General features: G+C 34.3%; 1 protein-coding gene across 11 annotated transcripts; it reads right to left on the bottom strand.

Moving 5' to 3' along the window:
• Window positions 1-159,474: 159,474 nt before the first annotated feature.
• EPHA5 (EPH receptor A5) lies at window positions 159,475-472,596 on the bottom strand. Of its 11 annotated transcripts, none has more exons than XM_045834335.1 (19): window positions 472,103-472,596; window positions 445,041-445,105; window positions 402,779-403,442; window positions 317,867-318,022; window positions 313,568-313,903; window positions 258,966-259,090; window positions 249,032-249,191; window positions 243,432-243,534; window positions 232,849-232,899; window positions 218,532-218,597; window positions 208,394-208,461; window positions 206,515-206,640; window positions 205,594-205,779; window positions 191,033-191,094; window positions 189,283-189,492; window positions 186,075-186,224; window positions 174,927-175,120; window positions 171,447-171,602; window positions 159,475-163,984 (listed from the first exon to the last, which is right to left on the bottom strand). In XM_045834335.1, exons 1-19 carry the CDS (start codon window positions 472,281-472,283, stop codon window positions 163,879-163,881), a joined length of 3,165 nt encoding a protein of 1,054 aa, XP_045690291.1. In that variant the 5' UTR covers window positions 472,284-472,596; the 3' UTR covers window positions 159,475-163,878. The 11 variants fall into 11 exon arrangements, with proteins under 11 accessions (XP_045690291.1, XP_045690290.1, XP_045690289.1 ...); XM_045834334.1 differs by having other exon boundaries at window positions 171,458-171,602; window positions 243,432-243,537; XM_045834333.1 differs by having other exon boundaries at window positions 243,432-243,537; window positions 472,103-472,595.
• Between the last annotated feature and the right edge of the window lie 104,120 nt (window positions 472,597-576,716).

The raw sequence follows: 576,716 nt of genomic DNA on the forward strand, positions 1-576,716 counted from the left end.
TCTTACATCAGTATTGGGCTATTTTGATTACAGTGGCCTTGTAATACAGTTTGATATCATGTACACAAAAATAAATTCAAGGTGGATAAAAGCCTTAAATATATAAGCCTTGATACCATAAAAGTCCTAGAAGAGAACAAACACAGGCAGGAAAATCTCAGATAGTCCACACAGCAATATTTTCATCAATATGTCCCCTAAAACAAGGGACATAAAGGAAAAAATAAACAAATGGGATCTCATCAAAATAAAGAGCTTCTGCATGGCTAAAGAAAACAGCATTAAAATGAAAAGAGAACCAACCATATAGGCAAACATATTTGCCAATGATACCTCAGACAAAGGTTTGATCTCCAAAATACATAAAGAACTCCCAGGATTCCACTCCACAAAGACAAAATCCCAATTAAAAAATGGGCAAAATACTTGAATAGACACTTCTCTGAAGAGGAGATACAGAAGGCTCAGAGACATGCGAAAAGATGTGCAGCATCACTAGCCATCAGAGAGTTGCAAATTAAAACCACAATGAGATACTACTTTACACCAGTAAGAATGGCCATCATAAACAAATCAATAAACAAGTGTTAGAGAGGTTGTGGAGAAAAGGAAACCCTAGTGCATTGCTGATGGGAATGCAGACTGGTGCAGCCACTTTGGAAAACAGTATGGCATTTCCTCACAAAACTAAAAATGGAACTGCCTTTTGACCCTGCAATTCCACTGTTAAGATTATACTCTAAGAACCCTGAAACACCAATCCAAAAGAACCTCTGCACGCCAATGTTTATAACAGCACAATTTACAATAGCCAAGTGCTGGAAGCAACTTAGGTGCCCATCAGTAAATTAATAGATAAAAAAACTGAGGTACCTTACAAGATGGAATACTACATAGCAGAAAGAAAGGAGCTCCCACCCTTTGCAACAGCATGGATGGGACTGGAGAGCATTATGCCAGGTGATGAAATATAAATGAATTAAATATAAATATAAATGAAGTAAGCCAGGCAATGAAAGATAAATATATGATCTCACCTATAAGTGGAACTTAATAAACAAAACAAACAAGCAAGCAAAATAAAACCAGAGACATTGAAATTAATAACAAACTGACAGTTAACCAGAGGAGAAGTCAGAGGAGGTAATGGGGGGCAAAGGGGGAAAGTTTTCAGGAACATCCATAAAGGACACATGGACTAAATAAATCAAGGACGGGTGGGATCAGGGTTGGGACTTGGGGATGGCTGGGGTAGGGGGGAGTGGAGGAAGAAAATGGAGACAATTGTATTCGAACAACAATTTAAAAAATGAAACAAAGTTAAAAAAATAAAAGAAAATTTAAATTTAAAAATTAATTAATTTTAAAGAAGAGAGACAGAAACTTTTGACCTATAACCAGAAGTAGGCTGCTAGGGTAGGTTTTCTTTGAACAGTCCAATTTTTAAAAAAAATATTAAAGTTATTGTCACCATTTAAAATTAATAAATTTTTCACAGAAACAAGAATAAATTTTGTTAAAATTAGATTAAAATCTCATTTCGCATCTGGAATCAGATGTTTTCTTAAATCTCATTTTCTAACCTTTTATAAGACTTGTTTCTAGGACCACACATGTTTTTTCTTTATAAACCTATCTCTAGAAGACAAGGACTCTATGAGTTCTACATCAGTCCTCCCTGCCCTTGAACTGAATGCTATTAGGTACTGGCATAAGGAATGGTAATAGTAAGTAGACTCCAGTGAAACATCGACTCCATTTCTGTAATTTGTAAATGGATAATCTTTACTTCTCGTAACAGAGAGCAATGACTAAGTTTATAAACCAAAATATTAACAGTACATCTCCTACTCTCAAGTTCTAGTTTTAAGTAATCGTACATTTTCAATATTGGTATCAAAATCAAACACCATTATAATACATTAAACATATATTTCTCAGTATGTATGTCTCTCTCACTATAAATTGAATGGTATTTAGGGTTTTGCTTGTGTTAAAAGCAAACAATATTGATCACATCTGGTTGATCTTACTCATCTAACTATGCTGAATTCTATGCACAATAAATGAGTCAATGTAAGACAAAAGTAGTTGATTTAAGGTGACTGAGTAAAGATCTGTCTATACCTTTGAGTGGATTCCCATTAGAAGGAACTTTCACTTCTAAGGTTCACATTTGAATGTAAGCATCCAGTATGTCACAATAAGTTATGACATGTGAACATCATACTAGTCCATTGGCTCACCACATAACCTCAAATGCTGAAAGCACTTAAGCAACATATTGAACTTTGAGACTCAGAGAAATTGCAAGAAGGGGAATTTCTGATGAGGGAGGGAAATGCAAATTTAAAAAATTATGAAATATTTATGGGTTTTGCACATATCATTCTAATAGGAATGCAAATATTGTGAATCCTTTCTACTCATACAGTACTGACATTTACCAAATAGAATTCTGTTATTTGACCTCTTTCTGTAAACATTGACATTGCACTCACATTTATAATAGATTTCTGTCTGTTTTACCACAGTCGAATGTTTCCTCTGGGAATGTTATTAGTTATTATGGCTGAAAATGCACCTGCACCAGCTGTGCGGTTAAGCACAAAGAAGGCACCGGCCCAAATCCCGGAGTCTCTTAACAGACCTTTGCAGCATTACTGCCATGAATCCAACATCCATCCTGAAACAGCAGGGAGAAAACTTCTTCCAGCACGTCATTTACATAGAAATAAGTATCTGACTTCTACTCTTGCTTTCCCTCTTAACAGTATCTACTGTCCCCTTTCTTGTATTTATCCAGCGGCTGTAAACAATCTCATGTTGCATTAGGAAAAACTATCAGAAAAAGAGGGTGAGGTCAATTGAGTCATAGGAACATATAATTGTTTAAAAATAAGATAAATGCAAGCATGATTATGTAAAAGCACAAAAGCAAAAATGAGAATGGGGAAAGCAAGAGTTTAATCCATTTTTTTAAATTATTGAATTGTTAACACAAATCATATTACTAAAATAATCTCTGACATCAGAAATTATGTTCCAGAAAAATTTCCTATTTAGAGTAAACTCTTTTAGTCATTATGTTTTTTTTGTTTTTTTTTGTTTTTTTGAGAATGTTAGAGCTGAGGACAGAAGTCAGGTCAATTTAGAGTAAAAATGCTAAGAATAGCCTATGCAGTAGCTCAAACTGGAGCAAGAAAACACTAACCCAAAATATGAACCATAATACATCTTTCATAAATATCATCTCTCTAAATGAATAAAGATATTTACAGACAATATATTTTTATTACACTCTCAACTGGGTTGACTATTTTTAAATAAAATAACTACCAGGAAGTTATTTTCAGTGTTATACATCGACTCAATTTTTTAAAATTTATTTTTGACTTAGTTCCTTTGAAGGCATTTCTCAACTTCATATAAGCTAACCAGTCTTGACTTTGTTGACATCTCTGTGAGTTAGGGCAAAATGAGTACTCTATGTCTCTGATAGTCACTGGATACTTTGTTGTTATTTCTGTTCACAAAAGTACATGTTTTCTCATTTGGTTTTGTTTATGTTGCCTCCAAACAATATTTTTATAAGTACTTGAAAATTACTGGCAATAAATACATAGAGTTAGTTTTTGGTCAAAAGCTTAATTAGTTAATATTTTATTCAAGAGTCTTTTATGAAGGTAATAAACTTTACAACACTATGATAAGGTTCATATTTGGCTCTAGAAGAAATTCCTGCTCTTAAGAAATTTCAAATGTTATATAATGAAGGATAAGCTAAAATGTACTTCCAAGTCTTCCAATACTTGATAAATGTAGGTTACATTTTGTTTGTCAATGGAAGATCTGTGGCTGCAGAGTGAAATTTCATTAAAGGAGACAGCATGTGCAAAGGCCCAGATATAGTTTGCAGCTATAAAAATATCAGAATAATGATTAAATAATAAAAATATATTTTATTTTCATCATTACAACAGAATTCAACATGGCATGTAATGAACCTCACACCCAAAATGCTAAAGAGTTTTTCAAAACATATGAAGCTATAAATGGCATGATTGGTGATTATCCTAAATGAAAATAATGTGTGATGTAAGTGTGTATATGTGCACATGAATATGTTTGTTTTAGCCAATAGTGTTTTAAAAGATGTGTAAGCAAAGAAAACCCTGCAACTTAAGATTTTCCTAAAATTGTTTCAAAAGCCCCTTGCCATCAAAAAAACAAAATGAAATTCAAGTGGTTCTTCTCTCCTCCAGACATTTTCATCACTAGAAACTCCCATGCCCCCAAGCATTTTAGCTGCAATTAGTCAATACCTTCATTTGAGAGAATAATTATGTTATCTTAAAAGAACATCTGCTCTAAACTCAGGCGAGGATGGGTCACATTATGACCAGGCTCCAATTAATTGTGTGCTCCAGTCAATTTTAATTATAGCTGTTAGCTTTGAGTTGTTCATCTCCAAAAGGAGAATGATACTACCATACATAGTCTTAAGAATTAAAAATTATGTTGTAATGTTTTTTCTAAACATAGGAATGTATAAACTCATTATCATAATGCTTATTTGTTTTGATATCACCTCAATAAAATAATTTTGAATTAATATGTTGGACAACCTAACATATTTTGTGTAGGGAGTATGCCCCACTTGAGTTGGCTTTCTGCTTTCTGCTTCACACTAATTTAAAAAGTAATTGAATTATGAAACTGCCATATTATTACTTAATAAATAGATATTCATTTGAGATAAAAACAAAAATAGTAAAAGCAAAAGATAAAAACTAGTTAGAATATTCCTGTGACTCAGCAAATGCAAAACCTAAGCACATTTCAATCAAATATGAAAAAATTTTAGAATGAAAGAGAAAAATAATTTAAATAACTTTATCAATTAATTTTCTTATGAAATGTGAAGCCAATTTCAAAACAATTCTCTAGATTAAATTTTTATAAGAGAAAATGTGCAGATGAGAAGGAAATTATAATTACTACAGCTTTGACTGAAGTGGAACTTCATATAGTCTTGATAAAAACAATAATTAAGTGTATGAATATAATTCAGGATAATATAGCTGCAATTAAAATTCTGTCAATAATTTATGGTCTTGGGGAAAGCAACTGATCATGGATAGAAACTAAATTATTCTTAGATCACTTTATATGTGGCACCGCAGTTGCCTCACTCACTTTATTAATCAATGCATTTATTCCCAAGTCAAAGTGCCATTCTTATTCTCCAGAAACTACTGTGGATATTAAGTAGTTACATGTTTCTCATAGCATCAAGTCAAAAAACTAGTAGAAAATAATGGTATCAGGTTTAGGTGACCGAGGTTGATAAGTATCCTATATGTTATGTTTGCTTATATTAATAATAGATATTATATTTACTAAATAATTAATGCACTCATCAACAGAATTGGATACCTGAACCAGAAGGAATAAATTTCACAGTCAAAAATTTTAATCTGATTACATGAAAACCTTGTACCAATGTTCCTTTTTTCCCCTCATAATGGTTAAGATTTTCAGAAAACCTAGACCAGATATTATAAGAAAGACTTTTATTGAAGACAAGGCACATCAATTTCCAGAAATTAGTGGAATATTCTATTTTGTGGACTCAAGAATATTATAGCTCCAACTATTGATTTAGTAATTAGTTCAATGGTTGTATATTTTTTCAGAAGAATTTTCATTGCAATTACAATGAAATCATAAATACACCTATTTTGTATAGAAAATTAATAGTCTTCTAAATAGAATCACGATATACTTTTCTTGTAGCATTTATATTCCAATTAGTTCATCACTAAAATGTAATTTGCCATCATAGAAACAAAAATAAGAGCAATAAGATGATAACTGACTTGTCTGGAATGGTTATTCTGTGAAAAATTGTACAAAGCATTATAAAATTTTAAACTTTACTTAGTGTTCACAACAACCTTAAAACAGATACAATTATTACACTGTATAATTAAGTGAGTGAGAAAAATTAAAGGTGGAGACATAATTTACTCCAGGTTACAGCTATTCTGTGAGGGAGTCAGGATTCAAACTTGCATCTGAATTTTAAAAAAGTGCTCGGAATTTACTTCAGGAGAAAAGAAAAATATAGGAAGTTTCCAGGGTTATATACTTTGATTTTCCATTAACTAAAATGGTATGTTTTATAGTAAAACTGAAGCTACACCATACATCAAAATCAATTCACCTAGTTTAAAGCAGAAGATAAAATGAACTTGAATCTGAACAATGTCCAAAACATCGAAAAATCTATCCTTAATGCTACATAACTTAAGGACTCATCATTTTAAAACATTCAGGACTCTTATCTCATTAATGAAATAAGACTTTTTGTTTAGTTGAAATGCAAGGTCTTTTTAGATATAACATTCTGAGTCTTATTATTTACTCAGAATTGTCAGAGAAAGCCACCGATATAATCATGAAACAGGGACTGGGTGAGGTGATCCTTGTAACCTATGCAAAAAGAAGTGTTTGAAGAATCTCTTGATAATAGCCTAGTTATTAATAATTATCAATGACATAATGTTTTTAAGAAATTTTTCTATTTAGAAAAAGGAAATGGCAATTGTAAATTGTCAACACTCGATTGTGAAAGATAAAGAGTATGAAGAAAAGGAGTTGGCCATCCTGGAACAAGTGGGCGAAAGAAGTAACATTTATTGAAATGGCAGAGGGTGAAGGGCAAATTTGAGAGGACAATGTTGAACTTTGTTTTGGACATGTACAACTTGAAGAAATATCTTAGGTACTAGATTAGTCACTTGGGTTGAATTATTTAATAAATAGAAGTAATGAATACAAATATTTTTAAGACTTTAAAACATATTGTCAAATTAATCTGTAAAGAGTTTGTACAATTCATTATGCCCACTGGTATTGTATAAGAGTGTCTATTTTTCACCCTGTTGCCAAGTGCTAATATTTAATATCTATAAACATATTAGCCATTTTTATAGGCCAAAAGAAGATGGCACCTTTCAGGGAAGAAGCATAATAGAAGGTTGCTTTAGAAAGCTTAATTTGTGATGTACATTTTGTCTGAAGATGTCATTAATGGCTATAAAAGGATGAAATAGTCAATAAAAATTCAAATTATTAGAAAATAAATATTGTATGAATCATAAGACAAACAGGACTCAATTTTAAATTTGGTAGATTTGAGGTAATTGTGAAATCAAAATGAACCATCAAAACAAGTATTGGTGACCTGATGTATCAGTCACCAAGTACTGCATTACAAATGACCAAAAGCACAGAGGCATAAAAGAACATGCATTTATTATTACATGATATCCATAATTCAGGAATCTGAATATGGTTATGTTACAGTAACAGCTAAGAATGAGTGGCCATAGGGGAAATAAAGGCAGGGCCCTCACCACTGCAATCTAACAAAGAACTTAATACAGGAGGCTAAAAGCCAAGGAAGACATGTCTTACCCATTCACCCAATAGTCCTGAGCCTAGTTGGATAAGGCTGCCAGGCATTCTGAACAACAAGCAAAAATGATAGTGCAGAAGTGGGGTGGAGCCCTTGAAAGTCTGTGTGTATCATCTCCACTAGGTGGGAAAAGGAAAACCTTGAGACTGTGTATTCATTCCAAGGCCTAGAAGGGGGAAGGGGAGGGGTCTCCAGTGCCCAACGGAAGCCCGTGAAACAACTTTGGTTAACTGCCTGCCTCCCTGTCACATATAGAAAATGAACAAATAGAGTTTGAGTAAGATAAGGATTCTGGCTAACAGACACCCACACATAACTGCGTTTGGGTACTGGGGGGAAAATGGCACCACCTTTACTGGTCGGTCAACATGTAACTTCTTCACACCCACCCTACTAACTATTTAAATCCTCAGAACAAAGGACCCACTCTTTTGGCCCTTTTGGCCCTTTCATGCCACACAGGAAGCCCCTGGCCAGCCAGCCTGCCTCTGGACAAGAGGCCTCTGGTTACTGGGACCCTGGTTATGCCTTTTTTGGCTACTCAGCCTCTAGCCATCCTGCTTTTGCCACCCTTCCTCTACCTGTCTTGCTTTTGCACTCCCCTTGGAACATAGCACTGATATACTTTGCTTGCAATGCTAGTAGGCTTGGTGATATGTAATTCTGTACTGCATTGGCAAGAAGAACCAGGTTTCTCTGATAATAGTTTGACTGGACTAGGCTCAGGGTCTTACAAGACTGCAAGAAGGGGGCTGCTGGACTGAATTCTTTTCTGGAGCACAGTGGTCTCTTTCATGCTCACAGAATTAGTAGAATTCATGGTTTTATAGTTACAAGACTGAGGTCCCCTTTTTTTTTCTTTTATTGCTGTCAGCCAGGGGTGCATTCAGCTACCTTGAGTTCCTTGCAATGTGGCCCTTTGGAGAATTCACTCTAGTACACTAAAATCGAGTCTTACAATGTAACTTAACCTAACCTAACTGCATTCCCATACTCTATTGATTAGAAGCAATGCACACATTTTTCCCACACTGAAGGAGAGGGTGTTGTGCCAGGGCATCATTGACTATCACCCTAGGCTATATTCATCACACCTGGCCATCAGATTCACTGCATTGTTCTTGCAGGGAAAATAGAATCATTCCATGTTGTGGTTGTAATATGTGTGGCTCTACAAGTATCAAAATTCCTTTCTAAAAATAAATACAAATTAGGGTGTTATCTCACAATGCAAGAAGAATAAGATAATGGTGGGGAAATTCTAATATCAATGATGCAAGTTTATGAAGCAGCTAATGATGATGGTGGTGATCACCTCTCCCCTATGCCATCCACAGCTTGCATGCTGTCTCTCCTGTCATGGTCACAGGTTGGGCTCACCAAGTTCCAGACTTCATGTACAGACATCAAGCAATGAAGAGACATAATGTCTTTCATTCACTTTTAATAAAGAGGAAAATATCTCAGACTTCTGAGATCTGCTGGCTAGCTTTAGATTATATAACTAGCTCTAGCACCGAGGGTGTCTGGGAAATCATGTGTCATTTTCAGATTCTATGGTCTTGGAAAGAAGTCTTTCATCAAAGATGGAGCATGTGAGCATGGCTGTGGGGCACAGCAACAGAAAGCTCTTTTGTGTTCTTAAAAATGCTTTTTTAAAAAAAATAACACCTTTTATCCAAAATCTACATACAGATATGCTTAATATATCCGAAGCTTGTAGAACAAACTAAAATACAATTCTCCTGAGAGACTCAAATTTTCATCTTATCTATAAGAAGCATCTGTTTTATTTCAGTTTTAACTTTGACTCTTACAGAGAAATGTGTTTCTAATCTTTCACATAATGGCTCCTCTGAAAGAAAGGAAATACCAGTGAGATAATTCCCACCCTTCTCATCCCCAAACTCAATAGGAACAAACTGCTATCCTGAAGACTTCAAAGAACCTCACAATTAGAAATCCTGATAAACAACTATGTTTTAGGTCTCCTTTCAATATATTCCATACAATGTGTCTGCTTCAGTTCTCATCTAAGGAAGGCTTTGCGTGCAAGATGACACAGCATGTGCTTGTTTTAAATAATGCTTTGGCTCAAATCAAACAGAACTCCCTCCTATTATTCCTACTTAAAAGAAAAATGTCATTTGAAGTCCCAAGATAAGGCAACAAATTGACCATATTTCAACAATGTCTATGGTTTTATATGATATTGGGCACATTTTAAATCCTTAAACAAAATTGGAGTTTCAAATTACTTGACTATCTTCCTGCATCATGAGCATTGCTTCCAAAGGCTTCCAGGCACTAATATATTTAGGATCCAATTATAGGCTTTCTGTAAACAAGTAATTTCCCTAAGTAGCTAATAAAGTTTTGTGTCTTCATTCATCTATTGCTGTTGATAGATGGCAAAGAAAATACAAGTAAGTCAAACGATTTTTGTTCTGGCAATTGAGTGTTTCTGAAATTCTGTTTATCCTTTTGTAATACGAATTACAAACTACTATAGCTTGTTTTCATTGACCAAAAAATATTATTTTCCAGATGTGATAGAATTTAAAAAAAATTAGAAAACAGAAATTAGATAATTAAATAATTAAAATAATATACAATTTAAAATAATAGCAGTTGCTAAGTAGAATAAATGTTACCCAAAGCTAACACATATTTTTTCTTAGATGCCATGTGGAGGAAATATATTTTTATTCCTCAAAAAGCACTTTTAAATCACTTACTATTTATTCCAGCCTTTCCCAAAGTGATGCTCTTTTTGTTTTTTTGAGGGGGAGGGATTGTAGTTAGTGTTATTTTAATGTGAGTCGGGATGTACTCCAAAATATAACACTTATTATGAAAAAAGTATTGCTGAATTTCAAATTAATTTGCTTGAAGCCCCTATTTAGTGAGATGATAACTTGGAAATACTATTAAATGTGAAATTGAATTTATATAACAAGACAAGTTCTTACACTTTATTTTTGGATTTGTAAATCATATCACCTCTTCATTGTTTAGAATAACTCCACTATCTTTTGTTCCACTGTTTGATCATTACAGCAAAATCTGTTTCTCGTTTACCTCAAGAACCAATAGTACTTCACCTATTTAGCTCCTCTATCGATATTATTTTCCACATCATATTATACTTACATTTCTGTTGTACCTATCCATATGCAACTTAAATGTAAGATATAAACCTCTCTATCACCTAAAGCCTTTATCAAATCATTAATGTTAAATATTATTTAATGGCTACATGGATGATTAAATATGATGAATAAGTAATAAATACTTATTCCATATCTGATGCTTTCCTAATACTAAAGAAAATGTATACTTATAATAATGGATTATAACTATTATGATAGTTATCAAATATATCTTCTATTAACATTCATGCTTTTTGAAAATCTTGACATAAATATATTAAGATTTACAAAATAGTGTGCATGGTTAATAGCTTTATTATTATACTACTTCAGGTGATTGTAAATAAGTGAGTTTCTGAGAAGAATGTGGGTCAAGGTTAAAGGAATGATACTATTTTAACTAAAAATAAGTTATTGTGTATAAGAAACTCATTAGAAAAATAAGAGCACTTAAGTACCATTTTTGTCTTCATGGTACATGCAATAAAACCTGCCCAAGTTAACAAAGACAATAAGCAATAGAAGAAGAATTCAAAGCCAAAAATGTTGATATTAGATGTGATATGCTAATCCACAATTTGGTACAGAGAATTTGGCAAACAATAACCAAAATTGGGTTGGGAGAAGGAAATTTGGAGCTGAAATACAATGTCTGCAAATAATTTTTCAAATTTAAGGATTGTAGCACATCCAGACCTGGGATATCAATTGGGGTCCCAGGTGGACTTAGAAGCATACAGAAGGCTTAATGAGAATATCTGCTTTGTCTCTTTTCCTTTAGATTAGGGAGAATAAGGCTAGACGTTTTCAAGATTGTATTATATAAAGGATAAGTAGGTAATGACCTGTCTTTCTCTTTCACATTCTGAAACTGACACAAAACTATTTTGATAAAAAGGTCAGTTGAACTATGTATAAGTTGCTGAGTAGAAGTCATGGCTTTTGATCTGTGAACAAAGTGCTTGGTAATACTGCTAGTGAAATAGAGCTCCTTACTGTCATCTTCTTTCCTGCCTCCCTTCACACCAGACCAGTTCTAAGTGAGGTTGGTCCTGTCCCTGCATGGGCCAAGACCTTCAGACTCTTGACTATTCAAGAAAGAATTCAAGAACTAGTCAAAATGAGAATGAAAGCAAGTTTCATTCAGATAGAGGGAAAGAAAGAGGTCAGGATATGAGCTCCTGGAGATAGGATCAGGGGTTGAACTGGCCAATGCCCCCGGGTTGCAAGTCTCACAGGGTGCTACTGTGAATGAAGCGCAAGTATACATCCGCGTGGACACCAGAGAACCCACAAGTGAGTTGTGTGTGCGGTTAGTCAGTCCTTGGGGTTTTCTGTGTTTTGAAGGGTATGTTGTTTCTGAACTTTGTGACATTGAGTTCTTACTGCCTACTAGTTGAGAGTTCCTTCCCTTTCACTGCTCTTCTACTCTTGATGTCATTTCTCACTATAATGATGACATAAGAGCTTTGGGGTCAATGAATGTGAGGTCATTTTCCCCTATACCTCAGAATGAACTGGTTTTAACCAGCCCTTACTGTTGCTGACTTCTGTGACCACCAAATAAGTTTCCTGCTATACACTGTTTTCCTTTGATTATGTGTGGAGGTGCAGACGGGTGAGATGACCTAGCTGGTTGTTGGTCTGTAATGTTGAGTTGTTTCTTATTCCACTTGTTGGGAGTTTGCCCTAACTTCTTTCTTCCTGCCTTGTCTTCCCTGGCTTAGTAGGACACCATGGGTCCCACACTGAGTTTCTTGGGCAATCACTTCAGCTTATTTCAGACCAAAGAGCAAATCAGACTGTACTGTCTCTGTAGGAAGGAAGTTTCAAAAACAGAGGAATAGACAGAACTGTGTCAGTCTGCTCAAGCCCTTCATTAATTCACCTAGGAAACAAGTCATTCACCAAGCAAACAATTTGTTCACCCTTGAGGTAGAGTGAGTAACAGAGAAAAGGTGTAGGTGATTTCCTCAATGGTAACATGTCAGAGAAATAGAGGATTTCCTTCAAAGAATTAAACCTTTGGAAGTGGAACTGGCTAAGGGTGGGTGGGTTACCAAACAGACTATAGCAGGCAAACAGGAATATGAATAACATAATCTCAGTTATTCAAAAGATCAAAATAGGAGAGAATGGGATCAGAAGGTCAATCATAATATTTAAATTAGAAAGAGGATGAATTAGACTTGTATACAAAAGAAACTAAGGAAATGACTTTCAAGAAGAGCTGCTATAAAAAATAACATTTGATAAAATTATAAAGAATTCCAATGAAAAAAATACAATAAATTCTATATAGGTTTTCCTTGACTTATTTAGCAAATTTAATAATTTAAGCTTTGTCATCCAATAGGTCTCATTAGGATATCAAGAGATTACCTAGAGACTTCCTAGTGACATGAGCTTTATTTTAAATTACAAAAGTAATGAAAATCATTGTAAACGTAATTAAAATGACAAAAATGGAAAAGTTAACTCTTTGAGTGCTTATCCTATTCAAATTTCTTCTAAGTGATCTACATACAATAACTATTCTAATCATCAGAATAACTAAAGTGGATACTATTACTACTACCATTTTTTAACAGATAAAATGAGCCACTGAGATTCACATATCTTGTAGTTAAGGGAATCCAGGATTGTGAGGTCAGAGAATCCAATTCTTAACATCTAATAAAAGCTCTCAAAATCTAGCACTGTCATAAATTCTACCACCTAAATATAATAATCTTTAAGAGTTTGTTATCATTTCTTGCAGAGATTTTTTTCATTATAAATATATACATACACATGTATGCATTATTTTAAAAATTCAGGCCCTGGCTGGCGTAGCTCAGTGAATTGAGCACGGGCTGTGAACCAAAGTGTCGCAGGTTCAATTCCCAGCCAGGGTACATGCCTGGGTTGCAGGCCATAACCCCCAGCAACCGCACATTGATGTTTCTCTCTCTCTCTCTCTATCTCCCTCCCTTCCCTCTCTAAAAATAAATAAATAAATAAATAAAACTAGGGGCTAAAATGGCATTGGAGTAGGAAGGAGCAGATTCAGCTTTCTTCTGCTCAGAGGAGAAAATCCTGACCGATCTATGGAGTAGAGAGGCAAGCAACCAACATACTTCAGCATTTTTGAAAATAGGGGACCAAGGATTGTGGCAGAACCGAAAGACCAAAGAATGGACCCTAAGGGGAGTGTTGCAACAAGGTAGGGTCCCGGGACCAGCGTGTGGTCCTGGGGCTGCAGCCCCAGGCCTGGGACCTGCTGCTGGGTTTGCCATAGGGTCCTTGGGAGAGAACCGGGTGAACTGCTCCCTCCCCAGCCAAACAAGGTCTGAGTGGCTCTGGGAGGAATCCAGGTGCTGGCAAACACACGGGGGCTGTGAGCACCTTTGGAGGCAGTGGACACCGTAGGGGCTGAGTCGCGCAGTGGACCCAGACACGGACCCCCACGGTCACGGGTCTGGCTGGAGCATTTGGCAATGGGAGAAGCCAGGCCACTGTGGGGAGCGGCAGGCTTGAACAGGAGGAATTTCTCAAGAGGAAGGAGTGAATAGACATAGACGCTGTTTGGGGAATTCTCCTAAAGTGATCAGTGGCTCCAGCCTCCCTGCTACCCAGCCATGGGCACGCCGGCGCACAGGTGCACGGGCGCACGGGCGCACGGGCGCATGGGCGTGCATGCAGGGAGAGCATCCCCACACCCCAGTCCACAGCAGTAACCCTGGGGAAAGACCTGATTCCCACACCCAGGTGCAAGGCTGAGGAGCCAGTGCGAGCTCCGCTGGCCAATGAAGAAAAGCCAAACCAATCATTCCTTAGCCTGCCTCAGCCAGCAAGAGGAGAAAAACCGGTTTGGCTTTGAAAGTCACTTTGAAACCAAGAGACTTTTTAATTTGATTCTATTTTTTTTAACAATTTTTAATTTTTTAATTTTTATTATTTTTATTCCCTTTTGATTTCTTTTTCCTCTCTTACCTGATTTCTTGTTTTATCCCTTCCTCCTTCCTGTCCTCCAATTTTATCTCTTCTTCCTAACTTCTTCTGCCTTTTCTATTTTTACTTTTTTAAAATTTTTTTCTAAATACCTACAAGTGAGACAAAATCCTGGATCTGTGAAAAGACCAAAGTTGAACCCAAAGAAGGGGCATCACAACAGCTGGGACAGTGAGATAAATTTCACTCTGCTATTACAGAGAACCTGCAAGTTATTGCATATTTGTATTATTATTATTTTTCCAGTATTCCTACATCTTTTTTAACAATATTTTTATATCCCTCTTCTTTTTGTATATTCTGCTTTGCTAGGCTGGATATATTGTATGACCTGACAGCTTTCCCCTGATATCTCTTTCCATACTGTATTACTAATCTACTGTCCTTTAACTCACCTGTGTCCCATTAGCACACTACTCGAGGTTCTGTATTCCCTATTCTTGTTACCTAGATCTCATAGACTCTGTCATACAATTGCTGCCATAATACTATTGTAAATAACTGCTGTTCCATGCAATTGTAATTGCTTCACAACACGCCCCGCCCCTCAGATCTTAGCCCATTTCAAAGTTTCCTGAACTCTATTACTGTAGTGGTTAACTCTGTTCTCTCACACACTACATGTATTTACTATCCTTTACTCTCACCTTACCCCAGAATCTGAACTCCCACAACCCCCCTGCTTTATAGATCCAACTCACAATCTTTCCTTCCCCAACAAGAGTCTTATCTTCTTTCCATCCTTTCTAAAAGTCAGCTAGCTGGGTGGAAGATCATGGTTAACACTATACATAGTCAAAGGATATCCTGTCTCTTCCCTACTTGCTACTACTGTAAATAGCATAGAATTCTCTGTTGCTGTCTTAAACCATTTTGCCTCCCCCCTCCAACTGATGACAAAAAAGAATAGGTGGAGGAAGTGAACACCAGGATACCCACTGGAAGAGGAAACCTAACAAAGGAACCACTAACAGATAACAACAGAAGAAGGTGAAGGAGGGAGTAGTAACCACACAAACCTCAATCCAGGACCTATCTGGAAATACAACTAAACAGTAGAGACAGTACCCAATACAAACAACTGAACAAGATTTCTTTAAACCTTATACACACAGAAGAACCAGCTTCAACACAACCTGCCCTCACCAGCACAACAAATACAAGAGGTGGTGGACAGAGTGAAACTCATTCAACCAGCTGGTGGGAAGGAACCACCAAAGAAGGACTCAACAACAATCAAAACCCAAAGGCAAACACAAAGCCAACTTAAATGACAGCCCAAGACCAGTGAGCTTGGGAGATCAAGGAAACAGTACCACGGAAACTCACTGCTATTCTACTAAAGAAGTTCACAACATAAACACAGGGAGTCAGAACAGATCAATATAAGAAGCTGAGGTAAACAATAAGAGTCTCACAAACAATGGGAAGACAAAGAAACAATCCCCAAATGAAAGGAAAGGAGGAAGCCTCAGAGAGAATGCTAAATGAAATAGAGGCAATTCAACGATCAGATATTGAGTTCAAAGCAATGATTGTCAGGAAGCTCAATGAGCTCACAATGAGCTACCAGAAACTACAGGGAAGCTACAATGAACTCACTGAAAACAACATCAGCATAAAAAAGGAAATGGAAACTCTCAACAAGGGCCAAGAGGAAATGAAGAATACAATTTCTGAACTGAAGAACACAGCAGAAGGAATGAAAAGCAGGATCAATGAAGCAGAAGATCGGATCAGCAAGCTAGAGGACAAAGTAGAAGAAAACACCCAGAAAGAGCAAGAAAAGAAAAAGAGGCTCAGAAAGAATGAAGAGGGATTAAGAGAAATGCAAAACAATATGAAACGTAATACTATCTGTTAATAGGGATACCAGAAGGAGAAGAAGAAGAACAAGGGATAGAAAACCTATTTGAAAAAGTAATGATGGAAAACTTCCCTAATTTGATGAGAGAAAAAGTCACACAAATCCAGGAAACACAGAGAGTCCCAATCAAGAGGAACCCGAAGAGACCCACCTCAAGACACATCATAATTAAAATGGCAAAATTTCAAGACAAAGAGAGAATCTTAAAGGCAGCGAGGGAGAAATAGGAAGTAACATACAAGGGAGCCCCAATAAGGCCAACAGCTGACTTCTCAATGGAAATACTCCAAGCCAGAAGAGAATGGCAAGAAATAATCCAAGTAATGAGAACCAGAGGCCTGCAACCACAACTACTTTACCCAGCAAGGCTCTCAATCAATATAGAAGGCCAAATAAGAAGCTTCTCAGACAAAAGAAGTCTAAAGGAATACACCTCCACTAAACCGGCTCTGCAAGAGATGCTAAAGGGATTGCTTTAAGGAAAGAAAGGAAAAGAGAGAGTGAGAGACGAACACACATACATAAAAGGCAATGAATAAGTACTTATCAATAATAACCTTAAACTTAAATGGATTAAATGCTCCAATCAAAAGACATAGAATAGCTGATTGGATATGAAAAAATGACCCACATATCTGCTGTCTACAAGAGACCCACCTCAGGATAAAAGACCTACACAGGCTGAAAGTGAAGGGCTGGAAACAAATTTTCCAAGCAAATGGACAGGAAAAAAAAAGCCTGGATAGCAATACTCATATCTGACAAAATAGACTTCCAAAAAAGGACCATAAAGAGAGACCCAGAAGGTCATTTCATAATACTCAAGGGAAGAATCCACCAAGAAGACATAAATATTGTAAATATATATGCACCCAACATAGGAGCACCCAAATACATAAAGAAAATCTTAGAGGACTTCAAAAAACATATGGACAGCAACACAATTATTGTGGAGGATTTTAACACCCCACTATCAAAAATGGACAGATCTTCCAAACAAAATATCAGCAAAGATATTGTGGCATTGAACAATACCCTAGATGAAATGGGCTTTACTGATATATACAGAACCCTCCATCCCAAAGAAGCTACATGCACATTTTTTTTTCAAATGTACATGGAACATTTTCAAAGATTGACCACATGAAAGGACACAAAACAAGCCCCAACAATTTCAAAAAAATTGAAATCATACCAAGCATTTTCTCGGATCACAAAGGACTGAAACTAGAAACCAACCCCAAGGGAAAAAAAAACAAAACGCTCAAATTCATGGAGATTAAATAGCATGCTATTAAACAATGAATGGGTGAAGAATGAAATTAGGGAAGAAATCAAAAGGTTTCTGGAAACAAATGAAAACGAACTCACAACAACCCAAAACTCATGGGACACAGCCAAGGCAGTCCTCAGAGGGAAGTGCATAGCGATACAGGCTTACCTAAAAAGGTTAGAAACATTTCAAACAAACAACCTAACCCTACGTCTACAAGAACTCGAGGAACAACAACAAAGACAGCCCAGAGCAAGCAGAAGGAAGGAAATAACCAAGATCAGAGCAGAATTAAATGACATAGAGACTAAAAGCACAATTCTAAAGATCAACGAATGCAAGAGTTGGTTCTTTGAAAAGATAAACAAAATCGACAAGCCTTTAAGTAGACTCATCAAGAAAAAAAGAGAGAAGACCCAAATAAACACAATCAGAAATGAAAGAGGAGAGATTACAACAGATAGCACAGAAATACCAAGGATTGTAAGAAATTACTACAAAGAACTGTATGCCAAGAAATTTGAAAACCTAAATGAAATGGACAAATTTCTAGATAAATATAATCTTCCAAAACTCAATAAAAAAGAAGCAGAAAGCCTGAACAAACCAATAACAGCAAAAGAAATTGAAGAAGTAATCAAAAAACTCCCAACACACAAATGCCCTGGACCAGATGGTTTCACAGGAGAATTCTACAAAGCATTTAAGGAAGAGCTAACCCCTATCCTTCACAGACTATTTCAAAAAAATCCAAAAAGATGGAAGTCTCCCAAACTCTTTTTTTGAGGCCAACATCATCCTAATTCCAAAACCAGATAAAGACACAACAAAGAAAGAAAACTTCAGGCCAATATCGCTGATGAACATTGATGCTAAAATCCTCAACAAGATACTGGCAAACCGCATCCAAGAGTACCTTAAGAAGATCATACACCATGACCAAGTGGGATTCATTCCAGGGATGCAAGGATGGTACAATATTCGCAAATCAGTAAATGTAATACATCACATAAACAAAAGCAAAGACAAAAAACCACATGATCATATCAATAGATGCAGAAAAAGCATTTGATAAGGTACAGCACCCATTTATGATAAAAACACTCAGCAAAGTGGGAATAGAGGGAGCATTCCTCAACATAATAAAGGCCATATATGAGAAACCTACAGCCAACATTATACTCAATGGGCAAAAATTAAAATATTTTCCACTAAGAACAGGAACAAGACAAGGATGTCCACTTTCACCATTTCTATTCAATATAGTACTGGAAGTTTTAGCCACAGCAATCAGACAAGAAAAAGAAATAAAAGGAATCCAAATCGGAAAGGAGGAAACAAAACTGTCACTGTTTGCAGATGACATGATAGTGTACATAGAAAATCGTATAGACTCCACCAAAAAAATGCTTGACCTAATAAATGAATTTGGCAAAACAGTGGGATACAAAGTCAATATCCAGAAATCAAAAGCATTTCTGTACACCAACAATGAAACTGCAGAAGCAGAGATCAAGAAAAAAATCCCATTTGAAATAGCAAAAAGAAAAATAAAATATCTAGGAATAAACCTAACCAAAGAGGTAAAAGACCTGTATTCAGAAAACTACACAACACTGAAGAAAAAAATCAAGGAAGACCCAAACAAATGGAAACATACACCGTGTTCATGGATTGGAAGAATTAATATCATCAAATGTCCATACTACCCAAAGCAATTTACACAGTCAATGCAATTCCTATTAAAGTACCAATGGCATATTTCACAGACATAGAACAAACACTTCAAAAATTTATATGGAATTATAAACGACCCCGAATAGCTGCTGCAATTTTGAGAAAGAAGAGTAAAGTAGGAGGGATCACAATACCCGACACTAAACTATATTACAAGGCCACTGTAATCAAAACAGCTTGGTACTGGCATAAAAAGAGGCCCATGGACCAATGGAACAGAACAGAGAGCCCAGAAATAAACCCAAGTCTCTACAGTCAATTAATATTTGACAAAGGAAGCAGCAACATAAAATGGAATAAAAATAGCCTCTTTAACAAATGGTGTTGGGAGAACTGGACAGCTTCGTGCAAAAAAATGAAACTTGAGCACCAACTTACACCATATACAAAAATAAATTCAAGGTGGATAAAAGACTTAAATATGAACCGTGACACCATTAAAGTTCTAGAAAAGAATGTAGGCAGGAAAATCTCAGATATTTCATGCAGAAACTTTTTTACTGACATGTCTCCTAGAGCAAGGGACATAAGGGAAAGAATAAACAAATGGGACCTCATAAAAATAAAAAGCTTTTGCACAGCTAAAGAAAACAGTATCAAAATTAAAAGAGAACCAACTGTATGGGAAAACATTTGCCAATGATACCTGAGACAAGGGTTTAATCTCCAAAATATATAAAGAACTTACACGACTCCACTCTAAGAAGACAAGTAACCCAATTAAAAAATGGGCAAAGGACTTGAACAGATACTTCTCCAAGGAGGACATACAGAAAATCCAAAGACACATGAAACGATGCTCAATATCGCTAGCTATCAGAGAGATGCAGATTAAAACCACAATGAGATACCACTTCACACCAGTCAGAATGGCCATCATAAACAAAGCAACAAACAACAAGTGTTGGAGAGGCTGTGGAGAAAAGGGGACCCTAGTGCACTGTTGGTGGGACTGCAGACTGGTACAACCACTATGGAAATCAGTATGGAACTTCCTCAGAAAACTAAAAATGGATCTGTCTTTTGACCCTGCAATTCCACTGCTGGGACTCTATCCTAAGAACACTGAAACACCAATACAAAAGAACCTTTGCACTTTACTGATGTTCATAGCAGCACAATTTACAATAGCTAGGTGCTGGAAGCAACCTAGATGCCCATCAGTAAATGAATGGATCAAAAAACTATGGTACATTTACACAATGGAATTCTACGCAGCAGAAAGAAAGAAGGAGCCCCTACCCTTTGCAACAGGATGGATGGAGCTGGAAAGCATTGTGCTGAGCGAAACAAGCAGGTAGTGAAAGACAAATACCACATGATCCCACCTTTAACAGGAACCTAAACAACAAAACAAAGAAACACGCAAAATATAACCAGAGACACTGAAATAGGGGACAGACTGACAGTGACCAGAGGGGAGAGAAGAGGGAATTTCAGGGGGGCATGGGTAGGGTTTACAGGAACAAATTTGGAGGACACATGGACAAAAACTAGGGTTGGGGGTAATGGGGGGAAGAGGGGAGGGTTGGGTGGGTGGCCTGGAATGGCAGTAAGTGGGAGAAAACTGTACTTGAACAATGATTAAAATAAAATTAAAAAAAAAGAAAAAAAATCAATAAAATCTAAACAAATTTCAATTACACTAGAATATGTTTTATAATCTTTTTCAGATTTAAACTTTGTCATCACTATTCTTCCATGTCATTATCGGTTTGATGGTTTTAAGAATAAATTTTCCATTTATTATTTCTTTAATCAAATCTTATTATTGGACATTTAATTTGTTTTTCAATTTTTACTCTCATTCAAAATATAAAAAATAAAAATCTATGCACGCATCATTTTAGAGATATGCAATCATTTATTTAAGACAAAGTTTTAGGTTATATGTATATTTATGCATTTTGACATATTGAATGACAATTTACAAAAGACACAATTTTTAGAATTTACAAGAAGTAGACAATAAGATTATCTGTTTCTCCACACTTATTTCATCACAGATATAGTAGAATTTTTAAACAGCAAACACCTTATTTTAATTGGAACTTCTTTTACTTATAACACAATTTCAGTACTATGATTTGATTGGTTCTGTTTTTTTCTAGTGAAATGTCTAATAAAACTTTAACTTTTCTGTACTGTGTTATATGTATGTCTTAGTTTTTATATTTAAGAGCAATTTATATAGTATGAATATTTTAATGGTGTAATATATATATATATATATATATATATATATATATATATATATATATATCAGTTAATATTCCCAATTCATGAATGGCATTTCAAAATGATTTCCTTAAAGTTTTGCTACTTCAATGATTAAAAATTACTCTAAAAAATGACAGTCAAGCCCTGACTGTTATGACTCAGTGGATTGAGTGCCAACCTGAGAACCACAGTATTGCCAGTTCATTTCCCAGTCAGGGCATATGCCTGGATTGCAGGCCCGTTCCCCAGTAGGGGATACCTGAGAGATCACCAAGCACTGATGTTTCTCTCCCTCTCTTCCTCCCTTCCCTTCTCTCGAAAAATAAATAAATAAGTAAAATCTTCTAAAAAATAAAAAAAGAAAAAGACAATCATGATTTGATTCCAGTGTCTATGACATGTTAGGATAAATACTGCAAGGCCACTTTTCAGAAAATGCCATGCACATAGTATTCAAGGACAAAGATACCAATCACTTAATATCCTAGCTAAAAATTTCCTGAAGTTGAACATTATAACCCTTCTTAGAACAAGCTTTCCTTAACTCCAAAATTATTTAATTATCTACCAATATTTTTGTTATATGATGGTTCAATTTTTCACAATTGAATTTTTAACTCAATTAAAATATTTTTATTTAAAATGTGAGATTTATTTTCATACTATAAATAGCCATTTAAGATCTTTCCTCAAAAAGTAGTGTTGTACCAACATTGTTTTTATTTTTATTTTTTTGCATTTTTTAAAAAATTTTATTTTAATTGTTGTTTAAGTACAGTTTTCTGTCTTTTACTCCCATCCCAGCCCACCCCCCAGCCCTCCCCACCTCCCTCCCATTTCCACCTGCCCCTAGTTTTTGTCCATGTGTCTTTTATACTTGTTCCTGTAAACCCTTCCCCTTTTCCCCCGAAATTCCCTGCCCTGTCTGCTCTGGTCATTGTCAGCCTTTCTCTATTTCAGTGTCTTTGGTTATATTTTGCTTGTTTGTTTTGTTGATTGGGTTCCTGTTAAAGGTGAGATCATATGTTATTTGTCTTTTACTGCCTGGCTTATTTTGCTTAGCATAATGCTTTCCAGTTCCATCCACACTGCTGCAAAGGGTAGGAGCTCCTTCTTTCTTTCTGCTGCATAAAATTCCATCGTGTAAATGTATCAACATTGTTTTTAAATAATGCATTTTTATCTTTGATGTGAAATGTTAACAATTAAAAAATTACAATTTGTTATATGTTAAAAAGAACTATGCAGGGTTAGGGATATTTAACTCATTCATAGGTTTTTTATTGTTATGGAAGTACCACATTGTTCTGATTATGGTAACTTTCTAACATGAATTTTCATCTAGTAAGATGATCCCCCTTTTTTATTTACTATTCAGACATTATTCCAACCTAAATAAAACCTTTTTTAGATTTCTATAGAGTTACTCAGCAGAAATAAGATATCATCTGGTTAAAGTGCTAAGTATGTGTTTTTATATTCAATTTGGAGTTCATCAATCAATCATTTAGTAAATGGCTATTGATTACCTTCTCTTTTCCAGGAACTATACAGTGGTTTGAATATATACTAGTGAACAATTTGTAATGGGCTGTGCCTGTATGGAGTTTTCAGGCTAATAAAGATGGCATACCTTAAACAAATAATGAAAAATGTGATGCATTGAAAATGAAGAGGGATGCTGTACAAACAGAAGGTGGGAGTAACAATCTGCAAAGTCAGGGCAAGCTTTCACGATGAAGTGGCATTCAAGCTTCCACATAGAATATCAGAACATTTTAGTCAATAAAGGTAGTAGAAGAAGCAAATTTGGTAAAAACATATATTTACTTGTGTATTTGCTTATTTTTTATTTTCTCAAGTTACAGTGTAAGCTCCACAAGGGCAGTGTCTTTTTTTATTCCTCAGTGTATGTCTGGCAGAGAAGAAGGAGAGAAAGAGCAGGAAGAGAGAGGAGGAGAAGGGAGATGTCATGTTTGAAAAGACCAAAGACAAATGAGGACATTTGCTGTAGAATTTAAATGTCTATTGCATCTAGCACACAAAAATTAAGAAGAGAAGCAGATTTTGATGAATTTTAAAGAACATCCTAAAGAATGAATTTAATGCTAATAGCACTGGAAAAACACAAAGGGGCATTACGAATAAAAGTGATAATCAGAGATTTTTCTCTTTAAAAGATCATGTGGCTGCAATTGTGAGTTTGAGTTTGACAGGTAGGAAAAGAGAATAGGGGAATTACTTATTGGATTAGAATAGTAGCAATGGTGATACAATAAGTATATAGAGAAATAATTCCTGTAGTCCATAGAAAAGCAAGATTTCATTCCAAGTTTCATGGATTGAAAAAAGGGCAAATTGAGAAGTAAATTGCTGGACATATGAGTGTGGAATACCCATGACATATCAAGGAAGATATACAAAAAAAAGCAGCTAAACCTGATTCTACTTGTGTTTAAATTAAGAAAAACATTTTGATAGCATATTAATCAACTTTGTGATTGTTCTTCTTTCTAAAGTTTCTGTCTTGGTGGTATAAATGATGAGTTAAGATAATCTTATCAAGTTTTCAGATGACAAAATCAACATAAAATAAAAATAATATATTTAAATGGACATAACATAAATATTATATTTTACATATGATTGTCATGAATGTCAAATCACTCCTTAGGATTGTCTGTGTATTATCATGTGCTCAATAAATATGAAAATTTTAATAGCATGATAATAGTTTCAGGAGAAAAATTGTGACAGCACTGAAGATATATAAAGTAATAGAAATAACTATACATGTGAAGTTGTTTTAAAAAGCAAATTCAACAGCAGAATGGAGAAGTCATGGAATCATATCAGTTTGTGAGGAAAAGTTCCAGACATTGCACTTGCCTAATAAGATTAAGTCTGACCCCACAGTGCATGTTACTGAAGCAGCTCATGGTGAGAGAGAGCTATGCCCTGCACTAGACAGAAGATACATGATAGACTGTCTTCAAAATTTAGTATCATGCACAGGATTGTATTCGCACAACAACCAGTACAATGAAGGGCTCAGAAAAAAACTCACAAGAGAAAGGTTTGAAAGAATTATTATTTTGCTTAGAAAAAGTTATAGAGAAATAATAAAAACATGATAAATAGTTACTGACTTAATCAGCTTTTCTAGAAAACAAATACTGATTGTGTAAAGTTTTAAAGAAATATATTTTGAAAGGTATTATTTGCTTACTGTAAGAATTAAATTCATAAAACCTCACTAAGAAAGAAGCTTTCTGTTAGCAAGAAGTCTGTCCAGAAGGCTTGCCATGTAATATGAAAAATAGAGGCATTTATCGAAGAAAATACGGGAAACATTGTACACAGGACAATGATGCCCAGGGCCCTTCAAAGTAGGCACCTTGGTACCTCTCATAGTTCTCCTAATCACCATCAGCTACCCTGTCGTATTTTCCTGAATCTCATCAATGATCTGAAATCTCCTCCCTTTCAAAGGTAATTTTAGTTTGGGGAAAAGTCAGAAGTTTCAGGGCATCAAATCTGGGCTATAAGGTGACTGATTCACCTGGATGATTTGATGTTTCTCCAAAAAAAACCTTGCATGAAACATGATGCATGAGCGGGTGCATTGTCATGATGGAGCTGCCAATCACCAGTTCCCCATAGCTGTGACCTTCTGAATCCTCCAAATAGTTGCTGCAGAGGAACATTCAACCTTAATGCAGAACTGGATTCAGATTTGTTGCTCTACTTGCTCAGTCATTTTGAATGTGATGACCACACAGTACACATGTTTACTTAACAGTGTCTACTGCCTTGCTAGTACAGTAAAGTTGTCATTGTTGACACATGTGCACATCCAGTACACTCTCCTTGGCTGCTAGGCTAAAAAATGTCACACAAATCATTCTTGTTGCATTAACAGTGGCTGGACTTATTCTGGACAGGCCTATTATAATATGTGAGTGAGGTTTACAAATCCTTTTTTGAAATATAGCCAGAAACTGAAGGGCTTCTAAGGCAGGTTTGTACAACCTGTGACCTGTGGGTCACATGTGGCTCAGGATGACTATGAATTCAGCCCAACACAAAATCATAAATTTACTTAAAACATTATGCTATTTTTTTTATTACATGTCAGGATGTATTTAATGTGTGGCTGAAGATAATTCTTCTTCCAGTGTGGCCCAGAGACAACAAAAGTTTGGACATCCCTGAAGATTTTATTATCAACAAAACTTTTTAAATGACATGAATGATATACTAAAAGAATATATATCAAGCTGTAAGTCCAAAGTTGTCAGTACATCATTAACTGTGTATTTGTTTTATAGGCTAATTATAACATTGGGTAACACTGGGTATTTTTTTTCATCATGAATTTTGAAAATTATATTTAGTTTAGGATACTTATTTTTAAAAAAACCACATGTAGTCTCTCACAATTTTCTTAAAGCCTATTTGTGACATTAGAATGATTGTATACCTAAGAGCATGAGATCAAAATAACAGCTATTAATTCACATTATTACTTAATATTCTGGGATCAGAAGATCTTGAGTTCTGTCTCATTACTGAAGTTCTACATTTTACTTTTTATGAGCTTGTGATTTTGAACCCTCAAAATACATAAGAAAGATTTAAAAATATCCCTACAGCCTCTCTCTGAGATAAGATGAAGGATCTGAAGCACAGAAATATTGATATATAAAGACACAAAAATTCTATCCTCCATCTGGCCTGTTTTTATATAAAGAAGAGTTAAATCTTCAGATAATAAACAACAAAAATGTTTCCTCAATCAATTAGCATTGTAATGAAATAATTTTAATAATAATGCCAAAAGTAGCTGGTTGTAACATTGGTTATTGGTAACAAAATTCAGTCAAGGTAAATTTTGAAAGTTTGGAAGACTTTTAATTTTCAAGTATATATTGGTCACCAGGCTGTTGCATGTATAAACTAATTCAGGTATCATCACAGCCATTCTTTGGGGTAAGATAAAGAAACTGAAACAGAAATACTGAGTCACTAGGCCAAGTTCACACAGCAAGTAATGCCTCAGCCAGGATTTAACTTCAGTCAGTGTGGTTATAGAATCTTTGTATTTAACATATTTAATTATTTTAAAGGGATAGTTTTGAAATTGTGTATGTCAAATTGTGAAGGATATAGTAAGTTAAATAAATTTAAAAGACAATGCTATTATTTCCACAAATAATGAAGAAAAAATTGGGACTAAAATATGGCCCTATATAATATGATAAAAATACCTCACTTGTTTTTTTTTTAAATATTTTAGCATTGAGAATCTTGCCCCAAATACTCATTATTTCCTTGAAAAGATTTTAAAGGGAGGTTTGAAGTAATTACAAAATATAGAAAGAAACTTTAAAAGAAACTTTATCTCATGTAAAGCTGGATGCATCTCACAAAAATTTAGCTATTTGGTAACATTATGTCATTGCCATTTTCCTTGACCTTCCACCAGATGGAAAGCATCAACTCTAGTTTATTTGCCTTGGAAATCCTAATGTTTTTGTTTTGTTAGAGAGGAAATAGCATATTGTTACATCTTCTCCAGCAGTTTCCTTATTATTAAATCAATAATGCCATTTTCCATAAAAAAGTTCCCATGAACACATAACAATCTCATCAATAAAACAGGCCCAGCTCATCTGGTAAACTTTCTTACACATCAAATGGTGCCAGATGGTTTAATGCTGGTACTGGGCCACAGTGTTATTTGGACCACACTATGCATAGCACATTCACTCACCCAGTTCTTTCCCTAAATAAATATCATTATTTTGTTAGCCTTAGCACAATTAAAAAGGCCTCTTCTAATTTAATACTGGTTTTTGTTCCAAAAGGAAGTTAAATATTCAAATCAGATCCAAATCATGGAAACAGACCAGGGCTACCTAGGAGTAACAAGATTCTCATCATCTTGTCAGACTCGACAGTATGATTTCTTGTAGACCAAAACATCTCTATTGGTGCCTCGACAAAAGTAAAGCACTTTCCCTTTAGAGAAGCAAAAAAAAATTCTTAATGAAATTCATAAGCTCATGACTCAAGTAGATATTGTGTTGCTTAATATAGGGGTTCAACTAAAACAAACCTGTGTGGGAATATATCCAGGGACATGAGACTGTTTGCTTTTACTCTTGACCAAGGACAAAAGAGAGGCAGTTTTATTGTACACAACACATTTGTACATGTCTATGTACAAATCACGACCACATTTACCATGGCTTATAAAGTCTTCTGATTTAAAAATAAAACATAAGGGAGATATAGGAGACCATTTGTTATTTGAGATGTAGGCATACCTATGTGTGTGTATACATATACATACCAATCACATATTCCCAGTTAAAATTATATAACTTTAAGTACTGAAGGATTGTGTGACCAAACGCTGTTATATAAAATAAATGTAGTTGTTTATGAAGTCTTCTTTCACTCTTTACATTGTATAACTTTAATAGAGTCAAAATTCTTTTTTCCCCACATAATAAGAACATATTGTATTCATCCTTATAAAAACCCACCCTGAGTAGTTATATACACACACACACACACAGACATATATATATGAAATTAAACTTCCTAACTTATCAGATTATGAGCAACTTTCTGAGTACTTTCACCAATATCAAACCAAGAACACAAATTAATTATTACCTTATATTTAGTGAGTGCTCATATACCAGGAATTTTGCTTAATATTTGATGTTACTATGGGGTTGACCAAAAATTTGCATGTTTCTTCCCATAAAATAAAAGATAAAATTTTCATTTTCACCAATAACTTCATTGATTTGGATATTTTGAGTATGTCATCAGTATCCTGCATGATATAACATTGATTATTGTCAATTAATGTCTCAACTTGATCTCTATCAACTTCAGGTGGTCTACCAGATCCTGGTACTTCATCCAGCAAGATATCAAGAAATCTCCAGCATAAAACTTTGCAAACCACTTTTTACGCAATCAGTCACAGCACCTTCTCCATACACTGCACAAATGTTTTTTTTGTTTTTTTTTTTTTGCATTTCAGCTGTTTTTTTACATTTCTTAAAATAATAAAGTATAATATGCTGAAAATGTTGCTTATTTTCTTCTATCTTCAATATTAAAAAGGCTATGTAAAAATTCACCAATTTTGATAATTTCTCAATACCACTTATATGACAGCTGTCACAACACAATCTAACAAAATGGTTTTGAATGAAGTTAAAGACAACTAAGAGCTTCCAGATCCATCTTATGGAAAAAAAACAAATGATTTTTTGGTCAGCTCAATATATTGTGTAGCCTAACCTTAAGAATATTATAGGGATATTATTGTTCTCCTTTTACTGAGTGACCACAGTACTAAGTTACTGAAAAACAAACAAAAGGCATACATTATGTTTCTAGAAACTGGAAGATCTATATATTTTTAAGATATAAAACATTAGAAAATAATTATTTTTAATGATTTAATAATTATATCTCTGAATGTTTGAAGATTAGTATGGACTGGAGTGATACATTTTAAATTTGTAGGAATGGAGAGGCTGAGCTGAATTTAGCATAATGGGTACAATTACAATGAAAGGGATAAAAGCAAAGCCTTCCAAAGTAGGGGGTCATGTGTGACAAGACCCAGAGACTATCATTTATGTTGTCTGTATCAATAGGAAGTTCCAAAAAGGTTTAAGGGGATTATATTGAGTAATATTGAGAAATAGGAATTAAATAGATCAAGGAAAACTCTAGAAATAAGAGTGTTTGCAGTATAGATTTGATATAAAAGACAACTGAAAATATAGTTACATAACAAAAGTTTTACTATTTTACCTCCATTTATTCAAATAAAAATTTGGGTTATATTCAATTATTTAAAGTCCCTTCTATGATATAACATAAATATGTCATTATAATTGATTACAGTATCTGACTACATATAGGTTACTTGTTAGAGAATATTTTTTGCTAGAATACAAGGAGATTAGGAGCGGGGCAGAATTGGGATTGGACTACAGGTTCAGAGTTTCAGGGCATGTAAAACACTTATCAGTAATAGAAGAAGGGGTTGAAGACATACTGTGAGCCAAGACAGGAAAGTATTGAAAGGGAAACAGGACTAAAAGCATCTCTGAATTTCCTGGATGATGCACAATGTAAATGCTCTAAGTTATGCTCAGAGAGGAACTATGGTGATAGGATTTGTATTATTCTTCAAGACTTCAGAAGTTGAAGTACTATGCAGGGACTGAAACTCAAAGTTGGTAGCACTGATGAGGGACAAGGGAAGGACATCTGTGTTCAGAGAGCAGGTAGACTGTGTTTAAGATTGATATACCCTTAATAAACAAAGAAAAACCTAGGCTTGTCAATTGAATATGAAGAATAACTAAGTGGACAAATATGTATAGACCAATTCAAAGTTAGTAAATAAACTTTCAACCTTTGATTACTGATTTGAATGCAAAGGTATCATTCCTTAACATGGATGGTGAAGTAGACAAAAATTAATGCTAAGATAAATACTAATACATAAAGAATAACTTTTTTGGAAACACTTATATAACTCAAAACATCTACCTTCATTGTATTTTTTTAAAATTGAGTTTAGCCCTAACCAGTATGGCTCAGTTGGTTGGGTGCTGACCTGCAAAGTGAAAGTTCACTAGTTTAATTCCCTTGCCCAAGGACTGTCCCGAGTTCGAGCATGTACCAGAGGTAACCGACTGATGTTTCTTTCTCACATTGATGTTTCTCTCCCCCTCTTTCTCCCTCCTTCCTCCTCTCTCTAAAAATAAATAGTCTTTTAAAAAATCTTTGAAATATTTAAAAATGGAATTTAATGCAAATTTTGAGTGAAAGACAAATAATATTCATTTAGTCCATTTGTGAATATCATCCAACTTTTCTGTAGATATTTCTTATGAAAAGTAAAACGCCATTCAAAATGTTTTTGTCTTTTTAATGTATTTTTAAAAATATCTGTTTGATCCAGATATTCCTGCTAAAAACAAAGTGAATGTTTTAAATTATGTCTCCCAACCTCATGGCATTTTTCAAAGGTTTTTGCCTTTGGAGAACATCTTATACTCATTTGTCTGGCCTGGAAGAATAATCGAGGTTACTTTGATCCACAATATGTGTGACCAAATTTAAGTGTATTGACTATCATTGGCCTTGAGAATATGTAATATGATAAAATTTCCATGTAATTCTCTATGGGTATTATCAAACCATTAAACAGTTCATATATAAATTATCAGAGATGTTATACTTTTACCTAATTTGGGAGAAAGCTCTGTTCATACATTTAGTAATAACTTGTTTTAAGAAAACCTTCATTTTACATTTTTTATTTTTTTATTCTTGATTATCTTCAATAAGCAAGGTATATCTATAATAAATTGTTTTCAAAATCATTTATTTTTTTACCTGTGCATGTGGTGGTAGTATGTATTAAGCTCATTAAGTTGAATAATATATATGAATTGATTTTCTTCTGAATTCATTTTGTTTTAATGAAACAAATACAATAAAGTCATTAACACCTGTCAATTAAAGCATTGCATCTGATCATATATACCATAGGTAGACATGTTCAATATTTTCATAGAATACTACATAAGTAAAGATGATAAATGTTTTAGCTAATGAGTTGTCAGCTTTATAAAATAAATAATATATAACAGCATTATTGATGAAAGCAGTGATATCATTTGTTGATTATTGATATTTATCAAACTTTAATCTTTAGCTTGGTAAACTATTGTTTCAGGATCTCACTTTCACAAGTTTCCAATAATTTATATCATAAGAAGAATCAAAGGTATAGAAATACAGATTCAGTATATGTCAATAACTACAAACTGATTCACTAGTTTTTAAGGGAGAAAGAAATAGCACGAGAATAAGATGAAAATTTTTTTGTTTCATTCTTGTACATTTTTTATCCTAACAATGTATCCAATACATTATTGGACTTTAATTTCAGGTTTTCTGTTTCTCAGCATAGAAAAGAAAATAATGCTTTTTCTTCCTCCTTAATACTTGTAAATAACACATTTAACTTCCCTAGAATGATTAAAACAATTGTTATATAGTACTAGAGCTGCAGTATAACAATCTCAGCTCTACCACATACTAGCATAAGGTCTGACCTCTCTATGAGTCAATTATGAGTCAATATTTTTTGTTTATAAAATGGAAAAATTACCTAAATTATGGAGTGATTGTGACATTATTGTGACTACATTAACCTTTAGTTTTGTATTAGATTTCTATGCTGCATAATAAATAATAGTGTTAGCTCCTTAAAAATATATGTTTTTATTATCACAGTTTTCATGGGTCAAGAGTCTGGGAACGGCTTGTGTAGGTCCATTGCTCAAAGGCTCAGAAGGTTGCAATAACAGTGTTGGCTGGACCTGGGTTTTCATCTGAGGCTTGAGATTCTCTTCTAAGCTGATGTGATTTTGAGCAGATTCCATTTCTTCTCAGCTGTAGGACACATAGGTGCATGTTTCTTCAAAACCAACTGGAGACTGTTTCTCTTCAGGAAGGACCTACTGTCTCACTAACTATGTCAAGCCCACCCAGGTAAATCTCCCTTTTGATTACCTCAAACTCAATTGATTTGTAATCTCAATTGCCTCTGCAAAATCACTTTACCTTATAATAAACTATAATCACATGCATGAGTCATATTCACAGATTGCACGCACACTCAAAGCAAGGGGATAGTACAGGGTACGTGTACACCAGGAGATGGGAATCACAGTTTTCTTAGAATTCTTCCTACCACAGTTATCTGCCTACCACAAGCTTTTTGATTCTTTCCTTTCTGTATTTATGGTAAGAATTCACTTCTTCATGTCTTTGGAGTTATCTGGTAATTATTTTATTTTCATTGATCAATGAAATGGGAACAGTGATATTCATAACATGTGTGGAGAAGCCATCATAGTAATGAGAGCATGGTTGTAATGAAGTGCCTGTCCGCCTTTGTCCCCAATGACTATATTAGGCAGATGCCCTGCTGACTCAAGGGTGACAGGTAATATAACTAAGTAAAAGTTATTAGGCCATTGCAATTTGGGGGTTCTTTGTTACTGAAACATAACCATTCTATCAGATGTTTAAGGGCTCATCAGTATCTGGCACACAATAAGCAGTTGTTACATGCAAATTTTATATTACATGTAGTTCAAATATAGGTACAGTCAATTCACATTCAGAGATGGGTATTCCAAGTTATCATCCATTTCCTTTTTAAATTATATGTTATTGACTGTGCTATTACAGTTGTCCTAATTTTTCTCCCTCTGTCCCCCTCTACCCAATAGCACCCACTCCTTCAGGCAGTCTTCATACTTTTTGTCATGTCCATGTATCATCTGTATAAGGTGTTTGACTACTCGATTTCCTATACTAGTTTACATTCCCATGGCTATTCTATAATTACATATTTGTACTTCTTAGTCACCTCACATCTTTACCCATTCTCCTACAGCCCATTCCCATCTGATAACCATCAAATAGCTCTCTATATCTATGATTCTGTCTGTGTTCTTTGTTTAGTTTGTTCTTTAGATTCGGTTGTTCATGTTTGGTGCCATTTTATTTTCATAGATTTGATCTTCTTGGTTTTTTTATAAGTTCCTTTAACATGTCATATAATAATGGTTTGGTCCTGATGAACTCCTTTAGTTTTTTTTTTTAATCTGGGAAACTCTTATGTTCCCTTTGGTGTTAAATGATATCTTTGCTGAGTAGAGCAATCTTGGCTGTAGGTCCCTGCTTTTCATGACTTTGGATATTTCTTCCGATCCCTTCTAGCCTGCAAAGTTTCTTTTGAGAAGTCAGTTGACAGTCTTCTGGGAATTCCCCTAGGTAACTGACTGCTTTTATCTTGCTGCTTTTAAGATTCTCTATTTTTAACCTGTTGCATGTTAATTATGATGTGTCTTGAGGTTGCTTTTTGCATCCACCTTGTTTGGGACTCTCTTTGCTTCCAGAACTTGCACGTCTATTTCCTTCATCAAACTAAGGAAGTTTATTTTCATATTTTTTTTCAAATAGATTCCCAATTTCTCACTCTTTCTCTTCTCCTTCTGGCACCTCTATGATGTGAATGTTGGAATGTTTAAAGTTGTACCAGAGGCTGTTTACACTATAGTCATTTAAAAAAATACATTCTTGTTTGTCTGATTATTTTTTCCCTTATGTTCCAAATCATTGATTTGATTCTTAGCTTCATTCACTCTACTGTTTTCCCCTGGAAATTGTTATTTATTTCAATTTAGTGTGTCTTTCATTTCTGACTGCATCTTTTCATGCCGTTGAGATCCTCACTAATTTCCTTGAGCATTCTTGTAACTAGTGTTTTGAACTCTGCATCTGATAGATTGCTTATCTCCCTTTTGTTCAGTCCTTTTTCTGGAGTTTTGATATGTTCTTTCATTTGGGCCATGTTTCTTTGTCTCTTCATTTTGGCAGTCTCCTTGTGTTTATTTTTATGTATTAGGTAGAGCTGCTGTGAGTCCCTGTCTTGGTAGTGTGGTCTATAGGGTCAAGAAGTAATGTAGTAGGTGTCCTATAGGATCAAGTAGCACAGCCTCCCTATCACCCATGCTAAGTACTCATGGTGCATCTTTCATGTGAGCTGAGTATATCCTCATCTTGTAGTTGAGCCTTGATTGCTGTTGGCAGATCAATGGGAGGAATTTACCCAGACCAATCACCTGCAAAAACTGACTGTAACCACTGACACAAACCTCCTTCCTCTGTGGAGGATCAGTTGTGTGGGGGCAGGGTGGTAGTGCTTCAACATGGTTTATAGCTATCCACTGGGTATACAGCATCTGGCATTTCCAAGGTGGTACAGACCAAGGTCAGGCCCAACTTGTGCTTTGCCTGGAGCCATCCTGACTAACCTGTAAAACCGCCTGATATAGCTACTATTTCAGTTCCCATTTTTATTCTAATCACAAGATTTTTATTTTATAGAGCAATGAATTGCATCTGAGGACATAGAGACCATCTCTTGGATTCTGTGAAACATAATGGTACCTATTTTAAAAACTCAGTGGACCATACTTGGGCCCTCTTTCTTTTATTTTCTTCCTTCTTCAAGCCATATGCAAGAAAACATACTTGATTATTTCATAAGACACAGGTTGAGGGGTCACAATCACCATCTGTTGTTTATTACTTCTTGACTTCTCTCTGGATTTATTTCAGGGCATTCTCATTTTGGGTGGGCTCCAAAGGTGCCTGCTCCTGCGCTGCTGCCAGTTTCTCTACATACCTGTGTCTCACATTCTCACATATTTGAGAATTTCTTCTTGAGTGAGAGATCATGACTTATTCTGAGGCAAGGCTTTAACATTGACTGAAAGTGTTTCAGAAAGAAAAATTAAAACTAGAGGACTGGCTTTACTTCTACATTTCATCAAGGTCATGTTCAGTGTCTGAGTTTCTTGTGGAAGAGCATTAAACATTTTTCTACCAGTGCACATTAGTTTTCCCACCTCCTTCAGTTATAATATCAAACAAGCTATAAAGTTTCTGACACATTGTAGCAAGAACAGCTTGGGACATAGTGGCAGTAAATGACATTGATCTGAACTTTGTTTTCTGAATGATGTGCCTTTTGGACTCCAATGTTTTACCCTAAAGAACTCAGTATCTTATCAATTTTTCTTTGTTTATTTTTTTTTGTCCAGGTAGCATCATTTAAACTCCATATATCTTCCAGGATCAACTTTAGAAATAAAAGTTTCTTTCTTTCTGCCTGAACAATCCCCTTAATTTTCTTAGCCATCATATCATATAATAATCGCCTCATGGATTTTCAAAGGAACTTTCTTTTTGATGACACTCTTTTGACTAGGTTTTTCAAAGAGCTCAATTCCAAAGTCCCACCCAACCATTACAGGGGAAACAGCACAGTTCTTTGCTCTGGAGAGAAGTAAAACTAAGAATCATCCATATCCTCCCAGCCAGTGCTCCATGCAGATGCTGACCCTCATTCAGAATTTGTCTCTTTTTCTACTCTTTGTTCTAGGACCGCAGAAGGAAAAGATTTCCTGTGAGTGCATTAATGAGTGCATCAATCACTTCTGTAACATGCTGGAGGTGAGAAGAGGTCTTATGGGGAGTGAATTTCACTTCCACTCTCAAACTATCTTTTTAAAGAATTACTAAAACTAGACAGATGTGTTTGATCCAGAATTGTCACAGAACTGCCTGTGTCTGCAGATAGACTCCTCCCATCACATTTACCACATTGATGCACCTGTAACAAATGCATCCATCTGTTTATACTTCAAGAGGTGAAGTCCACATATCCTGAAGAGTCTATTAGATTAATTAGGTATTCTTCACTACCTGGGCAGATGAAGGGCATGTGTGGAGAGCCAGTCTTTCTGCCTGTAGGCTAATTAGAGATCTCTATGTACATTTAATACCAGACAGCTTGACTCTTTTACATAATGTGGAGAAATGATAGTAGATTTCATAGTTATCCCTTACATCTGCTCATTTTCTCTGCAGTCCATGTAACTTAACTGACTCTCCTTCAAACATATCTTGGCCATTATTGGCCCTTTGCCCTTCTGTATGAATTGTAGAGTCAGCACATCAAGTATTTGCCTATTGGGTATTTGTCATCACTAGATATGACAGCCAGCCTGATCAACATGAGCCAAAATATTTTCTTGATGACAGTGTTTCTCTGGAATTAAAACATTTTATCTAAATGATTGAATCTCATAGCCACTTTATTTCTTGTGACAGTTTGGGCTGCCAGCTCAGCTCTAGCCCTTGGTACCCAGCATGCCATGTTAGAAGCATAGTGACTTCCAATATTTTTTTCAGCAACTCAGTGTTTTTTAAAATAATCTTCTTCATGGTGGACTTTGTGGTTGAGAAACACTTCTGCTGCCAACCTGCTCCTCTAAGAACCTCAAGAAATGAATCAAATATCTTTGAAACTTTGTTGGGTATTGGGCTAGCCAATGAGATGGCTACTTAAATTTTTTCTTGGAAAAATAACTGCTTTTACCCTTGGACTAAACATCTCAGCAACCTTTTTAAAAGAGAAGGGCTAGCTAACTTCATAGCCAGCCCACTCACTCAAGCCCACTCTTCTCAAACTTAAGAAGAAATCATATGCACCCATAAATGGACCAATTAAGCTATTTTTCAAAGACCCAGAGCACTGTAAAAGCAGAGTATGTCCCTTTATGGACAGCAATTCTCTTAATAAAGCATTTATGGAAACAAAACCATAGTATCGTCAAATTGCACATATATCATTTAGAAAAGAGCAGAGAGAGAGCTTCCCAGACAAGAAAAAGACTAAAGAAGTTCATTATCACCAAACCATTATTATGGGAAATGTTAAAAGGACTTAAAGAAAAAGAAGATCAAAACTATGATGAATAAAATGGCAATTAATATCAACAATTGAATCTAAACAACATACTAAGCAAACAAGAAGAACAGAGGAAGAATTATGGATAGGGAGAGAGAATTTTGATGGTTGACAGATGGAAGGAGGGTTGGGGGAAACGATAAAAAGGTGAGGGGATTAAGAAGTACAAATCAATAGTTACAGAATAGCCATGGGATATAAAGTAGAGTATAAGAAATGGAGTAGCCAAAGAATTTATACGCCTGAACAATGGACATGAATAAAGGTGTGGGGATTGTCTGAGGGAGTTGAGGTTGCTGGGTGTTAGGGGTACAAAGGGGCAAAAGTTGGGACAAAGGTAATAGCATAATCAATAAAATATAATTTTTTTAAAATTGCAGATATAAGAAGGGATGTGCTGGGAAAATCTTAGACAAAAAAAATGAAATAGAGTAACCAGAATCTCTTGTTGTCCTACCCCACAGCCTCCACAGGGTATAAATGGGTAACACATACAGTGGCCAATATTTGAGGAGAAAAGACTGTTTCAGTAATTTCTTACCCAGTTATAGGAGCAGGGAAAATATATGGGATTATGTAAAAGAGGGACTTCCTTGGCTTAGGAAGTGAATTGTTAGGGTGATGTTCCTAAATTCATGGACTATCAAATTCCTCTGCAATTGAGCTCCCACAGATGTAGTAAGTCAGGTATCTGTTAAGTTACCAAAGGGGTAAAGAAATGAGCTACCATTACCTTTCAGGATCTGTCTTTCTTGAGTGATGTTTAAACATTTAGGTGTGAAAGTATTCTTCACTGTTACCTCCTAGAAGTATGTGTGTTTTCTTTTACTTCTCTCATGTTTATTTCCACTATCTATCTTGTATTTCTTTTGTGTGTACAGTGTAAAACAGAAATCAATGTGTGTGTATATACATATATATTACATATATAAATAAATAATAAAGCAATGATGAATAAGACATTGGCAAAATAAATTATATCAATTATATTTGTATGCACACAAACATATGGATATCTAATACAGAACAGTTTATTGAAAAAGCTAACTTTCCTGAGTACACTGCCAATGCAGTGATACGTTTGTAAAATAACTACATGAGTTGATGCTTGACTGTCTCTTTCTCAATTTATTTGGCTATTCATTCATCAATTATCTTATTCATTGTTGCTTTATGATAACTCCTAATATTGCTGGAAGAAATTTGTCAAGTGTCTCAGATTTCTGCATGTTTTGCAAGCAGAGGAAATGATTTCTATTATTTTGGTTTAACTTTTCAAGGGCATTTCTAAGGCAAACAGTCTTAGAAGATAAGAGACACTGTCTTACTATAGAGCAAAGGAAAACTTGACTTACAGCCTTGACAGACAGAGATTGTATCTACCAACTCCGGAGCCAGAAGCAAGAATGCTCACTGTCTGTTATAAAAGATTCAGGTTCTGTAAGTTCAAGATTTTGCTCCCTTAATGCAATCTGCATGTACTGGTGTCCTCCCCACCTCTTCATATACCCATGTAGAAATTGGAGCTTAGGGAACTGACACAAATACACTGATTCTCTGGATCTTCCATTGCTGTGAAAAACAGTATCTTGACCCGTGACTAGATGCTTGTGTGGTTTTCTTATGAGTGATGCTGGACTAAACTGTTAGTGTCCTCCCTTCATTATACTGTATAACTCTGGTCCAAAGGTAAAGTTTTACACTGCAAAACCATACTGATTTCCAGTGAAGTGCATAGAAGTAAACAATGAATCACCCAAACAAATAAGAAAGGGAAATATCACTAAGTCTGCCAACAGTTGCATATTTTGAGCATGTGATTATTTGCAATGTCCAAGAAATACAATTTTTGTTTTTGTTGCTCTTGTTTTTTATTTTTCCCTTTATGTTTATGTTGACAATAATACAGATGCCTCTGTCTTCCTCTCTTTGCCTGCCTTCACCTATCCCTTAGACCCCCTTCCCTCTGGCCACAATAACACTGTTGTTTGTGTCTGTGGGTCATGCATACATGTTCTTCGGATAATCCCATTACCTCTCCTCCCCGACCCTTCTGACATTTGTTAGTCTGTTCCATGTATCCATGCCTTTGTTTCTATTTTATTTGTCAGTTTATTTTTACAGTGATATTTTAAGTAAGTTGAAGCTAGTCTAATATCACAGATCTCCTATGACCTGTTCAATGATTCTTTTTAAAAAATTAATACAATGGTTATCACAATATTCATTTTTAAGACTTTATTTATTAATTTTTTTAGAGAAGGGAAGGGAGGGAGAATGAGACAGAAACATCAATGTGTGGTTGCCTCTCAAATGTCCCCTACTGGGAACCTGGCTTGCAACCCAGGCATGTGCCGTGACTGGGAATTGAACTGGTGACCTTTTTAGTTTGCAGGCTGGTGCTCAGTCCACTGAAACACACTAGCCTGGGCAATACTTTTAAAATTAATATCTATGCCCTGGCTGGTGTGTTTCAGTGGACTGAGAGCTATACTGTGAACCAAAAGGTTGCCAGTTTGATTCCTGGTCTAGGGCATATACCTGGGTTGCAGGCCAGGACCCTGGTGTGGTGGGGGGGTGCAAGAGGCAACCACACATTAATGTTTGTCTCCCTCTCTTTCTTCCTCCCTTCTTCTCTCTAAAATAAATAAATAGATAAAATCTAAAAAAGATAATATCTAAGCATTTCATTTTCAGAAATCAAGAATTAACTCTGGTGTACATTATCCAGAATTATAAGAGATTAGATATATGAGATTTATACTTGTTAAATGTACTTAATGTTATGTGGTTCTTTTTACTAATATTATTTTATCTTCTTTCTCTGTAGTTGGAGAATGTCCTTATCCATTTTGTCTAGACTAAAAATAATTCCCACAGGTTCTAAAAGCAAAGAATGTCATGATTTAGTATTAAATTTTAAAAAACCAAGTGTTCTAAGTAATTAATTAAAGTTGGCCCCATGTCAGAGAAAAATAAGCTGATGCAAAATTTGAAGAATTAAAGCAGTTAGTGCTAGGCCGACTTCATATTGATTTAATTTTTTGGAAAATGGGGGTTAGTATTCACCACCTCACATATCCTGCTCCCACACACCACTAAACCAAAATGTCCTTGCATTTTTTGTTTCATACTGGATCTTGACATCCTTTTTGAATTTGTTTTACATACTTGGGGAACATGAATACAACTTCATGCTTTCATCCTTTTATAAGACATTCATTATGTGCATTAACTGACAGCTGTGAAATTATCTGCCACTTGTCTTAAATAAAAGCAAGAAAATTCAAAATAGATGTGCATTCTCTACTTAGGCAAATTTCACAGAATCTTCTTTAATTCAAATTTCTCTAGACACTTCTCTTAAAATGCGCTCTAAATATAGTGAATATGTTCAGTCATTACTACGTATTGAGTGTCTGATGGTTGTGAAAGCTCAGAAAGCAGTCTACATTTTTCTCACTTGTTTTTAGTGTAACTAGGTTTGGCAGCACTATATGAGTTTTGCATCTTAAAAAATTCTTCATCTCTATTGCCTTTCATTGTATATTAATGTTCTTTAAAATCCTTTAATATTCATTTAGCCATTTATGTCAAACTTGTCCAAAAAGAAATCACTAGTGAGCACAGAATTTGCAGCCATTGAAGTACCATTTTTCATAGATCTTTTTTAGGCAATAAATATGAAAAAATAGCTAGTGGAAAATTATATTTCCCTTGGGGAAGAAAATCTGGAAAAAATAGACATATTCATTTCTAGACATAGGTCTTTGTTCTGCTTTTCAGAAAGATGAGATATGATTAGATCAGAACACAAGGACACAAAATTTTAAAAAAGCAAAAGTGTTTAAAATGAGTTAAAGTGGAAAGCCATATGATGGAAATTCAACTGTGGAGACTCCCACCCTCTTTTCACTATTATTTAGGTTTTTACAGCAGTAAATTGCAATGAACAAAGTAACATCTGCTCTGTGGAATAAAAGAATTTTCAACCCTTAGTTTCAAATTGCTTGGGCGAAAACATCATTTGTAACATGCTCGCATACTTTCCCAAAGTAATGCTCACTTTTATATCTAAGATATAGATACTAGACAGTTAGGTAGATGTTTAAATAGATGCACAATACCTCAACCCTCAGTAATTAAGTCAGCATACATATTTCATTTAAAATTATAGCTTTGTAATTTATTTTGATTGCTAGGTTTATATTTACTTACATGAAAATGTAGGTAGGGAGCAAATCATACTATTTACATCTGTGCTTCCAAGATTTTCTGTGGAAGGTGTAGGTGTACCCTGGATGATCTGTTCGCTAACACAGTACCTTAAGTCACTATAGCATACTGCACCTTTCCAGGAGTGTGTGTTTGTGTGCTAAGTATCAGTGGATATGTTTTCTTATTATTAGTAGTATCACCATTATTAATGGAGAAAAGACATGGACCAAACCCCAGAGATAAATATAAAAGTGTAACTACAGTAAATGCAATGCAGAAGGTATTTTTTTCAGTGAGATAATATATTATAAGGGGATATAACACTCTTGGAGAAATCATGGATTTTTTCAAATGGAAGAATCAATTTAAATGACATCTGAAAGATGATTACATGTTAATTAAGTAAAGTCTCTGCACTTCCAGTAAAAACTCTATTGGTATTATTGATCAGGTTTGACAAGCTGCTTCTATATTTTATTTAGAAAAAAAGTACAAGAAGAGTCATGTTAATTTTGAGGAAAAAGTGTACTGAAACTAGTCTTATATAAGGTAAAAATGAAAAATACGGTATTAGCCAATGAAGAGATCATTGGAATAATGGAACTAAATATAGGGAATGCCAAAGGGAACTCATATTTATAAGGAACTGAAGTCTGGTACAGGGACATTACAGATCAGTGTAAAGAGATAGACTATATATCAAATGGTGCAAATACAGGACTTTGATCATCAGTGTGAAGAGATGGACTATATATCAAAAGCACATTGAATATGCTTAAAGGACAATGATCCATACCTGATGTCATATATTATAAACCTTAAATTTAACAAATAATTTAAATTTAGAGATAAAATAGACTATCTTTATAAAACTGAAGATTCCTTAAAAATATATAAAAACACAAACTTTAGAAAAATATTGATATATATATAATTGCATTTTAATTTCAAACAATTATATTCACAGAAATAATCAGAAAGCTAAAATATAGTCTCAGGTTCAGAAATTTTATAAAATTATCTCTCTATAATATATTTTAAAAAAACCTGAAACTTAATGAGAAGAAAGTCAGCCCAATAAACTAACAAAAAATATTTGATTAGACAATTTATAGAAGAGAATTATATATATATATACATGAGTTCAAAATTTCTATTATCAAGAAAATGCAATTAAAACCTCATAAAATAAAATTTTACACTGTGATAATAAAGATATAGAGAAATGACATTTTTTATTCTTCTAAGGAAATATAAATTGGCACAGCTATTTTAGACAGCAATACGATAATTTCTAGAAAAACTGAATATGAGCATACGCTGCATGTTATGCAAACATGCATATATGCACAAGGAAAATATGCTGCATTGTTCATATCGATATATTTTTTTATCACTCAAGAATAAGAAGGATGATAGAAGGATGGAGGGAAGGGAGAAAAGAAGGGATAGAGAGGACTAAAAAAAACTAAATGTAAACTTTAGATAAATGGTAAACAAATCTTGTTGTATTTATATGTGAAATATCAGACAGCAGTGAAAATGGATAAACTAGTTTTCTCTATGTAAATATGGATAGCTTTCACAAATAGAGTAAATTGCCTGAGCTTGCATGCCATGATAGTCAATAATATATATACCATGACCCTATGTACATAAAGTTTTAAAACATGTAAGACAATGTTTAGGAATAAACATTTTTTATTGTTTAGGAATAATACACATATATCATAATATATTATTTAAATATATGTGATTGATAAAACTTCAAATCAGAACATTGATTATCTAGAGCTGAGAGTGGGGATGGAACCAGGTATGATTTAGTGTGCAAGGATTCAACTCTATTGACAGTATTTAATTTCTGAAGCTGAGTGATTTAAGCATGATTGTTTTCAAGTCTAAGGAGAAATTTTGAAGGGCATTAAGTAGAAAAATGATGTGATCATATATTTATTGTAAGACAATATATTCCTAATTTCATTGTTTAATAATGTTTCCTTCTGGCTTATATTAAGGATATAATCTAAATTTAGTAATGTATATTAGATAAAAGTATAATTTCAATTTGTGCTGTCTTATGCAAAAGCAGGACACCTAGAGAAATAGAGTGTGTCTCAAATTCACTTGGAATTTTCAGCACATAGCTTTTCCTGGAACTGAAATTTCTGGAGGGCAACAGATTATTTACAGATAGTAATATATGTCCCTGGCAAAAATTGTTTACAAAAGTTAGTGTACTATAGGCTTCCAGTCAAGCTGGCAAAGCAGGTAAACACTACTCACTTCCTCCCACAACTTATCAAAATTAAAACTGCATCAAAAGTATAACCATAAATGAGCACCACCTGAAATCTAGCAGAATGGAAGTACTGTAACTATGGATATATACAAAAGAAGCCACCTCAAAACTGGTAGGAGGGTTGGAGACGTGAAATGGTCTTGTGTTAAACTGACGTGTGGCAGTTAAAAATTGGGAAAGAGATCTCAGCCATGGAACTACCCCTAAGGAGCCAGGAGTCCCAGCCCCATTCCAGGCTCCCAGGCCCAGGGTTCCATGCCAGAAAGAGAAGTTCCCATATCTTGTCACTTAAAAACCAAAGGGATTGTGGCTGAGAGGATGAGAACCTCTGGAGTTCCAGGCATTCCTCTTAAAGGTCCTGCACAAAGTTTGACTCACTGACAGGCTCATTTGCTATTAACTCCATATCAGATGTATTGGGAATACCTCCTTCCTTATTGTGGGTTGTCTTTTACTTTGTTGATGGTCTCCCACACAAGAGTAAATTCAAAATGGATTAAAGTCTCCAATATTAGACCTGAAACCATAAAAATCTTAGAAGAAAATATAGTAAAATTTTGGAAATTGCTCGTAACAATATTTTATCTGATATATATCTGCAGGCAAGGGAAACAAAAGAAAAATAAACAAATAGAAATACGCCAAACTAAAAAGTTTTTGCACAGCAAAGGAGACCATCAGTATTATTTTGCATTAGTTTTAGGTATACAGCCTAATAATTAGACAATCATGTACTTCACAAAGTGCCCCCTGTACATAATTAGTACAATATTATTAACTCTATTCCATATGCTGTACTTTATATCCCTAGGGGTATTTTGTGACTACTAATTTGTATTTCTTAATTCCTTCATCTTTTTCACCCAGTCCCCAAACCTCCCTCTAATTCCATCCATGATGCCCAAATGGTAAGATTTCATTCATTTTTATAACCAAATAATAAATATGTCATTGTGTATGTGTACCACAGCTTTTTTTATCGATCATCTATTGATTGGTACTTAGGTTGCCTCCATATCTTGGCTATTGTAAATAAATGGTGCAATGAACATAAGGGTGCATATATTTGTTTGAATTAATTCTTTGAGTCTCTTTGGTTATATACCCAGAAGTGGAATTGTTGGATCATAAGGCAGTACCATATTTAATTTATTCAGGAATCTCCAAATTGTTTCCTATAGTGGCTGTACCAGTCGGCATTCCCACCAACAGTGCACACAAGAGTTCCCTTTTTCACACCTTGGCCAACATTTGTGTGGAGGGGAATAAAGGTGGGGGGAATGGTAAAACTGTAATAGCATAATCAATGAAATATATTAAAAAAGAAAAAAACTTGTCGCTTGTTGACTTATGGTTATAGCCATTTTGACAAGTGTGAGGTGATATCTCATTGTGGTTTTTATTTGTGTTTCTCTTATGATTAGTGACATTGAGCATCTTTTCATATATATATATTGGCCATTTGTATATTCACTTTGGAGAAGTGTCTATCCAGGTCTTCTAAATTCTTTGTTATTTTGGTGTTGATTTGTAACAGTTTTTTATAAATTTTGAATATTAACTTTTTTTCAGATGTATCATTGGCAAATATATTCACCCATTCAATAGGTTGTCTTGAAAATGAAAATGGTTTTGAGTTTATAAATTTAGCTTTATCTTAATTAAAATGTGTTTATATTTTTCCTGCTGTCAATTACTTATACACAATATCACAGTATAACTAGAAAATGTAGCAAATACACTTTAAAAATATAATGTTGCAGAAATCATACTTTAGTTTTTCAATTTATACTACTTACTTTTCTGTCCTTTATTTGGTGCATTGTATGTATTTCACTACTTGATTTTATTACAAAATAAATATTTGTTCTCTAAGGTTTTCATGGAATTAAAACTATTGTGTTTTTTTTTTTATTTTACCAGTCCACACCAGGCAAACCAAAATCATTTGCAGTATCATGATTGATTATATTTCTACCAATTTAAATACATGTATTAAGAGAATATACATAGTCTTCTTTATAGTAATATTATTTTATTATAAAATTACCATTTTCCCATAAATGCTTAATTTTTTACTGCATATGAATTTTTAATTAGGTCCAAAATACTTCCTTCATCTTTATTTAATAACTAATTACCAGTGAAGATCATTTTAGCACCAAGAGTGTTGGTTTTGTGCAGTATTGAATTCAATTGTGTGCTAGTCCCTACAGTATGTCTGATTTACTTTGAATCCTTTCACTAATAAAATATTTCAAGTGTCAACACCAATAAATAAATATCTCATTCTTTCATAAATGTTCAGACTCATCATTATTGGGAAAAATAATTATCCCACCAAATTCCCTGTGGCTCCCTCACTGTCTATTGGCAAAATCTTGCTCTCCTAAACATGTCTCTGCTTTTTACTGGTCCTCATTAAACCTGGGCCAGAAACTAAGCATGCCTGTAAATATAGGAAATAATAGCTCTTGCACAGGCAGAATTTTCAAAGATATATTAATGAAAAGGAAAGAGGGAAGGGTCTCCAAATGTTATGTATATCTATATCCATGTATTTATTCTAGGGGGACTCTCCAAAAATGGAATTATTTTCTGAAGTCTGGGCCTCTTGTACAGGCTTCCCTTGCTGGGTGTTTTAGAAACCTATCTGTAACAATGTATCAGCTGGCATTTTTGTGAGACATTGTGTTCAGCTTCAGTGAATTTTTTTGAAGACTCTTTCAATGCATTCACCCATTTCATGATGGGTGATTTACAAGTGATCCTGCCCACACGGCACTGAGTGTTCAGCAGTTTTTGACTAAAATCAGCCCTACCTTCTGTATTCACCTGATCTTGCCCCAGTGACTTTTTTTGTTTCCTCAGATGAAAAAAGTCTTCAAAGGGAAACATTTTGCCAATGTGGAAGAAGTTAAACAAAAAAACAGCAGAAGCACAAAACACCATAAAAACTGACGAGTTGAAAAACTGTTTTGAGCAGTGGAAAAAATGTCTTGATAGGTGTATTGCATCAAATGGAGAACACTTTGACAGTGACTGCAGTTTAATCATATAAGAATAAATACACAATTTTTTATAAATAAATTCTAGTTTTGTTGGGTTCCTCTCATATCTATCTAATCTACCATCTTATTTATCATTGAGCTGAAATAATATTAGTTTCTGTAAGGACCAAATAATTATAATTTCTTTTACTTTAACATTTGATTTATATTAAACTGCTTAGATGAATTATGACTTTCAACAGACAGTGATTTAATAAAGTTATTCAAAGGGTGATAGATACCGATACTACACAACCATTTTCCTCTGTGAGCATTTTGAAAATGCCAATTCTCCTTTAGAAAACAGTAAATGATCGAAGAATTAAACAAAATTTTACTCTTCAATTTTAATAAGTCCTTACAAAGAAATTTGTTTTTTCTTTCAGACCAACACTTTCCTTGTATTACTTCTAAGACATGTCATCGTAGCCTTCGGACAATGTCCCAACTCTATGCCTTTGTATAATCACAGACTACAAAAATATTGGCTTCTATTTATGTCTCTTCACATTTCCTATCATTGTAGCAAGAACTTGGGTCACCTTGTTGTATTATATAATACCTTAGAGTGATTTATGAGTTTTAAAAAAGTAGTATTAAGTGAAAATAAAGATTATATATAAAATAAACATTTTAAATCTGAAAGTGAGGAAATCCTATACAAAATAAATTCAATTTAAAATTTGACTACAATATTTTATCAGGTTAATCTAAAAGAGATAAAAATTTATAAGACTCACAGATTGGGTAACAATAAAGGTTTCTTAATTCATCATCAGAAGTAGAAATTTTGGAACTTTAGAAAAAGTCTCTTTGGTCATTATAAAGAAATCAGAAATTCACTAATAGATTTCTTGCCAACATTTCTACAAAAAAATAATATAACATTTTTCTTGTAGAATTTTTCAATGAAAAATAATCTGGAAAAGGGAAATCTGTGTATATTCTTTCACCCTCCACATACCAGGGATCAAATATCCTTTTTTTCCTTCTTTCTACACATAGAAAATACTCTGAAATTTCTCAAGAAAAACAACCTATCTTTCTGTCAAGTCCCTCTTTCTCAGAGCCAAGCTTTTTTCAGGGTAACTAACTTCATGCTATGCCTGGGTATGGCTTCTCTGGGCCCAGTGACTTATAAACACTCAAAAGATAATTATCACCCTAGCTAGTGTGGCTACTTGGTTGGAGCCCATGTTGTACACCAAAAGACTGGGGTTTTGATCCCAGGTAAGAGCACATACTTAGGCTGAGGGTTCAATTCTTGCTTGGGTTTTGGGTGCATATGGGAGGCAACTAATCAATGTCTCTCTCTCTCTCTCTCTCTCTCTCTCTCTCTCTCTATTTTATCTATTTATTTTTAGAGAGAAGGGAAGGAAGAGAGAAAAAGAAGGAGAGAAACATCAATGTGTGGTTGCCTCTGGTGTGCTCCCATTGGGTACCTGGCCCACAACCCAGGCATGTGCCCTGACTGGGAATCAAACTGGTGACCCTTTCGTTCGCAGGCTGGTGCTCAAACCACTGAGCCACACCAGCCAAGGCAGAGACGTTTTAAAATAATAAGGCAATATACTTTTTCTGTATTTTGAAGAAAATAAAATCATGTTTATCAATCTATCAATTTATTTTTCTACATATTTATTCATTTTTTATTATTTATTGTGTGGAAATGTGTGTACTTTTTTCTTAACATGTTGTCATTGACTTTCTTGCAGATCAATGCAAATAGATTTAATTCATTTTTTCTTTTTTTAATTCATTTTTTCAATGGCTATAAAGTATTATGTATGTGTCCTATGTATTTCCAGGATTTATATAATCATTTTCTTCTTTGTAGGTTTTCAGAAATATGTTTCCCAATTATTTCCCCAAAACTATGCTATAAACACAAACACAGACACAGACACAGATACACATTGTATTTTCATTTCTGTGGAATAGGATCTCAAAAATAGCTTGTTGAATCAAATGTTAATTATTTTATTTTACAAATTACAGCAATTCACACTTGGACTAGCATACCACATTTTCATAGCAATGGATGTGACCCATCTTTGTAATGTTTCCCGATTTAAATGAAAAATTGCATCAACTCTTCAATTGCATTTCCGTTACTCCTAGAGAGGTGTTTCACATGTCTAAAGGTTTTACTTTCATAATTTGCATTCCCTTCTTTGTATATTTTCTAATTTTTATATTATTATAAGGTCTTTTACTTTTTTAATTATTTTCACAAATTTTTGGAAACTGTCAAAGCTTGCACATATTGTTTAAAACTGTTACTTTTCTTTATTTTATACATAGAATCATTTACCTTATCCAAAAATTGTTCATGTAATTAAGTATATATTCTAGATTTTGAATTTTTTTTCTAACCTCAAAAATTTTCCCAAACCCAAGTTTTTACATGTATCCTCCTAGTATTTCTAATGTTTTATTGTTTTACTTTCATACTTGTTTTTTAAAACCAGGTTTATAATCTATCTAATGTTCAATTTGAGACACATTACCTAACTTGCTTTCACAAATATAATCAACGCTGGCTGGTGTGGCTCAGTGGGTTGAGTTCAGTTCCCAGTCAGGCACATGTCTGGGTTGTGGACAAGGTCCCTAGTGTGGGGCATGCAGAGACAACTGCACATTGATGTTTCTCTCCCTCTCTTTCTCCCTCACTTCCCGTCTCTCTAAAAATAATAAATAAAATCTTTAAAAAATAAAAAGGTATAATAAAAATTTCAATATCATTCACACAATGAAACATTTTTTTCAATAAGATAAATTTTGTTATAATCAGATTTTAATACTAATGTGTATTCTGCATGTAGATTTTGCCTTTCAGATTGATTTGTTTCTTTAGATGGTATGTCTTTTACAATACTATGAGTATTATTACCCATAACACAAGTATTTTTTCTTCTCCTTCATCCTTTTGAAATATATTGGATATTTCATTATGATTATTCTTTCAAGGAGATTAAGTTTTTCAGTTCCAAAAGAAAAAAATCCAATTGAAATTCACATCAGCATTTAATCTATCAAATCCATGTGAATTGTATATATCTACATTTAGCCAGTTTATGAAGATTTTGTGCTACTAAAGTTATTAAAAATAATTTTGAATATTTTGATGTTATTTTTCTATGTATTTCCAATATCTTGCTCTATATAAAAGTGTGATTTTATATTTTTATTTGGGTAGAGAGTACATTCATTTAATGTTTTTATGATGACATTTCATAATTTCCATTTAATTTTGTCAAGGGCTGCACATGTTTTTTTGCATTTATTGCATTTATTTTTTAACCACTTTACTCAAAATTTTATATGTGTTCTATTAATTACTAAAAAGCTAAGTAGTAAAGTTGAATTAAAATTAGATATTTCTATGGAGACAACAAAGTGATAAAATAATGCTTTTTATGAGTAAAAAAAAATTTAAAAATGCTTATTTTCAAAAGCGGGAAATTCATGAAGTCTCTAACCTAAATTGATCTCTATACCATTTCTTCCTTGTGACAAGCTAAAAATCTACTAATAAAGTCCTAAATTATCCTCAGATAATCCATGGGGTTCTGTGGCTTCCTTTCCTGAAAGAAAGTAGAGGAGAACCAGGAGAATAAAGAGAAACAAAAAGAGAAGGAAAATAGTTCTCAAGCTCTCACATAGTAGAATATGAATGAGTGAAATATTTTAACCTGGAGACAACCTCTTCAGCCATAATAAATTCAGGGAGATATAGAAATAGAATCAATCAGAGAAATATACCCATAACATCATTCATTTTGACAAGTGGTTCCTCCAAGGGAACCAATTAGAATAAATTAGCTCTACAATGAACCTTTCACTAACCATATTATTTGAATCACTATATAGAGTTATTAGAATAAGTCAATTTAATATGAAAGTACTTGGGTCAAAAAATAAAAAATCTAGAAAAGTAAATTTAATTATTAATTATTAGATATAAAAGTATCTACTGTAGTAGCTTCTGTCTATAAAATCATAATACTAATTCTTGGCCTACAGTTATGATTTTATTAGGTGAAGTGAGAGACATGTATCCAAATCTTGGAAAAGTAATTTCAAATCAAATAGAAGATGTTAGAATAAAGCAAACCAAATATTACAGTTTATTTTACATCAATAAAAATTTTACTTCATCAATATAATGTACTTTTTAAAATAATATAGTGTGCTTATTAACATTATAACATCTATATCACTTATCTTTACCTTTTTCGAGGTTGTAATTATTTCCATGGAGCCCATATTCCTTTATAACAATTGAATGACCTAAGCAGATGGCAGTATTGACCAATTTTTAAAACTGTTGTAATTTACCAATATCACTTATGTAAATGTACACACCTTGGGTTCCAAAACCAAAATGAATGGATAACATTTTGCTATATTCATGGTGATAAAAGATGATGAGTGATTGTTATCAGGAGTTTTAAATATTATTGTTCATTTTGACTTTTAATTTAATGTCTTTTAAAATTATTTCTATATCCCAACAATACAGAAGTCAACTTTCTTGTCATATCTGGGCCACCAATATTAATCCCCCATTATACTGTCAAGTTATAGAACAATACATTGAGTTAACTAAAAAAATTATGGCCAAATTTATTAAATATGACCATTAAGTTATACAACATGAATACACAGAAGATATTTAGTTCACATGAATCTGTTAGTGTGAAAGTCTAAATAAATTATGTTTTAGTATAATTAAGATTTGCAGATTTAAGGAGAAAAACTTTGTACTGAAATGTCCAATAGTTAAATGATGTGTGCAATGGAATCAAGATTACTTGTGTTGTAATGTCCCTGATATGCATATGTTTACTTAATGCATTCTGTATCTCTAAGTTTTCCTCTATACTGACTCAATTAATTTATCCCACAAATCTACAAAGTAGCTACTAATGTTATTAAGCATATTTATAGATGAAGAAATTGGGGCATAGAATTTAAGTAACTTGTCCAAGGCCAAACAACTAATAATTCATCTAGAGAGAAATAAATTTAGTCATGTCGTTATGGAGACCACACATGAAAACTTCCATGAGCTATGGTATGTGACCTGGAAACACAACTGTCATCATGGAATAAAAGAAATTTATTTTACACAACAGTAAATGAATAATCATTCAAATTAATTACCAAAAGATAAGTTTAGAGTTCACAAGATAATATTTTTTCTTGAACCCCCTATGATAACAGAAACTTAAATATTATTTTGAATAGAAAAAAGTGCTATGCATATTATGATCATATTATGAGACACAGTTTCTACCCTGATGTTCAAAGTGACAATATGCATCTTTTAAGTAAGAGAATTCTTAACTTAATCAACTGAGAAGAAATATGTATTTGTGTTTAATAGTGTATGACCTTAATATTTAAGTCTTGAGTTTACTAAATATTTTCATTCACTTATTCAACAAATACAAATATATGCAGCATTTATGATGTGTCAAATGTTATTGTTAAGTACCATCATTACAATGATGAAGCACACTGTTTTCCTTTCATGGTATTTACATTATTTTGGTGTGTGGGGTAGGGAAATAAACAAGTTCATATAAATCATGAAATGAACCAGGTGATTTCCCATAGTGTTAAGTCACTTGAGGAAAATGTGTGACGGCTGGAGAGAACAAGTTTAATTGAGCTTCGGTTGCCAGAGGCTTTAATGAGAAGATATTTAATCAGAGATAGGAATGAGAAGAGGGATCCAGTCATACAGAGTTTTGAGGCTGGAGTGTTCCAGGCAGAGGGATCTACAAAAGCAAAGATTTTGAATCAGAAATGAGTATGGAATGCTTTAGATTCTTAGAGAGACCAGAGTGGATGGAATAAAAAGAGAAAAGGTGGGGAGGGATAGGAAGTGAGATCAAAGAAGTTGACTGGGATGGGATAATGTGACCCATAGGTCAGACGAGATTCCCCAGCTTATTTATTTTCTGATCAGGACATGAAGCCATTGGACTGTTTGAGCATTAGGCAAAATGGTCTCTGGCTTGACTTGTATGCTATCTGAAGCAAGTTGCTCCCAGTGACTGGCTAGTTTCCTCTGGAGGGGTGAGCCTGTGTCACCTGAAATAAATGTTTTAACATTGACAGTAGGCCCATTAAGTTGCTTACTGCTTTGAAATATACACCTCTTGGCAAACACATGCCACATGGCTACAAGCCTCTATGTTCCTGGAAGATATATATATATATATATATATCATGTTTCCCCCACCCCTTTTGGGTGTGGAGATCCACATTCTTGTTACTGCCCTAGACTGCTTCTGTCTATAAATTATCTTAATAAACTGTTTAATTCTGGAGTTGTCAGACTTTTTTTTTTTTTTTTTTTTTTTGGTCTCATTGGCCAGTCCTCCTTTGGAGGTTCTAGTACACTTCAGAAATTTTCTAAACAGGGAATAAATTTACATTTTTAAACAGCCATCTAATTTCCTTTGCAAATAACAGATTCTTAGGGAGATAAGAATTAAGGAGACTATTTAATAAACTATTGAAGTGGTGAATATAATAGTTTAGGTAGGGTGCTCTATTAGTGTCTCATTGCTGTTGTAAGAAATTGCCACAAATTTAGGAGCTTAAAAAAGTAGACATTTACTATTAATTACTTCTTCAGGTTCAAAATCCTGAAATAGGCATCATTGGGCTAAAATGAAGGTGTCAGCAGGTGTGCATTCCTTCTGGAGGCTATATGGAAGAATCTGTTCCATAACTTTTCCAGTTGGAAGTGGTTACTTGCATTTCTTGGTTCCTGGAACTTCTTTGGTGGTCCATTGTTCTGCCTACAAATGATGGCAACAGTACAAATAGGAAGAGGTGGTCATACTCAGAATAAAACTTGATAGTAGAACCATCAGGATATTTGGGTGCAGTGGACAGAAAGGAAAAAATAATGAGGAAAGTTTGCTAAATTTGTGGTCAGAGTGAAAGGTGGTACTGTTTGCTGAGAGTGAGCAGTTCATTATAAGAGGCTTAATTTCAGAAGAGGGAATAAACCTGGAGATACACATTTTGAGTAATTCAGGCTTAAGTTTTTATTTTTATCTCAAATATGTTCCATTCAGCCCTCTACTTTGCATACCACAACACTAGTAAATGAATTACTCTTCACTCTTTCTCATTTACTTGATTTTCTAATAGTTGTTTTATATATGTCTTCTTATATAAATTTTAATTATTTGGTGCAAAACAAAGGAGTGATTTAATTTGGAAAAGAGACATTGCCATTCATCATTCATGTGTTTTGGCAATGAAATGAAAAAAATCTTACTTCATTTGCTATCTTTAATAATACAGTGAACTCAGCACAATCTTGCTGGAAGTGTTGCATTAAACCAAAGAATAGAAAATTACTCCTCTTACGTTTAAAGAAAATCTTAATTCGGTCCATTAAAAAATGAATATAATTTCAGTAAAGTAGCCTGAAATTGAAATTATCTTTAGAAAGAAATAACTGCTCTGAGATTTACATATTGTTTAGTCAATATGTGAAAACTAATATTATAACCATTGATAGTAGGTAATCAATTTACATGCATGCAAATTTTATCTTTAACTTTGTTGAGGAAGTGCATGAAATAAAGTGGAAGGTCGATTTATGACAACACTTGTTCTGTCTTTCACAGAAAGTGACTTAGTCTTGTGCCTCTTCAGGGCAGTTGTCTGGACACAGTGATTTTGGGATCTCAGCTGCCTCCTTGTTGTGACTCTTCTGTGTGACTGAAAGCCCTTATGGTCACCACAGCAGAGAAAGAAGCTGACAATGGAGCAAGAACATTACCTCTTGAGCTCCTCACCCGGAAAGTAACAGTTTCCTTGGATAAATCTAGTTCCTTTCACCTAAGGGCAAAACCTCCTTTTTTTGTGGGCTCAGGGAGAGAAAAACTGAAAGGGACTTAGAGATCACATACTTGTTCTCTGCGGTAATGATTGGTATGTGTCTGACAATGTGCTAAGTGTTTTTCAAACATTATTGCATTTAATTTTTCCTCAAACACTAAGAAGTAGGCATGTTTCTCTTATACCTTTCAGCCAAGGTAACAAGGTCAAAACACTCAGAAATTACCAGTTCTTCTACTAAATGAAGAAGCTAATACTTAAATCCAAAATTACCTAAATTTTAATGTAAGATTTAGTGTTTCAATACACAAGTCTCATTTTTTTTCAGAATATAAACTTTAATAAGCAAGTTATATAACTAAGGTAATTAAGCCACTCTGCCCTGTGTACACTGTGATTTGAATACCTATTCATTACTGGAAGCAATTTTTTCTAATTTGCAAATTTTGTCTGACTACAAATTATATAACAATTAATATCACAACAGTTATTTTATAACTTGAGCATTTGTGTAACTGCATGAGTATTTAGTTTGCATAGATGAGCAATTGGTCAACAACGCAAAATCCCACTTCTAATAAAATTTGGTGTAATTGAAATATCCCATTTTAGTTAAAGAAAAAACATTGTATAAAATTTGATTAAAAAATCTCAAAAATTTGGAGGGTTTCTAAATATTTTTAAATGGATCCAAGTAAAGAATCAAAATAATCTTGAAAATTATGTAAAGAAATATCAAATTGTTCACTCTGTACCAGAAAGACCAGGTAAAAATAGCAATACTCTATAAATTGGCCTCATAGAATATAAGCAAAGTATTTTAGTTGCTAGTATTTCTGTAGGAATTTGTATTTCCTAAACATCAGATGTGCTCGACTAAGTAGCGTATTGTTACCGAACTGAACCCAGAACCAATTTGGGTTCTTGTCTTCTAAAACAAAAGACTTTAGTTCAGGGAGGTCAACAATGAAAATAAGATTTATTTCAACTCTGCCGAGGGCAGAAACTCTGGGAACCAGAAGCAGAGAGTTGAGTCTGCAGGTGAATGTTTTTCATTGGGGTTAGAGGGTGGGAGTAAGCTCTTCCATTTTGGCCTGGGTTTCTGTGGCTACAGGTGTTGGGAACTGCCCTGCCTGGTATTAGAAGTTGTAACCCCTGCCAAGGCTAAGGCTGAGGGAGTGGCCTTGGACTGTAAGCCAGCAAGGAGACAAAAGCTTATCTCCCTGGAAGGAGCACTGCTTCTGCTGCTTCATTCATAACTGACCCCCAATGCTTGGTTGGTTAGCCAATGACAGGTAAGATTCCCCAAGGGGGGATGATCTAAGACAGGCACGATCACGTGGGAGGTCCCCAAGAAAGGACTTCAGAGGCTACAGCAAAAGGGGTTGATGGACCCTCGCTCCTCGGCTTTGACGTAGCCTGAGTCCTCATTGTCTGGGAGAAAATCTCCTTATCTCTTGGTTGCCTTAGTTCCCTTGCTCCACCTAAGCCTGAAATAATGACAGGGTGGTGCAGCTCTGTGCTGAAAAGGGTGGGTTCCCCTGGTGAACAGGCCTAAGAAAGAATATGTAAAATCCTGTGAAACCTGCTTTGTTTAGAATGCTCTCAGTTGAATGATAAGGGTCCAGGGAAGAAGTTTGTTCCTCAAAGTTTTATAGCTCTTTGACCCTGACTCAAAATAGGCCCTCAGACTTCCTTGTTACCTATTGTTTGATCCTTTCTTTCCAGCAATGAGTAATGAGTTTTACCTGAATTCTTATGCAAATGAAACCAATAAAAAGCCTCTCTGGCAGGGGAACGGGTGCACTCTCCCCACCAGAGAGAGTGGCCATTTCGTTCCCACTTCACCACAGAAACTGCTTGTCTCTGTGTATGTCTTTCTCGTGTTTCCACGAGCTCTCCGCAGCGTTCCGCGCTCACTGCTGGCTGGTGAGCACGCAACATACAGGGAACTGACCAAGGGTCCTTGTTATTTTTTTCTCCCCACAGGTACATCCCAGGTACCTGTGGAATCTCACAACTGCAAGAAGTATTAATGGGAGTTCCCAGCCCAGGGTGATTTAAGCTGTGTATTGCCTGGTTTGAGAGGAAAGGTGAAAACCATTTGCTCTTTGTCCTTGGCTGGGGGGATAAGGTCTTGCAATTTACCAGCTGGCTGTAAGTTGCTCAAACTGCTTGTTTGACCTTGTTTAATTTTCTTGTCTCAGTTTCCCCACTCCACTTGCGCAGGAATTTTCCCAGCTTCTTACTCTCCTGTCACAGTATTAAGGAAAGTGATGAACTCTATAAAATGTTCATCAAAAGTACATTATAAAGTCAATCAGTGATTATTTTCATAAATAGTTACATGTAGCAAATGACCTATGAGTATGTCCTCTTACATGAAATTTATTAAAATATATATTATTTTAATACCTATCTTATATTAAGCATATAATTAAAATTTCATTTTATCATGCCACAATGCCAAGATAAGTTAGAAAAATTGAAAAAAAGCAATCATTCTGCTGTTGCTAACAAGTTGTTTGATTAATGAAAAATAATACACCTTTGATAAATTTGTTTTTATAGACTTTAGCTAAATTCAATTACTTGTATATTATATTTAATCACAGTTTGCATATAAATACTTTTGCTTAAATTTCTTAAATAATGTAGTACACAACATAGTAAAAATAAAATTAATATTTGATTTATATATCATTTATGGATTGAGTTTTCAGTGTAATTTTAATAAAATACATCTTGATAATAATCTGATGAGGCAATACATTTACAGTGTGAATTTAATAAATGTAGTTGTTATTGATTAACAAAGCAGGTGGTAGTGATGTTTCAAGTAAATTAAGAATTTAATCTTATAGTTCACAGGTTAGGAATAGAGGGAAAGAAGAACTACCACCTACTAGATAATTTGGAAAAGCTGTTAGTGAAAAATTAGTTGGTAAGAATTATGCGACTTAGAGATACAGTTTCATTTTATTGTGATATCCAAGTCGCTCTGTGTAAAATAATGTACTTGGATTCAAAAGATTTTTCAAAGAATATTTTAGAGGTCCAGCCCTCGTTTTATATAATGTTGTTTTTCCTAGGACCTGAGAAGTCAAACAAACCTCAAAAGGATCTCTAAGTGCACTTTGCTTCAAAGTAGAGTCCCCTCTCTGCAATGCTAGGACACTTGAATAGAGTGCTTCCACTAACCTGTTAGTGTTTGCGTTTTCTTCCCATAATCTCTCGAATGTAGAATCACTGGGTCAAAAGGGAGTTCCATTTTTAATTTTCTGAGGCAGCTCCATACTGTTTTCCACAATGGCTGCACCAGTCTGCATTCCCACCAACAGTGCAAAAGGGTTCCTTTTTCTCCAGATCCTTGTTTTTTGTTGATTTATTGATGACAACTATTCTAACAGGTGTGGAGTGGTTTTAATTTGCATTTCTCTGATGATTAGTGACTTTAAGCATCTTTTCATATGTCTATTAACCATCTGTATGTCCTCTTTGAATCTAATGAACAAACTGAACTAACAAGCTCTCATAGATAGAGAACAGACCAACAGTTCTAGGGTGGAAGGCTGGGTGGTGGGATCTAGCAAAAGAGAATCAGAACTCAGGGACAGGGCCAACAGTGTGGTGACTGAGGGAGGTGGTGGTGGAAGAGGCTATAAGAGGGTTAAAGGGTAATGAAAAAATAAACTATAAAAATAAAAACAAAATAGAGTTCATAGAGTCAAATCAGAAAAATAAAATAAAACAAAATAAAATAATAAATTAAATAAAGACATAGGGCCAGATTCTCATCTTTTGTAACTCCAGGGCAATGCGTACTCATCTGACCTACTTACATGACATATTTCCCTAGAGTCAGGAGAATGAGATTCTGGCCTGATAGTAGTTTATTTTTTTGCCTTATAGTGCTCTATTTTTTTTCTGAGACTTTGTAATTTAAAAATCGTGTTTTCCCAATTTTCTCTACTTCTAATATATTGTATCTAAAGTCTGAGTGTTATCACTCTGCTTGAAATTTCATCCTTGACTTCTTTGGTTCTTCTTCTCACCTGCAGTATTGCTGATGTTCTGAGGTGCAGGGTGGATACGGTGTGTATGTTGCTGTTTTGTTCAGATGAACAGAGGTAGCACATAAAAGGAAATGCTTGGCTTTTTTTTTGATAACCTAGACTATGGATAGAATTTTTTTGAGATAAAGAAAAGTAGTACTACAAATCTTCCTCCTTTTCCTCCTATGTGCACTTAAACTTCAAACACAAAAGTCTTATGTTTATTTATTTAAAATAAATTCATGGTTATATATAAGAATATTATAGGAAGTCAGTTGTTATTTTGATGAATAATTAAATAAGAAGAATAAAGTACAGCAACTCATGGAAAAGTACTAAACTTTTAAATTTTTTAAACTATGGTGGCAGCTTCTTTGTATCATTCAGAGAATGATAATTCTCTAACTGATCAGTGTAATTGACATGGCTGTTGAAATGCTGTTATGACATGCAAACACATTCTTCAATTTTAGTTGTGTCTTTTAATTTAAATCTTCTTGACCTTAGAATGTCATTACATTTATGCAGTTACCTCTTTCTATAGATCAATTAATGGGTTATTAATTCAATTCATTAAGTCACTTTTTTGTGTGGCTGGTGCTGGTGCTGTTTTAATCATTTGGGATTTTCAGTAAAAGAGAAAAACACTCTCCTTCATGGAGTTCACCTGGGAAGAGAGACATGATTTAAAAGAAAAAAGAAAACATAGAAATGAGAAATTAATATGATATGGAACCAGTTACAAAGCACAATGAACAAACAAAAGAAACAATAGAGTAAAGAGAAGCAGAAGTGCAATTTTCAGTGGGAAGATCCCTCACTCTGTTTTGTATTCCTAAATCATCTCAGGCTTTTTGCATTTGGTGCTTTCTATGCTGGGATTTGATACCCCAGGTTCCAGCTCCCTTCCTTCAGGCCTTTACTCAAAGGGCATCTTCTCAGTGAGGGTTTTGCTGGCCAGAGCCTACTTAAAATTGTGATTGCCCTTCTCCTTTCCACCACAGAAATATAAGACAGCAGTAATAGAAACATATCAGCGGTAAAAGACCAGGCAGGCAGCACCTGGGGACCACAAATGCAGCAGCTCCCTTGTTACTGCAATATTGGGAAGAGAATTGGCATTGGCCAGGCTGCTGTGTGTCTTGCTTCAGTTCCCTATTCCCCAGCACCTAGCCCCACAGAGCAAGGGCCTCAACATTGAAAAGGAGGGGGAAAGGTTTTCAGGAACAACTATAAAGGACACATGGACAAAACCAAGTAGGGGTGGAAGCAAGGGAGGGAGTAAAGGCAGACAACTGCAATTGAACAACAATAAAATAATTTTAAAAAAAGAAAAAAGAAGAAAAGGATAGCTTTGTTAAAATGTTTTAAATCATTTAAAAAATAATGAACAGTGTTAATTAGAGATGAATGCCAGAAAGTAATTGCTTTTATCTCGTGTTTTTAGTCTCTTCAAATTATTCTTTTAGACTTGACATTGTGAATTTAAAATGATACCAAAACAAAAATTCTTAGAAATTGAGTTAATAATCTCTGCTTTGCAGTTCTAAATGATTTCCCCTTTTCTGCCTTGAATCAAATTTTACTGAACAAAATTATTGACAGAGTTCTGATCTCTTCCTGCTTTCACAGTACTCCTAAAAAAAGTCCTTACTATTGTCTCAAAAACTTTCAAAAGGTAGGTTAGTGAAAAAACAAAACAAAATATTTTTTGGTAAGCCTTAGCATTTACAAATTTGCAGCCCATACACTACCAAAGGGAGAAAAGTGTCATATTTAGCATTATCACTCATCTGACACAGGGGAAGTTGTGGGGAAAATAACATCTGGGGGGAGGGGGAAATCCCAAACTTCATTACCACATATAACTAGGCTGGGAACGTAAATCTTCCCTTAAAGCTTCTATTTACAGTAGTATTAGTGGCTCAAGAAATGATCAAATAGTTTTATTCCTACAATAACATTTATAAAGATAATGATGATTTTTAATGCCTTTGTATGTTTTATTTTTTTTTTACTGAGGATTTGAATCTTTCCATTACCTAAGTAACCATCTGATAAGCAGGCTGTATACATTTTAAAGCTACACTGCTGGATAGTGGCCAGGGTTTGCCTCCCTGGAAGCTTCCTGTGTTATTTTGGTTCTTTATCGCTGTCATTAACTCTAGCCAGCATTTTTTCTCTCTTTAGCCATTAAGATAACCACAGAATAGGCATTTTAACCAAGGATTGAATTTAGATGGAAATAAAATCACATCTGCCACTATTATCTAATTCATAATGGTTTGGGTTAACCACAGAGAGAGCTGTGATTCAGCTTTTGGAATTTTTCAATTTTATTTTATTTGAAAAATAATCTAGAAAGTTAAATGGTACTACACATATGGGCACAATTGTATAATTTTTCATGTCCCTTAATGATTTTAAGCATATTTTGTTAAGAAAGAATACTATTTTCTTCTACTTCCTGAGAATATGTACTGTTCATTTAATTGTGTATAGAGAAGTATGGATGGGATAAAGGAAACTATCTGATAATAATCTTACATTGAGTGGCAATTCTCAGGCGACACTGAGCTTATGTCTATGAGTTGTTACACCAGTGAAATTACTGGGCTCTTCTTATTTAAGGAAACATGACTGTTGTATTGAATTCATACGACATAAAAAATTCAAATTCTCATGATGTTGAAGAGATGAGATGGCTTAGTTCCTAAAACTCTGATTAAATACCAGACATTATTCAAAGTGTGAGATTCCAGAACAACAGAATTCCTGCCCTCGTGGGGCTTATAATCAAGTTGCAGAAACAGAAAGTAAATATGCACACAACTAAAAATATAAGGAATATATTAAAAATTACTGTGAAGACAAGTAAATAGGACACATAGTAGCAGTTACTGGGAACTGCTCAGATGAGACTAGATTTGAGTTTGAGTGAAGGCAGAGACCTGTCAAAAGCAATTATGCGGGGCTCCCCTGCTTTTCAAAAGTTCACTTTAAGCTACTTGGCTTTTATGAAAGACCTACATTGGTGCCTGCTTTTGATAAGAAAGAAACCCCAACAGGATTTTTGCTCAAACAAAAAAAAAATGGCATCAAGCAGAAGTAGCATTCCGCATTTGTTTTGCAGCAAGCTCTTATAGAAGCAGTTTGTACCTAGAATGGTGAGAATGGCCCCACCAAGCTCTTTTCCCAGGGGACTACACTTAGTTTTTGGGTGCTATAGCATTGAACTGTATCTGTAAGTATTGGTGCTCTATCTTGATTTATTTTGTGCATCGTTAGCCAGATGTGGCTGAAGGTGATTGCTTCTTCACATTGCGCCATTTCAGCTTAGTTAAAGGTGTCATAGAAATGCTTTACTTTCAGATAGCAGGAAAAACTTGTATTTGAATTCATACAGCAATGATATGAACAAGGCGAAATGAACAGATCTGTGAGAAGTGTATTTCAAAGAGAAGAAAAAGGGTACAATTACTTAATTAATGAACATTTATAATGACTTAAATCAAGACTCTGAAGTAGCTGTATCTTACCCAAAATGGAAGATTGAAACAGCAAGAGAAGGCAATTACTTGTCTGACTCATAAATAAATATTGTGAAATATCTGGCAAGTATTTTTTTTTTACCCCACAGGCTTTAGACACATAATAGTCTATGGTTTCTAAGGGGAAAAGATAAAGTATACCTTAAGGAACAAAACCAACAGATCCTAAAGCAGCATAAATATAGAGCTAAGTTTAATAAAATTTGCAATGCCTAGGAAAGCTTAAAAAAGTAAAACAAAGAAAGAAGAATGAAAGAGGAAGGGAGAGAGGGAGGAAGGAGGGAAGGGAGGAAGAGGAAGGAAGGAGGGAGGGAGGGAGGGAAGGAAGGAAGGAAGGAAGGAAGGAAGGAAGGAAGGAAGGAAGGAAGGAAGGAAGGAAGGAAGGAAAACAATAAACACTGAGAATTGGGGATTGGGACCAGGGAAAGACTGATGTGAAATATACATTTTAAGAGTCAAGCAATTATGACAAAATTTGAAAGATTCCTGGGGGATCAAAAAGAACTAAATCTAGAGAATAAGAACCTTTATCTTTGCACATCTGATTCAGTTTAGAGGTTATTTTCCATTGAACAGTAAATAAAATACTATCCTTTGGGATTTTGAAACCCTTCACTCCATGAGAAAATATGTAATGCTATTGTGGGTATCTTGTTTTGAAAGAAATCAGGGTGATTGCTACACAGAAAAGAAATAAAAATGGACAGGACAAAACTCTATATGTAGGTAGTAATGAAAATTGGAGAGGAGAACAGAGGAGCAGACAAAATCTGAGTAGTTATATTGTTGCTTCTGCAAAAGAAAAGAAAAAAAGTTTAAAATATAGTCAATTTCATAGCGACATTTTCAGAAAGAAAGAACCACAGTTCCCTCCCACAGTTTGGGTGGGAGGGAAATTTCCCATGCATTAAAGTCTAAAACAAACTCTTTAATTTCTTGTTCAGTACCACAATGCACAACCCAATCAGCAACTGAAATTCTAACAACAAAAGTGAAGTATTTCATATGATTATTCTTATGACATTCTATGTTGTTTAGTCCTTTCTAAAATACTCTATTCAAAGTCAAGGACATTATATAAAAATGCAACACACTGAAATGATTTTTTGTAAAGCTAAAATATTATACCTGAATATATTTGGTTTTCTAATTATTAGGCTTCACTGGTAGTACAGAGAGTATAGGACTTCATGTCTTTCAGAAATTTCCTTCTAAGCTGGAGTTTTGAAATAAATTTAAAGAAAATACTTCATTCTATTTACAAAGAACTTTAAATGTCAGTATTTTGAGGTACAAGTTAAAGTTGCAGATACACACTATATAAAGATTGTATAAACCTACAATAAATAGAAAAGTTTTTGTGAAAAGTTAGGAACTAAACAAAATTTCCAGTTATTGATGTTAGGTTAATCTGATTTTTAACATTTATTTTAATGGTTTTCTTATCTATATTTAAATCATTAAACATTATAAATTCATTTCAGTGAATGATATAGGGTAGGTTCCTAATATAAAGCAATTGATAGTTCTGCTTTTGACCAGGTGGTGATAAGCTTGGCATATCTTTAGACTAACAGGATCTCAAATCAGACATCTGCACTCCTAATCTATGTAACCGTTCTAGATTGTACAATATTTTAGGTATTGTCATTTTGTCTTCATCCTCAACTGTTCTTTCTTTTTGTTGTTTTTGGTTCTCCATGTTATATCAGTATGAATTCAGGCACATTTCGTGGTTCCATCTTATTTGGAAGCAACTATTGGTATTATTCTCATGTGGTTGATTTTTTCCTTCTGCATGTTGACATATTTCTGTCTTAGTTCTCTAAACACCGGTAGCAAAAGCTGAGAGGAGTTTCCAAGGATGATGCAGGATACAAGGGAAATCCATCAGATGTCAAATGTGACACCTTTAAAAGGGTGACAAAAATAACAGTGGTAAAAAAAATAATGAAAATGTATCAATAGAAAGAACAGCTAACATACTATGTAAAAAAATGTAGCGCCCTGGCTGGCGTAGCTCAGTGGATTGAGCGCAGGCTGTGAACCAAAGCATTGCAGGTTCGATTCCCAGTCAGGGCACAAGCCTGTGTTGCAGGCCACGGCTCCCAGCAACCACAGATTGATGTCTCTCTCTCTCTCTCTGTCTCTCTCTCTCTCTCCCTCCGTTCCCTCTCTAAAAATAAATAAAATCTTTAAAAAAAAGAAAAAGAAATGTAGTAATGTTTTCTATCAATCTTTTTCAGAAGTCATAAAACAGAGTACATTTTTCTCCAAGCCTTGGGCCACCTTTTAAAAGAAATTTTCATGGATGTTTTACAAAAAGAAAAATGTGGAAAATATATTGTGGATACATTAAATTAAAGTTAAATAGTTAAATGTGTGTGTGTGTGTGTGTGTGTGTGTGTGTGTGCGTGCATGTATAAAAAGTCTTGCTTGAATATCAGGGAGCATTCTGAAATGTATTAAGAGGTGAAATGAAAATGTTCTTTTTCCTGATTTCTGATTCACCATCCGGTATTCACAGACTATCATTTTCTTGTGTTTGAATTACAAAAGAATGATCTTTTTCCTCTTTGGGCTTTCTGGTGTCCTGTAGGTTATCCTATATGACAAACTTGTTTTATGCATTAATGACATATCTAAATTTTATTTTATGTTTAAGCTACAAGAAAATATATTTTGATGAGAGTTAGATTGGTGATTTTAACAGCTTGTGTTTCATTCATCCTGTTATTCTAAAACTTGATTTTAACCATACTTCCCATTTATAATCTTTTTAATCCAAAATAATGTTTGATGCATAATGGGTGAGGCCTAATTTAGTCATTGCAATAACTGCATATTGCTTTCCATATTTGTCTACATCTATTCTCATATTTTCATTATTAATATCATAGGGGAAATATGATTAATTAATTTCACCATATTTATTATTAGTAAAACTGTTTAAAACCTATTATTTAATTTAACATTTTATTTTTCACTCAGTAGTACCTGTTTTCTCCTATAACATGATATATTTTGCCAAATTTGTAAATATTTGTATTTTTCCTCCTTTGCTATTTTAAGGTAATGTGTTCTGATGAATCAAACAATGATGAAAAGTATTGTTAATTGAAATGCCCTTGGATTTTTTTCTTCCAACTACTTAAAGATTTATCTATATCAATAATTTTTCTATAAGTCTAAATTGTAAATCTTTTGAATTCAAAGGAAAAGGCCCACAGTCACTTTCATCTTCAATGGACACTTGTCCTTGAGAAAGTGCTTTTCTGGAAGTGCAGTGTTACTTCAGCCAAGTCCTTCTGTGAACACAAGTCTTTCAGGAAAATATGATTGTGGAGCTGATGGTGATTGGGAGAACTGTGTGTGGTCCCAAGTTGCCTAATTTGAAGGGGGCTGAGGCATCATTGTCTTATATACAATGCTTCTTGTTATCTTTTGTCTTCTTCAACAAATGTCTCTATTTTTCAGATTACATGATTGGATGCCTTCTGGGCAGACCTTGTGTACACTTAGAACATACCAAGTTGTATAAGATGGATATCTTGTCCTTACTATATTCTCAGTCTACTTTTATAGACCCTAAAACACTCTCTCCCTCTTCTATCTTTTTGTGTCTATCTCTCCTACTTTTTTACATTAAAAAATAATATGTAAATAGGAAGCATGAGAATCCATTCTGCACTAAGGCTATAACAACATGCCAACAATTTGACAACTTCAAAAATGCAAAGTTCATTAAAGAGTTCCAGCTCTGGAACAATGTTGAAATGAAAACTATCAGGGTTCTTGTGATACTTAAGAAATATATCGGTAGCAAGCACTGTCTGCTTCTAAGGATGTGAGCTAAGTTTATTACTACTCCTGCTCTCTGCAGAATACAAATCCAGACCAGACTCCCGCTGACAAGTCTGATCTAAAGTAATATAGGAGTTTCATTAAATATGCAAAGTTCATCTCTCTACTCCCTGGTATCCTCAAAAATCCTATTGGAAACTTCTAAGGTCAGTTTCTATTCAAGTTTACCTTAGTGATTTTGATACTTTTATCAGCATTACTGCTAGAGATTACATTGAATAACTTATGATTAATATTTTGCCAGATAATAATGCTATTTTATGAATTTCACGTAACATAGATACTATTACTTGTCATCACAAGTAACTGTTTGAATGCAAGGCTGATATCTGACAGCTGCTACAATGAGGGAGGCCAGACTCTGAAAAAGGATGTGTAAATTTTGTCCATTGGCCCTCAAGCATAATAGCTTTCCACACTCCTATACAACAATTTCTAATGGCAGTTTCTATGTAGTTTATACACCCAGGGTGTTGGATTTTAAATATTGATAGTTTCTATGAAACAGCAGTTGCTGTTTACTCAAAGCAGTTTCCAAAACATGGTCATTTCATCTCTTAGTAACAAAAAATACTGTGAAAACATAATGTATGTGTGTGTGTGTGCACTTGGGTTAATATACCTTAAATATAAATAATTGAAGTTAAATTCCCACATTAAATTAAAAATATGTTTAATGTTTTGATAAATAATAACATATTTCCTTCCTAGACAGTTGACAAGGATTTACAAGTTCACAAGAAATAAGTTCACAACTTATTTTTTTCATATGCCTTTGCCAAAAAAGCATTAGTTTAAACTTTTTAAATATTTTCCAAGCTATCAGATAAAGAAAACTCTATGTATTTTTAAATGTTTATTTAAGAATGAGTATATTTTTTATATTTTATTGGACATTTACATTTATGTTTCTGTCTTTTTTTCCTTTTTACTGACTTCATTGGGTTGACACTTGTTAAGAAATCATGCAGGTTTCAGGTGCACGATCGCAAAACACTCATCTGTACACTGTATTGTGTGTTCACCACCTCAAGACAGGTCTCCATCTATCATCATTTATTCTCTCTGTACCCTCCTCTACTTCTCCCCCAGAAATCACCGTGCTGTTCTCTGTGTCCATGAGTTTCTTCTCTTTTTTCTTAATCCTTCCACACACCCCCACCCTGCTTACCCCCTGCTCTGAGAGTTACCAGTCTGCTCTGTATGAGTCTGTCTCTATTTTACTTTTAGTTCATTTTGTTCATTAGATTCCACATATGAGTGAAAGAAATCATTTGGTACTTGACATTTTCTTAACTGGCTTATTTCACTTAACATGATGCTCTCCAGGTCCACCCATGCTGTTGTGAAGGGTAAGACTTCCATTTTTTATTTTAGAGCCAAGTGACATTTCACTGTGTAAATGTGCACAGTTTTATTGTCCACTCATCTGCTGGTGGACACTGGGCTACTACCATATGGAAAATAGTGCTGTAAAGAACAGAAGAGTGCATGTATTAGTGTTTCTGATTTCTTCAGGTAAATTTTCAGAAGGCAAATTGCTGGCTCATAAAGAAGATGCATTTTTAATTTTTCGAAGTAACTCCAAACTGCTTCCCACAGTGGTTGCACCAATCTGCATTATAACAACCCTTTAATGAAATTTGGGTATTTTTTGTTGGTGCTGGGTTAGTCATTTTTTTGAACAGCAAGAAAACTTGTAAATGTGCAAGCTGCCTCTATGTGAATACTACCTGCTGAAAAGACAAAAATAAAAATAAAATCCTCATTAACCACACACACACACACACACACACACACACACACATAACTATTGATTTTTCTTGAGGTGCAAACTAGGGAGAATAGTGGTATGAGATTCAAACCTTAGAAATAAAACCTCAGAACTTTACTTCTAAACTCAACAAACCCTGTTATTTCTACATCTTGAAGAGAAAAAAAAATATCTTAGCACTTGGTGCTTGCTCGGGACTCTTTGCACTTGTTGGAACTTGTATGAGTCGATTTTGGTGCTTGTCAGTTTTGGCACTAACTGGTTTTGGCATGCATTAGAAGTTTCAGAATGAATGAATGACAAGTACTGAGGTACCACTGTACTTTACAGGCGCAAATAAACAGAATGCTTGTAAGAGTATAGGGGTATGCTAGTGTTTTTTGTTTTTGTTCATGAACTGTATCAGTAAAGAGTTTCAGCAGATAAGGTAGTGAAACCCTAGATAATTATTTAACTCTAGCAGAACTGCACAGGACAGATGGTCCTTAGATTCTAGGCATTTCAGTCAATACAGTATCCTGTTCTCCATCAACAAGTCTGAAGAAAAAATAAAAATATCTGCCCTGGCTGGTGTAGCTCAGTGGATTGAATGTAGGCTGTGAACTAAAGGGTTGATGGTTCAACTCCCAGTCAGGGCACATGCCTGGGTTGCAGGCCAGGTCCCCAGTGGGGGCCACATGAGAGGCAACCACACATTGATGTTTCTCTCTCTTTCTCCTTCCCTTTCCTTCTCTCTAAATATAAATAAATAAGTAATCTTTAAAAATCAAAATATCTGACAAATATTCTATGTGTCAATGGAAATAATTGACCGAATATAATCTGTGTAAAATAATGTGTCATGAAAAATTTTTCAGTTGGGAATATTATAAAACACACATACACAAAATTAGTACAAAGTTTTAAGCATTGGAGTAAAACAATTGTATTTATATTCTCAATATATTTCCTTAGACGAGTTAAGAATAATAACATTAGCATATGGACAACCTCCTGGGTGAACTATTAAAGTAGCTCAAGCCAAAAAAAAAAAGGTAGGGATTCTGAGGTATTAAAGCTCGACTTGGAAAAATGATGGCATATTAAATGTATTTCAGGATAGAGATAATGCCATTTGGTATTTGGAAGAGTATTGAGCAGTGGCACTTTAGGAAAAGGGCACTTTGAGGACATGGACAACATTTTGGTTTGTACTGTTAGGTGGTTTTGATACTGAACTGAGTGAGTTGGGGACTCTGGAAAAGGAAGGTATCAGGAACCAATCTTCCTGGCAATGGCAAATGTAGCCCAGCCCTATCGGAAAACCGACAGGCACGAGTCGACACACAGGAGCCAATTCCATGGATTGGCTTTCCCATGGGGAAACAGGCCTGCATTGTTCCTATGCTGCTTTGAGGCTTGCCCCTGCTAAAACGCCCTCACCCTGAATTGAAGCAGCAAATGCTTACTGCGTGTCTTTAAAGTAACTTCCTGAAGTCTGTGCTAACTCTCCCAAAGACTGAAGTGTAACCAGACCAATTACTCTTATTGTTCCCTTGTATTTGCAACATTTTTCTTTGTTAATCTGTAAGAAGTAATCAGTAACATCTTTTCCTTTATTATCTATCAAAAGTAATCACCTAAAGCAAACCTGAGCATAATGAATTAGAACCTTCTTTTGTGCGAGACTGTTCTGTGTGGCATGGGCCCATCTCCCACTCAGAGATGCACAGGACCCATGCCCATAGATAGGTTCTCCCATGGGAAATCAGGCCTGCAATGTGCCTAGGCCGCTATGAGTCTTGCTCTTGCTAAAAAACTCCCTCATCCTGAATTGAGGACATTTACTGCAAAGTAACCTCCTAAAATTCATGCAAAACCTTCCAAAGATGAGTGTAACGGCTTCAACCACTTTTGCCTTTCCATTTGCAAATATCCCTCTTCTATGATACGATTAGCAGCATTGGCTCCTTTTCTGTAAAAGTAACCATCTAAAGTGAACCTGTGCATAGTAAATGAGGACCATCATGCAATGTACCAAGAAACCCAATAAAGGGTAGTCACAGCAAGGGCCAAGGCTTTTGTTCCCCTTGAGAGAAAAGCCATGCTGTCCCTTTTCCTCCACTGGACTCAGTAGTCCATGTGAATGTCTTATTTCATCCATAATGACACGGACACTGTGGGCCGATGTCTGCATCATTCTTTGATGTATACTATTAGAAAGCAATAAAAGCTTGTCCAGGCAGGGGTTGAGGTGCACTCTCTCTCTCTCAGAGAGTGGCTGTACCGTCACTTTTTCTCCACAGAGAAACTACTTCTGTAGTCCATGTGAATTTGTTCATTGCGTCCACAACATACAGACCTCTCTGGATGGATTCCGTATTAGGAGGGAAATTTTTGTATTGATGTTGACCTGAGGGTGGAGATTATGAGATCAGTTGTAAACAGGATTTCAAGTTTCCTATGGGATACAGAGGTAGATATGTCAAGTTGGACACTTGGAAATCAGAATAGTGTTCTAAACAGGTGATAACAGGAAGGTATCAAAAATCTCTGAAAGAGACAGTGTAGCATGAGAAAAAAAAGGGTCAGGGGTTAAGCCCTTTAGAGGAACAATAGAATTTTAGATGCACACAAAGGAATAACAAGAAAATAGACGTAGAAAAAGTTGGGAAGGTATAAACAAGAGAAAAACCAGAGGACCATGTGGTCACACCAGCCAAGAAGAAAGAAGTTTCAAAGAAGGACAGTATCCTCAAAAAATTTTGAATGCTTTTGGAAGTTTAGTTGAGATAAATTCAATGATTCCTTTTTAGGAAGTATTATACACTTATTTTAAAGCTTAATAAAAAATGGGTCTCAAAATTATTATCACTATATATCTCAAGCCAGTGGAATTATTTCTAAATAATTTTGACTATAACAACCATGAAGAAAACATGTTTATCACAGCTAAAGTTTGTTCTATGATTTTGAAAAAAAATAGAACATATTTTAGACATCAAAGGAAATGTAAAATATAATACTCATACAATGTTTTGGAAAATGACTCCAATACAAGTGAAAAGTTCAATGAAAAATAAATGGAACAATATGCATAGACCAACAATAGTTTCTGGTATATTTAAGATCTCAATACATGATAAAAAAAAGTCTCTAATGAAAAATAGTCATGTATTCCTTCAAAATATGGTTTAAAATTTAGCTATGTGAACAAAATTCATCTCACTATATTAAAATGTAAATTCCAGAACTAAATATTTGTTTGTAAAATTGCCATAATTAATTCAATAAAGAAAATTAAGTAATTTTTAAGCAAATGAAAAATCATTACTAGAAACAGAAAATATTTCTAGATCATTTCATATTTGTACTATTATATTTGAAAGCTAGATAAGACAAATTTAAGAAATTTATAAATTTATATCACATATAAATTAAATAGTAGTTTAAAGATCTAATGAATTGGGGAGATACTGACAATACGTGATTTTAAAATATCAGCATTAAAATACACAAAACACAAAATGTTTTAATTATTTTCCTAGTTATTTGCTTATGTATACATACCAATATTTTTATTAATTATCTCTGATAAGCTGATGTGCAATATGCATTCATGTCTTTGTTAATTTCTTTATTTTGTAAACTTTCAGTCATGAATATATGTTACATTTAGAATCACACATATATTTTGGAAAATGCTTTAAGGAAGGTCTACTCATAAAAGTGTACAAATGAAGAAGGCAGTTAAACTTGAAGTATATTACTTTACTTGTGTTCTAAATTTGAAACATTACATTTTCACTGGTGGAGGGAAATAGGTGGTTTGGGGAGGATCTCTGGAACACAACAATTTGTGAAGTAAAAGATGGGCTCGGGGAACAAGGGCAATATTTATGTTCATAAACCATCTGAGAGCTAACATAATTTTAAATAAAAACCTTCAAAAATTTTTTACAAAAAAATCAATGTATTTTATTTAATTTGTGGTTTTAAAATGTTATAGGAGAGAACTATAATACCTTGGGACATAAAAAGTAAGCGAAGAATCAAAGTTTGCCAATAAGACAGGAGATGTGAGTGACAGGCAATTTCAAAACCAAATGATTTTATCTTTTCAAGAGTTGTCATAGCTTCAACACCAAGGAAACTGTCACATTTTCAGAGAAGCCACTAATTTTAAAACAGTTCCTGTCAACTTCTTTCATTTTGTTTCATTTCAACTGACAAAAGTATTTACCTTATGTGCTAGGAACAGTTTGACAGTGGTAATTAAAAAAATTTAATGAACAGAGGTTGATGGTAAAACACTTTATTTTCTATTTTTGTCTTCTCTTTTCATCATGTATACAACTTACAAACTGAGAATATTGTTGGCATTTATAAATTGAATATGGTCTCTAATAAAAATCATAGTAAGTAAAATTCATAAGTAAAAACATCATATAAACAAACTTTTTTTCAATAAAACACATTCCTAATTGTAAAAAATCCCAGTATTGAATTCAGTACATTAGTATCATCAAATTATAGTTTCCTTTTGAGTCTTTGCCCTATTTTCCTGAAGTTAACTACATGTTTTTGTTACATGATTTTTTCACATTCCTTCTTCTAAATATGTGTCACAACCTATCTTTCTGTGACAAAACTATCAGTAATCAGAAATGAGAAAAAGCTAAACATTTTATGGCAAAATGTTTAGCTAAAATGAAACCATCAGCCATAGATGAGACATATTTTGGAAGATATATTATACCATATGCTAATGGAAAGCTTAAATGTAGTAAAAAACACCATAAATTTTAATACATTTATTTGAGTGCCTCATCAAACCAAATTGCATTTTGGAAGCACTCAGTCAAAAAGCATACTACGTAACTGTTGGATCGGCATCCTCAATGTCCATTGTACGTTGAATTTATGAAATATTAATAAATATTACAGGTCAAAATGTTTCATGGATGAAAATACTTGGAAATGCTTATTTAAATAGTGTAAATCATTACTGACTGAAGAATTTGTCAGAGCATTTTCAAGATCTGTGAAGATGTGGCCTTTACTTTACTCAAAAGGTAACAACAAGTTAGCCTACTACAGTCTCATGGATACCTGGAGAAGGCCTGCAACTTCTGGGTCAGAAAAAAAATGACCCTGTTTCTCATAGAAGAGCAGGCAGCAAGACCCTCAGCACATCTGCTTCAGTTCCCTTTGTCTTTATGTCTCTTGGAGGGAATGCGAACAGGTCTGGAGGAAGTCAGCACAGGCAGTGGACTGCAGGGCAACAGAGGAACACTGCATTTAGGAAACTCAGTATGTTCGTAATCGGCAGTAAGCATGATTTTCCTTTGCTCCTGTGTTTCAAGGCTGTTCACCAAACAAATATACTTGAAAAGGTAGTCCAGATAAAAGACACCCTGTGCCTCCTCCCACAAAACTCTGAGAAGTGCAATATCTAATGGAGAATTGTTCCCTAAGAATCTTTTACAATGATTATTTGCCTTGTGAATCTTAAGAATGTACTAGGATTTCCCAAATCTGATTGGAATATGAAAATCATTAGAAAATGTAGAAAACATAAAAGAATTGAAACAAATCTCTCTCCATTTCACATGCTGGCTAAGACTTCCAATCAACTTGACATTCTCCTACTGTTACATTTTTAACTATTTTATGATGTAGAAGGGAATAGAACTTTTTCTGAAGTTTAATTAAACTATTTACTTAGGTATAATGTCCTGTATTTAAATCCCAGCTCCAATACTTACTGTTTAAATATGGGAAAAACAAAGAATAAAATATCTCAAAACCTCAGAGTATTATCTGAAACATTTTACCTTGTGAATTAATTTTTTACTAAATAAAATAATACATGTAAATATTAATATTTATTGTATAAGCTATTAATATTTTATTTAGTAAAGATATACCTTATATTATTATATTAAGGATATTACTTTTATATTATTTTATTCCATAAAATATTAAGTAAGTCTAAAATAATCTAAAATTGTATTAATATAGAAATACTAAGGGTCAAGTGAAAACTGAAATAAGCAGTGTATACATAGAGGAACATTCACATACACACATTAAACATTTATTAAAAAGTGACAAATACCACAAACCAAAAAAATGTAAATTTCAAACAAAATTGAAATTGAAGATAGAATAGTAAAATAAGGACCAAAATTTTTTTAGTTTTAAATAGTTCACATTTGTTTTTAAATTATCTGTATAAGCATGATCAGAATGCACTTGTAATCTGAAAGCAAAATTAGAGATATTAATATCCCACTTAAAAGATGTAAGGACAACCCGTTGGGAATGAGACTGATAACATCCATCCCTTCCCAGTGCACACAGCTTCATCGTAACTGTGGGGGAGAGGACTCAGAGAGTTCTTCTTCCCTCCCTGTTGGCCCATCTGTTCAAGAATATATAAAAATAGTGCCAACAGTCAAGTTTATATTTCTTATTTAGTAAGAATTAATATTGCAATTCATAGGAGCCACAATCATTTTAACATTAGCAGGTTAGAAATATATTTTGTTTTATTTAATTACAATGTGTTAAAATAATATAATTAGAAAAAAATGTTTCCTGTTTATTAAAATCTAAACCAACAGAACATGTTTCAACAAATTTCTTTTAAGGTGGATGGGGCTTTCTTTCAAATTAACTTTAAGAAGATCAGAATAACAGAATCCAAGAATAAAAGTCAGACTTAATGTGCTCATTATTTGTGTGGTAGTCAATTATTTTACCATGTTTCTGTTTGTGTATAGCAGTTAATACAAAAGGAAGAGTATCTGCTTTCAGTTTTACCTTTGTCTGTACCTACTTATTCTAATAAATTAGCCAAAATAAATATAATTTTAATTATGCAATTAAAAGTTATATAAAGACACTGGTCTGCTAGTTGTCAACTGTTTAAACTACCAAGTGTTGAAGTACCTTGGCAATGTTGCATTAGTTAATGAACCTGGCAAAAAGATTCTCCAGATGCCATATTAAATGATGGAGTTTTCTGTAAAGTCGAATATTCTTACTTGTATCTTTCCAGATGGCCTTATCCAGGACATTATTTTTCAGCTGTCCATGAAATAAATGCTAAGCCTTCCCTTTGGGAATTACTTTGCCAGAATCATTAAACCCATGTTGAAGGTAGCAATGTGGGAATATCAGAAAAAGTTCAAAGCATGTTTGGAGATATTAATAAATATTTGAACAGGTAAATGCTTAAATTAGGGAGTATCTGTGGATGCAAGAAAAGTAATTTCTCAAACAAGGCTAATGTGCCTAGCCACATGGCCTTTGTTTAGTTAGATATAATTTCTAATCAACCATCTATAGATTTTAAAATATTTCCTTAATAAAATAAAATTAACTATCTTACTTTTAGTCAAAATTGTCATATGTGGTGCAATTTCACAAACCTTAAGGCAGTATCATAAGTAAAACAAGGACAAATTATTTTCAAACATAAAACAATGAGGAAAAAATCTGACACAATGATTATGTACTTGGCTACTTTAAAACAGTTTTCATCTAAGGATAGATAATGGATCTCTTACTCTTAAAAGCAAATAATTCTTTAATGTGTGGTTTTAGGTTCTAGATATAAGGTAATCAGCGTTAGGTAATTAGATAATAAGAATTTTTTAAAGATTTTTATTTATTTAATTTCAGAGTGAGAGGAAGAGAGGGAGAAAGAGAGGAAGCAAAATGTCAATGGGTGGTTGCCCCCAACTGGGGGCCTGGCCTGCAGCCCAGACATGTGCCCTGACTGGGAATCAAACCAGTGACTCTTTGGTTCACAGTCTGGTACTAAATCCACTGAGCCACATCGGCCATGAGATAATAAGAATTTTTGAAATGTAAAATGGTTTCATTCTATTCTTCAGTATCTTAGATGATGTATCTGCATCTGTCTCCATCTATCAATCAGCATTTGTGTACTTGTTCATGTCTATAGTATGTAGAACTGCTGTCATTCACCCTTTTCAACTGAGTTTTCTTATAACTTGAGTAAGTCAAGGGCTCTAAAATAATTAATTATATTAATATTGAATGTCATGAGTGTTTTCATTTTATCCCTGGCAGTTAAAAAATCACTATGGTAGTATTAATATAGACCATATGAAAATCAGTGAACCAAGTCGGACTTTTTTAATAAAGCCATTTTCTTATTATTTTTATTTTCTAAATAAACCAGTTTAAGTAAAAAACCAAATACACTTGAATTTTCATGAAACTTTTCTGTAGAACCAAACTGTAATGCAGTCACTTATTTCAAGGACAACGTGGGTTAATGTATGCACATAATGGAAACTTAAATTTAAGGGAATTTACAGTTATTCCCATGAACTAGCCAAGGGCACCAGCCAATCCTGAAATGCCAAGTCTGTTCACCCCACCTCTGGACTTCCTTAGTCCTTTGACTCAGCTACCCTGATCACTAGGCAGTAAGACCACTAGGCAATCAACCAGCTGAAAAAAGTAAATAACTTCTATATTTATCCTGTAGAAATCTCTTAGCTTCTGAATATATTAAAATTCTTTGTTTCTTAACCTTGAATTTCTCAGTTTGCAGATAGAAATGCTTGAGACAAACTCACCCTTGTGCTTTATTTCTTTCAAGATGTGGTTTGGTGTTTGACAGTTCTTAAAAAACAAAAGCATCCATTTTTTCCCCACCATTAGATGATTAACTAGTATAAGTTCATCAGTATGGTTAACTAGTATAATTAGCTGATTTACTAGTGTGAGTTAAAAAAATAAGAATCTAGAAAAGGTACATACCTGGCAATAGTTAATAAAGTACAGAAACAAACAAATCTTTAGCCATAAAATTTACTAAATCAGAACTTTAGTCTAATTGGGACAAACATATAAATTAGACTAAATTCTACACAATTCTTGTGTAGAATGGAGACTATAGCATAGATCAGTTAGAGAACAAAAATTGAGCATGGTTACGGTGTATGTTACCCATTCATTAAAAAATCGGTTGGACACTTGTGACCGGCTTGGAGCTATGTTAGGCATTGCTGATACAATGCTGAGCAAACAGGCAGATAGGGCCTCTATTCTTATGGGAAGACTAGTAAGAAAAACAAAGATTAACATCAAATGAACGTGAAAGTCTAACCACGACATATGCTAGAATGGAAACATAGGTTTTATAAACCCGTAAGTTTAAAGAACTTGGTGATATCTTCATTGAATAGCTGTCAAATAAGTGAAACATCGAGGATGACTAGGAGGAATCAGACAAAGGAAAGGAATAAATCATGAAGAAAAGAAAATGTTCAGTGCCGTGCAGTCAGAAGCATCATGGTACATGAGAGAAAGAAGTCCATTGTGACTGCAAAGGAAGCTGGAGACAGTGATGAGGAGGAGAGAAAGGTAGGCGAGAGGCTTGCCATACGGTGTCCTGCATGTCATGTTAAGGATTTTTGTTTTCTGCCCGTGAATTGAGCACCTGTCTGGGAACCATTGGGTCGCTGGTTTAATTCCAGGTCAGGCTACATGCCTGGGTTGTAGGCCAGGTTCCTGGTAGGGGACACTTGAGAGGCAACCAAACATTGATGTTTCTCTCCCTTTTGTTTTTGCTTCCCCTCTTTTTAAAAATAAACAAATTAATTAATTAATCAATTAAAAATAAAGAATTTTTGTTTTCCAGCATAAGAAAGTAGAAAGTCATTGAATGTTTTAATCAAGGAGGTAAGTTGTGGCGTAATCATATTAATCACATCTTCGTTTTGAAAAGTTATAATTAGTTACATTGTAGAGGATATATTGGTAGTGGGGGGAAGTGGTACAAGTCAAAATTCTAGACAAGTTAGAAATCTTGCAGCAATTCAGGCATGGACTATGTGGTTGTGATGAATGTGGAGAGACAGAAAAAGATTTAAAATAGATTTAGTGGATACAAAGAGAAGAGTCGTGATGGATTGAATAAGAGGGGCATAAGATGGGGTGAGTGATGGTTTCTAGGTCTCTAGCTGATTTTTTAATGCTATTTATTTATTCATTCTGTATAATCTAACTTGAGCTACTTCAGAGTTTCATATATTCCTTTTTTGGAATATATTTTACTGATTATGCTATCATGTTTATCTCAATTTTTCCCCTTTGCCCCCTTCCATCTAGTGCCCTTATTCCTTCCAGCAATTTCCCCTCTTAGATCATGTCCCTGAGTCATGAACATAAGTTCTTTGGCTTCTCCATTTCCCATAAAGTTTTTACCATCTCCCTGCTGATTTGTACCTACCAATTTGTTCTTCTTAATCCCTTAAGGGATTCAGCCATTCAGCCATTCAGCAACTTTTCACCCATTCTCCATTCCCCCTTCCCAACTACCGACCCTTCAAATGATATCCATATCTATGATTCTGTTTCTGTTCTTTTGTTTGCTTAGTTTGTTTTTTAGATTCAGTTTTTCAAAGTTGTGAATTTATTGCCATTTTAATGTTCATAGTTTTGATCTTTTCCTGTTTCTTATATAATTCCTTGTAACATTTTATGTAATACTGGTTTGGTGTTATGAATTCCATTAGCTCTACCTTTTCTGGGAAGCACCTATCTGCCCTTCCATTCTAAATGATAGCTTTGCTGGATAGAGTAATCTTGGATGTAGGTCCTTGCTTTTCATCACTTTGAATACTTCTTGCCAGTCCCTTCTAGCCTGTGACATTTCTTTTGAGAAATCAGCTGATAGTCTTATGGGAACTCCTTTATAGGTAACTATCTGCTTTTCTATTGCTGCTTTTAAGATCCTCTCTTTATTTTTAACTTTTGGCAGTTTAATTATGATGTGTATATGGTGCTATAAGACAGGGAGTAATATATTCCTTACAAATTTTATACTTTTATGGCATACTTGTATGTTTACAATTGTTTTTATGCCTAGTTTTTACATTAGTTGAATGTTGGTACTCTGAGATAGCGAAGTCTGAGCTAAAACAACTGGAAATTAATTAGGAAAGATGATGAGTTTAATCTTCAAAGTATTGAGTTTGAAGTCTCTTTCAAATATCCAAGAGGATCTATCAGAGAGCCAGGCAAATACGTAGGTATGGTACCCAGGGGTGAGACCTTGATGGAGCTTTAAATCTGGAAGTCATTTGTGTACAGTTGCCAGTGGAAGCTGTGAGTAATGATGAAACTGCCTGGAGAGGAAATATAAGAGAAAAAAGTGCAGGAGCCACTTGAGGAACTTAGACATTGGAGAGGAGAAACCAACTGACAAACAAGATTGACACATATTATCTAGCTGTAGGAGAAAAATAGGGTTAATCATACAGACATCACAGTTAGCTTACTGATTCTGAAATGGTAGAGAAAGGGGGTTTAAAACTAAATGTACTGAGAGTGTTAGTTTGTGTATGTTGATATAAACATTAGGCTTAGAAAATTAATGCATTCACCATATAGTATGAAGTATGATACTTCATACTTTACCACTTTTAAGTAGTAAAAATTTCCATCTCATCAGACAAAAAAGGGACATCATCCTATGTTTACTATTTATAATTGGTAATTCTCAAGTATTCACAGCAAATAATTTTAGATAGGATACAGCATAGGTGAGAAGAACATTCTCTGAAGTGATAATACATTGAATCAAGCTAAACTTTACCTGTCTAGAAATATTCATCTTTTGCTAACCTCAAAATAACAGGTTGAATGGTAATAACTAACTTATGTCTAAGGATTGTTTGAAGATTTAGAAAGAGAAGGAGATAGGAATTACATGATAACTTTTTTAATGTACAAAGTTATAAATAAATTATATAAGACATAGACTGATCTAATTGTGTGCAATAACATCTTAAATAATGTTTCTAACCCTGGTTTTGCTACCTAGTATTTCAACCTATAAATTCTGCCTCTTATCCCTATTATTCTCCTCTCTGAACTTTAAGTACTCAATAAAATGTTTGTGTTTAATATATCTTTGTGTCTTCTCCTTACAGTGTTCAAGATAATACTTTTTATACAGTGTAGCCTCCAACTATATTCTTTAAACCTCAAAAATATGTGTAAGATAAATGTATTGTTCATTCCATGTTCAGACACACCTAGAAACCTTCTACCTCAGTGCTGCCTTGTCATTGTGTTCACTTAATAATTCCTTCCTATGGCTTTTAGAAATTATAATTAATCAAAATAAACAGTTACAGAGCAAATCAGTATTTACAGTTGTATTCTTTAAACCACACATTGAGTCAGTATCACCTACACATGCCTCTAAAGTCAAACTGTTAACTGTTATTAAATACATTTATTTGTTCCAACTCTTTTTAAAACAACATTATAGTTTCCCTTCCTTTCTAGCTGCTTCTGTTTTCTCCCACTGCCTCTACCTAGGGTCAGTAAAGAGTGGTCATGTTTAGCACAGTGCTGAAGGATATACACAGACCTAGCTTTGTAAATGCCAAGTTGAACGCTGAAAGAATCAGCTGTGCCCCTCTCCAGCTTGAGGGGCCCTTTCCAGGAAGCTTTAAGGTGCACATAAAATGTCAACTCTGAAATAATTTATAGAAGACTATTTTTGTAGTGATTCAATTTGATAAGAACAGGTATTAAAAACTACCTTAGTGGACTTATTTGTACCAGTTTGACTTATTGGTCATTTCCATAAAGATCACTGAAGTGTAGTGATGAACTAGCAAGAGGAATGGCTCTCAAACCACCAGCTCCAATCATTCCGACCAATCATTCCAGCTCTCAAACCACCAGCTCCAATCATTCCGACCTACCTGCTTCTTGTTGCTGAGTGCTTTAGGTTTGTTTAATGTATTTCTCTGTTACATTTATGACCCAGGATTCAAATATGCAGCTTTCATTCCTGGCTTTTGACCTCTAATTACAGCACCTGAATTCCAATTTTCTTCACCATATTATGTTTCTAAATGGAATATCCATTCTACTTTTTGTCATCTTAAATGTAATAGACTAGAGAGAAATATGTCAAAGTAGAAAATATTTTTGCCTGTGAATAGTAGAATTATGGGTAAATTTTCAGTTTTTTTCACTTTTTAATTAATTTTTCTTTACTTTTCAAATTCTTTGGTCAGCAGGAAAACAATAAAAAATAAATAAAGTGAAATAGACGTAAGATGATTAATGTATACTAATATATCAGCCACAGAGATTATTTAAAAATACCAAAATAGTAAAATAAGGATTTCCTTCAAGCCCAAAATAGATCCATTATTATTTTAGTTGAAACTATGAGTGTCATCAAACTATCAAACGTAATATATGAGAAAATGTGTTGGTCAGGCCCATAAAGAACAGTTACACATACATAAATGAACACAAAGAATATTATTATGGTACAGTAGCTTTTACTAGAAGATTCAAAGATGAATGGACATGCTTTTCATATAACACTCAATGATTGTTTTCTGGAGCTGAGTTTTTCTGAATCATTGTTTCACTTTTCAAGGGCTTTGGAACAATGCTCACATTCATACATTTACTCTCTCTTTTTCACCCCACTATTTATTTTTTTAAAGATTTTATTTATTTATTTTAGAGAGAGGGGAAGGGAGGAAGAAAGACAGGGAGATGTGTGGTTGCCGCTCCTGTGCTCCCAACTTGGGACCTGGCCTGCAACCCAGGCATGTGCCCTGACTGGGAATCAAACCAGTGACCCTTTGGTTCACAGGTTGGCACTCAATTCACTGAGTCATGCTAGCCAGGGTTCACCCCTTTATTTCTTCTTTATGAACTTTAAAAGACTATATTTTTACAAAATTTTATTTTTTCACACTACTCTCTTCAAACATTTTTCTACTTAAATATTAGGAAATATATTGAAAAGTATTCTACAAAAACAGATAAACTGAGCTACAAAATTAGACCTTTATTGGTGCTCAGTGCTTCAGTGACAACACTAAAGTAAGTTAGAAAATTGGTTTTAATAATACACTTAAAAAAGGTTATGATTGCCATTTACACAGACCTGATGGGAATGAGCATGGCAGCCACGATCTTAAATGAAAACGCTACATGGTTGTGTGTGTGCATACCTGTTTAAATGAAGCTACATTAAGGGAGGAACTTCACTTTTAACATATGCTTATTATCTTCCTAAGTACAGATAGTAGAGTTAGTGCCCAAGTAGTGTTTCTCTGCTAGATTTCTTCAAAGAGTCACGAGAAGTCCAACCTCTCCCCAGTGGTACTTACACTGCAGAGGTACTAGTTCCCTTGACCCACTGACTGACTCCACTGCTTCAGAAAGGAGCCATTATTATTCCATGAATGCACCATTGTTCCCTGGGCACTGCTGCTGCTGTTGCTGCTACTAATCATGCAGTGTCATCTCTGTCATGGAACCAGCTCTTCAACTAGCTCCATGTGTGACCTTGAATGACACTCCACTCCTCCATGTACTAGCAACATATTTGGTACAGTGAGGCCAGAAGCTATTGATTATTTATATTTTATTCTTTATTTTGATAGGGGCACTTTTTCTCCTAACCTTAATTCTACCAAGTTTTTAGTGAAACCACTGTTGCAAATTTAAATGACAGATCCCATTTGTTTCCATGGTAACTACACATGAGTTTATGAGGTAGGCTACAGAAGGATGTGAATGACAAACCACAGGTCACTAAAATCATTTATTCTCTCAGAACTTGATACTCCCTTATCAAGTCGTGTTTGATTCCACTAAATTCATCTTTCCTTAAAAACATTTGTAAAGCACTTAATTTGTGCAAAGCATGCTCCAAATACATTATTAACATTAACTCACTTAATTCTCATTCTAATTCTAAGAATCAGATACTGTTATTGGACTCATTCTACAGAGGAGGAAAGTACAGCAGTGAAAGTTAACTTACTTGCTTAAGGTCATAGGTCACTCAACTATTAAAAGGAAGACTCAGGCTTCAAACCCAGGCATGCTGGCTCCAACTCTATACTCTTGACTTCTCCTTGAGTCAAGCTGCCTCTCTGCTTATGGAAAGCCACTCAGTATCTCTTGTAAATAAACACCTGGTGATCCTGATCTACCCGTTTTCCATAGGCTCCAGGTTGGTCTGAAGTCACAGCTCACCACATGGGCATCATGCCCTTGCAAGGCTTCAGTCATAAGGAATTTACTGCATGTGTTTACCAGTGCTTACTCTTTTGTTTCAAAGCTGAGAAAAATCACTCAGTTGCATAGCTATCATCTTTTCTCGCACTTCTAAACATCCCTCTTATAATCATATTATCTTGTTTTTGTAAAATGCTAGGCTGGTAGCATAGAATACAATTTCGGAGCATAGATTTTGCAGAAAGTCTTCCAAAGTGTGAATTCAGACTGTCATTTATCATGTGAACTCAGGCAAATTGTACTCTTTGTGGCTTGGTTTACTTACGTGCAAAATAGGGATATAATAGAACTTACTTTTAGGATCAATATGGGAATTACATTAGTTAAAATGTATAAAGCACTTCAACAATGCCTAGAATGTGGCAAGCAGATGTCAGGGTATAGTTTATATAAAATTTGAATAGTATGTTACCATTTTTTGTGCTGTTAGTTTGACTTTGCCAATTATTGGACAGTTATTGCTCATAGTGCTTTTGTAATTCTAAGGGTGCACAAAGAGTTTTTTACCTAAGTATCATAAGTATAGTAAAAAACCCTACTTGTCAGACCCATTTACCCATACATTGTTAACAAGCCAGTTAAAACTTAAAGACTTAGCCCTGGCTGGCGTGAGTCAGTTGACTGAGTGCCAGCCTGCTAAACAAAGGGTTGCTGGTTCGATTCCCAGTCAGGGTACATGCCTGGGTTTCAGGCCAGGTCCTCAGTGAGGGGAGTGTGAGAGGCAACCACACATTGATATTTCTCTCCCTCTCTTTCTCTTTCTTGTTTCCTCTCCTTAAAAATAAATAAACAAAATCTTTAAAAAAACTTAAAAGACTTAAAAACTGGAATTCAGCATAAATTACTCTGGGTTGCTTATAGCCCTGGCTTCGTGTAATGCCACCTAAACTTTAGATAGCCTTCCAGTTAATGTGGGAATCATACCCACCCAATTAAAAATATTTCCAAGGTAAAATATATGAGATACTGGAAATTTTGATAACTTTTAACCTTTTAGTTAATGCACACATAGACTGAGAATCAAACATATTTCAATACTCTAAACAAAACATATCATGGTCCATATGTCCATACATATTAACCAATTAACTAATGTACAATAGATTGAAATTAGAAAGGGCAGGTCAAGTAATATGTATATATACACATATGGTTATACATAATATGTTATATGTAATACATGTAAGTTTACCTAGCATGTATAAACATAAGTGCAGAACAGTTAATTTCTCATGTAGATGCTATTACTGGGTGGCATTTTAAAGCTCTGATAAAGTGGCAGAAGTTGATCACATATGAATAAAAATATGCTCATGGACTGAGGTCGAATGTAAGATGATTAGCCTGCTTATATCTAATATTGTTATAATCCTGTGCTATTTAGAAATGTCAACTGAGTAGTAACTTAAAAAATTGACACTATTTTCTTATCTTTCCTCTAAATGTCATAGCAAAGAGCAAAATCGATGTGGGCTAGAAGGTATTTTGAGTTGTTTTCAGACTAAGGTTTTTATATATTAAGTCAATATATATTTTGGCCCCAATTATGTGATGACACATCACCTTATTTCAGTGAAACATGTAGTAAATAATTTGAACTAGAACAGTAAAGAGAAACATGTAAAGAGGGAATCATGAAAGTTAAGAGTTTGCTGCTTCCAATTTTGCTGCACTGACCATTCAAACTCCAGTGTCAATTCTTTAATGCCCATTCTGTCAGGGTAGATTGGTAGAAGGATTGTTTTCATATGCCTTTTATTTTATTCATGCTATTCAACATTTTCAGATTTAGAATTCAGAGCTGATCCAGATTCCAGTTCTGGGAGCTACTGACATACATTTACCAGATTTCTACTCGGTTCATAACACGCTTTATTCATGCAAAACATACTCATTGAAAATTTAATATCTGACATTCTCTGGACTGGGTTCAGAGAGAGTTTCCACTATAGACATGTTTACAGTTCACTGAAGAAAATATACAAGTTTGCAATCGCACACTAGAAGATAACTTCATGTTGGAAATATTTGTAAGATGCAATGGACACTCTTCGGAGAGGCACCCAGTTGAGAGTGGAGCACATAGAGGAGGGATCTGGGAGAAGTAGAGACAACACATTGATCTTGAAGTATTGGCAAGAGCTTGTTGAAAACTTCAACACTTCAGAGTGTGTAGTAGTGACAAACACAAACTTTAGCATAGTTGAATCTCATTTCTACCGATAAAAGGTTGCATGACCTTGCAAAGACAACATGTGGAGAATTGCCAAGTGTTCACTCTACCAAGATCTTGGTCAAGGCTGCAAGTCACACACACACACACACACACACACACACACACACACACAAATAGTCAGAGTTCTACCTACTAACTCATGGAAAGGGCTGTGACAGCTCAAAGGGGGATTTTTTTTTCTGATTCATGGGCACAGTAAAGGTTAAAGACAGATCTGATTTGATTAGTTACTTAACCTCATTAGCCCTCAGATATCTAAAATGGGTATTATAATAGTAGTTATGAATATTATATGAAATAATTCCAATAAATTACTTTGCATGTACCTAGTAACAGCACACTGAATGTTATTGTAAATAGAGCATATGAATCCTTGATAACTAAGGGTTGCAAGACTCGATTCTATATCAACTCAGTGAAAACCAATTAATAACAAAGATGAAAAGGGGAAGATAAACGTGGATAATATTGGTTACTGACACCACTATCCTCCCATATAGTCTTAGAATATGAAAATAGGTAAAATATCCTCAGATACAAAATAATCCCACACATGAACTATATCCAACATCCTGAATTTAGAGTTACTTTTCACCAGATGAAAAATTCATTTTACTTCTTGTGTTTTTTATTTTTACCTTCTAGCCATATTTTATTTCTTCTTCTCACTTTGTTCCTTCTACTTCCCCCTTCCCATACACTATGTAACAGAGATCTGCCAGTCTTGCTCCTGAATATTGCTAGTAGCATAATACTAAAAAGCTTCAAAGTTCCGAAACATTCACATTGTTAGCCACAAAGTTATTACACATATAAATGGCTTTGAATCTGCTAATAGATAAATAAATTAACTTTTATTTTAATGCTCAACACAATATAGAGAATGATATTTCAAATATTATCCACTTTACCCCTTGCTGATTCTGTTTCTTCTTTCTGAACATCTCAGACCAGTGCCAGGGCCAAGGAAATGACTCTTTTGATTAGAAAATAAATGGAAATTGAAAATCTGTCACAAAGTATCCAGTAGAATTGCACAAAGCAAAATAATTCTTCAATTCTGTGATGAAAGAATGAACTCCCTCTGTGATCATCACTTCCTAGGATTGAAGAGTTCATGATTGTGTGGTTTGAAATTAAACTGAGTTCAAAAGTGTGAAAAAAATTTTGTTGCCATTTATCTCCTGGGGGGAAAAGCCTAAAGGGGTCATACAAGGGGATATTTGAATTACTATGAAGTAAAACCCATTATTATTAGATAAATACACAATGTTGGTTATCAATAACTCCTTATATTATTATATTTCTCAGGAGTGCATAAAATTAAAACAGAGAAATTATTGATTTTAGCTTATATATTTTGATTTTCAATTTTCTATTATATCATTATTATATTTATGCTGCCAAGCATATATGACAGCTTCCTAAATATGTCATTACAGGCTATGACAGATACCAATTATGGCTAGTTTACATAGAGTGATAAAAATAACAAGGAATGTGGAAACATCTTTTAAAAAGATTTTTAAAAAAGAATTAGATGATGATTAAAAAAAAGAACATCTTTTAAGCAACTTCCAATAATTTAGTTGTAAAATAGAAAAACAAGGCACTATTGATGAAAAATATATCATGTTGTGGGTTAGAGATTACATCTATCTCCCCAAAGTTCTGCACAGGAAAATACCTTTTCATAGGAAATGTGCAAAATAATAACATCAAGAGAACTCTGATAGTAAATTATATCTTTATTTTATAACAGTTAAAACTTTTCCTCAAATTAGAATATGTTAGAAATTATTATCAAAAATAGAACACAGTCCTAAATTTCAGTATCATTTTCATACCTTCAGTCATTCTATATCTCAGTCAGGACCTTTTATGGCTCTATTTCAAGTCAGCACTTGTTCAAAAATGGTGTTGGGCCTTTGTGTTTTGTTTCTCAACTACAGCATGTTTCTTTCCTTCCTCCATTTGCCTTAACAGTTTACGTGACAATTGTTGGCTAGCTTTTTATGCAACCTTTGATTGCATGATATTCATATAGGTCTGCAGCTACCCTAGTGAAAGAATGTGAACACTGTAGCACAGACCAAGAGATGGATCCCATGACCATTGGGAATTTACATCTACACTTTTTTCAGAGAGGGTGCAAGATATGTAATCTATACCAAGGAGAGTTATATTTTGTTAGGCAGAAGCATTTTTATTTTATTTGTCTATTTGTCATATCAATTCAACATGTTTGTAGAACAATGCATTCCAATATGGAGCAGCCACAAGAATGTATTGATGATTTACCAGTTTTCTCGCAGTGCCAACTAGAAAGTCGTAATGAAATCAGAATTCAGGAAAAGGAAAGAACATTCCTCTGACTCTTTATTTGCTCTCCCTAAGAGGGTTGCCCAGCTGCAGCTATTTCTCCCAGCAGCTGCAGGTGCTGGTCCTCAAGCCTCTTTGCATGCCCTTAAAACTTGTCTCCTCGTCCTTTAGTGGGACCAGCCAAGATAGGTTACATTTATTTGTCCAGGATTTAAGTTTTAGATCGCTGGTGCCATGTTTGTTTGTTTTTTGTTGTTGTTGTTTTTTGCTGTTTTATCTCTGGATTATTTCTGTGGTCTCTCTTTTGGCTCACACATCTTTCCATCAGCACTAGAACCAATTCCGTATGTTGAATATCTTCTGTTGAAATACCTGGTATTGTTTCTGTTTTTATGTTGGACCTGAATCAATAGAAATATTGAAACAAGTGTTTTTATTATTTGTCAAAAATATTTAAATTTTTACTTGAGGCATTTACTATGCCATTCATAAATCCAGCAAATACTTGAAAAATCACAGAAAGAAAATGTACTACCTTGTACAGTGGTAAATTTACCTTGAAAATGAAAGTTCAAGTTACCTCATAATTTCACATAGAATCTTGATATTTTTACGTGTTACTAATGAAGACTTTTGCAGTCCATAAAAAGAAATTCTTGGTGGAGAAGAATTAACTAAATACAGTTTCTATTTACAAACAAGTCAAAAATAAACAGACAAGGTCAAATCAAGCATATGTGTTTGAAAACATCGTGATTTGGAAGTGAATTATTTTATCATGAAGTTCTGTAAAAATTGTCCCCTGTTTACTTGAAACACTTTGAAGAAAATAAAGAGAGGGAGGGGTCGGTTGTTAAATATTTCATTTCTAGAAAATGTTCTTTGGGCCCGACCAGCGTGGCTCAGTTGGTTGGCATTCTCCGCAAAGTGAAAAGTCAATGGTTTGATTCCTGTCTGGGCACATAAATGCTTGGGTTGTGGATTCCGTCCCTGGTTGGGGTGTATACAAAGGCAACCGATCAATGTTTCTCTCTCAGATTGATGTTTTCCTCTCTCCTTTTCTCCCTCCCTTTGCCTCTCTCTAAAAATAAATAAATAAATAAAATATTTAAAATATGTTCTTTGTGAGAAAAATGCAACTTAATTCTATGAATAAAGTAATTTGGGGAGCTATTAGAAAACAGCAAAAGTAAAGGAAAATAATATTTCTATATTAACTGATTCTTTAAAGAATGGAAAAATCCAGAAAGCAAGGGAAACGTGAAGACTGAGTTATTGCCAATTGTAATGAAACAATGTTTCCTGAAGTATTTCACCAATGTATGATAAGAAAACCAATGGGCAGTAAAATAACATTGTAAGTTATAAATAACAAAAATGTATGGAGTATTGTTATAATTAAAGAGAGGTTCTTGCATCTCAGTAACATCAAAAGGACTACTGATACTGACTTAAATATGGTTGTAAAAAATAAATTTCCCAAAACAAAAAACAACAAGCAAATAAACTTTTGTTGATTTATTAGGAAGCACAGCTCTGCTTGTGAAAGCAACAGCAAAAATATTAACATTGAGGTGCCGACTGCTAGCCACAGTGCAGGTGTGGCACGGTCACATTAAACTGCTTTCAGGTAATAATTACAAACATTGGATCAAACTTTAAAGGACTCTTTAAAGTGTATGAAAGTAAGCTGACACTGTACAAGGAGTTCATCTCAAAAAACTGCAACTGAAAGAAGTAAAAGAATTGTGAGATTGTTAATTTTGGGGGTAGAGGGGTTTGCTAAAAAGTGTGGAGTCAGGTGGGTTCAACAGCAAATGATTAGGAAATAATGTTATGTACAAATTTATAAATTAGCCCCATTCCCAACACTATTTTATTTACTACCATTTATTTTCCATCTATATCTACTTTAATTTGTATGTTTGTACATGTGATGATGCAATCCACATTAAATCTTTTTGGGGAATAAGTGAATAAATGAAGAAATAGAATCCTGAGTCTCTCAAAAGAACTAATGAAGTGAGTCAATTCACTTGATTAGTGAGGCCATGCTCCGGGTTTCATGCTCATTACTACTAAGAATACTCGTTATATCTCATTAAAAAAGAAGTTTGTCTAGCCTTTCAATGCTCAGATAAATAAATTCTCATCAGCATCTCAAACTGAAATAGCTCTCTAACTGAATTCATTGCACTCATCTTATCTGAGTCATTCCATCTTACACCATCCATAGTGTGTCTTCTCTACTAAACAACATGACCACATTATTTTCCAATCATTTGTCTAATCACTCAACTTGATCATCTGTTATTCACACTTTCCTTCAAACACTGTACCCACTACATCACTCTTAGGTATTTCCACTTTTACATCTATTTGTTCTTATTTATTTTAAGTTAACAATGAACTATTCATATACTTAGCACGTTAACCTTGAGTATTTCTTTCTAAAATACCACATTTCTGGACAAATATAAAGTGGCAAAAGATTATTTGACTTTGGGTGGTGGCCACCCAAATGTACACTTGAGACCTATATAATCTTATTAACCAATGTCACCTCCAAAATTTAATAAAAATAAAAAAATATCAGGTTTCTTCTGTTTTAAAATGTTTTAATGTCTTAAGAGTAAATTCTTTCCATGGTTGCCCAATGCATATTTATACTACAAGATTAATTGTTTCTTCCTCTGCTCTCTGTATTAGAGAAGTGCATTTTTTCAAAGACAAACTCAATTCCCACTTTCTTTATCATGTTTTATCAAAATTCATCATTCACAATAATGATACTATTGAATTTATTTTATCATACAGTTGATTACTTGATTACATGTGACTTCATGATCTTTTTAATTAACCTAATCATCACTGTTTCATCTCCATATCTTAATGGAAGCTTCTAAAGAAAATTCTTTGGGGTAACCTTTTTATTTACATTTACAAATCCCCTCAGTGACTAGTATAATTCTCTCTATATAGAGGGTGCCTAGCAAACATTATTTGCATAAACACAGTTATTACAGATTTCAACTAACAACATTTGACCACAATGTAATTCATTTTGTTCAAGCATTCTTTAATTGTACTAATTTTGATGGACATTCAAATGAGCATTCAGAAAGAATTGTTTTTATTTGGAATTATCAAATGAAAAGCCATAGCAAGAATTCTTTCAAATGTGCTTTAGGGGAAAAATAATACCATATGGTCCTAACATCAACAAAATCCAATTTTATACTATTTTGTGTGTCTAACAGATTGGAGTTCTATAACAAATATGTTGGTCAGCTAATGAATTCTTCTGAGTATGATTAACTTCTGGATTATGGCAAACCTGTTTATATATGAAATTATGGTTTGAAATGATTGCTCATTGGCTTGTAAATCTAATAACTCAGTTTGCATATAGAAAATCTATTGTGTATGTGATATGAATGCCACTTGTAAAACTATAATTCATAGGAAATGGACAGTGTGAACTTGTGTGACTTTGCAAATTGGCTGACAATTTTTTGTGACATAAGCAAGAAGGAATGTTTTACATAGCCCACATAAGCATGTTTTAAAACCTAAATCTTATCTTCTCCACAGATTATAATCAAAATAATATGAAATTAGCTCCCTTGAAGTCTTCCTTTCTCAATCCTTTATTTTGATAATTTCAAAAAATTGTAATAGATCCATTTGAAATATTTGTTAACAAATATATATTTTTAGATGTAGAATATTTGTGCTATCTGCATTGCATGCTTTTTAGAAAGTGGTAGTGAAATTAAGACATCTTCAGACCATTGAATCTGTGTAGCACTGAGTCAGACAAGGAAGACTTTGAACTAGATGTTTACAAGTTTTTTTAGCAACTATTTTCTTTAGTTTTATCTATAGAATGTCATTTGTGTTAGTTAATTGGACTACTTGCAAAGATTTAAATTACTGAGAGAAAAGAAGAGCAATCCTAAAAATTTCTCCTGAAAGAAAACAACTAGAAATGTTTGACTTCATGTTTAGCATTGAAACTAATAAATAAATCATGTTACTGATTTTCTAACATAGAACTCTATGCCATTATAAAAATACAAGCTATACCCAGAAAAAGCCCAGACATTGTTAATATAACACGAATGGTTTGTGCAACATCAATGTAACCTGGCAGCTAAGGAGAGTGGACTGGAATGCACTTGTGTGAAAAATGATGACTTCACTGTATTAGTCAGGGGGGTTGGTGAGTGATCATGTATACTGTGTGATCATTGCATTCAAAATGACTGAGAAGGTAGAGACATGAATCTGCATCTAATTTTGCATTAATCTTGGACTTCCCTTCATGAAAGCTATTCAGATCATTCAAAAGGAAGCAACTATTGGCAACTGATGATTGGCAGCTTCATCATGACAATGATCCTGTTTATACACAACAACTGGTGCAGAGATTTTTGGTGAAACATCAAATCATCCAGTTGACTCAGCCTCCCCACAGCCCATACTTGGCACTCTGTGACTTCTGCCTTTTCCCAAAACTGAACTCACCTTTGAAAGGGAAGAGATTTCAGACCGTCATTGAGGTTCAGGAAAATACAATGGGGCAGCTGATGGCAATTGGGAGAACTGTGTGAGTTTCCAATGTGCCTACTTTGAAGGGGACTGAGGCATTATTGTCCTATGTACAATGTTTCTTGTATCTTGAGTCTTCTTCAGTAAATGTCTCTATTTTTCAAATCACATGGCTGGATATCTTCTGAAAAGACCTCATATGTGCTGCTCACCAATCATTATATACCTTGCACATAACCTTCCTTCATCCCATGTTGTAGCTTTTTCTTTTCCATTAGAGTTGACATTCAAGTGATTCTTTCACTGTACCTAGGTTTTAATACATTTTTATAAGAACAATGTAACAAAGAGAAAGTACTCCAACCTATTTTAACATCAAAGGATGAAATACATTTTAGTGCTGTGTTTTTATCATTCTCACTACAAATCCTGCCAATCAGCAATCCTCAGGGAGAGCTAGAGGTAAATAATTCAGAAAACAATTATTGAGTGCTTATTAGGTATAGAATAATCTCTTAAATTTTATAATGGAAAAGTACAGTAAATGTTTACTTACATATGGTTTCCAAAAATAATAAAAAATATTTTCCCTTTTGACTTAACATCTTTCCTGGTATGTTTCCAATTGTTTCAAATATTTAAAATACTATATCCCATATCTAGCATAAAGTCTGAGAACTACACATGTACTTTGGTAAAAATGCAATGTTTATTACAGAATGAGCTATAATTTTTTAGTAAGTGAATTTTAAATATTAAATCTCATCAGTGTATTATTGTCATTGCTTATTCTATTTGCTGAATCCTACTGAAATTAGTGGGTTCAGGTTTAGTCCTGACTTGAAAAATTTAGATAAAAGATATCTGAGTGTGCTTGGAAATAAAACCAGATATAACAAATGAAAACCAGGAACTTTCCCATGAGTCTGAAAGATTGTGGGAGTGATTGTGCCTTTAACAGAATACTATAGTATATTTTTAAGACTACTTTTTAGAACAATTTACATTCACAACAAAATTATGATAAAGGTACAGAGACTTCACACATACCCAGTGACCTCTCATATACACAGTGTCCCCATTATTGAAATTCTCCCAACAGAATGACACATTTTTACAATTGGTGAACCTACATTCACACATCATAATCATTTAAAGTCCCTAGCTCACATTAGGGCTTACTCTTGGTGTACCTTCTATAGGTGTCAACAAATAAAAGACATATTCATAATTATAGCATCATACAGAGTATTGTCACTGCCCCACAAATCCTGTTTCCTTTGCCTATTCATTCTTCCTATCCTGAGCCCCCGCCCCTGCCCACTGGTAACCAGTGATCTTTTTACTATCTTCATAGTTTTGCCTTTTTCAGAAGGAAATGTAGTTGGAATCATTCTGTAGGTAACCTTTTCAGATTTGTTTCTTTCACTTGCTAATATGTATTTAAGTTTCTTCCATGTTTTAGTATTTGTTTTCATATGCAGTAGTCAAGGGTGGACAACTTTTTCACTGAAAATTTAAAAAGAATAATAGAACAATCCATGTATGTATTCATAAATTCTGATGATGCAGACAAAGGTGATAATAGTGATGGGAAAACTATGCTAAACTTTATTTGGCCCTTTAAGTCATAGGCTCTTTTTTACTCTGGGTATCTAAAAGACAGAGTCTCTGAGGAAGATGGAATCCTCTAGCAAGCTGCTTTTGGATTTCATCTGTATGGTAACCTTTCCTAGGTTCCCATCCTGTTGTCCTTCTGCCTTGACCTGGAAAGTCATCTCTCCAGGGCCTGCAGCCTGCCTACCCACACTGCAGGTTTGGGACAAGCAAGTTTCCCTAATTACATGAGTAAATTCCTTATAATAAGTATCTTTATACAGTCAAGTCTTAGTTCTATTTCTCAGAAAAACCCTAATATACCCACTCTCTCTTTAATATGCATTCTAAACCGGGGAGATTATATATAATAGACATATATATGTCTACATATATGACTATATATCTATATATCTATATCATCTATACCTATATCTATATGATAGAAGAGAAAAAATAGCAATAGAAATAGAGATAGAGAGATGTATATAGCCAGTGATCTTCAAACAACCTTGCCTCTAGTGGTCTGGGGGGTTTCAGGCCTTTTCCATGTGACAATGCTTTGTCATCTGTGAACACTTGAAATTGGTAAATTGCCACAAAGAATCCCAATAGAACCAGGCTTAAGCCATTCCATTCCTCTGTGGTGGTTTAAGTCAGTTATAACAAAGAAACAAAATGAAAGCACACAATGCTCCTTTGGTTTTGTTTCCCACATTATGTCATGAGAAATTCTTTCATGCATGCCACGTGTTGGTATCTCGGATGGTGAATACAGAAACCAGCCTCTTAGTGATGCAAAAGAGAATGAAACAGTTGTAATTAGAGGTCATCACAGTCCATCATTTTAGGAATAAATGAAGGAGGGAGGTTGTCTCATGGGGGAAAAGTAGTGTGTCCGGATTGCGTCAATGGAAACACAACCTCTTTGTCTACCCTTCCTCAAACATAGAGTCTGAAGTTTAAGATCAGTAACCTAGGACCTGTCAAAAAGATTTCATCATCAGAAGACAAGGAATCAAAAGTCAATGGCTATATTTATTACCCCATGTTAATTTTGGTTGGGGAAAAAAAAACCCACCTTGGTTAAACAAAAAATTGCTTCTGATCTGCATCTCAGCTTTTCTGGTATCTCAAGACTTTCAATTGGCAAAAGAAACTAATATTAATAGAAACTTTGGCAAAGCAGAAGACATATTTTCTAATATTTTCCAAAATTCCCTTAAAACAACATGCTTATCTTAAGTTCTAAAGAAAAACTTGCTATTTTAAGGGATTAAATAACTTATCCAAGGTCACCCAGCTTCTCATACTTGATTTCTAAAGAAGACTGATTCCCAGTCCCAGGACTTATGACTAAAGCAGGCTGGTCACAAAGTCACCCTGCTCTTTTTGTTTCTCCCTGTTGGAATGTAGGTGCCACAGAGCAGAGTGTTTGTATGTGTGTGTATAAATACACACACACACACACACACACACACACACTATCTATCTATATCTATATCTATATATTATATGTATATATATATCCACCTATACATGTGCATAGATGAGAATCTCTATTCAAGTTATATAAACCATTATCTGTATCTTTCTATTTTCTAATCTATCTCATACATATTTTCCACTGGTAAATGAACTAAACAAGGAAGCAAACATAATTGCTATTTTAAACAAAATGATGCACTGTGGTTCAACAAAATAAAGCCCACGGTTGATTTAGGACTTGAATCTTTTCTCTGACATCAGTTCCAAAACACAGGCCACTGAGCAGGACAAACCTGAACAGAATGTCATTTACTTTTGTTAACATTTACTACTTGAGTATGCACATGTTTCATGTGGGATTTTATTTATATTAGAATAGTTAAGACAACTTTTTGGTGTTCCAAATGAAGTCAATGGCCTGATAAAAAACAAAATTACTTAATTTAAGTAATGATAACTTGAGTCCTTACAGTGTGTTTCCTTCTAATCTACTGTTAGCAAATTTTTCTGCATGTTCATTCACTCATAGAAAACCTCTTTTTCTTTTTTTCCCCAATACTACAGCATTTTTGTCTGTATGCAAGAACTACATTTTGGTTCAAGAACATCATTAAACCTTGGGTCTATATTTAAATGTCAATGTTGAACTGTATTGCACTTTAAAAAAATCAATAGCATTTCAATTTGCTTTTGGTAAATAATATGTTTTATTAAAAAATAAACGGTCAGTGGTTCTATTCTCATATCGTCACTAATATTCTATTTCTTCTAATTTATGTACAGCCTTATAAAAACACCTTCTGTTGGTTAGTGTCATTTTGACTTGTATACGTGCATTTCCAGATTCTTGAAGATCAAGCAATTCAGATGCTTTTCTTAATGATTAGATTGTTGGTCTATTGTTTATTTGTCTGCTTGTTTGTTTATTATTTATGTTTTACTTAGGTCTTACAAAACCTTTTACTCCGAATCAAGATGATGTGTTAGAGCCACTTATAATAGTTTACTTTTAATTATTTTATTAGTTATAAACTTATGACTTATTCTTTTCTTTGATTTTTTTATTTTTATTTTATAGCTGAGGGCAGGAGTAACCTCATACGTACCCAGCAAGATTTGTTTTTTAATATTCAGTTAAACAATATTGCTGTCTGAATTCAATCTTTTCCAACAGCAAAGATATATTAGTCCTTGGCTCAAGAGAGAAACAATTCAGAGAATTGCTTCTTTCAATAAATCTGCGGTTGACTTTCATGGACTATTTCAAAGAAATGGGTCAGATTTGGTGAAATGTCATTTTTGTTGTTTGCCTTTTGCAGTTTGTAAACTTGGAATGCACACGTATAAGAACCAGGTACAATGCTGGCATGATCTTAAGGTCGCCAGTATCTTAACACATGTGACAAAAGGATGGTAGGACTCAAAACACCTTACATCCAAAGTAAAAGATACCAAAAGGCTTGTGCCAAGTATTCAACTGTAGTAATCATGTGAAATGTTTCTACTAACCTAAACCATTTTTATTTTTGCTGTATTTCTGCTGCTCCTGAGGTCATCTCAAAATATGGAGCACCTGTCTAAACAGCAGATGTGTGCTCTGTATTAACTGTATTTTAAGGATGTCAACACTTGGTTTCCACTAGAGAAGCTTGGGCGACTCTGAGGATTTGCAGATGAAGCAGACTTTGCTAGTAACCCTGCCCCAAATAAAAACATGTACCATTGTAACTATGTTATGTTCTGAGATGTAGCCTTTGTATTTCACTAGGAACATTGACCTGCCTAAAATGAATTTTTAGAGCTTGTGGTTTTCCAGCTTAGTACCTTTAAATACCTAAGTACTTTTCTGGATAAGTACCACCACCACCATCTGCATCATGACTAATTATTTTATTTCTTAGGGTTGTCCCAAGATCTTTAGCTATAATATATCATTTAATCTTCAACACAACTCTATGAGATAGGAATTATAATTATTCCCAATTTACAGAGGAGAAAATAGATGCACAAAGACACTAACTCACTTGCTTAAGACCCAAGAGCTAATAAATATAAAAGCAAGACTTCACCTCAGGGATTCTGGCTCCAGTGACAAACCTACTTCTAAATATGAACATAACTACATTTATTGAAAAGCATGTTAATCTGCTCAGGCTGCCATAACAAAACACAACAAACTGGGAGGCTAAACAATAGAAATGTATTTTCTCACAGTTCTGGATGCTGGAAGTCTGAGACCAGGCTGCCAGCAGGGTCAGTTCCCTGGGAGGCCTCTCCCCTCAGCTTGCAGGTCACACCTTCTCCCCAATGCCTCACATGGCTTCTTTCTGTGTGTGCACACTGAGAGAAAGGTCTCTCATGTCTCTTCTTCTTTTTATAATAATGCCAGACTTGTTGAATTCAGGTCCCAGCCTTATTACCTCTTTACTTAATCTCCTTGAAGGCTCTATCTACAAATACAATTATATGAGAGGCTCAGGATTCTACCTGAGTTTTGGAGAACACAGCTTAGTCTGTGAAAAAAAAACAAATATCAAAACTATCCCCCCAAAAGTTGCCCTAACATTTTAAACATTAAACTACATTGGTTCAATTTATTTTATTCCCCATCAAATTTAAAAGATCTTATGCCCCATTAATGCAAAATCTAAAAAATCTTTAGTGTGGTGACTTTTCTAAGCTAAACAGCAGTCAACAGCCTTTTAGATAGTCAGTGCCTAGAATATTTTAAAATGTAAACAGCACATGAAATAGGTTCTAGTCTCATTCTTTCTAATATATTTGTTGTATCAATAATTATACTTGATTATTAAAAATTAGATGTAATATTTACCACCAACTGAAAATATGATTCTGAATGTAGAAATATCAGGTACTTTGTGTCTAACTTTGTAAGATGTGAAAAATATGCACCATTGAGGAAAAGGTACAAGAAATTGTAAAACTTTGTTGCCTGAAGAATTAAAAAAAGACAAATATGAACAAAATGTGACTTCAGTTGAAAGCCATGTATAGAAAATTAAATTTGAAATGGAAATGTGGACCCTGAGATAGAAAATACCTACTAAAGACTCCAGGTCACCAACTGAAAAAACAAACAATAAAAGAGCCTTGCAACCATTTCCACACAGGGGCTTCTCACACAAACTGCACACTGCACTTCACTGAAAAGCCTGCATTAAACTACCTGCCTCTGCACTGATTGCCTGCCTACCAGTGCTGTGTTTCTGCCATCTGAGCCCGTCCTTATAAAAGATTCCCTTGAATCCCATTTCAACCAGTGGGACTAAGATTTTTCCCATCCAATCAGAGTTGTGCAACTGTATCCCTATTGGCTTCTTCACCAACCAGTAAGAGTAGCTCTATTCTGACCAATCAAGACACTGCCTTTTTGACCAATCAAACTGTAAATATTTGGAGCCCTTATTCTGTCTATCGCTTTGATGAGTACAAATGAGCAGATTTAAAATATTCTCAGGACTATACATTATGGAAACTCTTCATGGCTGCCACTTGAACTGTCATTGAAGAGCCCATTATCTGACGATCCTGATTGAAATCAAGCTACAAGTTAGGTCAAGCCACATTACCACCTTGCTTCCTGTAACCATCATCATACCAGAGATGGCAACAGACTGACCATCACAAGCTGGGCAGATATCACCACTGCAGGCCAGTTATGTGACTCCTGTCAGAAGTTGCCTCTTTTATTTCTTCATAAATAAAGGAGATTTTCAGGGAATGTGGCTTCTAATTGCTCCTGGCATATTTATTAGACCCTCAATCACCACTACCACCTCTCTGGGCTATTATTGGGATTTCTCTGCTGCTGGCACATTTTTAGAGTAAGCTGTTCCAGACTGATCAGCTCACTCTAGCCCCACTGGAGTAGTTTCTATTGCTGTTGTAACAAATTACCAACAATTTGGTGACCTAAAATCACACAAATTAATTCTCTCTCAGTTCTGGAGATTAATAATTCTGAAAAGAATGTCTTAAAAGGTAAAAACAAAATGTCAGCATTGTTGGTTTCTTCTGGAAGCTTGAAAAAGAATCTGTTCTTGTCTCTTCCATCTCCTAGAAGCTGCCAGCACTCCATGACTTACATCTTATGGCTGCTTCACTACACCTCTGCTTCCATTGTCACGTTGTCTTCTCCTGATCTGTGGAGAGCATTACACTAAGTGAAACAAACCAGTCAGAAAAAAAAAGTACCATATGATTTCACTCATATGTGGAATTTAATGAACAAAATGAACTAACAAGCAAAGTAGAGACACTCATAGAAATCAGGCTAACAGCTGTCAGAGTGGGGAGATAGGAGGCTGGGTGGTGGGGTGTTGGATAGATTGAGTAAAAAAGAAAAAAATAAGAGAAAAACCTCATGGACAAGGACCACATTGTGGTGGTTGCTGGGGGGTGGGTGACAGGTGGAGATGGAGGAAGGTACAGGGGCCATAAGTGGTGATGAAAAGAGACTTGACCTCAGGCAGTGAACACTCAGAACAGTGTACAGAGGATGTGTTGTGGAATTGTGCACCAAGAACTTGTATAATTTTATTAACCAGTGTCACACCAATAAATTCAATGAAAAGAAAAAAAGTAACCTGTGTTATAGTTTTGGCTTTCTGGACACTTTTCAGTCTGGTGACAGTGTTCCTATTATCACAAAGCCACTCGACAATGAGCTGAAATTTTTTTTTCATTTGATGTAACCAGTGCTATCTACTAATAACTAATCTGGTATTATTGGGTGTTAGAACAGCCTCTACAAACATTCATATGAAATATTTCTACCCTTTTTCCTCTCACCTTTTCCTGGGCCATATATCTCAGTAAAAAATTTTGGTTTTTAAATATGTTTGTCTCTAGAAAAGCCTCTTTTCTTTTCTCATACTGATCATTTGAGGAATTGTCAGTATGAAAGGTATAGGAAATTTTGTTTGACCTATTAGAAAATTCAAGACTGTCCCTTACCATTTTCTTGGCCATGTTTATCTTTCTCCCCCTAATGGAAAACCAGCCTGGCCTGGTTTATATACCATGCAGTCTAAGGCATTTAAACTTAATTCTGATTCAGCCCCTTGTACTCCTGTCAGACTAACAGAGTTCTAAATCATGAAGATAATGGATTGTTGGCTGAGTACACTGCTTACCAAACCCTCCTAGAGTGGTTCACAACCACTAGAGTGGGTAATTTCCATAACTAGTTTCTCTATGTTTTATAAAAATGTCCTTGTCTCGCCTGCCCCAATCTTCCTGGATGAAAGTTCTGAATGTGAGTAAGGAATAGTTAGAAAAATAGTAATGTTATTATGGCTACTGGAGTAACACATCGATTTGTAGAGAGCAAAAATCATTGCACATGAAAAAAACAATACCTGAGACACAGAGAAGAATAATTATAAGAAGAGATATTAATAACTTTTTCTTCAGAAACACCTCTGGAGGCTTCCTCAAGAAACAGCAGGCTATGGTCTAATTTCTTGCTTCTCCCATGCAAAATATTTGCCCAAACCTCCCAATGTCTGCCCCACCTCATTCACACAGCTACCCCTTAGTCATTCCGTGTATGAACTAATGTCATCCAGCTGGCAGGCAGACATACAAGGAAGCTTGTATTGACTGCCTTTAGGCAGTTTTTCTAAAAGCATGCACTAAATCTGATTATTCTAACTGGATTGAGAACACTAAGGCTTTCCAGCTAGCCAGAGGCCATGCTGGTGGTACCACGTATTTGCACTCCTTGAGTGATTTAGGTTCCCCATATTGCCAAAAATTGTCAACACTTTCAGTTTGGGGGTATTACACACATCCTCAGAATTGTACTTCCTGTGGGAAGCAAGGAATTCACTTGTCTCCAACCCAGAAACATGGTTATTGCACCTTAGTGGTTGTTATGACAGGTCTTCAATTAAGGAAATACCACAATATACTATATATCCCTCAAGTAACTATAGAGATAAACTAACAAAAATGGAGCTATATTTGGTTATTTGTTGTACTTAGTTGAATGGTGACCTCCAAAATAGATAACCACATCCTAATCCTCAGAACCTGAGAATTTTACCTTATTTAGGGAGTCTTTGCACATGCAATTTGGTTAAAAATATTGTGATGAAGACATTATCCTGGATTACTCAGGTGGGCCCTAACTCCAACGACAAGTGTGTCAGTAAGAGAAAAACAGAGGGAGGTTTGGCAGACAGAGGTGGATAAGGCAATCTGACCACAGAGGCAGAGATTGTGTTACAGGGTGCAGCCAAGAGGGGGGACCCCAAATGGGCATTTGAAATGGGGTCCGGAACTTAAGGTGTCCAGGAGATTTTAAGATGTCTCCATCCCCCCCACCCAGGGTGTGGGTTGGGGGAAGGGACAAATGGAGCAAGGCCATTGAGATCTGTTTTGCATAGCAACAGCCTTGCAGCTACCCTCTGGCGTGGTCATTTAACATATCTATAGCCTTTGGCTGGTTGCATGGATATGTTAAATAGCTGTGATCATCTCTGAGCCAGAGGAATGGAAGTAACTTCCCCACCAAGACGTGACTGGGGGCAGATCCCCCAAGCTACAGTGCCTGCGTGGGAGCTCGGAGATGATTAGCTCCAGGACATGGGGCCACGCCTGCCTAGACTCAAGATGGCAGCCCAGTAAAGCTGGAAGGATACGAGTTCTGGCATGTGAAGCCGAGTGTGGGAGGAGTCGGAAATGAGGCTGCAGAGGAAGATTGGCCACGGGGATTTAAAACCCAGACTTGGCGGCCATTAGGAGAGAGAACTGTGCTGCTTTGAGAAGGAGAACCATGTGGCTGTGGAGATGCAGAGAGGATCACGGCCATTGAGAGGAGGAAGAACCGTGCTGCTTTAGGAAAGAAAACCACGTGGCTTTGGCAGAGTGAGGACTCTCCCCTTCCCGCAGCCCTGAGAGGGAGAACCACGAGGCCTGGACAGAGTGGGAACCCCCACAGCTTTAGAAGGGGAACCACCACCTGGTTTTAGCAGAGATCCCGGCGACTCAGCGGAGGGTGCCGGGAACCCAGGGAGGTCTCCCAGTAGAGATGGAGTACTAACTGGGAAGAACCAGAGGACTGCCTGAGCCGTGGACTTCTATTTCCTTTCCTGAGATACGGTACTCTGGACTGGGCAAAGGGGGAAGGAAGGAAGGACTGTGTCTGTTTGTGGGTGTTTTTAGGGACTTTAGGATTTTTGATAAAGACATTAGGTCACTACTTTAAGTTAGTATAACATTAAATAAACATTTCCTTTCCTTTTCACGAATCTCTGGCATTGAGAGATGTCTTTCCTCTGGCGGCGGACATGACGGACCTGGGGGCCTTTTAAATAATAGTATATTGTCCCAGGCCCCCCCTTGTCTGTTCTGTAACAATTGGAGTGATTTTGCTACAAAAGAAAGGAAGCCTGGAGCCACCAACATTTGGGAGAGGAAAGAAACAGATCTTCCTAGATCCTGAAGAGGGAGTACTGTTCTGCCAGCACCTTGATTTTGGGCATCTGACTGCCAAAAATGTAAAAAATAGATATTTCAGTTGTTTTTAGAGACTACTTTTGCAGTAATGTGTTACAATTAACATAGAAAACATACATTTGAGGAAATTTTCCAGAAGGATAAATAACATTAATTTTGTGCTTCTTACAAATGGTCAGCTCAAAGAACGCAGTAATTTAGTTACAACAGATCATATAAAATGTGTGCCTGACTTTAGTCAAAGTGATCAGTTACACAGTTACCCTTGGAGGTGGTCAGATAACCCCCAATTCACTTGTGAAGGTTATTGTGGATGAGAATTTGCTGTAATCTCATCCATATAAAGGAAGGCAGTGGCTGTACAATTGCAAGTACATCCTGTTGCACCTAGACTAAAACCTTCTGCCAAGAGGAAAGTCAATTCATAAACCTAAGAAGAAAGTCACTTGACTTTCTAAGGACAGTCTTTGTTTGGTTTATAGGATTGGATTCAGGAATCTAGAATACATGGTTAAGGCCAATATGGCAAGTTAACCTCACCATATTGCTTGTAATTTTGTTGATAAGATTCTTAATTAAATACTGACTAGATAAATTGAACAGACTTGGCCCCAGTCTCTGTTCTTCAGATTCATCAGGGTGGCCAACCAAATGGTGTACCCATGTGCAAATTCCCTAGAAGCCAAGATGATGTAGCAACACAGGGTGGATATTGATGAGAGACGTTTCTTCAAGGGTCTCTCCTGTGTCTAAACATCTTGCAAGCAGAGGCACTGACTGTCTTTTATTCTGATATTTTTTTCAAGAATATTTATAAAAAAATAATCTTAGGAGACAGAGATGGTATCTCCCTTCAGAATAGAGGGCATGTGTCCTGGATGGTGTGGTTCAGTGGTTGAATGCCGTCCTGCAAATCAAAGGTTCATGGGTTTGATTCCCAGTCTAGGGTGCATGCCTGGGTTGCAGGCCAGGTTCCCAGCAGGCAGAGCGCAAGAGGCAACCACACATTGATGTTTCTCTCCTTCACTTTCTCCCTCCTTTCCCTTCCCCAAAAGTTAAACACATAAAATCTTTTTTTTTTTTAAAAGAATAAAGGTCATTTTTAACTGTGTTATAATAAAGACAAAATCTCCCTCTGGGAAAAGGTTGATGACCATTGTAAAACATCCAGGCTCTCTAAGCTGGGGAGTCCTCTCCTACAACATATCTCCCTGCACGAGCAGGTAGCATCTGGCCCTCTTTGCATTGTCCAGTGGGGGTTGTGATACAAAAAGCTGGAGGAAATGCTAACATTGTGAGTAATAAAGTCCTTTGTTTCTGATCCAGGAGTTTCTTCTGCAAGGACAACTTTTTAGCTCTCAAGTAGGATAGAACTCGTTTTCAGAATTTTCTTTGTTCTTGCTATTGTAAAACAAGAAAAAGGATGAATTTTACTGTACATATGTACCTTATTAAAAAAATAACAGAACAAGTGATTGAAAATGAAGGGGCAATCATAGTTTTGTTTTATTTTATTGCTTTTTAAAATAAACATTTTTTAAGATTTTATTTATTTTCAGAGAGTGGAGAGGGAGGGAGAAAGAGAAGGCGAGAAACATCAGTGTGTGAGAGAAATGAGAGAAACATTAATTGGTTGCCTCCTATATGCCACCAACTAAAGACCTGGCCCACAACCCACTCATGTGCCCTGAGAGGGAATTGAACCAGAGATCTTTCAGTTCACAGCCAGCACTCAGTCCACAGAGGCACAGACGCCAGGGCTATTTTTAATAAAATACAAATCGTATCTGTTAGTTCATTTTGATTAATATTAATCTTACTAGGTTTAGTCCTAGATTATGTATATATATCACCATTTCTTCAATTAGTTTACTGTATTGTGGAGGATACCGGCCAGCAGTATCCATCTCAGCTGAGGATGTTCGTCAACACTCGAGAAAAACATACACAGAGACAACCAGGTCCTGTGGGGGAATAGGAAGAGCAGGGCTACTCCTCACGTGGGGAGCGCCTTGGCCACCCTCTCTCCTGGAGGGTGCCGCTTGGCCACACTCCCTGGTGGGGAGAGCACCCTGTTCCTCCTCCAGAGAGGCTTTTTATTGGTTTAGTTTGAATAAGAATTCAGGTAACAGCTCATTACTCATTGCTAGGAAGTAAGGATCAAACAATAGATAACGAGGAAGTCTGAGGGCCTATTTTGAGTCAGGGTCAAAGAGCTGTAAAACTTTAAGGAACAAACTAACTTCCTTCTTGGACCCTTCTCATTCAACTGAGAGCATTCTAAACAAAGCAGGTTTCACAGGATTTTACATATTCTTTCTTCAGCCTGATCACCCGGGGAGCCCGCCCTTTTCAGCACAGAGCTGCATCACCCTGTCATTGTTTCAGGCTTAGGCGGAGCAAGGGAACTAAGGCAACCAAGAGATAAGGAGATTTTCTCCCAGACTGATGAAGACTCAGGCTATGTCAAAGCCAAGGAGCGAGAGTCCATCACCCCCTTTTGTTGTAGCCCCCAAAGTCCTTTCTTGGGGGCCTCCCACATGATCAAGACTGTCTTAGATCGTTCCCCCCTTGGGGAATCTTACCTGTCATTGGCTAACTGACCAAGCTTTGGGATTCAGTTATGAATGAAACAGCAGAAGCAGTGCTCCTTCCAGGGAGATAAACTTTTGTCTCCTTGCTGGCTTCCAGTCCAAGCCCACTCCCTCAGCCTTCGCCTTGATGGGGTTACAGCTTCTGATACCAGGCAGGGCAGTTCCCAACACTGTATTGTACAGTGCACAGGGTTCAGGTAAATTTTAAATTCCATACTAGTTGATAATGTTATAGCAGAAGTATAGAATACGGTGCTTGTTTTAGAGTTACATGTAAGGGACACTAGCAATGATATGTATTTGGTAGGTGAGGTGGGTGGGAGGGCAATTATAAAGGGCTTCCTGACTGTCATTACAATGGTTTTAGAAACTGTAACACAAAAACTTCTGGAGATATGTAGAATTAATTCAGTTGTCACTTAAAAGTACATAAAATTATGAGAAGAATGTTAAAATAATCCGTGATAAATAGGAATGATAAGTACATTACTTGAATTCAATTAAGTGGTATAGCCACAGCAGGTTTGAGTATTAGGTGGTGAATCTTGAATCATGATGGTATCGACTATTAAACTACTCTTTTGGACTCAAAGTCTTCTACTTTTTGTATACATGATAGATGAGGGCTTTACACAGCAGTCTGGGTGTGGGAGAACTGGCTAAAATTTCTGGCAAATATAAAAATATTCTGAGATGCTATCATCAGAATTTGCTTTGGACTTGTATTAGTTTTTACTGTTTCTGTAACATTACAAAGTTAACCACATAAACAGTATAAATTGATTGTGTCTTATAGTTTTGCTGGTTATTACTATCACCTATGTCTTACAAAGCTCAAATCAAAGTATTAACAAGATTAAATTTATTGCTGGTAACTTTAAAGCAGACTCAGTTTTCTTGCTCATTCTGGTTTTTGCAAGAATTTTCTTTCTTGTGACTTTCAGGCTGGTTGTCAGCCGAGGTACATTCCCAACTTCTAGAGGCCACACACATTTTTGGGTTCAAATCTTTCCTCTTTTAGCTTCAAAGCCAGCATGAGTACATTGAGTCCTCATGCCACCTCTCCCTTCCCTTCTTCCATGCTCACACTTCTCCGTACCAGGTCAGGAAAGATTCCTCCTTTTAAGAATTTATGCAATTAAACCTGACCAGTGCAGCTCAGTTGGTTGGGCGTCATCCTGCAAAGCAAAAGTTCACCAGTTTGAATCCAAGTCAGGCATATACATGAGTAGCAGGCACACACCTGGGTTGCAGGTGCATATGTGAGAGGCAACCTGTCAATGTTTCTCTCCTTCTCTTTCTCCCTCCCTTCCCCTCTTTCTAAGAATAAATGAAGCTTTTTAAAACAGTATGTGATTACATCAGGATGAATTAGAAAATGTAGGACAATCTCTCCACTTCCAGGTTTATACCTTTAATTGCTTTGCAAAATTACTTTTGCCACTTAAGATAAATATTCAGTTTCAAGATATTAGGGTATGGACATCTGGAGGGAGAGGGTTTCATTCTGCCTGCTAAAGGACTACATAGTTTTTCCTTAGTGTGTTGCTGTATTTTACCCATAGGAAGATTTAGAGTTTCGTGTAGAAATAATGAAATAAACACATAAAAACAGCTTTTATGTTAGGGAATATCTCCTGTGTACATTTGGTATTATTATCACAGATAATCTTTGAGAGAATGTGGCTTAATTGAATAACAGTTCTTCCCAAAATATTTTATGATAATATATGTACAATTATTATTATAAGTTAAATTTTACTCAAATTATAAATTTACTGGAACACTTAAATGAACTTAAAAGTAAAAATATTTATAAGTGCAATTTGTCAGATTCCCAAGTATTATTTAAATACTTGAGAAGATTTATTGGAGTACTTAATAAGAAAACAAAATGTGTTAAATATGTAAATGAAGTTTAAAATTTCAGTGAATTATTTGAAGTTTGTAGATTAAGGTGAATATTAATCAAAAGATCACTTAAAGTAATTGCTACATTTTAAGTTTTATAAATAAAGAAGTAATATTTATAAGGTGCAAATAAATACTTAAGAAAATAGGTTTTGAGTTTAATCACTTGAATTAATAAAATGAATTATAATATTATATAAAAAGAAATATTTGAGTAGTATTTTCTGTACGTAAGATATAAACACATACACATACTTTTAACAGGCTAAGACATATAGCACATCTCTTAGGTACCCATAATTGTATGAATTTACCATACTTAGAATAGGAAAAGATAAGGAGAATGGACAAGCAGTACATTAAGTGGACAAAAAGAGAAAGGCTGATTGTTTGAGTGAACAGAACAGCTCCTAAAAGACATCAAAATAAAAAAACAAGGATGATCCTTTATCCTAAAGCTATTGGAATCTTTTATTGGTTAGTTAATTTCAACTATCCATAATAGCTAGAAATGGTAAACATATATATATTAAATATTTCACTTTAATTTCAAATATATGCAAACATAGTTATTAAGAATTTTTTATAGTATAAGGACCACAAACTAGAATTCCATACAATTTTTTCATAAGTCCTACCCACAATTCATGTGATATACTTCCTAATTTTATTTTTCTTTAGAATGGAGCTGAAATATAAAAATATTTGTAAAACAATGTAAGTTCAGATTTTCTACTGTTATGTTATCCACTTCACTTACTTTACTAACACACCTACATTCTTTCTAAGGTATTTAATTTATTTTTTATGGAAATAATGACCTTTCTTCATGCACGTTTTATTGGTTTATGCAACAGTTAATTAAATTCTAATAACAATAACACAATTACTACATAAAACAATTCGGAAACAAATATAACTTTGGTGAAGATTAAACTCACTAGGCAAGGGCCAAAGTCATGAAAATCCATTAGTATGATTTGTAGAGGGAATAAAAAAGCTTGATAAATTGTGAAGAGGTAAAGTAGAGGTTGGTTACTTAGAAAATTAACTCTATTTTGTTATCACAGCAGCATAGAGTTTGGTAGCGGAAAACATTCTGAAATTAATCAAGAATCAGTTAAAGTCCTTGTATGCCATAATAAATAGATTAGCTTGAAGGAATAATTTTAGCATGTTTTTCTTACCTTTTATCATCTTGAATATCTAGTTTGGTGCACAGTATACACTTAATAAACACTTGCTATATTGCATATGAGTGAGGTACAATCAAGAAAAGCAAACTTGAACAGAGGACAGACGCCACTAAGAAACTAAAAGTATATTGTGGAACTTTGAGGGCCTACTAAAGTTAAAACCAGTATGTGCTTTATTGTCAGTGGCAGTGGAGTTCTGGTGTTGCAAAGGAAGCATTCCAGGAGACCCACAGGGGAAGATATGGTGTGGCAATATTTACTCAGGTGGAAATAGAAGGTTGCCCCTATGTCTTACCTACGTTTTTCCTGCCGTGGAAAATGTCCAAATGTGTCTTCAGCAAATCCAAAATGAAAGCCAGTGTCCAGAGTTTCTTTCTCATACCAAGGCTTTGTCATTTGGAACATGTAGACAGCTGCTCATTGGTCCCAGTCCCCATCCAGGTACTGTTCCCAGCTGCACTGTTGTACCCAGGTTCCTACCTGGGACCTGTGTTTGGAGTTTGCATGCCTACTAGACCCATCTGGCAGCCATGGAGGAAAAAGCATGAATGAAAAGTGCATGTGATCTAGGGAGAAAGAGAGAGAGCTTCTTTGTTAAGCTTTGTGATATTGTCTCAGGCCTGAAATAGACCAGCTGCTTTTTCAAAATAACCCATCAACTTCTCTAGCTTTCCCTGGCTTCTGATGTGTTCACCCCCTAGCCAATTTATCCCTTTCCCAGGTTAGACCAACAGGCCTCCGTGATCCAGCACTTGCCCCTGCCCTGTGCCGTTTAAACTTCTACAGTGCATGTGTTTATTTCCCTCTCTACCCTCGAAAATCTAGTACTGGAGGGCAGGCAGGGTTTCTCTCTGCTATGAGGATTAAGTTTCCTAGGTGAAGGTCACCAAGATTGTGTGACCCTGTAACTTTCTGGTGAAACAAGCTTGTGCTCCCCAGTTAATATGTTCAACAATGATCTGATTCCCTTTGCTTCCTTCTTTTGTTAATAACTGGCTAATCTGTGAACTTTTTTATCTGCTCAGATGTTCAGGTTATTATATAACATTTCCTCAAGTTAAAAATGAAATGATGTAAAATCCACAAATTCCACCATCACTACAGCAACTGAAATAACTGATCTTTTTTTAGAAGTGGACCCTACAACTATCAATTGTCTTCTTTCCTGTTGATCTAACCTGATTACACTCACAGCCTGAAAACTATACTCCATCTTTGGCTCCACTGGAGGGTTACTGAATCTAGTTCTCATGGACTAAAATCAGGAGTGAGAAACTCAGATGTTCTTTGTTTCAGAGTCAGTGAGGTTGTTGTTATGTAATGAAAGATGCTCCTTAGAGAATTGGCCCCTTAGGAAATAGCTTTCTAGGTAGATATCTATTTTCAAAAGCTTTATTTTATATTAAGACAAAGACTAAATTTTTGTAGCTTAATAACTTGCATTGCTTTGCATCCCACATGTCTCATATCACTGGTGATGTCTCACCATAATACTGAAATAAAATAACCATCGCACTGGAGTTTAAATATTGAATATGTGAAAGCCTGTGAGAAATTAGAGAGAAGAGTGAGGAGGGAACAAAGAGAAATGAACCAAGAACAAATCTAAATGAGTTCAGCCTAGGAGAGGTTTTTAATTTAGCCAGGTGTTATCTCATTAGGAGGGTGTTTTTACGCCTAGAGGCTGTCTGCATCCCTTTTCTTTTTTTGTATTTGAAACTAATTACTCAACTTGTCCTCTTACACAGTTGCATCATGTAGTAGTCAATTTTTAGGTTTCTCATGGTTTGTAACAGGAGGCCAGGAGGTCAGAGAGGTTGCTCAACTTCATCATGTATAGTGTTCCATACAAATTGTGTCATTATATTTCTAGGAATGTTGACCTCTCAGTGCAACCTCAGTAGAGGTTTTTCTCTTTTCTGTTGCAATTTTTCATCAAAATGATTTTAAGATATCAGCTGTATAGTTCATTTCAAACAGGACCATGAAAGCAAACTGCTGCTGATTATTTAAAGCCAAATTTTATGGCCAGAAAAGTTCTGTTCCCATGCTATTTCAGAGTCAGGAGAGTAATGAATAAAATATTTGTGAAGAAGAATTTGTTTTAAGTGAATGGGATATTTGTTATGTTAGCACTCTACTAACTATGCTCTATTAGTTTTGCTATTTTTAATTGCATATAAGTCTCTAGACACACATAAATTGTACCTGGATGTTTAAAATTTCTCTGTTATTCAGAATAGGCTGAGAACTTTACTTTCTGATATCACACAGATCCCTTTGTAAACACTCCCACAGAATGTTGATCTCCAGTTAAATGTCATACAAGTTCGTGGCTGGGAGTGCTGCAGATTGCCAAAAATTTCCCCCTGAACTTGCACCTGGTTGTGCTGCAAGAAATATTAACCATCCAATTTCACAGAACTTTAAAAAATGGTTTTATATCAGAGATTGTCCTCTATTTTCTATCCAAAGAATAGCATTTTTCAGCCTTCATCCTCTGCTATATTCTAGGCATAATTTATATGCAAATAGCCTTCTTATTATAAACTTTGATCTGTCTTAGATGAAGCTTATCTAAGATCTTTAATGTCCTTTGGCTAGCTGACAACAAACATATTTAGAAAAGAAAGACGGCAACTTACATAAGCTTCCTTACTAAAACTAAACTCATTTCAAGGCATCTAGCTAATCATATAGAATTAGCAGAGAGTAGGGGAAGATGATGACTGAGGAATGTGCTAAGTGTTAAGAATATCATGGTGGTTTGCTTCCTCTCATTGCATGACAGCCTTGATCAGCTAATTAGGAGACCTTTACCCAAGCTAGTGTTAATTTATTTCCCCATGGGAAATTTACACAGCTAGAAGTCACTTGTGTTAGAATATGTAGAAATGTTTAGTTGGAAAACAAGAAGAACCTAGAAAGATATGGGAAGATAAAGGGAGGTCATGCCGTACAAATGTTCTTTCTTCCTTATTTTATGCCGTATAAAGGATCATCTTCTGAATGAGGAGAGACATTCGTGTGCAGTGTGTCAACTTTTGATCATTTGACATATAATGGGAATCATATGGCTGATTTAATCCATCTCTTATGTTAAGCATGAAGCTTAATTATATAAAAAATCTCCGAAGTCTCACTGGCTGGTTGAGCCTGACTGACAGGAACAGTATTTACTGTCAGGCTCTATCTAAGCCTGGACTCACTCTTCATGTCTTAGGGCTTTTATTCAGCAGGCACTATGAAGGTTAGATCCCATCTCTTGGGATGGGATTTCTCAAATAATAAGAAGCACTCTGCCTAATGATTTACTTATATTTTTGAAAGCTAACTACAATGGGCGCCAGCACAGAAATAAAAGCAGTAGCTTGCCTGGAGGCCTGATGTTTGATTATTTCACCGGGAACTGCAATTTCTAAGAAGTGCTGCTTTTCTGTGTTACACATGTTTTATTTTGAGGGAATAAAAAAGATCTTTCACAAAATACAAATATTTAGAGAACTCCAGTATATTAAACAGTTCCAGAAATAAAATACTTGATTCAAATATACTTACAACTTGCAGATTTTATTTCCCTTAAATTTAAAAGGAAATGTTTCTTTATATGCAAACATTTAAAATTCACTTTTAATCTTTCACAGTATTATAAATGAATTGAAGATAACTTGAATTCCAGTTTAAGATAAGAAGCACGATAAAAATGAATATATATTGTTCACTTATATATTACATGAAGGAAACTAAAATACATCACCCAAAAGTACTCTTTGCCATAAAGTATTTTGACCTGGAGGCAATTAAGAAACAGTAAATGTAGGAAAAGCTAAACCTTTTCTGTGAAAAGGCAGGGAGTAATTTTTTCATTTATTGGAGACATACTGTTATTAGCCCAGAGATGGCACCGGAGGAATCAGCAAACAGTCTTGTAAAACCAACCCTTGTCTTTCGAGTTAAGGAAGCTAAGGACCATTTAGCCCGTCAGACTAACCCTGGCCCAAGCCTCTTAGTCTTGTCCATTCTTTATAATGTACTGTTTCTTTGTCTCAAATGTAAAAAAGCCTGCTCTGGTTACTTCTTTGTGTCCTCATTCTTTTGTAAAGGCCCTCATATATGTGTAAAAATTCAATAAAATATGTAAGCTTTTCTACCTTTAATCACCTTTCTCCATTGAATATTCAGCCCAGCCAGAGGACTCAAGAGAGTTGAGGAAAACTTTTTCTTCCTGTACATAGGCATTGTTCTAAGCACTTCACATGTATTACATCATTTTAATTCCCACAACCATCATGTAATGTAGGTTTGTTACTATCACCATTAAGCAAGTTTTTGGAAGCCTTTATGAGGAATATATTTGGTATTGAATTAAAAGGTTAGCATTGGATATGTTTGTGTTAGAGGTACTTTATCAGACTTCAAGTGCAGATGTCTAATTGTAAGCTGGACAACACATCTTCAGTTAACAGCACAGGTTTAGGCTGGAGGAATAAATTCAGAATTATCTGCGTCTAGGTAAGATCATGAGTTTAAATGAAATCACTAGGGGAAGACAGAAAGTCTGAGCAACAATCCCTAGGAGACTACAATATGCACAGTATAAAAAAAGAAGGAAAAAACCCAGGAAGAGTGGATTTAGCAGTGAGGAGGAACTGTTGAGTCTGAACAAAAGATAAATTTGGGCACAGTAGTGGGGGAAGGAACCCAAATGCACTCGGCTGAAGGGAGAATGGTATGAGAGGATCAGGAAACAGTGAATAATGTAAAACCATTGAAATTTTGTTGCAAAATGGAGCAAAGAAATGAGGTGACAGCCGGACATTCTCAAGGAAAACTTTTATTATTATTATTTTATGAAAGATAATATAGCATGCCTTATGCTTTGGAAAATAATCTATCCAGTTTTGAAATAATGGTGTAAGAGAGAGCTGAGGCCAATTGTTGGAGTACTGTCTTAGAGAAGGAAAGGGAGCACAATGGGGTGCAGATGGGGAGTCCCAATAATAGAAAGAAAGTCCCCACAAACCTGGGTTGGGGAAAAAAGGAAGTGGACGATATGGCTTTTAAGATGCTTTGTGTAACAATAGCAAGTTAAAAGCTGTGCTGCTCCCTCAGGCAAAGGTGTACGTGACTTTGGGAGCATGCAGAGACTCAGGACAAAGCTGGCGGAGCTTATACCGCACTTGCGTAAGCAGGAGGATCCAGATGCCCCTGCATCACTGAGAGCTCTTGCCCTGAAGAAGGTGTCAGCAAAAAGAAGGTAAAAGATATAGGGGAACTGGCAAAAGTAGCACATAACAGGAGTGCCGGATATGAAGTCATATAGGAAGTTCTGGGCCAAGCATTTAAAATAAGAGCAAGCTGAAAGAGAAAGAGGAAGCAGTCATGCAGTTCGAAAGGGTGCAGAGAAGGGGTCCAGTACCTCATGAGGTCTGGTATGTAAGGAGATACCACGTGGGTTGGAGTAGGAGCTGGAGTAAGGAAGTGGAGACCTGCCTGGAGAAGACAGCAGCAGAGCTGATGGAGCTGTGGGGGGCCAGGGTTGGGTGGCTCTCTAACCAAGCATGGATTCGGGGGAGGTGCCTGGAGTTGACCTGAACTGTGACTCGGAATGCTGAACCCTAGACTTCTACTTTCCTGAAAGGTGATACCTTTGACGAGCATATCCTGAAATCAGCCTGGTTTGGCAAAAGGAGGCAGTGCTATGTGTTTTGGGGTATTTTGAAGGGAGTGGGACTTAACAGCAGAAATCTTCCATTATTTGAAACCCATGTAATGTTTAAATAAACAACCACTTTTCTTTTTTACCAAACTCTTGCATTGGCAGTCACATTTCTTGGTGGTGGGCAATCGAACCCCACAGCTCCAGAACAGTATCGGCAGATTGGCAGGGCTCTGTAACTGGGGCATGCACATCAGTTCAGAATGCAGATTTGGGTGAAGATTCTCAGTGCTGTCAGGCCCATTACTTAAGTTTATATCAAATGTTTGCAAACATTATATTCTTGTAAATTATATCAGCACATTTGATTTTAAAATTATCAACAGAATACCTTAATTAAAGTCAAAATGAGAAGTAAAATAATTTATAACAAATAATAATTATTTAATTTACTTTCTAGAACATGATTGCCCTGGAAAACCTGAAATAGTTAATTGACTATAGTGACAAGGAATATTAATAGAATAAGCATAGATATAGAATGACACATTTGTATTGTATTTATACTTAAATATCTCAAATATAATATGCTCTGTTGTTGGGGGGTAACTTAATTTTGAAAAGTGGTGAAGAGCTGATGTTAAATTTCTCAACAAATTAAAGTAAAATCTTCTCCCTAGATTATATGCTTAGTGAAATTAACTATAAATTCAGTGTGTATTAAAGACAGGTAAATTCTTCATTGTGTTTACTTTCTAAGTAAAGTTATGTTCTAGATTTTGACCCACATGAATGCAAGGCAAGACATTCCAAAGTTATATGGCACTCGGGAAAACACTTTTTTGAGGGCATGACTATCCCATATGTTGCAGTTTTTATAAGAATCTCAGTTTTTGCCATTTAAATCTAGCATCAGCCTCTCTCTAATTATTTTACATATAGAAATAAATTTCTAGGAATTCTCCAGGAATTTCTAGGAGGTAGTAGGATTGATGTTTGAGAATCAATCAACTGTACTAACAAGAATAAAGGCAGAGGGAGTGAGCGAAGGTGCTGGTTGGCTGGCAACGGTGGAGGAGAGCAGAGTTAATTCTATGTCCTAAATGTGAGAATGGAGGAGATGTATTGATAGTTAAGAAGGAGAGAAAATTGGTGAGCAAGAGAGATAAGGATTTATGTAAAAACAGGAAGACTATTGGGAGGAGTTCTGGATTCAGATAAGCCTGTTGATCCAAAACGAAGATCAGCCATCATGGCTCTGTTAACATTTCCTTGACAAGCTCACTGCATCAGTTGGATTTAGCCAGACTTGGGTTTTTTCTGGGTGAGGGCTGATGGGGTGGGGTGTTGTAAATAAGATAGCAACAAGGTGAAGTATAAAGTGGTTTAGTTTTGTAGCATAATCTTAAAGCTGGAATTTCGAGAATGAAAGAAGGACCAATAACCTTCAAGTGGCAGTAAATACCAGGCCTGATAACATATATGCCTGGTAGACTAAATAGCCACCATTTTATGACAGGGCCACAGAGGTAGCAGCATCCTGAAGAAAACCCACCCTTAGTGGAAGCAAAGAGGTTCAGAAGAAAGATTGTAGAAGATGAGGGCATAGGGATTTTTCTGAGATCAGACCGTAGGTTTCCAAGGAAATGGCAAGAGAATTTTGGGATCTGGGGTGTGTGCAATTATGGCCTTGACAAGAAGCAGGTGGCACATGCACATTTCTTCTGCTAGTCTTTCAAGGGTGAGAAGAGGGACCCAGAAAATAAGAAATAATTGAGTGAAGGGGCCACCTGAGAGAAGTTAAAGTCATTGGTGCAGAAAATGCAACACTTAGTGATCCCACAGGGAGGAGCCTGAGGTATAAATATACCAACCTCACTTCCTCCTCTCACTAATCTTTTGTGGATGATTCACATGAGCTGAATCCAATCAGAAGCCATAGTGCAAGAAAAATGTTTATGTAACCCATGTTAACCTTCTGGAGAGGTTTAAGAGGTGACTGAACTATAGTGGGGGAGCAGTCTAAAAGATGAATCTGAAGGGGTGAGAGACGAGTCAATCTACGGGAAGCATGGACCTCAAAGTGGCTGTGTGTCTCAATTATAAGGAATGACCCAGGAGTCCTGGGATTTTGTGTGGCCTTCTCAGACAGGGAGAAGTGCATGATGAGATCAGGCCTAATGCCCTTTTTGCTAAACTGTGATGGGATAGATATGAATGTCAGAGTGGGATGTGAAGAATAGACAGCAAACTCTGTAAGAAGAGTGTAGAGTTCTTGGGTCCTCTCTTCAATTTATGCTTTATGTAGTAATTTATATATGTTTAGTTCCACAAAATGTTTTGACAAATTCCAAATACAAAATTGTATTTAATACTTGGCAAAGAATATGTTATTATTATTAATAATAATAATACTAATAATAAAAATAAAATGTGTCTTTAGCACTTTTTAGTACATTAATAAATTAATTCTTTAATATCTCACACAAAATTGTATGAAATATGCAAAGTTATCATTTTCTTTTTCTGACTGAAGAAACTGATTCAAAAATAAATAAGTAGTGTGTCATGTTTACCCAGATAGTTAATAATAGAGCCAAAATTCAATCTTACATTATAGCCACCAAACAAACCTAACAAATACAAAAGAAAACATAATATAATCATACTAATTCTCAAATATAAAATAAATAATTAGTAAAGAGAAAATTCTTGATTAAAATATTTGTATTTTAAATGTAATTTTAAAAATTACATTTCAAATTAATACATTAGTAATCTAAATCATCAATTATTTTAAGTAAATGAGTAAACTCATTAATGATTTTTAAATTTACAGGTAAAAGTAACAGAGTAAGATGTTGTATTTAAAACACACAATTAAATTCTCTGCACTGAGTCTCAACTGTCTCAGTCGGGCCTTGGACAACCCCTTTTAGTTTCAGCCTTCTCATCTGTGAAATGAAAATACAGGTAGTACCACATACCTGGTGTGAGATTAGGCATAAATGAGAAAGGTAATATAATGCTCTTAAGAGCCTGACCCAGAATAACTGCTGAGTACATGCTGTAATTAGTTTCTTGAAAGCATTACAGATTTGGATTGAAGTGGTGGAGAACATGACAATGAGGCAGGAGTTTATATTCTCAAGGATGGAAAAGAAATTCTTATAATAATTAATAACAATAATAACATCGAAAATATCCTCTCACCTTAATAATTATTTCCTAAACCCACCAGTTTGAGCATAGAATTGATGTTAGATCTTGACAGGATTTTAATAAAATATCGACCATATTATCTGAATCAGTGAAGTCTGTATTAATGAACTCATGCAATCACTTTAAATTGTCAAATACAATTGAACTAGATCATGATCATTTAGGGAGGTTATGGTTGACCAATTGCCAGAAATCCTCACAGTGTAAAGGAGACAAAATATATAAGCAGTTCATTTGGAAAATGGTGTGGAGTCATTTACTATTTGCATATGTTTTTGCCAAAGCTTGAGCCTTTGCCAGAAAAAAAAATAAATGTCTTTTGTATCAGTAAAATTGCTAGGAAATTATTAAAATTGAAGTTCTAAGAGACTGTTGATTTTATTAAAACAAGTAAATCACAAATGGAATTTTCAATTCATATGTGTACTGTACTCCATGGTTTTGTTTCAACTTATTGCTGACATATCTAGACAGTTTAACATTGTTTACATATGTAATAAATAATTACATATGCAATAAATAATGTTATTTAACACTGTCTACACATATAATAAATAGTTACATGTGTAATAAATCATGTTATTTCACTTCACCAATCTATAACTGGTTGATCCATTTTCAGTGACTCCCAGATCACGAGCTTCATGTTCAATGTGCCTTTGATTTCTCTAACCTTCACTCTTCAGGTAAAGACTGTCAAGGCTTGAGCATCATTGCTCATGGAGGTTTCCAGGACCAGGTAGGTTTTATCTAAATTGTGATTTCACTCTATTACTTACATGTATATAGAATGAATAATCAAAAAAATTCAATGGACACATGGACAGAGATAATGAATGTCTTTTGTTGCAAGGGCCTCTCATTAACATTTTGCCTTTGGTATTAACATTTGATTTTGCATTGCCATTTCAGTTCCCGTTTTTATGTAAATAATGGCTGACCTCTGGCATTAGATGTGTTATTAAAAATGCACACTTGGAAGCACATGTATTTACTAATTAGAATGACTCAGAGGCTTTGCAGGAACAATATAGAACAGCATTCATAATGGCTAAGTTTTCCCACTTTTTGCTGTTGCTTAAATGTTAAAATGTCATTCTTTGTTTAACTGAATTCCGTCCATTTTTAAAAAAAATAGCGTTTTAAAAAACAGTACCAAAATTTCTTGGCCAAAAATTCAAGGAAATGCTACTCAGTGGAGCTAAAGCTTCTGAGAGCTCAATAAATGTAAAATAAATTTGAAATCTAACATTTGCTATTAAGTTTATATGTAGGAGAATTATTGTGAGGAAGGCTTAAATTTCATGTTTGTGATTTTTTGAAGTCATTCTTTAGGATTTTCCAATTCCAATTTATTTTAAATTGATTTTTTCTTTAAAATATTTAAAAATCTTAGTTTTGAGTCCTAACTGAACAAAAGATATAATTAATATAGTTACTTTAGATTAAGTTATAACATTGGAATTTCATTGGCATTTATAGGAGATGCCTTGTTAAGAAGAAAACATGTCTCAGGACATTTTTAACATTGTTGATTTGGTAGAAACTACCATTAAAATTGGTAATGTAATATTAATAACAATTTAAGTATATAAGTTTTTTAAAAAATACTTTAGACATTTAGGTTTTTTTCCTCCAATCAAACAAAACAAATATGAACAGGTAATTGAACTCATTAAAATTACTCTTACATTTGGATGTTTGTATTGCATTTGATAGTTTCAAAATGTAAACAAATATATATTTAAAAATAAAAATGTAATATATTCTCAGATTTAAAACAAAAACAAAAGCAAGAAAATATTTTTAAAGAAGTCTAGAGACTAATCACCTGAAGACAATTACTTTTAATAATTTGTTACATTATCTCCCAGATATACTTCTATATGTAGGTATGGATGTGAGATACCCTCTCTCTCAAAAAAGTGGTAAAAGTTCCATAATATTTTATAATTTTGTTGTTTTAAGTTAATGGTATATAGTGAACATTTTATAAGTTAATAAACATTATTTTTATAATTATTATATAGATTTATATTATGCTAAGATATTATGATTTATTCAACCAAACCTTTCCAAATTGACATTTTAGTAGCTTTTGCTCTTTTGATGCCATAATACTTTAAAAAATGATTGTATACTTTTGTATTTTTCCAGTTATTTTTCTTTGCATAAATCACTAGAGATAAAATTGCTAGGTCAAAATATATGCACATTTTAAATTTTTATGCATATTGCTTTGTGGAAAGGTCAAATTTCTATACTGGTCAATAAAATATGATAGTGATTATTTCTACACACCCTCAGCAATTAAAGTGGGTTAAGTCCCGATGAAAAGAAAAGGTATCTTTTCATTTAACTTGACTTTTTTAAAATTACTGATTCTTGCAAGCATCTTTATGTATGCATATTGTAGACTTACAATATTATAAAAAAATAAAATATATCTGCCATATGTAGGGTAAATTTTTCCTAGTTATTTTCTTTTCAATATTGTTTATTAGTATAGGTATTTTTGTTTGTGTGGAGAAGTTGTACATTTCTATTAATTACTAGCTAAATTAATTAATTAAAGTATTGTAGACATTTTGAATGTGTTCATCATTTCTTCTATGGAGTTATTTTTTCCCTTATTGCTTTAGCTTATTTTAAATATCAAGCTGTCCTTCTCAAAACAATGTAAACATGTATTTCCAGAAAAATTTTTCTCTAAAGCCAATGAGAATATGCTTGTTTTTCTGTAAAACAATTGCAGTAAAAATTGTATATTGGGCTGGCCAAAAAGTTTGTTGGGCTTTTTCTGTATGATGGTTTTAGCAGTGATTAGTTTTCTTCAACTTCATTCAAAACAATTCTATTAGATTGTATTGTGACAGCTATCATATCAGTGGGCACTTAAAGAATACTTATCAAAATTGGTGAATTTTTGTGAGGCCATTTTAATATTGAAAATGGAAAAATATGAAGCATTTTTGGCATATCATGCTATATTATTTCAAGAAGGGTAAAAATGCAACTGAAAGGCAAAAAAAAAAGTGTTCATTTTATGGAGAAGGTACTGTGACCGATGGAGCATGTCAAATGTGGTTTGAGAAGTTTCTTGGTACTATTGACATTTTGGCCAAATAATTTTTTGCTGTGGGGCTATCTTATGCATTGGAAGATGTTTAGCAGCACCTCTGGTCTCTACCCACTGGAAGCCAAGAGCAGGAGGAAGCTGACATACTCAAAATATCCAAATTCATAAAGTTATTGGTGAAAATGGAAAATGTGTCTTTTATTTTACGGGAAAAAAATACACAAATTTTTTAGCCAACCCAATGCTTTAGCTTCTCTACCATTTGCTCACCAGAGCAAGAAACCTCTTTGCCATCTGCAGTCCCGTTGCTTTTCCCATTTCCAAGATTTGTTTATGTGTATCAATTGGCCACAGGTAGCTCCAACCCAAGTGTATTTCACTGATATATTTATATTTGTTGTGACAGGATATTTTCTTCAGAAATATTGTGTCAGTATCTACCTAGAAGTTATTGTGTGTTCGTGTCTGTGAATATTTTGTAATATTCTGGTATAATTTTCTTCCCTAAATAAAAGATAATTAAATCAATCATACTATTTTTATTGTGAAAGAACCTAAGATTTTAATGTCTTAGGCTGAAAACATATAAGGCACTTCCCTTATAACAAATGCTGTGATCTATGTATAAATTTTTTATATTAGCAGTATTTTTAAATTATTAGTAACAATTTATTAAAAAATATTAGATGCAAATTTTAAAAGTAGCAAAATATAGAGACTTCCCTCCAAAAAGAAATTGTTGATTTTAAATAAAAATATTGAAGTAAATGTTAAAGACACAAGCATAAAGTGTGCAGACTATGTAGTCTGATCAGTAATTGCCATGTAATTTAATTGAAATCACATAGTTCTTATATGATGTGGACTCTGGTCAGCAGTGTCCATAGTGTTGTGGATGAGACAAAACAAATTCACATGGACTACCAAAGTCCTGTGGAGAAAAAGGGATGGCACAGCCACTCACTCAAGGGGAGAGCACTTCAACCCTTGCCTTGACCAGCTTTTACTGACTTTCTCATAGCATACATCAAAGAAGGTTCTCATTCATTATGCTCAGCTTTGCTTTAGGTGATTACTTTTTACAGATAATGAAGGATAGGATGCTGCTGATAACTTCTTATAGATGAACAAGGAAAAAATGTTGCAAATGTAAGGGAATGATAAGAGTGATTGGTCTGGTTACACTCCGTTCTTGGGGGAATTAGCACAGACTTCAGGACGTTACTTTAAAGACATGCAGTAAGCATTTGCTTCTCAACTCAGGGTGAGGGAGTTTCAGCAAGAGCAAGCCTCAAAGCAGCCTAAGTATAATGCAGGCTGGTTTCCTATGGGAGAGCTAGTCTGTGGGGTTGGTTTCCTGTGTGCTGATAACGCGGCTATCAGTTTTCCGATGGGGCTGGGCTATATTTGCCAAGCAGATCTGTTCCCTGTACTTCTATTTGTAATTCCTTTTAAATAAATGAGAAAATTTAGATTTTGATTGAGTCAGACACAATAAGGTATATATTTACAGACTGTCAATTAAGCATGCGTATAGAATAAGAACCTTTTTAGATGCTTTAAGACACATAATAGTATCTTACATGTATTCTTTCTTAGGAAACACAGTAAATGTGCCTCTAGAAATAAAGCAGAAGCTAAATTAAGAGAAAAACATGAAGTATGAAACAGAAGACTCAACAGGGAAGGATTCAAATAACAAATATGCAGCAGGTCTAGAGAGCAGTTGGGTTAGAAGGAAACAGGAGGAAGAGGGACTGAAAGGAAGAAAAATTGAAGTTGGCAAACTGGCAGAGTGTACCCTTTGAAAATCACTATGTATTTCAAGGAGCATACAGAAAAAGTAATGGCAAGGATACAGACAATAGAACATTGGAAAAAATAAAAAAACAATAACTTTTAGAAAGATACTAATATTAAAAGAAATATGATTATTTATAGTATACTATTTCATTCTTCAGTGAATTTTTAATAGACATAAGAAAAACTCAAATTGCTAGTTTAAATTAAATGGTAATATAATTTTATCACAGGGTCAATTCAAAGTATAGTAAGGAGCTATACAACATTTATCCTCACTCGTAACTGTTAAGTAGGAGAGTCTACAAGTCTAATATCCAAAATAACAGTGGAATTTAATAATTAGGAACCAAAAGTAAATTATAGAAGAAACTTCTGGAAAGATTGGCAATAGTCGCCTGTGAGGAGAAAAGGCAAAGAAAGCTGTCAGCATGACTCTTGCTTTTATGAAGCTTTTTGTAGTATCTGATTTTTTAAAAAAATCTACAAACATGCTTTACTCTGCTAAAATAATTTAAAATAATTTTTAAAAGAAGAGATTTCAAACAATGCCTTGATATATACAATATCACAAGTTTGCTGCTGCTCCAACATTAAAGTCTATTCCTTTCATTTAGTGTAGTAACAAAACAATAAGTGATCACTCTAGAACCATTTTAATGCTAAACACAAGTATTTTTAAGAGAATGTTTCACTGACATGAAACATTTATTAACTCAATTGTGATTTTTATGTATAAATTAATACTTTATAAATTTTTTTCTGTCAACTTTTAAACCCCCATTCCCATAACTGGCAATTTATTAGTTCAGTTTTTTTCCCATTATTTTAATCTAAAGGCACTTCTGAAGGAAATGTGATTTAAGCCTCTAGAAAAACTAATTATGGAAAAGACAGCAAGTCTTCAAAAGGATGTCCCCCAGCACCCATGTCTCACCAGCTTTGTTTTCTTGGGCACCAGTAGCTGTTATTGCTTTTTCTTATTTTGACTGTCTTTTTTTTTTTTCTTTTTAAATTTCATTAATCAATGTCAAGGTACTCTCACTTGCTCTATTAAGCCTTATGATGAGATATTTAACATCAGCAATTTCTTAAACTCCTGTGAAGCCCATCAATCAAAGAGTTGTGTTCAGAAAGAGAAAACAATGCGATTGGACTTCGGATACTCCTTGGACCTCTTTTGTCAAGAAATTGAAAGTAAGTTGTCTTATTTTCTGTTTCTACTTTGTTCAAACATGTTACTATAAAAAATAGCAGTCTTATAACATTAAACCATATTTTTGCAAAAATTTACAAAGTAGAACACATTGGTAAATGTATAAATTCTTTGTTAAAAAATAATAACCAGAGTGTGTGTATCTGTGTGTGATTGAAATATAATAAAGCTCTGATGATAACAACTGGGAATGAAGACATTGAAACATTTAGGTTAATAAAATAACTGGTTCATGGAGACTTAAAAAAGGTTTTCTAAATGATTACGGATAAAATCTAAATGCTAGTGAACATAATGCAAATTGAAAATAAGAGTCAGTATGTTAAAAAAATCAGGAGGCTGTCAGGTCTGAAGGTCAGTTTGGATTTACACCGCTGTTACAGTGCATACAGCACAGCTGGAGAAGGGCGATAGCAAGATGACCTCCTGAAGCCCTTTATAGTCTTTAAGATTCTATGGCAACTGAGCACAGACTGTTGAGATGATGCAACACCTGCATAAAATGAGCCCCTGACTTTTGTAATCATCCCACTTAATTTTTTCTTATAAATAAGATTTATTGATTGATGCCTAGTTTAATCAATTAAATGATGCAATGTTTATTGTGAAAATGAAATTATCCAAATGTACTTATCAATCAAGAATATTAACCTGAATCTAACAATTAATCATGCTGAATCCCAGCTTTCTGATAGTTCTTGAATACTTAAGATTACTCTTTTACAGAAACCAAAGAACAAAATCTCTCTTAGTACAAATCTTAAAATCAAGAATTTTTAAAAAATAATTGTGACTTAAAGCATTCTTTTTGTTATTTTAAGCTAAATAAAAGTATATATTTCATTGAAATAATGTATGCTATTGAAGGCTTTTACAAATAAATATGATTCAATACTGACTTCTGTGTGAATGATCAATGAACTTTCATTTTGATTCTTAGTCCACATCTCTACTTGTGTCTCTAAATTCCAAATATTTACTGAATATTTTGATACATAATTATCTTATCAAATTTATTTTAATTACTTTAAAATATAGTATTTTAATTCTATACTTTGATTTTCACACTACCCTAGATCTTAATGCCTTGGTCTCCTCTCCTGCTACATGATATTCTTTCTCCCAGGCCTCCCTGATGGGCTCAAAGGAGTTTCCCAGGGTGGGGAAAAGAAGACTTAGGCCCAGTGTACAGATAGTTCTGCATTATCCACAGGCGCCACCTGAAGGTGGATAGCTGTAGCACAATTGATCCTTTAAAAAAAAAAATTATTTTTGATTTTCGAGATAAGGAAAAAGAGGGAGAGAAAGAGGGCAAGAAACATCCATGTGAGCAAGAAACATCGATATGAGGAAGAAACATCAATAAATCGCCTTTTGTATGTGCCCCAAGGGACCAAATCTGCAATCCAGGCACATGCCCCAACAGTGCGTCAAACCAATGATTGTTCAGTACACAGGGTGATGCCCAACCAACTGAGCCACACTGGCCAGGGCCACTGTTTATTATTTCAAAATAAAACTTATTTGGAAAGTACAAATAAACAAAGTTGCCAAAGGGAAGGCTTGTAATGCTTAATTTTTTGTCTCAGCTTATCTGAGTCACAGTGTCCATATACAGTGGTACCATGATACTCTTTGTTAATTCATTTCAGAACTGTGATGAGTGCTGAAACCAACAAGCACTGAACATATTTTTCCATAAGAAATAATGTGATTAGAAATAATTCATGAACATTTCCCAGAACCTTCACATTTTACTGGTCTAATATTAAGTAGTGAGGTTGTTTTTAAAATACAGAACTTTAAAACTAAATAGACATGGATAAACAAGCAATTAATTACATAAAAATAAAGTAAAATAAAACCTCACTGTACTTGTGCTCAGAAGAGTTCCTGGCATAAAGGTATGGGGCAAGATAGAGGAGGAGGGGGTTAACTGTTGGAAGAGGAACCCCCCTTCAAGATGAATCAGGTGATTTCTCAGGGGGTTTCTGCCCCTTGGCTTCACTGAACATTGTTGGAGACTCAGATTTAGGAAGTTTCACTAAAAAAAAAAACCTATCGATAGAAACTTGTTTCTGTCTATGTTTGAAAATGTTTCTAAAGTGTTACACTGTCCTTAAACAGGTCCATGATTCCGCTTGCTAAAGCTTTGTCTGGGTGAAACTTTTCCACAAAGTTTTAAACTCTGACCTGTTCACTGCACTTTTCTTTTATCAGTGCATTAGACACTTCCTTCCTTCTCTCCTCCCTACCTGAAGAAATTTCCTCTGCCACTATCTGTTGCTGCTCCTTTTGAAATTCCTGTGACTCCTCAGTGCTTTGCTCTGTGCTCCTCCACTAACTCTTCAACATCTTCATCACTGACGTCCAGGTCTAAGGACTTGCCCAGAGACAAACTATGCTCCACTACTGGGCTACCAGGATCATCCTCAAAGCCTTCAAAGTCCCTTGGAGGACACAATTTCCTTCCAGGCAGAGTTCATGGTCTCATTGTAAGAGACTTCACACTGACCTCATCTACTGAGTTACTCTCTGTGTTACTGAGAGTAACACAGTGGAGAACATTACAACATTCCTTTACACAATGGAATTCTATGCAGCAGAAAGAAAGAAGGAGCTCCTACCCTTTGCGACAGCATGGATGGAACTGGAAAGCATTATGCTAAGTAAAATGATCCAAGTGGTGAAAGACAAATTTCATATGATCTCACCTTTAACAGGAATCTAATCAACAAAACAAACAAGCAAAATATAACCAAAGATGCTGAAATAGAGAACAGGCTGACCATGACCAGAGGAGAGAGGGGAGGGAATTTCAGGGGGAAAGGGGAAGGGTTTGCAGGAACAAGTATAAAAGACACATGGACAAAAATGATGGGTGGGGGTGGGGAAATAGGAGGGAGGTGGGGAGGGCTGGGGGGGTGGGCTGAGATGAGAATAAAAGGCAGAAAATTGTCTGTCAACAATTAGAATTTTTTAAAAATTAAAAAAAAAAAAACAGTCTTTCCGAAACTCTCTGAGTGTCAACTGTGTATCAAGGGTTACTTCAAAACACCTCTGGAAAAGGACTTTTGTATAGATCTTTTTGAAGCTGGAAATGACCTGCAGGTCCAGGGGCTGAAGGGGAGGAGTTGCGTTAGGGGGCAAGAATTTTACAGTTGTGAAACTGAGCTCCCCCAGTAAGTTGTCCTCCAAGCCTGGAGGGAGAGCAGAAGCATGGTCCATAATTAACAGAACCCTCACAGGCAGTTCGTTTGCCTGCAAATACAGATATTTTTCACACTGGGGCCCAAAACTTATTTTATCTACTATGTGAAAAAGCCCCTCATCACCCAAGTTTTAGTATTGACCCTCCACATCACATTTAATTTGCTTTTTAGCACATTCTCTCTCTGATTCATTGTGAGAGAGGAGCGCAGGTGGTGAGGAAGCAGCAAGTGATGAAGCATTTTCTCTTGTGGGGCAGTGTCATGACCCATACAAGTTCTAGCAAGTGCGATGAGTCCCAAACAAGCACCAAGTGCTGAGACAGGGTTTGACGAATTCTGAAGCAGATGAGTACTGAGGTATGACTGTAATTTTATTTCGTGGAAAATTATTCTGGATGTTTCTGAAAGTGTTTTTTTTTTTTAAATGAGATTGATATTTCAATAATGGAAACATTTTATATATGTGTGTATATATATGTGTGTGTATATATATGTGCATATATATATATATATATATAGAGAGAGAGAGAGAGAGAGAGAGAGAGAGTCTCTGAATATATATTGGGCCTCTATCTTCCATGCATTGCTAAAAGAACTCTCTCTGACTGAATTTTGTCCCTCCCTACTCCATCCTAGGATATAAAACACAAATCTAATTTTTAAGGCCAAACTAAAATAGTCTGTACTTTCAGTTTTAACACAGATTTTGGCTAAAAAAGACTGTGTGCTTGAAACTGTACTTCTAGTTTAAAGATGGAGTACTGGACATTCCCCCCCAAATATAGAGAAAACATAGAAGAATTTTATTATTGCATTGTTGAATTCAGAACAGAGCTCAGAACAAGAAAGGAAAATCTCTCTGAGTCAAAAACAGAGCTAAAGATAGAAGAAGACAAGATATTTTAGTGTTCATTACCTCTGAAAACCTCAGCTATTACCCCCAACTGCTTTGAACTAGGTGCTTTGCTACTCATGTTGCAACCTAAGAACCAATGTAAGTCGGCCAGGAGGCACTTTCTGCAAGCACACTCAAAGAAGATGGGATGACTGTGATGCAGAACATAACCCACAACTATGACAAACAGACTCCTGAAAATAAACACAAAATTCAGCAGAGATTATTAGATAAATCAGATAATATCTCAATATAAAAATATGTAGGGATGTGTAAGAGATAAAGATGGGAGTTCCATGTTTAAAACAAGCTAAAAGAAACTGCAATAAAGTACTGTATATTATGTGTAGAACTTGGAAAGGAAAACATTGTTTCTAATGGAGAATACAAAACACAAAAAACAAATGAAGAAGTTGGAAGATGAATCTGAAGAATTATCCTAAGAAAAAAAAATTACCACAATTAAATGATCCCACTTAAAAATTATGTGATATGGAAAATAGATTGAGAAATTCTGGGATTCATTTGATAGTAAACTTAAATAAGGCAATGAAAAAAAGCCACGTTTGATGAAATAAGAGCTGTTACTTTCTCAGAATTGAAGAGTAGAAGTAATCCTCAGATTTACTAAATGGGACCGTTCTTAATACCAGGCATACAGCGATAGATAAGCCAGACCCCCTCAAGCATCAGTCCTTAGTTGAGGAGGGTACATGTGAGAAGCTGAGCCACATAGATCATTCATTTCACAAACTGTCACCCACTGTCAGTGTTTTTTTCCAGGCTCTGCTTTCACTTTTGTGCACATAAAATCTGTACTTCAGATCTGGCTCACTTTCCTTTGCTTGCCCCATTATTATCATAATGCTAACAAATTTAGTTTTCATAGCATTCTCAATAACTGCTTGTCAGTAGTCAATAAATAATGAATACATGAATAAATATTTGACAAAAAGTAAATATGGCACTTGGTGAGCCTGTTAAAGGAAATAGAAGATATTTTAAAAATAAAATGATTATGTGGGCTGAAGAGAAGACTAAGAGTTCCAAAAAATTATAAAAACCCTGTTGCTCATCTCACATTCTAAATTATTCATGAAGGCACTAGATTGTACTAATAATTATACATATAATTATTATATAGGGATACAATAATTTTATTATTAGGGAAATATATATATCAAATTTACATATTAGGAAGATATATATCCCTAATAATGTATATATTTATTTATTAGGGATATATATATCCCTAATAATTATAATCATGTAATTTGTCATGAAATACAAAAACTATATCTATTCAGATATATGGGTTTACTTGTTGATGCCTATACATTTGTCTTTTATTCTCTCTGTATTTATTCTATGTTTATACAAAGCAAATAATTTATCTAAATTTCTTTATGGAATGATATAATACCAATGTTAAAAGACTCTTCAAAAGGATTTTAACCACTCATTCTTCTATTTCCATCAGGATGTAGACTTGGGTTTCCCCTCCAGTAATATGTACTTTGTGATGATAGAGAAAGCAACAATGGGTAGGACCAGACATTCCGGCATAATAGACCTCCAGGTTCTTGTAGAGATAAGAGAGACATGATATGAGCCAGACAATATTCTCTTCTTGCTTAAGGCTGTAAGAATGGGAAAGCAGAAATAGGTCAGGAAGAAAGAATTATTCTTTCATGATAATATTACAATTCTCTATCAAATGAATAAATATTATACATGACATTCCAATTGTTGTGGCATGCTTTTCTAAGACTAAACATGAACATAAAAAACTGAAAACCATTTGAATACTCTTATTCTTTCATCTTTTCTCTCACATATATTTAAACTCTACTGTTTCTGTTCATAGGGATACAAAGATGAATGGAATAACTCTTCTACCTTTATGTTTACTGAGTCTACAGTGTGAATCAGAGTTGAACCCATCCATATATATGAATATGTCTATTGGAGTTTCAAAGGAGAATATCATAGATATAAAAGTAAAATATTACATTAAGGAGAGTTTGAAATTAGTCAAGGCTCTGCATACCATACATTTGGTAGAAGGTTCATTATGAGATTGAAAAAGGGAACATTCCAGAGAGAAGAATGAGAATATAAAGAATGCAGAAGCAAGAAAGTAAGTGAAAATGAGTTCCAAAAATGACAAGTGTTTAAAATATCTGGAGAACTAAATTTATATGTGATTGTGATGTGATTGAACTGTGCCCCACACATCATAAGCCTTGTATGCCAAGGATTTGGGTCTTATTTGAATAGACCTAGTAGAAACTATTACACATATCCAAGCAGCAAGGTCATCTAGTTTATCTTTAGTAATATCATTATAGTGGTAGTATCGAGTTATGGTTTTAACTTTTTTGAATGGGAATCTTTTCATATTAGAATATATTTTGATAATGATGCAGTGTCTCACAGTTGAGAACTCATTTCATGGAAACCAGGTTGAAGAGACACAAAGACAGAAGGCATTTTTTTTTTAAACAGTGATTCTCTAACTTTAATGTGCATATGGACCAGCTGGGTCTTGTTAAAGGTAAACCGTCATTCTACAGGTCTGGCCAATATCAAGAGGCCCTGCACTTCTCACAAGCTACAACTGAACATATTTAGTAATAATATATTGTTCTCTCTACATCTAAGACAGAAAGTCCAGTAAGTGGTTAAAATTACTTTTCTCCAATTTTGGAGGGAAGTTTTGATACTTCTCAGGTTAAGAATACAGTAGATATCTAGCATAAAAAAGGTATGGGGAGAGGAATCTTGAATCCAGTAGAATAGCATTTAACACTGCCAATTTTATGTAAATTTCAAATTTTACAACTAATTTCTGCCTGAATTATTTCAAAGTGATGACCTAAAATTCCAATCCTTTAAATGTATACTCCTCTGAGAAATTTTGAGTGATTTCAGAATTCAAAATGCTTACAATTTAAAAACAATCTGTATGCATTTTACTTTCTCACCTGTATTGTATAGCTTTAATGAGAATTTCAGGATAATCTTTCGAAATCTCTAGTATCTTCCTTACTTTTATCTCTCAAGACAAGTCAAAAGAAACCCCTAACTATTGCTTCTTACATTGATATGTAAATGTGGTTATACATATTTTATAGAGGCATATAAATAGCTCAGTTGAAGCAGATTCACCTGTGCATCTCTGGGGTGGACATGAGTACCCCTCCTAACAGCACAGCAATTGCAGGCATCTGACTCGCATAAACAACTTACTAAGTGCAGTAAGGAGGAAAATACCTCTGTGTATTCATAGTATTAATAATCCTGATGAAGAAACAACAGGGTGCCAATATGGACCTTTTCACTGGTGAACCCTCTTAACTTTTTCAGTGTGAATGAACGTAAAGGGCTGAATGGTTTCAGGGATGTTAACGCTCAATGAAAGGATTCACATTATTGGAAAAAGCACAGGGGAACAGAATGGAAAATTTCTGTTTGACTTAAATTGAAAATTCATAAAAAACAATATAGAATTCTTACTTGAGACCCTCTGGCATGTAGGAGATCACTAATACAATTAAAAGAAAAAATCTAAGATAAATATTTCCCTTTTTTCATTATATAATATACATTTTTCAGATTTTTCTCTCTGGATTCTGACATAAAAAGAATTAGAGGAATTAAATCAAATAACTTCTTCCTAAGTAAATTCCAATCTTATTCTCTGTACTGACAGTTTATTGTGACCAAATTAGTGTTTTCAAAATTCGGGGCTTTCAAAATAAATGTGATGACAACAGTGATCATGGATTTTTCTATATCACTTCCAATAATGTTTAAGAAAAGCATGTTGATGCTTATTTTACACTTAGAGTTACTTATACAAAAATAAAGTGTGCCAATTTACATTTTAATTATAGTATCAATTATTAATGTATTTTTCTTTTAGCATATATAAGTATAAGTAGAAGGAAAGATCTTCTAAGGAAGGTTTAGTCTAGTAGTCTCCTTCTATTTACAGCAAATTTAGAATAGGTCATATGGAGTTTTGTTTTGATAATTATATATATTTTTGGACATTGAAATTGGGTAAGAGCAAGCTTTACTATTTCCTTGTCATTTTCCATGGGTGTCTATAGACTGACACTTCTGTGGAACATGCTTATATCAGAAAAAATTGTGAAAGCCTTTGATGTAAGTAAATGATCACTGGGTGTCTTTCCCATGGGCTGCTAGGCATTGGTGACAGACATTTGGGGGCAGTCTGGTTCCATAGGGGTTCAGGCGTTTTTCTGTCTTTACTGGACTGGTAAACTACATACACTGTGTGGATGGAGATTACTGTGCAAGGCTGTTGGTGATGCGAGCTGTTCCTCTTCACAGAGATGGTAACTAATAATGTCTGGTGGAGATGCAACTGGTTTTCTCCACCTCAACTCAGCAGGGAGAAAGAGATTGTTCCAAATATTACATTTTATTTTCTATTTGATATTGGCCAGTTTGGCATATGTTGGCAAATTTATCTTAGCATTTGTGATTAGCTATCTACCTGTTTACTCATAGGACCCTTTGAATTGGTGTTAACATCTTACTGGTTACCTTATCAATTACTGAATCAAGTAACATCTTTGACACATAATTTTATTTTATATGTGAGTCATGATTCACCTCTTTAAAAAATACAGTCTTTGATACTTGTTGATAAAAAGAACCTTTTACCCTTAGGCACAGACTACCATACAAATGTTTAGAACATGGATATTGGGAGAAGAACACACTTTACTCAGTGAAGTATTCATGGTCATATATAGTTTCAGGTTGATGTGAAAATTTCATGCAAGTGAAGAAATTCCTCTCACTTTGAAAATAATTTAATTATTAAATAAAAGAGTTCTTAAAGCAAGGTATATGGGAAAGTCCATTTGACAAATGGCAATAATCTTGTTTTTTCACACTACACATTAAAGTCTGTATCTTTTCTTTTTATGATCAGAAAATTGTCATCATTGACATTTTAATTATATACTCCAGCATTTTTTGCTTACAATTCCACATATAGCAATGGTTCACTTATTCTGTGTGATGAATAGCCCTCTCCAATTTTAAAATATGCTATATACCTCTTTAGCTTTCTTTGCAATTGACAGGAATCACCATTCACATCATTGATATAAACAAAAGTACTTAGAAAGTGTAATATATTATTTGTGAAGCATAGAATCATAAGCCAGGCTAGATGTAAAGCCTTGTAACCTGTGTGTGTTGTAAATAGGTTACACATTTAAAGCTGCTATAATGATGTAGTAGAAAAGAAATTTATTTTTCACACAAGAAAGGATAACTCTGATGCAAGGACCTTGAGAAAATAAGTAAGAATGGGCTCTAGAGCACATTGGGGAAGGATTGGATTTGAATAGGAAGTTGAATAACATATGTAATGATGCAAATAAAAAAAGAAAATATAGATTGGTAAGTAGTAGTGAATCCTTAAACATTTGCAGCTATTTTCTCTCTGCAGTATGAGGTAAGCTCATCAGATGAGACTGAACCAGTATTATTCCAGTTTTAAAAATGAGAAGATGACTGATGTGCTGTATTGGTGTAGAACAAAATAAATTGTTTTCTTTGTAAGTGAATAGCCACTTTACTGGAGTTAGTTTTCAAAGTACTCAATATATATGTCCTTATGTGCACCAGTTCAAGTGTGCTGATGGTACCAATGCTTTGGGCAGATTTTAAAGTGTCCTCACTTTCACACCCCTGAGGTTCCTCTTTACTGGCCTTGTGACAGCCCTGCGAGAGTCTACAGTTATGAGAGGATGTGGGAGACATACTCGATGGCCGGCCTTTTTCACGATATAAAAAATAAAGACATTCAAAACAGAATCAGTAAATGTATGATTAAGTAATCAGGTTCACTTGAAAGTCATGGTTAAAACTAGCTTAAACACTTATAAGATTTAGGCTTCAGTAACATGTGTGGTATTTGTATTCGCATTTAGTTTCTCTACAAGAATTCTTTCTAGGACTTTTTTTTTTTTTTGTCTTTCAGGATATGTCAGAAGATAAAAAGACATGTTAAAGACAAATAAAAATAAAAACTGATTTGTATATTTTGTAAATGTTTGAAGTAATAATGTTGTAAATAAAATACATATAATCAATAAAAATAAAGATCCAAAATATTTATTTTATCCATCAACAAGAATAACATCAAGAACAAAGTTTAAGAGATGTGTTAGCAATTTCTCAATTTATTGCAGGGAGATTCCAAAGGAACCCAAGGTAAGGGAGAGTGGGTAGATGCTGCATGGAGCCTGGAGGCTTCGTCTCTGGCTCCTGTCCTCCAGGAGGGCATCTCAATGGACCATTAACTCTTCTTTCTATTATTACATGTTTTCCTACTTTGTTAAGGTATTTGAGCCATTCATTTATTTTTTTATCCTTTTATAGAAACTTAAAGAATAATTTTAATAAGCAGCTAGTTCCTGTCCTTTCAAACATGTATTTATAGATTTTTACTTTTCTGATTATTTATTATTCTTAGACCTATATGTGTTTTACATTTGTTTCAATGTTTTGTATTTATAAAACCATACATTTCTGTTTTATTTTCTATACATTATACTAATTCATATAGAATTCTTCTTTCTTATTCCCAACTCACATTTTTACTCTTTGAGATAGCTGTAAATATGAAGATGTTTAAATAAATGATTATTATTTTTTACTCACAGGAGGCTCATATAGCAAGGAATAGTAACATCCTGACAAAATAAGAGCAATGGGAAAGGGAATGAAGGTAGTAAGAGTTCCCAATGAAGGGAATGAAGGGAGTAAGAGTTTATTCATTGTAAACCAGAAGTGATATAATCATCATTGTCCACTAATTATATATACAGAATTGAATGAAAACAATCTCTTTCTTTTAAACATAAAGTCCTTTTTTTCTTTAAAGAAATAAGGACTACAATTTGTCACATGCCTACATTTGTTTTAAAAACCTTTCCATTGCTTCTTTAAAACCAGTAGTTTTCAAAAATATACCTTTTTCTCATAGCACCATTTTATGAAAATGATCAAATGTGTCATAGAGACAAAACACAAACAACACAAGGAAACAAGAAGAGACACCTGAAGAATGAGAAAAGGATGGTGGGACTCATTCAGCCACTCACCTGTCTTTCACTGTTGGTGTGGTAGCTGGAGAAATTGTAACACAGGCAGACTCACTTTGCTGATAAGAGAATGCATCCATTATCAAATAGAGAATTTTAACTTCCTTAGTTTCAGTAATTCACCCTTGTAAAAACAAAAATATATTTCTTAGAATTACATTAAAAATGATGAAGAGAAATGAGTAGAGTTTTAAAAGCTTTTTAAATATGGTTTCCATGCTTATTCCATTACTGCGTTCCAGTAAGTAGACTCAAATACCTCATCTTGGTATGTCTGTTTTTTTTTCAATGTAGAAACAGAAAAATAGATTTTATCATAGATCACCATCCAGATATACTACTCAAAGTTCTCCAGATAAACAGGGCCAAAATAAAATAGATAAGAGAGAAGGCAGGGGAGAGAGAGAGAGAGAGAGACTGATTAATTGATTTTAAGGAATTAGTTCTTGCAATGGCAGGGGCAGTAGCTAGTGCAAAATTTGTCGGGTAGGCTGGCATTTCCAGAAGCAGCCAAGGTTGTCTTGTTGCCAACTTCCTTCTTCTTTAGGGGACCACTGTCTTTTCTCTTAAGGCCTCAAATGATTGAACAAGGCTGACTCACACTATGGAAAGTAATTGACTTTTCTAAATGTCTACTGATTTAAATGTTAATCATATCTAAAAAATACCTCCACAGAATCATCTAAAAATGTGTTTGATGAAGCACATGGGTACCATGGCCTGGCCAAGTGGACATATGAAATTGATCATCCCAGGTATCAAGGCTCTAGAACAGACATGTCAGACTGCCAGCCTTTTGTCTCCTGTGCATCTCATAAGCTAAATATGTTTTTTATATTTTTAAAATAGTTGGAAAATCAAAAGGAGAATAGTATGTCATGCAGAAAAATTATATGAAATTCAGATTTCAGTGTACCTAAATAAACTTAACATTGGAGCACAGCCACACCCATTCATTACCTACTATTGTTGGCACAGAGTTAAGCCCTGTGACAGAGATGGTATGATCCTCAAAGCATAAAAAACTCATCTTTTACACAAAAAACATTTTTGCTCCTTATTTAAAGGAAAGAACATGGTTTTATGCAAGTAGATTTGAGATGAAAATAATGATGAAGATGAAGAGTGAGGAGAAACAATAATGGAAAACAGTAGTTCTCAACCTTTGATGTGCATCAGAATAATTTGGATCACTTGTCAAAATACAGATTTCTGGCCTCCACTCTGGATTTGTAATTTAATATACCTGGGATGAGGTCTCAGAATTATTTTTCTAGAAAGTTCCAAGTTAATTCTGATGTGCTGTTCTGGAGATCATACTTTGAAATCACTGATCTAACTGATTTGACACGCTTTAATATTTTTTTCTGAAGAAAATGAACCTGTAAGGAGTTAAGAAAATAGCAGAAAGAAGTAGGAGAACACTCAAGACCACAGAAAAAGTGCTCTTTCAAGATGCTAAGGTGTTGAATTATCAATACATGGATTATCAATACATGTATACACAGCTGAAAATCACCTGTGGACTTAAGGAAAGAAGTCTCTGCCATTCTCTCTTAGTGAAGATTGTCCTGGTGTATTCTTGGTCTATCATGGGAGCACAACTTCTCTACATGCCAGAAAGTTGAAGTTAGTAAGTGATACAGGCTAAATTAGAATGACATCATTAAGTATCTTTATTATAGTTGAGATGGACATATGCTATCTCATTATATGACATAATAAATATATATTAGAAGAGCTGAAATTTTTTATTTGATAAGCATTCTAATTACTATTATAAATCATAAAAGCTCTATATAATTGCCCCCAAATCAACATAACTTATATTAAGTCTGACCTATTTTGTTTGGTGTTTTCTACCATTAGCACATGGTATATTAATTATCTTTGAAGATAATAAGTAAATAAAAACAGCCATATGTAAAGCCTAGGAAAAATGGTGTGGTTCTAAGAGCCTCAGAAATAAACTAGTGCTAAGAAAATGCTCTATTGAGTTGCAGTACTTTCTTAATGGTGTTTTTGAGTAAATATATATAATATATTTATTATATACATAATATATAATATATTTATTATATACATAATATATAGTATATTTATTATATACATAATATATAATATATTTATTATATACATAATATACATAATATATAATATATTTATTATATACATAATATATATAATATATATATAGCTCCAAGAGAAAATGTCATTTTCCTTTTTAGATCTTGATTTCTTTCACATTTTAATCATGTAAAATAAATTGAACACACCATTATAAAAACCAACTGATGAACTTTCTTTTGTGAATACATTTCAGTTATAAAATGTGAAAGAGATTACAGCCTAATTGAAAAACAAAATTCAGTCCTAATTTTCAGAGAATATTTTACCATTTCCCTTTAAAATGACAAAATTACCTAAACAAAACCAATCTTTATCTTCGACATGTACTAGAAGTCACATCTGGAAGAACATTTATAATATGGTTTTATTTCTTTTCTGCTTGGAAGTTTCCCATGAGGCTAGAGATTATAGGCCACTGGAAAGGCAGGCCACTGAAGTGAATGACCAACTTTCCCTCTGAAATATGCATATTCATTATTATGTTTTTTCTTCTGTGTGGTTGCTTGGGCAGATAGCTGTGTGTACCAAGAATTATTACAGGCTTACAGACAATGCCTTGAGTCTATTGGAATTGTTTTCTATTGGAATTGTTTTCATTTGGAATTGTTGGTCAGCTTTTTAAAACTCAGGCTGTGAATCATTAAAGATAGAGAACCAGGCTTAATTGTCCTTCAAATTTTTGACAATAAGCTTTCTTTCTTAAAACATATCAGTCTTAAAGGTCTTAAAAATAAGAACATCAATTTCTTATACATATATCTAGTTACAGTCTATGTGTAACGTGGAGAGCAGGACCAGTCAAATGGTGCTGGTTCGGTCAAGATAAGATAAAGAATACAAAACAAAATGGTGTCACTCGTGTCAACAAGATGGCTGCTGATGCCATGACACTTTGGTTCAAGAAGGAAACTACCTACATCATGCCAGGTTCCCTGCCAAAGGCCTGCCAGGATAGCACACCCAATATGTCTGCAAGCAGACGTATCTGCAGAGTGGGCACACCTACTGATAGAGTGCTAGGGGCTCTTGGCTCTGAGCCACAGAACTTCTGCAGCTCGGCTGAATGCCAAATTTTCAGATATAATTAGGGTGGACTTCAGGTGACCACCAAGACAGCTGAGCTCCACACACCAAGGTGCTGTCTCATGTTGTGCTGACCTTCTGACTGCTAACCTGACTGCTGTGCCACCAGAGGCTCTGCCCTGCTGGACCCAGGACTCCATTTGCTCCACTGCCAACCTGGCCCCAGGAGATTTTGCTTTGCCGGATGCTGGCAGCTCTCTTGTCCACTGTGCTGTTTCCCAGACCTGTAGACTGAGACTCTGGGACTTGGGTTCATTATCCCATTTCTCTTGTGTTAGACTAGTTACATTTTTTTTTAATATGAAAAAGTCATCTAAAAAGTTATTTACCCTTTTTTCTTTAAAAAGAAATGTCTTGATTAAGAAATGTCTTTCTTTAGAAAGAAATGTCTTGATAAAGAAATGTCTTTTTTATAAAAGTATAGAATGATGAAAATGACTGTTATTCATTTTGAATTATAAGTCTGAGTAGTCTATCAATAACAAAATAGCTATCAATACAATACTAACGAAATAGCTATCAATAATGAAAGAGCTGTAGTCTAGCAAAACCAGGTTTAACAAACTCCATATAAACAATTGTTTTCCCACTATTTCACTCTAGAAGACAGAGGATATTTTATTATTAAAAATTAGGTTCCTAGAGACAATACATTTATAGTATTGTCTTTTCTTCAAATTAATGTAAAAAGGACAATACCTTTCAATGAATAAAATAATTTCAAGGCAAAGACAATAACTTTCTGATAAAATATTAACCATGTTGTAATACTGAACATACTCAAGCTAAGAAAAATTCTAAAATGTTATAAAAAGTGACCAAGTGTAAGTACAAGTAAAATACAGTAAAGTACACATTTTATCAAACAATTGTATGAATTCCAAATATGCAGGTTTCAATATTTAAACAGATGTAGTTTGAATAATGTTTTAAGGATATTAACAACTTTTTAAAAATGTTGTTATTTAAGCTAATGTATTTTTATTGTTACTTGTCTTTAACAATAATAAACATTATTTAATTATATAAATCATTTTATAGACAATATTACATGTTACAATTACATGGTATGTAATAGTATTCTTGTTCAAGAGGAAAAAAGAAGATATAAAAGAAGGAAGTGGTGGGAGGAAAGAGAGAGAGACAATGTAGAATAGGGAGGTGAAGAGGAAAAAATTAGAAGAAGCTACAAACACCTGATACCATGGGAAAAATGTATATGAATATTGAGTAGTCTGTTACAATTTCAGAGATCTAAATAATAAATTCTTAAATTATGTTGCTTCATATAACTATTCATTGAGTGCCAAAATGATAGATTTTGCTGGATTTTATTCCCTTACTACAGGAGCATTAGAGAGCTGGGGAATAATCAATTAGATATGTGGAGACCAGGAAAGCAAAGCTTTGTCAGATCTTTGTATTCTGTGAATATTCCATACTCTTCTCTCTGTTCTCTTATCCTTCATATAGTGGGCATGTGTGTGACTGCATTATTAATTTATAACTTCTGACTAAATTTCTGGAGAGTGTTGTTTGTAATTGAAAAGCTTATTTATTTTTTAAAAGGTTTTATTTATTGATTTTTAAAGAGAGGGGAAAAGAGGGAGAAAGAAAGGGAGAGAAACATCAATGTGTGGTTGCCTCTTGTGTGCCCCCCAACTGGGGACCTGGCCTGTAGCCCAGACATGTGTCCTGACTAGGAGTGAAACCAGTGACACTTTGGTTCACAAGTCGGCACTCAGTCCACTGAACCACACCAGCTGGGGCTGAAAGGCTTATTTCATTTGTTCACAGACATAAACCCCAAAATAGCACAGATCGAGTTTTACTTCTTGGCTAATCAGGTATTTGAAGTATTGAGTATATGTATAAAGCAGTTATCACACTACATCAGTGGATGTTTATGAAGTGGATTTTAGCCTTTTGTCCATTATAATTTCTGTTGCAATAAAAGTTATTTAAAAGTAAGTTGATAACATTTATTAGATTACTTCAAAATTTTTTCCACCAACTACCTCACTTAGTTTTTCCCTAGTTCTGTGATAGACTTGTAAATAATCTTATTATCATTATGATGATAGTGTATGAGAAATTACATAACTTTTCCCAAAGAAGAAGTTTGTTTCTCCAGAAATGTTTATTTTTCTTAGGCAAAATAAATGGTCTAAAGGGAATTGCTATATAGTTACACTACACTGACTTATTTTTCTGGATATATAGTTTGTAATGACTACACTTAACTCCTTAATTAATTGAGTCCCAGGACCTCATTTTTTTAACAATATCTTTTTATAAAAAATATTTATTTATTTCCAAAGAGAGGGGAGGGAGGGAGAAAGAGAGGGAGAGAAACATCAGTGTGTGGTTGCCTCTCACTCACTCCCTACTGGGGATCTGGCCCTCAAACTAGGCATGTTCTCTGACTGGGGATGGAACCGGTGGACCTTTGGTTCATAGCCCAGCCCTCAATCCATTGAGCCACACCAGCCATGGCTCAGGATCTGTTTTTAATGAATTTATTCAACAAGTTTTTACAGGCCAGCTGATTTGTCCTTCAGGCACAGTGTTTTACAATTGAGATGCAATGGTAAGAACAAATATCATTTGGTGCACTCCAGACATTGCAATACAGTGGGATACTTAGATAACAGTCTGGTAAATGTGGCAAATACTCTCATTCTTCTTACCAAATTGCTTTGTCATTTTCAATAAAGATTTAATCTATTTCATTTTTATGTGCAATTCACCACCATCTAAATCATCCTTCTCCTTCCCATATGATGGCTTATTAATCAATTTGGTCTCTTGTTGAACATGTGTGTCAGTTATTTATCTAGACATTGTAATGATGACAATAAACAAGGCAGATGCAATCTTTGCTATTAGTGAGCTTATATTCTAGTAGTTTCAACAGACAACAGGCACCAAAATAAAATCCCAAATATGCACAGATTAATAATGAGTACTATGATAAATAAAACAGAATAAAAAGTAAAATAATCAGGGAGAGCTGGGAAGGTGAGTTTCAAGCAGAAACCTGAAGAAGGAGAATCATAAAAATGTCAATGCAAGAGTAGTAGCTTAATAAGATGCAACAGAAAGTTATGAGAGGACCTTGGCATACTTTAGATTCTTCATTAAGACCAGTCCCATGTGACTAAAATTAATTAAGGAAAGGAGATATCAAAGAACAACAACCACCACCATTTAGGAAATAAGGCCAGAACTATGTAGGATACACTCTCATTTGAGTTCTTCCAGAAATTTTAAAAAGTTGGATTTTAAACTAGGAAGCTATTTTAGAGTGTAAGCAGCAGACTGACATGAGGCAATTTAATTTGTAAAATATTTTAGTTATTTTAGGAAGGATTTAATTAAGGAAATAAGAGTAGAAGCAAAAGATCGATTCTGTCTTACGCAATAAAAATGGAGGTGATGAGAAATGGTGAATTTTGGAATATATGAATATAGAGCTCACTGAACTTCCCCCAAATTTTAGGTTCAGAGGACAGTGGATTCTAGGGTTTCATCTAGAGCAAGTGAGAAAATGGTAAAGAGTAACAGAGAAGCAGACTTTAGAGCACAAGAATTGATCAAGAAAGGCAAATACCATATAATCTCACCTATAAGTGCAATCTAATGAACAAAACAAACAAATGAGCAAAATAGAACCAGAGACTTGGAAATAAAGAACAAAGTGACAGCTATTAGAAGGGTATGGTGGGGGGAGATATTGGAGGAAAGAAGGAGGAAGGACAAGAAAAGGAACATAAATAGAGGACACATGGATGTGTACAATGGGCATTTGACTGTGGGGTGGGAGTGTTAGGATAGGGGTGAACAATGGGGAAAAGCAGGACGACTGTAGCTGAAAAACAGTACAAAAAAAGATGAATTCTGGTCTGGACCTGTCAAATTCATGATGTTTTTTAGACATCCAAATGGATATATTTGTAAAAGACTTGAAAATGTGTCTGCAATTAAAAGAGAGTCAGTTTTGAAAACCAATGTTTTGCAGCTAATAACATAGGTGATATAAACAATTATTTACAGCTATGAATCTGGGTGGACTAAGTGTAGCTTGGGCATGTGTAAAGCTGAGTACCAGTGAAACTCAGAGTACCATTGAAACCCAGAATACTTCAAGAGGTATGAGTTCTCTCTAGAGGCTAAGGGACAATGCTTCAGGAAAAATAATTTGATATCTCAGAGGCTGAGTAAGAGGACTAAGATTGATTCCTGCTTTTGTCAATATGGATGTCAATACTATTAATAAACTTGAGAGGAAGCTAATGAGAGTATATGAGTTGGAGAAATAGAGTAGTTGTTGTAGAAAAGATTTATTAAAAAATTTTCACACAATATAGAAAAACAGAGAATTAACTGGGAACAGTTAAGGGATCAAGGAATGATGACTTCAGGATGGAGGGTATTGCTACATGTTTGTGTCCTGGTGAAAATGATATAACAAAGGAGAGAGTGTTGATGTTGATGTGGAGACAAGAGCTAGTTTCTGAAAAAAATAAGTTTTAAATGAAGAGGGTGATAGAGAAATGAATATATCAAATGCAATGATATTGCTAGGCATTGCTATAAGCCCACTTGAAATCAATGATATTAAATAGAAGGTGATTCCATTGACAGTGACCTATTTTTCCCTAGTTAGTTGCTACAGGCAATGAGACAACAAAGAGTAAATTTTAATAGGATTCCAGTTTTGTCAATTGGTAAAGAGAGGTGGAGATGAAGTCAGGGATTTAAGAGAGTCTATAAATGTTATTATATTAACATAGTGATGAATCATGGCATCTAAGTTGGATAAGGTGATTTTAAGATTGTCAAATGAAGTGAAAATAGCACCATTAATGGACAAGAAACTGTAGAATTATTACAATGAGTAGAATAATTGTGCTGATAATATTAGAGACTGTAGCCAGAGAAGGGACTGGTTTTAGTAACATTTTGGAGGTTACTCAGTTATTCATAGTAGAATTTATGCTATAAGCCTGGGAGTTGGCAGTAGAGGCAGGGTAAAGGCAATGATGAAAATTAAAAAAAATAAAAATAAAATGATGGACTCTTTGCCCAGGACAATCTGGGGTCCCAGGAGCCTACAGACAGAAATTGTCCAGGATCTACTTCCAGCTCTGGGCTCTGGGCAGAGGCTAATCTCAGACCGAAGAAAAGAACTTTTTAAAAATTTTATCTGCCCAAAGGTAGTGCCTCTATTGATATCCATGCACACAGAAGAGACCTTTTTAAATATAATTTTTAGAGACAAATATAATTTTTGTGCTTCTGTGCCCTGATTTAAAATCAAGCATGCAGTAAAGAAGGTGTTAACATTTTCCTTGAATGAAAAGGACTAGCAGGAGGTTAGCACATGGCCACACACAAAAAGGGTAGTAGACAGCATGGTTGGCACATGCTTCACATGGACTGAAATCTTAGCTAAGAGAGGAGAGAAGAGCAATGGTCTTGAAGGGCTCTGAGAGGCATGGAAGATATCTCTTGGCTTATAGGTCCTTTGGGTGTAAAATCATTCATTTGATAGGGCTGCAAAGTAAGTGATCCCTTGAGGTGATAGCAGATTTCAGTTAGATTAAGAAAATGAAGAAAAAATTTTTTTTCAGAGAATAAGTTGTACAAGACTTACAGCTTGTGTATTGTTTCAGGGTTCCTTAAGGTTTTTGTGACTTATTTGTTCATTTGTAACGTGGGAATGATAATAGTATTAAATTGCCAGTTCACTGTGAAGGCTTAAAAAGGTCATGAAATGTACTCAAATGACATAAAACATGGAAAACACTTAAATATGACTTAATGATTCCCTATTATATAGTTCTGAGTGTGTTGCTAGTATGTGTACAGGAAAGACAGCAGGTAAGGGTGAGTGTGATGCATGAGAGGGTGTGGGTAGTGACGGTCTTACCATGAGAAGCCTTAGGTGGGGAGTCTCCTTTATAGGTGCATATCTGATCATTATCCCCCTTTTGCATGTAAAATGTCTCCTGTTGTATGAATGCATAACTCAAATATAATATTCGCTACCCACCCAACATTTCAACTATTATATTTTAATTTTTAAAGATTTTTACTGTCTCATTTTCTTCTTACTCACATTTGTTTTTCTTGACTGTGTGTGAGATGCTGGCCCAGCCAACACCTGGCCTTTCATTGGCCTTTCATCCCTGAAATTCACCTTCAAAATCATTAAGTCAAGTATGTCTATTTATAATATTTATGTAGGGTGGCTTGGTGTACAGATGGAAATTAGATGTGAAGCTAACTTCTCTATATTACCCCCACTTTGGAATAGAGTCTGGGAGACTGGAGAGTATAGCAGATTTTGTTTAACTGCCAATGACACATAATCATTTCTAATCTCTTGATTTCAACCACATGGGCTAGCCAATTCGAACTTTCTCTGAGAATCATCCATCTCCAAAATCCAGCATGTTTCTCTTCACTTCACTGGAATGGGGGACTAGTCATTATTAAACAAGCAGCTGAGCCTGGATGATTAGAAGTTTAGGGCAGGAATCAACATTTGCTGATTTCCATGGTGTTAATACACCCACCATGGCCAATTTCAAGTTACAACATGATAAACTGAATGCATTTCTGGGAAGATGTACACAGTAGCCTTCCATTATATTAGTATTCTGCAATAAAGATAATAGACAAATAACCACAAGAAAGTTGATGATACAAAATAGGACAAGATGAGGTTTCAGTATTGCTTTTATTTTTATATAGTTTATTTCATTATAAATTCATGGAATTGAATCTTTGATGATACTTGTTTTACAATAGGCTTTCAAATTTTCTGAAAGATTTCTGTAGCAGGAACATCTCTAAAGCCATGGCTTTCTTCAGAGTCATACTAGATGGCTTGGTTGGCAGACTAGTACAGCCTGACAGAATGAAGGAATTAGCATTCCAAAGGGCAACCTGCAAAAAATATGAATGAGAGCTATTAAATAGATACCCAGCATTCCACACCTCAGGCAGACATTTATGGGAGAGAAGTTTTTATGCCTTTTGGTGATAGACAGACATTTATGAGAGGGAAATTTTTGTGCTTTTTGGTGATTCTAGCAGAAATCTTGATAACCCTCACACCCCGATGTGTTTTTCTTCTTTACCTTTCTTACTTTTCCTACTCACCAACTCTTGATTTCTAGGAATCTGATAAATAAATGACCTACAGCCAGGACTTTGACCCAGGTTATGCTTTGGGGAAAAAAAAAATGAACAAACAAAAAACTAAGAAGCTAAAACCAGATGACCTCCTAATAAACAAGTCAGAGTGAGATTCTAAAACTAGGTCAAGGTAAGATAAAGTTATTTTAAAATGGGACTGCTTATCTGGCTTATCTATGGTGATGCCTGGAAGTCTGATTCTGACTCTAGGCCAAGACAATGAGTTCACAAGCTAGTTAGCAGTTTAGCTATTTAATGTTTGAAATTCCGGCAGCACCTAGAGCTACTTTGTGTTGTTCAGAGATGCTTAAGTTGATGACTTGTACCTGATGAAATCAATTAGCAGTTTGCTTGGATATGTATCCAGTTGTCATAAAAAGCCAGTCTAAAATCTTTTGCCCTGGGTCTCCTGAAACCAACACTTCTCCTGTATGTCTCAGTCCTTCACAGTTCAGAGTTAAAGAGCATCCTGTGTGACTGTGAAAGGACTCTGAGAGCTGGGCCTAAAGGTTCACTGGGCACCCTGTGCTTACTTGCACATTTCTACTGTTCTACACAAAATCATTTAGCTTAATTCATGCTTTACATGAGGATGCTCTGTGGAGTCCAATTATCTAACAATTATCTAACCTGTGTAATGATTGCAGGTCCTGTCATCAGAGTGCAACACGTATTCCATGCTGCAACACCAAAATTAATAATATTCTCATCTGAGCTGATTTGAGATAAAGTACAGTCAAAGTGGAAATATTAGATTATGGAGTCTTCTAGCATTCCCCTGACATGATGCACTACTGAGTAGTAATAGAGACTGATAACAAATAACTTTATAACTTAGTAGAACTTTTGGATGTAAGGCTCTATTAATTCATCAGATCCAAGGGGTGTTGCCACAATTCATCCTACAATTAAAGAGGTATGTTCTAGAACAAGCTCTAGCATATCTGGTAGACCTAAGTCAGTTGCATGAAGTAGTGTCTCAAGCTCACCTGTTACCTGTTTGTGTTGCACTGACATCTCTCTCAGCTCACTCATGTGTGACTCAAGTGGCTTGGATCCTCATGACTAGCTGATAACCAGGGAAAACTGGGAGTCTGTCTTACAAATTGTTTCGTTCACTGCATTGGTATGCGCTAAAATACCTGGGTGTCTTTTATACCAGGCAGACCTGTGAGAAGTAAACATGGATGTATACTTTAAATGAGTGGGAAGTGCCTGAAGTAACAATATACATAGAGCCTGGATAGTGGTAGATAGCTTAGTAGATTTGTTTAGGGTGAGTTGGAAAGTTAGAGTTAAGGACATCTGAAAAAGTGATATCTAATTGAATGGATGGATGGGAATGAGCACAAAGTGAGAGAACTTTTATATTTTGTGATGAATGTACCACAGAGTATCTAAGCATAAGAGACCCTTAGAAACCAGGTGCACATGATGGCCTGCCTGTAGATGTCAGCTAGCCTGATCTGTGGGTTCTCTAGTGCTTGTGCAGTGGGTTCTTAGTGGAACAGCCATAGTGAGGAAGATTTAAGTTATGCAGCAGGGTCCATCAGCCCAGTGAGTATAAGGCCAATTGAGCTACTGTTTTCCTGGAAGTGAGCACTTGATATGAGACTAGCCACATGGCTCTGCATAAATCATGTCTAACACCATCTATCCTTTCATGTATCTACCAGTATGGGTTTGCTTACCCTGATTATAGTGTTTCTGCCAGAACCATTAGGGAGATGCTGATAGTATATCTGACTTCCTGACATTGGATGCCACACAACAAAACCTGAAAACAAGGGTCCATTTTTCAGTGAAAAATTTGTGATTGTGCATTTATGATCACGGAACCCACAGATCCCAACATATACACATTACTCTGAAGTACTCAGCCAAGTAGAAGGCTGGAATGACCTCACCTAAGGCATCACATGGAAAATGAAACACTGAAAAGTTATGGTGCTGTCCTCTAAAGTGCAGTATTTGTAATAACTCAAGAACTAATGAATACTCTTTGATCACTGGTAGCTAGAATATCTGTATTCAGAGACCAAAGATTGAAAACAAGATTTATCATTAAATTTAGTGACTGTTATGGACTAAACTACTCCCTGATCTCCCAATTCATATGTTGAAGTCCTAATAATGCCCAGCATCTCAGAATGTGATTATATTCGAAGATAAGATCTTTAAAGAGAGAACTGGATTAAAGTGGGGTAATTAGGGTGGGCCTAACCCATTATGAGCTGGCATCCATATAAAAAGATAAAATTTAGAAAACACACAGAAGGAAGACCATGTGAAGACATAGGGAGGAAAAGGTAACCATCTATAAACCAAGAAGAAAGGTCTCAGAAGGAATGATCCCTGCAGACTCCTTGAGCTTAGTTTTGGACTCCTGAATTATATAAAAATAAATGTCCACTGCTTAAGTCACCCAGTTAGTAATACTTTATTTTGGCTGCCCTAGCAAACTTATAGGGTGGCCAAATTATAGAATTTATATTTTCTGTGTTTCATCTTGAGCTCTGCTGTACTGAGTATTCTGGTTTGGCACTGGAAGGAAATCATCCTCTGCTAAACTTGCATTTTTATTACTGAACCAAAAGCCCGGTGAACTATCACATTGTCAGGTATGACTGACTCTCATTACTATGAGGAGCTAGGATTGTCCTTTCACAATAGGGACAAAGAGTGATATGTCAAACTTGAAGATGTCACTAGGGAATTTCCTCAGGCTTCAATGTTTGTTGAATAGGCAATTGCAGTGACTACAGTGTAAAAAGACCAAAGCACTCGAAGACTCAGATGACTCAGGATTGGCAGTAAAGCTCCCCATCAGGCAATCAAAGCCAACTGCCGCAACACTGGCTGAGAGCAGGGGGAACTTTGGTGTGGGTGGTGGAGGAGAGTGAAGATGAATGCCATTGACAGCACTGGTGTAGTTGCAGGAGCTTGTTTCTTCTGTATTACAACTGATCACATCCTTGTAACATGGCTGGCTACATGATTTGTGGGGACCAATACAAAATGACAATGCAGGGCCTCTTGTGGAAAAGGAAGAAAGAAAGTGCTGTTATGGTACTGAGGTACTATACAAAACTGTTTCCTTTCTTCCTTCTAGTCTCTCTTTTGACCAGTCAGGGTGTTTTTCATTTGTTACTTAATATCATGATTTTTCCAATAAAAGGATAGACCCCAAAAAGAGTGAAGGTCTTCACAGATGTCCAGGATGCCCCCTCAACTCATCGTGCTCAGATGACCTCCGGCCAGCAGCAGGACCACACAGGGCAGGAGGTGAATGTGAGCAGGTGAGTTGATTTCCTTTTTTCAGATGCTGCTCGTAAGTCCCAACCCTTAACAGACAGGTGGCCTGCAAGTGACTTGCAACTTTCATGTGGGGAAGCACTGGGTCTCTGGTTATAGGTGGGCTACACATTTGTTCCTAACTGGTTGCCTGCCGTGATGCTATAGGTTGTGACCAGGACTGTACCTGCCATGCTCCACTGCATTACACTATGGGGCAGACGGCCCAAGACCAATGCTTTTTTCATCTGCACAAGGCTTTGGTGGTGCCAAATGGGGATGGTGGAGCATTGTCCTTTTCCATAAATGTGATCTTGTCTCTGCAGGGGAGGGGAAGGTGGGCAGCACTGGTTGATGGACCCAATCAGTTGAGGCCAAACACCTGAGGTGCTAGTAGGAGAGGATCAGGCAGCCTAGAACTGTTTCCATAGAGGTGGTAAGAGATGGAGTGATTCAAAAGTTACAAGGCATTTCAGGAGCCCAGGGTCCATGTATCCCCCTCCCCTGTCAACCAGCATGCACATGCATACACACACACACACACACACACACACACTTTCTTGTTTCATCAGATTCTACTTACAAAACACAAGTTTAAAGATAACATTTAAAAAATTTCAAGACAGTGATGCAAAGTATTAAACGTTGAGCAAGAAGCCTTAAGAGCATGGACCTGGCAGGACTGCACTGGTCACAGGCCAAGGAGGAAGGCTCTGTCCTGAAGAGTGGAATTAATATGAGGCTTGAGTGGATCTGAGCAGCACAAGAGTTAGGCCACAGTAAACACTTGTGGTGTCATGAGTCTCACTCCCTGGCTTGACTCTGATCTTCTCTACAGCTAAGGTGGATTGTTCTGACTTGTGGTGAAAACACAACCATGACGGTGTGTTGATCATACAGCTCTACTGCTTTGATTCAGGGCCTGATGGAAGCCAAGGAACTCACAAGCCTAAGTGCAAGTGCAGCATGAAAGTCTGTGCATGTTAAAGCACCTGAGAGCAACTTGCAGTAATGCAGGATGGGAACTGGTAGACAAATGCACACACAGCCTCTCATCTGCTAGAGGTTCATGTCTTTGAGGCCTTGTCAAAACTTCCCGGAGACCTAGTGAAAATGGAGTTCTGGGTTCCCATAGCATCATCATTGTGGCTTTTGCTCCTTTCCCTTTGCTCACTCTTGGCTTTCTGGAGTCATCTGTAAAACAAAGCCCATGCACCAAAACCATTGCCTCAGCACTCATTACAGGGAATACAAATTAAGATGTGGGTAGGAGAGCACTGGCTGGTGTGGCTCAGTGGACTGAGCAACAGCCTGTGGATTAAAAGGTCGTTGGTTTGATTCCAGGCCAGAACACATACCTGGGTTGTGGCCCAGGTCCCTGGTTGGGGGAGTGCAAGAAGACTGTTGTTTTTCCTCATCTCTTTCTCCCTCCTTTCCCCTTTCTCTAAAGTAAAATCTTTAAAAAAGATGTAGGTGGGAGAAATGAACTTTTGGTATCACTACTTCCTTTTTCACTGTACCCCTCACTCATTCTCCAGAGCTTTAAAGATCAATAATACTAAGGAATTTAATTATGTGAATTATAGCTTTGAATGAAACTCCCAAGATGTTGATGGAACTCCAGAATTTGGGGAAATTAAGAGCTTCATTTTAAAGCTGCACTTTCCTATTTTCCTAAAAGTAGACAACTTCTACCTTTCCTCCCTTCACCCTTATTTGAACATATTTTTCTCCTTTATTCTAGTATTCTTGGAGAGTCTCAAGAATTATCCCTTTAATTCCTGATGTTCACCGCAAATGAATAAATCACTGTTTCAGATGAAATCTTTGAGGTAGCAATAGAATTTTAACTTCTAAACCCAGCATTCTTTTGATAATGTAGCTTGATGTTCATGTTATTTTGAGTCAGTACTTTGTCAATAAAAATCGTGTTGCTCTTTCTCAGAGAAATGGTTTATTTTCCCAGATATAGATTATAACTGCACTGTGCAGCATGCCTATGCATGTTTATCTGTGCAGATGGGAATATTTTCATATTCAAACAGACACTAAGTCCAGAGCTGAGGTCCAGTGGTCCTAAAGACACAGTATAAAAGCTTGGTCTCTGTCTTTCAATGGAGAAATAACCCCGAAAAGAAGTAGGCTAGAATGGTTGAAGCTCACTGATTCACAAGATACAGTGTTCTATATTTAGCCACCCAAGCCAGAACCTTTGGACTCACCCTTCTCTTTTCCTAAGCAAATGGCATCAGTCTATCCATGTGCTCTATTGATTCTACCTCTTTATTTTTTAATTTGTTCTTTCCTCTCTATCAACCCCACCATCACCACTATGTCCTTGTTCTAACCATTTCTCATATACCTCTTGCTATACCTCTGTCCTAATTGGTTTGCTTGACTCTCCCCTTGCATACTCTAAGACATCGCCCACACAGAATAACATGAAAGGCTGTCAGTTTTCTAGATCAGTGCTGTCCAATAGAACTTTCTGCAATGATGGCCATGTTCTATTCCTGCAATGTCTAATAGGATGGTTACTAGTCACATATGAGTATTTGAAAAAGGGCTAGTGAGAATGAGGGAATTAATATTTAATTTTAATTTATTTAAATTAAAAATTAAATAACCGCATTTGGCTAGGAGTTTTCATATTGGACAGCACACCTTTAGTATGTAAGCTCCAAGAAGAGGCTTTTCCGTGCAGACTATTACTTCTAACTTTCCCCCAAAACCCATGTTCACGTGGTGCTTTATTGTACTTAATTTTCTTTACTGGTATATCTCACCCTGATAAGTTTTAATTCTTGAGGACAGGATAGAAATTTTATACTGAAAAATCACAATAAAATAACAATAACATCAGCCCTGGCTGATGTAGCTCAGTGGATTGAGTGTGGGCTGCAAACCAAAGGGTTGCTGGTTCATTTCCCAGTCAGGCACATGCCTGGGTTGCAGGCCAGGTCTCCAGTAGGGGGCACGGGAGTGGCAACCACACATTGATGTTTCTCTCCCTCTCTTCTTCCCTTACCCTCTCCCTAAAAAGTAAATAAATAAAATATTTTTAAAAATAACAATAACATCAATAGCAATAACTAGGGATAATGAACATTTACCCCTTCTTCCTGTATTCTTGCTTTAGTTTCAGAAAAGATTCCACACATAATTCTATTTTTTGGAAAAGTCATTAGAAGATCATTTTTTCTCTTGACAATTTCCTTGCCTGTCTTTATTGGGAAAAGATTAGGACCTGTTTGCAGAAAGCCTAACATTCACTGGGCCACATCATGTGTACTTGACCTCAAAATAACCCAACAAAGAAACACTACTTAGCCAGGCAGCCTTTTGGAGGAAAGATTGGTGATGCAGAGACTGGCCATACTGTCCCTCCCTTCTGCGATGCCAGAAACTGAGTTTATGAGGTAGGTAAACCTTCTGTATAAAGAGTGTATAATTGAAGTTACATTTGCAGATCTAATTTTACTAAAAGATAGCTTCCAAACTTTTGATTGGAAGGAAAAATTATGAAATTTTAGTTTTTTTCTCAAATTCAAGTTGTAGACTTTAACTCAGTAGTGGCATGGAACCCTATAGATTAGGACGTATATGAGATTCATTTAATAAAGTTTCAACTGCCATTGTTTTTTTCTATCTTGTCTCAGTTGGTTAAAACCTGGAAGGAAAAATTGATTAAGATTTGGTATTCCTAGCTCCTCAAGACTAATAATTACTAACGTTTACTTGGGACTTAACTCTGCCATGATATGATTAGTACCTTATTCTTTCTTTCCTTCAAACAGAATGTTCTGAATGCCTATGTTCTTCCAGGAACTATGCTAGGTGATAGGGAGTCAACAGCAGCAAAATAGACCTCGTTTCTGCCTGCACTTACGTTCCAGAGGGAAGACAGATAATAAACAAATATCAAGATAGGCAAAAATGATCTGTTTGAAAGTTGTTTTAAAGAAACAAAATACAGTGCCATGATGATAAACATGGGATATGGTGTGATATTTTAAACAATCTGAGTGGCTAACCCCAGCGGATATTGAATCACAGATGTTGTGAGTACTCAGCCCAAGTTCTAGGAGAGTTTCCAGTCTTAGAAAGAGCATATGCAAGGATCCCGAGGTAGACAGTAGCTTCGAGATTCACGTGACAGGAAATTAGAAACTATGGAGTGAACAAAATAGTCTGTGAACTTACTATTAACCACATTGCAAATGAGGAGTCTGGTGCAACGGAGATGTAAACTAACTTTTCCAAAGTCACATGCTGGGAAGTGACAGAGCCAGAACTCAAACCATGTCTGTAGGGCGTGGTGTTTAACTAAATAAGATGATGAATAAATAAGTGTTGGAAACGGACCTATGTAGAAATCATTACATTTTATCTGATCAGCCAAAATGTCAATACTATTCTATTAATAATAATGCTATTTAAGGTAAAAGTCACTTTAATGATAGCAACTGAAGTAATATAGGCATATGATGCTGCCAGCTGGGCATATGCTTTGAGTTTAGATTTAACAAGATAAAACTTGTGCTAAAAATCCTGTTGTAAAAATGAACCTATTATATTTCATATCCATATAGTTTTGTGCTTAGGTGACTTCTTAGTATTTTTAAAGTTTTTTTCTACGATAATACCATCATTTTAGCTGCATAGTAAAATATGGTTAGTGTTTAATAGAATTTTCTATTTAGGTCATAAAAAGTAGCTATCAGATTATGTTATCTCTATGGTACCACTATGTCTTTGGCAATGACTCTCAATGTTTTTTATCTACTGCTCACAAAATAGAATGAAGTTAATCTCCTAGGAGGAATAACTCAGAACAACTCCCTACAACAGATTAAACTTTGGAAAAATAAGTGGAAATAGTAGGAGAGTCCTATTACAAATCATTTGCTGATAGATATATGATGTCACTTACTAGAGGAAGTCAATGGTTATTTTAAGTCATGATTTTTAGATATTTTATGGTCAAGTAGCCCTTTGAGGTTTAATGAAGACTAGGAGTTTTCTCCTCCCAAAATATGTTTAGACAAATTCTGAAGTTTCAGAGGGTTTCCAAGGGGCTGTGTGGCTTTCCTTTATCTATTTCACTTACCCCCGATGTTATAAGTTTTGTATATGCATGTATATGTCTATTTTATACCTTTTGTTCACATTAAACAGAATACTATCCTAAAAGTTTAACAAACTGTGTGTATGCACATGTATAAACACACATAATTGCTTGTGCATGTGTGTTTTTGTAATGCTTTTCTGCTTGTCAGTCTTGCTGCCAGGCCCCAGTCTTTCCCTCAGGCCTTCAGGGAGGATGTGTGGTGCTGATGCCCTTTCTGTGAACAGCTGCTTGTTATGCAGTTCTTTGCTCTCAGGCAAGCTCTGTTCCCCAAATTGACTGCCTTCCTCAGCATAGAATATTTAAATATTTTTAAAACTTTTAATATCAAATGACACATTTGTTAAGGAAATAAGGCCAAGATCATGGTTAAATTTTGTTTTAACATTTTATTCAGTAACCCCTTAGCTTAAGACAATACCCTAGGTATCAAAAAATAATGAAATGCAATACATACTTCAAAGGTAATGAGTTTAACTACTTGTTTTTTTATGTTTCAGAGCTCACCCAACTCCGCATCGTAATTGAGCTACTGCATTGGTCTCCAGGAAAAGCAGTTACGGGTATGGATGGGCCATTATTCAGATACATTGCAGTGATACAGGTAAAACTCAGAGTGAATATTCTCTTTTCAGTGCTTCCCCAGAGTAACATTGGTTGAGAAAATGTAACATTCTTATAGTTATCTGGAGAAATGTTTATTACATGAATAACAATCAACTCTTAGAATTACCATGTGGTAGCAGTAATAATTGCTACCAGCTAAAAGGCAACCATGGTCAGACATTTGGGAAACCATTGAATTAAACTTAGTCAAACCTTTGTACTTTAGAATGTTATGGGAAGCTCCAATAGAGGATAATAGAGGCAATGTCAAAATTTATTTGACTTTTGCATTTGGAACATTTTTCTTACAAAAGACAAGGAGCATTTATTTTTTGGAAGCTTTCTTCTCTATTATAGAAATCAGGATCATGTGCTTAGACAAGAATGAAGGGACAGTTTATGATTAATGGGGAACACTCAGCCAATCCTGTAAAAAATGTAGGCTTCAACACAAGAATTAATCCATAATTCTTTGCCCCTTCCTCAGCATTAACAAAGCAAAGGACTCAGAGATCTGCAATATACTTGTCCTGAAAACACACAAGATTGCACATTTATGAAATATTTCCTTTGATATTAATATTTATCATCATATTTCACATATTTACATAGAGAAGAAGGATAAATTGAAAAACATTTGTTCCTTGGTCTGACCTTCATGTCTGGTATAGTTAGAATTGTTATCACTCTGGGGAGCATTCAATAAATCATTTTATTTTATCCTTATAGCAAAGTGGAAAACCTCTCAAGGCTTATCTTTTCAAATGACTGTGGCTTAATTTTTATTATCTTAATTTTTTTCAGCCAACTTGTTTGCTGGCATGATTCTGAGTGCCTTCTCTACTGGGTATATCTGTTTCTATGGACAAATAATCAATCAACTTGATGCTTTCTAATTATTTCCTTCATGATGCAGAATTATTTTAGTTGGCAATTTTTTTTGGATAAAAATGTGCTGTGTAATGTTTGTAATTGATTGTTAAATTGTGTGGGATTCCTATTAAATTCCCACCATAAAAATACATAAAATAATGTATCAAGAAGTGTCTCTTGACCCTGGCTGGTGTAGCTCAGTGAATTGAGCGCAGGCTGCGAATCAAAGCATCACAGGTTTGATTCCCAGTCATGGCACAAGCCTGGGTTGCGGGCCAGGTCCCCAGTGGGGGCCACATGAGAGGCAACCACACATTGATGTTTCTCTCTCTCTCTTTCTCCCTCCTTTCCCCTCTTTAAAAATAAATAAATAAAATCTTAAAAAAAAAAAAAGAAGTGTCTCTTTGGTCTTGGGTGATATATTCAATTTTCTAGGTTATGTTTCCTACTCCATGTCACCTTTGACGTTTTCTTATTTTTCTACATTTGTTAGTAACAGGAGAGGTGGAAAAAAGTAGGTTTACACTTGTGAGTACACAAAACAGTTTACTCTTGAATTATTATTTCTTAATTATTGTTATTTATTTGTATTATAACTGTAAAACAAATAAAACCTACTTTTTCTCTCCCCATGTATATCTGATAAACATATTCAATATGAAACTAATACAATTTTATGACAAGTTTTACATGAAGATGAGGGCAAAAGAAATTTAAAATGCAAATTTTGGATACCTATTTTTGTTAACTATATATAAAGCAGTGTCTTCTACTGTAAGTATGGAAGGAGATATAAGCTGTTTTGAATGTAAGAAAATCAGTTTGGGTCATGCTTATTTTAAAATGCCTACAATACAGCCAATTGGATATCATCAGTAAAATTTATACAAATGAATCTATATTTCAGGAAAAATATGGGCCTTAGAGATTCAGTATGGAATGCTATTCCCATATATGTTAAAATTGAAGACTTCTAAGTTGATATTTCCAAGGGAAAGCATATGACATAGGGTGGAAAGAGTATTAAGACAAAATTCTAGCAATTGAGCATTTACAAGGAAAGCAGTGGAAATGCCTGAGAATAAATGGCCAGAAATATGGGAAAAGCAGGAAAGGCCAAGAAAGGGAGGGCATTTAAGGTGAGCATAATATCAAGACGGCCTTCTTGATGCTGTTAAACTTTAGTCAAAATAAGATTAAAGAAAGTAAGGAAAGAAGGACAATCAAACATGACATTAGGCCAATGGCCTTCTGTGGGACATTGAGCATTTGATCACTTTTAAATATGACATAAAACCAAAAAAAAATGCCAATCTATTGTTCTGGTTTTCCTATATAAACTTAATCTCAGAGTAACTAAATAGTTGATGAAAGGAAATTAGTCTTTATCAAAGTAGTGTGGCTATTAAATGAAGAAAGAATATGAAAATCACCACTTTGAAATGAATAATGATTTGGTAATGATAATCAATTACTATTAAAATTACAGAAAGATGCCCTGACTTGACTTTATGTATGCTGATGCAAGTATACAATACTACCTGTGATATGTTCTTAAAAAAAAATCAAGCCTGAGCCCTGGCTGGCATAGCTCAGTGGATTGAGCGTGGGCTGAGAACCAAAGTGTCGCAGGTTCGATTCCCAGTCAGGGTACATGCCTGGGTTGCAGGCCATGACCCCCAGCAACCATACATTGATGTTTCTCTCTCTCTCTATCTCCCTCCCTTCCCTCTCTAAAAATAAATAAATAAAATCTTTAAAAAAAATCAAGCCTGAATCTGACTTACATCAGTCAATGAGTCCAACTGCCACTTTATGGGAAATAAAGGGAGCATTTTGATATTGATTCAAGTGAACTACAGAGAAATGTATTAAAAAGAGGGGACTACTGATTGGATATTTGAAAATACTTTTACAGGTTGTGAAGGTTTAGGTAAGTGTGATGGTATTATAATTATATTTTAAAATAATCTATTTTGAATTACAAACAAATATTTTGTGAAATGATATAATATTTGGGCATTTTAAATCTTGAAGTCTGTGAAGTTATGTGCAAAACAAGATCGTTATTGAGTTGATAATTGTTGAAGCTGGCTTACAAGGACAAGGAAATTTATTAAAAATTGATCAAATTTTATGTGAGTTTGAAGTTTTGATAACATTAAGTTAAAATAAATAGAAAATGAGAGGAAAGATTTTGGTGAAATGAATGAGAGGAAGCAATAAGAAATTTAAAGTTAACATTTTTATGTTTTGACAGAGAAAAAATGGTAAAGTAGTTCTATAAATATAAAGTGTTTACTAAAGGATTATCACACTGTGGGCACTCTTTTCACTCTCTATGTATACATTATTAGATTCACCTAATAGTCACACTATTCCTTGTTTACTCACTGGATGAGGTACCTGAAAGAATGGAAGTTAAATGGCTTGGCTAAGTTCACATAACTAGTTGGTGAGAGAGTTAGTTTTGACATGTTGGGTCCAGACAACCACATGCTATGTACCACTTGTGTAAATGCAGAGGATGAAGTGAAGGGAGTTGTGGAGACCGGTATCTAAGGATATTCAAGCTTCAAAACAATGGATGAACAAATTTAAGCACAGGAGAGCATCATCTGGGACTCAGAAGCAGAGGGATTGACTTGAAAAGAGAGAAGGGATAGAGCAATGGGTTATGTGATCTGAGGAAAGTCACTTAGCTTTGAAATGGAGTAGTATCCTTTTCTACCTTTGTTCAAAATAAAAACAGAATAAATGCCTCACATAAAGAATTGTTGTAAAAATTGAATAAAAAGTTTTACTTTCTGCAAAGTTGGTATCACTGAGAAACTTCAAATTAAAATTAATAACTCCAACACATTAATATTTTCCATTAACAAGTTTTTAAAAACACTAGAGGAAAGATTTAAGAACTAATAACTTTTTCTGTGAAAAATATTTATATTCCAGCATTCCTTCCAACTTTATTCCAACTTATTATTCTTAGCCTACTAAATTCAAGTTAAATTATATTTACTTTATGAAACCCTTGCTTGATTTAAATGGCTATGGTGGATCTTTGTAAATATCAACTTCTTTTACTTTTGCTTAGAATTTGGTAGTGAATCACCTATGGACTTCAATGTTCCATAACTGAAGTTTAGATATCATAGCTGTAAATGTCATAAATATTATTGCAATTCCCTGAGCTTGTGGTTGAGAAAACTATGGCATACACTAGAAAGATATACTGGATTAGAATGTGCTGCTATTGGGTGGACTAATCAAAAATAACAAAAAAATATTTTTGATGCTCAAAGCCTGCCTTATTCTAAAAACCAAATACGTTGGAAATATAACCAAATATGTTGGAAATGTAATATGTTGGAAAATCTTGGGGTCCCACCCAAGATTTACACTTTGCTCTGTGAACATGTACAAACTATTTTTCCCCATTTACCTTCACATCGTACATCAATTAAAATAGAAGCATGGCCTCAAAGATTCCATTATCTACATAGTATGGTCATCACTGTAGAATCAGAGTAGTGTAGCGGAAATTTTATGGGTCTGATTTGAAATAAATGTGTGTTTCATCCTGCCTTTGAAGAACAGTCAGTCTTTGGACATTTTCTAACAGCTTTGAGTCATGGTTTCTTAGTAAAGTGGAGACAATAAAGTATATTTCAAAGGCAAGAGTGAAAAATTCTAATACAGTATAGTGCATGCTTATTAAATGATAACTTCCTCACAATCACCATATCCCTCTATCTTTTCAGGAGAGTCTATCAGGTTGGGGGACAATCCCTGTTATCACATAATATCTACATCTGTAGCCAGGGATGGGCAAGAATACTCTACTTGCTGACAGGGAATTCAGACTCTTTACATGAGTATCTACTAAAATATCAATAACATCCCTTGTAATATGATTATATGCATATGCAAAGGAGTTATGGATTATTTTCACAGGCAGGAGATGTCACTTTTTAAAAGTATACTCACAAATCAACAAAATACAAAAATGATCCATTTTCTTGAATACAGCAGACTATTTGCTATGCCCTTTACAAATGGAGACTGATGTGGTACAGAGAGAATAATTGGGATCATTTGTGAACAATGGCACCCCTTCAGGTAAGAATACAATTCTTCCACCCTGTTCCATAAGCAGAGGCTCACCACTGCTTTCTGTATTTTTTCAAGTAATGTTACATTACAGTGTGACAAAGCAACTTCTAGTTAGGTTTCACAAAATTATGCTCATGCCCTACAACCTCAGTATCAAACTCTAGTTGCAAAAAAGGTTTGAACATAAAGATTCATAAATATGTCTTTGAGAAAAACAGATGCTGACTGCATTTAAAATATTTAGCATTAGAAATTCCAACATTTTTATTAGAACTAACTGAAATCATTTTACCAACTCTGTAAATTTAATGTTTTCTGTGGGAGGGACAAGCATGACAGTCGGATTAAACTGTGTTCAAAGGGTCTTTATTTTTTGAAAAAATATAAAATTTTATATCTTACACTACAAAAACATGTACACAAACCAAATGCACAGAGAATTTCAAATGGGGAAAATACAGAAGTGCTCATCCTTCTTTGAATTAATGCTGAGGCAGGGACTTGAGATACCCTGAAGCTTAGCATAAAATAAGAAACATTTGGCCTGAAACTAAGAGATCTTAGTAAACATATTAACAAATAAGTGAGTCTAAGTTTTATTCTCAGACTATTATAAATGAAATTTACATACTTTTAAATAATTCATTTAAAAACTATTACAGCCTAAAGATTCGCAAATATGTTGACCACTGAAATTTCTACTGTTGATTTAGGTTAGCCTTAATAAACATATTTGTCATCTTCCATTTTTTTTCATTTAGGAGAGAAACATGATATTTGATTCTGATTATTATAAGTAGACTCTCTTACAAAAAAAGAATTGGCATCTTCTCCTAAGCAATAATTATGTAGTCATTCTGAATAAGAACATTCAATCATGTATGTGTCAAAAGACTTTTTCATAAATCAACAAGAAATGAATGCTTTACCTACTCCTCCTTTGATACATTACTATATAATTAACATCATAATAGACAAAAATATTCAATGTAACCAGCTGTGTTACATAGTTACAAAAATGATGATTTATTCCAGTTATTATAATTACAAATAAAACTAGTTTTTTATTGTTTATTCATTATCACCATCATCATCATCACCATCATTATCATCTTATTGTACCTACTTTTTATTTATTTTGAGGTTAACATCTGGAAAGACATAAGCAAAGACAGTTTACTACCATACTTAGCTTGCTTTTTTCTTATTTTAAGAAAGAACAAAATGAGAAATGATTTTATTCTACTATGCAACATTATACATCTAAGTAAATTTCTAACATCTGACTCATATAAAATTTGCTACCCAATGAACAATTACAGCCAAAAATGTCTTCCACTGGTAAATATCTCTGCTTGTGCTTCAGTGAACCCACTTTGAATGGGAGAAAGAATGGTGTTAAAAGTCATTTAACTTTCACATAGAGATTAAATAGCATACATGCAAACACATATGCCCAGCTGCTGTTAACTTTTCTTTAAACTTGAGGTATGAAACTATTTCTTCACCATTGCACACTGGTTAAACTCTTTCACAAATTGATTTAAGGATGTCCTTAACTTTTGGCAACTGAGACTAATATAATAATGCTGGCCATATTTAAGTTTACATAAAATATCAGAATATAATTTTTACAGTAATCCTACAACCTCAGAACACTGACTTGGTGATTAAATACAAGAAATAAAAGACCATGCATGTTAATTTTTTTCAATGAGAAAATGAAAATCTTTACATTTTTACATATAATTTATACATTTCAATGCCCAAGAACAACAACTGATAACATGATATTTTTACATGTGAGCAAATGACAAGATTAGGAAAGAAATTATGAGTGATAAAAGCAATAATTGAGTAACTTCAACAGATATCAGTAAGTTGAAAAATTACTCCCAGATTGTACCTATTTTTCAAAGTAATATTGAGAAAGACTCATACCCTAAAGATATTGCTACTGATAGTTACAAAAACATTATGTATCATTTGACGAATCTACCACTTATGCTAAAATTATTGAGTTTGTATTTTGTTTTTGGTTGTTGGGTGGCTGACCAAATGAACCAAAAAGATAAGAAATCACAGAATCAAGATTTGTCAAACCTTGCTCTGGGTTACTGCCTCACTGCATTTCACAAAAGCTGCCTCTTTCTCTTGTTCCACTTCTCACATTCATAGTGAGACTGGCACTTCCCAATTGGTGATATATCCAGTGGTGAACAAATATTTTAAAAAGGGATTGTTTCCTTTTTTAAGGGAAGTACATATTATTTGAAAGTCTCTTTATTACTTCTAAAATCACATTGACATTCCTTAGAAATTCTCAACCGTATTTAGATATGGATGAAAGTTATGTGTCTAACATTTATCTGTTAACTTTGCAAAATGAACACCAAGATTGCAAAGGAAACAAATCAATTTGATCCAAATTAATGTATAATGTTCTTTTGTGAGAAAGAGGAGATCTACATTGTTACTTGAAATTCTAATCACTTAGATATATCTGGCCTGACCTTCCAATCATCTTTGAACATATAAAGCTGGAAAATAATTTAGAAGCTGCCTTCTACTGTGCAACTGATTGTGGCTAGTCCATCAGCACTAAAATTTATGGTAGTTTCTCTTTGAAGTAATACTCTAAATTCTTACTTTGAAGTTTCTCATTTGTTACTTTATCATTTATATTTGGTTGTTTTTACACAATTCAATAAAGTGCAACACAATCTCCAATTATTTTGTACATAAGAAATTAGTTAATTTTATGTTTATTATAATGAACAAATGTCTCTTTAATAATGGTAAAGCCTATTGACTTCTTGTATCCTCCCCTCTCTACTTTTGGAATCTCACTGAACCAGTGAATGTGGAGCATAGTTCATATGGAACCGTAGCACACTATAAACCTAATAAGAAGTTATAGCCAAAAGTGGACAGAACTCAATATATCATCTGAGAACTGTTTGGAATGTTTTTCTTTTCCCTTTTTTTTTTTTTTTGGTCCCTGTTCTTTAGCAACAAACTACTTCATTGCTTGAGTAAAAGGTGGGCATGATAGAAAGAAGTTATTTCCTAAAAGTTTAGTCTCTTATGTGTTAACTTTTAAATAAAATCTGTGCTTGGGAAAGAGGAAGGATGCGCCATTAGTAGGATGCAGGAATATTTCCTATGGATTCACTCATCCTGCCTACTCCAGTATACAATTTGGTAATCACAAGTAGGCTCTCTTTTGTTTAAATGTTGTGGTCCTTGAATCACATGTCATTCCATAATTTCCATAAAGTGTCATAATACAAAAAATTAGGTTCTTTTACCAAGAAGCTCAGTTTTGTTCAAGTTCTAATAAACTTGTAATTGGAATCACAAATGTCAGTTTTCATCAAGCAAAGTATGTAGAGTATACATAGGAACCACCTTATATTCCTTAATAAGGTCAATTACATGACACTTTCAGTTGGTTCATCAAAATAAATTCAATATGATAGAACTGAATATAAAATGAAATTTCCAAATGAATACATATTATCAACAAATAAAACATGTTGTCTTAACATAGAGAAAATCCTGAAGGCTATATATACCTTTGCCATCATTTCTTTGCTGCCTTGGTATCAAAATTTCTAGAGCTGAGCTACATGAGAAGTGGTTAAAAAGGATTAACACTTAGGAGTAATGCTTAGTGCTTTTTGTGCCTGGATTTAACAACACTAACAGAAGTCTGCACAGTTAAATCCTTCTACATCCTGCTGTAAATGTGCTCTTCGGTGTCACTGTTGTTTGACAAGGTATTTTCTAGGACTCAGAAAGGTGAAATTTCTTACAGAGGTGCAAGATTAATGGCTAGAAGAACTGCATTGTAACAGATATCACAAAGTTTTTTTTTTAAGCCAAAAGGGATTTCATCTTATAGACATTTTCTGTTAGTGAGTAAGGAGATTTAGTAGCTTTTGGAAACATGAGAAAAAAAGACACAAACTTTTGTTAAATTTTGTTTTACTGCATTCCTATTTCTGTAATTCATAGTCTACTCTGGAACACTTAGTCCTCTATGTTGCTAAAATTAAAAGTTTAAAAATGCAAGCAGAATGGTGATGCACATGTGTGCAAGCACATACACGCAGAATTCCAACTTAAATTGATTCCTGGGTATACAGCAAATTATACAGTATATACACATTTATTACCTAATAGTTTCTAGAAGAGCAACTAAATTTTATAACACAGAAAAATAAATATACACCCTGTATTACACTTATCCTTGATCAAGCAATATGTTTATATACTAGTTTCTATAACTTAACACTGTGTAACAGCACTTCAAAATTACAAAATAAGGTACCTATTAAGAAACTATCTAGCCATATTGCTCTTCAATACACTTATGTAGATAATTAAGACTTGAAGTAAACTTCAGTAAATTGTAGCTTTTGTTAGCCCACACATGACTACAAAACTTTTCCTTTCAAGTAGATTCTTGGAAGTCTTGAAAGGTGCTGCCTTAATTCAGTCTACAAAGGTGCCATTTATAGTTATATGTCTCATGTATAAAATGTTGTAGAAGTAGTGGTGAGGATTTCGTTGCTGTAAGATAAGATATAATTTAACCTCATGCTATTATTCCAAGGAGGTCATCCTTGTTTCATAAAAACTTGAAGTCACTGGGAGGAAGCTAAGGAAGTTTTTAGTAAAACACTGATTACAAATTCTGTGGCTGAAAGAAATGCTCTCAAAAGGTTTAGAAATCACTGAGTTTTCCCTTTTTTCTCTTTTTTTTTGTTAAAATAAATCTCAGGGCTTGTTTACAAAGTGCAGAATCATTCATTCAATGAAGTGACATTAAAATGAAGTTACAATGGCACCATCCCATTTACCAGCTGCACCTTCATTTCTTGAAGGCTGTTCATGATCTTCTTCTGGTGACCGACAAGAGTCACTCCAAGCCGTCTCAAGTCCCTGCATGGAGAAAGCACACATTGGATGTAGGTATCGATTCAATTTCTAGCACACCTTGATATTTCATGCTGGCAAAGTGGAAAACATTTTGCAAAAACTAATTCAATGACAGTCCCAATTTAGACATACCCAGTCCAATTTTCAAAGGCAGGCTCCAGAATTGTACCTTGAGGATTTGTTTGCCATCCAAGAACCATTTATAATGAGGAGTGACATAATATATATTTGCCCCCTGTTCAGACATCACTATGTTTGTGACACAGAGTGTTCAAAAAAACAAATTTGGTCATGCCTACCAATAAATATGTAAATTAAAGGGTACAATTTCACTGAATAGTTTTGAAAAGATGGACCTAAAATATGAACACACCCTATTTTTGCTAAATATAGTGAGCATAAAATATACTTTCAAAACATCACAGCTAAGCAGTTGAAGACTAAACTCTTCAAATGATTCAGTCAGTACAATCATTTTATGTAACATATATCTTTAGGAGGGAGTCAGCACTACGTTGCTCTTATAACACTTCCAAATACTTTATTCTTTACTTGGAATCCAAAGTACCAGAACTTGATTCCTTTGCCAAATAGCATCTAGGCTCCACTGGCATTTAGAACATTTCAAAGATTTCACAGTATCAGAAAGTTGTTTTAACCGGGATACTTCCATTCTGATTCTTTTAAATAAGCTTGTTACCCGAAAGAACGTTCCAGATGTTTAGATTTCAAATTCAACAACATTGTAAGGAGCTCAAAGCTAGTGCCCATGGTCTTAAAATGTTATTTTCTAGGATATTCAGAAATTCTATTCCCTAAAATTGTATATGGCAAAATGATGATTTATACATGTTTGCCAAATAACATTACTTATAGGAAAAATGACCACGAACAAGTCAACATTTTTAAATGACAAAGTTGCCATGTTAGATTTCTTAGATAATTACTTTAATGAACACATTATGCTAAAAGTATAATGTGTTTTGGCATATAGTAAACATATTAATTCCAGATTGTCTTAGAAGTTCATGAAATTAAGTACAAAGACATTGAATTGTTATGTATAAAATTGAATATCTTTGGAAACTCAATGACGTCTCTTAATTATCAGAGGATATAATTTAAATAAATGGGTTCTTTGGCTCCATATTCATTCGTATTAGAAATAATGGCTTTTTAAATAATGTGTTGGCTTTCTTTTTCTCTTTCTGTTTTTTATTTTTTTATTATTTTAACATCTTATGAGACATTTAGCAAAGAGCAAGCATCTAAAAATAAATAATAGATATTTTGGTGGACAAATATTTCTTAGAATGTGACCATGAAACATTGAATCTAGAAGCTATCATAGCTACAAGACACCAAAGTACAATATAAAATAATAGTAATGGTAAGCATAGAAGAAATTCATCAGCAAACAAAAACCAGTAAAAATTCACTCTGAAACAAAATCACTATTGTTAGTTATGAAATAGAATATACAATAAGTAGTATACAGACTGACATAGAAATAAGAGAATAAGAGGATTGAATTTAATCTTTTTTCTTTTAAATTAAATCAGAGTCTTGCCTTGCCCCTGTTAACATTACAGGCTGAATAGCTCTTGGTTGGGGGTGGCAATCTTGTACACTGTGGAACATTGAGCAGCATCCCTGGCCTCTCCCCACTAAGTGCCAGAATGGCTGTACCACCTCTTACCCTTTGTTGTGACAAGACAAAATGTCTCCAGACATTGTCCTATATCCCCTGAGTGGCAAAGTCTCCCCTGGGTGAAAATCACTACACTAAGTACAAAAATAAGAGGTGACAATTAAGATAGCTTATCCCTGTATATAAGAGAAATAGGTACCCCTATGATGTAGATTTTTGCTAACCTCATTTTATGAATAAAGAAACAAAGTCTTAGAAAATTTTAATTGGTTGGCTAGGTAGACAACACAGCCAGTGTGTAGCAGTAGGACTAAAAGTAGGAACCTGACACCAAAGTTTGTACTCCTTTTATTTATCATTACTCTGAGATATGATTTTGAGCAAAGTACTGCAAGTTGCATGCAATTATTTATCCATCTGTACGATGAGAACTGTGTAGATTTAATATCAAATGTAAAATTATAAAAGAAAGAAGATAGTTAATTAAGGAAACTGAACACATACTTCTTTATCTGAGGCTTCAGTAAAAACATCTATACTTCATGAATACTTCAGGTATGAGCTAAATAAATTCTTGTGTTTTCACATGAAACTTAGGAAACATGAAGATTTTTGTAGATGGAGCTATTCATGGGTGCTCACTAGCCTACTTTGAAACTAAGTTAGGAAAAAAGGAACTAACACTTCTTTTTTTAAAAAGATTTTATTTATTTATTTTTAGAGAGGGAAGGGAAGGAGAAAGAGAGAGAGAGAGAGAGAAACATCGATGTGGGGTTGCTGGGGGCCGTGGCCTGCAACCCAGTCATGTGCCCTGACTGGGAACTAACATTTCTTAACCTAAAATAAACTCTACTGGAAAATTTAAATAACTAATATTTGAAATGAAATTCTAAAACATGTTTTATCATAGGATTTATAGACCCAGGTTCAAAAATACTGACATAATATATATATATAAAATACATAATTCAAATGAGTGGTCCAATTATTAAGAAAGAGCTTTTTAAAAAATAATCATTATAGTTTGTTCTGAAAGACCTGAAAAAAGAATATATAGGTTTACCTACTGAAAAAGCATGGACTTTGCATATACAATATCAAAACCTTCATTTTGGAATGTGTAGATGTATGTAAGCATGTCTGTACATGTGTGTGTTTTCCACACTCCAACTCTTGGTTGTTTTGTCTAACTGATATCAAATAATTGGTTTAACTTATTTTATTTCTGCTGTTTAATTTATTGTGATATTATTTTAAATATAACTTTATTCTCTGAGAAATAACAACATAAGAAAGACTTTGGTTCAATGCTTTGTAATTATATTTGTGATGATATTTTTAATGATATTGCAAATGAGAATTAAAGCAGAGTTAGAAAAATGTTTCTAGTAAAGGTTAAATAGCTTTATTTCTATATTGTTAAATGTATTATTTTCTTTTAAGTAGTTTTGCTTCACACTTTTGTAATTTCTAACAATTCCCATTTTACTCTTCAAACTACACATTAAATGATCAATTTATCAGTAATAAGGTAAAAGAAATTCGATAAAAGTTAAAGTAGTTTACATTTTTGATAAAGTTGCTGCTTAATTTCTAATAATTTTGAAAACTACTTAGAACAAAAATGTCATTATGTACTAGTTTACTCATTTCAATTTTCTGTAAGAATATTTTATAACTGGGAAAAGTTTTACCTTTGTCACCTTTATAAATTTTATGCTTATTTTTATCACAATCTGTGGAGTCTTAAGTAGTACCCAAAACCAATTCTAATGATGAAAACAATTTCAGTATAAACTTATAAATTTAAACATAAACAAAAATAGCATTTCTACATAAAAATAGTTTGTGTTTTGTCAATGAAGCATGCTGACAGCTTTAAATATAATGAACGAGCATCACGTTTCATCAAATATTATTCCATAAATTAAACAATGAAAATCACTAATGTTATGATATTAAGATAGAAGAATGAAAAATACAGAATAATAAGAGTTTCTAGTTGATGGATTTAACTTATCCACTGTGGATGAGTCATTCCCGTACTCATTCTTCTTCCTTCTGCTTTACACACCTTTTAGCCATTTCTCTGGTACTTAAACCCACCAACAATGGCTGGATAGGAGGAGGGAGAAGATAGATTAATGACTATGCACTAAATTTCAGTGTTTATCCTTTTTCTTTTCAGAATTTGGTTATTCATTTGAATGGCATTTTTGGTTCATTTAGAATAGTCATAATAACCAGCTACTGCAGAAGACAGATGCATTTGCATTTGGCAAGAGAGAGTTGACTATGGCCTGGTCACGGTTTTCCACAAATGAGACATTGTGAGGGTTAGACTAGAAGTTTCAGATTATTTATGTAGAATATTTAAGGTTGTGAGAACTCTTATGTGTACTCTACCTGTATAAAATTAGCATAATGATTGTATTAAAAAGCTAAGAAATCTATTTTAAGTTAGTGTGCAAAAATTTTAGTTCAGGGTTTAGGAGATACTCATTTTAGTAGTTTATGATCCCATTTTAATAGGTGGTATTAACGGGCACATCTTCAGCTTACACACAATTGGTACAATATTTAGATCCATTGGACTGTACTCATTTTCTGAATAATCAAAGCTGACAATACAGGTTAGACAAGAAGTTTAAAAAGCAACGTAACACTGTCCTAATTTCAAATCTTTAGATTCAATTTGCAACTCATCTCAAGCTCACATCCCTCCCCCCACCCCATCTACAATACTTAACTGCATTTACACATCACACTACAGCGCCACACTATGGCGTCATTACTGCCATAACAATTACTGTGGTATGAGTATTGTACACTGAATATCAAGCTTTCGGCAGAGAACAGCAGTCAGAAGTGTCTAAGGTTGAAAGCTTCTTTTGTTGAACATGTTTTGATTCTAAGATCTCAAAGTTTTGCTTCCCCTTCCCCCCTTCACACTAAGCCATAAAAGCATGTGCTGGCAAAGAAAAAACATCATAAAAAAATAAAATTAAACCTTTATGAAAGAATTTTAAGTGAAAGAAGTGGTTCCAAAAAACTAATTTTTTACTCTTCCTTTTATAAACCTGCTATGAGGACAAATTTGATGGCGTGAATTATACATATGGCAATTTGACCTTTTGCTTTATATTAATGATTTCAACATTTTCCCTAAACATTTATTATAAGTATGAATGTGTTCTTCCAGTTTGCAGTTTTTTTTGGCAGTGACACTAGTGATAATATTTTATTTTATTATAAACTATACATACTCCATAAAATAAATATTTATATAGGTAAAGGGCATGTGTCAAAAATCATTATAAAATGTTTTAATTTTTAAAATATTTTTATTTATTTATTTTTAGAGAAAAGGGAAGGGACGGAGAAAGAGAGGTAGAAAAAACATCAGTGTGTGGTTGCCTCTTGCATGCCCCCTACTGGGGACCTAGTCCACAACCTAGGCATGTGACCTGACTGAATCAAACCTATGACCTTTTGTTTCGCAGTCTGGCACTTAGCCCACTGAGCCACACCAGCCAGGCCCAAGTGTTTGAAAAGGTTATTTTCTTAAGCTGCTGTCCCAGTTCCTTTGACATAAGTCCTTAATAATGACTGATGTTATTATTTATTTTTGGTGAAGGGCAAGTGAAATCCACAGAAAACCTTTTTCTTATACTTTATATTTCTACCAAAATGTAACTAATTACTCACTATTTTGTGCTACTTAACATAATATTTGATTAATATATTCTTACCAAATAGGAAAAATGTGGTAAAAATACAATAACTAGAGGACATGTATTTAGAGGTGCTGAACTCTCCAAGAAATCAGCTTCACTGGAGTGAGTTAACCTTTGTTGGTCCAGTTCCTAGGAATAAATATATTTGCATGGGCCCCAGGAATCTGAAGCAATTCACCTATGGAGGACTATATTCTCTGAAGAGGAAGATTGTCAGTTAAGTCTCCTCATTTCACCTTACACTTCTGGTGAGAGTAAGTAAGTTCAAAGATGAAAGTATCTTATGGAGGCATTATAGCAAGAAGCAAGAAGCTACCAAAGTAATGTACATACACAGAAGAAATTGAACCAAGTGGACAAGAGTTATTGGAGAATATAAAGGAAGTGGAGAACAATTATAAAATAGAAGTTGCTAGGACTTGAAAAAAACATACAAAAGGAAGAAAGTCTGGGGATAAGAAAGTAAAAAGAGAAGAATTATAATAAATAAAAGAATGTGAAACCATAATGGTAAATTATTAAACATATTTATAGTATTTTGGGGCCCCAATGAGATAAAGTAAAGCAGGTAGTTAGTGTAAAAACCATTACTAGTGGTTATAATTATTCTGTGAAGGGAGAAGTATGCATATGTGCTGATTTAATAAAGAAAGAGACATTGTTTAATGCAAATAATTTTATTATATATTTACAAGTAATCTGACATTGGGTAGAAGAAATACCTACAGTATCATTTTAATATAAAATGACAAATGACTGTAATAAATTAAAATGACCATTTTTTTACTGAAAAATTAAATAGCAACCATGTAAAAATAGTTTTAAATTATCAGTAAAATTTTCTGTTTCCTATTTTAAATACAGCACAAATGAGCTCTTTGAGTGTCTGAAGAAGTAATGGGCCAAGCAAATGTGTCATCGAGGAGATATGATTCGGTGGGAATCATAGAATGGGATGCAGTAAATTATGAGAGCAAGCTGAGTGGTGATTTCTGGTCCTTTTAGCTATAGGTATAATGGAAGAGAAATGTTGAGAATGTGACATTAACTGGTGATAAATGATACTACCCTGTTACCTTATTTTGTGGGTGTGCAGTAGTTCCAATGAATCTAAGAATGCCACAACACTACAAATGGTGAGAGAATTTCTCAGTGCTCATTTTATGTGAAGGAATGGAATATAGGCCATGGCTTACTGCCTTAGAATGTTCTACCAGGTTCCAATTCATACAACAATATTTTAACCTTTGAATGCATAGCTGCTTTGAAGTAATTTATCATTATATTCATAGGTTAAAACATTATTCATATTTATGCAATCTAGATGGGACCACTATAATGACAGTTAATTTTCACAAATAACAAATATTAGGCTAAAATAATCACACATACACAGTATATAATAATAAAATACAGACAACTTACAACCTTAAAGAGTTTAATATTTAACTCTAATGATTTTTATTTAATAAGAGTTGATTTATCTTAAACGTGCAAACAGAAAAGGGCACAATTGGTTCCACTGAGATTTTACCAAACAACAAATCAGAGGCAAGATCTAATATACCCTTGGATTGCAGGAATAGAAGGTGCACCATTTTGAGATTAAATGAGATTCCTGCCTGGGAAGCTTTATTTAAGATGCTGTTTCCTGGGTATTCAGCATAGCTGAAATTTAAGAATACGTTTTGTTGTTATGTAGGACTAGTCATACCAATTGTGCTTACAGTTCGTTTTGTATTTACATTCATATGACACAGGTACCAATATAAAAAACTTTGTCAAAAAAACATCTTTTCCACAACATAAAATACCAGTATTTTGCCAAAGAGCTGTTATTTCAATTATTCAAATATTCAAATGCTGTTTGTTTGAAGCAAAGAAGCAAAGACACTGGCTACAAGTAGCATTAACCATGCAGTTGTTAACAATACAGGCTACAAAAGAAGAGGCTTCTTTGAAAGCTGTCACACTTGGGCAAAAGTTAATTGATTTCCTTTGACCTCATCCAGATTGGTTTCTGAACAAATTTTCTCACCCCAGCAATTATGTAAAAATTATCAGAAAAATTACTCACTCCAAGGTCACCTGAGCCACAGCGTCCATTGAACTGTATCCATTTTCCATGAAAATCTCTGTATACCGGCCCATTTTGATTGCTTCTAGCCATTCACCTACTGATCTGTAGGCCCCAGATCCCAGTGGGCCATGTTCTGCCAATAAATTGGATACTCTAAAACACATAAAACATAAATATTAAAACTAACATTTTAACTCTCTTATTACAAATCATATCATAATGTTAGCTCATTGTCAGTATTGATAGGGCAACATATAAATATAGGTATAGATATATAGATATAGATACATGCAAACATGGAGGAAAATATTTTGAAATACAAGACACGAAACCAGTCTATTCAGATTTTTCTATTCATAGTTTATGAAGAATTATAATGGCTTAAGAAATTTATTTTCTTTATATAAAACATTAGCTAAAAATTTCATGTAGTGATTTAGATGTATGTATTTCCTACTTCTGTTTTGTTTGTAAAAATAATATGAACACTGCTACCAAATATAGATATGTAGGATAATTTATGCAAAGTCAATTGCTTCTAGACTTTCCTAGAGAAACTTGTGCTCATTTAATTAATTTCCTAGGAATTCTATTATTTATCTCATTCTCTCATATAAGGGTGCTTGTTAATTCACCTAGGAGCAGTAAAAAATGGAAAATAAAATGTAACCCCAAATAATACAAAAACTGAAAAAGACCAAACAAGCCATGAGATGTTTTGAACTATATTAAATTCAAATGCTTTAGCTAAATATAATGTTGTGATGATAATGATAATCATTTTTGGAAATGTATCTTAAGGAAATAATTGGGGAAAATGGCAAAAAATACATGCAGAATTTTTTTTGTGTGGCTACTGAGAGTAAACATTAAAAACAATTTAAATGCCCATCACTGGGTGTTTATTTAAGTAAATTTTAACCAGAAGAATAGGCTACCTTTCTTTTACCCATCTTCTCTGCACTTTCTACATCCCATTTATACTTCAAACTACACTTGCATAGTTCCTTCTAAACAAATTCTATAAAATTTGCTCTGGTTGATACAGCAATGGCATCTATTTTGCCAAAACCTGTGATCACGTTCCACTCAGAAAGATGACTGACCTCTCTGAAACACCCAACAACCACCACTACAATCATCTCCCTCTCAAAATCCTACCTTAGCTCAACCCTTCTACCTTTCTGGATCACTATTCTCCATTTCTTGGCTACCACAGCATTGAATATTTGTGGTTTTCCCTTAATCTCCTTTGTCTGTTATTCCTTCTTTTCCTAACTTATAGTTTGAAGGGAACTAGGACTGGGCCCCATATCTTTTCTTCTCAGATCATAACTGCATTCTGCTTAGACGTTTTCCCAATTCTTTGCTTCAAATAGCAACTATAATTACCCAATTTTTATCTTGCATCAAAGCCTCTCCTATATTCATATGCCTACATCATTCCTCCATCTCTATCATAGGAATATCACTCCAATTTTTCCAAAACCGTGCCCATCTTTTTTACATCCAATTCTTCCTGAAGTGCTCCCATTAGAGTATACAATACAAGTTTCCTCCCTCCTTTTCTTCATTTCCTTCACAATCTATCATTGTGCATACTGTGCATATAGATACATACAAACATGGAGGAAAATATTTTGAAATACTACCATTCTACCTGCCACATATCACACATCTGCATGCTTCTTTCTATCTTGTTTGCTACCACCTGAGCTTAAGACATCATCATGCTTATCGACACAACTACTCTAGCCCCCCAGTTATCCTCCAAAATTGTACTGCCACTCTCCACTCCAAAACCAAAGTTGTTTTTCAATATTTTATTTTGTTTAACCCCTCTTTCCCACAATAGTTTATTGCTCAATCTGTATACTCAGCACCTAGCCCTCAACATGACACAGAATAGATGCATGAATATTTGTTGCATGAGTAAATGGATATCTTATAATGATTTGCAGCCTTTAAGTATTGTAGGAGGAAACAGTTGGAGAGTAGGATCTTAAAGTTGAGATTGTAGAATAGTTACAATTTTTGTTAATAGGAAAGTATAGAATATGACTACGACAAGAAGATTCCAAGGTATTTTAAAGACCAAAACCATGAAATTAGAAAATGTCAAGGTATTGACAGACACTAAAACATAATTTGCATGTTTAATAAAATCATCAAGTCTTGTGTCAAGGGTAGGCATATACAGAAAGGGAGTGAATCAGGAATTGACACCTTCTAGAATCAGGTTTTGTAAAAGGCTGAACAAAGATGGGTAGTAAGTGGTACAGTCTTAAGCCAAATTAGTTTAAATGAAACCTAGCAGGCTGATTCTATAGATTTCATCAAGAAAATATGAAAATGCTTTGTATATTTAAAAATTGCTCACAAGTTGTAATGATGATACTGATATAAATTAACATGATATAGAACACATATGAATGTATTTTTATTTATATTATTTATGTCTATTTGTGTCAACATAATTCAAAAAATAGATGAGAGAAATGCTTAATATTTTACATGACAATAAACAATATAAAAGCAGATATTTCAGGAACAACATAAGGAATAATTGCTAAGAAGATACATTTTCCAGTTGCCACCACAGAAAGTTAATGATCCCTGATGGAGTTCGAAGATTCATTCCTCATTTGTACTTAAAAATAAATTTTTGCCTAGTAAACAAATGCCATATCAGAATCATAGAACTTACATAATTTTATCAACAAAATGTTCCTCATTTAGTTCATGCTAATAGGTGGCCAGCTTGGTAACTGGTATGACAGATTTTTTTCATGTAACAATGAATAATGACCTCAAATGTGATGAAATAACAATCTGGAAAATTTTATAGTACAGAATCAAACTTATTTATCTTTTGAGAGAATAACTCTATAATTTTTCAGGTTAAATGAATAAAGTATTTACAAATATGCAACATTATTTAAATGCATTCATAATAAATATGCTTATTTGCTCACATAAATATTCCCCACAAAATAACTCATATTTGATCAGTAAAGTGTTCCTAAAATAGTTGTCAATATTTATAAAAATGGCAGACTCTAAAATCTATTCTAAAAAAATTAAAAATAATAATTGATAATACATCTAATTTAAAATATGTCAGTAGTTAGTGGGTTTTTCCTTATGGCTTTAATAATATTAGTTTTCCCTACCCACACCTGTTTTGGATCCAAAACACATGAAAATACATGTATTTGAGCCTTTTCTCTAAACACTGCCTGAGCTTGGCTATAGTTAATATTTTTCTGAATTGGCATGTTACACTATTAGATTTAATGTAGGTGTTTTTAAGTATAATTTAATCATTCCTATTTCATTCATTATAAGAGAGTATGCAAAAAATCATATTCAAATAAATGTGTCATAGATTTAGAGATTAACGTGATTTGATTTAATATTGGTGGCATCAATCTCAATTAGCTAAATTCAGGAAAATTTCTAAGGTCTGGACTCTACCTGCTCGATGAATTAACCAGCGTCTTCAAGCTACTTGGGTTACGTATAAGCTTGTCCAGCATGTTGACGATTTCATCAAACTTGGGCCTGCTGTTTCGGTCTTTCTGCCAGCAATCCAGCATTAATTGGTAGAGGGCAGCAGGACAGTCCATGGGGCTCGGCAGACGGTAGCCTTCCTCTACTGCTTTAATAACCTGTGTAAAGCAAATCAGAACCAGTCCCAACACCACATATTTAGTAGAGAAATCCCTTTACCCCATCCAACTTTCATCCTTTCTTTTTCTTACTCTTGCAATAACAACCAGTTTCACTGTCTCTAAAATCCCCAGTTATTTCCCTTTGCTGTGAAATAAAACTACATAAAGAAATATACTATCCCAATATAAAAAGATAGGCTTTCTTCAATTATTATGAAGAAAATAAATGGTAATCATTTTTACCTAAGATCTTGATGAAGGGTGATTTGGAAAATTAAGTCATAAAATAAACAGTATGCTTTATTTATCATTGAATACTGGAATCAAATAGACATTAAATGTTCTTGTGATTTCTCTGAAAAGTTAATGTCTTTTTAATGAAAAATTATGGGCAGAACCACAATTTGAAAGTAATAGAACTGCAATTTTATTTCTAAAGAGACTTTTGGATGGTAAATGCTGGATAAATCAAAGGCTAAATGCATACAACAATCTCATGTGTCATTTAATAATGTCTAGTTCTGGCTATTTACTATCATCTACTGATTTCTGTCAGGAATTTGGAGCAATTGTCTAGTAGCAGAGGCATTACAAACATCATTGATTTTAAATGTAACTACATGCACGAATATCAGTCTAATTTTAAGACTGTTTTATCAAAGACATTTGTAATGTTGCTGATGCTATTAAAATATGTAACTCCAGAAAAGATTTGTTCAAGTTCTTGAATATAATAGTACATATTTTATTAAATTATTAAAAATTAAATGTTTAACACCCCAAACCAATAATATTGAATATATTTCTTAAAATATTTGTGTATATTTTCTTAGCATTGAAAATTAACTACATTTTTCCATAAAGATTTTAGATTTGATCTGACAAAGAATACAAATAAAATGATTAGAACAGGAAATTTAGAAAGATAATTTGAATAACTGGAAAGAAACCAGTCTTTCTAGGATAGAGGGAATGCCATTTGAACAAGGTCAGTGACAGATGGAAAGAGGGTGAAGTAGCAGATTCAGGTCATACTTACGACAAGGGGGTGATGGAAGGTGAAATAAAGTGTATGAGACAAAACAAGTCCAGGCCTCACACTGGATGGTTGTTGCTGTTAGTTTTGGGCAGGCATATAAATGAGTTAATTTTGGAGGCTTTTTTTTACTTGAGGTGAGTGGGAAACACTCATATGAGGATATATGGAAATCTGGCTAGAGCACAGGAGATATTTGGGCTGATAATATAAGTGTGTATGTGAGCACTTGGTCAAAACCTAAGGCTGGGGATAGTTTATAACAACTTGGGAAAGTCACAAAATAAGGGTTCCAGAGAAGCACCGATAGTTAAGTTCCAACAGAAAAATAAAAATCTCTCGAGGACTCTAAAATAAATGGTTAAATAGATATTGAATAACTATGAGCAAAATACAATGTTCCTTCACTTATGTTGGCGTTATGTCCCAATAAACCCATTACAAACTGAAAATATCTTAAGTTGAAAATGCATTTGATATACTTAACCCACGGAATATCATTGCTTACCCTAGCATACCTTAAACTTGTGTATGACACTTACATTAGCCTACAGTTGAGCAAAATCATCTAACACAAAGCCCATGTTATACCAAAGTGTTGAATATTTCATGCAATTTGTTATGTGTATTGTTTTTGACTATTGTAAAATTGAAAAATGGTAAGTCACACCATTGTAAGTCACAGATTGTCTGCACCTGAGAGTCACCTACCACCTTAGTTAAAAACTCAAAAACAAGGAAAAAACTAAAAGGCAAACTCTAGTAGAACATGTTACAAAAACTGTAACATATGGTTAATATATTTAATTCATTTAAAGGTCATGTGTATTGAGAAATAAAATAAGACAAGAGACATAAGAAATAATCAAAAACTAAAAAACAATTAAAAATAAATTTTGAGAAAACGTTATTCTAACTGGTGATATTAAATGAATAAGTAGTAAAAGAAAAAAGTCATTTCCACTCATATATTAATTTAAGGTTTTTTATTTATTAATTTATTAGCAATGGGGAGTCTTATTATGTATAAGTTAATAAGACTCCCCATTGCTAATAAGGACACCTTGGCCCAGATAATTAGGTCATGAAATTTAATTCTAAATCCATCTTTAACATTTATGTTAAAGATAGATTTAAATCTATAGCTTTGGATTTATTGTTAGATGTATTGAAATTTATTTTTTTTTCATTTTTAACTTTTATTTCCTTTATAGTTTTGGGGGAGAAATAAATGGCAATAGTACTCTGGTGATTTACAAAACACTAGAAATTTATCAAAGCACAAGTTAAACTGTTCATTTTACTATAAAATTTATAATGTATAACTAAATAAGTCATAATAACAATTGGCTTCATTATAACTACTATATCTATTCATCTAGGTGGTTGAGGATTGGCAGGAGCTGCTGCAGTGCCCATTGGAGCCCTGTGGTCACTGCACTGTGCCACAGGCTGGCCGTGGCCTGGCCATGGTGTGGCAAGTCTCCCTGGAAACAGGACATCACCCTGCACTGGAGCACCTAAATCACTGGCAAGTTCTTCTCATTTGGCATCCACAGCCTTTCATATCAGTGTGGCATTTATCCCTCTGAAACCTTTTTATTAGAGTGCAGAAATATGGACCCACCTTGCTTATAACTACTGATCCAGAGCTCATGAAATATCTAAATAATGTGGTGGAACAACTAAAAGATTGGTTATACAAGTGTTCAGTTCAGAAACTGGTGGTAGTCATCTCGAATATTGAAAGCGAGGTCTTCGAAAGATGGCAGTGTGATGTTGAGTGTGACAAGACTGCCAGAGATGACAGAATACCCAGAGAAAAGTCTCAGAAAGCTGTCAACGATGAAATTCCCTCAGTGATCAGACAGATCACAGCTACACTGAAAATCAACTGTAGTTTGTTTTGTATTTCATTTATTAATTTTAAATGGGGAAAACAGTATACTTTACTGAACTAACTGTGTATAATCATTCCCTTATTGGTACCTGTTTGACTTTCCATAGAGTTGACATAATTTTTGGCATACTGTTCAAAAGGGACCAACCTACAGATGACATCATCACTGTCATGTCATTTTCTTTGAAGGTCGTAACTAGATGGGAAAACTTTTGCTATAAAGCTAAATGCCTTTGTAATTAGACATTTTTGTTGAGTAGCTTGACTCAGAATATAGGTAAGTATGAAACAGCAAAAAGGTCTGAATATTCATAATCATTTTATTACAATAATTCACAATAACAATGTATTCATGTTATTTTGTAAAGTAACTGATAATTCATAATAACAAAATATTATTATTAGTTTTTGTCATTTATTTCATTTGTATAGTTTCCATATTGAAAAAATCTTCAATTATTTGACTTAATGTATATAATTCACACTTACTACGCTATTGATGTCTCTTTCTACTCTTTAAATTTTGGTGATGCAGAATTCTTATGACTTTCTGTGTTTTATAAAATCAAGCTTTAAAGATAATGACAAATAAAGTTAAATGTATATGTTTAAAAAAATCTGTACTCTGGCTGGTGTGGCTCAGTGGAATGAATGCAGGCATGTGAACCAAAGGGCTGCCAGTTCAATTCCCAGTCAGGGCTCTCACATGCCTGGGTTGCATGTGAGAGGCCACCACACACTTAGATGTTTCTTCCTTTCTCCCTCCCTTCCCCTCTTTAAAAATAAAATAAATAAATAAAATCTTAAAAAGAAATCTAGGTGGTTGAGGTGAACAAAGAAAGACAAAAAAAGACAACCAGAATTTTTATAGACAATGTTAGATGTCTTAGATCTGAAATATTATCATAAGCTCTGCAATTTTTTTGACCTTGACATGTAAATCAATAGTGTAAACACCACTTAGATCATGTTGCCTCTCCTAATATATAACACCGCAATACTGGGTGTCCAATATGGCCCTATTTGCATGGTAGCAAGTCAATTCTATTTGGCCCTTTCCATCAGGGGAAGGTCAGTGGGTGCAGCTTTTCAGGTGTATATAACTAATATTGATATTGTTTGCTTTTCCTGCTCACAGAGCCTCACCCAGCATTACAAGGTTGTGATATTTCATCTTCAAATACAGAATCCTACCTGGCATACCATGCAACAAGGTTACCCACTTCAGAGTGAAGGATGTGTGAAAGTATCACATACTCAGTAATGTGCTGGTAGACATTTAACAAGTGGCTTTTCCTGCTGCAGATATGTTTAAAACATTTTCTTATTTCATATGTAATATAAATACTCCCTTAATATGAATTGCAAGCTACCAACATAATCTCATTCACGTTGAAATGATATAAAAATATGCTACCTGATACAAGCTGGTCCTGGCAACCACTACACAGCTCATCATCCTAAAACAACTAGCTTCACTCACAGAGTGCTACAAGGCCTTTTAAAGGCAAAGTTGAAGCACCTGAAACACCAGGCAACTTGGATGCAACACTCTGAAACAAGATGGTGCCATCATTCAGGATGCAGTACATGTATTAAATCAGGAACTTCTCTACTGTGCACCGTTCCCAGTGGCCCTGACCAGGGGACACAGCAAGGGTTCCATCAGACTAGCAGTTATGGCTGCCACCAGAACAGCTGGACTACTTGTACCCAGGTACCAGCGAAGAGAAGGGGAGTCCCCATGATGGCAAAAGTAGTTGCTATTGAGCAGTAGGAGGCATTAGAGCTGCTTTCACACAGCTGGGTGGGGAGAAGCACATGTGGGACCCAGGTGATACACTCGGGGATGTCTTGTTGTTTTTTTATAAAAACTGTGTCCTGAAATCTGCCTAAAAAGGCCAGTTGGTTCAGACTACCAGGTAAACTACAATGATCTGACAAGCTGACAGATGACAGAAATTCAGAATGGATAGCAGAGGAAAGAGAGGCTAAAACCAGGTGTGGTCCTGAGAACAGCAAAAGCTATAGGAGCTATAGTGTAGTCCACAGTCTGCCTCTCAGTGTCCCCTCAGGAAGAATCAACAAAACCACGGGAGAGTCTCATTGAACTTCTGTGGAGAAGTCAGTCTGTGCTGCAGCTGAAAATGTGTCTATCATATCATCATCTGCAGGGAAGGTAATTGACCAACAATCCTTAACTCTAGACCCTCCAAAGCCCATTGCCACATTTATATCAAGGCCATTCTTGGCAAGATTACTCTCAGTCACTTACTTCATGTGGCAGTGATATTAAGGTAGACTGGCTTGAGGATTCACTGGCAGCCTTGCCAACATCTCTAGAATCAAACCTCAGTCTCAGATGTTTGCCCCTGATCATCTTTCCTTGATCTCCACTGCACCTGTATCAAAATCTGACATCTCTCCCACCTTCCTCTTATCCAGCCCTTTTTCTTTATAAATATTTCCCTTTAATACCACTAATGCAAATCTAATTCCCTCTTGGCTTCTTGGAAGGCCTAGCCTAGCTCAGATATTATATTACAGGAACTGTGATGTAAACTGCGCATATATTATCTACACTCATTTTTACCACACACTAAAAGGGAGTAATTATTACATGCATTTTACAGACAAAACACTTGAGATTCCAGAGGTTAAGTATTTCTGAGATATACAAAGCTAAGAAGTGGCAGGGTAAGATTCACATTTATGTCTCTCTGGCATGTAAACTATAATTCATCTTTCTATCATGGGTTGAACCACATTACTGGAATTAGAAACAATTACCTCCCCCCAAATGAAAGTCGTATGGATCTTATTCCATGGGATCATATTTCTTGCACCATAAAAAAATAATATCCAGAAATAAAAGTAGTTATTTTGAAAAATAGTATATTCTCAATCACAGGAAATGTAAAAATTGTAGGATGGATAACTAAGTGGCAGGAAATTTGTAGCAGAATTTGAGCCTCAGCTAGGCGTTCTGACAAGTAAGTTCTGTCTAGGTTGTGAGTGCCTATCTTGATACCTATTTACTTGAAATCTCACATATAAGTCTTTTTGTTGCTACGTGATAGAGTTTAAGAGTTTAAGAGTATGTTCCCATAAATAATCTTAATACCACAAAAAATAGTTTAATATATAACAGTTTTCTAGGATTTTTCCTCTTGTCAAGTTATTAAACATATATTAAGTATGCCTTTTTCTTAATTCATCAATCTTAGATCACTGGAGTTGCAGAGATTAAAGAAATCTTAGGAATCCTCTATTCAAGTGCATTCTCTTTATAGTCATTTAAACTGACTGAAAGTGTAGAATCCAAGAAGAGTGACTCTCAGCCCATATACATTTTTAAATTTTTATTATTGTTTTTAAACAGCAAGGTACAGTAATTTGGGACTTAAATATTGATATTTCTTTATGCATCTCTTTTTTCAAGGGGGTAAGAATTTCCATGAGGATACCAGTCCATAAAATATTTACTTGCATCCAAGGGCTGCATTATCCATCCATAGAGGTTATCCTAGACGACCAATTGTTGTCAGTCCAGTACACTCATTAGTACACAGACAGCATTACAGTGAGGCTGAGAAGTTTAATAATTTGGTCACTGGCAAATCTTGGTAATTTGCAGTATTTGGATGAGAACTACACTTCTCATACTGTAGTTAATCATCTTGCATTGCATGTTATCATAAAATATTCTCTTTGCTTTACCATAAACTATTCCAATAGTGTAAGAAGAATAATATACATTTATATAATTATATCTCCATCTCCATCTATATCTAGCTATTCAGTACCACTCACTGAACATTGAGACAAAGTAAAGACATGAGAGAGGCACACCCAGTACCAAGTGTATATGCCTCTCTTGGAGTCAAATATCCTTGCACTTTATAGGTAAGACCATGGCCAACAGAAATGGTATAGAAAACTCTCCTCCCCCTCCAAAAAAGGCAAACGTAATTCTAACATGAGAAGATTGAGAAACAGATCATTTAAATGAGTAATTAAAACATTTTGTTATGTATGTGTTTAGCATATTCTATATGTTCATATATTTCACAATAAATAAGATAGAAACACAGACATTACATCTAAAAATGCAATGCAATGAAAATATTTTTATTTTAGTTTTCATTTAAAGCTGAGAAAAATGTTGACATTTAAAATGTTTGTTATTAAGAAGCTTCTGCTGACTGTAGGGGATTATCTTAGTTTCCCAAGCTTGAATCAGAGTTCATGGTCTGGCATTTATCTAAATCATCCTAGTCATTCTGGTTTATTTTTATTATGCATTGTTATGATTTTTCTCTGTGATGACAGAGGCGATTCTAAATCAAAAGAAATCTACCGCAGCACTCTCTTCCCCTGACACAGCCAAAGGCTTTTTTTGAGGGGTTTGGATGGTTCTGTGTGTCTTGCTAAATTAACATTTTCATGGTGGCAAAGCCCTTTTGAATCAGATAGTATCTAGAATGTAGGAACTAGAAAATATATCATTCAAAACAGCCAAATTCAGTACTTCTTTGTTCTACGATCATTTTTCCCGAAGGAAATATCAAGTAATCATGATTGTCAAATATAGTATGTCTGTTATGTTTCCGGGATACAAATCTGGTAAAACATCTAAAAACTAAATGCAGCTAATGACCATGAACTTACTGAGGAAATGCAAAGCATGCACTGGACAAACTATTAAAGGCAGACATTATGCAAAGATCTGTAACTATATAATTGTTTTCTGTAAACCTCATTTAGATTCTCAGAGATCCCAGACAAAGCTAAAATATTAGTTTTTATTTTATAACTTCCTGAAAATATTACATCGGCATTTTTAAAATAATTTGAAATACAGTTATCTGCAAAAGTATCAAGACTCACACACAGCTGAAATCAGGAAAAAAAAAACATTTACCAAATCCTTCACACCTCCATTTTTTATGTCTTTCTGCAGGTAACTTTCTATTGTTTACTCATGGTGAGCAGTGTAATGGACCAATACCCTCATTATGGGATTGGCCAGTGGGGTTTTAGCAGATATGTTCCAGGCTGAGAAGCAACTGGGCTCACTCTTGCCGTTCAGTTACTTGGCAACTGGGTTCACATGTAGTCTTCCCTGCTGGTCTCCAGAGAAGACGAAGGACTTGTGGTGTGCAAGTATAGACCAGCCAACCCCAAGGAACAGGAGCAAGCCCAGTCAAGATTAGCAGAAATACTTAGGGACATTCATTCACCTAGTGTCATATTCTGCTTTGTTTTATAACTTTATTTGTGATAAATACAACTATGTCAGGTATAGCTGGCAATAATGTAGATGACAATGCTGCATATATTATATACACGGTAGGGAAGTGCAAATAACCCTTAGTGACAGAATCAGAGTTCAAAATATCTCAATTATGAGAAGTTAACTAAGGGACAAATGTTTTTCTTAGGTGAAGGGACCAGGTTTGCTGGCAAGACAGAAGAAAATAGTCTCACAAAATGTAAACAAAAGAATGGCATTGAAATGAAACTTGGAAGAACACAGAAGCCGAACCATGAAGTGCTCTGTACCTCAGGTTAGCATTTAACATGTATCTGGGGAACAGAAAGTAGCAAATAGCTTTAACCTTTGTCTAGACTAGATTAACCCAGAGTAATTATTACACGTTAAATTGAATACCTTATTTCCACTCAAAAGAGTGATCTAGGATCACTGGTTTGAAATGAGAGGGAGAAAGTAGACATTGATTTAACTGGAGACAAGGTGGTGGTTAGGTACAAAAAAAATTGTACAACCAGATGGAAATTTCTAGCATAACTTTTACTTGTGTGGCCTTAAGAAAATCATTTAATCTCTCTGTTTTAGTTTCTTGACTACAAAACAGGAATAATAATGTCTCTATGATGGTTTGTGACATATATACCAAGAATTTAATGATGCTTTTATCATTGCCCTGCCCCTAAAATCATAAAGTTGAGAACAATAGATACTATGTTCTTCCACATTTAGAGAAATGTAAGTCAGCACCCTCTGTTTAAATCAAGTGAGTGCAGCACAAAGAAAACCAATGGCAGCAATGTTTAGGTGTTTTGCTGTGCATTCTATCGCCCTGTTTACCACTGCTATCAGAGAAGAATGCTACAAAATACAGTTGACCCTTGAACATGGGTTTGAATTGCATGAGTTCACTTGCATGCAAATCTTCTTCCATACTTTCTGCAAATATATACTCTCTTTCTTACAATTTTAACAGTTTCATTTTTTGTAGCTTACTTTAAGACTATAGTATATAATACATATACCATACAAAATATGTGTTAATTGTTTATGCTATTTGTAAGGCTTCCAGTCAACACTAGACTATGTGTATTTAAGTTTTGGGGGGTCAAAAGTTCTATGCAGATTTTTTACTGTGTGGGGTTTGGCCTCCTTGAGCCTGCAGTGTTTAAATGTTAACTGCAATCTTTGGGAAAGCTGAAATGTGACCCTAGCTTCCTACCTGGGGAGATTTGAAGAAGGCAGGTTGGCTGAGACAGCCTGAAGTAGTATCCCAAACAGGGAACACTGGTAGAGCCTCCAACAGTAATGTGTTTCCATCAGGTTTAGTAGAGATGCAGACAGTGCATTGAAAGACTGTGGAGTGGGCATGCAAGTGAGAGGAACTGGGATAAGTCAGGTAGAGTACATCCTTCTTTCTAATGACCTTGAAGAGAGGAGGACCTCATCAAGTGCCTTTGAAAGAGCTCAGACATGAATCTCACTAGAGAACAATCTTTGGATTACTGTCCAACAGGAGGCATCAACAGCCCAACATTACAAAAACATTCTTGCTTCCTCCTTCCTATCTCTCCATCCAGGAAGAGCCTGAAAAATCCAGGCACAGACTTTGGCAGAAAAGGAGGAAGAACAAACATTGATCATTGTTCCTTTACAACCTCAGTACCATGGGTTAGGCTAGCCCTGTGGTTGTGGAAAACACTTTGAAATAGATATGGTATTGACTTTCATTAAACTAGACTTGAATTTTTATATCTGAAATGAATCATAATTACTGGCATGGGACTGTTGCTTTAATAATATGAGGGTACAAAAATATAGTAGCTGTTTAAGAACACCAGAATACATCAGAGAGGGTGATTTTACAGTGTATGGATGGAAGAATTAATTAGAGAAAAATATATTTTAAAGCATGCTATTGAGGTGAGACTTCAATATACTGGTTTGATAAAGGAGTAATAAGATATTAGTTGATAAAGCATGTAAGGTAGTGTATGGCACATAGTAAGGGATCAATAAATGTTATCTGCTTTTATAATTGTTGTTATTTGACAGGAAATATATCAAATTTGAATGTGATCCAAGATGGAAAATGCTATATAAAAATTACAAAAGCAAAAACCAAAAAGGTCATATGTTAGATGTTACATAATAAACATTCTGAACTTGAAGATTCTTTCATAATTCCTTGAATTCTAGGATTCTGTTTTTCTACATATGAATTATTTTTTCTATGTGGGGAAAATAATCAGTTTTCTTCCACATTAAATAGACAATATAACTCTTCATACATTTTTTAATTTAAAAAACATAGACTGTCCCTTTATATACTCTAAGAGCATCCACTATTAAGTCAGTATCATTCATTCTTTAGGACTGGAGTATTAATTCTCTCTATCATAGGTAAATTAAAAAAAACTTGCCTGTCACTACTTGTTCTTTGACGGTTCTTTAGCTTCAAAAATGACATTGACAAAAGATTAGTGCAGTATCACTACAATACAGCTAGAACTGCCTAGCTGGGGACTGAGTTTTTATACAACAGTAACTTACTTTCCTTTGCACTAACTCATGAGCTTCTGCATACAGGCTACTTTAACAACAAAACATGCCAACATGTAAACAAAGTATTTCATTTTTTAAAGCAACTGTCATGTTGAGAAATCGAAGTTATTATAAGTCTCCTGACACAGAGAGCAAAGCATTTCATTTCAAACTGAAAGAGTGAAAGTGCCATACTTACATCCTGGTTGGTCATCTCCCAGTAGGGTCTCTCCCCGTAAGACACGACCTCCCACATTACGATCCCATAGCTCCAGACATCACTAGCAGAGGTAAACTTTCGGAAAGCTATAGCTTCTGGGGCAGTCCATCTGATAGGAATTTTGCCTCCCTGAAATTTAAAAAGGATAACAAATTTCACACACTTCAAATGTATCTAGGGATATTGATGTCTCACTGAAGAGATCTGGAAAGAGATGTAACATTTTTAAGTGGATCTATTTACCATCAGGCAGTCTCTTTTCACACACCAGTCCATAAGCACTGGTAGGCTGACTACTAATTGGCTGTCTGGAAGGATTCTGGTTTAAATTCTGTTTGACCACTGGAGCACATACAGGGTCCACATCTCAATTACACCATCAGGAGGGCAGCTCTTAGTAGGGAAAGTGAGCAGTCAAGCAAATCAATAAGGCAACTTTCAAAACTTGCAACCAGAGAGTCAAGGACTCAAATTCTGGGGGTGTTTTTTTTCCTTTAATATAAGAATTTTAAGTGGAATGTCTCAGTTGCTGTATGCAACCCTAAGAAGTTTAGCAGTTAATAAGCATGAAAATCAGATATATTACACAATTTGGTTACATTTTTCCTTGATATCAGGTAATTTTTTTTAAACTTGATTTCTCTTATTTTCTGAAGACATGTTTTTTGTGTTTGTTTGGAAGGGCTTTTTTTTAACCTAAGAAATAGGTTTCTCATTTAATGCAACCATTTTAAAAATCATTGCAATTAGATTATGGGGAAGAACATTATCAAATTTAGGATTTTTTTATGTGACAAAAAAATGGTTTGCTAGGTTTCTTCTTAGTTTACAGAATTAACATATATTCTGTCCCTTTCATAGAAGATTTTTTTGTCTTAATTTTTAAAAGCAGGTAATCCCAAGCAACCAAACATTTCATTAATAAGAAAAAAAGGAAGAATGTGAGAGAGGTGTAGGTTTTGAGTATTTTTCTTGTGAAAAGTCTAACATATGCCTTCTTATTTTGCTGGAAGGGAATAATTTATTTCATTTACCAGAAAAAAAAATGGGACCTAAATTGCTTTATTTGAACCAAAGTTTCAAGATATATAAGAAAATAATGATGTTGAGATGGCTCTCTGAGTTGAAATTAATTGAAATATTCAAACTAAGTTTAAATTATTTGCTCTGTAGAAATATGATAATACCCTTTAGGAGGACTTTTCCGAAACATGCTTCTGTTAATTAAGTATTCAAAGGTAAGATCACAAATAGGTCCAAGTATTTGTTTTGTGGTATTGTCTAATATATTATTACTATACTTCTTAAAATTATAGTTTGTTAATTACTTTAAACTTCATCCTAGAATTTTTCTCTTGAACCTCTGACAATCATATTTGGCATCAGTATTATGCAAAGTTCCCTTATCTTCTTAACTATCAGTATATGCATCTTCCATGAACTGTCACCATAACCCATTTCACAGGAATAATTCTTGATGGCCTTAGGGCCTCTGCTTTCCCTTGTCCTCCAGCATGACACATTGGCACAGATGTTGAGAATCTACCTTATGCATTTAACTAAGACATTAAGTAATCATGCTGGGAATGGATTTTTCTGAAATCACAGTCTTATTTAGGCCATGTTTATTAAATGTAACACTAATTCTAGGAGAATTCTTAAATGAGGTTTTATTTAATGCAAATAATGACAAAGATAATTAAGTCTGGAAGAGGACTTGATATCCCCTCAATTAATTTATTGATTTAATAAGCTGGCCATTAAAAGATTTTTTTGCTTAGATAACTTGCTTTTGACCTTTGGCATAGTGCAGTCCCTAAGAATCTGAGTCATAAAGCAGCAGTGAAAAAGAAAGGCTTATGTTCTATCAACATACTTATTTCTAGACTATGAGTAGAAGTAATTTTTAAAAAGCTGAATTAAATTTAAAACTGTGTAACACATCTGTCATAAATATAATACATAACAAAGTGTTCTTTTTCATAGAAACCAAGGTTAACAAAATTGTATAATGAAAAAGATACAATGAAAAATTCCTGTCTTCCCAAGGAGTTTAAACCTTGAACTTGATCATATCGTAAAGATTTAGAATTAAACAAATGTAGTTTATCATAAGGGATTCAAACCAAAGAAGTTCAATGTATAGATTGTCCAAAAAATTCCATCATATCAATACTCACAATTTTCCACAGAAAGAATTATCAATTCAGTAACCAACTACATTGCTGGAAACAGGTGATGATTTATCCTAATTACAATATTAGTTAGTGACTAATTTTCCAAAGATATGGGGTTAACAATTTTTAAGCATGTAAGAAAAGAAATTAGGTATACCTTCAGTAAGTATAAAGTTTTTTAAAGAATAGCTCTTTTATACTATACCACATGAATCCTTAAAAGGTAAGTTTAAATATTGCTATATTTGGTTTACAAGATATTATAGTTCAGAGAGTTTAAGCTAACCAATAATGCTATACCCGTATATATTCATATACATTGTATATATGTTTTCTGCTTTTAATATGAGATTCTCTCACTTTATTTTACATTTAAAACTTTATATAACTTTTATATTGTGTATCCACTCTAAATTCAAACTTTTTTATTTTCAGTATGTTTAGGAGAATTTTTTTTTGTTGCTACTATCTTATTTTATTTATTTTATTTTATATTTTATATTTTATTTTATTATTTTATTAATTGCTGTTCAAGTATAGTTTTCTGTCTTTTACTCCCATTCCAGCCCACCCCCCCAACCCTCCCCACCTCCATCCCATTTCCAACTCCCTCATAGTTTTTATCCATGTGTCCTTTATACTTGTTCCTGTAAACTCCTCCTCTTTTCCCCTGAAATTCCCTCCCCTCTCCCCTCTGGTCAATGTCAGCCTGTTCTCTATTTCAGTGTCTTCGGTTATATTTTGCTTGCTTGTTTGTTTGTTTTGTTGTTTAGGGGAAAATATTTGACACTCATAAGGTAAATGCTTTGCTATCTCTGTTTAATATATGATTTTTTTTTTGATATCTAACAAGGATCATCATCTGGATTTTTTAATCCCAAATTCCCTCTATTTCTTTCTTTTTTCCCCCTATGTTGAAAACATCACCCTTTTTGCTAATTCCTTTGAAATCTTTAGAAATTAAATACCTCTAGTCTAGTGTTTTAGAGATGCATTCTGTTAGTTCTTACCCTTGTGGTATAGGCTGCTTCAGGATCGTCCTCCAGTACCCTGGAAAGTCCAAAGTCAGACACTTTGCACACAAGGTTACTGTTGATTAAGATGTTCCTAGCAGCGAGGTCTCTGTGCACATAGCCCATGTCGGACAGGTGCTTCATTCCCGCGGCGATGCCCCTCAGCATGCCCACAATCTGAATCACAGTGAACTGCCCATCGTTCTTCTATAAAGATGATGTGGAAATGTTAGTCCAGCAAACACAAATCACTGGGAGGAAATATGAAAGGATCTTCCTTCAATCCCAAATTAATACTATCACCAAATTCATGCACAAATTCTATTTGAGGGAGAACAGAAAAAGATGGGAAATATATAACTAACTTGATAATATGTATCAGTTCTTTGCTCCATGAAAGCAGATAAAAGCTTTGAAAGCCTTTGTCAAAAATCTCATTTAATTGTAACTCCTTTTCCTCACTCATCACAGGAGTGTACTCATCAATGCAACCTGGTGTTTGTCTAGGGTTAAACATACTGTATATTTTCGAGGTGCTTTAAAAGAAGCTTGCTGGATAGGCACATTGTCGTAAAGAAGAAATGGTCAGAGGGGGTAAAGGGAGATTCTTCAGCAGCAGATGGGCGAGGAATTAGTGCACAGTGACCAGGACAATGTTTGCATTTCTCGGAAGCTTGCTGTATTTCTCAAGGGCACTGAACTTACTGCAGACATACAGGATAAGGCTCACGTGATGATTATTTTGAAAAGAAAAAGGAAGATATAACTTAAGACACTAGAGAACTGAAAGATATGTATAAGAAATCTGGCAACAGAAACTTGGGGATCACTGCCATATTCAATGCACAGGACCTTCTTATGACCGGCATTAATGCCATTTCCCATCACCTTTCTCAATCAATAGCAATAATTGTTACTGAAGATAAAAAACTTCCAGCTTACAGGATGAATTAGGCCTGCAAATATGTTATATTGTCTAGCACAAACTCCCTGACTATATAATAAAATGAGTGGCCATCATTTCAAATTTGGAGACTTACACAGTTAAAAAAATACCTTTCTCTGAGACCCACAGACCAGACAGTATAGGATTAGTATTGTCTGTACCACAGGATGACTGCACTGGCTCAAGCAGAGGATGACCTCAGATGGGTTCCAAGTCCTTTGAACCCCTTAATGCAGATAATTAATGCAGAACTTTCAGACACACTTTTTTCTTGCTCTGCCTGATTATGTGTATTTCTTGAAAAAGTTAAGCATTTGTAGAAGATTCTTTTTTAAAATTGTTGATACTATTACAGATAAACTATTTTCTTCTCTTTTTTCCTTTTCTCCCTCTCTTCCTTCCTCCCTCTCCCCATTCCTTCCTTCCTTCCTTCCTTCCTTCCTTCCTTCCTTCCTTCCTTCCTTCCTTCCTTCCTTCCTTCTTTTCCTTCCTTCCTTCTTTTTTCTTTCTTTCCTTCTTCTTATTTCGCTTCTTCTTTCATTCCTTCCTTTTCTTTATATTTTCAGGAAAATTAACATATAGTTAAATAAAACTGAAGATGCATATAATTTGAATTTGTATAAGTTTTCTCAAAAGAAAAATTTTCAAGCCAAAGTTAATAATTTTGGAGTATAATGATTTTGACTCCAGATAGTTCTATCTATTTTAAAATTTAGCTTTAAAGTGGCTCAATTTCAACTTCAATGTCATGATCAATATATAAATAGCATCTTGAGTAATTAAATTTGTTTCAAATCTTACCTTTAAAAATGTATCTAAAGAGCCATTTTCCATATACTCTGTCACTATCATCACTGGTTTACCTGAAAAGAAAACAATGGATAAGTTGCTGCTTTTGGGCTTAATATTTTTATGCAGGGAAAGTTTACCTGGATGTTTTTATTAGTGTCCAAATACATTTCTTTATTTTTTTAAAGTTATCTTTGAGCAGCAACTAAATCCCTGATGCTATGATACCTTAGTCAAACGGTAGGTTCAGTGAGGTAAAAGTACCACAAGGATAATAACATTGATATAGTCAATTGGCAATATCAAAATCAATTTATGTAGAAAATGACCTGAAGAACAAATACTATTTTAATAGAAGCAATGGCATACTGTACCAAATAGTAATATCTGGCAAAGCACTGTAAACATATTAATCTTTTTCACAACTCTCAATAAAACCCTGATCCTGTCTGTCTTCTTTATGACCCCTTGAATATGTGTCATATTTTTCTAACTTTATTTCTATGTTCTTGTAACTCCTTACCTTATGGCTGCCTCCCAGTTTCCTCTCTGCCACACAAGTTATAATCTCTATCAATCCAAAGTGTTTTGTTTTTAAAAACACTGGTTTAATTCCTCTTGCTATCTGATAGCTTTTTCTGCAATCATCTCTGATGGAAGGGGTCCTGCTTTTGTGTCTGATATAGAAGTATAGCCTAGAGATTAGCAGAACAGACTCTGGAGCCACACCGCTCAGCTCTGAACCCTGTATCAATCACTATTATGTGATCTTAGACAAATAAATTATGATCTTTGTGTCTCAATTTTCTCATCAGTAAAATTAGGTTATAAATGATACCTGACTCATAAAGTTATTGTGAGTACCCAAGGAAAATGGTTATCCCAAGACTTATAATAGTGCCTACTACTAGAATTTGATGTGTATTCTTGTTTTATAATCTTAATCAACTTTGCTTCTATGGGTTAACCTCCTTGCTACATGTAAGTTGGCTAAAAGAATAAATACTATTTTATCTCCAATAAATTTGTGGTACTTTGTATGTAACATGTCTGTTATACAGGATGAAAAACAAGATAAAAATCTTTGTTAAATAAGAAAAAAATTAAAACACAGTTGTTTTATCACTCCGTATTAACCTCACTATATTTTAAAACATACCTTTTTACTCTTTAATAAAAGTATACTACATAAATTTTAAGTGTCATTTTAATCTGTTTTGAGATTAGTAAAAGGAGAACTTATGACAGAGAAATTATTATCTTATCATCTATTAATTATGTTTTTTATATGAAAAGCAAACAAGGCCTATGCAACTGAGAAATGCATTGTAATTAACCTAATGGCATTTTTAAGAAGAGCATCTGTATTGTTCTTGAGAGATGATTAATTCAAGTCATAATATTAGAACTTGTACATTTATTCATTCACCTTCATCCTAAAGTATAAATACAGATATGAAGTAAGACAATTACATATAAATAAGAAATAACTAGGGAAAATGATTTTTTCATTCCAAAATCATTTAAAACTCACCATTTAAAATAAGAAGGTAAATTAGTCTTACTCTTCCCTCAGATAATTATCTCCTTTTAAAATATTTTAGGAGCACTATTCCTTACGAAGTTGTGGCAAGTTACAACAAAGGTAGACACATTTCTCTCCTCCTTTTTAAAGTTCATAAAAGTTGTAAAGAAATTCATCTAAAATCATTCATTTGGCATATGGTTCTAGATGCCTACATTAGGTGAAATAACACATATGCAGAGAATATGCATTGGAGAAGTCATTTGACATGCACTTTGAAGGCTGAAAGTGTCACTGGTGTAATAAAAGGTGATGGGTATTCCAGGAAGAAGAGGCAATATGTACTGAGGGATCTTGTCACGAGAGAGCCTGTCAAGTTCAAATACAGCCATATACTTGATTTTTTTGAAGAGCTCTGGATTTTTCTTTGTAAATCAGAAAGTGACAGGAGATGAGTTGGGGAATACTGATTTAAAAGTGACTAGAAATACTTTTTTTCTTTTGAGAAAAAGAGAAAAGATTCATATTGTATGTGTAAATGGCTCTGACAGCACAGGAGTATAAAAGATTATAAATGTTATTTTCTCCATAGTACAACTTCATTCTAAGTTCAGGAACAGAGAAATTATTTCAACTTAACTTTATTTTGCCACACCCATTTTAATGGACTTCACATAAACTGTAAAATAGATAAAATTCTGCTTTGGATCCCTTTAGTCACATTCTTACATTTCAGATCCTATTTCAGCTTTTTATTAATGTGGAGGCCCCTTTTCTTTTGAAGTCCTGAAATAATATATATCCCCTGAAGATAATAGCCAAAATAGCCAAATGCTTTGGCACAGGTGCCTAATGGGACAGAAGAACTGTACCAGCCGTCGCCCATGCATTTGCCTCATCAGAGGAATTCAGAACTACCCAGGGATGAAACTGAGTAGGCAGAGAGTAGGGGCACATGGGTATCCCTGGAACTGGCTTTTAAGTAAGCACTATGGAAATATTTCAGTAAATTTACAGCTAACAAAGTCAAAAGGATATTGTACTTGCTGAAAACATCAGCCCTGGTCAAACTAGAAGGAGGCCCACATTTTCTGGCACTAGCCTGTGATTCCAGGAATCCCTCTTTGAATCTGCCTGATTTCTTCTCTCACTTAGAGAAATTCATTGAGAGAGTTGTCATAATGTAAGAATGGGAAGAACTGAACTCCAGAAACTACTGGGGATGAGCTTTCCTTCATTGTCATCTCAGCTCAGACCTTGTGAGCAGATGCCTCAGCCATCAAAGGGAAACCCTAATCTATGTCTATTACTGTCTACGCTGCCCCAAGTCCTTTATGTCTGTGGCACTTTCCCTATAACTCTACTTAACAAAATTTTGTTCCTTCTCTCTTTTTCTACAATTTTTTTCTGCCTACCCTCTAATTTTTTACACTCTCTTCTTATTTGTATGGGTCAGTGGTAAATGTTTACTACTGCTCACTCATGGTCTACCAAGCAAAAATTAGAATTCCCATGTTAAAATATCTCTTTTTGAGTATATTTGTTCTTTAAATTCAACCCAAATTTACTGAGCTTAGAAGAAAGAATTTATACTCTGAAGAGAATAGACTGATTAGAAAACTTATTGACATTTAATAATGTATAGTTGGGAAAAAGCATTCGTTTTTAGAGGTATTGGCACCTGGTATTCATCCTGTAAGATTTTATAGCTAGCATCACCTAGCTTTAAAAATTGGATTAATTATTTATGACAGTGTAGGGTGTAATGTCAATAACAAAAATGTTATTTGAGAAATATGATAGGGACTTAGAATACTTCTCATACTTCAGAAAATGGGGGGAACAATAAAAATGAATCCTTGAAAACAAGCACAATATTTTTTTGTTGACAAGAATAAGACACTTCAGGATCTATTTGATTATGTTTCGTGCTTGAGTCATTTTAATGCTAATTATATTTAGTTTGGCTTATGTTTCATCTCAGTTTCTGCTAGCCTGCAAGAATGACATGGCAATAATTAACGTGGCTTACTCTAGCCCTTGTAAATTCAATAAAACTGTACAAATCATTTTCCATTATCCAGCCTGAAGTACAGACAAAGGGTAGATCTGCCAATAATTCTGAAAGCATATTATCAAAAATCCATATAAAGAGAGCTCATAAAGCATGTCAAAACATGATTTTAATCATGGACTAGAGCTTTTATATTACTGTATATTATTTACTGAAAACCCAGCTCAGGCAGAGTCTAAGTAGTAATAGAAACACATTATTTGTGCAACTCACATTCATTATTGACAATCATAAAGAGCTACAATTTATTGATTTATTGTCTCTTCTTTATAAAGCATGATGTTACTTTTTAAAATATTTTATTTATTATCTTTAGAGATAGGGGAAAGGAGGGAGAATGAGAGGGAGAGAAACATCTATGAGTGGTTACCTCTCACATGGCCCCTACTGGGGACCTGGCCTGCAACCCAGGCATGTGCCTGACTGGGAAATGAACCAGCAACCTTTGGTTCACAGGTCCACACTCAATCCACTGAGACACACCATCCAGGGTCCATGATGTTATTTTTAATTGTTATTAAACCTCTATAAAGATGACATAACAAAAGATTTTTTTTCAGAGAAAGAAGAGTGAAATTTACAAAGATTTAATATATTACTTTAGCTGATCAGAGCAACTTGTACAAGAAGCAAAATTGTGAATCAAGTTTATATCCATCTGACTCTAAAAGCTTTTTTTATTTCCTCCATATTATGATGTCTATAATTTCAAAATATTTTAATTAAAAGTATATTTTTAAATCTTACAACTATTTATTATTTCATATTAACACAAGCCTGGCAACCATAATAATGGCATGCCAAACTATTCAATGACTGATAGCAGAACTGGTTGAAATTCAGCTTCTTTCAATAAATAATATATTCTTATGTTTGATCATTACCTATTTCTGCTCTGAGTGTTCTGGTGTGTTCTACAGTGAATGGCCCTGGAGTCTACTTATACAAGGTATTTATAGTAGTCAAAGCCATAGAAGCAGAAAGTAAAAATGTGGTTGCAAGAGACTGGGCTGAAGAAGGAAGGAAGACTTGCTTCTCAATGATTATAGAGTTTCAGTTATGCATATGAAAAAAGTTCTAGGGATTATCACACAACATTGTACTTATAAGTAATACTGTAGTGAGCACTTAAAAATTTAAGAGGTAGATTTCATATTTGATTTTATTTTCTATCTCATTAAAAAACAACCAGTTTGTTTTGCTACTACATGATTTTTGGTGCCAATGTTTATCACAAATCCAACACAGGTGACAGAAAGCCACTTTTGGAAATTTAATACTTTTCCATAAGATCTCAGAGTTAGGAGAAACCAGCTTCCGGGAATGTTCATCTAGCTCTATCTTCAGAGTGTGTCCCTGACAAGTAGCATAGATATCATCTGGGAACTTGTTAGAGATGCCAGAGTTCAGTGCCTGATCCGATCTATTGAAACAGGTTCTGAATTTTAGAAATATCCTAAGAGGCACATTAAATTTTCAGAAACACTGAAATAAACCATATCTCAAGAATTGTAGCTAAATTTGGGTTTATTATTTTATTTGCATTAATACCACCTGCTTTTCTGAAACCATTAACTCACCAACAAACATATGACATTGCTTAAGGATAAATGGAACATTTGATTTAGAAGCATCATAATTCACTGAAAAATAACTGTCATTGGGTTTGAAACACTTTACAAGACTTGTAAAGAATTAAAAGTAGGCCTGTGCTTATGCTTGTGGATCTATGGTCTTATTTCACCATGTCATTCTCTTTGGGTTATATAATATTTAGTACACTAACACTGGTAGCTGTTTAAAATTATTTTTATTTTTACCCCAAAGGAAACATGGGGTAACTCAAATAACATGATTCAATTATTCATGGTTAATGGTCAACCACCTAAAGGGACCTTATGCTTATAATAGAAATAGGTCATGACTATAAGGTGGGGACAAAGTATGGGGCTTTTAGAAGGGTACCCAGATATTTTCATTCTATTATGGTCATTATTTGTTAATTAACCCTTTAAGAAAAGTCTTTTATAAAATTACATAATTTTAACTTGGGGAAAGATGATAAAATAAAAACCTATATTGAAACAAGAGCATAAAAACATCAAATATTTCTATAGGTAGAAATTCTAAACATTACATATTTTTTCTTTTATCTCATATCATTTACATTGATGTAAAAATTTCTATTTGATATTTACTTCTCACATTAAAACTGTTAGAATTTTAGGATTTGTTAGGATTTGAATTGTGCTGACATTAGCGTAAGCGGATAATAATTATAGAATCAGAAATTATATACGTTTCAGAGGAGGTGGGAACCTAAGAATGGCCAAATTGGACAGTTTTGTTTTATTAATAATGAAAATAATTTTATTTTTTATTTTTTAATTTTAATGTATTTTTCATTACCATTTATTCCCCTAATCCATATTCCCCTGGCAATCACCACACTGTTGTTCACTCCATGAGTCCTTTTGAAACACAGATATTCCCTGGTTGGTGTGGCTCAATGGACTGAGCCCTGGCCTGTGAACCAAAGGGTTGACAGTTTAATACCCAGTCAGGGCACAGGGTTGAGGGGCAGGTCCCCAGGAGGGAGGACACAAGAGTCAATCACACATTGATGTTTTTCGCCATCTCTTATCCCTCCCTTACTCTCTCTAAAAACAAATGAATAAGGTCTTTAAAAACTAAAACAAAATTTTATTTACTAATAGTCAATCTATGAGACAATAAATCTACTTCTGTAGATTTATATTCTTGCAGATAATTTAGATTTTATCAGGAAGGCCAGTTAGTTATAAATCCCTAGTAATTATTTTATGTATATTTATTAACTCTGTATATGCCCTAACAAAGAAAAAATAGTACCAATTAATGACATAGCTTCTGTTTTTACTTCAGTTTTATTTATTTTTTAAAGATTTTATTTATTTTTTCAGAGAGAGGTGAAAGGAAGGAGAAAGAGAGGGAGAGAAACATCAATGTGTGGTTTCCCCTCGAGTGCCCCCAAGTGGGGAACTGGCCTGTAACTGAGGCATGTGCCCTGACTGGGAATCGAACCAGTGACCTTTTGGTTCATAGGCCTATGCTCAGTCCACTGAGAAATACCATCCAGGGCCTTGTTTTTACTTCAGTTTTAAAGTTACTTCCATCTTGGTTTATCATTGATTCATAGCAAATATTTCCTTTTGTGAAATGGAAGAGGCAAAATTCTAGCATAGTTATACTTCACATATTTTAATTTATATTTTTCAGACCCAAAGGTAAATCACATTTTGTATACAATAGGTGTAACTGGATGTTTATAAACATCTCAACTTTAACTTATCCACAACTGAACTACTGGTTACCAAAAACACTCTTGTTCCTTATGGATTCTTCTTTATAAATGGCAATTAGTCTCTTCAAGGTACCCAGAACAAATAATTTATAATTATCATTGGCTCCTCTCTTTCTTCATACTCCACTTCCAAACCATAAAGAGCCAAGTTGTGATTGCCTTAAAAATATCTACAGAAGTCAACGATTGGCCTTCACCTTGTTAGATCTGTACTCTGATCAAATCAATAAGGAGTGTGAATAATGTTGGTGGCTCCTCACTGCTTGCTCCCTGCTTACACGCCACCTGGTATCATCTATACACAACATAGCAGCTTGACTGATCCTTTTAATGTAGAAATCAGACTCTGTTACACCTTGGCTCTAAAGCTCACATTAGGAGACTGTTTAACAGGGACCAACAAGTTCTTTCATTTCTATCCTACTACATCTTAAAGTTAATCTCTTACCAGAATCCTCACATTCATTCCACTGAAGCAAAAAGGGTCTTGTTACTTATTGTTTCTTGGACATTCCATAGAAGTTGTATTTGAGCCTTGCTGGACCTTCTTCCTATAACACTCTATCCCCTGCTATCTATCTGTAAGGTCTGCACCTTCACTTTATTCAAGACTATTTAGAGAAGTCTTTCTCTAAATAAAAAAGAAACTACCAACCCTTAATAGAACCAAACCTTACTATCCTTAGTTTTATTTTCTCCATTTAATATATTATAAGCATATATGTTCATCTAGTTTCTGTCTCTCCCACTGACAAGAAAGTTAGCTCCATCAAGTTAGGAACTCAGTCTGTCTAATCTCTACTTTATCCCATTTATTAGTAGAAATAAATATGTATTAGGGACCAACTCATACTTTTTCTTTTTTTTTTAAGATTTTATTTATTTATTTTTAGAGAGGGGAAGGGAGGGAGAAAGAGAGAGAGAGAAACATCAATGTGTGGTTGCCTCTCACATGGCCCCCCCTGGGGACATGGCCTGCAACCCAGGCATGCGCCCTGACTGGGAATCTAACCTGCTATGCTTTGGTGCTCAGCCCACGCTCAATCCACTCAGCTATGCCAGCCAGGGTCATACTTTTTCAATAAATAAATATTTCTTCTTAAGTGTATACTGAATGATATGAGATTGGTAATGGACACTGTTTAAGAGCTTAGGTTTTGGCATCATATAGAACTGTTTTAAAATCTGGCATTATCCTAAGCATAGATTTATGATATTGGATAAGATATTTAACCTCTTTAATCTTCCTGTCTGTAAAATGAGAACAAACACTAGCGTCCACAGGATAGCACTGCTGTGCAGATTAAAGGGGGGAAGGTAAAGAACATTAAACTTAGTAAACTCTTAAAGTAACGTTAAGTGTAAGTAGTCATAATAATTTATATGCAAGATGCTGTGTAAAGATTCTCAGACCATTTCCTTCATATGAATTTTAAGTTTTTCTTTAAAAAACCATTGGCATTATAGGATAAAATGTTTAAATTTAAAATAAAAACGCTATATTAATCTAATTAGTTTTAAATATTTACATGATTATAATTTAGTCATTCACTCATTTAATACCATTTATGATCTCTCTAAATTACCCAATGTCTCTGGTCCTGCGATAGAAACTGCATTGGGGGGGCAGAGTTAAAATATACATCAGTTTCAAGAAGCTTACAGTGTATTGTAATAATAAAACACATAGAGCTATAACTATGATGTAATGTATAGCATGACAAGTGCTGAGGAATGGAACTAGAGTTTATAAGATTGCCTCTGAGAATTCATTCATTCAACAAATATGTAAGATACTGCCCATGCTGAGCATTGATATAAGAACACAAAGACGAGTGAAACAGAAGCCTCTGCTGTTTGAAGTGTGGATTCTCACGGAGAACTGGGAAGCTTTCCTTTGCTCAACTGTTCAACCTTACTAAGTGCCTACTCCATACCAGGCAGACACAGAGGATAGAAGGACAAATGAAGATAAATGACACAGATCACATGAAGAAGGTCATGTTTGGATTAAACTTGAGATCAAGCTGAGAAAAGTGGAGGACATTCTACGGTTAAGGAAATATTTCAAAGGGTCAGAACAAAAATTAGTTAGAGTTGGCTGGGAAGGAAATAGTGGAAGTGGAGATATAGCCAAAACTTATCAGGTTAACTATCAAAATATACAGGGATGGGCATAAGTAGGTAAAATTACCAGCCACCAATACCTAAAATATAAATAATAAGTAATGCTACAAAATAATAATAATATTTATTTAAATACAAATAAATATTGTAAACATTACTAAATTATAATACAATAATAAACTGTTTTGTGCACTCACATCAGTAAGTCTACTTTTTCCCACCTCTGTATGTATTTTGTTCCATTTGTTAGCTTGTTTGGTGATGAAGCATGAGAGGAAAGCAATGATTTAGTAAAATCTACGTGAGGACAAGAGGTGTACAATGAACTAACATGGAAAAGTACCAAAATGGAAAGAGTAGTTTGAATACTAATGAAATAGCCCTGGGAAATATATAACAAGAGTCTGGAAAACAGAAGTGACTTTATGAGAATGAAATACTACATTTGCAATATAAATACAAATTTATATGTCAGAATTGACTGACAATTTAAATAAATAATTGTTATTGAATGTGCCATCTCCCCAGACTTAAAAAAAATAGAGATTCCTCTAATGTTCCTCTAATGTTTGTTTAACACAGAAGGAATCTGAACGAGGGCCCACAGTTCTGGTGCACAAGGCAGTGACACAGGAAAGAGGAGGGTTCACAATGGCACCATCCACAGGAGTGCTACTTCAGGCTCCATACCTCAGCTTCAATCAGAAAAATCACACGATTTAGTTGTGCTTAGGTCTCATTACCCATGTGCTGCAGGTTGAGAATAATTGCTGAACAAATTAGCATCAAATAAGAAAGCATGAAATTAAGGACACAAATAAAGTGGGTTGCAACATGGTAAATTAAAAACAGGTTGAAGTCTTCCTAAGTTGAACATTCATTAAGAGGAAATACAATTTCAATTCACACAGAACAAAAATTAAAGACAAAGAAATGTTTACAATATTTACATTTTGCTTTACCTATATGTACAACCTCATGGCATCAACATCACATAGGAGATTGGGCATCTAAAAATTGTATTTCCACCCTGGCTGGTGTGGCTCAGTGGATTGAGTGCTGGCCTGTGAACAAAAGGGTTGCTGGCTCAATTCCTAGTCAGAGCACATGCCTGGGTTGCAGGCCAGGTCCCCAGCTAGGGGCATGCAAAAGACAACCACACATTGATGTTTCTCTCCCTCTCTTTCTCCCTCCCTTTCCCTTTGTTTGGAAATAAATAAATAAATATAGTCTTTAAAAAATAAAATAAATAAAATTGTATTTCCAACCACAGTACCATTTTGTAGACTAACGTTCTCAGAATTTCAATATCACTTGTTGATATTGATACTTGCTTCTATAAATAAATGTTTCATGTGAATATAAATTATGTGATACTTTTGGTTGTTTTTTGTCTGACAAATTTAGTTCTTTTAGTTTATATGAGTCATGTTCTATTTGCATAAGTTCAGTAATAAATAAGCGGTTTATAAAAGTAAGTGAGTATTAGTTCTAATAAATTGTGGGTGTTTTCCACTAGTATCTGATGCATTCACTTAAAAAGGAGGGAGATAAATACTTATTCACTACTATAATTGCCTGCAATTTTACACACACACACATAGTTGGATGTGTATAGGGATCTCAACTTGAACTTCTCCACATCTGAACTGCTAATTACTAACTACATTAAAGTTAAAAGTGTTTAAATAAGGTGGCTATGGATTGGCTTAGATTTAGGTGTAATAGATTTACAAATTTTTTTGTGACATGATTTGTGATCTAAGGGAACTGATTTTTTTTTTAAGCCAAAGAAGAAAAAATAAATGGAACATCTAAATAAGAGTTTGGGGAAAAATGAAGCAACATTATAGACAAATACAAAAATTATTTCATCAACAAAGTGTTCAAAAGAAGAAAATATTACTTCAGAGTGAAATGATGATGGATATTTCATGGAAGTGATGAAATTTAATATGGTTTTGAAGTAATTTAAATAGTAATGAATGAGTGTCAGTTTTATATGAAGAGGCAATGGAGATAGTGTAACAGGGTGCAGCCAGGGGTCCCCCCTAAAGAAGAATTTGTAATGGGGTCCAGAACTCAGGATGTCCAGGAAATATTAAAAATATGGGATGTCCTCATCCCCACCCCCCGCATGTCTGAACTGGGGGGTGGGACACATGCAGCAGGGCCATTGAGAGTTGTTTTGCATAGCAACAGTTTTGCAGCTAACCACAGGCATGGTCATTTAACATATCTATAACTCTTCATGGATGTGTTAAATAGCTGTGGCCATGCTTTGAGCCAGGGAGATGGGATGACTTCAACCCATGATTCAACTGGGAGGCAACTCCCCCTGGTTACAGGGACTGTGTGAGAGCTTGAAGATGATTGGCTCTGTGACATGGGGCCACACCTGCCTGGACTTACTATGGCAGTCTGGAAAAGCTGGAGAAATGCTGGCAGGAGTAGCCGATTGTGAGAGGAGTCGGAAATAGGGCTACAGAGTAAGACTGGTGCTGGGATTTAAACCCAGGCATGGCAGCCATGAAAAGTTTGGAACCATGTGACTTTGGGGCACACTTTGCCAAGCAGCTTAGGAAGCCAGAAAGCCAGAAAGCAAGATGTTGCAGTGTTGCAGAGCTCTTTCTTAGCAGTTTGGAAGAATATAGGAGAGATGCTGTGGGGAGGAAAGGGGTGAAAGGACTCATGCTGGTGGGCCAGGAGAAGGTGCCATAGGTTTGGATTAAGAACTGGAGATTCTGGCAACACAGCTGATGGTGCTGGAAACCAAGGAAAGCCTGCCAGCTGAGCACAGATTACTGGGAAGAAGTGGGGGCTACCTGAGCCACAGACTTCTGTTTCTTTTCCTGAGATATGGTACCCCAGACTGGGCAAAGGGGGAAGGGAAGGACAGTGTGGGTTTGTGGGTGTTTTAAGGGACTTTGGGATTTTAATGAAGATATTAAGCCATTACTCTTAAGTCTGTATATCTTTTGAATAAATAATTCCTTTCCTTTTCATGAATCTCTGGCTTTGAGAACTATAATTCCCTGGCAGCAGGCAAGGTGAACCTAGTACAGGGGAACCCCAGGAGAGAGGGTGTCCATTCGTTAATAGTATATCTCTCCCCAGGGTCTGTTCAGTAACAATAGGACAAAATATAAGGTACATTAAAATGGATTAAGAATGAAATGGATGTGGAGGAGTTTTATAGCATAATAAGAAAGATAAATGGAAAAGTAATATGTATATAATTATTAATTACCTACTTTGTACCATACCCATATTATATTCTATCTGTGTTCATGTCATCCTTGCAACACGTCATGAGGTATTCTTATTCCATATCAATGATGAAGAAACTAAAGTTGCTGAATGATTAACTAACTTGTACAGTCACATAGTAGTTTATGGTAGAGCCAAAATAAAATCAGATGGCTAGATCCATAGTCCATGTTCTTGACCATTACACAATATTGCTTTCATGATAATAGTAATAATCTGGAATGGTTCTAAATATTACATTAACTTGTTTCAAGATGGCAGATTTGCTCAAAAGGAGCTTTGCATTTGCCCAGGGTAATAGGAAGTGATGGTCAGAAATTATTTCAATGAAGTTACATTTAACAGTCATATTAAAGATGAAATAAAGACATGAAACTTTTCAAATGTTTGCATGCTATTGTTACCATGACTATCATTAAGAACTATGGGTTATATTATTATCAATAGATAAGACCGTTCCTTCATAGGAAATGATACTAAGCCATTGTTATGATTCTTGTTCCTATCTTATCTTCCCCCATATGCCCTCACTGCTGTCCTTTCAAGGTCCTTCCCTTGGTAGGAGATAGATTATCAGACAGACTAACATCAATTCAAATTGCGGTGACCATTTTCATGCCCTAATTTTATTTCAAATATCCCTGTCTATTCATTTACACTGTACAAATTTATAAAATAATTTTTTATCTTATTCCTTTTAAAATATATGTTCTTCTTGCCCCCATCTGCCTCTCTCTTGTCCCTGCCTCCCACCTTTCTTTAGCAATTTGTCTGTTCCCCTAAGACCCCAGGATGTTCTTCTTGTACCAATCATATTCTCTCTGGGTTTCTGTTGAGGGGGTGATAAAGTATGGATGGGTACTCAACTAGGTGAAGAAACCTCTAAGTTTCAAAGAAATTCACATGTCTTACAGGTTATTTTATTCCTATGCTTCATTCTGCTATGGACATTCTTATTGTATGTGGGTATTTCCTTGAGACAGAGAAAAACACACTCACAGCAATACAGATTCATTCAAAAGTCCAACCAATAACCAACGTGATATTTTTTCCTCTGTTTTTTTCCCCTCAAACTTGTGAGAAAGCTATTGCACTCTCATCTGTGACCTACTATAAATGAATTATGATTTGGGAATTAACTTTTTATATACTAAATACACATAATGTTTTGCCTCTTCAGTCCTTATTTACTGTGAAAAAGTGTTGTCTTGTTCTTTTCCCCATTTTTTAAAAGCTATAAATAGAGTAAATGGATAGCTAATTAATTAAAAATACTTGGTTAAGAACGTTCATTGAATACACATTACTACTGTGCATATTTGACACATATGACTTAAAATGTTAATGGGAGCTGAAAGTTCAACAAATGCTTTATAGCAAGTCTAAAGAATGTACCTTGCCAAGGTTTTTAGATGGTTAGTAAGTGACATGCAGGTCATGAAAGAAAAAGAAAGGAATCAGAATAAATAGAAATGGCAAAGTAAAAAAATAGGTTAAAAGAACATAAAGGCTGTAGGTATATGCCCCATAAATATTTTATTGGATGACTGAAGACTTATTTCAAATCCTTATATTGAGAAGTTCACCACAAAACTACATTTACAGTACACTAGTACAAATTTAAAAGAAATGTGAAATTCTAGATATTTCTGAATAAAAATTTGATTTGCTTTGACAAATAATTACTCTCAAGGAAGTTTCACAGCCTGCTGAGACTGTTGCTGTCTCTAGAACTATAAAAATACTGCAATGAAAAAATATGGATAAAGGAGACACCTGGCTGTAAAAACTACTTAAAAGATTCTAAAAAAGGCTGGGCACCTATGGTTATAGTAATGCTATTAAATGTTAAACTTCAATGCCTTAATTAGAACTTTGAAGTTAATATTTCAGTAGAATAAAAAGTGAAAGGGACAGGAGAAAAATAATTTGGTACCTTTACTGCTTCTTTAATCTAGATACATTTTCTCCAGTGCTTAATTAATAGGAAACGAATTACTATATGTTTTGAAAAAACACATAGAAATCAGGTTCTTTTTAAGATCAGTTTTGACTAAAATACCCCAGTACAGGGCAATTCATATTTATAGGAGATAAATTATTAATACCATTATCATTGTTCCACCCTGAAATTCATAATAACCTTAACCTAAAATTATGAACATTAATATTAGGCTATTTTACACACCCATGATACATATACACACTCATACATTATATGCCATTGTACTTACTTTTGGTCACTACACCTTCTAAATGAATGATGTTAGGATGATCAAACTGCCCCATGATGCTTGCTTCACCCAGGAAATCTCTACGCTGTTTTTCAGTGTAGCCTACTTTAAGGGTTTTGATCGCCACAGGTAATTCTCTTTTTCCTGGAAGTTTCAAACGTCCACTACACACTTCACCAAATTCACCTTGTGACAAAGATGGAAAAAAAATACATAAAATTATTTGAAATCCTTACTCTAATAATAATATAAAGCACTCTTAAAGAATTTCAAGGTTTAGATGAAACAGAGTTAAAAGGGGAGTTCAAACTTTGTATCAATGTTAATAGAAATAAATGGTGCCCTGGGAAAAATCATCTACAGGTGATCATAAAACACTTTGGGGTTATTAGCTTCATCTGTCTCACCTACAAAACCCTTAATGGAAATGTTTCAAGGAAAGCAAATGCAACTGACTTAAATGATTTCTTTCTTCCTCCTTTTTCTATTTTAGCAGTGACATTAATGAGAAGAGAAAGGGAGAAAAGGTTGTAACAGGACAAAAAGGAAACAATTGAAGGTAAGAAATGATTCATAAAAACTGTATGCTTGAATTATGTAAATATTTTGGGCATTATAAATTATATATGTGTATATATATATGTATTGTAATCCACAGTAGATAGAAAAACACCATGTTTGAATATATATATATTTATATTTATATTTACTGGTTTATTTTTTATTTCATAAAGTAGACATTTACTGGTTGAAGTGTGAGCTACACAGAATATAACATTAAAATAGGATCAATTATATACCACTTTGCAAGTAAGTCAGTTAGAAAAAATTAGAAACTTTCTATATTATATAAGGACATTGACATATTGCATTCTATTATTAAACACAAGTTGAAAGTCCCAGTTAAACACATTGAGGTACCTGCTCCAATAACTCGTTCAATGGTAATGCATGAAGCTTCTATCTCCTTGGCAAATTCATGAACAGCTTGATTGGGATCCTCATAGGTGTGTGGATCAATGTATGTTCTTACTCCCGGCAGTTTAACTATAAAAATAAATGAGGATTAAAATAGATGTACCTGTGATGAATGAGTGAAGCTGTAAACATTATTATGCTAAGTAAAATAAGCCAGTCGGTGAGAGACAAATACTATATGATCATTTATATGTGGAATATAGTGAGCAAAATAAACTGACAAACAAAATAGAAGCAGAGGCATAGATACATGGAACAGACAGGAAATGGTCAGAGGGAAGAGGCCAGAGGGATGGGATGAAAGAGTGTGAAAGGATTTGCCAAAGAACATATGTTCATAACCCAAGACACAAGCGACGATGTGGTGATGGCCAGAGGGAAGGGGGAGCAACGAATGGGGGTGGTAGGCAAAAGAGGAGAATTGGGGACATTTGCCAGAGTAAAATAATAAAAACAAGGAAAAAATACTAAATAAAATTGTTTTCAAAGTCCGGAGTACAAGAAAAAGATATTATGTACATGCAACTGTGGCTTAAATCCCTAATTCTTATAAGTGGCTAAATTGTAAAGACAGACTGTCTCCTTAAATTATGAGGCTTATTTGTTCAGCTATATGACTTTTATCATTTTAGAAATCTGGATGGTTGGCACGTACAAAAAATGTATATATACCAACATATATGAGTAAACACATTTTTCAATACTAATGTCCACAGAGTCAGTCTCTAAAGCAAATTAAGACAGTTTTGTTCACTAAACTAGACAATGAAATGTTAGTGGTTTATGTGTCAGTTTGTTAGTGTGTTTTGCCTAAATTATCATAAAAAATAATTAATTTTGGGATTCATGGACATGGACAACAATGTGGTGATTGCTGAGGGAAAAGGGATATAAGGGGACTAAATGGTAATAGAAAAATGCAATAAAGATTAAATTAAAATAATTTAAAATAACTTTTTATGTGCTTTGTTTTAATAAAACTTACAAAGAAGTAAAATAAATTGAAAGAGAGATCTATTTCTCACTCCACTTGTGCTACTGAATGGACCCTTCTGTTTTATAAGCCTCCATTTCTTCACATGTAAAGCTATCAATTTGACCCTCACAGTGTTTTTGAGAATAAATAACATTAAATAAAATAATGTTATAAAAATGGACTTAATGCTTTATAACATGACTCATGGCTTTAATGATTTTAACTGTTGTGATCCTGGCAGACTGACAAAAATAAAAGAAACTCTTTATGTCATTTACTTGACAAAACAACTCATGCTATAATATTAATGACAAATAAACATTAAAATATCATTAATAAGAAACCATTTACTAATTTTAAGGCTCATTATTAAAAATTGGTTTTCTGTATTTGTTAGAAGTTTAGAATTTTCAAGTTATTTGAACCAAGGTTGCTGCTATAGATAGGATCTGCTCAGAAAAATTCCTGCTATCATGCTAGAAAAAGCAGAAAAAATACTGTGAAATTTCATTATTGTGATCTGGTGGTGTTATTTAAAAATAGATTTCTACTGAAAGTGTTGCTAGCAATTAGAATTGGCATGGGGATTTGATTTCAAAAATAATTGCCTTATATTAAGCAAACAATTTTATTTTAATGATCACAATGAAGGTATGAAGTAAATTATTGAATAAACCATCTTTTTGTTGCCTAGGGTAACCCACAATGTCCCAAGCTCATATGTTTTCTAGGAATATAACAAAACACATTTTTAATACATTTTGGTAGAAATCTTGTCTGAAATGAAACCAAAACAACAATGTTTCCCCCAATTTGTGTTCTTTTGAGTTTTTACAATTTGCTTACTGTGCCCATTATGGAAATGCATCTTTTCCTCTTCTGGGTCTTGCTTTGCTTTGCTGTAACCACACCGCCTGGAACAGAGTAAGCGACAGTTAGTCCCATCTCCAAATGGTGAATTACATCAAGCCCAGAAGCATGAAATGCAATTGAAATGACTGCAACCCTAACTTATTTTTATACTGTATTATGAAATAACAGCAACACTCCTTTGAGCAGCATTGTTCTCACCAAGATCCTTCACTCTTTCACATGTTGCACTGAGAAGTTCGAATGCATTTGAACCCATTTTTTAAACTTCTCTTCAGCATACCCCTTACAACAGACAATTTTTTATGTTCTACTTTCTCTTTTGCATTTTTTTTTTTTTTTGGCAGCTTAGAAGCCACTGACCCTTTCCAGGATGAACTGCCCAAAATGATTTTGATCCGTTAGTCTCCCACTTTCAGCCCCTTACTCTGCGTCTTTTGTTTGCTCTTGTTTTGGAGTCCTTAGTTACCTGCACTGGCTCTTTTCCACTCACATGCACTGAAATCACTGTCAAATTGACCACAACCTGCACTCCCTCTAAGCTGCACTCTCCAAATCTTAGTCTCTCCTGTTTTTCTCAACTACTCCCTAATTTGCAAGTCGTTTTAACCTGTTTTTATTGCTTCAAAAAGCTGTCTTTCAAAGGTTCACTAATGACATAGTCATATCTAAATCCAATTATTTTTCTTAGCTTTTAATCATTCATGATCGACTGGAAATCCCTGACTACTTTTTGATCATTTTTGCTCCTTTCTTCATTATGTCCATAGATCCTCTGCATGAACTTCTATGATTCTCTTCCCTCAATCCATCCATTTCCATCAATTTAATTAATTTCATCTAATACATCTGGTTGACTTCTTTTGAAATTTATACTCATTTCTTATAGATTTATTTTATAGGGTTATTCACTGGCATTCAAACTCAAAGATTTGAAACAGAAGTCAATATACTTCTCTTTACTTTCCATCTTGATCTGTCACCTTTTCCTGTTATAAACACTGTGATGGCCTTGGTCCCTTAATATCAAAGCCCTATTCTCTTTTGCCTCACAACAAATTAATTGCCAAATCCCAAGTGCTATATAACATAAATGTCTTATGATCCATCTTTTCCTTCTCATTAACTCTATGTCTTCTTCAATTAAGGTCTTATTATTTTTCAGGTGGGTTACTGTTATCGTGTCTCTGAACTGATGCCACTGCTTTCTATAACTGCTTTACCAAACTGCACCAGACATGGCTGCTGCCAGATTACTGTAAATAAAGTAATTTTATATTGTGTTAGCTGTCTTCTTCAAAGTCTTCAATAAAATAATAAAGATTCCTAAATGTAGCTCTAATGCACATTTCTTTCATCATTTCCAACTGTTATCTTCAAGTATGCTAAATGGGACCTCAAGATATTTCTCCATGCTTTCATATATTTGAAAATACCTAGCATCTTCTTTCTAACAATTTTATTTTGTCGACATCCACTTTAATTTTGGCAAGTATGTTTTTTTTTTCCTGATACCTCAATTTAAGACAATCTTTGACCTTCTGAACCCTCTAACTTTTTGTACCCCTGTAATGGTATGATTTCCATTTTATAATGCAACATTGTCATTTAAATATGCTTTTGAATGTCTTAATACTTGTCAGTTCTTAAATGACAGTAACTAGCATTCATCTGTAAATTTCTTTTTTTTTAAAGATTTTTATTTATTTATTTATTTTTAGAGAGGGAAGGGACGGAGATAGAGAGAGAGAGAAACATCAATGTGCGGTTGCTGGGGGTTATAGCCTGCAACCCAGACATGTACCCTGGCTGGGAATCGAACCTGGGACACTTTGGTTCCCAGCCCGCGCTCAATCCACTGAGCTACGCCAGCCAGGCATCTGTAAATTTCTGTAGTAGTATACTGCCTGACTCAGAGTTGACATTAAATGTATTTTTCACATTGATGAATGAACAAATGAATGAGTAAATGCTATTTTGATTGTCTCTATACAATGACAAGTGTTTGGAGAAGAAATACACTGATGAATACTAAAATGACATGGTACACCATAATTAACCACAAACATGAAAATAGCTGACTGAAATAAAAATATTTAAATTATTTTTAGTAAAGCTCAAAGGGAGTGAATTTACTGTTCATAAGCCATCATAGCTAAATTTAGTTTATTAAATACAAAATTTTCATTTATTTCTGTATAAAGAAATACAGCCAAAATGATAGATTGACAAAATATTTTCATTACAAAATTGGTTGAAAACTTCTATGTGATCCAAATAACATATCTTGTTGACATGCACTAATAAAGATTGGTCCTTAGTTGCATATTCTAAGTTGTTTTAAAGTATGTGTATATTTTGGTATGGAAATAAAACATTTTTCTATATCATTTCTTAGTGAATAATTATATACATATTATACAAGATAGATAATGCAACCACCCTTGTTCCACTTTTGAAAAGACATTTATTTTCATTTTATCATCATAAATTAGAACTGGCAATTTATTAGTAAAGTACAGCTAGTAAAATTTGAGTAAACTCGAAATAATATAAGCCATATACTTAGCATATATAGTGTTCTTCAATGAGGAACAATACACAATTGGGATCTGATGGCTTTTCAAGTTTTATTCCTAACACTTAGGTACATTTGTAATGCACAAGACCTTAAGATGTCCTGAAACACCTCACCACAGAGCAATGGAAAGAAAGCAACAAATAAAGTTATACTGAAATTACATTTGTTCTATCAAGTTGATATTTAAGTTATTCTGACACATTGGTCATTAAAAAAGTATATATATATAATATCAAAAAGTATGCATATATATTATTTCAATCTTTATGTATGTGCCCCTACAGTAAAGTTATTGATACCTTTATTTTTACCAATGTTCTAAATAGTTGTTTGAAATCATTCTTAGATTTGTGTTATTAAGTAATATTGACAAAAACAAAAAAACTTGCTAAAGGGAAATCCAAAGAGTCCTAAAAAGTATGTATGTTCCTGCAGTTTACATTAGAAAACAAATATCCAATGATTTTTTTGTTCTATTTTTTAAAATGTCATTGGGATTTTGATGGAGATTGTGTTAAATCTCTGTATTGCTTTGGGTAATGTATACATTTTAAATGTGTTGATTCTTCCAATCCATGAACAGGAAATATCTTTCCATTTCATTGTGTCTTTTTCAATATCACTAGTGCTAAGTAATTTTTAGTATAGAGGTCCTTCACATCTTTTGTTAAATTTATTCCTAAGTATTTTATTATTTTTGTTACAATTGAAAAATATTTTTTCCCTCTTTCCCTGGAGTTAATGGAACACTACTCAGCCCTAAGAAAAGATGAAATACTGCCAAATGCAAAAGCATGATGGATCTTGAGACTATCATGCTGAGCAAGAGTTAAGAACCATATGGCTTGACTCATATGTGAGACATAAAACTGAAACCAATGATGAACAGGTAAACAAAAAAAACAACCACCCAAAAACTCATAGACATGGTCAATAGTATGGTGGTTACAAGGAGGAAGTGGTGGACATAGTGAAAGATAAAGAGGACCAAATATATGGTGACGGAAGAAGGTTTTAGGAGGATGGGCACTCAATGTGATATACATGTAATGGGTCATAGAATTGTACACTTGAAACCTAGATGATCTCATTAACCAATGTTACCCCAGTAAATTTAGTTAAGAAAAAGAGAGGAAAATTGATGTCAATTTTAAGTTAAAAAAATACTAAGTTTTCAAACATGTTTCTTCAAATAGTCCTTATCAAGTAAGCCTTATACACAGTTAAATTTATGCCAATTCCTCATATGAAAATGGAAATAAAACTTTGGATCTCATCTAAAACATGACTTTGGAGTACCTCGGTAAGGAGTAGTTAACATTTTAATACCTAGGGTGAGATTCAGGAAGGCTACAGTGTTATTTTTGACTATGGGCATAAGTGGAGCAGTATAACATACAGAGTTGCATGCCATATTCACATATAAAATTAAGTTCCGGAATCCCCCCTCCCCGAAAGCATCATTAAAACAAGCTTCCACAATATCAACAAGTGAAAGTGCCACTGGCAGAGACGGGCATTCAAGCAGTGGTTCAGCCTCGCTAATGAAGCTTTGCAGGAGCCTGTTCATTCAGTGTGACCTTCTGTACCTGATCCAGATGCATAATTTTAACCCATCAGGCAGAGTCAATAAACATGTCATTCCATGCATAAATTATACCTCCTACCTTCCAGAACCATTTGTTTTCCTGAATGGAAAGGAAATCGTTTCTTCATTTTGTTTTATATCAGTTTGAATGAGCTTTGATATCATTGTACTAAAAATATCTGTAGTGTTTGTAATCAGAGAAATCATCTTCTAGTCCTTTATACTCATTTTCTTCTAAAAAACAGTGTTGTTTATTTTTAATACTTAAGATGAACATGAGAAATCATATAAAATGTAGGCATAATTCAAATTCATTAATATTTACTAAGAAGTCCTGGAGAGAGGCTTAAGATATAAACATAGCAATGACATTATAGGTAATGTAGAAATCTATTTTTTCTCACATCTATCATAAGAATTTGAGTAACACATCCTTGGTGATATTAATGCTGATCTTAAAATCCAGGTCCCAATTGTAACATTCTAAATTTCAGTATGTGTAATTCCCATTATACATGAGATGGTAAACAATAATGTTTATGTAGAGATGAATATTGTAATGAGTAATTTAGTTCTTGGACATAAATTAAGGATTTGATAATAAATTTGAGGTAGAGATGCCAAGCCCTCCAGAGTACAAAGTGATGCACAGAATCAGTAATTTACTAAATGGCAGCCTCACAACCGGGGGAGGGATGAGGAAATGAATCAGCCAGAGGAGACTGTAGATCCTTGAGCGACTATAGCTTCCACAGAATCAGATTGTTCCATTGCTTTGGTTTACAGAAATGAAAACTGGATACAAGCTTTTTTATCTTAATTCCAAATAAGGTTGGGAAGGGTGAAATGGTGGGAGAAGGAGTGGTTATGCTTTTGATTTCTTTAAAATAATGAAAACAAGTAGCCGCTAGATAAAAAAATATTCACTCATGTAGAATGTTCCTCTGTTTTCCAGAATGATTAAGAAGTGCTTTCCTTATACTTTAAGACAAACAAGCAAACTCACATGGTGACAAATTGCAGTAAAAATTATAGTAGATATATTTTCCTTATAGAAAATGAAAGGCCCTTGTAATTTTAGTTATTTCAAAAAACACATTTCTCCATGTATGGACTCTGCCTTGTTTTAACATAATAATGATCTCAACCACTGCACAGTGCTAGATTTAAGCATTTTATTGTTGTAATCTTGAAAAGAATAAGTTATAACATTCTGGGAAATAGGTTAACTTTTTCATTTCAGGATTCTCTTCAATTGAAAAAAGATAGGTTTAATAAAAACTCAGCTAAGCCTCATAAAACAAAGAAGCATATGGACATTAGTTTATTAATGCATCTAATAAATACTGGAAGTAGATTGTTTTATTTTACAGGACCACATTCTTTAATAGGAATGTGAGTGAGAATGCAGTAAAATGGGACCTCTGATATTTAGGCTGCCTTACAAGTAGGACCATAAGACGCTCCTTCATATAGTCCTCATTTGTATACGCAAGCACTGGGATTCTGAGTTCCTTACATATGAAACTTACACAAAAAAACACAAATGATCTGCTATTGTTTACTGAAAATTCTCAAACAGACTTATCAAGGGAAAAACATACTCTTCTTGAATATGAGATTGCAATGATAATTATAACACAAAAGGAAGACATAGATTACTATGTCCCCGTCTCACATTCTGTCAAGGATTCTAATTATTCAATGGTGAAGGGTAATGCAGGCAGTTAACTTATTTTATTCCTTGAATATCATTTTTATTTGTATTGTCTAAAAGACAAAGAAAACATCACTTCAGAAATAACACCTTCTAAAACAGTGCAGCATATATGAATTTGTCAATTGTTTATTAATAAACTATTTAAATTTTTTGGAATTAGAAATAATAGGAAGATGAATAATTTCAAATACTTCAATAACTCAAAGATGAATTATAGACTTTTCAATAGTGAGTTATATTTTAATTGACTTAGAAATTTAATATAAATACACAATCATAAATTATTATATGTGTGCATTCTCTTCCAGTTTTCAATAAATTTTGCCCTAATGCTAGAGTAGCACTATTTTTTACTAATTTTTAAACTATTTCATGATGTGAACATTGGATATCTAAATCACAGTAGTCTAGGGTTCCCTAGAAAAATAATTTTAGAGTAGCTTACATAGCAAGCCTTCAACAGGAATTTAATATATTCTATATACAGTAGATAAATCTCACATCTGCTTGTTATAAGCAGTTTAAATAAGGTCTAGAATTATTAGAAACATATGACTTCATTCTGTATATCTTTTACCTAACTCTATAAAATAAAATAGTGCTTCTACATAACTCTCCAACGGAAATTGTATGATGAATGAAATAAGTTGTGTAAAAATAAAAATTTGCTTACTACAAATTTTAAGAAACTTTCAGTTGATACAGAGGAAGAAATATGGTTCATTGAAAAATTAGGATAATGGTTATTGTTTTGGGATACTTTCTTTCAGAAAACTTTTAAAATTTTAATATCTTCATTAGAGATAGATTTCATCTGTTGTGTCTCTGAATTATTTTTTTTAATTCTGAAAATATAAGGTGACTTTCTAAAATCACTAGGTGAATTAACAAATTAAGAATATAATATCTTTACTTTCAAAATATTGAACACATTTTCCTTGTCTTTCAAATCCCTCAGAAGCAGTAATATGAAAACACTGTAAAACATAAACACTTATAAAGAAAGAAACTTGTCTGACATATGTTTGATTTTTTAAAAATGCAAGAAAAACTACTTTGGTATATTCAGATTGACTTATAATAAATATTATTCTATAAATATAATATTAGTTTCTGTAATTATAAACACAAATATATATCAAGGGACAAATTATAATTTATAAATATATTTGAAATTACACACATTAATATCTTACGTAAGAACAATCTATTTAACACTGCATGTTTATAAAAACAGACTCCTTGTGAATCTAAACAATGATTAGAGTTTCAAGCCAGTTGTAATGGTATAAAGTTAAGATCACTAACAAAAAACACCTCTGCTAAAAATGGAGGCACTCTTGGGCATAGGGTGCCTGGAATCTAGGCATTTGTGCTTCATGCAGAACTGTTACAGAAATATCTTCCATCACAGGGCAAATTTCAGTCAATGCAGGAGAAACACTTGAAATGTTACCACTGCGTGTAGCACATGCACAGACTACACAGCAAAGTGGGCAAGTGCAGTGATGAAAAGTAGTTTGAGATCAAAGGTGGCATCATGCAACTACCGATTTCACCTTACAAATGGCATGGCATACATTAGAAAAATAACAGAGCAAAGTTGCATTGAAGAACCAAATATCTGATCAACAATTTTGAAATTATGCTTTTCAAACCCTCACATTTCCACAAGGTATATCATGTATAATTACAATGGGTAATTTTCATGTATACATACTGCATTATATTAAGGTCAAAACTAACCAAATAAATATTCATGAGTGGTCTTTCATGAAATAAAAGACAAAAGAGTCCAAAATTTAAAAATATATAATGACTTCTGCTTTATGATTATAAATATGTCTGTTCACCAATGATGATGATAGAATATTTTGGGGGAATTATTTTTGTGGTAGTTGGCATGTTGCTATGATTTTACATACAAAATTATGTGACAAGATATCATGTCAGGACTTCTCAGTATTTTGCTGACTCTACTAGGAATTTATTCTTTTTTTTTAAAGATTTTTAAATTTATTTTTAGAGAGGGAAGGGAAGGAGATAGAGAGAGAGAGAGAGAAACATCAATGTGCGGTTGCTGGGGACTGTGGCCTGCAACCCAGGCATGTACCCTGACTGGAATCGAACCTGCGACACTTTGGTTCACAGCCCGCACTTAGGAATTTATTCTTATCCTTAAGTTCCACTATCTATTGTTGTTTTCTCCCAAAGGGTTTAGATTAAAGCTTTTAGATTATGCAGATAGTGTCTTTAACTAAAACCTCATAATGACTTGGAATTACCAAGTGGAAGTTCAGAAAGCATAGCAATAAAGACTTTCTTAGCTTCCATTCCTCCCCAGTAATAACTGTGGATAACTTTCTTACTTCTAACTTATACAATCTCAATTAAAGTTTGTTTCTTGTGTTATATTTTGTTTTGTATTATACTAAAATGCATTAAAAATTCTGGCTATTTCATAAATCTTTCCACAAAAACTATTAGCATTTGATTGGATACCTAAATACATTAATGGTTAATTTTTTTCTCTTTTTATTTTGGTGCAAACACACACATACACACACATACAGGCCCTCACTGCCTCCACAATTACTAATATTATTTGAAGAATGATCTTAGGAAAATGATTTTGTCTTAGGTTTCCTAGTGTGTTCTCTGTGAAGGAAGTGGCCCACCTTCCTAGTTTCTCTTTTGTTTTATAAGCTCCTTGAAGCCAACTACACAGTAGAGAAATGATACTATTTAAAAAATTAAGCATTTTAAATCCAGCTAAAGTTACCTTTTGCCGATACTTGATAAATCATGGCTTCATATGTGTTCATGAGGTATCTTTCACATTTACTTCAAGATCTATCTGGATGTCAATCTTTTTTTCCAGGGTATAAATTCTGTCTATTATGCTCTGGTGATGGTTTATCTCTTATAACACTATACTCCAGAATCAAGTACTTTTGCATAGAAAAGATTCACAGTGTAAAGTCATTTATGTTATACTTTATCATTGCCAGATTTCAGGATTGGTTGGTTCATCATTGAAGCCTCAGTATCATATAAGAATTTCCTAGGTAAATTAAATAATTCAGAACCAATCTGTATTTTCATAGTAACTTCACCTTTTTTCAAATATAGAAATTTCAAAGTGTTGAGAAAAAAATATTTTTATAAATCTGTGTTTGCTGACTCTTTCTGTTTTCTCAGATCTTTTGTATCCATTACAGCATTTCCTCACACCCGCACATGCATGCACATTCGTTCATACTGCAGGTTTTTTAATCAACAAACATTAATTCATGCCTAGAGCATACAACTAACAATTTTAAATGCCCCAAGGAAACCCTATAACTCTCTGAAATGCATTTCAGAATAGCTTTTCTTGGCAGATTTTGACTATAAATAACAACTTAATACAGTAGCACACAGATTTGAACTCTAATCTAGAAATAAATTATCTAAAGTATTTCAGTTCTTACAAGGTTGTTCACTATTGCGCAGGAGTCCCTCTGAATCTGTGAACAGAGTTTTCTGGTCTTATGTTCTAGCCTACAATTTATAGCTATAACCTGGACACATATTTAGGATTTGCATTTGTAAATACTTCAGGATATCTCATTTGGACACTAATCCTTAAAGTATGCATACTTTACTTAACTGGTATCAAATTAGGTATATCATTTCTAGTATATGAAATAATTAAAGCTTAAAAATAATAAGTAAAACACTTGAACATGGTTCTATTCTCCGATGCCATATGAGTTCACAACAATTATGAAAATAGAAGAACTCAGTTATGTTATGGTCATTCTGTGGTACCAGGAGACAGAATAGGTGATTTTACCTTGACAGAAGTAGCATGCTACTTCCATGTATGATATGATTTTAATATTTATGGAACAACAGAAATAGAGACATGTTAAATGAAAAACAGGTACTTTAACCTCACAACTTCCTGATTTAAATCAGGACCACAGTAAATGCATTGGAAGAGAAGTATGAATGCTCAACACAAGGATGATGGGCTACAGAATATTTCACTTGAAATTATTCATTGTGAAATCACTCGTTAAGATTCTCCTTTGGGAATCAGTTTCATCCTATTCTTTTGTTAAAGTGTAACTGGCATGCTAACTGTTAAAATGTACACAAATGGAAAAAAGGGAATGCTGACAATAATACATATAGGTGGGACATCACATAGGAGTGAAAGAGGGTGGGGAACACTAACCATATTAGGCTTGGATGGGCAACAGCGCACAGGGAAGAAGCCCTTCCACAGCCACATTCGCAGCAACTGAAAAGCAAACAAGAGAGCCCAAGATAAGGAAGAGATCCCACTCCCTTAATACAGCATAAAGACACTATGAATTTAGACAGGCGTCTGTTTTGCTTTTTAAAAACACAAGCCTCCAAATGCATACAATTAATGTTTTCCACAGTGCCTTTCAAATTAAGAAGCATTTTATGTATTTAAGAAATACAGAGCTGTATGAAATAGTTAATTTTTAATTTTACTTAAAATGCTTATTAGGATATAATGAGCAATACATTTGCTTATGCAATTCATATAGACATACAAAAATATGTAAGCCCATTTAAATACATATCTCCTCAAATTTCCTGCAAATTTTATATTCAGAAGACATTTTAAATAACGCTTTAAATACATGTTTTGCTAGAGTGTACAAATTTCAGATGGAGAATAATGTTTCTCATTTGACCCACTGATTTCTTATCCCAATAGCATTATTTATTATAGCCTAATGAATATGTTATGCTTATGTGACTTTAATCACTTATGGAAAGCTACCAATTTAAAATTACATTTTCAGATTTTAAAAAGGCATCTTCCAATGTATATTTGCAGAGCTATTGCTATGTTAAAAGATGAGCTATATGTAATATAGCTCTTTCTGGATGTACACTTTCTGGATGTTGAAACATTCAAGATTCTTTTAAATTTTCCACATATTCATAGTAAAAAAAGGTCCAGAAAACACTAAGTAGGTTGTCTAATAAAATGCTCTTTATTGTTGGAAACCACATCAATTGATGGCAGAATATAACACAGAAGTTATTTAGTGCTTCAATGCATTCACTTTTCTGTATATTTTATGAATACCATTTATTGTTATTTCAAGACAACTGTAGAATGGACTTAGTCATAGACAAGCAAGTTTAGGCTTATGTCTAGAAGCTATCTTGAAATTGAATTCCTTGACATGTATCTCCTATATTTCATATTAAATAAGGAGAAGAAAATAAAATATAATGCTAGATAAGGTAGACAAGTATTTCTAAACAAATTCCAATATATCTTTTTCAAATAAAAAGTTGGCAATGGTCCATATATTTTCTCTGAATGCTTAATGGTGTTTTAATTTTTAGTGCTACTAGGTGACAGTTTGGTTGTCACCAAAATGGACATCCCAATAAACAGAAATGGCTACAAAATTTATTTCCAGTTCATAATTTATTATATTTTAAAGAATATGCCAAGTAACTAATGTCACTATAAATATATGGAAAGTCAAAGTTACAGCACATCAAAATGTGAAAATACTTATAAAGTAGATAAAGCATCTGTGAAATACTTTGGCACACCTTGATATATTTATTTACAATTACATTTATTAATTTAATTATAACACATTTATTAATTTAATTATAACACACTTATCAATGGCATTGAATTATTGATGTATATCTTAACTTCCCCAGTGTTTCTTTTATATCAGCACTCAGGTTAAGAGTTGGTGAACTATGGCCCATAGACCAGATCTAGCTCACCACTTATTTTTGTAAATACAGTGTTATCGGAACCAGCCACACTCATGACTTGTTTATGGTTGCTTTAGTGCTGTTACGGCAAAGATGAATAGTTGTTAAAGAGAATGTAAAGGCTACAAAGCCTAAAACTTTTACTACTTGACCTTTCAAAGAAAATCAAACTTCCTCTTTTCCTAGACTGTGAGTTTCTTGAGATGAGGATGTGTTGGGAACCGCCCTGACTGGTATCAGAAGCTGAAAACCCCACCTAGGCTAAGGCTAAGGGAACGCCCTTGGAACAGTAAGCCAGCAAGGAGACAAAAGCTTATCTCCCAGGCAGGAATGCTGCTTCTGCTGCTTTATTCATAACTGAATCCCCAAAAGCTTGGTCGGTTAGCCAAAGATGGGTAAGATTCCCCAAGGGGGGAACGACCTAAGACAGGCACGATCACTTTGGGAGGCCCCCCAAAAGAAGGACTTGGGGGGCTGCAGCAAAAGGGGGTGATGGACCCTCGCTCCTTGGCTTTGACATAGCCTGAGTTCTCAGCGTCTGGGAGAAAACCTCCTTATCTCTCGGTTGCCTTAGTTCCCTTGCTCCACCTAAGCCTGAAACAATGACAGGGTGGTGCAGCTCTGTGCTGAAAAGGGCGGATTCCCCTGGTGATCAGGCCTAAGAAAGAATATGTAAATTACTGTGAAACCTTCTTTGTTTAGAATGCTCTCAGTTGAATGAGAAGGGTCTTAGGAGGAAGTTAGTTTGTTCCTCAGTCTTACAGCTCTTTGACCCTGACTCAATAGACCAGCAGAGTTCCTTGTTTTCTATGGTTCCTTACTTCCCCCTAATGAGTACTGTACTTTACCTGAATTATTATGCAAAGTGAGCCCAATAAAAGCAGGTATGGACGGTAAATCAGCGCGCTCCCCACTAGGGGGGGTGGCCATTTCGTCCCTACTTCCCCACAGAAACTAGTCTGTCTCTGTGCATGTTTTTTCTCGCATGTTTATCGTCGAGCCATCCACAGCTTTCCGTGGTCACTGCTGGCCGGTGACCCACGCGCAACAAGGATGATTCTTTATTTAGTTTTTCTTCTTCACAGTTTAAACATAAGTGACAATTTGTCAGTAGTCAGTGTTTTACTGTAATTGTTATTAACAGCATAACATCTCTATTAATAAGAAAACTTTGCAACATGTTAATTTCAAAAACTACAATACTAACTCAATAAATAATAATTCATTGTTGAAAAATGCCCCTGATTGATTTTTGGTGATAATAAAGATGATGCCATGTCCTAATAAAGTATAAACATCCTACCAGATGAGTGTGCACAGTTTGTAAACTCAGGTAGGATTGTGCTTAGGAAGGCAAAGACTGCATACTCTGGCCATTGCTGAGCAGGATTTGCTTCATACTTGGTTCCAGGACTCAAAAATCACACTAATGGGTCTGTAACTAAAATTTTATCCAGTCCTCTTAATTTGAACAGAATAAGGATTTTGTCCTAAAAATTAGTATATACACACAGACACACATACTTATATACAATTCACTAAAATGTATACCTGAAGAATTTAAATCATCATACATATTATTGGAATTATAATTTGTAGTTTTGATAAGGTTTAATCAAAAATAAGAAATCATGTAAAATTCATCACTTGTATGTCTATCTTTTCTGAGTCCTTATTTCAAATTTTGGGCTATTTTCTGTGACTCGTTTTAAGATGGCATAAATACATTCCCTTGGGTAATTTAGCTAATCATTTTTTATTTCAGTTGACAGATAAGAATTCTGTCTCATAGGTTTTGTAAAGACAAAGTGGCAGAATAAATGTATTCACTTTGGTCAGTATCTGGCAGATCATATGCTTTGGGAGAAAAGATGTAGCTATCACTCAGTAATATCATAATTAAAGTAATACAATAAATTTTCATTATACCAGAAGGAATTGATATTTTTCATAAGTCATAATATTTGCATACTAAATATTTCTGTGTATAACACAACTAAATAAATAATTACATTCAGACCAACTTGTGTAAGTACAAAATAGCCAGTGTAATATTTTGAAAAATCATATTCACAAAAGGATTTAGTAATCAGCACATGCTTTGCATTAATATGTTATCAAGAAAATTAAAACCTGAAGTTTCTTCTCTAAAAATAATTGAATTAAGATAAACCCTCTAAGTTATCTGAATCCTCTAAATAACCCTTAAAATGACCTTAGCACCTCAACACCAGATGGTATAAAGCACACGTTCTTTCCTTAATCAATAAATACTTGCAGAAGTACAGATTGGAAATGCTTGCAAGCCTCAGAGGTAATTTAGAAATAGAAACCAAAAATAAGTTAAAAATAGCAGCTAATCTAATGTATGTGAGCTATGATTCAACACAGGGTACATCTGTATCTCCAGTAGTTTCTAGCACCTGGAGGTCTGTAAGTAACTGCACGGGGCTGTAACAAGGTCATTATTATCCAAGCTTAAAATAGGTTAGCCCTCCCAGGCCTGTAAACAAACATTGTTGGTTTTTATTTTCGGGCTTTTTTGGTTTGTCTTTTGGTAGATTAATATATGATAAGAGAAGCTTTCTAGGCCCACAGAGGATTCAAATGAAATTACTTCAGCCAGACCTTACACAGAGTTGATCAATATATATATGAAGTGTGTCAACATAAAATAATCTCCACCCTTCCAAAGCCAAGTGATTATAACTCTAGGGAAGAAACTCTCAGATACTATATCAGAGAAGCAAGAATATGTGCTGTGGATAAATGATGCCTTAAATTCTTAAACAAGAGATCATCGAACTGGATAAGAAAAACACTAAGATCCTCACAGATAAATGACAGAAAGACAGGAAAAGTAATTTCACAAAAGAAGTACTTTAATTAGATAGAAACTATTTTCTGTTTACTGGTTAAAAAAAAGAAGAAATGGAAAAGGCTGCATAGTTTACCCACTTCATTTTTACAAATTTAAAATATATTTTATTGATTATGCTAGTACAGTCATCTCAATTTTCCCCTGTTGTCCTCTCCCAAGTAGCCTGCTTCCTTCCAGCAACCCCCTCCTTATCTCATGTCCATGGGTCATGCATATAGGTTCTTTGTCTTCATTTCCTATACTATTCTTAACATTCCACTGTTTATTTTGTACATACCAACTATGCTTCTTAATCCCTGTCTCTTTTCCCCCATTCTCCACCTTCTCCTTCCCAGCTGATAACCTTTCAAATAATTATAGTACCCACTATTCTATTCCTGTTCTGGTTTGTTTCATTAGTTAATTAGTTAGTTTGTTTTAGATTCAGTTGTTGATAGTTGTAAATTTGTTGTCATTTTAATGTTCATAGTATTGATCTTTTTCTTAAATAAGTCCCTTTAACATTTCATGTAATGCTGATAGCCCTGGCTGGTGTGGCTCAGTGGAAAGAATGCAGGCCTGCGAACCAAAGGGCTGCTAGTTCAATTCCCAATCAGGGCACATGCCTGGGCCCCAGGCCAGGTCCCCAGTAGGGAGGTATGGGAGAGGCAACCACACATTGTTGTTTCTCCCCCTTCTTTTCCCTCTCTCTAAATAAATACATAATTAAATAAAATCTTTTAAAAAAATTGTATAATATTGGCTTAATGATGATGAACTCCTTTAGCTTTACCTTGTGAGAAGCACTTTATCTGCCCTTCCATTCTAAATGATAGCTTTACTGGACAGAGCAATCTTGGATGTAGGTCCCTGCTTTTCATCACTTTGAATACTCCTTGCTAGTCCCTTCTTGCCTGCAAAGTTTCTTTTGAGAAATCAGCTGACAGTCTTATGGGAACTGTTTTTTAGGTAACTCTCTGCTTTTCTCTTGCTGCTTTTAAGATTCTATATCTTTAACCTTTGGCATTTTGATTTTGATATGTCTTGGTGTTGTCCTCTTTGAGTTCAAGAGTTTGGGACTCTCTGGGCTTCCTGGATTCATATATCTATTTCCTTCTCCAAATTAGGCAAGTTTCCTTTCATTATTTTTTCAAATAACCTTCCAATTTCATGCTCTTCCTCTTCTACTTCTGGCACCCCTATCATTTGGATGTTGATACATTTGGAGATGCCCCAGAGGCTCCTTTTACTATTCTCATTTTTTGAATTATTTTTTCTTCTTTCTTTTCTGCTTGAATGCTTTTTTCTTATTTCTTCCTTATGATCTAAATAATTGATTTGACTCCTGGCTTCCTTCCCTTCACCTTTGGTTCCCTGTGGATTTTTCTTTATTTTATGTAGTGTAGCCTTCATTTCTTCCTTTATGTTGGTATTGTACTAAATCATTCTTCGAGCATCCTGATCACCAGTGTTTTGAATTCTGCATCTGATAGGTTGGTTATCTCCATTTCACTTGGTTCTTCTTCTGTGTTTTTTTTTTTTAATGGTCTTTCATTTAGGCCATATTTCTTTGTCTCCTCAATTTGGCAGTCTCCCTGTGTTTACTTTTATGTGTTAGGTAGAGCTGCTTTGACTTCCTCTCTTTGTAGCAAGACCTATTGTAGAAAAAGCACCTGTAAATTGTGTGGGGCAGAAACTTAGGTAATCAACTGGCCAGGGCAACCCACTTCACCACTATGTGGCTCTGTTGGGGGAAGGGCTCAGAGAAGGAACAATGCCATTGCCTGGCTTCTGGAGGTTTACCCTGTACTTGCCTCATTTCCAGTCACTTCAACCACTTTCTGTGTGCAACTGGCACCCTTCCAGCTGTTGTCCTGGTTGTGAATACCAAAGTGGGTAGGTTTGTGTTCATTCTAAGTATCTGTAGGCCCTTTAAACAGACTCTCCTGAAAATCTGGAAGTTTCTTCCACCACCCCAACCCTCACTGGTTTTTACAGCTGAAAATTATGGGGATTTATCTTCCTGATGCTAGAACCCTGGGTTGCATGGTCTGGTCTGAGGCTGGGATGACTTGCTCCCAAGGTGTCCCTTCTGATCTTTATCTACTACCCACACATGAATGCCAGCCTGTCCATGCCTCTGCCACCACCGCCGCTCCGTACCACACCACGTCTCTGGTCTCTCTGCCTATCTCAGTGACTCTGCCCCTCCTGCCCACTTGGTTGAATTGGGCTTCTTTAAATCCTTGATTGTCAGACTTTCATCTAGCTCAATTTTCTGACCATTCTGAGTGTTATTTGTTTTGAAGTCCAGTTGTAATTCTATGGTTGCATGAGGAGACAAAGCATGCCTACCTTTATCTCCAACTTGACTGTAAGTCCCATAGCTTACCCATCTAAAATAAAACAGCAACAGAAAATGATGGTACTTAATGCTGAAGAAAAGTATGGAGCTTGTGCCCTCATAAGTGACAGGTCACATTGAAAAGTGAGACCCATCCTTTAGGCAACCATCCTCCAGAACTTATCAAAGGGTAATAGAATGTCCTCACCTTTTGACAATACTGTGTGGCAAAATAGTTAAGATTCTGGGATTTGTACACAGACTAGGAACATTCCTGGATATATCCATTACTAAATGAATAGTTCGGGTAAACTAGCCATTGATGTAAATGAGATAATAATAGCAACTATACCACATAGAGTTGCAATGAAGAATGAATTTAATAATACATGTAAAGCTCTCTGCATAGTCATGGCCTCATAGTCAGCATTTTAAAAGTTACTTTTTGTTTTTGTTTTTTAATTTAACTGATATAATAACCTAGGCATGGAGTGTGGTGCAGATAATATGCCTGAGGCTGTCCGTAGATTTTACAGGAAGTAAATAACTAATAAATATTTTTCAGTAAACCCAATATATTTGCAGAGGCTATGATGCAGTAAAAATCAATATTGTATAATATAACATAATATTATTTTTCTTAATTAGGTAAAAATTGTGCAGAAAAATAAACTTATGGTATAAAAGTATATCAAATCTCTAAGAGCTATTATGTTGGAATGTTACATTAATTTACATTATGGTCAACTTTAATTTTCTCCGCTTTCAAATTGCTGGTGGTTATTTAATTTTATATGCTACAGAAAATTAAACAACGCCTTTAAACAGTTCCAATTATAATGTCTATCAGAATGATAAGAATTTAGACATGTAACAAATATTTACTATAACAAAAGAAGCTGAGGAAATTGTTCACTGATAATTAATACTGACAATGCTAATTGTTTTATACATTTACTAAAATGTCTCATAATGCAATCTTTTGCATCTGTGTTTTAATTCACTGCCACTCTTCTAATACTTATTACTGATTTCCTGATGAAGCCAGGCTAAAACTCTGCAGAAACATCTTTTTTCAAAAAGTGGGAAAGGAATAAAAAGCATAAAGATCACATATGTGGTCCCCAAACTCTACTCTTTATTCCCCACACTTCTAACATAAAGGCATACAATTATTTCACCCACAGGAGAGAAGGTAATGCAAAGTGGTTAGAAAGACCTTTCTATTATTTTTTAAGTGTGTTTTTGAATAACTCTGTGGGGAAAACCACAACTACAGCGCATGCTGGGATTTATATGTGCAATCCAATCACTATTTCCCAGCGCAGTCCAGGCCAACTGGAATAGGATACAGTTACATGTGGCAATTTTTTAAATCTTTTCTTAGTTTTCTATTTTTTTCCTCACTGTAGAGCTTCTTACTTCTCCATAATGATTATAAATGTCTCCTTATTGCCACCTGTACCCCTTAGTTTTATCCAATCAACTTCCAAACTTGGCACTCTCATATCTTGATGTGAAATAGTAAGAAATACACATATACACACGCACACACATTGGTCTTTTCCCTTAGTTCTTGATGCAGAACTCCTAAACCCTTGCAAATAAGGATGCTAGGAGACTCTTTTATTCTCATTCTAAATCTCTTGGAGTATGTTGGTTGATAAGACTTTTTTTTTTTTTTTTTTGTTCTAATGAGGTGGCTCTTGGTGGGCTCCTAGACAGAAGCTGGTCACCAAAAGGGCCAAGTGATGATTACAAGCTTAGAATTTTCAGCTTCACCTCTCATTCTCTAGAGAGGGGTGAAGGGCTGGATACGGTTAATGATCAATCATAGCTACATAATGAGGCCTTCATACAAGTCTCAAAAAAAGGGACTTGGAATTTCTGGGTTGGTGAACTCATTCACATACTGGGAGGGTGTCGTACCCCTATTCCAAGGGACAGAGAGTGCCTGCACAGGGGAGCCTTAGGGACTCTGCCCTGTGTGTTTCCTAATCTGGCTATTTGTTTGTATCTTTTATCATATCATTTGCTATATAATAAAATTCGTAAGCCTAAGAGTATGGTCCCAGAGTTCTATGAGCTGCACTAGGAAATGACCAAATTCAAAGAGATGCATCAAGGGAATCTCTGATTTGTAATGTGAAAAATAACAAACGCAGCTACTTTAAAATGGGGGCAGAGCTGACATCTCAGAACTGCCTTGGGCATCTTGTGCCTCAAACCTTTAGAATGTCAAAAGTGGGCAAAATAACCCATGGGCTGTGCTTAAGGAAGCATTGTATCCTAAACAGCTGCTTGCAAAGATAATACGAAAGCAGACCTTATGACATAAGGACTGGATATTCAAGACATTCTTTAGAACATGGCTATGTTAGCTTATCTGTATCTATAGAAATACCTTCCTTCTACTCACTAATTGTTCCCCTTTCTTTTCCCATAAATACCCCTGGCCTTCACCTCCTAATGGGAACACTATTTGGGTTTCTGCCTGAACAGTGTTTCTGGGATAGTTGTTTCCTTATATCTCAAATAAAAGCTTATTGCCTCCTACTTTATCTTGCTATTCCTAGGTTAACAGTAGCCAAGTGGGACAGAAGTAGTATGTAACTTAGGGATCTACTACTTGCAACTGGTATCTGAATTAGGAGGACAGTCCTCTGGGGTTGAGCCCTTAACATGTGATGTTCACTCTGTTTAGTGTCAGAAGTGAATTGAATTGTGGGACACTAAGCTTATGCACCAAAGAAGTATTCAGTGGAATACTTCTACTTCTGTGTTTTGGTGGAAACACAGTGAAAAAAATGAAAAATAAACTAAAAAAAAGCAAGTCTCCCCTAACACATATAAGGTATCAGAAGTATTGTAAATTTGGCAATAGTGTGGCAGTAAAGTAAGAACACACTGCTCTTTCCTTGTTTCCTGTTTTAACACTGACATGCCCTGTTATAATATTCATCATAGAGCTAAGAATGTTGAGACTCACTGAAAGGAAAAGGCTTTCCCAAGATGACACTGATGATAACTTAAGGAGGTAAAATGTGAGCAGCGGTAACTGCATCACACTGCGCTGGAAGCACAATTTCTTCTTCCAACTATTCTAGCTCCTTTTATTCCCACTTAGTTCCTTGGCCTCATCTCTCCCTTCCCCTGCTGAAAATTTAAGACATTTTTGTGGGAAACTCTAGTATGGACATTTCTTTCATCCTTTGGTAACAGTATATTACCAGGTTTAATAAAAGACTTTGACAATTTAATTCACAATAAATTTCATACACATTTTAAAATGCCTCTATGTAAGTCTAGCCATTATGGTAACAAAATATACGAGTTATTGTTTGAAAGTGTTAAAAGATAAATGTCATAAAAATACTCAATGATCTAAACATTGTTGCGGTTCAGAAGCATGTGTAAATTAGTGATCAAATAAGATAACTGACTGAGATAAACTAATACACATATTTCAAGTTCCAAAATTTAAAAAATAAACTATGAATCTAAGTTACCCATATGCAAATATTCCTTTGTCTTAAGCTCAATATCACAAAAACAAGCAAAAAGCAAATTCACTTTAGCTTTGAGATCAGGAACTCTCTTTCTCTGAAGACAGCTATGAGGGCTTAGGAATAGCCAACTGAATGAAAGCAGAAAGAGAACCTGAGGTGAGCTGTCTTTTGACTCTACTTCAACTGGTTTATATTCCAAACTATAATGATGATTTATTGTACTTCTTTTAATCCTTTTAACAGGCTAGGGATCATTACAAAGCAGGCTCTCCTTCCATGAAACCCACAGGTAAAAACATTGATACAACTAGCAAATATTATTGAACATGATTCAGTTTGCTTACTCTAGTATATATTTTGGAAATCAAAATAAATTCCTCCAAAGTACAAACCACTTTTTGCAAACTTTGTGCTGCAGTTGAAAACATAACCATTCTCATTATTAGCAAACATGTACTGAGGTGCTATATGCTATGCTTTAAGAACAAAGATTTATATTAAAACAGCTTTCTACTCACATTATGCAATGATTCTAAACCCATATACAGATTACAGTCAACCAGAGAGATTGAAACAACAAATAACAAATAAACAGATAAACAAACAAAACACACGCAAAGAAAAACCAAGGCCCAGGTCTCACCTCAGAACCCAAAAGTCGGAACATTTTGGTTGTGGGACCCAAGCATCAGTATTTTATAAAAGCTGTTAGTTGATCCTAAAATTCCACCAGGTTGAGAACCACTAGTACAATGAATATTCAATAAATACTTGGAGTTAATAATGATTTGTCTTACAATACTCTTAGGGGAATTTACTTAATGAATAAAAGAAAAAAGATTTGTAATTAGCATTAATAGTGTGCACATGAACAAAAATGTCAAAAGTTCCTGTAGATGCATAAAACAATTTGTTCTCTGATAAGTAGTTTAAATAATTCTCCTATAATTTGTTTACAATATTAATTTATATTATCTACAAATGAAGACTGGTCTGTTAAGTATCCATAACTTATAAATTTCATCCTAGCCTCTATATTTTTAAACCACATGATTTTTTTTTCTAAAATTTATCTCTACCAGTTTCTTTTAATTGCAAGTTTAATGGCAGAATTTTTGTTCTCTATGTTTCAGTATTAGCTACTTGGATTATCTGGGAATCATAACATCCCCAATAAAATAACAAAATTGTAAAATCATCTTTGCTCTGTGTCACCACTCTGCCTCCCGTAGGCATTGAACCACAGACTTATTATAGAAGGTTATATGAATGCAAAGCTTAGTTTTGCTGCCCATGTGTCAGGAGAGCCTTCAAGAAGTCATGAATATTTTGACAGACAAAGCTTTTATCTTTAAACTGCTAATAAGTTAGAATAAACCAGAACCATATATATATATATTTAGTTGTATATACATGACAAAGCTCAAGCTATTTACGAAGCAGGAAGGAATGGGATGCCTGAGCAGGGTCACAGGAAGAGGCTGTGGAAGGCCCTGTGGACAGGTCTGACCGAGTCACAGCACATCACATATGCATGAGCTCTCACCTCTACCTGCCCTCCTCATCACACACTGTCCACTAACTTGTAAAATTAATCTTCATCCTCCAGGTCCAGTTTTGATTTACCATTTCTGCTACAACATTTCTGTATTGACTATTTATCCTTGTACCAATTTGTTAAAAATACAACACTAATTGTGTTATATTAAAATTGTCTGATGGCATGACTGTCTCACTATCAGACTGTCCACAATAAACGATCAGGAAGCATACCAAAGAGTAAAATTTCACCATAAAAGTAAATTCTATAGGTCACCAAGGTCAGAAAAACTTATATTAGTGAGCCTGTAACAAAAGAGTGGTTACACGATCCACAGCTACTTTTGCAAATGACAGCTCCACTGTGATATTTTGAGCAGGAAAATTAGATGGTTTCACTCTCATATACATTATTTAATTTTTATTATTAAAAATTAAATAACTAAATGTCACTATTATATAACACATAAATTATATGTACTTATGTGTTATATACATTAATGTGTTTACATATATACCAATGCATGTATATATGCATGCATGTTATATATAATATATAAATAAAAGTAAACTGTAATTTAGATATGGTCGATAAAACACTAATTCCTTTTTAATATATTTAGTCTACATTTTCTTATCAAGTACAGATACATTTTTTAGGCCTTTAAAAATTGAACTTTTTTTCAAGTAGCAAATAGGAAATAAGACAAAGCAGGCAATATATACGTAGAGAAAGCTACAAACTTCAAGCAAATATCTGACCTCAAACAATGAAGAAAACACTAAAACTGCAGAAAAAATTTTTTTCACTTAAATCTAAATCTCACTTTCTCTTCTATTATTATTTTCTTATCTTTACCTTTCTTATTCTGGCATTGCAATGACATTATACTTTGTTAAATTATTTGATACACCAAAATCTATGTTAAATGACATAGATTCTATTTTAGGAAATAGAGATTCTATTCTCTAACATCAATATTACATAGTTTCATAAATCAAAAATATTCCAAGTGACCCTGATATAAAATAGTTATTCCCCTGAGTGCTTAATGAAAAGAATTCACTGTATATTTACAGCTGTACTCCTTAAAGTGTTTTTACCTCTTTCTAATTTTTTAAAAAATATATTGAACATTACATTTATAAAGACTTGTACTACTATTTAGTGAAATGTATGAAATGAGAAACTGAATATACAAACAGACAATGGTCAAACCAAATTAAAAATAATGAACGTTGACCCATAATCTGCAATCACCAACACAGGCAGCCAAACTACAACTTCTGCACCAACCAACCTGAATGGTTAGGACTTTATAAATAAATGCAAGCTTCCTTGATTTTTGTCCCCACTTCCAACTTGGGACCAATTAGAGGAAGCTAAATATGCTTCCTGAACGAATAGCATAGTATGTCCCACTCTACTTGGCCTGCCACCAATGCCAATAATCTCCCATCAGGGAATATCTGAAGCCTTCTCAATTTTTCCCCATTAAAGAGCTTTCACACTCCACTGCTTGCCTTTGGTTCTCTGCCAAATGCAAGTTATAGAGGCCAATCCCTTGCTATAGCAAGCTGTTAATAAGTAGCATTTGCTATTTCTCATTTGCATGCTTTTTATTTTTTTCTCAGAAGAGATAACCTTTACCAGTTCAATAAAGAAAGATCACATATATTCTTTGTAATCAACCACCATTTTGTTCTGGCACAACAATGTCATTGTGTATAACATTAACAGTAGTTAATAATGACTACAATTGGTTTATATAAAGCAATGGTGTATAACTGTACTTGTAAGTACAAAAGTACTTATATAAAATGTTTGTAATCGTGACTGTAAGTGATTTCCTGGTAAGAATTCACCTGACTAAACATTAAAATATTTTTTAATTATAAAATTTAAGTGGACATGATCTTAATACAAATTAGATTAGAATAATACATTTGAGAGCCCATAGGCAGTAGAGATAAAAGAATGTCTCTACAGATACCATTTAGTGTGCTAAAGGCAGAGAGCTCCAACAATTACATGAAAGGGCAGTAAAGAGTGCTGGCACTTATATCTAAGTTTGTACAAGAATATCAGTTTACAGACCCAACTGCATACAATCAACATTTTTCATGTCCCATGCAAAATAAATCTTATTAAAAAACAAACAAATCTTGGCAATTTTCATGATACATCTTTCTACATGAAAAGTTAAGATCCCAGTAACTTAAATGGGTAAAGAGCATGCACATGTCAATGTTAAACAGGGAATAAAAATAGCCAATAACTTTACTTATTGCATACCTAGTAAGAAAACTATTAAATTTCCAAAATAAAAAACTGCAATTTAATATATCGATCTATTTTCCCCTATTAAATTAACAGTAACTGACCAATTTGGGAACCACCAGTCAACTTCATGCACTGTGTAGGGAATGGTAATAGGTAAAGTGCTTTAGGAGAGTCATTTGTCAATAAGTATCAACAGTCTCTAAAATATTAATATCCATTTATCCTTACCTTGACTTATACAAATGTGTTCTAAGGACATTGAAGATAGAAATCCCTCTCCTCCAAAATAATAAAAATAAAAGAAACAAAGAAAAAAAGGAAAACATATAGGAAAGGTTAAACATTAGAATAACAAAGAGGTATTAGATGTTTGCTTTTAAAACATTTCCAACTACCTAGGGAATGTTATATTATAGTGTTGTCAAGAAACAAAACAAAATAATAGAAAGTATAAATTCAATTATGTATATAAAATATCTTAAACATATGGTAAAGTAAAATGGTGATTACTTCTAGATAATAAATATGATTTTTCTTTTTACATTGTTTTATATGTCCTATATAATATTAAATCAAAAATTAAGAAATGCACACTGGCTAGTGTGGCTCAGTGGATTGAGTGCCAGCCTGTGACCCAAAGGGTTGCCAGTTCAATTCCCAGTCAGGGCACATGCCTGAGTTACAGGTCAAGTCCCAGGTGGAGGGTACATGAGAGGCAACTACACATTGATGTTTCGCTCCCTCTCTTTCTCAGTCCCTTCCCCTCTCTCTAAAACTACATAAATAAAATCTTTTAAAAATTTAAGAAATGTATACATAAATAAAAGAGCAGCCAATCAGAAATTAGCACGATCACTCTAATCATGCCAATTATGCAACATGCAATGTAAAAATAGACTGAAATGTGTAGGAAAGGCAGTCTGTAAGATGTTTGCCTTTCCTTTTAGAAAAGTAAAAAAAAACAAACAAACAAACAAACAAACTAGGAAGTACATCTAAGGAAATAGCCATTGATCCAACCTCCAAAGATATGATGGAACATAGCTAAAACAATCTAGCATTTTGCATATTTGAGGTTTAAGAGATATAATGCAATGAGTGGGTAGACAGAAGGAATGCTGATAGGGATTTTTCACTTCAGGACATGATATACTGAGATGGATCCCTGGTCAACTTCCAAGCTGAGTTATTTAAGAGTGTCCTTAGAGTGGTGGGATTTCAAAGGGTTGGACATACAGAAACAGCATCCAGTCACCCTGGCCATGGGAACTGATTGGAATAAGGCAAAATGCACAGTCTCCAACCATATATTTGAGATATACAAAATGCCTTTGCATTTCAATTTATTGGATGAAGATTTAGAAGCCTGGGAATTTCGGCAGAAAGATACTGGGTTGAAACTGAGTTTCTAATCCATTAAAAGCATTTATTTCTTTTCAGGTTCATGCAAATTTTAAAACAGAGCCCATCTTGAGCAAGTGTGGCTTTTAGCTGGTGTTTAAAATCATTTGGAATATTTTATTGTTCATTTGCTTCACTTCTCAGCAATGAGTATACCCCTAGATATGGCTCAGGAAACTAGCCTATTTCTTGCTCAATGGAATTTTACCTTTTGGCATAGGGCAGTGTTATTGATTTTCTCTGTAGGGCTGGGTATCAAGTTCCCATGAGAGCCTGTGCTATTGTGGTCTCTGAGACACGTGGTATGATTCCCAGAAACCTGACAGAGTCTTCCATCAGAGCCCAGCATCTTTTGGCATGTTAGCCTGCTGGTCTACCTTTCAGGTTGGGATCACATTCTTAAAGAAATGAGGCTTCAGACAAAAAGTGTATTTTGCTCTTGTGATTAGTCTTTTGACCTGTGTTGTGATTAACACTTGAAATCTGAGAGTCTCTAGATTCTCTGCTCAAATAATTTTCAGCTTTGCAAATCAATGACATTAACTTGTTTCCAGTACCATGGAGGTTTTTTTTCTTCCAAATATTTGTCTCAGTATAACTTCCTGAGTGTTGCAGTGATGTTTACATGTCTGACCTGTGCAAAGTCACAGGTGGGATATTCAATAATGTTGAGCAATTGAGCCAGTAGCTCTCTTGGGTTCAGTTTCCTAGGAAGATTTGCTTCCCACAGTGGGCAATTAGTTGTTGCAATGCTCCTAGTCTTTCTGGCACTTCTCTGCCCTGATCCCCATTTGTCGGTTATTAATAAATTATGAACTGCTCACTAATTATCTTTGATTCAGAGCCTTTGAAGAAAAAAGCAGGCAATCATGAGAAAATAGAAAGGATAACAACTCTCAGACAGTTAATCAATATACATGCCTAGATTTATTACATTCTTATAAAGTCGCTTCTATTGCTAATTCATAAACCACTGAGATTTGCTTTTGATGAGGTCCTTTCTAAAATTCAGTGATTACATGTGTGATTACAAATATTTGTCTATAATTATTTTTAAAATAAAACAGTATTAAATTAAAATATACTCATATAGAACTTTTTCTTATTAAAACTTACCAAGTTCTGAAACTAAATAATACTAGTTATATTAGAGATGCCAAATATATAAACACATCCATGATGCATCTACCTTAAAAAAATTAGAAGAGAAATACAAACATGTTGACATGCATTGTTATTTGTAAAAGCTAATGCTACTTGGGATCACCAGGTACATCATCATATGGCATTAGCATATCTAGATGACAAATAAATAATATAAGCTAGTGCGGGCTTCTTAACTCCTATACAATATGTCATGGAAATCATTGCACTTATTTTGTGATGGCACCAAAATTTTCATCTTTCAAGAAGAAAACACATTTACAGGTTAAGTATTCTATTAGGCTTATATCAGAATTTACTAACATTTTCTCTTTCCCAAAATATCAACATTAACAGAGAAAATTTAAGAGAACATGTGAAACAGAGACTGATAATTTATGAAATATTTATTCAATTAGGTTATTTGGTAGAACCATAGAAGTGTTTACCCTCTAAATGGTTACTGGTGATAGAAAAGAAGAGACTTACTCAATGTACTATTTAATTTTGTGGTTGAAAATGTTAAATTCCATGAGACATGCTGATCTATTGTTCTAAGACTTCAGTTGCAGGGGATAATATTTTGGCTAAAAAAAACTGAGGAGTGTTTTATGGAAGAAAGAAAAGTTCATGTGGGTTTTGACATGTGGGTAATTTTTAATATTGCAAGTTAAAAGAAAAAGGCACAGAATGAGATTCTCTTTCCTTATCCTCAGTTCATGTGCATCATATGAGATTCACCCTATCTTCAGGGTCAAGTGTTAGCCCCTGCTGGGTCACACAGTGTAATTTCTCCATCCTCTGTTTAGTGGAAGTTCCAGTGCTATGTATTGATGTACTCTGTGGAACCGTGTACCAGGTTACTGTCACAGCCTGTGCCATGTGAGCTCTGAGAGTGATGGGTAGTAAAGGCTGAGTTCTATACAGTGACCTTTCCCCATTCAGTAATCCAACAATTGTCTGCTCTTCTCTGTCTCCTGGGCTATTTCTTCTCAGCCTCTTTTGGCTGGATCTTTCTCTCCCTCACATCACATCTCAATATTAGCGTGCCTCAGGTTCCACCCAAATAACCTCATTTGATTAGTGGCTTTAAGTGCCATTTGTAAGCCAGGTCATTCTTGCAATCATTTGTCTCCAACCTCATAGCAGACACTATTGTACAACATGAATCTATAAGTGCTTATTCTATGCCTATTTTAAAGATCTCTGGAAGTTTTCATCTATATGATCTATAATTTTTTTTGATTAAGCCACTTTAAATTTGGCATCTGTCATATACAACCAAAGGAGTCCAGGTCAAAATATATATAGTGATAATGCTGGGAAAGTAGTTCAAAGCATATTTTCAAGAGTCTTGCACTCTATATTCACTATTCTATTCATACATATGGTCACTGGATATTTACTGAGAACCTATAGTATAATTTGTATTTAAGATGAGCACATGCCTATCAGGGACACATATATAAAACAATGACTTAAAACTAATTCAATTGGGAGAGAAAAGTTTTGAATGAAAGCAAAAGTAATATCAACTAGCTTTCCACACAAAATCAGGAATGGTCATGGAGTTTGTGATATTTAATGTATGTGATTCTTAGAATAAATAAAATTTAACTGGTGCAATTTTTATGTGAAGGATACTAAAATCCAATGTATTTCTTACTTTAGTGTCAATGATAACGGACATAACTTTTTGAGAGGCATTTTATTCATATTACTGATCAGTTGGGAAGTTTTTAAAATGTTAATACCATTATTTTTAGCTACAGAGAATCAGTGAATTTGCACACAGGAGTTCAGATTTTTATCCAAATCATGGATATGAATAATTATAAGCCACTGATTGGGAAGTTCTTAATGAAGAGAAGGACCCTAAGGTCAGAGCTGGTTTCAAGCCTCTGGTCCTTACCAATTAATTGTATGTAACAATTTATGTACTAGACATTTACTGAGAAGGAGAACAAACACACAGATAAAAATACCTGTCATCTTGGATCTTAGATTCTAATAGGGTCAACAGAAGAAAAATATAGGGTATATAATGGCAACTAGCATTATGAAGAGACAAATCCAAATGAGGGGGGTCTAATGTGCAGCAGAAGGACTGATGGATCGTTATTTTTCTAAGGTCAGTTAAGAGGCTGAGATGGAGAAGAAAGAGGAAAACGTGGTTCTCTGTGACAAGGACATTTTCAGGCAGCACATAAAGCCAGTGCAAAAGCCTTAAGAATGGACTATTTTTATAGTGCTCAAGAAACATAAAGGAGATGATTTTATAAAGTATAAATTGGAGACAGAATTAATACTTAGACATAGTATTGTGAAATTACATGTAAAACCCCTGGAACAGTGCCTTGTGGTATGTAGTATGTAATTCATGCTAGATTATATTATTATTATAAATATTATTATTGTGTTACTTCCATTAGTCAAAGATTCTTCTCTGGGGGTTTAGAATACCTCACACTCTTTAAGAAGTTTTCACTTAAGAAGCTATTATGCTTTGATGTCAATAGTAGACAGAACTCTGGCACCTATGTGAATTAAATAATTGCATTCAAAACACCTGCATAATTATTTTATGTGGCTCCAAATGAGCTTAAAGAAAAGTTTCTTAGTCCAGTGGGTTTTCATCAAGCCATTGTTTTTCCTAACCTAAGAACAGTGGCAGGCGTGTAATAAGGACTCATATATTTCTCGAATTAACTAATCAAACTATCATTTTAGTCAAGGAAAAAAGTTACAGTGAAGGAAGTGATTCTAATTTAAACTCTTCCTTTCATCCATAACCATGGTATTTCTGCTTACAAAATTCTGTCCATTTGTCAGACTACAAAATTAAAGTACAGGCAGTTTGAGAAAAAGGCACTGCCTTCTTATTTCACACAACTGGGGCCTACTTGGTGTTTCATGAGCAGCAAGTAGATGCCTAAGGTTTATAATGGCTGATTGCAAAGACTATATAATTTAAAATTCACATATTTTACATGTAGAGTTGTGAAAAATACAAAAGGCTAAATTTAAATATTATTTTCAAGTGATAAGAACCTTAAAAAACAGCATTTTATATGCATCTATTTTTTTTTCTCACAATTCTCATGTGGCCTCAGTATCTTTAGTCAGACAGGTCAGCCTCCAATTACAGTGTCCATTGACCTGTGAACAATGCTTGCCTCAGAACAGTATGAGACATTTCAAAGAGAAATAGAATTTGGTAGTTTTATATCAAGCCACAGGATTTTAACATGACCAGGATAAACAAGGGATGATCTTTTGCCCAGAAAATGATTCATCTGTTTTTATAGGCATTAACCTAATGTTAAGACCAAATATATTATCTCAGGAACCTTGTGGTATTAAAGTCATATATGCATAGCCTTAAAATAATGTGCAAGTACAGTTTCTGGGGATCCTTCCACCTCTTTAGAAGCTGTGTGACTTTGTTGCATTTTGCAATTTTTATATTGGCAAACATCTTTACCTTTCTTGTGTTTATATACAAAAACATGTATGAATATGTGTGGCATGCATGTGTATGAAGCGTGTATGTCTTTAGCCACTGAGTATACATGTGGAATTAATTGAAATAAAAAAGCAAAGCTCTATTTCTTCAACATTTAATTAAATTTGTGAACATTTGATAAACAAGGGATCAGAAACAAGCTATTAAAAATGTATTTTTTAATACCAGGATCTCTATGATGAGCCAAGTTCAAAGAACGAAGTTTCTGTCCACAGAAAGAAATTATCTCTGTATTTTCTATATAACTAATTCTTATTAATATAAGCTTTATATTTGATAAGAAGTGTCCAGTAGTCAATTTCTAGAATGAAGCCCCATGTGTGAAATGGGGACACAGAGGAAAAAATGTCAACTAAATAATATCATGATCGTCTTCAAAGAAAATAGTGGGGAAGAACACAATAATAGACTTTTTCAAATATAAACTGGAAGACTGTGAAAATGTCAATCTCGGGTGAAAGAATGATTGATTAAACAATTTGTATCTATAAAGTAATATAAAAGAGAAGGCCACAAAATTAGGATTTCATAAGAAAGTTATCAATGTTCAATGTCATTACTATTAAGAGAAAGAGATTAAAAAAGAATTACAACATGCAGGAAGCTTCATTTCTGTCCATCCCAGAGCAATTAGCTGGCAGCTTGCTGAGGACATGTGAATTGTTCTCTCGTTCCAGAAAAACACCATTTACATTGATGAGAAAGAAAGTAAAAAGGACCATCTGAAACTGGTGGAAAATGCTCTATGCAATGAATTTCAACCTTTTCATCTTATGACACACATTAATTAATTGCTAAAATTCTGTGACACACCACCATATATATATATATATATTGCTGATTTGACCAGAAAATAGAAATAATTTCAATTCATTCACACCAGATGGCTGTTTGTTGGGTGTTGTCACTGTTTTATTTGAATATTTAAGGAGAAAAAGATCAATTTCCCTGACTAAAATAATCAAGTATTGCATGGTTTTAAAATTTTTGTTGAACATCAATTGAAAATTGCTACTGTATGGAATGTTTAACACCTTTAAACAGGAAGATCACACAAATCCTAAAACTGAGAGAATCCTAAAATATTAAAATTATTTTCCATTATTTTAATTTTGTTTTTTATTTTTTATATAAGCTTTATTATGTTTTTCCATTACCATTTAGTCCCCTTATACCCTCCTCCCCTAAGCAATCACCACACTGTTGTCCATGTCCATGAATCTTTTTCCCTTTTGCTCAGTCCCTCCACCCCCTAACCTCCTCTCCCCCACTAGCTGCCATGTGCTCTCCATCTACCAGTCTGTCTCTGTTTTGCTTGTCAGTTCAGTTCGTTTGTTAGAGTTTAAGTAAGAGCTTTTCCTTTTCAAGAAGGACACTTTCCTATATTACTTAAAATCATATTTAAGTAGAGAGACTCCAAAGTGTTTCTGCACAGCAGTTTTAGCCTGAAAAGATTAGAAAATGTTTTATTTTACTTATTTTTATTTTTCAATGTATTTTAAAATAAATAGTTTATTTTTCCTTTGAAATAGATCAGTCCCATAGTATTCAATGTGCTATAATTCTCGTTTTTTTCTTCGGTCTAAATAAAAATACAAGTTATCAATGAACATGGATCTTGAAGATACATTTTCTTCTGGGTCCAAATGAGGATATAAATTGCCAATGAATATTATATGAAGGTGATATACATATTTATGCAACATATCAAGATTGATATATTTATATCACCACTGAAGAGTCAAATTGCTTGCAATTAAAAGATTTTTTACTTAGGAGCAAATATCTAGTTTATAAAATATTCAAGAGATTAAAAGTGATAAAAGAGAGTAAATTCCAAGTAAAAGGAATGTCCAAATGTGGTTATATTTTTGTGCATGCTTAGAAATCATATTCTGGCACAGAGAGGAGGGAGAAACATAAAGTTCATAGTTCTTAGACCATTTCTAGAACAGGATTTTTCCAGTAATTTGCTAGTACTCAAAGATAATTTCCAAAATATGTGTTAGCTTTTTAAAACATCTCTTCATTTAGTTTTCATTGTATTGACAAATGTTTACTTGGTTAATTCAGGATATTACAAATTAGGTAAGATTTTCTTACTTCAGGAAAAATTGCAAAGTTCATTGCCTTGAATAAAAAGGGGAGAGTCCTTCAAGAATCATATTATTTAGCTTTTGAATAAGTAGACTTATTTAATACAAACAAAATAACTGTCTATAAAAAGTAAAATACAATGGTCAAAGATGCTGCTATCATAAACAAATGCAGCTTGAGATTTAGCAATGCACATTAAACAAAATGAATAGAACTCTTATTCAAGACATTTCCTGGTAAAAAATATACATCTCAGATTATTTCCTTTAAACTGCAAATTCCTAGTTTTTGCATCATAGGCTGAAATTTAAAAAATATTAATATGAATGAACAATGCACAAATTCATAAGTTGTTGTCATTTTTAAAAAGTAATGTAATTCTGTAAGACAATGCATCTCAAAATTTATCTTATCACATCTCAAATTTAGTTATGCTGAAAATTTAAATTTGTGCCTTGAGTGTATATGTGATTCAAGTATAACTCAGTAATTACACTAAATTTTAGTAATTCTTGTATAGGAAATTTGGGCACTTACAGAATTTGTGTGTATGCCTGTGTACTAAGCTATATTTTCCTTTGATTACCAAATAATAGGTAGATTGAACTTTCTCCCAAAAACTTTGCCTCATGCTATGGATGTAACAAAATTAATTGTTTTTATGTCAATTTTATGTATATATTTGGGAAGAACATGTTCTGAGAAGAGGGGCTTATTCACATAGAGATAAGAAGAATTCATACATGTGTGCCATCAATATATTCACATTAACAAAGTCTAGGTTAAATAAAGATAGTGTGCTACATCTACAATAAAATACTTCAAACACCGATTTGTCTTTTAATAAACCTACAAACACAAAAATTTATTAGATTCAAAATCTTGGTTCATCCCTCCATGGTTATTCATTTCTCCAAAGTGTGGGCCTAAGAAATAAAATATCTTTCTTATGATCCCAATTCCCTAAAAATAAGTAATGTTTCTGGATTTATTGGAAAGAAAGAAATGACTCATATCTTAGTCAGAGTAAAGAAATTGCATTACAAACCAGCTCTGCAAATGTATCATAGTTATCTACCCCTTTGGGTAGAAAAGACATATTATGGCATCATAGTTTTCTTAGTAGTTACCATTCACTCAACCTAATTATTTTATTTGATCAAAATCTGAGCAAAGTTTTTATTACAAGATTAGTGGAATCAGCTTGTCTTCCAGAAAACTGGGACAAAGGTAGAGAATTCTCTCCAGATGATTTTAGAGAGATCAGTTGGTCATTTAGGTACCCAGCTTTCTGACTGGAAGAACCTAATTGTCCACAATAGAATACAGCTTCCCATGACATTTCTAAAAATGCATTGCTGCTATTTTAACATAAAAGAAGCAATAGATTTATACATATATTCTTAAGAAAACCCCGAACACTCTTAACTGACAAGAATTAGAAGAAAGGGAATTTTCAAATGCAAACAGAAAGAATGCTCAAAGAAGTAACAATGTTTTATGAAAGTAAATTGTTACTACTGTAATTTATGGATATAGTCATAAATCTTTTCAGAATATAATATGCAGTATAGTGAAAAGTGCCAAATTTTGTATATTTATGACTAAATAGGTGCTGAAGAGTCAAAAGTATATGAATAGAACAGTTACACAATCAATATGAGTATTGATTTCCTCATTTTTTTTTTGGAGGTCTCACAGTACATTTCACATATTTGTGCAGGTTTAAACATTTCCATGAAGACATTCATCAAGTTTTCTATAATAGTCTAACACAAAAGCATTTTTAAATAGACAGCTGTCATTATTGAATATCCCTTCTAAGGATTGCCTAAATTAAAAAATGTGAATACTTGTTGCTGTAGGAATAGAGTGCAATGATATTCATGTTTGTCTGTTTATTTATTTTAGCAAAGTTGATTATGCTCAACTCTATGTCATAAAATATCTTCTACAAAAGTTCTTATTGGGGCTCTACCTATTTCATTTTCCTTCAAAATGAAAAATGTAGATATGTTATACACACATTAATTATGTATTGATAAAACATTCAATAAAATTTACTTTAAACCTGCATATAATACTATAATTAATGTATTCAGGTTCACAGCATCCAGAAGCTGAAAATAATAGTAGTCATTAAAAAGGGCTGGTTATGTCTCAAACCGCTTGTTTACCAAAGTGCCTGCTTTGTATCCACCACTCCGTTAGAATAAAATGCTGGCTAACTGGAGTTACCAGTCTCATTTCTCTGAATCTACCAGGCATAGGCACAGCCTTTCCCAAAGGCTAAAACTAAAGCAGGCAGCCATTAATACTTTTGAAAGGAAACAAATGTCAAACAAAAAGAAAAACTATGCAAGACAAAGTTATGATTCCATTTAAGACATAATAAGCAGTAACAAGTTAGTACTATTCTTGTAAAGGAAGCATACCCGGCAAAGGAAAATTGTGTGCTTAACAGTTAGTACTAACAGGGTCAAGGCAAGGTTTAAGAACTACCTCATACATTAAGGCTCCCCACAGATATGTGTATTGGTTCCCTGACTTGTTTTGGGATGTGCTTAATTAACAGATGAATGGTCAGTTTAAAGTAGGGAAGAGATCAGTTGCAAAAGGTGAGAATCACAGCTTCTGCTCTTACCTTCCACTGAGGAGGAAGCCGATAACCACTGCCAACAAAATGACTCCAACTGTCACAGACACAGCAATTATAGGAATCTGGCTTTGATCGCTGGAGGCTGCAACTGCTGATAGAATACACAGAAAATGGAGCTTGTGGTTAATGTAATCATATGCATTCAAATACGAGCTGCAAATAGTCAGTGATCAATGCATGGTTTAGGCAAGTCACACACATTGAGATTTCACTCTAATATCTCTTCTCAAAAGTGTGTGACTGAAGACAATTTTAGGAGAAAATATTTACTATCCAAATGGAAATTTAAAAAAAATAACTAGGTTGCTGATTATTTCCTTGTCATCATGAAAATATGTGTAATTGTTTGCACAGCAGTCATCTAGGGATTTTAGGTTTGTATGACAAAATGGATCTTAATCCTTGATTTTAAACACTTTAAACTGAATAGGAAGTGCTAAGTCTATGAGATTCTACATGTTTAGAATTTGTATGTGGTTCTTCTCTAGAAAAACTTGTCTTATGACCTTAAATTGGCCTTTTTTTTTCTAATAGACAGAGATTAAAGTCCAGAATGATGTGATTCTGGCCTCAGGAAATGTAATATCACTATTTTGAATATAATTTTAGACACCATGATTTAAAACAGAGTATGGTCAGAAAGTATATTTTATAAGTAGGACCGCTATTTGAAAAATATCAAGGCATACATTTAGAACCTTAAGTCTGCAGAAAAATTAGATTTGTTCACATTATTCTTTCTTTCAAATACATGGATTTAGATGAAATGCTTTATATTTTAAAAATACAATTATAATAATAAAAGGAATATGGACAGGATTAAATAGTTATACCTAAATAATCAGGAAAATATTCCTTTGTGCTAATAACTAAATCCAATTAAAATTAGAAACTCAGGGAATAAAATAAACTTTACTGATGTTCTCAAGAAACCCTCACCAGGATACCCTGGAATGCTTACAGTTTAATGGAAATCATTTTGATAAATTCAGAGTGGCATCAGTTCACCTCCAAGAACAATTATGTCATCAAAACTAATACCAACACTATTTTCCATGTTTTGTTTTTACAAGCTCTTAGATCTTGGCCCAAATCTTGGCCCCAGTGTTGGACTGGGGCCATAAGTGTTGGACTTCCAAAGCACTTCTCTTTCTATTCTTGTCACCTGCCTCTTGATTCTTTCTAACCAAAACTGACGGACACTCTGACCATCTTCTCACACCGATCTACACTTGCAGTACATGCAGGACAGTCTTCAGAGCACAATATCATCTGCACCAGGCATACATGCAAGAAAAAAAAAACTATTATTTAAAATCTAAATCTATGATCTTACTTAGCCCCTTCTTGGATTATGAGAGTTGCAATTTAATGGTTCTTCACCCTGTTTTCTCCTATTCCTTTATGTTGAGGTCTGTGTTAGGTGTTTTAAGACTAGTGAGCAGTGTAAATGGGGTGGAGCAAAGAAAACCCACTATCACTAATAGATTTTTCCTAAAATTTGCTTTAGTAATCTCTGAACACAGATTACTTATGTTACAGGGTGCAGCCAAGAGGGAGGATCCCAAACAGGCATTTGAAATGGGGTCCAGAACTTAAGGTGTCCAGGAGATTTTAAGATGTCTTCACCCCTTACCCTACAGGTGTAAGTTGGGAAGGGGCACACAGAGCAAGAACATGCAGGGCAGCTTTGCAGCTAATCCATGGTGTGGTCATTTAACATACCTATAGCCTTTGGCTGGTTGCTTAAATATGCTAAATAGCTATGGCCAGGCTCAAGGCCAGGGGGATGGAAAGGGATCTCCCCCCAAGATGGGACTGGGGGGCAGGTCCCCTGAGTTACAGCGCCTGTGTGGGATCTGGGAGAAGATTGGCTCCATGACATGGGGTGACACCTGCCCAGACCCACGATGGCGACCAGAAAAGCTAGAGAAGACAGCAGATTGAGGACAAGTGTGCCCAAGTGTAGGAGGAGTCAGAAATGGAGCTGTAGAAGAGGATTGGCGTGGGGACTTAAACCCAGACACAGCAGCCATTAAAGGAGAACCATGCGGCCTGGACAGAGTGGGGACTCTCCCTTCCCGCAGCCCTGAGAGAGAGAGAACTGCGTGGCCTTGACAGAGTGGAGACTCCCATGGCCCTGGGAGAGAGGACAATGTGCCTTTGCCAGAGTGGGGACCCCCAAAGCTTTAGAAGGGGGAACCACCACCTGGTTTTAGCAGAGATCCTGGTGACTCAGCGGAGGGTGCCGGGAACCCAGGGAGGTCTCCCAGTCGAGATGGAGTACTAACTGGGAAGAACCAGAGGACTGCCTGAGCCATGGACTTCTATTTCCTTTCCTGAGATACAGTACTCTGGACTGGGCAAAGGGGGAAGGAAGGAAGGACTGTGTCTGTTTGTGGGTCTTTTAAGGGACTTTAGGATTTTTTTGATAAAGACATTAGGTCACTACTTTAAATTTGTATAGCATTAAATAAACATTTCCTTTCCTTTTCATGAATCTCTGGCATTGAGAGACGTCTTTCCTTGGGCGGTGGACATAACGGACCTGGGGGCTTTTTTAATAATAGTATATCGTCCCAGGCCCCCCTTGTTTGTTCTGTAACACTTATACCATTGATTTTTCTCAGTTTTATCTTTCTTCTTAGAAAGAGCATTTTTCTCTTTGTTTCTAGAGAAAATCATGCAAATGTGGCCCATATAAGTTATTTGGATTGGGCTCCAATTGCTACTCCAATGCTTTTGGGTCTTATCTATTCTAACAAATCATCCCTGTAATGAGTCTTTCTCATATTCTCAATGCACACATCCATTCCCACTTCTTACGTTTTAGTGATGTCAAACCTTATAGATAAAAGAGAGTGGTCAAGTCCACACTCCATTGTTAAATACAATTACATAACCTTTTGCTTTACCTAATTCCACTGTTAGAGCCCTTCCTGTCTCTCCAAGATGTTGTTCCTTCAAAGATCTCCTTCAAAAAGAAATGCTTATTTCCTCTCATTCTCATTTCCTTTTTGGTTACTTTTCTTCTACTTTCAGGCCAAAACATGCATGTCCTCTTCAAGGAAACAAATGTCTATACCAAAATTTAGTGACATCAGTTCAACTTGAATTTGAAAACAGGTTCAATATTTACTAGACATATGGGCCAAGGTAATGAATGATTTAGCCATGTGAATTCTCATTTCATTAATTTCTAAATATGGACAATTTCCTCGAATGATTATAGTTCTGTTAAGATTAGAGATTACACATATAAAGCACTTAGTATAGTACTTCAACTATTGCAAGCTTAAATAAATTGTAAAGATTGTTTCTACATATTATTATCTTCTATTTAACATCCTTATTTTTTCCTATTTTTCAGTATATTGACTGACTGATCTAGACTTATCCTCTTCATCTAAGAACCAACTTTATTAAGGTCTCTGAAACTTCTCTTATGCCTTTGAACTCTATGCATGATATATTTGCTAAATGCAATGAGTACTTCTCCATTTACTTTCATTCACAAGGTCACAGTGACCTTGTTTACCATATAGTTCATTTTTGAAACTCTCCTCCTCTTGAGTTCCATAACATCAGATAAGCCATATTTTCTTCTTCCCATTCTGAAACACTGCTTTTTCAGGCCTGTTGGCTCTGCATTCTCTTTCCACACCTTATAAGTGAGCTGTTCCTGAAAAATGCTGGCTCCTGATCATCTACATTTCTCTCCTTCTCTCATTTTCTGTCTTTCTTTTTTCCTACATCCTTTTCAACCTCCCTCTCATAAATTGCTCCATGACACCAGTTAACTGTAAGGTGGAGAGTTGGGGAGTCCCAAATGTATGTCTCTGACTCTCATATCTCTTCAAAACACCACTGTATTTTGAAAAGACTGTTTTTTTTCTTTATTTAGATTTAATTTTCACATAAAAATGAACTTGTATAAAATTAGCCCTTGTATTACATCTATCCTCAAGAGCCTTAAAATCCATCCTTAATAAACATACAATAAATCAAACCAGCAAACCAGAAAAATTCAATCTCTTTTTTAAACTATCACTAAAATTTCCTAGCATCTACTTACCTATTAACTGCCAAATATTTTGTGTTTCTGTTATGGCTTGTTCATGTTTTTATGTTTTTTTTTCTAATACCACATTCACCAATTTGATTAAAATCTGCCAGAAAATATACACAGGTCTTCTAAAGATGAAGTTTTTAAAGTTTGTAAAATCAGGCTACTAGAATATGATCCACAGTGTTTTAAGTGTTTTCTTAGCCTCCAAAGTACACACATACAATGTTCAAAAATGTAGCTTTAACCTTGTTTCTCTGATCAAGAAATTAATAGATACTTACTGCCTATGGAAGAAAATGCCCAGTTTCTCCCAGTGTGGTTGGGAAACCACACAAGCAATAAGCACTACTAATGATACCAAAATGGAAACAAGGCCTATGAGAGTGGCCAGTTTATATAACAAGCCTTTTGTCATAAATCTAGTTTAGGGTGCAAGGTGTGAGATTAAATCATCAATCCATTGCCAATATAAAAACTTTGAAACTAATTTATTCTTTATTGAAGAACTTTTCTGAATAGTATTGTGTTTAAATATCAGTAGTTTCAATTAAATCTCAGACACATGCTTTTTGCATAGAAATATAACATAATTTTTACATGGTACCCTAGTATTTATAAAATTAAATAACACCTAAGGAGCTACTTTTTAAATAATAAAAAAGTTATTTCTAGATAATTTAGTCAAACATGCTCTAAAAAAGTATACTTGATTTTTCTAAATATCTGTATTTCATAGGTTTATTACATTTTTAATTTAATGATTTTTCTAATCATTATAAAGTAAATCTGATAAGTAATGTCTCATTTTGTTGGTTTTCAAGAGGAGTGAGTACACATTTTATTTTATTTCAAAATCACTAATTTTTATACAACTTAATTTTTATATTGTATATAAACAAGGAAGTTATTATCTTCCTCTAATCCTGCTTTTAAATACAAGTATTTTAGATGTTTTGTTTGACATTAAACAGGAAAAAGTTTTGTGCTATTTTATGGGGAAAAAAGCACAAAAATGGTTTTCTAGAAATGTTTCCATATCCTCCATTCAGAGATACTGTCAGGGGTTTTGCTTTTTTAGAAACAATCAGATTAGTTTCTGAGAGCACTATTTTCTTGCCAAATTCAATACTAATGAAAGCTCCCTGTGGAGTTGTCATAGAAAGACTAAGCCTCATAGCATTGTTCAATAAACCAAGTAGAAGGTAAGTGGCCATAATTCAATAAAGTATGGGAGCAGAGGAAAGGAAGTCTTTAAAAGCAAGGTTTAAACATTTCTTGAGGATCTCCTGATGTTTCATCCCCCAGTAGAATTAATTCAACGAGGAGTAGGGACCAAAGTGTTAACGTGCTAACCAACCAAAATAGCATGACACAGCCTTCCTACCTGAAAGGGTCATGCCTGGGAGAGAGAGAAGGAGCGAAGACTGACAGAATGCCTGGGGAGAGTATTGATCCACTGGCTCTTTTCTGGGAACCATTACAGGGATATGAGTTGACAGTAATTAAAATGACTTACACACTGGGATGGTTTCAAACTCAAATCTTCGACTGAAGACACCATAGCCTGCTGCTGTGCGTGCTCGAATTTGGAAGATGTACACCGAAGCTGGTTTCAAGCCCTCTGCAGTTATAGTTGTCTCTTTAGATTTGATAATCGTGTAGCTGGTCTCTTGGTCCTTGGGTGAATCATGTACATGCAATAAAAAAGTCAACATATGAATTACTAATGACAGCAAAACTTAGAATCACATATAAGAAAACAAATCAGAAACTAATACATTTGCTCTTAGTACAAATATAATGTTTTAGAAAAAAAGCATGAACACAGTCTAGGTGTGCTAGTTATAATGTTGTCCAGAACTCATACATTGTAGGTGACAGATTCTTCATCTGTTATACTCACCTGTCATCTATCATCTGTCATCTGTCCTCTATTACACTCACCTTTGCCAAAAATAAATTTGCAAACTTAAAATACAATTTGAAGGAGATAAATTATTTTATATACTCTATTTTAGTACTGTTACTTTTGTGCTTGTTTATTTCATAAATGTTCTATTGGAGCATATTGAACATGATGTCTGTTCATAGAAAAAGGTGACAGTGCCTCATACCCTACCAGGTAAGACTCACGCTTTATGTCTTTAGTGAATTTGATCCAAAATTATATGAAGGGCTTGGCAGCAGGAATGAGTACTTCATTGGAAAACTTTCAGTTCAGTTCCCTAAGTCTAAATGAGTATTTTTAAAAATGTATATGAGCAAAAACTTTTTTCATTTAAAAAACATTTTTTACTAATTTTAAACCTTTTTCAACTTTCATAATTTGTGTTAAGTGAGTAGTGAATGGAGATAGAGGACAAACGAACTCATTGCAAACGTAGTTTGGAAACATACAAAAGAGGAACTGCTCTTATTATGATTGCTGTGGAAAGTCTAGACTAACACCTGTAACTCCTCATGTCTCTGAAGTTACTATGCTGAATCTAAAATCTTAGACATAAAAATTTAAAACATACAGTCCCTGTTTTGAACCTTCTCCTCTCATATTTTTCTCTATGAATTCTTGACTAAACTTGTCTCTTCCTAAGGAGTTTCCATATGTATTACATCATTCTATCTAATTTGATAGAAATTAAAGGACAAATTAAAATATTGGTTACAGATCTTTTTATCTTTTTAGAATTGTCCTTTAATTACAATAACTTGATTGATGTACTGTAAACCATCATTTTCAAAACATTTCAGGGAATGTTTACAAATAGAACCATACACTGTTTGTTTGTTTGTTTGTTTACAGATTTGCCCTGGCTGGTATAGCTCAGTGGATTTGCACGGGCCCACAAACCAAAGGATCGCAGTTCTATTCCCAGTCAGGGCACATTGCCTGGGTTGCAAGTCATTTCTCAGCAGGTGGCACATGAGAGACAACCATATATTGAAGTTTCTCTCCCTCACTCCTCCCCTTCCCCTTTAAAGATAAATAAATAAAATCTTTAAAAAAATTTAATGGAAATAATATGTAAAGTCTTTTTTCTCCTAAGAGAAAAAATACTAAAAATAAGAATATAACATTTATTTCTCAAGCAATCTATAGGCAATATGGTTATTATTTAATCTTCATAGTGCTACTCAAATGCAAAACAAGAGCAAATTGCACTCCTTCTCCCTTGACGTTTAAAATCAATAGTAGCATGCCATACACATTACTTTAGTGAGAACACTGAAACCACCTGCAAGTCCATTTTATCTCCAGCTTTTACTCAGTAAAATTAGGGTAGGTAATTGGTGCCTGGATATTCTCAGAAATGTTGTAAAAATAAAATAGGTAATGCATGTGAAACACTTACTAAACTATGTGTTTTGTCATAATTATTATTTTAATTTTTAATAATTAACACATCTAGTTGGCTTCTATCTATGCATACTACCACCAATACAATCTAAAATACTCATAAACATTCTTTTATAGCTGTTTTATCATTCCTCATTGAATATTATCAAACAAAAAATTATCTGTGGTTTAGGTATATCCTAACTTCTCTCTTAATCAGTGTAATTTCTAACACTGGTCTAATTTCTAATCCAAATAGGTTTTCTGATTAATTTCATGCAAACAATTTATCTTTATATTTGTTAGCACAAAGATTTATATAATACCTAAAGTGTTTAGGATTTTTTAAGAATTTTCCAAAGGATTGAAAATAGATAATTATTTTCGGCCAAGATGGAAGCGTATGTAGACATGTTTCACCTCCTTGCACAGCCATAGAAAGATCATAACTAACTTCAAAAGAGAAAACAACCAGAACTTCCAAAAAAATCAAACTGTTATGGAAGTCCAACAACCAAGGATGTAAAGAAGAATATTCACCCAAATGGGTAGGAGGGGCAGACATGGGAAGCAGAGAGGATGCAGTGTGGCAGCAGTGAAGCACTGATGGGGTGGATGGAATGGGCAGCCCCACATTCACACGTAGCAGATAAAAACAGGGGGGGCATCTGGGGAAGGAGTGACCCCAGACCCAGGCTAGACTGTGCAGGGCAGGGTTCCAGGGCGCGGAAAATAAAGCCTCATAACTTCTGGCTATAAAAACCAGTGGGGATTAAGGTGGCAAAAGAAACTTCTAGTCTCACAGGAGAGTCTGTTTAAGGACCTGCACAGTCCTAGAACATATGCAAACACACCCATTCTAGAATTCTGATGCAGACACTGGCCCACAGTGTCCATGTCATTATGGGTGAAATGAGACATTCACACAGACTACTGAGTCTGGTGGAGGAAAAGGGACAGCATGGCTTTTTTCTCAAGGGGAGCAAAAGCCTTGGCCCTTGCCATGACTGGCCTTTATTGGGTTTCTCTGGACATTACATGATGGTCTTCAATTACTATACACAGGTTCAATTTAAGTGGTTACCTTTTACAGAAAACAAAGGAGATTTCTACCAATCACATCACAGAAAAGGGATATTTGCAAATGAAAAGGCAAAAGTGGTTGAAGTGGTTACACTCATCCTTGGAAGGTTTAGCATGGATTTTAGGAAGTTACTTTGCAGTAAATGTCCTCAGTTCAGGGTGAGGGAGTTTTTTAGCAAAAGCAAGCTTCAAAGCAGCCTAGGCACATTGCAGGCCTGATTCCCCATGGGAGAATCTATCCATGGGCATGGGTCCCATGCATCTCTGAGTAGGAGCTGGGCCCACACCACGCAGAATGGTCTCCTACAGAATTCATCACCAGGGTAGCAGCTAGAAGGGTGCCAGTGACATACCAGAAGTGAAAGCAGGGAGTGGAAATGTGGCAAGAGCGACCAAAAAGCATTGTTCCCTCTTTGACCCCTCCCCCACATACAGCTCCATAAAGTGGTGAAGAGGGTTGCCCTACCCTGGCAAATACCTAAGGCTCTGCCCCTTACAACCTAACAGGTGTGTCAAGAAAGGGAGTCAGAGCAGCTCTACCTAATACACAGATACAAACACAGGAAGGGTGCCAAATTGAGGAGAAAAAGAAATATGGCCCAAATGAAAGAACAGAGCAACATTTGAGAAAAGGAGCTAAGTGAAACAGAGAGAGCCTACCTAACAGATGCAGAGTTCAAAATGCTGGTGATAAGGATGCTCAGAGAACCCCTTGAGTATGGCAAACTGATAAGAGAAGAAATGAAGGCTACACTAAATGAATCAAATTAAAATCCACAGGAAACCAACAGTGAAGGAAGGAAACCAGGGTTCAAACCAACAGTTTGGAACATAAGGAAGAAATAAACAATCAACCTGTACAGCCAGGGTTCAAACCAACAGTTTGGAACATAAGGAAGAAATAAACAATCAACCTGTACAAAATGAAGAAACAAGAATTAAAAAAGGAGAGAATTAAGAAGGCTCGTGGACATGTCCAATTGTGCAAACATCCGAATCATAGGGATGTCAGAAGGAGAAGAGAAAGAGCATGAAATAGAAAAATGTACTTATTTGAAAAAATGAAAGAAAACTTCCCTAATTTGGAGAAGGAAATAGACATATAAGTCCAAGAAGCACAGAGAGTTCCCAACAAGTTAGACCCAAAGAGGACCACAGCAAGATGCATAATAATTAAAATGCCAAAGGTTAAAAATAAAGAGAGAATCTTAAAAGTAACAAGAGAAAAGCACAGAGTTACCTACAAAGGAGTTCCCACAAAATTGTCAGCTGATTTCTCTAAGGATACTTTGTAGGCAAGAAGGCACTGGTAAGAAGTATTCAAAGGGATGAAAAGCAAGGACCTACAACCAACATTATTCTACCCAGCAAAGCTATCATTGAGGATGGAGGGACAGATAAAGTGCTTCCAAGACAAGGTAAAGCTAGAGTTCATCACCACCAAGCCGGTGTTACATGAAATCTTAATGGGACTTATTTACAAAAAAGATCAAAACTATGAATAGTAAAATGAAAACAAACTCACAACTATAAATGACTGAATTTAGAAAACTAACAAAAAGAAAACAAAAACTAAGCAAACAACTAGAACAGGAACAGGATCACAGAAATAAGATCACATGGAGGGTTATCAGCAGGTAGGAGGAAGGGGGCATATGGAGAAAGGTACAGGGAATAAGAAGCATAATTGGTAGGTACAAAATAGACAGGGGGAAGTTAAGAGTAGTATGGGGAATGGAAAAGCCAAGGACCTTACATGTACAATCCGTGGACATGAACTAAGGGGAGAAATGCTGGAGGTAAGGTAGATACTGTGCAGAGGGGACAACAGGGGAACATTGGGACAACTCTAATAGCCTGATCAATAAAATATACTTAAATATAAAAATAAACATGTAATATGAATACATAATTTTTATAAATAAAAAATAAAGTAGATGATTAAATCCTGTAAAACTTTACCTAGTAATGTAATTTTCTTCATTTATGGATCTTCTGGCACCTACTCTCATGCCCCTTTTATATACTAAGGAAACAGCAGTAGAAAAGCAGGCATTATCTTGATGGGTTGCTTTAAAAGAGGTAAATAGCTTCTATAAACTATTGAGGTCACTGATGTTCTAAGTATGCTCAAGATTGTGAGTGAATAAGCAAGACTTTCTCAATAGTATTATACTTTGTAGTTGGGCTGTGATTAAGGCAGTAATTTTCGTTAAGAAATGATAAAATATCTTTAAGGGAATTTAAGGGGAATTTAAGTTAGGGAAATCCAGATAAGACTAAAGTTAAGATTCTGATACATTTGACAGTTATGATTTTTACATAAAATATTAACACTTATAATGTAGAGAAGATGCTCTATTCATGAAAGAGTACAGGAATATCAGTGTTAGAATTTCAGCCACATAATTCAAGTATGTGTGTAAATGGGAGTACACAACTCAACTTGTTTTTTCTTTGATATGTTAAATACAAAAAGCCCTTCAAAGTGAGAAGCAACAAACATTTATTTGAAGTCAAAGAACAGCTATTCAGTAAAGCACTGATTCAGGCAGAGGCTCAAGTACTGTTCTGATTAGGACACAACTGTGGGGGAATATTTATGAAAAAGGAAGAACAATCCCATCAACAGAAGGAAGGCATTTCTATTGATGCAAAAAAGCTAACGTAATGATGTCAAATCTAATTTTTTTTTTAATTTTCAGATTGGTAGTCTTCAGACGGACAGTCATATGCTTTCTTGTTATCTTTACAAAGTGTTCTTTGGGCACGATATTGCTTTAAGCCCAACCCAAAGGTTATTATTTGCCCTGTTTTAACATTTCAAAGGTTCCAGGCCTACAGTGTGCAAGGCCTTTCCTCTGGCAAGGCAACTTAGGCTCCATTTCTATGTGGTTCCATTTTTGAATTTTGACACTTAAAGTGGGATGAAATTATTTATCAAGAGCATGTGAGCACATAGAAAGAGATGGAGATAATATACATAGCAGCCAAAAAATCTCTATAATAAATTTGATTTGACCCTTCAGCATGATGAAATTTTCTTCCATAGAAAAGAAAAAAAAAGCTTACATGGTTGAAAATTCTAACTAATGAAGTCACAAGTAGCACATTTTGTAAAAAATTACAAATCAATACTGTTGTCAAAAGAAGAGAAGGAAAAAAGAATTGCAAGGAATCTGGAAAGCTGCTCCTTGAAATAATACAGTTGCACAAAATAAGATAAGTTGCACAAAATTATGCAACATTCAGATTTATCTGTTAACACTGTACATATCCCAGTGGTTCCTTATCACAGGTCTAATTGCACACTGTCTTTCAGGGTGAGTTGGACACTATTTTATTGAAGGGACTTAGCTAAGCATATATCTAAGGGATCAAAACCCATAAATGCATGTTTTGAATTATCTAAATATCTTCCAAAATTTGCCTCTCCTCCATTCTTTTCAATCACTGTTTTATTCTAATTTCCTACATATCACAGACCCTATATACACCTCTTTAAAATCCACAGCTACATAACAACAGGCTGCCAAGTCCTTGGTTGGTGAAGTGGCTTTTGCTGCCTTTTTGCTCCCCCTCACTGAGCAAATGAGCTACATTTCCCCAGCTCCTTAGCAAACACTCTTCACATGCAGGGAGGGGAGGGCCTCAGCAGAAGCCAGCTGGCTAACACCCTGCAGAGGGGCAGCTTCCCTTAGCCTCTGTCTTTAATTAAGAGATGGCAATGGGCCCATCACCATGCAGGAGCAGAGAAGCCCAATGACCTCTATTAGAGCAGGGCAATTGCAGGCAGAAATGCCAGCTGGCAAATGCCTGAGCCCTGGAAAGCTCTGCCACCTGTGTCTGGCCCAGAGCCATCCAATAAAGTGGCGGTGTCATTCTGAAGGTTCAAACTGAACTCTGGAAACCTGTCAGGACCCTTTCTTAATATGTGGAATTAAAACTCATTATCCTCCTTTTTTCTTTTGAAAGTGTTAAAAACAAAACAAAACTTCACATGCATTTTATTGGAATGCTCAATAATTTAGCTTGGCAAAAGGTCTGGGATTTAATAGCTTCAGTATAAAATGAAAAATATTGACCTAAAAAGTTAATAACTTCCCCCAAATAATGTTATATAAATGGTTTCTCTGACTGTATTTCATGTAAGTAGGCAACTTATTATTTATTGGGGATATGTGTAGAACTCTTTTTTACCCCAAATTATTATTCTTACTTTGAGTTATACAGACAATAAAATAAATTAATACATCATTATATATAAAAGATTAAAGTCAACTCTTATTGAAATCAATTATGATTGTAAAATAAATTGAACTATAAATAAAATTCCACAACATGAACAACATTTATTAGAAGGTATATTAATAGAAACGAACTCTGTTCCATCACTTGTTGAGTAACTCTTTAATAGTATCTTAAAATATTGTGAAAAGATAAATCTTTCCATATATATATATACACATATATATGACTCATGCATATGCTGGGGAATAATAGTAAAACAAAGTTTTCTCATAAGAAGGAAAATAGGATAATTTCCTTAAAGAGAAAAAGGAAAACTAGAGTTGGAAAAGGCAAGAAAACAGGATTCTCCCTAGTCTTCAGAAAGGAATGCAGACTGGCTGACACTTTGACTTTAAACCAATAAGAGGCATGTTGTTCTTCTGACATACAGAACAGTATGATAATAAATATGATGTTTTCAGGTGCAAAAATCACAAATGTGTAGTTATTGTTGTATAGGTATTTTTAGATGTCATTATGCATTCAATATTTTAATCAAATTTAATTATAATATAAATTTGGAGACAATATTTACAAAAATTCAGTCTATGTTCATATGTATGTACATATATATAGATATAGTTATCTGGCTTTGCATTAGTAAAGTTTACTAATACAGTAGTAAAGTTTATAAAACTTGAATAAGGACTATAATCTTTAATTTAACAAATTATATTTGAATATAACATGTATTTAAATTGTGCACCTGTAGTATTTGCACTTCAGTTTGGGTAAACGGGAACTGGTAAGGAATATTTATATAACAATATTTTACTTGATTTAAGTTATGTGTTTTTTATAATAAACTCTATAAACCATATCACAACATTGTTTTTTCTCAGATGTATTATCTTAGAGAAGTATTGGTAACTAATGTATTTGATAGAGTGTTTTTGTGAAATATCTTATAAATATCTTCATTATGTTCCCTAATGATCCAATAGTGATGTGCAATGCTATCATTGTCATACCTAAAACAATAATTTCAAAAGATCATGTTTGGCTTATGCATCTATTTATAAAGGCAACATATGAACATTGAACAGATATACAAGACCTAGAAAGAATATTTAAGTAGCCCTGCTCTCCCCTCCCTTCACACCCTACTGTTTTGTACTCTGTTGTACCTTTACACAGGGAATTGTCAAAGAAAGAAAAAGGAAGAAAGAAAAAGAGAAAGAGAAAGAAAGAAACAAAGAAAAAAGAAAGAAAGAAAGAAAGAAAGAAAAGAAAGAGGAAGAAAGAGGAAGAAAGAAAATATTCTATAATGTGATGAATTATTTAAATATTTCAATACACTTACGCTCGTGTGTGTGTGCATGTAGAATGTTGTGTTTTTAAGTAATTTTCACTAATAAGAAATCAGCATTTTAAAAATATTTTATTTATTTATTTTTAGAGAGAGGGGAAGGGAAGGAAAAAGAGAGGAAGAGAAAAATCAATGTGTGGTTTCCTCTAGAGCACCCCCTACTGGGTACCTGACCCATAACCCAGGCATGTGCCCTGACTGGGAATTGAGCTGGTGACCCTTTGGTTCACAGGCCAGCACTCGATCCACTGAGCCACACCAGCCAGGGCTGAAATAATCATTTTTAATGATATTTTTGCATTAGTATAATGAGAATCATGCATGTCCCCTCTCTTTTCCAATGTACTAGCCTGGACTATTTCCTAAGTATTATAAACTATGTTTTTGGATTTCCTCTTACTCTCTTCACTCTTCCTTAAGAGGGAAAGGGTGATACCTGTGAGTCTGAAAGAGACAGTTTAGTAAGGGTGGCTTCCCTTTTCAGATCTTATTCTCTGCATTGTATCTACAATCATTCCCACTCCTACTTCCATAGGACATACACTCCAAGCAGTGTCCAATTAGAGGCTATTTTGGACACTCACCTCTCTCAGTCGCCTCTATTAGAACTCAGGTTGCTCTAAGTGGAGTATGCCATTAAGATTCAGACTGCAAACACCGCAGTAAAATGGGGCTGGAAGTTGTAGCATGGTGGCTACATATCTCAGCAAAATACTTGTGTCCAGGTTTAGAAATTAGATACTCATTTTTAGTTTCCATTTGTACTTTTCCTTCATTAATAGCTTGCTTGGTTGTGGGTCCAGAAAAGAAAAAGAGGGATGATTACTCCCTTCAGAACTTAAATACTATTATAACAAAACATGAAAGGGTAGGCCTAAGAGGCAACTCAGGGAAGACGAAGACATCAGAAAAAGAGAGGGAACATGAGGCACATGTTTCCAATTTTGGAGCCCTAAATTTAAAAATAAATTTTATGCTACAGTGTTAGACTTTGTAGTGGGTTTTTAAAAATTATTTGTGACATACACATCTTATCTGCTTATATGTCCTTCTTAGTATAGGTATTATGCAGGTTCCCTGGATGCTACGCCTGCTTCTTTGTGTCCTGCACCTCAGTTACTAATGAAGGTCAACAACTTGAGTGTTTGTGACACTTTGAAAGGCCCTATGACTTCATCTCTTAATGCTGTGAAACCTAGTTAAGGTGACGTAGACTACATGGCAGTATCCAGGCAGCATAAACTATTTGGCAGCTGAAGAACAGAAATAGAGTGCTTCCTGTACACTCTTAGCCTCCATAATCATGACTGCAGAATCGATTGTCATTGATTTACACATAAAATTGCAACATGTTTTCCTACAAATTAGATAATTGCAGTTGCTAAAATGCAGAAAAAATATGATAAAGGGCATACTTTATCGTGTTAGTCCCACCTTTTCAAAATATTTGATTTCGTACTCCAGGATGATTCCATTGGGGCGATCTGGCTCTTGCCAAGACAAAGAGATGCTGTTCTTTGCAATCTTCCCTTTTTTCACATTGGTGATTGGAGAGGGGGCTGCAAAATAGTATAAATAAAGAGTTGTATGATTAACAGAGCCCCCAAATTACAACTGTGTATAACATATATTGGCATTCTTAGAATGTACTGTAATAAAAATCCAAAATAATTAAATTTTCTGTTAGCCTGGAAACAATTTTACTTTCTCTATACAATAAAAGATTTACAAGTTGTAATGTGTTTTACAAATATAAATCAACTAAGTATCATCAGAATTTTCTATAATAAAACTGTAGTTACATAGAATCTTAAGTCTGCATTTTTCTATGAAGTTCATAAACATAAATGAATTATTTTACATTTTCTTCTATGAAGTTCATAAACATAAATGAATTATTTTACATTTTCTTCAAGAATAATGTTTTGGATGACCTGTTCTATCTTCTGTTTTTAAAATCTATGGATTCTGTAATACATGCCATTATGCTAATAGATACATAATTATCTATATTGCTACACTTTTACATCTTTAAGGTTCTTTTACCAATTATTATTTTGATATCATGTGTTTCCTTTCATTATTATTAAATTCACATATTAAATATAGTGTGTACTTTACTTCAAAATACATTATAAAATATTTGATATATCTTGAAAATGTAACAAAGAAATGTTTTCCATTGTTTTCATTTCCCACAAATAATTCATGAGAAGTAACAAATATGATGTCTGTTGTTATTTGCCAATATCTATTAAATGACTACATTTATGATGAAAATAGAAAAAAATATGCTATTTCACATATGTCTGGATATTTAAAATTTCCAAACACATGGATATCTGATTCAACATCCATTTTTATCAGTTTGCTGAGACCTATATGGACACTGGCTGTAACATCATAAAGGACTATTGACTAATGCCCTGGCTGGTGTGGCTCAATGAATTGAGTGCCAGCCTGTGGACCAAAGGGCTGCTGGTTTGATTCCCAGTCAGGGCACATGCCTGGGTTGTGGGCCAAGTCCCCAGTAGAGGGCACATGAGAGGCAACCACACATTGATATTTCTCTCCCTCTTTTACTCCCTTTCTCCCTCTCTGTCTAAAACTAAATATGTTAAAAAAAGTGTCAGCTAGTATTTTTCTGATATAGATTACCTTTGTTTTTGCAGCCTTTAGCTTTTATAAAAGACATAGGAAATACTGTCATGGACTAAGAATGATGTGTGCATGTGATACAATATATATAAGCTATAATATGTATGTATATAATGTGTGTGTGTGTGTGTGTGTATATATATATATGATGTTAAAGATGTCAGCCATAAGGAGCAGTATATAACAAGAGTCATAGGCCCATCTATATCAGAACATTATAAATGGTATCAGATATCTGATAAAATTAAATTATATGCATGTATTCAATACTTATATTTATATAAAATATGTATAGGTGTATGTGTGTGTGTATAATTAACTGAGACTAAAACACAAACCCAGAATTTCAAATAACGATCAACACATGCATCTTTTCTCACCTCACCCCCTGCTACTGTTCTTCAGCAGCTCTGCCCAGGCTTTCTGTCCTCAGGCACTTCAGGCACTCCTAAGGACCAGTGCACTTGTCATTCCTCACTCGGAGGTGCTTCTCCAGAGCTCTCTCCCTTTCCTCTGGGTTTCTCACTGAGACTTTACATGTCTACTTTACAACTTAAGTAACTAACTCACCTTATACCTTCTCAGCTCACCATGCCCTCTGCTCCTTCAGTGTCTTATTTTTCTCCTTAGCTCTTGCACACACACATCTAATATACATATCTTAATTATAATTTGCTTTTTTCAGTCCTCTCAAGGCAAGTGTAATTTCTGTGAAGGCAGGAATATGCTTATTTTATTCACTGCTGATTTCCTAGAATTAGAGCTGTGCTTGGGACAGAGAAGCATCCAATAAGCATGTATGGAATGAGTGATTGATGTTTAAAAAATGAAAGGGATACACAAAAAACTTATTTTTAAATTACTGTCAACAAACTTAACTATGAAACTGAAGGGTGAAGAATGTCTTTTAATAAAATTAAAACAAAACCACATATAATCTGCAAGAGAGCAAAATTAGTTAACTCATATTTTCTATACCTATGATAGGGTGATGATGACTTTGGTATTTTAATGTGTATTTTTATTCCTTTAATCACAGACCTCTGTAAAATTCAGGTTCAAATGATGCATATTTTCAGTCTTACTTTGTTTTCTTTAATATGTCCAATTCCACAAAAATTTTCTGAAATGTTATAACACATAGTGGGCATACAAAGACCAAATAGTCTACAAGTAGTTTCTTTTTAAAAATATTTTATTTATTTATTTATTTATTTATTTATTTATTTATTTATTTTTAGAGAGGGGAAGGTGGGGAGAAAGTTAGGGAAACATCAGTGTGCAGTTACCACTTGCATAGCCCTTACTGGGGACACAGCCCACAACCCAAGCAAGTGCCCTGACTAGGAATCGAACTGGCAACCCTTTGGTTCACAGACTGGCACTCAGTCCACGAGCCACACCAGCCAGGGTTACAAGTGGTTTTGAAATTGCAGCTTGTTTACTCCCGTGGAAGTTGTAATAGATCAGCATTTCCCCCAGTCACATTGTGGCAAAAACATAAAGTTCCTGTTGATTCCCTAGTGAAGACAAGTCATGCCATACTCTGCACCATGGACAAAGCGTCCAGAAGACAAGAAAGAAGAAAAAGGATGGCATGGAACCCTCTAGTTCATCAAACTGTTTATAGGAAAGTAGCAAATTTACTGAAGTAGAAACAGTAATAGAAGCTTAGAGAAGACAGTGGATTTTTTTAGTGTGCTTTGATCATTATTTATTACTTTTATAAATTGTCTTGAATTATGAATTACACTGACTTTCTCATTATTATTATACATTTATTGCATCATGTTAGTAAATATGCAAAGACTTGAACTTTCTTCACTCACTTTACTACTTGACAACATTCTCTTTTTGACTGCTCTATTCCTTAGACAACTCTTAGTTTTCACCTAATACTTGATGGTGTTGCCACCTTTCTATGCATAAGCTGCATTTCACTTGCATGCTCTAGGAAGGCAAAAAATAATTTGGTTTCATTCACTGCTATATTTTCAGAACCAGAAAATTATTTTTCATATACAGATTTAATAAATATTTGTGAAATGCATGAATTAATAATGGAAAATAAATGCATCATCACATATCATTCAAACCTGAGTTTGTCTCATTTTAGTTTCATATATTAGGGTTTTATTAGTTGGGGGTTTGTGCTTTATTTTAAAATGTAATCAATTATTTAATAAAATAATCAATCATTTTAGAGTGAAGCTATCAAATAAGAATCAACACACACTTAACCAGCCTGAAGTGGAATACTTTGTTATTTACTTACATCCATCAGAGTTAAACACAAATTATGTAGCTATCAAAGACTGCTTGATTTAATAACATCATTGCCAAACTTGGTCTTCTCAGAGGTTGAATATAGAGTGCTCTTTAAAATTGGTTCAGAATCGGGAGAGAAGACCTCTTCTCAGCCCAGAGTAGTTTAGGGATAATGTCCTCTCTGGCAAGACCACCTCTGCATCATTTGGGTAAAAGCTGCTCAAAGTGGGGACACTGACAGCTCCTGGGGACCTAATGATGATGCACAAATTGTGAGTGGCAGCACTCCTCCGCTGCTGCATGGTGCTTTACAACATCAAGTGCATTAAAATAACTGTAGCCAGCTTCCTCAATATCAACAGCATGTTTAATATATCATATTCACTTTGCTCACTGATACATTTGGCTCATTCTTCACCCACTCAAACTTTTATTAAGTAAGCCTGGAACAAAATGAGAATGATGACATAGAACATTTCGGCTTACGAAGTAAAACTGTTACCTTTCCTAGTGTAAGAAGAATAAAAAATACTAAAGGAATCAAATTGTGAATAAAACAAAATAATTTACATAACTTTTGAGCTTTACCTTTTGTATATGTGGAAACATTCTAAATTGTATCTGTATTATAGCTTTTCTAATGGAGCTGACCTTTGAGTGCCAGTATAATAATCAAAATAACCATCCTTTGGGCTAGTAACAGTTCCCATTGTAGACTAATTAGTTTGTCTCTTTGGTTTTTCTTAAACTTAAAATTTAACATAGTTTTATATTTTCAGAAAGATTACAAAGATGGTACAGATAGCTCCCATACACCCCATACCTAGATGTCCTCAAATGGAACATCTTACAATAGTGTGGCATATCTCTCACCATCAATGAATCGATATGGACACATTATTATTAACCTCAGTCTATACTTTATTTAGAATTCCTTCATTTTTACTTATTATTCTTTTTCTGCCCTGGGACCCAATGCTGCACATCATACTACATTTAGTCATGAAGTCTCCTTAGGCTCCTCTTAGCATTATTAGTTTCTCAAACTCAGCTTGATTTGATGACTTTGACAGTTTTGAGGCATACTCGTCAGGCATTTTGTAGACTATCTCTCCATTGGGATTGATTTGATGTTTTTCTCATGATCAGACTTAGTTTGGTTAGCTTTGGGGGTGGAAAATTACAGAGGTGAAGTGTGTTTTCATGACATCATATCAAGGATACGCACTATCGACATAACTGATCACTGCCATGTTAACTTGGATCATGTATGATTGCACTGATCTGTTTTCTCCACTGTGAAGTTATTCTTTTCTCCAGTTTTCTCTGCTGTGCGCTTTGGAAGGAAGTCACTATATGTTGCCACACTGACGGGACAGAGAGTCATGCTTTACCTCCTTGAGGCTAGAGTATCTGGATAAATTATTTGGAAGTCTTCTACACAAGAGTCTATTGTCTCTTATTTCTTCACTTATTTATTTATTAATTTATTTATATCAGTATGGATATTTTTACAATTTGATTTCTAATCTAGTAATTTAGTCGGTCAAACTATTAACCTTGGTCACTGAATACTCTTTCAATTGGTTCTTATATCTCTTTAATGTATCCCCATAATTGTGAGTTTGTCTGTTTCAGAGATCACTTTCATACTTCCTGGCACTATAACACCAGTTTCTCCACGTTCATCATGCTTATTTATTGGCTCAGCCTTAAAAGGCAGTTATTTTTCCTAGTAGCGCCAGTTTATTTCATTGGAAAATGCTGTTAGAAACCAACACCTGGATGACAGGTATGTTCCTTGCTCCTGGAGTGTCATTGCTTCTTGGATCTCTCAGCTGACACAGATAGAAAATAAATACACCTATATTAACTTATGTATATTTATAAACATTCCTATATATAACTCTAAATATATAAAAATATATGTATATTAAGTCAAACATGAGGTACTGATATCACCTGCTCTGATTAGTTATCACACAGACAATTCTAGCTTCTTCAGCTTACTTATCTATAACCTCCCTCCCTGACTGTGGCTTCCACCATCCGCCAACCATTTACTTAAATTCTACTATGTATGTCTAGTGATTAAAGAATTGCTAAACTACATCTCTGGCTTTTTTTTAAAAGATTGTATTTATTTATTTTTGGAAAGATGGGGAAGGGAGGGAGAAAGAGAGGGAAACAGCAATCTGTGGTTGCCTCTCTCACGCCCCCTACTGGGGACTTGGCCTGCAACCCAGGCATGTGCCCCACTGGGAAACTAACCAGTGACCCTTTGGTTTGCAGATGAGCACTCAATCCACTGAGACACACCAGTCAGGGCTCTTTGGCTCATTGATAGTAATATAATGATGTAGACATCTCTAACATCTCATTGACACAAGCAATGATTTTCAACACCCTGTTATCCATTATATAAAATGTAGCATGTTTTCTCAACTTTTCAAAAACAGAAACCTAATGGAAGGCACTGTTCCCAAATGGAAAGAGTGCCAGGGCACAGGTAGCTCTGAAATCAAACAGAATTGGCTCTGAATCTTTTGGCAGAAGGCTGTTTTCTAGCTGTGTGTGACACTGTTTAAGTTATTTACATATGAATTTATTTTCTATCTGCAAAATAAAAACAATAATACAAATACCATAGTTGTGTAAGGTTGAAATCTGATTTGGTACGTACAACATCAGGTACAGGGTGGAACTGAATGAATACTGTTTTAATACCGATATAATTGGAAAATGCTAGATAATTGTTTTAAGATTTTTGTAATGAATGCTCCATAACTCCTCAATCCTTTCAACCAAAATCAAGCAAATTTATTTGCCTTTTTTCTAAATTTGGCACTGCTCTAAATGCTGGATAAGATCAAAAGGCAAAGTACCTATGCAGATAAGATGTTCTTATTTTTTACATACAGTGGATTTTACTAGTCTACATTAATAATTATAGGTAAATATCCTTGCTAACCATAGCATTTTTAGTGAGCAAAAAGTGTTGAACTTGTGCTAATTAAATGATCAATAGTTCACTCAGTATAGAGTAACATCTGCTTCACCCTTAAAGGGAATGGACCTGATGGGAGCATCAAATTTAACTGTGTTTATAAATAGAGTAAGAAAATGCCACTCATCAGTGTCTGTACCCAATGCTATTTTTGTTGGCAAAAATAAATTACTGATAGAATCGATTGTTGGATGTTTATATTTAAAAAACAAAAAATATGCATGTCCATTTATTTGACTTCTCTACCTATATTTTGAGACTGAAAGCTTTGACAAATGTAAGACAGTATTGAAATCCTTTCAGTCTATAAAAGTCTATGAATGTGTGAAATCTCCCTCAGATAGCACTTCTTTTACTTCTCTGCTAAAGTCCCTCCACATGAATAATGCATTGAAATTTACTTACATACAAGTTTTAAAAATATGTGTATCTTAAATTTGAGTCCATAGGTCAAATATTAGCCAAGTAGACTGTCAATATCTGCCAGCTGAAAGCCACCCCTTATCTCTGTCATGCAGGATTTATCATATTTAGGTGCTTCTTGCTATCCAGGTGAATCTGGGCCAGAAATAGTAGAGGCTTTAGGATTCTCCAGGAAATACTCACTCACAAGGTCAGATTGGGGCCAAGGATTTAATAAAGACTCTAGTTGATTCACTGTATCATCAAATTTGGGGAAATATTGAAAGCAAACCACATTTGGGATTAGTTCTTTTAACAAAATATGTAAACTTAACAACCTGAGGCTGGAAACTGGGTTATTGTTGATGTTTTAGGAAACTTTGGCTCACTTTATTGACTGCTATCATAATTTCTCTTACTATCTTTGCTTTTCTTCTTTTGGGCATTGTTTCTTCTTATATTTGATATTTCTCATGCCTTTAATATATCTTTTGTTGGTAAACAGATTTGTTTGTTCATTCACACATAATATGGTTTAGTCCAATGAAACTATGATCTTCACAAAATTAGGAAAATTAACCCCAGCTGGTGTGGCTCAGTGGATTGAGTGCCAGCCTGAGAACCAATTGGTCACCAGTTCGATTCCCAGTCAGGGTACTTGCTTGGGTTTCAGGCCAGGTCACCAATGGGGGGCGCATGAGAACCAAGCACAGATTGATGTTTCTCTCCCTCTCTTTCTCCCTCCCTTCCTCACTTTAAAAATGAATAGATAAAATAGTTTTGAAAGAGAAAAAGTTTGGAAAATGTGTCTTTTTCACTATTGCATGCTTAGCCCTTAGATACAAGTATAGGTATGTGTTGTGTTAAGTGTGTCATCATGGCTACTTTAGTAAAATGAACCATAATGAAATTACATTACTCTGTTAAATTTGCCTGGGGCGCATATTTATCAGTTGAAAGTAAAAAAGAGTAACTAGATTTCCCAAAATAGGTGAGAAATGCAGTTGTTGAATTAAATTATAAATATCTTTGAAATTGTCAAAACAAAATAAATAGGGGAGATATTTTCAAATATATACACAGCCACTAATATTATATCATATATTTCAAATTACATGTACTATGTGTGTATTCTATACTTAATATATACTTATTAACTACATTGTCATTTGATACTACTGGACCAAGAAAAACAGCTACAGTGCAATTGAACACAATGATATTCATGGGCTCTTCTAAAGAAAGAGGGTGTTTTAGGCGTTTCTTTCTCAAATAAAAATTCAATCTGCTCATTCGGATAAAACCTGCAATCATTCCATCTTAAGAGCCTGCAACTGGGTCTTTTGATATATGATCTCAGGGAAGTTTCAAAACGACCATTTCACAAACACCTGGCTTTAAATGTCAGCAGATCTAGAGAGATGATACATTTTATAACACCTATGAACAGAAATGTCACATTAAGTAGTTTGTTTTTTCAGACTTAAAATCACTAAACAAAATTAATTATTTTCAGTAGGAAATAAAAGCAACTTAATTGCAAAGAAGTAGTTTTTGATGTGATCACACTTAATAGCATTAAACCATACAGATGCTTCAAATATAATTTCAAAGTCATATTCACAATAATGTTAGAAAAAATAGCAATAATAAAAAGTGAGCTATTTCACTGGTATTGATAGTTGCCATTGTTAAACATAATCATATAAATTACATAATATGTCTAAATGTAACGATGTATAAAAGTGACAATGTGCCACTTTCTGAGTAACAAAATTAATCCCACACCAAATAAAGTATCACAGATTGTTTTCCATTTATCACTTCTTATTGCCCTATAATAGAATTCTTAGTGAACATAATGGTGTTAGTGTCAGTAATTATGTAATCTTAATAACCACAGTATCCATTTTATGATAAACAGCTTAAACAATTGCTATAGCTATCCTTTTAAAAACTGAGGAAATATCTAGCAAATAACCTGACACAGAAAACTATAATTAATACAGTATTCTTCATTTACATTATCTTCTTGAGACTAAAAGCCCATATAAAAACTGTAATATATTTATCAATATTAAACCTCAATTACAAGATATGGCAATTAGTTTTATAGGTGAATAAATAGTAATTAGGTCAACAAACACTTTCATTACTTGTTCTTTTTATATAAGAAAAAATGAATTTTCATTTATAAATATATATTATATGAGGTCTTGTTAAACACAAAATAAGCCACTAACAGTAACAAAAGCAAAGAGTGGGGACTTTAGTTCAATTCTTAATTGCTTCAAGATTTCACAATCTAAATAAATCTGATCATACATTTTAAAAAGCAAAATACACACATTATGTATACATAAGCAACCCATTTTTCCTTTCTCAATTCCCATTAGCTTTAATAGTATAGAACTACATTAGCAATAATAACTACTATTTAATTTAACATAAATCATGATAAATGATCATTTATCTATTGATTGTTTACGGAACCAAATTTCTATTATAACATAAAAGTTCAAGGTCATCATATCTTCTTTCCCTAAATATATTCTTCTTGAGGACATCTGCCAAGATTCCTTTAAAGACTGAAGTTTAGTCAGTAAAAACAATGGAATAAACTTTATAGCTACAAAATAACAAGGATGACCTGGGTAGTGTTATCAGCTGATTAAAAAAAAACCCTATTATAATATTCTTAAATAGTATAATGTATATCAGCAACCTGATAGCCTATCACTAGAGAAATGCATGGTTAATAATAATGACAGCTAGTCAACCTTTCAAAGTTTACATGGCATTTTGTTCCAAGTTAATAATAGTTTTCTCAAATATTTAATTCCTCAGCTCTTACCATGGGACTAATTTCATTGAATCAAGTCACATATTCTCCAAGTTGTGGGAAATCTCACACAATACTCCAGTTGCATGCAAGGTCATTTTCTACTCAGAGTGATCATAAAGAGAAATATTTAAAGCCAACAAAATGTAACAATATATATTTATTATGAAAGGTTTAAATGACATAAGGTTCATATTTGTGTTTCATTGGAGTGGTAGTATGTGTTCATATGTATCAAAAGATAAATAGTTTAAAAATGCAAAATTCTGGTTGTGAAATGCCCAAGATAATGCATTTTGTAAAATTTCAATTATGAGAACTAAATCAAAATTTACTTTGAGAATGTTTAATAAATAAAGGCTAAATCAAATGGAAAAACAAAACTATGAGTGAATAGATAGTAAAGGAGTTATAATGACCTTATTTGATAGCACATTGTATTCAGGAACACCAGGTGGGCCAGACCCTTTATAGTCTAAGCACTTAATATGCATTAACTCACTTAAGCCTTCTAACACACCTAGGAATTAAGGACTACTACCATCCCCTCTGGAACACAGAGAAGTTGAGTGACTTACCCAATCAGTCCACCAGGAATTGTGAGATCTACTCAATCTTGCTTCAGTGTTTGTATTCTGAAGCATTAGGCCACAGAAAAATAAAAGAAACCCTCATAGAGATGTTACACTCAACACTGATAATGGAGAAAATGGAGTGAGCATTGCTAAGAGAGTCACTTAAAATAGAGTCAGGAGGCTAATAAGGAAGTAGGGCCTATGGGCATCGTGTGCCTCACTTCCTGGTGCTGCTATTAAGTTGCTAAACTCAGCTCAAGGCTGAGTGATAAACATCCTTGAAAAACTGTTGTATGGACATACCCCTGTACATGGACTTTACTTTCTCCTCCTAGTTTTCAAGTTCCTCATTTGTGTATTGAAACTAACCAAGAACTGGTTGCCTAGCCAGGGATCCTTCATTTGCATGAAAAGAGTTATATCTGGTGGTTTTTGCCTTTTGAAACCCTGTCTTTCTATGTTCTCTGCAGAGTGAAGTTTAGATTGATACCTGATTTGGTCTCTCTTTGATTGCAACCCTTTACTCAAACAAATGCTGTGTATTCTTTATTACTCAGATTATCAATTGTTTTATTTATATACCTTAACCTCCTAGTTTCTGTTTAATATCTTTAGCATCTTCCAAAGCTGATTACAGACAACAAAATGCAAATAACAATCTCTCATAAAAATTAGGCAATTCTTTCTTGTCATCTCTACTGTGTCCATTTTATGATGTATAATGATGTCTACTCTGTGTTGTGCTTCCTACGGCAGTGGTTCACATGCATTTGGTCTACCATAACAGCCCTAACACACAGCATTCGAATATGTGAGAGCTCTCTGTATACACACTTCTATACTAAAGCAACCTGAAAATTTCCTTCTGGAAATAAAAGCCTCAAGATAAATCACAATCCCCACAACCACTTCCAGTGTACATAGGGAATGACGGCAGTCCATGTGCTGCACCATAGATAAGATCAAGTATGGATTTTGAGCAATTCCTTGTGTTCAAGAAGTAGTTCAGTCTTCTGTCCTCACTACCACTCAGAAACATGTTTAAACTCTTGCAAACATTATCATATGGATAGCCAGGAATGTTCTCTAACATACATATACTTAAAATACATATTTCACAAACTTTGATACTTTGTTAATTATGTCTATTCTGTAAATAAACAATAAATAATAACTTGAAAGAAGTTTGAACAGTAAAAATGCAAAGTCTGAGCCATGGAATAACACAGCACAAATGTGAACAACTCATGTAAATCTCTCCTTTCTTATTCCCAGCATAGATATTTTCCCAAAACTCAAGAAACCACTTCTCTCCCTATTACAAGGTTGTTGAAGAGGCCCCCAGAGGGAGAAACAGTGGCATCAGAAATCCTCCTCTCCCCTTCCCATCCTCCCATTCTTCTTTCCTTTTACTGAAAAAGGAATGTGTCAGAGACTAGTGACTTGGGAGGTTAAAATCAACAACTCCACGTGTCCTGGCAACTGATTATAAAACTGGAAATATTAAAAATTATTTGAGAATGCTGTAGATATAACAGATATGGAAAATTAAACTGATCCTCTAAACACCTATTTACTTGCCCCCTAGACTGCATAACTCTTGAGTACAGTGAGTGGCCTCATTCGTTGGTTTATCCTCTGTAACTAGAAAAAAAGCAAGTACACAGCAGGGGCCCAATAAGAAATGATCCAATCAATCATGAAGCCAATGAAACAGGAAACCAGTACAAGGTACTTGTGACAAGTAGTGAAAATGTAATATCATCATTAAACAATAATAGAATCTTGGATTCTCAAAATCTATAAGTAAAACTGACAATGTCATTCTACTTGTATGTGAGCTTTTATTTAAAATTAATAAGACATAAACTTGAAAAGGGTCTTCATGACATTATATTATTAGTTTGATTCTATATTATGAGTAAAAATGAAATGAGTAACCAATTCTTGTGTATACAAACAGGAATTGAGGCAGGTGAAAATTACTATGTATTGCAATAAGTATAATTTTAATGCACTTTTCAAAGACATGGTGATATACAATTGACTGTTATAACATCATTTTTGCAAATGATGAAAGTTGCTAGAGATATAGAATTAAAGTAAATCAGAGCAATTTCTTTACTGTCATTCAAGTATAGTTGTCTCCATTTCCTCCCTTTACTCCCCGCCACCCTATCCATCCCTTTCTCCCACCTTGACCCTACCCCCTTTGGCTTTGTCCATGTGTCCGTTTTACATGGTCCTTGATGACCCTTCCCATATTTTCCCCCATTATCCCTTCCCCCTCTCCTCTCTGTTTTCCTTCAGTTTGTTATTTATTTCAGTGTTTCTCGTTATATGCTACTTGCTTGTTTACTTAGTTGATTAGGTTCCATTTATAGATGAGATCATATGGTATTTGTTTTTCACTGCCTGGCTTATTCCACTTAGTATAATGTTCTCCAGTTCTATCCATGATGTTGTGAAGGATAGGAGTTCCTTCTTTCTTTCTACTGTGTAGTATTCCATTGTGTAAATGTACCGTAGATTATTTTATCCATTCATTTATTGATGGGCACTTAAAAAGTCAGCAATTTTTGAGCCAACAAAATCATTCAAAAATACTGGGAGCAATTTACTTGCACCTCTTTATACTGAGTGTCTATATAGTTAATTAATAAAAGCAAAAGTCAGAATATTTCCTATACTCTATATGAGAATCACCTTAAAAAACCTTAGGTTGCTATGTTGTGTTTTACTGCTATTAGAAGTGCCCAGGGCCAACTATATCTTATTTTTTGAGAAAATAGGTACAAAATTACTAAATAAATTCATGTAGTTATGCACAGGATTGAGCAAAGGTAGATTTACAATGAAATACAAATAATAAATCACACTATAAGATAAAACTCTGCATTTCATATACAACTACAAACCTACTTTAGCCCACTTCTGTATATGAATATATATTTATATATTTAAATATAAATATATAAGGATAAATATAAAGATATCATATATAAATACATATTTAAATGTATTTAGTACCTCTATGCTTTAAGTACTAATATCTGATAAGTAGTAGGTTAGGATTTAAACCAGTACATTTGATTCAACAACTATTTCATCTACTGTTCCTACACTTATATGAGATGTTCAATATATATAATTTTACCTATTTTTTTTCAAAGGATCATAAGTAGATAATTAAGTATCTAATCTACAACAAAATAATGATATATTAGATAAAATTTAAGACTGAAATATATTCTTAATTCATTAAAAACATTGCATGGAATTTTTTAACATCATTTTCTATATTTCAGTGAATTTAAGAATGACTTCAGTAATATAAACATGTCCTGTAGTCTGGAAAATAGAATCCAGAAATAACATAAGTAAAGTTTAGGGAAGTTTCCATAACTGAAAAATGCATACATGTGCAACATAATATCATAAGACTCAGTATAATTATTAGAATTTTATTTGGTTGAAACCAAGTCTGAAGTATATACCAATATTTTTTAATATTTTCTTTACAATGTAGTATAATAAAAGTAATTTGGTCAAAATAATAGAAATATAATTCTTTATCCCCTTCACTTGGACACCCAGACACAGTTTCACTCAACCTAAAGTCTAAAATCAAAGGTTTGACATCACTGCATTTCCTCTGAAGGCTCCATAGGAAGATCTATATTCTTGCCTTTTCCACTTACTAGGCACTCTTGGCATTCCCTGGCTTCAGCCCCTCCTTCATCTTCCAGGAGTATGACTCTAGTTTCTGGTTCTACAGTCACATCTTTTCTCTAGCTCTAAACTTTTCTACTGCCTCCTTTCTTAATAGGGACCCTTATAATTGTATTGGGCCAAAACTAATAATATAGGATAAAATCTTTAATGAATTATATTCATAAAGTCCTTATTGCCATGTAAGGCATATTCAAAGATTGGGGGGATTGGGATGTGGACATTTTTGTGGGGCCACTGTTCAACCAACCATAGGTACACATATTCTGATTGTCTTTTTGTTGTATGCAATCTATATCACTTTGTAGGCATTACTTTTCCACATAATACTAGATTAAGTGAACACATTTATGATAACATCTCTATTATGAAATTGTTAAATACACCTATCAATTATTTTTAAAGATTTTATTTATTTTTAGAGAGGGGAACTGAATGAGAGGGAGAGGGAGAGAAACATTAATGTGTGGTTGCCTCTCATGTGCCCCCAACAGGGAACTTGGCCAGCAACCCAGGCATGTGCCCTGACAGGGAATCAAACCTGCAGCCCTTTGGTTTGCAGGCCCAAGCTCAATCCATTGAGCTATACCACCTAAGACTAAATTATTTTGAAGGTACACATATCCAAACACTTTCAGTGGGGTAACTTAGACATAGCTAACATATTAATATCTCACTTGTATTAATTTATGTTGTTTTTCCCCCCTGGAAATTTACCAGACTCCCTCTGAAACCACCACATTTAAAAAAAATTGTCTCTTTCCAAAACACTATTGCATTCATCACTAACCTGCTACAGTGATACTGCAACCTCCCAATAACTGTCTTATATTCCAATGGAATGAGCAGAAAATACTCCTTTGAATTAAGATTGCTGCCTCAGGTAATGGTTCAACCCATCTCACTAACAAATTGTAATACTGGAATCAAAATGACATGTAATATTTGTGAGGTCATTCAAAGATGATATAGATGACTCTATTCAAAAACAATTTACGTTGACTTTCCAGATCGTTCCAGAAAATACTCCAGTCAGACAAAATGGTTTGTTAAGACATAGTGAATGGATAAAATATATGAGACAACATGAACAACATAGGTTTCTGTATGTTCCCCATTGCCCTCCATGTGTGCACATCGTGCAATACCTAGATAAAGGGATGTACCATTAACAACCCACATTACATATGATAGTGCAATGAAAGAAAGAGCAAATCACTTGCAATATCCAAATCCTAACTAACAACTAACAGTTGGTTACAAACTAAATGTACACCCTAGCAAAGCCCATGAATGTTGTATTACCACACATTGAATACAACTCACTGTCACTGAGAATTTAAAATCTGTGTAATAGGATATCTGGGATAGTGAACTCTTTGCAATACTGTGAGAGATCTCTGTACAGAGTGCAGCAGATGCATTGATTATACCACACATGTGGGCCAAGGGTAGTATTTACAGCATTTAGGTGCAAAAATAGGCTTGATAGCATAATAAATAGCCATAATAGTATTTGAATTGTTGTTTTTATCTTCAGTTCTTCTAAGTGTAGAAGAAACTAAGAAATAAAAATATTACAGACATTGATGTTGATTCTCATGGCCATTAGGAGAAAGCTGAGGTATCCAGTCAGATTGATGGCTTCTGGAAGTGCTTCCAATAAATTAAGGATTTATAAACAAAGCATTATTTCTAGATGTGGGCTGCTTTACTGCTTCCCACTATCTGTTCGGTGAAAAGTTCTTGTGGTTGTTAGAAACTTCAGACCTGGGAAAGAGAAAAGTTTCTGTCTAGCTCTGCCACTATATTTGCATTAGAGGCAAAGCACAGAACCTTTTTATGTGTAAAACCTGGGGGTTAGATCAGATTATCTTTATCATTTACTCTTGCACATAAAAAAAAATTGTGCAAGCAGAGAAATGAAGTACTGAGGGAAAAAATGAATGACTTGATCACAGAAGCCCTGACTCCTGATAATATGTCCTGAACATCAGTTGAATTAATTATTGCATTAATAAATATTATCTAGTCTTTAAAATTTTAAATATAACTGTCTTTCAACTTTGGGATTCTAAGCATTTATTAAGACATTTGAGTTAAATTAAAAATGTTTCCTCACTTCACAGTAGGCATTATAATGTCCTCAATTGACCTAGACAACAGTTAATGATGGAATGACTGTACCAAGATCAAGTTATGTTGGTGAGGTAGGCGAAGAAAGCTCTTTTAGCTGAGTTGCTTAATTCAGGCTTTAATTGCAGGTCTTTTGGGGTAGCTTCATCTTTTGAGACAGAATTGTTCTGATGAAATAGAATTTGGGAATTTTGGACCATCTACATAAATAATTTAACTGAAAATTCTATATTCTTTAGATAGTACTTAATACTTTGGAGAAATGTTTCTATGTCTTTGGATCAACTACTCTCAAGGATAATCATTAAATATCTCCTAATGATCAAATCATTCCCAGATAAGGTAATGGAGCTATTGATGGTGTCATCTAAAAACTCTGATAGATGAAGATGATTAGGCATTCCATGTATAATAAAAGCTAACTAATTTGAGACTCAGTTGTTATTTTCTTCACTTCTGAATGTGGACAACATTCACCAAAACATTCTTAGATTTGCCAGCACAATACATATTTAAAATGTGTATATTTTAAACAGTCAAATCAATATGAAACCATAAAGATATAAGAATTACCATGGCCATATGCAACTTAGGAAATGTTGACATGGGATCATCTACCAATAACTAACTTTCACCCAAAGGGACTTGGCAGGCTTTATGATCAATTACCTAATGCCAAACACTGTTTTTTTTTCTCTTAATTTAGTACATATTCTTTTCTTTTAATCCTTTCACTAGTAAATGACACTAGGCTTTTGACCTGTGCATTTCTATCACAATGACATGGTAAAGAAGGAAAGGAATCTCTTTTTACATTGTCACTGCCAGAAATTTTTGAGTGTGATCATTTCTATGAGTGCCTAAAAATAGTGAAAGGTGTATTTCATAAAAATGTAAACATGATGGAAATATAAAAATCAGTATTTTCTAACAGGAAAAACTAAGTGCTACCACTGTTATATGTTATTTTATGTTCTTTTTGCCCTCTTTCCAAAGGGGTGTTTTTTCAAAAAATTTCCAGAATCTCAGCTCACAGTATTGTTTGAAAAAAAGCAAATAGAACTGTCCTACTGAGCTTATGAAGTCCCCACATAGGACTGGTTTCCTGACAATCAGAGCCTATTTCTCATCATCCTCGGTGGTCATTCTTCCTAACAAGTTCTGTTAAGTGGATCTTAACAGAAACCTTTTCAAGTGGATCTTAAGGGTGCTTGTCACCAAACATTAAGGTTAGACATTTCTTTATTTTTAAAAAAATATTCATCCAAGGACATATTTTTCTATTGCTTTTAGAGAAAAAAGAAGAAAGAAAGAGAGGCTGGAGAGAGAGAGAGAGAGAGAGAGAGAGAGAGAGAGAGAGAGAGAGAGAGAGAGACGTGAGAGAGAAACATGGATTGGTTGCTTTCTCCTATGCACCCCAGCTAGGATCCCACAACCTGGGTAGGTACCCTGACTGGGAATTGAACCCATGACTTTGCAGTCCACAAGACTATGCTCCAACCAGTTGAGCCATATTAGCCAGGCATTTGTTTCTTTGCTTTATTAAGAAAGACACATTAAATTTTGAGCAATCCATAAATAGTAATGGAAGTCTTCATTTTTATTAGATATTAAAATAAAATTGATCATATTTTGTTTAATACACCAAGCAAGAATACACTTTTTTGAAATCCTTGATAATTAAGGAATGTGTGATACAGTAGTAAAATTACCAACTTCACTAACTACCAAGTAATTCATAGGATTTCAAATCTGTTGTTTTCAAACATAAAATTAGATTCCATAATAAACTCTACAGTTAATCTGAAATGAAGCTTATGTTCTGCCAAAATGTACTAAAATAAAAAATCCTACAGTGCTTCTGTATATTTGTTTGTCAAATTGGGATTATATTTCTCTCACTAAACCCACAAGGACACAGGGACTTGATGCCATATCAGATGTAATATTTAAATCATAATATCTCTGATGTTAAAAAACACATCATGAATTTACAGAGTTAAACTGTTAGCATCCATTTCCTTTTCCTCTCCTGTGGTTTCTAATCAAATCTCAAAGCCTTCATACTACATCGTTTTAAAAAATGTGTCAGAAATTAGGTTTAATAATTGAAAGCAGTGTTTATCTGTTCACAAAACACCACAGTTGGATTATTCTTACCTTTAATTAAATACTTGCAGAGAAGCTACCATGTGCCTGGCACCATTTTAATGGCTGGGAAAACAGCAGTGAGCAATACAAGCAAGTCCAATTTTTCCTGAAACTTCCATTCAAAATGCTCTCAACTTAACTATAAACCCATTCATTTAATGATCAGAAAGCCACCAAGAATAATCACTGCAATAACTCAAAACAGCCCATTAAACTCAGAGTATTGCAAAAGTCTCCCAAATTCTCAACCTATCTTTCCCTATGCGAATTACCCAAATCAGTTAATTTAATCAATCAATTGTGTTCCTTCACTTCTTGGAATTATATCTATATATACATACATATACACACACATAAAATATATACTATATATGTCATATATGTGATATATGATATATATCTATGGCATATGTGATATATATCACATAATTATATATAAATATAAATGTTTAGAAACACACACATGCACATATATAGGTATCCCCACATGCATATGTGGCTTTTTTCATCTGCTTGGAATACCTTGCCACAACTTTCTTCTGAACTATGAAATGAAGGCTATGAAAACAAAGAGAAGACAGTGAATAACCTCATGAAGCTGATGGGTGTTATGAAAGAATTTAAATAAGGAAATACATGCTGTGGCTGGTGTGGCTCAGTGGATTGAGCACCAGCCTGCAAACCAAAGGGCTCCCAGTTTAATTCCCAGTCAGGGCACATGCCTGGTTTGTGGGCCAGGTTCCTGGTTGGGGTTGTGTGAGAAGCAACCACACTGTGATGTTTCTCTCCCTCTCTTTCTCCTTCCATTCCCCTCTCTCTAGAAATAAATAAATAAAATCCTTAAAAAATATGTGAACATATGGGTTTAAGATGAAAATGTAGTCTATTTATTTCCAATTTATATTTGCATAATGAAAGTAGCATAGTAGGCAGATACTTTTGCCAAAGTGTGCAGGATGTCTGGGTGGGGAAGAAGGCTGTATATGAGATCAGGGGAAACCATAAAATCATGTTTTTTTCAAAGAAAGCAAAAATGGAAAGGAGAATAAGTCCTGACAGATTGTTTTGCCATTTCTTGAATAAACTGTATTCTTTTCCCAAGGGAGTTACAATGCTACAATGGCTCAAACTCAAGCTCTACAACCACAACCACCTTTTAGACCTCATTTTGTTATAAAAAATGAACACCTATCTAGATGAAAACCTCAAGGATATTATACTCCTCATGCTGACAAACTGATCGCAAATCAAAATTATCACAAATATACACTAATTTATTTCTGTTTTTTTAATTAATGAAATCATTTTTTAAAGATTTATTTATTTATTTATTTATTTATTTATTTTTAGAGAGGGAAGAGAGGGAGAAAGAGAGAGAGAAACATCAATGTGCAGTTGCTGGGGGTCATGGCCTGCAACCCAGGCATGTACCCTGACTGGGAATAGAACCTGCGATGCTTTGGTTCGTAGCCCGCGCTCAATCCACTGAGCTACGTCAGTCAGGGCTATTTCTAATGTTTTTTTAAAAAAACCTCTGTACATCTCTATTACCATACCACCATAGATCAGGACCTTGTAATTTTGTTGGATGATTTCAGCAGCCTCTGAAAGGTGAAGTGTTTCTGTCACCCGGGAAGTCCAAGCCCCTCAGCCTGCCTGGTGTGCAGGTCCTGCCCTTCTGGCCTCACCTCCTTCTACTGCCCTTCCAGTCACATCTCAGGGCAGCCATCCTGAGTTTCTTATTCAACCCTGACTGGTAGTAACATTTAAAAAGGCTGGAGGCCAACAGTAAAGACAAATTCCACAGAGATATGAAGCAGGCTGGGACTGAAAATTAATTTTTGGAGTTAGCTATGAGATAGCTGATATTTTTCTTTGAAAAGAAAAATAAAGTAAGACTATCAGCTTAAAAATGATTAAATAATAAAAACAAAAATTAAAGGTTGCGACTATAAGAAATTATAATAATGTATAATTATGTAAAAAAGCTGTAGACCAGAACTGTAGTTGAGGGGGAAGAGGCAAGTAATAGAGTTGAAACTGTTTGTATTTAAAAATAGCTATAACAGCTAACATTCATAGGCAGCTTGTATAACTATACACAGAACTCACTACAGTATACTAAAACCTTATATATACTACAGCAACTTTATGGGGTAGATACCATCATTATCCCCATTCTACAAATGGAAATACTGAGGTAGGAAGAAGCTACCAATACTGCTGGGGTTGATCAAACTCAGGTAATCTGAATTCAGAGGCCACATGCTTAACCGCTGAAAATGCTATACTATGTCACAGCTGTTGTGCCCTAGATATGTGTTCAGATGCGTGAAACTATAATTCTTAAAGAAATCTAGATATTCAGCACCGTAGTACTGTTTGGATTTATTGCACCAGTTAGGTTAGTCAATGCATATTCTATTTGTGCCTAATTCCTAAGATAAATTGTACACAATCTTTGTTCAATGCAAAAAAAATTCCCCCCATGGGACACCAAGCATCAGGATCAATCAGTCTCTTAAATGCTTGATGGCCTAAGTGTTCTTATTTTGCAAGTGCTGGTTGGAGGTTGAGGATTCCTTCCTAAATCTGAGCAGAATCATAAGATGCTGACATTAAATGACATAAAAGCATTTGAGTTAGGGAGAAAATGTATATGAATCAATCATTAGGAAACCATAAAGTCAGATAGCAGGGCATTTTAACTTGTCTTCTTAGCAGCTTGATGCATGATCTTTTTCAAAAACTGTTCTGATTTATTTTAGTAATTCCAGGAGCACAGTTTATTCTGTGAATAACATGTCTATATTTAGTCTATTTTTTCATGTTTGCATTTATCAAAAGGAAAGCCACATGCTTGGAATTAACTATATTTAAATTGAGCCAGGTAAAATAAAATGCTCTTGTTGTTTTTAGAGGCTAGAAAATATGCTTATATTATGAGAGTTTCTGTCATGTGTGGAGCCATGGTATTACTTCCACTCTGTTCCATTTATCTTTGTGCAATGCTGTTAGGTTGTACTAGTTGCTTATATTCTGGTCATTAAAAAATAAATGACATCTCTCTTCAGAAATACTTGTCACTAATATCATAAGGTGTTCTGTCATGAAGTCTCTGTAAATGTTACTGTAATATCTACTTATATAGATATTTAAGACAAAATAGAGCTCTTTGTCTCAATAATTTTTAAATAATTTTTTCAAAATAATTATTTCTAACTTTAGAAATGTTGCCATTAACATTAGAAGGTATTTATATATAATTAGTATGAATATTAATGAAAAAAGTTTGATAGATGGTACCAAATACCAAAAAGGTATTATCTGGCTCTTATTAATTCATTAAAAGTATCTTTAATAAATAAGTATGTGACCAATACACTAAGAAGGGAAAATGGTGATAAAAGAAGAGGTTCCAGAAGAAAGTTAGTTTGAGGTCTGGACAACTATTGAAATTTAAGACTGTGCCTAGACAATTTTAGTATTAATCATGCAGAAAGTATACAGTTATGGAAATATCCAGTCTATTATTTTACATATGTTATTAATATTTCCTAAATCATCACAAAGAAAAACAAACTCAGGGTGAAATATTTTGTTCTTACCAAAATAGATTTATATTTATTTTATATCAGTTTATAACATGAAAATGTACTTGACTTAAATAAATTATTTCTGTGGTAGTTTAGTACCTATGACAAATATTATTTTTTTGAACTACATTGTCGTTAAGGTCCAACTCAGCCTGCTGCCACGTCTTTGCATCCCTTCTTTTAAAGTTATTAGACATCATATCAAATCTGATAATCACAGTTCAAGGGCTTACTACTCAGGCATATGCAAAGCAGAGGGTGTCTTTGGTTGAGGGTGGGAGACCACCAAGAGTAGGTTTCTCATCTGGGAGAAGGGAGAGATGCAGAGGGAGAAGGAAAGGTAAAAGCTGGCTTCAGGACGCATTTCTCATGGACCACCTCCCTGTGGGTGCATTTAGGGGATGATAGTTTGGGGAGGAAGATCAGAGGAATCAGGCCTGTGTGAAGCTCATCAAGTGCAGTAGAGGCACACAGGGCCAGGCTTCTGTCTGTGCTGTCTGCCTGGGCCCGTGCTAACTGCTCAACCAAATGGCATTTTGCTGTGGGTGCCTTATTGCTCCAAGACTTATTTCTCCACAATTAAACTCTCAGATATATAATTGGTTTTTAATTGTCTAAGAACTTCAAGTTACCATAGTTTTCTATCATTTGCACATTTTAATCTGCACTATAAAAATGAATGATATGGAGTCATTAATTAAAGAAAAATACAAATGAGAAATAAACATGAAAAAAGTGCTTCACTTCATGTAAATTAAAGCATTACTCATCGAGATGGCAATAATTTAAATAATAATCTAAAATCATCTTATAATACAGTGGTGTGAGAAACCCAGGACTTACAACCTTTATTAGTAAAACCACAATATTTTAGAAAAGTAATTTATGGCATTTACTTAAATTTAAAATGTGCAAACCTACAGAAATTTATCTTTATCACTGGGTAAGCATACATATAAAGTAATGCTTATTCTAGAATTATTTATATGAGGTGAAAAATAGATAGGAGGGAAGAAAGAAGGGAGGTGGAAGAGGAAAGAAAGAAGAAAAATCAAAGTAATGTTGAAGAATAAATCAAGGTATAACCATTTTATGGAATACACTGTTGCTGTTTTTTAAATAAAAAACAAGGTTATATATAAATACTTATTTGGAAGATTCTATAAATATATCAAGAAAAAATGTACTGTGGGACATTTGGAGCAATCAAGCTGCCACAGTGAAAAACCGTCTCAATTCAGATGTACGATCTAGGCTACACAGAGTCATTACCAAGGAAAACTCCAGGTTAGGCAACTCAATTGACTTCTTGATTATATCTTTGTTGTTGCACAAGTGCAAATCTGTGATCTTTTTATTCTAACATATATAGAGCTTTCACTGTGTTTCAGTACTATGCCCACCATTGTCCATGGATTACATCATGTGATATTCCATGTAACTGCATGAGTTAGATACTGCTATTTTCACACATGATTTACAGGTATACAGACTAAGTAAAAAATCCTAAGTAAGTGTCCATTGTCATTTAGCTTACAAGAAGTTTCATGTAGTATAACTACAGCTTTACTCTTTACCTCTATTTCATATTGACTCCGCAAATCTTTAAATGAGCATTGTTCTGCACACCAGTCTGTGTTTGGTGTGCCTGTGCCTGCGAACTGAGTGTATAAATATGTAAATATTCACATACACTCATACAGACTTTCAAGTAATAATAGTTATTATATATTCCATGTATTACATTAGAAAAATCTTAAATTCTATATACCTACCACACCATATATTTTTCTTACAGCAAAAAACAAAAACTTTCCTGGCACCTTGTGGTGCCTAGAAAACTGCCATTATTTAGCCTGTGAGGTGAGAAGAAGTGATATGCAGAAGAGGCTGAGTGACTTGTCTGTAGTCACACAGTCACTGCCGAACACTCGGGATGACAACTCTCAACTCTCAGATCTCTACTGAGTTCACCAGATCACGAGCATTTCTACAGTGAACTTCAGAAGTGAAGAACCCTTTCAAGTCCCTATTTGAACAAACTACACTTTTTTAACAGTCTTTCAAAGAATAATGCTAGAAACCTCAAACACCTCAGCAACTTGCTTTTTCGAAGGACGGATGGGAAATGTCAGGAACAGTGGATGAGAAAAGCACTGCTGTGGGCCCCTGGGGTTTGCCCTAGTTATTTCCAACTCGTCTAGACTGAGACCCTGTACTTCATAGTTGTGTCTGCTTTTCATTAGTTTTTTAAAGGGTATTCATATATAAATCTTTCCTATATATAAAACTGAGCAAGGCTTCCTAAAACATAAAACTATCATCACTGCACTAGGTGGCATCTAATCAGAAAAATGGAAACATAATAGATGTTTAAACAGAGAATTTAATGTAAGGAGTTCTTCATACTAGTGTTGCAATGCCGAATTTTTTTTTTAAGGGAAACTGAGGAAATCCAATGACAAGAACTCATGAAAGTAGCCATCATCTCTATGTCAAAGGAAAGGAAAATGGAGGGAATGTCAGAACTCAGAAACCTGGCTGCTGCTGGGGCCATAGGGGCTCGGGGGAGAGTCTCTGAAGGGGGTCATGAGGCAGTTTCTGGGAACACCCACTGGAGTGGAGGCTGGAACCATCTGCTTCTGTGGAGACCAGGAGCGGTAACTAGCAGAGTGATGACTGGAAGGATAATTTCCCTTCTTCCCTCTGCTTGTTGCCCATCTCCCTCCATTGCCTCTAATTGGTGAAGTCTAACAGAAAGCACCTGGCAAAGAAAACAGTTTCTCTGGATCTTAACCCTAGCAGGGCAAAGCTGACCACAGGTGTGGGGAATTCCATTTGAGAACAATTTAAAGCCAGGTCCTCTAAAAAGAGATTATGTTTCCAAGTCTTTGGTGTGTGTCTGTCGGAGAGGGAGGAGTATACATATGCATATATGCAGACTTTCCTTCCACATGGATAGCCTGCATATTAAATAATAATTTATTAATATTACCACCAAGTAATGATGGGGTATATCAGAATGGAAAAAACTTCATCTTTGGAATAGCATAACAAAGCAGAAATCCCAGTTCGTCCACTTTCTAGCTGAGTTATTTAGGGAATATCACTCACCCATTCTGAACCTATTTTTATCTCTATAAAATCAAGATACTACCTATCTTTAAGATCTTATAAAGATTGAGGATATCATATTAATATGATCTAGTCAGGGCCTATTTAATAGTAGTGCCCAGTATAGTTCCTGTAGATACTAGGCTCTTCTGTCTGAATGATATTACTTAGTCTTTATAAAATCTCAGTAGAAAAGGGAAAATCAAAGCTCTTTGAATGCTTACTATGATAGCACACTGGTTGAAGACTTACAGAGATGATGATTTTAGAGTTATGAGACATGCACATTTTCTTGTTTTTCCTGAATGAGAGGGATTAAGTTTAACACAGGTGAAGTGATAGTTCAAATCTACACAGTTAGCATCCAAAGCTATTGCATTGTTGTTGTTATCATTATCTTTTTGTTTGTTTTCTGGCTGTCTTCATCAATAGTCTAGAAATGCTACACAGTCAGGTTGATTTTCATGATTTCAGTTGAAATGGTTAGTGCATAACCAATTACATTCGGGATCAGAAACACATTTCATTTGGTTTTGTTTTTTTCTTGCCACTAACCAGTAGTTACCTTCTTTTTTGGTAGCTCTGCTACATTACCTCATTGGCTATCTCATCACTATTTATGGAAAAAGAAAATAGCAATACCAATTACTTATACATTTTGTGGGTCGCTTTTAGGAGTATTTGTATTTTGGTTTTCAAATGCTTAAAATTCTTCCATCAGTTATTCTCTTTTGACCATCAGTACTATAAAAATAGAACTTTTCATTTTTTAAAAAGATTTTATTTATTTATGTTTAGAGAGGGAAGGGAGGGAGATAGAGAGAGAGAGAGAAACATCAATGTGCAGTTGCTGGGGGTCATGGCCTGCAACCCAGGCATGTGCCCTGACTGGGAATCGAACCTGCAACACTTTGTTTCACAGCCCGCGCTCAATCCACTGAGCTATGCCAGCCAGGTGAACTTTTCAATTTTTGTTTGGAATAGCCATGTAGCCCTATTGTTTTGTTGAACCAAAACAAAACAATAAGTAAACAAATAGTGATGAGTTTTAGAAGTCACATGCAACTCTTAATTTTGACCAATTATTTTATATTTATAATAAATAAAATACCAATACTACTTTGAATTCTCTTCTATTTTGCAAATGCCTCTTATTTTCCTTGCACATATTTTATGGTATATTAATAATACAAGGCCTTTGGTAACTTTAAATTATTATTTTAAAAAATCCTTTGGAATGTTTTGTTTAATTTATGATTTAACTTGTGGTATAGGCATGCTTTAAATTCTCATACTAATTGTTAAAAATAAATTTTCTTCCTGGCTGGCGTAGCTCAGTGGAGTGAGCGTGGGCTGGGAACCAAAGTGTCCCAGGTTCAATTCCCAGCCAGGGTACATTCCTGGGTTGCAGGCCATAAACCCCAGCAACCGCACATGATGTTTCTCTCTCTCCCTCTCTCTCTATCGCTCTCCCTTCCCTCTCTAAAAATAAATAAATAAAATATTTAAAAAATAAATAAATAAATTTTCTTTTTTAAATTGTGTGGCTATAGAGTTAATAATTGAATGGGAAAATACATTAGCATTAAAAACAAAATGTTATTTAATTGATTTAATAATGTGGAAGATTGTCGATAACCACATTTAGAATTCAGTTTAAATAATGAATATTAAGAGGACTACTCATATTGCTGTTTTTTGATAAATTGTTACTGATTATACACCTTCCTGGGTAGTGAAGATACCAACAAGATTGTGAGCAATCTCCAGGAAATTTATCATCAAGAAAGGTAACTGTATCTGAAACTGCTGTTTTGCAGGCCAGAGTTTTAGCTCTTCTGTAGAGAATTAGCCATAAAAATGCAGCATTAATACATGAGAAGTAGAGGTTCATCATTTTTCATTACAAGTAGTTTTCACTTTATCACATTAAATAGAATATGTGTGCATGCCAGCATTAACTTGCAAGCTTGAAAGAAGTTAGTGATGACATATAAAATTTTAGCATATTTTTTCCTACAGTTGGCAGGCCATTCATGTGCTGAGTGACCTTCTCCTTGACCTCCTCCTTCACTACATTTATCATTCAAATATACTAACTGAACTTCAGAAATATATATATAATCCTGAAGGCTGGACTTCTTTTTTTACTAGAAGACTCCTGAATCTTACTAGATATTATTTTTGCTTAGACAACCTTAAAACAAAAATATGCACCCATAACCCATTCTTTGCCAATGTATAAACAAAGCTGTTAAATTCTTTGCTATAGATGACTCCACTGACTTATAGAAAGTGGAAGATTGGGTAAAAAGTGAACTAAAAAGTTATGAAGATTATTGGTATTCCTTGAATAACTTTATCCTTGTTTGTCAAAAAAAGACAGATAAAAGAAAAGCTCAAGAAGATGGATGTGAAGAAATTACAACAAAATGAAAATTATTTTAAAACAACCTTGTAATAGGGAAGAGACATGGCGATACTGTAAGAAAAATAAGCATTTATCTAATAATAGTTCCAAAACAAGAGGGTGCAAAGAGCCAGTTGAGGACAGGATTTGAAGAGGCAGTGGTGACCAGCTTACAAAATAGGTGAGTATCTCTTATATCCTCATTTCAACAACTGTTAATGTATTCTAAGAACTATAAACAAAATAATTTCAATGACAATTTCTGTCATATGGAAACTTTAAAAACCATAATGACTGGAAAAATGTAAGAGACCCCAGAGAAGGAATGAAAACAATCTACAAATAAACTATATTTTACACTGAAAACAGGCTACTTTATAAGACATCCCAAAAATATATCAACAAAAATGAAAAAAATTATGTCAACCTACAGCAAAAGCAGGGATTGCCATAATCCTTACCACCAAAGAAAAAAAACTACAACATCATGGACAAATTATAAAGTTGTTATAATTATATTATAATTAATACAAATAAAAAATTACAATAGAGGGTTTAGGTAAAGAGCCATGTATATATAAGTGAACTATATATAAACAGAGGTTTTATTACTATCCATAAGGAAATGATAAACAATTTAAGAAGTAACAGTGAGAAAGCAAATCATTTGTATGAAAATGACCCCAAAACATAATATGCAATAATATAAGTTATAATGAATTAATGATCTTTATGTGAATACCCAAATACAAATTTTAAGATGAAAATATGAAAATATCTTTACAGCATACAGCAGGCAAGGATCTATAAAATTGACAAAGAAATTACAAACCATGCAGAGAAGATTTATAATTTTGAATATGTTAAATAAAAAAAGTATAACAGAGTTGAAAAACCAACCACTGAGCAATAAAAGATATTTACATCAAAATTACTATATAGTGAATATAACTTTAAAAATAAAGTATTCCAATTTCAAAAAATGGTTTAAAACGACTAAACAATTCATGGAATAAACCCAAAAGCTCACTCACAATTATATGAAAAGATTTTGTACTTTTTAAAAAATTTATAAACTGCAAATGAAAACAAAATGGGATACATTCAACACCCAAAATTTCAAAATCTGATTAAGTTGAGTATTAATGTAGGTTTAGGGAAAGTCTTTTATACTGATTTATATTTTTGAAAGTATATACATTTGTATAGTTTAAAATTTATAAAAAGTAAAAAATTTAAAATAGAAAAAATTTAATGCTATGCATCTGGCCCAACCAAAACCCTCGACCATGAATAGAATGAGACACATACAAAAAGCTTTGGCAGTAGAAAAAGTTGACAAAAATCAAACTTTTTTTTCAGTGAAAATATGGGTATATTGTGATATAATTATGTAGTAAATATAAGCAGTAAAGTTGATACATAGGTATTGTTATGGGATAAATTTTATCCCCCCCGCAAAATAAAGATGTTACAGTAGTTGTAAATGCGACCTTATTTGGAAATATGGTCACTAGTATTGGCCCTAACCCAATATGACTGCTCTTATAAGAGAAGAAATATGGACACATTGTTACTCACACAGGGAGAATGCATTGTGAAGACTGTAGTTACACCTCCGCCAGCCAAGGAGCCACTGGCAGCTAGGACAGGGGCCAAGATCAGGTCCTCCTGCAGTGCCTTCCGCAGGAAGGCCCTTTCAACGCCTTCCTCTAGGGATTCTAAACTTCAAACCTTGAGACTTTAAATTTCTGGTGTTTAAGCCACTCTGTTTATGGTTCTTTGTTAGGTCAGTCCCAGCAAACTAATGCAAGTGTCAACATAAATCAGTATTAATAGTATGAAAAACAAGCTGTTAGAATTTATAACATCAAGAGTGAACCCTAAGGTAAACTATGAACTTTGAGTGATTATGATGTGTCAGTGTAGGTTCATCAATTTTTTTTAAAAAGTACCACTCAGGTAAGGGATGTTGATAATAGTGCATATGTGGGAGCTAGGAGGTATATGGAAAACTCTGTATCTTTATCTCAATTTTGCTGTGAACCTACAACTGTATAAAAAGCCATGATATGTAAAATTTTTAAAGTAATCTAAGTACATTTTATTAATGGTATTTGCTGGAAAACTACAAAAACACATGCAAACAGTGCAAACACATAAAAAGCATGCTTTCTTCTAGGAAGAGTGTGAGGGGAAGGGATGGGAGCTGGAATCTAGCTACAGAGATTTTAGTGTCTTTTGTTTTAAGGAAAAGATAATTTAATAAGAGAAAATATTTCTCTATGTTTCAGCCTATTGGTAAGTACATTATATCATTGTATGGGTACTTTAGTTTCTTTGAATTGTTTCACCATTATAGATTATTGCAATTGAAAGTACTGCATATAACACAGAGTATTATATTACTCCACAGCTTCAACTCCAGTGGGCCTTGATTCAGATGTCAATATTCCATAAGCAAAGATATTGTCACCAAAACAGACCAAAAATCCAGTCGGCACTTGTTTTACTTGAATATTCAAAGTAGAATGGAGAGTGTGTCATCATGTGAAATGTTAAAAATAACATTTTTGCCTAATTATGAATTGTATCAAGTCATTAAATTGGGAGATGATTAATGTACAGATCCAATGTTTAAATTCAAAGTGAAAGTGACATTAACAAATTGGTCTATTTTTCTCACCAGAATCAAGTCACCTACATACTGATTTCTCCTGTGAATTTCCCAAACAATTAATTGATCATTTTCTAATCGCCAAACAGAGGATAATACTCCTTAAAAATCTCAAAGTCATCATGGCAAAGAACTCATCAGCATGGATCCAAAATTGCTTTTTCTTTCTCTGTCCTCTGTCATAAAAATGAAGTGCGGGTAGTGCTTTGCCACTTCAAATACAACTTCATGCTGTCTCGAAGGGGTATTCCCCTTCGGACTAGTGCCTGGAGCATGAACAGTGAAACTATATTCCTCACAGCAGACCTTCTAATGATACTTCAAATTCTTACAAAGCACCCAGAAGCTGTTCTGAAGTGCCCCTTCCGTGATAAAGCCTGGATAACAGGAGAGGTGGCTACAATCACTTCTGTATGCGAAGCAGCTTCTTTCTGTGAGATATTTTGCACAATATACATTGACTATCCAAAAAACAATTGTAGCTCTCAAGTTTTTAAAAGAATCATTGAAGAAAGAGAAAATCATACTTGTTTTTATAGTATGTTCCCAAGCATTTTTCTCTTTTTTTCTATAAAAAAGTTTGCACAAATTCTTAAAATGCACCATTTTATTACACTTTAATCATACCGTACAACCCTAAATATCTACTAAAATATTTTCATTTTTTAACCTTTTTTTTACTGTTGTTCAAGCATTTTTGCCAGCTATTAAATATATTATGTTCCAGGTGTATTTATTCAAAGTTATAAAACTTATTTTTAAAAAATACAATTATAACATCTAAATATGACATTCTATGGATAGGTTGACACTTTTGTAATAACTGAATGTATAATTAAGAAAAATTAAACAATGTAAAATGTGAATGTAATATAATATATCCCCAAGCATGGCAAAACTATTTTATCAAAAGTATCATTAGCCCTGGTGTAGGGGCTAATGATAGCACCTACATTAGCTATGTAGCTCAGTGGATTGATTGCTGGCCTGTGAACCAAAATATCACGAGTTTAATTCCCAGTCAGGGCACATGCCTGGGTTGCAGGCCAAGTCTTCAGCTAGGGGAGTGTGAGAGGCACCTGATTGATGTATCTCTTTCACACTGATGTTTCTCTCTCTCTCTTCCTCACTTACCCTCTCTCTAAAGATAAATAAATTAATTAACTTAAAAATATAAAAAAATAAAACAGCAAGATTTCTGAACTAATCCACGTAGGCCTGACATTGTAGTCAGGTGCATATAAGCAAGGTCAGCTGCTTACGTATGACTGTTGTGTTGCCATTTAAGAGGAAGGATGAATGTGACCATCACAGGCAGGGGTTGTGAAAACCTGGAGAAGGAGCTGGAACAGGATGTACAGGATATTCTCAAATCTGCTGTAAGGAGGACCTTCTTTCTTTTCCTTCAAATTTAATTATTATAGGTTTTTCTGTAAATTTTTCTCATATTATTATTTTTCATTTAATGGTATTGCCCAGCCTTATTGAAGTATGATAGATAAAATTATACTTAAGATGTACAACATGTTTTGATATACTTATGCATTACTAATTAAGATATCCATCACCAAGTGGTATCATTTTGATAGGTTTTGTTCATGTTTTAGAAATTACTAAAAAAAGACAAAGGTGAGGTTTGAGTAGGTGGGGAAATCTCCCCAGTGAAATATTTTAGAATATTTATTCTTCCTCAATTGTCCATTTAGGATAATGGACAATTGAGAGAGAAAAACTAAATAAATTGCATTGAAAAATTTCAAGTACATTCAGCTTTTATTACAAATGACGTTGATCAAATCTGTGTATTTTATTGGTATTTATTTACTTACTTTTAGAGAGAGGAGAAGGGAGGGAGGAAGAGGGGGAAAGAAACATCAATATGTCATTGCCTCTCATGTGGGGCCTGGGGACCTGGCCCACAACCCAGGCATGTGCCCTAGACTGGGAATTGAACTGGAGACCCTTCGATCCTCAGGCTGGCACTCAATCACTAAACCACACAAACTAGGGCTTATTGGTACTTTTTAAAAATAGTTCATTGATTGCTACTTAAGGTGGCAGAAGTTAAAACTATCCTATTTCTGTAAAATTCTTTAAACAAAGAGCGATTCACATATATTTGTTTCCACATGAGATTTTTATGTTTTGTAATAAATATCAAATATATTAAAATGCATATTCTTAAATGAGAATATAATTCATATTAATTATTTTTAAATGCCAAGGTGTATGAGAAAACTTATGTAATATTATTTATCATGATCTTAAACACACACTAACATACAGGCACAAGGCAGGCAGCAGGATAGTTATTTTCAGTAAATCTGTGATAGAAAAAAATCATTGTTTAAAATAAAATATTAGCTAGCCCAGCTAACATAAAAAATAAAAGAAATAAATATTCCATGGCTGTAAGAACTAATAAATAGAAAATCAGGTAGTAAAATTTTTGTGTTTACAAACTCTCTTAAAACAATGTGTTGTTTTTAATGATTTCAGCAAAGTAATTGAAATGACATCAAATAATGTCTTTATATTTGAAAATGGTTGAACAGAAATAAGGAGGAAATTAGAGTGTTCAAAATATCCACAACTAAAAACAGTTTTTGCAATGTATTTTCTGTATTCTATTTAACATCTATAGATTTTTGGTAAGATAAATATTTTTAAAGAAGAAAAAATTTACTCCAAAACAGAAGAAAATTGTGCTGAGCTTGTCAGCATCATTTTTTCCCTGTTTTCCTTTTCACTGAGTAACAATTTCTAAGAATTCCCTTCCTCAATCTTTGTTCATATAAACAATGGTTCTAGTAACTTAGAAAAATTTAAAGGAGAAAATTTTAGGTAATAAATGAACATCATTTTTAGAATTGCATGGCAGGAAGAAACGTTTTATTTCAAATTCCTTTGCCTTTGTGCAACCATTTTAAGTTAAATGCATACAGGGTTGTGACACTGTTCTGTGCTTTCCAAAATTATGCTGTTAATTATTTTTAAATTTATAAACTAGTTTTATCTCTTATTTTACTGTACCAGCACACACAAAAATTTATACTAAAAATCCTAATTAAAATAGTAGAGAAAGACATGTTCTTAAGTTATGCATACAAATTATAATAAAAAATGAGTAAGATTCCACACTGGTGACTATGTATTCCACTGAAGAATGAGATTCATAGTCATGTTTGTGTAACCTGTTATCTACCTTTTTCTCCAACACATGTGAAAATGAATTCATGCAAAAATTTTAAATTTTCTGCCCTAGAAAAACATCAAATTCTTTAACTATGAAAAGTGAGGAAAATATTTATTGAACTGATTGAGAGAATAGAACCTAAATTTAGATTACAGTAAGCAGTATATTTATATCACAAGATCAGCATGGCTTTTTCTGGTTCTATCAAATGCTAAAACACAAATTCTAGATTCTATATTCTGTAAACAGGTAAGTGCATATGGTGTTGGATTTTCAAAGCAAAACTTTCTGAATTTTTTTGAGAATTGAGAATATTTTGAATTAAAATCTGTATGTAGGGAAAGAGAGAATGAGAGAGGGATAGAATATCATGATTTGATTAGACATCAGGCAATCTTATCATTGCTTTGTCTACCAGGCTCATTTTGGTTGTATAATTGTGACTTAATAACAATGTGAACACAGCTAAACTCTAGTGGCAGTAACAGTTGTGGACTATCATTTAAGTAAAAGTCACCAGGATGATAATTATCATCCATGTTTCCTGGGCACTTGCTTAGCTATTAATATTTGAGAACATTTTTAATCTTATGTATTTGATTGCAAAATAATGGCAGCAATGAAACTGCTGTCAAGAAATGATATCATGTTGTTATGGGAAAAATGATTAAAAAGTTAATGATGGCCAGAAAGAAATATTTTACATTCATATGTACTGAAATGATTGGATATTGAACAGTAAGAAAAAAATCTGAAGGACAAAGAGCAAATTCTGCCACATATGAATAGTGTTGGTCTCCTGCAATGTTCAATGAACCCTCAGCAAATATGGAAGAGCAATTAATCAAATAGGAACTATTATTTAGAAACTCAGATCAATGTCAGATGCCACTACACAAATGTTAATGCAGAACAAAAGGTAGGACTTCTTCTATTTAAAGGTCAAGGATTGCAAAAATATGCACAACTTTATGTTTATGAACTAAATTTAGAAAAACAATTTCTTTCTGTCTTCTAAAAGAATGATCAGATTTCAGAGCCATTCACAAGCACATTATTTTTTCTACTTAACTGGATAAGAAAGGCAGCCAAAAGGAAAGTTGGAAGGAGAAAGAAACCTGTTAAAAGGAAAACCGTGAATCAGTATGAATAAGTACTATGCAAATTTGCTTGAAAATAGCGGCCATCAGAATGAATGCTGAACAGTGCTCTGCCAGCCTGGAGCTGAAAGAAAAGAGGCCTCTCATCAGACAGCAAAGGAGGTTTCTATACCAGAGGCAGACCTTTACTGCCTTTGCCTTCTTTGGCAGATTTCACAGTATTAAGTTCTGTGATTCTATTTCTGAACTCTTTTTTACCCTGTTCTTCAATTTTCTTTTTGTTCAGGGAAATGGAATAAAAAGGGAATAGTAGTATAAAATGCCCTATGATTCTACACATGTTATGGAAGCTGTTCTCCAATTTGTTAAAGACTAATAAAAAAGAAAAACATGCACTTCGTCTTAGAATCACCAATGAAATGTTAATGCTGATTAGTGTGTCACAAGAAGGCTGCATTTTTAACTAATCACACTGCTTAATTTATTATGGGAGAGCTTGAAGGGAGCCAAGTAATTAATGGGCCTTGGAAATGTTTAATTAAATTTTTAATCAACATAGAAGGTGTAAAAACAATTATTTTAGTCAAATAAGATTTTTTTTGGAAGTATATCAGCTACAAAAGGGAAAAACAGGTAAAATAAATGGGCACAAACCCACACACACCACTATTAGTTGATTTATAATATGTGACCTGTCCACTTTGTCAAACTTGATCAGATATAAATGAAAATTTTCTTTCCATTTTAAACCATGAGAGCACATTAATATACACAAAGTCATTACCTTCTTTTCAATCAGATTAAACTGCTCAGTATCTGAAAATCCATAACCCAGTGACTTTATTTACTATCTCATTGCAATAAATATCATACACATTATAAATATTATTATTTTGCTGAGGTATAATGTAAATCAGTGTAACCAATGAAAGATAGGTAGAAAGAAATGATAACCTTAGACTGGACCTCTATAATACACTAAATATTATTCTTAAATGTAGGAAAAATAGACTTTTGAGAAGCCACACATACTTCCATTTGGAACTGAAAGAAACACACCACACTCATTTCTCTATGAAGTAGAGAAGAGGAGGGGAACATTGGGCTTTATATGAAGAAATTGCATCATGCTTTGGTTAATGTGATGAAGTCTAGATTAGCTTGCTTGGGTTGCATACAAGGTCTGTGATTTAATGAAGTTACCTAAACTGGCAGTCCTCTTAAATGGTGAAAACACTATGCCTACATCATAGGATAATTATATGGGTTGGATAGTTTAATATATGAAAACAATATAGTAAGCTCTCTATAAGTTGTATTAAATAATTATCCCCTTCTTTTTTGCTCTTTTGAAATAGATTTCTCTTTAAGAATATATTCTATTTCTTTGAACAAATATTTGCTAACAGTAATCTTTAAATGCATATCCCAGAAGAGTCAAGAAATCATAATTTCAAGATGATAATGTTTAAATAGAACATGCCTTCTGAAGGAAAGAAGCATATGGATGCAAAGATTATGGAGATGTAGGTAGACAGACATAAATAAAAAAACTCATACATAATTAATGTATAAAACAGGCTATTGCAGAAGTTTTGTCTTTGCATTTTAATAATAAATAATCTATGTTGATTTCTGAATTAAATATGAGAACTAATAAAGGATAGTGGTTAAAGTAATGCCTCTGAAGGCATTACAAAATTCCCTGGGTTCAAATTCTGGTTTCTCTATTTACTAGTCATGTATGACTTCAGTTCTTTATATGCCAGTTTTCATGCTGGACCAGACTTCCACAGAGAATGATGATCCCAGAGTTCCAAGAGGTAGGAAAGGAAGCTGCAGGTATTTAGAGGCCTTTGTTCTAGATTTTATACCTTTTTTCTGTCACATCTATTATTCAAGGAAAGTCACAAACCAGCTCAGATTCAAGCACTGCAGAAACAGACTCTAGCTCTTGATGAAAGGAGCTTTAAGAATCTGTGGTCATATTTTTATACCCTACCATAGCTATTAAACTTTCTAAAAATCATATGATAATAAATGCAGTATTGAGAATATGAGATTGTATCTAGTAGCCATGGCCTATAAGAAAATAAATTTTCAATGTTTTTGTCACTGTATAGTGCACAGTGATAAATGCCATTCTATATTATTGTAGTTGAGGTTGTAACTAATGTTTATCCTAGTATCTGACACAAATAAGTGATATTGTAAAAGCAAATATACACATATAACATATTTATAACTAAACTGTCATGTCTAGAAATTAAAAAAGAACAAAGAGAAGATATATAAAATTACATTCAGTAACTGATAAAGCCACTCAAAGGGCAAACTGGCACTTTTATTTTAAGACATTCAGTTAACCTAACCTAAATAGTACCTAAATAATTTACACAATCTTACAAAGAAGTGAGAAACCGAAAGCTGTGTGATAGTTTGCCTAACTATGACTTTATTGTAACAACTTATGAAATAGTTAAATTGTAAAACTGAATAATGTACAAAACAAAACAATATTTCAAAAGGAAATTGGGCAAGATTATTATTTTTTAAAATGTAGAAATTTTGACTAAGGGAAAATATTCCCTAAAGAGTCAGGTAGAAGTCCTGGCTGGCATAGCTCAGCGGATTGAGCGCGGGCTGCAAACCAAAGTGTTGCAAGTTCGATTCCCAGTCAGGGCACATGCCTGGGTTGCAGGCCATGGCCCCCAGCAACTGCACATTGATGTTTCTCTCTCTCTCTCTCTATCTCCCTCCTCTCCCTCTCTAAAAATAAATAAAAATAAAATCTTTAAAAAAATGTACTCTGAGTCACAGAACAGAGAGCTTCTGTTTAAAAAACAAACGAACAAAAAAAGAGTCAGGCAGAATTGGCATTAGTATCTAGAAAGGATAAGCTTTCTATGAATAAAATAAAAATATTTAAAAAAGGATTCCTGATTTTGAAAAACAATAACATTTCAATGAATTGCATTAATTCAGTAATATGCTTAAAATACTTATGAACACCTGTTGTGTGTTATAACTATACCAGTCAGTGAGGACAGTCATGAATAAAACATGCATAATGTCTGCCCTCATGGAGTTTACCATACAGTGGGAAAGGGAAATAAGAAAGCAAATTACAACATACTTGTAGGAGAGTGGTGAAAATTGAAGAATACCGAAGGGAGGCGCCTATTTCATTTGATTTTCAAAGAGAGCTTCCTGAAAGAAGTCAGATTATCTAGGAAATAAAGATTGAGTAGGAACAAGCAAAGAAAAAGTAGACATAATAAGAGGATATACTCTCTGTGTGTCCCATGCTATCAAACTATGTAATGATATTTTATAATGTGAAATCAGCAAATGATTTGAAAATTAAGAAGAGGCAGATGTGTTGTATGAAAAAAAACAACATGATGTAAGTTGAATTTGCTAAGAAAAATATATACATTTGTAAAAATATACCACTTAAGAATTTCAATCATTCATTCCTTCTCTCATTCTTTAAATAATTATTAAGTTCTTTCTATATGCAGGTGCATTTCTTGGCAACAAATTATAGTAAAATTATTGCACTAATGGAACTTACATTTTTAAGGTGACACAAAAGGTTTAATTAAGTATATAGTGTTAAGAGAGTGATAGGTACTATGGAAAACAATAAAATTTATAAGTGGGTTAAGGGAGGCCATGGTGAGGAAGGCTGTGTGTGTGTGCATGCACTTCCATGCATGAGCAATTGCACACAATTTGAAATACAATCTTCAAGAGACATTTCTTAAAAGATATTTGATCAAAAGGCATTTATCATCATATAAGTGGGAAGGCATGGGGATATTTGGAAAAGATGGTTTTAGGCAAAAGTAACAGCCTGAATAAAAGTTCTGGGATTGGTATATATCTGGAAAGTCAATGATTAAGAAGGAGGCAAGTGTACCAAGCAAAGGGAGTGAATGAGAATGTATTGGCAGATGAGGTGAGCCAAAGAAATAAGGAAGATCTAGGTCATGTAGATCTATGTGTGTTACTCTGAGCAAGATGGGGAGTCATGAGGTGATTCTGAGCAAGGATGTGATATAATCTGGAATATTTTTAAAAGATTCTTGTGGTTGTTACGTTGAAAATAAACTGTAGATGTCCTAAGCAAAAACAAGGGAGTTAATTAGAGGATCATTTCAGTAATCTAGTTATAAAATAGTGATAGTTTGGATCAAAGTGTTAGCAATGAAATAAGTAAAATATAAATTATATAGACACATTTAGGTGTTGAACAATTAGGATTTATTAATGGTTGATGTGGGATATGAAGTGGAAAAAAGCATGAAAAAGAATCTATAATTATGGCAACTCTCAAACATTACCTTGTAATATCTAAATGTAAACATGGAATTTGTGTCCAGGTTGCATCTTTTCCTTAAGATTTTATGGTCCAATAGTCCTGCTATTAAAGTCAGATACTTTCTGTAGCATTCCTCTTTCCTTCTAGGGGAGCAACCCCAGCACATTTGAGCCTATAGTTGCTCCCATGAATTTCCCATGTCTTTTCCTCATCTGGGAACAGAAAGCATAAATGAACACCCAAAAGTGATAGCCAATGAGATAAACAAGGTAGTTTTTAAAGTTGTATATTGAAGAGATGGCAACAAAGCAGAGTAAAACTTGACTCTTTCATTCGTTTCCCAGTAGACCACACCCATAATAAACCAGAATATAAATAGATTAATGTGTCTTTTATTCAGTGCCATGAGCAACGGGAAGATGGTCGGATGCTGGTCAGAAAAACCTAGGAAGATCAAAAGGAAAGAGAATTTACATGCTGGGAGAATAAACCAAAGTCATTATGAAAGTCTTTTTGAGTGGACTAACATTTTCATTCACTTTCTGCCAGTAGAGAACAATGAATGTGATGGCAAGCTATTTTTCTTCAAAATATGACTTCAACAAACAGATAGCCTGTGCTAAACTGCTGCAAGTTGAAAGCCCAAATGGGGTCAAGTCAAGTTACCCTACCAAGACTATCATCCTAAATAAACCAATCTGCTGGTTTGTAAGAGAGCCCAGCCATAATTAACAGACACTGCAGTAAGCACATACAGACAAGCAGAATAATGGTTCTCCAAAGATATTCATTATTTTAATCCCTAAAACCTCTGAATATGTTATATTACATAGAAAATGGAACTACATAGCAGATGGAATTAAGGTTGCTAATTCATAGATTAAAAATGTCATCCTAGGTCATTTCAGTGGATGCAATGTAACCACGAGAGTACATTAAGGGCAGAAAAAGAGGTCAGGATAAGGCAATGCAAAGAGAACTCTAGTTACCATTTCTGGTTTTAAAGTTGGAGGGAAGCCCTGGCTGGCGTAGCTCAGTGGATTGAGCGTGGGCTGGGAACCAAAGTGTCCCAGGTTCGATTCCCAACCAGGGTGCATGCCTGGGTTGCAGGCCATAACCCCCAGCAACCGCACATTGACGTTCCTCTCTCTCTCTCTATCTCCCTCCCTTCCCTCTCTAAAAATAAATAAATAAAATCTTAAAAAAAATAAATAAAGTTGGAGGGAGAGTGCAGCAAACCAAAGAAAACAAGGAACCCTAGGGTCTTGATAAATATGGAAATGACTTCTTTCCTAGAGCCTCCAAAAGGACCACCACCCTGAGGACACCTTGAATGTAGCCCAATAAGTCAGTCGTTAGCCTTTATGCTTATCTTAATTTGTTACAACAGCAGGAGAGAACTAATACAATCACCCACCCAACCTACATCTGACTGTATATGGATGAGTAAGCCATCTAAAGCAAGAAGGAACATGTAGCTGATACATAAACTCATGACAAAAATAAATCATCAAAAGCTTTACATCACAGAGTTTGGGGGTGGCTTGTAACACAGAACATAGTCAATCATCCTTTTATACTGGAATGTATGACTTTTATTATTTTAAGTAAGAAAAGAAAAGGTATTAGGGTCAGAACATTGAAAAATAAAAAAATGTACAAATTAGTGGAAGACATAAAATAACAGAGAAACTGCAAAATGTACAAAATAGTTTTTAAAGGAAGGTTGGATGTTCCAGGAGAAAGGGAATTTTACTCATGAAGACACTTGAAATACTAATAGAAAACCTTTCAGAAAACATTTATGAATTAGAACAGAAATCACTGCACTTGGCAAAGAAAATGATTTAATTCCCAAATCCATCCCATCTACCTTCTAATGTGCTACAGTTTTAGAGTTTTTATGGGATTGGTGCTACATCTGGGTCCTTGGGGAAAACCATAAATTCTTCCACACAGAAGTTGATAGGAATGAGCCAGCTGGTCTATTCCCAACCTCTAACCACAGTGACAGGTCCAGTAGTGCACACACTATCAAGCTATCTTGGTGAGTGAAGAAGTCTAGGACCTCTAGTTGAGGAATGGGGGGAAGTTTTATTTCCTGTTGATGATGTGGTGTACATATTATTAGGTCCAGAATTGATTCAGCCATTGTGCTCTTGTGGGAAAATTCTATTTCAAGGCAAAGCAAACCCAGAAGAGTGCAAATTTAAAACTGTGCAAATTTAAGAGAAATGGAGACAAATCCATTATCAAACTGTTCTGAAGCCAGTGCCTTTCAATGATAAAATATATTCCTGATATTGGTTAAGTGCATTCTATTTGAATGTATGTCACTCATAGCTTCTTGGCTGCTGTTGAATCAGACAACTTTAAATTTCAATCTCCAGTTTATTAACTATGTCTAAAACAGCAATATAACATATATCTCAAAGAGTTGGTATGAAAAGTAAATACAACAGTGTGTGATCCTTTTTGTTGTTTGTATTTGAGAAAATATTATACAAGAAAAGTGTCTCATGTTAAACAATTATAAAACCAAAGCTATAGGTAGATGAAATGAAATTGGAGATTCCTTTAGTTTCTCAGAGCTCCAGGAATGAATGCAGGTGAGCAATGTCATTGGGTTATTAGCACATCTATAAAACTGAAACAACTTGGCACTTGGTGATACTGTTCTTGCTATCATCGCCATTATAATTTGTCAATATTTTTAAACATGTTGAAAGAATACATAATTAAGAATTTTAAGATGAATCCTAATTAAGTATGAAGAAGTAACTCACATTAGTAAAAGGAAAACCAGCAAAATCAAGGGAGAACAGATTGTAGTAAAAGCAGAGAGTCTAACTGCACCCCGAATGTGGTTTTCTAATAAAACAAATAATAGTTAATTCACCAAGAGGTGATGGTTAGTCTTTATAAAAGTTTACACAATTTTGATTCTAAGAACCTCAGCTCATATATAAGTAACTGAAGAAAGTTTAAGGGTTTTCTAAACACATAAAAATAGAATATTTATTTTCTCTATCTTATAATCAAGTTGATGAATACTATTTATCTCCATTAAAGTCAGCACAGTAATGTACAGTGTTGAATATTTTCATTAAAAGTAATAAAATAATAGAAATGCCAAATATAATGATAGTGCTTTAACAAGAAGAGAAAAAAGTCAGACAAGGTGACATTAAGATCACCTATCAATGATGTAAGTGTGTAATTTCACAGTTACAGGGACAAGCCACTAGTATTTCCAGTCCTGGTCCCTAGAAAAATAGACATAAATCCCAAGAACAAATGAATGTCAAGCTTTCCTCTGAGAGTACCAGTATCAGCATCCTATTAGGAAATGTTAAAAATTATGCATTCAGTCTTTGAATCCTTTTATTCTTATACATAAATTTTAACTCTCTAAAATGGACCAAAACAAAAATAAACACTAAGTACTACTATCACTCTTATTATTACCAATAATAACTTAGATTTTTAAAAATGTATTTCTTTTATGTCTATAGCATATCAAGGGATAAACATTTCATAATAACCAATAAAGCCTTATTAATATCAGTATACTCATTTTTGTAAAGGTTTTATTTATTTATTTTTAGAGAGAGAGGAAGGGAGGGAGAAAGAGAGGGAAAGAAACATCAGTGTGTGTTGCCTCTTGTGCATGCTCCAACTGGGGACCTGATCCTCAATTCAGGCATGTGCCCTGACCAAGAATCAAGCCTGCGGCCCTTTGGTTCCCAGGCCCGTACTCAGTCCATTGAACCACACCAGCTGGGCGGGGGGGTGATCTGAGTATATACTTGATGACAGTAATTATAACCTAAAAGATTATGTCTTCAAATGTAATTTACTGGTTTATTAGGGAAAATAAAGATTATTTAAAAAGTAAAGATGCTCTAAATTCAGATACTTTAGGCTCTATAACTAGAACAAAGAAACAACACTGATAGAATATGTTTGTGTTAATGTTTGTATTTGGTTTTTACTGCAAGTTTAAAGGAAAACATTGCTTGAGTTATAATTTAAGTAGCCATTTGCAATACAGTACAAATCTTCAGGCCTTTTAGGCATGAAGATTCATAAACTAGCCTCTCTTTTCTTACTAATAGAGGAAAATTTACTTAAAAATAAGGTCAAAAAGCCATCACTCAAAGTATATTTTGTTTAACAAAAACATTTCCCAGCTTCAAAACAATCCTTCTGGCTGGATGCTTGTTTAGATAAGACACAGGTGTCTGTGTCCTGCCACAAAACAGGTGACAGGCTCTGACTGTTTTCCAATAATGTATCGAATGGACTGCTAATGTATCGAATGGACTGCTATCAACACATTAGATATAACACAGCAAGTGAAAATGTTCCCCAGAATCAAATGGTCTTATTTTTTATTTATTTGGTTTTACTATTTCATTCAACAACATGTCTTTATCACTAAAGATTGACTATGGTTAGTAGTGATATTCACTAAGCTAGGTGTAATCATTTACATAATTATAAGGGCCATTACAAAATGGTTTCTCATCTATTTCTAATAAATGCAACCATTTATCATGACTAAGGAGATTTGAACAAAAGCCCTTTTAGACAAGGACATGTGATAAAGGAGGCAAGATATAGATAAAGAAAATATTGTGAAGTCAACAAGTCAATCGGAATCCTCATTCAAAGAAAATGAATTTGGTGCTATTGTTGCTGAGTTTAATACCTAACTTGGCATTAATATCTTTCTTACTGTTGTACTTTATTAAATTTACTTTTCAATTCTTTATTTTTTCAGTGGGAAAACAAAATCCTTTAAGGATGGAACATGACCTCAACTATGCACTTTCTATCTTTTAGAATGCTCAGTAAAAGGAATGAAAGAGGTACTTAGTGTTTTAATGCATGGCAACCAATTTAAGGAAAATCACATGAAGAAGTCATTTCAATACTCTGAAAAAAAACGTTTCAGTATTCTAAGTAAACTTCCTTCAGGACCTAAGAGATAACTCATGCATATGGTTGATTTAAACATGATTTTGCATTGTGGTTTCACCATTATACTACATCTAACTAGCACACTAAAATGTGTGTGATGCCAGGCCATGGGGGTGCTTTCTGAACTTAATTCTCAAAGATCAGTAATAAAGGGCAACAGCACTTCAGAGTGAGTTTTTAAACAAATTTATATTCCATGCATGTCAATTCATAATATACATCTTTACACAAATTAATCCATAGCATAAATGCCAGTGAGATGAATGATTGAATAGATCAAATACTGGGCTTTTGTGATTCTGAGCTGAGCCACAAGAATATACGTGTGTTTGTTCACACAGGAAATGTATCTGTTGAACAGGCAATCCGTTTTCCACCAGAATCAACACAAACAGAGCAGAGTTTAAAACTAGCTTCCCCCTGAGCAGTAGGGAGCACAGATTAGTCAGAAGAGAGAGAAAGATAATCCCATTAACAAAATCATCACTGGTATAAAAACAGACTTTCAGCAGGTATTTTATAAAGAGCTTTTGGGAAAAGTAATATCACACACACCTGATTAGAGGGTTGTCACCACTTCCTTGGAGAGGAGGGACAAGAAACAAATATTAGAACCTCCCTCAAGTGCAATTTCTCTGAAAAAGTAGGCCAAAACCAGCCTATAGCAGAAACATTCTGTGTGTGTGTGTGTGTGTGTTAAAATATGCCAATTCTTGGATAGATTGAATTGTAAATTCAGGGTGTATGTTCCATGAGAAGGTAATTATTAAGCACATTAAAGGTAGAAAATACTTTAAATAGCACAGTAATCATTACACCAACTTTCTCTAGAATGGGTTCAGTCATTCTCAGTGAATCCTTTTGCAAAGATTAAGAGTGTCTAAAAAAGAGATTAGGAAAGTAGGCAAGCCACCTAAGCAGCAGACTTTAAATGATAAGGTCATACTTCAAAATTCTGAAAAATCTATGAGTGACAATTAGGGCTGGGTGTCTTGATCATTATTTTTTTAAAGAAAAAGACCCAATGAAAACTAATAATAATTAGGTACAAAATTATCTGAAGAATTAAAAAAAAACACATTACACACCAACATTACTACTGATCAGAACACTGATTTGAGCAATTGAAAAACCATCAAACTCCAACATTTATGAACTGTTTTTTTTTTTTTCCAACAAACACAGGTGCTAGGCATTGTTGTGAACTTCAGGGGAAAATTCTAGAAAAACAGACAAGAGAGCATATAGTTATAGTGATTTGTGCTCTAGATTATGTTAGAGAGACATGCCCAAACTAAAGAGTAGAGAAAGCTTTCTCAAGCAAGGAGCAGTTTAAGTGGACCTGAAGGCTGAGCTATCTAGGACAATTATATAAGAAATGGGTTTTAGGTAGAGGAAATAACATGTACAGTATTTACTAGCGATTCAGAACATAATGGCTCCAAGGTAAGAACTCTCTGGTTTGTAGTCCTATTCCCTATTCAAATAAGAAACGTAAATAAAGTTCTTTGCATAGCAATGTGCACACAATAAGTGCTGAAGCATGCTAGCCCTTGTTGCTCCTGTCATTGTTACCACAATAAGTAGAAATGAAAGAGAGAAGGGAGAGAACACCCTGAAGCCCCCTTTTAAAACGCAGTATATCTCTAGAAAGATTCTAAAATCAATGAAACAAAGATGAATTCTGATGGCTTCTAAAAATATTCCACCTCATTTGCTAACCATTATTAAATAAACCAATGGTGAATCCTGGACAAATCCATCAGGTAGAGTTTCATCTTCAAATTATGTTTTCAAAACAGCAAATAGGCATGGGAATAAGCATAGAACTTGTGCCTCACTAAGCCAAGTTTCAGTGCAGACCGGCAGCTTCAGTTGGCAAAATGAAAAGCTCCTGTTGGCATCATATAATCAGAACACTAATCCGGTGACAGAAGGATCAGCATGAGGCCAACGTAGAGATATTTGTGAAATGTAATTAAGTAAAATATTTGTCTGTGGATATTTTTCCTTAGAACTTTCAATAATTGACTAAAATTAATATCTAAATACACATAACAATGATGTAGTTAGAAAAATTTGTATTTTTTCCACATCTATTTTGATGAAAATGAAAACTGTCTATTGTCTATATGCAAGGTATTTCGCCTTTTCTGCTCTTACTTTGATGCTGTTGTTCTCATTTTTTCATGTTATTCTTTTAGTTGTTTTAACAAAATTAGAAGAACTTTAATGCTATTGACATCTCTGCATTTAAGAAATCAGTGAAGATAGCATCACTATGGAAAAAAATGAAGTTTCTTGGTTTACTTCTCTAACTTGAAGCAATTGCTTCTGTTACCTGTTATATTTATTTGTTTGTTTTTTAATGCTTTCCTCCCTTCCAACTGATTTCACAAATGAGTCTGTCTGTATAATACTCATAAAATGTCTTAGTTTCTTCCATGAATTCATATTATTTGGAATATTACTGAAAGGTTTCTTGAATACTATTATAGTAGCCTTTATTAACATTTAATCAAATGCTAGTCATTACACTAATTGCTTTGCCAATGTCAACTCATCCTCACAACCACCCTGCACTATAGATAATAGTTTTTCTATTTTACAAATGGAAAAACTAAGGTTCCAGAATGTTTAAGTAATTTACTCATGTCACTCAGCTAGTAAGTGACAGATATAGTATGGAAACCAGAAAGCCTGGCTCCACATCTAGACCTTTAACCAGTATACTAATCTAGATTTGTTCCTGGGTTGAGCTGATATGTATAGTAGGTATATGCTAGTTTTAGGCATCATGTGAGATGGCCAAAAGCAACATGAATGAACCTATAAAATATTTTGATTATGGTGAAAAAATGAGTATAGAGAAGATATGTAAGGTGCCCATTAAATTTAAAGCATACTCAAGCAATATTAAGCAAATATTTTATAAGAATAGTTATGAATAAAAAATAATAAACATAAAAAGGGTTGCTTTTTATAGTAGAAATGGCAAATGAATGCATTTGGGATAGAAATAATATATATGATGAGGACTTGCTTGATTTAATGATGGTAATAATGTGCTATGATTTGAGGCACACTATTAATTCAATACTCAACCTTAAGTAGAAAAATACAGACTGGAAAAAAACAGAAAAAACAAAAGAAGAAAGGTAGGAAAGAGGGAAAGAAGGAAGGGGGGAAGAGTGGAAGGAAAGGAGGTTATAAAATGGAAAAATCTCAATTACTTGCCCTGGCTGGCATAGCTCGGTGGATTGAGCACGGGCTAGGAACTAAAGTGTCCCAGGTTCGATTCCCAGCCAGGGTACATTCCTGGGTTGCAGGCCATAACCCCCACCAACCGCACATTGATGTTTCTCTCTCTCTCTCTCTCTCTCTCTCTCTCTCTCTCTCTCTTTCTCTCTCTCTCCCCCTCCCTTCCCTCCCTAAAAATGGATGAATAAAATCTTAAAAAAAATAAATAACATGGACAAATCTCAATTACTTAAAAAAAGACTGTTCTAAAATATTAGAGAAAATACTTAAAAATTATACATAGGAATATTCATTCAAATTTGAACAATTCATTGCCATACATCTCCATTTGAGTGCCACTGTATATATTTATAAATCTCATGTGATGGGCCTTTTCTAGCCAACACAGAAATCAGAACTCAACAAATCAGACTGACTTGCCCAAGCAAAATATGGCTTCAAATAGACAGCCTAAAGAATCAGGCTCTTGTGAAGGCCTCTGTTTTTCCTTTCTTCTGGTGAAGATGGCAGCAAACCTTGATGATTTTTCAGGAGCTTCAAGTTTGCGATTCTGTAGTGGCCATGCTGCCTTTGGCAGCAGCTATTGCAGTAAAGTCAAGCACCTGCCCTTATAGTTTGACAGCCTCTGTGGCAATGTGTGCTTCATCAGGCCAGACCTGTGGTTGGCTGTTGGGCATTTCTTCTGAAAACTTAGCTCCTAATGTTTGAATCTATTCTTCTCAGTGATTGTATGAGCCACTTAATATACTCCATTGAAGGATTTTTCTGCTGAAACTATACAGGGTAAATTGTGTTAGAAACTAAGACATACATTTTAAAAAATGCTCCCAAAGAGAAGTTTTGCAGGAAACAACCTTTTAAGGGAATGCAAATATAAGACCAGACATCTGGCTAGTTGTATTTCATAGGAACAAGGTCCTATTTGGTGTTAAAGGATGGTAATCTAACAACACTTGGAGGAGTGGAATATGTCTCATCACCTGTGGTCATCTCAAATAACAATTCTTGGAGATAATACTTCTGGTTACCAAATTCCACTTGTTTTAAACTATAAACACATGAGAAATATAGGAAATATGCAAAGGATTGGCTGTGTTTAACTGCACAGCAGAATTCAGATAAGCAGCTCAAAGTCTGAATTCTGATATCAAGTCATACTGAGATGATCAGATATTTCACATGTCCTTCCAGTGAAAAAGATAGCAGAGCCAGGCATCAAAACTGAAGTCTTATTCCACAGAATTCCCAAATCACAAAAATTATTTAATCTATTGCCTTCCTTTCTGATAAGCTCATTGATTGGGAAAGAAGTGAAACCTGAGCATTAGAATGTGGAATTCAGATGACTCAAAATGTTCTCAGCTTCTGCAATGTACTGAGTCTCTTGCTGTCTGATTACACTATTCTAAAACTGAATGAGGATGTTGTTCCTTTGTGTTTTCAATTCCAGGTGAACACCTTATCAAAGATTTTTAACTGATAGAAAGAAGGAATTTTCCTCTTGCCCAAATCTGTTGCATCATCTGAACTCAAGGTCCCAATATAGTCTTGGGAACCAATGTTTGAATCACTACTTAGGACAAAAACTTCTCGAACATGAGACTCACCGAATTTTATAACTTAAATTTACTGAAACATTTGAAATGTGTGTGAAAATGGATTTCATGTATTCCTTACATAAGAGTGAGAAACGATTTAATTCAAGCTGGTATAAATGTAAAATCAGAGATTTTAGGTTCAATGAGTTTCTTAAGGTGTACAGGTGGTAAATGCTTCTATTAGTTGACCAAAATATGGACTAAAAAATTGTGTTAGTTAAATAAAGTTCAGATACTGGGGACAACTTTTTTATGTTGAAGAAGTCATTAAATGACCTACTGAAATAAGAATGTTAAAGTGGATTTATTTTTCAAGATTCATGAAAATATTCACTAGTAACATCTTTGAAAATAGCCCAGTAGACATTTTTCTGCACCAAAATGATGAAAAGTAAATTGATGAGGATAGTGCCATATTTATAAACAAAATTTCTCTAACTTTCTTTTTGTCTTCTGTACTTGAGAACATAGAGGTCGAAGCTACAGTGAAAAGATTTCTTGATTTCTTTCGGGTTTGGTGTGGCAGAGGCCAAGTAGTAGCACTTTATCATTGAAATGAAGGATGCATGGATTTCAAAATAGACAACAGAACTGGAAGAGTAAAAAGTATAATACTCTGACATTCACAGACCAAAGTTATAGGCCAGGTGATCTGTATCACCAATGGCATCAAGGTATGAGAAATACAAGTAAAAATTTCGGGACCTAGCCACAGTCTCTCACCAGTTCCCATACCTGAGTTAGTTTACTTACCTTGTAGCCCCTTAAAAGAAAAAAGCTGGCTACCTTTGGAGGACTGTGTAATAGCATCATATGTTAACAGTGTACATCTTTTTTTTTTATTACATACTTCCATTTATTTTTGTTCAAAATTTTATTTTTAACATTGTTGGGTACTAACAAATACTCAAAGTTGGAATAAATGATTTGAAAATCATTCATAGTAATGAAACTGACATGCATACAAATTTTGTCTTTTAAATTTAAATAATTAGGCATATCAAATTGTGAAGGGTTATGTCATGAGGCTTTTTTAGTTTTTTAAATTTTTTAGTTCCTGCTTTCCCTCCCTTTCCCCACTTCCATCCATCCCTACTCTCCCCGCTCCCCAAATCAAACCTCATACTGTTGTCCATGTCCATAGGTTGTATGTAAATGTTCTTTGGTTAATCCCTTCAACATATTTCACTCTCCCCCACATTCCAGCAGCTGTCATTCTATTTTAGGTACCTAAGTTTCTGTTTTGTTCATTAGTTTATTGTGTTCATTAGATTCTTCATATGAGAGTGTGGGCCCACAGACATGAAAAAAAGCACAATATCACTATTCATCAGAGAGAGGCAAACTAAAATCATAATGAGATGCCTGTTACCTTATGCCTGTCATAATGGCTATCATCAATTAATCAACAAATAACAAATATTGGCAAGCATTTGAATAAAAGGGAACCCTAGTGCACTGTTGGTGGGAATGCACCCTGGTGCAGCAATTGTGGAAAATAATTTGGAGTATCCTTAAAAAATTAAAAGTGGAACTCCCTTTTGACCCAGAAATTCCACTTCTGGGAATATACTCCAAGGATCTTGAAACACCAATACAAAACACACCTATGTTAATAGTAGTGCTATTTACAATAACCAAGAATTAGAGACAGCCTAAGTGTCCATCAATGGGTGTGTGGAGAAAAAAGCTGTGGTACAGTTACACAATGGATCACTATGCAGCAGTAAAAAAAGAAGAAACTCTCACATTTTTCAACAGCATGGATTGACATGGATAAAATTATGCTAAGTGAGTTGAGCCAGTCAGTGAAAGAAAAAAAATCACATGATCTCATTCATATGTACATTTCTTTTTAACTTTTTTAAAAAGGTATTTTTGGACATTTCTAAATATAGTATGGATAGCAGTCAATGCCCAGATCTTTCAGAGATCATTGAATATTGCCTCTGAACTAACACTAAGTCCTGCGGATCCAGAATAATACTAAGAAACATTGATCTGAATGGACGCTGTGGGGTCATGTGATGAATAAAATTTTGCGCTGAGATCATACTACAGTTGGCACAGTGCTGCCTCCATTCTAGCCTTTGATCATTTTACCAGATCATGGTCACATTTTTGGAAGATTTACCCCGCAACTGATAGAACTATCATTTTATTTCTAAGGCCCATGAAGTATAGGCTATAAAATTGCAGGAATGGAAATTTAATACATCTTATCCCACCAAAAGAGTAAACACAAATTTTGTTGTATCTCTGGGGAAATGCAGCAACTAGTGTCACCATAAAAATTATGGAAGGACAAACAATGGTGATTATAAGCACATACAGATTTAAATTACCTGTTTGATATAGATAGGAGCTAAATGAATCTTTTCAAGCAACCATACATTTAATGATGTGGTGATTACAAACACAGCCAACATGGTATCTCCACCAAAGTAAATCAACAAAGACCCTTGCAGTAATTACTATAGTATAGTAATGGTGTAATGAGTGACAATGTATTTTTTAAACATTTCCATAAACAGAGATCCCCAGAAAATGTTTGTGGTCCCTCAGCAACAACAATGCTGTACTTTCACCATCTTGTTTCAGCATCCTCTTAAGTTGCCAGCTCTCCAACCTGATTTAGTCTTCAGTAATCCTGATCATTTCAACATCCTCTGAAATATGATGTTCAACAACATGAATGACATGAAACTAAAAGTATCTGATTAGACGGGATGATCCTGTCTGCCAGACCCCTTTGCAAGAACCAAGAAATAAAACCCATCAAAAGAGAAAGAGCATGTACATCACTGGTCACTCTAAAAGGCTGAGACAAGTTGGGACATTCCCTCCAAAGTTTTTGAGGCATTTTGCAGTGCGTATCATATCAAACTAGCCCTCTGAGGAGAGAGTCCAAAAGTCAAAGACTAACCCAAAACAATTAAAATGTGGTCTATTACAGCTCAAAAGTAGGATTCTGTACCTTCGCATATTAAAGCATTGATAATTTTTATTAGAGTGTGCTTATTTTTCTTGGGATAAAATATATATTTGTGTATATTAAAATGGTTTTAATCTTTAGCTAGATACGGCATGTCTACTTCAAAAATATTTTTAAATAAAAACTTTAAAGTTTCATTTACAGAAGCATATAATAAATATACACTATTTTGTGAGCTGATAAAACTTTAAAGTATTTGCAGACAATGGGTTTTTAATTTTCATGCTATATATTGATATATCACTATTTATCTATCTATTTTTTATCCATTCATACATCTACCTGAAAGAGATATGTTTTAGAAACCCTAAAAGTATAAAATGGAAGAACAGAAGTGTTGTTATCTAAATAATTTGATGTCTAGTCATCTAATAAATGATTTTCTAACCATTTTGCTGTGCGTTTGAAACTCACAGAATAACATTGAACAACACTGAATGTAAACTGTGATTGAAAACTTTAAAAATTAAATTTAAAGTGTAAAATAAAATGAACAATGAAATATTCCAAAGTAAAAAAAGTTATTTTTTCTTTTTGCATTTTCCAAATATAATTTCAAATCTGAAATTTTTATGTTCATTGATGTCATAAAACCAAATTAATAAGGAAATGACAACAAACTACAAATTTGAAGCAAATTAATTAAGAAGGAAATGCATATCTAAAAAAAAATCCTTAGAGGAGATTGAAACCAAAGTTAAAATCTGCTGGAAAAAGTTTTTTATGAAATTCACATTTCTTCAATGTAATGCTTTAAAATATTCAGGAATTAGAAACTAATTATTACAAACCACTTTATATAATGTTGGTACTTGATAAAAAGGTCTAGTAAAGGTAACTTTAAACCTAAGACTTTTTAGGAGTTTCTTGAAGTCAAACATTTTTGTGGGAATTGAAACTTAGTTGCTTTAGAATGACAGATACTAAGAAAAATCTCCTCATTTTGATTTTTGGGGGGTAAGTTTGTATACCCCGAGAAATTGGGAAAAAGTGAAAATCAACAAAATGCCTTCTTTGAATACAAGTGTTTGTTTTATGTAATAATATGCCTTGGACAGCCTGACAAAATTATTTTTTCTTAGTACTTTAAGTATTAGAGTTCTAAAAAACACACTTTACAGTTTGAAGACTCCAGCAAGTCAAAAAACATCTAGAGCTAATATTTGCTCAACACATCATTTAAAAAATAAGCGATCATTTCCTACATCTAGTTCATCAGAGAAATATTGCTTTTAGCTTTCAAAGAAGATTATGCAAGAAAGAGAATATTCTCCCAAAATAATACAATTATTAGTGATTGTTCTATGTGCTCTCAATATGTTAATGGAAGATTCACAGCTGAGCCAAGTGAAGATGTTATACAAGAAGCCAGAAATCCCGTGTTTAAAGTCAGTGTATTTCTGATGTGTGAAGATGGTTCACATTTACTGAACACTTGCAACATTTAGTTATTGTGGTGAGAAATTGACATATACCAGTATTGCCAGCAGCTGAGACTATACTGAAGAAAAACTTAATTTTCACTATTACTATCCAGCTCTTTAGCTTTTTTAAAAATTCTACCTTGAGATAAAGAGTAAATGGAGAAAAATATAAATTCACTGAGAAATGTAGCATATCTATGTGCAATGTTTTCCCTAATGAAGTAAAAATAGCTGTGAACTTCTTTGAACATAGATTAAACATCTAGAATGTGCAGATTGTTTCTTAGTGAATTGCTCAACTGCCTTTGTATTGTCCAGACACTCTAAAATGTTTCCCTCAGTTTTCTCAGTCAGAAGTAACTATGAACTTAATTGCATGCATTTTCTTACTCTTAAGTGAAAGCCACTTGATTGACTGGATATATCCAATAATTCAAATTATTTTGGTCAAGACTTGATTTCCATCATCATTGTCTTGTCACCTCAGCCATTCCACAAACTACAATATTATGTGACTAAGTCTGATTCCATTCAAACACATCCTATTTCATTGAATATTCTGGAAAGGATGTCCACAGAGACAAAAGTCCACTTGCAATACTAATGAGATGACAAGCTTATGCCCTTCAACTGGGAATTGTACCCAGGGAATAGAGGGAATTTACAATATTTTGGTTTTTTTATGTTTTTCCCAATCAGATACCTGTTGTTGGCAAAAACTGGTTATAAATGGTTAATAGTCTTTAAATGATTATTTCTGTATAATAGGTTGAATTAGTCAGCCATAGTTTATCTTTGATTCTATTTTACCAGAAAAGTAGCTTTGTGTATTGATTTGTTAAAAGGTGAGTATTTGAAGGGAAAATACATGAAGTTAGTATCTCAAACAACAGTATTGTCCACTCCCTAATAATTACTACCTCATAATTCCAAGATCTTCATGTGGAAGATAGATGTGTTTTCATGTGGTTGTAGGTAGTGCATAATTATTCTAATTTTGATAAGTAGCTTTACCAAAGAAAATTAATTTCATGTATCCTTGTTATAATTTTTAAAATAATGGGAATTTTTCGATCTGAAAAGGTACTTCATCTGTGGTGCCAAATAAATGAGCAAATGAGCAAATAAAACTGGCCAGGTTAAATGCTAAAATAATAAATTGAAATTTGAAGTAAACAAAACAACAAAAACATAGATTGAACTATAATAATTACACTGCATTAAACTGAGATAAAAATTTTCTATAAGTGAATCTGAGCTAAAAATGTGTTCTTTTTAACTTACAGAATTATTTTTATTTGCTTTGATTTTTTTTCATTTTTTAATTGTTGTTCAAGTACTTTTAATGAAAAATTCAATTAAAACATCTTTTTTTGTCTGTCCTTGACTGTGTCTTCAAGAAAGCCTTAGCCTTTATTTGTTTAAAACTGAAAAACACATTTTGACATTTTCTACATCCAGTCCTAACCTTCTGATTCATGAGAAGTTCTCTCACAGATCTCAGTCAATGTAGCCCTCAGCTGCGGAGATCTTTGGCAGAGCATGGCCTAAGGTACATGTTTGGTTGGACATCACACTTACCTGCTTGATTTGTGGTTACATTTACAGACACATACTGCCGGGCTCCTGGGCTCAAGTCGGACACTCCATTCACTGCCTCAATCTCAAAGGTATAGTTTGTGTGAGCGAGCAGATCCACCATCATGACAGAGGTGTTTTTCAGGCCGATTTGCTGGGGCAGGTACCTGACATGACCTCCACACTCGTCACACACACCTGCATGGGAGTTGCACTTCTTGCATGCAATATAATATGACACATCTTTCCTTCCACCAGTGTCAGCAGGAGGAATCCATTCCAGAAAGACACTAGTTTCATTAACATTTGAGATGGCATTCCGCGGAGCTGAGGGGGGTCCTGGTTTGCAAAGTAAAGTGAGAAAAACATATTTTAAGATGATAAAATCAGGCAACTACTACACAAATCCCCAGTCTGAGGGGAAAAAATAAAGATTTGCAATTTATTTCTTAAATAAGGGGAATCAAAGAGTCATCATTTGTAATACTCTTTGAACAATCTTATTATAGTTTTGTAGGGACAATAGTGGAATATATATACCCTATAGAAATGACTTATCTTGAAATTGTTATAACACTAGTTCAGTTAAAGCAGATATTTTGCTATGTATACATAAATAATTATGGAGTAAAACTATATATGCAAAAATAATGTTAGATAAAATTACATATTTTAAAAGGGCAAGTCCTTTCTCAAATGCAAGGAAAAAATACTCCTTGATATTAAAGTAATCACTTCTTGATTAATAATTGTTCCTAAAATCTAGAAAGTAAGCATGAAGTATTCCTAAGCAATGAGAACTGGTAAAATTGGGTTTTTAGTGTGGCTCTTGATGAAAAATTTGCAATAAGTAAAAAATAGCCTTAGCTTATCTCAAAATGGGTTGCCTATCTACTAATATATCAATAACAGAATCTGAAACCCTCCCTCATATGTCAAGAAAACACTAGAATTTAAGTAGATGGTCAATATTATAATCTCTAATAAAGCTATTTTTTAAAAATTTTGATATTGTTTTAAGGTGGTGGCTTTCTGCAAATTATGAATTTTACTCAATTGGGAAACTAAAATTTATTTTTAAAATAATTCAAAATCTCTACATTGAAAAGAATGAAAGTATTCAGATCCTTAGAGATCAGCAGAACAAATTTATAAATAAATAATAAATAACATTTATTTATATATTACTTTAAACATCCCTGAAGCTAACAATTAGCACTCTAACAAGAACTGAAGTTGATTACATATAATTACAATAAGCATTCCCCTCTGCTGGGAGATGTTGACAATGCAGGAGGCTGTGCATGTGTGTTGGCAAGGACTATAAGGCAAATCTTTGAATCCTTCTGAGTTTTCCCGTGAAGCTAAAACTGGTCTAAAAAGCAGTCTTTAAAAAATGACTGCATAATGTCTAACATTATAGTCAATTTTTAAATGCCTAGACTTAAAATTTCAGTCAGCTGTTAAAGTTATATGATCAAATGTTCTCAAAGAGAAAATAAATGTATATTTCTTTTAGACCTAATTAGTAAAAGTTTCCTCACAAAGAATAAAATAAGCTGTGGTGATAGTGGAGTGGTTTATCAGCAAAAATCAAACAAATTTAAGATGGTATAGCTTAGTTATATCAATACACATGATTTGTTCTTAATAAAAGAGTTAACATTAATTTCTAGCTAAAATTGATTAAGCCATGACTGCTGAGGACTCTATTTAAAATGATAGGAAAACTAGCTTGTATTTAAAAAATATCATTTAAATTAAGACTCCATAACCAAAGAGTTGCCATTTTTGACAAAACAGTCCCCACCTTGGCTGTATTTATGGTTAAATCTTATGAATTTGTCCATACGTACAACTTTACACACTTCAATGTAGAACAGTCACTTTTAAGTTGAAGTAAGTACTTAAGATGAAAACATAAGTATTATTTTTCTATAATACCTTCTTTAATTGTGGAAACTTATGGAGAAAATATAATTTGAGGTCAAAATGTTATTGGTTTCTTTCTAAGAACATGGTAAAAGATACCTGAAATATGTCTAGTTCAGAAAGATACCACACCTCTAGGATTTTTTTTTCTGCCAGCTAAAATATACCTGCATGTAACACCTTTGCTCTAAATCTGTAAAACTGAGACAAACTCTGGCTCATTTCTTCTGACTCTGCTACTCACAGCCCCTCAACATTTGGGCAAAGGCACATATGAAACTCAAATTTAAACTCAAAATAAAACTTAAATTTAAGTAAAACCTTAAAGTAGAAATAAAACGTGAAAACTCAGACAGACTTGCATCTAAAAAAAATAATAATACACTGAAATTCCACTGCCCACTTATCGATGTGATGTATGAACCAAAGTAGAACTGTGAGAAGTACCTTTGACATAAGAAGATTCATTAGAAGCTTTATCACTTTTTGATTTTTCTTTTTCCTTTTGTTTATAAAATACTGTTTTCTAGGATATATATAACCAAAAATATTAAAACATGGAGGAAACATAAATTTAATTCCAAAGCCAAATGTAAAGCAAAATTAAAGATTTTCCCCTGAACATCAATCAAGCCAACTTTTCAAGGGTATCATATGCAGTACTTGTGGTGGTATGGATGCAACCAAAAAGATAACACGCACGCTCACAGATAATGTAATAGATCTTCTACACGTCATTTTAGAAAATGCATACAAAATAGTCTTTTGAGACAGTGTTAGAAATTCACACACCTGGAGACAGAGAAAATAGGAAGCCTCGGGTCCTACAAGAGTGCTAAGGAGCCCTTGCCACCTGACCACAGGCTTTCTTCATTCCCAGATCTACCAAATTTACAGAAAGGGGGGCTCACATTAATGCTAAGAAAGAGAAAGATCATGACTGGACCATTTAAAATAATAATTAGTTAATTAGAAATCAATGAATTTTAAAAGTATTTCAAGACATAATTTTCTTTCCCTAATTTACAATTCTACTATTGTGTACCCAAAATTTCCCCCATTACTTGGGCATTCTTTTGCTCTGAACAATCAAAATAATCTCCACTGCAACCAAAACACATCATATTCAATCATAGTTTATCTCTCCTCTATTTAGATGTATTCTTCCAAAAGTACATATATTAATGGTATTTACTCATTTGAAGATAAATTATTTATAATTAGTAATCACTTAACCCATAAAATTGTCTTATAATAAAATAATGATCTGTACCAATGTAAAGCCAATCAATATAAAACATTGAAGAATTATAAGAATGTTTCACTGACACTATGAAATTCAGACACTGAAATTCAAATAAAATTTCAATTTTTGTTTATTTAAGGAATTACATGTCTCTTTATATTTAATACTAATAAATACTAAATTTCAAAAATCTGTCATCACCTTTGAGAGCAACCACAATGTAATGGAATCTAAAATAGGCAAACAAAGCAGGTCATGACAATTGACTGTTGTGGGAAAAGGGATCCACTTTTCTTCTCTTTTATTTTGTCTTTTTGATTTACTATAGAGGCCATGAATGTGTAAAAACTATGCAAGTATTGTCATGAAACAAACAAATATATAAATTTGTTCCCTTCCCAGAAATATATGGAACACTAGAAAAATAATAGCAGTGAAAACATTAATGATATGAATATATTCACTATAAATGTTGAAATTGGGTGTTTAATATTCAGTGCTACAATTATACAATTATCTGATCATGTAATTAATAATAGTCAAGAGCACTCACTCATAAAAAAAACTATGGCAACTGCTTAAAACCAATATAAAAAATTGGTTTTATATTTCACACCTGATCAGATTTGTCAACCCCAGTTTCCTATGTTCTTGTAATGTCTTGTCTTCTATTGTAAATGACCTACACATTGGCTTTTACAGCTTAGCAGGGCAAGTCAGAACAATGGTGAAAGTGTTATGACTGCATGTTTATGCAATTAGAAAGCTGGCTTGGAAGAAGAAAAAGAAGAAGAAAATTTACCATGAACAGGGAAATGGATTGATTAAAGTTATGTTTGGCTACCATGAACACTAAAAGAACTCGAAATAAAAGTAAAAAGTCTATGTGTCTTAGGTGTTGAATGTGAAATTAGGGAAAATGGATGCTTCTCACAGTGAGTGATAAAAAAGCCTTCAAATTTTTCAGTGCTTACTCAAGAAGACTGAAATATGGTGGGAAATGTATTGGAAAATTAAGCATGTGCCTGTTTTAGGGGGAATGGTAATAGAATGTAACAAGCTCCACCAGGATTTCTTTAAAATGGTGAGAGTGAGCATCACCAATAATCCGTGGGTTTTCTTACTTGTGCATGCCATTGTGGGTGGATCAGACTCCCTCCTGAAATAATCCTTTTCACAGACACAAGAGGTTGAAGCTTCCTCATGGGTATAACTGTGAGGTGGACATTTGCTGCAGCTCTGGCTGTGAGGTGAGGCTTTGAAGAACCCAGGTCTGCACACTGTCAAAAGAAATAAGAGACTAAGCTTTTCCCTGGAACAGATGCGGTGTTTGTTCTGTGAGTAATGTCATTATTTTGACTAGTATACACAGATTACATATAACACAATCTTTGCATTAATTTCAATTTTTCTTTCATAAGCTTCTGAATCATAAATACCAGGCTATTCATTCAGATAAACAAATATTTAAGTATTTATAATTAAAGATATTTGAATGCTATGTATATTTAATGATTTTTATGCTACAGGAGCCTATAAAGAATTATATTACAAAATGTAGCAAAGACTTATTTGTATTTAAAACTTGAAGCAATGCCTTGAATATAATTTTCACTTCCTGTAATAATACATCTTATGTGGAACAAGTGCAAATTTTCTACCATGCTCATAAAATGGTGTGGTATACAGTAAGTGCTCAAAATTTGTCATTTAATTAATTAATTAATTAATTAGAAGATGTTAAAGTCCTTGGAGTTCATTTAGATTGGGGGAATGCATGAATGAGCTGGTGCATTATTCACATTATGTTGCTTCCAGGAGGAGTTAGATTTTAGGCCTTTTTTTAAACTTTTACTGCACTTGGGATTTTTTTTATTTAACATACAGCTATTCTAATACTGGTCACACTTAAATTACTTATAATTTCTATAAAAGATAGAAAATGTGTCTCAATTCATTTTATATTCACAATACTCATCAGAGTGTGTGATTACAGTACATATTCATAAATTGTTATATAATGCTCAAATGAATGAATGGCATGGCATGAAGTTTGGACTGAACTATTTAGAATCATATAAAGAAAATGTTCTCTGATATTTTTGTTATTACTCAGTTGGTTTTCAGGTAAATAAGTGCTAATGAAATAATTTTTTTATTCTGTTCATTCCTTAAGCTTTTGTGTTTTTCTTTCTCCTCATGGGCTAATGAAGTCAAACTTCAATATTCTAATTGCCTAGTGTGAGCCAATTGAAGGCCAATGGAAACCAAGCTAAAGGTTTGATTACTTTTTAAGGCTTAGTTTACATAAAGATAATAACCACCTATATTTTTCTGTTCTTAAAGTTCACTGTATATATATTTAAGAACATTTATTCATGAATAAATAAGTGCTGAAGCTCAAAGGTATACTTGCATTTCAATAAAAATGTTTGATAGATGCAATGAATTAGAGCTAAATTTCATGTGCTATAAATGATCTGGGATTTTAGTAATCCATGCAAAGGTGTTCTACCATCACTATGAATAATCAGGACCTGACAAAATTGAGAAGATACTTTTCTCTGTAGATCTAATTATAGCGATAGTAAAGCCTTAATGCGCTTACAAATTCAGAGAGACTGTGAAGAAAGATAAGAGCTTTTTGATAGTATTAAGAGCATTCTTGACATTAAGTGATTAGGAAAATATTTAAAATACTATTTTTTTAATAATAGGATTGCTGTACCAGCCAGTACCAGCCTTAGCTAAGTTTATCCATTATTTTCTTTTATCCTTTTATTCCCAAGTTAAATACTATTTGCTTTCAAAGATGTGAAGTGCCAATCCACTCATTCTGCATATTTGAAATTCATTTATCATTCATGAGACAGAAGTCATTTCTTTTCTTTTTAATGAGTGCCTTTTATCTTAAGGACTTTGCATGATATCATATGTAAAGTTGCTGTTCAACCAACCCTCCATGGGAACTTTGGAGATAGGCAATAATATAAATGTAAGTAAAAAAGATGATACATGCATCTTTCTGTTCAATAGTCAAACAGAATTCTTTCAGCAGGTGTGATAAGCCAGATTTTGCTTGCTACTGAGTTACAGAGATAAACGAGATAGAAATGACCCTGCCTTTATAAGTTTAAAAGGTATTTCATAAATAATTATAAATATCATTATGCTACAAAAGACAGCTATGAGATTGAACATCAGAATCTACTTAATTTTTTTAATCCTCACCTGAAGACATTTTTAATAGCTTTTTGAGAGTTGGCAAAAGAGAGAGAGAAAGAAGAATCACCACTGTGAGAAACACCAATTGGTTGCTTTCTGTACATTCTGGACTGTACAGAAAGGGGATCATATGTGCCTGGACTGACTACCCATCAAGGCACATGCCCCGACCAGGAATTTAACCTGCAATCTTTCGGTGTATGGGATGATGCTCCAACTAACTGAGACACACTGGCTAGGGTAACATCTAACTTAGACTGGAATATCAAAGACTTTTTCTAAGAAAGCTGAATCTCTGTTGAGTTGTAAAAGATTAATAATATCATCCAATTGAATAAGAGTATTGCAGTGCCTTAGAGGGAAGAATCTTTTCAAAGGACTGAAAGAGGTGGAGAATAAATAGGGAGATGGGGGAGGCTAAATAATTGATCAGGCACATAGTAGGACTAAAGTGGCAGAGATAAAGTGGGACAGGAAAGGAGAAAGCAGGTCACAAATACCTTATGATTGTTATTATTTGGAACTTTTATTTATGAATAAAGGCAGGTTATTACAAAGATATAAGCAGGGAAATAATAAAATCAAAGTTGTTTTAAAGAGATCATTTACCAGCAGCATGGGTAACAGACTGAAGAGGTGCATGGATGGAGGCAATTAGCCTTTTTTTCTATTGCATTAATTCAGAAAGGGACTCTTGTGTTACCAGTGTGGTTCCAATGGTCATAGATGAGAGTAAGTGAAATCAGGAGATAAACACGAAGTGAAATAAATAAGATTTCATGGTATATTTAATGGGTCAGATGAGTAAGTAAGAGATTTTAAGAATGACTCTGAAGTGTTTGCCTTAAACCACGCAGGATATACTGTTGCTGTTTTCTAAGATGGAAAACACTAGACATGAAATGTGTTTGTGGGAAGATAATGATTATGTTTAAAGAATTTTTTAAATTTGAGGTTAGCTGCAGAAATCCACATAGAGATACAGAGAGGAAAAATGTGGGATTCAATGTTGTCAAATAAAAATACCACAAAACCACAATTTTACATTGCCCTCATATCACAGTCCCAAATTCAAATGGGACATACGAATGTCTGTCCAGAAAGTGTCCAGCCATGTACTATGAAAAAGAGACATTGATTGAAGAAGATACAAGATTCAAGAAACATTGTACACAGGACAATGACTCCTAAGTCCCCTCAAAGTAGACACCTTGGAACCTCACACAGTTATCCCAATTGCCATCAGTTGCCCTGTTGCATTTTCTTGAACCTTGTTGACAGTCTGATCTCTCTTCCCTTTCAAAGGTGATTTTAGTTTTGGGAAAGTCAGAAGTCACAGGGTGCCGAATCTGGGCTATAGTGGGCCTGAGTCACCTGGGTGATTTGCTGTTTCACTGAAAAACATGATGCGTGAGGAGATGCATAGCTGTGGCCTTTAGAATCATCCAAATAGTTTCTGTGGAGGAATGTTCAAGCTTAATGCAAAATGTGATGCAGATTCGTTGCTCTACTCGCTCAATCATTTTGAATGTGATGGCCACACAGTACACATGTTCACTCAAAGGTGTCTACTTCCCCCACTGAATAGTACAGTGAAATAATCATTATTCATGCATATACATTCCAGTCCACTCTCTTTGGCTGCCAGGTTGCATCTATGCTGTACAAACCATGTACATTCTCATTAAGTTGACAATAGTTGTTTTTTTTCCAAACAGACCTTGTACAATTCTAATAGACAATCACTGTATTACTTCCTTAGTTAACTTCAGTTCCTAGCATTAACATGATTATGTTTAACTTCACCTCTTCTAAATTGTTACAAGTTTTGTTCCTTTCTGACTCTTAGCTGGTATGCAACGAGGGACCCAAAAAACTGAAATTATCTTCTGGAGGGCAGGCCCCTTAATTACAGGCTTCCCCCACTATTGGAAGACTTTTTCAACATGTTTGCCCATTTCATGATGGGTAGTTTAGGCATGCACCTGCCTATATCAGGCTGAGTGTTCAGAAGTTTTTGACCAAAAATAGCATGTCCTCCATGTCCCACACTCTCTATTCACCTGATCTCTCCCTGAGCCATGTATTTTTTCTCCTATACAAAAGGACTCAAAGGGAAATATTTTGCTGAAGTAGAAGAGGTGAAACAGCACAAACAATAAAAGGCATAAAAATCAACAAGTTCAAAAACTGTTTAGAGCAGTGGAGAAAAATGTCTTGCTAGGCGTATTGCATCAAATGGAGAGTACTTTGAAGGTTACCGATGCTTAGACATGTAAGGATAAGTACACAATTTTTAATAAATAAATTGTGTTTTGTGGGGAGGTCCCTCCTCTTATTTGCTATAAAAATAGTAGTCATCAGAGAGGAAGGTCATTATTTTTCTACCACAAAATCTCCAAACTTATATACACTTAGACTTACATTCTTTACCTATCTTCTTGTTAAAATGGAAATGTGTCCTTGCTCCTATGCCTTCTTCCCACACACATACACCTACTCTGTCACTCATGTGGACCCAGTATAATTTTCCAGAAATTTGGAATGAAAGCAAAGTAAAGCAAAACAAAGAACAACAACACAACTGTCCATCTCACTTGATTCTAATTATCCTTATAGCTTACAAATAGTTTTGTTTCCTTTCAGAACATGCTTTCTTAAGTTATTTTCCATACATGCATCTCTAGTGCCTCATTTTGCGTCACACACTGACGCACTCCACTCTGATGAAACTACTCAACCGGAACTGCTTTCATTAAGATTGCAGTCATCCTCTTGCCATGCTTCTCAGCAGCATTTGATCTAGCCATCTTTTGGGGAAACTCTAGGTAATTTTATTACAAAATGCTAGCATAGCCTACATATTGACACATAATATGTAGGAGTCCTTTCAAATGTGGTCTCCTGCAACACTCATCATCTCCATCCATGCTCATCTACTTATAATTTCCTGCACTTGAGAAGCATCTCCACCTGCCTCTGAATATTGCAGGAAAAGCATTCCAGGTCAAAAGACAGGAAATATGAGTCACACATACATGCACATGTGCACACACAAAAGAGGCTTGTTCACCACCATAAGGAACCTGGATTTAATATGAATATATTTGGAAAAAATTGCAGGCATTATGTATTTATTTATTATTATTTTATTGTGCTTTTTCTGTCAAGCACTGCAACAAGAAATGTTTGCACAGTGGTGAGAAAATAACAATTGTACAACACAACCTGAAGTTACAGGATATTTAAAGAAACAAAAACTAATAATCAAAAGGAACAAAACAGACTTTTTACATTTTAATCATGACAAGATTAACAAGTACTTACTTTGGTAAATAGTAAAAGTTATCTAAATTCCGCCTTGATCTGTTTCATTCAAAATAAAATTTCTGGAGCAAAGTTGTTTCACGTGATACTTGTACATTACCTAAACATTATTTGGGAAATACTATGCAAGTTCATTTAAGTGAGAAAGGAGTAGGAGGAAAAAATGCATGCTGAATTAATGTGTTAGATAAGGCTATTTTGGCAAGCCTCTGGAGAGAAGGAAATTATTTTTAGTAATTACTGTTCTATCCCTGCTTTTTGGTTTATTTTAGTGCTACCTTGTCCATGATGTATGTGCTGACTTGCATGATAAAATACAATTTTATTTAATTTTAAATTTTATTAATTATAAATGTAATTTCCTTAGACATCCTTTAGAACTTTGAACCATTTTTATGTTTGTCTTTGAAGATTGCAAAAATTTTGTCCTATTTTATGTGTAGGAATTCTTATCTGCTCCCAACTCATATAAATAATCTTTTTAAAAATATTTTTTAATTTTTCAGGTACAGTTGTCTTCATTTTCACATCACTATTTTCCCTTCACCCCACCCATCCCCACCTCCCACCCTCAATCCTACCTCCCTTTGGCTTTTCCCATGGGCCCTTTATAAATGTTCCTTGACCACCCTTCCCTTTCTTTCCCTTATTCTGAAATCTGTTCACTTGCTTTTGATACGGAGCATAGTCCCTTGAAGTGAGTACATGTTTATTAGTATTTATTGGTGAAAACAGTGCATTTGCATACTCAAGGATAAATGGCATAGCGGGAACTTAATAAAAGCTGGTTAACCTGAGTTATTTAAATATTAAGTCCAGGCAAGTAAAAAAATACTATGGATCATATCTACACTGGCTATTTTAGTAGTTTTTCAGAAACTACCAGCACTCTAGGTCTCATGTTTAGTATTTCAAAAACAAGAATGTTAATGACATATTAAAATATAGTTCTCCAATATAACCAGAAAAAGTATGTCATCAATATGAAAATTAATATAGGCTTTCAATTGTTAAATTATGGGAAATTAATATAGGCTTTCATTTGTTAAATTATAATCTGAGTAGGAACCTTTTTTTTAAGTCCTCAAAATTACCAGAAATGGTTCAACTAACAATTTAGGACTTTTTTTTTTCACATTAAAAAAATCAGTTAAATTTCTTTAGAGTTTCCAAAGTATTTTACAGTTAAAGCTCCATCACATGTGGAATACCTAAGTAAATTAATTTTATAATGCAAAGTCAACAATCCAGAGCAAGGACCAATTTTCTTGGTCACCAAGAAAATTTAAAAACAAGGTAATGTAGAAAACAGTTTTAGTAATTTAGAATTTTATAATTCCCCCTATGCATTTTAGAATGGAAACTAAAACTGATTAATAGAATTAATTCTAAAATTAAATTTAATTTTAGAATTATAATGCACAGACTATTTAAAAATATACACATATAAAAGAAGGAAATGAAAATAATTTTCTATAGTGTTACAGATATAATTGATACTCAAACATGTTATTGAATGTATCCAATTTTGCTTTGTTAAGAATGACAGAAAATAACTATGAAAAATATTTTACCATAGTTCTATCATATGTGAACTATCAGAGGACATAATCTAAGTCAAATTTGTTTTTAGATAGATTTTTCAAAATTAAGCACCCACATATACCTTAGCCCATTTTAAAAGATGTGTACATTAAGAAAAGCAACATAACTCAACACACTGCAAAAAAAATTACATTTCAAGATATATCAAATAATATTTATATCAAAATTTATCCATGAGAGTAGGTTTATCCTCATATTTAAAATATCTGTTCAGTATAAAAAATAAGTATTGGGTTAAAAACTGATACAATTAAAATAGATTTTAAACTTGTAACTCTAAAATTAAGCAATAACTCTTCAAAGCTAGCAAAGAGAAAAAGGAGAAAATATTTAAACATATTTAAATGGCAAGCTAATTGAAATATAAGTTTAAATTACTGAAATACCTAATGGCTAACTCTAATATTAGAAAATAATTACAGAAAAATATATTAAGTACATTAAATCACTCTGTACTATTTTTGTGTCCATCAGTATATGAGTGGATAAAACAACTATGGGACATTTACACAATGAAATGCTACTTGGCAGTAAAAAAAAAAATTACCCTTTGCAACAGTGTGAATGGACCTGGAGAACATTATTCTAGGTGAAACAAGCCATCCTGAGAAGGACAAATATCTTATAATTTTATGTAGTGGAATCTAATGAAAAAAAAACTGAAGTAACAAGAAAAGTAGAGACAGACTCATAGAGAATAGGAAGACAGCTAAGGAGTGGGAGGTTAGACGGTGGAGGGATCAAGCAAAAATAAAAAAAGACTCATGGACATGGACAACATTTGGTGATTGCGTGAGCGTGAGGAAGGGGATATAAAGGGACTAAACAATAATGGAAAAAATACAATACTTTTTTAATAAAAATAATTATAAAACATTGAGAAAATGGACTTTTCAATTACTCTTTTCCAAGAACATAATTACATGTTTTCAACATTTTTTTAACATTTTATGACTATCAAAGTTTATAATTCATTTATGCTTTCACAAACAAAATTCATATTTATATTTTTGTTAGTTTAAAGAAAAGCCAGAAATCCATGTTTTGGAGAATGGATTTACTATGGAAACTTCTATAAAAGGAGAAATCTGTGGATAATTAACTCACTGAAAACCATAACAAATTTTAGTATTTGTTTATTGATAATAAAACACATGACCTTCTCTTAATTAAAGGATAATAAAATATCTTCAAGTTTTTTTCTTATCTCAGGTAAGGATGATTTTTTTGGAAAGCTGATTAAATATGATCACATTTAGGCTTTTTTACCTTGTTTTATTTTGAATATGATGAAAAATTACTCATGAAATATCACAAATATTCTTGTATCAGCCTTCATTATTCAGTAGTTCTGTCATGTGCTTTTCTAAACAATGTTCATAATATGAATGTTTATTGCCTAGACAGGTGGAATGAACAGTTTAAATATCAAGCTGGATGATTTATCATGTAATTGAAAGAAAAGCTTCTGGGCCGTGTATTTGATTTTAACTATCCATTATTTTTTTTTTTTTTTTAGATCAGGCAGTGAAACCCAGTTTGTTTAACTCATTTATGTATGGTCATAAAATAAGTCTAATTTCAGATCATGAAGTGAATATGTTCCAGTTAATGCAATAAAATTTCTGTGAAGGGACAAAAGCATCTAAGGCAACCTTTGTTATGAAAGTATTTGGAAGATCTGGCTCAGAGAGTTGGCCTTAACAATTAAGGTTATAGGAGTGTTTTTTGCAATAAATGGTTCTCTTTGTATCATTGGGCATTAACATCTAAGTTCACTAACTGAGAAGACACTACTATCTGTGTAACAAAATTATATTTCTTTTGATAATGATGAAAAAGTACAGAAAACATGTACTGTTTTGGAATAAATAATAAAACATTATTTATAATATATATTGTATAAATGCACTAGTTATTACATTTCAGATTCATTATAATTTGAGATTACAGTATTAACAGTGCAGTTCTTTAAAAAAGCACAGATAGATATAGAAGAATTAACTATATCAAGTATCTAAAAACTCTAATATATCTTTAAAAAGTTTTAAAATCCCTTATTTGAGATAAAGCACACTTGGAATGTTAGATATGTCATATCTCTAGTTATGAATGTACATATAATGAAGGAAGTATCAGAGAAAACATAAAACATACAATTGTTCTAAACCTGTTTTCTCCAAATTGTAGTCTGAAAATTAAAATGAATTAAGCCATTTTGCAAATGATGAAGCCATATCTATAAAATGTTCTTCTGAATTGAAAGTCTGCAAATTAGCAAAAGCAGCTGGATAATGCATTTCATTTGGCAAAAGCAGTCATTTATCTGTCCCTAATTTTCAGTGTGCAAGTGTCCTACTGGGTCTCAAATTAGACAATTTCAGATGTCAACATTTAGGGGCATAATTTTTTATTCACAGAATGGGAAATGTGTGACCAAAATAATTTGGCAAAGACTCTCTTTTCATAATATACCTTATCTCTGACACCACACCCAGGCAAACTCTCAAATATATTTCATGGCAGTACATATTTTATTATTTTTATTTTTATATGTTTAACTCACATATATTTTCTTCCTAGTTTAATATGATCAGTACTGTAGACTTACTCAATCATTCCCAGTGCTGATTTTTATGTGTTAGCTATCTGCAATGTCAATTTCAAACCCAGAATGGATTTTGGCTTTTTTTGGAAGCCAGAGTAGAAAGAAAAAAGAAGCCAGAAAAACAATTAACTCCAAATGGTTGATCTCAAGGGATGATTAGAAAGCAGATTCTTTATTTTGTAATATGGAACCTCAGACTTCAAGGTTATAGTCTTAACCCAAATAAGATTATACATTTTTAAAATTTTTATTTCTTGATTGGAGAAAGCGTGTGAGGGAGATGTGTTGTACCTCTGACTCACTCATTCATTGGATGATTTTCGTATGTGCCCTGACCGGAGATCAAACTCACAACCTCGGCATACTGGGATAATTCTTTAACCAACTGAACAACCCGGCCAGAGCCTGAATGAGTTTATACTTTAAAGCATATTCCTTTTTCATTATCCCTCATGATTGCCATTGCACAACCATCTCCCTGAACATTCTCTTTTTATAATCACATGACATAGAAATGATCACTTAACTATACCAATAAAACAAACTGGCATATTTTCAGCATGTCCACAAGTGTTAGTGAGTGAAACTGTGTGCAGATTCAGGTCATTTAGTTAACATAATAATAGTAAAGGCAGCAGCTTACTTCTGGCTACTACTTCCACTTTACAGGTACAAGGCTAAGCAACATGCGTAGTTTCTTACAACCAGCCAGTAAGTGGAGAATCTGGGATTTTAGTGCGGTGAATGTGGTAACATAGCTAAGCTTTCTTACTGTTGCTCCTTTCTCTTGAAGGTCCTGAGGTGCCACCTTCTTTGTTTCTGGAAAATAGCCGCTCTGTCGAATTAACTATTCTCACGGACTTAATACTACAGTTTTAGGAAAACACTTTCTTCTAAGAGACTATAATTTTAACAATATCAAATGGCTAACCTAGTAGTTACAGGCAATAGAAGCTGTTAAAAGCATGTGTATGTTACAGAGCTTCAAGGTTTATATTTCTTTCTTCTTTTTTACTTTTATTGTATTTCATTTTACATTTTTACATCGTAAACCTCCCACATTGACATTTATTTTTGCATCATGAAACCTAGAATATTGATAATGAAGGTAAAGCATTTTATAAGCTAATATTTTTATCCTGCTGAAAATCATATGTATAGCCATAGTCCCCAGTGCAATGACATTTGGAGAAGAGGCCTTTGGGAGGTAATTAGGGTTAGATGAGTTTATGGTGGTGGGGTCCTGATATGGGATTAATGGTTTCATAAAATGAGGGAGAATTTCTTTCTCTCTCTCTCTCTCTCTGTCTCTGTCTCTCTGTCTCTTTCTGTCTTTTGTCTCTCTGTCTGTCTGTCTCTCTTCCCCTCTCTCACAGATGTACTGAGGAAAAGCCCAAGGCAGATAGATGCAAGCCAGGAAGGGAGCTTTCACTAGGAACTGAGTCAGCTGTCACTTTGATCTTAGATATCCCAGATGCCAGAATTGAAATAAATACACTTCTGCTGTGTAAACCCCTCAATCCATGAGGTCGTTGGGGCAGGCCAAACTGAACAATATCATTATTCAAAGAAAGATGTGTAAGTATAGGACAGGGTGGGAGAATGGTCATTAGATTGGGATGACATGGATTAAATCACATCTTTTCAAGAATTATCTTTATGATGAATATTTAAACTCTCAATATAGTTACCTCAAGAACATCTCTCAAGAGCATATGGGTTAATACACCATCAGTCTTTTCTAAAGCATATTTATGTGATAAACAGTTATGATGATTAGCTTTTGCATTTTAAAATATCCATATGGTAATAGTAAAATTATGTTAACAAGACTATGTCAAATGTTTGTAAATACTAAGTTCTGAAAATTTCTACTGATCATACTGTAAAATACAGTATGGGTATTAATTTATTTGTGTGTGTATCTCAATAAGACACTGAGAAGTATTAGAATTATTTAATTGCTTTCCAATGTCCCTAATTCTATAGATATTTTTAATCATAAAAAATGAAGAGTTAACTTAATTTCAACTATCATAGGAGAAGTTTTAAAAATCTTAGCTGAGCTCTGGCTGGTGTGGCTCAGTGGTTTGAGCACTGGCCTGGTGAACTGAAAAGTTGCTGGTTCAGTTCCCAGTCGGGGCACATACCTGGTCTGCAGGCTGGGTCCCCAGCTGGGGGTGTATGAGAGGCAACTGATTCACGTTTTTTTCCCTGTCTTTCTCCTTCCCTTCCCCTCTCTTTAAAAATAATTAAATAAAATCTTTTAAAAAACTTAGCTGACATTGTGACTAATTTATATAACTTTTCCAGGAATTCAGTTACTCTATTGATATATAACATCATTGCTTAGAATCTCAGACTAATTACATTGGTTTTCAAATAATACATGTTGCATTAAAAATTATTTTGAGCCCTGGCTGGTGTAGCTCAGTGGATTGAGCGTAGGCTGCAAACCAAAGTGTCACAGGTTCAATTCCCAGTCAGAGTACATGCCTGGGTTGCAGGCCATGACCCCCAGCAACCGCACATTGGTGTTTCTCTCTCTCTCTCTCTCTCTCTCTCTCTCTCTCTCTCTCTCTCTCTCTCTCTTTCTCCCTCCATTCCCTCTCTAGAAATAAATAAATAAAATCTTTAAAAAATTATTTTGTATAGGGCCATTTATTTCCCAAAATCTTGACAAAAATAATCTAATTTTCCTAATTAATCGTCACATATTTTCCATCTCTGCTACTTCTTTTCTAGTCTACCTCTGTTTTTCTGTGCGTTTCAGTCTAAAACACAGTTTGGGTTTTTATGTGCATATGTATACTACTTCATTTTACTAAGGGTTATTGAATTCTATGAGGCAGGCATATGCTATTCAGAAGTATGTATAGGGGTAAAGAGACAGAACTTGAGGGATGGTAAAACAGGAATTCATGAAAACAAAAAATTGGAAGAGTACTCAATGGTGAGAGGTAGAAAGGGATAAAGGTGGGCTGCCTCAGAAAAGTAATGTCTACTTTTAAATATGAATAAAAAGATCTCTTGCCCTCTCTGGTAGGCTTCAGTGGATTGAGTGCCAGTGAAACCAAAGGGTTTCACCTACTCAGTCAGGGCATATCCCTGGATTGGAGGGCAGGTCCCCAGTTGGGGGATCACGAAAGGCAACCACACATTGATGTTCCTTTCCCTCTCTTTCTTATTCTCTTCCCCTCGCTCTAAAAATAAATAAATATAATCTCTAAAAAAATCTCTTACTGAATAAAGAATGGGCAGCTAGGGTCTCATTGAGAAAGAGATGATTCAGCAAAGATTTAAAGGAGGTAAAAACGTTATCTAAGAATATATGTGTCTTAGGAAGAGCATCCTTGGTATTTCATGGCACGGAAAGGAACCAGAGGCCTGGAGCAGAGTGAGTGAAGGAAAGTGTATTAGAAGATGAGGTCAGATGGGCAATTGGCAACAGATCACTAAAGGCTCTGAGTCCTAGTAAAAATGTTCATTTTTTACTCAGTGAAGTGGCATAATAAGATTTTAAAGGATCACTGTTGTTACTGTCTTGAGACCTAACTTTAGTAGATGAAGAGGGAAAGCAAGGAGAACAGTTAAAATGCTACCACAAAAATCTGACAGAAAGATGGTTTGGTTTGGTCCAGGATGGTGGTGATGAAGTGGTGTGAAGCTACTGGATGCTGCATATGGTTAGATAGAGACAACAGGATTTGTGGACTGACAGGAAGTGGAGTATAAGATCAAGCCAGGAGTAAAGAATGACTTTAGAAAAATAAAGGGTGATTTTGTCCTCATCTAATATAAAAACATTTTCAGATAGCACAGGTTTTCAGGGGAGGAGCAGTTTTAGATGTGCTGTGCATAAAACATTTAAGGGACACCAACTATGCAGACAGATAGATGATCCTAGAATTTGAGAGAGAAGTCTGGGCTAGAGTTAGAGTGAGTGTTTAAGGACTTGGGTCTAAATAAAGTCTCCATGGGATAGAGTGTGCATGGAGAAGAAAAGACAGCTCTCCACCACGACCACCCAACACATACAATTTCTGACGTGATTGGTTGTCTTTGGCTGGATTCTTAGAATATAAAGACACTACCAAGAGACTCAAAGCATGGCTGTTAACTTTTCTTTTTCTTTTCATTTCTATTGCACTTTTCTATTAGTTTTCATCTCCTTTATACACTCTTCCACCTCCACCAACCCCTCTCCCCACCATCACCACGCTGTTCATTTACTAATAATTATTTTGTCCTCAATGTTACAATTTACTAAGACATACTTCAATTCCATTTTGTCATTTCAAACTCTCAAGAAGCTCATAAGGTAAATACTGTCATCTTCATTTTACACTTAAGTCAGCTATACTCTTAAAACATACTGACAAGCAGACAGAGATTCATACTCAGCTCTGTGCAATGAGATATCTGTCCCCCAACGTGCTATTTTTCCTTTACGTCATTTTTTTCCTTGAAAGGATTCTGACTCTTTCAACCTCATCTCATAAAATGCAATAGCCAACTTTCTCTTTCCATTTTTCCTTTGGTTTTTGAAAATAGATCCATACTTGGTTGGACCAACACCACCTGGCTTTGTTCCCTAACATGTTATCTTCAAAGGTAGCCAAAATGGAATCATGTCTTAAATTATCTGAGAAACACTTTACTTTTTTTTCTCTTTAAAGTGTTAAAATTTTCCACCTCATAACAGCAAATTGAGAAAAAAATATTGGAATTTGTCCATTACCATTTAACCCCCTTACATCCCCTACCTACCCCCTATAATCACCACACTGTTGTCCATGCCCATGAGTCCTTTTTCCTTTTTGCTTGATCCCTCCACCCCCTATCCTCCTTCCCCCAGAGCTGTCATCCTGCTCTCTAACTATGAGCATGTGTCCATTTTGCTTGTTAGTTCAGTTTGTTTGTTAGATTCCACATATAAGTGAAATCATATGATATTTATCTTTCTCTGGCATAGTGGCATTTTTATAAAAAATTATGATGGAAATCAACAGGGTTAAAATTTCAAAATATTGTTTTTTGGTAAGTGATCACTATGTCACAATACTTAAAGTGTTTTATTTAAAAAAGCACTAAATCTATCATTAACAGTATTTACTATCAAGAATATTTAACATATCAGTAAGCACAGCATTGCCAATGATGAGACAATACAGAAATAAAGTATAAAAATTATATGTCACAAACTATTTTAATGTTAACAGACATTTTTAGTGTAATGGCTATAGTGTTTTATATAGATTTTTTAATAAATCATTTAAACATCATGAGCATTAAACATAACATACACCTAACTTTGTCCCAATCTATCCTCTATACACACTTTCAAAATTAACCTACTGGGAAAATATGGGGAAAAAAGAACCCCGATTTTTCAAAAACCAGATGTGTGATGGTTTCCTAGAACTGAGTCTTCAGTTCTGTGATCAAGCATGCCCAGTGGACTTGGCACCGAGCCTACACAGAAAGAGATATTCTCAAGTTATGATGTGGTTTGGACAATTGCAGTAATTTGTGGTTAGGAAATATGACATTTGGGAGAATTTATTTTGATGATTTATGTCATATGTGTTTGCTCTGCCCACATTCTAGGACTCTAGTCTAAAGTAGTAAGAAATTACGAATGCTGTTTTTAAGAAGCAACTCAATATTCTCATTAGATTTTCATTTATGGGATCACATAGTAGGAATTCTTTGCTTGTATAAACTATTCCTCAGACATATTGCATATTTAAAGTTGAAAATGGAAACATTCTTAATGCTCATAAATCATATTTTATAGCAAAGTATTTCCCATAATGACTTCTAAGCACTTCTGAATCATATTTGTGTGTGTTTGGTTTCTTTATGGTCATTGTAACTCTGCCTAGAAACAGGCATCAACTGAATGAGTTGTTGCACCATTTAAATTTTTAGTAAGGTATTTCAATAATGTATCTTTGCCTAGTCTTTTAAATTATGTTATGACTATGTTATTAGCCTAGTCTTTTAATTTGTGTTATGATTTTTTCACCATAAATCAAAAGTTCAATGAGAAACTTTTTATATTTATCTATATAATAAAAGTCAATGTGTGACATTTATTGAATACTTACTATATTCCAGGTCTGGTCAGAAATGCTTTGCATAAATCATCATACTATACCTCCCATTTCATCTTTTTTCTCATGAATTATTTTTTTTTCATAACTGTAAGTATTCCCTCTTTATTGATTCCATCTCCCTCACTTTCATAGTTCCTGAAAACTTTTTAGTGTGATTCTTGGTGTACTTCCAGTTATCAGCCCACTCTCCTGTATCCTCAGTCTCTTCCACTTTCCCTCTCTCCTTTTGTCCTAACAAGTACGTGGTTCTCTGCTGACGACACTCACCGTCTAGTGGTAATGGTACTTCTCTCACTTGCTCTCCCACTAAAGGGCTTCCAGATGAGGGAGCTATCCCCTTGCTTTTCACTGAGTTTTCTAGACCATTCTTCCCGTGACAGATTTTATTTTCTACTTTGGCTGCTATAAGAACTCCTATAGTATCTTTTTTGAACCTACATTGTTTTGTTTTCTTTCTTTTTTTTTTTGCAGGGGGCAAAGATGTTTAAGCTCTACTCTCTTAGCAAATTTCAATTATGCAATTATTAACTATTGTCACCATGAGAGTAAAGCAAAAGATGAAACCTGAAATGCACAAGCTATTTTTTTATATCCTAGCCCACAGTATAATTCCTTCCAATGTGTAGATTTACTTTGTGTGTCCAAGTTTCTGCCAAATTAAAGAAAGCTTTATAGAAATGCCAAACCTAAGCTACTCTGGTCCTGATCATTTGAGAGTTACTGTTGCTTAGGTTTGCTCAACAGGGAAGAAAAAGTAAACATTTCCCTTTCTCTTCATTATGTAATGCAGCTACCATTCCCACCCTGACGAATCCATTTCCCACGGCCTGCCATAAATGTGTTATAAAGTTCTAGCCTGCAGCAAGTTCAGCAGCAGATGTTCAACCCACTATTTGTGCGTCTCAGATTTAGAGCTGCCAGAGCTTGATTTGTGAAGCTATGATTCTGAAAATCATTATGTAACTCAACGTTTTTCCTTCTTTTTAAATTCATAGTTCATCAAAAATTCTTTTTATTTAACAAATAGTTAATCTCAAAACAGATTTTTGAAACTTAAACCAACATAAAAAAGTCTAAGACCTCACTAGCTGATTTAAAATTGCCTTGGTCATTATAAAATATGAGGTCTGTCCTGGCACTACCTCTAGTGTGTTCCGAATTTTCCAGGGAGGCTCTGGATGGGGGCTCTCTTTTTCCTCCTCCATCTCCTGGATTCTTCTAAGTAATTGATTGCTGAAAATGAACTCTATAAATATACATCTTATCAATAAGTTCTTGTGACTTAAAGTCAACATTCTTTTATACTTTTCTCATCAGTCCCAACTATTTTTTGTACTGGCAAGCAAAAGAATTACCTGTATCTTAAAATATAATTAAAAGAGCAATCTTAAGCCTTTCCAAATCAGCTCTGCCATCAAAATTAGCTCTCTGGAGTACTGAGTCTTACTATTCAATTTGTCATAACATGTGGTCTGAGCTCTGTGGTTCTGGGGAACAGGTTAAAGTATCATCCAGTTCATTTAATATTCACATTAAAGAAAATTCCGTGTCTCCTATTACACATATGGATGACATAAGAATCTTAGTTAATGTACCAGAATTACCAGAAGCACCAGTTTAGTTCCCAATGAACTTACAGTTGTTCATGTCTCACCACTATCCCCTACCCATGATGCTTTCCATACACAGATCCTGCGATCTGTTCTTCATTAACTCTTCATTTCTGCTTCCCATTCATCCAATTCGCTGCAGTTAAAATGGTTCAATAGAATGTATGCAATCATCCAAGTAAGGTGGTCTCACATTACATGTTTTATTTTAAATCACTCACTATATAAGTGGAACTCTGGGAATTGAGAATGTGTCACAGGGGTCTAAAGGGCATGATCAACAAAAAGAGGCAACAGTGTAAAAGAAAAGCATCATCAGGTGGCTGCTAATTTAGAATCAATTTAGTGGATTTTATTTTTTTCATAATCTATTTTCTTTACTCTTTTTTAAAGATTTTATTTATTTATTTTTAGAGAGGAAAGGGAAGGAGAAAGAGGGAGGGAGAGAGAGAAACATCAATGTGCGGTTGCTGGGGGTCATGGCCTGCAACTCAGGCATGTACCCTGACTGAGAATCGAACCTGCGGCACTTTGGTTTGTAGCCCGCACTCAATCCACTGAGCTATGCCGGCCAGGGCTATTTTCTTTACTCTTAATAGTTAATCACAGAGTACCAGCAGTTAGACTAATGTAATAGATATTATTGTAATGCACATTCAATATAACATACTATGAATTATATAAGATTTAACATATTAAAGCATAATATAACATAAAATAACAATATATTACACTATATCTTTTTATGTCACATATTTACATTACATTATAGGCTGTATGCGTGCATGCATATAGATAAATATAGATGATATAGATATAGATATAGGTATAGAAATATTCAAGACAACTTTGAAAACATTTTCTTTTGCCCCATGGTTCATGTAAAATAACTCCTAATGATACATTGTCACACTGACATGGTCACACTGACATGGAGCTTGAGCTTTGAAGCAGCAAAGTAAGATAGCAAAGATTGATGGTGCTTTCTCACTTGTCCTGATATTTATTTTTCTTTGCTGTTGTATTGGAGGGGATCTGGTTAATTATCCTACAGTTCTTCGGCTGTCAGCCTTTGTAAGTAATATATGACTAGATGTCCAGGTGGCTGGGCTAAAAACACATTTTCAGAGAAACTAAGTTTTACCAAGTGATCAAAAAAAACATTATTTTATAAACAAATGTACAAATAGAAAAACAATTTTAAACCAAGTTTACAAATCCGATGTATAATATTTTCCCTTTTGAAATCATTTAGGTATCAGAAATTAGGAGTTATCAATGTGGAAAAGAGGCTTTAAAAAGATAATTAAAAGTACTTTTCAAGTAGCTTTGATAAATGTTCAGATTCCTCTTGATTTTTTTAGTTGTTTCTACCTCCTCCTGAGGGAGGAAAATAACAAAAACAAAAACAAAACAACTACTGATTAAGAGAGTGGAGTCCACAGGATGCCTACAGGTAAGATTTCCCTTTCAAAGGGGTCTTTTTCTTAACCTAGAACAAAGATGGGAGAAATGGTAGATGCTCCACTTTCATATCACAAGAGCAAAGCTTATTAAGCCAGCACCACAGAAACACTTTTGAAAGCTTACATGTAAATGCCAAAGCATAAAGTGCCTATAATTAATTAAAAACATGTGACTAGTGAAACAACTTATTCTTCCCTCAGAAACACAGTTGTAAACATACGTTAAATTTTTAGTACTGTCTACATATTTAACTAGATTTTTTCTTTCTATATTTTTATTGGTCAGGAGGAAGTATATCAAAACATAGAAGTGGGATTTTATGGAGAATTTAGAGTAATGATATTGAAATAAGTATGAATAACAACTTTAAAAGATAAAATATTTTGAAGTGACTGAGTCAAAGGAGAAAGGAGGCTACGAAGCCAGAGGTGACTAGCTAGACAAAGAAATATTCTTCCAAATTTTTAGCACATATACTTTATTGTTGCCTTATACTTTCATATTCTAACAAACATCTTTCTTATCCTACTTGCATTCTGTTCATTTATATACCACTTATCACATCCTCAGTTTCATAATTAGTTTCTGTGTTTATATTTTCTCAACAAACTTATAATTTGGGGAAGATCAGATCTGGGTTGTATGTATTTCAGAATACCTGTGTGAAGTCAGTTAAATTTCACTTAAGTGAGCAAATGTAGTATTATAAAATAGACTCTAGATAAAGCAAGTTAAATATTTGTAGATATCTATATAGCACAGTTTATAATTTTATAAGCTGTGCAATTTTAATGTATTTAATTTTGAATAAAATCCAAGTCATTTTCCATATCAATGAAGAAACTTTCTCAGTATTCACAACTGTATTTTCACAAAAATAAGAACAAATTTTATGGCAGCTGAAACACTGAGTATATAAGCAAATATGACAAATCTACTAGCTGCTTCTACAAACTAAAGGAGAAACTCTTAAATTTGTGTTTAAAAAGTGTCTAACATACCCTGGCCAGTGTGGCTCAGTGGACTGAGTGCTGGCCTGCAAACCAGAGTTGCTAGTTCAATTTCCAGTCAGGACACATGCCTGGGTGGTGTGTGAGTTAGGTTCCCGGTGAGGGGACGTACAAGAGGCAATCACATTTTGATGTTTCTCTCTCTCTCTTCCTCCCTTGCCTTCCCTCTAAAAATGAATAAATAAAATCTTTTAAAAATGTATCTAATTCTTCAAAGAATTATTTGGTCTACCCCACAAGACTTTATCATAAAAAAATCACATCTTTGGTTTTTGGAAATGGTTTCTGTTATTGCTTCCTTTCTTAAAAATATCTGCAATACCCTGTCATCTCCTACATTGTGTGATATCCTTCTGTATGCATCCTGTGCCTTAAGGACTGCCTATATTTGAAGGTAGCAGATGTTTTCAAAGCTTATAATTGGGCAATTTTCCACCTACTTAAAGACTATTAACTAGATAGCTCTTGGAATTGCTGTATTAATGGAGTGTCATTTGGTAGGTAATGCTGTGATTTATTTTAAAAGTCACCTTTATCTAAAAACATAAAATAAAAGTCACCTTTATGACTGTGGCTATAAAAGAGAAATAGTTTGATATTATTTTATTCATTCATTCATTAATTCATTCATTCATTCACAATCTTTGACTATTTGTCCCTGAGCTAAAAAAAGATGATAATGTGATTTAAAAAGACAAATTTCAATTTTATCATTAATTTAATATAGTTTTTCATATTTAAATGGATGGACTATTTTCATATAATATATTTTTGTCCTGTTTACAGAAATTATCAATCTGTTTGCTATAATTCTCTTCCTGCTCTTAAATTGGACAGTTATACATCTGTATCCTATTTAAGTAACCTACTACACCCTTTGGATCCATTGAAAAGTTATTTACTATACTCTAAAGAGCAGTGATTTCTGCCTTAAAGTGTCCACATTTAAAATAATAAACTTCCTCAAATGAAAAACAAAAAGAAATAAAAACACAATGACTTGACTAAAACACACTGACTCATAATTTTCCCAGGCAGAAGTCCCCTGGCATGAAACAAACATGGATATGGTAATGTAGGAACAGTATAAGAATAATCAAAGTTACAACATGTCACACTTATTAATTTCTTTGCTTTCAACAAGTACTATGGGCTTTTTTTTTTTTCAGAATCTGTTGTTCTACATCAACAATTTTCAACTGGCATTCCACAAGAATTTTTAAAACATGTAATACTTGACTACTTATTCAGGGACACTGACCTCTTTTCCCTTAAATGGTCAAATAAAAAAGATGACAACAGCCAACACAGCTATACTCATCCTGTTAAAATGAATCAAAATTATATATATTTTTTGTCAGATTGGCAAAAATACATTTTTGGTGTGCCACAGAATGTTAGTAATCAGTTTATATGATGAGATTAAAAAGGTTGAAAATCACTGTCTTTCTCTCAGGCACCAAAAAAAGATGTTTTCAAAATCTCTTAGTAGATAGCTACTCTCTTAGGCACTGAGATTATATAGATGATTAAGACTTCTTTAATTTGATACTGACAGTTATTGGGTAAATCACCCTTTCTGAATTCCAGTTTCCCTACATAAAACATAGTATATACTACTATACATCTAATTGTATTATTGTAAATAACCAAGCCACTATTTAGTCTAACATTGGGCACTCAGTAAGCAGTCATCTGATGATAGATGTATTATTTTTCACTTACCAAATGTTATTGGTATTTGATAAACTGTCACAATTGGGACAATTCTGATAATGAAAAAGGGCACTATTAAGATTACACGAACAGTAAGGGACAAACACTTGAACACATAGTTACACTATATGACTGTCCTATACATCAGGATCATGAAGTGAAAAGAGAAGAGTACCCAGTCATATTTATCAGGTTAATGTTTGGGGTCCCTTAACACTGGTTGTAATTAAATGATGAGAGGCACACAAAACTTTGAAGCTACTGATCTATGTGAATTCTCATTTGATGTCAGAAAATTATAATTCTTTCAAAATAGCCTAATTAGAGAGTTATACCTTATTTTTATATATTTAAAGTCAAAAGAAAGCAAGTTAGTGGCAAAAAATTATCCTAGTAAATTTCCATTTGCATTACAATAAAAATGTACAATAGCTCAAAATCAGTTAGGAAACAACATTAGTGTCATCTCTGACACCAACTGAAGATCACCAAAATTCTAGGGAAGCCACATTTTGCATAGTTTTAGGTCATATCAGCCATATATCAACTATACCAAATGACTGAAAATTCATCTGCCTTACTTTCAACTTCTTAAAAAATACAGCATCTCCCTCATTCATTATTTTTGTTTTCTTACTTGCCCTTAATAAAAAGGGCAATTAATACAGGTCATACATTTCCAAAATACATTACCCAGAATTTTAGAGTAAGAAAAAATATCTACCACTATGAAACATAGTAAACAATTGTATTCTTCCCAATTGTAGTTGGGAAAGTGTACATTTCAGCTACAGCTTCACAGATATCAAGACTGTAAACTACTTAAAATATTGATATTACCAACAATTGATGAGGAAGTGCTTTAAACAGAAGTTGTACACAGTGCTAAGAATGAGCACACTTTGGAGAGAACTTTTGAGGTGCAGTAGCCCCACTTTACATGTGTGGGGATACTAACCAATATCCCAGTGTTTGCTTAAAGCTTCAAGCAGATCAACCTTGTAGATACTCTGTTTCATTTTCATATACATACATACATGTATAGCTAGATAAATTTTAATTTATATATAAGGCACAGTAAGAGATCAATGACAGTAACTAATAATAAAATAGAAAATGATAAAATACTATAACACAATTATGTGATTGTGGACTTTTGAAAAATTGCACTATACTCACCCTTCTCTTGTGATGATATAAGATGGTAAAATGCTTACATGATGACATGAAGTGAGGTGAATGACACTGGCATTGCAATATAGCACTAGGCTAGTTTAAAGGTTACTTCAACAAAAGCACCGCAGTATTGTGGGGGTCCATCTATAGCTGAGATGGCTGCCATGTACCTTGCAGACAGATAGTACATTCAGTGTGCAGAAGCTGGAAGAAGTGACAATTTACATCCCAGCTGAGATAGAACAGGAAACTGAAAGATTTCATCATGATACTCAGACAGGTGTGCAATTTAAAATGTATCATTTGCTAATTTCTGCAACTTTTCAGTCAGCATTTTCCCATCCATGGTGGATGAACATGGGTAACTGAAACTATAGAAAGTGAAACCACAGATAAGGAGGATGACTATGTCTGCCTGAATTCCACCTCTGTGTGGATCTCCAAAAGTCAAGAGTCATGTGGTAAGATGTTTATTATGTTACTGCTTGCAATAGTGAAAAAACTTTGAGGTGCAACCTATAGTGGAATACTATACTGCAGCCAGATTTAAAAATTAGGTCTCAATTCATCAAAGGGGCAAATAAAGAAAAAAATTATATTCGTGGGAAAAGTACTTGTAAATGTATACATAAATTATTTTCTAGTTACTAAAATTTTGTTGAAGTAATAAAATATTATAATATACTAGATACACACACAACAAACATATGAAGTACAAAAAAAGCATCATTACTTCAGGATAGTGTTTACCTTTAGAGAGGGTTAGGACTCAGGAAGAGTAGAGCTTCAACTTTATTTTTTAATGAAAGAATAACCAAACAAGCCAACCCTGAACTTTTTAAACCAGACCTATATTTATCTGAGAGTGCTAACTCTGCTAGAACTACCATGTGCTGGTAAATAAATTCCTGGCATCCTTATTTATAAATATTTTATTTAATTAAATAAATGATTAAAGGTTTAGTGTTACCCATTCATTTATTTTTACCTTTTACATTGATAAAAGTTTAAAGTATGATCAGATTGAAAGGAAATAATTTTACTCATAACTGTCAGTGCACAAAGAGTTTCCTAAGTCATTTCTTACATGAGATAATCTTTTTGTGGATGATTACAAACATAATTATAAAAGGGGGATGCAGTAAGCATTGTCCATTGATAAAATATTAGACGCTTGAGCCAAAACACCATAGAAGGAATGAGCTGATTCCAAATTTGGCCTAATAAATCCCAACTTGGATAAAGAAAACTATAGTGTGCTTTACATTTGTCATTAATTCTTTCAAAGATAGCAATATCATTATTTCTTATTTTAAAGAATCTATTTCACTCAAGTACATTTATGTACTCCTAAGAAATGTAATTCAGTCACTTCTTTTTTTCATCTCCTTTTATCCTTAACAGAAAAGAGTCTTCCACTTTCCCTATGCTTAAAAAAATCTGTAGAAAATTCAATCAGTACATGCCCTCATTCATTAAAAACTATCTTTTAATGTTTAATTCAAGAATTCCCAAGAGGAAAATAAGTATGCAGGATACCTAGTGATTTACATACTACATACATGTCAACAAATATGCAGAGCAGGAATTACTTTCATTTCCTTTTGTTTCATGTTGTTTTTTTCCTTCTTTGTTTGCATCTAAATTTTAATTCTGCTCACATTCTGCTATTTGTAAAAAGTGGCCTGAAGTGACCAGCAAGAGGGCAGCATGAAATCGAGCACGTAAATCACTTCTCCAGTTCTATGGCCAATTTAAAGAGCATCCTGGCACTAATGCTTGGAAATAATATACTGTCGAGCCCGACACGGCAGAGGGACTCTACTTCAAATCACAGGACAGTCCAGGTGACCGTGCAATTACAATTAACCTCCTGCCCACCGTGTCAGTGATAAACAGTCATGCGAGTGATGGCTCTAGCAAAAGTATTTAGAGAACTTTAAAGAAGATTTCTGAGGTTTTAGTGTTTAAAAAATATTTTCAATTTAAACATCTCACAATTTCAAAAATGGTTTCTTGGTGAATGAAATAGTTTATTTTTTTTCTATTAAAGCAGGCATATCCTATGACATTAAAGCAACTAGAAGAACATCAAATATATAATAGGTTCTTAAACAATGTTTATGGGCAGGAAAGAATATCAATACATGCAGAAATTCACAATCTTTCTAATACCCAAGCATTTGTCCCATGTTTGAAATAGATTTTCTAAGCATATTTTTTGCTGAATCAGGTTTATATGAAATCACTATGCTGATGTACTAAATTTGCTGTCAATACATTTATTATTTCTATTTCCTTTGAATTCATATACATTTATGTGTGAGTATACAATATGTATGTGCATATATGTATGTAGTACATGCACACATGCAAATATAACAAATCTGGTTGTGTATATTGTTCATACAGAGGGAGACCAAAGGAGAGTGAGACTGAGTGAGACCTGATCTTTTCACTATAGATACTCATAATTTTCTTTGTGTATATGGTAGATACATATATAGTGAATGTATGTGACTGTTTATCATAGTTTAACAAATCTCTGTTTAGGCCACAATTTTCCAACCTTTAAATCACACAAGTACACTTACCTATGTAACACTGGATAGGTAATATGGACATATGTAACTATTACTCTACTACTATGGAACTAGCTGGAACTCAATACATTAAATTGATCCAATAATGGCATTTATAATAAAAAAACTCAGCGATCTGTTCATACAAAATTCTGGTAGATGTTATTAACAAACTGAAATCTACCATTAGATGTTATTAACAAACTGAAATTGATCCAATAATGGCATTTATAATAAAAAAACTCAGCGATCTGTTCATACAAAATTCTGGTAGATGTTATTAACAAACTGAAACCTACCGTAATATTTTCTAAGTCAAAATACAACTTTAGAAATATTGATAGCCAAGACTAACACTAATACATATAACTAAGATAATTAAGAAAACAAAATATTGACAATATAAAAATAATACTATTTACCCTTTATTGTAACAGATACCAAGTGATTACAAAAGTTATATAATAAAATGATTCATGTTTCTCACTTTCTAGCTGAGGAAACCAATCTGTCATGGTTTTTAAAAAGATAATTAATACAATTAATACAAATTGTTGTGAGGATAGAGTTCAAGAACACCTTAAACAGTTAAGAAAAATTTATCGAGCTGTTAGGATTGTTTTGCCCAGTAACTGAAAAAAAAGTATAAACTTAAAACAGATTACAGAAACAGAATAACACATAATGGATTTAATGGTTGCTAATGTAAAGAGTTGATTCCTATTATTATGATAAAGGACTTTGAAGAGATGACAAATTTAAAATCAATTGATAAAAAACATGGAGCTATTGTTTATTTGTTTGTAACTGTGTGCATTTGTATGTGGGCATGCATGTGTGTTTTTATGCAGAACTAAAGAATAATGTGGTCAACTCAGAACTAAGAATTCTTTACAGTAGATAGACAGCCAGATTGAAATCCAGCATAAATTGTAGAATTTTTATGGCATTATTATTTTTAAGAGTAATAAAATATCAAACATGTTCATAGTTTTAATATATTGTATATTTGATCAGTACATTAGTGTTTGAATTATTATTTGCATTTTGTGTCTCTGTTGATTAACATAATGTCAGTATCCTTCTATTCATTGCAAAGAGTGAGGCTATATCTGTCTCACAGTGCTTTGGGGCGATAAACACTCTCTTCTAATATGTTTTGAAGCTAAAATAAAACAACTTATCGCTATGATCTGACTTCTTTGTGTTCATTTAACTTCCTTGAAGTATAACAGGCATACAAATCTCTTTTAATTGACTCTTTCCCAATTGGCATGGAAATCATTGCATTTTACAAAGTCTTATGAGAAAACAAATTCCCAATTCCATAATATAGAGGTTCTCTTTTCACTGGGCTACTTTATTAGGGAAACCATATATATTTACTAATTGTCTTAGATGAAGCAAAATTTTCTCACACCTACCAAAAAGGTTAATCCAACAATTATTTGAGCAGTAAATTAATTTTACTTGAAACTTTGCAAGATTGTTGAATTCTAGATATATATTTTATCTAAGATATTGTTGAAATAAATTAAATTTGATTTTAAATCAAATTGTAATCAACAACCTAATTGTACATTTACAATAATTTAACAATTTCATCCACCTAAAATGAGGCATGTGTAGTCTTTTAATTTAGGTAAACTGTAATCTAAACTACAATATATTTGAATTTCATGTCCAGTACATCTTGGAAAAATAGATTTATAAAAATCTTTACACTTGTATCTTAAAAGCAATGCATGGCACCCAGAGGAAAATGAAACCTGAAATTACCGAAGCTTGTTTTCAAGTATTACACGCTGCATGTGTAGTGATATGCAAAATTGGCGCACATCTTAGAGTGGTGTTACTGTGATGACAACCCAGTTTTACATCCTTTAAATGGTAAGTGAATTAATCACTTTCATATTCTAATTGGGTCAGACTATGACTTAAAGGGACAAATTTTCTGCAAAACTCTTGGGATTCAAAAATTAGAACATATTTCTCACATGAGAGAAAGAGTGAATATCTGTATTTTCCCTGTGGTAGAAATAAAGGTAACAACTCAAATTCATTTTAGTTGTAAAAACTGGGATATGGACCACTTATTTTCCAATTGATTCTTTGTACTCAACTGAGCATGTGCTTATATCTGCATTGAAATATTATCATCTTAAAACTTAAAGAATAAAACTATCCTGCATCATGACATCTTAGAGTTACTATGTAACTATGTAATAAATAGGAGATATTTTAAGCAATTATATGATGTAGAAAAATCCAAATCTCCCACACTGCAAAGTTATGTTGCACCTTGCTAGCTTTACACTAGCTCCTTACAACTATAGCAATGCCTTCAAAAGAATGTTTACTTATCTTAAAAAACACATTCCAAAATAAACAAAATGACCAAAAATAAATGGCTACAAAATAGGCTTAGGTTAAACATGGACTTTTCTATATACCTTGTATATCCAAAAACCAAAAAAGTATTTCAGGCTCAATCAACAAAACATAATTTTGAATCTTACACAAATTGATGGGAATTTCTATAATGAGAGTTCTGAATCTATAAATTAATTTCCTCATTTACAGTTTGTTTTTAAATTTTAATTAAATGTTTAGTTTATTGGAATTTACAGGTAGAGTTCAGGTCTTAAAAAACAGAGAAAACCCATAAATATCCAGGAAAATACTGAAAATATATATTCCAGCCCAATTTTTGCTAATAAACATGTTGCTGGAAATAGAAGGCTCAGAGATGTCAAAATATCTTTCTTCCACTCTTTTATAGCTGCAAATATATGCATTTTAGACTGAAAATTACCATCATAATAGAACCTTAAAAACAAAAGGTCATATTTACAAACATATTTATTCATGTATATTGAGGTGGCTTCTAAAATATTGTTCCCTCTTCTGCTTTCCCCATTTAAAAATAAATAAAATAGCATCTCCACAAAAAGAGTTTTATTTGCCAGGATGACCTGACATTTAGTTCCCTTATTTCTGAACAAACAAAAATCTGCAGGACAAATAGAGCAAAGAAATCTGTGTGTGTGTGTGTGTGTGTGTGTGTGTGTGTGTGTGTGTATACACACATAAAGTTTTCAAACTTTTGAAATATAGAATTAAGTTACTTGGGGATATATATAATGTGTTATAAGAAAAATATATTATAAAAGAGGCATGTTATATTATATCATATATCACGATATATGATATAATCATGTCATATAATTATATTTTTATATAATTATACCATATATCATGATATAGTATATATCATATAACAATATAATATATGTGTGTGTATGTATATCCCCAAGTAACTTAATTTTATATTTCAAAAGTTTCAAAATTTTACTACAACCTTCTAATGGTAAAAAATGGAAAATGAAATATAAATCCACAAAAGTGGCTCCAGTAACAACAACTTCAGAGAAAAGCTCAGGGTTCTAATAGAGAATGTCACTGTGACATGAGCCACTTCCATTTTCACTACTAGAGACCTAACTCATTAACAAAAGTTTATGTTACCAGAAAATTTTGGTTATATATGCATACTTAATAAGCAGTTTCTCTACCTTGAACTCCCTTCTTAATTTAATCAATAGTCTTGGATCCAAAATACTACTTAAGACTGATTTCAGCAACCCTTGTCCTTTAGCCTATTTTCATAGCATCTAAGAGGAGTTATTTGGTATGGGGATGTTACTGCAATGACTAGTCTGTAAGTATGCTCTCTAGAATTTGTAAAAGAAAACAAAAGTAAAAAATAATAATAAAACCAAAGAGACTGATACTTGCATTCAAGAGCAGAGAAAAACAGGCTTCCTGATTTTTATCTGGGTATATAACTACCCAGCTCGGAATGATATTTCTCAGTATTACTTTCAGGTAGATGTGGTCTACCTGAATATAGTACCATATTCAGGCAGATTGGATATGAAAGGAAATGGCATTTGTAACTTCCGAGGTATCTCTTTAAAGCTGAAGGCCTTGCTCTGAACTTCTTGTGTCTTATCTCTGACTGAAAGAATGGTAAGGAATATCATAACTAATTTAGATCCAGTAATTCACATTCTGCCTTAGGATTGTAGAGACTTTCTGACAGCCAGCATCCCTTATAACCTCATAAAATGTAGCCTGCTTGTCCGCGCAGGAGGGATAACTGAGAGAGAAATAAGTGTCCCTCTTGGCTGAGTTGCTTTATGTTTCTAAGTTATAGAGAGTAACCAGCACCTTATCTAATATGGAGGCTAAGGGGTATAAACTTTACATTAGGATGAAAAAGTAAACCATCTGGAAGAAGAGGTATTATAATGCAACAAGAGAAAAAGAGATTTTGAGTCTAGAAAAAAAACTCACTGAATTGCAACCCAGTTGTTTCATTTATGAGCAGTGTGGAAACTTGGTCAAATTAATCTTTTTCTTGTCTCAAACTTTATGATTCTAAGTGAGGAGATAGTGTCTTTCTCCAAGGATTTGATAAGATTAAAAAATTCATGTAAAATAGAGTGTGACCTGTCAATTAGTAGGGGTTCAGTACATGTTAGCTATGACCAAGACTGGCAAATAAAATTTCCCTAAACACCTGCTGCTGAGTCTCCCTTTCTCCCTAAGGTCAAGTGTCTCCATATTTGCTTAAAATCTAGGGGTTCAAATACACATCCTAAATCCCCTTTCACTCCAGCAAGCACAAGGCATCCTGCATCTTGCAACCACAAGACAGAGAGGCAATTCCTGCTTCTGTATAACTTACTTTTAAATGAATTCAGACTTCATAGAGATCATTATCCCAGGAGAGAACATAGGCTGAACATATAGAAAGTAATTTCAAAATAGTTTAATTAAATGTATTAATGACAGACAGTTCTATTAAGGGCAATCATAAGGTGGCAGAAATGTGGAAAAAGGAGAATCTAGCTTCTTACTACTGAAAAAATTGTATGAAGTATACAAAAGACTTTACCATAGAGCATTTCTTGTTACTCCCATTAAATGCCTAGAGCTTGGCTAAAGTGTTTATGGCTCTAGAAAAAAGTTTCTTATAAGTATAATTAAAATTCTTAAAAGATGTCCTGGCTAGTGTGGCTCAGTGGATTGAGTGCCAGACTGTGAAACAAAGGGTCACTTCTACAAATCCTGGTCATGGCACATGCCTGGGTTATGGGCCAGGTGTCCAATGTGGGGGGAGGGTGTGCGAGAGGCAAGCACTCATTAATGTTTCTCTCCCTGTCTTTCTCCCTCCTTTCCCCTATCTCTATAAAATCTTTTTCAAAAATTCTTAAACAGAAAAGAAAAGAAGAAGTGGAGGAGTTAGGGAAAGATGAAGAAGGACTGAGAAAAGCATTCATTCAAATATAATTTATTAAGGAAATGAGAGTAAGGCTTGCATGTGTCAGTTTGCATAAAGAAGAGAGTATGCCTAAATAAAACAAAAATGATCCTTCTTTAATTGTTTCTAGGCAGATGTGAAATAGAAATATAATCATAATTCTATTTGCCTCTATAATCATGTTCAATAGTATTTTGTTAAAATTATACTGCAAACAGATGAAGGAAATGGTGTGTTCTGATCATTGTTCTAAGAGTTTGAAAACAGCTGCGATTTGATCAGTAGAGATATTACAATATCACTGGAAGATATTTTCAAATTCAAAGAGACCAGTGATGAAGAGTTTCTGAGGAAATAAGACAAATGTGTACCAGGCTTTTCAACTTTTAAAGAAAACTTCTTAAAAATATACTTTTTAAAATAACCTGAATATTTCTGCTAATGCTTCACTCTTTGTCATCATTGTTGTGAGTCATATTAGTGATGACATTACTTTTTGTTCTCTTTTAACTAAACAGTAAGCTAAATATCATTGAACTTTATAATAAGCTTTTCATATGGCTACTATTTATTTTCTTAATAAATGCTTTTGCAAGGCTCTTCTGTTCTTAGTGCAATTTGAAATTTACAAAAAAAATATCCATTTATGTACAGTAGTCCTTCTATGAGGATGTTTCACTGACAGGAAGAAGATATTGACAAAGAGAGCATCATTCATGAAACTAATCACACTGAAACAAGTGTCAGGGATGTGCAGCTGCTTACCATGGCTGTCACAAATGAAAAAGCAGCAGCCAAAAATATGTCAAGGTTTTATTTCCTTGCATAGACCAAATAATATATTCTTGAAGCCTGAAGAATATTTTGAAAAAGTGTATTTTCCAAATGGAAGAAATAGAAGCATGAAAATGTATTTCTTTTTAAAAAATCAAGTTTCTCTTGTATTTTGTGAGCAATGGGATCTAGTGCCAGTATGACTGTCACTGGCAACACTATAGTTCAATAAGCAATCATTTTTCCCTGTCTGAACTGTTTATTCCCCCTGACAGATGCAGTGAGGATGTCTTTTCAGTGAATGTTTACAACATAATTTATATGTTGGCAATTTGAAATATTATAGTAAAATAAAAAAAATAACAGCAGTATCTTTTTTTTTACATAGGAAAGAAGAGAAAAACTTCAAAGATTCCTGCAAACAAAAATTTAAGATGGCAGGTTGCTCTGCACCAATAATCATGCAATAATTAAAATATAGCAGGAATTTATTTAACACATGGCTAGTTTCACCTAAGCTCTTTATTTACCCCATTGCAGACAAAACATCAAATGTGCTTAATGCAATTTTCCCTCTTTGATTCCTTTTTCTCCTAACTTCCCCGCCCCCCCCCCCCATTGTAATAGTGTGAGTCTCCAGAAACTCACCCTCTCGGTCATTTTATCTTTAATGAAAAATCTTTTTTTCAGTGTTAGTCACCAAACACAATCAAGTGTTAGTGAGGTCTGGCTGTTGACTTCTGTTTTATGTGAAGAAAGGAACACTTTTCAATAAAAGAAAGGCTTAGAGACCACTTGACTGAAACATTAAATTACAGCTATGGCTGAGCCTTGAACATGGTTTTAAACTGCATTGGTCCATTTCTACACAGATATTTCAATAGATATACAGTTGTCTCTCTCAGTCCCCAGGTTTGCACCTATAAATTCTGTCAGCTGTGGATCAAAAACAGTATTTCTGCTCCACAACTGGGAATCCACAAATGTGGAGGGCCAACTGTATGCACTGTTCTATGTCTTTTTATATAGAGGACTTGAGCATCCACAAATTTTCATGTCTTCAGAGGTTCTGTAACCAATTCCACACAGATACCAAAGGAGGACTGTAGTTAAATTTTGCAGGTATCAAAAGTTACATGTGGATTTTCAACTAAATGGGGTCAATAATCCTAACCCCAGAGTTGTTAAAGGGTATGTGTCTTTTAATTTCTCTCCCTCTTTGTCTCCTATCTTTATTTTGTCTACATTTTTTAAAACATGTCATTCTGGATTTTTTCCCTATGTGTCCAATCTGTGTTCCTTTGTATATAGTTGGAATATGATTTCAAATGAGATCATTAGTGAAGGCAGTCCCAGTGGATCTGGTAACCCCAAACAGATGTGATTTCCATTCCAAAGAACACATTGCTCTTGGTCAAATAACTACAGAGATCATTGACTAACAAATTTTAAAGCTGTGAGATGGAATACATGATGCCACAGGTTGCACAGTGCTTATCACATATGAAGTGAATTGTTATTAGTCATTTCTTAGACCTAGAAATTTAGATGGAGAAAAGGTTTATAGAAATTAACTACTAGCACAAAAACCTAACATAATGTCACATGGATGAAATAGGAAACAAAACAAACAAAAACAAGAAATTCTGCAGCTCAGACTCAGTAAATAAATATAAAACTCAGGGTGAAAAGAAAAGATCAAAATATTTTGAACATTAGGTAATTTTCTATGGGATAAAATGTTACTTGTGCAGCACATATAAGCTACCACTGTTTTAAATCCAACAGAAGCTTGCTTATAGGACCAATGATTTTATATTTAGGACCAGTGCACACGGTCTGAAATAAAAAAGAGTCACAAGAGTACATCAGTGTTCCAACAATGACAGTAGGCCAGTAGTGACAACATGACACATCTAGTGGAGGAGTCCATTGTGGAGCAAGACTGGATTGGTAAAGTGGCACATTCACTGTACTCCCCAGCTCCCCTGTAAGGACCAGAGAATAAATATTTATAGTTTCATGACCCACACGGTTTCTATCACAAATACTTAATTCTGAGATGTAGCCTGAAATCAGGAATAGACAATGTGAAAATAAATGAACTCTAAGTGAGTTTTGGACTTGCATTTGATAACCCTTTTCCCAAAGAACCATACTTTAGTAAACATGTTAGATTATTTTAAATTTTTACTTTATATATACATGAAGAGGCACTCAGAGTTTGTAGGTGCCGGGATACTCTCTTCTGATTGTCATATATCATAAACAGTGTTCACGGTAGAAGCACTTAGAGAATTTAATAATTAATCAAGTCATAGCTATACTGACCATTAATTTAAACAAATATTTATGTGTCCCATAGTTAATATTTCCTTATGTTCTGGACATAACATAAGGCATCAAGGAAAGCTATGTTAAAAATGGAGAGCTGTGTTTAAAGGGGGGTGTACTTAGTATTATTTTACAAAGCAATACAGCTCATGGAACATTTGTATTTATGTATTTTTTCTGGATTTAAACAAACCAATCTATTTTTTTAATGGTTCTCATTTGTTCTCCAACACTAGGTTTTCTCTGTAGTCCACTATCTCCTGACTGAATCATACTTGCAGATATTTTAGCAATTATCCACTGATTCTTGAAAGTAATTTACAATGTCAGGTTTCCAATTTTGTTCAAAGCTAGCAACTGAAATTCTTATGCTAATAAACTCACCTGCAAAGCATTGACTTTCTTAATCTCATCAGGATATTAAGAATAAATTACAATGTCTATGAACTTCAAGATCCCTAAAGTCTAATTCTACAAACTACAAATGTTAGCATCATTATTGTAAACAACCATTGAGTTTCTATCAGTCACCAAAAGGAATGCTATTTTTAGGAGGCAACACTTTCAAAACATTTTACTAATTCAAAACAACTTTGTTTAACTTGTAATGTAATCTGTATGCATAATACATTTATCAAAAATTTCAACCTCTTCCTTCACACAATAATCATTCATAAGTCCCCTTGTGACTGGAAGCAACAGTTCTGTAATGGAAGTGTCACTGCAACCTTAAATATAGCATTCACCACCATGAAAACTGTAATAACAGATGGTCACAAATGCCTGGTGTGATGAACTGATGCAGGAAAAGAAGGAGAGAAAAAGATCTGTGTAGGTGTTTGTGCGGAGTTGCGGGAGATGAGTGTTTTACAAACATAGGAGTACACGGATGGCAAAGAAGAATGCACACTGGGATATGTTTGACATTTTACACCCTGGTACTTCTTTGCTACCTGCAGTTACCTATATATCAATTGGAAAAAATAATGAAGATTCAAAGGCAAGTGATAAGGAAAAAGGAAAATGACCTTATTGCTATCACTTTGGTAATGAGAAGGAAAGAAAGTAGGTAATAAAAAAAGAAAATGAGACAGGGAAGCTGTTTATTAAAAGGTCAGTCAATATACACTGACTGAGCTCTCTGATATATTCTGTGGTCTAAAATAGTCCACAGTCCACTATTTTCCCTATGTTGTATTAAATACAACATTTTGGGTAAGAGAAAAAATGATGTTAAGAGTATTCAGACTTCCTCTTTTTATTATGATGAAATAGGCAACTTTGGCTAATTTTCCCTCAGGAAAAAAATGAGAAAAACAGAAGAAAAAACTTAAAAATATCACCTCGATGTTCAAGGACACTTTACTTAGCAGTTCTATTGTTTGTTTGTTTGTTTTAATACTTACCTGTGGATATGTTTATTGATTTGAGATGGGGGTGGAGAGAGAAAAGTGGGAGAAAGAGAGAGAGAGAGAGAGAGAGAGAGAGAGAGAGAGAGAGATCAGTGTGTGAGAGGAACATCGGTGTGAGAGAAACATCACTCAGTTGCTTCTTGCATGTCCCCAACCAGGAATTGAATTTGCAATCCAGGTATGCGCTCTGACAGGAAATAGATGCTGCAACTCTTTGGTGTATGAGAGGACACTCCCACAAACTGAACCACCTGGCCGGGACCCTAGCAATATTTTTGAACCTGAAACTGATTTGATACCATTTTGAAAGCCACATAGAGTTAGGGAAGGTGAGATTGACATCTAGAACCATCCAATACAGGGAATGAGGGATCCTGTGTAAATATTATTGCATTGGAAAGTGACCCTGAATGGCCACAGTCTAGATAAAACCAACAACCATATCATACAGAATTCTGATCAGCTTCAGATTATCTCAACGACTGAAAATGGATTGAGATAATGTCAGATAACAAAAAATCTTGTCCAAAACAAAATTTTCTGTAGGGGAAAATATTTCATTTTTCAAGTCACAGAGTTTTGCAAATATAATACAGAATACATAATCAGAAATAACCAGGATCATGAGACAGGGTAATATGAATAAAACCAACCAGCCTCAAACAACAAGCAACATGCAATACCAGCTGATCCACAGTGACAACAATATTGTTATTAACAGATATGGATATTAAATAACAATAAATATACTTTAAAGTAGCTATATAAAATTAATATGTATTCAATGAGATAGATACGAGAATAGGATTTTTTAATTTGGAAAGTTTATTTATTTTTAAAATATTTTATTTATTTATTTTTAGAGAAGGAAGGGAGGGAGAAAGAGAGAGAGAAACATCAATGCGTGGTTGCTGGGGGCCATGGCCTGCAACCCAGGCATGTGCCCTGACTGGGAATCGAACCTGTGACACTTTGGTTCGCAGTCCATACTCAATCCACTGAGCTACACCAGCCAGGGTGGAAACTTTATTTAAAAATCAGAAAGCACAATAAAATTAGGAAATCAATGAATAGGATAACAGTAGGTTCAAGAAATTACAAGAAATAGTTAATGGACTAAAACATAAATAAGAGGGGGAAAATTCCAGATTAAAATATTAAAAGTAAAAAATGGAAAGTATAGAAGAAGGTAATTAAGTATGAGAAAAATATCATATACCAAGAAGTACAAACATATTTCTAACTCAAGTCAGAAAAAGAATGGAGAGATAAAATGAGTCAGAAGTAATGTGTAATAAAGTAATGGGTAAGAAATCCAAACATGATGGAAGTTGTAAAACCAAAAATTCAAGAACCTATATTAATTCAAATCAAGTGAATATAAAGTAGTACATTGTGGAATATTATTATCTATATTTTATGTTTCTTCATGTCTTATAAGCAGAATCACTGGCAGGCTTTGTTCTACCAGGGGTGTTCAAACTTTTGGCATCTCAGGGCCACACTGGAAGAAGAAGAGTTGTCTTGGGCCATACATTAAATACACAAACACTAATGAAAACAAAAAAAAATCTCATAATGTTTTAAGTAAATTTATGATTTTGTGTCGGGCCACATTCATAGCCATCCTGGACCACATGTGGCCCGTGGGCTGCTGGTTGAACGCCCCTGAATGTTTGTATAGTTACCTTGGATAATAAAGTTAGTGTATCACTCAGGAACAAAGGAAGATTCCTTATGTTCCAATATAAAAAGGCAAAACTATAAACTATCATGTTCCTTCAACTCAAGGTCTCTCACCTGAAATGCAACCCATTGAGTGTGCAGCTGTCACCTGGCCCTGTGCATCTCTATCTGGAAATTGAGGCTCAGGGAACCTACACAATGTTAACAGCCTGGCTAGTTAGTGCTAATGGTGTTGATAATAAAGTCCTTTGTCTCTGATCTAGAAGTATCCTGTCTTCTGCCAGCACTCATGAAATTGTGGTAAGACACCTAACTGTATTAGTTTTAGAAAAACAGCAGTTATTTTAGAAGAATAACTTTCACATTTCTTGACATATATATCCTGTAAATGTGCAGAAAGCCAGGACAAAAATTTAAATATCAGCCAGAGAAAACTGTTAGTTTATATTCAAATGGAAAAAAGTAGACAGCTGAATTTTCAATAGAAATGACAAAAGTAAGAAGATAATGGAATGATGTCATCAAGTTCTGGAAGAAAATTCTGGCAACCTAGAACTCTGTAGTCAGCAAAACACCTCTAAATTCAAGGTGATTTTTCAGACAATGGAATTGAGGAAATTTATTCCCAATAGACACAGACTTAAGGAATTCTAAAAGAAAGATTATGTTAAAAGGCAGTGATGAAAGAACTCAGATGCATGAAAGACGATAAACAATAAAATATGTAAATACAGTGTGTGGGAAAACTAGGTTCATAGTTGTATGAGAAACACAATTTATTCTTGTATTTTTATATATTAATTGTATTATTTTCCATATGAACAACTGTAAACCTACTTTTGTCCCATTCTGTATACAGAAATATTTAAATTAATATTCATATAACAATAATGTGTGTTGTCTGGAATATTGAACCAATTACAATAAAAGATAGCAATGGTGTTCAGTTTGGAAAAGAGTTGGTGGTACTAAGTAAGTGTTCTAAGGTGATATTTTTTACTAGAAAAAAGGTTAAAGTAAGAAATAATTTTCTTTCATATAAAATGGATACATGCTACAATCTCTATGACAAACTTAAACTGATAGTTACTTGCAAAGGAATGGAACATATAAAAATTGAATTAAACTTTTACTTTCAAATATGTGGCGCTGTAGAAGATATTAACAGACCAATTAGATCGGGGGAAAATATATATATATACTGTACATAGAAAGACTGACGTTAAAGTTTAAAGAACCTTGTATTTGCCCAAAATTTCATATTCTATCATATTGCCTTTTGACAAATGAAAATTAAAACAAGTCCTTGTCTTATTAGAATTGCTAATACTTCCCTCAAGTGTCTTTGAACTCTGCTGCTCAGAACTACCAACGCACAGGTTACCTTTTCTTACAAAACAGTATCTAGTACAGTATCGAGGAGTATATATGTGACTACATAGTAATATTATCATTACAAAAATGTCATAAAATTGAAATATTTGGCATTTTTAAAAAATACACAAAATTTTTAGGAAGTTTTCTCAAAGGATAATAATGAAGAACATTATATAAATAATAATAATAATTACTATTAAATTACTTTTTACTTGCATTACTGAACTGGATCAAATATAGCATAAGGAAAATGAAATAACAAAACTAAGGTTATTTTTAGGCACAAGCTGCTCATTCTTCAGAACTTTTGTTGCATGGGTACTAGAGAGGATATTCATCTCTCTCTTGATTCTAGTCATTAAGTCAATGTGAAAAAAAACTTGAACCACAAGAAATTGTTGATATTCATCCAGTTTATATGTGAAATAGATATTTCAATTGATTATTATTTTAATAACCTTCCCAAATACTTTAAGACCTTGAATTGTTGTTCTGTAAACTATAGTGATCAAAATAAGCATTATTTTTCTGAGATTCAGACCCATGAAGTTTTAAGTTCCTACTGAAAGGAACAACTATTAAAAACTCTTCCAAGAGCAACATAAATAAATCAATGCCAAAAGTGTAAGCCATTAAAAAGCCAAGGTTTGAAGATTCCTACTCAGTTACAGAGCACATTACACTGCTCTCAGAAAAGGCAAGAGTTATGTATGTGTACATGTACACATACATGTTATGTGAGCATATAATTTTATATCTAAACCAATTACTTTTAAGAGTGAAAGGATTCACTTCTCACAATTGCCCTGAGGCAATAGCGTGAACCAGGATATTTCTGGGAAAATCAATTGATTTTCCTTATTCAAAGGAGAATATGGTAAGGAAAGGAACAAGATGAGTAGCATATTCCCTGTTTTGATGACTTAGTGTTTATGATTAAGTTATTTATAGATTATCACCACTTAACCTACTGAATATGTATGTGCATGTCCTATATAACATTTACTTTTTAACTACAGTATGCCAAACACATATCATAGCATACTTAGTACATAGCATTCTAATATTTGAAAATTTTGTGACATACTAATTGCATAATGTTAATACTCAATACTACATAACCAAAGTAGTCTTCCTCACTTTTATTCTTATTTGTTATACTACTCAGTAGTGTGCATTCCAGGTAATGTTGATTAATCTGATTTTAATTTCACGCATCTAAACACATAGATATTCCTATGAGGGTAGTGCAATAATTCAGAAAATCAGAAGCTAATGGTTAATAACTTATAGGTTTAACATTTTACCAAAATGTTTATCATGTCTGTATTTGCAAATATAATTACAGGGTCCAGCAGAAGTGATGCCTGCTTGAGAGTGGCTGGTAGGGTAATAATATGGGTGTAATAATTTATTGTTTTAATTTTAATATTTCACCTAGAATGTCATATAGTGTGCTTGAGTGTGATGTTGTTACGTTATAGACTCATGTGCTTATGATTTTGTAATAAAAGATTTTGGAACAAAAAGGGGTGTTATCTGAGCCAGACCCTATATTTTGGCAATTTTCTTTTCTTTCTAAAAGATGCTGGAACTGAAACACAAAACACTGTAACTGAGGTTCATTTTAAACGAGGTGAGCAATGATGTAAGCCTCCATACATTCCTACCTGTCTCACCCGTGATGCTGTGTTTTCATTCAGAGCAGGGGGAAAAGAGAGACCAACAGAACTAATGAAGCTGTTTGGTCCTGTGGCCTAATGTCGGAACAGCCGACGCTGTCTTCATTAGTATTTAAGTTACAGGAGCAGAGAATGTTTTTTCTAGTTGAGTATTGTTCTGTTCTTTGAACCAACTGCCATGGATTCCTGGAGCTTGACCACATTACAATTTTCACACTTAGCAACTGTAAAATTGTTAAAGCGGTATCTTTCCGCACGGTTTATCCGTCATTACTGCTAAGTTTGGCATACCACCGTAGTTACAGACTTTAAATGCCACTTTCATCACTTCCCAGGGTAACCTTGGCCATGAAATCGGAAAATCAGATCATTTTCTGGTCTGTTTTCTTCCTTTTCTTTGGATGAGATTAGACTTTGCTACGCCTGACTGACAAATCTCATTTAGGATTCAAGGAGAGGCCTGGGCCCCGACCTCTTTAAGAAGTAGGAGGTGAGATGTCTTAAGCAGTGATGAGGAAGAAAGAACTAATTTCAGCTCATCACACAAAAGCAATTAGTGATTAATTCACACTGTGAGACAAAAATACTTGGAAAAGTGGAAGGAGTCTCATAGTGTCAGGTCACAACAAGATTTAAGATTCTTTAAAAAATACCAATCATGTTCAAGGGTTTTTCTCTGAATAGTTTATTTTCCTTTCAAATTATCTACCTAGGTCTGTTAAATAATGAAAAAATAAAGCCACAAAGTTTATTTACCCTATTAGTATCTTTTACCATGAATAAGAAAAAAAATATTTTGTTTTAAGAAACAACTGATACAAATCTAAAATGGTACATTTTCCATGACATATTAACTTAAGGTCAATTGTTTCATTATTCAGGGAAGTGGGGTTTACTGGGTTGCACAGGATCCAGATACTACCTCTTTGGGCCTTTGGAGATGGAGTGAAACAGTGTGATTGGAGAAGAGCTGAAAATAATTGGTGAATGTGTCTAATTTAATAGCATGCATTCTAGACTTTATTCTCTAAGTATTGTAGGATTCAAATCTTGATCATAGTTTAAAAAATGAGTTGGTATTTAGAAATCTACATCCTACTACATAAGTTTATATTAAATTAATTGAAACAAGAAGTCAACTAGAAATGTTATGAGAATTTCAGTGAGAAAATGGATCACTGAGACATCCAAGCCATCCTCTTGCCTTTAGAGATCTGTTCAACATTACAAGGCCATTGGGTTTAAATACGCAAACTTGGAAGAAGAATATTATTTTTGTTATTGTCAGTCCTTTTTCCTTCTAAAAGCTTTTTATCAATAGTTGTATTTCCAGGAATTATTGTATCACATTTTGTATCATTGAGATTCTTGTTGCTTCAAAAATAACATTGAGTTGTCCTCAATTTCTATTTAGATTCATTTAGTTTCTGATTTGCTTCCAGTCAATCTGGGGCTCTAGCCAAATATCTGGTCAAAGAATAAACTGAAATTAATTTCTAAAATGTTATGTGAGAAGAAATGTGGATCACAGTAGATTTCATAAAATGCTAAATAATAGTTTTAAAAGACCAGGTCATCTCTCTTAACCTTTCAGCCTGTATAAATATTGCAGTGCATATATTAAATGCTCAGACATAGAATCTCAAAGGTTTCAAAATCAATTACAGATAAAGTGATTCACTGCTGCCTAAAAATTTTAATAACTTATTTCCCCCCAAATGAAAATTATTTTAGTAATATGACAATAGGCACCATCCTAATAAAAGATGCAGTGGCAGTTGATTTTCTGTTAGGGTCTGGCACATAATGACCACTTTTATTACAAAATATTTTATTACAAAATCATAAGCATGTAATTCTGTAACATAACAATATCACACTCCAGAACACCATATGACATTCTGGGTGAAATGTTCAAATTGAAACTGAATTATTACACCCATATTATTACCCTACCAACCACACTCAAGGAGACCTTACTTCTGTTGGGCCCTGTGTATTAGGTATATCTCTGAGAAGTTGTGCAAAGCAAGCAGGTGTATAGAAAAGAAAGAAATTCTCAGTGAATTTCACTACACTTTCAGTAAGAATATCTTTTAGCAAAAGTTATCTTTGGTACATGAGAAAAATTATTATGTACCTATGAATTTCAATATTCATTTCAAAAAGTACTGTTTTATTCCTGTGCTTCTAATATTATATACCTTTTGAAGATGCCAGGAAAGTAAGGAGAAAAAAATATCTGAAACATGCACTTTTGAAAATCTCAATGACACACATCCTCACTTGAAATCTAAAATGTGTGTGTATTAAAAGAGCATCCACATGATTTCCATTTAATTTATTATTTTCATTAATTTCATGAGACTGTCATTTTGATTTAACTCCTTGTGATATCAAAATATTCAACTCTATTTTATTCATCAAATAGTGAATATTTTCAAGTATGTCCAAATTACATTTTATTAAATGTTAATAATGTGTTATAGAAGATACAAGAGAGCCCTGGCTGGCGTAGCTCAGTGGACTGAGCGTGGGCTGCGAACCAAAGTGTCACAGGTTCGATTCCCAGTCAAGGTACATGCCTGGGTTGCAGGCCACGACCCCCAGCAACCGTACATTGATGTTTCTCTCTCTCTCTCTCTTTCCCCCTCTCTTCCCTCTCTAAAAATAAAGAAATAAAATCTTTAAAAAAAAAAAAGAAGATACAAGAGAGAAATGACACTCTTTGACTAAAATCTTATAGTTGGAAAAGATAAAAGTGGTAAAACTAGTATGTAGATAACTTTCATAAAGGTATACTATAGATTTCATTGCTACTGAATCTCTAGTCTAGTTTTTCATGTAATGTTAGTACATAATCTATATCTTATTAATGAAGTATTTCCCTATGCATGGTCAGTAGATTTCTGAGTCATTAAATATATTTCCATGATGAATTTTCCCTTTTACTCTATAAAAATTTATGTCATTCAAAAGAAAACTAAATGAATTTTTTGGTCATTTTTCATATAATCAATATGTAGTTAGAATGTGTCCAATGTCAATAACTGTTTTAAGGCTTGATTATGTAATTGAAGGGTAGGGATTCTGGGTGACTGGATTCCCAGTATTAATACATTTTAATAAAATTTAATTTACTAAACGTCCTCAGTGCTTCCACACAGTGAAAGTGTTTCAGCTACTGGGACAAACTTCCAGCTTTAAAATGCCATCACTCTTCCCATATACCAAAAGAGCAGGGGTGTTTGCATTGCTTTTGTCCATCATATGGAAGCTGTATATTCTATAGAGGATGTCCTTATGCTTTGCCTATTTATATTTCAACATGAACTCACTCCCATTAACCTAAAGATGTCTATTTTTATCAGTGCCCTTCTAAAATGCTGAATAAATGCTGTGACCCAACTTTTTTATCTCTAGGTACATCGTTAATGGAAATGGATGCATGTATTTAGGGTTTGCAGTCTTGGAATGAATAAAAAAAGGTTAAGGCTGCTTAGAATCTACTAGGAAAAAAATGTCTGAGGCTGTATTTGAACACATCACCATGATTTAAAGCATTGCTTTAAAAATAGTGCTGTAAATGCACACCTTTGACCTTAGATTCTAAATTCATCCTGTAAACAAAACAAAACAAAATGCCCACCTATCTGTCTGTATCTGACAGTTCAAAACAAAAATTTAAGTTAAATTCTATCACCTGTTCTTTTTCAAAATAAATGAGATTTGTTTTATTTTCAATTTTACATATTTCACTATGCTGATACGCTGTTCAAAGCTGGGCTATTTCATTATGCTCTTAAGAGCTCATTCAAATATTCTGACAACTGACAGTAATTGATTATTTAGTGTAGATTATTATACTTTAAACCATGAAGCCTAACTAATGATACAAAGAGATATGTGCTGTATTCAGACTGTCAAATAGAAAGAGTACGATAACATCCAGTAGACTAATTTTTTAATTTGGCATTTTCAATCTGTCTCTGTTGAAAAACTCTTTTATTTTTTACAGGGTTTTATCAAATAATCTTAAAGAAAAGAAATACCCATGAGAAATGTATAACAGTCTTACAGATTTTCAGGATTATATTTTAGGAATCACAATTCTCCTTAACCTTATTCAAACTATGTGTATAAAATTTTTAAATGGAACTAAAAGAATCCTCTGATGTGGATGAATGGGCCCAGACTTCATCAAATCCTATTGATGTTTTACAATGTCAGAAAGACCTACACCCTAGATATTAGTAGCCATTTCTCATATAGAAAACACATCTTTCTACTGACATTCTGATTTTGAAAAAGCATAAAGCCAATTTGATGGCAAGTGTGGATGTGTGTTATTTTACCACCAGTCAGATTAGATGGAATAGCCTCAAGAGATCCAGCAAGTACTATTATGATGTCAATAAAAAGTTCCACTAACGGCAGGGCTAAGCCAGGGACAATTTCCTCTCTAGTGAAAGACTGGACTAGTCCACTCCCATGCTGAGAACACTCACAGGAGTACTCTGTGAGATTAGAAATAGCCTTAGCATGACCAACATAATTTCTCCTCTCCACAAGAAAAATCATACAACAAGTATGAACCAAAGACAAATAATTAGAAGGATGAAGCTATGCTTCTGCAAACAATGTCATTGTATTTGGTAAACATAGTTTATCCAACACTATTATGTACATGGTGATCCAAGTCACATGGGGAACATTTCATATAATTTAGAAGATTCTAAGAGCTTTAAGTATATAATAATATTAATTGATCTTAGTTTTATTTATAATGCTATTTTCAGGGCATAGGTAAAATTTAGCTGGTGGACTATAAACTTCAGTGTTTAGATTAATTTTATATTTTTTAAATTTTATGTATTTATTTGTTTGTTTGTTTGTTTATAGGGAGAGGGGATGGGAGGGAGAAAGAGAGGGAAAGAAACATCAACATGTGGTTGACCCTCACATGGCCCCCCAAGGGGGGGGCAATTCCTACTCAAGCATGTGCCCTGACTGGGAATTGAACTGGCGACCCTTAGATTCACAATCTGAATGATTTTATGTTAAGTATGAAAATTTTCTGTGTAATATGTTATAGCCCAGGAAAAGAACTGGTTCCATTTGTGCTCCTTTGCATTGACTAAGTCACACATGACCATTTACTAAGAGCTATTACAAAGCATTTTTGATCTAAAAAATTTTTCAAAGCTGTGTTCCAATTCCATATGAAGAGAGTTTAAGCCAGGCAGTAAAAGACAAATACCTTATGATCTCAACTAAAAATGGAACCTAATCAAGAAAACAAACAAGTGAACAAAATAGAACCAGAGACATTGAAATAAAGAACAAGTTGACAGTGACCAGAGAGGAGGTGGAGAGAGTTAATAGGGTAAAGAAGGGGAAAGGTCAAGGAACTTGTATAAAGAACCCACGAACAAAACCAAATGGGTGTAAGACTGAGAGTGGGAGGTGGAGATGGGTGGGGTGGGGAGAAGTGGGGGCTGAAAAATGGAAACAACTGTACTCAAACAACAATTAAATAAGTAAGTAAGTAGATATATAAATAAATGAGTAAATAATACAGAAAAGAAGTATTAACTGATATAAATTTGGTTTGTTTACTTTATTTGAACCACTGTAGGTCTTGTTTTCTCTAGTTTCTTGTTTGGTGAGATGTGATAAAGCTTAGAAATAGATAAGAAAATAGGGCTGATGTATAAATTCATTAAAATTTTTATAGACTATTCTAAGCTTGACTACTGGGGATAAAAATAAAAACAAACAAGAGAAGGACATGGTAATAGAGAATGTGGCAGAACATACTTCATACACCATTTATACTGGGATATATGTGTTTTCTCTCACATGGTTATAATATACCACAATATTATGAGTTTAATATGAATGTTTGGAGACAGAAACATTGGGGATCATTATGAAGCAGAAATAATGATCTATAACTAATAGCACTGAAAATTAAAGTTAGCTAAGTACTTTTTTATCCACTCTGATCAATAATTATTTAATATACATGACTTTATAATTATAATTATTATCAATCAGCAAATATTTTGGAGTAATTATGATGTGTCAGCCTTTGATCTGGGTTTGGAGAACACAACAGTAAAAGAATAGAAAAACTGTTAAATCACAAAAACATTTGCATAGAAATCATCTCACTAACTCAATAACCCAAGAGACGAGACAGAGCGATAGAGAAATATATACAGACACAGGTCAAAAACCAGGGATATCCGTAATAAACAAGAAGGTTTGATGAAGAAGTGGAATATGTGTAAATGTAGTTACATGTCCATTTATTGAGAATGGTAACAGATAACACACCCTGAGTTATATATAATGTGCATTTAAATTTCCTAAATATCATTGTTAAAAATGAGACCTAATATGCATGCTGGAGTTGCTTAGGAAAAGTGAAATTAGAATTTTGTTTATATCATGTCTCCCAGTTGATCTTTTTATGGGTCTTAATTTTAGATGAGTGTGTGCATGTGTATGGGTGTGTCACAGTTATTGAACAACTTTATATGCTAAGCAAAGTAGCATGGAATGTGTTGTAAATGGATGTGATCATTTTAGTATCTATTTTTATTTCCTTATTACAAAAAAGAAGATATGTGTATGAGTGCCTCCTGCTAGGCTTTAAACCTATGTTTTCTATCTGCAGGCCTAACATTTTATTTGATATGCCAAAGCTAGCCCAAAGCAAATTTCCTATTAGAAAATTCTTAAAAACAAGCAAAAAATAAGCCTTATTTTAAAACAGAAAATAATTATATATCACAACTTAATCATTTATTAAAGTTTCTCTCATGTAAAGCCTTTAATTATAAATGTCACAGATTCTCATCTTACATCAACCACCTTCTTTGACTTACTCATTTAGTTATTTGTGAACAACTGTTTTTTAAACTAAGAATCTGCTGCATTATTACAGATAGTCATTCATAAAAGTTTCTAAATCTCACAGAAAACATAAGGCTTCTTTCATTAATTTGCAAGTCATTTTGAAGTGAATCGGGAAAGATTTGAATGAAAGCATTTAAACTGTCCATTCCCACTGGTGTCCCACCAGCAGTGAGCTCTGATGGGCCCATCTTCAATGCACTTTGTTTGTCCTCAACCAGTTCCTGTGGGGCCAGAAATCATTCGTTTCAAAAAGAGATTTTGCAATCCCTTCTCCCAAAAGAAACCTTAAGGTTTCTCTGTGGTCTCTCCACAAAACAATGTTTTCACAGTGATTTCACAGGCTATTCATTTTTAATAAATATTAGCCAACAGAGCTCTCTGGGCTGGTTCCCTGTGGTCTTATGTCTGTGCAAGGGCATGCAGGCTTCTGTGAACCCCCCTCTGGGTATGTGGATGTGCTGAGGGTTTATTGGAATGCCTTACAGGAAAAGAAGTGCTGCCAGCAATTTCGGTGACTTCTAGACTGAATTTATTTCTACCACATTGCTGCAAATTACAATTTTAAACTGAGCTTGCAATTCCCTGGCAGCTTTATTTTACATGGCTGATTTCTGACAGGATGAAATGTCTTGATCACTGTAAAAGTACACATTTTACATGTGTTGGTTTTAAAATTTCATATGTATATTCACAAAAGTAAAAGTCTGGACAATATTGGTACATGAGCTTATTATCTAATTCCATAAATGATTAAGGGGATAATGTCCAATGTAACCACTCATTCACCAAAAGGGGCTGACAGTTCAGAGAGAAAGGACGATGTCTACAGCTGTGACATGGTAAGGAATGATGAAGTGTTATAATTTATGGAACCCTGAAACTAACAGCTCATTCTTTTGAATCAAATTTATTACTTCTTTCAGGTAACCCCCAAAGCTATTAGAGAATGCAAAGCTACCATTTGGCCATTCTTGTAGTAATATATGTCTTTTCAAATAAGGAATCTCTAAAAGAGAATTTGCACATTTATCCAGGTATCTGTTTTGCATCTCTACAGGGTGTTTTATGTGCACAATTTAGTAATATATTTTTCTGAAAGCTAGGTTCCTTACACAGGAGGATATATATCCATTCTTTGATATCACAATTTTCATTCTATAGGAATAAATATTTTCCTTACCTATATTATTCTAAGATGTTTTCAAATAATTTTATTTTCAAAAGTATAACATCTTCTCCCAATGACATGAATAGTAAAATCACTACGTGTAGGTATTTATCTCTATTAACATTAATATTCTTATCGTTATATTCCATGTGCCCATCCCACTTTCTGAGAAATATGGGAAGACAATGGTGTTTCTTTTTCTTTCAGTCCTTTGCCAGCTTCCTCTACCCACCTCAAAGTGAAAAGCTGCATTTTAAGTGGGTTGCTGTTGAAATCACTGGAAACCTATACTGTGAATAGAAGTAGACAAATGATAAAAGTAATACAATTCCCAGCTTAACCTGGAATCTTTGTGTTCCCATATATGCAGAACTAATACTCTGCCTAAGGACTCAAAAAGTATTCTGAGGATAAATGAACTAATATGGATTTTAGATAATATGATTTTAGTGCTTTGAATAAAAATGTGTCTAAGAAAAATTCAGTACTTTAAGATTAAATGTCTCCCTATTGATCAAATACTGTCTTGGAGATATTTGGCCTATACATATATAACTTTCAAATCATTAATTCACCAACTAAAGATTAGAAAAAACTCTCGCAGTGAATAAAATGTAACTTCAAATCAACTTCATTAGTAGGTGCAAGGCATGTATTGGTATCGTTAAGAGTAAGAATTTGAAGTGTAGATGGAGGCATAAGTAGATATGCTTCACTTCCTTGAACAACCAAAAGAAAGATAACAACCAATTTAAAAAAATATTACCATGACTGCCAGAAAATCAAACTGTATGAAAATCTTACAACCAAAGAGTTAAAGAAGAAACATTCATCCAGGCTGGTAGGAGGGGCAGAGACAGGAAGCCTGGGTTGAGAGGAGGAGCAACAAGGGGGCAGCTGGTGGACTGGGTGGTCCCACATTCGGGTACAGGTAAGCTGGGTGAAACAACTGGGGAGCAAAACAGACCACACAATCCAGGGGTCCAGAATGGGAAATAAAGCCTCAATACCTCTGGTCCCTCCCCTTACAATGTAACAGGTATGCCAAGACGAAGAAATATAGCCCAAATGAAAGAACAGATCAAAATTCCAGTAAAAAGAAAAACAAACAAAAAACAAAACAAAACAAAAAAAACTAAGCAAACAGGAGATTGACAACCTGCAGATGCAGAGGTCAAAACACTGGTAATCAGGATGCTCATAGAAATGATTGACTTCTGTTGCAATGAAGAAAGAAATGAAAGTGATACAAAATGAAATAAAGGAAAATATGCAGGAAACCAACACTGAGGGGAAGGAAACTGGGACTCAAACTAATGATTTGGAACAAAAGGAAGAAATAAACTTTCAAACAGATGTTTATTTCCAACCAGAACAGAATGAAGAAAAAAGAATTCAGAAAGATGAGGAGAGGATGAGGAAACTCTGGGACAAGTTTAAATATGCCAACATCCAAATCATAGTGGTGCTAGAAGGAAAAGAGGAAGAGTAAGAAATTGAAAACTTATTTGAACAAAAAATGAAGGAGAACTTCCCCAATCTGCTGAAGGAACTAGAATTGCAATCCAGGACTCTCAGAGAGTCCCAAAGAAGTTGGATCCAAGAAGAAACACACCGAGGCACATTATAATTAATTTTTCCAAAATTAAAGATAAGGAGAGAATCTTAAAAGCAGCAAGAGAAAAAGAGTCAGTTACCTGCAAAGGAGTTCCCTTAAGACTATCAGCTGATTTCTCAAAAGAGACCTTATAGGCAAGTAGAGGCTGAAAAGAAGTATTCAAAGTCATGAAAGGCAAGGACCTACATTTAAGAATACTCTATCCAGCAAAGCTATCATTTATAATGCAAAGGTAGATAAAGTGCTTTCCCAGATAAGGTCAAGTTAAAGGAGTTCATTATCAACAAACTCTTGTTATATGAAATGTAAAAGGGATTTATCTAAGGGAAATAAGATAACAAATACAAACAGTAAAATGACAACAAACTCTCGAATATCAACCAATGAACCTAAAAAACAAAAACAAAAACTAAGCAAACAACTAAAACTGGGACAGAATCACAGAAATGGAGGTCACATGAAGCTTTATCAGTGGGGAAGGGGAAGGGGAAAATGGGGGAAAGGTACACAGAATAAGAAACATAAGTGGTAGGTACAAAGTGGACAGGAGGAGGTTAAGAATAGTATAGGAAATGGAGAAGCCAAAGAATTTATATATTCGACCCATGGACATGAACTAAGACGTGAGGTGATGCTGGAGGGAGGAGGGTGTAGGGCAGAGAGGGATAAAGGTGAGAAAAATGGGACAACTGTACTAGCATAATCAATAAAATACACTTTCAAAATGCAAAACTAGACTAAACTAAAAAAAAAAACAAAGAAAAGGATAACAATTCAAGTTATTCCTATCCAGAAGGATTTTTAGGGCTTTAAATTAAGGATCAAAAATGTGTTAAGAGACAAAAATACACAATTTTTTTTAAAAAATACCTTCAGTTTTCCTGTCCCTCACAACAAATAAATTTTATAAGATTAAATGTCTTGAGGTAACATTGGTTTATAACGTTATATAAGTTTCAGGTGTACAACTTTATAATACAATATCTGTATACCCATCATGTCCTTAGTACCAAAAGTCTTGTCTCTTTCTGTCACCATATATGTCAGCCCTTTTACCTTCACCCTCCACCTACTTCTCTTTCCCTCTGGTAAGTATCATACTATTTTCTATGTCTATGATAATGCCACCCAGTTATTTAAAAAATGAAATACTGTCATTTGAGACAATATAAATAGATCTTGAGAGTGGCATGCTAAGTGAAATAAGTAATACAATAAAAAAAAGACCTATATGGTTTCACTCAGATGTGGGATATAAAGCAAAGGGCACAAAAATGAACAAGGAGAACAGATAAATTTTAAAATATATTCCTCATCTGAGAAGACCTCTCAGACGGCAGTAGCATTGTTGGAATGCCAAACACTTTGTTAGGCAATCTTCGAGCAGCAAGTACAAAATACTGGAGCTGTCCATAATCATAGGCACACAGGATATCCAGGGTGGCGTCCTGTTGTTTCTTTGTTCAGAGGATGCATCATTCATAAGCAAGGGCAAGTAAGAGACAGGGTTCAAAACACTGGTTGGACTCTAGCTTGAACTCACAGAGTTCAAAATATATTGTGTGCGTGTATGAATATATATATGAATTCCTATATATATTCAAAGATATCATATTTCTATAAATATAGGAATATTATATTTCTATAAGTATATTCCTATATATAGGAAATATATATAGGAATGTATATATTCATACATTATATATATTATACACACACACACAGGGAGAAAGAAAGAAGTAGAGAGAGAGGGTGGAGGGAGAGAGAATAAAAGCAGAAAGTGAGAGCGACAACAAGAGCATTAAGACATTGAAATTAAGACATATCATATTGATTTAAACTCTCTCAATGCTCCAACTCATCACTACATCCATATACCTCCATTATGCTAAAAGCCAAATACATGTATTGATCTGTGGTATATTTCTTGGAAACCATAGGACAGAATGAACCACAAAAGGTTGGAGGGGGGAAACCATTCTAGGAAATAATTTTTAAGCAAGATTGATATACCAGAAAATTGAAGACAAACATAAGTGTCTAGGAATAATTGCTTTGCTGCTCTCAATACAGTAGCATTTCTCGGGACTCCCACAGGAGTGTAATGTTATAAGACATTTCTGGTGACCATCCAGTTTGACACTATTCAGAATTAACCTGATCAATATCTATAATCTGGTTAACTGTGGTTATCAGAAATTCAGCATCTTCAATGCAATAGAATAAGGCTCTTGATTCTTCTGATTATTTGGAGTATTGAGTCAGCCCTGAAAATCACTGGTCATCATTCCCTGAAAGAACCAGATTTGTTAGGCATTAAAATTATGCTATCAACAAACTAGGATGGCGTTTGCCAACTGTGATCCAAGTAAACTTAGAGGTCTGCCATTTCAATTGGATCATTTTTGTGGTGTTATTTCACTGATAGTTTTTTAAAATTAATATAACTCGGTCCTAAATTTCCTACTGCTACTGAGAAGTGCCACTTTTACATCTCTGTTTAGAATTTTATTGGCACTAAGTGACCAGAGTTTATAGTTTATCTTTCAAGGGCATGATTCTTGATTGTTTTTCTTACACACCCTGGAGACCTTTAGGGTTTTCCAATATAAACTTAAATGTTCATGAATGTTTGTAGACTTTTATGATATTCTTGAATAACTTCAAATTTAAGGGGAAACATCCAATTAGCTCTTCTTAAAACCGGGTTTCATTTAAACATAAGAAAAAACTTTAGATACTTGGGGATGCTTTCATGAACAGTTCATGTAAAAAGTTCATAAGGTAATTTTGCAGCTGCATATATATACACATATATATGTATATATACATGGGCAAGACATATGGTTCATTATGCAAAAGGGGATTACAGAGAATATTCTTGACCTAGTAAAGGTAGTGATTTTTTTCCCACTGTTGCAACTGGCAAACAGCAAGTCTATCAAATATAGTTCCTTCACACTTTCAAGAAATCTTATATTTTTAGAAATTTTCAAAAATCTTCAAGATATTAAAGACATTGGTTAACTAAATACACTGTACATAAAATGTTTGTGTTAGTTAAAATAGTGGTAATAATATGCACTTTCGTAAATATGTAGTTTAATTTCCTTTATTCTTTTCTCCCTCCTTTATTCCCATTTTTGTTTTAGTAATAAGTAGTTCGTATGAAAATTTTGGCTGATCTTTACTTTAGGGCTCCATTTGAAAGTTGTCCCTTGTCCAAAATGAGCTGACTTTTATTCCTTAGGTGTTGATAATTGGTCAAAACTAAATTGATTACCCTTTATCAAGTAGTATTTATAAGAGAAACCTTTAAAAGTGATCTTCAGTTTCTGCATCAAAAACGTGAGAAATACAGCATTCAGAATTATTTGGAGATGCTGAAGTGTTCTAGCATTCCCTAATCACAGCATATGAGTAGCTTCTTATTCCAACAGGGAGAAATACAGATATTTTTTCTGAAAGAGAAGTTAACAAGAAATTTCATTATGGTTGGGTTTTAGGAACCAGAACTATAATTTAAAAAAAAAACTACTATGTTTGAAGATTTATAAGCAAATTTCTCAAGGAACTCTTATAAGAAAATAACAAAGAATCAGGATAAAGACTCCAATATGTGTAGCAGAAAATGCTAAAATCACATCTTCTCTTCTTAACCATAGTGAAAAATTAAAAACTTGAGGAAATTTTTTGATGAAAATACTTAGAAATTAGCACATGGGAATGTGGATAGTTTTTTTAAAAAATATAGTAAAATGGGTAATCAGTAACTAGTCACTTAAGTATTATGTGCTGTACATATTGCATGTGCTGTGGTTTCATGTGACTGATAGCACATAGGTTTGTTTACACCACATCATAACGAACATGTGACAAATGCATTACACTATGACTTTACCATGGCTATAGAATCTTTAGGCTATAGGAATTTTTCTCCTCTATTTTAAAATTACGGACCCTATCCTATATGTGGTCCATTATTGATCAACATGTCCTTATGCAGTATGATTACATGTATTCAAATGCCTTTTGATGCAGTGATCCCACTTCTGGAAATGTATCCAAAGAAATTCAAAGCACTATTTTGAAAGAACATAAGCACCTCTATGTTCATTGCAGTGTTATTTACAATCACCAAGATATGGAAGCAGTCCAAGTGTCCATCAGTAGATGAGTGGATGAAATGACTATGGGACATTTACACAGTAGAATATTACTAGGACATAAAAAAGAAGAAAATTTTACTCTTTGTGATAGCATAGATGGACCTGGATAAAATTATACTGATTTAAATAATTCAGTCAGACAAAGACAAATACCATATGATTTCAATCATATGTGGAATCTAATGAAAAAACTGAACAAACAAGTAAAATAGAGACAGACACATAGAGAGCAGGATGATAGGTCTGGGTAGGGGAGGGTTGCTTAGGAATGGAGGAATAGAGCTAAAAGGAAAGAGGACTCATGGACAACAGGGTGGTGACTGCAGGGGAAAGGGGCATAAGGGGGATAAATGGTAATGGAAAATATAATTAAGAAAACAGAAAAAAAACTGGAAGAACCAGAGTTGACATTCAGGTACCTTTGACAACAAACCCACACTCATAAATAAGTAATTTGTAATTGGAAGAAAATAAAGTTATTTGCCCCATTTCTGTCCTACTAAAAAATATGATGTGAGTAATGAGACATTTTTAAATGCAAAGTTGTAGGAACTAAATGATTTCAATAATATGTCTTCAGAATTCATCCATCTGTTTAGAAAAATCCCAGGCTAATAAGCCAAAATAAGTACTATAACTTATTCCTCAATTACTAGACATTTTCCTCTAGCTATGTTTTGTCCCAGATCTCTTGTAAACTAAACTATACAGTACTAAGGGCTGAGCTAATTAACCTTGTTTCCACCTGCTTAGCTCTTTGCTATGTTTCATAAATTGTTAACCACACAAAAGATTTCTTTCAGTCCAGAATTGAATTTTGTTATATTCATAATTCAACTTTTGACTTAATCATCTGAAATAATTCAGATAATGTTTTCTTATTTATTAATTATAAGCTTTTAGACATATAATATAGACATAAAACTGCCTCAAAGTCTAAGTACCCAAAGAAGTTTATCAACCTAAGAGAGAGGCTTTGTCTAAAACATTAGTACTACTTCAACTAACCATTTTAAATGACAGCTCCTATTCAGTTATGGGTAATTTTTGGAGTTATATATATCCACTCATACATACATATGTCCAGGTCTTTAGAATACATAAATTATATGTACATATATATGAGTATATGTGTATAGATACATTTTTATGTCATTTTAATAGCATGTGCAAATGACAGCTTAATTCAGTCCCTATTTACCCTGAACTTATTTTATATAAAATTTATACCCTTCCTAGCTATATGTACCAAGTGTACAAAAATCACCCAGTAGAGTAGCTCATGTTTTTCTGTAATATTTCACGCATTTTGAGAAGTAGCTGACCTTATGAGATAGCTTAACACCAGTTTTAATGGGAAAAAATTAAGTTTGACAGAGATTAAGCAATTAATTGGAATTTATAGTGGTGTATATACATTTACAGAACAATACAAGGAAAGTCATCACTCATCAACTGGTTCTGTTTCCCATTATTGGTGTTTCTAATACATAGTGTTGTCTATTGAAGCTGGAATATATTCACGGTTAATTTACAATGCTATTTCACACAGTTGCATCCTGAAATGAATGCTATGGTTTTCTATAATTTCCCCTATTTGTTACATAGAATCTAGCTTCAAATATTACTATATTCCTAATTAAAAGTATCAGATGGAAACCTGGCTGAAGTATATGTATTTTTAGAGAGCCACTTAATATTCTTAAAAACGAAATGCAGTATACTAAGCAGGACCTCACAGAGTTGCTTAAAATTTCAACCCAATAAACTATCTTTCCAAACCACCTTTCCATAACAAACTTTGTCAAGAAATAAATTTCAATGTCAACGGTGACTCATTTGTTAAATTCTGGGTTGACCAAAAATTTAATTTTTATTTCCATAAGATGGCTCTGCTAGTGTTTAGTTATCTTCAATTTCACATTTGAAGCTATTGTGTTAGATTGTATTGTGCCAGCTGTCATATCGGAGTGCATTTTTATAAAACTTATCAAAATTGGTATATTTTTGCATAGTCATTTTAGTATTTAAGATGAAAGAAAATATGCAATATTTTCAGCATACTATGCTTTATTATTTCAAGAAATGTAAAAACACAGCTGCAATGCAAAAAAAAAATTGTGTAGTATATGGAGAAGGTTTGTGACTGACCAAATGTGTGAAAAGTGGTTTGTGAAGTTTTGTGCTGCAGATTTCTTGCTGGACAATGCTCTGTGGTTGAGTAGAACAGTTGAAGTTGATAGCTATCAAATTGAGACATTAATTGTGAATAGTCAGTGTTATACCGTACGGGAGATAGCTGACATACTCAAAATACACAAATCAATAAAGTTATTGGTGGAAATGAAAAAAAAATATGTCCCTTATTTTATGGAAAAAAATATGGACCGCTTGGCCAACCCAATAGATCAGAAGTTTAGCCAACTAAATCTTATATCATTATATCTTAGGAAAACAGCACTTAAAATTTGGTGCCTGGTATATTGAATCCAACTCTCATCAACAACTTTTTTGAAGACTTCACAAAGTGTGTAGCTTCTAAACTTGTACTTTTGTATAAAAAAGTGGTTCAAGAACTTATTATATAGCTATACATTCCAGAAAGTTTCAATAAGGAAATTTTAATAAGGCATTGAGTAATGTTTCCCTTTGCTCAGATTTCAATGTACCTACTTCCACCTCAATATCTTTTGATAATTTCTATTTCTGCAAATGTAAAGCTTTATAAGTTACTTAATACTTCAAATAGTATGCTGTTTTTATCAAATTTAGAAAACTTGCATATGGTAATGTGTAAGGCAAAAGAAAATAGAATAACAGAAACAAAAAGAGAATAAGATAATTGTTTACAGTTAAGAGAATTCTAATCTGTAACTAAATTTGGCAGTAAAATACCACCACAAATATCCTAAAGACTGATTTATATTAGAATTTAAAAGTAAAATATTATTTGCCATGAGAATAGCCCATGAGTCTGTAATTTTAAATAAATCATGACAAGTTTTTATTTTCTATTGTACTTTGGAAGCATAACTAGAAGACTCTCATTCATTTTTCAACCTAGTTATCTGTTCTTCAAATATGGTATATCACAAGTGCTGTGATGTTTAATTCAGCCAATTTTTGGGTTATAACTTTGATTTCTCCACTTCCTTCAAAATATCCTCTCAAACATGTCTTTTATAATTTCACTATCCTTTGCATTAAAAAGAGACCTTGGTGGGGGCCTTACTTTAATAAGATGGGAATATGGTAATTAAGAGCTTTCTGCCTTTATTTTCTCATGACTGCACAATGCAGAAAACAATGAGTCCCCCTCTTTCTGTTTAGCAATTCCATTCATGCAACAAAGATGCTCAATGTATGTGTCACAATATAATAACTGTCTAAGTGGATTAAATTGCAGTGTATATTAAACACACAACTCTCTCAGGCAGATGTATATGATATTATACAAAGTATCACTTAACACTCTTCTTATTTAGTTGAAATGCACAAAATACCTCACAAGAGTCCATTAAAACATTCACTCCAAGAAACTAAGACTCTTCTAAAACACCTTTTCATACATTTCTTTAAGGAATTAAGGCTGCACGATTAATGGTGAATCATTTGTTAAATTAACCTCATGCCCTTTCTTCAATGGCACCCACTCACCTTCTTTATTCTTTTTCTGCCATTCTTTACTTTTCTGATGGAAATCCGGAGAGGCAGCACAGTGCTGTTCCATTTTCATAGTAGTGGCATGGAGTGTACGGCGGAAAGCTCTGAGAAGGTTAGAGACATCTGCCGGTTAGCAATGCCTCTGCCTGCTGGTTGCAGGACTTGTCTGAACTGCAGGACTTATTTCTTTAACAGTAGAAAATGCAACTGACAGCACCCTAATTATTATAAATTGTTTTCCCTTCCAAAACTGTAACTGCACTAGAGACCATTCAAAACAAAGCGTGGCTGTTTTAGAAAATTGACATTTTTAACATTCCTTTATATTTTTAGTAATTCCTTTATTTTTTATAATGGAGGCTTGTTTTTTCAATGGGAATTTCAGGTATGTATGTTTATGCATAGCCTTCCTCTTATAAGTCTCACAAACTTAATATGATAAAAATCTCACACCAACTACATACACCCATTGACACACACTCACTCTGAATCGCCATTTGTTGCATTCATCAAACTGGCAACAAACAAAACCTTGAAAATATGTATTTCTAATATGCTTCAGAAGCCAAATAAAAAGTGTGAATAATTATAATAAAGTATTTTGTTTCTTACATGTTTTGGTTCTCAAAGTACTTTATTATATGAGGCATAAAAAAGATGAATTTAGTAGAATATTTACCACCAGAAATTAACTTCTTTGTGAACTTCTACTTCTGTCAGTCAACAAGGATGCATCAGAACTCTAATGTTCTTTACTAAATTTTAATACTTGGTGTTGGAATGTCCATAAAATGTCAGACTGACACTCCCTGCCATAGTAAAAACATATATGAGCATTTTAAACAGCTGACATATTGCCACAAATAACTAATAACAGTAACATCAGAGTTGAGGCTCTCTGAGTATCTCACCTGTTAAGAAAACTAGAAAGCCTAAAGAAAGGGCTCTGACAAGTAAATGTTCAAGTACAAATTGGTGATAGCCAAACTCTATTAGTGTATAACATTCTGAGATTGAAACTTGAGTGGAATAAAAATGCAACTTTCTTTCAAATAACTTACACAGAAATGTAGTGTGTAACATCTGAATATATATGTCTAAAAGTGTATTTTGCCTGGCTGGTGTAGCTCAATGGATTTAGCTTGGGCCTATGAACCAAAGGGCCGCCAGTTTGATTCCCAGTCAGGGCACATCCCTGGATTGTGGGCCAAGGATGCATGAGAGGCAACCACACATTAATGTTTCTCTTCCTCTTTTTCTCCCTACCTTTCCCTCTCTAAATATAAATAAATAAAGGCTTTAAAAAGTATCAATGTTTGAGTATAAAATATAAATATTAAAAACGAAAACTTCCTGTTACTCACCACAGGCTTTGGCATAATTTCCTTATTTCCTATGGATTGTCACTTACTTTGAAACTCTATTCACTGGGGAGATCATTCTCCTAGACACACGTGAGAAGTCCGTGGAGTTAAGACAAGCAGGCATTTGGAGTAACGCCACTGGGAGTTCAAGCCTTGACTTCATACTTGATGCAAATGCTTGGTCCCTTGCCACCTCTATCCATGTCCATCAGTTTGAATGGCATTCCTTCTCCACACAGAGATAAATTTTATACACCATAGAAATGGGAAAAGGAATCCTCCTTTTCTTGAACATGTATAAACCTGTTCAACACTGTCAACAGAACATTTGCATGTGTGTTTTATTTCCAACCAAAGAAAGAAACATTGCTCAAAATCATATCTGAAGGTGAGGTTTATTTTTGTAAGTATTATTATTTCATTTTCTGAATGAGAGGTTTAAATGGCTATCACTATAGCATTAATTTACTGAGTACATTTTATATTAACTACATATATACTGTTTTCCAAAATTTTTATGAGAACATGTTTTGAAAAGACCATTGTTTATCTATTGGACCTCAGTATTTGCCAGGTATCTTCTTTAATTAATACTTTTAGCTGTGCCAGTTCATTTGGTAATTAGGCAGTTCACTTCAAAGGCTTTTATAAATCAGTGACAATTACATCATTTGTATGAGATTTAAAAATCTGTGCTGTCATGTGAGTATAGACAGCAGTTTATGAAGTGAGGTACTTTGTCTCTATTGAGGCTCCTGAGTGATTGATGTGGTGTTTGGATAGTAACACAGGGAAAGCCCTATCATGTCAGTTAATTTACAAAATCACAATTTAAACCCAATGTATTGATTATTACTTTGCTTAAAATAAAATTTTAAGCAGATTTTTCATTTGTACCAGTATTCATATGTTAATTAGATACTTACTTACAACTGAAACTTCTTTTTAAAAAGAAACATTACATCAGTACATGAAGAAATGCAACTATCTAGACTTTAAAGTATCAGCAGAAATATAGTTACAATTTCTGGAAATCAGTTTTAAGAGTAAAGGTGAAATAGAAAGTCTATATTTAGCATCCAAATTAAAATCCTTTTACAAAATCCTTTCCTATTTCTCTCATACAAGATGGCTGCATTACCAATTGGACTAGAAATGCTCCTCATGAACTCAGGAAGGAACCTTTTGTTCTTTATGCACCTTGTGTATCGAGGAATAGAATATTTAACATTTAATTGCCCTCAATATTTATTTAGCAGTTAAATACAAGTTAATTATAAATTATTTTAACACACAAAATGCATACTTCTTAGGATATCTCTACAACTACATCTAATCTTTATCTCTCCTATCTATATTTCTATCTATCTTGACACCCTTCTCAAATGTGTAATTGAAGTCCTATAGAATTATCTACTGAGTTCCTCATATAACACCCTTCCTAAATAACTCTACCCCATTCCCTGTTTTTTCTAATACATATATACCTCATAAAGCAGGCAGCCTTGTTATGTGCTGCCAAATTTTTACACTCAGAAAAATGATGGCTGCATTTTATTTCCTCCTCCCTCTCCACATGGAAGAGTCAGGAACACACACCACAAGTGGAGGAGGAAACTTCAAAGGCACACAAATAAGCCAGGGACTCAATGCCCAGCCTTTCCACTAGCATGATCAGGGACAGAAGCCTGGTTCATCTGTAAGGAACCAGGGCATGGAGAGCCCAGATAGTTCCAGTAAGCAGAGAGAGAGATGTAGAGATCAGATGACTATGTCACCCACACTCACTCTGCATGACCTGAGCTATTAATATACATTTGATGCAAAATGTTGACAGTAAGTAAAACAAACTTGTAAAGGCTTCCACCATATAAAGAATGTATACAAAATAAAACTGCATGTAGGTAGAGATTTTACTGTTTGTAATGAGAAGGTATGTGATTTTTTAATAAAAGAGGGGACAGGAAGGGCACAGAAAACAGGACAATATAAAATATGAAGACATAGTGATAATTTGGCAACAAACTAAAGTAAATATGAGAAAAGAAAGGTGCTTTTCCTTCTTCCTTTTAGACATTTTAGCATGTTTCCTGACACTGTAATTTTAGTTCTCTATGAAGTTTTCTATATTGGACTAAAACCCTAAATCTTACTTTAAAAAAGGGTAAGGGTATACTTTTTAGAAATAATTAGATATTAAACTTGATTTTTAAACAGGCATTAAACTGGAAAATGCAACTAAATGTGGAAAACAATGTTTTGAAATGTTAAGATAAGAGAAATTGTTACATAAATCATACTTTTAAGTCAGGAGGTATGGTACTTCTTTTAGGCTTTAAAAATTAAAAATTATTCAAAAAACTTTTATGGAATTTTTTAAACTACAAAATAACTAAATAAATGATTTGACATGAGAATGTGGAATGTCCACTGTTTCACCTCATTAATGATGTTGACAGTGTTCTTCGCAGGTATGGCCCAGAAGAGAGAAAATACATGTTTATATATAGAACTACAGGCAATCTGGTGGAGAATACACAAGGTCTGTCCAGAAAGTATACAGCCACGCACTATGATAAATAGAGACATTTATTGAAGAAGATACAAGAAACATTGTACATAGGACAATGATGCCTAAGTTCCCTTCAATATAGGCACGTTGGGACCTCATACAGTTTTCCTAATCACCGTCAGCTGCCCTGTTGTATTTTCCTGAATCCCATCATTGGTCTGAAACATCGTCTCTTTCAAAGGTGTTTTAATTTTGGAAAAAGACAGAAGTCACAGGATGCCAAATCTGGGCTATGGGGCTGCTGAGTCACTTGGGTGATTTGATGTTTTGCCAAAAGCACTGCATGAGTTGTAATGCATATTCAAGCTCATTGCCATGATGAAGTTACTAATCACCAGCTGCCCATTGCTGCAGTCTTCTGAATTATCTGAGCAGTTTCCATGGAGGAATGTTCAAGGCTAACACAAAATTTGATGCAGATTCATAGCTCTACTCATTCAGTCATCTTGAATGCTACAGCCACACAGTACATATGCTCACTCATGGGCATCTACCGCCCCCACTGACTAATACAGTGAAGCCATCATTGTTCATGCATGCACATTCTAGTCCACCCTCCTTAGTTGCCACGTTACCTTGATGTCACCCAAACAGTGCCCATTATATTAACAATGGCTGGACGTTTTCTGGAGAAAACTCATCATATATAATATATTCTAAACTGTCATCTGTCTTTTCAGGGTTGTGGTAGTGTATCTTAAATCAAGTTTTGATATGCGATATATAAATATTAAAGTAAAATAATATAATTCTATTTAGAATGTTATAATGAATGCTTCATAATATTAAAATATTTTAGTCATAAAATTAGGAATATAATTCCTCTTCTTATTCATTATGTTTGTTCTCCCCATATTTGATAAAATGACTCTTTAGCTTCATTGGATCACATATTCTGTGTCTAATAGTTTCAGTCAAATTGATTCAAATTTGACCACTTCCATTTCTTAAACAGTTGATTTCTAACCAATTATGAATCAATAAGAAATATGGAATGATAAATTCTGCTTTTTCTGAGCACAGTGTCTTGAAACCAACAAAACTAAGACTTCTTGAGTTAGGGTATCAATGCAGATACACATACATCAAAGTGCAATGAAGAATTAAAAATAATTCTTCATTGATTCTCAATTAAAGAGCAAGTAACTTAGACAAGTACAAATTATGATTGTGCAACAAAAATTAAATTGTTTCTATCATTTAAATTTTAATTCCTCTATTAATATTTGAGAAAATATCTTGAAGAGTATAGAATTAATGGTAAATGTACATAAACTAAAGTACTAAACCTGAAAATAATCCAATAATTTGATATTCAAGAAGAAAGGGACAGTGATCATTTAAGACAGAGCTCTAAAACCTGAATAATGTCACTTTTTAAAAGAAAAAAAATAAATCTCTCAGTATTTGTAATGTTTTTTAAAATACTTCTATCACCTTAGTTAATATATACAAATGTAAAGCTAAAAATAAAATTACTTTACCTTTGCAATTACTCTAAAACCAAATAATCTGACAAAGTTACTACAACCAAAACTACAGAACCAATAAAATTCAACTTAATAATACCAATTAATGTGATAGAGTATGTGATTTAACTGAAACTAAAATGCTTTTTTTAACTACACTGCATTACATATGGAACTTTTAAGTGTAACCCAGTGATGAATCAGTGCTTTTGAAACGATTCCACATTTTAAAGTTGTGAAACTTGTATTCATACAATTAACATTATTTTCACTTGGATTTCATTTAGTCATGCATTGTTTACAAATCATCTGGCTTCATTCTTTTGCCTTTACTCTGAACAATTAGTATTTAAGTAAATTGAATCTGAATATAGGAATATTTTGACCCAGTATAAGAGCAGACCCAAAGAAAATACATATTCTGCCACTTGTAAGATTTAGAATATATCACCTTTGGCTATGATCTGAATGCTTGTGCCTCAAACCCCTCTCCCCTTTCATAAGTTTTAATTCTAACCTCCAAAGTTGATGGTATTAAAAGGTAAGGGTCTGCCCGATGCTTAAAATCTTGAGGGTGGAGCCTTCATGGATAAAACTGATGCCTTATCAAAGAGGTTCCTGAGGAAGCCCTAATGCTTTCCATCTTGTGAAAAGAAATTCTCAGTGTCCTCTAAAAGAAAGAATAACTTAGTAGATTGAAACCAACACTGTTAATGAAGTGACTTCAATATATATAGAAATTTCCATTAGAGGATCAGTAATGACTAATTTTCTGGACGCCACAATTCTATTCTTAGGCTAAGTTAGGGGAGTAGGTATATTTAACTTTGTATAACTTGCCATATTACACTTTAGACTCAAACAAAATTAGATGGAAACTATGCATTAGAGAAGCAAAATTGGGTATTCCTTACTCATGAAAATTTTCTCTTATTGTTCTATTCATCTGGAGGGCAAACACTACATTATTTTTTGTATATCAGAAGTGACTGACAATGGAAAAAACAAAATCTAAGAAAAGTCTTAGATTTTCCTAACCATATCCCATAGGAAATAAAGAGAATTTGTTTATGAACAAATTATTGAAAAGTAAATTGAAGTGCCTTCCTGAAGTTGAAATCTTCCAATGGCTGGTCTCTGGGTAAGTCAAGGTTACAGGAACATCTATGAAAGTAAATTGTGTAGTCCCTGGGGACACAGGAAGAGTTCAAATTGCTTCCCAACATCTCTTGTAACTGGCTTGCAGTTGTGCTACTTGTGGGTAATCCTAATGATCTAAGGACTAATGAAAAGAGGAAAAAGAGAAATTTAGTGATTTACTTCCATTTAATAAAAATTCAGTCTGCAGTGGTAGAGAATGTATGAAAATGGTTGGAATTCATGCAAGATGACTATGATTTTATTCTACAACTTTGAATTACATAGTAGATAACCATTTCTATGCTGCTTTGTTACTATCTCCACTTTTCCTTTCTTCTCTATTTGTCTCCTTTATGTAAAAGGAGAGGAATTACAGGAGTTAGAATCAAGACAAGATGTTCTTTGTTTTAAACTCCACAATACCAGTCCTACTAAGCTGTAAGTTAATAGATACATATACTTATTTGCAAATGTATACATATATTTATTTAATTTATTTAAAAATATGTTTAAAGTATAGGTCAGTGATTTCTACATGCTGAAGTCCCTGGGCTCACAAAATTCATATTCTACTGAGAGAAAATTATTTTATAAATGTATGAAGAAATATACTTTAAAAAATCAATATTTAATGAGAAACTATTGCCACTAAACATGGTGTTATTAAAGCTTTCTCTATAGGATATAGAGAAAATGAATTAAAATAAAAAATTCCTACAATAAACAAAAATAATTTTTTACTGTCTTGAAAGTTTATGTCTTACTACATAATAGGATATTAGTCTTTAATCTTATTGTCTATTTTTCTAGATATGAATGACATCTTCAGAACATTTAAAGGATATGAAATTATGTGTGGATCACCAATATAATTCAGTAAATTAAATATAAAAATAGTTTATCAGGTTTTGTTATAAGAACAACAATTTGCAGATGATAAAGACCCAGCAGAATAAAAGCCTGATTGCAATTATGAATAATGCATATAGCCTATGGTACTAATTAACCTTGTACTCCAGTAAGATATTATAGAACAATAAGGCTAATTTGTATGTGGTCCAGCACTTTTCTGTATGGCTTGACAGTTATCACCCTTTGGAACATGTAAAATTTGATTTTGTTAAATGAGAAAAATATAATTGCTATTGTTTATCTCATAAATAAAAATGAAATATTTTAATTTATATTTCTCAAAAAGGTAAATATATATGAAATATATATGTATATAAATATATAGTATAAATGATAAATTATTAATACATAGTATTTGGCAATAAAGCTCAGCTAACATATCAATATATGGTCAATCCTAGTATACTTAATAAATCTCTGTAATTTATATTTTATCCTTCAAATAATGTAACTAATAATTTTCCTCTTTGTCTTGAAATAATGAAATCAATTCAGTGGACAAGGTATAACTAAAATCTGTCATGGGAATATTCTCTTCAAACATAAACTCTTGTCAATTTATTCAAAATATAAAGCATATGCTTTTTTGCCTAAATTACTGTTGGATGGACAGTCATCATGATGCCTGAGAAGAGATCAATTACTGAGAAGAACGAGAAGAAAGAATCATTTGATATGGACTGAGGGAAGGAATTTCTCTGCTTATGTGGATTCCCATCATCAACCAAAGATCCAAATTTCATAAATAATAAGAGTTTGACAGGCATTTGCTACAAGGGAAACTCTGAACTATCGGCTTTCCATACTATGCCCCACTTGTTTAAGATGTATGAGTCAAACACGGCAGGGAAACCCAGGTTTTGTCTTTCAACCCATGCCTAAGACCTGTGTGGATCAATCAGAAATTACATTATAATATCCATGTATACTAAGCAATCAGAACTGCACAATTTAGACCAGTCAGAACTGCATATTTGGAAACCTCATTTGTATAAAATTGAGTACTTGAGTGGGCTGCATCTATTGGGCCTGCAAAAAATGGTTTTATGAATCAAATATCTGTTTTCTAATATTCTTTTTGGAAATTTTTGTTGGCATTATTTCCAAGTAGAAATGACAATCTTTAATGTTTTAATTATAGTCTTTAAGCTTTTATTATATATCTATTTTTTAAATATTTCAAATTTCTATTTCAAAAAATCTCTTGCAAAAATTTATTGACAGAAATATCTTTTAAGATTTTTTGGTGGCATGACATAGCTCTCCTGGTCCCCTCCAAAAAGTGCTCAAATGTGACAAGGCATACCTACACATGAGCCTTTTCTCTATTGCATATTTAAAAATATCAGAGGAAACAGAAAGAATTGGGGATGAGCAAAAACTGAATACCTAGTAAAAAAAGGTTTCCACTATCTTTAATATTAATATATGGTAGAATGAAAATATTGCTACCTCATTTTTAGCAATTTTATGAGCAAAAACTGAATACCTAGTAAAAAAAGGTTTCCACTATCTTTAATATTACTATATGGTAGAATGAAAATATTGCTACCTCTTTTTATAGCAATTTATTCTAGGCAGTTTGTATATATGTAAATATCATTTAATGGACATTTTCTGTATTTGAATTATTCTTTATGAGAAAAAATCAAGTGCTTAAATGTACTTGAGATTTTTAATAAAAATATCCTATAACAATATGACTATAAAGTCTATTGAAATAATTACTTATATAATTATTATAAAGGAAAACAAAATGTACCAAAGCATGTCTCTTGGCACATTGATTATTCTAAGCTGGTTATTTAAACACACACACACACACACACACACACACACACACACAGGAGAGAAACTGAAAATTGAGTGAAAGTTATCCTTTTGTAAGAAACATTGACATTTATAAAGGAAATCTCCATTTGCAAGTGTGTTTCCCTCTCCTTACTATTAAAAGAATGGTGACTTTAAATCTCAGGCAACTGTTGTCAGTGGAGGAGGCACTAACTTAAGTCTGCATAACCACTTAACCTTTGTTTACTGTGCTTTTCCTGGTAACCTCCCACAAATGACAGACCCCACTCTCAACACCCAATTTTGTCTTTAACTGAAGACAATATTTAAGGGGACTTCTTTGCCCAGTTCAGGAAGTTACTCGTTTCCCTGGTCTCTTGCATGTGTACAGGTGGTATACACGTTATTAAACTTCTGTGTGATTTTGTCTAGTCCATCTGCCTTGTATCAATTCAGTTTTAGGCCAGCCAAAGAACCTAGAAGGAACTATTTTTCTGCCCCTATAATTACATATAGGACTATTTTTTTCCTTTTTTAACTGGTATGCCTTGATGGAAAAATAAAGAAAAAACTTGGAGAGAGGATGAAATAAATGTTCATGAAGCATAGTGTGATGGTCCCTCCATTACCAGTGTTGTACAGTACTTAAGAACAGAGACTCTGAAACAAATGTCCTGGGCTTTTGTCCAATTCCACCACCTACTGACTCCAGCACTTGCTACACAAACTCTCTTTGTCTGTTGTTCTGTAAAACCTAGAAATCATATAAGTTTCATGGTGTGTGCATGTGTGTTTAGTTATAGAATAAATATTTGGATGCCTAGAAGAGTATGTGTCACATAGGACTTGCTATGGAAGTGCTGTGAATGTTATCATTATTTTCACATCCTCATAAATATCCTAGCCATAATTATCTCTAATGATATAACAAAAATGAGAGATTTATTGTACAGAAAAATTCCTACACACATTTAACATATATTTGTAGATCAGGCTATGTCTTTATATATTACAATGATATCCTTTTCTGTCCTTTGGCTCTGAGTTAATGGACCGAAGCATCCTCTTTTGGAAGAAAGAGGTATGAGAAATAGGAATTGTTCAAGTTTTCTCTTTAAGAATTAATTTAAGATTCTCTTAAAAAATAAAGTTAATTAAATAAAGGGAATGAATTTGTAATACAGAAAACTTATAATAAAAGTATTTTATAAATTTATTAAAAAGGAAATTAAGAAAAGACATAAGTAGATGTAATCAAATTACTACAAGAGCAAAGCAGTTTTAGGAAAGATTAATTGAGAATTACAGAAAAGAAAAAAAATTGTATCCTGGTTTTAAATCTTGTTTGGCAGTTGGACCTCAGAGTTTTTCAAGGTCAACTTGAAAAACAACTTCATTGTGGAAAAATATGTGACAAGTGTGTTTTAATTAACAATAAGAGATAAAGTAGTCAGCACTTTCCTGAGTTTAAAAAGGATATCTACACTTTCATAGTAGAGAAGCTGAAATGACAATAGAAATAATGACAAATCTTTTTTTCTCATGGTGAAATCAAGTAATAACACTTCCTCAAAAAGAAGAGAGATATGTAAGAGTTATTGGAGAATACCGTTTCATTCCACTGTGTATCTGTCCTCCAAAAAGAAAACAAGAAACATTTGTTGCAATAAAAGTTATAAATTTACAAGCTATCATAAGTTTAAAAAATGATATTATGAGTTACAAACTGGGAAAAATAGAGAAAAAGAACATGTTCTTTTTTTTCAAGTATATAACCTTTGTTATATTTTTCCATTACCATGTAGTCCTGTCATACTCCCTTAGCACCAACAATCATCACACTGTGGTCCATGGCCATAAGTCCTTTACAAGAAAAGGAACATGTTTTTCTGTAGCATCCAGGCATATAATTCCCCTCCTTCTTTGGCTTTATGATATAAAATGTAATATTTGATTCTGAAGATGAAAAAAATAGAACTCTAGTTGTTTTTATTTTGTTCTTTTTTTTTCACTTGAAATAAACTAAAAAGCTCTAAGTATGAAAGCTATCCTACTTAGAATAATAAAAATAGTGACTTACATACTAAAAAAAGGAAAGTGAAGAATGGAGAGAAAGGGAAAGTGGGAAGAAGAGAGGAGAGAGAGAGGAAAGTATTCTTGGGGAATTTGAGTTTGCAGTCCTATTTACCTTTATCCCAGGATTATTTGTCTGATATAAATAATGAGAAAGCTCAATGGTGTTAATAGTGTCTGACTGCAATGTATATTGTTTTGGATCATATACTACTACTAGTACTTTGTATACTTGCACAGTGGTCACATATTAGCAATTTCCTATAGTTGTACACAATTTAATAACATTTCCCATTATAGCAAATCATACATTCAAATTATGATAACTATTCCATTTTAATTTCAGTAGTGATTCTTCCAGCATTACTGACTACATATATAAATAAAATTATTTATTTGTATACCTTTTTTCCATGATTGTTATCAAATATCGGTGTTTGAATTTGATTGTTATAAAACAAGTAGCAGTTATTATTTTCCTTCATAGCTGTACTATAATCTTCTCCACCCTTGTCTTTGGCTATAAAATTCTCCCCTGCATGACTCTAATGATTAAGCATTATTTATTGTTCAAATTAAAAACTGAAATCTGGTGCCTTCTAAAAACAGTATTTTTTCTCAAACTTAATACACATTGAAACCAAACAAAACTGTATTTAAAGTTAACTATTAACTCAGGGTTTGAAAATCATATTTAATGTATATCATCCTCCATTTCCTCAATAACAAAATAGAAATAACAGTATATATTTGGCAGAGTTACTTTCAGAATTAAATTGTTTTCTGTGTACCTGGCATGTAGCTGGGTCTAATAATGGATGAAAATGAACCACAGTTTTCCTATAACAGTTCTGTTTCACCCATTAGAATATAAGGATATTTACCTTTATTATCAGGCTGATTGTTTAATTTAGTCAATAGAGAAATGTCTATTGTTTTAATTACACCATTTTGTATGTTTGATCATTTTTACTCATATATAGTTTTTGTTTTGCTTTGTATTCCAGTACTTTTCACCTTCTCACAGTCAAGAATGACATGAAAATACTTCAAAACAGGCATCTCCTCTAGTCAGAAACCTTGTACCTGCTAACCGTGTAATATCTGAACTGGTGGGGAGGTGAAGACTCACTTCGTGTCCTGATTGTATAGATGAAATCTAATGGTCTGACCTGTCCATGAGGCACAGATGTTCCCAAGCCAGGATCCTTATGAAATCTCCTTACTTTAATTACCTAGTCCACTTTTTTCCCCTTTCACATCCCATCCCTAAATGAAATAAAAGCAACAAAACAAACAAAACAAATCTTGCATATAATGGCACTTTAATACTCCAAAGGCAAAATCATTGAGGTGGGGGAAGGTGTTCCCATACTATCCATGGGCACAGACACATAAAGCACAATAACATGTACACCAAAATGCAAAAAAAAAAAAGTTGGAAATGGATTGAGAGTTCTTAATCTAATGACTCACTTTCCCCCTAAAGTATACATGTATATGAGGTTTATTCCAAAAGCCCCCCGCCCCCGCACCGCCCTGCATTTGGGCATTTACGAACATCACTTCTAGTTAGATTCTGAATTTGTGTAGACTGTTGTAGAGTCTCTATTGTCCAGGGCAAGAGCTTCAGAATCCTAACTAACACATTTTTTTACACTCACACTTTGCTTGAACCATTCCATCATTTTTAAAATTGTATTTTTCTATTACCATTTCACCCCCTGCAATAACTACACTGTTGTTCATGTGCATGACTCCTTTTCTTCCTTTTTGCTTAATCCCCCTACTCCCTAACCTCTCCCCCAATAACTGTCATCCTGCTCCCTATCTATACATATCTTGCTGTTTTGCTTGTAAGTTCAGTTTTTCCATTAGATTCCATATACAAGTGGAATCATATAGTATTTGTCTTTCTCTGACTGGCTTATTTCACTTAGCATAATATTCTTTAGGTCTATATCCATGCTGTCTCAAAGGGTAAATTTTTCTTCTTTTCTACAGATGAGTAATATTCCATTGTGTAAATGACCCATAGTTGTTTTATCCACTCATCCACTGTTGGACACTTGGGTTGCTTCCATATCTTGATTGAAAATAACATTGCAATGAACATATAGGTGCTTATGTTCTTTTGAATTACACACAATAATAAATTTGGAATGGATTAAAGACTTAAATATTAGATATGAAATAATAAAATCCTAGAAGAAATGGTAGTAAAATCTCAGACATTGCTTATAGTAATAATTTATCTGATATATCTCCTCAGGTATGGGAAACAAAAGAAAAAATAAACGAATGGGATTTCAACAAGCTAAAAAGTTTTTGCATAGCAAAGAAAATCATCAACAACATAAAAAGACAACCCCAGGAATGGGAAAACATATTTGCCAATACATCTGATAAGGGGTTAACATCCAAAATTTATAAAGTACTTACAAAACTCAACACACACACACACACACACACACACACACACACACAAATAAACAATCCAAATAAAAATGGGCAAAGGACCTAACTAGGCACTTCTTCAAAGAGGACATACAGATGGCCAATAGAAGTATGAAAAGATGTTCAACACCACTAATCATCAGAGAAATGCAAATTAAAACCACAATGAGATATCACCTCACACCTGCCAGAATGACTATCATTAATAAATCAACAAACATCAAGTGCTGGTGAGGATGTGGAGAAAAGGGAACCCTTTTACACTGTTGGTGGGAATGCAGACTGGTGCAGCCACTCTGGAAAGCACTGTGGCGATATCTCAAAAAATTAAAAATGGATCTGCCTTTTGACACAGTGATCCCTCTTCTGGGAATATATCCAAAGGAACCCTTGCTTTGCTTTATATATTCCATTCCTCCACTCCTACATTATTCCTCATTTCTAGACATCTTCAACTGCCTTTTCACTTCTTCCACTGGAGGTCTGAATATAGGGACAGACCCTCCTCTAGACTACTCTCATGGCTCCCGGGGGTCTTTGGGGGGACATCTGTCTGATGTAGTACAGTGCAGCTTGTGTAGATTTTAGATCAAGCACACGTGATTTGAGTCAAAGTGACAAAATTAAGTGAAACTTGAATGCATTTTCATGAAAAACACTAAATAGTGGAAAGACAGACTTTAAAAAAGACGCTCCCTACTGAAATGTTGGTTTGTAACTTTTTAGTTTTAGTTTGACTGATGTTATTTAATCAACCTTTCTGAGCTTAAGTTGTCCCAGAAACTGTGTGTCATAGAATGTGGTCAGGCTTAAAAAGAGAGGAGAGTAAAATGTTTAATAATACTGGCACACAACAAGTCCTTATGTATGTGTCAACCATTCCTCCTGCTTTATCATCCCATTTAGGACATCCTCAAAATTCTCATGTTCAGAATTTTGGGCCTTGTTTCTTCAGATCCCCATTATTTCTAACATGTTACTGATTTTTATGTTCACTTGAAAATCAAACTATTCCCTTTGTACCACTTTTATATTTTCTAGAAACAATGTCCTTCTTGCCTCAGCTTTAATTTCATTCTCTCTGAATTCAGATGAAAATAACTTACGTTCCACTGAGATCTGATCATGGAAACACTCTCGACAGTCTTTCCCTTGGTCTTGAAGGTTGTCCTTGATTGAGACTTGCATCTTTATCAGTATTTTTTCAAAACTCAGATTTTGCCCAAGTCTTTTTTCCTGAATGACCAACTTCTTCCTCAGTCCCTGACCAAGGTTTGTTATTAATGGACTTTCCATTCCTGTAACATTCATTTAATTACTTGCAACATGTCTGGTTGGTCCAGCTTATTTCCCTCTTAAATTGAGATGCAAATTTTTCACACTTAGTCTCATACAAACTCATACTTTGAGTCATTTTTTAAAAGATTTTATTTATTTGTTTTTTATAGAGAGAGGGAGCAGGGAGAAAGAGAGGGAAAGAAACATCAATGTGGGGTTATCTCTCATGCACTGCCCACTGGGGACCTGGCCTGTGACCCAGGCATGTGCCCTGACTGGGAATCGAGCCAGCAACCCTTTGGGCAATTCCAATCTTGATCCACTAAGTCACACAAGCAGGGTAGAAACTTTTGAGTCTTTAAAGGCCATGATATGAGTAGCTGACCTGAAGACTGGACTGGACAGAGAATGCTCCCACTCCCCAGTATTCTGCCTATCCCAGGAGGGGAGGGCCCCTCACTGGTGTGGTGGTGACAGCAAGTGTTAATACGAAAAACAAACAAACAAGGAAACAAAAGTCTAGCATTTTGTCTAGGGTTCTTACTCATTGAAACTGCTTTCAATTTTTAAAGCTAAATACAATGTATTGTGAATGTTCTTTGTGTCAAGCGCAAGTTTCATGAGCCTCTAACCTTTAAAATCCAATCCAGGTTTTCAAATCGTAAATGATATTTTTATTGTGGGAGACAGTGGAAAAATTTTCTTATAGATTAGTTTCTGTTATGTACTGAGAAAAATAACATCTTTGGTCCTGGCAATAAGAAGGGGAAGAAATCAAACTATAAAAATAAAGTGCTTTCCCTGAGTACTATTTTGAGGAAACTGTTAACAGATGTTTTCCTCTTGTCTGTAGTGTGGGGGGGGGGGGTCCTATTTTGGATTTAACTTCATTTTCACCTGAATGAACTGTGAAGTTCCCCAAGTTTAAGCACATTATCTGTTGCTGACAGTTTGTGTGGGCCTGAAGAGGACTCTCGCCACTCGCCTCTCTCCAACTGCTGACTGTGTCAAAGAAAGCCACTACTGTCACCAAACAAGAGGTCCTCATTGTTGTGGCATTTCAGTTATCTGGGCAGTGACATGCCTGAAAGGAAGCTGCCTAGTTCTAAGTTAAGTATGGAAGACAATCAAACCCAGTTAAGCAAACCAGTGTTGACATATTAAATCATGCTTGAACCAAGAAGGCAAAAACAGATGACACACAAAGCCTTCTAAAGAGATTTTTAAATAAATAAATAACACAGGTCAGTCCAGTTCTAAAAAAGGAAGCTTTTAGCATTGGAATACACTGGGACTTTGTAAGTACTGGTAAACCATTCACAGGAGTAAGGAAGGATGTCACTTGCTGCCGGCGAGGTGCAGACTCAAGTGTGTGTGAGAAATGAAAGCCTGAATGGAGCACTGGGCAACTTTGGTGAAATCACATCACTTTCCAATCCATAAAATGGAAAGTAAAATCCTGATGGTTTCATCCTTTATTTAAAAAAAAAACAAACTGTCCTAATGGACTCCTTTCACAGCGGTTTGAATTCATCTGAGGAAAAAGCCCTTGTGCATAATCTCCTTCACAATCACACAGAAGGAGGAACTTTGGAGCACACATCCTCTAAGTCTGATTCCCGCTAACAATTCCATCAAAGAAATGGAGTTACCCATCAGTCAAATTATCATTTGCTCTAATTGTTACTTTCCTCAAACCGTGGTTCTTTCTTTTTCTTTTTCTTTTTCTTTTTTTTTCTTTTTCTTTTTCTTTGTGAAAACTATACCTTAACAACACTCAAATAAGCAGGATATCTTCAAGCTCAAAGAAGATAAAAGCAGATCAACAAATCATTTTAATTTTTGTAGTTGAATTGATACTCGTCAGCCCTAAATACAGATAAAACATTTCAACACCAAGGAGAATCAAATGCTAGAAGATAAGATGTGATCTGCATCCATGACTGGATAATAAAGGATACAAAAGCATTTTCATGTAATGGAAACCAATTATGGGATCATGGATAGTTTAGAATTTATATTTTTTATTGTTGCAGGTAATGAAAGATACACTTTCTAGAGAGAACTATGTTCAGGGTAGTGTCTCCATTCTCTCCTGCTTCATAACAATTGGCATGTCCTTCTGAACTAATGTACAAGTTAAATATAAAGGCAGTAAACTATACAGTTTAGTTAAATAACATACTTACCTTTTATCCTGTAAGTAGTATAAAGTAGATATATAAATAAATCAGTTACATAGATTAATACCTACAAATTAAACTAAGCTACTTAGATAATGTTTTGCACAACCCTTAAAAGGGGTAAAGTAGCTCTGGTTGGTACGGCTCAGTGGATTGAGCGCTGGCCTGAGAACCAAAGGGTTGCAGGTTCAATTCCCAGGTAGGGCACATGCCTGGGCTGTGGACCAGGTCCCCACGGGGGGTTGTGCAAGAGGCAATCACACATTTTCTCCCTCTCTTTCTCCCTCCCTTTCCCTCTGTCTAAAAATAAATAATTTTTTTAAAAGAAAGGTTAAGTAAATTTACGAGGCTAATCCATACAGAAGCTGTACAAAAATAATCTATATAGTTAGAGCACAAAACATTTAACATATTAATTGTCATAGAAATATGGCTTTAAGAAATCTTCAAATGCTGGCCGAACCCTCAAGAAAGTACCAGGTAAAGCATTCCGCCCATAGGCACAAGGAAAATCAGACAAAACATGCTTGCATATGTGACCTCTTGAGGGAGGTAAGAAATGACAGCCTTTAAGAATCAAAATCTGTGACCTTCCCTGGGTGAGCTTTGGGTGCCAGCCACCAACAACCACCAAACCTTACATAACAATTACCTGAGGAGTTTAAAAAAATGTTGATGACCTGGCTAGCACCACACAATGGTATCGACATTTCTTATAAGTGTGTCCAGTAATAATTTAGTTTAAAATGATTGTTTTGTACCCTGGCCAGAGTGGTTCAGCTGGCTGGAGTGATGTCTTGTAAACTGAAAGGTCATTCATTCAATTCCTGGTCAGGCACATGCCTAGGTTTCGGGTTCTTTCCTGGTGGGCAAGCCATGTATGGTATGGGGCACATATGAGAAACAAACAATCAGTGTTTCTCCATGTTTCTGTCCCTCTCTCTCTTCCTACCTTTCCCTCTCTCTACAATCAATAGGCAAGTCCTCAGGTGAGAATAAAAAAACAAAATTATTGTGCTGTCCTGAAAATCTTGAGATCAGCATAATTAGTTGATCCCCAGAATCCTTTATCAATGGGAAGAAATATTAAAGCATGTGAAGAACCTCCACAAGTCAATGAAAAAAAAAACAACAAGCATCCCACAAATGAAGAGGTCATTCTTAAACAGAAACATGAGAACAGGGGTGTCGTTTGTGTTTTTTTCACCACTTTACTGTGGTTTGGTTCCCACCTAATTTGTCAATATTCTCAATGTATGACAAAGTACAAAGAATTGGCAGTAAATATGGGATTCCTAGATCAGGATGAAATTAGCAAGATTTTAAAAAGACTATCATTAGGGCCCATATGGTCTAAAGTTATATAATTGCAATTTATATAAAATATATTAAGAAACATCTGGAGTGAGAGATAGAAACATAAATTAATGCAAAAGAGTTCTGAAGCAATATGGATAGTGCAATGATTTGATATATATTCAAAGCAATTAAGATAAATATATTTATGCTCTTTTCCCTTATACAGTTATGTGGTCTTAATGTACTCATACCTCAGTTCCCTAATGTATAATATAAAGAAGAGAAGAGCATTCTCTCTGAGACTCCCTTATATCAGGTTTTCTCAAATTCACATAAAGAACAACAACATCAACAATAAAAACAACGAGAAATCTTGCTAAAATATAGATCCTAATTCAGTTTTTCTGGGGTGGGGCCTGAGTTTCTGCATTTCTAAAAATAATTCGGTCTTGCTGATGCTGCTAGTCCACATCCGACACCTGAAGTAGCAGACTTAATGTCCATGTACAGACTACAGGCGCACTTTGAAGGTGCATATTATGTAATTTAACATTTCAAATAGGAGGAAAATTGGTCTCACCCTCACTTTGTATTTGGTCACAGTCAAACATTTGACAAATGGAAGAGATTTGAACTGAGGCTGCATTGCCTTAGAACCCAATGTCTTTAATTCATAGCAAACAAAAATCTGCTGATTTCACAGGTCAGTTTTAAGGTTTTAAGTATACTTCATGATTTCATGCAAGTGTTGACTACTTTGTTATCATTTGCAATCACTTTTTGAGCTTTGTTCTTTTAAGAATCTGTGAACTGTACTCAGATGTTTGCCAAATCACACTCAGTGAATTTTCAACATTAAACTTTTTGGTACACACAGTTTTTCCCATAAGAACTACACTGATTAATCTTATGAGACTTTGTGAAAGTCCTTTTGCTGCTATGTGAATAATATTGAAATAAACAAAATATGTTGTGAACTATGTTTTCATTTTTTGGCACATTTAGATGTCATAGACTTTAAATCGGTCCTAGATATACCAATTAAGATATGGCCTTTGAAAGAATTTCATCATTAAATATTTTTCTAATTATCTTTCTATACTAATTTACTATAATAAAAAGATTTATTCAGTGCATATCATTTTAATACATGTTTATTATCAAGAGGTGTTTGGTACAATATGAGCCACACAAACATAAATATAATCATTAATTCTCCACCCATACAATCATGATGAAGCTTAAGTTCATTAGTGTTAAATTAGTTTGCACAGTATGAACATAGAATGTTCTAATAAAAAAATAAAATGTCCTAGAGACTTACCCAAAGTAAATATCCCAAAGCAGTTATTACTATTACATAATATATGAAATAATTATAATCATTTCATAATATATGAAATATATTATGTCTGATAAAATTTATCTGTTACATTTATTCTCTCTCTTTCTCTCTCTATATATACATACATATATATTTGTGTGCATATATGTATATGTATGTGTATACTGTGTGAGTATACTGTGTATATACTGTGTATATGTGTGTATAATGATTATATTTATGTACACACACACACACACACACACACACACACACACACACAAGGGGGAGGGACTCAAGACTTTGACCGGTATCCTTTCTTTTATGAGTGAGAAAGTAGGAATGAAAATCAAGATTAAAAGTTTGTCCAGGAGGGACTACAATGTTTGGTTCTTTGATTCCCTTTCTTTCATGGCCAAGTCTGCCTTTATTTTACGATGCACATATAGAAAATTCACAAGTTACCAATCATTGTTGGACCAATAAAACATTAGGATCTTAAAAAATAAAAAACTTTCATCTTTAAGGGTGTAGTGATTTACAAGTAGTATCCACCAACAGTACTAATAAATAAACTAAATTGTTTTATGTTTGATATGCATGTATTTGACCTCAGATATTATTAAAATTTTTCTTTTTAAGATTATATTTATGTATATGTATGAACAACCCCTTTAGCAGGTAATTTCAAGAGTTAACAGATCTTTTATTACTAATATTTGAATATTAAAGTACATTTTAGAACTATAAAATGATTTTAGAAATAAAATATATGTACACAAAATGGATTGATGTAATAAGATAGATCTCTGCAACAAATGTCCCCTGTTTATTAAGCTGTTCCCCAACTCTTTACGTGGCTTTTTTCCATGGCAATGTTAAACATCACCTTTCCAGAGAAACATGTTCTTGCTACCCTATCTAACCCTGCATCCTCACATTGCCATCAGTAACTCTTATAAATTATAGCTGTACCTGTGAATATTTATGTATATTTGTATATCTATGTGATCCATTCTTAGGATACAGGAATTGTATGGATGCCCAGAACAGTAATAACTTAAAGCAAGGGTAAAAATAGCAAACCAGAGAGCATGTCATCTTTACAAGCAAGGTTATAATATATTTACATTTCATCACCCAATAAATAAACACGTATGAGTATCCTTTAATAAAGCATACTATTCAAGAATATACTATCTAGTTTAAGAAAAGTAAAGTTCTCTAACCAGAAGCTTTTCTGTATTTTACAATAGACACATATAGATTTCTGTAAATATATTTTACTATTTGACAAGAGCTTAAGAAATAGGTAATGTTCATTGAATAAGTACAGTATGCGAGGCACCATTATAAGTAGTTTCCATATGTCTTACAGGACTGCTAAAATGTAGAGGTACCTAGAGCAAGAAATAGAGAGATGCAGCAACTTGCACATGGATATGCGGCTCATAAATGGCAAAGGCAGTATTCGAATCAAAGAATTCTGGCTCAGAATCTATGTGCTTAAACAAATAGAGCATGCGGCCTTTCACAAACAGCATCTTTCCAACTATATCCAAGTTAAACTTGTCACATTCAAAGTATTCACCTCTTTCATTCTGCAGAATTTTTAAAAAATCACTTTGCAAAGGTAATTTGTCTATACACATATTTATTTCTATCATCACATCTGCTCATATCAGCAGTGGTCCCATATTTTGGTTAGTGGTTCTCAGTGGGGGGTGGGGGGTGATTTTGTCCCCAGGGCATACTTGGCAATATATGAAATCATTTTTGGCTCTCAAAGTGGGGAGTGGAGTGGTCCTCTAAATGGGCATTAGAAGCCAAGGAAGCTACCAAACATCCTGCAATAAATGTTACTATCCCCTCCCCCTCCACCAACAACAGCAACAACAGCAGCAGCAGCAGCAGCAACAAAAACCTGGCCCACAACATAAACAGTGCCCATGCTGAGAAACCTGATTTGGCGGGGGGAAGGAAAAACAGAAACCAATGCCGAGTATGCTCTAAAGCTTTAATAGAACTGATCCAGAGCTATTCAAGGAGAAGTTTAAAAGTAGGAAAAAATCTATTTTATTATTGTCCTGTGTAATACCTGAAAATAGGTGAGGGGACTAAACTATTTCGTTGTCCTGATGGCAGCTCACAGCAGCAGGACACACACAAGCCCGTGCGCACACCGCTGGTACTTCGTACTTCATAATTACCATCTTTTGTTAAAGTTTTGAAATTAAAATTAGTTTTCCCTTGTTGCATAAAAGAGCATACCAAATAGCACCAAAAGTTCAACCCCTTTGATATTTTTTGGTAATGTGCCTAATTAAAAATAACTAGTTTCTCCAACGCATAATTATAGGAACACCTAATACACTGTATTGCCAGCCAATTTTGTTTCAAACATAAATATGCACTAGGAGTATGAATGATCGACATATTACTCCCTGCAGTATATGCACTGTTTCTGAATCAAGGCTCTGTCCTGAGCTCAGTATTTTCACTACATTTTCCTTACTGTGCAATCATCTCTCAGTTGGACAATTAGTAAGTGCTTTTTCTCCACAGCCCTCAGCGTGTAACCCCTCCTCACCCTGTATTTTAGCATGCATTATATACCTTCCTTCACTCTAACTGGTTTTGGCAGTGACCCACAATCTAAATCTCTTTCTCCATTTGATATAAGTGAAACTATAATTATCTAGGGGTAATTTCAAATTACTACTTCATTCCACCAGCAACTGATGAAGATTAGCAGTCTTGCCTTGCATATGAGTAAGTCAGCAACATAATCACAAGAGAACTCAGCAGGCAGCATTTGATTCATGTGAACTCAATTGCTTCTGTCAAACACATTCACTTCAATAAAAAGCAGAAACTTCTGAAATGTGTTTTTGCTAACAATTCTGTACTCAAAAATTTTTTATATTCTTAAGAGAAAAAATACCATGGGTTTCACCAGAAATAATAATAAATAATAACTAGGAAAACATACTTGTATAAATGGATTTAATACATTATTAGTTTCAGAAAATAAAGAGAATTTAAAGAAATAAATTTGTATACTTAAAGCAATTTATTATAGAAAATCAGTCATGTAAGTAAGCCTTAGAAAAATAAATGCTCCATGTTTTAAGTTAATACAATAGAAACCAGACTATTCTGTTATCTCATTAAAGCTAGATTATTATGGAAAATGTAGTCAATTTCTCTTTAAGGAAGTTAAATGTGTGGGCATGAAGATAATTATCACCAAATTGCTAAATGGTCTGGGACTCCTAAAATCACTTTTGTTCTTTTTTATTGTTGTTCATGTACAGTTGTCTCCATTTCCCCCGACCCCTTCCGCCTACCCCAGCCATCTGAATCACTTCTTAGTTGACATCTGGGTTTGAGCCGTGTGTTAACGAGCTGCCCAGTAATCTCAATCCTGCAGGTTTATTCTCTGAAAGCCTTTGGGTCAACTCTACCATGTCCTGCCCATATACCAGGTACCATGAGCAAATTCTTACAGTAACTTCCAGGTCACCTCTTAGCACACTTGGAAAATATTAACATATGAAATCATTAAAGCATTTACTCAAACATCAGTTTCTGAATATAGTTATATCCTTAATTAAATCCCAATGTGTATCTTGATTATTAAAGAGGGGAAACTTACAAGATCTCACTTTTCCCTCACTGTGACCGAAGCACATTATCTCCATTCTAGAACACTGAACATTTTATCTTAGGAGCAAGAGAGTAGAGAACTATAGCAAAATATGATCTATGAAATATGCCCAAGGTCTTCTTACTTGAGCTAATTTTATCCATTTTCTAAATACATGTATCTACTACTATAAGATGTAGAAATAAATTCAAATGTTTTCATTAGTGACAACAGAAAATCATAATTTTGTGGGAAAAAGAAAAAATTTGGGAAGTTCTATGTATTACATCAGCTCTAACAGCAAGGCTTACCCCTTTATTCATGTGAGTATCTAGTTTCACATTTCTATAAATAAAAATAACTCCTTATATTTTATTTCATGTGATTTTTTTAAAGAGCAATGTATGAAATCAAGTAATCTGAAGGCAAAATATTGTCAATCAAACCAAAATATATTACTCTAATGCTTGCATTGCTCTGTATTATTGAGGACTTTAAAAACTTAGTAAGAACAAGAAAAGATAAAAAAAACAAAAATATGAGATTTCTGCAGTTCAGTGGGTTGGAGTCTCAGCTAAATTCTAACCTGAATATTCTAATAGTCAGTTTAAAAAGGGGGTGGATCTACCAATAGGCCATGAAAGCTTGGGTGTTGATTGGTTCATTTGAATAAGCACCTGGTACCTCTCAAACCCAAGCTAATACAATCCCAGGGGAACAAAGAAACATACTCTCTCACTCTCTCTCTCTGTCTCTCTCTCTCTGTCTCTCTCTCATCTCTCTGACTTGTGACCTGCTCACCACATTCGTTCACATGCTCTCTCACTGAGCATGAGGCCATGTGGATCTAGCAGCTACCAGGGCCCAGGGCAGATGGCATAAGTTCCAAAAAGACTAAGTAAGCTTTAATATGAAGCAGGAACTTTGGATACTGGCATTTGTTAGGGCCTCGCTGAAGACATGGTTGGACTTTTCCCATGGCTGGTTGGAGGGAGTTGGGACAAACCATCTTTCCACACCACAGTTTCCTGTGTGTGGGTTCTTGTAAAGCTTTCCTCAAAATCCTGTGGAAGAGCCTGATTTCCACCAACAAAACACCCACATTTGGATTTTCATAGATGTGATACATTCACATGACTCAAAAATCAAAACTATAAACCAATTCATTCATTAATTTTTTCCTTCATTAAATTTGTAAATAAACTTCTAAAAAGATATGTTTATAGATTAGAGGAAAAGAAAATAGACATGAACAATTTTAAGGGAAATATTTTGTGATGAATTAGAATTGCATGGTCACTGACTGACTAGAAAGGAGATGTTAAGAATGATCCCTAGATGTCTGGCCTATCAAAGATAGTTTCAAAACATTGAGCCCTCCACTTTAAAGTTTGGGGATAGCAGGTTAAGATTATAGACTGGGTTAGAGCAGCTATTGTGCAACTAGTGTGCTGCAAGGATTTTTAAAACATGCAAAATCTGACTAGTCAGTGGCACTGGCCTCTTTTCCTTAAAGATTGTCAAATTGAAAAAATTGACAACAATTAACACCCCAATAAGTCATCCAGTGTAAATGAATCAAAATTATATCTATTTTTGTCAGATCAAAAACAATCTATTTTGGTTGTACCACTGAATTTTAATAATTAGTTTATGTGTGTTATGTGATGAAAAAGGTTAAAAATCATTGGGTTAGAGTTATGGTGGAATTTTATAAAGCACATGCACACATACATTTACTTTCATATACATATCTTGTATAGATATAAACGCCTAGGGAATATGTATGATGCCTTAATTATCTAAAGCAAACCATTATCTCCTGCTTATTCATTCAATGTTATTTATAGAATAAACATCCAAAATTCCTCACAGTGGCCACATATTATTTGTACATTGGAAAACACCAAGAGGTGCTATTCTTATAGACTATGTTATATTTTGTACAGCACACTCTGGGACTGTGTAGTTCACAGCCTTCGTGGCCCCACATCTTTGTCCCTACTAGCACGGTGGAGTAAAAAACACATCAATGCAGAGTCCAGCTCAGAACCGTTTTCTACCATGTAGCCTCTGCTGCTCGCCCCACTGTCTCGAATTGGGTGTCTCTTCCTCAATTATTAGGAGAAGAGCATGAGAAGAGGAAAATATACATTAAATGCCGGCACTAAAACGTATTATGTCAGAACCCTACTTCCCCAGAATATTTTTGTCATAAATAAAATAGTTTAACCCAGTAACAATAAAAAAATTATCCTCCAAAAGCGCAGGTCTTTTATACCCTGTTAGTCTGAACAAAGACAAAGGGCATTGTGCGCTAAAGCGACCACATACTCTCTAAAATGACATAAACAACTAATCCACTAAAGAATTTCACTTTACCGTACTAGAGAAAGTTTTAGAAATAATAAGATATATATTATAAATATTTTGGGGAAAAGAATAAAATGTATTCAATGGATCACATTTAATTTTCTACAATTATATGTATCTTCACCTTATACCATGAAGACTGCTCAAAAAAAATTAAAGTAAGGTTAGTTATAACTTTCCTTTCATTTCAATCTTGAATAAAATATAATTCATTTTCCTAACAACCCTGAAAGCATTTCTGAAACATAATGTTGGTTTAATAAAATTCTGTTTGCATGTGTGTGCACACAGTTGTATAGATTACATGGAAAAACAACCACTCTTAATTACAGGAGACAAAATGCATATAAGCTGATTCTGCAAAAGAAAAATTAAAAATGGTACTATATGTTTCTAGAGATAATTAAGCAAAGCATTAAGATTTATAGGTAATTTCCCTAGTTTTGTTTCCCTGGATCTATAATCAATATCCATTCATGCCTGCAAAATACTTGAGCAAGTTTGAATCACATTGCATATGGAACTTAGAAGAAAAAAATCACCTGAAGGCAACAGGTGGGATTAGGGTAACTTCTCAGCATTTGGTGTTCTCCTTAGTTAATACACATTAACTCTCATTACCTGTGTAGTATGTGTCCATCGTGGTGAAAACAAGTTCAGGTTATCAAGAGGGAATGATTTTTCTTTTAAGAAAAAAATGTGTTCTTCCTCATAAGCTGCTCTTAACTTTGACACAAAGTACTATCTTGTTCCAAAACGCCATAAATAAAAATCCAGTTTTAAACGGTAGCTAACTCACCACACAGTGGGCAAAATGAGCGTATTTTCAAATGAAGAGGGAAGCATGCATGATCAAGTTTCAATTTAAAAGAAAAATTAAAACAGAAAAAATCTCCAAGTGCAAATTGTTTTGAAATGACCTTATTGTATTGGCTCTATCTCTAAGCATTTCTTTTCTTGGGCACTACTTACTATGCATTTAAAATTTATCTATAATTTTTAAGAGCAAACATGTGGTAGCAATTATATGTAAACGACATGATAAACTAAGTCCTGTCAGCTAACAAATATTTTCCTATGGAGTTCATATGACTGAACTTATTTCTGAAGAATTTTTAAAAGGGTTAAAAACGTGCCCAAACAAGTCTCAAACAAGATTTGCATTTGCATTTTATAAAGCAGCTAAAAGTACTATTTTCTCTTCATGGACCAAAATAGCAGCACAGCAACAGATAATAATCTTTCAAAGAGAGTGCATACAAAGAAATGATCCCTTCATCTGAGTTGCTCAAAAATAAAACTTCTGAAAGCCAAATGAATATGAATATTACACTGCAAGTAATATATTCTGAGTATTAAATATGTATAGCTGATAAAATGTAACATTAAATCTTTCATCGTTGCCAAAAAATTTAAATTCTGAGGAGAGAAATCAAACTTGAAAAGAAATAATCTCCATAAATTAGCCAAGTAAAAGGTCGCTTGCTAACGATCCTTGGATGCCATACATATACATGATCCAACCGAAGCAGACAGCACCTGCAAGTACACAGGCATGCCCTTACCTTGACAGGTGCCATTTTTCTCTTCATATCCTGCTTTGCACATGCATTTCCCGATGGGCACCAGCCACTCCCCTTCTGCGCTGCAATGCATTTTTGGTGGTTCATCTGTCACAGAATGGTTGACACAGGAACCTGACACTTCTAGCAACTGTGAAGAATCTGCTCCGGTGATTGTGTCAGGGAAGACAGCCAAGTGTCGTACCACAGAAGGACACTTTTTATAGTACACACGCACAGAAACCAGAGCAATGCAAGCACCTAGATCTTGAAAGGCAAGATAAAATCCCGTTTTGCTTAGAGGTCCTACATCTCTAACCTCCGTATTCAGTTTCATGACACGGTCACCAAGATCAAGTTCTGTAAAGCTTTCATCGGCAGCAATGGTATCAATTTTGATGTATTGATTTTCCTTGATATTCCTCCCATTCTCATCATCTGACTCAAAGTAATACATGTTAAAAGTTTCCTTACAGGTCCCCAGTCCTCCAGGAAGGCTGTTGCAGTCCCGTAAAGTAAACTTAAGTTCTATGAAGATTCTGGAAGCACCTTCATTGGAGATCCAACTGGTCAGAAGCCAGTTATTCTGATTCTGTTCCATAACTTTGCATACTTGGTAAGTATGGATAGGGGCATAATTTTCATCAACTTCACCAATTTCTTCCCACTGTGTAACATAAGATAGAAAAACACATTTAAAAATAGGAAGTAACCAAAAAATAGTCAAAACTATTTCAGATGTGCAAATTTCTGCAATCTCCATATTTAGTATTGGGAGAAGGAGCTATATAGTAAGAATTTAAAATGGAGGCAACTGTATTTGAACATCAACGGCAACAAAAAGAATTTTATAAAAATATTCCCCTTTATAAATTAAGTAAATTAATAATGTATTATTCATTGTCTCTAATGTAACTCAAAGGTGAACACATATGAATGATATTACCTAGAAAAAAATACATGTATTTCAGAGTAAAAACAAAGCAAAGCTGAATGTGTAGGAAGTGAACAACGAGAAACATTCGAAAGAAGAGATGTCTGAAAGAAAGTACATAGACTGGGATAGATAAATTTTTATATTAAAAAGGAACAATATCTTTTAGAACATCACAATGAGAAAGTAGCAGTAAATGTGAAAAAGAAGAAAAAAGGACGTGAATTCACACATTTAATTCTGGCCTGTTACAAATAACACATGAGTGTAATAAAACTTAAAAGAAAATTCATTAGTTTAAAATTAATAATGTAGTTTTATTTCATGAAACCAGTCTGTGTTGGACTCTTTTACAAATTGGATAACTAAATGTTTATTCACAAATATATTCACAAATATAAATCTAGATGCATATAAAATAGAGGTAAAATTATAAATCAGTAATACAGACAGCCTTGTCATTTCAAGTACAGACATGCTATTATATCCTGGAAATCCATTAATTCTTTCTTACCAATGCATTATTTTATGCATAATAACCTTAAGAATTCTAAACATATACAGAATGTAGAAAATTAAGTATAATTTTATACAGCTTCAAAAAATAGTATTTGGTGAAAGAGGAGGTCTGAGCCAATCACTATCTTAATAAAATATTCCATTTTTGAGAAGCTCATTGTACCATAACTACTGTTGGAAAATATAGAACCAAATTTTTTCTTTATATTATTATTATTTAAGAAATGTCCTAGACCTGTGAAAATCTGTGTCTACAAAACTATACAATTTTAACTCTTAAAAAGCTGTCTGTGAAACACAGAGAGCAATGAAACCATAATGACTTTCAATAAATACAGAATGTGATTTCCGATATGGAAATAGATAAACCTAATGGAACCTCATTTCTTTAGATATAAAATTAAATACAGTATTATTTCTTGATTCCATTCAATTGACAAACGTGAAAAATGTGGAGTCACAAAAGACGCACGTAAACTGTCTACCTCACATGTCCCCTCTGAAAATCCTCGCCGCTGCCAAACCGACACAAGTGAAAAGTGCTGCTGAGGGGCAACTGCTGAGCTCCTTAAGTTCACAGAGAAGGATGTCGAGATTTCATCTCTCCTAACAACTTTCACATTAAGGTGTTATGAGAAGCCTCAGTTCTTTCACTTCATCTCACTTGTCCTCTCTCAAAATGTATTTAACAGCTTCCGATTTTCTAACTGAGCCTTCTATTTCAGCGTTCTGTCATTAAACTATTGACATTTTTTTTTCCTAAAGTGATCCAGGTCTCAGTCTCTGAATGGTCACTCAATGTCGTGATCAATATTTTATGGAAAAAAGAGCACCTCAACTAACTGAATGAGAGCAACAAAAGTAATCAACTTACTGTAACAAGATTAATTAAATACATATTCTGTGAATCAGTAAAATGAAAAATAACATCAAAAAGCTCTTCTTTGAAAAAATCAAAATGCTACATTATGTCTGCTTTAGATTTTATTTTTTAATGTATTTCTATATAAAACACAAATGGATGTTAAATCCTTGACCTTAAATCATGTATAGAAGTCCTATTTCTGCACCATATATTCCAATAGAACCCTGCTAGCAAGTAAAAGGTATTAAAAGAGCAGCATCTTACAAGATTATAAGGCAAGCAATTCACTGTTTGTCTGTACAAAGTCCAGGTACCATAAAGATTATTAAAAATGCAAGCCAAGCAGCACTTGACAAGACAGCTTAATAGCTACTGCTTCAGGTGATAATTTCAAAGAGTGCATGAGCATCTTGCTTCTCCAAATATTCTCAATTAAGAAAAGGAAAACTATAATTTTCTTTGATGTTAGAATTTATTATGGTGGAATTGTATTTATGTTTTTACAAATGTCCAAAATATAAGTGAAGATTCAAATTTTCTGTATCTAATATATGAATAGAAAGAGTTTAATTTAAATAATTATGACCATAAGCTATTCAGGGAATCAAATAGATAATATATATGCATTTCCCATAAATATCTATTCCTATTTAGTTATTATAAATACACTAAGAAATGGATGAACATATTTCATTTATTTAGCTTGGTTGAATTAAAACTTTGGGTTCTTCCAAGATTTCTTCCCTTTTAATACAAATAGGACACCCCATTATTCTCAGCAAAAATCTCACTTATGAAGAAGAAACAAGAGGATGGAGAGAAGCATCAGTCAAGAAGAACTTAAGAACCTGACAGGTAAATTCCTAGACACTTTTGCAAATGTCATATCAAGAAGATTACTGTAACATAATGAAAGTCACAGATAGAAAAACAATATTTTCAGCCCAGTTTTGTTGGATTACCTATAATCTATGGTATAATAAAAGTATTTGCTGCTCCTTTGATTACTATAGTGAGTTGCTTGGGAATTATGGAGGCGTGGTACCTAGGTACAATATGGACAGAGCAGCTCTGTTCTTCCCATCTAGCTCCTCTTCAAGGCCCAGCCTCCAAACCCTGGCTTCTCTGTGTTTCTTTCCTCCTCACTCCTATTTCTTTGTCTTAACATTAAACACTAGTTACACAGACAGCTTGGTCTGGCTTGATTTCTTTCCCAGATGCCTGGGCTTGCTCCTTTTCCCAGTGGGCACTGGGAAGTCCAAGTCATTTGCATTCTAATCCCATGCCTGGCCAGACATCACAAGTCAGCCACATTCATCAAGGAAGTGGAAAAGAAAAAGGACTTATTTTCATATCCATATATGTATTATGGAGTTATCAACTTTTCCTACACAAACCATGAAGAACTATTTTCTCTCTGCCTGCCTCTCATTGCCTTATTAGGTTTCTAGCCCCAAGCTCCTAATGTTTTTTAGCCTGCTAACCTCATTCTTACTTCCAATCCTCCAGCCTATACATCACTTCTCTTGCTTTCAATACTTAAAAATGCTTATGAAGGACACACAGCCTAGACTAGAATATTCCCAAATATGCATAAGGAATCATCAAATGAAAAGAGGTGATTTTGACCTTTCTAGTTATCAAGGGTGCCTATTATCTAGTTCTGTTTTCATATTGTGTTTTTATTTACTTTGGTTTTTAAGCAGAGGTTAATATATTAAGATTAAAGTACAATGGTAAGAAACTTTGTAGTAAAGACTTGAACAGAAGTACTTGATTGGTCTTGTACAGAAAAAAGAGTATCAGTCTGCAGCCCTAGTTTTAGTCCCGTCTCATCTAACATCTAGATATATAAACTCAGACCCATCAACTGGCACACCGGCTACATGTAGTCTAGAGTGAGAACTGAAACTGTCCCAACCATCTAATATAACACAGAAGAAGGGGCCTTAAAAAACCTGATCCTACTCTTTATTTTTGAAGTGAGGAACCTGAAGATAAGAGAACAGAAAGAAACTGACCAAGCTCCCAGAGGACAGGCCTGAACATATGAGCAGCCCTTCTGCCTGTTGTCAGCACATCTCTGTGCTCCATGTGCAGATTTATGTGTGGGATTGCTTGGACTGATGGGTTGCAGCCATATGTCACAACTAAATTCAGATTTTTCAGAAATCATGTAAGCATAAATAATTCAATCTTCCCTCCTTTCTTTTCCTTTCCTTTCCTTTCCTTTCCTTCTATTTCCTTCCTTCCTTTCACCTATCCATCCTTCTTTCCCCCCACCCCCCTCTTTCCTGTATTTCTGTCTCTATATATCTTATACTCTGAAACACAGGTATGAAGGTAAAGACATGATTTTCTTTTTCTCTACTGTTTCTCAGCATCTCACACCACATGGCACAAAGTATGGCACTTGGCATATATTTTATAATGAATAAATCAATATCAGACATATATACAACCCTCCTCTTACAGAGATACACTAATTTCACATTTAGAATAATTCATAAATTTTCTTATATGGATAATTTTTATAATCTTTACAAAATTTAGTTTGGCATTTTAGCCTGTAGAACTCATTTTCATTAGCATTATTTTACCAATTACAGTTTACAGTTTAGTTTAGCTATGCAATATTTTGAGCATGGTATGTTTTAAAATACTGTTTTTATTTTTCATTCACTAGTCTCCTTCATTATTTATGTACATATTAGAAATCTAGAATATAGCCCTGACTGATGTGGCTCAGTGGACTGAGTGCTGGCCTGTGAACCAAAGGGTCACTGATTCAATTCCCAGAGTAAAGCACATGCCTGGGTTGTGGGCTGGGTCCCCAGTGCGGGGCATGCAAGAGGGAACCACACATTGATATTTCTCTCCCTCTTTTTCTCCCTCCTTTTCCCTCTCTCTAAAAACAAATAAATAAGATCTTTTAAGAAACAAAAGCCCAGAATATAGAATATCACTTAGTGGCCTTATATTTCTTACTTCAATCAAACAATACTAGGGCTCTCTTAGAGATATTTTTTGCTCACAGATGTTGAAATATGACTAGGAATCAATTGCCTCCAGCTTTACTCTGACCTGCCCAAAGCATAACTTTAATATCATAATATTTCATATAATTCCTTTTTAAAGGCTCCAAAAGGAAGTGAAAATTAGGCTTTCGTTGTATTCAAAATATCACTAGTTGATATCCTGTGGTTTTCTCTGTATGTGCTTGTGTGTGTGTATAGTATGGTTCCTAAATTACTATACCCTAATCTCAAATTATTAACTAATTTTTTCAAAAAAATAGTTCCTCTCCATGACGTTAGAAAGCACCTGGAAAATAATTTGACTATGTGCTCAGGTTTAGAAGTGGGCACTTTACTCATTTTAACCAGTGAGCAAGACATTCTACCTGCTACCTCGTAATATGTTTACCTACAGTCTAGAATTTTGGGAAGTTTCCTGTTATTGCAAAAATCTAATGAAATATAATATAACAAATCAGAAATTTTAAGCACAAAAAGATCTTTTGTTTTTCCTCTTATTTTCTAATTTATTATAGTAATTTTAATATCAGCATTTTAGTTTCATTATTTCATGTGTTTTTTCAATTTCATATTGAAAAAGTGGGTAAAATGTACTCATGTAAGAACCTAAGAAAATTGCTTATTGTTTTCCTCAGGTTCATGATAAATGAGTACTAATAGTCTTCCCCATAACATTTGCTAAAACTTACTATGCTTGCATAAAATCATTATGTTTCCTCCCTGTTGAATGTGCAATTAAGCTCATTTGTCCATGTGTGCATGCAGAAGTCTGCAATTACCTAATATATTCAATCCAGGATATTTATTTTGAGAGAAACTGGTCAGAAATTCCTCTAAGCACAAATGACTTAGGAACATGATAAATGGCAGAAAAGATGAAGAGTCCTATTATTGTTGGAACTGACTTTTTTCCCATTTGTTATTAACTTTGATGTGCTGCTGTACACTACAAGTCATTCCTCATTAGGAAGAAGTACTGTATTATTGAGGTCCATGCATGTTGGGTTAAAATATGAGTCCCTAGTTCACAAGCCTGTCTAGTGGCTGCCCAAATGCTTGAACAATGAGTTTCAAATAGAACAAGCTGCATCTTGGATTGCAATGCTTTGAAAGACATTTTGTTGTAATTCAAAATTAATCCTGGAATGTGTGAAACCTCAAAGGTAATATACACAGGAGGAATAGTTTAGAGCTAGAGGTAGTCAATCTGTATTTGAGAAGATCATTTTCTTGTTATATATCCTGCACATGATATAATCTTACGGAACAAAACCACATTGTTTGCAGATGAGTAAACTGAGGTCCAGAACTACTGACACACTAATCAATGCCAGATTGATGTCTGTGGTCGGAACTCTCTGATATTAACAATGTTTCCCCCTTTGAAGGGTTAAAAATATAATGTTTAAAATATACTAGAAAATGAAGTCATTTTAATCAACAACAGTGAAAAATTTTCAATATCTGATGAACAGGGTATTTATGTGTTCAAAAAATAAAATTGTTGGCCTTTGTGGTAGAATTACCAGAATCCATCATTCCTTAATAAGTTTTCTGACATTTGGATCAAGACCACTCCTAGTCCACAGAAACACCTCAATTTTTATGCACAACCACAAGAACAACATGGTTTTAAAAGAATAAAATATACAGTATATAGTTTCTGTTTCAGAAATTTAATATCTCTACTGGCTATGGTTCTTTAGTAAAATAAATATCAAAATGTAGCAACTTCAAAAATCAGTTGAAGCAACAATCTTGTTACATTTCCTCAATAATATGCTAGTAAAAATATGCATCATGTAGGAGTTTGGTTATTTAAAACATCTTTAAAATGTGTGACTATGATGTAGCAATATTGTTAGAAGTCACTCAAATAATTTTCTGTGCATGAAATAAAGTTGAGTTGATTACTTTACAGCCCTAGAATAGAAAAAAAATGTTTATGAAATCACATTCCATTCAAAAACCAAAATCACCTGAGAAAGAGATTAAAGCTTTCAACTTTATATGAATATTTTCACGGGGATTAAATCTATAGATCTGTAAGACACTAAATATGAATGACAAGAAGAGATTTTTCTTCCCCTGGAGAAACAATTCATAGTTTTTATTCTTTTTTTCCCAATAATGCACTCAGTTGTTATAACAAAATAAAAAACGAAAGAAAAATATCATTGATTCTTTCTTTTATTTTTATATTTGTAGGATGCTATCTTTATTATAAGCAGTCTCAGAGCCTTATTTGCTGAACAAAACTACATAGCCAACAGCACTTTGTCACACATGTCAAATATATACTTGACAACAGAAAGTTATACTTCACTTTTTAAATTTGTTTTTATTGTTGCCATTATTGCAGATATCACCCACTCCCCCCTTCCACCAAGACGCACCCCCACCTTCTCCACATGTTGTTATGGTTTTTAAAAAATTATCCAATGCAGAAAAAATCAATTACAGATTGGAAAAATCAAAAGCAAAAGTACGGATAAAACATTAACAACTGGAGAAGTTTACTATTTAAGAAAAAAAGGTATTTCTTAATAAAATACTATGATTAACATAATCTAAAACCAAAAGTATAAATATATATAATGTCTACTTATGTATTTATTGCTACTCCACTTTTAAGAAAATGTATATTAAATGGTTTTACATTATATAAAGTGGTATAGTAATCAATGGCTTATGGTCAAGATGGCAGCAAGGGAAACATGCCATGTCTCCTTGCACAACTACATCAAAATTATAACTGAAATAAGGAACAACCATCACTCTAAACTGTTAGAAACTGAGTTGATTAGAAATCTGACAACTATAAAATTAAAGAAACTGGATTCATCCAAAATGATACAAGGGGCAGAGATATGGAATGAGTGGATCCCACATGCATGTGTGGTGGATAAAATTCTGGGAGTGATATCTTGGGAGCAAGGAGTCCCAGACCCATACCAGGCATGCAGACCTATGATTCCAGTGCCAGAAAATTAAATCCCCATAACTCTTAGCTGCAAAAACCAGTGGAGATTGAGTCAGTAGAAGAAAGTACTGGTGTTCCAGTCATTTCCTCTTAAAGAGCCCATACATAGAATTATTTAGACTCATTCACTCTGAGTTCCAGCACCAGGGTAGCTGCTCAAAAGATACCACAGGCATATAGTGGGGAACTGAAGTGTTTGGCATCAAGGCAAAGCTGGGGGACAAGTTTCTTACAGACAGAAAGGTGGCCAGAAGCCATTGTCCCCTTTCTGAACTCATCCCTCCCCGCATACAGAGCCAAGAGGTGGCAGGTAGGTGCCAAATCTGAGAATCCATCAACCTGGCTAAACAGTTTGCCCTACCCTGGAGATCCCCTGAGACTCCATCACACCCAACTTCCTGGCACAGCCAAACTGTTAACAGTGACTTTTCCATATGAATGGCTGGTCTTGGCTCATGCTTCACAACTACCTAAAACCTATCAAACAAGCAACAGCCAACATCAGTGGACTCCCAGAATCCTGTAGCTCTTGCTACATAGCCCCAGGCCAGGCACTAGCAGAAGCCAGCCTAGATTCATACTTAGCTCTGCCTGGGAATCTATGAGCCCAGTACACAATTAACAGACATTTCAGATTATTTTATAGCTCATGCAGGATGGCACCAGACAGAACATAGGAGGAGGTCAACCTTGGCCTGTACCACCTGGGAAACACCCAGTGGATAGCTATAGACCATGTTGATGCACCACCATCCTGCCCCTGCACAGTTGATTCTCCACGGAGGGTGGAGATTGATGGCCAGTTAGTCCTTGTAGCTGATTGGCCTGGGTAAATCCCTCCCATTGATTTGCCAATATCAATTAAGACTCAATTAGAAGAGGAAGGTGTATTCAGTCAACATGAAGGGTGGACACCAAGTCCTCAGCTTGATAGGGGAGTTTGTACCACTGGACCCTACAGAATACCTATTACACTAGACCATGCTTCCATATAAGGAATCCTTAAAACTCTACCTAATACATAGAAACAAACACACAGAGGGTGCCAAAATGAGGGAAAAAGAAACATGGCCAAAATGAAAGAACAGATTGAAACTTCATAAAAAGAACTAAAAAAAGTGGAGATAACAATCTGTCAGATGCAGAGTTCAAAATATTGCTTATGAAGATGATCAAGGAACTTAGTGAGGACCTCAACAGTGTAAAAGAGATCCAATCAGAAATGAAGGATACACTGATTGAAATAAAGAACAATTTACAGGGAAACAACGGTATAGTAGATTAAGTTGAGAATCAAATCAATGATTTAGAACATAAGGAAACAAAAAACAATCAATCAGAACAATAAGAAGAAAATAGAATCCAAGAAAAAAGAGGACAGTAAGCAGCCCCTGGGATAACGTCAAGCATTGTAGCATTCTCATCATACAGGTGCCAGAAGTTGAAGAGAAAGAGTGAGAAATTGGAAATTTACTTGAAAAAAAAAAATGAAAGGAAACTTCCTTAATTTGGTGAAGAAAATAGACATGCAAGTCCAGGAAGCACAGAAAGACCCAAAGAAGACAGATGCAAAGAGGCCCATTCCAAGACTTATAGTAATTAAAATGCCAAAGGTTAAAGAAAGAATCTTAAAAACAGCAAGAGAAAAAAAGTTAGTTACCTACAGGTGAATTCCCATAAGACTGTCAGAAGATTTTTCAAAAGACAACTTGAAGGTAGAAGAGATTGACAAGAAAATTCAAAGTCATGAAAAGCAGAGACCTAGAGACAAGATTGCTTTACTGAGCAAAGATATCATTTATAATTGAAAGGCAGATAAATAGATTCCCTGACAAGGAAATCTAAAGGAGTTTATTATCACCAAAATTAGTATATGAAGTGTTAAAGGGACTTATTTAAGGAAAGGAAGATCAAAACTATGAACAATAGTACCAGCTGGTGTGGCTTGGTGGATTAAGCATGGGCCTGTGAATAAAAGGGACACTGGTTTGATTCCCAGCCAGAGAATGTGCCTGGGTTGCAAACTGGGTCTTGGTGGGGGGCATGTGGGAGGCAACCGCATACCAATGTTTCTCTCCCTCTCTTTCCCCCTTCCTTCCCCTTTCTCTAAAAAAAAGAACAATGAATTGACAATAAATACATATCTCTCAACAACTGAATCTTAAAAACACACTAAGTGAACAAGAAGAACAGAGACAGACTAATATAGAGAATATTTTGATGATTGCTAGATGGGAGACGGTATGGGTGAATGGGTGAAGAGGCAAAATAATTAACTAATTTGAAAGAATATATGCACCCATATGTTCACTGCAGCATTATTCATAATAGCCAAGCCATGGAAGCAACCCAAGTGCCCATCAATAGATGAGTGGATAAAAAAGCAGTGGTATAATCACATAGTGGAATATTATGGCCAAAGAAAGAATGAAATCTTACATTTTATGACAGCATGGATTGACCTAGAGGGCACTAGTGAAGTAAAATACGTCAGACAGAGGAAGACAAATACCTTATGATTTCATTAATGTGTTGAGCCTACAGAACAAAATAAACAAACAAATAAAATAGAAACAGACACACAGATACAAAGAACAGACTGACTGCTATCAGAAGAAATGGGAGTCAAAGGGTTGGGTGAAAAGGTAGAGGGATTAAGAAGTACACATTGGTAGTTACAGAATAGTCACAGGGATGTAAAGTACAGCATAGGGAATATAGTCAGTGATATCATGATAACTATGTATGTGATAAGGTGGGTACTTGAAACATTGGGGGACCCTGTAAAATACATAATTTTCTAACCACTATGCTATATATCTGAAAATAATACAATAATATTAAATGTAAACCATAACTAAAAATTTTTTAAAAGAAATACCAATAGGTAGTTATAGAATAGCCATGTATATGTAAAGTATAGTATAGGAAATGGAGTAGCCAAAGAACTTATACGCATATTCCATGGACATAAACAATGGTTTGGGGATTGCCTGAGGGATTGGGAAGAGGCAGGGTGCAGGGGGAGTCAAGGGGAAAAATTAGGACAACTGTAATAGCATAATCAATAAAAATAATAAAAAAATTAATGATATATGTCATAGATATTTCAAGTTTTTTAAATCTGGCTTTTTTTTTCCAAGAAAATTTTACTTACCAGGACAATTTTAAATGTATCAACTGGTCAATCACAATATTACAAGGTAAAATGAGCTCAGTGGGTATGTATACCTAAAATTAACAAAGTAGTAAAACGAATTAAAACTTTAAATAGTCTCATTAGTATTTTATCTGAAAGCAGATCCATTAAATATGGTAAATGTTATCTTGTTTATTAGTGATTTTATGCCATAAATTATATTCTTAAAGAAGCAGCTAAAAACAAATTTATAAACAATTTATCTAATTTAGTTCCATTATTGCTTTACTATATATTTACCACCTCCATGTTTCAGCCGCAGTAGCTCATCCCTCTATATTTTCTATCACTTTATACCAAGAGATCATAAGTACAGCATTTGATAACATATGTCTGTTCTAATATAAATATCTACTGTGCTATTGCCAAAGTTTACATAATCTGTGAGTTTATAGTTTTCTAAAGAGTTTATTCAGTCTCAACTATGAAGCAGAAATACACATTTACCATAGAGAATTTAAGATCTAAGAAGTCACACCTTTCTCCCGTTTTCAGGATTTCACAGTGAACGCAAACACAGGCATACTATGAAAATTCCTCATGGCAGCCACTGGGAGATGTCAGAGATGGTGCTCCCAGTGTTACCTAAAAGCATATATTCTCAATAACACTTAAAAATTTTAGTGTCATTATTACTCTCTTTAATATAAATACTATTCTATAATAGATAACTATTAGTTCTGTAGCGAAGCTTTCCTTTTATAGCTATATGAAAGTTTCAGTTTCTATTGGGATTCAATGTAATAAAAATAAAGGAGAGTACTCACTGGTGTGCTTAATATTTTAGTAAAAATAGATACTACACTCTTGATATTCTGGCAACTTTTTTTCCAATAACCAAATTAGAAGTCTAAATTATTTAGCCATCCTATAATACATACTAGAAAATATAATGTCTTTACTCGGTTGTCTTTATTCTTCCCTCATTTTTCAACAGATAAAATTAAACTTCTCATGTAGGCTTAACAACAGCACCCATAATTCAATCCAATTTCATATCTCACATTAATCATGTTCTTGTAATCAGTGGCTATTCAACATGAATTTCTATCTCATTTTTGTTGGGAAACAGCTACACTAGGGGTTTGAGCATATTCACATCTAAATGATTCTATTGCCATAGCACAGACTAAAACACTGCATCCACTTGTCATGTCCATATTCATGAAGTTCTGCAGAAACAAAGGCTATCTACAGTTAGGGTTGTCCAGCACAGAGCTGGAACTGCCATAGAGAACAGCCTTATTTTTCCCAGTGCTTCTCTCATTGAGATGCAAGTAAAAGAAGGAACTGCCCTGGGTCCATTGTAAATTTCACTGCCTTCATTTTTTAGCTGTTTCTGTTCAAACAGTTAACATCAACAATAAAAAAAAATGCCCAATGAGTACAAGTGCATATTTCTTACCAAAATCTTAATATGGAAGTTTAAAATGCTTACTGAATGCTTACTGATACTTTTAAAATGACAATTTCAATTTTTCAGTGTTTATTTTTACATGTATTTGATCATTACTTTAATGAAACTGTAAATTTGAGCTACATTAGAATGCAGTTTTATAACATAGCACACTATATAATGGCAGTGATTGACTAATATGTATAAAGATGCCTTGTTTATCAATTAAATAAACATATCTAACTGCATTTTATTCATTAATTTGTTTTTTAGGATTGCTAAAACAATGGATTTTTCTAAGAATGCTAAAAATTCTAGGCAAATATAAAATCTTTATAGCATTAGTAAAATTGCAACAGTAGGGAAATCGTACATTCTTCTTACTTGGATTTTCTGCCTATATTTTTTTCTTATCTTCCTGTATTCTTCCTACATCATTCTGAAGCCTTTTGCTTAGGTTAGTACCCATAAGCAGAAATAGTAAAATTAATCTTGCAGTGTGATTTTATCCTTAAAATTAAAGAGAGTTATAAACTGCCTTTTTCTCTGCTTATGGACACAATCCCTTTCACTGATATAGTACAGTAATAGAAAACATAATAGAGTAAATGCAGATAACAGATAAGTATAATAATGGCACAGATATATGAATTTTTAGCATAAAGAATCTCAAGTATTATTCAGTACATCCATATCTATTTGTAGATCAGCAAATGGGACTCAATATGATAAAGAATAAATCCATAATTAAGGAAACAACTGTCCTTGACTTCACTGTTCTGTTTGCTACAAGACTAACAGGTTTTCTGTTATATAACTAAAAGTCCTTAGAAAATATTGCTTAGTGGGTTGCTGGACATCTCAAATTCTTTCATAACAATTTCCTATTCCACTTTTGGCTATTTATATTGCATATAAAATTATTCTTTGCATTTAAATGTATGTTTATTAGGAGAAACATAGGCAGATGTGGAATCAAGTTTTAGAAGAGCTTAGGGAAAAGGGACTCTTCAATGCTGGGAGTATGCATAGGAAACTGAATTTGGGAAGCTATTTGGCAATATAAGGCAAATTTAGAAAATATTTTAAACCAGGATTTTTGCACGTGACCGAGGATATATATGCCAAATGACACCTCCACCAAAGTTGAAATGGCCAAACATTATAAAACACTTACATCGCCATTAATAGTAATATAAAATGTGCTACATTCCTACTATATATCACTATACATGATTAACATCAGTTCATTTATCTAATCTCAAATATATATGAGGAGAGAAATGAAAATTTTAAAAAGAGTAAAACATTTTGATACACTTCAAAATAAAACACTATAAATTATGTCTTACTACATCAATATAATTATATAATAATAATAAATAAATAAACAGGAAATGCACTATATTCATGATAACAGATCAATAAAAAGAATCTAATCAGAAGAATATAGAAAAATATTAAATAAAAAATGGACAGAACTTCAGAGACTTCTAGGACAAAATTAAGCCTATCAACATATATGTAATGACAGTTCCAAAAGAGGAGAAGAAAGAAAAAATGACACATATAATTCTTGAATATCAAAATTTTCCCAAATTTTATTAAAATATTGATGTTCAAATCCAAAATGCCCACTACACTGAGATCCATGCCTAGACATATGACAGCAGCACTGCTGAAAGCTATGACACAAAGAAGAACACTCATCAAATAAAGAACAAGAACTTAATAATGAGTCGCCTCTTCAAGAAACAAAGCAACACAGGCCAGAATAAAAGTGGGATGACATATTCAAAGGGCTGAAAGAAAAATAAAGTCATCCAAGAATTTCATATCTAGCAAGCGACATTGATGTAGAATGCACCAGTAAAAACTAAATAATCCAGTTAGAAGATGGATAAAAGCCACAGATATAGTACTTCTGAGAATACACAGATGGTACTTGCCATGGTGTAAAAATGTTGAATGTTGTTAGCCATCAGTGAAATTCAAATTAAGACTACAGTGATATATTGCTACACACCTATCTAAAATTATTTTGTTTTTTAAAGTCAGAACACCAAATGCTGATAAGAATGTGATAAAACTGAATTGCTTATACATTGCTGGTGGGAAAAGTAAAATGGTTAAGCCCTTTAGAAAACAGGGAGTTTCTTGCAAAACTAAGCATGCAGTTACTATAAAATGCACCAATTTTACCCTTTGATTTTAATTCCAGGTAAATGAAAACTTTTGTTCATCTGAACAAAAATATATGCATGTTCACAGAAATTTTATTTTAAATATTCCTGATATTAGAGTCAGCCCAGGTGACCTTCTATAGGTGAATGGTTACAAACACACTGTGATAAAAATGTATCATGGAATACTACTCAGTATATAAAGAAACAAATTCTTTTAAAAATTTTTTATTTATTTATTTTTAGAGAGAGGGGAAGGTAAGGAGAAAGAGAGGAAGAGAAACATCATGTATTGTTGCCTCTCACATGGCCCCCACTAGGGACCTGGCCTACAACCCAGGCATGGGCCCTGACTGGGAATCGAACCAGCGACCCTTTGGTTCTCAGCCCGCGCTCAATCCACTGAGCTACACCAGTCAGGGCAAGAAACAAATTCTTGATACAAGTAAAAATCTGAAGGAATCTCCAAGGAATTTTGCTGAATGAGAAAAATAAAGTTCAAAATTTAAATGCTATATGAGTTCATTTATAAAATATTTTTGAAATAAAATTTTAGAAGTAGAGTAGAGCTCAGTGGTTGACAGAGGTTAATCACATTTGAATGAAAGAGTTCCTGAATGAATGAACAAAAGGAAAATGGGTAAATGAAAATACCAGAAAGCATTGGATTTACTATTATTGCTTCACTCAGTGGTGTGCTGAGACTCAACTGCAAAGGGAACAAAAACTTTTGAGTGAGTTATTTCTCTCTGCTTTTTCTAGAAACAATTTAGTCAAAGAACACTTGGCATGTCAACCCTGAAATGTTGCCAGCCTTTTGCTCTGGCCACTATTTTTTTCCTCTCGGTAATAACTCCCACCAGAAGAGTGGGAAGGAAAGAAAGAGAAAGTTAAACTCAATCCTGTCAAATGTCATTAAGAGCTGGCAGCTCCAAGAAGGGTTTTGTCGTGAAGAGAATTGAATCTTGTGAAAAAGGGGCTACCTGAATCACTGTGAATTTTATTTATCTGTGCAGCTCTGTTGCTAATTATCACTGGTGACAGTTGGCAAGCCCATTGAGGTCTCAGAAGATTGTGATGGTCAAAACATAACATTTAGAAACTAGTGATCCTTGTAAATAAAGTACTATTTACTTTGTGGTGCTGAGGCTTGTTCTAACCACTTTCTTTTCATATGAAATAGGATGTTAAAGATATACAATGGTATCTGAAAAATCTATCTTGACAAGATCTAATTAGTTGGGCTAAATGAAAAGTTCAAGCACTGGGATATAGATTTTCTTTCTCTTAACTCCCACTCCCACCCAAAGGATATGACTCTATGACTCAGTTCACACACTAAAATTTACAAGACTAAGTAAAAAAGTTTCTCAATGATTCTCAATGATTCCTAGACCATATTTAATTGAAGTCATTTTAAAAAGTACATCCTATCAAAAGAAAATACTAGAAATTTAATTATTCCAAAAATGTAACAAAGAGAATACTTCCTGAAAAAATTGATAAAGCAAAGAAAAAAGCTGCATAGATTTCAATATGTTTTTAATTTTTTAATTTATTTTTCAATTTCTTGCTTTAATTGAAGATCTTTGAGGACTTTTCAGCTGTTATTTTACAAGAATTTAGAGTCATGTTTTAGAGCTAACAGGCTTGTAGCATCATCAAAGCACACTTTCTTGAAGATTATTCTTTAAAAAGTTACTTTATGGTTTCATACAACCTTATTGCTGACCCGGTTGATTCCTGCAACGAGTTTTACAGAATAACTAATATGCCCCAAATGTGCTAGTTTATGTTTTTATCACATTCAGGGACAAAGTATGCACTTGCATTCATGAGAAGATGATTGCATTTATAATTCTGATAAGTTTCCATCCTGAGACATTGCAATCACAATTAATAAATGAGTAAAACATGTATTTGCCCCACCCAAAGAAGTTTGCCACAAAGATGCCTGTGAAAGAATAAAGAGATCACGTTCACAACCTTGCAACTGTGTGCATATTGTATAGTTGTTGATAGTGCCTCACTTCATTAACCTATGATAAATAATTTAATGTTGTCTACATGACTGAAAAATAATGTCTTTAACACTGACAAGTTACATGATCATTTAAGTTCCCTCTGATTTCCATAATCCCATATGACATAAATAAATATATATACATGTTTAATATTTAAAAAACAATCTGGACTGCTTTTGTTAGAAAAACAACATTAAAGAAAGGAACCTTGGTATTTAATAATACAATATAAAATATTCAAGGTAGAATCAGTAACCATATATAATATACAACTACAAAAACTATATATTGATATTCAATAACTGAATTTGATTTATGAAGCTTGGATTTGAAAATGAATCTCTAAATGAAAAATGAAGAATGACTGAGATCATTTCTTTTTCTATTTAACTATCTCAACTCATTTTTTTCCTCCACTAAAATACCTTAAAGATGACAGAATTAAACATCCGGCAAGAGAAGTACTGAGTGAATCTTATTAATATATATAGGCCAAGTTTTCTTAGGTAAGTATGTATGTTCACAGAATTCTCATTCAATTTAAGGGGGACATAATTACATTAAACTATATGTATATACACACAAATAAGCATAGATTAATATTTCTATATGTCAATCCTACCCTTTTTAAAATGTTCTTTTTATTTCCTCCTAAAATATTCATTTATGCTAGTATCTCTTTATTTTTTCTCTTGTAATTGATAATACTATTACCTATTAGTGAATTCCTACTTTATTTTGTTCCTCAACACACTTTGAATGACCTACAACAGACGTTTCCAAATGATTATTTAATTACCAGCTGTATTATAACCACTGCGGTAGGCAGATTTGTGGGTACTAAACATGACCTACAGAATCCTGGGACCCAGGAATATGTATTATAATAATGTATGATAATAACATTTAAAATTTATTCAGAACTTAATATGTGCCTATAGCTTTCCTAAATATCTTACATGATTTAACAAAGTTTATCTTTAACAGGTCCAATGAGGAAACTGTTATTATTTTGATGACAAAACTAAGAAAATTCATGAGTTGTGGAGCTATGATTCTGGCAATATCACCTCAAAGTTCTGGCTCTTTAACTCTCACCACACACACAGTCTCACTGTGGTGAATCTAATGTCTTGCCAGATTTATTTTTTTTAATTTTTTAAAGATTTTATTTATTTATTTTTAAAGAGAGGGGAAGGGAAGGAGAAAGAGAGGGAGAGAAACATCAGTATGTGGTTGCCTCTCACATGCCCTAAACTAGGGACCTGGTCCACAACCTAAGCATGTGCCTCGACTGGGACCCTTTGGTTCGCAGGCCCACACTCAATCCACTGAGCTACACCAGCCAGGGCAGATTTCTATAAAGCTGCCCAATAAATGTGGATGGCTACTGTACATTATATCATAAATATGTATAGTGTACTTATTTCTCAAACTAAACAAAAAGTTTCCCAAAGAAAAAATACAATATTTTGGAATTTTTAGCACAATTCTTGGACTCTATTGTGAGCACATATTTGTTAAACTGAGTCTTCCTTTCAAATCCTCCAAGGAGAAATTCACCAAAACCATCTGCACACAGGAAACAGATAGCAAGTCTTCCTTTCAAGATACAGCCTATTCTTGTAATCTGACCTACATATTTTCTCCTGCATCCTAAGTTCATTTCTTAAGAATTTTAACTCAATTTTTATAAAAAGCAACTCTTGTCACCATTAGCTATAATATTCTTTTAACTTTAATATTTTTTAACATATTTAAGTTCCAAAATCCACTAACTTGAGATTGCCTCTGGCAGACATTCTAGTGTGCTACACGCAGTGGCCAAAACTGTTCCTTATGAGGCCCAGATCATGACCAGGTTTCAGGGGAAGAAGTTGAGTTGAATTAAAAATGATTTGGTCCCCTTCCCTCAAGTTAAAATCTATATGCATGCTGTTCCTTTAAATTAATCAAAGTCAAGTTAATGCAAAGTTTCTTTATGACAATCGAGTCCTATTCAGTTTTTCTATAAGCAAATAACTGCCATTTTAAGCCTACCTATATACATATTTATGTCTTAATTAAAAAAAAATCTCTTCAGAGTTTACATGTTGCTTTTGAAAGTTAACAGAATGAATGATCATTTAAAATCTCCTATCTGGCCTGGCTGTTGTGGCTCAGTTGGTTAGGCATTGTCCTGCAGATTGAAAGGGTGTGGGTTGGATTCCCAGTCAGGGCACATGCAGTCTCCTGTTGGGGCACCAGCAAGATGCAACAAATCGATGTATCTCTTTCATATTGATGTTTCTCTCCCTTTCTTTCTCCCTCCCTTCTCCCCTGGCTGGAATAGATAAAGGGAAAAAAATAAAATTTAACCCCCAATCTGTCGGTGAATGTAATTCTTTCTTTTTATAAGAATGAAAGTCAAAATAGTATTTCAGTTCTTAAAAGGTTATATATATATATATATATATATATATATATATATACACACACACACACACACACACACGCATACACACACATATATATAACCTTTAATATATACAACCTTTATATATATAAAACCTTTAATAGAATCTTTGTATACACAGAAACCTTTATATCTATATATAAAAAACATTTAATACATATATAAACCTTATATATAGATGATATATACATATATGTATATACCTTTTATATATATGTGAAAGCAGACCATGATGTTGGTTGAATTTTTTCTTCTAACAGTATGCTAAACCGGAAAGGAAATTAAGATTTTTCTGCAACAAAGGGAAATTTAAAGACATTTTCTTTGAAAATAATCCAGGTAACCTGAGTAATCAGTTAAGGGATTTGCATAAACTTTTAAAGGTCTCAATGCCTTTTTCACACCAGGAAGAAAAGTAGAAAAACAAAAGTTGGTAGGGTCTTTCCCTATTAGAGACAGACAGGAGGAAAAGCAAAAAGTGAAGAACGGATATTTTGGGAGCAACATGCTTCAGTACTTCCATGTGTATAGCCAGACATGCATATGTATCTAATCTATGAACCAAGTAATCATTTTTTCCATGATATATTGAAACTCATTAGGAAAAGCAATGGAGTAATTTCTAACCTCAGACACTGGAAAAATGATCCTCCCCTTAATCAGGATATAACCTACTTTGAATAATGAACACAGCAGTGATGTTTAACGAGGTTAAACAAGAGAAGATGAAATAAAAACATTGGGGAACATTACTTGTTTACACAAATTGCTTCCTTCTTTACATACTCAGGCCAAGACAACATGCACCAAACTAGAAGAAACCTAGACCCAAAAGTGCCAAATACTGCTGTGGCCAGAACAAGATGGAGCCAATAAATGTGCTGGTATAGTGACTCTAGACTTCAAGTCATATGAAAGAAGAAATAAGATATCCATATTTGATTCTCCAGTGCCAATTATAGCCACTGGAACATAATAGGTGGGTAATAATGTTCACATTATTTAATATTTATAACATGTTTTTTTTTCATCAGAAGCACAAAGTTTGTTTTTCATTTTCAATGTACACAGTATTTAGTACAAAACAGATTATAATAAATATTATTTGATTGAGCAAATGAATGAAGGCACCATGAACAAATGTTGAGAAATTATAATACAGGAGAAAAGTTAATGTCCAGATCACAGCTATAATTAGGTGCTCTGGGACAAGAATGCGAGTTCAAATATTAGATTAATCCCCCAAATTCTGCCATAGGGTTCTAGCATGTGATGTTTATATTAGGGCTTCTAGCATTTTGACATATTTAACCCAGGGAATCTTTTAGGTGCTCTTAAGTATCTAATACTCAGCTGTGTGTGCCTGTGCTTGTCTGAATGTTGATGTGTTTCTGAGCATGTTAGAGGTTTGGAAAACCAAAGAAAAGCAGCATAGGATATGAACATTACCATCAATACTCTGAGTTCAAAGGATAGGCTCCAGTTCGTTAAGTTCTCCTATTAAAGTTTCACTTAAATGTTATTTTGCTGAAGCCTAAGGACTATGATTAAACTTTAAATGAGTGCCTTAAGGTTAACATTATTCAGCCAGGCCCAACTTGCTTTAGGCATCCTTGTATTAGCCCTATGTAATTGCATTCAGTTTGGGTTGCTTTTTTTTCTATGGAAAAGTAATTTTTTTTGTTTAGAATCAACTCTACGTATTATTTTATTTGACATACTCTTCAGAGATAAACTGGAAACTTAATAAAGTCTTTGAAAAAATCTACCAGCTGGGTCTGGGTAGATAAAGAGTTAGAAATAATAGTAAATAGCATAGCAATATAAAGGTTTTCTAGGAAACCACTTTAGTTTACTTCTTTAGTTTATTTGGTTTTACTCTAAGAAGTGCTTTCAGTTTAATTTTTACATCACTGGTAGATGAATGGCATAACTATTCATAACAGGGATACATTCATTTATTCATTCATTCAACAATTATACTGATCATATAGTATGTACTGCAAACACAACTGTGAATAAGAAAGACTATTGCATGTTTTTCATACTTTATCTATACCTAACATACTACATAGTAAGCATTCAATAATGAGCCTAATATAATATAGTATAATATAATATAATGCAGTACAATAAAATATACTGCCAGGTTTGTGTTAAGTGCAAGAAAGGAAATATCAAGTCTCTCTCATAGCTTTCCAAATAGCTGCATTAGGTAGGAGGCTCCAGTATTTTGGAATTCTACGTATACTCAGAACAGCACTCTATGGAGACTGAGGCATAAAATCTTTGGGGTCAATGGCTTCATAATGACTGCTTGAATAGGAATATCTCTGTCTCATCATTAAATGGTGATAGATCATATCTATTATAATAAGTGTTAAGAACAACATAAAATTTTAATGAAATAACATTAAAGATTTGGAAACAGAACATCTAGGTCTTAGAAACAAATGATAACACTATGGCAACTATTATAACTAACAATAAAAATTTAAGGCTTTATTTGATAAAATTTGTAAAGTCCAATTAAGGCTTAGAAAGGCTAAAATGTATATATTCACACCATCATTAACTAATCAATAATGTACATAAAACTACAGAAATCTCATGATCTAATAGTTAACCTGGCATTTCACTATTACCAATCATTATATAAATTAGAAACTAGGGAACTGGAATTTGGCCAAGAAACCTGCAGAAATTTATAATAATAAAGAGTAAATTGCTATTTTTCAGGAAAAGATAAAGACACAGGAAGAGATAAAATAATTATAAGATATAATAAAATTTTTACCAAATTGGTTTAAATACAAAAACAATTTTGGTGACATTTCAAAACCCAAAATTTAATATTAAGGTTTACTTCTCATTATTCAATGCCTTTCATTTTAGCAATTCACAAATTCACAGCAGAGTATAACATGCTGACTGTGAACATGGGTAAGAACTTCCATTTATTGCTGTTAAATACTGTATTTCTTTTAAAATCACAACAAAAAGCCCATTGTTATCTTGCTCATAATACTTTTAATTGAAGTTGTTGGAGTGCCACTGGTTCACAAAACCACACAGGGTTCAAGTGCACAACTCGACAAAGCATCACCTGCACACCAAAATCATAACAAATAAACCCATTATCATCTCACTCAAAATATTTTCATAAACTTAAAGCTGGATGTTGTTAAGGGAACAAGCTATTGAAATTAATTTCATCAATAAAGGAATTTAACAAATTCAACAGACAAAACATACATTTAAAAATTACTGTAGAAAAAATAATCATTGAAATAGATGAAATGACTACCTCAGATCTCAGAGTTTACTGCACATGATTTTTTAAATTTATTACAGCAGTAGTGGTATTTAAGATTTAGATAGTTAAGAAAACAGGGCTTTTCCTTATGTTAGAATATACAGTGGTTCCCCTTTATTCAGGGTTTAGCTTTCTCCAGTTGGGTACCCATGACCAGCTTTGGTCCAAAAATATTAAGTGAAAAATTCCCAAAATAAGCCATTTTAAGTTTTAATTTGTATACTGCCCTGAGTGCCATGATGAAATCTCAAGCTGTCTCACCCAGTCCCAACAGGGAAATAAATCATCATTCTGTCCAGTATGTCCACCCTGTGCACACTGCTCACTATTAATCACTTTGTAAGCATTGGGTTATCTGGTTGACTGTTGGTGGTAAAGCAGTCCCTGTGTTCAAGTAATCCTTATTTTATTTATAATGCAACATTCATATAACTTTATGAGAGCATATTGTCATTGTCTTATTTTATTATTAGTTATCATTGTTAATTTCTTACTGTGTATAATTTATAAATTACACTTTACCACAGATATGTAGGTAGAGGCAGAAACTTAGTATATTTAGAATGAGTACTTTCTAAGGTTTCAGGCATCCACAGGGGATCTTGAAGGGTATCCCCCGTGGATAAGGAGTACTATGGTATTAAGCTTTATAATGCATTCTCATACATAAACTATTGCATATAAATCAAATATATAGAGCTAGCTTGAAGGGGAAAATCTACTGAATATAATAACGGACTAAGAGAAAATAAGCTCATGTAAAGAGAATTATTGTAACTCATGAATTTTTCTCTGAATTTCCAATTTATTACATAGAATATATAAAATAATAACTTGTCTTTTTACAAGAGTGTATAGAAAAGACACATCTATGGAGAATTTCCACATGTTGTATATGCATCTCTTTTTATGTACAAATGCAGTCATACAGTATGCAATTCCAGGGCTAAACTGTTGTCTTCTCTGTTCATGGAATGATGCCAGCTATGACACTCAAGAATATTAAGATATTGAACATTTAAACAGTGCTTAATGTTTCTCTCCCAGTTCCATACGTGGCAAAGCAAAACTGCCAAGAAAAATTTAGTAATAGACATACTTAAATAACAGGAGGAAGACATTGCAAAAGTGAGCTAAATTTAAAATCTCCTTGTTGTTGTGGTTGTAGCTACATGATAAGAAATTCAAATATATTAACAACAGATTCATTTTACCATTAAAATAAGAAAACTGATTCTGTTATCACCAATTGACACAGGTAAAATCCAAATCCCAGTATCTAAGTATGTTAACACTTTTTAAAATAAAAACTATTTAAAGCCCTGGCTGGTGTGGCTCAGTAGATTGAGCTCCAGCCTGTGAACCAAAGGGTTATAGGTTTGATTCCCAGTCAGGGCACATGCCTGGGTTGCAGGCCAGGTCCCAAGTGGGGGGCATGTGAAAGGCTACCACACACTGATCTTCTTCTCCCTCCCTTCCCCTCTCTCTAAAAATAAATAAATAAAATATTTAAAATAAAAAATAAATATTTAAATGCTGTATTTCAATAAAAGTTAACTGAAATTACATATAACTAACTTGAATTATTAGTAACAACTTAACATTTAAAAAAGGCATTATGTAAAATATGGCTTGATATTTAAATTCTTCACCTGTAATGGAGAATTACAACTACTTTACTGAAATACTGAAAATACATTTTAACTTCTGAAATTTTCATATGCATTGCAGTAAAAGCCTAAATATAACCAAATATAAGAATTGCTTCCCATGTTTTCCAGAGTCCATAGAAAATAACATGATTACCTATTTTTTTATTTTGATAGAATATTTAACTATAACTCATTTAAATTTGGAGTTAAAAATCCATTGTTAAAAACATTTATAAACTTGAACTCTTTTATGCATGTAATTGTATCATGATATAATCTCCAATGAATGAAAAAAGTCAATGAATTTTTGTAGCATTTTTATATCCTGAATGCCTAGTGCAACTCAAGCACATGATTTACTTGATAAATATTTGTTCAATGAATTGATAAATACATGCATCCACAATTGTATAAAAATTAATTTCAAGGTTATATGCAAATATAATTTCAAGCTAATTTATTTTAAAAATCACTTGTGCATCTGTGGTGCAGTAGATTTAAGGAAAAGATAGATAATTTCTTTTAATACTAACATTAGTTCAATATAACTTTCTGTGGGATTTTACATGGATTCTTTCTCTGTTCTACAAAGGAACAATAGTTTAAAGATTAGATTATATAGATACCTAATCAGAACATGTGTTGAATAAATTATTGAGTTCCTCACTCCTACAGATAAAAAAGGGACTTCTGGCATTGATCCTTGAGAAAAGTAGATCAGAAATCCTGTCCAGTGATAGCGTTCATGTCTAGGTCATGCGTGTGTGTAAGAAGAATGTAGAATTAGCCTGATGCAGCCCACTCAACATGTTAGCAACTACGTACAGGCTCTAGTTTCCTGTGGAAGCCTAGTTAGTTTTTATTGCAGTAGTTTTGACAACTTTTCCAGTCATGTTTAGGGGAGTGATTCATAGGCACTGTTCCACATGCTATTATGAAAAAAGGAGAAAAAGTTATTTCTCTACTCACATTTCTATAAATCAGTACGTTCACATAGGTTTCAAAAACAGAACAAGTTCTTTGTTTGAATAAAATGATACTAAACTGTATTTGCTAAACCTTCTTCATGAAGATATTCATAAGTATAGTGGATAAGATGTTTCCTGGTCAAATCATTTGGGAGAACTTGAATGCTCATTAATTTATTAAAGGCTTAGTATTATATAGCAGGTAGAGAAACATTTTTAACATCATGTAATTTAATACTTACCAAACTTGTTTGAGTATAGAGTATACAACCCCTTTGGCTTAAAACATTTCCTTCCTGTTTCAGACAGTCTTTAGTAAAACATTACTTTTGGAAGTATTGGCATAACTTCAAGATTTTAGCTCTCCATAAGTTACCTACATCCAAACAGTTTGTCTTGTTTCATGAACACATCTTCATTTTGTTTGAACAAGAGACAGAGTTCTCCTATGTTCTTGTTACCTTTTTCATGTTTGACCACGTTATAACATGTCATTCTTTTAGAAGAATGAAAACTGTCTCCTTTATCAGATAAAGCTGCTACAACAAACACCATAGACTGGTAGCTTACACAATAATGTACATTTTTCACACCTCTGGAGGCTGAGAAATCCAAGGTCAAGGCACTGCCAGAACTAGTGTCTGATGAAGGCCTGCTTTCTAGTTGCAGATGAACATTTTATTACACTTTATTGCTGTGTCCTCATAAGTAAAGGAAGGAAGTTTCCCCCTCCCTCTTTTTGTAATCCCATCCTTAGGGCTCTCTCTTAGCTTAATTACCTCCCAAAGACCTTACCTTCTAATACCATGGCACTGAGGTTTAGGACTTCAAAATATGAATGGGGAAACACAAATATGCAGTCCATAGCAGTTGCCTAAATTCTCAAACTTCACCAATTCACAATTTAACTCACAGATTTGACCACTCCACCTAGAATCATACAGATGATCTCTTTGTGTCTACACAAATTCCAACTATGAACTAATTTGAGTGTTACCACCTTTGCACATATTATAATTGCTTATTAAGTTAGATTTTAAATCAAAGTTAGAACCAAAAAAGCATAAAACATGGGTATTAATGATCAATAATCACTTTTGAACATATGCATAAGCCGATTTAAAGTTTGGAACAACTCACTAATTTAACTCAGTATGAACCAATATTGTTATCACTATTTGTTGATTGTTTTGCTGTGGCTGCTGTGGTGGTGGTGTTTTCCATAGTGTGTTATTCTCTGAATTCACTTTAAAAGGAAGCTAGTTCAAGTATATTGGAAAATATTGACCACATTTGTCTAATACCATGAAATATCCAACTATGAAACCTTATGTTGCATTTATTATTTTTCACAATGCTGTCCTAAGTTTTCCATTCAAAGATGTGGAGAGGGTATACAAGAGAATCTTTAATATTTTACTTATTGTGTATATGATCTAATTTCTTTATTCTTTTGTCTACCTTCAAAGGAAAACACACAATATACTTGGATGTCAAGAATGAACTTCAGTGCACCAATCAATAATGCTGCCACAAAAGCCACTAGTGATTGGCTAGCTAGAAAGCACTATCCACATCTGAGGACATGGTACCTGCCTTTCACCTTTCAGATCAATGTCATATTAATGCTGCTTTTTGGAACCATACTAATCTTCCTGATATTAGTATTACAATTATATAGGTTATTTGTAATTACAGTAACCTTAATCTATATATTTTAAGACAATAAAACTATTCCAGATTTAGCCCTGGCTGGCATAGCTCAGTGGATTGAGCGCGGGCTGGGAACCAAAGTGTCCCAGGTTCGATTCCCAGCCAGGGTACATTCCTGGGTTGCAGGCCAGAACCCCCAGCAACTGCACATTGATGTTTCTCCCTCTCTCACGCTCTCTCTCTCTCTCTCTCTCTCTCTCTCTCTCTCTCTCTCTATCTATCTCTTTATCTCTCTATCTCCCTCCCTCCCCTCTCTAAAAAATAAATAAATAAAATCTTAAAAAAAACAACTATTCCAGATTTATCAGCTAATATAAATGAGATATACTATGACTACTGTTAATTTTTTTTTAATTCCATTATTCACTCTGGCAGCAAACAGTAAAACAAGGCAGCTTGTTTAATGAAATGACTCTATCTGTCAGGATTATACTCATCGTTATGCCTTTAACTATGCACATTGAAAGGATTTGTGACACAAACTGAGTAATCTTGCCTTATTTGAATAATCTGTAATCATAGCAGAGCCTGTGATTCATTGGCTTATTACATATTTTCATGTTATGATCAATTAAAAGCCCATGTGTGCCCAACTCTCCAAAACTGTTTACAATGAAACTTCAACAGCAGTGGCAGCTGCCTGGTCCGGATGTGTCTGGTGCCGAGTGGAATACAAGCTGGGCTCAGTGAAGCACCATGAACCATTTCCATTATGTGTTCTAGATCAAATGAGGAAGCAAAATTGAACTGGAATATATTTTCTAAATAAATTCAGATTTATAACCTATGGCATTAAATATGCATAGTAATATTTTGGAAGTAGTTTAAACATGTAAGGGAATTCCACCTAAAATAAAGCAGTATCAATCAATAGTAAAGGTTGCCTGCCTCTTATGTTTCTATATTTTTGTATCTATCACTTGTTTCTAAGCAAGAGACTTGGCTTTATTGCAGCACAGGGACTTGCAGAACCAGGTCAGCAATCACAGGGGTTAGTTGCTTGGACCCTAGGGAAACAATGAGCTAATAGGATGTTATTAGTTTTATGCCAACTGATAATAACTAGATGCAGACAGGAATATGGACTTAAAGTAGCATGAAGGCACAGAGATATTCCTGGTACAGAAAATAATGTTGATAACCAAAAGATGTAAAGCAGTGACAACAATGAAGTCTGAAATATTAGAATAGCAGGGCAGGTAACACTAAGATATCAACTAAATCATATAAAATAATTAAATATTATTGAATAAAATTAAAAACTTCAAATAGACCACTCAAAATTATTGAAAGCTGGGTAAAATCTATGTGTTTCATTGAGATCAGGCTTTACCATTATGAAAATTACATGCTGAAACAACTCTTTTCACTGCAAAATTTTCAGAATATAATATTTAACATTATAAATTATTTTTATAACTGAACCAATTTTACAGGAAAAACAAACATTGCACTTAGACAAATGCTTCATCATCAGAATTCCTAAGAGACTGTAAATAGAATGAGGCTCAGAGGTTTCTTTAAGCTGCTCTCAGTATTGCAGGAGCAGTCACCAACAGCTCAAGCTACCCATATGCTGTGCCATCCGATCCCTGTCCCCCACCCCGACTAGAGATGGTTCCCTCAGTGATGGACAGCTGAACCAAGTGGAACTCATCACATTCTTTCTATGTGAAATTTCAAACATTCCAAGTCGGTCTGATCTGGTCTTTGAAATACAGGAGATCAAACTTGGAATTGTGGGAAAGCCTGAAGCAAAATGAAATCAAGAAATCTGACTGCAGAGAGATGAATGAAGATACTACTGGTTAGAAGCAGGAACCAGAGAAGCAAGGGGCAACTACTACCTAGTTCATGGGAACATGCCCAATTCCTCAGTTTCATTATTTCAAAAATTCAAGTGACCTTGGGTCAAGCTCCCCTTTAGTACCTTTCTTAAACTAGGTGAAGAAAGTTTCTGTTCCTTGAAAACAATTAAAATTCTATCAACAGAATAATCAGCTTCAGTTATCTGGATAACCCACAAAGTTCAAATATCTCTTGGAAACTATCCCTGTAAGCATCACATTTTATTTTAATAATTTTTAAATGAAATACTGACCTATACCCTATTGAAGAGAAAATGCACAGCAACATTTAAATTCTTTTGAATATAAAGAGCATTTATTTAGCTCTGGCTGGTATGGCTCAGTGAATTGAGTTAAGGCCTAAGAAGCAAAGGGTTGCAGGTTTGATTCCCAGTCAGGGCACATGCCTGGGTTGCAGGCCAGGTCCCAGTAAGGGGCACGTGAGAGGAAGCCACACATTGATGTTTCTCTCCCTCCCTTTCTCCCTCCCTTCCCCTCTCTAAAATTAAATAAATAAAATAATTTTAAAAAATATTTATTCAGTGTATGACCATCCTTGTACTCCTGCTCTGTATTAGGGATGCATAAAAGATGGCATTAAGAGCGTTAAATTGTTTTAGATTTGTGTAAGCCAACTGTTTTATTATGTTTAAGCTGCTATAAAAACATCACACACTGGGTAGCAAATAGAAATTAACAATAGAAATTCATTTCTCACAGTTTGGAGGCTGAAACTTGAGATCCAGGTGCCAGTATGGGTGGGTGAGGGCTCTTTTCCAGGTGTCAGACATCCCTACACCCTCACAGAGCAGAAGCAGCCTAGTGGCTCCCTGGAGCCTCTTTTATGAGGCCACTAATTCCTTTCAGGAAGGCTCTACTCTCCTGACCTAAGAACTTCCCAAAGGCCCCACCTCTTAATACTATCACATAGGGAATTAGGATTTCATCATATACATTTGGTGGGGATACAAACATTCACACCATAGCACTGGCCAATCTACAAAATTATAAATTGTTCTGAATTTGGTAAAGTGTTTCCTCCCTTCAATGTGAATTTTTGCTTCTTGTCACAATTAGCATGTATTCCTACTTAGATTTCTGAATTGTGACACAAAAATTAATATTAGTGGTTTTATTTATCCATCAGTGAAAAACAATTAAATGTTTTAGGAAACTTTATACATGTGCTAACAAATAAAGTGCCAGGTGACTTTTGGTAAAACCTCTCAATTCTTTATTTTTGAAAAAAATTCAAGACAAATACCATATAATCTCATCTTTAACAGGAACCCAATCAACAAAACAAACAAACAAGCAAAATATAACCAAAGACACTGAAATTGAGAATAGGCTGACAGTGACCAGAGGGAAAATGGAGGGAATTTCAGGGGGGAAGGGGAAGGGTTTGCAGGAACAAGTATAAAGGACACATGGACAATAACAAGGGGGGGTGGAAATGGGAGGGAGGTAGGGAAGGCTGGGGGGTGGGCTGGAATTGGGGTAAAAGGCAGAAAACTGCACTTGAACAACAGTTAAAATAAAAATTAAAGAAAAATGGACACACATTAGATGTTCCCAACAGAACTGCTTATATGACAACTGAATTAAATCACAATTTGTAATGACAAAAAAAAAGAGAAAAAGAAAAAATTCAGATTCTTCATTTAATAAGTGAATATATTTACAACTTTAGGGTTTAACTACAATTTAATTCAAACACTCAAGACGGTAAGATAATGGTGAAGACAAAATGAGTTTATAAGTCTATCATGGCCACTATGTACCTCTTGGGGGAAATAAAAATGAAAACAGAAACTAAGATAAAAAAATAGCAATTACACAAACTGACTCCTTAATACATACATCGTGCTAAACACTGCATTATCTCATTCGAATCCATATAAGAAATGTGTGCAGTTGTGGTATTGTCACACAGAGTTTATTGATGAGGAAACAGAGATAGAGATGAACTAAGTTGCTAAATGTAGCAGTAGTAAGTGGAGTAAGTAGAGGAGCAAGATTTTGAATCTGGAGTACCTGATTTCAAATTCTTCATGTTAACCATACTGCCTCTGTAGAGGCAAATATTCATATAAACTAGTAATCTGTATCAAGCTGAATAGAGAGAGGTCCCAACAATTATGCATATGTGTGTGCAGGTTGTATATTTCATAACTCTAGGGGACATCATTCAAAACTTATCTATTTGAATAGGTGACCATAGGAACGGAGTCCTGTTTATCAATATAACCTCAGAGCTAGACATCTGTAGTCTTTTGGCAAAATAACTTATATAATTAAATGAAGAGTTCTTGACTCAGACTCACATGACATCAAATGAATAAGAACTCAAGTCTAAACTTTGATGTATTTTTCATTATTCTATTTTAGCAAAAATAATGTTCAGCCTTTAAGCCCAATTGTCACCACATCCTTAAAATTTAGATGTCTAATTATGTATTCATCAGTAGTGTGAATTAATATTTGAGACATAGAGTGGCATGCTCACACTAAAGATAAAAAGTCTTCACTAGAGAGGTTCTCAGTATTCACACAAACCACAGGTAATACTATCAATAACTAATTTTCTAATTAACCACAGGTAATACTATCAATAACTCATAACTAATAAATGCTAAGTTAACTCAGTCTAGGAAGTGGTCCCCCTTCAGGGTGGTAATGACAGTTTTAATGTTGTGTAACTTCTGCTGGGCTTTGAAAACATGACTAGCATTAAGATGGGTTAGTGGAGAGTGGGAAGTGAAGTATTTCATCTACTGTGTACTAAACAGGAAATAGAAATTTGTATAAATCCTTGTAGGGGTGTCCAACCTTTAAGCATCTCTGGGCCACACTGGGAGAATTATCTTGGGCTCCACATTAAATACATTGTGACATGTAATCACAAAAACATCTCCTAATGTTTTAAGCAATTTCACGATTTTGTGTTGGGCCACATTCATAGCCATCCTGAGCTGTATGCAGGCTGTGGGCCTCAGGTTGGACACCCCTGCTTAGGGACTTAAGAAGAGAGAAATCGGGTTATTTGGGATAAAGTGTGATGGGCTATGAAATCATGAAGATGGAAACAACTAAGATCCAGAGGACAGGCATTTCAGGTTGAGCAGTTTGGACCATCACTTTCTGCATTAGTGCAAGCACTGAATGACATTAAAAGAAAAAAAAAACAGAGAGAATAGGCAATAAATAGCAAAAGCCTCAAAAAACTTCAAACACAGAAGAGTCTTGAGTATTCTCTCTTCCCCTGCTGCCTTTAATGGATATAATCAATAGGAATGCTGAATGATTACAGTATATTTTTCCTCTGTGGGAGAGGGAGATTATGTACTCAGAACCATAAAGCATTTTGCTTGCAAAATTAATTCAAATTGACTTGCTCGGGAGCACTGTCACATGAATTGAAAATAGCTGAAAAATGGGTAGGGATGGAAAAAAAAACACAGATCATGATAAATAGCAATCAAACCACTCAGAAAAATACCTGGTGTTTGGGCCCTAGGGTTCCCTACAAGACCTAGTTTTATTTAATATCTTCATTACTTAAAGGGAAGATGAGAGTAAAAAATATTTATATTCATGTATGAAAACTGATATGTATATTCTTTGAGAGTAGATAGGTTTGTTTGTTTTTTGTTTTTTTTTTTTTTAGAAAGAGAAGGATTTTAGGCCCAGACTTTACATGGACTACATGATTTGTCAGAGAAACATCAAGGCAGAGACACAGAAATTCCCATAATGTGAAAGAGGGAAATATTAGAAAACAATATGAAACAGGTGAGAATTATATTGGGAAATGATTGATACAAGTGTATCTGTAGCTGAGGTGACAGTAATGTGTATATGACTCTTTGGAAATGACCTGAAACTCTTTGTTCACATTTATGCTCCAGTCTTGTTATAAAGACCAATTGAAAAAGCCATGAAAAGCCCTGACCAGGTGGCTCAGTTTGTTGGACCATCGTTCCATACACCAGAAATGTTGCGGGTTCTATTCCCACTCAGCAAATGGCTGCGTTACACATTTGATCCCAGGTCTGGAAAGGTATAGGAGGTAACCGATCAATTGATGTCTCTCTCTTCCCCCACTTCCTCTCCCTCTAAAATCATATCTTCCCAGGGTGAGGATTAAAGAAAAGGCCATCAAAAAAAGGAACAGATTATAAGAATTGTGTTTGTGTAGAAAGTTAGAGAAGGAGATGAATGTAAATAACATAGCTGTATACAGTGTAATCTGGAGGGAAAAAATGGACAGAGACTGGGATGGAGGGAAAAGCAGCATCCCCCAGCTTGACCTGCTACCCAGGAAGAAGAGAGTTAGTCCTGGAGCCATGCTTTTTTGAGAAAGTGGGACTGAAATGGCCAATAGAAGGATGCGGCCTTGAGCTGCTCAGTTGCACTCAGGTTAAGGAGGGATTAACAAGAGAATGTCATGGATAAAGGTTATTTTCCAGCTTATATTTCTAAGTTTCCTTGTAACATAGGGAAAGTGTTTTGAACCTCAAAAGAAGAAAATGTTTGAGTTATTTCATAGTGATTTTAAATACATAAATAAAATGACACCTAACAAACATATAATACTTGCATGTCTCAATCTTACTTTGCAGGAATATACTGTGACTATTGGTAGGTCATTCCTCATTATTGCATATATCAAAAAATAAACACATTTGTTTCATATGTCAAAGCAAAGCTGGATATGTTAGGAAACTTTCTTCATAACTGCTAAGTTTCCATGTAGGAAATCTAAAAGCAAAATTATGCTTGTTCTAAACTTCAGTGTAGGCTTAATTCCTTAAATTATTTATCTTAATTACCTCAGGGGTTGGGTGTGCTTTTTGTTTTTCTAAAAAATAATGAATACAAAGCTACTTTGGAGCAGAATGGTTCTTCATTATGCTGGCATTTGCATTATATAGTATAATACCCATTCCCTTTAGAATTATTTTCTATCACTGTCCAAATAAAGAGCTTTTCTATATCCACTAATGTGTTCTTTTTTTACCCACTTCAGCATTACTTTAATCTTTATTAGCCTCTCCAACTCGGTGTGGGCCTCAATGCTTGTCCTTATCTTTCCACTCCTTCAACAGAAAGCAGAGCCAAAGAAAGGTTCTGGCAAAATTCAGTATGATCATAACCAGAATTCGAAATTAGCAGTGCTCAAATATTTCTTCTCATTCTTTGCCTTTAATTTTGGGAAGAAAAGAACCATATATAAAACCTCCACACATACTATGGCCAACATCTGAGCTTCAGAATAGAAAATCCAGTCTAAGTCTTTCGGGATTCAAGAAAGGCCACATAATATACTCGCAGTCCATTTTGAGCAATCTGAACCTGAGTTACTTTCAACTTTAAAAGTAAATACACAGACTCTCTGCCTCAAAAAAAATCATAAAATAGCACAAAGTAGCAATAAAACAGAAACACCATCAGCTCCTGTTTTCAAGTATCTTCTATGTATTGTGAGTTCTTTCTCTCCCAACGCTGAAAGCAGGTCCCTCTCTCTCCACTTTAGTAAAACTACTATTTATGTCAATATACTGAAATCTCTCTCAAGTGAATAAATAAATATGGATAATCCTAACAGCCACTAAGATTAGCATAGTAAAATATCTCAAAATCATGTCTATCCTCAATGACTGGAAGAAGATAAGAGAGTAAAAATAAAAGCAGAATTGCAATAAAACTTGGAGGTGGTGCCCTGGGAGCTTGCTGGCCTGCGCATTGTGTGCTACAGGAAATACAGAGAACTCAGTGGGGAAAAGTTGCTTCCACCAAAGCCAAGGAGGCAGGTGTATCTGGTGATTATTTGTAACAACAACAGATGGAAAAAAAACTGCAGTAGTGGAATTTCTAAGACCTAAGAGCATAATCTGCTCTAAACAAACACCATAACCATTAATTTTATTCTCATAAGAATAAGCCTTGAAAACACTTGCTAAAAAAGTCCAGGAAACAAGGTTGTTTACATCCATGCTTATTACACTATATGGATTAATCAATATTAAATGTTCCAGAAGGTGACTGAAATAACTCTGATGCAATTAGAAGAAAGTAAAACACTTCCAAGGTGTGAACAAACAGGCTGATAAAGCTATGGATAGGAGATTGACAGTTTAAGGGCAGAAAAAGAGAGGAAAGCCTAAGTGATAAAATACTGACTTTGGAAAAAGCCTATTGGGTCTACTGCTATTTAGCCACATGACTGGATCCAAATTCAAACAAATGCATTACTATGAGATTTGCTCATCTGTTAAAAACATTTACATAATTTTAATTGAAATGGGATTTTACCTTTAAAGAAAAAAACTTATGTTCTTAAAGGCTTTGCTTACCTTTTTTTTAGTCTAGAAGTGAAGTTTACTATGAAATACTTGTCATTTGGGACGAAAGAGAGTTGCAGAAATGGAGTTGTTATGGTTATGGGCCACTGTTATTTACAAAAATCCCACAACTGAGTATAAAAAATAGAAGGATAGTCTATGATAAAAATGTGTGCACTATCAAACCACAAAAAGACATGGAAGAAGCTTAAATGCCTCTTGCTAAGTGAAGGAAGCCAATCAGAGAAGGCTAATACTGTGACTCCAACTACATGACATCTGGAAAAGGCAAAGAAAGAGACAGTAAAAAGATAGGTATTTCCCAGAGGCCAGAGAGGATGGAGGGAAGAAGGTGGCAAGGGTTAAACAGGTGGAGCACAGGGGATTTTAGGGCAACAAAACTGTTCTTTATGATACTGTAATAGTAAGTATATGTTAGTATATTCTTGTTGAAACCCACAGAATGTACAACAAAGAGTGAACTCTAATAGAAACTAAAGCATTTAACTATACCAATGTATCAATGTAAGTTTGTCAATTATAACAAATGTATCACATTAATACAATATGCTAATAATAGTAGAAACAATGAGGAGTATATTGAGGTAGTTGTCGCATAGGAACTCTTCATACTCTGCTAATTTTTCTGTGAACCTAAAATGTCTCTTAAAACTAAAGTTTATTTATTTAAAAAATAAGTCAAATGATTATAAAGTGTACAAGTATTTTAAAATGAAATCTAATGAAAACATAAAAAATAAAGGATGACAATAGAGTCCATCACAAAATCATTGAATTGTCAAGGCCTCTTTATTATTCTATAGCCCCATTCTTAAGCATCACTATTACTGTTAAAATTATGTCTTAATGGGTTGAGGCTGAAAAAGTTTGAGACCTTCAGTATAAATTATTTTTAAAAAGGTGCTCTGAAAGAAAAAAATATTTACTCAAATAAATATTAAAATTTAGAGCTGAGGGTGACTACATATTTTACAACAATTAAGCCAGAAGTCAGTTTGTGTTTTTGCTTGTTTGGTTTTATTTCGTTGTTGCTGTTGTTGTTTATAATTAAAGACTGGTTTTGGCAAAAAGAAAATAATTTATAAACCTGCCCCTCAATTTTATGCAAGGGGAGATGAGAGGATTGAGTCGCACATCTGGGTGTTCAGAAATGAAACCTCTCAAAGTCTACTTACTTTTTTTAACAACCAAAGACATAGCTGAGTGGTTGTTACTTTTAACTATTAAAATGTTGCTTTCTGGCTATATTTGAAAACAGCAACACAGAAGAAGCCTTTCTACCAACCATCACTTTTTCTATTTCTTTAGTGGTTTAAGAACCACATGGTACATTCAAAATCATTACCTTATTTAATCCTAAGACAACAATGCAGGATAAATGACATAATAGCCGCTCACCCCTACTTAACAGATAGAAAAGCTGATATTCATAGAGGTCACAATAATTACAGACATAGTGGGGTGTTGATTCATCCTTTTAATTATTTACCCATCAATCTCTTTATCGAATTATATAATTACATAGTCTATGCACACATTATAACAAATGCAAGTTCTATATTTGAGTATCAATGTGCTATACATTTTTGTCAAATAGTTATGATTTAGCAACAGATAAAATGTGACCCACTCTGGCTCTTTATAAACTTTTTTTTGAGATGAATTTCTCTTTAGCAAGCAATTTGTCTTTTATATAAACTAGAAATCTGGGCACCCTCCAGTGTCTAGTCATGTCTCTGGAGACCTAACTGTTCAGAGGAGTTCAACTCTTGTTTAAAATCATCAGTGTCCTGGAAGACCTGGGTTTCAAATGGACTCAGTCTCTCACCAGCTGTATGAACTCAGTGCTGTACCTGCACTGAGCCTCATTTTCCTCCTCTAGAAAAAGAATAGTAAGTATCTCTTTTGCATGGTCATTGTCAGTACTAATTGGAATTACGTACATGAAAGAGCACTGTTTTCATAGCAAGGCAACAAGAAGCAGCGGCATGACATCACCTGTGCTGAGCACAGCACAGTACACCTGCTCTTCCTAGCTGTGCCACAGACTATTCGAATGACTTGGAGCAAACACTGTCACCCCTGTGCCACTTTTGTTCTTGTATAGAAAAAAAATGACTAGAAAGCATTTCATCTACCACTTTGCTCCAACATCATGACTGTTCATTCTCAAAATAACACTGCCCCAAGTTCCAGGATGTCAGGAAATGTTGTTTCTTTTCTTCACTGTTTTAACCCCAGTACCTAGAAGAGAAACAGGCATGTACCAACTGCCCAAACCATATCTGTTGAATGAATAGATGCAGCAAAATGCATTAAAGTAAACTTTGTTGTAACATAGTACTTCTAGATATGTCCAGAATGAAAAAAGAGGGGAGTTCAACTCATTGAACTACATAGTAGTTCAACTTACTACTATAAGAGAGACACACACACAGAGAAACACTATCTTGTACACTGCAGCTAAAACACACATACTGAAGCTCAAATTCAAAGGATGTGTCCTCACTCAGGTGAAGTAGTCTAAAACAACGACAGCAGCAATAACAAAACAAAAACAGAAAGAAACCATCTCAGCATGTAACACTAAGTGAAGAGTTTTAAAAATAATATCTGTACTGAAACAAAAGAAAATCTGGATGCGTGTGAAATAGTAAAAATTGACTCCACAAAATGCCAACATTACAGACTGGCAACTTAAATGAGTGAAGAGTATCAAGTGGAAATTGAGTCAAATGGGAGAAATCGCTTACTCTCTTAAAAAAAGCAACAGCCTTACTACTCAGTTTTTGGCTGTGGAGATCATAAAAGGCTGCTGAGCTGGATATTCATTTTCTATGAAATCTCCCAACCTTTACATGCTGACAGTGAATTCATGTAAACACTCCTATAGATTAAAACAAACTGGTGGGCAGCTCTCTTAGTATGAAGAGAATAGAAAGGCAATGCAAAGCCGAAGAAGGGGTGTTTCCTGAGAGCCAACACTGTGCCAAGCTCCACTCTCAGTCTGACTCATTTAATCTTATACACAAATATAGCTATAATTTATGATCCATTCCATAAATAAAACAAAATAAAATAAGTTATACTTCCAATAAATACTTATTGAAGTTCTATTACATGCCAGGAACTGAGCCAAGTTTTAGAACACTGTCTGCTGGTTGGCATGAGGCAGCTACGAGAAGTTAGGAGCTTACAAGCACAGAAAGTGTCACAGGTACAGTGACTGTTTCTAAGACGGGTGTGGAACATGTACATGGCTGCAAGGGATGCCTAAGTGTTTCTCCTAAGTACTTGCCCAACTTTTAAGCCCAAATTGGGGTGATGATTTTTATTGATATAGGAAATAAAATCAGTAGATGAGTGGATAAAACAGCTATGGGATATTTACACAATGTAATACTACTTATCCATAAAAAAAGAAGAAAATCTTACCCTTTGTGACAATATGGATGGACCTGGAAAACATTACGCTAAGTGAAATAAGCCACTCAGAGAAAGGTAATCACCATATGATATCACTTATCTGTGGAATCTAATGAACAAACTGAGCTAACACCAAAGCAAAGACAGGAGGCTCACAGAGAGCAGATGACAGCTAATGGTGGGAGGAAGGTGAGGGGATGGAAAGATCAGGGAAAAAGGAAAAAGGACTCATGGACAACAGTGTGGGTATTATGGCGGGCAGGGGTATAAGGGGGTCAAGTGATAATGGAAAACATACAATAACATTTTAAAAATAAAAATAAAAAACATTAAAGGAAATAAAACATTCATTCTTAAGGACTAAAGTTCAGGAAGATTTCTGAAAATAGCATTTACTTCTTTACTTGGTGTAATAAAAGCTTTTCTACTGGGAGAGCTCTGAGTCAGATTAAATCAAGGCAGCTTTACAAGAGCAGTCTTCCTGGGAGTCATCAGATTAAATAATGACAAATTTCTGGAATAAAGTTTTAAAAATTCTCCTACCCTACTCTGCCCCTTCCAGTGCCTGCTAGGCTACTAGTTTTTGCCATGGAGGCAGGTTTTTGGTTTGTCAAAGTTACCTGAGAGCTGAAAAGCCAGAAAGAGCATAGGGCACCTCAAAATGCCACAAAGCTTGCTGTTCTAACATGGTTCAATCATTTTTTAAAAATAAATGTTGATGGATGGTTCCAAGACTTCGCTTAATTTTTATCATTCTGAAAAATTGATTCTTACATGTTTTCTAGTGTTTTAATATCTTTTCTGGAGGAGAAAAGTTTAGAAGACCTTATTCCACATTTTTTGCTGACATCACATTACTCTGTTGACCTCTCTATATAGTTGACCTAGAATTAGGTTGCTTACCCAATCATAATGGCACAGTCTGATAACAACTTATTAAATGTACATATACTTCTTTTAGAATTACTTTTACTTTGTATGCTCATTTTCTTTAAACTATAGTTTTAAAAATTCCTTCATTTTGCAATTGCGTTACATAACAAAATATAACACCTGGGTTTCACACACATTCCACATATGTAAACAAGTGCACTTGCACTCAGTTTCTCTAAATCAGTTTCTTCTTTTCTGAATGGTAACATCAGGCATAGCTATATCAAATGAAACATCACTAAAAATATTACAAGAATTAAAAAAAATGTAAAAATCTGAGCAAAATACTAACTGAAACCAGATACTAAAAACTGAACATTTTGCTAATAATTATAATACAAAGAAAAAGAAAGCATAAAATTGTTAGAATGATTGGAGAGCATTGTTGATACAAAGAGATTATAAATGTTTAAATAAATCAGTTGGGCTTTGTACAGAAACCATGTACAAAACTGAATAATTTCCCCCAACATTTCTAGCTGCCAGAGCCAGGGCAACACCAGATTTTCCCCCATAGTTAAACTCTGTCAACATTTTTCTGAGTAACTTTAGAATGGAAACCAGAGAACACAAAACTAGACTCAAAAAGAACATGACATATTCTCTCGGAATTTTCAAAATTTAATTCCAACGCAGCGTATCAGCCATATTCTCAGAAAGGGCAACTTAAAATATTTATGTGATAAATCATTTTCAGTTTGTGGTAAAAACAGAGAGTACAAAATATATTTACAGGTCCTCAGTCACAGATGTTAGACAGCTCTCTACCTATATAGTGATGGTGACAGATGAAAGAAAAAGCGGGGGTGGGGTGAGAAAGACGGGGAGAGGAGCACAGGAAAGGGGAAAGAACGACAGACCAGGCGAACATACAACTTGTGTTGGCCCAGCCATATCTGAGTAGGACAGTTTTCCATTTGGCTTCTCTCATGTTCTAACGTCTTCAATTTATTTATATTGTATCTCTAAATGCAGTTATAAATTTTAACAACTAAAAAGAAACACCAAATAAATTGAAAAAGAGAAAGCACACTGAGGTCAGGATATTGACATATAAATTATTATAAATTACAACAATTACTACTACTAACTCACTTCTGAAATAATAACTTTTTTAGTAAGGGACTGATAAACACACCTGGCTTAATCATCAAATAGAAGAAATTAAAAATTTGGCTATTTGGGTTGTTAATACCAGATTTGTAATCATATTAGCTACTTAAAAAAAACTAAACTTAACCCTCAAAATTATACAAAATATTATTAGTATATATAATTTTCTAAATTGCATATTTTTATTTTTTAACATTTCATTTTTATTGTATTTTTATCACTACCCATTGTCCCCTCATACTGTCTTCCACCTCCACCCACCCCTGCTGCCCACAGTCACCACGCTGTTGACAATGTCCATGAATTCTTTCCCCCTTAAAGTTAAATATTCAACCTATTTTTTCTTAAAATGGAGGGTTAAAAATATTTTTGTTTTTCTCGCAAAGTAGTTGGTTATTAATTTGGGTAATCTTAGCTTAAACATAATAGTGAAATATTAGCCCTGGCAGGTGTAGCTCAGTGGATTGAATGTGGGCTGTGAACCAAAGGGTCCCCTGTTCAATTCTTGGTCAGGGCACACGCCTGGGTTGCAGGCTAGGTCCCTGGTAGGGGGTGTGCGAGAGGCAAGCACCCACTGATGTTTCTCTTCCTTTCTTTCTCCTTCCCTTTCTCTCTCTCTAAAAGTAAATGAATAATAAATTTATGACTTATAAAATGCAATTTACATAATTTTCACCAAAAATATTTATTTTAATATGCACCAGTAAAGTAATTTACTAACAAAAAAGTTGCTGACTGTAGAAATGTTCCAATGAACATTTTTTTCTGAAACTGAAAAAAAATTCAAAAACTGAAAAAAAACTTTGAGTGATGACTGATTTGGTAATCTGAGAAACTTTTAATCTCAATGGAATTTAAAGGAATTTCTTACAATATTTTCATTCTCTAATTTAGTAAAGAAATACAAAATAAATTTGCCCCAGTGTTTGAATTGACACTGGTCATTGATACTTGACCTTTATTTCCTAATTAATATAACCAGGATAAGGGCAAACAGGCAGCAGTTTTTTAAATTTTGTTTTAAGATAAACTCATTCTATAAGTTTGTTGGTTTCTTCAATCTAAAATGCTCCTGAATATCGAAGGTGACTTCACAATTCTTTATGGACGAATACTCAGAGAGAAGAAATCACATGTTTGTTATACAGTCATTGAACCCCCTTCCTGCTTTTCCCAATCAGAGCTAATTTGTAACCCCACCGTCCCCCTCACACACACACCCCTGTGCTGTTCATGACAAATCTGTCCAAGGCATTGTCAACCACACGTGGCATTTAACCCAATGTATATTCAGGTCGCTTAAGTTGAAGGGAAAATGTTATAAAAGGCTTACCCCATTTTTCGGAAAAGCAATCCATCCCAGGTCCCCCATGACGGTACGTGAATCCAATAAATTCACTGAAAGAGAAAGAACACAAAACAGTCAAATGCACAAAATACATAACTATTTCCAGAGTGTTAGTAAAAGTGCACATTGCTACATAACTGAAATTAGATTAAGCATTCATTGTGATGCATACAAGAGTTATAATCAAAGAAAATATTTTGATGTAGGAGAACAAGTGATTTTGAATTAACATTTAGAGAAAATTATATAAACAAGTCATTACCCTAAGTGCTTTTTTCATCAAACAGCAATAAAGAAGAAGAATTAAAAAAAAAAAAGAAAATGTGAAAAATCCACAGAAAACAGTAAGGACCATGCAGCTTTTTTTCAGGCGCTAGGCCTTGGGATTAGCTGCTGCCATAAAAGTGTGACTGAGTGTATTGTATTTTCTTCCGGAAGCTGTTATGAAGCAATTAACAAATAATTTACATTAAACAGCAATAAAGTATACCCAAGCTTGTAACATTTTTGTGATATTAACTGAAATCTGTAATCCAAATTGCAAGTTTAATTAAGAAATAAATCTGTACACCCTTAACCAAGTTAAGGATATTGTAGCAGTTCTCAAGGTTGATGTTACAGTTATGCGTCCATTGCATTTCCAAAATATATTGTACTTAGATGTAATCTTGAATGTGCTACTTACAGAACTATCAGCTACATTTTTGAAAGGCAGGCATCAATTATAGCTCTATAGCTTAAAGCAGCTGGAACTCCCAGGGTGGAAGTCTGATTATTATCATTGCAAAAGGAAGCCACATAGTATATACACACATGTGCAGCACATCCCACACATTCACCATGTTTATATTTGAAGAAATTTACCTACTGCCCCCCTCAAGTTAAACTACCTGAAAGTGTATGGTGTTGTCAAAATGCTTTAGAGCTGGACCACAAACCATTATCTTTCCAACCTATTATGAATAACCCAAATAGATCTACTTGGCCCACTCTGCAACTGAAGCACTAAGTGAGCATGGCATGTGGACCCAAAAGGAAGAAAACTAGGTTATCTCCAGTCAGAGGTATGAAGTTTCCTAAACTAAATTCAAGAGCCAGTATCATGAAATGCCAGCATTTAAAAAAAAGTGATTCTATGTGCAAGTTAAGCCTGGCTGCTAAAGGGTTAACAACTAGGCTGAGAAACTTGTTATAATATTTCTGTAAGAAAATGTAAAACAGAATTACTATAACCTAGAAAATCAAGATCATAATTCAAACAAAAATGTTCTACAACTGTAGAAATTATGTGCATTTAACCTTTATTTCCCATCATTTTCTTTCTTATAACATCAAACCTACCTACACATTAATAGTTTATATTAGTAACATAAAGATAGATAAAACATTTTAAATTGTTATAAAACAGAAATATACCCCCTACGTACACACACATATGTACATAATATACATGTGTGTTCAGTACACTGGTCTATGTCCCTCAAATTCTGAGCTTTTTAACTAGAAAAGCACATACTTATGGAATGGCTGTGTCATCTTCATCTTTGTCCTGCACACATCGCCTTGGCCTTAGGGAATAATACAATAAATAATTTGTGAAATTACTTTTAAAGGAAATTGACCTACTGAAAAACTGTTGTTTAAAATGAAAAAAAAATATGTTTCCCTACCCAAGGACCTTGCAGGTCTGTCAGTCACTCTACTAAATCTAGTATTTCACTAAGATCCATTGTCTTTCCTTTTTACTCTATTGTTGGCTTTTCTGGTTTCCAGGGGAATGAGGCTACATTAAACTTAAATGTCCTTGTCCTCGTTTTAGCTTTTCTGGGACACTTAGGTATGTGTCTAGACATGACGAAATGCCAGGGGAGTGCAGAACCTAAGTCAGTATGTTTATTCATCTTTATGACTCACTTTCTTCACCTTCGGTACTGAGCAGCAGCCTATCTGCGTAGACCAGGTGAAACAGAACAGATCAGCAAACTAAAGACCTGCCATTACGATGGCAGACAAACTGAACTTAGTCCTGCGGTGCCCAGCTGATGTGTGCAGGAAGTCTAGGAATCGCTAAACAGCCTGTCATGACCTTTAAAGAATGTGTGGATCCTGAAATACTCATTTTTACCAACAGAATTCGAGATATCTTTCCCAAGTTTCATTACCCTCACTTAAATTAACTTTAATCTAAATTACTGTTTTGACCCTTTTGGGGCCTAAAATATATGTGTGTATGAAAGTAAATGAATGAACTCAAACCACTAGCTTGGTTGTTAATACAATTTAACACAAATTTTCAGTATTTGGAATACATTATTAAATGCATAAAAATAGCCATGATAGGAACATGTATTATCTCTGATGTGATGATTTTGTCCAAAATCATCAGATAAATACAGCAGGAGATTTACAGGAAATATATGTGTGTCACTTCTCATGCCTGTCTAAAATTGCTTTCCTATTCTAAATAGATTTCATATAATTCACAGTGCAAAGAAGATATTTATACCATTACTAAACTGAAAATTGAGAAAAAAGGGCAATTAGATGTTGTAGGCAATGACTTGCAGATTACTATATTATAATTTTGTTCATATAATGTAGAGCAAATTGAGATTTGATAGGGAAAATAACTAAAATTACATATATATCTACTATATATCGATATATTACCATATGATTTATATATAGATCTCCATATCCATATATATACATACATATATATGCTATATATGTGAGTAAGCTTTCTTATACCTCCAAGTTTAACACGTGGTCTTTTAGCTCTCACAAATGCTCTTCACCTTTTCTGAATTGGTAACTCTTCATTTGTCCTACAAAACATATTTCAGAAACTACTTTCTCCAAGAAGCCATCTCTGATCCTCCCTTTCCTATACTGAGGTAAGGTGTCATTGCTGAATATTCAATTAGCACCCAATCTTTATCTCCAAAACACTGAATATAGAGAATTGTATTGTTTCCTGAAAAGAACACTATGTTTGACTCATACCTATGAACTTAGCCTGTGCTCAGAACAGCTGAATACCTGTTTTTCTTATAAATGAATCATTTGGTCAGTGGACACATAAGGAGGGTGTGTACATGAGTGCATACAAGTGGTCATGCACCTAAAACTAAAATAATGTTGTATGTCAACTATAATAACATTTTTTAAAAACCTGAAGGATGGCTTCTCATGGGAAGAAGCCAGGCATACAGCTAAGCACCCCTGGATGCACAGCAAAACTTTGCCCACTCCCAGGAAAAACGATCTAGCTCAAAGGTTCCTAGTGCCAAAGTTGAGACACCCTGGCATGAAAGCCTATGGTTCTACTAGAAAATCTCTACCTTCACAGATTTTTGTAAGACACATTGGCATTGTGATCTTCATTATCAGAACTTAACATATTTGAAGGAATTCCATATGAATCAAAATATTACTCCAATTTAAGGAAATAAAAGTACTAAATATTGAAGTCTCATTTAGAAAAAAAAAACAGAGTATTGTTGTAACCCAACCCCTGAACATTTTTCCCACATAATCATGTAGCTGTTCTCATTTATGTTCTGATAATGTTTCAACATGTATGACAGCATGCATGAAGAAGCACTAGGTCTCTGATATTATTCCCTCCCTTCCCCCCACTACTTAAGCTAGTACATAAAACCAGAAGTTTAGGGTCCATCTGAATGTGAATTTTCAGAAGTTGATTTCCCAGTATTACTACCAAATTCATTTGTTTACTTTTATAGTCTTATTGAATTTATTGGTTAAAATTATAGAGGTTTCAGGTGTACAATTATATAATTCATCATCTGTATATTATATTGTGTGTTTATCACCGTCTCCTTCTATCACCATTAATCTCCCACTTACCCTCTTCTACTTCCCGACTCCTAGCTTTCCCTCTAGTAGTCATCATACTGTTGTCTGTGTCTGAGTACTTTTTTTCTTTGCTTAAACCCCATTGCTTTTTTATTCAACCCCCAATTCTCCTTCCCACTGAACAGACTCAGTTCTCTCTAAGTCTGTTTCTATCTGTCTGTTAGTTTATTTAGTTCATTACATTCTACATCTAAGTGAAATCATATACTTGTCTTTTTCTGACTATCATATTTCAATTAGCATGATACTCTCCAGGTCCATCCTTGCTGTCACAAAAGATACGATTTCCTTCTTTTTTATAGCTGAGTAGTATTCCATTGTGTAAATGTACCATAACTTTTTTCATCCACTTATCTACTGATGGGCACTAGGTCTGTTTCCTAAACTTGGCTCTTACAAATAGGGCTTTAATGAACACAGAGGTACATATATTCTTTCAAATTAGTGTTTCAGGTCTCTTTGAGTATATTCTCAGAAGTGGAATTGCTGGATCATAAGGAAATTCCATTTTTAATTTCTTGAGAAAACTCCATACTGCTTCCCACAATGGCTGTACCAATATGCATACCCACCAACAGCGCATGAGGCTTTCCCTTTTCTCCACATTCTTACCAACAGTTCTTGTTTGTTGATTTATTGATGACAGCCATTCTGACAGGTGTGAGGTGATATCTCATTGTGATTTTAATTTGTATTTCTCTGATGATTAGTGACACTGACCATCTTTTCATATGTTTATTGGCTACATTAAACTAAATGTTTTTCACAGCCAAGGAAACCATCAACATAATGAAAGACAACTCACTGAATGGGAGAATATATTTTCCAATGATACATCTGATAGGAGGTTAATATTCAAACTTTATAAAGAACTTCAAAAACTCAACAAAAAAAAATCCATCTTTAATCTGGCTATTGTGGCTCAGTGAATTGAGTGCCAGCCTGTGAATCTAAAGGCCCTAGATTCCCAGCCAGGGCACATGCCTGTGTTGCAGACCAGGTATTACGAGGGCATGTGAAAGGCAACTGATAGATGTATCTCTCACCCATCCTTGTTTCTCTTCCTCTCTCTCTCTCCCTTCCCCTCTTTCTAAAAATAAATAAATAAAATCTTTAAAAAATGGGCAAAGGACCCGAAGAGACACTTTTCCAAAGAGAACATACACATGGTCAATACCAAATTCATTTTAAAAGGCAGTAATGGGTTTGAACTTCTATCACAGTAACAGTCACTGAGTATCTTCTGTGCAACAATTACAGTAATTAAATTGTTCTGAACAGTATATATGCTTGTTGTAAATTACAATGAATGTACAATGAGTATTGATCTTCACTGTACAAGTTAATTAAAACTTGTCCAGGAAAAGCCACTAATGCATATAATTAAAGGAAATGTTTGATACCACCATTACTTTGAAAGATATTAATTAGATAAAAGAAATTTTATATAAAATTATTTTACTTCATTATTTATATTTTAAAATAAAGCCACACCATTCAACTGAGAGACTGTCTTCAAGGCCATTTTCCCAAGTCATTGTAATGAAGATGAGTATATTGGTTGGTATTCTAATCAGTAATTAAGAAGACAGATTCTCCAGGAGAAATAACTCTGTGGAGTTCAATGAACACATAGTATATCATGAACTTCTTTAATGTATGTAGGAAAGAATGACTCATGTATATAGGAATTTTTTAATAAGTAATAATCAGTTAACTGTCTTTCCAACCAAATAACACATTATAATAGAACTAATTCAAACTACTCTTAAGCATGCTTCATTTTTATTACTACATACTAATAATGTGACACTTTCTTGAACAAATAGAGGAAAGCTTTTAAAGAATTTACTTTTAGAAGAGTCAGAGAGCTGTTAATGCATTTTTGTTGTTGTTGTTGGGACATGATAGGACAAGAAAAAGACAATGAGTAAAATAGAACATATTCATGGAGACTCCTAAGTCTTCACTTTCACACATCCTAAAAAGTAAAGATAAATTTGAATTCATAATTCAAATGTGGCCTTCAGTGATTATAATTTCAAATACTGGTATCTTTCTGTGTATCACTTTGACTCCGTTGCTTCCTCCTTAACATATTACTAATATTAGTAACAAAAAAAAACAGAAAAAATTATTGAATTCTCCAGGACACTAACACTAATGTGTTTTGAGACCTTGAAGACTGCTCCAGGACATTGCATCCCTCTGACATTAGTGGGTGACCCCTGGAGAGGAGGTGTGATCCCTGATGACATGGAGATAAAGTAGAGAGCCAGAGGCATATTCCTACTCAAATAGTTTCTGTTTTTTACATAATCTTCACAGTAACAAATAAACACAATTATAATGGTAGTTAAACTTCTGCCACAATATAAAGAGGGAATAATTTGGATTAGAAGAATGGCATTTTCTTTCTCTAAAGGCATTGAATTGAAGTTCCATTGCATATAGCAACATTTTGACGGGTGCTTGTTAAATAGAAATTACTAATTTCTATTTAACAATATCAAAAAAGTTACTGGATTCAATTACAACACACATTTTACTAATCTGTTGAAATAAACCCCAGATATTCAGCTGTCCAGACTCTCTTCATGGTCCAATTCAGCACAGATGTGATTTCTTACTTGTGGGTTAAATTTTATAATTTGACAACTGCTGCAAGAACAAAGAACAGTTGACAAAATGAGTGCAGGGAAAGAGTACATGTGTTTCCCATTGGAAAACTAAATTTGTAAATTTGGTAAAACTTATGTTATAGGTTTAGTGGTATTATGTAGATTTCTAGTATCCCTTTACTTGAAGGCAGGAACCTACAACTAACAATATTTCCACAGACAATGAATGGAAGAGCATCCACTTCTGTGCAATTCCTAACAACCCATGTGCATGACATTAAAAAAAAAAAAGAATATGGACTGCATCTATGTGTCAGTTGCTCTGTGAGCAACTTATATATATTCTTTTATTTAACAATCACAACAAACCTGTAGGCTCCGCAGAACACTGACAGTTTGCAGTCCTGTTCAAAGCCCCAGCAGAAAAATCAAGGAAGGAAGAAAGCATGAAGCAATACCTGAGGGCCCTGTGACAGCACTTGAGCCCTGCTTCCCCAGACCAAGTCCCTCACAGTATAAGATACTGTGATTACAGCCACCTCTCTCCCTAGACATCCAAATGAATTAAACCCTAATCATAAACCAGTCTGCTCTATTTGTATGTGAATCATGGAGGCTGAATACTACTTGAGAAAAATCACACAACCTAGGAGTTTGATTCTGAAAATGTATGCTAATCATGCAGCTCTGAACTCTAATTTGCCTTACCTTTTGGCAGGATTTGGTCATAACTCTATGGACAAACTCTTTCTCTCACCATCTGTGTTCAATGACAACATAATTTCTGTGGTTTTCTTCTAGCCCTCTGGCTACTTGTTTCCATTATAAACTATTCTTCCTGTACCAACTCTTCAAATCTTGGCTTTGATCAATACTCTGTTTTTGTCAACTGTCTTCACTTCTCACTCTACACCCACAGTCTCGACTAGAACTTAACATGGGAAATAAAAAAGAAGTATTTTGAAAGAATAAATGTCTTGGTTCCAGACCATTCATATTAATTCAGACTATTTTGGAAGAAGAATAGCTAGTATATTTACTTTTTTATTTGTTGGTTAGTTGGTTGGTTGGTTTTAAAGGCAATATTAGCATCTATCCCTATGTAAAAATCTTCCTGGAGAAAAGCTCATGAACATCCAAGTCCTCAGTTAGAAGACCAGTGGTAATTACCCTTTAAATCCATATATCTTGCCCATTTCTTTCTCTTGTAACTTCTATCAATGTATAGATCAGGCTGTTCCAAAATGAACAAAATATCTTCTCTATACAAGAAAAAAAAATCCTGTTTTCTATTTCAGTGACTGCAATGCCATAGAACTAGTTTTCTATCCAAAACTCTGTGAGTACCTTTGCCTTCCTTCACCTTTATTCCCATATTGAATCAGTGACCAGATCCCACCAATTGTAACTGTATTCTATATTTAACTCTCTGAACTGTCTGCTCTGTTTCATTCCACAGCATAAGCAGGTCAGCCAAAATCCTGGCCATCATCTTCCCTTAAAAAATCTCCTAATGGTTTATCATTAGAAAAACAAAATCCCTGGTAATTTATTGAAAACATTACATCCAGAAAGATCTTTCTAAGCTACAACAATATGGTCATCTCTCTCTCTCTCTTCAAACCTTGTCACTATGTCTTATTGTTTTTAATAAAAATGCTTCCAGCATTGGTCTATATTTTCTTCTCCAGTGTTATTCAGACATTTGCTTCCTTCTCTTTCCACAGTTTAGCAATACTGAACATATTTCATTTCCAATTATGTGGTCTTACTATAGGTTCAGTTCTGTCCAATGAACTGTGAAGGTGATCTTCAAGAGAAGGGGACTTTTGAGGGGGAAGCATTTAGAAAAGAAAGTGGCTGCTTGCCTTGGAAGTGCTGGGTGTGGGGTGTGTTTCTCGGAGCTGGTGCAGTCATCTAGAGCAAATACAGAGAGTCAGCAGCAAAGCCAAGCCTGCAGATTAAGGTTAGCACAGTGACGGGATGGGAAGTCTCTGGATCCAAATTATATCACAGAGTTGCTAATCCATCTAAGTTTGAAACCTGCCTCTCAGGATTTTCTGTTATGTCAGGGAAAAAGTCAATTTCATTTCTTAGTGCAGTAGGGAGGTGACTTGCTATTGTTACATGCAGAGGAATACATCCTCGCTGGTACAGCTGCTAGAATTTAAAGGCAATCTCCAATCTCTCTTATTTCGGTCTGCTTTCTTTCCATCATGTCTTGATATTCTCAAAATCATATTTAGAACATCCCAACAAAATTCCCAGCTGAATCTGAATATATTACGTTTAACTGTTGACTGTGAAGAACTACTTTGTTTGTTTGAAAATACTTCCATATTTGTGCATCTTGTTCCTTTGTTTCTTTTTCATTTTGTTTCAAAATACTTTTCACTATCATAAATGAAGTTTTAGCCGCTGCTCTTTGGAAATCAAACAGTAGAATATTCATACTACTAAGCACATGACTGTGAGGGAAGTAATAATTAATCAAAATAAATACCAAAGATTTTGAATTTTTAATATACTCTAAAATTGCATATTTGGGGAGATGGAGAAAAGTTATCCTCAATTAGTATTCACTAGTGAGGCCATACAAAGTATTTAGGCAAAGGTAACACTGAAATTCATTGACAGCTAAATGATGACTAATGAGCAGTCTGCTACACTCACAGCACACATGGCATAAAAAGAGCAAAACCATATGGTTTTCAGTGGCTACCTTGTTAGGTGTGGCAACCAAACTTGTCAAATCTTACACAGTGATTTCATTCTAAAGAAAAAGTCAAAATTAGGTGAAGTAACAGGCTTGAAAATTGTCACATAACAGAATACACTCCTCAGTTCCTTGCCGTAATGCAAATAGATAGTATATGAAGCTATTCCTTATAAAATAGGATGAATACTCACACTTGAAATAAATGTGCTTATTCACAATTCACTCTGAGAATGGTTCACTGCACAGAGAATTCCCATTAGTCCTATGGTTCTGGTTTGGCACTATGTGAGCGTGGGGAAGGGATTTTACTTTGAAGACCTCAATTCTAATATTTCTAATATCAGTATTTGAGACTGATACTCTGTACTTAATACACGTTATATAACTTAACCTTAAGAATGATCTTTTTGGTATAGTGTATTCTCCATTTTACAGAGGAGGAAATTGAAATTGAGAAGAGCTAACTAGGGCAGTGGTCCAAGGTCCCAGAGCTAATAAGAGCATAACTGGAATCTAAATGTGAAACTGTCCAACTCCAGAGCTCTTTGTCTCGCTTTCCGTATCACACTTGCCCCAATGATGGACTCGCTGAATCCAAAGGTTCACTCCTTTGAAACTCGCAACGCCTATATATCCATGTTTCATGAAGTCAAGGATGGGGAGTAGTGCATTACAGAAGACAGCATCTACATTAATGTTATAATAGCAAAAATTTTCAGTCATATCAATCTAAACAAAGCAGACTTTGGTTTTCCTGGGGCAATCACAGTTCATTATCAAATTTCCAATAAGATTCCAACAAGTTACAAGTTTTAGGAAATCAAAAAAAGTAAGCAACAAGGATGAATCCTATTTTTTTAACTTTTAATTTTCTATGTATTATGCTCTAAGGATGTTAACTGAGGCAAACTATGTAAACATTTACCCAAAGTTACTTTGCCTTTAGATGTTAAGAAGTAACATAAAAATAGAATGACAAATGTGTGAAAAGCTGACTGTGTTTTGAGAGAACCTTTACCCCAATTCTCATTACGCCTAATGCTTAATTGAAATATACCAAACTGCAAACCAATCTATATAATTGTTAGCCGTCCAGCCTGCAGGGTAGGATAAATGATGATTAGATCTGAACGTGCACTCAAACAGAAACTTACAAGTTTGTAGTCTGCGCTTTAAGGTGGCAGCATTTCCAAAAATGAGCGAACAAATGGGTGGCCCAATTGCTCTTTTTGTAAAATGAGAAATGAACTGATTTTTGACTGACTGGCAACAGGAATCATTATTCTCATGTCAGGGTTGCACTTTAGTTCTGATGTAAACTTCATTCTGATACAAACCCAACATAATGGTTCTTTGTTATCTAAAACAGAAAAAAATTATACTACAAGAAATCTTTGGATATGTATTTGTCATCAAAAACTAGTCAACATATACAGCAATACAGATACAAGTACAAACAAATACTGTGTCTTGAGTTTTAGGTGACTGAGCATAAATATTTTACAACTCAGCTCTAATTATCCATCTTAAAAGCTGGAGTCATTCATGAGAGCAGGAAAGTACTTCTTGAGTCAGTCTACTAAAATACAATGAAGTATATATCTTAACACGGTATATAAGGTTGATGACCTGGTGCCTAAAATCTATTTTAGTCAAAATATAAACTCAGTAGTAGGCTAATTCTATTTTTACAAAGTATGAAAAGGAAACAAAGTAAAATAAAAGTACTTTCCATTTTCTGTGGCATTGGGACAGATACTGTTTTATGCCTATTAAATGCTCACGTCCTTTCTCCTTCCTTGCTATCAGGGTTTTCCTTGTGTTTAGAGGGACAGTGTGCCTGGCAACAGACAACACATCATGTAACTGGCCTCAAAAAATAATAACAATCATGTTTCTATTACTTAGCCTTCAGTGAATCTGGTATCCTTGTTACACAGATTCAGCCGATGAGATACGAATAGAAATTGAGTTCCCAGTTTCTGGGGAAGTTTCTTGTCCTAGCTGAAGGAATAGTGGAGCTGACGTGGCTCATGGGTCTTGTCTTTCCCTTATTCTTATTGTTCTGAACTGGATGTGGTGGTTGGAGATGGACTGGCCTTCTTGCCACCATGAGGCAACAAACTTGAGGGTAAGGCCCCAAAAATCAGTGATTTCTGTGCTGACACCGTTAAGCCACTGACCCCAATCCACCAGACAGCATCTACATTCTCCGCATTTTAAATTACTATTGGACATTTTTTATATTACCTGGGACCTAATCCTAAATAATATAGATAATATATAAATAACTAAGGAAAAAGTCTAAGTCACTGCTTTAACTTTTATTCTAGTTCACTGCAATATGACACCTGCAGTGAAGAGGGTTCAGTTATTCAACATACTTATTAAGTATCTACTTAGGTACCAATAACTGTTCTAGGCTCTGAGGATAGACCAGAGAATAAACAGAAAGTATCTCGCTGATTGTTCAACCTTCTAATAGGTGTCCCTAAGAGTAGACACTTGTTTGAATTTATATTACCTATGAAATAATACTTCTGTATCCTCCATGACAGACTCCTAGAATATAATCATCTGAATTAACATTTGACACTTGTGGATATATATGAACACATTCCAAATGCAAGTAATATTATTTGGGAATATAAATGAGAAATGTTAACCAAAGCATACACCTTGAGGATCGGTTCTATGTGATATCAATGGCTGTATCACTTATTGTATACCAAACCATATTTAGACATTTTTCTATTGCATTTTAGCATTTTCTTTAACAACTTTCTAATATCTTGTATTTCTTTATTTTGCATAATGTTATCTGATAATAATATATATCACTTAACCTTAGCACATTTTTATATTATCCATTTTGTGATTAATAGAAAACATTTACACAGTCAGACAGCATTTGAATCAGGCTCTGTCCTATCCAATGAGGTGAATCTACCAATTGCACAGCTGGATCGTTGGGGCGATGTAAGATCACAATAAAAGTCTGGCAATTGTAACTCTGAATTTTTGTGTTGATACCGTTTCAGAGCAGCACCACCCCAGACTCAGACCTCTCTTTGAGTAGCTCTGAGTAAGTGTTCTTTATCAGTGACAAAGGTCAGAATTATCTGTGCATATTTTAAAACTACAGGTTCCCGGGCTCTGAAGTAAAAAATTTCCACAAAAGTCGCCTTAATGAGTTTTGATTCAGTGAGTGTAGGAGAGTCCAGACACATGCAGCAGCCCCCCCATCTTCAGGAATGTGTGCCAAGATCCCCAGCGGATGCCTAAAACATGGGTAGTACCAAATCCTATATACGCAATTCTTTTTTCTAAACATGCAGACCTGTGATAAAGTTTAATTCATAAATTAGCCCCAATAAGAGATTAACAATAACTAAGACTAGAACAATTGTAGCAATATTTAATAATACAATAAAAGTTACATGAATGTGGCATTCTGAAGTAAAATAGAGCTACTGGATCACAAGTTCTGGGAAGCCTCGACAGTTCTCTTGATGACCAAGGGGACTGCTCAGTGACTAACAAGGGCATGCTGTGGGGTTGCTCTGAGGAAGGGATGGTTCACGTCCTAGAGCGACAGAGCTGGATGTTATAAGATTTCATCACACTGTTCTGATCACCGAGACAATTTAAAATGTATGAATTTTTATATCTGGAACTTTTCATCTAATATTTCTGAATGTGGCTGACCACAGGTAACTGAAACTGGAGAGAGAAATCACAATAATTTACCAATAGTCTTAGGTTGGCTCTGATGAGCGACTCAAGGTTAGATATCATTGGTTCACAGTAAACTTCACGACGTGTGATAATTTGTTCTTTAGTGAGATTGTTAGGAAGTTACAAGTCAGGATGGTGCAAGTTGATTTCTATACAATATTTCTTTTGTATTTTTACACAGCAGTTTTCACAGAGTTCACAGTGGCGCCCAGCGTTCTAAAGAGATGGCTTAGAGGCACAAGCAGATAACGAGGGAGGAGGTAAAAATAGGGTGGAGACTCCCAGTAATTCTTTTGTTGTCTGCTCACATGTATTGGGGTTCCGCAGTGGCTTCTTTTAAATGAGTTTCTGCTGCTTAAAAATTTTGAAAACCACTTGTAATATTATGTCCTTAGCTTTCAAAGATGACTTATATAAGAACCTATTAGTACAAATCAATTCTGCATATTTCAAAAACTGTTAAGAATATTACTCCTGGCCATTGTTCAATACCCCAAACACAAACAACATTGAAATCAGCTTCTTTCAAACCCCAGAGTCAGGAAAAAATGATTTTTCCTGATGAACTGACAGATTTTCAGCCAGGAAATGAGAACTGTATAACTGAAAGTTTATACTGAAGTTTTCCATTCAATGGCTTTAGCATTGATGATAGTGAGATTTTCTTGATATAAGTTTTCCATTTCCTCATGCACTTTGCTTATATTTGTATTATACTGAATTTCTTATAAAACATGTACTTTTTGTAATAAAACATGATTCTTTCCTTGAAAGATGGTAGGCACACATAAAAAGTACATTTATATAAATGTAATATGTAGCACAGTATATGCAACAAAGAGCTTCGGCACCAAACATGCCTGGTTCCTCTTCTATTTCTTGTGTGACTCAAAGCAAGTTATTTAACTTCCCCCAAATCCAATCTCCCACTGGTAAAAGGGAATAAGTATCTCCATTTTACAAGGTTGTTGCAAGAATTGAAAGAGGTTATATGGTGAGAGTCTTCATAGCAGTTATTACAATTATCCCTCTAATCTAGAGAAAATTTAATTCAAAGATTTCTTAGCCTAGTAGAATACATTGTTAACCCTCTTATATTTCTAATATATTTGCCATAATTTTAGAGTAAGTATAAATATGTTCAAGAGGGGTGGTTAACTAAATATACTATAACCAGATGATGGTTAGCATTAAACACACTCGTCAGAGAGTAAACAAACTGTGCTTAAAAAGACATATATTATTATATTTCAAACTTTTTCTTTCATAAATCTATTCCTAATGCTATTCTATTCACATGGTTGATGGTATCTGTTTCCCTGCTACTTTCCCTGCAATATTAAGAATTCCTACCAAGTTGTAAATTTAAAATGCTTCATAAAGTAAATGACAATTTAAATAGCCCAGGAAATCTAGAACAAATGAAAGGGTAAATCCATCTCCTTCTAAGACATTTAAACCATTAAGAAACAGATGTTTTATATTAATTGTTTTGCTAGAGGTAAAATTAAAACATGCTTAAAGCAGAAATAATGTATTTTGTTCGTTGATAAGGACTCAAGTCATATGAATTTGAGAATTGATCTTAAGAAGAGAGGGCAGAAAGCATTAGTTAATTAAATCATGAATAGTAATGAATTATTTTCCAGTGATATGCTAATCTCAGTAGAACTTCCTTTTCATTGATACTTTTGGTAAATCTAAAATAAAGTTTTCTACTGCCAAATTTCCTTTTAATGATTTGTTTTGGTCATAAAGTCATACAATCTTTGAGTTGGTAACTTCCCAATTTAGAAGAGACTCTATGATACCAGAGATTCTAAAGTCTATTGTTATGAATTCTGGAAAAGAGCTACATTGGCTCTTTCATCAAGAGTAATAAGGTGAGACTAGGTTTGGTAAAAGCAGTGTCTTCAAAGGAGCATGGAAGTTACTCAATAAGAGTCATTCATTGAATGTATATTTATAAATATAATACTAACCTTCATTCACTAAACATAAAACTACAGGGTATAACATACTTCTTTAAAATATAGTTGGAATTGACTCCCTTTGAGTTTATAGAGAGGCAAATCTTTCTTCATATTGATGCATTTGTTAAATGTAAAAAAAAAATTCTACTGCCAATCTTCTTGGAATTAACTTGCTTTGGCTGGCAAATCATAATATCTCCATTAGTAGGAAATTCTTCAAAACTTCAGGAGAGAACTCACTCTGATTAACCTTTACTTTTTACAGCAATTATTTTTATCCTTACCTAAACACATGCTTATTGACTTTAGAGAGAGGGGAATGCAGAGAGGAAGAGAGGGAGAGATGCATGGATGTGATAAAGAAACATCAGTCTTCTGCCTTTCCCATGCACCCCAACTGGAGACTTAACCTGCAACCCAGGCACCTGCACCAACCTTTCAGTTTATGGGATGATGCTCCAACCAACTGAGCCTCACCAGCTGGGGCTTTTACAGCAATTTCTATTCTGACCAACTATCAGAAATGTACAAGTAAGAGAAAAACTCAATTCCAACCCTGTGTAATATGCTACAAAAGCAATAAGAATTGGTACACAATCTTGGGAAAACTGGAGAGAGGTCTTTCCTACCATGTAGACCCAGGCACAAAGATGACGTTTCCTGGCCGAAGAGAAGGGCTGTCTCCTATTGAGCACCTAGAATCCAAATGCACAGATAGCAGGTCTCCCCACAGGAGCCCGGACTGCACCTCACAGACAGGAGGGACATGGCAGGAGAGGCGGACCAGAAGCAGGTCACTGAGAGCTTTGCACTCAGGTTGAAGGAGTTTAGATTTGCTCTGAGGGTGCTGAAGAGCCATTGAATGGTGGGCCCAGGGAGTAAACAAGGGCTGCTTGGGCAATTGAACGGAAGTCTAGTGCTTTTCTTCTGATATTTTCACTTATAACAAATATAGGACAGTACTCAGTGACAAAGGTAGAAAATTAGACCTTGTTAAATGTCAGAGTGCCAAACCACACTGTTCTTTCAGTATATATAACATTAAAACGTATACAGTGCTTACTGTGTGTCAGGACTTTTAAAAACACTATATTGATGTGAATGCACTTAATCTTCATGAACCTACTAGATTACTATTTCCACTTTACAGACAAGAAAGCACAGGCACAGGGAGGTTTTCTACCTCGCACGAGGTCGCCCAGCTCTTATGGACTCCCCCACAGTCCAGAGCGGCTTGCCTCCTGCCTCCTGAGCGAAGCATTGGTTCTGTGGTTGTAAGACTTGGGCTTTAGAACTAGTTCCCTCATTTTTTAAATAGATCAAATTTTCTTGTTTTAGTTTCTTTGTTTATAACAATGAATTATCTAATCTATAGGATTTTTATGAGATTCTCATGAAATAATACTTCAGGATTTTTTATGGGATTCTCATAGGACACCGTAGGTTAGTGAAGTTTGTGAACTATAGAGCACTTTAAAAATATAAACTGCAAAAAAGTGATTATGAAATACTGAATATAAGCCTGTGCAGCAAATGTCCTAGGGACAGCAAATATCCCCAGGACTCCACATCAATATTTTTGTGCACTTTTACAAGTGTACTTCAGTTGTGAGTATGCAAAATAAAGTTTATTCTTGTATTAATCATTTATTAATTATTGTGTTATTGTTCATATTAAAGAGAAAAAAATACCCAAGGAGTTGACTTGATAGGGGACAAAAAAGTGAATATATTTTGCACTGAACTTTTCATTCCCTTCACCTGTTACAAGAAACTGTATTGTCTAAAAATACAATACCAGAAGTTGTCAAAAATATGTTTTCAAAACTGCCTTGTAGCTCCAATGGAGCAAGGGTAGTAATCAGCAATAAAAAGCACTTTTGTGTTGGCTTAATGGGATTTGAGGTATGTAAAGCTAGGTCTAGAGTGTGGCTTGAGCTAGTGATTAAGAACTGGGTTGCTTATATATTAAAGTAACAGAAAACAATTCAAAACGTAAAGAATACATGCACTGAAATGAAGAGGAAGTAACGTGTGGGAAGGTATTTTGCCTTGTAGGGTTTCTGGCAGTGAAGAGATGTTAACAGGGGGCCTCAGTGTGCAGCAGCCCAATGACCAGCGGTTAACTGAGCATTTGGTGAGGGGGGAAATATCGGAGCTCTGAGTGACCACGACAGCAAGTATCCCCAGGACTCCACATTATCCTCTGTGTGCACACTTACTACTGTACTTCAGTTTATTCCTGTTGAATTATTTATTAGTTACTGTATTATTTTCTATATGATAAATCTAATTTTGTCCTACCTTGTATATGTATACACACACACACATGAATTTTACACCATATATATATATGATTTTCAACCTTTTTCATCTTAGGGCATACATACATTAATTACTAAAGTTATGTGGCATACCAAAAAATTGATATAATTTTGATTCATTCACACTGGATGGCTATTGTTGTATTGGCTGATGCCATTTTTTTGTCCTTACCCCAGGACATTATGTTTTCCATTGCTTTCTGGAAGAGAGGAATAGAGAGAGAGAGAAACATGGATGCTAGAGAAAAACATTGATGGGAGAGAGAAACATCGATTGGCTGCCTTCCAGTATGCCCCCACACCTGGGATGGAACCCGCAACCTGGGTCTGTGCCCTGACTGGGAATCAAACCCATGACCTTATAGTCGACTAGACTATGCTGCAAATAACTGAGCCGCACTGACCAGGTCTGGCTGTTGTCACTTTTTATTTGACAATCTAAAGGAAAAGAGATCAGTGTCCCTGACTAGATAGTTAGGTATTGCACATTTTAAAAATTCTTGTGACACACGGGTTGAAATTTACCGACACGGTAAAATGGATAATGTGCTATGCTAGGAGTTAAGTATCTAAAATATTTGAAGATATATATTGATATGTTTTGTGGCTAACAGGCAACATCTGACCTCCCTGTGGAATAATGAGGTAAATTTCAACATCTACAACACTGATCCTTATACTAATGGTTTTCCCCTTTGTTAACTAATCAAATCCCAGTGTTCAATATTAAATGAGGAAAGCAACTGAAAATTAGAACATCATGTGGCTGATTTTGATCTTGGATAGCTTTGATCTTGTATCTATGAAAAATATGCATAGTAATTGTTTTTGTTAGATTGTTCTCTTGTCCCAGATTCCCTACAATAATCCAATGCAAGGAAGATGACAAACTATGATTGTGAAATCCTATCTCAAATATCCTACATTTAGTAGTGGGGGAAAGATAGGAACTAATATTTGTCATGTACCTGTTTTACTCTAGGAATTTTACCAGGCAACGTACACACATTCTTGTTTTATTTGTACAATAACCCTGGGTATGTCACCAACTCATTTTAATTATATGGAATCTGAGGTGGATGGTTCAAGACCACACCACTAAGGGATCACATCATGGTCTTTACATCTCCCCATTTGCACTACACATCGCTACTAGTTCAAGGCACAATTATTGTGAGCTTAATTAAAATTGAGCTACAAGGCCCTCAATGTCATGGACCATTTGCCAGCCACTGAAGCACTAATAAAGTGTTTTCCTCTTATATTTACAAAAGTAAACTATTCTGGCATTTCTTTTTCTTAAGGAAGTGTCCTCATATAACATAAGCTTAAAAGCACAAAACTGCTGCACCCAGTGCTTTCGTACATCCTGATCTTTACCCAGCAGGTGACGTGCTTACGTACATGAACTGTGAGGAGATTTAATCGGCTACATTCCCACAACTTATATTTGTGTAGTACCCTGCCAATTAGAAAATTGCTTCATTTTGTTTGTTCTCCACAACAATTAAGAAAAATAGGTAGCATTAAATTAAAAAAAAAAGAAGTGAGGTCAAGAAAAAAGTAATGAAATGAGTATCCGCAGAGCTTAAGAGTTAGTAAGCAATAGAACTTAAATGTCAAAAATAGAAAACTAGCAACAACAACAAAAAAGACTAGTTCATTTCTCAATGTCAAAGATAAGTTTTTTTTCCTGGTTCATCATTTTTTTCTGTAATTCCATCTCATTAAATTCTTTCCCTACTTTGTCTCACAAATTTACATTAAAAAATAGTGATTCCAAATCTATAAGATTAAATCTGTTGTTCCTCCTTCCTAATAGAAAAATCTAATGTGGTGGTTTAAAACTAGACATGGTTAAAATCCTTCAGACACAGCAGTTTCCAAGTATTTTCTACTTTCTCAGAAGGTTTGTTGTACCCCCTTGTAGGAAACGTGTTATCCTGTCACTGTGCTACCTAGAGTGAAACTCTGAGGGAGAAGAGAGTCCATTGTCTTCTTCCACAAGACCAGGCTGTCTGCATCACCTGTCCAGCTAGTACCCAAGGCCAGAGCTCCGGGCGAAAGTTAGAATCTGGCTCAGAGATAGCTCCTGCTGTGGACTGCTGGGCTGAACTGGTGCCAGCCCAATCTGCCTGTTGAGTTTGCCTTTCCACAGAAAAGACATTAACAAGCATCTTGGAAGAGGAAGGGGCAGCCAGTGCAAAGTAAATAAGTGAGCAATTATATAAGAAGCACAAAACTGACAGCGACACCTTAAATTCTTGTGCTTCTGATTTATAAATTAAGTAAAAAAAATAGTATGACTTGGCTTGACATAATCTACTTTGTACCTTAGAGACTGGATCCCATGATTTATTTAATAGAAGAGGACTACTGTCTTATCACCCAGTGCAAAATCACAACTTCCTTGAAGTGTTGGAACACAAGGGACAAGGGCTCTTATCTTTTTACCTTGTTTTGACTTTGTATGAATGGAGTGTCAGACAGGGATGATAGGATGAAGGAGGGAGGCGGGGGGGCGGGGGAGAAGGATGAAGATTTTTCTTTTTAGTGAAAATTCACACATTTGTATACTTTTGATTTCTGCACTTTGCTATAAGTTAGACTTCTATTAAAATGTATTAAAATAAAGTATGCATATAAAAAGAGAGAAAAGAAGAGAAGGAGGGAAGGAGAGCAGGAGAGGGAAGAAAGATGTGAATGTGAAATTACTATAAGAGAAAAAAGGAACTGCTCATCTAAGACTGAAAGAACAGACTGTATTTTCTCTAATTCTTCCAATACTTATCCCAAAACATGTTTCTAAGTAGGAACATTTTCTCACAAAGCATGTGCAAAATATTCCAAACCTCAGGTTTGGCTCTTTGATTTTTTTATGCCAGAATCATTTATTTAACAGAGTGATGGGCCCAGTTTAGTTAGAAGCAAAATATGTGTAACAGATACAGAAGATGGCTTGGGCAATAGTCCAAAATTAGAATGATCACATATACTTGAATCCCAATTATTTAATCTGTGGGGTGTCTAATGCCACAAGTATTTGTCATAATTTAACAAAACAGCTTGCAGAGGAATAGAAGGAAAGAACCTAAATGGATGAAATAAAATGGACTGAGATTTTTTTTTCATTAGGTGGGGACTTATATCTTCAGTGTCAGAGTAAAACAAATATAATTACAGATTGTGTGTATGTGTGTGGTGGGGGTGGTATTTTAAAATATATATAAAATAAAACCCAAGCATTTTTATTAATACCAAGTTCATAGTCTTACCACATTGACATCGCTCTCCACCATTTCTTCCAGCTTCACCATGATCTTTCACACACCCCAAAATGTGTCTGTGTGCACATATACTAACACTCAGCCAAGTTACTGCACTCTGCCTCAAAAATGCACCACAAGTAAAGGATGAACACTTGAGTTGCATAGAAAAAAGAATGCATGATCCATAGTTTGATATACTCTCTATTAATTTAAAAAGTAACTTATGTGGTTTTGACAAAGTAACAGAGCAGCTGATCAAAAATTAAAGGCTGGTGACTCTATAGGAGAAGAAGAGCTAGAATAAAGCTTAATTATGAACAGAATCAACTAGGTTTTCTGAAGATGGAATAGATTGTTAAGTGGTACTCTAAAGGAAAACACACATATTTTAAGAGGATTTTGGGACAATTTTTAATTAGCAGAAATGATTTCTCATGGTTTATTTAAATCAGTAAAGGTAAAAAAGTCACTTGAAAATTATGCTAACATTAAATGGCACTTAATACAGGCCATTGCACTAACCATACTGTTTTCAAAAACATACTGTGATGCACCTACAAAATTAGTTTCATTTTATGACTTTGCAAAACCTGGGATTCTTATTAGAGATACTAGATGAAAAACTTGAGCTTTTAGAAAACAACAACAGAAAAAGAACAAGACCATAAATTACCAGATCTTTCTCAAGATACAACTCAAATTTTTATGTACCTAACACTCTTTTTAAATTAATTTATTTTTTTACTTTACACTAACAAATCATTTCAGCAAGAATTTTTATGATGGCAATGAAATAAGCTAAAAGGAAATTTCAAATTCTCCATTTCCAATGAAATTCACTGATAAGAAATATGTTTTAAATAATTGTTTCATAATTACTGTGATATGAACTTTAAATTAGAGCCATCTTTTGATTTTATGTGGTCAGAATGAATGGAATGACTGGATCTTATATGCCAAATCTATAGTCAGAAGAAATATATAAATTCCAATCAAGTTTTAATACTCAAGAACATATGTCACTTTACATATGTAACTTTATATATAAATACCTATTTCATAGGACAATTTATGGCATCAGTGATCCTACTAGTATTCTGTGGCAAGTTCTTCATAATGACACCTTGTATATGTTAATAAATGCATTATCAACAATGAGTTGTTGTCCAAATTTTTATTTAAAATTTATAAACTGAATTCAAAATTTATTTTTCCTTGTTTAAAGGAAAAGTTCTGTCTTGTTCAACACTTTGAAATCTACTTCATCAACTTTGAAGAAACAAAATGTCTGGAAGTCAGAAACTAAATAGGGAAAAGTAAATATATGATAAAAGGAGACTCTTCTGTGTACTCATGCTAATTGTTTTGGAAGTTTAAAACTAAGTATTTAAAACTAAACCATTTACAATTTGTTTTCAACTTTTTCAATGGAAACAATAATTCAGATACCATTTCACAGTAACTGTCAAAGCTTTCAGCTTTCTAATTGCTACGTAGTATTTTAAAATTTGTTATATATAGATCAGAGATTCCTGTTAGTAATCTGTTTCTTATATCAATACATCTCACTGAATGGACCCATTTTTTTATTACATTAAAGATATATTATTAACTTTTTTGTAAAAAAATGAACATATTAATGAGTTTCCAAAGTCTTTAGAACTCACTTTATTTTTTAACTACTCATATATACCCATTGAAACCTAAGTGCTCTGCTTGGTCTGGGGTAGATCATTTAGTAATTTTTAATGTCAATTAAAAATACCATCAGTTGTGTTTATGTATACAATACAGTAGGATAACTCCTTTGAAGAAATCGCTACTAACCAGCTGATTTATAAATTCTGGTAAAAATAACTAAATGTGTATTTACCCAGGAAAGCATATCAGCAGGGGCTATTCTGCTCTATAGATAAATACATATTCACCAGAGATAATAGAACATCAAGAATCATTCTGAGTCTCTAAGGTAACAATTTACATTTTTAGCTCTCACATTGCTTTTGTAGTCAAAATTCACTTTCTGAAAAGAAAGGACAAATATTGCAATGCATTTTCAATGACTAATAAGTCTGTATATTGAAAGTTTGGTTAATTTTCAAGCTTTATGAAAAACAATTGTAAGATTATTTTAAAATTGCTAAGTGTCATAATCACCTTTGAATAATTAGGCACCTCTGCTAACTTAAATTCAAATAATTCATTAGTAAAATGGATCATATATGTTAACTTAAATTTAAAAATAAAGTATAGAGAGTTACTAACACTTTTGACACAGTTATTGCTTTGCAGTATTAGCAGATTTTTCCTCTTTAAAAACATCATAACATAAAAGGAAAAGAGCTATACTAACTCATAAAAGGAAAACTAGCTGTAGTTAGTTAATATACTCTACCTTTTACAGTCAAAGGTAGAAAGGATTCTTCCAAATGAAAGAGAAACTATTCAACAAGCAAATATATTTAAAAAAAAAAGACTTTCTGAAGGGAGAAAATTGAATTTGGTCAAATTAATCAACAAAAATGTAGAGAAAAACAACTAAAGTATAGTTATATTCTCAACCACAGCATAATTGAATAAAGCTTAAAATTTAGACTGAGAATGATTGTCTATAACTAGCTATATTATCTCATTGTGGTATTTTATGTATAGATACGCCAAGTGGTCATATCTTATATAGCATTAATAACATAAATAATAGTATGTAATGCATTTCCAAATACAAAAATATACCTTTTTACCATACCAGTTGCATTCTATGGCAATTGAAATTTAAAAAAAAATTAAAAGTATTTACAAGTGGCAACATTACAAGAATATATCCAATTAATCAAGAAATTTCCATGGTAAATATAGGGATTGTCCCCTCTCTTTTTCATCTTATATGGAAAAATAAAATCTTCTTACCTCTCACCCTGACATCCAAGATTACATTTGTTTACCTCAAAAAAAGTGTTAAAATGTCAAAACTCAACCCCCTCTGTCCCCCTTCATAAAGTGAAAATCCAAAACTCTTCATAGTCCCTTATAGTTCCAACAATCTATGCTTCAAACAGGGGTAATGGCTCCCTTTTTGTTTAGTGGTGTCCTGGTGAGGGAAGGATTTTACTATCCCTTTCTGTGGGGCCCTGTCACTTTACCTAAAAGGAAATGAATTGCAACAGAATGACAGGGCTACACAACAAAGCCATTTCGCTTTACAAATCTATTATGGCCTCCAATCTGTTTTATGGGTCTGGTCCTATTATAAACCAAGAAAAACCCTAAAACAAACATTCTTCTTCTTCTTTCTTTCCAATGAAATCATCTACAATTTTATGACTGTTTTTCAGACAATTTAGCCCCAATTTTTCCCCTTATGGAGTTTTACCCCCCAAGACCTCCTCCATCCCACTTTCTCAAATATACAAAACATTCAGAGACAAGGAACTGGACTTTTCAAATACAAACTGCTGACAACTGTCGGAAGCACTTTACTAGGACATTACTGACTGTAGCTTCAATGGATTCAGCTTGATTCACTGCGGGTGAATCATTTTCAATGCAGAGCTGTTCAATGGTAATTGGCCAAGAAAGCCTGCTGTGAAAAGCACTTGTCAAATAATGCTTGTTTACAAATATATTTCCAGACAGTAAAAAAGTGGCAGTTACTGAACAAGTTCAGGGCCACCCCCAGTATTTGTAACAGTGGACATGTTCCCTTTACTTACTGAATCTGTTAACATTTTCACTTGTTGATACATTTGGGTTTTTCTGTTCAGTTCTGCTTATTTACTTACAAAAGTTAACTTTTACAAATGACTGGAATACTAATTATGAATGTAAATACATTTATTTCTTTCTGCCTTGAATTTTTGTCACATAATGGGAATACTATATTGCATATGTTATGTATATACAGGGTGAGGCAAACGCATGAAAAATGATAACATAATTAATAAATAATAATACAAAATAAATTCTGTTTCTCATACTCCCAACTGCCAACCTACTTTTGTCTTACCCTATATACACATTACTACCTGAGAAATCACTATGCCTTTATATGTTGTAAGAAGCAAAGCATATGAGAGCAAGTTATTAATGGATTCAGAGCCTTCACACATATGTCTTCCCCTAATATTCCAGGGTCCCTCCAGAAATAAACAGTCAAGAACAAGTTTAGAAACTTCATTCTGAATCTTTAAATAAATAAACTGACTGCAGTTATAAATATCTTAACATATTCTTATTCCACTTCAACACTTTCACGGGGAAACAAAAAGAAGAGAAGAACATAAATTTTAGAGAACAGAGATAAAGGTCTGGGATGACACTAATGGAAAGATGGAAAACTGTGTTAGGCAAGATGGGATGGAGAAATTATACATATTAATAAGATTTTATTTTTTAATTACACGAAATAGTGACACACTACAGAATGTGCTCCAAACAACACACCTGTCTTTATTTTTAGTGTCTTCAGAGGACTGGGTGAAAAGTAGCATTCTTTTTTTGTTAAATTCCTGCATCCCCCTGGCTCTGTAGCCCAAGTTCTGCTGTGCTCCACTCGCTGGTGTAAGGACAATACAAGCCGTGGGTTTTAAGTTTATACAATTAGCCTGTCTATCTTCCACAAGATTGAGCTCCACTTACAACACTTTAGGAGACCAGAGCTATTTCCTTGCTTCCCTCCATGTCTATCCGCCTCTTCCTCCTCCCCACACAGTCTTGGCAGAGGTTTCCATTCAGCAGCATCCTTTCCGGGACTTCATTTCTTCCCCTTCTCTGATCCAGAGCTACTGCTCCTTTTCATGTCTAACTATTCCCCTTCCCCCATAACACCTGGAAAAATATATATATAATGGAACATGAGAGAATGCATATTACTATTACTCTTTAAATTCAAACCAGGGTGCCCTTTTTGGTGGAATAAGACATTTAATAAAAGGACTCTTAACCCTGCTATAATCCCTGGAATTCTAATGTAATGAATCTAACAGGAGACGTTAATAAATTCACTGACTTCAGATAACACTTTTCCAACTTTATGGGGGAAGGGAAAAATGAAGATTGCTTGGATTAAGCACTCGAGATTGAAGACAGATAGATCAAACTACACATAACCCTTAAATCAAATTTAAAAACACAGAAATTAGAGAATTCCTGGGGAGGATGGAGTAGGGTGGCCAGTCTCCATCTGCCCTGCTTTCGCAAGGTTCCTAGGGAGCTAGCTCACAGGGCTCCGATACCAGCTCAGCGCCTTCTCCTGCAGCCAAGGCAAAACCCCTGCGAGTCAAGAGGACACACACGACTCTGCTGCTTCATTTTTCCGGTCCAGCGTCCCCTGGCCTAGGGGTGGAAGGAAATTTTTAAAGGCTCTGTGCCTCACTCGCGGCATCCGGAAACCAAAATCGAAATCCCAGCTCTCCAGTTAGGGGATACGGTTTTTGATGTTTTTGTGGTGGAACTGACATCTTCCTGAGCTTTGGTGAGGATCTGAGGTGCTGCCCCCACGGTGCAGGAACGCGCCCTGGAGCTGAGACCCGAGCGCAGAGTGCCGTCCGGGTGCGAGGAAAGAGCTCCGTCGGAGGGGCCTCGGAGGCCCTGGGTTGCGCGCCGGAAGGCGGCGGGTCAAGGAGCTGCGCACAGCTCCGGGAGCATCGAGCGCTGCACAGGTGCTGCTCCCACGGCCGGCCCTAGTCTCCCAGTGGGAAGCAGGGACAGTTTTCTGGGTCCGGGGCGTAGGGAGGAGCGCTGGGGACTGACTCCTGCATTTGGTGCCCGGCCGCCCCCGGACTTTTCCCTTACCAAAACAGGGACACAAGCCCCTTTGGGGTCCAACAGCAACTTCCTGGCCGTGACACTCCCCCACTCCCCTCCGTCTCCCTTTGTATTTCACCTCTCCCTCTTCCACTTTCGCCTTAGTAGGCTCATGAGACCCCAAAGTGAAAGGCATCCTATAGTGCAGGGCGCCTTCCCCCTCCCTCGGGAAATAAGAGCTCTAGCCATCCACCCCAGAATAGCAGCTGGTGATGCCCTAAATAACAGCTCCCAGAAGGCACTTTCCCTCCAAATAAAAGCGTCCAGCCACCCCCACAACGTTTCCCATCACCAGCCTCAAATAACGGTTTCTAAAAGCCCCACCGCTCCGGAGATCCCTGTCGCTGTGCTTCAAACAGTTCCCACTCCTCCAAATCCGAAATGGCACTCCCCCACGCGCTTCCTGTGAGCCCCAGCCGCACCCAACCTCCTGTCCTGGCAAGGCTCTCGGACGCTTCTTTGCCCCTGGCTTCCAACTTCCCAACCCCCCAACCAGCCTCTGAGCACAGGCAGGTTGCTCGCCCAGCACTCCAGCAGCTGCTGTCAAACAATACCATCAGAGAGTAGACCGAGAGCCAAGGGCTAGCTAAAGCTGATGACACATGTTAATTCCAGACCAGGAGGCAGATTTCTTTCGAGGCTGCAGCGTCCAGGCTGCCCCGACCCACACTTCCAGGCCCCGCCTTGCCCCTCCACCCCGAGTCACCCCACTGCTCTACCTTCGTTGCTGGGGCTGGCCAGGAGGGTCCGGAGCGCGCCGCACAGGAGAAGGCACGTCCAGAGGGGGGCCCTGCGAGGTGCAGAGTAGCAGCCGGCCAAAGACGCAGGGGTGCTGGGGGAGCCACCGCTGCCGCCCGGGGGCCGCCGGCATCCCGCACCCCGGGGCCCCGAGCCGTGCATCTTCTCCTGGCCTCCGCCGCCGCAGCTGTCCCGCCGCGGCTCAGTCCAAGGCTCCGGCCTCGCCGAAGGGGCGAAAAGCTCGCGTCTCCTCCTGGTTCCCCGTGGGGTCTTCGCCTTCCGGCACGCGGCTCCTGCAAAGGCCGGGACCACGGATCCTCTGAGCGGGCTCAAGTTTGCTTCTGGCACCTTTCTCCCTCCTTTCCAGTGGATTAAATGAAATACTAGTTATCGTTGATAATCAGTTCTAGAATGGCCTCAAGTGTGTCGAGAAGGTCCCGCGTCCTGATCCTTTGCCTCCTAAGAATTTAAAAGATTGAAGTCTCTTTGATATTCCGGGGGGGGGGGGGAGGCGGGGAATAGAGGCTCCTTTTAAGTCTTTAGGGCTGAAGTGGAAGAGGGTAAGGAAGACAAGTCATCTTAAGAAGACCCCCCCCACCCGAAAAAAGGGGGAGAAAAAGCAGAGTGGCTAAGGACACAGGGAGAGGAGTTGAGAAAACCCAGGGTGGAGAAACTGCAAGAGTCGAGCAAAGGAAAAGATCCAGAGAGTTCAGAGAGGCTGGCAGAAGGAAATAGCTGCGGGCTGAGCGCGGACGAGGGGAGGTACTGGCGGCGTGGAGCGGGCAGGAGCGCGGCACCCGGCGGCGGCGCGGCGCTGCGGCGGTTCCCGCTGCCTGGGAAGGAGGCGGTGTGTGCGCGACTGCGAAGGCGAGGTGGAAACTGCACCGGCACGGCGCGCTCCCGCTGTGTCTAGAGCTCCGTCTTCTCCACACCGCTCTGCACCTCCCACCCGCTCCCGCCGCCTCCTCCCAGCTCCCCCGCCCTCGGCTGCTGGCCGCCTCGCCCGTGAGAATCTACTGTAAGTGTGAGCTGCTTGGACGGTCACACATCCACGGAGGGAAGTAATCTGGATGCTGCCGTGGTGAGTGTTGCCTAGCGGTCTCCGGGAAAGGCGCGTCTCCCTCCCCAGATAATTAGGGCGAAGAATCCTCGTGACAACGCCAGCGAGGACCCGGGCTCCTGGGAGGCGGAAGGGAAATCAGCCCTAGCTCAGCCCGCAGCCCCTGGAGAAGCGGGTGCCTTGGTTTGGCATCACGCCTGCTGCCCTGCACAGGCTTGTGGCATCAACAGCCTTGTCGTCACAGAGCCACGCATTCGCAGGCTCTCTGGTAGATGACTAGTTTCTTAAACACCTATATAACTCACTGCTGCTGACCTTTTTTCTATTCTTCCAATTCGGTGGCGGCTGGAATGGGATAATCCGTCAACATTTTCTGCAGAAGTAAATGGTAGAATTTGTAAATATAGAATCCAAGATTTTTGGCTTATTGAGATTTGCAGTGTGCAGGGCGCTTTGAGATATGGTGACCTGATTCATTAATTTCATTGATAGAATGTCAGTGCTAGAGTTATATGATATGCAGATATATGCCATTAATTCCAGTAAAATTGGCATGGGTGAAGTAATTTCAGCTCTTTCAAATAACGATTTTAATTTCTTGTGTTGCACTGCATTGAGAGACTTACAATTAAGAAAAATTTACAACAATTAACTTTATGCTTCATCTCTATATGTCTATTCTTGCTTTAATATTTTTTGTCAACTTTCCATTCATTCTTTCAAAAAGATACCTCTAAAGCTATTTTAGTATACAGGCATAAACAAAAGAAAAAGAAAAAAATACTACAAAGAAAGCATCTACAAAACAGTGTGACTTTAAATGAAAGGTATTTTGTTTAATTTCGTGTGTAGTAACTACTGTAAAGATTGGGTTTGCGTTCACACATAATAAATGAAAATCTGTTCACCAGCTTTGACGTCTAAATTTTTGTTTATCTGCACAAGAAATTTCTCATAATCTTTAGCTGACATTTGCTTTTTTTGTTTAAATACTTGCACTACAGATGAAATAATACAGCAACAGAAATGTAATTTTATAAATAGGTAGAAGCTCGTCTTTGATTTTTTCTAACTGAAATGCTTTTGCATCAAAAATCTAAAAGCTGTTTCTATTATAATGTGCTGCAAATGCATAAAGCAAATTTAGAGGAATAGCAGTGAGTCAACTTCTCAGTTTGGCAAAAAACCTCACAGTGAGATACAAAGTTAAAATTTATGTTTCTATTTGAAAGGTATTCAAAAAGTAAGCCCCTCCTCCTAGATTTATAGATAAATTATTTAAAAGTACCTAAACAGAATATTAAGTAAGTTAGTTAAGCTTAGGAATACATGATAATGCTAATATGAGACTGGGCAGTTTAATGGGGCTTTCAGCTAGTTGCTTGTTTCTGTAGGCCTCAGTATCCTCCCCAGTGAAAAGAGGGATTGGGAGATAGCTTCAAGCTCCTTCCATATTTTTTTTTTTTGCATTTGTATGTAACCCTATTCAGCCATCTCTAATTAGTTACTTTTGACTATAAAATTACCAGATTTCTTCAGCATAGCATTTAGTGCCTACCCAGGGCTTACTTTCTATTTTACTTTATACTAACTAAAAATTCAAAGTCAATGTCCCTTAAATTGCCTGTACCTCTCTGTTTTCACTCTATTCTATAGAAGTTCTATTCCCTAAAAATGTTAACACCACCCCCCAACACACACACTCAATCACCTTTTTTATCTAAATCCCACCCAGTGTCTAAGGACAGTTGGGCATTCAAGACCCATCTTTTCCCCAAAGATGGTGATTTAGTTCTCCTCAGAGTATCTGTAGATCATGATTTATGTCCACCAAAAACCTGGCAATTTTTTTCTGAATGAATATCTGGAACAAATTATCTAACAATTTTAAGTATATATATTAGGATTAAGAGATAGAGTTTAAACTGGGAATATCAAAGAAAACTTGGAACACTGGTCATTATGGTGAATAATTGCGTGATCTCCTACCCAACATAGCTCCCAATCATGAAGTGACTGAGAATACAGAATGCAAAATCCTTTGTGTTTTCCAGCTAAAATAGCTGCCCTATTTCTCATTATTGTTTAACAATTATTACACATTTTTGAAAGAATAAACAGCTATAAAGTGAAGCCCCAATGATGGCAATGAAAGTCTTTTTTTTTTCTTTTGGTCTAATGAGTGTTCATCAGAGAAGGTAATGAGGATGGTTTGGCTTGAGCCTCCATCTCAAAGGAGATGCTATATTTGACCACGCATTGATTACTTGGCTTGTAAATATTTTTAGCATACTTCCATTGGTCCATGACATTACATCAAAAGGAGATTTTTTTTTCATTCATTCATACTTACTACTTTGCACAAGAAAAGACTACAACATCAGTACTGGTTTGGATGTCATGTTTGAATTTCTCATTGTGTGGGATAACTGCCATGGCCTCAAAATGTGAAAGTGGTTGGTGTTTCCCTAGACCTTTGCTCAGATCTGGCTGTTGTACTAAGATTTTGTGAATAAAAGATATTCAGAGTAACCTTGGTAAGACAACTGGAAAGTTTATTGCCCTATAAAAGTGTTATAATTAAGTTCAGTTTTAAATAAGCCTGAATATATCTTCACTGCATTCAAAATAGAACAACAAAAGCAACCACGATAAGTAGACTTGCTAGTGTTTACTGAAGTTTTGTCATGTGTGAGGCATTTTGTGATGTTTTACATCAATTATTTTACTTAATGCTGACACTTCAACCACAATGTCGGTATAATTATTAACCCTATGTTAATGATGAGAATGCCAAGCAAATGAAGTTGGATGAACTGAGTAGTCTCAAAGCTGGTAAGACATGGGGATGTAAATTCATAGTACTAACTCTGTTTGAGAATACCGTAATGTAACAGAAATAAAGAACAAATATCCAGATGTTCATAAAATGAAAAAGAGGATTAATCTAAACTTCTGCACTTACGGAAATAATTAATAAATAAATATATTCCAATATTTTGGTTCATTTAAGTCTGAAAACAGTTTAACACATTATAATGTGCAGGCCAAATTAATGAATAGGAGGAAACAAAAAATGAAGGGTCCTAAAAAAGCATTACCTGGGGAAAAAGATCATCTTACATATACAAAAACTTGCACACAGTTCGTCTGTGTACAATGAAGAAAATGGACCAAATCAAGAAAATGACAAGGCTGAGGTGTGTGGACAGGTAATATTAGCATAAACATGATGCACTAAGCCCATGTAAACCAAGGAAGAAAACATTAGCAACAGTCTTTTTAAAACTAAATATAACTCCATAAACCAAACAGCATTTTTCTTAAAATACTCTATAATCTTAACATGTTTTTACATAATTTTCAATGTTTATGTAACTTAGTTACATTTTGTTTTGGGAGAATTTTAGGAAAAAATCAAAGCAAAATTTTAATGCATAGTAGAGTTTAGATATGAAATTATCAGATACCCTATTGAAACTGAGAGACTTTAATAAAGTTAATTTTCCAGGTCCATGATTTGCTGAAGAAGATAGCTATGTGGTGATGTTAATTATTTTGATCCCAGATTTACTACAATATATTTAAACAATCAATAGTACTCAAGTTCACAACCTAGATAATTCCAGTATATTTATTACTTTATATTTTGTATTTTAATTTAATTACATAAAACAAAATATTTTAAGTTTTATTATTGTTATTTTGCCTCCTAAGAATTTTTTTGAAATCTGAGAATTTTATTTTTTACCTGTTAATGTTAAATTTAATTTTATTTAAATTAACTTGATTATAAAATGGAGATTTAATTAAAAATAATGGACTAAAAGCACTTTAATATATTAATGAGGGTTTAAATATATAAATTACTTCATTAACTTAACAATACATTAATGCATTAGTCATCAAAAACTTCACTTATTAAACATGTTCATGTCATATTCACTCTCATGTTTTTCTTTTTTATGAATATTGAGAACAGAATAATCCTGTATTGCTCATGAGTATGAGTAGAGGGTTTTGTAGCAAAGAATAAAGAACCAGATATTCAGATCAATTAGAGTGAGGCAAAGAACTGCAGATTCTTATTATTGGTGGTGGTGGCTGGTTTATTCTCTAATCATTCCTGTGTCGATGTGCTAGGATTGCCGGCACTGCAGCAGAGGAAGAGGCCAAGTCTGCTCGAATTGATGAGGAGCCAAATTGTCCTGCCAGGAAGTTCTTTGGTTGTTGTTTGCCTCCAGCATCATGGATGGCTGGCACCATACGAAGATGTGGATGCTGAAATAATGAGGACTCTAAGGGCTGAAGAGGAAAGAAAAGTTTGTGCAGAAGAGTCACAAGACTGAAGTGATACACTGTGAAAGTGACCCACCATACATAAAATTCATTTGTTCTAAACCATCTTCTGGAATCCAGAAGTATTAACTAATGGGTGAAAAAAAAGCTGTAATACTTTTCATATCCAAAGGAAGGTTTTTATTAAATTCAGTGCATATACTCACTTAAAATTCACAAATAATGACTCATACAAGAACTTAGTTTATAATATAATTAGCTATAGTTTGCTAGGAGGAAAACTGATATATTTGCTCAATGGCACAAGTGAAAAAAGGGTACATGTGTAGGCAGGTTTTTGTTAGTTGTCCATGTAACAGGCTTCTGGGAAAAGTTAGCAATGATAATCTCATGTACTCTCGTACTCTTGGTGGGAAGTGAAGCTAGAACATCTTTTGTAGGATGGATTCAGAGTATCAGGTGCTTTTACATATATCCAAAAATTATACTTTTTAAAATTTGAGCAAATAAATGAATTAAATTGGACCAAAAACTAAAACTGAGGGGTATTTTTAATGGATAAAAATAAAAACTACTCTAATGCTCAATAAGAAATGTTATGTATATCTACATAATAAAACACCAGGGAACCATGTAAATAATTGGAAGAACATGTATATAAAAAGGTAGTTCTAAAATATGTAATTTTAAAAGGTATGGCATAAAACATTTTTTTAATTTGGAAAGCTTTTTGCTATTAATGATATTTGTATATTGCTGGTGGGATAATTTGGATTCATTTTTATACTTTTTATCTTTGTGACTTCTAATACTAGCATTTACTTGTAAAGCAATAGAAAAATAGAAGTAAAAAATGTTTCAGAAGAAATTATGTATGAACTCATACACACACACTAAAGGGAAAGAAAAAAGAAAAAAGGAGAAGAGAGAGTTGAAAGATAGTGGTATGAGTAATATTATACTATTATAAATTAATAAAATAAAATTATTTAATTAGCCCCTGTCCCTATTTTAAAAACAGTTAAGGGTAATCAACTGTTTGACTTAATCTCTTTTGGGTCATGCCCTATGCCTGGGGACTGTTAGCACCAATGGCCCCTAAGGGCAAAACGTGACCCAGCCCAGGGCCTAAACTGGAATATAAATCACAAATGAAAACTCTTGTTTGGAATTCACTGATAATTTTTATTGTCAGGCTAAACTTTTTATTAAATGAAGATTAAAATATGAAAATGGATATGTCATTTTATAAATATGTCTTTTAAATATTAAAAATTTTTTCCTAGAGAAAGAAAAGTCTGGGGGAAACATTTTCCTTTTCTTTAACTTTACAGATTATATTCCCAGTATTATTTTGTCTTAGATTCAGGTTTTGTTTTATTCTTTTGTTCACAAAGAATAGTAAAAATATGTCCAAAAAGGCAAAATGGAAATGCCCCCTTTGATATTTTAAAGAACAAGGCCAGGCTCTTGCGTATAAGCATGTGTGTGAAGCTTTCCTACAGTCTTACACAGTGAAGTAGTCAGAGGACCATGGCTTTTGTAGGCCTCCCAAATGTGACAGTATCCTAAGGAAAAAAAAATGCCTTTTACAAAATTGCATTTACTCTTAAGGTTTTTCCTATCAAAATTATTTTACTACAAGTGAGTATCGTAGACATTTCACTTTAATATAATTGGATTCACAGGACATTGCAAAGAAATATGTACCCTATGTACCCTGCCCTAAATCTCTAAATCTTCCTCAATGTTAACATAATAACACATTTATAATACAAAGTAAAAGCCAAGAAAATAACACTGTCAAAATTTATAGGAATTATTCCCATTTCAATAGTTGTAAATGCACTAATACGCGCACGCGCATGTGTGTGTGTGTGTTAGTGTAACTCTGTAGAATTTTATTGTGGATCTGTGTGTTTGTAGCCTTGTGTAACATCCAGGGAAATCAAGATACTCATCACTAAAATATTTCCTCATTATACCTCTTTATAGCCACATGTATCCCTCCACCCCTAGTCTTTTGAAACCACTATTAGTTCTCTCTTTATGTTATGCTATTTCTAAATGTTATGTGAATAGAATTACACAATACTTATTCTTGAAATTTTTTTCTTGAAGTTTATCGAAGTTTTTGTTATAACAATAGCTCATTCCTTCTTATTGCTGAGTAGTATTCCATGGTGTGAATGTACCACAGTTTGTTTAACCCATTGAAGGATATTTGGGTAGTTTCCCCTTTGCGGACATTTGTGTACCAGTGTCTGGGTGAAAATAAGTTTCATTTATTTGCAGAACATGAATGAGTGCAATTGTTAAGCCATATGGTAAGTCAATTTTTATCTTTAATTTTCAGCGATATGTGCTTTGTGGCCACTCCAATTACACCTCCAACTTATCCAACAAAAACAGGGTGAATCAGATGCAACTGTGTAATAAATGTCTTTAAAAGGAAAACATTAGAACACAAAAATATTTAACATGTATGCAAAACTTCAAATGAAATAATAATGGAATATGGACTAAATGATAAACTCAGAAAATACAAAGACTATATTATATGCATTATATAACACTTCTGTATTTAAGCTTTGAGGATCTTAGAAGTAATGACAAATTATATTAATGAAATAACAGCTACATAAACTTTTACTCCCATGATTTACTCAAAATATATTCTTGCATCTCATTATCTCTTCTTGAAAAAAAAAGTTTTACTCTGTTTTGCATATACCTGTCTAGATCTCCCAACACCATTTTTTGAAAGGCTATTTTTATTCCATTTTATGCTCCTGGCCTGTTTGTCAAATATTAATTGACCACAGAGGCTTATTTCTGGGCTCCATATTCAGTTCCAATGATCTATGTGTCTATTTTTGTGCGAGTACCAGACTGTTTTGATTATAGTGGCCTTGTAGTGTAGTTTGATATCAGATATTGTGATCATTCCTGCTTTGTTCTTCTTTTTAAAGATAGCTGAGGCTATTTGGTGTCATTTTGGTTCCATATTGATTTTTGAAATATTTGTTCTAGATCTGTGAAATATGCCATTAGTGTTTTAATAGGGATTGCATTGAATCTATAGATTACTTCAGATAGTGAGGACATTTTCATGATGTTAATTCTTCCTAACCATGAACACTGTATATGCTTCCATTTATTTGTGTCTTCCTTAATTTCTTACTTTGGTGTCCTGTAGTTCCCTTGGTGCAGGTATTTTACCTCCTTGGTTGTTGATTCTTACATACTTACTTTCTTGTTGCTATAATAAATAGGGCTTTTTCCTGGTTTCTGTTTCTGATATTTTATTGTTGGTGTACAAAACTGCCTTCAATTTCTGAATATTGCCTTTCTATCCCTCTATTTTGCCACATTCACTTATTAGGTTCAGTAGTTTTTTTGGTGTATACTGTAGGGTTTTCTATGTACACTGTCATGTCATCTGAAAATAATGTCAGTTTTACTCTCTCCTTTCCAATTTGGATGCACTTTATTTTTTTTCTTGTCTGATTGTTGTGGCTAGAACTTCCAACACTATGTTGAATAAAAGTGGGGAAAGCAGACCCCTTTGTCTTGTTCCTTATCTTAAGGAGTACATATTTAGTTTTTGCTCATTGAATGTAATGAAACTAGACCACCATATGAATTTATATCATACACCAGAATAAACTCAAGATGGATAAAAGACTTAAATATAAGTTGTGAACCATAAAAGTCCTGGAAGAAAACACATCCAGCAAGTTATATTTTCACCAATATATCTCCTAGGGCATGGGAGACAAAGGAAAAAAAATAAACAAATGGGACTACATCAAGTTTAAAAGCTTCTGCATGGCTGAAGAAAACATAATCAGAATGAAAAGGGATCCAATCCTATGGGAAAATATTTTTGCCAATGTTACCTCAGACAAGCGTTTGATCTCCAAAATACATAAAGAACTCACATGACTCAACATCAGAAGGCAAATGGTACAATTAAAAAAATGGACAAAGCACATGAAAAGACATTTATCCAAGGAGAACATAAAGAGGGCTCATAGGCATATAGAAGAATGCTCAATACCACTAACCATCAGAGAGATGAAAATTAAAGCCACAGTGAGATATCACCTCACATCAATCAGATTGGTCATCATAAATCAACAAACAAGTGCTGGTGAGGATGTGGAGAAAAGGAACCCTAGTGCACTGTTGGTGGGAAAGCAGACTGGTGCAGCCACTGTGAAAAACAATATGGAACTTCCTCAGAAAATTCAAGATGGGAGTACCTTTTGACCCAGAGATTCCTCTGCTGGGATTATACCCAAAGAATCCTGGAACACCAATTTGAATGAATCTATGCACCCCAAAGTCTGTGGCAGCACTATTTACAATAGCCAAGTGCTGGAAACAGCCTAAAGTTCCCATCAGTAAATGAGTGGCTCAAGAGACTGTGGTACATTTACACAATGAAATATTATGCAGCAGAAAGAAAGAAGGAACCCCTACTTTTTGTGACAGCATGGATGAAACTGGAGAATCTTTTGCTAAGTGAAATAAGCCAGGCAACAAAAGACAGTTACAATATGATCTCACCTATAAGAGCAACCTAATGAACAAAATAAACAAACAAGAAAAATAGAACCAGAGGCATGGAAACCAGGAACAGACTGACAGAGACCAGAGGGAGGGGAGTGGGAGAAAAGAGTAGAATGAAGAGGGAGGGACTAGTCAAGGAATTGGTCCATGACCCCATGGACATGGGCAAGAGGGTGGGGGCTGACTGTGGGAGGGGGATATGTTAGGCAGAAGAGAACAAAGGAGAAAAAATTGAGACAACTTTAATAGAACAACAACAAAATATCAAAAATGTTTTAAACTCTTAACACATATCCCAGTACCCAAATATGCAGTTCATATCACTGCATTCCAAACTGAGATTTCAATAGATGAGTTCAAATCCATTTGCAGAGATGATTTTTAGTTCATGCAAGCTGAGCAGTACTTATCTTTTCAAATATCATGTGTCTGGTTTGAGGAAAATGGAAACAAATTAATATTCTATTATTTTTACCTATCCATTAGAAGCAAGTCATTAAGTCAGCACACACTCAAGAGGAGAGGATTACCCAATGATGTGACTATTAGAAGGTGAGGTCACAGGGAAAATCTTGAGAAGTGAGCCCGCCACACATGACTTTTATGTATGAATCTCCGTATTTGTCACCCTTCCTTGCCCACTCAGCTTTTAATGCAAGAACAAGACATAAATGTAGAACTGTACCAGAAAAAAAGCTTTTAAAAATTAAATGTATATGACTGAAATAAAAATTCAATAAAAAGTTGATTATACAGTGAAGGAAATGAAGCAAGGAGTCAAAAACCTGGGATACAGGCAAGTGAATGTAAGAAATTCAGAGGACTTGTTAGAAGGTCAAACATTGTAAAATAATAATTGCAGAATGAGAGAAAAGAGTGTGAAAATAAATCATTAAAGAAATAATTAAAGTAGCCCTGGCTGGTATGGCTCAGTGGATTGAGTATTGACCTGTGAACCAAAGGGTTGTTGGTTCATTCAATTCCCAGTCAGAGCACATGCCTGGCTTGCAGGCCATGTCCCCATTTGGGAGCATGGGAGAGGCAAACACACATCAAAGTTTCTCTCCCTCTCTTTCTCCCTCCCCTCTCTAAAAATAAATAAATATTTTTAAAAAACAAGAAAAATTAAAAGAAAAAACCTAAAAATAAAAGACACACATTTGCCTATTGAAAGTCTTTTTGCAAGTGGTAATAAAATGGATAAAAATTGACCAATTCAAAGACACATTGATATGACATTTTGGAACAATAATGAAGAGTCCATTAGTGTCTAGAGAAAGAGGAAGACATACAGAAATATACAGAGTAAGAGTCAGTAATTAGAATTACTTTAACTGTGTGAACAGCAACACTGGATAATAGAAAACAATGAAGCAATATCTTCAAAATTCAATAGAAAAAGTATTTCCAACTTTGAATTTTACATCCAGCTGAATTATCAATGTGCATGAGGGTTGAATAAATTTATACTCCTTATTACTTTTCATTCAATCTTCCCTAAGAAGGTACTGGATGATATGCTTTATCAAAATAAGGGTACAAATCAAGAAATAATTATAGAAACGAGGTTTTCCCAGAAAAAGTTGATATATAATGAGAATGGCTTGAATGGCATTGATGTGATCTGGCAGCCAAGGAAAGTAGACTGGAATGTGCATGTGTAAACAATGACGACCTCGCTGTACCAGTCAGTGGGGACCATAGATACCCTTGAGTGAGCATGTGTACTGTGTGGTTGTCACATTCAAAATGACTGAGCAAATAAAACAAAAAAATTGCATCAAATTTTACATTAAGCTTAAACATTCCTCTGAGCAGAAATTATTTAGATGATTACGAAGCCCACAGCTATGGGCAACTGCTAATTGGCAGCTTCATCACCACAATGAACCGACTCATGCATCATGTGTCTCATGCAGAGTTTTTTGACACGATGTCAAATTGCCCAGATGACTCACCCGCCCCAGTGTCCAGATTTGGCACCCTGCCACTTCTGGTTTTCCCAAAACTAAAATCACCTTTGAAAGAGAGATTTCAGATTGATACCTTATCTTTATAACTGCAGCATCAATAGATATTATATAAACTTTAAGAAAGCTGAGATGCTAAATCATGTATGTTATTTAGCAATATATTGTTATATACAAAATAATCAGTTAAAAGAGACAAAAGAGTTTATTTTGGAGATAGAGGTGTCAGGGACAGGTACAATGAACCACTGTTTTATCAATAAATTCTGTAGAACTATGTGTCTTTAAATTATATGCATGTATAACAAAATCAAAAATTAAAATTAATATAATGTGGTCTTAATATTTTAAAGGATTAAATATCAATTTGTATTTTAATGTCAGCATCATATTTTCAATTTTACACATGTCAATAATTATGCATATCATTCAATTATGTAGTTTTCCCTTTGTGTAGTTTTACAGTGTTCTGAAAAATGGGTTAATGCACAATTTAATTATCCATTTTTTCCCACTGTTAGCAATGCAATGAAGACTCTTACACAAGCTTTGTGAGAGTAAATATCAACTTATATACTTAGAAATGGAACTGAAGGATTAAAAGCCTAAGATTAATAACTCATTTTAACCAGATCTTATCCTCTATAATATCTGTAAAATTTTTCAATTGAAATATTCTCAATTTGGCTAGGGATGAATATTATTGTTTCCTCTACAAAAAGGAGAGGTAGTTCTCCTTTGACAATTGACTTCTCAGGAAACAGTTGCTTTAATTTATTGTTAAAACTTTATAGTGCTTTTTCTCTTAGGAGTTCATGGAATTTTATTTTTTATTCATTTTCTCTTCTATGGAACAATACATGCAGGAGGACATTGAAGTGAATACAGTCAACAGAAGTTTAATAGAAAAATGATTGTGTTGGAAAAAATTTAAGCCTAGCAAAGATATTGTTCATGTGTGAAGAAATAATTCGGAGTCCTGTATAGCCTCAAAAGAATAATACTCAAATATATTTTCCTCAAAAAATTTATGAAGAATTTTTCCATGTTCCCAAGAGATAAACAGAATATGAGCTAAGGAATAGCTATGAGCATTCAACAGGTAAAACTAAAGATGAACTGTATAAAACTACCAATGCATATGGGAAAGGGTAAGGTTTTAACTGATGTATGTAAATAACCATTGCAATTATAACTCCCAAAAAATGTGTTTAAGTCTGAAACTATGTGAAAGCTCATTTATTTAAATATGGGGTTGGCGACATTAAGATATATTCAATAAAAACTGGGAAAAATACTAGAGAAGTTATTTAAGGAAAATGAGTAAGAAAATCTAAAAATAAACAGTTTAATTTTAATGTTACTAAAACTAGATTTTTAAAAACAAATGAAAATCTAAGTAGTTGAATTCAAATTATCATCTTAAATTTTAAAGTACTGCAGATAAAAAGAGATCAGTAAACCAAAAGATATAACAAAGAGGAACCTTAAAAAAGCATACAATAAAATTATGCATTGAATAAAATAAAACTTTATAGAAATAAATATGAACAACCTAAAAACCTTGATTAAATGTGAGATACTGAAACCAAATAACAGAAAAAACTATTTAATGTTCTGGGTTCATGGACAATTTCTTGTAAGAAATGCCCTCCAAATAAAACCCAGGAGTTAAGAAAGTTTGAAAATGATTTAGACAATATTTGAAATAATGGAAATGCAAGAAAAATATGAGAAATACAAAAAGATGTTAATAATGGGATGGAATGCAATATAAGTTGACTTCTCTGCTTGTGGAATTTCTTCTCATTCTAAAATAATTTCCTCAAATACCACTACATTTTCAAATACTTACCAATAGGCCATGACCTTAAACAATGAATGACTCCCTTACCTTGCCATTTTGTTTTCTTTCCAAGGTAGCATTTAGACTTGGCGATATTAAAGGCTCTTTCCTGTACTAAATAAAGTCTTCAGTGGCAAAAAAAAAAAAATACACTAGCAACAAATGCATTTTTGTTGTCAATATCTAGAATAATCTGAGATGAATGTATATTTAAACCACGTGTATATTTTGAGTTAGATTGACTTTTTTAATGTTCTCAGCCTCTTTATTCATAGGTAATAACTTCATAAATTCTTATTCTTTGTGATATTGTGATAACAATTCTATGTTAGAATTATATGTTAGGAATATTTTGAAACCCTAAAACTGTGGTAAATTTACTTGTAAATTGATAACAGTAAAATATTGATTTTTCAGTACCTTTACACATAGAAAACTAGAAGATTTATAGTTTAATAACACAAAATATATGAAATAATATAGATTTTATAAATAAATGCACAAAGAATTTTTCCTATTTTTTAATATTTTTCCCATCTTCATACTAAACAATCTTTACAGGGTTATATTCTGAAACATTAGCAGAATTACAGTTTGAGGCAAACCACTTTAAATCTTTTTATTATTACCTTTAAAAAATCAATTAATAACACAAAGTCAGTCCTGGCTGGTGTGGCTCAGTGAACTGAGCTCCAGCCTGAGAATCAAAGTGCAGAGGATTTGATTTCCAGTCAGGGCACATGCCTGGGTTGCAGGCCAGTAGTGGGGCAATCACTTGAGAGGCAATCACACGTTGATGTTTCTCTCCTTTTCTTTCTTCCTCCTTTCCCCTCTCTAAAAATAAATAAATAAAATCTTTTTTAAAGAAATCACAAAAGGCACTGTAATACCAAAGTGTGAATCTAGATTAGTACTTGGACCTGGGTTTCTGTTGGACTTTTATTTTCTTTCTGCATAGAATATCCTTTTCATTCTACTTTAATGAAAAGCTTTTAATGGTATCTTAAATATCAATGTTAAGTAGAAGTATAAATTACAAAGCAAAAGAACAAACACAGCAAGAGAAATGACCCTTGTTTTAGTAAAAAGTAACTGAAATCAGGTTTACTATTTTATTTAAGTAAAAAGCAGTCAACTTTTTGTTAAGAACATATTTTAGGAAGACATTCATTAAATTCCAATGCATCTTTGGGCCTGACTATAATTACTACTAACATTTGCACATAACTACCGGTAAAACTCTTATAATTGTGTTTGCAAGTATGGCTGGAAAAGCTTAATGTCTCATGAACAACAATCTTCACAATCTCAACAAATCTGTCTTATATCCATTTATAGAACTAGATTTTTTATTGTTTTTAAGTCAGTGTTAGCCTCATTTTTACAGTCTAATGTATTCATTCGCATGTGCCCTGGCTTGAGGATGACTAATTAGTGCAAATTTCCTTATTCATTCTGATCTGATTTCAGGTGTTGAGTTTTTCTAAGTTCTGTGAATTTTGCTTTGAGTTGTATGGCACATTCTTTGTATTCTTGCAGGACTGCAGTTCTGAAGTCTGAATGAGGAACTCCACTGGCAGACGGGACAGATGTCCATGGGTTCCATGACAGCATACTGGTGTTTCAGGGGTGTGTACACTAGATATAAAGTGTCTACAATTTGGTCAGCAATTAAATAAATATAGTAATTGTTTCATGTTTGTTAAGATGAAGCATATAAATTAATGGTGATGTCACCAAACTGAACATCTGCCCAGAGCTACAGCACATATTTGCAAAAGAAAATTAAATATAAACTGTATCTGTGGAGGAATGCTGAATTTAGCTATGGCCAACTCTTAACATCAGAGATGTGTTTGTTTCTGCAGAGATCTGCTTCTCTGTGGCAAAAATGCCAGCATAACACAAAGATGTATTCAGCTCATGACTAAAATATTTTGAAAGTTCTGTTGAAATTTACATTGACTGGAATGTTGCTGAAAAATGACTCATTCTAAAAGAAAATTAGGTCTACATATTATTTTTAAACTTTATATTCTGTTACAGAAATCATCTTTATTTATATATAAATTATGAAAAACATATCATTTATACTATATACATGTAAAGATTAGCATAATTATGTTGTCATAAGCATCATTAGTAATAAACTGTCCCAACCCTTACTGCTTCTGTTATATTAGTCATTTGGTAAAAAAAATATAGAAAGGAAAAAATATGACAAAATTTCTATATTGATAGCTACTGGACAATTGTTCTTTTTATCAGATAACATAGAAAAGTTAACACTAGCATTTTCTCCAGACCTGTGGTCCCCAAAGAATGTTTACCACATCATTAAAATATTTTTTACAAATATGCCAAAACATGTTTGTTTATTTATATATTATCTATACATACTCCTTTACTGATGCATTATGTACAATCTAAACCTCATCAACAGAATGCAGAGGCTGTAACAATGACTAACACTTATTTTAAAGTTTTTATTAATTATATATTTACATTAATACTTTAAAATGTCTTTTTGGTAACTTAGAGAATTTTGGTTGACTTTTTGTTATGTCAGTTTAGATCAGGACAGGCTTTGTCTTGCTGAGTGGTCTACAAAAAGACTGAACTCAATTGATAAACATCAGTTCTGTCATTTTCTGATGTTTTCCCATCTTTGGATTATTACTCATATATTATCTCTGATAGTTGTTTATTTGGCAGAAATCTTTGTAGGCCACCCATCCACCTTATGAGTATTGTATTAATTAAAACTATAGAACATATAATGCGTCAGTCCATTCAACTGTACACAAGTAAACTTCAAGAAGTCAGAAAATGCTAAAGCAAATAGAAGATTAAGTATGACGCTGTCAGTCTTTTCAGGATGTGGACATTTTACTCATCACACACGACACATCAAATGTCATTGTGACATATGACCTCCCCACAAAAGGACTGAGCAAGGAACCAGTGTTATTCTGCATATTCAGACTCTCCAAGGGATTGTCCCCACTTTGCAGACCTCTTTAGTTGTCTTCTAGCGAGGTGTACATAGTCTGGGGTTACAAGATACAAGCATATATGGTTTTAAAGAAACTCATTTTGGATCCTAACTTCGTAAGTATTCCTTTCTGAGACTGATAAATTTCCTGAGTCAAGCAACTACTGTCCTGTATCTCCTTTCTTGAGTACATTTATCTATACTTTATACTGTGTATTTCTTTTTACTAAAAAGAATTATGTCTCACTCATTCTAAGGCTAATTACAGTATACAAGGGTGGCCAAAAATAGGTTAACAGTGATAATACAAATAATTAATACAACAATCATTCAATAATAATACAAGAATAAACTGTGTTTTGCCTACTCACAAGCATAAAATTACTTTGCACACTTCTGTATTGTTCCAGGATGTCAATTTTTCCAGGGTTTTGCATACATACACACACACAGGATAAACCAGATATTGGTGTTAGAGTTGAGAGGACGACTGACTTCAATGATTAGAAAACAAATACTTTCTCAAGTTGTTTCCAATTCACACATTTCAACACAATTTAAGGAAGACCAACTTTAGTTGTCACATGACAGATTATTAAATGTCTTTCTTTAAAAGAGAAGTCAGCATGCCATTTTTTGACACAAAATGCAGGAAGGGTACAAAGATTTTAGTTATATGCTTATAACAAGTTTATTTAAATCTATTTATATGCACAGAGTTTCTTCAGGCTCACACCTATATTTTTTAAATAAAGACATAATGGCTGCATTATTTTTACAAAAATAATATTCATACATGATAGAAGATCTTAAACCAATTTTTCATTACATTTACACATAATAGTAAGGGTGGGTCAATCTAAAATAAAACTTTAACACAGTATTAAATTCATAGGAAATTTAAAAATAATTTAAAATATAAATATATGTATTTTAGTGAAGAAAAATATTAAAAGACATCCAAAAAAAGATTTAAGTGGATTGTATACAATTGAATAAAATTCTTTGGAAGAAATTGGATTGAATATGATCTAAAGAAGTAAAAAAAAGCAATACTACACTTGTATTTATTTTAAATTGTTTTTATATAATTAAGTTTCATTGGATGTAATTAAAAAACTAACATGACCTGTTCATTTTCAAGTGACAATATTTAATGAGACAAAATTTCAAAATTAGCTGTTTTGAACTGTTACAATTTAGTTGCCAATTTGCAACTTTCCCCCCATTGATTTATGTTTGCCTTTTCTTCCCTTGCTTTTTGGGTCAAATTCATAAAATGTTGTCTATGACCAAGGTCCATAAGTTTAGTACCTCTATTTTCTTCTATGTACCTTATTGTTTCAGATCTCATATTTAGGTCTTTGATTCATTTTGAATTAATTTTTTAACATGAGGATACACCATAATCTATTTCCATTTTTTTGCATGCGTTTTTTCAATTTTTCCAGCACTGGAGAGGTGAGACTTACAGGAGAGAATTTCTTTTCCCCATTGTGTGTTTTGGCTCTTTTTTCAAAATTATTTGCCCACATACATGTTGTTTTATTTCTGGGTTCTTAGTTCTGTTACCAATTCCATTGGTCTGTGTGCCTATTTTTCTGGCAATACCATGCTGTTTTGATTATCATTGCTCTGTAGTATAATTTGAAGTCTGGGAGTATGATACCTCCAGCCATGCTCTTTTTTCTCAGGATTGCTTTGGCTATTTGTGATCTTTCATGGTTCCATAAAAACCTTATGACATTTTTTGCTATTTCTTTGAAATGTCATTGAAATTTTAATTGGAATTGTGTTAAATCTGTATACTGCTTTGAGTGATATGAATATTTTAATTATGTTGATTTTTCCACTCTATGAACACAAAATATCTTTCTTGAAATTATTTGTTTCAGTCTGAATTTCATAGGAGACATAAGTAGAAAAATATTTTTGAAAACTATTGCTTTAGAGGAGCACATCATTATAGCACCAGCCTATACAAGTAGTTCATATTTTTAAAAGGATAAGTCCCAGTCAGATTTCAGCCAACAGATAATAGTGACTAGTAGAGGGGAGAGAGAGGGAGAGAGAAAATGAGAAACTGACAAGAGGTATTTTAGATTGGATGTAAAACCAACAGTTATTTCACACATACAGATTTTATTACTGCTTTACCTAGATGTAATCAACAATAATTCTGTGTAGTGAATCCTAGATCTGAAAATTTGCTACCCAATGCCTCATGTGTTTAAGGATAGTCTTCTACGTAAAAGTTAATTTTAAATATATAATTATTTGATTATAATCATTATTACTATTGCTACTAGGCTGCTACTACATAGATGTTTGGGGCATAGAAAAATTGAGCAATTTTTCATAGGTCACCGTAAGCCACAGTTCACAGTTCAAATTTATAAAGAAATATGAGATTTTAACATGCTTTCTGGATATGCTGACAGCTGTTGCATTATCTTTAAAAATAGTACTTTATATTTTAGAGCTTTCTTTTCATTGATGTTTCAAAATAGTTCCAGGTACAAAATTGCCATTTTCTTTACACCTTAGACTTATGTTAAGAAAAGGACATCATTTTGAGTTCTTTTTGTTTCAAATTGATAAGAAAAATGTTGTTCAATATATAAAAAAATGCAGATGAATGCATATATTGCATTTTAAAAGGAGGACATAAGGAACCAACATTATTCACTTAGAGAACAGGGGAAAATTAATGATTAAAAATATTCCCATTATCCAAATGCCATGATCTACATTGATGTACTCTATGAAGTTTATACAAAAACAGAAAATATGAAATTCAACTCAAAATTTAATATTTTAATAAAAAGAAAATTTTGTTATGAAGACTTTGCCCTAAATTTTACCCAAAAGCTTTTTGATAATGATAACTTATGATGATAACATATTTATTATAATAGGATATTAAAATAAGAGAAAAAGCAGCATGTATGACATTAGATGTTTTGTTTTCTTTGTGCTATTTATTTTATATATCCTTTATTCTTATTCTTTTCAATATATATATTCTTTCTGACTACATTTCTTTGTACTACCTACTTGCATCTAATGTGTCTCTGGTTGCATTTCAGTTTCATTTTTCTTCCTGGTCACACACAACTCTATTTTCCAGGCTCCTTTTCTGTGATGTGTGTCCACTTGACCTAGGTCCAGTTTATTGAATATGAAGTAAGCAGCTCCCCTTCCTGGAATAGACAATAAACACCCTGACAATAAATTCCCAGGCCATGCTCTTCTCATCAGTTCGCTGAATGGAGAGGAATTCAAGGGCTTAAGAGGCATATAAAACCACTATCAAAAGCATCCTTGGGTATCCAGATGACTGTGTTGAGCAACAGTCCCCAGGAGAGTCTGTCCCCTGTGTGATGTAAGCAAGAACTAAATTAATTGTGTAAACCTAGCAAGATTTAGCAGTTTGTTTGTTAAACAGCTTACTCTGCTAAACATACTCTTGTGGGTACCTTTGACCTATAGGTTTAGTAACACAACCTTACATTAGGTACCTGTCATTTCAAATCACTCTTCTTATCATTGCCAGTATAATTTTTATATCAAACAACTGTTAATGGCTATTTATTTTAAAATTATTGTTTTGGATTATTATTCTACTATTTTCATTATGACCCCAATTTCCTCAGTATGTTTTAAAGATTTTATTTATTTATATTTAGAGAGAAGGGAAGGGAGGGAGAAAGAGGGGGAGAGAAACATCAATGTGTGGTTGCCTCTCCTGCACCCCCTACTGGGCACCTGGCCTGCAACCTAGATATATGCCCCGACTGGGAATCGAAATGAGGACCCTTTCACTGGCAGGTCTGTGCTCAATCCACTAAGCTAGAGCAGCCAGGGCAAATTCCCTCAATATTTTAATGTTGTTTTTAATTACTTTTCCATGTTTCCCTCATCATGGAGTTTTTGGTTTTCCTTGCTCTCTATATAAATCTCAATTTTCCTCCCAGACCCTCATAAAGTGCTGCACCCTTTCAAAGCCTTTTCTGACTATCTTCATCCTCTTTTCACACTAGGCCTTCCTCCACAAACTCCTAGTCCTCTTTCTATCATAGTCCCTTCAAGCACATTTCCTCCATTCTTTTTCCAATAATATACTGACCTTATTCCCATAGTGATTCCCCACTTACTTACCCATGCCCCTGAACCTCTCTCATCCTCAAAACACTCCTTGTTTTCACCCTTATTTCATTCAGATCTCTTATTACATCTCTCAGAAATGATTTCCCTGATTGTCTTGTTTAAAATAGTGCCCAAGGTTGCCTTCTGCATCCCTTTACTTTGCTCTAATTCTTTCTAGTGTTTACAATCTAATGTCGCATATGACGTCTGTTTTTTTGTTCCTTTTCTCTCTCCTTTTCTAGAATGTAAGCTTACCAAGAGCAAAATATTAATGTAGTCCATGCTACCTGCCCAACACCTAGAATAGTGCCTGGCATATAATTGGGGATCAATAAACATTGTTTAATAAAGAGATGAGTGAATCAATAAATCTACCCTTCTAAAATCCTATATTAATAATAATTAAAACCAAACCTCTTTTGATACCTTTCAAATGCATTGCCTCATTTGAGCCAGTCTCTATTTCCCTCTGTCCCCCTATTTTTCCTTCACATGGTTGATTATTTAGAAATATACACAATGAGACTCAGAATTACTCAGCTATAAAATTGCAACAACATAGTAACAACCCATGCCTTTTGATGTCAGAGCCTGTATGATTACCATAATATGCACACATTCTCAGATAGTATACAGATTCAGTCTTAGATATATTAGCCAGCTGTCACTTCTTTAGCATTTTTTATTATTTTCATATGTGCTATCACCATAATTACATTGCAAGTTTGTTGAAAGAAAAGATCATATCTTAATATTATAGTAAAAGATTGCATTTGCTCAAATATTTGAATTGGTTTACTTGTTCAGAAAATCAATTCCTCATAGCTTAACATACTATTAATTAATAGTTCCACTTTAAATATAACATGATTATATACAAAATATGTCCTACACATTAAGAACTGTTTTCTAGTCTTTGTTTAATTAAAATACACATATAAATAATGGCAGTGTTTTATGTCCAGTCAACAGCTATAAAAACTCAAAGCTCTTACTTCTTCTGTGACATATTTACTTAGTCTGAAGTGAATAATGTTTAAATAAATTAAAAGATACATGACAAAATGAGATTTTGTCATGCTTATTCTTCCTTTGAGCGACACACCATGTGCCACAAAATGCTGCTGCCTTTCACACATTGGATCATCTTCATTTGTTTGGACATACTTTTTCTCATGCAAAATGTTCTCAAATAGTCATAAAGTGGTAAGACGAATAATTTAACAACATGGAAATAATCTCTGCTATAATTCTTCTTGAACAAAGAAAACACAGTCTCTCCTCCTTAGCTACATTAAGTCATATGAGCTATGTGTAGAGTTTGAATCAAAACACAATGATTGTCTTGAAGTACAATAGAAAGCCTTTCTAGGGATTAGCCTGTTTGAGATTTTCTTACATACCCCATACACACTGCTATGTCTTGTAAAATGGTGTGGGGTTTTTTTGTTTGTTTTTTATTCTAAGGGATAGTTATTCTAAGTAGCTATTGCCACAAACACACTAAAGTCTTTTAACCATTCAGGATGTTTTCTAATCATTTTTCTAAAAGGAAAAAGTGACCATTTTTTAACCTTTGTTCTTAGTTATTAACTGCAGATATTTTCTACTGAATCATAAATATATCTCCAGATCACTTTTGGTAAACAATACCCTCCTTTACAAATTTTATAACCCCATATCTTCCTTTATTCCCCTTCACAGTACTTTTGCCACCTAACTTTATATATACACAAAAATATATAATTACAAAATATAGTTATTGTTTTAAATAAAGTTTTATTCTTACTTCCTGGCATGTAGTATGATCAATCAACAGTTATTGAATTATGGGATGAAGAAATGGATGAATTTATATTTTAACTCTAATTCATTGTGTCCCAGAGAGAAGTATTTGCCACAGAAAATTACCTATGTTGAATCTACCAAGTTTCAAATAGACATCACGCTTTCATGCTATATATTACTAGATTTACAACTCAAAATGAGAACTGTCACACTTACTAAAAAAACAGTAATAGAAGTGGAGTGTAAAGTTGTTCTCCAAATATTTAATTGTATAATATTAGTATGCAATATAAATGAAACAGTCAACTCAGTTTTTATATTCTTTAAAGTCACAATTCATTGTTTATTCCTGTTCTGTCACATACACTTCTGGCAAAGATGATTTGAGTTCTCATTTAGAAACACTGGCAACTTGTTTTAAAATAGTCTATTTGTTCTTCTCTTGTTAGATGTGTGAGACACAGAAATAGAACACTGCGTGATGGAACAGATGCTGTGGCAATGGTGAGTTTATATGAGGATGCTGATGACACATGCTTCTTTATAGCATTAGCCAATTAAAAAGTATGAGTATTATTACTTACAATTACCAAAAATGACCTGGACTATGGGCAACACTGAATGCATAATCTCACTCTCATATACTATAAGTGATTTTATATTATGAATACAATGAATATCCAAAGTTAATTTAAAAGAAAATAAAGGCAAATTTATTTTAAGGCAGATAGCATGAATTACCTCAGTTAGTGTGTTTTTTTAAGTAAACATAATTTTTAATAAAGAAGATATTAGTTATAATAGTATAAATATATTTACTAGGATTATTTCTCTTTTTTAAAATATTTTTAAAAGGTTTTATTTATTTATTTTTAGGGCAAGGAGAAGGGGAGGAGAAAGAGAGGGAGAGAAAGATCAATGTATGGTTGCCTCTTGTATACCCCCAACTGAGGACTTGGCCCTCAACCAGACATGTGCCCTGGCTGAAAATTAAACCAGTGACCCTTTGGTTTGCAGGCCAGTGCTCAGTCCACTGAGCCACACCAGCCAAGGTGGATTATTTACCTTTCATTTGGTTAACAACTAATACATAAAACAGCTAAAAATCTATTAAAATTCATTAGAGAATACTTCCAATTATGTTGCTATTGTGGAATAGTGTTATATAGAACTTAAAATGAATGTGCAATTCACTCAAAGTACCTTTATTTAGATAGTTTTAACATATTGGTATTTTTCCGAAGAGGTTTTTCTTGTATATGTACATAATTAAATTGAAAATCAGTATTATATTCTCATCAATCTTATGATTCTGTCAGAATTCATGTTTGACAGGTTTTTTCTCTCTATCATTGATTATTTCAACAACAGAAATAACTAAAATAAACAAAGTATATTTTCCTTGTTCCATTATGCCAGGTTTGAATGTCTCTAAACAGGCTCAGAAACAACAAAAGAAAATTACTATAGGTAACATGTGTGAGAGCCGATCCCAGGAAGTACAAATAAGAAAGTGGAAGGCAGGGAAAAAAGCTTGTATTAGTGGTACTACTGCTGTAGGCTGCTGGCTTCAGAATCACCCCTCCAGAAGAAGGGAGATGTTAATTCATTGACCACCCCTCACCTCATTGAGGATTAACTGAGGGACATTTACTCCCTAAAACTCACAAGATGTCCCTAATTTCAACCAAGCAAGATCTTGGTTACCAATCAAGTCCTCAAAAATGCTATATTGTATTTTCAAAATTTATTGAGTGTAGATCTTACCTATAGTGCTCTTACAATGCACATGCAGCATTATCATCATCATCAAAATAAAGGGTGGAAGGAAATTTTGGGATATAATGAATATATGTTTGGTAGTAGTGGTTGATTAGTTATATTATCCCCAAACTCATGGAGTTGTCTACATTAAAAATGTACATATTTTTATCTGTCAGTCTCAATCAACTGGTTTACATCAAAAGTTCTTAGAAGACAAGAAGATATAAGGCCTTAAATGGAGAGCTGAAGGTAGGCTGGGAATGTAATTAAAACTGCTGATGAACTCAGTTAAGGCAGAATATATGGGATGGGACATCAGCAGTATATCCACTAGATTTTTGTCTCTTTGCATCATGCATCAAGGGTAATGACTACTTGAGTGTGTGCATGTGTGTGTGGTACAATCTGTGTGCTTTGATTTTCCTTTAATACACATTTGTAGAAGACTTAAAAAGGATTGCTAATAAATTAATTATTTCAGCACAAATAGTAGCATATGAGAATAGCTCTCGATATGTTATTTTTTCTACTGTTAACATCTCATTATTATAGAAGCACAATATTTATATAAGAAGTTCTCTTAAAATAAGGTTATTGGAAATGGCACACTAAATATAAAGGTGGTTTTCTTTTTAATAGTTTTTGTCTTAGTGCTTCCCGAGTATTTTACTCTAAAATGGCATAAGGAATTTCCTCATTATAAAATAAACAAGATTGAAATTACATTAACTTAATTGCCTCATGGCTTAGTATCAAAACTAGACTTTTTCTACCAACACAAAATTTGGAATATATAGTTAGTTTGCAGTATTTACCTTGAGAGGGTTCATTTCTTTTATTCTTCAATATTATTATTTTTAGTTCTTTCAGAGGTTGGGGGAATCAACTTCGTGTATTTCTTTGGAGCAAGAAATAATCAGTATAGCATGAACTATGTCTGGATATGCTTTTTGCTATCTCTAGAATACTTGCAGTCTAAGCTCATACAAATGCCACTGAGTGAAGGGAAAAGGTCAGGAGAAAGCTTGTGGCTGCCCTATTGTTCAACTTCCAGTCATGCTAATCTGTGAACAGGCCTATCCCTTGAGGCCTCAAGCTCTTCCTCGAATTTCTGTGCTTCAGTTTCATTTATTTTTAGGAAGAGAATATTTTCTGAAACTCTATGATATGTTAAAGGTCAGAGGCAAAGCTAAATAGGTAATGTCACTGGGTTCTTTCCAATAATAGTTACAAATTTACTATAAACCATGAGATTTTCCTTATTTCTTTTCTTTTTCTTTTAATACCAATAAGATACAGAGGAACTATGATCTGTCTATGGTCCTCTAAATCAGTATGGTGATCACTTTTTTAAAAACAATACAAAATCCTGGCTGGTGTAGCTCAGTGGATTGAGTGAGGGCTGCAAATAAAAGTGTCGCAGGTTCGATTCCCAGTCAGGCCACATGCCTGGGTTGCAGGCCATGGCCTCCAGCAACCCGCACATTGATGTTTTTCTCTCCCCCTTTTTCTCCCTCCCTTCCCTCTCTAAAAATAAATAAATAAAATCTTTAAAAAAAAAACACACACGCAAAAAACAATACAAAATCTTTCAATCAAATGACCAGAGATAATAGAATTTTGAAAAATTATCAGTGGTTCCTAAAACCACATTAGAGGTATGAGTTCCTGTTATAGATGTTATATGCATATCCCTATGATCCCTCTCCTATTGTTGCCAGTTCTCATGAAGCATTATATTATTTTTAGAACAAATATATGCAAAGGATTGGAAGAGACCCAAATATAATTCCAGCAAAAAGATCTGCAACTTTAAATTTTAATGAGCTAGACATTCTACCTAAAACAAGTAGCAGCTACAGAGCTCAGTCTGAACCATAGTTCCTGAAGGTCAAATGTACAGAAATAAAGAACAAATACAACATTGTTCAGAATGGAGGTGGTGTAAAAATGATAAAATTAGGAGATAATAAGAATAGACTAGGATTAAATGGACTATAGACAGACAAGAAAGGATTTACAGGTTTTATCACCTGCTTTTTTCGGGCATCAAACATGCTAGTGTATTACCTTAGTCTAAAGCAGCAGGAGAACTGATGTGAAAAATTGGGGAGATATCTAATAATTCATAAAAGAACGTGAGGATTTTAGAAGTTTAATATAATTTTGAAACCCAATGAGTGAATTGAACAAAGTTTCCTTGTAGTGAGGGAGTCTCTATCCCAGGAGTTTTCTACTTTCCTAGAAGTGCACATTAGTCTTCCTAGAAGTACCTCTCTTAAAAGCATTGACTGGAGATGAAGAATGAGTGAGGCTAATTTTTTAATTTCATTTATTTTTTTATTGTGGTTCAATTACAGTTGTCCTGCCATTTTTCCCATTGCTCTCCCTTGCCGTGCTCCCCTGTAATCAATCCCCACTTTACTCTCCTTGCCCATGAGTCCTCTACTCATGTTCCCTGACTTGGTTTTATGCCTTTCAGACTTTCAAAATTCTTGGACCCAATGTTCCTCCATGAGGAGAGTTCAGTCAAGTATTTTTCTGTAGCACCATGTAACTCTTACCTTCATGAAAGAACACAGTCTCTGCTCGTGACTGACTGTACAAGTGTTTTTAAGCTCTAACAGTGGATGCATAAGACAAGCAAAGAGGACCTTTAACAAGTACCATTCTTGGTTTAATATGTAAAGCCATTAACCTATGGCCATTATAGTTTCTAGAACTTCTAGTTAAAAAGCATGTTATACTTCTTAATAAATATTAAACATATCATTGAAGAATGAGCAAATAGAAACAGTTTAATGAGTGTATAAACAACATAATCAATAAAGAATAAGAAAAGGAAGGAACTTAAATGTAGAGATTAGGGGTTCAGTTGAGATAGCGGTGTACGTAAATGCAGTACTTCCATAACTACTTCAAAATTACAACCAAACTACAGAAAAAACATCATTCAGAACTGCCTGAAATTTAGCTGAACGAAAGTCCTACAACCAAAAATATAAAGAAGAAACCACACCAAGACTGGTAGGGGACTGGAGAGACAAAACTGGCTGGTCCCACATCCATGTGTGGCAGTTTAAAATTGGGAAGGATACCTCGGTTGCAGAGATACCCACTGAGGAGCGAAGGGCTCCAGCCCTACACCAAGCTTCCCAGCCCAGAGTTCCAGTACCAGGAGGAGAAGTCCCCAAATTTTCTGGCTGTGAAAATCAGCAGGAATTGTGACTGAGTGAGCCAGAGGGTGGCTGGAGACTCAGGCACCCTCTTAAACAGCCTGTGCACAAAGTTACTTGAACTCAACTATTTTGAATTCCAGTGCTAGGGCAGCAACTTGAAAGGCACCAGAGACATATGGGGACAAACTGAATTGTCTGGCATCAAGGCAAGAAATAAAAGGGCAGATTTTTTCCAAACAAAAGTGCTGATAATTGTTTCTTTTTGGAGACATCCCTTACAGAGCTGGTAGATGGACACGATATCTGAGTCTCCATCAACGTGGCTACCACTGTTGGCCTTGTCCTGGTGGTTAATTTCCTGAGATCCCAAGCCACACAACTTTTGGGCCTACCAAAAGCATTTCCAGTGACTTTCCCATATGAATGGCCTGTCTTGGCTTATGCTTGGTACTTTCCTAAAATATTTCAAACAAGCAGCATCTGGACTGGGCATGCCCTCCCTGTACCACTCACTAAGTGGTACAAGCCCTGGTACTAAAGGAAACTGCCTCAGTTCAAGCTTGGCTTTCCCTTAAAACTTCCAAGTTCTGAACAAGTAGCAGCCATCTGCAGACCATTTTATAACTCATGCAGATCTTGGCTTTTTCCTCTAAGAAGGTCCCAGAGCCAGCTCACCTATACACAGATTCATACCACATCAAAGCACCACCAAAGTACCTCTGACATACTCAAAGAGTGAGCTCTGTGGAGTTAATCTCTGCATAGCTGATGTTCCACAGTTGTTTGTGATCCCAGACAGCCCTTGCAGATGATAAGCTTGGGGGTAAATCTCTCCCATTGACGTACAAAGAGCAATCAAGGCTCAACTATGAAAGGAGAGTGTACCCAGTCATATGGGAAGTACACCTGGAGCACCCAGGTAGGGTGATTGTGGAAGTTGTGTTACTGGGCCCTATAGAATACCTACTAAATAAGGTCATCCTACAAAGACTAGCAGATACAGCAGTTCTACCTTATACATAGAAACAAACACAGGGAGGTGGTTAAAGTGAGGAGACAAAAAATGTCCCAAATGCAAAAACAGAATAAAACTCTAGAGAAATAACTAAACAAAATGGAGACAAGTAATCTATTAGATGCAGAGTTCAGAACATTGGTTATAAAGATGCTTGATAAACTTAGGAGATGAGTAGATGAATTTCTGAGAACTTTAACAAAGATATAGGTTACATAAAAATGGAGATATAAAATATAAAAAAGAACCAGTCATAAATGAAGAATACATTACAAGGAATCAATAGTGGAGTAGAAGAAGCAGAGGATCAAATCAGAGATTTTCAATATAAGGATGTAGAAAGTACCCAATCAAAAGAACAAAAAAGAAAAAAAATCCCCAAATTAGGATAATCTAAGAAGCTTCTGGACAGCTTTAATTGTACCAACATTTGCACTGGGGGTACCAGAAAGAGAAGAGAGAAAGCAATGAATAGAAAACTCATGTGAAAAAATAACGATGGGAAACTTCCCTAGTTTGGTGAAGAAAATACACATACAAGTCCAAGAAGTGCAGAGAGTTCCAAAAAAGATGAACACAAAGATACCCACACCAGCACACCATAATTAAAATGTCAAAGGTTAAAGACAAAGAGAGAATCTTAAAAGCAGCAAGAGAAAGGCAGTTAGCTACCTATAAGGAAGCTCCCATAAGAGTGTTGACTGATTTCTCAAGTGAAAATGGTCAGGCCAGAAGGAATTGGCAAGAAATATTCAAAGTGATAAAAACCTATAACCAAGATTGCTCTACCCAGCAAAGCTACAATTTAGATTTGAAAAACAAACCAAAAGCTTCCCAGACAAGAGACAGTTAAAGGAGCCCAACACCACCAGATCAGTATTACAAGAAACATTTAAGGGTTTTCTTTAAGAAGAAGAAGGAAAAAGAAGATAAAACATTAATAATAAAATGACAATAAATGCAGCAATTACTTTAAATGCAAATAATTAAATGCTCCAATGAAAACATATGGAGGCTGAGAGGATAACAAAACAAGAACCTTACATATGCTGTCTACAAGAGGCTCACTTCAGATCAAAAGACCCACAGAGACTAAAAGTAAAGGGATGAAAAAGATATTTCATAAAAATATAAACAAATAAGCAAACAAAAAGCTGAGGTAGCAATGTTTATACCAGATATAATGGACTTTAAAACAAAGGTTATATAACAAGAGACAATGAAGGACCTAGCAATTCCACTTTTGGGTATTCATCTAAAGAAACACAAAGCACTAAATTGAAAAGACATATATATTCATATATCCATTGCAACATTACTTACAGTAGCCAAGATATGGAAGCAACCTAAACATACATTGATAGATAAATGGATAAAGAAGACACGGTGCATATATATAACAGAATATGATTCAGCTATAAAAAATTATAAATCTTGCCATCTGTAACAACATAGATGCACCCAGAGGGTATTGTGCTGAGTGAAATAAGTCAGACAGAGGAAGGCAAATACCATGTGATTTCACTTATATGTGGAATCTAAAAATAAAAAACAAACAAACAAAAAGAACAAGCAAGACTCATAGATCCAGAGAACATCATGGTTGCCAGATCAGAAGGGGGTTGAGGGAATGTGTGGAAAAGGTAAAGGGATTAAGAAGAACACACTGGTAGTTACAGAACTGTCACAGGATATAAAGTACAGCATAAGCAATATAGTCAGTAATGTTGTAAAACTATGTATAGTGTCAGATGGTACTAGAGTTATTATAGTGATTTTATATACATATTACACACCCATACATCCACATATACACATATACGTGAATCTTGTTGGTTCTGTTTCTCTCAGAATCCTAACATCACCATTAGGTGATGAATACCTAATCACCATTAGGTATTCTAACAGTAAAATAAAAGTGAGTAGAAATTCAGAGAAGCAGTGTGGTGTAGGGAAAGTGCCAGCAGGCCTGAGTTTAACGCCTGCTCATCCTGTGTTAATTATGTGTTCCTGAGCAGTGACTGCATCACTCCAGTTGCTACTCCCTTCCTCACATGGCTTTTCTTTTTCTGATCCTCCTCTTCTGGAGTCAGGTCTTCCTCTGCCTTTTTTTTGATGGATACTTGTGATTACATTCAGCTCACCCAAATAATCCAAGATAATATACACACCTTTAAGTCTTTAACCTTAATCACATCTGCAGATTTTCTTTTACCAGGTAAGGTAAAATATTCACAGGTTTTGGGGATTCAGTACACATTGACATGCAAACTCATGGACTAAGAGAAGTTCTTTATGAAGATTGAGAAATAGGAACTGAAGAAGTAGAGAAAGTAAAAGAGACACTGTTTTTGTATTAACCAAATGTGATAACTTCAAAAAAGCACACTTTCCATGCAACTGTGATTAAAACTTGTACCTATCATACTTCTTTGCAAAATTCTTGGCAGACCTAAATTTAGATTAACTGAAGGTTTATCCCATTTTAACCCGCCTTGCTAATCAGAATTTATAGGCTGACCTTAGTTTCGTGTGCCCATACTCAGCTTTGGAGACTTGCCTATACAGCTGAAATGATGATTTTGGAACGTGTTCCAGGCTGTACTAAACTATTTAAGTATAGGCTCTGACATTCCAATGAGACCACATGCATCAACATATGTTACTGTGGATAGCATTTTATTTAATCATTTTACTAATGATTATTAAATGGTTAGTCAGTGCCAAGTATGCCAGAGACACGGTGTTCACTCTCATTTAGAAGCTTATATCCTACAGAACTTGACTGAAAACCAGGGAACAATTCAAATGCACACACACACACACATACACAAACACTCACACAGGTAATCATTTTTAAGGTGCCATTGGTTATTAAGACACATTATTTTATATAACAGCACAAAATTTTAACATTTATTATAAAACTATGCTATAACATGAAAACACAATTCCACTCATATGAAGATGTGTCTCCAATTCCAGAGATATTATACTGTGGGATTTAATATGTCCTGAAATTGATAAAATGTATTATATATTTTATATATATTCATGAAATTGATTCAATGTATTATATATTGCTGTTTTAATATAGATGGGTGCCTAAATTAATTGAAGTAAAGAGATCAGTGAGGTTTAAAAGAATAGGATATTGCTTAAAGGGAAAGAAGTTATCAGGAAATATCAGTTTCCTCCTCACTGCAACTAGTAAATATTTTATTTCTATACTACATATGATATATATTAAGATAAATATTATATATGCATGATCTAATATATTTTATTTATAATATAAATATTATATTTACCTTGTATAATTTATTTCTAATATGGCCAAATGTGAGATCCAGGAGATACAGTTACTTATATATAAGGGTCTGTAATACCTCACCATTAATGCGTTATTTATTATACTAAGGCACATGACAAATGCTTGTAATTTTCCCTGAGCACTTTTCTTGGTTGGCTTGTTTTTGTATTTCTTTTAGAAGAAATGTTTTTGTTTTTAGAACTTATTTTTGAATATTTACATATTTTTATTTTAAAACTTTTACATCTTAATAAAACATCTAATTACAGGGTCAGTGCTATTTGGAAATGGAACTGTTTTTCTTTGCAATTATTACTGAGATACAATTTTTTAATAAAGTGTTCATGAAGCCTCAGAGATATTTAATGAGCTACACTTCATCACTCTGGGAGTAGTTCATGGAAATAGAAGAGTTTTACTTGCAAAAGCCAAGAGAGAATTTGATCAGCATTTCCAAAGGACTTTTACATGCTCTACCTAAGCACCACTGACAGTAGTGATGGAATGGTTTCCACAGTGGAAAGAACACTCCCATCATCTGTTTCATCCATACAGCACCTTATTGTGTGCCAGGCTGGGCGGGGAGGGGGTCTTAATATTGGCGATGATCCTGATTTTACCATTTGCATACTGATGATTTACAGCCTTTAAGGTGTCATATATACTAATACTCACCTGAAACCTGTGTGTGTGTGTGTATTTTATATAAAATCTTATTTTTCAAATGAGCCTTGGAAAATGTAAAACAAGAGCTGAACAGCCTCAAGGTAGTCAGTGTTGCTGATTATTTAGGAGGGAAAAAAAACAATTTATTTACTTTGAGATTATTTTAGTTAATTACCATTTCAGAATACAGTACAATTATTTTCAGACAGTAGCAGTTGTGCCAGGAACTAAACCAGGTCCCATTGTTTCTAACACTTGAACACCTAAACTGTGGTTTCTCAGGAGCAAATTCCAGAACCTTCAGTTTCAGATCAATATGTTCAGGAAAAGGTACAAAAAAAAAAAAAAGAGAAAGAAAGGAATTTAACTAGAGAGGGTAATAAAAAGAAACCCAAGGTTATTTTTAGAAGATTCATCAACATAACATAAGCAATTAATTAGTTTTGATGATCTGTTTCAAAGAAAAGAGTGAAAGATAAGATCGGTACCTATGAAAAGGGGTATTCTTTCTTGGGGGTGGGGGTTTCACTATCATCATCATAGTGCTATGCCTATAAGCACCCACCAGGAAACATTACACAGTGAAAAAGGAAATATTTAATGTTCTATGTCCAGTAAGCTTCCCTGAAATATATGCTGGAAGTACAAGCTGACATTTAGGGTCAAACTCTTAAATCCAGCGGGGACAAAGGCGTCTGAACAAAAAGTCCCCATTAAGGATAGATAATAAAGACAATGAGTGAGCTCAGAGAATGGGTAATAAGCTCGCTAGAATGTTGAATATGGGGCTAATAGCAGCAAGGGCAGTGCACTACATTAATTACAACCAAGTTTATTTCAGATTCCATATCCTGGTTGTGCCATATATTAATCAATCATTTTTGCTCAAGAACATGTTCAGCAACTAGATGGAACCGTCCCTTTGCAAGTCTTTAGAGAGAGTACATCATTTTTTGCTATTATAGCCTCAGAATATATGTAACAGTGCCATATGATAAGCATTTCATGACTATTTGTTGAGTGTCTAGTACCTAATGGCTAATTAAAGATCTTTCCAATACAAGTTAGTAAGTTAATACCTCAGGTTTTGTAACATTTATTCTGTTTATGTTATATATAAAGTTTTGCTGATAAAATGTATCTTGTAGTTACTGCTTCATCCTTTGTTAATTTAATTCCAAAGCATATTGTATTTCATATTTTTATATTTGAAAATTTAATTCTGATTAAAGACTATAGTAGTAAAAAATATCATAGATGATGAAAGATATGGAAAAATTCATCTACAAATTGACATTATAGAATTGTAGTGAGCACTGAAATTTAATGTTTCATTTCTTTCTGTCATTACCTCTAAATACATTTTAGGGTGACTCTCCATATAGTAGCAGATTGATTAAGTACTGATTTAAATAAACCTTGACTCAGAGTGGGGACCAGTCAGCCTTGTTGAAGAAACTCTTGAGTATGCAAAAAAATTAAATCCTGGGAAAATTGAAAGCAATTGAGTATTTAAAGAATCATTCCAAATAGAACCCTCTTTAGTCTTTGAAGTAAGAAGATTTGCTTATATTTTTAAAAAATGAAGAGGGGAGTCAACTCACGCAGAAATTGAGTTTGTCATTATTTTATAGAGTCTCAGTGTAACAGAAATGCAACATGTGCCACTAGTCCACTGTGCCAGCGTGTACAGCTTTTGATAGTGAAAGGTTTTTAGTAATAACATTAATTATTATTAAACATTATGAGCTTTGTGTTGTAGACAATAAAAACATCAATATTCAAAGTCTATTGATAAAATATACATTAACTTTTTAGGACATTGTAGAGTTAGCTATCAATTTCTAATGCAACATATTGTAGACTTGCCATTTAATAATTTTTTATAACTAGTGCAAACCATTTCTTTTTAAGTGGCACATGTCCCATTTTCTGTCTTTTTCTCATTTTTACCACCTGCTAGCAGTTTCAGGCAACGAAACAGCAGTGTTCTCAGAAGACAGTAAAACTTCCTCTAAAATGGCATCAATTCAGATCATTCATAGTAAAACAAAACTTTTAAGACTAAAATAAGTGTTCTTCAATTCTTTATATTTTCATTCTTACTTTCTTCCTTTAATATTGAAATATTAGATTGTAAATGATAATTAAAATTATATTTGGTGTATATATGTGTACATATATAAATATAGTTGGGTTGAATTTTAAAAATCAGGGCTGAATTAAATGTATCTTAGTCCTTCTTTAATAATGCATATGTTTTGAATCAGTTCTTTGTCATCCAAAAAATTAACTATCTTATTTTGGCCTTGTTTCATGAGGGTTGACTTTCTAACTATATTTTTCTCCTGTGAATGAGTGTTTTTTCCCCAGGTAAAAAGTATCTTAGTCTGTTTAGGCTGCTTTATCAAACTGCCATAGGCTAGGTGACACCACAGTCTCAGTTCTGGAAGCTAAATCCATGATCAAGGTGGAAGCTGATTCAGTGTGTAGTGAGTATCCGAACCCTGTTTTGCAGACAGCCATCTTTCTGCTGTCTTCTCTCATGGTAGAAAGGGAAGGGGTTCGAACTGGGGCTTATTTTAAAGGCACTAGTTCCATTTATGAGAGCTCTGTTAATCAACTCCATATGATGCACTGCATGAAACCATCACTTTGGGAGTTAGGACTTTAAAGCTTTGTGAAATATTTGTTTGCAAATAAAGTACCCTGCATAATTTTGTCAAGTAACCAGAGCATAATTAAGAAGTAAGTAACTATCCTAATGTGCCACTAATCTCCACATTCATTTCTTCATCTTCCAAAACTGTTAAGTGTCCTTATGTAAATATTGGCACACTGAAATATTGAGTCTATATCAGAAAGTGATTATAAATATTAATTGTTCTTTTTCTTTCAATTAAAAACTTTTATCAGTCATAAGAAATTTTGAAGATATATAAACTTTTAGAAGGATAAAACAAGTACTGAATAATGACTTATTTAACAATATATATTGTATACTGTATGATTATTTAAATAGTATATTTAGAATGTATTATTGGTTGAAAAATGTATTGATGAATTTATAAATTATTGATGTCTTACATATATTGTTTATTCTGTATGTCAAAAGAAAGCAAAACTCCTGGTTAATTATAAGAAAGAGCAAAAGGCAACATTTTAATCAAAATATAAAATAAGAAATATTTTAATTAATGCCTATACTAGTAAGGAAATAAATGAAATTAATGGACACGGTTTTTAATAACTGAAAAGTTATAATTGACCATTTATCTTCAAGGAAATAAATATGACTATAGATTGGGCTGTGTAGGATGTTATTCACATATAAATTTAAAAATAAAACTGTGTGGATAGGTTTCATTCTATACTCATTCCACTAGAATAAAGTAAAGATTTAAATAAGAAGGTAAAAATTACATTATAGTGCTTGGTTCAATCAGTGTTTTAAGATGAAGAATAGTCAAAATAAAGATATTTATGAGGACAAGCCTGAAAACAGGCATTGTTCAAACATTTATTTTTTCCTACTGAACTAAAAAATATAAGGGTAAATTACAATAGAGGTGATATCCTACAAATTAAATGTTCAATTCAATTGAATACATTTATTTAAGAGTCTACTTTTGAAAGATAATGTGCTAAGTGATGAGTATAGAGGAATAACTCAATGCCTGACCTAACAAAAATTCAGTCTAATAAGAGGACAGACAAGTTAACTGTTACTACACAGTATGATAAATTTACTACAGGAATGGAATAAACATCATAAAATTCCATAAAAGAGATGGAACAAACTCAGCTATCATAGATTTGAGAAGGTTTGGGAAGATTCTTGGAGAAAGTCAATTGAGGAAGCTCTTAAAGAGTAGATAACATTCATTCAGGCAGACAGGCAGGGTATAAAATTTTCATTCTATTTAAAAATAAATATTCCCTATGTAAAAATAAATGTTCCCTAAGTAAATACAGATATATTTATATGAATTTATAAAGTTATATATACCATATGTAATTTTTAAGGAGCAAAGTTGACAGACAAGTACATTTTATTTCAAATGATTTTGAAAATGTTTTATGATGAGTAGCATTGACTTGGAGCCTCACAAAAGAATAGGCACTTAACAGTTCTGGGAGATGAGGAAATGATTGTGGAGATGAGTGACAAGTTAGGATAGCTGCTTACTTCTTAATGATATGATGGTTACTCCACAAAATTATGTGGAGTAGTTTATATGCAAATAAATATTTCAAAAAGTTAATGGAGTTTAAGCTTTTGTGGCAATTTATTTAGAATAATCCTCTTGCTTGTGGAAATATAAGAGCAAAAGAAAAAAGTCTATTTGAAGGCATCGTAGAATAATCAAAGCTAGCAGAAAGTAGGGGTGTCGCTCTTTAAATAGAAACTGGAGCAAGTGAGATTTGTGAGTTTGCAGACTTCTGCCTGAGGGCACCTTTTAATTTAGTACTACTTCTGCAGAGGAAAACGATGGCCTAACTAGTTTAAGGTGTCAGGTGACAGTGTTTAATGCTCTGAAAGCATTTGGAAATTTACAGAGAAAACTCTGGAGAAAACGTTGCATAGGAGATGAAAATGAAAAAAAAATGTTTAAAAACTGCACAAATCTTGATATATCACTGATTTTTTTCAGGTATGAAAGAGAAAGCAGACCCTTAAAAATGATAGCAGCTTGAAACTAAAAGATATGAGTGAATATTTCAATTGCTGACCATAAAGAGGAGACACAGTTTGAATTCCAAAAAGTAAAATGCCTGCTTGAATAAAAGCAAGCCTCTGAAGAGAATTGTAACAAAATCTGGAATCTATGCAATGTATAAAATATAATGTTTGGTTAGAAATCACCAAAATGCAACTAATAATTGATATGTGACTTTTAATGTCCGTTATACCTCAATAAAGAAGGAAAAATGTGAAAAATAAATAAATTTTATCTAAAGAAAAAAAATAAGTCAAAACAAAGCATTCATGAAATTACCTAGATATTGCAATTACCACTCTAGGAGTCTAAACCAGCTATTAAAATATGCTCAATGATTTAAAGGAAAATATTCTCATAATAAATAAAAATATAAGAAAAATCAACAGAAGAAAAACTGTAAAACAAACAAAATCAGTGCAGTGAAGCTAAGAAGTACAATAATTAAAATTAAAACTTCACTTCATGAAACTGGTAAGAAATAGGGGACAGCAAAAGAAAAAAATTAATGCACAGAAAGATAGATCACTGTAAAATATCCAACTTGAATAATAGAAAGAAACATTAAGTACTCTAAAATATCGTGATTGTAGTCCCATAGGAGAGGATACAGAAAATGGGGCAGAAAAATACTTGAAATGTATATATTTTCAGAACTTTGAGAAAAAGCATCTAAATACAGATACAAAAAAACCTTCCAGAAATCACATAATTGTGAAGCCATGGATATAAAAATATAAAGAAAACTACCTAAAAGAGGACTAAAATAAATGACATATTACAAACACAATATGAAGATTAGAGTACAACAAAACAACTTGCTGTAATGTTGCTGCTGTATAAATGTGCTGTATAAAAAAGAAAAGTAGCATTAACCTGGAATGTTGTATCTACAAAAATAAAGGGGAAAAAGGAGACTTTTTAAGTACATCAAAACTGAAAGAATTTATTGGATAAAGACATGCATTAAAAAAATGCTATTGGGAAGTAATTCAAAATGAAGGAAAATAACACCAGATGATAGCTTAAATATACATGAAGCTGTACAAATATTAAAAGTGAATAAATTAAAAGACCAGTTTTGCTTCCAGCCAAGATGGAGCAAAAGGAACCAGATTTATCTTCCCAACTAAAATGACTAAAAATATGCAAAATAAACAAAATAATAAAATGCATTTAGGAATGCAAAATTGATCCCTGAAAGATGAGGAAGAAACGCAAAAAGCCAGATATTTACCTCAGCTTTCTGTCTGGAGAATGCAGCTCAGTCAGAAGTCAGCTCTATTTCTCTGAGTAGAGAAGATAGAGATGGAAATCCAGGGAATTTAAGGTAGCTAAAGCTAATAATGCATAGTAAAAACAGAGGAGAAGTGGGTAAAAGAGAAACATAGAGAGAAAGAGGGATATCGTTTGATTTAGAGTTCTGCAGAATATCAGCATAGTCTTGATCAGGGAATGCATATGTAGAAAATAACTGAGGCCAGAAAGGTGTTTTAAAAATATAAATAATAATTTGAAAAGCTTAAAAAAATACAAAAACATCACTTGTTTTTAAAAGCCAGAGTGGAAACCCTCATAATTCATGAAATAACAGATTGGGCACTAAAATAGTTTCCTCCATTGTTTATAAAATTTAACTAGACTAAACACTGCTTCCACGCAATAGAGTTTAAAGACAATTTTCAAGGGTCAAAGGGTTTTCAGGTAACTTAACTGTGTCTTGGAAGAAAACTCAAGAATATATATTATATAATATATATATGTGTGTGTGTGTGTGTGTGTGTGTGTGTGTGTATGTAAAATATATATATGTAAAAAATATATGCATCATCCAGCAAGGCCAAACTTACAAAGTCTATTAACTAATCAAAAATAATCATGCATGCCAGAAGCAGAATATACTGCCTGTAATGAAAAAATTGTATCAGAAAAGTCCTATATATGATAGAGATGTCATAGGAAATTAGGACATTGAATATTTAACAAAGAAAATATGAGAAAATGAAATACAGAATAAAGAACAAAAAAGGGAACAATATGTTAATGAGTTATGTAAAATTTACTATTTATTATATATTTTCTGAAATATAGAGGATGAGTTTATAATAAAAAGAGTAAATCTCAGGAGCATATGACAATCCTAAATGTTTTTTTCTTTTAATAGAACTGCAAAATTATTGCAGTAAAATCTTCCAAGAGAAGTTCACAAATTTAAAAATCCCAATACCCTCTTAATTTAAAAAAAAAACAAATACAATATTGTGACAGGACATAGCTGAGCAGTAGCCATTCTTAGATAGGAGCTGAACAGCAGCCATTCTCAGACAGCTATTCCCAGATAAGCAGTTATCTCAAGGCTGTATACTAACCTTCACTTTGTGCTTCTGTATGCACGCTTTCAGCAGCTGCTTTCCTCCTCCTCCTCCTTTCACCTTTGTAACAAGAATATAAGCTAGCCCCAGCCTAAGCTGGGTGCCCAGAATTTGGAATCTCTCCTCTGGGTCCACATGCATGAATAAAACTCCCCTTCACAAACCCCGAAGCCATTTCAGTCGTCTTTCCTGTAACAATATGAGTAAAGATACAGAAAACCACTATCAACCAACTTAGATCAATGGACACATATGAGAACCCTACTCTATTAATTCACATTCTTTCCAAGTGTGCACGGCTCATGTACAAAGACAAACACATTCTGAGTCAGAAAGCAAACCACAATAAGTGAAAGAATTCTTCAAGTCGTACAAAGCAAGTAGTATGACCACATTTTAATTAAATACTAAACAAATAAATGGGAGCTATCTGGAAAGGCCATGTATAGTTTACAGCGAAATGACACATTTCTAAATAATCTATGATTCAAAGAAGAAATCTAAGTATATATTACAAAGTATTTTGAACTGAATGAAAATTTAAACACAGCATATCAAACTTGTAGAATGCTGCTGAAGAAGTGATTATGGGAAAGTTATAAAGAAGGTTCTCATATTAGAAATTAAAAAGTTCTCAAATCAAAGACCCAAGCTTCTACCCTAAGATATTAGGAAAAATAGAGCAATATTAGGCAATGTTTGCAGAAGAGAAAAATAAGAAAAATTAGAGCAGAAATCAATGAAATAGAAAAATAGAAAAAATAAAATCAAAAGCTAATTGAATGACAAGATAACATTTTTATATCTCTAGCCATACTGATTAGTAAAATAAAGAAAATACAAATTACCAATATCAGGAATGAGAGAGCTAAATCACATCAATTCTATACATATTAAAAATATAATAAGGAAATATTATAAACAACTTTATGCCCACGAGTTTGGAAACTTAGTGAAAATGGAAAAATTATTTTAAATATGTACAATATAACAGCTGCCCCAAGTAACACCTTGTATTTATTAAGCCAATTGAATCTGTAGTTAATTTTTTTATCCACAAGATAACTCAAGACCTAGGAAATTTTACTGTGGGAATTTAACCAAACATTTAAAAAGAAGTAATACCAATTCCATAAAAATGCATTAAAAATGTAGTTAAGGAATATGTTCAGAAAATTATCTGAGGCCAGCATAGTTCTGATACAAAAACAAGAAAAAAAGTGTTTACATTAAGTAGAACCATACCATTATGGACATAGATATGAAAATTCTTAACAAAACTTTACAAACAAAATCCAGTGAAATAAAAAAAAGAATAATACATTATGACTAAATGAGATTTATCTCAAGAAAGAAGGTTGTTTTAATGATTGAAATTTCATCAATATAATTCACCATATTAATGAACAAAAGAGCAACAAAAACATATAATTATTGAATAAATGGAGGAAAGCCTTGATAAAATTCAAAATTTAGGAAATTGTACACTTTAAATATATGCAGTTTATTATCTATCAACTGTACTTCAATAAAAGTTGTAAATCAAAGACTGAGAACATATACTTTTTTTAAACGATTTTATTTATTTATTTTTTAGAGAGAGAAGGGAGAGAGAAAGAGAGAGAGAGAGAGAAACATCAATGTGGGGTTGCTGGGGGCCATGGCCTGCAACCCAGGCATGTGGCCTGACTGGGAATCGAACCTGCGACACTTTGGTTTGCAGCCCGTGCTCAATCCACTGAGCTACACCAGCCAGGAGAGAACATATACTTTTGAATTTTGTTAAAAACATCTGACTGTTTAAATCAAAAATTAATTATGTAATTAATTATTTAAAAAGTAATGTTATCTTTGGATTCAAAACACAAGTATATATGTGTGTGTATATATATATGATATAAATCACACAATAGAATATGTAGGCAAACTATACAGTTGAAAGTTTCCTATATTTCACAGAGTCCTATAATTTTAACTCTAAATGTACATTGTGTTACATAAAAAGTTCATATTATATTCTTTAGAACAAAGAAGTAAAAATATATGCAAAATGGTACAGTAAAAAAAGCCAAAGAAGAAAAACATGGGTCTTTTAAACAAATAGTTCTGGTCCAAATGAATATACAGAAATAGAAATAAAATCAATGATAAAGCCTACTTTGTACAATACATTGAAATTAATTCAAAAGTGCATGGAGTAGGAGGAGATATAGATTAAACAGGATGTTGAGAATACTGATGCTTTTTGGAGCCCAGTGATGGATACAGGATGGTTAACTGTACTATATTTGAAAATCTCTAGCTTACAATGTTTAAGAGGTTAAAACAAACAAACAAAAAATATGAGTTCCATAATGGAGAGCATGTTTGTTTGTGTTGGGGAGTGAGTGGCAATGATAAATATTGCAGAAAATAAAGGCTAAGAAAGGAAACATTATGGAGAATAAAAGTGTAAATCTTATGAAGAAAGCTCTTTAGTACAACATGCTAATGAGAAGGATCAATCGATAGAGTAAGAAAGCAGAGAGACGTATGTATCAGAGAGAATCAGATTCACATTTTTGTTCTTTTTTATTAGCTTTTTTTACTTTGTGCAAAGCAATTAACCTTTCTGAGATTCAGTTTATTCAACTCTAAAATGAGATTAATTATCTGTAATTCAAAAGGTGGCAGTGAGAATTTGGCAAGTTTAACATGTTGTAAGCATTTGCTACAGCACTTGAAGCTTAGCACATATTAAAGGGGATTATGTTTGTCCTCATCCCACAGCCCATCCTTCATTACTGACCCCAGTCTTTTAAAAGAAGCTACAAGAAATAAAAATTTGTAGTAAATTACTTGAATTAATCCATGTATGCTTTTAGTCTTAGAAAAAAGTTAAAAGATAAAAAATAATAATATGTTGGGAGGGTGTGGTAATAAGGGTACCCGTGATTGTTGCTGGTGGAAATGTGCAGCCTCTGTGGAAAGCAACATGGATGTTCCTCAGAAAACTGAGATAAGAGCTATCATACAACCCACTAACCCTTCTCCTGGGTATCTATTCCAAACTTGTGAAAATACATATTCATAAAGATATATGCACCCCCATTTTCATAACAGCATTAGTCATAACAGCCAAGACAGGGAAACCATCTAAGAGTCTTTTGACCCATGACTGGATAAAGAAGATGTGGTACAAATATACAACAGAATGCTATTCAGCCTTAAGAAAATAAACTATTACCATTGGTGACAACACTAAAGTATCTTGAGAGTATTGTGCTAATTGAAATAAGTCAGGTGGAAAATGACAAGAACTATATGCTTTTACTTGTATGTGGGATATAAAACAAAGCAACAAATGCAAAACTAACTCAAACAAACTCATAGACACAGACAACAGTATGGTGGTGAACAGAGGGGCAGGGGCTAAGCGGGGAAGATGGAAGAGGTCAAGAGAGTCAAATATATAGTGATGGAAGGACACTAGACTTGGGTCATGAGTGTACGATAAAATACACAGGTGATGTATTAGAGAGCTGTATATCTGAAACTTACATAACTTATTAAGCGATGTTACCCCAGTAAATGTAATTTAAAATATTTAAAAAACAATATGGTAAAAAGAACATTGGATTTGGAGTCAGACTGGGACTGTGTGGACTACTACCAGTTGCATAGTTTCAGGCAAGATTTCCTTCTTCTACTGTGAAATGGATATAATCCCAAAATAACAGGATTAAATAAAATATTGCAGTAGAAGTTCTGAACAACATCGCTTTGTACATAGCTGTCACCACGAATTAAAGCTACTTTTATTATTAGCATTCAAGAAATGCTACAGAAAAATTTATGTTGTTGTTCAGTTACTTGTGATCTATCCAAAGTCTAGTGTGGAAGTGATATTTCAAAGACTAAATGGTATTTGTGAAGAATTCTTAATTGAGAAACTTAGTTTTGGAGTTTTGTTAGAACCAAGCCTATGTATTTCTAATTTTGAGTAGAAAAAGCTTTTCCTCACTAAAATGTAGGACAAAATAGCCGTTATGTCAGTTCTTGGGGCACTAAATCTGAGGAGTTACAACAAATAATTTTGCAAGCACATAAGCTCACTCAGTTTAACTGGAGCAGAAGCAGCAAGGCTACCTGTAATTTAAGGAGGTTTATATGATTAAGCATTCTTACCAAAGCAGGAGTTTAAGAAGGAAGAGACAATCCTGAGGCCGAGGGCTGCAGTTCTGCAGAGCTGACTAATGTTATGAAAGCAGCACGCAAAGATGGCTTCACAGTTGTCATTAAGATTGAGTTGGGAAGAAGTCTTAAACTTGTTATGAATATTATTAGAGCACATGTATCATTTGTTAATATGCTTTGCAAGATTTCAAAAAATGAATTTTATTTTTATGTTTTATAATAAATATACAGCAACACTGGATTTCTGATTTAGCCATAACTCTTCAGGACTGAATATAAACTGTAATGTCTGAAATATTTCTGGCTTATCTGTTCTTAAAAATGTATTGCTCACTTTTTATGACATGAAAAATAAGTATCATAACATAATAATGATTCAAGTGGCCTATCTATACTTAAATTTCTCTGGATATGTCTATCCGATACCTAGTGGTATGGGACTCCACAAAATAATAAATAAACAATTTAAAGAATTAGCAAATATAAGAATACCATGGTTGAGTAACAGAATTTTTTGCATGAAGTATCTTGCAAGGTGGAAGAGAATATCTAGGTTGTATATCTCTTTATATTAATAAAAAAGAGGCAATATAACTCCTTTTAAGCTTAAGTATAGACAATCATGTACCCCACACAACACTATACTAATGATAATACACAAATATTAAAACATTCAATTTTATTTCTATGTTGCTGTTATCACAACAAGGGGTGGAATGGGGAGGACCTGATATTTATTTTCCATAAGTTTTAATTCAGTTAAAATGAGCTCCTTAATAATTATTTTTAATGAACTTTCAAATACTTTCTCATTACATACGCTTAGCTCCAATATAACTGATTTATCTGCCATCCTAAAAATACTATGAATTATTTTTAAGGCCTTATTTTTTCCTAATATTTTAGTTAACATAAGACCAGATATTAGGTTGGTTAGAGGATATAAATATGAGAAGATATATTTCAAATTACTCACCATTTTTGACAACTAATTAAAAATATCCCACAAGGGAAAGCCCAGGCCCAGATGGCTTCATAGGTGAATCTATCACACATTGAAAGAGGGACTAAGCCTATTTATTCAAAAACTACTGTGGGAGAGGGAATATTTTTAACTCATTCTATGTGCACAGTTTTATACTCATATGAAAGTCAGAAAAAGACATTTAAAATAGCAAGGAACGAAAGGTAGCAAAAGAGGGAGGAAGAGAGGGAAGGCAGAGGGATGGAAGCAAGGAGGAAAGAAAACAGTAGAGAAAGAGAGAGAGAGGGAGGGAAGAGTAGGAGGGAGACACAAAGGAAGGGAGGGAGGGCAGGGCAAAAGAAGACCAATGTCTTTTCTGAATATAGATGTAAAGATTCTAACAAAAGAAGGATCATAGTAAATCAAATCTATGTAAAAATTATTACTAACCATTACTAAGAGAAATTTATTCTAGGAATGCAAGGCTGTTTTAATTTTTAAATATCATTTAATGTAATATACCATGTGACTTCTGAAATAAAGGGAAACATTTAGCAATATCCAATATCTGTTAATGATAAATTAAAAAAATTAGGAATAAAAAACATTGAACTGTTACCAGTAGACACTTTTTCTGGCTTGCCAGGGACTCTCCCCTATGGGCAGGAGTAGCAGCAGGGGAGATGCTTGCACTGGGTGTGCAGAAAGCTAGTGATCTCAATGCATAGGGCCTGAACATGTGAAGGGCTAACAAGATAATGGGACAGAAGAAGAAAAGTCCTTCTTCACACCTCTGGTACCAGATTAGAGGTGTGACCAGAGGAAGGCAGGCACATGGGCTGTGAAAGTCAAAATGGCTCAGGGAAGTTGGTGAACCAAAGAGACCTGTCAGTCTAGCCTGGGGAAAGAAGGGATTGCTTGGGAGGATGAACCACCCCAAACTCATAAAAGTTTGGGAAGTTGATTGGTCATTTTGAGAAAGTGCATGGCCTGTCTCACACCCAAGCTAATATAATCCCAGGGGAACAAAAAGGCTCTGTCTTGTTAATGGCTGGCTTGTTCAAGACCTGCAATCATGTGGTGCATTCGCCAGTTCTCTCATGGCAGCCACATGGCCCATGGCCCCCAAGAGGGAGTCTCTCTCTCTCCCTTGCTCACCTGGTGATGCACTAACCCATGCATTTGCATACTCTCCCTGGCAGCTGCATGGCCCATACCTGTGCTGGCTTCACAACAGGCTCTGGGAGAGAGCCTGAAATGAACAGCAGCCAGAACTATGGCTGCTTAGCAGCTGCCTACAGGCTTCAAAGGACTGTTCTTTATTTGGAACAGGAACTCTGGACACTGACTTTTGTCTTGTTCTTGCTGAGGAGATGAGCTTTGACACAGGAGTCCACCATTCTCCCAGATTGAACAGCACCTGAATTAAACCTCTTTTCTTTTGCACCAGCATCTGCCTCATGAGTTTAGCTTTTGTGGTGAAAGGCAGAGGAACCTCCATTTTTGTTTAGTTATGTAACCAACATCATAAAGTGTATGCAAAAACCTACAGGAAACACTGTACTCAATGGTGAAGGACTGCTCTTGCTACTTTTTTCAACATTGTACCTGAAGTTCTTACAACCATCGGCTTATACAGGTATGATACATATTTCAGGGAATTATTGACATCATGATTTTTATCCAATGGCCTATAAAAAGTAATTATTAACTTGAAGAAGCCAATATCCTCAGTGTAAGTAATTGAGGAGTACTTATTGAAATTTATAAATGCTTAAGATATTTTTACATATTAAGCTAAGGATGTTACAAATATCAGTTTATGTAATCCTTACCACCATCCAATGAAATAGGTACCAACATCTGTCTCTAATTTTCAGACTAGGAACCTGAATCACCGAATCTTTAACTAACCTCCTGGAGCCTATCAGAGCTAATCTTTGATATCTTTACAAAAGTTATCTGGCTTCAGCATCTGTGATCCCAACTGTTATTCTATACTGAACCTAAAATGGAAGGTTAGATCTCTCAGGGGCTTCTCAGACCAACCCCATCACCTTCGGCTTTCTCTGGCACTGTAGAGTATTGATCATCCCATTATTTTCTTTGGCTGTCTTTTCCCCTTTTCTAAATCCAGACTAATGGCACTTAGATGTGTTCAAGCTTTCTATACTTTAAAAGTATAATTCCTTCAATCTCACTTACTTATAACTAAGCAGCTGTTGTATTCTTTGCATTCTCTTTAAATCCAAACTTGTTAAGAGAACTGCCTACACTTACAAACACTATTTCGTTAGATCTATTCCCCAAACACATTCCAATTTCTAAAATGTAGCTACAATTACTTCAAAAGATTTTACTTCTCAGTTCATTATTGCAATTTAAACACTGAACATGTTGACATTTAAAAAATTTTTCTTCTGTCTTGACATATCAGGAGTTTTCAACACAGTGAAGTGTTTTTGTTCCCTTGGTTAAGCTAGTTTCTTAGTTTATTTGTTAACAACTATTTTCGTAACCCTGCTGGTTTATCACTCTAAATGTGCTTGTAAATTTTAGAGTTATGGGCATCTTTGCAATTACATTTGTTAAATTTTCCATTAAAAATATTTTTTAAATGACACTGGTTTGCCAGTAAAACAAAATGGACATTGTGAATGCAGAAATGTGTAGGAATGGCAATGTGTTATGAATTTGATAGTGCAGCAAGTATAAGTTAATGGAGGGATGACTACATTATCACATTTATTCACAAAGTAACATGTTTCTTTATGGTAGCTGAAAAAGAAAGATACCAACAATAGATGAAGATGGGTTATATTTTGTTACTGATTCTGTGCAAAAAATTGCCTTTCACATGCTAAGCTAAAAATTACTGGCACCAAAAATGTAGAATAGGGTTCAATGACTTGGAAGAAAATTTTGGAAGCAGAAATGGAGTGCATTTGTAGGAAATCCTATAACATTAACATTCCTGCTAACACAGAGAATGGTTGCTTGTGTGTGTGAGAGATGACATCAGTGTCACCAAGGGGAGCTAGATTGTGAACAGAAACACTTCTGAGAAAACATGATGTGGTTAATTTCACTCATATGCACTTTTTATGTAACAAGAGTGATTGCTAGATGATGAAATTTGTCTAAATCTTTAAAAACATAAACTATAAAAAATCTAAGCATTTTTGAAATACCTGAAGAACAAGCATTTCACCATAGATTATGTTCTTTTCTTAGTAACACAAAGTAACATATCTTACAACTGATGAGCTGCAATAACATATTATATGTAATACATGTGGTTGTTGGATTACTATCTCTAGATCATAAACTCTATGATAGTACAGACCCAGTTGTTTGTAACAATGCTTAGCACACAAAATGGGTAAACTTCTTATCATGCAAAAGTAGAAATAAAGGTGGCTTTCACTTGTTTTATCATGTTTTTTAAAATTAAAAAATTAAGAATTACAATTGACATTCAATATTACATTAGTTCCAGGTGATTAGCATAGTGGTTTGACATTTATATAACTTACTAAGTGATCACCTTGATAAGTCTAGTATGCATCTGGCCCCATACACAGTTGTTATAATATTATTGGCAATATTCTCTCTGCTATACTTTGCAATCCCATGACTATTTTATAACTGCCAATTTGTACTTCTTAACTCCTTGACCTTTTTCACCCACTTATTTAATCATTTTAATGCTTAACTCTGAATCTGCTCAAGGTTAAAGGACATATCCCCATCAACTGAATAGAGTTTGCTGGCTTGGGCACAGCATAAAGCTATTTCTCCTGCTATCTATGAACTTTCAAGTTCTATGTATAGTGAAATGAAAAGGAATTTCTTACATTTAAGAAATGGAGTTTCTTGCAGACCGCATTCCTGTTTTTAAATCACATCATCAGCCAATTTGTTTTAGAATCCTTACAACAATACTTTTAAAATCACATAACTTTCTTCACTCTCTCATTTAAATTTGATGATTTGGCTTTTTTGCAATATTTAAAATATTTTTCCACTTGCCTCTAAATAATCATCAAGACCACTTCATTGGAATCCTAGTACCCTTATATAATTATATTCTACCTCTGCTCTTTCAGGCAGACTTCGGTCCTCTATTCACATTATTTTTATTTCCTGTATGCCAGGACCACGAGTATTACAGATATTAAAATTACATTTGAATAGATTTTAAATAGCTTTCATAGATGGTTCTGTCTAGCTTTATAATTATAACCTTGAAATCATACTAATAATATATTACATAGCACAGACTTGTTAATATCAGAAGTTGTGACCACCACATGCATAAAGTCAATTAACTTTCAAATATTACAAAATAGTTATGTAGAAACGAGCAGTGTTACAGCAAAGCTACCTTACTTCGTCTTCCCAAGTTTCACCAGCAAGTGGAAAGACAGAGAATTGCATTGGCATACTATGCATAGAGCAGATGGAAGAATGATAGTGTTCGAACAAGGGCTACTGTCTGGTATTTTAGAGTGTGTCTCACATTTTCTTGCAAACAAGTCTGCTCCCATCAACTGTCACCACCACTATTGCTGTCTTCTTCTCGGTAGTGGCACTAATCTACTCATCTTTAGATTCTCCATTTGTACTTGTATGAATGTATTGCTGCTGTACTGGGTACCATAAACTCTTGGCATTAGCTACTGTCACTTTGTCAAATGCCTCTGCTTACATATAAAAGTCTTAGTGCCTAATGCACAAGGTGGTTTAGAGGGAACTGGGAATAAAACATAAATCCTCTCAGCCTCTTCTCTTAGCTTTGTCCCAACATTCCTAGAACATCTTCAGCGTATAGATTCAAGCCGGAGACCCTGTCCACAATTTGTAGTTTTAACACAGTTGAATGCAAAATGCTGGCTGACTGCATGATACAAAGAGTGTGTTATGTCTTTTCAGTCTTAAATTACAAATGGACATAATTCTTTTAAAAGCAACTCTGAATGGATTTAAAATGTTCACTTTGTCGCTCATTTATGCTTTCTTTTTACCAGGAAATGTTTTCCTTTGCCTTAGTTGTTGGGATTAGCTTGCAAATTCCTTTAGTTGAAACTCCTCTTCATAGGTAAGCATCACTTTACAGGGAATTGATTGACACAGGCTCCTGTTTTGAGCACAGATTTGTTGGCAGATACCCCTGAGTTTTAAGGACATTTCTGGTGGAATTTTTAATGACCTTAGACCATTTAGTCCCTTTCCATGTACAATAAAATGGGGTAAATGCAGCTCACGGGGGGTTCTGAGGACTAATTATTTACCTTTCATAAGGGTTTAGTAACAGTATAGAAGAATGGATGGGCTCAACAATATCATTTTCTTACTCTGTAAAATGGTAGTTTTCTAGAGTTAAAACAAACAAGGCCACATTTGGTCAGAAGAAACTTCCCTTACTGATTCTGTCTGCAATATACTTGGCACATCTGTGCTCAGCAAAATAATGAAAGAAGCATCATCAGAGAGCTGGCAGTCTGTAGGGAAACCATCTCTGCCTTCTACATTAAAGAGACTCTTTATCAGCCTTTCCAGATAAACCATCCCTATTAAGCAGACAATTTGTCTCCTCAGAACAATGTATTATTACATTTTTTCTACTATTATTTTACATAGGGGAATATTAAGGGTGACATTTGTGAAAAATAGCACAAAATGAAGTTACATAGTTACTGGTACTAACAATATGTGTTTATTATATACAACACAGCACCTATAGAATCTTTAATACACTAAAAACATATTCAAAATTTTCTAATTTTGACACAGAATAAACAATATTAAGGGACAAGAACAAAGTTAGAGAAATATTATCTGACTTCGAGACATACTTTAAAGTTACAATAATCAAGACACTGTGGTATTGGTGAAAGGCTAGATGAACAAAGGAACAAAATAGAAAACTTGGAAATAGACCCACATAAATGTAGTCAACTGATCTTTGCAAAGGAACAAAGATAGTTTTTTCAACAAATGGTGCTAGAACAATTAGTCATGGACAAGCAAAAAAAAAAAAGAATCTAGACAAAGAATTTATACTTTCACTAAAATTACTCAAAATGGATCACAAACCTCAATGTAGAATGCAAAAAAATAAATAAAACTCCTAGAAGAAAACACAGTAAAAAACATAGATGAATTTGTTTATGGTGATGATTTTTATATATAATAAAGCACAATCCATTAAAATGATAAGCTCAATTTCATTAAAATTAAAAAAAAATCACTCTGCAAAAATCAGTGTTAAGAGAATGAGAAGAAAAGTCACAGACTGGAAACAAATATTTTCAAATGACACATTTGATAAAAGACTGTTATCCAAAACATGCAGAGTAAATTTAAAACTTAAGAATAAATAATAAAAAAACAACTAAAAGTGGGCTGAGATCTTAATACCTTACCAAAGAAGAAATACAGATGGTAAATAAGAATATGAAAAGATGCTGTACATCATATATCATTGGAAAAGTGAAAACAACAGGATACTACACACCTATCAGAATGGCCAAAACCCAGAACATTCACAACACCCAGTGCTGGAGAGAATGTGGAGCAACAGGAACTCTCATTCATTAATGGTCAGAATGCAAAATGGTACATTTGGTACATGTCTTTGGAAGACATTTCGGTGTTTTCTTTTTTTTATTTTTAAGATTCCATTTATTTATTTTTAGAGAGAAGGGAAGGGAGGGGAAAGAGAGGGAGAGAAATATCAATGTGTGTTTGCCTTTCACATGCCTCCTACTGGGGACCTGGCCTTCAACCCAGGCATGTGCCCTTACTGGGAATCATACCAGCAACCTTTTAGTTCAAAGGCCTATGCTCAATCCACTGAGCTACAATAGCCAGGGTCAGTTTGGTGTTTTCTTACAAAACTAAACATACTCCCGCCATATCATCCAGCAATCACTATATATTTTTGTATTGAATCAAAGGATTTGAAAATTTATTCCCACAGAAAGTCTAATATTAATGTTTAAGCAGCTTTACTCATAATTGCCAAAACTTGGAAAAAAATATCCTTCAGGAAGTGAATAAATAAACTATGGTACAGCCAGATGATAGAATATTTTTCAGTTTTGCAAAGAAATGAGCTATTAAGCCCTGAAAGAAACATGGAGGAATATTGAATGCATATTATTGACTGAAAGAGGCAGATTAGAAAAGGTTATATACTATATTATGCCAACTATATGATATTCTGTAAATAAAGAAAACTATGGAGACAATAAAGAGATCAGTGGTTGCCAAGGGTTGGGAGAAGGACAAGCAGTGATTGAGTGGAGCACGTAGGATTTCTAGGGCAGTGAAAATGCTCCACTTAATACTAGAATGATGGAGACACATTATTATACATTAGTCCAAACTCATAGAAAGTATAACATGCAGAGAGAACCCTAATGTAAACTATGGCCTTCAGTGCCAATGACACATCAGTGTAGTTTCATCAGTTCTAACACAAGCAACACAATGGTGGAAAATGTTGATAAGGCGGAGGCTATGCATTCATGGGGGCAGGGACTATATGGGGAATTTCTGGACTTTCCTCTCAATTTTGATGTTAACCTAAAACTGTTTAAAAAATACCCTTTCAAAGAATCAAAATATTTTTTCAGGTTTAAAAATAGATTTTCAAAAATTCTTGATTTACATATAGTAAATAATAACACCTCATCATTATTTTCAAATAGCTTATGATCATTTAGGAAATATAATAAATATATAACACAAGTAAAAATAGTATAAAATGAGATGCATATCTCATATAATTTATATATATATATATATATATATATATATATCAGATAAAAAGTACAAGTAGTATGTAAGCTAAAAACAACAAAACCTTAGAGGTTTTGGGGAAGAAGACAGTTTTAAAATTATTTTAAAGGTCTGAATGAGTGAAAAAAATTAAGGTATGGGAGAAACAACTTCCAAATATCAAAAATTATTTTAGAAAGACAGGCAAAAAAGACAAAATTATGCCTAGAAGATACTAGAAGTAAAGAATTCCAGTGAAGTGGAGGGTCTCCAGGAAAGACTTGCTGGCTGTCTCAAAGCCTTACAGAGGACTGTTTCTTTGGGGAATTGATTTGGGTTCCTGATATGGGTTGCAATATCATAGATCCCAGTATCCTAATGAAGTAGGAATCAACATGTCTTTCAGAATAGAATCACACTATCCAAGCCCAGAGACTGGTTAAAAAAAGAATAACAGAATGAAAACTTATTAATGAGAACTATAAAAATCATATGAATGATAAAATCATTCTAAGATGACAAGTATAGTCTCCACTTACAGACAAATGTATATGTCATAAGCAGAATTATGGTCATAAGAAAACTTAATTAACATGGGACATAGGAGTTAGAGGCACTTTCATAAGAGCTATTAGCATCAACCTAAGTAAGGGAATGATTTCTTACTAGTGGGTTATTATAAGACTAAAGTCCTTGGCCAAAACTTTCAGTCTCTTGGTCAGTGGTTGATAGGATGTATCAGATTATGGCAATTGTCCCATTGATATTTTCCTTTTTTTTTACTCACCTCTTTTTTTCTGAAAGAGTTGTATTTTGTTCTTTTGCCAGCTGTCAAAATAAATATAGCCCTTGGATCCCTCTCTTCCTCTTTGTTGATTCTGCTATCTTCTATTTTATGCTGCTTTTATAGTTTATTTGGGACAAAATTATTGCCTTTTTATCCCTTGCTTCTTCCTAGTGTCAGTGAGTACTTTTTACATTTTAGTGTTTCAAATGTGTCTTTTGAATGTAGGTGAACTTATTCATGCCCTGTTTTGCTGGTACTGGGCTTATTCAGACAAGGTACTGGACTCATTCAATCAACTGAGCTTCATATTTTCTGATTTGTTTCACTGTTACTTTCTAACAAATAATTGAGAATAATTTCTAAATGCTATAAAATGTGACAAAAAGAGTCACAAAAATAGATGTAAAATGTTTGTCTTTAAACACATATGAAACATTAATTCTACTTGCAACTTTAACGTGTTACACATACACAATATTTCATTGGGAAGCTGGTCAGACACAGTGGCAGAAATTGATTTAGGGTAGATGTGATGGGTTTAAGCCTAAAAAAGCTCAAGGAAGCTGGACATTTCTGCTTCTTTCATTTGGTGAGATGGTAAAATAACTTTTTAAGGGGATGGTTCCTTGTCTGGTCTGTAACAGCTATTTTTTTCCTTCGTGCTTTCTTTACCACAGAATATCTCTCTCCAGATATTATATTTCTAGTCTTCCCCAGTCAATAGTCATGCAGCTCATATTTTTATTCCATAATAGTACCTATCACACACTGAGTACCTACTGTGTGCCAGATAGTATAAGACAGCTTTATGGAACTATGTTTAACAATTTTATCAAAGTTGCTAGGTTAATATTATGAATAAACAGCAAAAACAATTCATGCTCAGTATGTTTACCTCTGTTATTACAGTGCTTGCTCTCCCTTATATTCTTTTCCATTTTTAACTTTTTAAATTTTATTGTTGTTCAAGTACAGTTGTCTACCTCCCCCACCACTCCCCGCCCCAGCCATTCCCACCTCCTTCTCTTGATCCCACACCCCCTTGGGTTTGTCCTTGTGTCCTTTATAGTCGCTCCTGAAAACCCTTCCTCCTTTCTCCCCATTACCCCCCTCACCTCCTCTCTGGTGGAGAGGTTTGTTCTTAATTTCAATGTCTCAGGTTATATTTTGCTTGCTTGTTTGTTTTGTTGATTAGGTTCCACTTATAGGTGAGATCATATGGTATTTGTCTTTCATCACCCGGCTTATTTCACTTACCATAATGCTCTCCAGTTCCATTCATGTTTTTACAAAGGGTAGGAGCTCCTTCTTTCTTTCTGCTGCATAGTATTCCATTGTGTAAATGTACTACAGTTTTTTTGATCCACTCATTTACTGCTGGGCATTCATGTTGCTTCCTTAATTATATTCTTATGGCTTGCTCTCCTATTTCATTTGGATCAGAAACTCTCTGACTACACTACTTAAATTAATTTTTCCCATCACTTCTCTACACTCTATACTCTTGCATAGTTGTATTTTCTACATTATAACCCCTAACACTATCTGATGTTTTTCCTAGCCATTTTGCCCCTCTAATAGTATAAGCTCTATGATGGCATGTGTTTAGTCTGCTTTGGTCTCCACCGTATTTACAGACCTGGCACATAGTAAATTTCAAGAACTATTTATTGAATGATGAAATACATTAATAATTCCTAACAATAACTGAAAGGGGTTAGTTAGTGTAGGTAACAGAACAGCTATGGTTGTTTATTAATGTGTTATTAGCCTATGAAAAATAAATTGATTTAAATTGTTTTTCTTGTATATAAGAATGTACTTCACAATGCTAGGTCTGAAAATCTATCAATTTTCATCATATAAAATGAACAACAATAACAGTAACAATAATTGATAAAAAAATGGCAAAGACAGTTTAGTAATTGCCCTGCAGAAGGCATCAGATAAAATATTCTCTGTCTCTGTGCCTTTCACTCTCTCTCTCCATCTCTATCTCTTTCTTTTTATCTCAACTTTTCTTCCTGTTGAATGTATTCAACATTGCCAAGGATACGATTATACAATGAGAAAACTGAGGGTAAAAGTGAAATTTCACAGCCTATAGATTCTGCATGGTAGGCAGTGATTGAATAATGACAACCTGACCCAAAAGTCTCAGCTGTGGCACTAAGTCAAGGAATTATATATTTTGTCTTATAAATATTGACCTCAGTCAATATGGTAAACTAAGGTGAGGTAGGTTCATCTCTAAACAGTTAGAACCTTAAGCCTCAGCTGGATATAGTTGCTGTGTCAATTGGTATTTCTACTCTCCTAAGATCGACACTCTATTTTATACAGGCTATCATTAGTGTTAATTCTGCAGAGTGAAACACAAAAGCGCTCCCGCAAAATGCCAATACAACCCAAGTTCTGTGGTTCCTCCATTAAATTAATAACTGCTGAGGATACCCTCATAATTAAAAAATACAAATCAATAAAAAATTACCATAGATACAAGAGAATATTCCCTAAAAAGTCCATTAAATTTAAATAAAAGAATTAAACAAAATAAGGTTAAAAACATGTAGTTTTCAAGAAATAAATTACAATTTTAAAAATAAATACAGTCATTATAAAAAATTAGGCAGGTAAAAGACTAAACTACCTTTACAGGAAAAAATATTCATAAGGATCTTTTCAGGTAAATTATCAATATATAATAGGAAGACAAGGGACCTTAAGAGAAGCTCTGACTTCAATTTTATTAAAATTCTACAAGGAGAGAAAGAACAACAAAGAAGTGCAATTGAAAAAAACATAATGACTGAAATCATTTTATAATAGGGAGAAGACAAACTCTCAGATTGAAAAATCACTTCTAATCTTCATCAGGTGAAATCAAACCAAACACATAGCAGAAAATTTTCAAAGTATCAAAATAATAATAATTTTTAAAAAATTATAAGGAGAAATCAGAGTCCCTAAAGTGGAAAGTCCCTAACTGGCTGCAGGCTTATCACAGCCACAGAGCCAGAGGTGTCTGAAAGTATAATGAGTCAGCCCAGGATTATGTAAGAGACCAAGCTCTTACTGAAAGGGAGGGCAAATCTTCAGATTCACAAAGACTACTAAAATTTGTTACTCTCAGAACCTCTCTGAATAAACAAGCAAAGGATATCTGTCAACAAAAAGAAAGACTGGTGCACCCAAAGCAAGAGTAAGTAACTAAGTAAAATATTTGGTAAATATTTTTAATAATATTGGTTTTACTACAAATAATTTTATGACAAAAGTAAGTGGATTTAAATTAATCAGCAATGTGCTGGAGAATACAGAAGTGCTCTGTAATCATTTTATTGTTCAGTGGATTAGAAATACTAGCAAATTGAATATCATTCAGTTAAGTATGCACGTTAAAATGTTAATATTTAATCAAATGAATAGAATAAAGGGTATGTAATTTAAAACCATTGAAAGACACAGGTACATACATGCTCACAGAAAATAGAAATGATAAAATAGAAGGTACAAATTCTGAAAAACTAGTGCAAAATAATTTGGGTAAGTAAAAGCTAGGAAGCAAAGTGATGAAATTGAAGTGCCTTCCATTAGAAGACTAGAAACAGTTGTGACAACAAGCTGGAACCTGTAGTAAAGTCAACCTAAGTTTGCATATTGAATAAATGTGGAACCTTGTGCAAGTTACCAAATAATCTAATCTACAGCCCTTTTATGTGAAAAATAAGGGAAATCATATATATCAATATATCTACCTACATATTTATGTATTTATATCATCTATTATCTATCCATCTATCTATCTATCCTGAATATAATATGAGTATTAAACCAGATAATTTTTGTTAAGAGCTTAGTTTATCATCTGGAAAAAGTTAGAACCACAGAAAATGTTAATATACTATTTTTATAATGTGCTTTCTGCTTCAGTGTAGTTGTTGCAACTTCACATTCTTTTCTTTGAAGCGGAGTGTGGTGGTGTGTCTGATGGTAGATAGGAAGGCTGGCTGAGAGTGCCATCAGTAGAGCTGTGTGTTAGGAATGAACTCTGGGTACTCTGTCTGCAGTAAATCAAACCACTAGACTGAGTGGCTGACAGCTGTGAGAGAACCTGGTTCACTCTTGTGTTCTCAATTCACTATTTTCTCAGCACAAAATAAGTGATTGACTATTTTTTATTATAAAGAAGCACACAGAAGTTGAAAGAGAGGCTAATTTCTAGATGGTAATAGTTGTCTTCAAAATGTTTAATATTAAACTGCAACATTATGGTAGTTAATAAATACAATTAATGAATGTTACTCCAAAGAGTTCACCTGTGATAAGCACATAAACTCGTTTACTTATGTTTTGAAAACCCACAAATACGTTCTAAGATTGTTATATAAAATGAAAAAAAAATGTAATATAAATATATTTCCATGCAGACTCCCAGAACTTCTTATTTAAGAGGCAGTAAAGATAAAGAAATCTGGGCTGTTAAAGCAGTAGTCTTCAGACTGACAAAAACCTCTGATTTTCCAGGAAGTACATGGGCATGAATAATTTAAAGAGAATAATTTTTTAGATCCTCAGTTTTTATATGTACTCTTTTCTAAAATTATCCTTCCGGCAGTTCACACTTTCCAAACTTTCACAATAACCCATTTCCCATTTATAATAAAAAGAATACCTTTTATTCATTAATGAGTCATTGCTCTTCAGCGAGAGGAAAAAATCTCTAAAGAACCAAACATGGAGCCATTGTAAAATCCTGAACAACTGAGGAAAGCCCTGCAGTCATAAAATGCCTGTGAGATACATTACAGTGAGTCATAGTTTCAATGTATGGTCAAATGTTTGGCCTTGTTATTAATCTGTGCATGTATGTATGCATTTATGTTTATATATCTATATAATCTACATTTTATGTTACATATCTTGGTATTCAGAATAAGGGTGTAACAAATAAGTATATTAATATATTTACTTGAGTTGTATGGGCAAGAAAGGTTTTTTAACAAAAAAAAGTCTGTTGAAGTCTGACTTGCCTGGTTGTTTTAACAATGGAGGCTTGCTTCATCATCAAGTTGAATTTTGCATATTTTCATATGTTTATAATGATCTTATAGCTCAAAATATCTTCAAAAAGTATATAAATTATTTTTGCAATTATAGTTTAAAATAAGCCAGAAATGCATACTTAGCAAATATTAAATTTATGGTTTTTTAACTTTAATTTTTGTTCAAATACAGTTTTCTGTCTTTTACTCCCATCCCAGCCTATCCCACTCCAGTGCTCCCCACCTCCCTCCTGTTCCACCCCCACTAGTTTTTGTCCATGTGTCTTTTATACTTCTTCCTGTAAACCCTTCCCCTTTTCCCCTGAAATTTCCTCCTCTTTCCCTTCTGGTCACTGTCAGGCTGTTCTCTATTTCAGTGTCTTTGGTTATATTTTTCTTGTTTGTTTAGGTTCCTGTTAAAGGTGAGATCATATGCTATTTGTCTTTCACCGCCTGGCTTAATTCACTTAGCATAATGTTTATAAATTTATGTGTTTTAAATGTAGCATTCAGAGTTTGATCAGGAAAACAGAAATCACTTCTGTATTTTAAGCAGGAATGAAATTGAAACCAGAAAAGTCAGTGTTTTGTGCTGCCTGCCACCACCAAAACCAATAAGTAGAAACAGGGATTGAAACTTTATGGGTGTGTTATTCAGATGGCTGGTCATCTGAGAATGCGGAAGGTATGCACCCTAACAGACCATTTTAAATTCCATTTTAAACCAACCCTTTTTCTAAGGAGAAGAAAAGGACAGGTAAGGGGTTTGGAATTCAGGGAAAAAGTTAATGAGACAAAAAGCTGCAGCATTCTTTCTTCTGTGTCCTGGGTGTCGGTCTTTATCCTTTTCTTGGGCTGTGGGTGTCTCACTCTGGAGCACAATGGCTCAGATGCCATCTTGACTGCTTGCAGCCCTCCTGAAGCACTGCGTATGGTCTCCTGGAGTCAGTGTGGGTCATACCTTCAGTTCCTGAAACAATAGCTTTCACATACATTGATTACCTAAGCTTATTAGCTATTACGTAAAATTAAAAATTTTCCAACATCTGAGTGCCCCATTAAAATCAAAAAGCAAATTAGAAGCTTACATAACCATTAAATGATATAAATGATGAAGAGGTCATGAAAACCTCTACCAGCTTTTGGATTCACTCACGGTTTTCAGAGAATTAAGAAATTCCCAGAATCACAGGAAACCATACTGATGATTAATCTTCAGCATTAAGGAAGATGATTTGCAGGAAAATGTCTTGAGCTTACTACAAAACCTGCAACTACTACAGTCTCCATCTGGGCAAGAGAACCGGTAATACAGTTTCTGTCCCTCTCATGCTTTCTAAGTCCCATGGATGTGCATCTCACTTGCAGAATGTATTTCAGGACTCTGCTGTCAAGTATTTTAAAAATTTGTAGATCCAAGTTTTTCCATCTCTGTGATGGAGCAAAGAGAACAAGAGAAGACAAGAATGATGTTTACTTGCCGATAAGCAATCTTGCACCAATGTTAAGTTTTAAAATGTGAGTCATAATTTATTTTCCAAAAACCCTTTAAGGATTAAGTAAGCAAGAACTTTGAATGAAAGTGCTCTAGTGTCTTATTTAGAGCTGCTATAAAATACCATAGAATACCATTGAGTGGGTGGCTTAAACAACAGACCTTTATTTCTCTGTTTTGATGGCTGGGCTGTCCTAAATGAAGATGTAGGTCAATTTGGTTTTTGGTGACATGGTCTTTGTCTTTCAGATGGCCAATCCTCTTTGTGTGCTCACAAAAAGGAGACAGAGAGTTCTGGCCTCTCTTCCTCTTCTTATAATTATGGAGACTAGTCTCAATGGTGGGGGGCAATCCTGTGTTTAATTCCCTCCCAAAAGTCACTTCTTCAAATACTATTATTTTAAGAGTTAGTGGGGCATGGGAATTTTAGCAGAACAGAGACATTCAGTTCATAACATAATAGTATTCTCTTTTTTTATCCCCTACCACACCTCTGGTTTCTACCATGCCCTCTCAGACACTATTTCAAATGGGCTGTTTTTCTTATGCTTTTATTGCTGGCTCCCTGACATGACCTCCGGCGAAATCTTTTCATATATGGAAAGTTGTCCCAAAATTTACATCTATCAAAGTTATGTACTTTACCCTGAGGTTGTTGAGTTGCTGTTGCTTATGAAGGCACAGTTCTTTGCTATTTCTGCCTGGCGATTTCTGGCCAAAGAGTTAGCAATACATGATATCATACTTTCTGATGTGTTTAATATTAAATGTTATTTTTGAAAATAACAAGTTAAAATAGACTTTTGTGGCATATTATCTATGATCATTTTTATTGAAGTGAAATATATATAACAAAAAATTAATTATTTTAGTGTATAATTCAGTGGCATTTAATACATTCAGAATGTTGTGTGGCCATCTGCTTGTAAGTGACTCCATCACCCCAAAAGGAAACCCCCTGCCCATGAAGCAGGCACTCTCCATTCCTCTCTGTCTTAGGCCCCGACAACCACTGATCTGCTTTCCGTCTTTATAAATCAACCTTTCGGGATGTGTCATATAAATGGAATTATATAACATATGACATTTTATGTCTGGCTTCTTTCACTTAGCATAATGTTTTCCACATTGTGGCATGTTTTTAATACTCTTGCTTTTTTAAAACTGACACAGCATTGCATGGCTATACTGCACTTTGTTAACTCATTTTATTAATTAACATTTATGTTGCTTCGACCTTTGGCTACAGAAATAGGGCCGCTATGAACGTTCTTGTATCTGATATCATTTCACATTAAGAGATCTGGTGTGTCTGAACCTCTTTTAACTGTACACTGGATGCATAAAGCTGCTGAGAGGGACACAATTTATAGATTAAGTTTTTAACAGATGTGAATAAAGCTGCAAACAAGAGTTGAATCTGATGGATAATATCAGCTCTGGCTTAATATCTGATCACCTTGAAATTATGAATAAAGGGTCTTAGGAATAACATTTTGTATTATGACTTCTGCTAAGTTAGCAAATAAGTAATACTAACTATGATAAAAATAATATTAACTGAAGGCTTAGTATACACCATTGCAAAACAACATACTTTGAGTCACTTATTCTTCACAATAAACTATTATTATACTAACTTTATAAATGAAGTCATTGAAGTGGAAGAAATTTAAATAAAATTTGAATAACAGACCCAAATACCACAGCTACTGAATGGTGGATGCAGAATACAAATCCAGGGAAGATGGTCCCAGAGATCAATTTCTTAAACATTGCACGTCTTTGTTTTCACTAAAGGTCTCAATATTTCTCCCCTCATTTAATCTCATCTTATAAAGCAGTGCTGATCTGATCTCGTTTGGACATTAGCTGTTGACTTCTACAGATTTTTATTACCTTATCTCATTAGCATCAAACTGCAAATGCTCTGCAGTGGCCTAAGAGCACCTTTATGATGTGGTCCTTAGTTGCACTATTCACCCTTCCCTTCACACATTCTACTCCTTGCATTTTCTGTTTAATTTTCCTAAAGGAAATTTACTTAATTTAAGCCCTTTTCAACTGTAACTTCCTCAAAAAGGCATCCCATGTCATCCTTATCACTTATGTAGTCTCTCACCCTGCTCTATATTTCTTTTACAGAAATCACTACTTAATGTACACGTACACACATTTGCAATTGTGTATGTCCCCCATGATTCCCACCCATGCAAATTCCTTCAAGATACGGACTTTATTTTCTAGTGGGTTTCTAGCGTCCGCCATCATGTCTGGCACTTGTAGGATGTGCGGTAAATATTTGATGAATAGAGAACTTCACTGAATGAATTCCATGTGCACATGAGCTCCCCTGGATATTATCTGACTTCATAGTATACTTACTGTGCTGAAGGTAAGCATGTATCTTCTCCAGCATTGAACTATTGTCTTCTGTCAGTCTTCTAAGCCTTGACCATTTCTCTTTGGATGAGATCTTTTCATGGAAAACATCACAAAATGCAGCTTGGGACCTGACTCACAGACCCTCCACTATACCTACATATGTGTGAATATAGGACCAGCAAAGCTCCAGTTAATATTCTATTAGGTTAAGTTGAAGTAGACCAAGAGAAGTTGATTCTGATTTTTAATACCTTTTGAAAACTTTCCTTGGAAATTGCTTCAGAGAACTAGCAACTTGTTAATTTGGCTCACTTAGAACTGGCTTCACGGGAAGTACATTATTTTCTTTCTGGCTTTGAACAGAGACCAGTGGTGCAATGGTCAGGTGCATGTTAACACAGTTTTGGTCAGGTACATACAATCGTTCATCTTTGCCACTGGTTGACTTCTGGTTTTAATTATATCAATCTTTTAAAATTGTTTTTTGTTTTCTTTTTTTTATATATCTCTCTAGTCATATATATTCTGATTTGTTTCTTTGTGGAAAGGAGACACAGATGGCTGTTTTCCTTTGTGTCACTTTTGTGTATAACACTTCTTATTGTCCTTTAAGATGACCATAATACCTTGGTGTTTAGAGTAGGATAAGCATCTTACTGAGTTTAATCTGTCTTGCTTGAAAAGACCTAGCAAAGAACCTATTCCTGTTTCTCTCAAATAACAAGAGAAAAACTCAGGTTGAATATTAATATCTAATTTTATTTTTACTTACTCAAATAAATATTTATGAAGATATATTATCAATGGTAGGTTTCTTTCAAAATTCGATCTGTATATCCATTATACCAGAATAACTAGAGAGTTCTTGTCACTGATCTTGATTACAGACTTAGTGAGTCACTAAGTCTGTATAATAAACCCAGAAATTTAACACATTTCTTATGTGTTTCTCTATCAGTCACACAAAACTTGGGAAGTATTGATCCATGGGCATGTTACTATAACAAGACTTTAAATATGTTGTTCTTTGATGTCTTACAAATTTGCAACACAATTTATAAACATTCCATTATTTATTTGAAATTCTTTCAAAAATGTATTATTTGGTATTTGAAGTAATCTGCAAAATATAAGTTTAAAAATATACTGAAACATTTGTAGTTTTAAACCTAACACACTATATTTTAGTTGGTATATTTACTGGATTATCAATGCATAGATTCCATGATATTTGACATTTCTCATCAAATTGATGCAATTTCCATCTTCACTATGTGAGAATATGGGATACATATACATACATATATATATAATAAAGGCACTGAGTTGCATTGTTTTAGGTTACCAAATATACATCCTGTGGAACAATAAATAGGTAGGCATAAATCATTATTCATTGTAGAAAATTAAATATATCAGTCAAGAATATAATATCTTTTTTTGGATAGTATAGACAAATTCCAAGCATAATTTTTCCTCATTTATCATTATTTTGAGAAGAATACTGCAAATCTTTCTCTTATCCCATCCATAATATTACAGTATATAAAATATATCTTCAATTTATTTGCATGTCTACATATGGCACATGTTTTGATATATTAGACTAATATTCTCTTTTTTATTCATACACCTATGGCTTGGGGGATTTTTGTAAATATATTTGATTGCTTTATTGGATGAATTTCATTTAGTCTCTTAATATGAGGCTAGCTTTTCTAGAATCCTCCTTCTTTTTAACATATAATATTAATATTAAAATAAGCAATTTGTGGATAGAAAAATTATAACATCAAGAGCCACTTCTGAGATTGTATTGTTGATACAAACATATCTAGTGTTTTTAATCATGTTAGTGGTTGTAGGGTTATTATTTACTATATATATTAGGAACATGCTCATTTATACAACTTCAGACAACTTCTGACTTATCAATACAATTCACTTAGAATTAATGCAGTGTTATTCAGACTCAGTTATGAGAAAGTTTTGCTTCTGTTATGGCCTGGATATGGCAGGTAGTCAAAAGCTTTAGAAATAAATTTTTAATTATTTGTGAGCTTTAATACAAACCAGTTTTTCTACTTAAAACTCAAGTAATCCTTCTTCTAGCAATTACAAAAATTGAGCACAAGCTGCCACACACTGTTCAGTTATTATTTTCCCCTCTACAGAGGTTCATAATCTCCCAGGGCTAGTAAGCTCACAGTGAAAAACAGAAGGACTTCATGATATTCTCTGTTACCTCTCAGCATTCCTGCTTTCTGACTAGAGAAAAGCTTTTCTTTCCCAGATGCAGAAATACTATTTCAAGTAGCTTGAATTACTACATGTTATAATTAAATAGCATTATATTGTATCATAATATATGTGCTACAAATATTATTTATAAATTACTATTTTATCATATTGGATTTTAAGAGAAGCATTTTATATAAAAAAGAATCCTACATTGACCATCAGAAGGCTTTGACTTAATTATATTTTGGTGGGAAAATATTTTAATATCTCTGGATCCCTTCTCTATCTACCTTTAAAGGTTTTGATGAGTTTCAAAGTAGGGTATACATTCTATAGAACTTTAGAAAAATCAAAAAGAATTATATAATTTATATTAATAGCATGCTATATTTTTGCTAATTAAACATTCATAGTGTAGGTTTCATGTTATTTATTTTGTAGTGTTGAAACATCTTGATTTTTTAAACCACTCAAAATTGCATTTGGTTATCATAATCAGACCAAGTTAGCACAGATACAGTTAGAGTCTGAATCCTTATAGACTTAACAGTCCAGTAACATTTTATGAACTGAGTTTCCTCCTATGTTTATGACTCAATCAATCTCAAGAATCCTAAAAGTGCTTTTGCAATTTTACATGAATTGTTTCATACTGACCCTTGAGTAAAACACAATTTAAGGGCGCCAACTTGTATGAATAAAATGTAGTCCATAAAGAAATATCTTTTGAGTTAAATTTCTTGGGCTTTATGTTAGTCAGCCCACCAAAAATAATGAACAGATGCTTCCACGTCATAGTAAAATCAACCATGTTGAAGTAGCCATATGATAACTAAAAATGAGTCTTTAAGATATGATAATATAGCAATATTTACTATGTTAATTGTAACCATGTCTAAAGTTATGTGAGAAAATATTTTGAAGGTTTGCTATCTATTGTCATATATGGAATAATATGGTTATTTTATAACTGGAATTAGGAATTCAAAGAAAGAGAGAAAGTTTTCATATGTATGACATTAAAGTTAAGTAGTTTGGCATCAACACAATGAGAAGTAGACATAGCAAGCCCTGGAGAAGGCAAAACAAATAAGCTAATTAGACATAAATCTGTACCTTTGTCATCAGAGTAGAGAGGGTGAGATGCAAAATGCCTCATCAGGTGAAAATGGTCCCAGATACAAGCACATGCTCAGCTGTTCTCATTGACCTTGTCTCTGAACTTTCCTCTTGTCTTTTCCAGGACAGATGTTGTAGGGAGCTCAGGACAGCCACATCACTCTGGAGGAAAAACAAAAAGACCCAAAATATATTCTAGGAAAATGAAATCCTTGACATTATTTAGTCAGGCAAGCAACAAGAATGCAGGATTCATGTCTCTAAAATATTTCCATTATGCATAAAACAAATAATTCTGTACATCAGAGTTAAGACAAATTTTAAATGTTATATAAGGATAGGGAATTTTTGGTTTGCAACCTCAGGTTTCCCCAGGTATAAAAACTTGCCCCCATACACAAAGGGTGAGAAAAGATTCTTGTTATTAGGTTTTCCTATTTACATCACAGATAGAGTTTTATCCTAATCTTATACCATGTTCACTTTCACAAAAATGTAGAAACTGGAAGAAATGTTGTCATTTTCCTTGAAAGTTCTGCCAATGTCCACTTTTAATATCCCTGCACTCTGAAATATTTTTCTTGTGATCACTGTTGGGAGAAACTTTTACTATATAACTTAAGGTTACTAGGATTCTGGGATTATTACGTTACATTACCTCTCAACCATTAACACCAAAAGTTCTTATAGCAAGAGAGACAGAATGCCTGTCCCTGGTTGTCTAGAGGTATATCCTATACGGCCTTGGTGAGCAAAACATTTTTTTAATTTTAAGGTTTTCAAATGAAGTATGAAAATATTTCCTAACAGATGCCATATACATGTGATTCCAAAATAAAAATATTTTAAAATCACTGACTAATCACTGACTAAACTTGACAGTCCAAAAAAGAGCATTCCATTTATGCTGAGAATAAATATATACCCACATATAAATTACCAGTTAACTCTCTCCTAGAAAGTGCTATACATTAGTTTAAAAAGCCCAGCCCCATAACTACCATGACTACCAAATAAAATATATTTTATATTTAAAATATAAAATATAAATAAGTATTTCTGAAATGACAATAATAGAAATAATCTTAATTTTATAGGAGGACATGACAATCCATTCAGAATATTCCTGGAATTGCAATCTCTGATATCAGGTCTGCACTGACTAACATAATTTTCATTTATCTGGCATCAGCACCTACAGTATGGGATAAACATGTAATGATAATGTATATCCAAGTACCTGGGCTTTTCTAACAACACCAACCACCACAACAGGTTCCATTAGTTGTCTATCAGTCATTGCTTTTGAAATAGATTTCCTAAACAAATATATACAAACTATATGCAAACAACATAAAATAATTAGAACTTCACTGATAACTTCACAGTAATGTGAAGTATATACACAGCAATTGGCAAGAGTGCTAAATAAGATTGCCAAATAGAACAATGTACTTTTTGTGTCTTCTGTTCTTAAATTTTATTTAGTAACAGCATTTGAAAGTATACATTTGTGATTTATTCCCAAGTGTTGTAAAAACAAGTCTTTAAATGATGTACTTTTTATGTTGCAAGTAATTTATGGTATGTTTTGTGTGGTCTATCTATTTTACTCTTCAATCTGTCCTTTGGTTTGAACTCAGAAGTATTTCTGAAAAGCAAAACAATGCGATTAGCTGAGAATAAATATATACTCCACATAAACTACCAGTTAACTCTCTCCTGGAAAGTGCTATACATTTGTTCTAACTTTGTTTTAGCAGGTTTTTTTGTGGATTTTTTTTTTTTGCCAATGATCCATGTACATGTTGAAGTTTTGAAAGAGAATGGATATCTAGAAGTTTAGTTTATGTTATTGTTAGAATTTCAAGATTTTAAAAAATTTAATTGGAAAGTGGTACATAAAAAGATATGAGAGGTCTAGAGTTCTTCTAAGCTCTATCGCTAACTTTATAATTTTATAAACATTTTGACCTAAATTTTAATACTTACAACATGATTCAAGATGAGTTCTGTTTCCTTTCTAGAACTACGGTTCTGTGGATACACTCACTCACTGGGGCACTGATGACTTTTCAGCAGCCTGATGACTTTCACAGTGCATCATTTCCAGGAATGTAGATCATCAAAAGAATTTCACAAAACCATTGTTGGCACTCTTTACTGCTTATGGAAAATTTCTTGACAGGCGAGTTCATCAAAAGTGGCAACTAACAATTAATTGTATGTTCCCTCACTGAGGCTTCAAAGAAAAGTACTGACTACAACCTGTATTTAAGACCCCAGGAGATGTCATTGTTTTTTTTTTCTCAGAAAACATAGAATTTGGCTTCACCAAAGCAGTATAGATTAATATTTTGATATAGAAACTTACGGGATTTTCCCCCTTTTCCTTCCCTCCACTCAGCTGAGTTAGGGGTCCTCTATATGAAGATTATTGTTGAAGAACTAGAGAGTCTGTATATTTGTTTTTGGCATGGGCTGTGAGCACTTTGCAGAGCAATATGCATTGAAACTGAAATATCTGCTCATAATGGAATATTGGTAGTATCAGCTTTTCCTTTGATTTAGACTAGTTTTAAAGACAAAAGTAAATTTGGAAGTGGTGCTACAAGTAACTTTCTACACAGTTCATCATAAAAAAGTGCAGGAATAATACGGTCTTATAAAACCTAATGACACAACCATCATTGTCAGCTATTAGGTCATATAGATAGGATTGCAGAATGACAGATTAAAAAAAACAAAACAAACAAAATAACTACTTACACTATGAGTTAATTCATGTGTATTAGGTGGTTTTCTTCTTGTGACCTATAATTGCACTGAAAGGTAATGATTTATATGTGTAAATTTTCATTGTTTTCAAATCCTTAGAGACAATCATTTGATTCATTTTGACTTCTCTGCTCCTCCCCTCTCTTTCTATGCCCATGCACACCCACATTCACTCACAAATACACTTACACATGCACAGAACCTTGGAAACCAGCAGGAATGCAACCAACATATCTATCTGAACATAAATCCTCCATTTCTGTATTTATAGGAGAAACAAAGCTTAACTGAGAACAAATGAGAAAATGCAGATTTAAAAAAGAGTGACAAAGAATGAATGCTAAATACAAAGTTTACAAATATTAAAAGCAAATAATGTTTCTGTTTATCTCATTTAAAAACTCTTAACTTTTGGCTGCTACTGGGCTTGTTGCTAGAAATATTCCATTGTGTGCCAATAACATCTCAATAAAGCTGGAATAAAAAGAGATAAATATTCTAGTTTTCCTAGCTTTGTTTTAAAAAGTTGGGAAATGCACCCATTTTGAAATTATTTTTAGGAGTTCTATTTCTCAGTAGCACTTAGAAGATCCAATTCTTTATTTTTTGTTTTATTTCTTATAAGCAATAATTTAATTCTAAAAATGACAAAACAAGTCACAGGAAAGGAACAATAGATAAATATATCTCTGAGGTGAATTTTTTGTTATCATTTTGTGAATATCATTACAGATATTTCTTTAAACATCTATTCATAAAGAAGGATGGCTATATATGTGCATACACAATCGAATGGATGAATAGAGATCAAAGAGACTGATATACTTTAAGATGAGAATATACTTTCAAATATATTTATGATGAGATTTATTAAATGGAAATAATCTCTTAGCATGATAATATTAGGCAGTGTTGTTTTTTAGTCATATTTTTAATCTAAACCATATGTCCCCAAAATATATGGGTTGCTGAAAAAATGAGCTGGGTTTTGGTTGAATGTAGACTCTGAAAATTCACTTTATATCATATAGAACTACCTAATTCCCGAGGATAGGCAACTAGAGCTCTGCCAGCCTGTCTATATCTATCATCTATCTATCTATCTGTCTGCCTATCTATCTATCTATCATCTATCATCTATCTATCATAATTTATCTATCATCTATCATCTATTTATTTACTTCTTATCCATTATCTATCTATCTATCTATCTATCTATAATCTATCATCAATCTAATAAGGGTTTATTTCATTCTGTGTGGATGTGTTTTAGTATGAAGAGTTTCCTCTCACTTTCCTATTCCTAAACATGCCTTAAAATGACATGATCAAAAGCCATTTGTTACAGTACATTCTCCTGTTAACATGGTTGTGAAGCACTGTCTCTGCTCAATGTCTTTGCCTACATCCTCCACCATGGTATACTCCTAACTCACTCACTTCATCCCAACCAACTTTGAGAGGAGAAGGTACTGGTAAGAATTTTGAAGATTTTTCTATTCACCTTCTTTCCTTGGTGTGATTTGGCCAGAGTAGGCCAAGAACAGTGATCCCCCTTATTCAAATTTTTGCTTTCCATGGTTTCAGGTACCTATAGTCAACTAAGGTCCAAAAATATTTAATAGAAAATTCCAGATATAAACAATTTATTCCCTTTAAATAGTCTCACCTTTCTGGGGAGCATGATTAAGTGATGATATCTCCCCAGGCTATCTGCTCCATCAGGCCAGGACGTGAATCATCTCTTTGTCCACTGATGAGATGCTTTGTAAGCTCCCTTTCCCTTATTCACTTTATAGTAGAGGGTTACTGGATTGCCTGTCAGGGTATTGATGGGCTTGTGTTTATGTAATTTTTATTTTATTTGATAATGGCTCTGAAGTACAAGAGGAATGGTACCGGTGATTCAGATATGCCAAAGGGAAGGCATGATGTGCTTCCTTTAAGTAAAAAGGTATATACAGTACAACATGATAACTTGAGAGAGAGACAGAGGTCACATTCACAACAGTTTTATTGCAGTATATTGCTATAATTGTTCTATTTTATTATTACCTATTGTTGTCAATCTCTGCCTGTGCCTAATTAAACTTTATCATTCATACATATATGTATATATAAGAAAAATGAAGTGTATAGCATGCTCTATGGGTAAAGGGGAATGCTGGAATGCTGTAGCTCTGACCCAGAAGTTTTTGTTTCTTTCCTTAATAGCTACATGTTTAACCTGGAGAACTCATTCACTATTCTCTTATTTATCTGTTGGTACATATGGGAAATTTTTATTTTAATATTCTTTGTTTCTTTCATTGTATATTGGGAAAGGGAACACCTATAATTCTGTTTTATTCTATTCCACACAGATCAGATATGCATTTTAATATCATATTGCATTTGCCTGTTTGCAAGTACACACACACACACACACACACACACACACCCCAGCAGAAAATGCATGCAGGTTAGAGTTGCAAAGTATATTACTTGCTAAATCTTATTTCAGACATTAATTAGATTAAAATTTCATTTTGTTCAAAAGGAAAAATGCCCACCAAATTATAATTTATGCTTCCTAACCATTCAGTGAACTTGTGTTATATATCATTTCAACCAGATGTTGGCAAGGTACTCACACTCTCAGCACGCTCCACCAACTTCAACATTATTTCTGAAGTATTGTAAATTCTTCCCTTAATCCAGATCCTCTATTCTAGCTCCAAGAATAACATATAGCAAACCTTTGAGCATTCATTAACTAAATGTTATTCAATGAACTATCTTTTAAATCTACAGTTTTATTATTAAGAATAATTGCTGAATTCACTAAGTAAATAGAGAACAATAAAGTCTATAAAACATAATATTGAAATTAAATTAAAATTCCATATTGAGTGACAGTAAAAGGATAATAGTGGATGAGATTACCCTAAGGCTGGCAGCAGTCAGGAATTCATTTTTCAGCTTTAATATTCAAGTGACATAGTAAAAGCTACATGTGCCGTATACCTATAACTATTTTATATTAACATCATTAATCCATATCAAACATAGCATTGTAAAACACTCTATCATAAAAATGTTACTGCCACCTGATTGAATTGATTTTTATTTTTCTCCTTCGTCTTTTTACTTCCTAAAATATAATGGTGGGATACTTGTCTGTCTGGAGATACGTCAGTCTGGTGCTGTACGCTGTTTATATGGAATTACTAGTGTTCCTCTAGTGTTAAGCATGTAAAGCATTAATGAATGTTCTATCACTAGTTAAGTAACTGGAAAGACACTGCTAAAACCCATGCTTGAGTATACACAGCTGTTGTTAGCAGATTAAAATTCAGAGTATACCTAAATTAAAGAAAAAAATGTTTAACTTTATTAAACCTGGTAATTACCAAAATTTTGGACTTGCTGATTCTGCACGTAGCAGAACTAACCAAGAATATTTATTTCATTGTTTTAGAGATGTAGTCATAGAGGAATTCTCTGAGGATATCTAAGGCAATGGTGATGAGTAGATTTAGCTAAGCAAATGCAGGCTGAGATAAGGATTGTATTGGCAGTCAAAATGTTTAACCAGCTTTCTAACCAACTGTACTGGCACAGATCATTCTGAGGATACAAAGTTTGTAAAACTGGACCTGGATCTTAGAGATGCATCCTAGAACCCCTCTGGCCTGGCGTTGTGAAAGTTTGCTAAGAAGTGCCCATAGTAAGGAAGATGTAGAGGACATGGGCCATCACTGTGTTTGAGTTATGGTGTAACAAAATATTTTCTGATTCTGTCAAGGTGCTACTACCTAATATTCTTTTTTTTTTCAAAGATGATAACTAATGACTAAGAAGATTACATTTTTCTGGAAAAAAAAGTTCAAATTCTTAATTTGGAATGTTCCAGAAGCTCATGCAAGACATAGATTTCAGCACTGGTAGTAGTTTTGAGGAGAAGTATATGGAATTTTCTGTAGTGAGAATATGATACAGGGAAGAGAAGGTAGTTAAAGTGTGTGGTATTAAGTCAGTTACCACAAAAAGAAACCTCATCTTAATTCCTGTTAACACCAGACTCAGCATTATCTCTCTCAAGGGGAAAGGGCTCTGTGCTATTTATTTGTAAGGCAGCTTCTGGGGTTCCTTGACTGAGGGCTAATTCAGGGAAGATAAGTGGTGTTAATTCACTGGTTCTTCGAATCTCCTGTAAGTACAGGCAAATCACCTTTCCTATTTTCTAAGGGAAAAATGTACACAAACCCAGGAATTCAGAAATAAGCACCTGGAAAGGCCAGAGTCATGTGGGTGGCCACTGCCAGTTTCTATTTTTTAAGGATTACTAGTTACACTGACTTAGGGTGGCCCCAACCAAGTCTCAATTAAAGAGACAGACAGTGAAACTTCTTCAATCAAATAACTTATAAGAAATGACAAGAAACCTAGCATAGGGTAGTAACCTAGGCTCAAATCAAGGAACTCAAGGGGATGGCAAGGAAATGTTTCAGTGTAGCTTATAATTAGTTTTGAAAGTATTTCCAAATCCATTATTCCAACTCAGGCTTTGTGTTCTGAGATTGCCTGCAAATGGAAATAGACAGGGACGTCTTGGGGGGCCTGTGCATGGAGTCACAGCAGTGAGGAGTCAGTGCCATGGTGGGCATATCTTGTGAGTGCAAAATGACGACTTTCCACCATGGCATCATATACCAGTAATGAACTTATAAGCTATGAAGTGTGTTCTCCCCATTTGATTATGACGGTTGAAAGGATATCTGACACCATGGTCCTGAAATGTTTAATAATTCTGGAAGAATGATGCACCCAAGCTAGCTAATGGATTTCCCACTTAGCTAGAATACATTTATTTGAATTAATGTATTTTAAGTTAAAAAATAAACAAATGAGTAAAAACCTAGAATCATTAAATAACACTTAAAACCCCACTATATCCACTATAAACACCCACTATAAAAATAGATAAGACTCGCACATGCTCTCTTCAAAGATAATTAGTCAGTGAACAAAAACATTAATTTGTGTCATTAGTATATGGGACATGCAAACTAAAATCACAATGAGGTAGTATTACTATACTGACTTAAAGGGTTAACATTAAAATTAATCACAATATTAAGATATTAAGTATTGCTGAGGATGTACAGAAATAGAAATCTTTATGAACTAGATAACAAAAACATCTTGGTTTGTCCAATAAAATGTTGGCTAAAACTAATTGTCCCAGCATACTTTTAAAAAGGACCACTTTTTACTTTAAAATCATCTTTAGACAATGCATTTTATGGATAAACTGTATGAACTGTTAGTAGGAGTGGATATTGGTATGGTTATTTTTTAAAATGTTGCATTTTCTATTATATTGAAAATTATGCATACCTATCCCTTTCCTTCCTTTCCTTTCCTTTTCTAGTTTTCTCTTCCCTTTCTTTCTCTTTTCATTTCTCCTTGAAAATGTTTGTCCAAAGCCAGTTAGTGAGGACAATGAAATGAGGTTACTGCAGATGAGGGGAGTTTGTACTCTAAAGGAGGGCATGAAAGCCCATGCAGGAAGAAGGGGCTCGCTCAGGTGGAGAATGCCCTGCTATGGGGTGTGGAGGCCCTAGAGTGTGAGAAGGGTTCCATCTGTTCATTTTACTAGTGTGAAGTGTTGGGACCCAAGTGACTGATGCAGGCATTTGGATACAGTAAAGACTGTCACTGGTGACAGATTGGTTATAACAAAGAGGTTTGATAATAAAGCTAGATTATTTGTGTAATTGGAGGAAGATTTCTCACCAGAACCTTTATAATAACTTGTTCATGTTCTTTCCTCTGTGCCAGACCACAAGTTCTAAGACAGTGTCATATTTTCTGGGTCACTATTCTATTCTTAGTCTCAGCCACAATGACCGCTCTATAGGAAGCACTTAGTAGACATTTGTTAGAGTAAATGACAAAAAATGAGTACATGCACAAAAAATTTTCTAAATTAACTTATTTTTGCTCCATTGAAGGCTTACCTATATTACTATATAAGGTGTTTTATTATAAGTGAGTTAGCAATATGCAAGCCTATATTTTTGGAAGACCCAAACTTCATTAGTTTAAAACTTGAATAGCCATTTCTGGCAGCTCTGTGTGTGTGTATGTGTACATGCATGAGAGAGAGAGGGAGAGAAAGAGAGAAAGAATGAGAGAAACTTTTTTTCATAACATATTCAGAAAGTAAATAAACAAACCTATCTGTTCTTCCTTTCCATTTCTAGAAACTGGTGACATAGAAAGAAAAAGAAAGTCTAAAGTTTTAAAACTCTGCCAGTTTTTCCATGTCAGTAAAGGGTGTGAGTTCTGTTTCATCAGAGGCATTAAACGTGAGTGAGGTCTGGGGCTGAGCTGAGGAGAGCTAAACTGGTCTGTGTGATAACTGAGGGAACCCTTCTTTCTTTTTGGCTTTGGGTGGGAATGAAGGCAGCAAGAACCTCAAGGGTAAGAAAGTACTGAGTCCTGGGCAAACAGGTACTAGGAGAGAGAAGCTGGAAAGAAGTTAAGGGAGTTAAGGGGCATAGAAAGAGACAAAGTGTTGTGGGTCTTCAGAGGAGAGGGGAATTTTTTCCATTTGTGAAAGAAGGAGCTATGCATAGAAAAAATAGAATTTGCCCTGGGCCTTGAATAAAAAAAGGATGTTGATCACATAATAATAGTATATCCATTCTATTCAAAGTGAGGAGATGCAAAAAGTAGAAAAATAGATATAAGAAAATGCATGGGGAATATGGACAATATCACATTCTTAAGTGTTGGAGTATGTGAAGAAGAGAAACAAGTGAAAAAATTATAAGATTAGAATATAGGGTCAGATTTCAGAAACCAAACTTGTTGATCCTGGGAGCCCTGCCCTTGCCTGGCCAAGAGGGATTGTTCGCAGGTTTTGTCCATATCTACATAGATAAATGCTAAAAAAAAAAAAGAAGAAGAAGAAGAGAGAAAGAAAGAAAGAAAGAAAGAGAAAGAGAGAGAGAGCGAGAGAAAAGAAGAGAGAAAAATAAGCAAGCCTGGTACATAATAATTCCTCATTAGGCATTTTGAAAATGAATGAGAGTAATTATAAATAGGATGTAATAAAACAAAGTTATTCAATGCTACTACAAAATACCCTGTCATAGAGAGTGGGAAAATGGAGCTTATCTGAGTGTCTCTGAGAAGCAAATACAATCTAGCACTACTTGTCTTTCATTACCTGTAATTAATTCAATAATGTATTCTTGTAGTTACCAGTTATAGAGTGCCTGCTATGTGCAAAGCATTAGTCTAAATCTTTTACAACGGAGTCAGTCAGGAAGCTGAAGCACAGCCATAGAAAATTGGTTAAATTATCTGTTCCAGGTTGCACAAATGCCAAGTGTTGGACCTGGGGCTTAAACTCACATCTTCCAAATTCTGAAATCAATCATGTTAACAAAGGATATTGTCTTCCAGTATTGCATGCCAATAATTCCTTTCTCTCTATGGTTATTAATTTTCCAAATTATTTTAGCACTCTTATTCTCCTTTTCTTCTATAAAATGAAAAAAAAATGATATGACTTTATGCCAATCCTGGGGCTATAATTATCTAATAGATAGGTTATACTTTTGTGTGATATTATAGTATAAAAGTGAATAAAGGCTTGGAGGCAAAACACCAAGGGAACACACGAGAAGTAACAATTACTTCTCCATATATCCTAGGTCCTATGGATATGTTCAGGAAATAAGCACCAAAGGATAAGTTACTAACAACTTTACCTCAGTGGAAGTGACTCCATTATCATGTGGATAATGAGCTTTTTATGAGTTAGAACTTCTTTTTCATTGAGTGATTTATCACTTAAGCAATGAGGCTGACCAATCAATTATAAAGTAGATATTACCAAATTGAATCCCATGGAAGCCTGTCCTTTCATTACATTTTTTTTCTGATGAAGGTGTCATGTGATACCAGAGGGTCTACCCAAATGACTCATGGACCAAACAAAATTTTAGAATTGCTAAAAATAAGAATTACTACATTTTCTCATGCACATCACTATGTGCCATTTAACGATTTTAGATTTGGACCAAGAGTAAGAGATATCTATGTCTGGAAGTGGGCTCTGTAACTGACTTACCGCTAAGTACATGAGCGTATTTATTAGGTTTTTTGGTAAGGATAAGATCATATAGGCTAGGTAAGGTGATTAGCATTGCGCTGGATCTGTAGAATACATTTATTAAGTTCTAGATAAAATTTTTATTAATATTGGTTAGAAAATATCAACCATTAGAATATATAAATTTTTTTATCATTTAGCACAATTTTTACAATTAAAAACAGATGATAGTTAAACAACTATTTATTTAAGCTATAATTTGCTTGAATATAATTAAAGCTTTAGTATAATGCTAATTTTTTATCTGTTTATAAGCCTCGTCTTTTACTGGATTAAAACAAACAAATGAGCCAATCAAACTTTCTCTAAAGTTTTTTAAAATCTCTAAGCAATTCTCTTAGCTCATTTTTCAAGATATGTAGCTTTAGAGGCTAAAATGAGATACCAGCAGCTCTATATAGTATTAAAAGTTTCATATTTATCTCAAAGGAGAATAAGATAAAACTAAGAGTAACAAGGTAAATCTACCATACTCACACTTAAGGAGAGAAAGTATTAGATGCAGAATAAGGGACTGGTAAAGCCTGCAAGTATCATAAACATGAACTATAATTTTATTATACAAAACATGTGTTTGCTGAAAATATTTAAGAAATATTTAAATATATAAAGCCAAAAGTGAAAGTAAGCACCTATTCCCCAAATTTCACATATATACGAAATATATATTTGAGAAATTCATATATATATATATATATATATATATATATATGCACACAAAAGGTCCATACAAGGTCCATATAAGGTCCAGCAGAAGTAAGGCTTGCTTGAGTGTGGTTGGTAGGGTATATGAATGTCTTATACAAGGTGGACAGCAATTTGAACATTTCACCTAAAATGTCATAAGTTGTGCTTGAGTCTGATATTATTATGTTACAGAATTGCATGCTTATGATTTTGTAATAAAAGATTTTTATGTAATAAAACAGGGGCATTATTTGTGCAGGACCCTGTGTGTATGTGTGTGGGTGTGTATATATAACACTCATATATATAGTTTTTATGTATATAGTTAATATATCAAACTTTATATACACATATGTATATATTATATATAAATATTTATGTATGTACATATTTATACATGTATATGAAGTTCAGTCGTGATTTGGATTCTCCTGCCCACATATTTGCAGCAATCTCAGGATTATGGTGATGTCATCCAAATAGAACCCAGGCCTCTCACAATTACAGCAGGGAAAGTCATTTTCCTGTTGTGCATCAGAGTGGTGACTGTTGAGGGGTATTTGTGTGGGGCTGGGGATTCTGTCTCTCACATAATTAAAACACGTGCTTGCAGATCCTCTTTACTCTTTGTTGGGCATTATTGATGTTACTTTTGTGGTGGACACACTGTAAGATGGACTCCAATGAGTCACCTCCTATATAATCTTTCTCCCTTGAGTGCTCTAGACCATAGGACTTACCTCTTGCCATCAGAAATATCACAAAGGTGCTAAGATAGTCACTCCATTATGGTCACGCCACTGTGTATGAGACTCCATTGTAGCAGACTTGAGGGGGAGATCCTCTTGTTGGCTTTGAAAAAGTCAGCTGCTATGAGGTGATATTGTCTTTTAGAAGCTGATAGTGGCCTCATCTGACAACCAGAAAAATAAACAAATGACCAAGCAAGCAAACAAAGCAAAGTTACCTCAATCCCACAGCTAAAAGAAACTGAATTCTGCCCTGGCTGGCGTAGCTCAGTGGATTGAGCGCGGGCTGGGAACCAAAGTGTCCCAGGTTCGATTCCCAGTCAGGGTACATGCCTCGGTTGCAGGCCATGACCCCCGGCAACCTCACATTGATGTTTCTCTCTCTCTCTCTCCTTCTCCCTCTCTTCCCTCTCTAAAAAGAAATGAATAAAATCTTTTTAAAACGCTTAAAAAAAGAATAATGGGAGTCTTCTACTGTGAGATAATAAATAAACTAAGCTACTGTAGTCTGAATTTTACTGATGACCTCAAACTGCTCACTACTAGTAGCCCCTGGGTAACTATCCACATTTTCTTATTTTTTCAACACTGGAAGTGAGTTCAACATTATAGGGGAGTTTTCCTTCCTCCTCCATGTAGATGCTCAAAGGTGGTGATGGTGGAAGTAGCGGGAGTAACAGAGAAGTTTCAGCTGGCTACATACTGCACCTGGAGCCAATTCAAAAATCAAGCTTTGCAGTTCAGTCCCACTAAATTTCTTTATGGAAGCTGATTTTTCAATCACAGTTTAAAATGAATGCACTTCTGGTTTCTTTTGAAGCGCTCCAGTGAATTACACAGGTACCTTGGTGGAAATCTGATCCAATTGTAAAACCATGGATCAAGCTTTTTTTTTTTTTTTCGGAAACCCTGGGAATCCTACAAATCAGAACATTGGGTTGTTCATTTTATTTTTAATTTATATTATATATTATTGCTACAAAATAATTTTGGATTATGAATTACATATTAAGATGTGAAATTTGCCACTCATTCTTATAATCCAAGCTTCAAGTTAAGTTCTTACCAGTTAGTTAATTCTTGCTGGTATTTCCAAAATCTTCTACTAAAACTTTAAATATATATAAACATACACACAGAGTCAAACTTCAGTTCTCACACATCTCCCATCTCAAACAGTTCAGTTCTTGACCAAGTGGTTCATGGAAAAAAAAAACAACCCTCGATTGTCAAACAAAACCTCTGTTCTCAACTTGACAGCCCTTTTATGCTGCTACTGTATGTCTCTCAGGCATGATTACGTTTTTGAACAAATCACTTCTCCAACAGCCTTCTGGAACAAATTAAAATCAAGACCCACAATCAAGTATGTATTTATCATATAAAAATGGAGACAGGTTATGCACTTTTGTCAGCTGCAAATACAAAATAGTATCTTTTCTGGTTAGTATAAGTAAATATATGCAGTATGTTGTACTGCATTCTGATGTGTTACAAGTCCTCACACACACATATGCACACACTTATGTATATATATTTATGTGTATATATTATATATAATATTTAACTTTGTTTATTTTTATTTCTTTTTACCTCTGATCTACATTTTCTTAAAATGGAATAAATTATGTATTTTTAAAAAATGCAAAAATAATGTATGCTTCCAACATTCAAATAAAATATAAAACCATGATGTATAAAGACACTTCCTTAAAAGATAAATAACATAAGTAAGGTATTTTATACACTATGAGAAATATATTAATATTATTTGGTCTATAAGTTGTTAGGACTTCATTTAAAAGATAATACTTTGACATCATAATTATTTATTTGTACAGACCTCCTAGGACAAATTAAATTTACTGCTGTTCTTTCATTATGTATTATTTCTCTTAGCTCATTTTTGAAATATTATGTAAGAGACTTTTGGTAAATAACTTCATGCCAATGCTAGCAATATCTGAATAACAATTTAAACCCAAACTTGTCTATATATTGATTGTAAGGGAATTATGTAATTCTAGTTTCAGTCACAACCCACAGTTTGTCTGTTAGGGACAGCTCTTAGAATTACCCAATATATGAATTACAACAAGGGAGTAGATGTTAATTATCTTGTATTTCTAGAATATGCTTATGCATCATCCCAATGTATTTCTGGGAAGATAATAAAAGGCCCACATTGCTTCTCAGTTTACCTTAGATGAGAAGCATAACTTCTGGCAGTGCTGGCTGAAAATTTATTTTGGGCAGTCATTTCTCTTCCTATGCATAGGGAGGTATCTACTGGTCTCATAAAGAAACCTAATCTCCAGGCCATCTCTAAAATTTCAGTAGTAATCAGTTAGTTAAATCAACAATGCTGGGAAAAGCTGCTAAGACATCTTAGAAAATCAGATCAGAAATCAATCTCACAGTAGTGCTAGTAAAGAAAAAAAGGCTAATTTGTGTGCTAAACGTAGAATGTGGATTGGGAATTGGTATGGTTTTGCACTGTGTCCACTTAGCTAAGCTGAACTATATTTCCAAGAATTTCCTTTATGGTATGTTTCCTCTACACAAAGTGACTAGGATGATTCTTGGGAGATTTGAAGGCAGAAGGGAAGACACAGCTACTTCGTAGCTCCCACACTTACTGCGGATCTGCTGACATCTCACTGGTGTGAAACAGCAGCTGGGCCTGCAATTGTTCTACTTCATCTGAAATTCTTCGTTAGCTTCTGTGACCATATCTGTATGTTTAGCTTTATGACAAAGGCTCCAGTTTCTCAAAATTATCCTTGTCACCAGGGGCAGGGGCATCAAGACACCACATGGATTCCAGTATGTCTTTGAGGGGTGCTAAGTGATACTTGGGGTGCCAGCCTAGTCATGGCCTTCCCTTCCTGCCTGACCAGAGGATTTCAAGTGCCAGCACGGACAAGGAAGCAGAGGCTTACAGAAACAGCTTCATTCACTTACATAATTGAGTGAGCAATTTCCCTGTAAATCACACACACACATTCATTACTGGTTCTGCCTCCCTGGTGAACCCTGACTGATAGATAAAGTTAGGACCATATCCATAGACAAATTTTCATTAACTTTTCTTATGAAAGGGAGCAGAGGTAATATCTGGAGATGATATAAAATCAAAAGATGATTATAACAGAATTCTCAATTCTGTTTCTATACTTCTGTTTCCACAACAGAAGGAAAGTCTTGAGGCAGAAGAGAAAGAATACAGGCAATACTAACTTCTCTATGGAAAAAGAGGAAAGAAGAGAGTATAGTCAGATTCAGATGGGTGAGTAGTTTTCCTGCTTTCCCCCAGCTTTTTTGAGGTATAATCAACAAATAAAATTATATATACATATGTGTATATATATATATATATATATATGTGTGTGTGTGTGTGTGTGTGTGTGTGTGTATAAACATTACACCATGGTTATTTAATATATGGATACATTGTGAAATGATTAATATGTCTATTAATTCACATAGCTACCTCTTTTCTCTCTATTCTGAGAATGCTCAAACCAAATTTAAAGCATATAATAAGGCACATTTAATTATAGTCACTATATTGTATATTAGATGTCCAGATCTTTTACATCTGATATTTAAAGGTTGTAGCCTTTCACCAACATCTATTTCCCCAAACTCCTCCCCTGACAACCACTATCACTACTTTTCTCTGTTTCTATGAGTTCAAATTTATTTTTTATATAATGTTATCCAGTTTCATCCATGTTATCTCAGAGTTTTTTATGGCAGAATAATATTCCATTACATATACACCAAATTTTCTTTATGCATTAATATATTAATGGACACTTAGATTGTTTCCATATGTTGGCTATTATGAATAATGGCTCAAGGAACATAGGAATGTACATATGCCTTCAATACACCGATTTTGCTTCCTTTATTTATATATACCCAGAACTGGGATTTCTAGATTACATGGTAGTTCTACTTGTAAGTATTTGGGAAACCTTTATATATATTCCATGTAGCCAATGATGTGTAAGGGTTCTACTTTTTCCATGTTTCTTCAACAGCACTTGTTATCTCTCATTGTTATGATTCCTCCACACTAACAGAGGAGAGATGATATCTCATTGTGACTTGGATTTACATTTTTTTTATGATGAGTTATGTTGAACATCTCTTCCTGTACCTGGTTACCATTTGTATACATTCTTTGGAAAAATGTCTGTTCAGGTACTTTGTTCAATTTTTAATCAGATCTCACTTGCTATTGAGTTCTAATATATCCTTACATATTTTAAATACTAGTCCCTTACCCTGTGTATGATTTATAAATATTTCTCTAATTCTCTAGATCACCCTTTTGTTTTGTTGATGGTTTCTTTTTCTGAATGGAAGCTTTTTAATTTGATGTGGTCCCATTTGTTATTTTGATATGTTGCTGGCATATTTGGTATCACATCCAAGTATCATTGTTATGACCAATGGCAAGGAACTTTTTTCCCTATGATCTCTCCTAAGAGTTTTAATGCTTTGGGTCTTATATTAAAGTCTTTAATCCATTTTGAGTTAATCATTGTAAGAGGTGTAAGATTAAGGGTCCAGTTTCATTATGTTGCATGAAGATATTCAGTTTTCCCAATACCATTTATATAAGAGACTATCTTTCCCCTCAATGGGAAATGTGTTATGATAAATACTTTATTACATAATGTAATATATAGTAAATATTATATAATAATGTGTTGATAATATACATAAAGTACATATTTAATCAATCATATATTTATTATATATTTATTTATTTACATTGGTGATACTTAAAGGCAATTGAAAAATAACTGCATTTTTTGTAATCTGGTGGTCTTCACATCAAGGTTGGCTATTAATGAGATACAATTCTGTACCTAGGAATTCCTAAAAAAAGAATTCTATAAAAAGATCTAAATTTTTTATTAAACTGTGTATGTATTTGTGTGTATGTTGTATAGTATTAATATATAATATATTTTATATATTGTGTACTCAAAGTAAAATATGTGTATGTAATTATGGACATAACCAATAGTTACATATATGTATATACTGTACATGCATGTTTTGTGTGTTTTTACCATATTTTATGTCTCATAAGATACTTTATAGCCATCCATTTTGACCATAATCATTGGAGGTAGTTATTATTTTGTACCTTCTGGAAAATAAAGTTCTCTCATGAAATTTAAATAAGCCCAGTATATGTCAAAGCTAGAGCACAAACTCAAGCATTTTAACTGTTTTTAGATTGTATCATAATGATTATTACTTAGGATATAGTACAGTGTTCATCTTTGTAAATACATTGTCTGAAAAATAAAAACAATAAACAAAAAAAACCTAGGCCCTATAATACTAGTATTTGACTGACCAATTTGTCTTTTTTTAATTTAAAAATTTGTGGAAAATGCTATTTCTTTTTCTTACCTAGAGCAAAGGGAACTTTTCATTTGGTATAATTGTCAATTACCTGAAGCAGTCTGCTAAAAGATCATGATTATGTCAATCACTATCATCAAAAGATTCCACAACATATTTTTAAGTTCTAGACTTAAACAAATTGAGAATAAATGGAATCTTTTTGTTAAAGAAACTCTGTTTCTTTACATCTCTCAATGTTGGCCCCTGAAGTTTACATAAACATGACCATTTTAAGAAATTGTCTCTGTTAATGTGGATAGGTAGGACAAAAAAAGTTCTACGAGGGACTCTGAAACAGAATCCCCACCATTACATTTGAATGAATGTCTGCTTTTTATGATAAAAATAATGCCATGAAATGTTAGCTAATACTTTATACACGTAAATGAAAGTTGATTGGCTAATTTAATTGCAGATAGTTGAAATAATTACAGCACAATTCACAATAGCCAACTGCTGGAAGCAACCTGGGTACCCATCTTCAAATGAGTGGATCAAAAAACTGTGATACATTTACACAATGGAATACTATGCAGAAAAAAAAAGAAAGAACTCTTACCCTTCACAACAGCATGGATGGAACTGGAGAGCATTATACTATGTGAAGTAAGCCAGATGGTGAAAGATAAATACCATATGATCTCTCCTATAAGCAGTACCTAATCAACAAAACAAGCAAGAAAATATAACCAGAGACACTGAAATAAAGGACAAACTGACAGTAATGGGGGGGGGCAGGGAGATAATGGGGGAAATAAGAGAAGGGTAATCAAGGAACATGTATAAAGGACTCATGAACAAAGCCACAGGGAGTTAGGATTGAGGGTGGGAGGTGGGGGTTTAGGAGGGGCAGGGGAAAATGGTCGTGGAAAAATGAGGACTACTGTATTTGAAAAACATTTAAAAAATGATTGAAAAAGAAAACTAAAGAATTAACTGTCATATAATTTTAGTTTCTATAAAAGGACTTACAAATAAACAGGTCATTTAATTATATCCTCCACCATTGAAATTGACAAGAGAATTAAAATTATCCTTCTAATAGAATTGAGTAAAAAAAGTCATTATAAACATAACCAATAGTTATTATTATACAAACCTGAAAAAATTACAGACACTTAGGCATTGATCAATTATTTTTTAAAATTTAATGATCCATATTCAATCATAAAACATCATCCTTGAAACTAATTTACTAATTTCCTTTCAAGTGCTGACTCTTCAAGTTTCTGTCATGTTTCTCCCAATCTAGAATAAACAAATCTGACATTTGAATTGAAAGAAAAACTGCAATAACATATTTTTCTACTTAATAATTGAGTTAAATATCTTGAACTATAAAGTCTAAAAAATTCAAGAATATACAGTATCAAATAGAAAGTAATGATCTGAGAATTAATTCACTGAATATGCTTGTTTTATTTATCTGAATGTTATCCTTTATATTTCACTACCTCTGAATTGTATTTTCTTGGAATTTTATCAAGAAAAAAATAGAGAGCAGGTATGATGTTGCAGTGCAAACATTCTGGGTGAACAAGTATAACACTTTCTGTTCCATCCACTATTGTCAAATATTCACAGGTTCATTAAGTTACAGTCCTTCTGAAAAAGACTCTCTTTTAAATGGTGTGCATGCCATAATTTTATCATATAGCGCAATCTTAATTCCAAAATACATTTTGAAATATGTTTCATTATAATAATTTGTACTAGCTAACATTTAGCTTATTTAATGCAATGAGAATGCTGAGTAGTGAACAACCACAAAGTTTCAATGAATGACACCAATAATAAATGGTGATTTTGCTTATACATCTACATGGCACATGTGGTTGGGCTCTGTTCATTCATGAATTTGGAGTCAACTGCTGAGGGAGTTGTAGGTGGCTCTGTAGATCTTGGCTCACACACAGCCTGGGTGGTGAGCTGACTTACCACTAATGGAGGTAGATCTCAGCTGGGATAGCCTGTAGCACTTGGATCAACCACTCTTTTATCTCTAGCCCAGAGATGCAAGCCCAGGCTTGTTCCAATATTAATTGCAAAGTGAGAAACAAAGGACAAGCTCAATAACTTAAGTGTTTCAAGCTCCTGCTTTTGTCATATTTACTGACATCCTTTGGCCAAAAAAAGATTTCTTACATGACTGAACCAAATTATATTATATAGCATCCCATCTGAGTAGGAGGGCACTGTGTGGTCAATGCCATTTTGTGCTTCACAGATTCTCCTTCAGGAATGAAGGACAAGCTAGAGCAACTGATGGGAGTGCTACTGGAAGGCATTTCTCAAGTGTCACCTCAGATTAGGAATTGTCTTATTTAAAGGCAGCCACCTCAACCTGGCTGGGTAGTTCAGTTGTTTATACTGTCCTCCCATACACCAAAAAGGTTGTGAGTGTGATCCCCAGTCAGGACACATACCAAGGTTGCAGTTTTGATTCCTAGTTGGGGCGCATATGGGAGGCAGCTGATCAATGTCTGTCTTTCACATATCTCTCTCTCTCTCTCAAATAAATAAACATACTCTCAGGTAAGGATTAAAAAGTAAGAGAATGGCCACATCACCAAAGACATTGTCTCCTTCCTGTGGCAGCTGGTATCAGTGATTGGTTGACACAGGAGTGTTAAAGTCTGGCCCCTTTACCCCAGCTGTAAACAGTTCAGAATAGTAATTCCTTTTTTAGATCTCCCTATTGGGTCAACTGAGTCTTCCACAGAGACTTCTTTGCTGTTCAACTTTTCTGTCTGCCCATTCCATTCTACCTGTATTTTTTTACTTACCATGTCATATTGATCATTTATATTCTTGCCTCACCTCCTGATAATGTCCCCAAGTGTATAGAACAAGAACAGAAGGGACTTTTTGGATGCTTTTGACAATCCAGTACGGAATCACTGTCAGTCATGACAGCTATGTCAAGTGTTATGTTAAGACTGAGGTAATGGAGTATAAAAAGAATGCCAAACTGACACTGCACGTCTGTATACAGCAGAGAAACTTGTACCCCTTTGTGCAAAATGGCAGCCAGAAGAGGGTCAAAGACAATGGGGAGCAGACAAAAATGGCAGACACTGACACACCTTGGAAAACGCCTAATGCCCCCTCGCTCATGGGAATCTGACAGAGAACTTTTAAACAGAAGATGGGCTGATGCAGACACTGGCCCGCAGGGTCCGAGTCATTATGGATGAAATGAGACATTCACATGGACTACCAAGTCTGGTGGAGGAAAAGGGTCACCATGACTCTTCTCTCAAGGGATGCAAAAGCCTTGGCTCTTTCCATGACTGACCTTTATTGGGTTTCTTGGCACATTACTTGATGGTCCTCATTTACTATGCACAGGTTCGCTTTAGGTGGTTACCTTTTAGAGAAAACAAAGGAGCCAATGCTGCTCATCACATCACAGAAGAGGGATATTTGCAAAAGTAATTGAACTGGTTACACCCATCCTTGGAAGGTTTAGCATGGATTTTAGGAAGTTACTTTGCATTAAATGTCCTCAATTCAGGGTGAGGGAGTTTTTTAGCAAAAGCAAACCTCAAAGCAGCCTAGGCATATTGCAGGCCTGATTCCCCATGAGAGAACCTATCCATGAACATGGGTCCTGTGCACCTCCAAGTGGGAGCTGGGCCCACACCATGCAGAATGGTCTCCTACAGTGGGAAGAAGCTTGCTTGCTTGGCTCAGAGTCTCTGGCTTTCCTGGCTTCTTGGTTTCTTGGTCTCTTGCCTTCCCCGCTATGGATAGAAGCACTCATGGTATTGGTAGAAGCCTGACCCACCTGGGGCTTAGTCCCCAAAGCGCTATAAGCCAGATCCCTGAAGGCAGGGTCCCACTCTGGGATGCGTGCCTTGCCAGGCTCCAGCTTTTGGGACACTGTGATCCAGGGTGGCAGGGCACAAAGGTCCTGGAGTACTTCCTCTTTCTCACCCAGAGGAGAGCACAGAGGCTGAGAGGATGACATGGAAGCACGAGCTGGGAAGTTCCTTGTGAATGGAGCTTCCCCTCACTGTCTTAAGTAATCTGGCAGTGCAACCCTGAAAGAGAGATGAGAGAGAGAGAGAGAGAATGCTGCTGCAAGATGATGCAACCCTAAAACCCATAAATACCTACCCCAGAGAGGATGGAGACTGTTTCCATGACAGCTTAAGTTCCAAAAGGATAGGTAAGCAATGATGGGAAACTTCTGGGTGTGGCTTCAGTTTTCAATCTTTTGGGGAACAAGGGAGGTTCTGTGTCTTGTGAAAAAGTAAGGGTTTTCAGGAACTACTATAAAAGACACATGTACAAAACCAAGGAAGAGGGTGGAAACAAAGGAAGGAGGTGGATTTGGCTGGGGTGGGGAGGGAGTGGTGGAGAGAAAATGCGGACAAGTGTAATTGAAAAACAATAAAGTAATTTATTTAAAAAAAAAGGTTCAGAGCAAAATTGTTCCCAGCCCCCTCCAACTGAGAACCTTGTTAATAAAAACCTATTTCCTTCCACACAAATCTCCTTGTTACATGTATGCATGGTGATAAGCAGTCAGACTCCATGCTCCCTGGTTACATTTCAAAGCCACATAGGGAAGAAACAGTGTCAAGAATCAGAAGGATTGAGGGGGATATGTGGGCAAGAGGATTTATGTGTTGTTGTTGTGTGTGTGTGTGTGTGTGTGTGTGTGTGTGTGTGTGTGTTTTGAGAAGGAATGGGTGAGGCAGGGAAAACAGACTAAAATTGGCTACTGTGAATAATTTTAGTGGGCTCTGGGGCACAGGCCTTGTCCCTACCTGACCCTGGGATGGTTAGGGCAAGTGAGAAGTGATTTAGAGTGTAGGAACACAATAAAGGGGATGGTTAGGAATATAAATTTTGGATTGGTTAGTTTACATATAGGCATTCTCCCACATCAGTTATTTAACATTCTAGGAAATGGTTAGCTTTAGGAGATGATGCCCCTCCAAGGTCAGCAAAGCCTAAAGATGTGGGGGGGGGAAGGAACAGTTAATTCATACACAAACACTCATATATATAACTTTTTGCATTATTTTTTTCTGGACTTCATGGGCCATATTTTTACAACCTTACCATTGTGTTAATGAATAGCCTATTGCTCTTAAGAAATACTGTAATTATGTATTTTTTATTCAAATTGACAGAAAAAATTCTATGCAACCTATTTATACAATCTATTTCCCCCCTAGAAATTACTCCAGTATAATCAAGAAGCTGCTCTCATTATTAATGTTTAATATACATAAACTTGTTGCCCTTTGGCTTATCTTGTTGATTTATTTTTATAATCAACAATTTCAGCTTACAAAATCATTTACTTCCCCAGTCACCAGTTACATAGTGTTTTTTTTTCCTTTAATAACCATGTTTCACAAACTCTTCATACCCTTAACATAAGAGAAAATTTATTTAGCTTCTTTGAAATTCCAAAGTGTAATTTATTATTTCAGTTACTTGACTATTTTTTTAATGTTTTAAGAGTTCCATTACATAAACCAGTTAATTTTTCACCAAATCTTTTTATTAGGAGCCAGTATTATCATTGGGCTCTAGCAAGTCTACAACTTAATTCTTTGTTCTTTTACATGGAATATTTTTTATTGAAAAGCATATGGTTTCTAGGTTGAGATGTTAGAATATATATCAATCATCTTGCTGAATTTGATATCACAGGTGCCTAACATCACTAACATGAAGAGTAAAACTAAATTTCTAGATATAGAAAATACCAATGAAAATATTATATTAAAAGCCTCTGAAAATTCTCTCCTGTATAAAGACAATGGGAGCACTTGAAAACAACATCAGAATCAATATTTTCAGAACTCTGAAAATTATTCTAAGTGTTCCAGCAATCTGGAGAGCATTAAGGCAATAAAAAGTTGAAACTTGGCAAAAAATAGTTAACTCACAGCATTTTAACTTGCTCTATTCCCATTCTTTATAATCTCCTCAGTAGCCTTGAAAACCAATATCCCACCATCATGGTACAATTTAGCAGCTTGGCAGTTACTGGAGGGGGCAGAATGAAGAAGGAGGTACTTAATAACTGTGTTCCGATGTTGGGAACCGCCCTGACTGGTATCAGAGGCTAAAACCCCCGCCTAGGCTAAGGCTAAGGGAACACCCTTGGAACCGTAAGCCAGCAAGGAGATAAAAGCTTATCTTCCTGGCAGGAATGCTGCTTCTGCTGCTTTATTCATGACTGAACCCCCCAAAGCTTGGTCGGTTAGCCAAAGACGGGTAAGATTCCCCACAGGGGGAACGACCTAAGCCAGGCACGATCACTTTGGGAGGCCCCCCCAAAAGAAGGACTTGGGGGCCTGCAGCAAAAGGGGGGTGATGGACCCTCGCTCCTCAGCTTTGACATAGCCTGAGTTCTCAGCGTCTGGAAGAAAATCTCCTTATCTCTCGGTTGCCTTAGTTCCCTTGCTCCACCTAAGCCTGAAACAATGACAGGGTGGTGCAGCTCGGTACTGAGAAGTGCGGATTCCCCAGGGTGATCAGGCCTAAGAAAGAACATGTAAATTACTGTGAAACCTCCTTTGTTTAGAATGCTCTCAGTTGAATGAGAAGGGTCTTAGGAGGAAATTATTTTGTTCCTCAGTCTTACAGCTCTTTGACCCCCAACTCAATAGACGGGCAGAGTTCTTTGTTTTCTATAGTTCCTTACTTCCCCTAATGAGTACTGCACTTTACCTGAATTATTATGCAGCATGAGCCCAATAAAAGCAGGTATGGACGGTAAATCAGGGCGCTCCCCACTAGGGGGGGTGGCCATTTCGTCCCTACTTCCCCACAGAAACTAGTTTGTCTCTGTGCATGTTGTTTTTTCTCGCGTGTTTATCGTCGAGCCATCCACAGTGTTCCATGGTCACTGCTGGCCGGTGACCCACGCGCAACATTCCTAGAGATTGCCATATTTTGAAGATCCCACTTGCAAGGGTGTCTTTGTTTGACCTGACTTGGAGCTCTTCCAGTAGTAACAGCCTCTGGTGGCTGTAACTTGCTTCCAATAGCAAGTATAGGTAATTGTTTAACTTCACAGATGCCTGGAGCAGTGGGTAATAGTTGGGGCAATAAAATACATATAACTAAAAAATATTTGGGATAATAAACAAAGAACAATACAGCAAAAAAAATACCTTCCCTGGGAGATTATATATATATATATATATATATATAGATAGATAGATAGATATAGATTATATATATAGATAGATTATATATATAGATTATATATATATAGATTATATATAGAGAGAGATCTGCACAAATAGCACCCCTTTTTATGACAAAATATTTTATTGCAAAGTCATGAGCATGTAATTCCATCACATGACAGTATCACACTCAAGCACAACATGTGACATTTTAGGTGAAACATTCAAATTAAAGCTATAAATTTTTGCATCCATATTATTATCCTACCAACCACATTCAAGCAGGCCTTACTTCTGCATATATATATATATATATATATATATATATATATATATTTGTGTGTGTGTGTAATGTATACATACACACACAGATAAAAAAATGGGATAAAAAACGAGAACAAAACAACAAGAAGAAATTCTGCAGATGGGGAATGATCTTATTTTAAAAGTTGATACATTATATTATTTAACAGGCCCAGTTTAAAAAAAGTTATGCAAAGAAACAAGAAAGTACTGGAAAGTACAGAAATCAGTAAACAGCAACTTCCCAAGAAGCCAACATTTGGACCTTACTAAACAAAGACTTTCAATCAGTTTTTTGACACATGTGAAGACATTAAAGGAAATAACACATGAAGAAATAATGGAAGCTTGAAAGGTATGAAAATGATATTTTATTAAAAACAAAATATTAATAAAAATAGAAATTATTTAAAAGAACCAAATAGACATTATAGGGTTGAAAATATAACATCTGAGATTAAAAATTCATTTGAGAGCTCACTAGCAGATTTGAGAAAGCAAAATTAAAAATGTGCAAACTTAAAAAATTGGTAAATAGAGATAATTCAGTCTGAGGAAAACAACATACAAAGAATGAATGTAAAAGAACAGAATCTCAGAGAAACATAGGAAACTATTATTCGTACCAACATTTACAAAATATCCCAGAATGAGAGGGAGAGAGAGGGTAAAAAAAGTATTTGAGAAAATAGTAAGCATAAAATTGCCAAATTTGACTTTAAAAAACAATGATATGCACACCCAAGAAACTCAACCAAATCCAAGCAGAACACCTACAAAAGGATTCCCACCTAACACACCATTATGTACCTGATAGATGTCAACTCCAGAGAGAAAGTCTGGAAAGCAGCAAGAAGAAAGTAACTCTCTATGTACAAAAGATTCGTGAAAGATAAAAAAAGTAAGTAAAAATAACATAAAAATATTAAAAAATGAAATAAAAAACATTTTAAATAATTAAATCATGCACTAAAAGTAAAAGATCAACAGATGATTTCCAACAGTAATATATTGAACAAGATCATTTTGGAAAGATTTGATGTTCAATTAATAAATTTATAGTTTAAAAATAAATATTATCCAAGGTTTAGTTAAAATGCTCTCCATGCCATCCTATTTCTGAAATACAAACACTTTTAAATTGCTTCCTTAGGTATCTACCATCAAATATTTTACACTATTTTTTGATATCTAAAATTAGGAGGATTATTGAAAGACTTTCAACTATGAACAATATAGATTTAAGTTTCATTTCTTCACACCTACTTTTTCTTGCCACATCCTTAAATGTAGTTATAACTCAATTTTTTGTTTAAATTGCCCTAACCAACATGGCTCAGTTGGTTGGGCATTGTTCTAGAAAGCATAAAGTCACCAGTTCAATTCCCTGTCAGAGCACAGTTGCTTGGACTGTGGCCTGGTCCCATGTGTGACAAGCAACTGACCAATGTTTTTCTTGCACATCAATGTTCCTCTCCCTCTCTTTCTCCCTGACTGCTCCTCTCTCTAAAAATAAATAAATACATTTTCAAAAAATTTTGTTCAAATTTATATCTTATATCCATATAATATTAATATTTTATTGATGAACTTTGTACTTTGAACTTTGTACTTTATTATTTTCCATTCTTACATAATTGTTTATGAAGCTAATAATTGCCTTTTCCTTAACTTAGGTTTCTTAGCCCCCAATTGTCACCAAAGTGTAAAAATCACTTCTAATGTGGTTAACCACATCAAATAATCTATTATTCCATTTTTTATCTTAGAGATTTACCTCCAAGATATCCTCTGTCCTTCAGCTCCTATACAAAATGTTGTTTTCTAGTTCTGCTAAAAACCTGCCAGACACTCTTTCAGTAGCATTCTGGAAAATTATTTAATTTTCCTCATGTATTTGATTCTTTTCTACTATATTAATTTACATCTTTGTGTCTAAGAGTGAACGAGAGACGAATATGTTGAGACTTGAACCTCTGAAAGTGATTATATTCTACCTTACTCAAATTTGTAAATTTCTCTGACTTTGTTTATTTGTTTAGGTCTGACTTTACAAAATACCACAAACTGAGTGGATTAAACAAGAGAAATGTATTATCTCCCAGTTTTGAAGGACGAAAGTAAGAACCAGGTGTTATCTGGGTTGATTCCCTCTGAGGTCCGTGAGGAAGAATACTTTCCATGTCACTCTCCTAGCTTCTGGTGGTTTGGGCAATCTTTTGTGTGCCTTGGTTCATAGAAGCTCCATCCTGATCTCTGCTTTTATCTTCACATAGCGTTGTCTTTGCATGTGTGTGTGCTGATGTCTCTTTTTTATAAGACATCAATCAGAGCCGAGGCCCACTCTACACTAGTCATGACCTCATGTCAATTTCATTAGTTACATCTTAAATAATACTTTTTAAATTAAGGTCATGTTCTGAGTTACTGGGGGTAGCACTTCAACATCTAGATTTTAGGGTGACCCAATTCAACCCATAACACAGACCATGCAATCTTTATTTGCAAATGATTTTATCTCAGATAATTAAATACATCTTTTTATCATATCTTAATTTTAGTATTATTGTTGTAAAATTTAAGGCTATTTTTCTTCCTGAGAACCTGTGTATATACATTTTCCCCTCTCCTTTTCTCTGTTTTTTTTTTTATTGTTCTTTTCCTTTCCCCTGCTGCTCTGAAATATTCTAATGGCATTTGTTGATGGGGGTGTTCATTATACTATTAATGAAACTTCTGTCAGCCCAATCGGTGATCTGTGTTTTAGCCAAGGTACAAACACAAAGGCAGAACCAGTAGGAGAGAGATTTATATGTATATTTATATACATAAATATATATATATTTATATATATATAAATCTCTTGTGTGTGTATGTATATATATACACACACAAACACACACACACGTGTGTATACACACACACGTGCGCACGTGTGCACGCTTGCTTGCTTGCTTGAATATGCCTATAAAAAGATCCATTTACTGAGGGGCCTGGATAATTATGTCCAAATTCCGCAGGGAGGAGAAGAAAGGTAAATCCAAAACTATTATCCACAGGAGGAATTTCTTCTTGCTGATTAGGTCAGTCCCACCTGGATTATGCAATATAACATCTTTTAGTTAAACTCAACTGATTAGGTGTGTTATTTATCTTCCTGAAGTAACTTCACAGGAACACTTTGATTAGTGCTTAAATACCCTAGGCTGACTATAACTGGTACTATGAATATAACAAAAAAGCTATTACAATCTGTAAACAGAACTCTTGATTTTGAGAAATCTTCTAGAAATATGTATTGTATAAAACTCTTCTCACCATTATGTTAGTATATTTGCTTTTTTGTAACTACTGTGAGAAAGCTGTTGGATACACCTGATTTGATCTCTACTTTTTATAAATCCTATTTTCCATCTTAGTTGTATTTTCTATGCTAGCCTTTTATCTTTTAATCTCTCGGTAATTTTTTTTATTACAAAGTACTTAGTGATGGTAATTGCTAAGTCTTGCTGGGACTCCATGACTTAAATTTTTGTAAGATTCCCCGCACTCCCAACCCCATCCACTTAGATTTCAGCTTCTCTGCTTTGCTAAATAGTGATAATACATTGCTTCCTTTAAAAAAAAATGTTGGTATTGTTTATCTGCTTCATTGGTTCTTATATTTTCTTTGACCCTGTGTTTTTAAATATATTTTCTTAGTTATAATTTTGTAGGTCTCTAAAAATTGTTAGAAATGAACACTTGTGTTCAATTATCTAAGTTTACTCAGACAAGGCATTTACTTGAGTTTTATTTACTAACCCAGTTTCATGACACTAGTATTTTAGCCAGATATTTATTTTCCTAATTGTGCTGTGTGTGCCATTAGCACATGGAATGAAGTCATCTGCTGATAGAGACTGAATGACCTGTTTACTGCCTTTGCTGACTGTTCCCCAGTGATTTGGGTAAAGAGCAATTCCAGGGCTGTAGCAGAACAGTTCTGAGAATGTGTATAGCCTTATCTAACTCTTTTGCAGATATAGATATAACATAGGCCATTGGATGGTGTAATTTCTACTGTACAGTTGCTATTGACCTCTTTCAGTTAGTCAATATGCACTTGGTTTATTCTGAAGTAATTTGGACAGTTGAAGATGGCCACAGGTTTCACAGTCAAATCTGTCTTTTGGTCTATTAATAACATACAAATGAACAATACTAAATATTCTATATCCTCTTTATTTAACTGTCAAGACTAGGTAATGGAGTTCTCTGATAAGAATCATAAATCAAAATTAGAAGGAATGCTGCATGGTCTTCCATAATGCCACTACTCATGCAGCCACAGAGAGGCTGTTAGGAGTGAGGCTCTGAAGCAAGATGCAAGTGTCACAATTCTGACTGTGACCTCTAGCATGCGGTGATGGGGCAGGCTCCTGCAATTTCTTCATCTGTGGGATGCAAATAGTAATACTAATAATACCTCCTTTTCTTGTTAAAATAAAGGATTAAATTTTTGATTGAATTATGTGTTTGGAACATAGTAAATGTATCATTATTATTAAATTAATTTTTTAAAGCTGATACGTAGCTGTAGAAAGCTTCAAGTTTAGCTGTCATCTGAAGCAATCACTTTTCTGAAACAACAAGTATGTTTCTTCTTTGCCATGGTCTGGTCTTGTCAAGTCTTTTAAATTTCTAAACATTTATTCCAGTAATATAAAAAAAATTCACATAATATGGTGGGGATTGTTTTCAGATGTATTCTTGAAAGGCAGTAATTTTTTTTTTTTGTTTGGGAGCAGTGAGTGAAGAGACAATAGAGAGTGGACTTTTAATAGCAACTCCATTCTTTGTTATATTACAGTCCCTTTATTGATTTATTTTTAATTTCTATTGAATTTATTGGAGTGACATTGATTAATAAAATGTATATAGGTCACAGGTGTACAGTTTTACAACATATCATCTGTGTATTGTATGGTGTGCTCACCACCCCAAATAGTCTCCTTCCATTTCCATTTACCCCCCTTTTTTCTTTACTAACTCCCCTACCCCCTTTTCCCTCTGGTAAGCATCATGCTGTTGTCTATGTCTATGAATTTCTTTCTTTTTTTTTTTTTTTGCTTGATTCCTTCACCTTTTTCACTCATTCACCCAACTCCCTTCTGACAGCTGTCCTTCTGTTCTCTGTATCTATAGTCTGTTTCTATTTTGTTTCCATATCACAGTCCCTTAAAGTTACAGATGCAAAATTGAACAACATGACACAGGACCTGAAACATCCAGTTTACACCTCGTGGACCATGCAGATTATTGTTTATGGTCTAGAAATCATCTTACCTTCCATTTTACCCATCATTTTCTTTTGTTTGTGCTATAACCTAGATTCGGTGTTATTCTTTTTTTAATTATTTTTTATTTTTTATTTTATTGTTGTTTAAGTACAGTTTTCTGCCTTTTCCCCTATCCAAACCCACCCCCTCAGGCCTCCCCACCTCCCTCCTGTTCCCACCCCCACCTTGTTTTTGTCCATGTGTCCTTTATAACTGTTCCTGCAAACCCTTCACCCTTTTCCCCTGAAATTAGCTCCCCCTCCCCCCTGGTCACTATCAGCCTGTCCTCTATCTCAGTGTCTTTGGTTATATTTTGCTTATTTGTTTGTTTGGTTGATTAGTTCCTGTTAAAGGTGAGGTCATATGGTATTTGTCTTTCACTACCTGGATTATTTCACTTAGCATAATGCCCTCCAGTTCCATCTATGCTGTCGCAAAGGGTAGGAGTTATTCTTAATGGCAGTAATGATTTGGTGCAGAGAAACCTAAGGCCAAGAAAAGTTAAACAGAGCTTAATGTTGGAAAATGCTTTAGAGTTAAGCAAATTTCATATCTGACCTCTGTATACCTTCAATGCCTTGTTTTGCGGGGGCTGGCATTTTATTCTTAATGTCCCTTGATGTGCCTGCACCACTTTTTTCAGAGAAGGCAGATGTGGTAGAATAATACTCTCCCTCATGCCTAAAGATGTCCACAGTTTAATTCATGGAACCTGGGAAAATGTTAGTTTGCAAGGCAAAGGGGACTTTACAGACTCTGAAATCTGTAAAGAGATTTATCTGGAGACTATCTGGAATCATGTCAAAAGAGCCAATATAAACAAAAGCATCTTTAAAAATTAAAGAAAGAGCACAATAGTCATTTGTTAGAGTGATGAAGTGTGGGAAATACGCAACGGGCTTTGAAGATTTAGGAAGGGACTATGAGGCAAGGATTCTAGGCTGCCCCAAAATGGAAGGGAACAAATTCTCCTTTTGAGCCTGTAGAAGGAACTCAGCCCTGCCAACATCTTGATTTTAGCCCTGTAAAATCACTTTTAGACTTTTTATCTCCAGAAAGCTCACATTATAAATTTGTACTACTTTAGGGAATTTTGTTTGTAGTAATTTGTTAGAGCAACAATAGGAAACAAAATACAGCAAATGATTAGCCTATAACTTTACAAAGGCAGACAGAAAAGACATTTTAAATCTACAGATTATCAATCTAGTACTCTCATACCATCACATAATGTCTCTAAATGTGCTTTAAACTATATAGTTTACACTAAAATATGAAAATGCATATTAAGATAAAAGTGTTCTCAAAAGCTTTAACCCAGCAATGTATGCTTAATGCAATTTATGCTCTCTATTTGAAAACACTACTAACCAAGAAAATAGTAATTAAATAATATTATAGATTATACGTAATTACAGAAACATATAGAAACATAACCTCTCAATTAATGTAAGCCACATTAATGATTTATATTTGACTGATTGTAGAAGCTAATTGTTTCACTGAGCCTAGAAATTCCTGTTTCCTCATTGTTACTGCCTTTGATGTTCTTCCCAGTCATTCTCTTGTTTGCTTTGCCAACCTCATTTTTACACTCTTCTAGCTTCTCAGTGAGAATTGGGTTGAGGTTTATTTTGTGTGGGAAATAAGATGGTTGTATAGAGATTAAGTTAATCTTGTATGAACTTTTTAAAAAAATCTTCAATGAAGGACATTCTTCAATGTTTCTTAGAAAGAAAAGGAGAAAGAGAAGCATAGATTTGAGAGAAAAGCATCAATTTGTTGCCTTTCAACACATACATCCAGACAAGGGACTGAACCCACAACCTAGGCCTGTGCCCTGACCGGGATCAAATCTGCTACCCTTTGGTTATGGGATAACACTACAACCAACTGAACCACACAGGCCAGGGAGTGAAAACTTCTTAATTCACCTTCGCTTCTTCTTCTACTCTCATTTGCATTTTACCCCTGCCTCCTTTCATGAAGTTTCCATGAAATGAGTGGCTTTCTTCTTTGCCAAGTTAAGTGGCTCCATCTTTGCACTTGGTCCAGTTCTTGAGAACTGGTGTTCATTCATCTGTTTGCTCCTCTCCTAGCATCTTAATTTTCTCCCTCTTGTTTATTCTCTCCCTTCTGCTTTCAAACATAATGCATTTTTCCATATCTCCCACCATCAAAAATAATTTTGTCACATTTTATGATACTACCCTATATATCTCCTTCTTTTTCAAATAATTTTGAAAGAGTAATCTAAAACTGTGATTTCTACTAATGTGTATCATGTGTGCATATATCTCATATATATATAATATGCATATATCATATGCATATTATATACCTGTATATTCAAGAAGTCTGTCTGGAAGCAGTCCAGCCATTGTTAATATAAAGAGAACAGTTTGTGCAAAATTGATGTATCCTGGCATCCAAGGAGAGTAGACTGGGATGCACATGTGTAAATAATGACAACTTCACTGTACTAGTCAATGCAAACAGCAAATGCCATTGAGTGAACATGTGTACTGTGTAGCTATTGCATTCAAAATGACTGAACAAGTGGAGAAATTAATCTGCATCAAATTTTACATTAACTTGAGCATTCCTCCACAGGAACTATTGGGATCATCCAGAAAGCTGCAACTATGGGCAACTAGTTATTGGCCTCTTAAACATGACAACATGCCCACTCATGCATAATGTCTCCTGCAGAGATTTTTGTTGAAACATCAAATCACCCAGATGACTCAGCCCCCCCAACAGCCCAGATTTGACACCCTGTGACTTCTGACTTTTCCCAAAACTAAAACTAAATCATCTTGGAAAAAGGAGATATTTCAGATCATTGATGATATTCAGGAAAATATGATGGGGCAGCTGATGGCAACTGGGAGAACTGTGTGAGGTCCCAAGGTGCCTACTTGAAGGGGGCTGAGGTGTCATCGTCCCATGTACTGTGTTTCTTGTATCTTGTATCTTCCTCAATAAATGTCTTTGTTTTTCATATGACATGACTGGATACCTTCTGGGCAGGCCATATATATGTGTGTGTGTATACATATGTTATATTTTTAAAACATATATAAGTATATATACATGTTTTTCACAGATATTATACAGGATTTCTTTTTACAAATAAAGGAGAATCTGATTCAATGCCAAATTTACTATTAAGATAAAGAGAATTTGAACTATTGGGCGAGTTATGTAAATACACTGAAAGTAAACACCTAATTAGAAATTCAGTGGTTCTCTTGTAACCTTCATGTTCCTTGAAATATTTGATATCATTTGGCAACATTCGACATTACAGTCATGAAGCCCATTACTATGTTTCTGTTAGTGAAGAACTGCTTATATGGCAGTGGTCCCATAAAATTTTAAGGGAGCTGAAAAATTCCTATTGTCTAATGACATTGTAGCCATCATAATGTCATTGTACAATGCAGTACTCATGAGTTTGTGGTGATGCTGGTGTAAACAAACCTACTGCACTGCTATTCATAAAAAAGATAGCACATACAGTTATGAAAGTACATAATACTTTACAAGGATAATAAGCAACTGTACTTTATGTATTTATGTATTTACTAGAGTATATTTTTTACTTTAGAGTCAACTCTTTCTATATAAAAGATATACTGACTGTACAACAATATGCCATGTTACCCCATGTTCACCACATTTCTAATTGCAATATTGTCTCATGTGCTTAATTTAATGTCATGTTGTTTGGTTTGCTGTGGCCCCTAAGCATACAAAATCTATTGCTAGTGTTTAGTGTTGTCAATAAGAGGCCACATGGAGTGATCAATCAGGAAATGAAAGGAAAGGAGATTAAAGCTTTCAAAGCCTAAAACATCAGTGATGGTCATTGCTTACCAGCCATATATGTCCTATTCCACCATTGCAACAATCCTGAAGAACAAGAACAAAATGATAGAAACTGTTAAAGCATCTGCATCATTGAAGGGATGAGACAAAAAATTCAGAGGGGCCTGTATCAGACATGGAGAAAATTCTAATGACCTGGATTAAAAACCAAACACAGAAGTATATTCCTATGAGCACCGTGACAGTCACAGTCAAAGCACAAAGTTTGTGATATTGAGGGGAAAAGGGCTGGATCAGATCACAATGTTGAATATGCTGCTAGCTCTGTGTGTTTGAAATGCTTTCAAAAATCATTACTCATTACATAATATGAAAGTGAGTAGTGAGTCTGTGAGTGCTCATATGAGGCAACTGAAGAATTTCTTGAAACACTAGATAAGTGTTTCAAGAGTGTAGAGGAAATGTACCTACCAGAGCAAATATTCAATGTGAAAGAACAGCCCCATCCCATTCTAAAACTGGATACCTAAAGGGACTGTCACTTTAAAGAAAGTCAGGGCAATACCAAGTTTCAAGGCTTTTAGGGACAGGATAATGGTCTGGCTTGGGGCAATGTTGTAAGATATAAATGAAACCTTCTGTGATCTGACACAGTGAGAACCCCAGGGTCTTCATGCATATCAATAAGCATACACTGCCAGTGTACTAAAGGACTAATAAGAAGGCATGAATGACCCAGCTCCTCTTCCAATATGCCCTTCTGAATTGCTATGCCAGCAAAATAGGGTACTGTTTGGAAAATAACATACCATTCAAAAATTTGCTTATTAACTTGGATGGGTAGCTCACTTAGGTAGAGAATGGTCCCAATAGGCCAATCGCACATACAAAGACCAACCAATGAATGCATTCATAAGGGAAACAACAAATGATCTACCTTTCTCTCTGCCCCCTTCCTCTCTCTTTCTCTCTCTCTCTCTCTCTCTCTCTCTCTCTCTCTCTCTCTCTCTCTCTCTGTCAAATCAATTTTAAAAAGTTTTTTTTAAAAGAATTTGCTTGTTGCTGATAATTCTCCTGAACATCGTCTTTTATTGGTGATCTTCATCCACATTTCAAAGTAGTATTTCTTTCTGCAAAAGCTATAAACTTTTAAAGCCTACTACTGCCTAAGGAAGACTTTTGTCCAGGTTATTGCTGCAACTAATGAAGTAACTGAGATGACACTGATGCAATTCTGGAAGGATTATAACATCCGTGACCACATTAAGAATTTACAGTAGGCTTGAATAATGTCACCAAAGAGTGTATGAATGACATCTAGAAGAAGACACTCAAGAGGTTTGTCTAGGACTTCAGAGGACTTGCCAAAATATGAGGAGGTTGCAAAGCTCAGTAAGTCTGAGATTGAGATGTCAAACAACTTTGTCCTGGTTGTGGATGAGGATGACACTGAGGAACCCAAAGTGGTGGTTCCTGAGGGACTGATGAATGAGGAATTGTTGGAACTGGAATAATAACACATATCTGCAGAAGATGCCAGAGAAAAGGATCCAGAAGGAGAAGAAAAAGAAGAAATACCCCTGCCCCCAAATTTATAATGGAGGGTTTAGAATAACATTTTGAAGACCTTAATAAGCTCCTGAAAAAGTTTGAAAACATAAACCACCCACCTGCACCCAACACCAAAATGTTTTCATAAATAGAAAGGAACGTTTGTGGTACATTATTCACTCCAAGCAAATCTATGATAAAAATAAAATAACCAAGAAAACCACCGCAAAGATATTTCTGAAAAGATTGAAACCTTTTCAAGAAGGGCCTAAGGCAGGTCTTTTAAGATGTATTAAGGAGGAAGGAATACCTTGTATTCCTTCTAACAAGAAAGTTGTTATAGCAGATGACAGATCCGTGTGTGCTGTTGTCAACTAAGACCTTCCAGTGGAATGAGATGTGGAGAGGGATGACACTGTGTAGGACTAGGCTAACATGTATATTTCTATCTTTGTTTTTAACAGAAAAAGTTTAAAAAGTATATATATATATAAAAGTATATATATATATATAAAGTATATATATATATAAAAGTATATATATACTTTTATATATACTTTTATATATTATATATCTATATCTATCTAATATCTATCTAATATATATATACTTTTATATTATACATACATACATATATATATATATATATATATATATATATATAGGAGATATATATATATATATCTCCTTACAGAATAAGGGTTTAAGAAAGAAATTACTTTTTTAAAGTTGTACAATACATTTGTGTTTTAAGTTAAATGTTATTGCAGGTCAAAAAGTTAAAAAAATAAAATGTTTATAAAGTAAGAAAAGTATGGTAAGCCAAGGTTAATTTATTAAGAAAAATATTTTTAAATTTTTTTAATTTTTTTAATATTTAAATAGATGTGCAGTGCTTATAAAGTCTATAGTAGTATACTATAATTACCTATGCCTTCACATTCTCTCACACTCACTCACTGATCCACCCAAGAGCAACACCCAATTATACAAACTTCTTTCATAAGTGCTCTATAAAGTTGTGTCATTTTAAATCTTTTATGCCATATCATTACTGTACCTTTTCAATGTTTAGATAGACAAATCCACAATTGCTACACATTCAGTACTATAAATTTACTGTACAGATCTGTAACCTAGGAGCAATAGGCTAAATTACACAGCCTGGGTGTGTAGTAGGTTATACCATCTAGATGTGGGTAAGTGCCCTCTGATATTTTCACAACGATGAAAATGCCTAATGATGCATTTCTCAGAACACATCCCCATCATTAAATGACACATGATTGTATCGATTATACATCACTACCACTTATACACCTATTCCTCAAAACCTAGACTTTGACTAAGTTAGGAGATTGTTGTGATCACTAATTTATTTCTATTCCCAAAGCCCAATATTCAATCACCGGTACTATTTTATCAGGAATACAGAAGACACTGTAAATCTATTAGTATAAAAAAATTAAAATAGAAATGGCTTCAAAGGTTAAAGAAGAAAAGAAAGGAAGGCAATAGTAGTTGGATTACGAATACAGGAACAGAAAGGAAAATGGATTTACAGAGTCCAGGAACCTAGTGCAGCTGGTTGGAGCCTGCACTTCAAGTCAGTTCTGATCCTGACACCAGCAGCTGAGCATGCTTGATGGAAAGGTGAAACTCTACACCACAGATTTCAGTATGCTCCAGAACCCAGAGGAAAAATAGGAGTCACTTATCCCCTACTTTTTACATCTCCTGATCTCCTTCTAGTGCTTCTCATTGGAAGAACTGAGCCAAAAACCAGTTGGCAAAGAGCTTGACAAAATGCAGTTTGTCATTTTTCATACCCTTCAAGTTACAGAAAAGATATCAAGTGCTTGAAAGAACTTGGGGAAGCTGAGTCTATTTCCATTGTTTGGAAATTTTGGTGAAGTGAAAAAATGGAAGATACAGTCAGTCAGATTGTTATGGAGAAAAATGCTTCTCTGCAGCCCCATCCCAGGCAAATAGTTTTGTAGAATGACTAAGATGAGAGAGCAGAGAGCAAAGAGGCAAATTACCCATTCAGTTACCCACAGTTACTCAGTATTTATTTATGTCATTTCTTTCAAATCCATCATTTACTTCATATTTAAGATTGCACATGATAACAAAAAGATACCATGTTTACATTTATGCAAGTCACTTATATGACATTGTCTCCCTTTTCAAACGACGATGGATACGAAGTGCATCTTTCATGATCTTCAGCTCTCACTGATATTAATTCCCCTTTGAGTTCTGTCAAAATGTGATTTGAATATTTTGTAACCTAAACTTGTAAAGATAACCAATGTGAACATTATCTCTGTGAGAAAAAAGGAGGAAGGGAATGGAGTGAAAAAAATTGGTTAATGTATGTATATATTACTACAGTTCCCATTTTTGAACTCACCATGAAGCCATATGTGTTCCTTGTTCCTTCATTCTTTCATTTTTTAAATTTTATTTATTTATTTATTTTTGGAGAGAGAGGAAAGGAGGGAGAAAGAGAGAGAATAAGCTCTGGTGGGCGGTTGCCTCTTGCATGCCTCCAACAGGGGACCCGGCCTGAAACTTAGGCACGTGCCCTGACTGATAATTAAACAGGTGACCCTTTGGTTAACGGGCCAGCACTCAATCCACTGAGCCACATCAGCCAGAGCCATACTTTCATTTTCTATTTATATTGTTTCTGCCCTTAGCTAATACTTCAGCTGGTAGAGTGACAAAACCTTCACTCCTAAAGTCTCTGAGTCATTAGCAAGAATTTGCATAGCAGTACTGGCCTGTAAAAATGATTACAAACTGAACTTTTAAAATTTTTTAATTTAAAATTTTAATTAAAAGTGTATTATAAAAATTTAAATGAACAAGGTCAC

The sequence above is a fragment of the Phyllostomus hastatus genome, unplaced genomic scaffold (assembly GCF_019186645.2).
Source record: "Phyllostomus hastatus isolate PE091 unplaced genomic scaffold, TTU_PhHast_1.1 phas_contig_196, whole genome shotgun sequence".
Lineage (NCBI taxonomy): Eukaryota > Metazoa > Chordata > Mammalia > Chiroptera > Phyllostomidae > Phyllostomus > Phyllostomus hastatus.

What these genes read in the sequence shown, in the direction of transcription:
- EPHA5 (XM_045834334.1), bottom strand. Translation starts at nt 472,283, where the DNA reads ATGCACGGCTCGGGGCCCCGGGGTGCGGGATGCCGGCGGCCCCCGGGC. An exon ending in GGCCAGCCCCAGCAACGAAG is followed by an intron (nt 445,106 to 472,102) that starts GTAGAGCAGTGG and finishes TTTCTCTTTCAG; the next exon opens with TGAATTTATTGGATTCACGT. An exon ending in AAGCAGCCTATACCACAAGG is followed by an intron (nt 186,225 to 189,282) that starts GTAAGAACTAAC and finishes TTTAAATTTCAG; the next exon opens with GGAGGCAAAATTCCTATCAG.